The sequence below is a fragment of the Vipera berus genome, assembly GCF_964194415.1.
Source record: "Vipera berus genome assembly, chromosome: 1".
Classification (NCBI taxonomy): Eukaryota; Metazoa; Chordata; class Lepidosauria; order Squamata; family Viperidae; genus Vipera; species Vipera berus.
In genome coordinates this window covers 166,020,700-166,588,199 of record NC_138202.1, presented here as the reverse complement: position 1 = coordinate 166,588,199, position 567,500 = coordinate 166,020,700, and the positions used below count along the sequence as shown (strand labels likewise).

Genomic DNA, 567,500 nt, shown 5'->3' with positions numbered 1-567,500 from the left:
GGGAACTAGAAGATGCCCTTTTTACTGCTGCAGTCCTTGCCTTATGGAATATTCTTCTCATGGAGATTAGAACGTCCCCATCCTGTTGGCTTTTTGCAAAGTTTTAAAAACTTGGCTATGCACCCAGGCCTGAGGCTCAGAATGTGTTAAGTGCCTTGTTACTTGGCCTTACTATTAGCTGATTAGGGATGTGGTGGCTCAGTGGGTTAGGACGCTGAGCTTGTCGATCGGAAGGTCGGTAGTTTGGTGGGTCAAATCCCGAGTGCCGCATAACAGAGTGAGCACCTGTTACTCGTCCCAGCTTCTGCCAACCTAGCAGTTCGAAAGGACGTAAAAATGCAAGTAGAAAAATAGGGACCACCACGGTGGGAAGGTAACAGCGTTCTGTGCACTTTTGGCATCTAGTCATGCCGGCCACACGACCACGGAGACGTCCTTGGACAAGCACTGGCTCTTCAGCTTTCAAATGGAGATGAGCACCGGCCCCTAGAGTTGGAAACGACTAGCACGCATGTGCAGGGGAACCTTTACCTTTACTTTATTAGCTGATTAACCACCATGGCTGTGGTTTATACACTTACTTATTTTGCAGATGTTTTTATTCTTTTAATGATTTTTTTAATTTTTTTAAATTATTTTATCAGAATTGTAAGTTGCTCAGACTCACTTGGTTGAGTTGGGCAGCTCTAGAAATAAATAAAAAAATAAAATAAATAAAATAAAATATTTTCTAATATTGGCATAGTAAATAATCTGTACAGTATACTAGCAAATAGTATTTATTTATTTTAGTATTCTGTTTTAGTTCTTTTATTGTGTCAGTGCATGTGTGCATGCATGTTTGAGGTCAAATACTAACATATTGGGTTGTTGGTTTTTTTTAAAAAAGGAACTAGAATAATAAAATGGTTGCTAAGCAACATCACCTCTAACCAATTAAGCACTTGTAGCCATTATGGGGAAAGGTACAGTACTAAGCAGACAAATTGAAAAGACTCCAATGAAATTGCAATCCAGTTCAATGTTTTTGAAACAGATTTTTTATAACCTTAGATGGAAATGTGAGCTCTCATAGGAAGCTTAGTGTGAAAGAAAAGCATAGCAAATTGGACTAGTAATACACTCTGGCATTTAAAACAGTTTCTGTGTTACCATGAAGGCATTGTGAATTTGCACAGCTTCTTCTATCTACCCTGTAGCAGGTTGCAACAAGTTTGACAAGGTGTCCATCTGAGACACACTACAATGATTTGCAATACTTTTGTAGCTGGAATTGTCCCATCAGGCCAGTAAGCTTTTGAACTGGGATGCACCCTTTGTCATAGGACATCATGCGTAAGAATATTATCAATAGGGAGGCCAGGAAATATAATTATTGTTATTCTTTCTTTCTTTCTTTTTTTAGCAAGAAGGAATTGTTATTTCCATAATGGAGTCTGAGCAGTTTCTGCATTTGCTTGTCTATATAATAGAAAGACCAATATATCTGGCTGCAGTGGTTTTAATTATTAATAATCATCCCTGTATTCATTTCATAAATACTGCTTCATGACATATAACCTTGGGGATTTGGAATGAATAGCTTTTGATTCACAAACGATATCAGTGAATGGCCTTTGATTCATAAATTATATCACTAAATGGACATTGATTCACAAATTATATCTGCAGCTTTGAGTCAGGTCAGAATATGGTACATTTTACCTTTCTTTTGGCTTCATTATTAGAATAACAAAATATAAAGGAAAGAATGGTGTACATTGGATAACAATGGCTGAATAGCATAAAAAGAAACAACTAGTACCAATTTAAAAAAGCATAAAGAAAAAATATTGCAGGAAAATTTTCTAGTTACACATTCTCCCGTTCTCTTCCGTTTATTTCCATATACTGAAAGACTTTTGGGGAAATATTTCCTCCTTATTTTCCTTGAAATAGTTCCTCCAAATTCAGGTTTAACACTCCATTCATGTCTCCAAGAATAAATATTTCACCTTCCATGATTTTTGTTAAGAATTTGAAATATTTTTTTCCCCATAAAGTTGGTCATTATTTTTATTTGGATGATAAATGGACGCCAATGTTAACAATTTGCCTTCTGATTCTTGATTTTGAAATTAAATTCTTCCTGTTTAATCTTTTGATTACTCCAGTAGCTGCCTAGAAAATTCTCTGAAAAGGTCTGTTATTCCATTTTTTCTTTGTCTTTCAGGCTGCAAAATTTTCTGATCCTTAAAAAAAAAACACATTAATGTGGCCTGTTTCTATATGCATTTCTTGTAAGCAAACAATATCAACATTGTTTTTTGAGTTTATTTAAAAAAAGTCTTTCTTTTATTAGATTAATTAAACCATTTTATGTCCAGTGAGATAAATGCCTTTCTTTCTGTTTTGAATGCTAATTTAATACTGCTACTATTCCTAATTTTCTTTTTTCCTTCATCTCCAATATCCTTTCTAATGCCAAGAAGTTCCTTATTTGAAGAGTTTTAAACAATTAATTTTTCATGTAGAGAAGAAGCCTCTGAAGTCATTGTCATGATTATGTTTTTTTTTTTTGTTTCTAAAAAAGACTTCCAGTGCAAATTGAATTTTCCATCTGTATCTGATTTGTTTAGCTCTTAGTACAACTTCTTTTTTCTTAGCATTCTTGCAGGGATGTCTTTAAATAGTTATGTTTGCCTTCTCTCTATAAAGAAAGGTGTCTTGGTTTACTTATTTTAAAATAGCAACTCTTGTTCTCTTGTGTAAAAAATCTGGTAGGGATATCCCAAGGCATTTTTCTCTTTTGTACCGTTTTTGGATTTATCCTAAAAATACTGTATACTCTGTCTCTGGAAAGTCTCCATGTATTTTTTAAAAAAAACTTGCATCAAAGTTTTGAAGCAACCTTCAAGAGCCACCTTCCCAAAGTTTCATGGGAAAGTTTTTATACCCATGAGATGCATTAGTTACCTGTAAGTTCCTAAGTAACAGTCAAGCTGCTGGTTATTATTTCTATTATTTCTATGACCTAGTTATCTGAGGAACTGGCTATCTCCAGCAAGATCTGACCATCCTATACCATTTGACGGAATCTGCTTGCTTCTTTTGATTAGATGCTATCTAAAAGGTGCCAGGAAATGAATCTTCTGCTTTGTTGCCCCTATCCTATCTGCCTTTAAACAAGCCTTTAGAATCTGGGTGTTTTTTCCCCCAGACCTTAGTTTGGTCTCAGTTTAGGCCACTTCAAGTCAAAGGATGGGTTAATTTACTGTCTCAGTAATAGCTGGGATGTGTGTATGTGTGTGTGTGTGTGTGTGTGTGTGTGTGTGTATTTACTTTGTGTGTGTGTGTGTGTGTGTGTGTGTGTGTGAAACTGTGATGAATCACTGAGTCAGTCAGACTAGAAATTTGATAAATTAATAAATATTCCATAAATTCCAACATTTTTAAGGACACTGATAATCAGTATATTTATAATTCCTTTCATTTGTGATAGGACCCAGGTTGAAACTGCTATAAGAATAATCAGAACGTAAAACTTCATACTGTTGAAGGAAAAAAATCTTCATCAGGGTCCAGTCCAAGCCAGGAATAAACAACATGGTGGCTGTTTTAGAAAGAAGGTTGTAGTTTATTGAAGAGGAGAGCCAGATAGAAAGATGGCTCTGGAAAAAAAAGAGTGACCACTTGTAGCAGGGAGTGGGTTTTTATACCTTCTGGGGCTCTTGAGGTTGCTTCCTGTTCCTGTTTGATGCTTTGTATTTCCTGTGTGATGTACTTTGACCTGAGTCTGAGTGTGCCTTTCTGGTATTCTGATGGTGGTGGGTTAATCCTATTATGTTTCCTGTCCTTAGAATTTGGGTATTCTGCCTTTTTAACATTCCACAAAATATTTCTTTCTCTGAATTCTTCCCACAATACCTTTCAAAAGCTAAACACCTTGCACTACAAAGTGTTTACTTTCAGGGCACAGAGACCACAGATTCCTTTGTAACCCATTTGTATCTCTTCAATCAGTTATGTATAATAAAATGTATATGTAGGCTCATCAATAATAATAATAATAATAATAATAATAATAATAATAATAATAATAATAATAATAATAATAATAATAATAATGTAAAGTTGGAAGGGACCTTGGAGGTCATCTAGTCCAACCCCCTGCTCAGGCAGGAAACCCTATACCATTTCAGGCAAATGGCTGTCCAGTCTCTTCTTAAAATCTCTATAGCTCTGTGTGAAATCATGGTTACCAATCTTCTGGCACTCTTTGCTTTTGGTAAAAAGAAACCAACAACTCACTGTTACTTGTTAGTTTTAATAAGATTATGATTTTCTTTCTCCTTCTTCTCTTGTTAACACAGGAGATGGCGAGTTTCTTGGATGAGTTTTCCACTTCTGAGGCAAAAAGACAGAAAATCCTCCATACACAATATATACATTTCACTGAAAACAACATCTGAAAGGGAGTAATGTCACATAACAGCTGATAATTAACAAATAACATCTGAATTCATGTGGGTATGAGAACCCGAGTATGATCTGCTAGTTTAGACATCTAGGAGTCGTGTATGTATAATAAGGGAGAACAGGCTTTATTTATTTGATTTGATTTTTATTTGCTATTATTTTATTTGTTTGTGTCCTGCCTTTACTATTTTTACAAGTATCTCGAAACGGTGAACATATTCAACACAAACACTTCCTCCTTTTATTTTCCCCACTACCACAACCCTGTGAGGTGAGTTTGGCTGAAAGAGAGTGACTGGCCCAAGATCGCCTAGTTGGCTTTCATGGCTAAGGCAAAACTCAAACTCATGATCTCTTGCTTTCTAACCTTCTGCCTTAAGCAGTAGACCAAACTGGCTATGTTGCATGAGTGGCCAGTTTTTTACTTACAGTGGGAAGACCCATTCTAAATACAGTATTGTTGGGAGCAACTCCTCTTCCTGATAATGAAAGCTACATGGAATGGGATGATGCCCTTATTTGTAGTGCTATGGTTCAAAAAGCCATTAACAGTGAAAAAAAGCTATTCCAGTAATCCATTAGTGCCCAAACACCAAGTCAATAGTATTTAGCTTTACCCCTTCATACAGAAGGATCATACATGACTTTTCAAAATAATGGTGGTTCACATTTTAATTTGTGACTAGAAAATGAACCACAGGATTAATATTGCCTTCTTTAGGAATGATTTTGGGTGAATTAAAGAGGATCACATAGGGAAGGAGACTTCCTTAAGGAATTTGAAGTGACAAGAACATGAAATTGTCTTATCTTCTTGATATCTATTTTATTTCTTGAAAAAGGCTGATGAACGTGTTCACTTACAGGAGCACAAGGTATATTCAGCTGGCTAAATGTCCCAGCCTCCTCCCCCCTCCCCTTCAAATATATTCCCCTTAGCACACAACACTGCGTGTTTTCCTGATGATAGCATGCATCACCAACCTGAAGGCAATTCAATTGATTTTCTGTTTTTTAATCCCTGTACTGCAAACATTCTTGTAGCATAGATTTCATTTCTTGGCAAAATGGGATGAAAATAGCAGGGAATGTAGACCTTTGAGAAGGCATTAATCCACTGGATAGTTTCAAAAGTTTCAGTGTGGTATTTTTTTAAGTAGTCCCCTGACCTTTTTTTAAAAAAGCAGGGATTTGAAAAAGACTGTATATAACCTTCAAATTGTCCAACAAAGAGAAGGTGTACTGAACCAATGCAAAAAGGTCTCCTGCTCCAAGTTAATCATTTAAAAAAAAAACTTTGAACAACTGTTTAAAAACTAAGTTCTTACCAAAGATTACAAAATATATCATCTCTGAACATTGGCTTTCCAGACTAAGTTGTAGCCACAGTTTATTGGGAAGATAACCTTCTTCCTTGACCGATGCATTATGTGCTACTTGTGTAACATTTTTTTTCTCTGAAAGACGGTATTATTATTCTTTAGTACAGTATATAATATTCCACCAGATGCAAAAAGTCTATGTTACACCCAAGAATGTAACAATATCATAATATATCATAACCACTCAAGTACTGAAGTACCAAAAAAGGAGGGGGGAAGAGAAAATCCATAATAGAAAAAAAACAACAGTTCAGGAATGGGGGTCATTTAAATGTTGGGGGACAAGAGAGAATATAAGATGAATGAGAATGGAATCTGAAAGATCTGAAGAACTAAAGACAAGTTGGACACAAAAACAAGCAGTGTCTATATGCTGTAGGTCAGACAAATTGTTTGAAAGTTAAGGAAGAATAAGGCTAAAAAGACATGGATTTGGAGAAAAGTAGCAGAAGAAAGAACAAATTCTTTTAAAAAAATAAATAAATAGTAGCACAATAAATTGAGTCTTTCATTTTGTCCCCAACCTTCTTTCAGGTAAACCTGCCTTAATACATTCTAGCAATAGTAACTAATGTCTCCTTCAAGTCAAGTTTGACTTTTTAGTAGTTATTTTATTAAAAATTAAAACTACAATGATAAAAAGCTAATGAAAGCTATAAAAAACAGAAGGTGTGTAAAATAAAAAGATAATAGAAAAGAAAGAAAAATAATGTAGTAAATAAAAAGATATGACATATACCTTATAAAGAAGTGACTCCCCTCTTCATCGCAAATATCAACAATTTTGGTAAGTTATTGCTTTCTCTTAAAATACAAGAATTATCTCTTCTTCCCATATCCCATCTCTTACCTATAAACAAATCCTTTAAAACCTCATCATTTCAGTGCTTATGAGCAAATTTTCATTTTAGAGTTACCAGAGATAGCAACATATCTTCTGCAATCTTGATCAAATAAATCAACTTTATATTCCCTCCTTTTCCTATAACATTCCTTTAACATTCTTGCTCCTGAGTCCCTTCAAATAATGTCTTAAAACTTGATTTCTTTTCAGAAAAGGGAAAAAAATAAGACTTTAAACTTGTATTTAAAACTTCTTTTGCTAAGGATTGAAGGAAAGTTACCCAATGATGTAAAACTTGTCAATTGAAAGGTTCCCAACAGATGAAAAGCAGCTAACAAGCAACTTCCAAAAGTGATTAGAAAAAAAGGTATGCAAACCCAAAGTCCTTAAAGGTGTTGATTGTGGGTTTAATGGATAGCTATTCCCTCATCTCCCACAACTCTAAACCTATTACTAGTCTTCTCTCTGTTTCTGGAAAAGAGTTACAAAGAACAGTCTACTCACCAGCTTTTCATTCTGCTGCAATTATCTGTTCCACTTTTAGCAGAACCATCTTCACTTCATCATTTTTCCCACAGTTTCCCCAAACTGAGTTGAGCTTCTGATGGCTCTTTGGAGAAATCCATGTAGTTCACTTGGAAAACAATACAAAAGTGTTCTGCCTCCTTTCAGGCAAATAGAAATCAAGAACTTAATAGTTATGATTCAAATCTAACCCTACCCAGCTTCCAGTATCAGTCAAGATTGCCTCCTAGATTTTCTAATAGAAGAATCTCCAAAGAGATCTCCATCAACTCAGATAGGTAGGCTTGTAGAGGTCATAATACTTCTTAACTGATACTAATATTACAGACTTTTATACCATCTACAATCTCGTCAGTTTTGTCAATGCAGACATTCTGAGACTTACCCCTTATAGCTTATGGATAACGACTTGATCAGATTGAATCTCTGTTTGATTAAAACAAATTTTGTTGCCTTTGATTTCATATTCAAACCCAATTTTACAATGTTACAAATGTTGAATTTCAAATCAAGGTTAAATTGGATCATGGCTGGTTCATATATTCCTACAAGTACAATTCCCAGCATCACAAAATATAAATGGAAGGACTTCAGTCTGAAACCTCCAAAAGGATTGGTCAATATATTCTAGATAGTGATGAGTTAACTTACACATGGGTGTTTCCAATGTTTCTAAATTGAATGTATTGAAATAGTATTTGCCTATTATCCCAATATGAGTCAATAGAAATTTCTGTCTACCAAGAAGTGGGTGGCCAGTTTCTGTGGGAACTTTCCTCCTCTGGAACAGCATGCCCTCCCAAAATTGGTGGTTTCCAGTCTTTTGACCATCCAAACATGAGTGTTCTGAAAGGTTTATAGGATGTAATTGGTAGGGAAATACCAGCCCCAGATGTGAAAGTGTCATTTTTAGTATGTTTTATTAGCTTGTATTTTCATGCATTTACTGTTTACACTAACTTGTTCCTGTTATTTCTTGTGCCTTTTTTAAGATTTAGATTTTAAACAATTATAGATAAACAAAACACACTTGCTTAAATGAAAGAAGATGATCACATTTACAATATTTTGGGTGCCCCTTGAAAAGTACCTGTCCCATTTTAGTAATTCAGTCTGAGAAGATCTAAAAGCATTGAAGCTATGGAGCAATAGAGTACTTCTGCATTGCCCAGAAACCAAATTGTCATTTCTCGTGTAGTAAAAGCAGATGGTGAGAATGGTTGTGATGCATCTTTCTACACTTGTTGGAAAATGATCTGGGAAATGTGCATGTCTATTTGTTAAGGGAATCTGGATCACCTGCAAGATCAAGTGTTTGCTGGTAACTCACATTGACTGTCCAAGGAGGCAAGGCTGTTCTACTTTCAACACTACTCCACTTCACTAACAGTGCACTGTTTCACTTCTTCATTTTATTTTAAATAGCACTTGTAGCTGAAATCTTAATAAAATGAAGCAACACTTCGAAGAACTGACCAGCCATACTGTTCACACATGCACAGTTTTGCAAGAAGATACTTGGAATTTTAGATTAATCTGAATAACCTGGGCCAAAAAATTAAGATTATTTATTATCAGTCAGGTCACCACATAGCCAAATCTTCCACAGAAACTCCACATTCCATAGGCAATTCCTGACTGCCTAAGATCATTAAGGCATATTAGGATTACTTTGTTTGTTTGAGAAATGTTTTGTACTCTTGAAAGAGCACTTTTTTATCCTGAAATCAAAAGGTTCAAACATATATTTATTGATTGATTCATTTATATATTTGCCACCAATCTCACTAACATATACTAACTGAAGTGAGTGACGTGGTCATCTACGAATTGAACTTTAAGCAAAGTTTGCTAAATAAGCAATGGGAAAGTAGACATGCTTATACTGTAGATATAGGTCTTTGTTTTATTTTATGACCTGCAGATTCTAAGGAACCCTATTTATGCATCATTTTGAGGATTGGCCAAAAACGGAGCATTTCATTTGCACTTTTCCTAATACACACCCTTTTTTGTACATTGTTTCTGGAAAATGCACTTTTCAAGCATTTTCCTGATCCATATACAATGAACAGACTGAATGTATGCCTCTATTTTTTCCTTAATATTTTCATTTGGTGTGCTATTTTTAATAAACACCATTTTGCATATTTTTAGTTATAAACTGCAATGAACATTTTAACATGTGTAGATTTCAGCATGCATGTACATCCCTGTAAGTCTGAAGAATATATTAAAAAATAAACCTGTACAATCTGATGCAATTAATTTATCACTAATTTTTCTAAACCTTCTAGACTGGTAATGTTCTCTTTTTCTCCACAGATACTAGGAGGAATTTCCACGATGTTCTGCTCATACCTTTTACAAGCTGTTTGCAGGAAGGGGTCAGAAAAGATGATATGAACATATGGTTAAGTCTGAGGAGGAGGAAAAAGAGCTGAACATCTTAAAGTTGTGATTTGAATATGAGCATCACGTAAGGGAGCCTGATTTTTAAATAATCTTCTTGGAACATTTTGAACAAAAACTATAGAGAAAGGAACTTGACTGACAGTTGCTGAATGAAATGTTCTGCAGCCAATCAGTCCATCCTATGTGCCTAGGTGACAGAAAGAGATATGTGCATTTTTTAGCTATTCGGTAGCATAAAAAACTCATAGAAATATAAGATAGTATGTTCCCATCTACTGCTGGAAAAAATGTAAATCGTAATTGGATTTGGTTTATAATTAATAATGTCATGTGATAAAATAGTGATAAACTAGCCTAGAGCACTCTACAAATAGTCACATCAGTACAACATGCGGACAGAATATCAGATATATACTGCATATCTGATACAGTATATACCGGTAATATACAAAATATATAATGTATAATGTAGCTCCCATCATGTTCTACTGGAATCAGCTAGCTTGAATCATATTTGCACTAATGATATCGGATATCAGATAACTAGAATGTTCCATATAAAAGTCTAGTTTAATAATATATTTGGCCTCATTACTATATTCTATCTTCTGGGAAAAGCTCTTCATTTTTTTCTTGTCTCTTTGTTGCTGATGCATGCTAGTATAGACAATCATAATGTTCTTGGAATTTGCAACCTTTTCTGACTTCCAGTATTTCCTTAGATAGAAAATAGCATGTTAACGTCCTACTGCAATTTTTCAAGCATGATATTCTAAAGGTGTCCTATATTTAAGAGGAAATCTGTAATCTCGTATCTGTGATTTGAAATTCCAGTAAATTCAATCACAATTCATCAGCATGGAAAGGAAGCCCAATTTTAGATAAAAATCTTAGTGTTTGGTGGCCCTCCATAATTTTAAGCTATAATGCAGAGGTCTTCAAACTTGGCCCTTTTATGACTTGTGGACTTCAACTCCCAGAATTCTTCAGCCAGGCATGCTGGTTGAGGAATTCTGGGAGTTGAAGTCCACAAGTCATAAAAGGGCCAAGTTTGAAGACCCCTGCTATAATGCTATCTTTGTTCATAATATATGAACCACTTTGCCAGTGGTTGTTTCCCAGTAGGTAGTGATATTGGTAATAGATTTTAAACAAAAATGTTTCTACCACAGGTACTTCTGAGTTTAAAAGGAGTTGGGCTGGGAGAGAAACAAAGGATTAATTATGTTTCTAATTTTGTGCGCTGCCAAGGAGAAAATTAATACAGTTGAACTTTTCTTGACATCTTGCAATTGTATGTGCTTATTAATAAAGCTTGTCTATTAAAATTAGCAATAACTGTGTTTTTAATATTATACTTAAAATTCTAGATAACCAAAGCTTTTACACAAGTCCTTATGTCTAAAGGACTGAAGAATGAAAATGACATAATTACATTCACTAAACACTAATATTACTTGATGTCATGAAACAAAGAGAGAAAAATAGCTTTGTGAAAAGGTGGCTGACAGACACATTAGGAGAGATTTGAAATAATGTGGAAAGAATCATTGTAATTGCTTCAGCTTGGGGTTGGAATGATGATGATGGTGAACAGGATGGTGTATTCTGTAGATGCAGTAAAATAATTATAAAAAGAATGGAACCTATGACAGCAAATCAATACTGAATAAAAATGGTGATTCAATGCAATTATTATCCCAGGAATCATTAAAACGAACACAGATTCTCATTTTATCTTATTAGGATTAAAATTATTACAGTGTTAAAAAAATGAAACTGAAAGATTTACTGAGAATCAAATGACGCATGGATAACTTTCCCTGACTACTGTTTTTTTCCCCTATACAAAAAGCAACTGGAAGTGTTTGCAGAATGAGAAACAATTGCTAGATGTGACACAGGTGTTTTAAATCTTTCATCTATGGTTTATTTGTTTGTAAGAAGCACAGACCAGAGATAAATACTTTGAAAGAGACTAATTTAAAAGTCCTGTGGTGGCCAAGCCACAAGTAAGGAATGAATTTTGATCCAGCTCAAAGTACAACCCATGGCTTTCAGATATTGGCCATTCATAGCCACTGGTCATATTTGCTGGTGTTGATGGGAGGGGAAGTTCTTGAGTCAATCTTCTGTTGAATATTCCTGATATAAACTGGGTTAATTCTTTGAGTTGAACTTGAAGCCTGAAGGCTAAGTGGATACAGTGTATCCATGCTGTTTTATTTATTTATTTATTTTATTTATTTAGTTGCATTTATATACCACCCTATTCCCTGAGGACTCAGGGCGGTTTACAGGGAATTAAAAATCCACCATACAAAAGTTAAAAAACCAATTAAAAAATATTAAATTACCCTGTATACATTAAAACCCGAATTAAAAATTTCTCCTCAGCCTGGGCCTGAGAGCTCAAAGAGCCAGGTCTTCAGGCCCCGGCGGAATGATCGGAGGTCGGGGGCAGTCCTCAGCTCCACCGGCAGCTGGTTCCAGAGGGCAGGCGCTCCCACAGAGAAGGCCCTATCCCTGGGTGTCACCCGCCGGCAATCTCTCACCGGCGGCACCCTGAGCAGACCCTCCCTGTGGGAGCGCACTGGGCGAAGGGCGTTTGATGCCGGCAGCAGGTGTTCCCTCAAATAGCCCGGACCCAGGCCATGTAGGGCTTTATAGGTAATAACCAGCACCTTGAATTTCACCCGGAGGGCAACCGGAAGCCAATGCAGCTCGCGGAGTAGAGGTGTTACATGGGAGTATCGGGAAACCCCCATTACAACTCGCGCGGCCGCATTCTGCACCAGTTGAAGCCTCCGAGTGGTCTTCAAGGGCAGCCCCATGTAGAGAGCGTTACAGTAGTCCAAACGGGAGGTCACAAGCGCATGAGTAACTGTGCGTAGGGCGTCTCGGTCCAGATAGGGACGCAACTGGCGCACCAGGAGAACCTGTGCAAAAGCCCCCCTGGTCACGGCTCCTATGTGGTCTTCAAAATTGAGCCGTGAATCCAGGAGGATGCCCAGGTTGCGAGCCCTATCAACGGGGGGTAACACCTCACCCCCCATCGTTAGAGGTGGAATAACTTGGTTAACCCGAGATGCCGATATGCACAGCCACTCAGTCTTGGCGGGATTGAGACGAAGCCTGTTTCTCCCCATCCAGACCTGAACCGCCTCCAGGCACCGGGACATCACGGAGAGGGCATCGCTGGGTTGGTTCGGGGTGGAAAGAAAAAGTTGGGTATCATCAGCGTACTGGTGATACCCCACCCCGAAACCACGAATGATCTCGCCCAGCGGCTTCATATAGATGTTGAACAGGAGAGGTGAGAGGACCGACCCCTGAGGAACTCCACAAATGAGAGACCTCGGGGTGGATCTCTGCCCTCCTGTCAACACCGACTGCGAGCGGCCCTGGAGGTAGGAGGAGAACCACCGTAAAACGGTGCCTCCCACTCCCAACCCCCTGAGACGCCGCAGCAGGATACCATGGTCGATGGTATCGAAAGCCGCTGAGAGATCTAATAGGACCAGGACAGAGGAGCAACCCCTGTCCCTAGCCCTCCAGAGATCATTCACCAGCGCGACCAATGCCGTAACCGTACTGTATCCGGGCCTGAAGCCCGATTGGTACGGGTCCAGATAATCAGTTTCCTCCAGGAACAGAGGGAGCTGATGCGCCACCACACTCTCAACAACCTTCGCCAGAAAGCGAAGGTTGGAGACTGGACGATAGTTGTTTAAAACAGCCGGGTCCAAAGCAGGCTTCTTGAGAAGGGGCCTCACCACCGCCTCCTTCAAGGCGGCAGGGAAGACACCCTCCTTCAAAGAAGCAGTTATTACTGCATGGAACCAGCCTCGTGTTCCCTCCCGAGCCGCATAAGCTAGCCAGGAGGGGCACGGATCCAACAAACAGGTGGTGGTGCTCAGTCTCCCCATGATCCTGTCCACATCATCAGGGGAAACAGGGTCGAACTCAGTCCAGATAACGTGCTCAAGACCGCCTGATTCCTCCACGTCAGACTCTGCCCAGTCAGAGTCCAAGCCGGTCCGGATCAGAGCGATTTTGTCCGCCAGATGATGACTAAACTCCTCGGCTCGTCCCTGCAAGGGATCCTCTCTCACCTCCTGGTTAAGGAGGGAGCGAGTCACCCTAAACAGGGCGGCCGGGCGATTATCTGCGGACGCGATAAGGGAGGCAAAGTAGTTAGACTTTGCCGTCCTTATCGCCGCAAGATAAGACCTTATAAAGGTTCTTAACTGCAATCGGTCGGATTCGGATCGGCTGGATCTCCAACCGCTCTCTAGACCTCGTCTCCGACGCTTCATCTCCCGGAGCTCCACAGAGAACCATGGGGCCCAACGGGATCTGCGCCGAGTCAGAGGTCGCGTGGGTACAACGCAGTCGAGTGCCCTGGTGGCAGCCGTTTCCCAGGCCTCCACCAGAGCATCGACTGGGCTGTGGGTAAGGGTGATAGGTATAGGCCCAAGTGCCCTCTGGAACCGGTCCGGGTCCATTAGGCGCCTGGGGCGGAACCACCTGGTCGGTTCCGCCGCCCAGCGGCGGGGGATGGCATGACGGAAAACCAGCCTCAGGAGGTGATGATCTGACCATGACAGAGGGGTGATGGATGGAGAACCCCCTCCCAGATCATCCAACCACTGTCCAGACAGGAACACCAGGTCGAGAGTATGATCCCCCTCGTGAGTAGGGCCCTCAATAACCTGGGTCAGGCCCATGGCTGTCATGGAAGCCATGAACTCCCGAGCTAACTCCGACGACCCCCCCAGTGATGGCAGGTTGAAGTCACCCAGGACTATAAGCCTGGGGAACTCCACCGCCAACCCTGAGAGGGTGTCGAGCAGCTCAGGCAGGGCTGTTGCCACACAGCTGGGCGCCAGGTATGTGAGCAACAAGCCCAACTGAACCCGAGGACCACATCTCAAGAGGAGGGATTCACTCCCGGCCATCTGGACAATGGTGGCCTCCCGGGGACACAAAGTCTCCCGAATAACCACTGCCACCCCACCACCCCTGCCCTGAGCCCGCGGCTGGTGCAGCACCCAGAAACCCGGCGGGCATATCTCGGTGAGAGGCACCCCTCCCTCCGAGCCCAGCCAAGTTTCCGTGATGCACGCTAGATCCGCACGTTCCTCCTCGATCAGATCACGGATGAGGGGAGCTTTGTTAACTACGGATCTAGCGTTAAAATAGACCAACCTGAGCTCAGGGGCCTGATCACCCTCATCCCCGGGTAAGAGGGCGCTAACCGGAGGGTCAGAGCGCGCCACCGCTCGGAGATAGCGGGGGCGCGATCCCAGATGTTGATATGGCCCTCCGCGCAGACACCTGCTGCCGTTCCCTATCGCCGTGGGGATTTGAAGCCCCACCCCCACATTCTCAGAACCAGCAGCCACCTCCCCCAACCCCATCCCGTCAGGACCTCTAACAGGACCAGACTGAGTGCCGGTTAAAAATTCCCTCCCTTCCCTCCCCCTCACTAACTTCTTAAAATAACCGGCTAGAAATTTTATCAGGGGCCTCTTAGCATATCTTGACTCGAGGCCCCTATCTAAGCCCAACCACCTCTCGGAATCCCAAAGCTTGGGATCGTCATTAAGGGGAGTATGGAAACAGGCGACAGGTCGCGCCCATGAGGCAGAGACTGCCCTAAGGGCATACAAGTCAGCTCCGGAGTAGTGATAAATCATACTGCGCTGGGATAGTCTTTTAGGGCAGATGTTATGAATATGTCCAAGGATCACTCAGTGATGGTATAGAGATGGTAAAAAGTCCAGTAGGCATATCTCCTAGTCTGCAAAGCCATCTCAGCTCTCACCTGAGATGGGAAAACCAAGGGACAACCTCAGTCGTCCTCTCACTCCGGCTGAGGAGTCCAATCAAGGGCAGAGAAAGAGAAGGGAATCCTGGGCCAGGGCCACCCCAACTGGTCTCTCACACCAGTGAGGTGGCCACTGACCAGTCCAAAACCGTCCTCCCACCACGGTCCGGACCCGGCCACACTGGACTATCAGTAGGAGGGATCTTAATTCCCATCAGGTATGGAGCTAGCCAGGTGCCTGCCTGTCAACAGGGAAAATATGAACAGGCAGGCCAGGCCTCTGTCGATCCTCGCATCTCCAGCCAGCGTCACCAGTCCGGGAGGGGGAAGAACAAAAACATTCTTTCCCAACGCCCGTCCGCCAGTCCAGGCAATCTTCCAACGGCGGAGAGAGGCAGTCCCAGCAGATGTCTTAAGTCCGGGAATTCGCCAACATGTCCGCCGAGGCCGATGACCAGGCCCACCGTCTGCAGCCACCAACCGGGAGGAGAGAAAGGCTCCGCGCCGCCAAAAACGGCGCCAGCCAGCTAATGATCGTAAAAAGATCTCTGACCGGTGGGATCGTCGCCGCTGCCCCTCCGACAAGCAGAGGGTATTCACGGCGAGCAAGCAGAAGAGGGAGGGCGGGGCAAGGCGTCCCGGACTTCTCGGCGCCATAGCGGAGAACATCAGGTCGACAGGCAGGCAGATTCTCAAACGCCGCTAGTTCCAATCAGCAAGCCGCTAGTTCGAAAGGGGGGAGGCTCCGCACCACAAAAAGCAGCGCCCAGCAGCTGTTTTAAAGTCCCCCCCAGTCCCCAAAGACGCCTCGGCAAGCCGGCAGAAGAAGGGAGCAACGCAAGGCTCCCCGGACTTCAAATCGCTGTCACAGTGTTCAGCGCCATAGCGAAGCTCAGCAGATCAGCAGGCAGGCAGTTCTCAAGCGCCGCCGGTTCAGATCAGCAAGCTAATAGTTCGGAGGGGGGAGGCTCAGCGCCACGAAGAGCAGTGCCCAGCAGCTGTTCCAGAGTCCTCCAAATCCCCAAAATCGCTTCGACAGCCGGCAGGAGAAAGAAATTAGGCAAGGCGTCCCGGGCTTCACGGCACTGCTCCAGCGTTCGGCGCCATAATGGAGCTCGGCAGGCGGCAGTTCTCCAGTGCCGCTAGTTCGGAGGGGGGGGCTCAGCGCCGCAAAAAATAGCGCCCAGCAGCTGTTTGGTAAATCCCCCACCCCCAGAGTCGCCCGAACATACCGTGGGCCTCCCTAAGCTGATTCCTTGGAGCCCTCGAAGAGCGCCCGAAGCTTAGGTTGCGGCTGTCGCCATCTTGGGCAGGAAAAAAAAAAATGGCATAAGCATGGAGATGCATTATTGTTGCCTTCTTCAGATGTGTCTTTTTGACTTCCTGATTTGTTTCATACCTGTGGATCTCTCATCCGATCCTTAATCTCATCCAAACCTGTTTAGCTTTTTCAAAATAGCCAATGAGAGCTAGGTGCTGAGGACTCAGTTGATCCTTGTAAAAAAAAAAAGTGGGATGGATGAGCTAGGGCTCAAGTAGCAGTCTTAATATGACCAACTCATTTTACCTGTTCTATCAACCAGCTTCTTTTTGTTCCATGTATTTATTCATTGTTTAGATTTAGATCCCATATTTCCTACAGGAGCTTATGGGAGCATACATATATTCCAGTGAGATAAGTTGGGTGGCCCTTGTGATCCAAACAGTGTCATGGACTGGGACCTGGCTTTCCTACTCCTAATCCAGTATCTTAACCACTAAATCATTCAAGCTCTTCAGTTTTATGACATGATATTAGCAACCATTGTAAGTTTTCTTCTGTATGCCTGAATCGCAAAAGTTTTGCCCATATATTCCCAAAATTTCCAAGATTTTTACTGCATTGTTGAAGTACATGGGTTAATAAGGTCATATTGGAAGATCAACAATATTAACAAATTACGTGCCAGCATTTTCCAAGTTCTTACCCTGGTTTATTCAGAGACTAGCAGCTCACTTTATAATAAAGAACAGAGAGAAATTATGCTGGAAATATTACAGGAAGGAGATTTTAAGAAAATCATCCTCTCAATAAATCAGAAGATATTCCAATGCCTTGTAAGACATTTCAGTGAGCCTTTATGTCACGCTTCACAGTATCTGTGAATATGAGACCCCTTTATTTTCCACAATTACTGCCATTGGTTCTGTAGTTTTAGCAGCATGCTGTGTGTATGTTAATGACTAGTTAATGTGTCACAAAGCTAAAATATTGAGTTTCTAAACTTAACAGCTCACTTACCTAAGCCAACAGGTTGTTAGTTTGAAGACATAATGAACACTTTTCTGCTCTATATTATGATTATTACACAAGTGTAATAGAATACAATAGTTTCTAATTAAATTAAAGCTCCAATGTATAATAATGGAGGTTGCATGAGGAAACATGTTTAAAAATTTAATTTATGTAGTGAAGGGCTTCAACATACTAGGGAAAAAGTGTAACAAATAATGGTAGGACATTTCCAAAAAAGAAAAAAAAGAGGTTGTTATATCTGGGAATTTTATTTTATCTGATTTTGTATTTCTTGATTATTCTGAATTCTCTTCTTCTCAACAGTAATTGTTAATAAAAGACAAAGGATTGAGACCACCTGAACAGAAACCAGTTTGATGACCAAACTGTAGATGCCACTGCTGGATTAACAACATAAATATTGATTAAGTCATTTTTCCCCAGATATCTAGAACTTATCTTACAATCATCCTTGAAATGACGAGGTAATAGAAACAAACTGAAGACATTTCTGAATGGATCCATAAAACTGTAAATGCAGTTCCACCAACAATGACAGTAATAATTGTTTTTCACTAGCCCAAAATTTGTTTAAAGGAAAAGTGGTAAGTTTCTGGCCCAGTCCTGCTGTTATAAAGATCCAGTTTGTATGATTTTGAGATAGGGACAAAAAAGTAAAGTGATTACAGCTTTATCATTCCTCCGTGGCTCTTTTATTTTTTTTAATTGTTCATGCCTTTGTGAAAAATCTCACCCACCAAAATGGAAACTACATCACAAACAAGCATTTTTTTTTAAAAAAAAATCATGTTTTCTTATATGAAGGTACAGTATTTATAGAAACAGGTATTATCCTTAGTGGCTGAGAGGAGGGCAATGAAATATGAGCAATTCTCAACTTGCAACCAGTCTTTTAGAAAAGGACCTGAAAAAGAGGTACTTATGACCTGGATCTGAAGCTTCAGAAGCCAGCCTTCTCTCCCAATGGTCAGGTGATCAAATTTTGTGCACTCGGCAAACAGTTTGTTTGCAGCATCCTGAGGTCACATCGCTGTGATTTATGACATTTCTTGTTGGAAATCAGCGCTAACTTCTGGTTCCCGCCCCCCCAAATTTATTTATTTATTTATTTATTTATTTATTTATTTATTTATTTATTTATTTATTTTTTATTTATTTATTTATTTATTTATTTATTTATTTATTTATTTATTTTTGGGACTTATATGCCGCCCTATCTCTCGAAGGACTCAGGGCAGCTAACAATCATAAAAAACAACAATACAAAAGTTAAAAGAGATTAAATAAACAGCCCCAAAATAAATTAACTAAACAATTAAAAATTAAAACATTTTAAAAACCCATCATCAATCCAGGTCAGCCTGATGAAAAAGGAAAGTTTTGAGGTCGCGGCGAAAGGACCGGAGATCCGGGGCCATTCGGAGCTCAAGGGGGAGTTGGTTCCACAGGGCTGGCGCTCCCACAGAGAAGGCCCTCCCTCTGGGGGTCGCCAGCCGACATTGTCTAGCCGACGGCACCCTGAGGAGGCCCTCTCTGTGTGAGCGCACTGGGCGATGGGAAGTCGTCCCCGGCAGCAGACTGTCCTGCAAATATCCTGGGCCTAGGCCATGTAGGGCTTTAAAGGTAAGTACCAGCATAGTGGACAATGGGTTCAGTTAATACCTGCAGCATTCATTTAATGTCCGGGCATAATTTATGACTGTAATCCCAGGCTCAGTTATCCTCATAAATTGAGGACCACTGTAACGTTGTTCCTCCTCACCCCCTCCCCCATACACAACATAACAATAAAGGACACAGTTTGACATAGGGCCCTTTTCAAGAGGTCCTGTGGGGTAAACTGGTCTTGAAGAGAAGAAATCAGTCACCATTTCCTTCCAGCAATAAACCAGTTTCTTGTTTTAGGTACAAAAATAGAAGAGAAAGCATTTCCTATGACACAAAATGCTTGAAAGCACTTGGAAGCTCTTTTCGCTCTCTAACCTCTTCTCATTGAAGAGCTGAAAATATTCTTTCTGTCTGTCAAAAGTGTTGTCTGGCCCCACTGTTTTGGGTTTGTTCATCGTTTCTTGATTTTCTGTTTTCTAACCATGTAGAGATCTTAATGCAGCTGAGGCTGTGAAACAGTAATAGTTAGCAAAAATAGAATAGAATAGAATAGAATAGAATAGAATAGAATAGAATAGAATAGAATAGAATAGAATAGAATAGAATAGAATAGAATAGAATAGAATAGAATAGAATAGAATAGAATATTGGCCAAGTGTGATTGGTCACACAAGGAATTTCTCTCTGGCACAATACAGTAGCTCTCAGTGTACATATAAACAGCAAGGTAATATAATCATGAGATACCAATAGGAGAAGGTAAGAGTAAAGGTGACAAGGATAATAGTAATACAGCCAGCACTGTGAGAATTAGGTGTTCAAAAGAGTGATGGCAGAAGGGAAAGAAAACTGTCCTAAGGGAGGAGTTGAAACAGCATATGTCCAGGATGACACAGCATGGCCTTCTCCAATTCAAAGAGACACTTGCGCGGCAGGCTGAGGCAAAGAGGAAGTCCCGGAACCAGCAAAATCTGGGGGGTGGACAGGGGACAGATTGTATCTACCCTCAGTGTGGAAGGGACCGCCACTCTTGAATTGGCCTTTTCAGCCACAACAGATTCTGCTTTAGGACCTCTTTCCAGAGCATGATACCATAGTCTCTCAAGACTTAAGGATGCCAATGATGATGAATGAATGAATGAATGAGGGGTCTGTGTAGATATTTTCTCAGCCCTCTTTATGACCTGTGAAATAGTACTGAGAACTACTTCAAGTACACACCTAGGCAAATGTCTATCCCAGAAATCAACATTACACAGTGCATCAAAATCCATTAGTTTTTATTACCCCCTAGAAATAAGATTCAGGTATAGAAAACTTAGATTATTTAGAGTTGTCATGGCATAGCTCCAAAGAGAAATTGAAAATTAGGTAATAAATATAAAACAAGTGAGCTGTTTGGCAATGTCTCATTAAACATGTATCATTAGAAAAATGTTTTAGTTGTGAAATTAATACATGTAATAAATGAAATTTAATTAAAAAAAGACAGGAAACTCCACCACCCCCTGAATTCTTGCATTTACATAGACAAAGAAGGGACAACATATGGTCTTGGTCCTGATTTAATGCTGCCCTCAGCCATTTTCAAAACACTCTGGTAACCAAGCAATTTAGATATCCAGCTAAAGTAATTCATTCCTTTCTGTAGCAGCCTGCTGTGTAAATTGGGGAGAGGCAAAAAAATACAGTCCCCAGAGAGAGAGAACATCAAGGAAGAACAGAAGATGTCCCAGAGAGAAGAGAAAGGTGTTCCAGCCACAATATAGCCTTGGTCAAATTTCTCTGATGGGAATTTAGCATTTGAAAGGTTAAAAAAAATTGCTCAGAGAGAAGTGAGTGGCATGTTGATTCTGCCTTTAACTTGCATGGATTAAAAAAAAGTTCATGCCAGGCTACCGCTTAAGGATTACTTCTCAGAATGTAAATCCTTCTGAATTATATTTCTGTGTAATTATACAAAATTAAATGCAAAAACAGAACAGAACAAAAGCAATCCATCACCACCAAAAACAATAAAACAGAGATAAAACATTGATCTGATCTGAGGATGTAGTAGCCTTAATAGGAAGTATGTCACTCAGGATCCCGAGTGGTGGGATTCAGCTGGTTCGCACCACTTCAGCAGAACCGGTAGCTAATGTTTTGTTGCCCAGGCCCAGAATGGACTTCTGGAAGCGGGATTCACAGAGAGAACTGGTTGTTCACATATTTCAATCCCACAACCGCTTGGAGATCGTAAAGGAAACTAAACTGCATGGATTTTAAATCCAATTAAATATCATTAGCTGTAGCTTCATTGCAGTAGTACATTAATGTTTTGGTTATGCAAATATTTCACTTTTGCATATCTTGGCTTTGGATAAGGAAGACAAAGAAATTATAGTCTACTACAAGCCAGAACATTCCCCTTGGAGCCTTGCCTGCAACTGACATGTTGTGTTATAAAGGTAGACCACAGGATGTTTTAACTTTCCAGGCCAGACCCTGGCTTTGTGAAATCTCTTGGAGGTTATGATACAAACTGCAACACTATGTAAGCACCTGGTACTATACAGAACCCAAAACCAGCCACATACTAACACAAATGATTTGATCTTCACATTTTCCCATATGGTTATTGTGCAACACATTACTTTGAACTTCACTGAAGCAGAATTTTCTGGCAGCCTGAATCTTCCTTTGCAAACTATGTTACATTTCTGCTTTATCAAAATGATCCAGTTTGCCCTGAAATAGCATTGAGTCCTGTTATTCAGCTTTCTATATGTTGGAGACCTTGTTCTCCATCCATCAAATATATGGTGCAGAATAAAGGAGGGAAAATCACCTGGTATCCTACTTTTCTATTCTGAAACTGTTATGTGCATAAAAGGGTTAAAGCTGGGATCTAGGAAGATGACCCTCTGTGTCCTTTGGAACATCTTACCTCCAGACGTAAAGTGAGGCCCCCACTCTTTTGGTCTTCCAGAAGAATGTTAATTAGCATGGGGAGGTCTAAGAATATTATGTAACCCTGGGGATGGCTGATGCTCCTTCTGGTTTTGTGATTTTTAAAAATTTTGATTTTATAGTACCTGAATAATTGGTATGTAGAAAAACTAAAATACAAAAAATCTATACTTACTGAAAGAATCCAGCCAATCCCTATTTCACAGTAAATGGCACACTGGCTCAAACAGTTTGCAGAAAGTAGACTGGTAAAAGTATTTGAGGCAGAAAAGGTTCCCTGACAGTAGAAACACAATGGTGATGAGTTTAGGTTTGTTTGTTTGTTTGTTTCTCATTCACTGAAGGTGGCTGATTGATTCTGCACAATACAGAGACAGATTCATCACCCTGTATAGATGCTTTAGAGGATCAATGAGTGACAGAGAGAGAGGTTGGAATAATCTTTGCGCTCCCTTCTTGAGGGTATAATATCTTGAGGGAAGAGAATGAATGAATTGGATTAAAGAGATGAGTCCATTAGGAACCACTGGTTTCCTCTAGCAATGTAAGATGAAAATAACTTCAATTGTTTGATATTAAAAATAATAGTCAGAGATGAAGAACCAAAAAGAGTCAAGAAAAGAATTTCCGTAGTTTTTTCTTCCTTTTAAAGAAGGCTTCCTCTTAAACAGGTGTATGTTTCAGAGGAAGTTCAGTAGGATTGTTGTGCCTCATTCTCTATCAAGATTTGAGAGGCAATGGATCACAAATGGCTAGGGCTTGTCTCCTTTCAAATAGTCTCTCTCTTTCCAGACTTCTTTTGTGTCAAAGAGCGGGGGGACCATTATTACAAAGATTAAAACAAGTATTCTATTTTCTGTTTAAGTCAGCTTCTCCTAAAGGCTGACATGTTTTACTGCAGTATTAATGCTGAAAGATATGTGCATATTGCTTAAATAAATCACCCAAACAATTGCATCCCATGATACATTTTATTGGGTATTTTGCATAAATATTATGGATCAAATGATAATGTCATTATTTTTTCACATTCAAAGAGTTTTCTGAACCTGGCTTTGCGTGTTTCAGGATCAACCTAGATTGGTCTGAAGAGTATGTGATGGGTAAATTCTTACTGCTACATTGTTGTAATTCTGTTTTGTTTTTGTTATTTTTAATGACAGGCCCTAATGTGGAATATTTATGAGGAAAGTAGAATAAAGACCCCACTGGGAAGATGTAGAGTATATTTGAGTGCATAATGCATCCAGGCAAATTTGAATCTCTTTATTCCATATATTTTATTTATAATATGTTATGACAGCATAAAAATATTGGGTAAAATAGATTCTTGTTTATAAAAGTTTGGGCATTGTTCTTGGGATATTAATGTTAACACATGACACAATAGTTTGGATACAGATTATGTTTACAGAAATACAATGAGACTTTAGTTGAGAAATGCTGATACGTAATACAACTGCACATAGATATAAGTTTGGATACAGTTAAATAGGATGATGCAGGGGCAAATATTATTTTCAAGTGATAGAATTCTAATTTGTAGGCTTTCTAAAGGTCTTCCTTATGTTTATACATAATTGTGTAGATTATAAAGAAACAGAATGTATAACTTTATCCTGTTAGCATTGTGACATTTTGACATACTTGGTTTAAATTTTACTTTTACTTTAATTCTAGTGCAATCACTTTTGTGTACATCCACCACTCATTCAAACCAATGTTCACTTAATTAATGCTGCATTCAATATATTCAATTTCTTTATACAAGCATGATGGATATGTAGACAGTCCATCACAATTGTGGCTGCAATTGCTACTGCTAAGCAATGTGATCCTAAGGCACATCATGTGATTGTGCCACTTAGGGATGACAATTTTCTCAATCCATTACTGTTAAGCAAGGACCATACAGAGAATTAAGTGAGGACATTGATGACTGTTTCTTCTGACTTCCTGCTGGCTTCCCCATTGACTTCGCTTGGAGGAAGCTGGCAGGGAACATTGGAAATCCTGATCACATGAATGTAGCTTGCTGTAATTTGTAACCACAAGATGGGCACCAAAAGCTGGATCACAGACCATGGAGATACTATGTCAGCTGGTCCTCTGGATATTGGTGATAAGTGCCACTCATTAAAGCTTTGAATTGTCCCTGAATGAAAGATCATAAGCTGAGGATCACATGTAATTGTGTTTGTTTATCTTTGTTCATGTTTATTGCTGTTAAATATAAAACCTCATAATATTTATATCAGTAAATTTTGTTTTAATATATTCTCTGGTGACTTATGGAATCCCCCTAAGATGTTGTAACCACAGTAATGCAAAAATTATTTTAATTATATTATTAAAATTAATTTGCCTTATACGGAAAACAGTCTACTGCTCTGTTATGTTGGGTAATTTATGATCCAGCTTCACAAGCTGGGTTCTTAAGAATATAGAAATATGGATTGAGTTTATCCAGAACAAGTATAGGGTTAAGAAGTTTTATGTAGCATTTGAATAAGTCTTCTTTCTTTTTTTCTTTTTTTTCTTTTAGTTTTTTTATATATATTCAATATTACTAAGGTTTGTTTTATCCTATATAAGCTAGAGAGTGATGGATTTTAGAGTTTATAGTTGTTAGTATATGGTTGTTTATGATTGTTTTTTTTATATACCTTGTATTTAGCTCTGGGAAGTCGGGGGGGGAGGGGGGGAGGGGGGAGAGGTAGGGGGGAGGGAGAAGGGAGGGGGAGGGGGGGTTTAAAGGAAAATTGTATGTTAAAACTTTTCAATAAAAAAAAAAGAATATAGAAATATGATTTATTTTATATTTTCAAGAAGGAAGAAAGCAAATTTACGATTAGACAGAAATGTGAAAATAATATTTTATTGTAAAACAATTGATAACAAAATTGATTATCAAAGCTATGACAAGCTTGAATTGAGTAGTACTTATCACCTGTCTTCAGAGGTCCAACTGTCATAGTATCTCCATGGTCATGTGATTATGATCCAGCTTTTGGTGCCCAGCTTGTGATTACAAAGGGACGTGGTGGCTCAGTGGGTTAGGACGCTGAGCTTGTCGATCAGATGGTCAGCAATTTGGCAGGTCGAATCCTGAGTGCCGCATAACAGAGTGAGCGCCTGTTACTCGTCCCAGCTTCTGCCAACTTAGCAGTTCGAAAGCATGTAAAAATGCAAGTAGAAAAATAGGGACCACTACGGTGGGAAGGTAACAGCGTTCCGTGCACCTTTAGTGTCTAGTCATGCCAGCCACATGACCACGGAGACTTCCTTGGACAAGTGCTGGGTCTTCGGCTTTGAAACGGAGATGAGCACCGGCCCCTAGAGTTGGAAACGACTAGCACACATGTGTGGGGGAACCTTTACCTTTACTTGTGATTACGACATTATACAGGAAGCTACATTCGTGTGATCATGTTTTTCAATGTTCCCTGCCAGCTTCCTCCAAGCAAAGTCAATGGGGAAACCAATAGGAAGTCAGAAGTAACAGTCATGTGATGTTATCATTTAATTATTTGCACAGTCCTTGCTTAACAGTAATGGATTGAGAAAATTAATAATCAATTAATACTTCATAAATGACAACATTAATGAGGGAGGTTCAAAACAGGCAATATTGTGCTTGCTTTTTATGACCATGTGACATCAACAATTGAGGAAAAGGAGAAGGCTTTGATTGTGTTGACATGGCCACCACTGATTAATGGTTTGACATCTTGATATCACAAATATTAATGTCCTTTTTAAACATTATATGGACTTAAGTGATTTTTAAGTATTACTAGAATATTGTGTCTTTCACAATGTTACTCTAACATGGCTTAGTAACCTTTCCCACAAAAAAAATCTTAAACCAGAGATATGATACTTGGAATGGGGAGTATTCAGTTTAGAGAAGATATATTGATTTAGTGTAGATGACCACAAGTTATTTAGCAGTAAATGGTTAATCCACAGAAAGTATCTGTCACAGTTGCCAGTATAGTATTTGGAGCACTTGTGGATTATCCTATGTCTTTAAATATTTAAATATTCACCCTCTTTTGTGATTTTATTCACCCTCTTTTGTGAGATACAAGTCATTTTAAAAAGTGGGAGAAATGACTACAAATTCTTTCATTTCTCCTGTTTGTCTCTTTGGAAGTCTTTGTGAAATGGGCAAGAGAGATATTTCTGACATCAGCAAGAATATTTTGTGAGAGGTCCTAGGTAGGGACAAATGAAAAACCCTATAAACCCCTATAAACCTCAGTCATGAACCTGAAGGAAAGGACAGGTTAATGATAGAGTTACAAAATGGAGGATAGTTTTGTCCATATGAACTTTAGAAGGTTATATAGAGGACTCCAAAATTATATGCAGCAGAAGACAATCTGGGTCTCCAAGATCAAATTAAAAGAAACATGGAAGCATATATTTATGGATCTTTGGAACTTTTCCTGAGCCAAGGACTGCACTGGAGAGCAATTCAGATGTGAACTATGCACACACTCCTCTAGCAATTTGGAACTTAAAAATCAAATGAAAGAAAGACCACAGTCCTTGGCATAGTTAGAAATTCTTTCATTGCAGAAAAAAAGGCACACCATTGCATTAGTTCACATTTCTTACATGTATACATGCATGCTTACATACATACATACATACAAACATACATGCATGCAATGGAGTCTAGATAGATTGGGAATATAATTGAAGGATATTGCATACAATTTCTTTTCCACATTTCAACTACAATTGTCCAAAGGGAAGCACTGCTACCCACAGTACACAAGAGATACATATTTTGGTTCAGCTCCAGCTATTCCAGGGAATTTGAGGCAGCTACAATAGGGATGTATGCACTTGACCAATTTGCTTTTTCATACATTTTAACTTTAAAGTTATTTCTATTTTCTCTTTGAAGAAATGTTGGTAAGGTCTTGTTTTTAAAATGCACAACAGCCTCACCATCAAATTCAGTATCAAATCCATTCCCACCATGAAGAGGACTGTGCTATCCTTGGCAGCCTCCTCAGAAAATGACGAGATGATGAATTTAATTGAGGCTCATGAAACCAGCTTGAACGCTGAGGTTCTAAGCTCTTTAACAAACTTTTAAACAATCGAGCCCTCTATAAGCTGTCATGCTTGCTTTTTCTACTTTCTTTATTATAAAATATGTTTTTGATCCTGAATTATGAAGAAATGTGAAACTTTCAATAGCTTATCGTTACAGAATATGCCAAATAAAGTTCTCACCCATCCTTATAAAGGATGAAGCATGCTGAATTGGAACTATTTTATGATATGTGAATGTGATAGGATGTTTTGATAGTTAAAAGAGCCATTCAAATATACATTGCTAAGTCTTATTTGGCCTTTCAGAGGTTATTTCTTTTAATAACATGGCCTAATACCTTCTGCAATATCAATTTGTAAATAATAGTTATTGCAAACGTTTGTGGAGGTCTGACAACACTGATTAAATTTCTGAATCAAATATACTTTTGTAATAGAATTATTGTATCAGTTTGGAGCACTAAATTGAACTGAGAGTTATTGAATTGTTTTAACCATTTCATGGGCTTTGGGGTATGTGCAAAACCCTTCCCTTTGAATCAGATAAAGAGTCTGAATTAAATCAGCTTCACTGATAAGTCAATTTGGAAATCTTGATTGGATCAATTTAGTTCTCCAAAATAATGTGCAATTAATGTGAGATAACGTGAGATCAGATTAAATTGATTCACTATCAAATCAATATATATATTATTTCCTGTTTCAGCCTAGCCCAAGGCCATCTACAGGCAGTAGCCACAGCCGTGGCAGCTCATATTTTGGCTTTATTCTTTGTTAGCAAGCAAAAAAAAATTACATATATTAGGCCCCAAACATGGGACAAATCTTTATTTCCTGTTTCAGCCTATCTTGAAGGCCATCGAACAGGCAGTAGTCACACCGGTGACAGCTCATATATTTGTGTAAATTGCTTAATTCTTTGTTAGCAATTTACACACACACACACACACACACACACACACATATATATATATATATATATATATATACATATATATATATATATATATATATATATATATATATATATATATATATATATATATATATATATATACATATACATACATACATATACATATACATAGATATACATACATACATATATAGATAGATAGATAGATAGATAGATAGATAGATAGATAGATAGATAGATAGATAGATATAGATATAGATAGATATAGATACATACATACATACATATATATATATTATACGTCAACTTTAGAAAAAATATCAAACTCTGATTCACAGCAACTGGAGTCAGAGTTAAAACTGCTATAACAGTGACAGGAATTATTAGTTTTTTCCCTTTGGGGGAAAAATAATTTCTCTTCTGCTGTTATGGAGAAATTTATTTGGCATTCCTTATACATTTTTTATATTGCAAGTTAAACATTAATATATTTTATTCTGAATATAGAAGTATGACATTTGTGGACAGAGCTTGATGTAAATCCATTTTGATCAAGGAACATTAAAAGAAATCAGCTGATTCTCTGGGTTAAGACAATTTTCTACATGACAGAAATTTCTGTCTCTAAACCTTTATGAATTCAGTTTAGTATGAAGCCAAGATTAATAAAAACTGTTTTGACTATTTACAGATCACAACCATGGCTGTGGTCACATGTATGGTAGTAAACCAGAGTTTCTGTTGCTGGCTAGTAATTGAACAAAGACAACAGTATAACCAGTCATTGCTTGTTTGTTAGCCAGTGCTTCATTCCATCCACTCTGGTCTTACCCTTCACACATTTTTTAATCTTAAAATTCATTCCATTTTAAATTTTTGAAAATTCCCTGCAAATCCATAACTGGGTTAATAATGCTGGCCTTCACATAAAAAAGTTTGTGTAAAGTAACATTACAATTATTGGAATGCTATTTATCTACTTTTTTTAAAAAATTGCAAAATTGGTAGTAACTAGCCTTTTGATGGAATTGCTTTTATTTTTTTCTACCCTCCTATTCCCTCCCTAATTTCTTTGGAAAAGAGCTCCCCCCTTTTTTAAGCCATCAAAACTACAAACAAGGGAGAAAAGATTAAAATGAGATTGTTTTGGCCTTTTACTGATGAAAGAAATCATGTCAGACTGTATGAATATTTTATATTGCTATTAAACATAGTTTATCATTTATTCACAGTTTTGTTTGAATAAATTGGCATGGCAATGAAATAAAGATTTCTGTTCGATGGGAAAAAACATTCAAACTTCTTTGCTTTGTGGATATCATTTGCATTTGCTCCTCTCCAATATTTTTGCTTACCACAAATGAGGAAAAAAAATAGTTCTCTCGTGTTTAATTGTTCTGAGTTTGCAAAGCCTTTGCAGCTATATTTAAAATCAACTCTTATTTCTTATAAATTAGCTATTTCATATATGCACTTGGAAAGAAATGGATAACATAAAGAGACAAAATAATTGAGATTAAATTATACAACTGAATAATGATATATAATTTGGACTTTCCATATCTCTAGCATCATCAAAAGAGGTCCAACTTACACAATTCTCTTATATCAGAAGAAGTCAAACCAACACCAAACCTCCAGAAGAATACTCAATATATAAATCTCTTCAGGTTCCTACATTTATCATCAATAAGGATAAATACTGTATAGTTTTGGAATTTAGTCGGTGAAGAAAGCCTGGAGATGAGAATAATAATAATAATAATAATAATAATAATAATAATAATAATAATAATAATAATAATAATAATAATAATAATAATAAGAAGAAGAAGAAGAAGAAGAAGAAGAAGAAGAAGAAGAAGAAGAAGAAGAAGAAGAAGAAGAAGAAGAAGAAGAAGAAGAAGTTGGAAGGTACCTTGGAGGTCATCTATTCCAACCCCCTGCTCGGGCAGGAAACCCTATACCATTTCAGGCAAATGGCTGTCTAGTCTCCTCTTAAAAACTGCCAGTGTTGGAGCATTCACCACTTCTGGAGGCAGGTTGTTCCACTGGTTAATTGTTCTAACTGTCAGGAAGTTTCTCCTTAGTTCTAGGTTGCTTCTCTCCTTGACTAGTTTCCATCCATTGCTTCTTGTCCTGCTTTCAGGTGCTTTGGAGAATAGCTTGACTCCCTCTTCTTTGGGGCAGCCCCTGAGATATCGGAACACTGCTATCATGTCACCCCTCCCCCTTCTCTTCCTTAAACTACACATACCCAATTCCAGCAACCGTTCCCTATATGTTTTAGCCTCCAGTCCCCCGATCATCTTTGTTGCTCTTCAAAACTCATGGTTTTTAGGTGTTTGCTGAGCCGGGGGAACATGAATATGTGTTTGTTTTTCGAATTTGAGCTCTATCTGCAATTGGCACTTTTTATGCTATAAGCAATTTTTCCTAAGATGAAGGACTTTCCATTATGACAAAAAAGCAGCTTGGAAAATTCTGTTTTTCTATTAGCTGCTTCTCAATATTTCTTGACATTGGTGGACATACAGGATTGACTTTTTAAAACAATATGAACCGATTGCTTTGGTTCTGGAATATGGAAGCCTTTCAATAGTTTTCTTCTACTTGAGATCCCAACGTGTCATTCTTCTAACTGGACTGGTGAAAATTGTAACTCCATCATCGCTACTAAAGTAAGATTCAGCTGGCAGTTCAGTCAATCAGTTTGGTTTATTATCATCTCGTTCCACGTAAGAATGGAGCTTGGGCCAGCTCTGGGAAGAGGATCAGTGCTTCCTTTTTAAAGAGCTGCTTTGAGGGTTTTGAAGGCAACATATAGATGTCTCATAGAACAGTTGCCCTGGCATTGTTGATAGGTATAAACTGGGAAGAAGGTTAATTTAAAAAGTCATTTGCAAATTTCTGGATCTGAGGGTTCCCTAGTAAAAGTCAATTATAATACAGTAGGTTGCCAGCAGATGAACTTGAACTTCTTGGAGTTCCCTAGTTTATCCATTGCACCATACAATATACTTTGCATATTCTTGCCCAAAATTTAGAAACATGGAACTTCAGAAATCTTGTCCTAGTTTTGAAACACAAGGGATAGTTATCCGACCATGAAATCCTGCATGTGAGAAAGGTTTCAAAGAGAAACACCTTATAAAACCAAAAGAACAAAATTTGTAGATTTAAAAATAAATTTATTGGGAATAGGGGGAAAAATGAAAGAAAGAAACAATCACACACAGAGTTTCATATAAAATACATCAGCCAGTTAACTAATATATGTACTGTCTCTTTCAATAAACCTTCTGCTTGTCTGTTTATAGGCAGACATTTGTTCCTGCCCTGGTCTTTCTTCTTTGTCCCTTCTTAGATTACAGTCAAATCATATGCTATAAAGAAAAAAATAAAAAGGTGTGCCATACCTCTTCACTCTTAGATACTTCTTATTAACATTGCTTTTTAGGGGACAAAGCATGTGTGTGTGTGTGTGTGTGTGTGTGTGTGTGTGTGTGTGTGTGTGTATAAAGGTAAAGGTTCCCCCGCACATGCGTGCTAGTCGTTTCCAACTCTAGGGGCCGGTGCTCATCTCCGTTTCAAAGCCAAAGAGCCAGCGCTTGTCCGAGGACGTCTCCGTGGTCATGTGGCCGGCATGACTAGACGCCAAAGGCGCACGGAACACTGTTGCCTTCCCACCGTAGTGGTCCCTATTTTTCTACTTGCATTTTTACATGCTTTCGAACTGCTGGGTTGGCAGAAGCTGGGACAAGTAACAGGCGCTCACTCTGTTACGCGGCACTTGGGATTTGACCTGCCAAACTGCCGACCTTCTGATCGACAAGCTCAGCGTCCTAACCCACTGAGCCACCGCGTCCCTAATATACACACATAGACACACACACTTTCAAATAAAACAGTGAATTATTGATTTTCCCCTTTTTTATAAATGTTTATTAGGGGATGTGCAAGAAATGCCACTTTCTCAATTTAAGAAAGAAATTAAAAGAATTGTACAATTATTTGCTTGTTTGTTCATTCACTAACCTGCTTCCTGATCACTAGGACTAGGCCAAGTCATCTGTGAATCATTTCTGTGTTCAGAACAAAGAGAGACATTCCGTCTGCATTTTTAAATCACTTTATTGTTGTCCCTCAAGTCTTTGCATTCCTTTTTTAAAAAAAATTATTACAAATTTTATTATTTAAAACTTTGGACAAGGTGTTAACGGTCTGACATTCCTTCTTATCTTACATAATTTTTGTGTTTTATATACATTTTATATACATATCATTTATATACAATTATACAATATCCAATCTTATCGACCACCTTATTCTAGTAATATGTGAAATCAGCATCTTGTGTATCTCTATTGAGACCTTCCTTTCTTTTCCCAAATTATTACAAATTTTGTAATAATCTGACTGATCTTTATTTTTTATTTCCAAAGTTAACTTGTCCATTTCTGCGTACGCCCATATTTTATTTATCACTTCACTCTCGTCAGTTATTTCACTATTTTTTCAATTCTGGGTGAATGTCATTCTCCCTGCTGTGATGATGTGTATCATTATATATAATTCTTCTTTAGTATGTTTCTCTGTTGTTATGCCAAGCAGGAATAATTCTGGTCTGTAATCTACTCTCTGTCCTGATATTTCTTCTAGCCATATCCATATCCTTTGCCAAAACTTTTGCGTCTTATTACAGGACCACCAGACATGAAAATAAGTGCCTAATTCTTCGGAACACTTCCAGCAGCTAGGAGATATTGCTTTGTAAATTTTGGCTAATCGTGCTGGAGGGAGATGCCACCGGTAAAACATCTTATATAAATTTTTTTTGTATGCTGAGGCCAGCATTATCTTTTTATTTCTATCCCAAAGAGTTTGCCATATATCAAGATTGATACCACGTCCCAAATTTTTAGCCCATGTCAGCATTGGTTCTTTGACTTTTTCCTCAATCATTTTATACCCCAATAACTGTCTATACAATTTCCTTATTTGTTTCTCATCTGGCCCCAATAAGATTTTATCCAATGCAGTTTTTTGAATATTTATCCCCCACTCTTTCTTATCTTTCCCATATCGTGTTTGTATTTGTAAGTAAGCCCACCATTCCAATTTTATACCTTGTTGTTCTAGTTCCTGTCTGGATTTCAATTCTCCCACATCATTCATAATATCTTTATACGTAGTGCTGTTTTCCAAACTGAACAAATTTGGGTAAACTATCGCCTCTAGGGTGGACAACCAGACTGGTAATTTAATGTAATTTTGTTTTCTAATTTTATTCCAAATTTTGAATAGCGCTTCTCTAATCCGATGGTTTTGAAAATGTTGATATAGCCCTTGTTTCTCATTCCACAGGAATGTGTGCCAGCCTAATTGCAAATCATGGCCTTCTAAAATTAATAATCTTTTATTCTTTAAAATTATCCACTCTCTAATCCAAGTTAGCACTGCTGTGTAGTAATATATTTCCCAGTCCGGTAGTCCAAAACCCCCATTTTCTTTAGCATCCTGCAAGTGTTTCATTTTAATCCTCAGTTTTTTCCCTTGCCATATAAAATTTAGTGTCAGTTTGTTCAGGTTCTCGTAAAATTTTTGATTTAGTTGTACAGGAGTATTTTGGAACAGGAATAGGATTTTAGGTAGTACATTCATTTTTTACGACAGCAATTCTCCCTATCAGTGAAAGACTCAAGTTTCACCATTTTTCCAGGTCTTCTTTTATTTGTTTCACTATTTTGTCATAATTGTCTCCTTTGATTGAAATGCATCTGGCCGTAATAGGAATTCCTAGATATTTTATCTTCTTGACTATTTGTATGTCCATAATCCTAGCCAAGTTTTCTTTCTGTTTATTCATCATATTTTTAACAATCATTTTAGTTTTACCCTTATTTATTTTCAGCCCAGTGGCTTCTCCATATTTATCTAGTTGTTCCAAAAATTTTGGTCCTGATTGGTGTGGATCCTCCATAATAAAGACCAAATCATCCGTGAATGCTTGAAGTTTAAAGATTTCTTTTTAAATTTCTAATCCTTTTATATGCGGTTCATTGCTAATTATCCTTGTTACGACCTCTAGTGTCAGTATAAATAGTAATGGGGACAAAGGGCATCCTTGTCGTGTTCCTTTTTGTATTTGAAATTTCCTGGTTACTGCCCCATTTATTATTATTTTAGCTTCCTGATTAGAATATATTGCCCTAATTATGTTTATAATTTTTTTCACCCATATCCATACACCTAAGTTGTTGGTGTATAAATGACCACTTAATGTTATCAAAAGCCTTCTGAGTGTCTAAGAATAATAACGCCATTTGTGGTCCACTATGTATTTCGTAGTATTCTAGCGTATCCAATATTATCCTAATGTTGTTTTTAGTTTCTTTTGGCTAGAAATCCGTTCTGATCCACATGTATAAAATCACTTAAAAACCTTTTTAATTGCTCAGCTATAATTGTTGTAAATATCTTATAATCAGAGTTAAGTAAAGATATTGGTCTATAGTTTTGGATTGATGTATGGTCCGTATTGACTTTTGGGATCAGAACAATATTCGCCTCTGGCCATGACTTTGGGATTTTTGCTTCATCCGTACTCATTCATGCTGAGTACGGCATGTCAGCCAGCTATGAGTCCATCTGGTGGTGATGCTATCTAACCCAGATTTTTCTATCTTATCAAGTAGTAGGTTGTGATCTACTTTATCCAGGGCTTTTTTTCTAAAAAAAAAAAAAGGTGCTGGAACTCTCATCTTGGCGGGGGGTGGGGGGGCAGGGGGGCAGCGCTGCTGTAGTCACGGGCGTGAGGGGTGTTGGTGGTGGGCTGCCCCCTGGGGCCGGAGCCGGTGCGGCTGGTGCAGTGGGAGCAGCGGGGCCTGCTCTATATGGCAGGGCTGTGCAGAGCGGGTAGCGGAGGTGTGGCGGGTCAGGTGATGCAGGGCGGCCACTTAGGCGTGCAGGGTGAGGCGACGGTGGTGCAGGTCCAGCACTGGGTAGGCCACCAGCCTGGCTGACACGGGTGAGCACAAGGAAGGAGTGCACATGGACTCCACAGAACCCACCTCCCACTCCTTGTCCTCTCTTACTTACCTAGTTGAGATGGTGTAGTTGGGTAGCAGGGAGGGATGCAAACTTCCTGCCAACTCACCTTCGCTGCAGACAACTTGCCAGTGCAACATTTGCTGGCCGGGTCTTTTGGCGCTCTCAGCAGCAGTTCCTACTGGCTTTCAAGTAGTATAGTTTGTGGGAAGGAGGGAGTAGCATAGTTTGTGCAAAAGCTTTTTTTTTTAGTGTGCAAAATAAAGGTGCTGGAATGCCATTCAGAGCATTTAATGAGAAAAAAGCCATGCTTTTATGTTTTAATCTTATGATTTTTTTAAAAAAAAATATATTGTAAATTGCCCCAAACCTCGCCATGTGGATTGCATACAAATATTATATAATCGGTAAATAAAGGTAGAACATATATTAAATATACATCAAATGATAATATGCTTCCCTACAAAGTCAATTCTTGCTCAATGACAAACCAAGGAGTTAACTCGGGAAGGCAAGAGGAAAATCTAGAAGAGATCTGTGCAACTTGTAGAAGGGAAAGGCCCACACTGATAAATTAAAAATCTTTATGGTCTGGAAAGGAATGCTGGTGGGCTAATCAATGATTTGGTGACTAGAGGAGTATCTAGTGTTGGAGCTCGTGGTCATGGTAAGCCATGGAGACACTAGGCAACATGAATTTCAGGGCAGTGGTGGTGATTTTATTACTTTTTTTTAAAGTCTGTGCTCTGTCCAAGGGTGCTTGACAGGATGCATGTACAGGACTGGTCTAGAATTTATTTTGGAGCATTCAACTATCTAGAGCAGGCATGTCAAACTCATTTTGTTTGAGGCAACTTCTTATAAAAGAATTGTCATTAATTTGTTTTAATAAAATAATTTAAATCAATTTTTCACTTGATTTCAAATTAAATGAATTATATTAGTTGACAATGAGATATTTTTTTAGTACAATTGCCAAATGCAATAAACTGGTTTTAGGTATATGTTACTGGAAGGAAAAAGCAATCCCTGCTGCGTTACTGATCCCAGAGAAGCATTTGCATGTATGCAGGTATCCTTAGGGTGCCATAGTTATGGATGAGAAATATTGGTTGCAAAGTTGGCATTTCTGGATGTAATACAGATATTTTGGACTTATTTTTGTTTCTTTGCATGTTTGATATTTTTAAAAAGACACATGCTACTGACTTCGCTTATGCACATATGTAACATCTTTTGCTAGAATACATGACCACTGCTTGTCCAGAATGTGAAAAGTTTGATGTACAGATAATACCACCAGAAATTATTTTAGCCTTTTTACTAAATGTTGTTATTGATGTTAAGCTCACCATGGAAAACATCATATATTGTTATGTATATACTAGGTTAATTATTTAAAGACTGAAGTGCAACATAACTAGATTCTAAATAATCTATTTTTCAAAACACACAACAGTCCAAACAGTAAAAGTAAAGTCCAAATTAAGAATGTTTCATTCTTAAGAATTGTTTAATTTAAAGTGGTTTAGTTGTACTAGATGGTTAGATTCAAAATAGTTTTCAATAGTACAAAATAGTACAAAAGATACTTTTTTTCTAGCATCAGCTAAATTAGACATAGTACATTGAAAAAAAGGTTTCTCATTTCTTTCCTGTTACCTTTATGAAATTGTCATTGCAGAGATGTTAACATAGGGAATAGATTATTTTGTTATCTAATTTTACCTTCCAAAAGACAGAAGCAGTTGAAAAATCTGAGGTTCTTTCCTGTTGGCTTTTTTGAATTAGCTGCTTTAGATTCTAAAAGTTTAGTTCCTAAGAAGTATCCCTATAAATAATTTTAATGTCCTCCTCTAGTCCACAGGTTGGCAACCTTGGCTCTTTTATGACTCGTGGACTTCAACTCCCAGAATTCCTTCGCCAGCATGGCTCAACTTGGAAAACCTCTCCCTTTCCCCTCAGCATGGCTGGCTCAGGATTTCTGGGAGTTGAAGTCCACGAGTCATAAAAAAGAGCCAAGATTGCCTAGCCCTGCAATAGGCTTAGGAAAACCAACAGAGGGAGCTTTTTTTTCTTCAAAAAAAAAAGGTGCCGGAACGCCATTCTGAGCGTTCTATGAGAAAAAAAGCCCTGACTTTATCAAATGCCTTACTGAAGTCCAAGTAAATTATATCTACAGCATTCCTCTGGTCCACTAATTTTGTCACTGGACCAGTCTTTTTTTGAATTTTAATTTTGAAGACTGAACCAGTCTTCACCTTTTTTTCCTTAACATTATGAAAGCGCAGATAGTGGGCAGCTTTCTCTGCCTCCAAGAAGATCACTGTTGTTTCGAGCTCTCTGTTTGCCCGGATTAGAGTTTCACTTAAGTCCTCTACTTTCTTCTCCTCCTTCTCCATTCTTACTTCCATTTCCTGTAGTCTTTGCTCATTTTTTATTAATTGTTGTTGGATCACCTCAAATTTACCATCAATCGCTTGATTTTTTTCCTTGAGCTCACCAGTATCATTTCTCAATTGGCCTATCTCTTTCTTCATCTCTTTTTTCATCTCTTTATGGTTCTTAGTCATTGCTTCTTGCATATTTTGCAGAAGGACTTGTAGATCTTTAAAGGAGTTTGACCTTTCCCTTTGTAGCATGTCATCAATGGACTTCTGACTAGAAGGCCTTGAAGACATCCCTAATCCCTGTGGCACTGCCCTCTTTCCTGCACTGACCTTTGTTAAGTTCGGTATGCTTGTCATATTTAACCAGATTTTTGTAAAAATACTATTTATGGGGTATTTCCAACTTCTTTTCCCCCCTCCACCACAATCTCCTTTTCTATTTCCTAATTTCCTAATATTTCCTAATTTGGGGGAGAGATATCGAAATCAACAGCCACCCTACCCTCTATCTCTAATCTATTTTAACTCTTATGATATTGATAAATTCAACCAAACCCCTAAGACATTACTCAGTTAATACCACTCTTTACAAATGCTTAATTCCTTTAACCTTAAATAAACCTTTGTCAATATATCAATTAAATTATATCTATATCTATATCATCTATATCTATCTATATCTATATCTATATCTATATCTATATCTATATCTATATCTATATCTATATCTATATCTATATCTATATCTATATCTATATCTATATATCTATATATCTATATCTATATCTATATCTATATCTATATCTATATCTATATCTATATCTATATCTATATCTATATCTATATCTATATCTATATCTATATCTATATCTATATCTATATCTATATCTATTGTTGTTGTTAGCTGTGAAGTCGTGTCCGACCCATCGCGACCCTATGGACAACATTCCTCCAGGCCTTCCTGTCCTCTACTAACTTCTGGAGTCCATTTAAGCTCACGCCTACTACTTCAGTGACTCCATCCAGCCACCTCATTCTCTGTCATCCCCTTCTTCTATTGCCCTCAATCTTTCCCAGCATTAGGCTCTTCTCCAGTGAGTCCTTCCTTCTCATTAGGTGGCCAAAGTACTTGAGTTTTAGCTTCAGGATCTGGCCTTCTAAAGAGCAGTCAGGGTTGATCTCCTCTAGGACTGACTGGTTTGATCCCCTTGCAGTCCAAGGGACTCACAGGAGTCTTCTCCAGCACCAGAGTTCAAAGGCCTCAATTCTTTGGCGCTCAGCCTTTTTTATGGTCCAGCTTTCACTGTCATACATAGCAACTGGGAAGACCATAGCCTTGACTATACGCACTTTTGTTGACAGGGTGATGTCTCTGCTTTTTAGTGTGCTATCTAGATTTGCCATTGCTTTCCTCCCGAGGAGCAAGCGTCTATTAATTTCTTGGCTACAGTCCCCATCTGCAGTGATCTTGGAGCCCAGGAAAATAAAATCTGTCACTACCTCCATTTCTTCCCCATCTATTTGCCAGGAATTGAGAAGGCCGGATGCCATGATCTTGGTTTTCTTAATGTTAAGTTTCAAATCAATATCTATATCTATATCTATATCTATATCTATATCTATATCTATATCTATATCTATATCTATATCTATATCTATATCTATATCTATATCTATCTATATATATATGTATCTTTAACAATCAAGTGATTAATTAATTAGCTATTTAATTAGTTCAAGTCTATTAATTTATCAAATTATAGCAATCAACAATTGCAGCAATATAGTTATTTCACGAATATAGCGAGCAGTCAGTCTGTATATTTATATTTATGTGTGTCTTTTTATCTATATTTATATATCACCTTTATCTTCCTGTCCCATCAAAGTCACTTTCCTTTTTGATTATAAATTTCCGACTCCGGATTTGTAGCTCCTTTTGTATCTTCTTTGTCAGCCAATGGCGAGCAATTATCTCACTATCTGAACTGCAGTCCTAAATTTGCTGTGACACTTTCTCCATCGTGGATCTGTTATACTCCCGTGGCTTCTAAATCAAAAGTTCAAAGTCTGTCCAAACTATTCACTTTCCTTCTGCTTATAGTCCACACTCGTTTTCTCAAAAGTTCAGTCTGCAAGACTCAAAACCTTATCTTTTCCCGTTACCTTTCTGTCCATTCACCTGATCCCATGGCTAGTTTATGACCTTCTAACTTCCTGGCTTCCTCTTTTTGTTGCTCTCGCCTACCGCCTTATCTCTCGTCGCTTCTCTCACCGCTCGCTCCCTCTTGGTAAGGCCCCCTCTTCTAGCCAGCGTCTCTTTCAAAAGCGCTCCCTTTCACTTTTTAAATATAAAATCTTGGAATTACTTTTCGTCAGATCTGATACACCGTTGTTCCACTAAATCGATGCTAGTGCCATCCCTCTGTCAGATCTTCGTGTCGGCCATTACTGGCCTCCTTCTCCCCGGTCCGCTTGCATCAGGTTTTTCTCCAGATCTCCAACACGGGAAGCCGCTCATGTAGGTTCTCCGGGATGCCCGCAACTTTGGCTGTCCCTCCAGGACCTCTTATCGCTCTGAGGAGCCCCCACAGACACTGGGTGAGAGGCTGTGCGATACAGAGGGGCCCATTCACACAGCCGCCTGCTCTGACAGCTGGCTCCACCCCGCCCCCCCACAAGCCTTTACATTCCTAACTACCCAGTATTAGTTTATCAAGTAAAACTATTTTATTCTTCTGGGATAAATCCAGACTTAATCATACCTGCAGTGTAAGTAGTCATGATGCACTTGTCTCACAAATTTAATTAGTCATTCTCTAAATATGACTACATCTCACTTCAGCTTTCTGCTTTTATTGATCAAATAATACATAATGTGTACCCATTGTTTTATTGTCGTTGTGTGTGTGCATGTGCATATTGTTAGCATGTGAGCATCACTTGGTTTCACTGAAATGCATCTGCATTCTAATTAAGATACAATTGGTGGATGTTCTTTGTGCATAACTGCACAGAAAGGGTGGGGGGATGTACCTTCCCAGAAAAAAAAATGAATCTGGCATTCCCACTGCTTATATTTAGATATTGCAAAGCAGCCTCTTTTTCTAATGGGCATTTTGTTTAAAACATTTGTAAGCATTTTTCCACTCATTTTAAAAATGTATAAAGTTGCATGTAAAATGTATGCAGTCCTGTCCAGATAGAAACTGCCTCACATGGTACAAAGTTAAACAAGACATTTTTTCTCCAAATCTGATTGCACGCTTAACAGTTATGCAAATATAAGTCATTACAGATTCGTAATAAGAAAACTGAATATGCTTGATTGTCATGTTACGCCCCCCCTCCCACCCCAGGTGCTTATCAAGTGCTCTGATGACATATGGGTACTATATGAATCAAGCAAATGAATTGAATGGCAATCCAGTATCTAGGACAGGGATGGCCAAACTTTTTATTTTCAACAGCTGCATTTTTTTCAGGACTGATTTGTCAAGGCAGTATGGGAAACTGTACTTAAGTGAACGAAGATGGGCAAAGAGGCCAAAATGGGTGAGAATACTGATGTTAATATCAGTTCCTCTGCCCCATTTATGTCTTTCTGACTCCATCTTCTTCTCCCCTAAGCAAGATATTGCAGAGGCTTTTTATAAAGGCACCAGGGTTACTATAATAGACTGTAAGTTGCCCACCCTTAGTCTAATACATGAATAATATATAAAAGGCACTTATCGGATCCATAAACTTTTATGAAAGTGTTTTTCTCAGCCACACTTACATACATCTTTATATATTTATTCTTTTTAACATGGAATATCTGTGGCATGTGAAATTAAACATACTGCCCATATATTTATTTTCTTTTCTTTTCTTTTCTTTTCTTTTCTTTTCTTTTCTTTTCTTTTCTTTTCTTTTCTTTTCTTTTCTTTTCTTTTCTTTTCTTTTCTTTTCTTTTCTTTTCCTTTCCTCCCCATTACTCCACTTTACATAGCATCTTCCAGACTGTTACCTGAAAGATGACAGAAACTCTGTTAGTTTAACAATCCATTACATTTTGAAACTTGATATCATTCTCAGCCACAGCCCTTTTAAGAAAGGAAAGTATCATTTTCATATTCTTCTCCCCCTCAGTAGGTTTGTTTTTATGACTGTCACATCTATTATACAGTTTTTCCCCCATTATGTAATATTCCCGCCATGCTTCAGACTGAAAGAGCAGCAGGAAGTTTGCAATGCCAGATATGGCACTGTGATGTCTAATTGCTATGAACTTTTTCTTGAGAATTAGGTACTTGACTCTTCACTGAAATACAGGAAACAAGGCAGAAGTAGTCACATCTTATGTGCCAGTGGCTCCTTTGACAAAGTGTTTCCACTTTGTCCAGCTGTCCCAGCAACTAATTAAGCTGGATGTGCTCTGTTCTCATTGTTCTTCTATCATTTCCCAAGGAAAGACTGGATGTTTTTATTAACAATACACCTTTATAATGTGAGTATTGTCTTAGAATGATAGACAATAAAGGTAGTCCTCGACTTACAAGCGTTCATTTAATGACCATTCAAGGTTACAATGGCACTGGAAAAGGTAACTTATGACCAGTTTTCACACTTGTGACTATTGCAGCATCCCCATAGTCACATGATCAAAATTCAGGCACTTGGCAATTGACTCATATTTATGGCAGTTGTGGTGTCCCAGGGTCACATGGTCCTCTTTTGAAATCTTCGGACAAGCAAAGTCAATGGGAAAGCCAGATTCATGTAACAAATATGGCATGAAATGGGTCAAAACTCACTTAACAAATGTTTCAGTTAGCAACAGAAATTTTGGGCTCAATTGTGGTCATAAATCGAGGATTACCTGCATCGTATCAGAGGCAAATACCCTTTTTGTGGCTAATCTAACCATGGGGAGAGTGGGGGTGGAATAAGCTTTGACATTTGTTTTCTTTGAGGTTGGATTCCCACATTATTGTGTTCCATTCCCTCTTTAAAGGCACAGAGAGCCCAGTTTCAAATTACTGTTCTCAAAGTTGTGCACCTGAACATTTTCTTATCAAGCTTTTTAATTAAGTGCAATTGAATAAGTAAGAACGATGGTGTTATTATACATCTTTTCTGATTTGGCTTAACAATGAGCATCTAATTACATCTTACGGTGAGTCATAATCCCAAGCTTTAGAATAGATCGCACTCTTAAAGTCATTCGGCAGATGTTTTCACAATTTTTGGTGCTCTGTCAATTACATGTGCCCTGCAATTTGCCATTAAATTATAAGAGTTCACAATCCTCAAGCTCACCTTCTTCTGAGTGAAATCCTATATTTTCTCCACTGGGCTATGAACTGAATAACATGACCCATAAATGTCTAGGGAAAGAGAAGGACAGTTTTTGTAAGAGCTTTCTTTCTTGTGTACTTAAAAACAGTTTCATTGGGTGAAGATGCTGACCATGAGATTCAGGTGACAGCTGTGAAGTCCAGAAAAATGGCCAATATCCCCAAGCCAGGATGAATTGTAGCACTAAAATTTTCTCTCTTACCAAGGATCCATTGTGATGGTTTTGAATTGCTTCCCTTCTCTTACAATCAGAAACAGGCCCAATGTATCTTAGTTGGAGCATCAGATTCAAAGAAGCATCAAATAAAGTTTCCTGACTGCTGGAAGTATCATCTGATAAGGAGTATAAACAACATTATGTAGAGCTTAAGAAAGGTATAAGTAGTAGACAGGGCTTTTTTTCTCATAGAACGCCCAGAACAGAGTTCCGGCACCTTTTTTGGATGGAACCTTGTAGGGTAGGCAAGGCGGGTTGTATAACATGTGTGAGTTCCGGCACCTTTTTCCTTTACAAAAAAAGCACTGGTAGTAGAAAAGCAAATATATTAAAGGCATGAATAAGGAAGGGAAAAGATAAGTAAAATTAGTTTACACCATCAAAATCCAATATGGCTCCATATTTTTTTTTTCTAATCGTGAACCATTCTTATTCCTATCATGTGCACAAACGACTTCATATAGCAATAGCTCTTAGACTTATATACCACTTCGCAGTCCTCTCTAAGTGGTTTACTGAGTCAGCATTTTACCCACCTCAGAAGGATGGAGTTAACCTTGAGCCGGTGAGACTTGAACTGCTGAATTGCTGGCAGCCGGCAGTCAGCAAAAGTAGCCTGCAGTAGTGCATTTTAACCACTGCGCCACCTCTGCTCATATTGCCTTAGTGCCCCTTTCTATTTCAGCATGGCATCAACCTCATCCAATTATAATTACCTTCCCTTTCCTCTCAGCTCATTTCTTCATAATTTTGTTTTGTAGTTTGATCCTCATTCATACTCTCTACATCAGAGGTCTTCAAACGTGGCCCTTTTATGACTCATGGACTTCAACTCCCAGAATTTCTCAGGCAGGCATGCTGGCTGAGGAATTCTGGGAGTTGAAGTCCATGAGTCATAAAAGGGCCGAGTATGAAGACCCCTGCTCTACATCATCAAACCACTTCCTTTCACATTAGTCATTCAGTAATATACACTCAATCCTCCTTCATGCAGCACCGGCTTATCCATCTCATTGTTTCTTCTTCTTTTATCCTACACACTTTTTAGGTGGTTCCACTCCCTTACAGTTTTCAAGGAATATTAATTTCTCACTCTAACCCACATAGAAACAACTATCTATATCATCTATCTGTCTGTCTGTCTGTCTGTCTGTCTATCATCTATCTATCAGCATTTGACTCTCTTAAAATTTCTCCACCAATTTCCCCCTATTTAATAAACATTCTATGAAACCATATATTTTTTTTGCTCTAATTTTCTGCCAGTTACATATATAGATAGCCCTTACAAGCAGTGCTGGGACTACAATTTCCAATTGCCAAGCATCAAATTTTCAGCACCTGACCATATGGATGCTGCAACAGTTGTAACTGCAAGGACTGGCTGCAACTCACTTTTTTCGGTGCCATTCTAACTTCAAACAGTGCTAAATGAATGGTAGTTAAGTCAAGAACCACTTGTAGTGTGAATCATTAATTGCATTTTGTTTGTTAGACACAACACTTGTGATTTTCCAATGATTATTTTTCACAACTGTACTTCTCATTACACCATGGTACTATTAAGTATTCCTTAATCATATATCCCTAAAGACATACAGTATTATAAATAAATACATAAATGTTACTAGTAATCCTTGCACATTAAATATTTAGGTTCTCAGCCATACCAATATACTCAAAAGTATAACAACCTTTTTGTTTCCAACCACCATACGTCTAATGTCACCACAAGCATTATTAAGCACACTGTTAAGCACATTAAGCAACCAAGAGAACATCACAAACCCTTATTTTACACCATTCTCACACCAGCATTTTTATTTTCAAGCATGTTTTTTTACCTTCGTCATATACTGCTGCTCTTGTTATTGGTTCCTATTGCGCTGTGGTGGCTCAGTGGTTAGAATGCAGTACTGCAGGCTACTTCGGCTAACTGCCGGCTGTTAGCAATTCAGCAGTTCGATTCTGACCGGCTCAAGTTCTACTCAGTCTTCCATCCTTCTGAGGTGAATAAAATGAGGACCCAGATTGTTGGGGGAAATATGCTGACTCTGTAAACTGCTTATAGAGGGCTGTAAAGCACTGTGAAGTGGTATATAAGTCTAAGTGCTATTGCTATTGCATTCAGTCATCACTCTCAACTTTATATTGTCACAAATAATTCCATAATTCATGCTTATTCATAGGTTTTCATTCAATCAAGAAAGTACCATATACATCCTTTATAAAATTCATGCACATCTCAACTATGTGATGAAGAGTAAACATCCACTCTTTGTACATGCTCTGTCTGAAAGTATACTTTCCAAATGCTGTTCATTGTTACCTCTTGATCTCTTTTGATCACAATTCTGCTAAATAACTCCCCAGGCACATTTCACAAATGAATCTCCTTATAATTTTAGCATTCACCTTCCCCCCCCCCACAACCGTATTAAGCTTTTTTTTCAGGATCAGCCAAGGTTAGTCAGGTGCTGAAACAGAAGAAAAACAGCAGCAGAAAATATTGGAATGAATCAAGCCAATACAACAATCTATTCACATTCCTGCTGAATATCAATGGGAAGTCTATGTCTTCAAGTATGAGGAATGAAATCAGGTTGAAGGTATTTATTTATTTATTTATTTATTTATTTATTTATTTATTTATTTATTTATTTATTTATTTATTTATTTATTTATTTATTTACTTATTTTCAAGGTAACAAACGTATCTAATATACCTGTTTTTCTCATAACAACAATCCTGTGAAGTGAGTTGGGCTGAAAGAGAGTGACTGGTGCAAAGTTACCCACATGGCTTCCATGCCTAAGGTAGGACTAGAACTCACCAGCTCCTGGTTTCTAGCCTGGTATAATAATAATAATAATAATAATAATAATAATAATAATAATAATAATAATAATAATAATAATAATAATAATAATAATAATAATAATAATAATAATAATAATAATATAACAATAATATAATAATAACAACAACAACAACAACAACAAACAACAACAACAATAATAATAATAATAATAAGTTGGAAGGGACTTGGAGGTCATCTAGTCCAACCCCCTGCTCAGGCAGGAAACCCTGTACCATTTCAGACAAGTGGCTGTCCAGAGTTGGAGCACTCACTGCTTCTGGAGGCAGGTTGTTCCACTGGTTAATTGTTCTAACTGTCAGGAAGTTTCTCCTTAGTTCTAGGTTGCTTCTCTCCTTGATTAGTTTCCATCCGTTGCTTCTTCTCCTGCCTTCAGGTGCTTTGGAGAATAGCTTGACTGCCTCTTGTTTGTGGCAGCCCCTGAGATATTGGGACACTGCTATCATGTCCTTCTCTTCCTTAGACTAGACATACCCAATTCCAGCAACTGTTCCTTATATGTTTTAGCATCCAGTCCCCTAATCATCTTCATTATTCTTCTCTGTACTCTTTCTAGAGTCTCAACATCATTTTTACATCGTGGTGACCAAAACTGGATGCAGTATTCCAAGTGTGGCCTTACCAAGGCATTGTAAAGTGGCATTAGTACTTCACGTGATCTTGATTCTATCCCTCTGTTAATGCAGCCCAGCACTGTGTCGGCTTTTTTGGCAGCTGCAGCTCACTAATCACTAATGATGGGGCAGGCAAGGCTTCAATCTCCACTAACCCTCTAGCAAAATAACTGGTATTCCGTTTTTTATTGGCCTGTCCAAGTATCAGGCTAAGCCTCATGAAGAACCTTTATTGGAAATGGCAAGCAATTGGGCAGATGTACTAAAGTGAAATATACACAAATTATGTTTGAACAAGTTTTTGGATCCATCTTTTTTTTATTATCTTTTTTTAATAAGGTTAAGCCCATTTGAATTGTAGTGAATTATCCCTGGGTGTTCAAAAGATCCGGTGAGGAAGAAAGAAGGAAAGATAGGAGAGGGGGGAGGAGTGAAAAATAAAAGAAGGGTTGAGAGAATATTTGAATGTACATGAGAGAGTTGAGAGAGAGAGACACAGTGAGAAGTGTTGGAGACAGAGAGGAGTAAGGGAAGCAAAGAAGGAAAGAGAGAGAGAGAGTGGGAGAGAGATGGGAATGAGAGCCAGGGAAAGAAATAAAAGGGAGAAAACACTAAGTGTCTGAGAGCTCAATTTGCTCTTTACAAAACACACTGTAATCAAACTTGTGCTTAGGCCAAGGCTTTCCATTCACCTCTTCCTGTTTTTGTTTTGTTGTTTTTCTTGTATTGACTAAAAATATGGTGCTTGCAGAACTGGGCCTCCCTTCATGGCATGGGAGAGGAAGCGATCAAAATGGTGTCACATAGAAATGTGTGATTGCCTATGTGAGGTTATGGGAGAAATTAAGAAAGAACATAAGTTTCTCTCTGTGTTTGGGTGTTCTTGTATGTGTGTGTGTATGTGTGCGTGTGTGTGTGTGTGAGAGAGAGAGAGAGAGAGAGAGAGAGGAGATAGAGAGAGAAAGGTAATAGAAAATGGAGTAAGAATGTGAGAGAAAAAATATTTTGTATGTGATAACATTCTTCAAGAGCAAGTCATTTGGAGTTTGGTTCACAGAGTTAATTTATTTTCCCTTGTGGGTCAATTCAACAATGTGATAATTTCTCCCTCTCTCTGAGAGTCAAAGCAGAGGAATTCTTTTTTTTACTGGCACCTATAATATTCCTATGGGGTTGGAATACCGTAGATGTGGAATCAGTATATCTGACCTTTCATCCTTGCTTCAAACATATTTCAAAAGGTTTTTTTTTCCTCTAAAACAACCTGCCTCATGAAACTAGAAATACCATCATGGTGTCTGATTACAAGTGCACCTACTTGGAACTCAAGATAAAAGAAGATCTGTTCCAGCTTTCTGTGCTCATCTCCAAGGAAACCTCAGGATTATCAAATATCTGAAGAAGCTATCCACAAGGCACTCTCGATCTGATGAGAAATGGAATCTGCAGCCAGATTCTGAACAGGTCGAAGGCAGCAACCTATTGAATTTGTCTAAATAAAGATATACATGCCAGGGTTCCTAAATAGGTTCTGCCCAAGATATTGAAGTCATTTAGTTTGTTTCATCTGGGAGAGATGAGGATAAGGACACAATTCTTCTTGTGGAAAATTTGATTTCATTTCAATCCTTTCTGAAAAATCTATAGCATCACAGACATATTAAATATCAATTGCCAGGAAAGACAAGACGAGGTGGAAAAAAGGTGTGTGGGGGAGAGAGAGAGAGAGAGAGAGAGAGAGAGAGAGAGAGAGAGAGAGAGAGAGAGAGAGAGAGAGAGAGAGAGAGAGAGAGAGAGGACCCCCTCGGGATCTTACTGATCATTCTGGTACCCCTAATTACCATGTTCATGCTACATTTAAATAATGCTAAATGTGAATGTTGTACCCCTAAAGTTGAAGACCATTTCTTTAAGCTCTGTTAGATCTTCTGCCCCATTTTCCTGCCAAGTCTCTGGTAACATTCCTTTTAGATTTCTCAAAGGTGCTTTTTTCAGGAGGCAACTGGATTTTCTTGTTTTTCTTTGAAGATGTTTCACCTCATCCAAGAAGCTTCTTCAACTGGAAAAGTTTCTTGGATGAGAAGTGAAACTTCTTCAAAGAAAAACAAAAAAGTCCAGTTGCCTCTTGAAAAAGCACCTTTGGGACAACCATGATCTGGCTGACTGAGAATCTCCATACATTCCTTTTTTGATGATTTCTGACTTGTGGATATATCTCAGAAGCCACAAATACAAAAACTACCTTTAACAAAAAGTCCTTTCTTTGACCTTAAAAATATGTAGAATATATAAATACTTTAGAAACATCATCCTAAAATTTCAGTTTTAGGGAATATTCTCATACGTTTAGAAAATGAATTTAGAAAGCTTTGTAGATCTTGCCAGTTGTCAACTCTGACCGTTACTTTAAGATAGCCTTTTAAACGTGATTCTACTGTGTTTTAGTCTATTGTTTTAATATTCAGTTATTGAAATAGTCTGAGAATCTCAGGAATTTAGACATCAGTAAACCAAAGAAGTGGGGACATGGTGGCTCAGTGGGTTAGGACGCTGAGCTTGTCAATCAGAAGGTCGGCAGTTTGGCAGGTCGAATCCTGAGTGCTGTGTAACAGAGTGAGCGCCTGTTACTCGTCCCAGCTTCTGCCAACCTAGCAGTTCGAAAGCACATAAAAATGCAAGTAGAAAAATAGGGACCACTACTGTGGGAAGGTAACAGCATTCTGTGCACTTTTGGTGTCTAGTCATGCTGGCCACATGACCACAGAGATGTCCTCGGACAAGCGCTGGCTCTTCGGCTTTGAAACGGAGATGAGCACTGGCCCCTAGAGCTGGAAATTACTAGCACGCATGTGCAGGGGAACCTTTACCTTTTTAAACCAAAGAAACATATTTGATAATAATCATGTATATAAAGTTATGCTTTTCGGCATCATAATACAGTATGGTGAAGGTTACTGTGGACTTTTATATATATGTATATGTATGTATATATATGTGTGTGTGTGTGTGTGTGTGTGTATGTGTATGTGTGTGTGTGTATTCCTGGGGTGGGGAGATGGCATTTGTACTGTTGGTGTCTGCACTCTGCTCATGGAGCACGTCACCAGTCTGTTTGTTGAGGCCGGCCATATTCCTTTGTGTTGTCACGCATCTGTTTTGGGGGGATGTAGTTGTCTCTGGGTGTCTGTTGTCAAAAGTGGATTGTTGACAGTTTCATGTGTTATAGCCATAGCTTTAGTCATTGCCCGTGTTCTTATACCAGAGGTTCTAAATAGTTGTTTCTCTTCTTCCCTGTGTTCTACAATGCAGGGTGGTTGTGTGTTTGTGCAATCTTGATTTTGATACAATGAGGCGCTCTGTAAGTGCTTCCATTGTTTGCCTCCATATTGCACATGTCATTCCTCTTCCCAATTCCTTAGTGCCTGGTATGCAGGGGGGAGGTCTATGTGCCAGTTGATAGAGGAGTGGTTTGAAAACCAAGCTGCCTTAAACAAGCGGCCACCTTTAATGTTGTCACTGGCAATTGCCTTGGTCCCTGTTAGATTAAAGACATGGTTATGTGTAGCCATGTGTGCCCACACCTGTGAATGTTGTTCTTGTCTTCTAATAGCGAGCTTGTGTTCATGCACTCTAGTCCTCAGTTGTTTTGCCGTCTCCCCAATGTAATTGCAATTGCAATTTTGGCATGACATCTTGTACACAACAGAGGATTTTTCTTTATTGGGGAGTGGATCTTTAGGGTGCATGACACAAGCTCGTAAAGTCCAATCAGATCTGTGGGCAACACCGACCTTGTGAGGGGCTAGTATGCGTGCTGTGGCCTTGGATACACTGTGGATATCAGGCAGTGTTATCCGTGATGTTAAGGCGTTTTCACATTGATGGCGGGTAGGTTCACCTGGCCTGCTGTATTGTCTAATGAAGTTATGTGGATACCCGTTGTTTCTGCAGACATGATAAAGGCGGCATCTTTCTTCCCTTTTTGCCTTATTCATGCTGCAATGCGTGTCTATACATCTAAAGAGGGTCCTGTGTGTGTGTGTGTGTGTGTGTGTGTGTGTGTGTGTATGAATGTAGATCTTTACATTATATGTTATATGCACAATACAGTGAATATTGATATTTATCATGAGAACCAGTGGAGGAAACCAGTGAGAAGCTGCTTTTAAGACAAAAACCCAAGTTGCCTATGGCAACTGCCTCTAGGACTAGGTAGGCCTTTCCTCCTCCTCCTCCTCCTCCTCCTCCTTCTCCTCCTCCTCCTCCTCCTCCTCCTCCTCCTCCTCCTCCTCCTCCTCCTCTTCTCTTCTCCAAGATGTGTCTAAAAGGAGTTATTGATTATGCTTATTGTAGCATTATACAATGGATAATTTCATCTTGAAAATTCTTTAGGATGATTAAAAAGGAAATAAAGAATGCATTATATTCTTATATAATTCTTTCAAATGTTATTTAGATAAAAACTCATCTATATTATTTTTATTCATATATACTGCCTCAAGAAAGATGTATACAAAAAGGTTCATATTTCAGTGCAGGGCAGGAAATAGAAGAAGATTTTGGATTTGGATTTTTTTTTAGAAAAGAAAAGAAATGTATTTATTTATTTATTTTTAAAAAAGAACAGTCACATCACTAATGAGAACATCAATATGGGATGTTTCCCCTTTTTTCACACAATACTAAATGTAGATGTTGCTTCAGTATATAAAGATTATAACTGAAATGGTAAAAACATGAGCTGAAGTTGATTTTCATCTCACATACTGTACACAGATACACACCCACACACAATTGCAATGTTTTTGTGACATTGCTTTTTCTTAACTCACCTATAAAAATTGACTCCATAGCTTCAAGCAAGCCATTTATCTAAATCTTGATAAATTTATCTAGTAAGAGTCTTCTGAATCATACAGTTTCTATAGAGAAACATCAAGAAACAGTCAGCTAAAGTAGACAAGTAGCCTTTAATAAATACATATATTTATGCATAGCATTTTCTAGTCTTTCCTCCTCTATTGCAAAACTAGAAAAAATAAATAAATTGTTGCCTGGGGGATTTTAACAGAAGGTGACACCCACGAACATATCACATGGCAATGAAATATTACAGCTAAATATACAACTGAGATACCAAATTTTTAAAAAGAAAGAAGCTGCATTAAAAGTCAGTGACCGAAAGTATAGGGTTACCTTCATTCCGAGTTCAACATCCTGCAATTTGGAAAAGAAGAGATATTTCAAGTTCTGCATCCCAAATTCTCTGGTCAGACATGGAAAAAATAAAACCGGATATGGAAAACCTTTATATCCATTATAATAAGTATACCATGTTTTGAATGAGATGAAAAAAGTTTATTTTAAAGAGGGGAAGTCATTCTGATATAAGCTTACCATCTTGTCCTGAAATATTTGAACATAATCTCTGGTGCTGAAACATATTACTAAGATAGACAGACAGACAGATGGATAGAGACTTTTTTTTTCACAACAATAATCAACACAGCCTAATTTATATACCTGCTGTTGCTGTTGCAATATTGATTCTGAATGAGGATCTCTCGTTCATCTTAGAAATGGTTGAAAGTTATATTTTCAAGATCTTCTGCTAATTGGGTTTCAGTGAATAAGATATTATCCAAGGTGCCTGTATAACTATCTTGGTTTAGGTTTATTATCTTCAGGTGTCTGGCAATGTATATTTTTTTTTCTCAAGCTACATCAACACAATGCATTAAAGAACAGTCTGGATGTACACATTAGAGGTAGTTTTCAACTTACGATGACATTTGGGACCAGAATTTCAAGCAAGGCTGTTATTAAGTGAGTCACCCCTGATTTTACAACCCTTTTTGCCCTGGTGGTTAAGCCAATCATTGCAGCTGTTAGGAGAATCACAGGGTGATTAAGCAAATCCAGCTTTTCCCATTGACTTGACTTGTTGAAAGTCAGCTAGGAAGGTCATAAAAGGTGATCACATGATCCTGGGGCACTGCATCAGTTCTAAATACATGGTGGTTGCAAAGCACCTGTATTTTCATCCCCTGAGAGTGGATGTGTTGTGACGGCTGTAAATACAGCTAGTGGTGAATGGTCACTTTTTCCCATGTTGTCCCAAAGGTGCTTTTTCAGGAGACAACTGGACTTTCTTGGTGTGTTTTTTTTTTGAAGCAAGAAGCTTCTTCAGCTCAGACTGAATGGTGGGGAAATGGAAAGCTTTATACTCCTTGACTCCATAACTAGGACCTGGATGACTGAGAATCTCCACAGACTTTTTCCCATGTTGTTCTAAGTTAAATGGTTGCTAAACAAATGGTTGTAAGTTGAGGATTACCTATATAAGTGGAGAAAAATGATATTTTTCTTTATTAGCAGACACATTTTATTTCAGTTTGTCATAGAACACACATTTTCCTTGTCCACTGTATAATATTGAAAAATTCTGGAAAGTACAAATGCCTAAAAAAAGAAAAAGCAACTTTATGGGCCTTTTTTTATTCTCTTCTCTGCTTTTTCACCAGTTGCCTCGACTGCTTATTTTTGGCCTGTGTGTGTTCACGCAATACGTATATTGTAAATACAACCTGTTTATTTGTAGCAAAAGCCACATAAATAGCAATGCACCAGTATATGCTGTATGTTCATTCAAAAAATGCAAATTTCATATATTCTTATGAAAATGTGTGAAAAGAAATCTCCTAGGCCTTTTCTGAGGACCTAGTCAGAAATCGTGTGTCTCCTCTCAACAACACAGCATTTGCTATGTGCATCCTATGACTTTTAGTCTCGTTTCAAGTAGTCTTTGCAACCAGCTCAGAATTTGACTTACACACTTTATTTAACTGAGATTGCTTCCACCACCTCATCTTTCGGTATGTCTTCCTTCAGTTCACTCCCAGCAGTGTCTTCAAGGGATAGAGTCAAAGATATTAAGATTGCAATCATAATAGTGGGATTGCCAACATTCTACAAAAACATTACGTGATAGGGCTTTGACCAATGGTGGGATTCAGCCGGTTTGCACCACTTCGGCACAATTGGTAGCTAATTTTTTGTTGCCCAGGCCCAGAATAGACTTCCGGAAGTGGCATCCACACAGAGAATCGGTTGTTCACATATTTGAATCCCACCACTGACTTCGACTGTGCCATTTTAACCACTGCCTGTCTTTTCTGACATTCCCTTCCTCTGAAGATACTGCCATCTCCCTTCCACCATGGTGTGGAGACATTTCCTGGAAGTTGCTTTTCTTCATCAGTGTCACTGAGCTGTCTTTCCTATCTGCTCCCCAAACTTTTCCACATAATTCCACACTTATTGTTTTATTGACTGACTTGACTTGACCTGGTTTGCTCTCAGGCCACCCAAGTCCAAATGACTCTGAGCAGTTCGCAAAATGTCAAACCGTGTAAAAAAACAGCAAGTAAGAAACAACAGACATCGAAGCCAAACTCAGCCAAAGGAAAAAGACAGAACCAGATAATGAATCTGAAAGACACTGCGCCAACACCTAACAGCTAATGAACAGAGCTCCACCACTCCAGCCCAACGCCTGTGAGAAGAGCCAGGTTTTTATGGGCCTGTGAATGCAACAGGATGGGAGCCATTTGAATTTCAGAGGGACCCTCATCCCAGAAAGCAAGTACTGTGATAGAGAAGCTATGTTTCCTGGATCCAGATGACATAGTTTAATTTTAGAAAACTAGAGTGCATCAACCCTGGACTAAATTTTGTTTATTCTATCACCACTGAATTTTTCTTACAGAATAATTCTTGAAATATATATGTCATTGACCTATTAAATCCTTTTGCCTTGAGACTCATATATTGCTTTGATAGAAAATATTCCAGTTAGAAGCATAATTTAGATAACTAAAACATATGTTCCAAATACATTATCCCTGCTGAAGGGGAAAGCTAATTTGTCTCTGTCTTCTGGATCTGTTACAGTCCAGAAACCCTCTAGCTTCCAGCTACTATGTTGTTGTTGTTAGCTGCGAAGTCGTGTCCGACCCATCGCGACCCTATGGACAACATTCCTCCAGGCCTTCCTGTCTTCTACCATCTTCTGGAGTCCATTTAAGCTCACGCCTACTGCTTCAGTGACTCCATCCAGCCACCTCATTCTCTGTCGTCCCCTTCTTCTCTTGCCCTCAATCTTTCCCAGCATTAGGCTCTTCTCCAGTGAGTCCTTCCTTCTCAATAGGTGGCCAAAGTATTTGAGTTTTAGCTTCAGGATCTGGCCTTCTAAAGAGCAGTCAGGATTGATCTCCTCTAGGACTGACCGGTTTGATCGCCTTGCAGTCCAAGGGACTCGCAGGAGTCTTCTCCAGCACCATAGTTCAAAGGCCTCAATTCTTTGGCGCTCAGCCTTTCTTATGGTCCAACTTTCACTGCCATACATTGCAACTGGGAAGACCATAGCCTTGACTATACGCACTTTTGTTGACAGGGTGATGTCTCTGCTTTTTAGTGTGCTGTCTAGATTTGCCATGGCTTTACTCCCCAGAAGCAAGCGTCTTTTAATTTCTTGGCTACAGTCCCCATCTGCAGTGATCTTGGAGCCCAGGAAAACAAAATCTGTCACTACCTCCATTTCTTCCCCATCTATTTGCCAGGAATTGAGAGGGCCAGTTGCCATGATCTTGGTTTTCTTAATGTTAAGTTTCAACCCAAGTTTTGCACTCTCCTTCTTCACCCGCAACAAGAGGCTCTTTAGTTCTTCTTCACTTTCTGCCATTAGAGTGGTATCATCTGCGTATCTTAGGTTGTTGATATTTCTTCCGGCAATCTTAATTCCAACTTTTGATTCATCTAGCCCTGCCTTTCTCATGATGTGCTCTGCATATAAGTTAAATAGGCAAGGCGACAGTATACAGCCTTGCGGGACTCCTTTCCCAATTTTGAACCAATCAGTGGTTCCGTGTCCAGTTCTCACTGTTGCTTCTTGACCCGCATATAGGTTTCTCAAGAGACAAATAAGATGGTCTGGTACTCCCATCTCTTTAAGAACTTGCCACAGTTTGTTATGATCCACACAATCAAAGGCTTTAGCATAGTCAATGAAGCAGAAGTAGATGTTTTTCTGGAACTCCCTAGCTTTCTCCATGATCCAGCGTATGTTGGCAATTTGATCTCTAGTTCCTCTGCCTCTTCGAAATCCTGCCTGTACTTCTGGTAGTTCTTGATCCACATACTGCTGAAGTCTAGCTTGTAGGATTTTAAGCATGACTTTACTAGCATGAGAAATGAGTGCAATGGTGCGATAGTTTGAACATTCTTTGGCACTGCCTTTCTTTGGAATTGGAATGTAAACTGATCTTTTCCAATCCTGTGGCCATTGTTGAGTTTTCCAAATTTGCTGGCAAATTGAGTGTAGCACTTTTACTGCACTGTCTTTGAAGATTTTGAATAGCTCAGCTGGAATACTGTCACCTCCACTAGCTTTGTTGTTGCTCAGCTTTTCTAAGGCCCACTTCACCTCACATTCTAGGATGTCTGGCTCGAGGTCAGTGACCACATCATTGTGATTATCTGGGACGTTAAGCTCATTCTTGTATAGTTCTTCTGTGTAATTTTGCCACCTCTTCTTAATCTCTTCTGCCTCTGTTAGGTCCCTGCCATTTTGGTCCTTTATCATGCCCATTTTTGCATGAAATGTTCTCTTCATCTCTCCAATTTTCTTGAAAAGATCTCTGGTCCTCCCTATTCTATTGTTTTCTTCTATTTCTTTGCACTGTTCATTTAAGAAGGCATTCTTATCTCTTCTAGCTATTCTCTGGAATTCTGCATTCAATTGGGCATATCTATGTTTTTCTCCCTTGCCTTTCGCTTCCCTCCTTTCCTCAGCTATTTGCAAAGCTTCCTCAGACAGCCATTTTGCTTTCTTGCATTTCTTTTTCTTTGGGATAGTTTTGGTTGCTACCTGTTGTACAATGTCGCGAACCTCTGTCCATAGTTCTTCAGGCACTCTGTCTATCAGATCTAATTCCTTAAATCTATTTGTCACCTCTACTGTATATTCAACAGGGATATGATTTAATTCATACCTGACTGGCCTAGTGCTTTTCCCTACTTTCTTCAGTTTAAGCCTAAACTTTGCAAGGAGAAGCTCATGGTCTGAGCCACAGTCAGCTCCTGGTCTTGTTTTTACTGACTGTATAGAGCTTCTCCATCTTTGGCTGCAGAGCATATAGTCAATCTGATTTCTGTGTTGACCGTCTGGTGATGTCCATGTGTAGAGCCGTCTCTTGGGTTGTTGGAAAAGAGTGTTTGCTATGACCATCGTATTCTCTTGACAAAATTCTATCAGCCTGTGCCCTGCTTCATTTTGTACTCCAAGGCCAAACTTGCCTGTTATTCCAGTTATCTTTTGGCTTCCTACTTTAGCATTCCAATCCCCCATGATGATAAGGACATCATTTTTTGCTGTTACTTCTATAAGGTGCTGTAGGGCTTCATAGAACCGGTCAATTTCATCCTCTTCAGCACTGGTGGTTGGGGCATAGACTTGGACTACTGTGATATTGAATGGTTTGCCTTGGATTCGAACTGAGATCATTCTGTCATTTTGAGGATTGTATCCCAGTATTGATTTTCCTACTCTTTTATTGACTATGAAGGCTACTCCATTTCTTCTGAGGGATTCTTGCCCGCAGTAGTATACCTGATGGTCATCTGAATTAAATTCACCCATTCCTGTCCATTTTAGTTCGCTGATACCTAAGATGTCGATGTTCAGTCTTGTCATCTCTTGTTTGACCACGTCCAGCTTTCCTTGATTCATGGATCTTACATTCCAGGTTCCTATGGAGAAAAAATCTTTACAGCATCGGACTTTCCTTTCACCACCAGACATATCCACAGCTGAGCGTCCTTTCGGCTTTGGCCCAGTCGCTTCATTCTTTCTGGCGCTACTAGTACTAGCACTCTGCTCTTCCCCAGTAGCATATTGGACGCCTTCCGACCTGAGGGGCTCATCTTCCAGCGTCATATCGTTTTGCCTTTTGGTACTGTCCATAGGGTTTTCATGGCAAAGATACTGGAGTGGGTTGCCATTTCCTTCTCCAGTGGATCACGTTTTGTCAGAACTCTCAGCTATGACCTGTCCGTCTTGGGTGGCCCTGCACGGCATAGCTCATAGCTTCATTGAATTACGCAAGCCCCTTCGCCACGACAAGGCAGTAATCCATGAAGGGGTCCAGCTACTATAAATTTGAGCAAATATCTACATTGTATTCTTTTGTTTTATTAAGAAAGCATATTAGTCAAAGTCCAGCATTTTAAGAGCCCTGAAGAGGGAAGATCTGACATGTCTAACTAATGAAATAATAATCCTAAAATTTCATTTTTTTTATTCTTAGTGTAGAATAATTTCTAGATTGTATTTTTTTGGGAGTGAATAAAGATTTATTCTAAAACATCCGATGAGTTTAGCACTTCTCTTTACAAATCCCTGAGAGACAATCCCCCTCATATATATATATATATCTATATATATATATATATATATATATATATCTCAGATAAAGGGTATGACTGACTGATGAGAACAAAATAAGTTCGAAATGGCCATCTCAGCCTCCCTAATTCTTTATTAGCAATTTGAATAATTTACATATATATATATATATATATATATATATATATATATATATATATATATATATATATATATATATATATATATATATCCCCTTCATGGATTACTGCCTTGTCGTGGCGAAGGGGCTTGCGTAATTCAATGAAGCTATGAGCTATGCCGTGCAGGGCCACCCAAGACGGAAAGGTCATAGCAGAGAGTTCTGACAAAACGTGATCCACTGGAGAAGGAAATGGCAAACCACTCCAGTATCTTTGCCATGAAAACCCTATGGACAGTACCAAAAGGCAAAATGATATGACGCTGGAAGATGAGCCCCTCAGGTCGGAAGGCGTCCAATATGCTACTGGGGAAGAGCAGAGTGCTAGTACTAGTAGCGCCAGAAAGAATGAAGCGACTGGGCCAAAGCCGAAAGGACGCTCAGCTGTGGATATGTCTGGTGGTGAAAGGAAAGTCCGATGCTGTAAAGTTTTTTTCTCCATAGGAACCTGGAATGTAAGATCCATGAATCAAGGAAAGTTGGACGTGGTCAAACAAGAGATGACAAGACTAAACATTGACATCTTAGGTATCAGCGAACTAAAATGGACAGGAATGGGTGAATTTAATTCAGATGACCATCAGGTATACTACTGCGGGCAAGAATCCCTCAGAAGAAATGGAGTAGCCTTCATAGTCAATAAAAAAATAGGAAAAGCAACACTGGGATACAATCCTCAAAATGACAGAATGATCTCAGTTTGAATCCAAGGCAAACCATTCAATATCACAGTAATCCAAGTATATGCCCCAACCACCGGTGCTGAAGAGGATGAAATTGACCGGTTCTATGAAGCCCTACAGCACCTTATAGAACTAACACCCAAAAATGATGTCCTTATCATCATGGGGGATTGGAATGCTAAAGTAGGAAGCCAAAAGATAACCGGAATAACAGGCAAGTTTGTCCTTGGAGTACAAAATGAAGCAGGGCACAGGCTGATAGAATTTTGTCAAGAGAATACAATGGTCATAGCAAACACTCTTTTCCAACAACCCAAGAGACGGCTTTACACGTGGACATCACCAGACGGTCAACACAGAAATCAGATTGACTATATGCTCTGCAGCCAAAGATGGAGAAGCTCTATACAGTAAGTAAAAACAAGACCAGGAGCTGACTGTGGCTCAGACCATGAGCTTCTTGTTGCAAAGTTTAGGCTTAAATTAAAGAAAGTAGGGAAAAGTGCCAGGCCAGTCAGGTATGAATTAAATCATATCCCTGTTGAATATACAGTAGAGGTGACAAATAGATTTAAGGAATTAGATCTGATAGACAGAGTGCCTGAAGAACTATGGACAGAGGTTCGCAACATTGTACAAGAGGTAGCAACCAAAACCATTCCAAAGAAAAAGAAATGCAAGAAAGCAAAATGGCTGTCTGAGGAAGCTTTGCAAATAGCTGAGGAAAGGAGGGAAGCGAAAGGCAAGGGAGAAAAAGAAAGATATGCCCAATTAAATGCAGAATTCCAAAGAATAGCTAGAAGAGATAAGAATGCCTTCTTAAATGAACAGTGCAAAGAAATAGAAGAAAACAATAGAATAGGGAGGACCAGAGATCTTTTCAAGAAAATTGGAGAGATGAAAGGAACGTTTCATGCAAAAATGGGCATGATAAAGGACCAAAATGGCAGGGACCTAACAGAGGCAGAAGAGATTAAGAAGAGGTGGCAAAATTACACAGAAGAACTATACAAGAATGAGCTTAACGTCCCTGATAATCACAATGAGGTGGTCACTGACCTCGAACCAGACATCCTAGAATGTGAAGTGAAGTGGGCCTTAGAAAAGCTGAGCAACAGCAAAGCTAGTGGAGGTGACAGTATTCCAGCTGAGCTATTCAAAATCTTAAAAGATGATGCAGTAAAAGTGCTACACTCAATTTGCCAGCAAATTTGGAAAACTCAACAGTGGCCACAGGATTGGAAAAGATCAGTTTACATTCCAATTCCAAAGAAAGGCAGTGCCAAAGAATGTTCAAACTATCGCACCATTGCACTCATTTCTCATGCTAGTAAAGTTATGCTTAAAATTCTACAAGCTAGACTCCAGCAGTATGTGGATCGAGAATTACCAGAAGTACAGGCAGGATTTCGAAGAGCCAGATGAACTAGAGATCAAATTGCTAACATACGCTGGATCATGGAGAAAACTAGAGAGTTCCAGAAAAACATCTACTTCTGCTTCATTGACTATGCTAAAGCCTTTGATTGTGTGGATCATAACAAACTCTGGCAAGTCCTTAAAGAGATGGGCATACCAGACCATCTTATTTGTCTCTTGAGAAATCTATATGCGGGCCAAGAAGCAACAGTGAGAACTGGACACGGAACCACTGATTGGTTCAAAATTGGGAAAGGAGTCCGGCAAGGCTGTATACTGTCGCCTTGCCTATTTAACTTATATGCAGAGCACATCATGAGAAAGGCAGGGCTAGATGAATCAAAAGTTGGAATTAAGATTGCCGGAAGAAACATCAACAACCTAAGATATGCAGATGATACCACTCTAATGGCAGAAAGTGAAGAAGAACTAAAGAGCCTGTTGTTGCGGGTGAAGAAGGAGAGTGCAAAAGTTGGGTTGAAACTAAACATTAATAAAACCAAGATCATGGCATCTAGCCCTCTCAATTCCTGGCAAATAGATGGGGAGGAAATGGAGGTAGTGACAGATTTTATTTTCCTGGGCTCCAAGATCACTGCAGATGGGGACTGTAGCCAAGAAATTAAAAGACGCTTGCTACTTGGGAGGAAAGCCATGGCAAATCTAGACAGCACACTAAAAAGCAGAGACATCACCCTGTCAACAAAAGTGCGTATAGTCAAGTCTATGGTCTTCCCAGTTGCAATGTATGGCAGTGAAAGCTGGACCGTAAGAAAGGCTGAGCGCCAAAGAATTGAAGCCTTTGAACTATGGTGCTGGAGAAGACTCCTGTGAGTCCCTTGGACTGCAAGGCGATCAAACCGGTCAGTCCTAGAGGAGATCAACCCTGACTGCTCTTTAGAAGGCCAGATCCTGAAGTTGAAACTCAAATACTTTGGCCACCTAATGAGAAGGAAGGACTCACTGGAGAAGAGCCTAATGCTGGGAAAGATTGAGGGCAATAGAAGAAGGGGACGACAGAGAATGAGGTGGCTGGATGGAGTCACTGAAGCTTTAGGCGTGAGCTTAGATGGACTCCAGAAGATGGTAGAGGACAGGAAGGCCTGGAGGAACATTGTCCATGGGGTCGCGATGGGTCGGACACGACTTCGCAACTAACAACAACAATATATATATATATATATATATATATATATATATATATATATATATATATATATATATATATATATATATATATATATATATATATGTGTGTGTGTGTGTGTGTGTGTGTGTGTGTGTGTGTGTGTGTGTGTGTGTGATATGTTAACTAACTATATATATATATATGTTAAATGCTTGTTAACTATTTAGATTACCTTGCTATTATATATATATATATAATCCACTTGTATTATAAATACAGGGATGAGGGATAGCCTAAGTTATTTATCTGTAAGATATTGCCCTTCTTTCCTTGGGGAACTCAAGGCTTTTCTTCAGCAGCTGAAACTTCAATACTCCTTTCTTCAGTTTTCCTGTGCAACAACAATCCTTTGGGGTAGAATGGGCTCAGAAAGAATGCCTGGGCAGAAGTCACCACCTGATCTGAGGGTTGACTTGAACCTGGATCTTCAGCATAACCACTACACTGCAAGACCTTTCTACTTCTGAATGTGCACGAATGTATTCATCTAATTAAATGTTATACATTGAGCATATGTAAAATAATGACTGTGTTTCAGTCACCTGAACTCATTCTTTGAGCATGACAAGTATAGACAATGGTTATGCTAGTTGATAATTGATGTTTTACCATTAACATTGGCAAAGAAAAGGAAAAGGCTAAATAGCTTTTGTTGACCACCTTTCTTCCTTTTGTTAAAGCATTATGACTTTTCACCCCATGGTTTGCTTATTTTGGTATTAGTTCCATTGCAAAAAGACTGCAGCCTGAAAGGATAGACTCAGCTGCATCTATTATTCCCTCAGTGTGGCTTGTAAGGTTGCAGCCAGTGATTAGCATAGGTATGGGAACTGAACAAATACTTTTCCATTCCACAGATAGCTATGCAAGACTCAGGGACAGTAGGGGCCTTTTGGAGGCCTTCACCTCAGCTTGATGGTTACCTAACCATCTTCCTGCTCACAGAATGTTCTTCTTCGTATTAGTGGCATCCCAAGTGTGAGACTCCCTCTCTAGGCAATTAAAGTAGATACCAACTTCCATAGGGTTTCAGCAAATTTGTTTTGTTTCTTCATTATGGTGTTTAGTTTGATCCATGCAATTGTATTTTTTATTGCAAATGGTTCTATTGCCTTGATGAATTTTGCCCTTTCAGGTAAGATTTCACAAGTTAAAGCAGGTAATAAACTTTGCAAAGAATCAGTTAACCGATAAGTCCCACTGATTGCAATATGACCTAACCAACAAAATAATAATAAAAAGGCCCAGTCAAATTTCTTTGCCAATTTCAATTGATGGACAACAGTCTCCTCCCCAACACCCCACAACACCAACAATCTGATGATCCAGGTCAGCCAGAATGTAACAATAACATTGTTATTGAATGTTCTTTCCAAAAATGTTGATCTATGCAAACATTTCAGTTAATTTTTCCTCAGCTATTTGATAACTGTTTCAAAGATGGCTAGAGATACCTTTATCCCACCAACAAAGGATGAGCTGATTCAAATGACTATTCTCTGTGGGATACTGTTACTATTTTGAGTTCTTCCAGCTGTGTCTTTCATATGGTAGAGTTTAACAAGCAGAATTTATTTACAAATGAATTTCTGCAGATTCAAATGTGCCTACTTTTCCTAAGAGAATGATATCACTCTTACATTTCAGATGCATATATTTCTTAAAATGAATAGGTCTTAAATTAAAGTTGAGTAACAAAGGCAAAAAATATTTATTTTTGTTTTTGCAAAAAAAAATAGAGTATAAAAGGTTGCTTTTGGAAAAGCCATCTTTGCATTATAATTAATCATGTGCAGTTTTAAAATACCTAGAATATTTTCAGAGCACATTTTTGGAGACTTAGTCTTGATGCTACCATTTCTGCAACATAACATGCCTTTCCCAGTGCATTCCAAACTGAAAAATTGGTGATCCAGACTTTTGAGCTTGGGAGCTCCCAATCTGGTTGTGAAATTTTCAAGAATATTGACTATATTAGTCTGTTTTAGCAAATATTAGCAACCTTTGTCATGAAGTCATGGAAGTCATTGAAAATGCCATGTTGGAACTCTCTCTTCCGAAATTGAAAACTATTCATAAAGAATATGTGCCTTTATACTTAATCTTACTAACTCTACTCAAGATGCTTGCTACAGATATGTTTCCTCTTCCTCCTCCTCCTCCTCCTCCTCTTCCATCCAACCTGCACAATGCCACCTATTTCATGAAGAATTCTGATCTGCAGGATTTTGACCAATAGAGATATAGAAAAATTGCATCACTCAAATCCTTCTTACATGCTAATATTTTTAAGTCCTTTGATGACATGAACCAGACAACTGAAAGTCACAACACCCTGGTTTTCTAGGGAGAGATTTTCTGTTTCCAGCAACTTCCAGATGTACCAAGTTGTAAAATGGTTTATTTCACGTTGACTTAGTATACTGGCTGATCTCAGTCACTGGATAGATTTATATTGAAATAAGACTCAAAAGTATATCCCAGATACTTCTGTGGTCTTTCCTAAACATTTAATTAGCTAGTCATAACAATTTGTAATCATTCCATTAAAAATAAATAAATGAGAAAAACATCATGATAAATGAGTTGTCATGAATTTACCTCACACTCTGTCCTATTGTAGACACCACACCCTGATAGGGTATTTATTGAACCTAATGGAGTCAGCTATTCACGGGTCTCTACCTTAATGCATTCCCTCTGGCACAGCCCATGTTATGTTATGTTATGTTATGTTATGTTATGTTATGTTATGTTATGTTATGTTATGTTATGTTATGTTATGTTATTTATTTATTTATTTATTTTATTTAATTTTAATCCCATTTATATCCCGCCCTTCTCCGAAGACTCAGGGCGGCTTACACTCTAAGCACAAATCAATGTGCTTAGCAATATGTTATGTTATGTTATGTTATGTTATGTTATGTTATGTTATGTTATGTTATGTTATGTTATGTTATGTTATGTTATGTTATGTTATGTTATGTTATGTTATGTTATGTTATGTTATGTCTATGTGTTCAAGTGCTTCAATCACTATTGCAAAATTCAGTATATAAGTGTGGTTCTATCAGGCTTGTACTCTTTCACGGTTAAAATATTTTTCTCATAGAGTAAGTTTATCAAATCCGAGCTGCAAAAATGTGGACAATCACTACATAGGAGCAATAATTACCAATATCTGTCCTTTATAATAGTAGTTTACAATTAAATAGTTGCCATGCGTTTTGCCATATGGATATGATACCTCTACAAGGGACTTTTAAAGCTGAGGAAGGAACAAAGTAAGTGGTCAGATAATTCATTATTGCTCCAACAAGCAGGGAAGATCAAGGCATTTAAAAAAAAACACATACACACAAGGAGGGATTGAGTTCTCTACTCATGACACATATGAGACAGTATATAGCTGTACTGAAGTATATTTTTTGGGGGGTGCTAATGCCACTTTCTAGGTAGTGGTAGGGTGGTAGGATGTTTATTTATTTATTATAGTTTTTGAAAATAATAACAAGAATGAAAAAGAAAAGGACCAAAACACAAAGATAATTGTGAGATATTACATGTGTTATCAAAGAGAAAAGAAGAAACATATAAAAAGTATTCAAATAACCATATTTAAAAAAATATAACAAAGAAAAATGAAAGAAGAGCATAATATATCATTTTAATGGTAAACTGCTATAATTGTATGTATACGCATCCAATGCAAGTATTCAAATATGTGTATATTTCTAATATGTTCATATAACTGTCATTTTTTTAACCTATTGTATTTTGTATAAATAAGTTCCCTATTTCATTATACTTGGCAATCTGCTTAAAGATGGCAAGAACAATCAGGTTATCGATCCATTGAGTGAATTGGACCATATATTTATATTTCCAATTTTATTTTATCTATTTATTTATTTATCAAATTTATTTTCTGCCCATTTGGGCAGAATGCTGAAATATCAGTCTTTTGGCCATAATCAGGGCATGATGAATCTATTTAGGTTGTCCAGTTTAAATTCTATCCACTAAGTACATAGTTCAAAAGAGCATTATTCTCTGAATATTTTAGCTTTTGTTGCACACTCATACTACTTTCTCCCAAAACATGGTGAACATGTGTTTTAAAGAAATATTATCCTTATGGCATATAAAACAAAATGCTGACCTAGATGATCCTTTTTTATGCAAACATAATGGAGTCCAACAAATTCTAAATATTATTTTTATAAGTCATAATTTTCTAAAAAAAAGTTAGGAACTGGAATTCCTCTCAGAATATAAATTAATTGGGAAATAATATTAATTTTTGAGACCATTTACCTTTCCCCCAAAGGTGAGATATAATGACTCCCATCTTTTGATATCTGAAGAAACTGGTGTAATATTTTATTTATATTGCATACTATATTGCAACTTTATTCATTACATCTATTACATCTACATTTAATCCAATGCTGTCTGTTGCATGTCTAGTTTTTATAAACCCCGTTTGATCATCCTTAATAATGAACAATACCACGTGCTCTAATTTATTTGCTAACACTGTTGTTAATATCTTTGTTTCAACATTAATCAATAATTTGCACACTCTGATGTTTACCCACTTTTGGTATGATTGTAATAGAAATCTGATTAAATGCCACTGATAAAATTCCCTTATCAAATACTTCATCATATAATTTTTGTTTTGGCACCAAAAGATCTATCAATGTTTTATACCATTCAATAGGGAATCCATCCAATGCTGATGTTTTATCATTTGCCATTTTTAAAATTATGGTTGTTCACTGCCTCAGATAGACGAGCACATAAAAGCTGTTTTTGTGTATTATCTAAATGTGTTAGGATAATTTAATTTTAAAAGGTATTTATATCTTCATTAGATGTATTATCTGTTTGCTATGTAATTCTGACTAGAATTTTAAAAATTGACAATTTATATCTATTGAGGCTTTATGTATTTCATCTCTTTCACCTCTATTGATTGCAATTATTGCCCTATCTTTCTTTTGCTGCAAACCAGTGGTTCTCAACTTTTTCTTCACCGTGGACCCCTTTTAAATACCTTTTGTGGCCATGAATCATGGCCACAGACCATGAAGACTTGTCAAGATTTAAATCATAACATTTCTTCAAGTGCCTTGTGATGACATCACACACACACACACACACACACACACACACACACACACACACACACACACACACACAAACACCGGGGTCCACTGACCACAGGTTGAGAACCACTGCTATGAATGATTAGCTAAGAACTTGCTGGTTCTTTCATTTTACTCCCAGTATTTCTATTATAAACATATTAGCATAAATTCTGTCTATTGTGATATTAAAGTGATTAATTCATATTTGTTTTTCTCTGTCTCTTTGTACAAAATCATAAATGGGCATCTGTAGGGAGGCAGGAGGTTGACCTCATTAGGTCTTGGAGCCTGATGAAATTGCATTTTCATTATTTATGAAATGAAAATAGAACAGAAAACCATTTTTATAAAGAACAGAAATGTCCTGTTGAAAGTGTTATATATATATATATAATATAATATAATATAATATAATATAATATAATATAATATAATATAATATAATATAATATAATATAATATAATATAATATAATATAATATAATATAATATAATATAATATAATATAATAATATAATATAATATAATATAATATAATATAATATAATATAATATAATATAATATAATATAATATAATATAATATAATATAATATATAATATAATATAATATAATATAATATAATATAATATAATATAATATAATATAATATAATATAATATAATATAATATAATATAATATAATATAATATAATATAATATAATATAATATAATATAATATTATATATATATATATATATATATATATATATATATATATATATATATATATAGTGTGTGTGTGTGTGTGTGTGTGTGTGTGTGTGTGTGTGTGTGTGTGTGTGTGTATCTTTGGTTATTCGGGTTTTTCCCCGCGTAGAACTAAAGGTGTAGGAGCGACGTTTCGACGGAATCCCATCCGTCATCATCAGGCTGGTGGCTTCTGCTTCCTTCTTCTGGGAGAAGCATGTGGCTGTTTGTTCCTCTTTTTTAAACTACCAGAGGGGGTGTGTTCTGTGGGTGGAGGTGTGCTCTGATTGGGTGGGGGATTAAGTGTGTTCTGATTGGGTGGGAGTGTGTTTTGAATGGTGGGTGTGTTCTGATTGGGTGGGGGTGTGTTTTGAGTGGATGGGCTGGTCTCAGCTGCCAGCCTTAGACCTGAGCTGGTGAGTTGTGCTGCTTTTGTTCGGCTTCGTGTTTGTGGTGGTGCCATGTTTTTATAGTGGGTGTCAGTTTGCTTATTGTGTGGTTTGGAGGGGTTTAAAGTGGCTGATGTTGCAGCTGTAGTTAGGTTTCTGTTTTGTGGTTGTGCCTCGTTATCATTGTGGGTTCGGATTTGCTTTTTGAATGGTTGTGTGGTGGTGATGTCATGTGGTGTTATCATGAGTTTGGGTCTGGTATCATTCTTGGTGGTTGGGACTCGTCTGTCAATCAAGGCGGGTTTCCAAATGGTTGGTAGGTGAGAGGTATCATCTTGTTTGTTCATGCTGTGGGGGCATTTTTCTATCTCAATGGCTTCTCTGATTATTCTGTTGTTAAAATGTTCAATTTTGGCGATAGTTTTGGTTTTTTTAAAATCAATTTCATGTCCCGTGGCTTCAAAGTGTTGGACCAGGGATGAAGTTTGTTCTCCCTTTCTGAGTGAGTTTTTGTGCTCTTCAATGCGTGCACTTATTCTTCTGTTGGTCTGTCCGATGTATGTGGTGGGGCAGGTGGTGCATGGGATTTCGTATACTCCTTGGTTTTCTAAGCCAATTATGTCCTTGGGGTTTCTTAGGATGGTGGATATTTTTCTGTCTGTGTAGAATGCTGTTTTGATGTTGTGTTTTTGGAGGACCTTGCTGATTCTGTCTGTGGTCCCTTTTAAGTATGGGAGGAGGGCTTTGCCATTTTCTTGTTCTCTGTCTTGGGTTTTTGTGGGTGTCTCTCTTCGGATTAAGTTGGTAATCGTGTTTCTTTGGAATCCATTGGCTGTTAGTACATTAGTGAGAGTGTGTAGTTCGGTTTTTTGGTGTTGTTCGTCAGCTAGGTGTTTTGTTCTGGAGATGAGTGTCTTGGCTACGGAGTTGATCTGTGCTGGGTGGTGGTGTGAGAGTGCGTTCAGATAGCGGTTTGTGTGTGTTTTTTTTATGGTAGATAGTGTGTCCTAGGGAGCCGTTGGATTTCTGGTAGACTAAGACATCAAGGAAGGGAAGTTGATTGTTAGCTTCTGTTTCCATGGTGAATTGTATTTTGGGGTGTAGGCTATTGAGGTGTGTGAGGAAGTCATCCAGTTTTTCTTTCCCGTGTGGCCAGATTACGAAGGTGTCATCTACGTATCTGAGCCAGAGTTTGGGTTTGTGGTTGGATTTTTCTAGAGCGAGGGTTTCAAAGTGTTCCATGTAGAGGTTTGCGATGACAGGTGAAAGGGGTGATCCCATGGGTGCTCCTTCCATTTGTTTGTATCTTTGTCCATTGTAGATGAAGTATGTGTTAGATAGGCAGTGGTTGGTCAGATCTAGGATGTGTTTTGGGGGATTGTATTTATTTAGGATAGCTGTCAAGGCTTCTTTGATTGGCATTTGGGTGAAGAGGGATACGACATCGAAGCTCACAAGTAGGTCACAGGGCTGTAAGTTTAGTTTACTTATGATCTCTATGAATTGGAATGAATTTTGTACGTGTGAGGTGATGGAATTTGCGTAAGGCTGTAGTTGTTTGGCAAGAAATTTGGCTAGATTTTGTAGAGGTGAGCCTATGGAGCTGACTATGGGTCTGAGTGGGGTTCCTTCTTTGTGTATCTTAGGCAGACCATAGAGCTTAGGACATCTGGATGATTTTTCTCTGGGAATGATTGTTTTCTGGATCTCTTCACTGATGGGGGTGGCTTTTATTTTGGATTTTGTGGTTTTTTCCAGGTAGGTGGTGGGATCTGTCTTGAGGAGTTTGTATGTGGAGTCTCGGAGTAGGTTGGATAATTTGGTATGGTAGTCAGATGAGTTCATTACCACCGTGGTGTTGCCTTTGTCTGCTGGCAGAATGATTATGCTGGTGTCATTTTTTAGGTTAAGTAGTGCTGTCTGTTCCTCTTTGGGTAAGTTGCTTTTGGGTGGTTTGCTGGTGCAGAGGATGTTGGTAACTTCGAGTCTGATTTTGGTGGCGTCATCAGGGTTAATTTTGGTCAGGCTGGATTTGACTCCGCATATAATGGTTTCTGTCGGAATGTGTTTGGGAGCGACTGCAAAATTAAATCCTTTAGACAGGACGTTGGTTTCGGCTTTGGTGAGAATCCTATCTGAGATGTTGTGCACAGTTTGTTTCATGTGTTGCTGTGAGAGAGGAGGGGTTTGTTTCTGGTGTTCCTTTAGTCTTCGGAGTTTATTGGTGTGTGTGTCTGTTTTGTAGGCAGTCTCTGTTTCAGCTCTCCAGACAGCGATTTTTTTGAATTTGTCCCAAAGTGTGGGACAAATTTATATATATATATATAAAATAGATATCTTTCCCGCCAGGAAGAAATATCTATGGAGAAATGGAAATGTTCAATAGTTCTTAAAAGTTCATCATTTGTGTAAACTTTGTAATAACCAAAGGATTGATTGTTTATTATCTAAATACGGTTATTTTCCTTTCAAGGAAGGAAGCAGCTATTTTGTCCTAACGAAGGAATAGAAATAGAAGAAAATCAGTTTAGTCATTCCTAAATCAATTCAACACCATTTCTTCATTGATATGTGTTTGTAAAACATAGCAAACACAAAGAATAATAAAAAAAAGCAAGAACCGTCTTCTCAAAAAATGTGGAGACAAGCATAAAAAAAACATCTGAATGGATTAAAAATCAAAACTATTTTACACAAAAAGAAGAAACACAAAGGTAGTTTATGTGATCAGGTTAAAATTGGGATATGTTGTTATTTGGGTGTTTCTTTTTGGATTTACTAACATCTAGACTGCACAAATGTTGTCTATTGTCTTTCCTTACAGTTTACATGGAGTTTAAGCTTTTCTTCCCCCCCCCCCCCAGTTTCTTTCTGTATCCTAATCTGACAACAACTAAATTGTGTTTGTATTTAATTGTTTTTTCATTTAAAGAACGGGTGTTTAAAGGAGAAATTTTCCCTCTTATGTTACATTTCAGTCTTTTGTTCATATAGATAGTCCTCAATTTATAACCACAATTGATCCAGAAACTTTTTTTGCTAAGTGAGATAGTTGTTAAGGGAGTTTATTCCATTTTATGACCTTTCTGGACACAGTTGTTAAGTGAATCACTACCGTTGTTAAGATAATAGCACAGCTGTTAGGTGAATCTGGCTTGCCCATTGACTTTGCTTGTTAGAAGTTAGCAAAAGGTGATCACATGACCCTGGGACCCTGGAACTGTCTATAAATATGAGTCAGTTGCCAAGTGTCTTAGTTTTGATTACTTAATGATGGAGATGCTGCAACGGTCATAAGTGTGAAAACTGGACTTTTTCCAGTGCTGTTGTAACTTTGAGCAGTCACAGAATGAACTTATTGTAAGTTGAGGACTACCTGTATTAGGATAGCGGGGACTAGAGTAAGCCTTCTAAATGTGGATTATCTTATAATTAAGAGTTGAGATATGGAATGAGGAGATTTACGTGTTCTAACGAATGTAATAATAATAATAATAATAATAATAATAATAATAATAATAATAATAATAATAATAATAATAATAATAATAAACCTTTATTGTCAAAGTACAACATGTGTACATTGAGATTAGCTGAGCCTCCCCCCGTGCTCTCTTCCCCCAACACACAGTGACAACAAACCCTCCATCCTACCACACCATGTGAACCAACTACACCACACACCAGCCTCCCAAGTCAATTCTGCATAAGATTATGTCCCATTTAAAAGCCTAATAGCCCATGGATAAAAGCTATTTTTCAGCCTGTTGGTACGGCTGGCTATATTCCTATATCTCCTACCGGATGGTAGGAGAGTAAAGAGATACCGTCCAGGGTGTGAGTCATCCCTGAGAATCTTCCTCACTCTTCCAAGGCAATGAGCCCTGGCGATGTCATCCAGTGGTGTCAGGGAACAGCCCACAATGTCTTGTGCTGTGCTCACTACCCTCTGTAATACTTTCCTGTCCGCGGCTGTCAGACCAGCATACCAAACCACAATACCATACGAGAGGACGCTCTCTATAGTAGACTGGTAAAAGAGGGTCATTAGCTGTTGTTCTACCCTGTTCTTCCGCAAGACCCAAGAAAGTGAAGCCTCTGTTGGGCCTTTCTAGCCACCTGAGTTGTGTTAACTTTCCAGGTCAGATCTTCACAGAGGTAGACTCCCAGAAATTTAAAGGAGGAAACTCTCTCTACACAGTCCTCCCCGATGTAAAGTGGGGCAGGTTCCTCCTTTTTTCTCCGAAAGTCTAACACCATCTCTTTCGTCTTGCCGATGTTTAGGTGCAAGTTGTTGTTACTACACCATATGGATAGTTTTTGTATCTCCGCCCTATATGCTGTCTCATCCCCACCTGTAATAAGACCCACCACAGTTGTATCATCTGTGAACTTGATTATCGCAGTGGATGGGTTAGGTGATACACAATCATAAGTGTATAAAGAGTACAGGAAGGGGCTAAGCACACAGCCCTGTGGCGTGCCGGTGCAAAGCTTCAGGGGGGTGGACAAAGCAGACCCGACCCTCACTGTTTGTAACCGATCCCTAAGAAAGTCTTGAATCCAATCGCAGATGGTGGGGGAGAATTTCAAGTCAGTCAGCTTCTCGATGAGAATGCTCGGCAAAATGGTGTTGAAAGCCGAGCTGTAGTCAACAAAAAGCATCCTGACGTAACTTCCAGGTTTCTCGACTTGCTACAGAGTGTAAAGCAGTAGCTATGGCATCGTCTGTCGACCTATTTCCCCTGTAGGCAAATTGATGTTTATCAAAGTCCAGTGGGAGGCATGTCCTAAGATGTTGGAGAACCAATCTTTCGAAGCATTTCATGACTACAGACGTTAATGCAATAGGTCTGTAGTCATTCAGGCACTCAACTGCAGTTTTCTTGGGGACTGGGACAATGGTAGCTGCTTTCAAGCACGATGGTACACATGCCGTTTGCAAGGAGATGTTATTTTAGGGCTCTGTTTTAGGACGCTGAGCTTGTCGATCAGATGGTCGGCAGTTTGGCGGGTTGAATCCCGAGTGCTGCGTAACAGGCTGAGCGCCTGTTACTCGTCCCAGCTTCTGCCAACCTAGCAGTTCGAAAGAATGTACAAATGCAAGTAGAAAAATAGGGACCACTACGGTGGGAAGGTAACAGCGTTCTGTGTGCCTTTGGCGTCTAGTCAAGCCGGCCACATGACCACGGAGACGTCCTCGGACAAGCGCTGGCTCTTTGGCTTTGAAATGGAGATGAGCACCGGCCCCTAGAGTTGGAAACGACGAGCACGCATGTGCGGGGGAACCTTTACCTTTACCTTTACCTTGGAGTTTTTGCTTTATGCAATAAGTTGTTATTCATTGGATTTGCCTATAGTTAGGAGTTATAGGACAAGTTTATCTGTTAATTAAGAGGAGGTGAAGAGATAGCAAAGCTGTTTATACTTGTTATGATGAAGCTGGGAAGTTGCTTTCATAAGGGGTTTTTTTTGGCCTCTATTTTTTCTTTCTTTCTTTTTCTTTTCTCACACCTATTATTGTGGCTTTCTAGTATTTATTCAAGTATTAAGAAAATTTACATGGCTGCCCAACTCACAGTGACTCAGGGTAGCTCATAAGACTTTATTTTAGTTTCTATTATCTTTTACTATTGCAATTAAAACTTTTAATAACTTTTTTTAAAAAAGATAAAGGCCAATTTTCAGAGGACAGAAATAGATACGCTACCATTCAGCAGACAACCAGTTGAATTAAGCTAGTCAGTTCATGCTATATAATGAAACTGACATTCTTGGTTTCAAGAGGAAAAGGAGAGGCAAACAATAATTATCTAGAATATGTTGCTTGGAATATACCTGTGCAAATGGCCAATAGCAGTCCTGATATGATGTATCTGTTGTAAACAGGATGAGACTCATAACAAATTCCAAATCTAAGGTCCACATGCCAGAGTTCCTAAGTTGACTTTGCATTATTCTGGGAAATAATCTTCTTATACATTAACCTCAGACTATTTTTATATGACACCAGCATCTTTTTATTGATTTTTTTTATCATATCTATTCATGATTTTTTTTATGATTGAACTCCCAAGATTTAAGATACTTTATGAGGCTCAAACGCTTTGACTAAGCAAAGTTGATTTTATTTCAGTATGAAGTAGCTGCTCTTTAACACATAAGAAGATTCTTAAGAAGCTTGGTATTCCTGACATTATCCCCCTCTGAAGCCATTATTGTTACCATTGTACCATTGTGCACAGAAGTTTGAGATTTAGGCTGGATTGAGTGTTGAAGAGATAATAGAGAGGAATTTTTTTGTGTGTATTCTTCTTCCTGGTTCGTGACAACACAGTACAAGTGGACCATGCTGGGAAATGTCCAACCTTTGTTGAGAAATTGTAAAACAAGCCCTGTTTGTGATGAGAAATTAATTCAAGCATAGCATACATCTAAAAGTAACTGAAGGACTGTGTGTATGTGTGTGTGTGTGTGTGTATGTCCTAGTGGACAATCACTTCAATATGAGCCAGCAGTGTGCTGCAGTTGCCAAAAAAGTCAACACAGTGCTAAGCTGCATTAGAGGGATAGAATCAAGATCACGTGAAGTACTAATACCACTTTGCAATGCCTTGGTAAGGCCACACCTGGAATACTGCATCCAGTTTTGGTCACGACGATGTAAAAAAATGCTGAGACTCTAGAAAGAGTACAGAGAAGAGCAACAAAGATGATTGGGGGACTGGAGGCTAAAACATACAGTATAGGGAACGGTTGTTGGAATTGGGTATGTGTAGTTTAACGAAGAGAAGGGTGAGGGGTGACATGATAGCAGTGTTCCAATATCTCAGGGGCTGCCACAAAAAAGAGGGAGTCAAGCTATTCTCCAAAGCACCTGAAAGCAGGACAAGAAGCAACGGATGGAAATTAGTCAAGGAGAGAAGCAACCTAGAACTAAGGAGAAACTTCCTGACACTTAGAACAATTAAACAGTGGAACAACCTGCCTCCAGAAGTGGTGAATGCTCCAACACTGGAAGTTTTTAAGAAGAGACTGGACAGCCATTTGTCTGAAATGGTATAGGGTTTCCTGCCTGAGCAAGGGGTTGGACTAGATGACCTCCAAGCAACAACAACTTCTTCTTATCTAAGAGTGAAGAGGTATGGCACACCTTTTTATTTTTTTCTTTATAGCATATGATTTGACTGTAATCTAAGAAGGGACAAAGAAGAAAGACCAGGGCAGGAACAAATGTCTGCCTATAAACAGACAAGCAGAAGGTTTATTGAAAGAGACAGTACATATATTAGTTAACTGGCTGATGTATTTTATATGAAACTCTGTGTGTGATTGTTTCTTTCTTTCATTTTCCCCCCTATTCCCAATAAATTTATTTTTAAATCTACAAATTTTGTTCTTTTGGTTTTATAAGGTGTTTCTCTTTGAAACCTTTCTCACATGCAGGATTTCATGGTCGGATAACTATCCCTTGTGTTTCAAAACTAGGACAAGATTTCTGAAGTTCCATGTTTCTAAATTTTGGGCAAGAATATGCAAAGTATATTGTATGGTGCAATGGATAAACTAGGAAACTCCAAGAAGTTCAAGTTCATCTGCTGGCAACCTACTGTATTATAATTGACTTTTACTAGGGAACCCTCAGATCCAGAAATTTGCAAATGACTTTTTAAATTAACCTTCTTCCCAGTTTATACCTATCAACAATGCCAGGGCAACTGTTCTATGAGACATCTATATGTTGCCTTCAAAACCCTCAAAGCAGCTCTTTAAAAAGGAAGCACTGATCCTCTTCCCAGAGCTGGCCCAAGCTCCATTCTTACGTGGAACGAGATGATAATAAACCAAACTGATTGACTGAACTGCCAGCTGAATCTTACTTTAGTAGCGATGATGGAGTTACAATTTTCACCAGTCCAGTTAGAAGAATGACACGTTGGGATCTCAAGTAGAAGAAAACTATTGAAAGGCTTCCATATTCCAGAACCAAAGCAATTGGTTCATATTGTTTTAAAAAGTCAATCCTGTATGTCCACCAATGTCAAGAAATATTGAGAAGCAGCTAATAGAAAAACAGAATTTTCCAAGCTGCTTTTTTGTCATAATGGAAAGTCCTTCATCTTAGGAAAAATTGCTTATAGCATAAAAAGTGCCAATTGCAGATAGAGCTCAAATTCGAAAAACAAACACATATTCATGTTCCCCCGGCTCAGCAAACACCTAAAAACCATGAGTTTTGAAGAGCAACAAAGATGATCGGGGGACTGGAGGCTAAAACATATAGGGAACGGTTGCTGGAATTGGGTATGTGTAGTTTAAGGAAGAGAAGGGGGAGGGGTGACATGATAGCAGTGTTCCGATATCTCAGGGGCTGCCCCAAAGAAGAGGGAGTCAAGCTATTCTCCAAAGCACCTGAAAGCAGGACAAGAAGCAACGGATGGAAACTAGTCAAGGAGAGAAGCAACCTAGAACTAAGGAGAAACTTCCTGACAGTTAGAACAATTAACCAGTGGAACAACCTGCCTCCAGAAGTGGTGAATGCTCCAACACTGGCAGTTTTTAAGAGGAGACTAGACAGCCATTTGCCTGAAATGGTATAGGGTTTCCTGCCCGAGCAGGGGGTTGGAATAGATGACCTCCAAGGTACCTTCCAACTTCTTCTTCTTCTTCTTCTTCTTCTTCTTCTTCTTCTTCTTCTTCTTCTTCTTCTTCTTCTTCTTCTTCTTCTTCTTCTTCTTCTTCTTCTTCTTCTTCTTCTTCTTCTTCTTCTTCTTCTTCTTCTTCTTCTTCTTCTTCTTCTTATTATTATTATTATTATTATTATTATTATTATTATTATTATTAGTCTATCTATCTATCTATCTATCTATCTATCTATCTATCTATCTATATCTTTTATCTCTCTATCATCATCTATCAATCATTTCTCTATCTCGTATATATACATACAGTGGTGGGAGAGAGAGAGAGAGAAAGAGAGAGAGATGGAAGCCCTCTTAAAACTTATTTAAAACTTTAAACCTCATTACCTTTTAAGGCTGAGCCCAGTAAATGTAGATTCAATATTTTAAAAAAGTTTTGAGTGAAAATCTTGCTGTACTGTTGGGAAGCTACAGAATGGAGACTTATTTTATTTTGCCAAATTATTGTTGCACCATGTTGTACAATTCTTCACCTTTGAATTAGATGTCTGAATTAAAAATGACTATTTATTTGTCTTGTTTATGTAGTGCTTCATCCAAAAAAATAATAATAACTTCCAACAGTTTAGAACATAAATGCGCAAAAGCAAAAGATAACAAAGACAAAAGCAACCATAATGTGATAGGTTTAATGGTGACTATTCATGCTATAAAGACTTCCCCTCCTCCCAGGGTGTGTGTCTGTGTGTGGCCAGTGCTAGGGTTTTTCTAGGCTGCTAAACGAATGTGGAAAGAGTTTCCATACCATGGAGGTTGCTACAGAATTTTTTTCCCCTCATGAGCTTCAAGCCTTATCATGTCCCCTACATGAGGAAAGATTATGTAAAGATACTGATGGGAGCACCACACTGGACAAATTACACAGGACACCTCTATGTGGAGGATACATCTAAATATCTCAGGGGCAAACCATATACAGCAGGGGTACCCAACCCCTGGGCCACAGCTACTAGTGGGCCATGTCCAGAACCAGGCTGCTCAAGCGGTGGGCAAGCGCATGCGCACAAAGTACCCCTTGTGTAAGCGGCAGCCGCCTGCCCTCACGCATGAAGCCTGCTACTCACAGGGAACGATCCCCTCTCCCCCACCCCCCTTCTTGTTAAGAATTGCATTGCTTAGCAATGGATTTGCTGGTCTCAATTGTGGTTATTAAGCAAGAACTACTGGTAGTTATTAAGTAAGAACTACAGGTAGTCCTTGACTTACAACAGTTCATTAAATGATCATTCGAAGTTACAATGGCACTAAAAAATGTGACTTACACTTATGACTGTTGAAGCATCCCCATGGTCACATGATTTACATTCGGATGCTTGACAAACAACTGACTCACATTTATGACAGTTGCAGTGTCCCAGGGTTGTGTGATCTGCTTTTGCAACCTTCTGACAAGCAAAGTCAATGGGGATACCAAATTCACTTAACAACTTGTTACTATTTTAACATCTGCAGTGGTTCACTTAACACAGGGCTTTTCAGCCAGTGGTACGGGTACCACCTGTCGTACATTGGCACCTGGCTGGTGGTATGCAACCATCCTAGAAAAGTGGTAGCGGGGGAGGGGAATGAGCTGAACTGGTGGCAGCACCGCACAAGCCTGAGCGAGAGACAGCTGGAGCTGCAGGGCTGTCAGGGCTCAGCGGAAGCGCCAGGATCAGCGCCAGGCTCCAGCTGGAGCTCGGCGCTGATCCCGATGCTTCTGCTGAGCCCAGAAGAAGTGCCGATCAGCTGGAATGTTGCAGCATCTCCAGGGTCTTGTGATTTACATTCAGGTGCTTGGCGACTGATTCATATTTATGACGGTCACAGTGTCCCAGGGTCATGTGAAGTGACCAAAACCTGCTGCAACCACCCAGCAGATGGGAGGGGGAATAAAAACCAAACTCCCCCCACCCCACCCCCACTGCCAATCCTCAAGAGAAATATCACAACAATGAAAACCTCGGACAGGAGGAAGAGCGCTGCCAGGCAGGCAGGCAGGTGTCTTGCTCAGCTGTGGCTTGGGGGGCACTTTTTTCAGTGCCATTGTAACTTCGAACAGTCACTAAGCGAACTGTTGTAAGTCGAGGACTACCTGTACTTCATCACTTTTTTCCTTTTTTGGGGGGAGGGCTCATCAATTTTTGACACCTTGCTAGGTGACTGGTGGTACTCGGATGTTGCCATATCCTAAAAGTGGTACAATGGGTGAAAAGGTTGAAAAGCCCTGACTTAACAAATGTGGCAAGAAAAGTTGTAAAATGGGGAAAAACCTACTTAACAAATTTCTGACTTAACAATGTAAATTTTGGGCTTATCCTGTTATATGAAACTGAATTCTCTGCATCACGACGAACCAGAAGAATCATTTAAACTGACTGATAGTAAGGTGAAAGCCGAAGTGGAACAATGAAAGACTCTCGGTTTAAATTGATTAGATCAATTTAAACTGTTCGTGTTTAATCCCATTTTTTATCACTTGTTATTTTAAATATGGGCATTTTAGAATTTGCATGGGGTGGAGGTGATAGAATAAAGGTTGGGGCCTGAGAAACTATGTTACGCAGAGGTAACAGATTCCATGTATTACTATGTTGACCTGAGTTTTAACTTTCCCAATTCTTCTCCTGCTTTGTACCACCTCACCTGATAAAAAATTTCCCAAAAAGATGTGTGTGATGGTTTGGTAATAAAAAAGAAGTTGCTCAACTCTGGAAGCTTATTTTTTAAATAATAATAATAATAATAATAATAATAATAATAATAATAATAATAATAATAATAATAATAATAATAATAATAATAATAATAATAATAATAATAATAATAATAATCCAATTGAGTCTTTATCCCTTTCTAGACTCCTCCTTAAGCCTAAATAGGCAACCTTGTGCTCTCTGGATACCTTTGGCTGCCATTTCATAGGTTCTCTGAACATGTCATCTGGAAACCTGAATACTTTCTTCCCATATTGTTACACTTTGATCGATACCTGAAAAACATTTGAGTTGGTTAAACATGGATTACTTTTTGTCATGGTGTTTGTAACCTGAACTGCAGTATTTTTGTTATTGAAGATTGTTTGTATCTTCCTTCAGATTTATTCCACTTCATCTGATTTCTTGGTGTATGTAAGGTGACTTCACTAAGGGCAAGTGTAGTCAAATTTGAGGACACTGTTTGCTTATCGTGTCAAATAGGTAAGGTGGCCAGGTTTTTTTCTTTCTTTTAAGCAAACAAAATTTTCCAAATAGGCAAAGTGAAATGGGGGAATTATGCTCTGTTTCACCTCTTTAAAAGTTTGTAGGAGTAGTTTGGTTTGAACATACTTAATCAGATCAAACAAGGTAATAATTAGTACCATCTTTTTTTTCCCTCTCTGCAAATTGACTAGACAAAAATATCACTGAAGCCAGCAAAATCACTGAAAATGACAGTCTTCAAGAGGCAACCTGAAGCACTTCCATCTTTTTCTTCTAGATGGAGGCATCCAGAAATTTCTGGAGACTGTGCAGACATTATTACCACATATGTAAATGGTCAAAAGTTATGTTCTTTCTTTTGGGATACAAATTCCATTCATCTTGTGTCCTAGCTCCATGGCCTCCTGCCTTATCTCCGGTATTATCTGTTAAATATATTGTCAAGAAATAAAGGTCTTTTCTGTTTGACTTCTTCATTTCTTTTTGCCCAATCGCCATCAGATTCCCTCCTAGCTCAAGAGTATTCTCCCCTCTGTCTAAATTCAAGGTCCAAGATCCTAATGGTCCTTCTCACTTCAAACTGTGACTCTGCTAGAGCTATCATTAGTTTCTAGCATGATTCTGGTTGACAAAAGGGCTTCAAAATACATTTTTCAGGGACTAAATATTTGAAAAGCCCTGGGCACAGGGACATCTTCGTGTGTGTGTGTGTGTGTGTGTGTGTGTGTGTGTGCGCGCGCGCGCGCGCGCATGTGTGTATATACATGTGTGTCAAAAACATAACAATGGAAGTTGCAATTACATGATTATACAGCACTGCCACACAAAAAGGGATGGAGTTTTGATTGTGCAATCGTGAAAGTTATCTTGACTTTTTTTTAACACTCACTTATGTTGATAAAGCATAAAGCATCATTTTATTGCTCATCCAGTGCTTATCCTCTTTCACCTTTGGTGCTACAGAACAAAAGCAGTTCCTCAGTTACCAACTACTAATAACATAGATCCTTAGTGGTGGGCTAAGGGGGCAAATTATGACCCAAGTTTGATGACACAATTATGCAAAAGCTACAACTTCTGTACTTCCATCAGACATTGCAAAGCAAGTATATAATCACACAGTTCCACCATTGTGTATGTGTCACCATTTGGATATAATTAGAGTGTTCTATAGATACTGCTGCATAGATCATTGTCATTTTATTCCATGCTTCAATTTGCTAATTACAAAATTTTATGCCAGAGTAATCCAATTTACAGATCGGAGCCAGTTCATGAACTACTGCCACTTTAAAAATAGTAGTTGGACAAGATTCTGAAGGTCAGATGACTGCTATTTAATATGAAAACCAAATATGGAAAAAAAATAGACTGGAAATAAATTGCTACATAAAAACATAAAGAAAATGAAATGTATATCAAAAATACTGCTATTTATTGATGCAAACTCAATAATTCTAACCATTCTGAAACATCCCTGCAGCTGATAAAAATACATAATACAAGTCAAATCAGTAGCGTAGAAATAACATGTTCTTCCTCATTCTCCAATTGCAGTTTTAAAATTCAGAGAGATGTACTTTATTTTTTTTACCATATTCAGAGCAAGATAAGTGTGTTCTGTTTCTCTGAACTTAGCATGTGGCTTTACACCATTGCAGCATTATAACACACTGTCTAGCCGTTTGTGTTAATGGGTTGGAATAATTCTTTTTGCTTAATACTATGGCAAAAAGCCATGTGGTAACTTTTTTTTGGCTGTTGTTCAGCGAAAGCTGTACCACATTGATAATTAAAAGTTGCTTATCCCACCAGGGTTTTTTTTTTTTCTTCCCCATTTTTGGGGGAGCAGCCAAGTGAAACATCAAGGCAAGAAAAATAAGCAGAAAATGGTTCCTGCAATTCTTTCCAACTTCTTAACAGGAATTTTGTTATGAGTCACATGGATGGGAGGGAGGGAGGCTCATAATGGAGGAGTCAGCATTCTATGTGGCTGATCGACTAAATCTCCCAGAGGATAGACTGGGAAATTTTGTGGGGGGGAAAATATTTTTCTCTGCAGACCTCGCTAGACATGGCCCATTTTCTAACTCAATTTTTATTGCCGTTTTCTCCTCCCACTGCTCTGAATTTGTTACTGTGGGGTGGGGCCACACAAATGGACAAAATCATTTACTTTACTTTACTTTACTTTACTTTACTATACTATACTATACTATACTATACTATACTTTACTTTACTTTACTTTACTTTACTTTACTTTACTATACTATACTATACTATACTATACTATACTATACTATACTATACTATACTATACTATACTATACTATACTTTACTTTACTTTACTTTACTTTACTTTACTTTACTTTACTTTACTTTACTTTACTTTACTCTACTATACTATACTATACTATACTATACTATACTATACTTTACTTTACTTTACTTTACTTTACTTTACTATACTATACTATACTATACTATACTATACTATACTATACTATACTATACTATACTTTACTTTACTTTACTTTACTTTACTTTACTATACTATACTATACTATACTATACTATACTATACTTTACTTTACTTTACTTTACTTTACTTTACTTTACTTTACTATACTATACTATACTATACTATACTATACTATACTATACTATACTATACTATACTATACTTTACTTTACTTTACTTTACTTTACTCTACTCTACTCCACTCCACTCCACTCCACTCCACTCCACTCCACTCCACTCCACTCCACTCCACTCTACTCTACTCTACTCTACTCTACTCTACTCTACTCTACTCTACTCTACTCTACTCTACTTAGAACAGCCAGAGCAAATCTGAAAAGTGCCATAAAAGATGCAAATCAAGCCCATTGCCAGAAAATTCAGAACTTTTTTCAAGACCCTACAAATACCCGGCAAATGTGGAAAGAAATCCAGACCATTACGGATTACAAGGTGAATCCACCAAGGTGCAAGGATGACACGGACTTCCTAAACAAACAAAATCCATTTTTGAGTAGATTTGAGACATCAAATAGCACTCCTGCTAGGAAAGCTGTGCCCCATCCTGATGAGCAAGTGCTAAGCTTTGATGTCACTGCTGTCCAGAAAACACTGAGGAAAGTTAACATTCGGAAATCAGCAGGCCCAGATAACATCCCTGGACGTGTCCTTAGAGATTGTGCAGATGAGCTGGCTTGTGTTCTCACAAATATTTTCAATCTCTTATTGCAGCAGGCAGTGGTCCCATCGTGTTTTAAGACGGCCATCATCTTGCCAGTACCAAAAAAGTCCACAATTACAGGCCTCAATGATTACCGTCCGGTTGCACTGACATCTACCATTGTGAAATGCTTTGAGAAGCTGATAAAGGACTTTATTGTATCTAGCCTCCCGCCAGGATTTGACCCACTTCAATGATGTTTCATCTGATCTCATCCAAGAGCAACCTCCCCTGTGAGTGGAGGCTGCAAGGAAGACCACTGTTTGGGTTAGGTAGCAAAGGATTGAAAGTCCTGGGTACCATTTGGTTGCCTATTTATGTGATTGCTAGTTGTAGAAAGCAGGATCAGACCTCTGACTTTGGGATCCTGAATGACTCCATTTGCCTGATATTGCATCACTTCCTGGATTTGGGTCATGAAAAAATCTTGGATGGAAAGATTACTGCAGGAGGAAGCTGTGTCTTTGATAACCCACCATTCTTTTGTCTTTATGGAGCAGATCCACACTGAAAGTGGTCTTTGGCTAGGTTTCCTGGTGGGGAGGTCATTCAAATTGCAAGGAGGGAAAGGCACAGCTAAGGTCTTCAGAGATCATACAAAAGAGAAGCAGGTTGGTGAGGAAGCCTATGTGCAAATACATCGGGCAGGAGAGAAACTAAGCACTCTCTGCCCTTGAGAATGAAGTGTCCAATTTCACCTTTGGAAGTAAATCTTGCACTATGTCATGAAGCTCTTCTCCAGAAGGGTAAAGGTGGAGACCCACACAAGTTAGAATGATTATGTGAACCGGTTATTGCCTAATTTAGATAATATGCACAGCTCCTTGTCCCAGAGGGTATCTGGTCCCATATTTGCAATAGAAGAGATACCATGGGCTTTTCTTTGGTAGAGATGCTCTAAAGATAGAGGAGCCTGGGTAGCTGGTACAAATCACTTAGAGGTCCAGTGTGGTGTGCTGATTAAGTGGTGAATTAGCAGTGAGGAGACCCAAATTCTAATCTTCCCGTAATGGTACATGGGAAAGACCTTGGGATTCTGGGCAAAGAGATGCTGCCAAGGTCAGGTAAGAGACAATATAGGTCACAAGTGGGTGGGGCAAGAGGCTCAGAAAAGACTCTTCCTGGTGTCTTGGGCTATATAAAGGAGAGAGCAGGGGCAGGATTATACTTTCAGATTATACTTGCAAGATTGATATCAGCCTCATGGGATATCACAACCCGTTGAGCCAATTCTACTTTATCGAAATGCTACATTGCCTGAATTTTGCAAGTCGGAAAGTACAACTTTCTCCCCATCTCCTTTACAGTGTGAGAATACAAGGAAGGGTCCCTTCTGAGACTCTTGCCCTGATCACTATATAGTTGGCAGGCTATGCTGCCTCTTACCTGACCATTCCCTTGGAAGCATCTCTTTGCCCCATCTCCCAAGGACCTCCCCACATGCTATTACACCTCCCTTAAACAGGGAAGTCAGCTGGGTAGCCTCCCACTCCCTCTCAGTGCTACTCGGAATCAGGCTGTACAACAACCAGAAAGAAATGTTTTCATTGCATCATATATTGATAGCTTTGCTATGTGAACTGACTGCAGCCAGCCCGTTACAACACAAGCAGCCTCTTAAATTAAGTAAAACAAGCACTAGAAATGTAAATGGTGTAAACCTCTGCAAAGGTGGAGACCCACTCCTACTCATGTACTGGATGGATCTGGATGGTTTTCTGAATGCACTTGGGTAATTTTTCCCCTTCATTTGTCCATAATACTGTTGAGAGCCGTGGTGTTGCAGTGGTTAGAATGCAATATCGCAGGCTAATTCTGCTGACTGCCAGGAGTTCGATCCTGATTGGCTCAAGGTTGACTCAGCTTTCCCTCCTTCTGAGGTCAGTGAAATGAGGACCCAGTTTGTTGGAGGCAATGTGCTGACTCTGTGAACTGCTTAGAGAGTGCAGTAAACCACTGTGAAGAGGCATTTAAGTGTAAGTGCTACTGCTATTGATACCTGGCTGGACAATGAAGATGGCCTGAATACTTGATAGGGAGCAGGAATGGTGAGATGAATGGAACACTATTTGAAGTATAAGTGGAGAAGTTCTCAGGAACATGCATAAAGCCAGGCTAAAGGATGATTTGAATGTATGTCCATGTAGGTGGCTCAGTGGGTTAGGACGCTGAGCTTGTCGATCAGAAGGTCGGCAGTTTGGCGGGTCGAATCCCGAGTGCCGCGTTACAGAGTGAGCGCCTGTTACTCATCCCAGCTTCTGCCAACCTAGCAGTTTGAAAGCACGTAAAAATGCAAGTAGAAAAATAGGGACCACTACGGTGGGAAGGTAACAGCATTCTGTGTGCCTTTGGCGTCTAGTCATGCTGGCCACATGACCACGGAGACGTCCTCGGACAAGCGCTGGCTCTTCGGCTTTGAAACGGAGATGAGCACCGGCCCCTAGAGTTGGAAACGACTAGCACGCATGTGCGGGAGAACCTTTACCTTTACCTTTACCATGTAGACAGGCAAAAGGATATGCTTCTTTGCCTCCATTGGGATTCTACAGAAAAGGTTGATATTGCTTTTTATTCACCAGTGAAACAAATGCCTTTTTCTCCCTCCTCTTTTCTCCGGTCTCCCAAATGCTCCAAAATATTGTGTGATACATGATGAGGAGAGCCATAAAGGCCCATATTCAATCACCATTCAGGCAGAAAACTCATTAGTTTGTACAAGGCCAGTCCCTGCATCATAGCCCAGAGTACATCATAGCCAGTTATAAAGAACACGTTTGTGAGTGGAGAAACTGTTTTGCTGCTTTGAACATCTTGGAGAGGAAGTAGGCTCTATATGTGTGCATTCTTGTATACATTGTAGAAGATTGAAATTGTCTTCACACTTTTCCTCTAGGCTTTCCAGAGATAACTATTGTTGGGAACAAAACATTATGTTAGAATGATGTTTGGAGATGTTAAGGTATTAGAAGATGCAGCGTTTTTTTCAGATCTGATGGCTCCCAGTATCATTCCCTTTAACATCAATCAGAGCCAATCACCACCAATGAAGTCAAAGGGAAGCCCAAAGCTTTTGGAGATCACCAAGTTTGGAAAAGTGGATACAAGTACTCCTCGACTTACAACAGTTCATTTAGTGATGGTTCAAAGTTATGACAACACTGAAAAAAAGGGATTTATCACCATTTTTTCACACTTGTGACCGTTTCAACGTCCCATCCCCATGGTCATGTGATCAAAATTCAGACACTTGGCAACTGACTCATATTCATGTGATCCCCTTTTGCGACCTTCTGACAAGCAAAGTCAGTGGGGAGGCTGGCTTTTCTTAACAACCATGTTACTAATTTAATAACCATAGTGATTCATTTAACAACTGTGGCAAGAAAACTCACTTAACATATATCTCACTCAGCAACAGAAATTTTGGGCTCAATTATGGTCGTAAATCAAGGACTACCTGTAGTCTGTTAGATTGTTTGGCTTCAGATCACTCCGTGGATCAGCTGACTTTTTCTTCTTTGTATTATGCATTACCTGTATTATTTTTTCTGCCTTGTTACCAAAGATATAGAATTACAATACCTCTCTAAAAGTTTTTTTCCCCTTTCTCCATCCATGCTCTTCAAATTATGCTAGTTTCAGAAACACTTTCTCTTTTTGTTAATTAAATGTGGAAGGAGAAATGTTCCCCGAGAGGCATTTTGTGCCAGCTGTTTGCCATTCACACTCTGTTTTCTTACTTTGTCAAAAGGTGCCATGTTTAACTTTATAATGTAGACGGAGTTAAAGATTATCAAGTATTTATTTTTGGCTCCTAATGCCAAGATTGAACCAGATGTGAGATGGGTGATTTCTGGATTTTTTTAGCGGTCAGGAGGCCTACGTTTGAAAAATACTGTCTGCCCAGTCTTTGAGTCGTGCTAATAATCAAGACAGTTGTACTTTGGTAGGGATTATTCATGAATAAAAATATCACACCTGTGCATCTGACAAGTTCAGGAGGACACGTGGTCAAATATAGAACCGTTGCGCTAATTACAGCTTTTCAGCTAATTAACTGTGGGTTTTAAAAGAGAAAAATCACATTTTTCAATAACTGCACTGGAAGGTGTAGAAATTGCTGGCAGTAGATCAGTACACACAGAAAAAAAGCAAAAATCCTGAACTTTGCTACTGGTCTGCAGTCAGAACTAAATGTTTTGCATTTCTGGTGGGCCTGAAGTGTGAATGACTCACTCAAACTGTCTTGTGAGAATGGATATGGATATTAAACTGTTTATCTGAGCCCTGGGCTAGAACCCTGTCCCATTCCTTAACAGAATAACAGAGTTGGAAGGGACCTTAGAGGTCTTCTATTCCAACCCCCTGCTCAAGCCGGAAATGGTATACCATTTCAGGCAAATGGCTGACCAATCTCTTCTGACCAATCTCACCTGCGGCCAGCGTCAACTTCCCTCCGTCCAGTGCGCTCCCACAGAGAGGGCCTCCTCAGGGTGCCTCCGATCAAAGAATGTCGATTGGTGGCCCCCAGGGGGAGGGCGTTCTCTGTGGGCGCGCCAGACCTGTGGAACCGCTTGCCGGTCGAGCTCCGGATGGCCCCCAACCTTCGCTCCTTCCGGCGCGATCTAAAAACTTATTTGTTCGATCAATCTGACCTGGTTTGATGGGTTAGGGTTGGGGTTTTAATATGGCTTTTAATTATTGTTTATATTCGGGCATAATATTTAATTGTCTTTTAACTTTTGTGTTTCGCTTTTATATTTATTGCCCTGTACACCGCCCTGAGTCCTTCGGGAGAAGGGCGGTATAAAAATTGAATAAAACTAAAACTAAAACTAAACTAAAAGTCTCCAGTGATAGAATACCCACAACTTCTAGAGACAAGCCGTTCCAGTGGTTAATTGTTCTCACTGTCAGGAAAGTTTGCCTTAGTTCTAGTCTGGTTCTCTCCTTGATTGGTTTCCATCCGTTGCTTCTTGTCTTGACTACTGATGCTTTGGAAAATAAATTGACCTCCTCTTCCTTGTGGTAGCCCTCAGATATCAGAACACTGCTATCATGTTACGCATAGTCCTTCTTTTCACGAAACTAGACATACCCTATTCCTGCAACTGTTCTTCATATGTTCTAGCCTCCAGACCCCACAATCATCTTTTTTTGCTCTTTTCTATACTCTTCCAGAGTCTCCATATCTTTTTTTATAATATGGTGACCAAAACTGGATGAAGTGTTCCAAATATGGTTTTACCAAGGCCATTAGAAAGCAGTTTTCACACTTCATATGATCTTCATTCTATCCCTGTAGCCCCAGATTGCATTGGGGTTCTTGGTGACTGAAGCACACTGCTGGCTCGTACTTAAGTGATTGTCCACTAGGACTCCCAAGATTCCTCTTGCAGTTACTGCTATTGTGCCACATTTCACCTATTCTTTACCTGTATGTTTAGTTTTTCTTGCCTAAGTGCAAAACATTACTTTTCTCTACACTGAATTTCATTTTGTTAGATAGAGCCCAGTGTTAAAATCTGTTGAGGTCCATCTGGAACTTGACACTATCTTCTGGAGTGTTGGCTATTCCTGCCAGCTTGCTGTCATCTGCAAATTTGATGAGTTCCTTTTTCTATTCCTTCATCTAAATTATTTAGGAAGATATTGAAGAGTACTGGGCCTAAGATAAAATCTTGGGGTACCCCACTGCTTATTTTTCTCCATGCAATGTAGCTCATTGAGTACAGTTTGCCAGCCAGTTACAAATCCACCTGGTGGTGATGCACTCTATCCCACATTTTTCTAACTTACAAGAAGTAGGTTGTGATCTACTTTATCAAATGCTTTACTGAAATCCAAGTATACTTTGTCCACAGAATTTCTCTGGTCCAATAATTTAGTCACTTTGTCAAAGAATGAAATAACATACATGGTTCATCCTTCATCCACTTTGCTATGATTATGGCTCATATGATAACTGTGGCAGTACATTGGAATGAAATTCCTTGTTACCTCTGAAAGAGACTGTGTTGATTTATACACCAGATTCATAAAATGTGGTTTAGTGCTGTCTTTGAAATCTTGATCATTAAACATGAAAATCTCATTGAGAATAAAGGACAAACAAAATAGAATCATAGAATCAAATGTATCAGAGTGCAAGGAAGCAATGGGGAAAGAGCAAAAATACCATATACAAGTAATCCTTGATTTATGACCATTCACTCAGTGACTGTGCAAAATTACAATGGTGCTGAACAAAGGGACTTATGACCCATGACTAAAGCTATGGCCATTGCAGTGTCCCCTCCCCGGTCATATGATGACAATTTGGGTGCTTAGCAGTCTGCCTGCCCTTACAACCAGCTGCAGGTGTGTTACAACCTCCAACCCACCCTATCTCTCTTCCCTCTCCCCAATCCATCTATGCTGTAAATGTCTGGGATGCAACAAAGACTGGAGTGGAGTATCCCCCACCCTCCATGAAGGACCAAACATCAAACATTGGAAGGAGAAAGAGGGTTTCAAAAAAATTTTTTTTTCAAATTGACTCCAATTTCCCTTCTCTCTTCTTGCAATGTTCGAGACACGTGTGTATTTGTACGTGTGCTTGTGTGTGCGCGTGGATCCCTGCCTTCTTTAAAGCCCTAGACCAGGCATGTCAAACTGCCGGCCTGCAGGCCGGATGCGTCACGTTGAAACCGGGCCTACCCCATTCCCGGCAATGGGGAAAAAGTCACGAGATGTCGTACGACGTCATGTGATGTCACAAGTTTGACATGCCCACCCTAGACATTGGGAGGAGAGGAGGGAAGTTTGTTGCGGAAGGAATGTGTGTGTGTTTCTCTATGTGCAATATGTCTCCCTTTCCAAAAAAGCCCAAAGTGCATCTGTGCCATTTTTCCCCTTCTCCAGTTGGACTTCGGTGGATTATATTCTTTCTTTTGAGTTGGCTGGTCTTTGGACAATGGGACCACTTGGGGAAGAGGGAGCTTCCTCATTAGCTTAAGTCCCTGGCAACTGCAGAGAGGTAGGACCAGGTGCCCTGGATGGTATAAGCAGGTGGGTTTAACCCAACCCAGTAGTGAGGTGATAGGCAAAGGCTGGGGTGAGCGCTGTGGTGGTAGGGAAAGACATTGGTGGAGGGAAGCCACCATTGAGGGGATTTGGTTTGGGCACTGTATATGTGAAAAGGCTTGGATTGAAATAGCTTTAATGGCTGTCCCATCACAGTGGGCTGTCTGCATCCTGCCTTCCCATCCCATAACAAAGCTGGGACTTCCTAGGCATTTAGCCCTTCATTGAGGGAGTGGTTGCTTCATCCTGCACTCTTGGAATTTCTGGCATTTGGTGCTTCTTGTGGGTGTAGCAGCTTTTTGCTGTGCTGCTGGGTCAGGCTGGGGCCATTGATCCTTCCAGGACAGGCTTTGGCTTCTTTCCCAGCCTCCCTGCATTCACACCACCTCATCCAGCTTACATACAATGAGATCCGGACCTCTTGGGACTCCCCCTACCCTACTGAGGAATGCCTACACTGGAACTCCATTCACTTAATGACCAAATTAATTGGTACTGTTGGTATTTGGGTCATTGAGCAAAACATTCACATGATATCTCACTCAACAATTGCAATGATTTACAACTGCAGTTCCAGGGTCAATTGTGGTGATAAATTGAGAATTACCTTTCTGCATTTCTGATTTGTAAGAGGATGCAATTTTGTGTGTACTTCAAGGGCCAAGAAAATTACTTGTGGCCAGCAAATCAAAGCCAGCCCTTAAAGCAAGAGTCTGCCTGTCTGGGAACCCTTTCCTCAAAGCAGTTGAGGAAAAGAAAAGAAAAAAAAGAAGAAAAAGCCCCTCCCACAGCAGCCAAAAGTTTCACCCTTTCTTCATCTGCCATGTGCTATTCCTGTTTCCTCTGGTTTAAGAAAAGTGCAGGGTTTCTTCTCCCTTAAGTTGACCTTCCTGATATCATCTGGCCTGCCAAAGCTTTAGTGTGGCAGTAATTTAGCTCATTTTCCATATCGGGTTGTGGAAGTAGGCCAATTGTATTTAGACAGATTTCTGATTAAATCCATTTTTGATTACGATCTCATCTCATTCTTTTACGTGGCTCAGTGGGTTAGGACGCTGAGCTTGTCGATCAGATGGTTGGCAGTTTGGCGGTTCGAATCCCTAGTGCCGCATAACAGAGTGAGCGCCTGTTACTCGTCCAAGCTTCTGCCAACCTAGCAGTTTGAAAGCACGTAAAAATGCAAGTAGAAAAATAGGGACCACTACGGTGGGAAGGTAACAGCGTTCCGTGCTCCTTTGGCATCTAGTCATGCCGGCCACATGACCACGAAGACGTCCTTGGACAAGCGCTGGCTCTTCGGCTTTGAAACGGAGATGAGCACCGGCCCCTAGAGTCGGAAACAACTAGCACACATGTGCGGGGGAACCTTTACCTTTACCTATAGAGAAATGAAGTGAAGTTGGGTGCCTCTAAAGACAAAGAAATAAATACTATACAGAGATATGTACAGTGGTGGGATTCAGCCAGTTCTCACTGGTTCAGCAGAAACAATACCTAATTTTTAGCTGAGTTTGGCGAACTGGTTATGATAAATCTGAGTCTCCACTCCTGGCTTTCCCATCCCTAGGTTTTACCAGGTTTTTTTTTTCAATCCAATGCTGAGGTTTTCTCTCTTGACTCTTCCCCTTCAGCCATTTAGGTCTTGCCAATCTCACGCTCCTTAGGGTGATGTAGGAGATTCTCCAAAGCACTGACTGAAGCTGATGTCCTCTTCCATGCCCAAGGGAGACCTCCTCCATCACCCTGCAAGTGGAGGCGGGGTGGAAGGCAGGCGATCCAGACGTGCTGCACAGCGGCAGTAAGCAGAGGCCATACTGTTTAACTTTCTTTAAAGTTTACTTGATACAGAATGAGGATCCTTCCCATTCTGCATCAAGTAAACTTTAAGGAAAATTAAACAGTATGACAGTGAAAAATCCAGCATGGGGGGGAGACCCGTGTTTTTTTTAAAATGCCAGACTAGCATGCATTCACATGCCTACAATCCCCTTGCTTGCTGCAAAGCCAGAATGGAGTCCTTGGGCCGCTCATTCCAGGCCATTTTGGAGTCGGTCCAAAAACGAAGGGAATAGCTCCCACCCCATCTGATCACTGCAGGGCTCCATTTCCAAAGACCCCTTTCACAGTCTCCGGACAAAACTGCGGGACTGAAAAAGCAGCAATGGGAGTAAATGGCTGTTCAAAGGAGGAGGAAGAAGGAGAAAGTGGGAGAAGTCACTATCAAACAGGCGAAGCACGACAGATGTCATGGGGCATGATAGACCTGGCTCCAGGGGCCCTTCAGCATGGTAAGCGGTTGTGGGTTGCATGAGGCTTGAAATCACCAGTGTAAGGTTTTAAATGAATTGTACGTGAATCAGCTAATTACACATAGAAATCAATCAAAGCAGTGGTTCCCCATACTCCTCACCCCTAGAACGCTTCTGATATATTTCCCTTATACAAAAGTTCGAAATAAGGGCAACGAATCATGCATATACACTATATTTTTGAAAACCCAAGTTTTTGCACCCCTTGTTTGGGAGCCCCTGAATTAAAGCTTGCTGCTCTGATTTATATTGGACAACATAAACTAGGGCTACCCTTGAAAAGTTTCTGTTAATAAAGAAAAAAATATATACTGGGGTGGTTGCGTTTCTCAAGGATTATCTGAAATCTGTACTATATAGCAAGAATACAATTAACAGATACCAATATTGAAGCCCGATTTTAACAGAATCAATGGCTAACGTGGTCTTCATATTGTACAGAACGACTGAAATAAAAGTAATAAAGCTTCTTCTCTACATTTTATGAAACATTAAAAGAATCGTCTTCATGTTCATCATTTTGGTTTGTTGTTTTTTCAAATATTGAGGGGATGTTCTACTACCCCCCAGAATGTCACCATCTTTTCAGAAGTATGTCCAATGTATTTCCTAAGCATTGATTTCTTAGTGAGTATGCTTTGGATTTTAGTCCAAACTCTTAATTTCTATTGGTAAATTAATTTTACTTCACTTTTAGTTCAAAAAGTAATATAAAGATTCATTCTTGTTACTTATAGAGCTTTGGAGTGCTTTTGACCTGTCCTTATAATTGGGGTTTATGATCCATAGCAGATCAGACATTAGAGGGCTTTCTAACTTTAAATATCCCCAAGCAGCACATGTGACTCCCCATCTGTCTTAATCAGTTTCAAGACAATGATCAAAGCCCATATGGAGGTGACACATAGCTAGATATCAAGTAATGATGACCTTCAGCTCCTGAAGAACCTTCCATTCCCAATACAATTCAATTTTCTATCTTATATTCTAATATGTGTGTGTGTGTGTGTGTGTGTCTGTGATTGTGTCTGTGTGTCTGTGTGTCTCTCTCTGTGTGTGTATCAACGTGCAATAGAAAATCAAGCCTTCTCCCAGTTGGAAAGTATAAGAAAAAGTTTCGAGAAAGGTGCTTAAATACCTAACCATATGCATAAAACTAAATTAGCACTGTGTATCATAAAAATAAGAACTATGTTCACATTTCATCCACAGTTTATTTTATCCGTATTTCAGTTTAGGCGGGGGGGGGGAAGAGAGAGAGATTATTTTCTATCATGCCAACTGGGCTGGACTGAGAACATTAGTCATTTGCTATTTAATCTGTTCCATAAAAGATCGCCAACCACTGTTTCACTTGCAATTCAATATTTAGGAATGAATCCCACTGAATGTAATGAAGCATTTCTGATTTTACGGGAAGACACCATTCCTGCTTTAATTTTCTACTGGGAGAGAGGAGAGGAGATAATATGCAAAATCTGAAAGTTCATAATGAGTAGAGTTATGCAAGTGTGCTTCGCTTTGACAAAGATTTGAGAGACATACATCCTTGAAAGTGCTTTTGTGAAATTGCCCTTTCACCTTCAGGGGTGAAATGAAGATAGGTTATTTTGCTTTGCTTTGCAGCTTCCCTCAGTCCTTTTCCATAGAATTTGCACTTGAAATAAAGCTGAGAGCAGCTTTCTCCCCTCACAATGGTCCACTAATTTCTCAAAATGGCTAGAAAAGCAGCTCAAATTTACTAAAATCTTGTTGAAGTCAGTACTGCTGTTAGGTGATACTTAGGAAACTCAAATTACACCCAGAGTCTGGTGGCATACAAGTTTAAATTATTTATGAGTTTAAATCGTGAATTATTATTATTCATGAAGAAGAATGGGGGAAATAGGAGCTAGCTGACCCTAATTATTCCTCCCCCCCCCATATCTATAGGCATTTTGACTTCTCTTGGAAGGCTCATAGTAAAACAACAGGGATGTGAAAAGTTTCTTATGAGACCAATGATCCTGAGGAACCATTCCAGCAGATCCACAAAGTCCAGTTTTGTGAAATTTTAAATCAGTGATATGTATAAAGAGCCAGTTAAAGGCCAATGCTTCCTGTTTTCTGAATTTTATGAAACTTTTTCAAGGAAATCACTTGTGTCTCTGTGGAAGAGCATGCTGCTGATTAAAAACAAAAATGGCAGGCATCTGGGCTATTTTCCTTCCCTTCTGTTTGAGCCTTCTCCCCATGGTTAGCAGAGCAGAATTGCCTTACAAAAGCTGCAGTTCGGATACAGGTAGGGAAGGGAGATGGATGTTTCGGGAAGGTCTGCAGCCAGCAACAAACAGAGAAACCGGCTGAGGTAAAAAAAGGAGACAGAACGGCCCAGATGAAAAGGAAAAGGCTCTGCACAGCAAAGGGAAGCCAAATGTGAGAAAGTGCAGGTGCTTTACATGTTCATATGTTTCATTTTTGTATCTTTTCCCCCAAAAAATAAACATCTCCCCAACCCTCATAGCGAGATAATCCAATTATCCGGGATCCAATGTTTTTTGTGAACCTGTGAGTCTGGGTCGACCAAACTGGGTACAGTTTAAAAAGAACTTAGGAAAGCTGGTGTTTGGGTTCTTGTCAAGTTCACTGAAATGTGTGTGTGTGTGGGGGGGGAGCATCTCCTGTCCACCTCCCTCTTTCAGGAGATCAAGGCTATTGGAAGGCCTCAATGCCTAGAAAGGCCACAGCAATAGGAATTAGACTTGTATACCACACTCCATAATGCTTTACAACACTTTCTGGGCAGTTGACAGAGTCAACATATTGCCCCCAATAGTCTGGGTCCTCATTTTGCTAACCTCAGAAGCCTGGGCAGGCTGGTCAGGATCAAACTCTTGACTATCAGCAGAGTTAGTCTGGTATACTCAGTGGTGGGATTCAAATATGTGAACAACAGGTTGTCCGTGTGGATGCTTCTTCTGGAAATCTGTTCTGGGCCTAGGCAACAAAAAATTAGCTACCGGTTCTGCCAAACTAGTGCGAACCAGCTGAACCCCACCACTGGGTATACTGCATTCTCACCAGTGTGCCACCACAACTTTGCAATTGCCCTGCATTGAGAAGGTGGAGGGCAGAAGACTGTAGTTCCTCCTTGACCAAAAACTCAGTTGGGATTGAAGCATGAGTCCCTCCAAACCTCCCCAATCCAGCCTGAACTTTTTATTTGCCTTTTATTTGATTCTTGAATGGATTATAAATCAACCCACCCCCCGGGCCACTTTTCCTGCCTCTTCTGTTTTAGATTGTGAAGCTGAAGGAAGATGCCCTTCACTTGTAGGGTCAGAGACAAGCAAAAATCTGGAAAGGGGGATAAAAATATGAAGTAAAAATCAATCCCGAGAAGTTGATTCATCCAGCCATGAGGCCATTTAGATGATAGCATGATAGCATCTTATGAAGCTTGGTTGATCCTAAAGCCTAAATTGCGACCCCTGTCCCGGCGCAGATCCCGCTGGGCCCCATGGTTTTCTGTGGACCTCCAGGAGATGAAGCGTCAGAGACGGGGTCTAGAGAGCTGTTGGAGATCCAGCCGGTCAGAATCTGACCAATTGCAACTAAGATCCTTTATAAGGTCTTACCTCGTGGTGATGAGGACGGCAAAGTCTAATTACTTCGCTGCCCTCATTGTATCCACAGATAATCACCTGGCCACCCTGTTTAGGGTGACTCGCTCCCTCCTTAATCAGGAGGCGAGGGAGGAGCCCTTACAGAGGTGGGCCAAGGAGTTTAGTCATCATCTGGCGGACAAAATCGCTCAGATTCAGGCCGGTTTGGACTCTGACTGGGCAGAGTCTAACGTGGAAGAAGCGAGCGGTCTTGAGAGTGTTATCTGGACTGAGTTCGATTCTGTGACCCCCGATGAGGTGGACAGGATTATGGGGAGGCTGAGCTCTACCACCTGTTTATTGGACCCGTGCGCCTCTTGGCTGGTTTATTCAGCATGGGAGGAGACACAAGGCTGGTTCCAGGCAGTAATATCTGCTTCTTTGAGGGAGGTTGTTTTCCCCGCCCCCTTGAAGGAGGCGGTGGTGAGACCCCTTCTCAAGAAGCCTGCCCTGGATCCAGCGATTTTGAATAACTATTGTCCGGTCTCCAACCTTCACTTTTTGGTGAAGGTTTTTGAGACTGTGGTAGTGCATCAGCTCCCTCTGTTCCTGGAGGAAACCAATTATCTTGACCCATACCAATCGGGCTTCAGGCCTGGGTACAGCACGGAGACGGCATTGGTCACGCTGGTGAATGATCTCTGGTGGGCTCGGGACAGGGGTTGTTCCTCTGTCCTAGTCCTATTAGACCTCTCAGTGGCTTTTGATACCATCGACCATGGTATCTTACTGCAACGGCTCAGGGGACTGGGAGTGGGGGGCACTGTTCTACAGTGGTTCTCCTCCTACCTCCGGGGCCGTTTGCAGTTGGTGTTTATGGGAGGGCAGAGATCTGCCCCGAGGCCTCTCGTTTGTGGAGTTCCTCAGGGGTCGGTCCTCTCTCCCTTCCTGTTGAACATCTATATGAAGCCGCTGGGTGAGATCATTCGTGGTTTTGGGGTGTGGTATCATCAGTACGCTGATGATACCCAGCTTTTTCTTTCCACTCCGAACCAACCCAGTGATGCCCTTGTCGTGATGTCCCGTTGCCTGGAGGTGGTTCAGGTTTGGATGGGGAGAAACAGACTTCGACTCAATCCTGCCAAGACTGAGTGGCTGTGCATACCGGCATCTTGGGTGAACCATTTTTGTCCATCGTTAACGATGGGGGATGAGGTGTTACTCCTCGCTGATAGGGCTCGTAACTTGGGCATCCTCCTGGATTCACGGCTCAGTTTGGAAGATCATATAGGAGCTGTGACCAGGGGGGCTTTTGCCCAGGTTCGCCTGGTGCGCCAGTTGCGACCCTATTTGGACCGAGATGCCCTACGCACAATCACTCATGCGCTCGTAACCTCCCGGTTAGACTACTGCAACGCTCTCTACATGGGGCTGCCCTTGAGGAACACTCGGAGGTTTCAGCTGGTGCAGAATGCAGCCGCATGAGTAGTAATTGGAGTTTCCCAATACTCTCATGTAACACCTCTTCTCCGCGAGCTGCATTGGCTTCCAGTTCCCCTCCGGGTGAGATTCAAGGTGCTGGTGATGACCTATAAAGCCCTAAATGGCATGGGTCCAGATTATCTCAGGGAGCACCTGCTGCCAGCATCAGCCTCCCATCATCCTGTGCGCTCCCACAGGGAGGGCCTCCTTAGGGTTCCGCCAGTTAGGAAATGCCGGCAGGTGATTCCAAGGGGGAGGGCATTCTCTGTGGGTGCACCTGCCCTATGGAATGAACTGCCGTTGGAACTTCGGACTGCCCCGGACCTTCGCTTGTTTTGCCGGGACCTGAAAACTTGGTTATTTGATCTTTCTGGCCTGGACTGAGGGGGTTTTAATTTAATTTTAAATTTTAAATTTTAATTTGTTTTAATCGTGGGCTAGTCTTAATTTAATTCTATTTTAATTGTATTTATTTGTATTGTTTAATTCACCCTGTAAACCGCCCTGAGTCCTTCGGGAATAGGGCGGTATATAAAATCAATTAATAAATAAATAATAACCAAATATAAAGGACCAGGCTGAATTAGCACTTGGATGAAAGACAGTCAGGAAGTTTCAGAGTTACAAATAAGACTGGAGACGAGGAAGGAAAGGAAAGGGAAGGGAAGATGGTGGAAAAAGGCAATGCCAAATAGTTTTTCATACTGCCAAAACTAAACCCGGTATGACTGAATCCATTTTTTCCCCAACTCAAGTAAAGTTTAATTTCACAAATGCACACACAAGCACAAACTGGTCTGCACAAACTATTCAGCATAACACGCAATACTAAATATAAATTTCACAGCTGGATTTATGACCCTGCTATAGCTAAATATTCAAGGAATTTCTCACTATATAGAACATGCCCATTCTATTTCTTGTTCAAAGTTCTTTTAAGGGATAGCTTCTTTCATCATCATCTCAGAAGACAAGGACCGGGGACAAGAAAAACAAAAGCAGTGACACAGATCAGTCAAGAAACATTTATTCAATAATTTCTCCTCCTCCTTTACTTTCCCCTGTTTCTATAGAAACCAAAGCGAAGCTAGCTAACAAAGAAGCAAGAGATTATAGCAGGGAGATATTTCACTAGTAACTTCAGAGGACTCTATTTTTTCTTGCTTCTGGTATAAAATGGCCTGATTTGCACCTCATGTGCAATCAAAATATCATACATATGTCTGAAAAGGATCTATCTATCTATCTATCTATCTATCTATCTATCTATCTATCTATCTATCTATCTATCTATCTATCTATCTATCTATCTATCTCTATCCTTAGGCAAAACAGCCAGTTCAACAGCCTAAACTACCAACAATATCTGTTGTGTGCTGACTTCTACTTGAACAAGGGAATTCCTGCTTGATTCTTTCCTGCCTTGCTGGTTTGCTCCAACAAATTTGTTCTGGAGTATCCCAAAATACAAAAAACTGGGGAGACCATCCATTCTGTTCTTTATTGTGATATGAATTTTTCTGGGATATTTCTGGCCATGCAACTGAAGTATACTGCAAGAATCTTGCAATGATAAAATGCTGGATAAAATGCTGGACAATGGATCTCTACTGATTGTTTCTATATAATCAAAATCTATATAAACACAGATGCACACAGAGATCTTTTATCATGTGATACAGATATTGTAAAAGTAAATTATAGTTTTCACTGCCAATATAGTTATTCTGTTTTCTCCTTTCACCACAGGGTGCTAACTGCATTTAATTATTGACATCGTTTTCCTGTGGATTGCTACTGTTTCTGTAGGAGTTTTATCTTAATTTTGTTATTAGTTGTAAGTATATTTTTGATTTGGGGGTTTTCTGTTTCCATTTTTCTTAGTCATCTTGACTTCTTACCTAAACACAGAAAATAGTTCCATTTTATAATAGAGATATTCTTTGTAAAGATAGTAGAAACAGTATTGTTGTCTTTTCTTTGATCCTAGCCATAGCTGGATGTGTGAGTTACTTCTAAATAAAGATACTTGGGATTTCATCAAGAATTCTTAGGGCATACCTCTGCCATGTCCTCATGATGCTTCCTTTGTCTTTTCTCCATCCCAAGGCAAAGCACCTAAAATGCGTCCTTAAGTGCTCCAGTTTTAAAGCTCTTGTCCCAGAACAACTTTGCTGTGGATATGATCTGGTGTCCTCCATTTACAATTTGGTTGCTGATGCATGATTTTGGATTGGTGTGGCAGCTAAGAACTGGGCTTGTGGCTTAAGGTTTTATAATCTATTTTATGTACAGTATATAGCTACCCATCTCTCACCAAAGTAATATACATTTTTTTAAAAAAAACCTATATCATAAACCATAAACTAAAAGAAAAAACCCTTTCTATATCAAATAGCTGGGGTCAAAAAAGCACACCACTTCGAACCACTCAGACCATAAAAAAACCCACAGAGCTGAAACATTCAGCATGTTCACGTTAGTACCGTAATTTCTGTGCTTTACAAACAGAGGGCTTACTGTTGGAAGGAACTAGGTCTTATGGACTCAAGACATCTACGTACTACCTGCCTGGTGCTCTCCAAGATGTTTTTGATTCAAGTTCCTTGGAATTAAGCCCTTTCATACCCGAAAGGTACCAGTTTGGAAGGAAATTTAATGGGTTGGGTGGGTAGGGTGCTGAATGAGATCTATGGTACATCAGGAGCCCCTCTCACATAAGTGAGCAGTGTTTACCAAAGATTGAGGCAAAAAAAAATTGCCATCTTAATTGATGTGTGATCCTTGATTTGTACATAAAATTACATTCCATCTCCCCTTTTTTTGAACAATTGTTTTTTTAACACTTTTGATAAGTTAAAGAGCTCAGGTTTGTCCCTTTCTCCTCAAGAGCTGGAAGGATTTCTTTTTTTTTCCTTTTTTTCAATTTGTGCAATCTGTTTTTTTGCAAAGGTCACATTTACATTATTTGTACCCTGCCCTTTGGACTGCCATAAAAAGTTTTAGTACATCTCTGAATGTTGCATAGTCATTTTTAAATGTCTAGCTCAATTTTTATAATGAAAGAATAGAAACTGCGTACCAGCATAGCTGATAAGTTTATTGAGCAGGGATCCTGAAGAATTGGGTCTGTACTGATATACCAGAGGTGCACATTTCGTCTAAAGTGTAAATGGAAGATTATTTTCAGGGGCAAGACAGCCTGCCTCAAGTACATTTGCATAGTGTAATCTAAGTAAATTAGCTTCAGGAGCCAGATATTAGCAAGGTCTGCCACTAGTCAACCGTCAAATGTAATTTAACATTGCTGGTTATCTGTTACAAATGAACCAATAAACATTGTATGTCAGCAATCATGTATCAATGGTCAAATATAAATGATAGCACTGGAGTAGCACTGGAGATCAAATGCAGCTGTTGAAAGTTCAAAGATTATTTGCATATATATTCAAGGGAGCATAAGATGCTTTGTGGCATGTTAAAAATGAACAAATGCACAGTTACTTAGATATTGTGGCTCACAACCTACATCGGTGACAACTCTAGTCATCCTTCGCACTGGGTTCAAACTAATGTTAATAAAGAGCTGTTGCTACAGAACAAGGTGACACCATCTTGCTCACAGTAGATAAATCCACACAATACATTTAACCATAAAAGAGTTCACTAGCAAATGTGCTAGTGCTAATACACTGTGCATCCTTGCTGGCACCTTTAATGAGTGGCTGGAATAGCAGGTTTATAAGCATCCATCCAGGATTGGCTGAAACACGTCATCTAAACACTGCTTCTAGCTTCTAGGGACCACAGACTGCTTATGGCCTGGAATTCATGATCTGAAAACTAACCAGAATTTGCATAATTCTTTTGGAATATTTTCCTTATATATTTACAATAAGTTGAAATTAAGAATCAATGAAAGATAGTATAGGAAGCAGTAATGTCATTTTCTAAAAGGAAATATCCGGTTTCTGCCATTATAAATAAATGAGCACATGTAGCAAAACCTATGTAAAGGAAGACATATTTCTTATGCCTAGTAAGACATATGTATAGAAAAGATAAAATGCTCATCTATATAGACATTGTGATTAACTATAGATAAAGAAACATCAGTTTTATTTATTTATTTATTTATTTATTTATTTATTTATTTATTTTAATCCCATTTATATCCCGCCCTTCTCTGAAGACTCAGGGAGGCTTACAATCTAAGAAGCACAAATCAATTGTGCTTAGCAATAGCCTTCATTCTATGTATATGCCTGCTTATTAGGGCTTTTGCCCCCCCCCCAAGCGGCATTATTACAAAGTCAGCTTATTGCCCCCAACAATCTGGGTCCTCATTTTACCTACCTCGGAAGGATGGAAGGCTGAGTCAACCTTGAACCTGGTGGGACTCGAACCTGCACTAACTGCAGGCAGCTGGTGTTACTTAAGGAGGCATTAGCCCACTGCTCCACCAAGGCTCCTTAGCAGAATATGAAAGGGAAGAAGGATTACAGAGAGGAGGAAAGTCTTCAAGCTGATAGAACAAGAACAATTTTAATAAGCTAACACACGGATAATGACTGGCTAAATCTTTAAACTAAAAATCTATAAGAAGGGAGTCAAAGGAGCAGTGTATCATGGTCGCCATCCAATGTTATTTGACAACCTTGGGTTAAATAAATATATTTTCTTTGACTTCCACTGACTGTCTGGCATGTTTTATAGGATTCCTGGCTTGGACACGAACTGGAGGAAAAGGAAGTGTCTGATTCTTCTGACAATCTCACTTCAGGATCAGACTGAAGTGTGTCAAAGAAAGGTTTCATTCCAAGTGCAATTTAAGCTGAGCTTAATATTCTATTACATCTCAAAAGTTGTTGGTTTTTTGTTTTTGTTTTTTTGCATGTGGGGTTATCATCATACACATGAAATCTGAAGAGGAAAAGATTCTTTCCATGCCTGTCTGTAATCAGGAAGGGATGAAACGTCCCCCAAAGTCTCATTTTGTAACGCAACTCCCTGTTGCTGCACCATCAAGGCATTCTGGGCACACATAAAGGCCCAGATAAAGCCGCTTGGTGTATTTGTCAAGAAAGGCAAACAGAGTTCCCAGTTGGATGCAGCCTTCTAAAACATTTTACCAAACTATAATATTTAACAATATAGAAAAAGGACACTTAAATACAGACAGGCAGAACTTTTATTTCAGTCACTGACCAATAAAAATACAACAAAGCAAACAAAGATAGTTGGCAACCATTTGTGGGTGAAATTTACACATAAAGTAGCAGAAATGTGTCCTTCCTTCCTTCCTTCCTTCCTTCCTTCCTTCCTTCCTTCCTTCCTTCCTTCCTTCCTTCCTTCCTTCCTTCCTTCCTTCCTTCCTTCCTCAGGGCTGTCAGGGCTCAGCAGAAGCACCAGGATGAGCACTGAGAAGAAAGATAATTAAGTCCACCCACCAAATCAACTTTTCACAGCCTTGGGGCTATGCAAAATGTGGCTCTTTGGAAACTCAGCCTCTACACAAACTTTTGTCTTGTTTTGTTTTACATGTCAGGCATTTTTAAGGCTCTCTGGCAGCTTCATTCTTCAATGCATCTGGCCAATATTTAAGAATACAGCCCCAAACCTATTACGCAAACACAATGCATCATGTCAGTTATAGAACAAATAACATGAGCAAGCATTTTATTTCCTCCCTGGATACAATTCCTGCAGTTGCAGAAAAAGCAGCAAAAAATAGAAAAAAGAGAGAATGTGCATTTCATTAATGTAGAACAAAGGAACAGTGAGTGACTCAGAGTTAACGGGGAAAATAGGCTAAAAATAAATTTTAAAAGACCCATCACAACAATGTATTTTCTGTCATGGAGCATGTTTTGAATTGACTCCGGACTTCAGAGATCTTAAATGGCTGCTCCACGGGAATTGCATCCCATGAGGGAAGCCGAGCAAGGGATTTACTAAGGCTTTGGAAACAGCCATTTGGAAGTCTAACTGAACAGGCCAAAGCTGACAGCCGCTCTTTGCTAAACTTTTCCCAAAGAAAGCAACGTTGCAAAAAGAGAAACCAGCAAAGGAGCCAAACGTTTTCCTTCAACCTTCTCTGGAGGAAAGAGGAATGAGGCATCTGCCAGGCATTTTTTGTCCAAATGGGGCACCTAAAGCAAAGAGAAAAAACTGCTGCGGAGTTTTGAAAACCTGCCAGGGCTGCTGTGCCCCTTCCCAAAACAAAGTGTCCAGCCTTATCTCGCACATCTGTTGTGATGCCCGGCCACTTATTTGTCCAAAATGAAGTATAGGTCGAAGCCCCTGTAGCAGGCAGCGCCTCCTCCTCTCACTGCCCCCCTCGCCCATCACAGGAGACCATCAGGGTGGCCAGGAAGAGCCACTGAAGGCCCGGGGAAGAGGTCTCTGCGCTGCACAAGCCATTCCCAAATCTAGGTAACCCAAGGCGGTGAAGGTTTTGGGGCTCTGCTCCTACCAAGTCCTTCAGTGGATGGCCAGGTGGTGACAGCGGTGGTGGATCCTCAGGGGATCAAATCCTCACATTCAGAAAGGAGGTGAAAAGGTTGTCCAGAGGTGGGTTTTTTTTCCCCTGCAAATTGTGAGACTACCTTATTGTCTTATAAAGTTCTAGCCCAAGTGCACTTTTTATAGTCTTGTGCTGAAAAAGATATTACCAATTGTGACTTTCCCATGCTAGAAAAGAATTTGGGAAATTAAAGCACTTTCTTAGTCCTTTACTTCTTTCTCCAGATCTGGGTAACAAATCTGACTTGATTATCTGCTGGTCAATGTATACATATTAGTTATTTCCAGACCTCTGGTTTAGGCCTCTAAACTAGACAGCATTCAATCCTGCTCTACTTAAGACAAAGTATTCCTTTGTTTGGTAGATAGCCTATCCCACAGAAAACATGAGCCTTCAGTTTATAACTAGAGCAAGATAAAAGATTGGAGTCAGTTCCATGTGTAAAACTCTTGCTTAATACATTTTAGAGCTGAAAGCAGGGCTGGCCCTGCTATACCTTGCCTTAATTTAAACTGACAGCTCACTTCAAGTTACACCAGGGTATGAAATTGCTGGTCAGCACATCCAAGAGCCTTTCTGCACAGACCGAGCTTGACAAATTGGATTAGAAACTTTTGTCAATATTAAGGCAGATTGGTGCTCCTTAACCCTTTTATGCCTAAGAAAAGAGAAGACGCACCTTTATGAACAGGGTTAAGTGCTTCTTTGCCTTGGGCTCATAATTCACTTCCATTTAAGACAAACCATATATTCATATTCTGTTTTGATGTGGGAATTCATTTCAGACAGGCCAGAATCTATTTTACGAGTCACTATCTGGTTCTTTCTACATTAATGTCATAACTTAGGAAGACAAATGGGAGAATACCCTGTAATGGCTTGAACATTATGGTTCGAATGGCTTCGATACTAGTAATAAGGAGAATAATCTCAAATCTGTTTAATTTTTAATAATGTCATAAAATTAAATTCATTTTTGTCCCAGACCAAGCTGTTCATTTCGGACAATAATTCCATCAAGCCACTCAAAGCCTTTATATGGCTCTTTGCCCAGATATAGTTAGAAGGCTTGCATCGTATTTACTATAGCAGGATATTCGTGATGCTTTTTTGTATGCATTTCCATGGAATCCTGCCAGATAAGCTGAATCTTCTAAGTTACATTGTAGTACATATGCACTTTATATCATATCCTGCGGTTTTGCTGCTCATTAGTATGTGAATACAAATAAACCATAGTGGGAAACATAAGGACCATTAGGTACTTTTCCTGAGTGATGCTTGTTGGTAGCGTGATTGTCACCGTATTGCTGTCAGGTGAGGACCTTATGGGGGAAACTAGATGTAGCTTCTGACTAGTGGCCCTCTCTCTCTCTCTCTCTCTCTCTCTCTCTCTGAACTGCTTTTGATGCCTCTCAAAACTAGCCTGCCATTTCTGTATCCCGGAGGAGATTTGACTACAGAGGGACATGACAGGAATAGACAGACAGACAAACAGAGGGTCTCTTTCCCTCTGTTGATTTAAATGTTGATTTAAGATAAATTGCCACCTGAGATGACATTCTCCTCCATTCTGTAAAGAAATATTGGCTAGTCCTAATTTTTAAGACGATCAATAGAACCAGTTTGACCACCATATCTTCTGCCATCTGCTAGTTTCTAATGCAGGGGTCTTCAAACCTGGCCCTTTTATGACTTGTGGACTTCAACTCCCAGAATTCCTCAGCCAGCATTCTGGGAGTTGAAGTCCACAAGTCATAAAAGGGCCAAGTTAGACCCCTGTTCTAATGCCTGAAGTAGCTGCCCTGCTTGACAAGTGCCTTGATGGAAGCGCCTTGAGCCATTTTTTGCAAGTATCTAAAACTGATAGCCTCACTCTAATCCCAAATTTTCAGTAAAAGTTGTTCTTTCATTTGAAGCTCCTAGTAGTTTAGATTTACCCTATGATTTAATCATTGGGCCGTCTTAACCATTCTTTTTGAATGGCCCTTTATTGGGTGCGAGGTACCTTTTGCTTGAAGTAGGAAAAGAAAATCTTTTCTTTTTTTCTTCCTCCAATAATCTCTCCTCTGACAGGATCCAAATGTGAAGGGGATCAATTACATCGTGGATGTTTTCTGCAGAAAATTTCAACCTGTGAATGGCAGGTGACTGCTCTGATCATCAGAATCCCATTTTTTTAATGGTTCATCTTCAGTTCATCATTTTCTATTTTGATAAATAGCAGCTAATTTATATTAGGGACTATATTTTGAACTGAGGAAGAACTGGCATGAAAGCCTGGGGCATTTGGAAGTGAAACCCTGGATTTGGATGAAGCTTAATAAATGGTAGTTTATTTAGAGCTGCTAGCTCACATACCGTCACAGGCAGACCAAATCTGGGATAAACTTGAGTGTTAATGAAAAAAATAATTTAAAATTTCTCGCCTAGATCAAGTGAAGGGAACTGTCCCTGCATTATATTCCAGCCTGGAATGAGAAAAAAGGCTCTTTAACCTTTTACTGCTCAACCTGTAAAACAACAGAGATTTCAACCTATTGGTAAAAATCTCTTTAGTATGTCTTGGACTCTCTTTTACCTACAGGTCTAGCATCTACGAATTTGGAAATCCATGTAAAACTATGAGCAGAACACATTTCTTATCTGTCCTCAGGATTTGCAGTGTGATTACAGTACATGTAGTCTTCAACTTACAACAGTTCATTTAGTGACTGTTCAAAATTACAACGGCATTGAAAAAAGTCACTTATGACCATGGCATCGTTCCTGTGCTCATGTGATCAAAATTCAGATGCTTGGCAAGAGATTCGTATTTATGACGGGATCATGTGATTAGCTTCGGCGACCTTCTGACAGGCAAAGTCAATGGCGAAACCAGATTCACTTAACAACTGTGTAATTAACCACTGCAGTGGTTCACTTAACAACTTTGGTAAGAAAGATTGTAAGATGGGGCAAAACTCACTTAACAAATGTTTCACTTAGCAACAGAAATCTTGGGCTCAACAAGTCCAGGACTACTTGTTCAAGTGAAAATATGGAATCAGATTCACTCTCTCTGGTTTCATCCAACAGTGAAGAAGGAGAAGAAGAAGAAAAAGGGAGAATATGACTAAGGGTTCTTAGTATTTTAATTTGATCTTCTTGCATACCAAGATTCATGGAACACTTTTGTGAGAAAATGAAAGCATGAACTGCTTTGAGGCAGTATCCGTTTATGCTTCTTTAGGAGTTCCAGCTCCTGCAGCTCCATGTGCTTTACATCTTGGTTTTACTTTTGCTGCATGGTTATTTCATCTCTACAAGTCATTTCTAGTGGTGAGGAAAGCTTTCCTAGAAGGAGAGATATGATCAGACATTCCCTCAGATCAAAGCTCCCCCCCAAAAAAAAAGCCAGCTCAGTCTTTCAGCCAGACCAACAGATAAATTCCATTCTTTGCACAGGGATAGTTCAGATGGATCTTCAAAGCTAAGGACAGATTTGGGCACTGGTGGGATTCAAATATGTGAACAACCAGTTCTCTGTGTGGATGCTGCAATGTAGTGGGTACAACGCAAGGAAGAGACGCCAGCCGGAGTACGTGTTCAGCTCTTTATTTGGGGGGGGTAGCGTACTCAGCAATGAGGGTTACCTGGCCTCCTTAAATACCTGGCCAGGTAGGCGAACAGCCAATGGGGTTGGCCCTGGGTTTCCTGCCGAAACTAGGTTTCCCGCCAAAACCGTTCAGGCCAATGCCCCCTGGTGGCTGTTGCTATGCAGGTGCCTGCATACATAACAGATGCCACTTCTGGAAGTTCATTCTGGGCCTGGGCTACCGGCTACATTAGCTACCGGTTCTGCCGAACTGGTGTGAACTGGCTGAATCCCACCACTGGATTTGGAGGAAGTAACATCAGAATTTATACAGCTTGTATTTTTCCAGGCATGACTTGAACATTGCAGTGCAAAGTTCCTATCTGTTGCTACACTAAAGCAGCTTGAAAAGAAAAAAAGAAAAAAAAAAACAAGGAAAGGAAAGTATTAGTCTGCCTTTGTGCAGCTCTTGTAAGTCACCTTTTCATAGTTTGATGGGGGAGTTTAAGGGAGATAGATTAATCCTCACAAACTTACTACACAATCCTACTACACAAACGTACTTGTCCTTTCAGTTCACTATGTGTAACTTTTTAATGCCTATTCTTATCTGCAGAGGCAGAGCTCTTGATAGTGCTCCTACCAATGAAGCTTTATTCTTGCCCCAGATAGTTTGGGACTACTCAGCCCATCAGCTCCAACACTGTTGGCCAAGATTTCAGGTGCCATAGCTAACACTAATGTGGGGAAGAGAGGGAGAGAGAGGTGGGGTGGTTTAAGAGATGCTTAAGCCAGGTATAAGTCACCTTTTCTTTAGTGAAGAAATGACACATTTAAAACCAGTATTTCATGCTGCTGTTGCTTTATGAAATGTTTTATTCATTTGTGGTTTGTGCATCTGTGTTTTCACCTGTCCCTGCTTGCAGTTGCTCTTAGCTTGGCATTGTTTTTATGATTCTGCATTTGTTAAGTCACTCCCTTTGAGGACAGAAGGTATAACAGCAAATAAGCAATACAGGCCTGAGTATTGATGTTCCCTCTTATACTCTACATAAAGATGGAAAGGAAAAGGGAGTAAACATATTAAGAGGTATATGGTCACCTGAGTGACTTTTTTTACAACTTGTAGAATATCCCATACTTGGCAGTGTTATTTTCCTCCTTCTTTGGTGCAATTATTATAATTACATACTGCAATAAGGTTCAAGAGGTTTAGCACATTTATTCACTACTTCCCAAAAGCTGTTTGCAAATGGCCATTCAATTATTCCTTGCCTGTGATTTCCCCCCCACACACACACACACATTGGGCAATGCTTCTTTTGGCCTTTGATAATGAAAACAGAAACAGAAACACCCACCCACTAAGGAGCCAAAATGAACTCCAAAGGGTGCTTTCAATTCCTGCTTTACAGAGCCCTGGAGACATTAATTTACCAAATCTAAGTATAGATCTCATGTGGAGAGATCTACTGGGTTCGCCAGGACTTGCTTTTGAATACAGAATTACACTGTTAGTCATTCGGTCCTATTTTAGGCATCCTATTGATCTAAAAAGATTTATAAGACTCCGCCAGTCATTCTTCTGCTGACCTCAGAAGAACAATTTATCATTCACCGAAGTGCTTATTTCAAATTTCTGCTTCATCATTTGAAAATTAACAACTTGATGCTTTGGATGGAGGGTGAGCAGAAGGTGAGCTGAATTTTACATTGACATTTCAGCTGCTCCACTTTGCACGCTTCTGTCTATTCCCCAAAGAACGCAGAATAATAGGAAGGAAACTTGAAGGTTTTCTACTCAAGCAGGAGACCCAATATTATTTTGGACAAATCTCTTCACTGAGACATTGCTCAAATCTTTGACACTCATTTGCAAAGAATCACCAGTATTGGGAGGATGCCTCGACTATGCACAGTAAGGTAAACTGGCTCAGCTAGCAATCCTAGCATTCCACCTTGCTGTTGACCTCTTTTAGTCAGATTTTAGGGGATAGATGGGGAACTCATCAAATTTGCAGATGACACCAAGCTGGCAGGAATAGCCAATACTCCAGAAGATAGGCTTAAGATACAGGAGGATCTGGACAGACTCGAACACTGGGCACTATCTAACAAAATGAAATTCAATTGTGAAAAAAGTAAGGTTCTACATTTAGGCAGGAAAAATCAAATGCACAGGTATAGTATAGGTGGTACCTTGCTCAATAGTAGTAACTGTGAGAGAGATCTCGGAGGCCTAGTGGACAATCACTTAAATATGAGCCAGCAGTGTGCTGCAGCTGCCAAAAAGCCAACACAGTGCTAGGCTGCATTAACAGAGGGATAGAATCCAGATCACATGAAGTACTAATACCACTTTACAATGCCTTGGTAAGGCCACACCTGGAATACTGCATCCAGTTTTGTTCACCACAATGTAAAAAAGATGTCGAGACTCTAGAAAGAGTACAGAGAAGAGCAACAAAGATGATTGGGGGACTGGAGGCTAAAACATATAGGGAACGGTTGCTGGAATTGGGTATGTGTAGTTTAATGAAGAGAAGGGTGAGGGGTGACATGATGGCAGTGTTCCAATATCTCAGGGGCTGCCACAAAGAAGAGGAAGCCAAGCTATTCTCCAAAGCACCTGAAAGAAGGACAAGAAGCAATGGATGGAAACTAGTCAAGGAGAGGAGCAACCTAGAACTAAGGAGAAACTTCCTGACAGTTAGAACAACTAACCAGTGGAACAACCTGCCTCCAGAAGTGGTGAATGCTCCAACACTGGAAGTTTTTAAGAAGAGACTGGACAGCCATTTGTCTGAAATGGTATAGGGTTTCCTGCCTGAGCAGGGGGTTGAACTAGATGACCTCCAAGGTCCCTTCCATCTTCTTCTTCTTCTTCTTCTTCTTCTTCTGATGATGATGATGATGATGATGATGATGATGATGATGATGATGATGATGATGTCCAATAAAGCTGCTGCATATTTTCACGGGTGAAAATTGCAAAATTAAAAATAGTTGCCTTGGAATGAATTGGTAGCAGTTAAGTGAGCTTGCAAACACCAATAATTCTTTACTTGGGACATAAACAAGTAAGAAATTTATGTCCCCCCCCCAAAAAAAATGTTTGTGTAGCTAATGCTCTCATGTAATGAAGGTATCTTTAAAAGAAACATAGCGATAGATGCTTTTTTTGTCCAAGGGTACATTGCTAATGAATATAGATTTCACAACATGTTGGTGTTCTTTTTCATTCTAAAATGGTCTCAAGCTAGATTCTGATTGTTCTTCATATTTTGATATGGAACACAACACAATTTCCCCTGGTTTGTCCTAATTTTTGCCCTGTTTTTTTTTAGGAGGTAGACAGTTAGGATTGAAACCCAAATTGGGAATGTTAATGGATTTCATATGGTCTCCAGGTTTATGTGACTGATAGAATATGTTACCTCAATGTAAATGTTTTTCAAAGTGTTTGAGGTACTTGGCATTTACTGTGTTCTGTACCAGCCTACTACTGGCCCTGCAGATAAGGCAGGGACAACCCCTTTACAAGAAGGCAAGAGGCTGGAACTAAGCCTGCCAAATTTATTAACGTAAAACAGAGCAAAACAAGACACGAACCATGAAACAGGAGCTATTCAAACGGTTGCCTTCAGCAAACCAGCCCTCCCACACATTCCCCTTTTAAACAGTTCAGGGTGTGGCTTCTCTTTGCCTCCTTCCGAGGTGCCCCATTGCCTTCCTCTGTTTACTCCTGATTGACTGCCTCCTGTGTTGGGTGTCCTTGAACAGGGCCAGCTGTGGGTCATCTTCATCCACACTGTCAGGCTCACACAGCTGGGTCTGCGTCATAACCAGGTGGGAGGGGCCTGGCTGAGGGCTCTCATCAGCAAGCTCTCCAACACCCTCAGCAACCTCTCCAACACCCCCCTCCTCCTCCTCTGAATCGTCCGACCCAACTGCCGAACCCACAGGCTGACCCTGAATCACAACATACTGAAGGCACAGATGAATTATAAAAGATGCTTCAAGGACCTTCAACAGTTTTTTCCACCAGGTCTTTGGTTGCAGCAAAGAAATCTATTCTGATGTTTTGCTTGGAAGCATCAAATGGAGCATCTCACTGTTAAATCTGAGGTGCTGTTGCAGAGTGAATGGTTCTTTTTATATGCTGTTTGATTTGATTTGAGAGGGCTCTACTTTTCACAGGCCTAACAGATACCTGAGGGCAAATTTAGGATTGATATACTTGGTCATGGTCTCAAAGAAGAGATGAATACCTTAGGAATTCTCCAAAGACTCATCATTATTTCCCAACTTTTAGCATTTGATGTTTGCTGCAGTTTTCAATTGCTAAATTCCCATCGCTGGAAATTATTACTGTTGCATCCGTGTCTGAAAACAATATACACTTGGTGTGATTCGGATGGAATTTAATGGTCCTTTTCTGCTGGCAGAGCTTCCTTTGTCAATGGAATTGGGAGGGGAAGTTCATGCTCCCTCTTATAGCCTCCCATTTCTTCAAAATTTGCTTAATGGGATTATGAAATCTTTCAGAGAATTGAAATACATTACAAAGCAATGAATTGTGTATCCTATATCTGTAAATTATAAATTCTGTTGGTAAAATCAACATTTAGGATGAATATATCCAAATGTGAAGCAAATGTGATGAAATACTTTATGTTGAAATGAATAAAAGAATTTGTCTGCTAGTCTACACTTGCTCATAAATTGTTAGGAATGAAACATAGTTCTTGGATATAAATTTTCCCACATAGTAATCAGTCCAATATTCTATTTAGTAAAGTTTATATTGTACATATTGCAGTATTTATTGCAGTGAATCATGTATATTGTATATATTGTAGTGAATCACCAAAACCTGGCAAATATCAATTCATCTATAATATAGAAAATATCAGATATTAATATAGAAAATATCAGGCGACTATCTTAGGTAAATGCACACAAAACATGACCTTTTTTGCATGGTACATATTTTTAGGACTTCTGCTACCTAAATGACCATCAATATTGTGAGTTTTAAGCCTGGGCCAATAACATGTGCTGCATGCTTATTATTTCACATGCATAATTTTGAAATAAATGTTTATACTAATTGACTGAAACCATGAAGTCATATTCCAGAAGTACAAGCTCCATCAAGTCATTTTGATTATTTTTCTCTCTCTGGTTTTTGTGGAAGCGTCTGGTTAGAACTTTTAAAAATCACTTATAATCAATAGTATTTTATTTCAGAATAGGTCTATAGAAACTTGTTGTTTTTGTTTTAATGTTAGAATTGTAATGTTAGAATTAAGTAATGCTACTTGGAGATAATATTGTGTGTGTGTATGTGTGTGTGTGTGTGTGCATGTATTGTGTGCTTGTATGTACAGATATTCAAAAAAAAAATATGCATTTGCATATGAAGCAGTTTCAACAATTCCCTTTAACTGAATGCATTTATTTTTCCTAAACAGCCTTGCGACATTACTGAGATATTAGTATCAACATATGCCCTCATTGCCCCCCCCCTTTTCAAAGCAAGGCCCTTCTTCAGAGATGCAGCCTTCATTCAATTAATATACTTTCATGCCATAAGACTATTATGAATTGGCAGATTTTCTGCAGCCAAGTAGAACATCCCAGCCAACGTAGGAGACAGGAATCCTGCCATTTCAACAGATGGCTGCAATTGCTTGCAGCCCAGAGTCCGTGTTTGTTCTTCATGTGTGGGTGTGGACAGAATTTACGAGCCGAAAATCCAAATGGCTGTCAGTCTCCAAATTTGTCAAAGGGATGGTCACATGATTTGCCTGAAAGCTTCTCTGTTTTCTCTTACTTGCTCAGACCTTACCTCATCTGCTTGTAGCTTTTATATTGCCAGAGGACCCTGGCAATAAGGGAGCACTTTGTTGTGCATCCTCCTTGTAGTGTTTTCCCAGCACTTGGGAAAATGAGAATGGTTTCCTGATTTAAGCAACTGCCTGAGAATTCTGTGAGGAGACTGTTGCCTTGTTCCTTCCTCTGAACCTCCTCTTTGGCTTGAAAAACCAGTTCTCACTGAAACTCCAGGGCCAGAGGGCAATGATGAGGGCTGAAAACCACTTCCTTTCACTCTGAGAACTAAGGGGGGCCGTGCTACCATTGAAAACAGCCTCATCCAAATGAAACTTCAAGGGAGTTGCATTTCATGTTGTGCATAGATTTGTTATGACAGCTTCCTTCACAGTGAGTGAAAGAACCTTTTCCACATTTGCCATCCTGCCTTGTCAAAAAAAAAAAAAGGGATTCCAAGTGAATAAGGGAAGGTATTGAATCTGTCAAGCCAGGGAATCATGCCAGGTGTTGGAGCTGGTGACACTGGGGACATCAGACCGTTACAGCTTTGAATTCTCCCTGACTTGGCACTGTTGGGATACTCTCTGTGTAAGAATGGTCATGGTTCAGATGATGCTATATTTTGTATGGGGTTCATAACTTACGGGAGCACCTGCTGCCAGCGTCAACTTCCCTTCGTCCTGTGCGTTCCCACAGAGAGGGCCTCCTCAGGGTGCCGTCGGTCAGGGACTGCCGGCTGGCGGCCCCCAGGGGGACAGCATTCTCTGTGGGCACGCCAGCCCTTTGGAATCAATTGCCTGTTGAGCTCCGGATGGCTCACGACCTTCACTCTTTCCACCGTGATCTGAAGACCTGGTTGTTTGAACAGGCCGGCCTGGACTAAGGGGTTGGGTTTATTTTTAACTAATTATTGTTAGGGCTAAATTAATTTAATTTTACTTTTAACTTTTGTACGTTGTATTTTATTGCCCTGTACACCACCCTGAGTCCTTTGGGAGAAGGGCGGTATAGAAATTCAATAAATAATAATAATAATAATAATAATAATAATAATAATAATAATAATAATAATAATAATAATAATAATAACAACAACAACAACAACAACAACAACAACAACAACAACAACATCTGGTGAATGACTGCAGATGGTCTTTTCCTTCTTTTACCTCCTCCTTCCCCACTTTTCTCCTACTTCTCTCTTTTACTTCCTCAAGCATTGCCATCATCATCATCTTCAGCATATGTAAGAGAAAAACTTAAAGCTGAAAAGTCAAGAGAAAGCATAAATGTTTGTCTGCCTATGACATCACTTACATTTTTATCACGGTAAACATGAATATTAATAGGACAAACACCCCTCAAAACAGAAAGAAAAAATATTTTCACTATTTGAAAGAGTTAAAACAAGATGTGATTTGTTTATAAAAACACATACCAGGGAAAAAAGATGTAAAATATTTAAGATACAAACATTTGGGAATTTATTTCAGCAGGTTTAAAGGAAAACAATGAAGTTGTTGCCTACATAGCCCCCCTCCCCAACTATATCCAAAATTTCTATTGATTGATAACAATGGCAGATACGTTGGGGTGGAAGTTAATTTACAGGAAGTTAAGACTTTGATATTGGATATTTTATGCCACATACAAAGATAAAACAACATTTTAAAAAGACCTATGGGAGAACTTATGAAAATTGGGGGGATTGGAATGAAGTGCTTTCTCCATAAAAAGATTGAACCTCTGAGGAAAAAATATCAAAATAACACAGGATAGATTATCAACTTTTTTTAAAAAATTAATGGATAATTTAGAGCTGGGTGGTGCATAGAGATATAAAAATTGTGATTCAAAAGAATATGCTTATTTTTCTAAAAGATATAGATGTAGATCTTTTTTTCAAGCATAGACAAGATTACAGATTTTATTTTCCTGGGCTCCAAGATCACTGCTGATGGGGACTGTAGCCAAGAAATTAAAAGACACTTGCTCCTCGGGAGGAAAGCCATGGCAAATCTAGACAGCACACTAAAAAGCAGAGACATCACTCTGTCAACAAAAGTGCGTATAGTCAAGGCTATGGTCTTCCCAGTTGCAATGTATGGCAGTGAAAGCTGGACTATAAAAAAGGCTGAGCGCCAAAGAATTGAGGCCTTTGAACTCTGGTGCTGGAGAAGACTCCTGCGAGTCCCTTGGACTGCAAGGCGATCAAACCGGTCAGTCCTAGAGGAGATCAACCCTGACTGCTCTTTAGAAGGCCAGATCCTGAAGCTAAAACTCAAATACTTTGGCCACCTAATGAGAAGGAAGGACTCACTGGAGAAGAGCCTAATGCTGGGAAAGGTTGAGGGCAAGAGAAGAAGGGGATGACAGAGAATGAGGTGGCTGGATGGAGTTACTGAAGCAGTAGGCGTGAGCTTAAATGGACTCCAGAAGATGGTAGAGGACAGGAAGGCCTGGAGGAACGTTGTCCATAGGGTCGCGATGGGTTGGACACGACTTCGCAGCTAACAACAGACAAGATTTGGCTCTCCAAGACTTTTGCTAATAATGTTTATAAAATGGAGATATAACAAAAAACATTTTAAACCATATTCCAGTGACTTTTAAAAGGAAGAATTAATCATGTAGGTGGAGTTTGAATGAGATGTTATTTGAAAAAGAAATTGTGGTGGAAAATTGTAAAAAGGTGTCAAAGGAATTTTTTTTGAGAATAATCTTAATAAAGATACAGAAGTGAGAATGGTTTGGGATGCAAATAAGGCTATTGTAAGAGGTTATTTCATACAATGTGATAGTGAACTTAAAAAGGGAATAGAAAATTCAAATGATTTTGGATGAGATAAAATAGAAGAATTTGAAAAATCTCCAGTGGCAACTATAGGGAGATGGTTGGCATACAAGTTGTGTAGGGAAAGGAAGATTACAGACATCAGAGAGAAGATGTCATAGTATCCTTTGGTAATATCATTGACATTTGTGACCTTCAGTGTTGGTTTCCAACAGTGAAGCAAAGTCAGTGGGGAAGTTGGCAATAGGTCAGTGTATTGTAGTGTCAGACAGTGGCTAGGCGCCACACAATTGGTCCTTTGAGGATCCAGAGACAATGAACATACTAGCAAGTAAGGAGGCTTTATTAATAAATTTAGCAGACAGATTTAAATAGAAACACAAAAACACAACATATGAAGCAAGTCTTCACTGGGGCCCCCAGTGAAACAACACCAGAGAGATCCCAAAATAGCCAATGCCACAATTTATATGATCCTTGAAACTACTGTATAAGATTAAACTAAGAGACTGATCATTATTTCACATGATTTGGGTTTTCCCTACTATTGCTATATTTGGGATTGAAATATTAAAATAGTCAACATAACTATATGGTAAGTGTGGCTTATTTATTTTATTTTTTATTTTAATTCCATTTATACTTCCAATTTGATGTCCAAATCTACCAACAAATTCAAGAGACACCTAATGGAATCACTGCGTTCAGGACTTATAGCGGAGGTTGTCATGCAACGCCTAGAAGCCATAGCACTTCCACGAATACAACCCCAAATATGGATCAGATATGTAGATGACACCTTCACCATAATAAAAAAGGACCAATTAGAGAATACCCACAGAACCATCAGCAACATTTTTAAAGGAATCCAGTTTACTAGAGAAGAAGAAAAGAAAAAAACTCACTACCCTTCCTGGACATCCTTGGTCAGCAGAGACCACAATGGCAAACTAGAAACGCCAGTCTACAGAAAAACCACCCATACCAACCAGGTGCTCCTCCTCTACCAAAGCAACAACCCAACCTCCCACAAGAGAAGCTGTGTAATGTCTTTATTTAAACGAGCCCAAATTCACTGCAGCAACCCAGAATAGCAGAAAAAGGAAATGGAGCAACTCTACAACACATTCAACAAAATAGATACTCACATAAACTCATCAAAAAGTCACTGATCACCCAACCCTATGTGCATGTTTCTTATGTTGTTTATCATCTTTTTTTTTAACTCAGGGCAATGAATTGAAAATCAGAATTCTAAATTATCTCATTTGTTCAAGGCAGATATCCGTTTTTGACCAATTCTATACTCACATCAGCAAGCCCAATTATACGACAGACCTTTTATATTTTCTTTTTTTTATATTTTTGCCCTTTCTTTTCATTCCTATGGTTTTCAAAAACTTCAAACAGAAAAAAAAATTGAAAATAGTTTTAAACAGTGTAAGATATATGAAAAGCATAACCCCAAAGCCATCAGATGATCTTTCTGAAAATATTGTAATTTTGCTTCTTACTACATACAGAATAATTCCTGGGCAAATTAATTATTTCACATACTTTATATATTAAATATATTAAATATTTTATAGATATATATAAAAGTGCTTAAGTAGTGTTTGTAATAAAATGTTCTTAATGTTTGAAGATTAGCCCTTCCCCCTCATTCCTTCTCGCTTTGAAAATTCAGAATTAAATCCATAAAGCATACAGTATTGTATGACCCAGGAATTTGCATTTGCTAACATCATACAAAACTTTCTTCAGAAAGATTTGACTAAAGAAAACTCAGTGAAGGATGTGAAGACATGAAGTACACTATGCACATATACTCAACTTACACAGCTAGCAAAATGGTAGAATGGAGGTTTTTTTTTTATTCAATGGTTATTCTACAACAAAGATTTACTGCAGGGTTTGAAATATCTTGTGCTAGTCTTTCTCTGGCACTGTATCCTTTCAGACCAAAAAATTCTTGTTTTTTCAAAATGGCATTGGTGTTGTGGTCTTTGGGCTTTCAAATAATTTCAGATCCAATCTAGAGTGTTGAGACCATTCTTGACCCTGTGATCCAAATCCACTGATATTTTTCTAGAGTGGCCCAATGTTACGCTACATATTTCTGTCTTCATCTTCTGGGCTAGGACTAAAATTTTATACTCATTTATTTGACAGAGAGCTTTACTATAATCACAAATAATCTTTAAAGAGACATGCATTATAGAAATGCAATGCAATGGAGAAGAATGGATTTTCTGAAACTGCTGGACTTCCCCCTCTCCATCTTTTCATTCTCTTTGCTAAGCTCATCATGATGGGCAACTGAAGGATTTGCAATGCTAGTTACATCCTTACGCTAGTATACTAATATAAGGGCTTGGCTCATGTGGACTCACCTGAGTTTCCCTGCAAACCTGTACACTGAACAAACAAGGATTTGTAAGGAACCATCTTCATTAAAACAGTATCATCAGGCCTAGTGGTTAATTGATATAATCATGTGGGGAGTGCTCTGGATTGATAATGCCAGGATAGCTGGCTTGATTGGAATGTGTACATAATTTGAAAAAAAAATGTGAGCAAAAAGGAATTCGTTTCCTTTCATTTGTTCTTTATGTCCACCACCCTCAACAAGCATTCTGTGCCTATTTTGTTTTTGCTTTTTATCTATGCTCTCCAAGTAGTTTAGCACCCCATGAAAGAGGAGATAAACATCTCCAGACCATTGGCATTCTTACTTTTCAAGTCTATGTGCACATGCACATGTCAGGATACAATAATAAAATGTTGAAACTGGAAAGATCCAGGCTCAAGTCTACTTTCAACCACAAAAGTTCCCTCAACGACGACGACTTGACCCAGTCTTTCTCTTTATGCAACCTAGCTCCCCCTTTGTGGGAGGAGGAAGTACTCTGTACATTGCCTTGATCTCCTGATCAAAATAGGATAGAAATCTAACAAATCTCTCCCTCCCGCTTTCCCTCTCCCTCCCTCTTTGGAATCCAAATATGCTTTGGCAGTCCCAAAGTGCCATCTCTTTGCTTTATCAGTTCACTACTTTAGGCTACTGATTAACAGAGGTGCTCGCAATGAAATGGCCTCCTGGCTCTCCTTGTGCCTGCCAAAATTGCTCAAGAAACCAGCAGATGCTTCTCCTTTCAACAAGGGAAGATTATTCCCTTCCTCCAGGAATTGATCCAAGGACCTGGTACTTCACTCCAGGAGAACAGAATGCAATGTGGGACACTGCCCTGCAACATCTCAAGCGAAATGCCACATTGTTCAGCGATCTTCCAAGGCAACTGCTTCTCCCCCCTTTCCAGCAAACATTCTAGGAAAAGGCTCACGAGCTACAATTCCAACATGAAAAAGGAGGGTCTTCCAAACAGATGAATCATGAACCGTGCATGAGATACTCATTTGAATTTCTCCTCTAATTGTAAAGGCTCCCTTGAGGAGAACAAATAAACTCTGCCGTGTCTCTTAATCTTGCCATACTGGCTGTTGAGTGCCACGTTCACTCCTAGTGATGACACAAAAGCTGTTGTAAGCTTTTCTTTTGTACCTCGACTCCGTAAATCAGCTGTTATCCAGCCATTCGGTCCTAACTGAGAAGGGATTTTTTTTCTTTTCTTTTCTTTTTTTTTGCACTTTTCATTCTTTCCTCCCAGAGGGCAACAAATGTAATAACTTATTCCCTGTCTAGCACATTAAAGCTTGAAAAATTAATGCAGTGCTGCTCTGTTCTCTGCTTTTCCACTACACTTAGAATTTAGGTGAAAATATATTAAGTAATAAAAAGCTTATTTTAACATTGTTAATGTACTTGTCTGTTTTAATGCCTTCTTGGTGGGTTTCTTTTCCCCCCCTCATGAAACAAGGATTACAGTAGCTAATCTATGGGAACCCTTTCAGCTAATTTACAGTCCAACTTCTTTTTTCTCTTCTTTCCTCCCCCCCCCCCCCCCAGGGAATCAGCTACTATGACTGTAGTCTACAGAGACTGAGCACTACAGTTTCCTATTCATTTCAGTAGATGATTTATTTAGTTGTCTCCCACTAAAGTGGGGAATTCTTTAATGTAGAGGAAACAATAAAACTTGCAGTGCTCTGGATTCATAATGCCTGAATGGGATTACATTCAACAAATGATTTGAAAAATGATCCTTGGACATTTTTGAACAGGAAGGAATTAGCTCACTCTCACTTTTTCCTCATGCCGGTCAGCCTCCTCAAAGCATCCTCTCCATGTTTTCCATCTATTCTACTGTAGCCATCCAGCTTAGCTTGCTTGCTCACTTGTTTGTTCATTTCTTTTTTACATGTGGTCATCCATGCCTACAGGTGTATCTATAACTGTAGACCTTTGTTCACCTCATGAAAAGAAGAGGATAATGTTTCAACCATTTGTCATGCTTACTTTGTGTCCCTATGTATGTGCATACATACAGATTCAGGCATGCATGAATCTTTCTGTGATACAAGTGACCCTTTGCAGACCCTCTGCCAGTTCACTATTAACAGGTTTTCTTAGGCTACTGATCAAAGGAGGTGCTCTTTATAAAAACACCCTCATGGCTCTGCTAGATGCTTGCTAAAATTGTTTAAAAAAATAGCAGATGCTTCTGCTTTGAAGCAAGAGAGAAAATCTTCATCCCTTCTTCAAGGAATGTATCCAAGGCTCTGGCATCTATTTCATTGCCCAAGAGTGGAAGATAACGCAGGAATTTTCTCTGAAACACCTCAAGTGGAACAGTCATTATTATTCAGCAACCTTGTCCTCCACTTCTTCAATGGTTCATATTTTGGATCTAGTTTTCCAAACAAAACAAAGAATTCTAGGGGAAAATGTATTTTGGAGGAAGGGAAACAGAGGTATACATGGAGGTGGAGGAACCCTACTTAACTGATAATAAAACATACTAAGAAAAAATAATGTCCACAGAAGTGTTTACATTAAGAAAAATGTGTGCAATTAGAGCCTTGGTGGAGTAGTGGGCTAATGCCTCCTTAAGTAACACCAGCTGCCTGCAATTAGTGCAGGTTCGCATCCCACCAGGCTCAAGGTTGACTCAGCCTTCCATCCTTCCGAGGTAGGTAAAATGAGGACCCAGATTGTTGGGGGCAATTAAGCTGACTTTGTAATAATGCCGCTTGGGAGGGGTGTGAAAGCCCTAATAAGCAGGCATATACATAGAATGAAGGCTACTGCTAAGCTTGTAAGCCGCCCTGAGTCTTCGGAGAAGGGCGGGATATAAATGGAATTAAAAAAATAAATAGAAATATGTTTCTGTTTGGACAAATGTGTATGAAAATTTGTACAGGTCTTTCTTTTAATGAAAAGGCTCCTGATGCTGAAATTGTTTGAATGAATTTAAGGCTGGCAAGCATGAAACCAAATTGAAATGAATTTGAAAAATGTAGTGACAATAACAGCTCCAAAGTTCATCTACTCAGCATTTATTTTATAGTGTATATTTTTATTTATTATATACAATTATATTCTGTTTTTAAGTGTTAAAAGGAAATCACCAAATATATCCCATTCTCACACCCATCTTATCAGATAAAAAAATAGAAAAAATAGCTATGGTCAACATTAGAATGCACACAGGATTTGGCTAGTGGAGGTATTCAAGGAAGAGTTGATGGAATCTCCAGATGAGAATAAGATTGTAGTTAGGCTTCCGGTTTGCGCATGCGGTGCTTTCAGACTTTCAGGAAGAACCTTCTCCCCGCTGTCCGATCTCTCTTCCTCAGAGGACCCTGAAAAGGGTCAAAAGTCGCCCTGGAGGGGCGACCACTGTGAGGAAGCCCTCCCTGTGATTGCAGAAGGGTGGCAGCCCTCTGCTTGATCCAGAGCAGCTCCTCTGGCCCGAAGAAGAAGAGATCGGCCATATTAATGGCCATATTAATGGCCGATCATTAAGCTGTTCCCTGCTGAAAGCCAAAAGCACCATCAAGCACAACAAAGCAATCTGGAGGATCTGGGTGAGATCTTACCTTTCTTACTCCCCTATTTTCCTGTGGAACTTTCCTGAAAATTGTCTCCCCCCATCTTGAAAGAATGGCAACTACTTACTTGGGGAATTAAAATTTTAAAGCCTCAAAAGAAACATAAATTATTAATTGAATAATTAAGCAATCTTATTTGTACTTTTGGAACTCTTGGGCTATTAAAAAATTCTTATTTTTATGATAACCTACTATCCTATCTACCTTTTAAGCTGTGAAAGAAGGGCAAAAAGGAAAAAAAAAACATGATTTTTTTACAAGTTTGGAAAAGGTTTTACAGGCTGCTGAGGACATCCTGTGGCAAAACTTGATATGGCAAGTAAACCTCCTCTCTGTTCTGAGTTTTGGCTCAATTTCAGATTTGACCTTGACATTATGTTTAAAGAAAAGAATTGGCAACACCTGGCAAAACAACATTTAGGAATAGTGGAGGTGGACATTTATTGGCTTTTATTAAAAACAGCCTCCACAAAAGACCTATCTGTAAACACCAAAGAAATGGAAGAATATTTTCCACCACTTGGTTATAAATTTATACCTGAAACAATCCAGGCAGTGGCTGAGCAAATGAAAGCCAGATTGCAAAATACATGTGACAGTTTAAATTTACCAAACCAAAATGTGACTTCAACTGATGACTTGACAATTCAAAAACTAAATAAAGAGGAGGAAATTAACATCAAAATAGGGGATGCTAAAGAACAGCAAATACAATCTACTGAGGACCTTGATACCCAAACCCTGATTTTAACTACAAAATCTACAATTCAAAAAACAACAGAAGCTGAAGAAAGCAACACCAATACGAAGGATGCCAAAGACCTTCAAATATAGTACATTGAGAATTTAGCCAACCAAACAACAACTAAAACACCGGACATGACTTCTTACCTGAGCCAGATGGAACTGGAAGAAGTTCAGATTGAACTAATGACAACTATACTACACCAAACATCGAGAATTGATTTATTAAAACAACAATTTCTAAGCCAGATTGAATTGGAAGAAGAAGGAGACCAGACTGAACTAATGACAACTATACCGTACCAAACATTGAGAATTGATCTATTAAAGCAATATCTCAATGATTACAAAGGGGACATTTTCTTTGCAAAACTGACAATTGGATGGTCTCCCTGGATTCAAACAATGTCTGTAGGAAGAAAGGGACACACATTTGAGAATCTAAAGGCGCTGAGATGGAAGTCTGATTGGCACAAAAAGAAGGCAAAAGTTAGATTTAAAAAACTGGATTTGTCTTTTTGTTGGGATTTGTAATGATAGAGCTTAAAATTTCCTTTAATGGGCTAAGGGGAATCTTCAAAAGATATAAACTGATTCTATATTTAGGTTTTAGACTTTTAAGGGAAAGGACATAACTTTGAATTATATTATAGAATTTGGAACAATATAATAAAATATATTATTTTAATGATCGATGAACTATTAAGATGATAAATAGAATATATTTGTTCTAAGGATAGAGCTTAAAATTATCTTAATGGACTAAGGGGAATCTTTAAAAGATATAAATTGATTTTATATTTAACTTTTAGACTTCTAAGGGAAAGGAAAGTTAGCTATTAGAATTGATTTATATTATAGAATTTGGAAGGAGACAACAAAAGATATTCTTTCAATAATTGGTGAACTATTAAGATGATAAACAAGATATACTTGTATAAAATAAGAATGCACTGAAATGAACAATGTATGTACTTTAGACAGGATAATTACTATATAATGAAATGGGGGAAATGGGGGTTACCCGAAAATTAAGTTTTCTTTTATATACTACAGGCTACTTTGGAATACTGTATTGCAAGTAGGTAAAATTTAAAAACAGGACATGGATATGTATAAGTGAAAATATATTGAAAATTGTTCTAATTGATTGTGTCACAATTAGAAATGTATTAATTTGATTAATTTGATTATGTTATCATAACTAAGGGAATTGAAGAGGGAATTCTTGTTGATGTAACTTGAGCTATCTACAAAAGATTTTGTTATTTGCTATTGTTTACTTTCAACTATCCAAACACCGCATTGCTTCATAAATACCTGGATGCAAAATTAAAAAAAATAAAAATAAAACTTGTATTAAAAAATAATAAAAAAGAATAATGTTGTAGTTCAATTTCCTTTTTTTACAGTGTGTTCTGCTTCTATACCCTTTGATTATCAATTACACTGCCCGGTGTCACCTTGATTGCATTAGGATCCCATATAAATATCTTTTTTTTTTATTTAAAAAGTTTTACAATACATTTTGACTTTAATCCCCCCTCCCCCACCCCTATCCAGCCCTCCCTATCCCTCTCCCCCATTCCCTCCTCCCCCCCAACTTCCCAGAGCTAAATACAGGGTATAAAATCGAAAAACAAACATAAACACCCCTATGTTATCAACAATAAACTATAAATTCTATCTCTCTCTAGCTCATATAAAATGAATACAAACAATATTAATATTACAAATAAAGTAAAAAAGAAAAAGAGGAAAACAAAAAAAGAACTTTACTCAAAATAAATTTTCTTAATCCCAGTCCTTATTCATATTAATTTCAAAAAAAAGAAAAGAAAAAAAAACTTTCACCTGCTATTTGCATTCTCCTACCTTTCTCTAATTTCCAAACAAATTCTCAGTTACGCGCCAAAAGCGCCTATCTCTGTTAATCTTAATAATCTCCAACCAAACTAAACTATGATCAAAAATAATTCTTGCATGTATCACGCCAAATGTCTTGCAGTTCCAAATCATCCTTGAATTCAAATAAAAGTCCAAATAAAAAGAGTATATAAAAAAAAGATTTAGGCAGCCTCTAAGACAACTTGTTGTTAATTAGAAGCTTACATACCCATTCTTAGTTCAACACATACTTTTAGTCCATAACCCTAATATACTTTTCTAGCAAGCAAATAACATCAATCTTAAATTGTATACAATATTAAAAGAAAAAAGAAAAGAAAAAAAAACTTTCTTTCTCCTCTATCTCCATTGACATTCTAATCTAAAAATTTAATCAGCAATCTTAACGCCCCAAAACTTTTGGAGCACATCTGTCATGACCCCCAAAACTTCTTTAGACCGCTCCCCTCCCACATCTTCACTGTAAGCACACTTTGGAGATTCCGTAACTTTCTGCTGGTCTTGCTCTTGCTCTCGTCTCGCTCTTCTTAGGGCGGCACGCGTCATCTTCTGGCCTCCTGCAGCAACCGATGAGACTGTGACTTGATCCCCCCCAACACCATTGTCCTCTGTCTGTCTATCTGCAACATCTTGAAGCTTTCCCACACCGTATCCTTTTGCAGCTTCCAAAAATGATAGGGGGGTTGCTTTTAACACATTACTATAAAAATCACGTGCCTGAGCCACAGTAACCAAACGATGTCTTTTACCTTCGTACGTCGCCACCAATCCAACTGGAATCTCCCATCTAAACTTAATATCACGTTTCTTAAGTTCCTGTACTAGAAATGCAAAATCTTTCCTTCTCCTTAGAATCTTCGGAGGGATCTCTTTTAAAACCAAAACTTCTTGCTCAGCCATTACCAAGTTAGTATCATAAGCAGCTTGAATAACTTCATCTCTAATTACTCTCTTTGTAAAATAGACCACCACATCTCTGGGTAGCTTCCTCTGTCTTGCAATCCATGAATTTACACGAAAAACTTTGTCCATATTTCCCTCAATTTCAGATGCTGACTGGCCCAGTACCCCTTCCAGAGCCTCAGAAATCAGCTGCTTTAAATCTTCTTTACCATTCTCCTTTAAACCCCTGATTCTAATAGCATACTGCATCTGATGATACTGAACAAGGCTCAATTCTTCGTCCATTTTATCCCTTATATTTTCATTTTCTAATACCTTTGCTTCTAATATAAAGTTCTTTTGACTGAGATCCTCCACTTTTATATCCAGCTGTTGCACACATTCAGCTACGGATTCAACCATAGACAAGATGTCCACCCTCATTGCTCTCAGCTTCTCTTCCATCTTCTTCTCCAATTTCTCCATTTTCTCCTCCATTTTCTCCTCCAGCTTTTTCAACTTTTCATCCATCATATCAGACATCAATTGTGCATGCTTTCCAAGAGCGTCTTGTAAATCCTTAAGCGTCAATACCGGGGGAGATGCAGGAGGAAGCAAAGCTTGCAATGAGGTCTCTTGCACCAGGGAAGACCCCGCATTCCGAAGAGCTTTAGAAGTTTTAGCCGCCATCTTCCCCCACTTTCACTTATTACGCACTTTCACTTTAAAGCTATAAAATCCATTGAGCTAGAGAGTAAAAATAAAGAGTCCACTTCACCTTGACCTCCTGTACCGCTCTGCCTGTATCTTGATAATCAAAAGTATTTCCTTTTGGCAGGGGTGGTTGCTAACGCCTGGCTCTGCTCCAAAAATCCCAGAGCAGAGGCGCTGCGCAGCTCGGAGCAACCCAGGCTTCGGGGGGGCTCATCCTTCAGCCGCCCAAGCTCTCAGCTCAGGCGGCCCCGGAGAGCTCAACCCCTACCTGGGGCCTCACCCCCTCCTCTTCTCCCGAGGAGGGGGCTTCAAATCCATCTAAACAGCTGATCGGCGCTGTTTACGATGGAAAAACACAGCTGCGGAGCGGGCAGCCCGAAAACGGCTGTCTTCGGCATCGCGTCGCCACCGGAAGTCCCATATAAATATCTTATATGAATAAATTTTCTATATTTATTTATTAAAAGCATATACCATTGTATCTTATGATTCAACAATCTAGAAATATGGAGAAATTTCCTGACAGTTAATCAGTGGAATGGCTTGCCTTCAAATCAACTTCTAAGAAATTGAACAACCACTTATCTGAAATGGCATAGGGTCTCCTACTTGAGTAGGGGGTTGGACTAGAAGACCTCCGAGGTCTCTTCTAACTCTGTTATTCTGTTATTTATTCCCCTAATTGCATTAACTTGCTATGACTATTCCTCTGAAACTAACTCTTATGAAGTTAAAACTGATTCTTTATTTTATTTTATTTTATTTTTATTTTTTGCATCAAAGAAGCAACAATACGGCAGAAAAAGTTTAATGGAAAGATTTCTCTTTAACAACAATGCAAATTTCAAGTAAAAAAAAGAAACCACAAGGGGATCAATGGCTGTGTCCACTTGCAGGCATTAATTAAAAATGAAAAGAGAATTGAAATCTGGTTTTCATTTAAGCTCCACAAATGTCTTATTTTCTGTAAATATTGATTTTTTTAAAAAAAAATGTTTTGGTACACCTTGTGAATTGTGCAGCACTACCCTAATTATATTCCATGTCTCTATCATTTTTATCATCTCAGCCCAAAGCAGTGATATTGAACTGAGTCTGTTGCATGTGGTTTTTCCTTTTTTATTTTTTCTATACTCTCATTCATTCACTTCTATGAGCCAGATACCTTTACTGATACAGAACAGCAGCAGGAAATGAGGAAAGATTAAGTACTAGGCTACATACAGTAGCTTTAGGGTTACAGCCTCATTATTAATTCTATTTAATGAAATAGTATTACACATTCATAATTACAATATCACCTGAGACGCTGTTCTCTGAAGTGTTATTTTATTTTTTTATTTTAAGTTTGTTTGAGTGCCTCTGTTTAATGCTGGTCATTGACCAAGGAAAAGATTGACTACTGACTTAAATAGCTTTTATAGATTTTTAATTTAGATCAATGATATTTACTTTAATTGTATGGAGAAATCTGACACTTGCATAACATAAGACCTAGAAGTGGGACAGATTGATGTCAGCAACATTACTCTGCAAGTCTCAGCCCTATTCTACCTATGACATGACATCACAAGTGTAACTCTTAGGTACACAGCTTGTGATGCAATGCCTCAGCAGCCTGCAAGATACCTCTGCTATTAACAATATTTTCTGCTTCTGTTTGACTAACCATCTTGACTTAAAAGTAGCTCATCATCCCTTCTCAGGTCTGTGACACTGACATGTTCCAGACAACCATTAGACATGGTGTTTTCCCCTTTCCTTCTTACTCTAGGTCTCAAGTCAAGTCTAGGAAGTCACTACTATAATGCACTTTCCAGATTTCCCCAATGACCAATCTGTTTATTTCTTAAAGGTAAAGGTAAAGGTTCCCCCGCACATGCATGCTAGTCATTTCCAACTCTAGGGGCCAGTGCTCATCTTCATTTCAAAGCCGAAGAGCCAGCATTTGTCTGAGGACGTCTCCGTGGTCATGTCATGACTAGATGCCAAAGGCACACAGAACGCTATTACCTTCCCACCGTAGTGGTCCCTATTTTTCTACTTGCATTTTTATGTGCTTTCAAACTGCTAGGTTGGCAGAAGCTGGGATGAGTAACAGGCACTCACTCTGCTACGTGGCACTCAGGATTCGACCCGCCAAACAGCCAACCTTCTGATCGACAAGCTCAGTGTCCTAACCCACTGAGCCACTGCATCCCTGTTTATTTCTTACTAGCACTATTTTAAAACAATAAACAGTAGCGTTGAGTTTATCTGTTTTCCTCAGCAGGCATTGAAAAGAAGGCCTGCAGGGCCAACTGCAGATTTGCTAAATAAATATAGTGGTGGAAGAACAACGGCAGAATAAACATGCCTCAGCATAGCCATCTGGTCTTTTGTAAGGATGGTACTAATCTGCAAAAAAAAAATAAGTTTTAGGCATCTGAGATCATTGTTCTCTAAGTTACATGTGTGGTTATGCATTCTTAGAAAGTACACCGAAAAAGGAACACCGATTGACGAAAGCAAGCAACAGGCTTTCCTATCTAATCATTAGTAATTTCTTTTACTCACTCCCAGTTGGCCACCAATGGAAACTCAGAAAGGTCAAACCCATCTGTTCTATATGGACTCTCTTCATCTATCAGATTTTGGAGATAACTTTTCCCTCCTTGCCAGCTCAAATTACTTGTTTTGGGAGTATTAGAATGCCTCATCTTCTTTAGAGAACCCTAGTTAAAATTCAGCCAAAGCTGATGTCCGCTTCTAGGAAACTTAAATGAATTACTTACTGAAATCACAGGGGGAAAGGAAGGCACAAAATACTCTTCTCTGATGTGACTAGGAAATGAAACATCCTGAAATAAAAAAAACTGCAAACCATAAAAACCTGCCCTCCAAAAAAAAATGTGAAAAAGAAAGCAAGGAAGACATTTTTCTATCTTTCCCTCAAAACTTTTAGGGGCATTAGAAATTTCTGCATATTCTCCTATCACCATTGGTTTAAGCAACTGCTTTCATTCTTTATTCCCAGCTCAGAAACGAAACCGGGTAAGACAATAAAGGTTTGCCTTCAACAAGAATGTGAGACCAGCTAATATTGTTAGGTGCAAAGAATCAGGACCATATGTTAAGTTCCAGTTTTTTGTTTTTTTTTAATCCCATTTATATCCCGCCCTTCTCCGAAGACTCAGGGCGGCTTACAATCTAAAGCACAAATCAATGTGCTTAGCAATAGCCTTCATTCTATGTATATGCCTGCTTATTAGGGATTTCGCCCCCCCCCCCAAGCGACATTATTACAAAGTCAGCTTATTTCCCCCAACAGTCTGGGTCCTCATTTTACCTACCTCGGAAGGATGGAAGGCTGAGTCAACCTTGAGCCTGGTGGGACTCGAACCTGCACTAATTGCAGGCAGCTGGTGTTATGTAAGGAGGCATTAGCCCACTGCTCCACCAAGGCTGATTTCTTGCTCATGCCTATACACAAGAATCTAGTCAACTAACAGTCAGCACTAAACTGGTGCTAGATAAGTTAATGGAATTCAAGAGTGGTTTGACTTAGACCATTTGTGGGAATGTAAGAAGAATCCAGACTGATTCCTCTCTTGACTCTGCCCCCCCCAGACTCCACCTCCCCTTTTCCTAAAATATTCTTGTTTATATTTGTGGCATAGTGATGAATATCAAACTGTTCTGAGACTGAGACATATCATGGCATTTTTGCCTCTTAGAATGAACAGGAAATGTGATTATGACATGAAAAATGAACACAACCAGCTGTTGGGGCAACTGCTCTCAAGAACACCAGGAATCATTTGAATCAGCACCACTGCAGGTAGTAATACCAGATATTTCATATTCTTAATGAACAACAGTTTAACTCTTTTTCTGACAAAAGCAGAAAACCAGTCTTCTGCATGCTGCTGCAATGTGAAATCCTTACACCTCCAATCAATATATATATATATATATATATATATATATATATATATATATATATATATATATATATATATATATATATATATATATATATGTAAAGGTAAAGGTTCCCCCGCACATGTGTGCTAGTCGTTTCCGACTCTAGGGGCCGGTGCTCATCTCCGTTTCATAGCCGAAGAGCCAGCGCTTGTCCGAGGACATCTCCGTGGTCATGTGGCCGGCATGACTAGACGCCAAAGGCGCACGGAACGCTGTCAAAATATTTTAGGTTCTCTAAAACAGCCAAATTTGTTTTCCCATCAAAAAGCAAAAATATACTATTACAGAATCCCTGGTAGAGATATATTCTCAAAGTTTTTTCTCCAACTTTCTCCTCATTATTTTATTATTTTAATTATTTTAATATCTGTTAGTGTTTTAAATAACACTGGCCAGGGAACATGACTGACTAAAATAAAAGCACAACAAATAAATATTCGTAAATAAACATGGGCTGCAGTCTCTGAATAAAAAATGAAGTAAAGGAGAATTTATATTTGAGGGCATTTTGTACCACTTAAGAATAATTGGTACTTCAAATCTTTAGATCAACTGCTCTTTTATTTAGTTTCCAATGTTCATTTTAAGTCCTATCTTCTGGAGTAACCTAAAATAAATGTTCACAGTTGATTATATCATATTCACTTTTCAACTATTTTTTTCTTTAATGCTCCAGAGTTGCTTGGATTTGAGTGGCACATAAATATAAATAACAATAGCAATAGCAATAGTACTTAGACTTATATACCATTTCATAGTCCTTTACAGCCCTTTCTAAGTGGTTTACAGGGTCCGCAGATTGCCTCCAACAATTTGGATCCTCATTTTACCAACTTTAGAAGGATGGAAGGCTGAGTCAATCTTGAGGTGGTCAGGATCGAACTGCTGGCAGTTGGCAGAATTAGCCTGCAATACTGCATTACAACCACTGTGCCACCACAGCTCTCTACTTAACTTTAATAATTAACTGTTTCATGCCTCATTCAACCTGTGTTCACAGGATCTGCTGTTGAGGGTCCCTAGCGTCTTCCTTGCTGTTTTCTATAAAGTTCTCCATTGCAAAAATTGAAACACGTTCCTGTTAAATGCACAATTGTACTTGATGTACAAGGGCAATAAATAAATAAATAAATACCCATAACATTCCTATCATGAATTATATCAGTTGGCCATCAGATTGACTGTGGTCTGCAAAAGTAACTAAAAACTACAAAAAACCCAAGAACTTTATTGGAGCTGCAACACAAGAACGAAAGAAATACAGATATGAGTGGATCAATCATCTTCTCAGTCTTGTTTATTAGTGGTTCAGCATTTCAAAGGACTACTTCAGTCTGATGAAGCTACAACATAATGACACCATTGAAGGTGATCTGTAAGTGAAGTGGACACTTGCTTTGAAGCAGCAAATGGATTCGGGTGGCTTTGAAGCACTTTGTATTTCTTTGAAGATCTGATGTTTTTCTATGGCTACTGAGGTTATTAGAGACAATATGCGGTCTTCTACACAGGAAAATTCCTCCCACACATGGGGAATACTCTGAAGGAGGAAAGTTTAGAGATGTGGTGGGTCTGCTGTCATGGACATCAACACTCACTTTTATCATCTGCTCTTGAGCAACCTTTTGGGGATGGCAAAATATACACTCTATTCACATGCTTAGCTCTCAGCTTCTTCACTGTGGCCAGATGCAAGCTTTACTTTGCTCTCTGTTTGATAATAGAAGAGGATTGATTATGTTATTATTATTATTTCATATGCCATGCAGAGCCACACATTATGAAAGGGACAGTCTTATCAATCAAATCGATCCACCAACCCCCCCTCCCCTTAATCCAATTTCCTTGAAGACCATTTGGAAGCTACAACTGGTGCAGTGTGTTCTGGCTTGGGCAGTTCTTGGGGTCCCCATAGGCCTTGGCTCTCCTTTTTGCCTTGCTCGTGAAACCCACAAACAGAGTAAAATGTCAAGTGCAGACAAAACTACATTTAATGGATTTTTAGAATAGCAATAGCACTTAGACTTATATAGCCCTTCACAGTGCTTTACAACCCTCTCGAAGTAGTTTACAGAGTCAGCATATTACCCCTAACAATCTGGCTCCTCATTTTACCCACCTCGGAAGAATGGAAGGCTAAGTCAATCTTGGGCCGGTGAGACTCAAACTGCTGAACTACTGGCAGCTGGCAGTCAGCAGAAGTAGCCTGCAGTAGTGCATTCTAACCACTGTGCCACCACGGCTCATAAATAAATAAATAAAATAAAACAACACACTTAGTCATTGTAAAGCCCTGGACTCAAGAGGAATCCTGTACCACCAACTCTTAACCATGGCAGCAAGGATCGCTAGGCATCTTTCTGGTGTGGACTGAGCAGGACTGAAGGATCTCCCACTCAATCCACATGGTAGCAATGCCCAGCACCCTCATTACTGCAATTAAGCTGAGGTGACCTTAACCAAGACAGCAAGAAGAGTCCTTGTCTAACCAAGCAGTGGTTGCTGACCAACCCCCGACTCCAGTGTCTCTTGCATCTGAAGGCACATTTCCTTTCAAAAAAGGCTTAATCCATACGCCACATTTCCCGCATCCCGCCGCGGGACGGGGATTCGGCGCTGGAATTTTTCTCACAACTCTACGCAAATGAGCAGATATCTGATTAGAAAATTAAGGAATACTTAGATTGTTCGAACCTCCCCAAATTTCCAGAATCAGCCAGGGATTTGCTAAATAAGGATGTTACGGAAGGAGAGATAGAGATTGCGATCAAGGGACAAAAGACAGGGAAAACTCCTGGTACTGATGGCCCACCAGCAGAGATTTATAAAATCTTCACAGATCTATTTATAAAATATATGAAGGATATCTTTAATATGGTGTTGAAGGAGTGTAAAGTTCCTAAGTCATGGTTAGAAGCCTATATTTCTTTGATACCGAAAGAAGGGGCGAATCACACTCTTATACATAACTATAGGCCCATTTCACTTCTTAACTCTGATTACAAAATCTTCGCAGCTGTAATAGTGGCTAGACTTAAGCAATACCTCAATGAATTTATTCATATTGATGAAAATGGATTTTTACCTGCTAGAAAGTTAAAAGACAATGTGCAAATTATAATAGATGTTTTGGAGTATTATGAGGCCCATCCTGAAAAGCAGGCAGCGCTTCTCTTTTTAGATGCCCAGAAAGCCTTTGACAGGGTTAATTGGAATTATCTCATATTACAATTGAAATATATGGAGGCTGGCAATTATTTCTTGAACGTAATTCGGGCCATCTACAGTCAACAGAACGCTAAGATTTTGGTTAACAGAGAAGAGTCGGATGAAGTGACAATAGCGAAAGGCACGAGACAAGGTTGCCCACTTTCTCCATTGTTGTTTATATTCACTCTAGAACCTCTGCTTAGGTCAATAAGAGAGGATTTGGGTATAAGAGGGCTGAAGGTTAGAGAACAAGAATATAAAGTTCAGGCGTTTGCAGATGACCTAGTCTTTGTCTTAGAAGAGCCATTAACTTCTGGCTGCCGACTTATTGATAGGATACAGAAATTTGGTGAAGTAGCTGGATTACGAATAAATAAAGAAAAAATGAATATTATAGTTAAAAACATGATGGGAATACAGAGATTAGAACTACAAAATACTTTGGGCTTCCAGATAGTTCGTAAAATTAAATATTTGGGTATATGGCTGTCTGATAGATGTTCCTCAATAAAGGTGGATAATCATTTAAAATTGGTCGGACAATTGGAGAAAGACTTAGAGAAATGGGGTAAGCTACAACTTTCGCTAATGGGTCGGATAGCTTTGATCAAAACCCAGGTCTTGCCTAGATTGGTATTCCTTTTTCAGACGGCCCCGGTTAGATTAGATAAAACTATTTTTAGGAATTTGGATAGGAGTACCAGTAGATTTATTTGGCAGGGCAAGAAACCCTGAATTAGATTAAAAATGATGCAGAAACCGAAAGAACAAGGTGGATTCGGGGTTCCAAATTGGCAAAACTATTATAATTCAGCGATCCTGGTATGGATTCGTGAATGGGTCACACTGGCACGTAAACGTTTGTTGGTAATTGAAGGCCACGATCTCCAGCAGGGGTGGCACGCCCACCTATGTTGGGAAAGAGGTAGACCCCCAGAATACTTTACTAAACATTATTTACGTGGAGTTTTGATTGAGATCTGGGCCAGAATTAGGAAAATATATTATAATAAAGTGGCACCTTGGACCTCACCCCTGGAAGCTGTGATCTATCTGACTTTATACAATTTTGAGAAAAAGTTGACTTATAAAGAGTTATTAGATCTAAATGGGAACTTAAAAACAAAGTTATCACTTCAGGAACAGGGGTTAAATTTAGATTGGTGGACCTATCTGCAAATTAGTAGTAAATACACGAAGGACAGGCAGAGGCCTGGAATTTGTTGAGAGCTCCATACCCTGGATAGGATTTTGTTGGGAGTGGATGATAAGATCTTATCTAAGTGTTATAATTTTTTTCTGGCTATGGAAGTAGCTGAGGAGGGTGCGAAGGCCTTGATCCATGCCTGGGTGAGAGATTTAGGTTGCTCAATAGATATTGAGAGGTGGAGCGAAATTTGGGTTAAGAACATTAAGTTAACATGGTCAATAGCATACAAAGAAAATATATATATAATGGCATATCGTTGGCATTTACTGCCAGCCAGGCTCGCCAAAATGTTTCCGGGAACATCCCCAATTTGTTGGAAATGTGGTGTCAAAGAAGGCACATATTTCCACCAATGGTGGACCTGTCGAGAGGCTATGAATTTCTGGAAGAATATTCAGAAATGGCTAAGTGAGATGTTGTATATGGTAATATGCAATTGTGTCCTGAGGTATTTTTATTGGGGATAAGACCAAGAAATATAAACAGAACTGCATGGTACCTGTTGTTACATATAACCACTGCTGCAAGATTGGTGTGGGCCCAATATTGGAAGATGGATGTTAGCCCACCTGACCAAATAGTAATTCAGAAAATAATGAACTGTCTGGAATCAGATCGGCTCACTATGATGTTAAGGGGACGAGGGGACACAGATTATTATTTGTCTTGGAGTCAATGGTACAATTGGATGTCAAAAAGAGCTATTAATTGAACTTTATTACTTGTTATATGCAATAATTTTTTCTTTCTTTGTGGTTGCTTTCTTATATGTAATGGGACAACCTTATTTCTTCCTCGCAATGTGATGTAAACCGCTATTGACTTAATGTTTCCTTGATACACAAATAAACAAATAATAAAAAAGGCTTAATCCATTTCTCTCTTCTCTACAGAAAAGGTTGAATTAATATCTGTTACGTTTTGGGCCACCCAAGGTCCATGATTATTGTTAATTTTATTTTTTTAAAAAAAATGTCAATTTTTAAATTGATAATAATTAAAGTTTCAGTAAGTTTGTAATACATCTAGATGGATGGGGGAAAACGAAAGAAATGGGACTATCCAAATGCTTTTTTGTATAAAGCTTTTCTTTCTTTGTCCTTTCCTCTTTTATTTTTTTCTTTCATTACAATATCAAATTCCTCCCCCCCACCAAAAAAGAGAGAAACAATTTAAATGCTTACATATATTGTTCATTTTCGATGCAGTAAAAGTGCTACACTCAATTTGCCAGCAAATTTGGAAAACTCAGCAGTGGCCACAGGATTGGAAAAGATCAGTTTACATTCCAATTCCAAAGAAAGGCAGTGCCAAAGAATGTTCAAACGATCGCACCATTGCACTCATTTCTCATGCTAGTAAAGTTATGCTTAAAATCCTACAAGCTAGACTCCAGCAGTATGTGGATCGAGAACTACCAGAAGTACAGGCAGGATTTCGAAGAGGCAGAGGAACTAGAGATCAAATTGCTAACATACGCTGGATCATGGAGAAAGCTAGAGAGTTCCAGAAAAAATCTACTTCTGCTTCATTGACTATGCTAAAGCCTTTGATTGTGTGGATCATAACAAACTGTGGCAAGTTCTTAAAGAGATGGACGTACCAAACCATCTTATTTGTCTCTTGAGAAACCTATATGCGGGCCAAGAAGCAACAGTGAGAACTGGACACAGAACCACTGATTGGTTCAAAATTGGGAAAGGAGTCCGGCAAGGCTGTATACTGTCGCCTTGCCTATTTAACTTATATGCAGAGCACATCATGAGAAAGGCAGGGCTAGATGAATCAAAAGTTGGAATTAAGATTGCCGGAAGAAATATCAACAACCTTAGATACGCAGATGATACCACTCTAATGGCAGAAAGTGAAGAGGAACTAAAGAGCCTCTTGTTGCGAGTGAAGAAGGAGAGTGCAAAACGTGGGTTGAAACTAAACATTAAGAAAACCAAGATCATGGCATCTGGCCCTCTCAATTCCTGGCAAATAGATGGGGAAGAAATGGAGGTAGTGACAGATTTTATTTTCCTGGGCTCCAAGATCACTGCAGATGGGGACTGTAGCCAAGAAATTAAAAGACGCTTGCTCCTTGGGAGGAAAGCCATGTCAAATCTAGACAGCACACTAAAAAGCAGAGACATCACCCTGTCAACAAAAGTGTGTATAGTCAAGGCTATGGTCTTCCCAGTTGCAATGTATGGCAGTGAAAGCTGGACTATAAAAAAGGCTGAGCGCCAAAGAATTGAGGCCTTTGAACTCTGGTGCTGGAGAAGACTCCTGCGAGTCCCTTGGACTGCAAGGCGATCAAACCGGTCAGTCCTAGAGGAGATCAACCCTGAGTGCTCTTTAGAAGGCCAGATCCTGAAGCTAAAACTCAAATACTTTGGCCACCTAATGAGAAGGAAGGACTCACTGGAGAAGAGCCTAATGCTGGGAAAGATTGAGGGCACTAGAAGAAGGGGATGACAGAGAATGAGGTGCCTGGATGGAGTCACTGAAGCAGTAGGCGTGAGCTTAAATGGACTCCAGAAGATGGTAGAGGACAGGAAGGCCTGGAGGAACGTTGTCCATAGGGTCGCGATGGGTCGGACATGACTTCGCAACTAACAACAACAAAATTGTTCATTTGTGCATTATGATACCTAAAGCAGGCAGCCATATGAGATTAATACATACATGTTGTTGTTGTTAGCTGCGAAGTCGTGACCGACCCATCGCGACCCTATGGACAATACATACATACATACATGTTAAATCAAGCAGAAATACATTTGTAATTGCTGTCATATTTGTATATGCTGCCATATATTGTGGTGCACACTTTTGTGCCTGGTTTGGGAAAAGCCAAAGGAAGCTGTTTTCTTCCCATACGCAGCCTATCAGAATTTATTTTTAATTTTATTTTTTATTTTAATCCCATTTATATCCTGCCCTTCTCCGAAGACTCAGGGCGGCTTACAATTTAAAGCACAAATCAATGTGCTTAGCAATTTAGAGGACACATGGAATGGGACAGTCCCGAGAAAATGAGAATGTGTAGGTTAACACTCCAGGCATGTTTGCTATTTTTAAGAAGAAATAAAGGTATGAATGATTTGTTCTAAACCTAGCTCCTTGTTCTCCTCATTGCCTCTTTCTCTCTCTCTCTGGCATTGTACTTCATTGTACCATCTGCCTCTCTGGCTTATATTAACTACATATTGCCAGCAGGTCATAACCTGATCTAACAGAATCTTGCCACTGATCAGGTGATCCCTCCCAGGGCAGACCAAGCTTGCTGATGAGTTTTGCCAAGGTATCAAAACTTGCAGGTGCCCCCCCCCCTTACAAACACACATATACAATGTCAGGTTGGTGGCCATTTTTCAGTAGCGTGCCAAGTTTGGCATTCCAGAAAAAAAAAGAATATTAGATTTTCCTTTGGAAACAACTGTTGAATGTTTTCATGCTTCAGTAGGATTGTACACATTTGGCATTGGTTAGGCACCATTGAAGACAATTTGGATTGGCTCTGCTGTCCTTTTCTCCTCCTTCTCCCTTTAAAAGAGATGAATGTAAAATATCTGTCTGTCTGTCTGTCTGTCTGTCTGTCTGTCTGTCTATCTATCTATCTATCTATCTATCTATCTATCTATCTATCTATCTATCTATCTATCTATCTATCTATCTTGCAGTGAAAACCTTGATGATATCCAATTGAAAACTTTGGCAGGATAAATGCTTTTAAGGCAGCAATTCAGAGGCAAAGGGGAAAAAAAAAATCTCACTTGGATTGTTTGGAAGTTGTTTTCTAACACCTGCTGGCAACTCCATAAAGAGGCCTCCACAATTAGAGGAAAACATCTCCCTTTTATTTTGACAGTCAAAGGATAATATATCCAATTGTTGTTTTTGCTAGAGGTTGTTTGTTGTTCTCTGGCTTAGTTTATCACTTATTTCGAGCTTTAGTATGGGGCAATGTATTGTATTGTATGGGGCAATACATGGTCCAGCTTGGAACCCAATAGGTTTTTTAAAAAGAAAAAAAAGAGGAAGGAGCTGATTCATTTTGTCTGGTCATTTGCATTCATTTATGGAAACAGCAAGTCAATTGTTCCCACAGTGCCTCAAAGCCAAGTAAGCAGAGGATAGCTGGGAAATGTATGCAAATTAAGATATAGAGGAACTAGAATCAAATTAAGATTTGTATTTTGTTTAATAAAAATGATTTGTGGTGTTCCATTGTTCTGCATGTTCTGCCTCTCTTTTTTTTCTCTATCCCTCTTTGTTTTTGGATAGGTAGTAGCAGCCACTGAGAACTAACTTCCTTCCTTCCTTCCTTCCTTCCTTCCTTCCTTCCTTCCTTCCTTCCTTCCTTCCTTCCTTCCTGAACCAAGGTTGCAAAGTGATTTTATTTATTTATTTATGAGCCATGGTGGTGCAGTGGTTAGAATGCAGAACTGCAGGCTACTTCTGCTGACTGCCAGCTGCCAGTTTGGCAGTTTGAGTCTCACCAGCTCAAGGTTGACTCGCCTTCCATCCTTCCAGGGTTGGTAAAATGAGGACCCAGATTGTTGGGGGCAATTAAGCTGACTCTGTAAATCACTTAGAGAGGGGTGGGTATAAAGCACTTTGAAGCAGTAAATAAGTCTAGGTGCTATTGCTATTCCTTCCCCTGCCTCCCTCCCTCCCTCCCTTCCTTCCATCTGTTTCTTTGTTTAGATTTAGAATGCTGCCCAAATCAAAAATGACTCTGGTCAGCTTACTGTACATATTTTAAAAAGGAAGAGAAAAACAATCAAACAATAGAAGAATGTATATACCTAGATTAGATTAAAAAATAACTTAATACATGCCAACTCACATGTACCTTCTTAGCCTCAATAAGTCTCATAAGGACTGGAATTTTTATTGAATCATTATTATTATTATTATTATTTTAAAAAAGATTGAAACCCTAGCATGTGTCTTTCCCAATCAGTAAAGCTACAAAATGGAAAGAAATTGGGAGAGGATATATCTTTTTACCTATAGAGAATATCTTTGCCAGGCTCATAGCTGTAAGTGACAACTAGGATCTCTCAACTAGATACCACATTGCAAATCTTGATGCCCATTTTGTTTCCTGTACATTTAGTAAGTTTCATTTTTTAACTTGCAACACTGCTTGTTCTTGGCTGTCTTTTATATACTCAGACAATGCATGCTTTCCTTCTTTGACAGTTTGTTTGACCTGAAATGAACCTTGGCCTCCATTTCTCGAGCAGGTATAATCTTTCAATATCACTACAGGGATGAAGTACATAGTGAATAGTCAACGGTTTTCATGTATTTTGGTTTTTTCCTACATTTAGGCAGGAAAAACCAAATCCACAGGTATAGTATAGGTGGTACCTTCCTCAATAGTAGTGACTGTGAGAGGGATCTTGGAGTCCTAGTGGACTCCAAGTTAAATATGAGCCAGCAGTGTGCTGAAGCTGCCAAAAAAGCCAACACAGTGCTAGGCTGCATTAACAGAAGGATAGAATCAAGATCATGTGAAGTATTAATACCACTTTACAATGCCTTGGTAAGGCCACACTTGGAATGCTGCATCCAGTTTTGGTCACCATGATGTAAAAATAATGTTGAGACTCTAGAAAGAGTACAGAGAAGAGCAACAAAGATGATTAGGGGACTGGAGGCTAAAACATAAGGAATGGTTGCTGGAATTGGGTATGTGTAGTTTAATGAAGAGAAGAGTGATGGGTGGCATGATAGCAGTGTTCCAATATCTTAGGGGCTGCCACAAAGAAGAGGGAGTCAATCTATTCTCCAAAGCACCTGAAAGCAGGACAAGAAGCAACAGATGGAAACTAGTCAAGGAGAGAAGCAACCTAGAACTAAGGAGAAACTTCCTGACAGTTAGAACAATTAACCAGTGGAACAACCTGCACTACATCAGGGCTTTTCAACCAGTGGTACGGGTACCACCTGTGGTACATTGGCACCTGGCAGGTGGTATGCAACCATCCTAGAAAAGTGGTAGTGGGAGAGGGGAATGAGCTGAACTGGTGGTAGCACTGCACAAGCCTGAGCGAGAGACGGCTGGACCTGCAGGGCTGTCAGGGCTGTCAGGGCTCAGCGGAAGTGCCAGGATCAGCACCAGGCTCCAGCTGGAACTCGGTGCTGATCCTGGTGCTTCTGCTGAGCAAAGAAGAAGCGCAGATCAGCTGGAATGTTGCAGCATCTCCAGGGTCTTGTGATTTACATTCAGATGCTTGGCAACTGATTCATATTTATGATGGTCACAGTGTTCCATGGTCATGTGAAGTGACCAAAACGTGCTGTAACCACCCACCCCACCCCCACTGCCAATCCTCAACAGAAATGCTCACAACAATGAAAACCTTGGACAGAAGGAAGAGCACAGCAGGGCGGGCAGGCAGGTGTCTTGCTCGGTTGGGGCTTGGGGGGCACTTTTTTTAGTCGAGGACTACCTGTGCTTCATCACTTTTTTTCCTTTTAGGGGGGGTCATCAAGTTTTTGACACCTTGCTAGGCGACTGGTGGTACTTGGATGTTGCCATATCCTAAAAGGGGTACAATGGGTGAAAAGGTTGAAAAGCCCTGGACTTGATAACCTCCAAGGTCCCTTCCAACTTTATCATTATTATTATTATTATTATTATTATTATTATTATTATTATTATTATTATTATTATTATTATTATTATTATTATTATTATTATTATTATTCTCATTGCAGTAGAGCATCGTATTGCAGGTATGCCCCATGATTTTGTGCCTAAAATGGGACTAGAACTCACACAATCCCAGTTTCTAACCTGGTGCCTTTCTCACTGCACCAAACTCGCTTTCAGTTATTAATTAATAGTTCGATCCAATTAAACGTCTGTATCATATTAGCATATATTTTATTAAATTATTATAGTTCAATATAATTAAATACTGGAGAACTGGGAAATAGCAGCTGCATGATGTGCAGAAGGAGAGGCATGTCTTTTGAAAACTCTAGACAGCCACTGCTAATCAGTGTCAATGGGAGCAAATGAGGATGTCAACTTGTGTGGTTTGACATGAGGCTGCTTCCTATGTTCTTAAATCAAAGGAATGTTTTTTGTTCCTATTTGGGGGTGGGGATCATTGCCAAGGATTTAGGTCTATTTAAATGCTGGTTTGAAATGGCATCATGGACTCGTGTTCTAGTAATGCATGACTTCATAGCGCTATATAGAAGATATATATCATCTATATCTATATATCTATATCTATATCTATTATTGATATTATATAATATATATATATATTATTTTATTTTATTTATTTAGGGATGGCTGGTTATTTAATTTTTGCAACTCATGTATGTGATTTATCAATAGGTTCCCTTCCCTCTTGCATTCCTTTCCTCAGTCACCACAAGCTATTCTTCTTTAAGAAAGAAAGCTCACAGTGGCAATGTCATAGTACAATAAATGTTACTGTTGTAAAAGGCTGGGTTGGGTTGAGGTACTATCTCTAGAAATCCACATTATTCCAATGCAAGCTCCAATTTATGAATGTGCTCTCCGTATTGTAAATGTGACGCTCTACACATTTATCTAGCATAAATATGATTAGGTTTGCATCAAAGCTACAAGATATGGGCCCACAATGTTGATATACGTCTACTACCTCTTTTCTTCTTTGTTAGAGAAATGGAACAAATACAATAAACTCCCAAACTGCAGCAGGTAAAGCTGCCTTTCTAATATTATTTAAAAGCCTGTGGATGCAGATTACACAAACACTTTATCATCTTCAAATCTACCACCTACTGGCGGAAGAAGAATAAATGGCTTGTATTTGTTTTATAGGAACTCATTATGCTATTAATGTTCTCCTCTTCTGAACCATACTGAAGATTCTTTTGAGTGAAATCACTTCCTGAAATAACCCTCTCCAATTGAAAACATTGATTAATTTCTGTACCAAAAAATTCACTGCAAAATAATACACCATTTCCTAATTTATGATTATTGAGAAACTATCTGAAATAATGCTTAGACATGCCTATGATTCTATCTGGTGTTGGTGGGAGATAGGAGTGTAGGGAACTTCCCCTAGAGATAAGGCAGCTAAAGCAAGTGAATTGAAGTAGACAATGGAAATAATATGAACAAATGGAGACATATTGGTTGGAGGTTCTATGTATTGGTTCTATACGTTTTGTTACATATACTATATGTAATATAGTATATGTGTCAAGATTGAATTGCTATATGCCTTCTCGCTTCTTCCACCAACTTGCCAGAAAAAAGGGGGAGGGGTGGAAAGTGAAGGGAGGAAATGGGATGCCAAGAAGCCATTCATGAACCAGGAGAGCCTGCAAAACTCCAAGGTCACTACTGCAAGTGCTCGATAAACAAGTGGACTGTTCCCATAACATAAAGAAGTTTTACCATTGGACAATGTAAACAACCCAGGGGTGGGGACAAGGGAATCTATTGTTTAACCAGGGAAGCTTTCGTACTGGAAAAACCAGAGCTGGTTTTGCATCTTCAGTTGCAAGATGGTGTATCCAATAAAGATTTACCTTTGGGGACTTAATTGGCCTAAGGGATTCTTTTGTTGGGTTTGCTAGTTGGACCATTGACCATAATAGAACCAGGATATATTAATACAAGTAGGTTCTAATGCAACCCCCTGTTCTATGAAGGCCAGAAAGACGGAATAAAATAATAATAATAATAATAATAATAATAATAATAATAATAATAATAATAATAATAATAATAATAATAATAATAATAATAATAATAATAATAATAATAATAATAATAATAATATTTTATTTGTATACCGCCCTTCTCCCGAAGGACTCAGGGCGGTGAACAGGGCAATACATGTTAAAAGACAAGAATACAAAAATTAAAAGAGATTAAACAAGATGCCCAAGAACTACAGCAATAAGTTAAAATACATAAAAAGCAATAAAACCCAAACCCATCACCCATCAGGCCAGGCCGGCTTGTTCGAACAGGTAGGTCTTTAGGTCGCGCCGGAAGGAGCGAAGGTCGGGCGCCATCCGGAGCTCAACCGGAAGATGGTTCCATAAATCCGGCATGCCCACAGAGAATGCCTTCCCCCTGGGGGCCACCAGTCGACATTCTTTGACCGGTGGCACCCTGAGGAGGCCCTCTCTGTGGGAATGCACTGGGCGGAGGGAAGTTGATGCCGGCCGGAGGTGCTCCCTGAGGTATTCCGGACCCATGCCATGAAGGGCTTTGTAGGTCATTACCAGCACCTTGAATCTCACACGGAAGACAACTGGGAGCCAATGCAGCTCGCAGAGCAGGGGTGTAACATGGGAGTATCGGGAAACTCCCAACACAACTCTCGCGGCTGCATTCTGTACCAGTTGGAGCCTCTGAGTGGTCCTCAAGGGCAGCCCCATGTAGAGAGCATTGCAGTAGTCCAAACGAGAGGTCACGAGCGCATGGGTGACCATACGCAAGGCATCCCGGTCTAGATAGGGCCGCAACTGGCGCACCAGGCGAACCTGGGCGAAGGCCCCCCTAGTCACATTTACTATATGATCTTCTAAAGAAAGCTGTGAATCTAGGAGGACTCCCAAGTTGCGAGCCCTATCTACAGGGGGTAATAACTCACCCCCCATAGAAAGAGATGGAATATTCTGAATATCCCGAGATGCCGGTACACACAGCCATTCAGTCTTGTCAGGGTTGAGTCAAAGCCTGTTCCTCCCCATCCAGACCCGAACCGCCTCCAGGCAATGGGACATCACGTCGAGGGCATCACTGGGGTGGTTTGGGGTCGAAATGAAAAGCTGGGTATCATCAGCATACTGATGATACCCAACTCCAAAACCATGAATGATCTCACCCAGCGGATTCATATAGATGTTGAACAGGAGAGGCTAGAGGACTGACCCCTGAGGAACTCCACAAGCAAGAGGCCTTGAGGTCGACCTCTGTCCCCCTGCCAACACCGACTGCGAACATCCCAGGAGATAGGAGAACCACTGAAGAACCGTGCCTCCCACTCCCAATCCCCTGAGACGCCGCAGCAGGATACCATGGTTGATGGTATTGAAGGCTGCTGAGAGGTCTAATAGGACTAGGACAGATGAATATCCCCTGTCCTGAGCCCTCCAGAGATCATTCACCAGAGCGACCAATGCCGTCTCCATGCTGTACCCGTTGAGTTGACATTGTGCAACTGTGGTCTGGGAGCCAAGTGAAATGGTGTAATACAGGTCTTATTCATACAGTATAATTAAGCCAACACAAACCATAAGTGCTGGCTTCCCAATATCATTTTGAGCCCAAACTAAACAAGCCATACTATAGTTTAGAAAAATGTGTGAATTCAGCCTTTATTATATCTGAAATCTAGGTGTATAATAGTAGGAAAATTATCAGGCCCCAAGTAAAGATTGACATATGGCAGTTCTTCATAGCTGAGTTCTTATGGTTTCATGCCTATAGACAAAATTTTGTGAGACTAAAGATTCTACTATCTACATCTACTATATATTCTGTGAACTATTAGTGAGGGGCTGACTTTACTCATTTTCGTTCACACATAATATCACACATATTTATAAAAAAATATCACACATATTTAAGTTTCCTCTTACACCTCTGGAAGGCACTCCCTCCCTCCTGGAGATTCACTTCATTATTATTTCACAATAAAAACTGCCTACTATAGCCTCTTAGATCAATACAGTATTACGACTTGATTCTTTGTATTCTCAAATATCTACCCACATACCTCAAAGTTAATTTTATTGGAGTGAGTGGGACACATTTTTAGATCAATGTATACAGGACTGCATTGTGAGAAGACGACAGTCAAGGGAAAGTTGTGGCTGATAGGGGTGAATTGCACATATGGATTTGAATTAACCAGCCAATTCATCACTGCAGCCTTTTAGTGCCTCCAGCATATGTTAACATGCATAATGAATGGGCACAACTTCTGAAAACATCTCTGGCTCAGAGCTAAAATTAAAGTTTCTCTTTTATTCATTTGCTAGAAGAATTAGGTAATCTTAGGAATAAGGACTGTTCTTAAACTGTGGTATTGCAATTCCAAAGAAGTGCTAACACATTCCATACCATTTCTTTTCTGCTCACCCCATTATTGCAAACCTTGTTGTATGCCACCATTGTAGTCCTAACAATTGAGTCATGTGCTGTCGGTACACTTATCTGGTTTATTTACTGGAGGATCCAGGCTTTCTACAGTCATGTTTTGCCTTAAATAGCTCTACAATGAAAAAAGTAGGACAGTTATTTGTATTTAACAGTTTGGAGGTGAAACACAAAGACCACTTCCTACTTCAAGTTAAAGTATGTGTGATTTGGGTTTTAATCTGACTCTGAAGCAGATGTCTGCTTCCTCCATCAGGCTACCATCCCAAAAGTCAGATCATAAGAAGTACAGTCATTACAGGGGACACAATTTTATTAGCTTTTCAATACCTGGACAGTTCACAGTCCAGAAAGAACATAGCGAGGGGTTGGTGTGATTGTGAGTCAAGGCTGTAAACTCTCTCCTTATTTATTCAAACTATATGCAGATTATACGGAGAGGTAATTGAAAGAATCAGATTAAAAGAAGGTGAATTAAAATCAGAGGAAGAAACATCAGTAACCTGTGCTATGCTGGTGACACTATCCTGAAAGTAAAAAATGCAAAGGATCTGCAATCTCTAGCAGTGAAAGCTAAGGAGTACAGTAAAGAAATGAGAATACGATTCATATAAAGAAAACCAAACAAATGACAACAGGTAGTGCAACTAGTCTACAAAGATTACAAACATACAGGCAAAGTTTTCCCTGTGATACAGGGAAGAAACAGGCCTGAAAGTGAACTGATGCTTTTGAAAAACTAATGGATCATAAAATAAATCAATCTAGAATCCTGACTCTAGGTGGAAATGACTAGACACAAATTCTCATTCTTTTGGACACATGATGTGAAAATCCAGCTCCCTTGAAAAGCCAATTATACTGCAAAAAATGGAAGGAAAGAGAAGAGGGCAACCAGCAGCAAAGTGAATAGATTCAGTCACAATAGGAATGAATGCCCCATTGACAGATCTAAAAGGCCAGGTAAAGATCAGATCATATGGGAAAAAGTTTGGTGGTCACTAAAAGTCAACCCTATCTTGAGTGCATCAATTCATCCACTGATCCATCAATCAACAATTCATACTTGCATCCAATAAGCACCTATCCTGAGTTGTTGAATGCATTGGGAACAATTCTCAAGCCAAGAAATTGTAACTAAGATCTTTCTTTTTCACTAGTACTAATTATTATTGCTTTGGTTCATGATGTTGCTCTTGATATACTGCAATGACTCTAGAGACCTACCTTGAGAAATATTAAACTGAACAGCAATAGGCCTAGCTGGTTTATTGGAATGATAAATTAATAAGCAAAGCAAACCATAAAGGCAATGGTAGTCTTACTACTATAATCTTGAATACTTGCTCCAGATTCCTTTTATTTCTCTTTTATTTATATCTCTAGAACAGGGGTAGGCAACCTTGGCTTTTTAATGACTCGTGGACCTCAACTCCCAGAATACCTAAGCCAGCATGGCTGGCTCAGGAATTCTGGGAGTTGAAGTCCACAAGTCATAAAAGAGCCAAGTTTGCCTACCCCTGCTCTAGAAGCAGCCCTTTATATCAGGGGTCCCCAACCCCTGGGCCATGAATAAGCACTGGTCCACAGCCTTCTAGGAACCGGGTTGCACAAATGAGCAAAACCCTATCCTATTGTGTGAAACTATATTCCTCAGGCGGAGAAAAAAACAACACCCTCCATGGAATGGTCCCTGACACCCAAAAGGTTGGGGGCTATTATTTTATATAGAAAATCGGAAATAGGAGACTCTTTTTAAAATACTACTTACTGTAGTAAACAAATCAGTTTCCTTCCATCACTTTCTGTATCTTCCCCTCTGACCTCCAATGTTCCGTTTCTCACGTCAGCTCTCCTGTGCTAGATTCCCCAAAGCCACATTAACAGTTGTCACCATCATCTGTACATGGAAGGAGGCCTTGTTCTGTCCTGGAACACTCTTCCTAAGATTTAAAAAATATTGAAATAGGGGAGAGAACATTCTTCTGTGAACTGCTGTATTATTTTATTTTTCTTTGTACATATACATTTTGCTCATAATGCTGGTTACACACCATAACGGTGAAGAACTCCAGTCCTTCCTGGACTGAGGGAGTTTTTTTTTTAATGCCAGCCTATGCAAAGGCCTTTTTCATCGACTGGACTTGAGAGAAGGGGTCATTGGAGTGATGAGAACCACCTCAAATGGGGAAGTTGTGACATTACTGTGCCTAGCTGAAATAAATTTTGTCGTCTTGATGATGTGAAGCACCCAGGCAAGGTGAATGGCAGCCACTTCACACAGGCCTACAACCAGGTTCTATGGCTAATTGTGGTTCTTTGCTCCACAAAAGATCAGTACTCCTTCCACGTGGGAGCACTGTTAGCCAGAATGCAGCCTGAAAGTTTGGTGAGGAAAAACAATAAGTCCATCAAATAAGTGTGGGAACATGCTCTTTCCATGGTCATCTCACAACATTCTGCTGTAAATAGAAAGTGACATTTTAAAAGCATTTGGACAACGTCTACTTATATCTTTCAAGATACAACTCTAAAGAGAAACTAAACAACATATTATTCATTGCCATTTAGTAACAAAGAAAAAGACTGAAAGAGAGCCACTTTCAATAATTGTAAGGCAGGTATGCAACGCCCAATAATCAATGACTTTGTACAGAGAATGCATTAGCCCTCATGTTGTTTGTGGAAAAGGTGAACATTACTGTTTTCTACGAGAAGACCATAAGTCAGTGATTTGGTTTTAATTATCCATTGCACTCATCCTGTTCTAATTCATGTTCTCTCTTTAATATACATCTGATATATATAGAGTCATATACATCTGATTTTACTATGGTTTTCAAAATAGTAGTTGAGCATACAAATGTTTGGCACAAACAGAATGCAATACCTTGGCAACAGGGTAATGTTCTTATGGTTTTTTCTACGGACATCTCCCCACACTGCTGTTGTTTCCAGGCCCAAACCCTCAGAAGCAGTGGGCATGTTTGTTTCAACTTCTGCCAACTTCAAATGTTCAGAACAAGGAACAAATATTAATAATTAATATTAATCCCTTCACTTCCATGTGACACAAAAAGGAAAGAAAGGGGAAAAAATGCAATAGCCTGGCACTTTGCATGCCAGTTTGTCTCTTGCTAAAGAAAGGGAAATTCACCCCAAAACCTATCATGCTCATGACTATTTTTTTAGCTTGAACTAAGCCACTGAGAGATGAGCTGATTGTGGCAGAGTAGAAATGTAGTGTAGAAAATAAAAAAAAATAATAATTGTCCTTCTTGCTGCACTCTGTTTTCTAATTTCCTCTCCCTTTCACTGTAATACTTGACTTTGTAATAATGCCGCTTGGGGGTGTGTGTGAAAGCCCTAATAAGCAGGCATATACATAGAATGAAGGCTACTGCTAAGCTTGTAAGCCGCCCTGAGTCTTCGGAGAAGGGCGGGATATAAATGGAATTAATAATAAATAAATAAATAAATAAATAAATAATTCCCTCTGCAGAATGTCCAGTTGGAAAGTCAGAGTTTGGGGCAAAAGCCTCCTGACCTCCAAGCCCAATTTGTCTTCCTTTGAAAGTCAAAGGTGGCATGTGAAAGCAGAAACTAAAGCAATAGCAATAGCACATAGACTTACATATCACTTCACAGGGCTTTAAAGCCCTCTCTAAGTGGTTTAACAGAGTCTGCATATTGCCCCCCAAACATTCTGGGTCCTCATTTTACTGACCTCAGAAGGATGGAAGACTGAGTCAACCTTGAGCCACTCAGAATTGAACTGCTGAAGTGAACAGTAGTAATAATGATAATGATAATGATGATAATAATAATAACAATAATAACAACAACAACAAGCACACTGAAGTCAAGAAAAAGATTAGAGGTGAATACATCAAGAGAGTGAAGAAGATCATAAAGTCCAAACTCAATGGAGGAAATACTGTGAAGGCAATCAGCACCTGGGCAATTCCAGGTGTAATTAGATACACAGCTGGAATAGTGGACTGGACTCAAGCAGAACTAAAAGCAATGGATAGGAAGACCAGAAAAATAATGACAGTGAATCATGCCCTTCATCCACGCAGTGACATTGACAGACTCTATCTACCAAGACAAATAGGTGGATGTGGAATGCTGCAAGTACATCAGATGGTTGAAGAAGAAGAAATGGCTTTGGAAGAATATCTGAAGGACAATGATGAAGATGCACTGAAATTAGTATATCAGGAAGGCTTACTGACTACTGGAGAGACCAAACCGGCCTACAAGAAAGACCAAATGAAGAACAGAATAGAGACATGGGAAGACAAAGCACTACATGGCTAGTACTTTAAAAAACTAACCGGGAAAGCAGATAATAACAAGACCTAGCAATGGCTAAGAGCAGGAAAGTTGAAGAAAGAGATCGAGGGACTAATTCTGGCTGCACAAGACCAAGCCTTAAGGACAAATGCATGCAAAGTCAAAATTAAGAAGACAGCAACAGACAGTAAGTGCCGCCTATGCAAAGAAGCTGAAGAAACAGTAGACCACCTGGTAAGCTGCTGCAAGAAGATCATACAGACTGACTACAAGCAGCGGCATGACAAAGTAGCAACAATGGTGCATTGGAAGATCTGCAAGAAAAATCATTTGCCTGTAAGCAAGAACTGGTGGGATCATAAAATAGAGAAAGTCATAGAAAATGATAAAGTTAAACTGCTCTGGGACTTCAGAATTCAAACAGACAAGCACCTGCAACATAACATCCTGGACTTAACAATTGTCAATAAGAAAGACAAAAAAGTCTGGATAGTAGACGTGGCAGTGCCTGGAGACAGCAGAATAGTCGAGAAAGAACTGAAGAAGATAACAAAAGAAAAAGACCTACAAATAGAAATAGAAAGACTGCAGAAAAGGCAAGCAAGGGTAGTACCAACAGTAATAGGCGCCTTGGGTGCAGTCCCAAAACAACTGGAGCACCACTTGAACACCATTGGTATTGACAAATTTGCCATTAGTCAATTGTAAAACACAGCCTTACTAGGAATTGCTTCCATCCTGCGACGTTATCTGTAATACCGTCAAACATCCACATCTGCCGATCCCAGGTCCTTGGTAAGGACTCGGTAGGTAGACAAAAATGCCAAATCCAGTCTGAACATCTGGCTGACTGTGTGAATAATAATAATAATAATAATAATAATAATAATAATAATAATAATAATAATAATAATAATAATAATAATAATAATAAAAGTTGCAAGGGACCTTGGAGGTCTTCTAGTCCAACCCCCTGCTCAGGCAGGAAACCCTATCCCATTTCAGAGAAATGGCTGTCCAGTCTCTTCTTCAAAACTTCCAGTGTTGGAGCATTCACCGCTTCTGGAGGCAGGTTGTTCCACAGGTTAATTGTCCTCACTGTCAGGAAGTTTCTCCTTAGTTCTAGGTTGCTTCTCACCTTGACTAGTTTCCATCCGTTGCTTCTTGTCCTGCCTTCAGGCGCTTTGGAGAATAGCTTGACTCCCTCTTCTTTGTGGCAGCCCTTAGATATTGGATCACTGCTATCATGTCCCCCCTCGTCCTTCTCTTCATTTAAACTTGTTGTTGTTGTTGTTAGCTGCGAAGTCGTGTCCGACCCATCGCGACCCTATGGACAACATTCCTCCAGGCCTTCCTGTCCTCTACCATCTTCTGGAGTCCATTTAAGCTCACGCCTACTGCTTCAGTGACTCCATCCAGCCACCTCATTCTCTGTCGTCCCCTTCTTCTATTGCCCTCGATCTTCCCCAGCATTAGGCTCTTCTCCAGGGAGTCCTTCCTTCTCATTAGGTGGCCAAAGTACTTGAGTTTTAGCTTCAGGTCATTTAAACTAGACATACCCAATTCCAGCAACCGTTCCTAATATGTTTTAGCCTCCAGTCCTCCAATCATCTTTGTTGCTCTTCTGTGTACTCTTTCTAGAGTCTCAACATCTTTTTTTACATTGAGGTGACCAAAACTGGATGCAGTATTCCAAGAGTGGCCTTACCAAGGCATTGTAAAGCGGTATTAATACCTGACGTGATCTCAATTCTATCCTTCTGTCAATGCAGCCTAGCACTGTGTTGGCTGCATTAACAGTGAGTCAGCCTGCAGTACTGCATTCTAACCACTGCACCACCATGGCTCCTATCCTGCTGTGTGGCAAGACTCCATACAGAGCTCTGCAACTGTTATGCTGCTTTGCCTTCTTTCCATGCTCCCAATCAAACTAGCAATCCTTCTCTGAAGAAGACTTGCAAGGAAGACACTCTCTGGTCAACTTCCATTCATTGCCTCAACAATCCAAGGAGTCACAAACCCCGCTTTCAAAAACATGGTCTGACACGTCCTGAACTTTGGGAACCAGGAAGAGGATTAAACCAAAAAGATCTTTCTGGTGGGAAAATAGATGTCCTATTTTGCCCTTAAAAAAACAAATAAACTAAGAATTTCAATCACTCAGCTGCAGAGCCAGAAATAAGTCAGCCCACCTCTCCAGTAGCACTATAGCAAAAGCATTTATGCTTATATGCCACTTCACAGTGTTTTACAGCCCTCTCTAAGCGGTTTACAGAGTCAGCATACTGCCCCTGATGTTTGCCCCCTCATTTTACCGACCTCGGAAGGATGGAAGGGTGAGATTCAAACTGCTGGCAGCCAGGAGACAGCAGGAGTAGGCTGCAGTACTGTATTCTAACCACTGCAGCACCACAGCCAACACTGTGATTTCATGGGGAACTACAGGTCTATAGTTCCTTTCAAACAGATGCAGAACTGTCATGTGGAAGTGGCTCAAAGAGACAGAAAAACACTAAAAGTTTATTTTTTTAAACCCCAAAGAGGACAACATATCATATATTATTGTCAGTCATTAGCCCATAGTCGCATTGTAATGTTAATGCATGAACAGCACATTTGATTTTAAGTTCATTACTAGCGGTAGAAGCAGACCATCCCTCCCCTTCTCTTCAGGCACCCATGCATTTTTAAAGAAATCACACAGATTTTTAAATGAGATTCAGCAGCTCAGTGTGCACTGTTGTTCCAGATTTTCTGATTTGGAATCCTGCCCTCTGACAAACGTACATGATGCTTAGACATGGTCTCCTGGATGCCTGCACTTGTCCCCATCTGTTGCGATGGCACCATGCCTGCCCACAGGCTAATGTTGCCAGTTCTGCTTATGCGCCAAGCAAAATGAGTTTGATGGTTAGCTCACAAATGGCAACACTTGGAGAGGACATTTGTCTTCTTTGGTTTGGAGTTGAGTTACCATTGAAAATTCATCTAAAACGAACTTTGGGAAAAGTGAGCTCCATTCTAAGCAGAATTTCTGAGGATGTTTTCAAAAGTCGATTTGAGTTTCAGAAACAGCCAGCAAAATATGTCCAATAAACACTCGTATGCACACATCCTTTGGCTTGGAGTTGACCTGAAGCCAAATTTAGTACCAACTGGGAAGAGTAGCATTGAAGAAAGCCAAAAGAATGCTTAAAAGCTAGTAGAATTACTCATACTCCCCTATATTGAACAACTATGAACTGGGTTTCATGAATTGCACTAGCTTCCTCAGCCTTGCAAGTGATTATCCATGCAAACTTGTTAAGCCATATTCTCTGTCCAGTTAGTTTCAAATGGATTTACTCTGGACCAGATGGTTGACAAGGGTCAGATAAATTTTGTTAACACTAACACCGAAGAGGATGTCCTTCAAAAATATTTTGTCCAGCTAACTTTGCAGAATCAGCTACAGAAAGTAACGATGCACAAACACTTTCCCCCTATTTTCCCCTAAAACAGCTATCCATGGTGAAAGATTCACCACACAAATTGCCTTCATGATGGTTATAACCTGTTCCCTTCAGGATGTTTTGGCAGGCTAATTTTGCGAATGGCAGGCAGATTAGTGAGATGACAGCTACAACCCACTTGGTCTTCACTGTAATACCCACAGTCACTTATCAAAGGAGGGCTGCTCTGAAGCTCATTAAAGCATTATAGGAAGCTGGTTTTTATTTCTTTGTTTGTTTGTTTACAGGGCTTATATAGTTAGCTACCTCATGCAATAATTTTTGGTGGCTCATCACAATCCATAAAGGTAAAGGTAAAGGTTCCCCCACACATGTGTGCTAGTTGTTTCCGACTCTAGGGGCTCATCTCCGTTTCAAAGCCGAAGAGCCAGCGCTTGTCCGAGGACGTCTCCGTGGTCATGTGGCCGGCATGACTAGATGCCAAAGGCGCACGGAATGCTGTTACCTTCCCACCGTAGTGGTCCCTATTTTTCTACTTGCATTTTTACGTGCTTTCGAACTGCTAGGTTGGCAGAAGCTGGGACGAGTAACAGGCGCTCACTCTGCTACACGGCACTCGGGATTCGACCTGCCAAACTGCCGACCTTCTGATCAACAAGCTCAGCGTCCTAACCCACTGAGCCACCGCGTCCCTTTCACAATCCATAAAGCATGGTTAAAGCAAAGGTACCCTTTGCTCTGGGGACCAGACCAAACATTCTCACTGAAAAACTCATCCTTGACCAATGATTGAGAGAAGATCCAGGTTTTCACAGTCCTCTAGAAGGAAAAAAAAAAGGGAAGAGATCCCTCTGATCTCAGGTAGGAGGCCTATGATATGAATTCAGAGACTGTCAGTAGTATAAAACCAGGCCCTGGAACAAAAGTACTAGTTGTTGCTGATCTTTCATGTTTGCCATGGTTCATTCTAACATGGCTGACTGGACCATCACTTTGTAAAAGCTGACAGCTACCAGACAAGTGATGTTATTCTGTACCTATAGTATTTCTGATTGTCTCAGAAAGAACCTCTTCAGAAAGAACCTCCAAAAAGCAACAGCATTTTGTGAAACATTTTCTTCAGAAAATTACATTTCAGCCTAAACATTTTAATTGGTAACTTTTAGTGCAGCTCTACTTTCCTTAATACTTTTAATTGCTTCATTTCTTACCCTTCCCTTGGCAATTGTGAGCATAATTACAGATTAGGTTGAGATGAAGATCATCTCTGCCATCTTGCAAAACTGTTCATAATCATGGACTTCGAAGGCTACTGCCAAATGAAGCTACTGACCTCATTTAATCTTCCTACTGGCGTGTATTTGATTTTATAACCTGTACTCTGAACTTATGACTTATTAGAACAAGTGTGTATCTTTATTTTGAATTACTTTTCTCTCTATAAATGTTCAGTTCCAAACCATTCTAAAATTATACTTTAAAATAATTATTTGAGGCCAGCAGATAGTAGTACCTGGCTGGCTTTTTCTAGTCTTGAAACCTAAGCAAGGATAGGCCAGGTTAGTACTTGGGTAGAAGGTACCCTGGGGCTGTAAATAGAATTTTAGAATCATGGAGAAACAAACAAACAAAAGAAATGGGAGACAACCTATACAGTACATTGTTGCCAAGAAAGCTTCTGGATGTGTCCATGAAGTCAACAGCCAGACTAGACTCAAGCAAGGCTTACCGTATTTTTTGGACCATAAGACACACCCAGTTTTTAGAGCAGGAAAACAAGAATTTGGATTCTACTTTTATGCCCTGGGAGCAGCTTGCCTTTCAAACCTCCGATATATAAAAGAAGGGGAAACGTGCTACAAAGGTGTGTCTCGCAGAGTCTTTCCCAAGCAACGCCTGTGCTCCACCACTGCAGAAAAAGAAGCACTGCATTTCTCACCAGTGCAGGCAGCCTGGGTCCTGTGAGAGGACGAGTGGGAATGAAGCAGCCCTCGGGTCTGTGCTGTGGAAAAGCCGCAAGCGCCGGTGTCGCCTGGGCTCCTGCCTGGCTCGCTTGCGGAAAAGAGGCTGCTTGCTAAATGAGCTGGGCTGCAGCCCGGGATCAGCGTTTCTGAGTGGGATTTCTCAGCATGACTCAGCTGATCCTGGGCTCACTTAGCAAGAAGCCTCTTTTCTGCAAGCATGTGAGCCAGGCAGGAGCCCAGGATCAACTGAGTCGCACTTAGAAATCCCATTCAGAAACGCTGATCCCGGGCTCCTGCCTGCTGAGACTCCGGATTTGAACCGCAGACCAGAGGAGAACACCACTAATCAGGTGGGAGGCTGGGAGTCCGGATCCAACACCACCGGCCAGCTGGAAGTCCCGGCGGGCGGCCCCACTGCCGCCAAACAGCCGGGAGCATCAGCAACCTTCTCTTGTGGCCGCCAGTCACCTGGGAGTGCTGCTGCTTTTGAGCAGGAGCGGCCATCAAGCCCCGGGCTCCCAGCTGACTGGCAGCCCCCAGAGAAGGTTGTCAATGCTCCCGGTTGTTCGGCGGTGTCAGGGCCACTCGCCGCGACTTCCAGCTGGCTGGTGGCATCGGATCCGGAATCCCACCCTCCCACCTGATCAGCGGTGTTCTCCTCTGGTCCGTGAATAAAATCCAGTGTCTCAACCTCCCAGCGGAGCGATGGGGGAGGAGCAGAATCTGGGGTACCACACCTTCAGACCATAAGATGCACCCTCATTTCCCCCCCACTTTTTGGGGAGGAAAAGTGTGTCTTATGGTCTGAAAAATACGGTATTTTACTTACTCCTTTGTTGCTTTAATGTGGAACTGCATGGAACATTACAATTTTACAGTAAATCTTTCTGCCTTCTTTCTGTCATAAGTAGTGGTGGGATTCAGCTGGTTTGCAGCAGTTTGGCAGAACCAGCAGCTAAATTTTGCTGGGTTCGGAGAACTGGCTTAATTCACAGTGCTCCCAGAAGTCCAGTCTAGGCCTTGGAGGTCTGGAGGAGGCCTCCCAGGCCTAGAACGGCCTGCTGGAAGTGCGTGGATGCCACTTCCAGAAGTCTGTTTTAGGTCTCGGAGTCCTGGAGGAGGCCTTCCAGGCCTAGAATGGCTTGCTGGAAGTTTGTGGATGCCACTGATTATGTTATGGAATACCATCCCTTTGATCAGTGTTCCTGGGCCAAAATTGAATAAAAAGTCCTGATGGAACTCAATCAACAAGCCCAAAGACCAATTAAATTAATCTCTGGGATATCAGAGAAGAGCTTCAGCCATTTAGAACCATTGCAGTTGGTGGTGGAATTCAATTATGTGAACAACTGGTTCTCTGTGTGGATGTCGCTTCTGGAAGTCTATTCTGGGCCTGGGCAACAATAAAAAATTAGCTATCGGTTCTGCCGAAGTGGTGCGAACTGGCTGAATCCTACCATTGATTGCAGTATTGTCTCAGTAAACAGACATATCATATTTAAAGGCAACAGCTCATTGTAGCCCCATGTGACTTAGACAGCATGCACCTGTATCTTGGTCCAGGAAGTAACTTGCCTCAGAGGAGATCAGATGGGGATATAATCAGGCTTGGAAAACATCAAAGTTTCAGAAGTTTAATAAGAACGGTAAATAACATAGCTAGGTTGGTGTGTTATATGGTCTGTTTGACCCTACTACTTCAGAGTACCAGGAAACTCTTTTTGAAACCCAACTGGCACCTTTTGTATTCTTAAATGTAACAGTGTTGATTTGCCTAAGGAAACACCACTCATAACCAATGAGAAATGTAATGAAAAATGAAGAATACAAGCGATGATGCAGCAAAGTTGTGCATATTTTTTGACTAAACCTCACCAAGATCTCATTCTGGTTCATAGGGAACACAATGGTTGTAAAAGCCACCTTCCTTGACAAAAACAGAGATCTAAATTACTGCCCAGTGTCTGTTCCATTTGGATATTATATTTTGTTTCTGTTAACCTCTTCAGCAAAAATGTATGGAACACATTGCTCAATGCATTGAATCTTGATAAATGGGGAAAAATGAATGAACCAACCAGCCAGCCATCTAGCTGGCCAGCCAGCCAAAACAGATAGTTACAAAGCTCTCCTATTAGTAGATAATGTATTGTTCATTACTGGCTTGCTGACCGGTTGTAACTTCATAGAGTCCCTTTAGCAAAGCTATTTTAGGGTGATCCAAGATGGCTGCTGTGGTGGTCCTGTGGCAGAAGGCCACATCAGACTTCACCCAATCCTAGCACCTTATCCTGTTACCACCTCACATGACATGGACGTAAGGTTGGATATTGAGAGGTAGCAGAGCTAAACATAGGGGAAAATATGAAGAAGGAAACATTTTAATTGTGCTTTCTTAGCTATTCCACTTGGTAGCTGAGCATCTTTGTTTTGGAAAGCAAAAGAATACATCAAAGATTTAGAGTGAACAAAATATAAGTTGACTAAAACACATGAGGAGGTGTAAAAATGAAAAGTAGTAATAGTTCATGCCATTTGTCAGAGAAAGAAAATGGGAAGGGAAGGCAACCAACATTCTGAGGGATCCTTTCCTTTTGCTGAATCATATAGCTGCATGTTTTATTTATGTAAACAAAATAGATTATGTATGTAGCTGGAGAAACCTTGGACATATGGAGGACGGGTCCCATGGGAGATGAATCCTATTGGTCATTCTTTTATTGCAGTCACAGACCAGAATTAGAATTAAAATATTAAAATAAAATAGAACAGAACTAGATGTAATCATAGATTACAGTTAGTGGTGAGATCATCAATGGGTGGGCAAAGTCTGCCTAATTTTACAGAGAGTACAGCAGAATTTAGCTCCCTTCAAAGAAACTCAATCAGACTAATCCAATACTAAAAACTGAGATCAGTACTTCCCAGGTGTTTTACCAGATAAAGATTTGTAAAGTGGGTTCTTGAGCCTTTATAGAGGGAGCACTATAAGATGACATGAGCTTTGGTTTCCATGACCTCTTGTCCACAGGGGCACAGTCTCAACTCATATGGGACTTTTTTGGTTTAGCCTTCCAGAACTGCTGTGGGGAGAGCATTACAACATGCTAGAGTTAGTGCCCTATGAAATTCAGAGATAATTATATATGGTTTGTGAAGGAGGGCTTGACTGCTCAAGAAAATATAGCAATAGCTCTTAGTCTTATACACCCCTTTACAGTGCTTTACAGCCCTCTCTAAGCAGTTTACAGAGTCAGAATATTGCCCCCAACAATATGGGCCCTCATTTTACAAACTTCAGAAGGATGGATGGCTGAGTCAACTTTCTTTCATCCTTCTGTGGTTCTGGATAATTCCTGGCAAGAGTGTGACTGTGGTTTTGTGGGCTATCATTATTCCTAGGGGTAGGAGAATTCTGGCTGCCATTTCTGACACCCCTTTTATTTATGGTAGGGTTAGTTTTTGTGTGGTAGTCAGCTGTGTGATGTGGTGTGGTTTGAGTGCTGTATGTTGGAATACGGAGTTTTTTGGATAGCCATTATGGAGAAACACATCAAGCAGCCATTTCTCTCTGCTTTTCTTAGTGTTGTGGTGCTGCAGTGTGTCCTGGCTCTTCTGAAGAGGGTCTGGACATAGCTTCTTTTTTGTGTGATGGGGTGGTTGCTTGAGAAGCTGAGGATCTGGCCTGTGGGCACAGGTTTGTGGTAGACACAGGTTTCCAGTTCCCCGTTATCCAGTCTCCTTATGTTGATGTTGAGGAATGGGAGTCTGTAGTCTGTTTCCTCTTGACATGTAAATTGGATCCCTGGGAATATGTTGTTAAGTAGGTGGTGTGTTTCTTCAATATGGGAGCGTTTGATGAGGACGAAGGTGTCATGGATGTAGCATGTCCAGAATTTTGGTTGGCACTGACATAAACATCCCCAAATGCTGCTGACAATGTTATCTAGTCTGGTAAAAAGGATTCAGAAACCAACCCACAAGCTCATAAAATGAACCTTCACCCTCAAAGTAACATGTTGATTACAGGTTCTGAAATGTCCACCGGAACTATTTCTTTCTAAATGATCACTTCTTACTTTGGAACAAGCTCCTGAATGTGATTTGACTTACAATTTTGTTTCGTGCCTTAGTTGTTCTTGAGAGCAAGTACTCTGCCCAGTATCCCATGGGCTATCTCTAGAAGCAGATGGTCTGAACACTTATGTCGATCAGAACAGAGCACCAAAACCACAAAAGCTAAAGCAATTTCATGCTTGTCATTAAGCTGTGAAATACACAGTACTATACTGAATTATTTTCAAATTAAGCTTCTTACTTTCTATGGATCGCAGCACAGGAAAAATATCAGAATATATTAATTCACTGATCATGACCTGAGACTACAGTGCATTATAAAAGACATAAATTGATGTATTTGCATCCACAAACATATGCATACCTGCCTTAGCATCCTGGTGTGCCTCTGCTATTTTTAACTCCAGTTTGGAATGGAAGAATGGTTTCATTCTATCTCTTTTTTGATCTTGAATCACCTCTTTTATTTGTTATCTTTGGTCATGTAGCATTCAAACTGGTATTTGAACATTGTCTTGAATACAAGTTTCAGGTATTTCAAATGCAAGCATTCCTTAAGAAATCTCATCTTCCCCATCTCTTTTTCTCTCATGATTTTCCATATCTCTCCAAAAATTTCTCTGGAATTGCATAATGAAATCAGGCACAGGTTGTGTTCGGATGAACAGTAAACTTTTAATAAAACCTTTTAATAGCAAGTTTGAATAATAGGAAACATTTAATAATAGTAAAGTTTTTGTGTTAAATTATTTTTAATCATTAGCATCCAAATTATCACATTATAGTCATCCACTCAAACTTCAATTCCCTTTCATTTCTTTTTTCTCTACTTGGGATAGCCATATATGGGTTGAAAAAATTTGGCTGACCAAAGAAAGAGAGTCTTCTATTTTTTTTTTTTTTTTGCTGCAATCCAGATCTTATGCAGATTTGTTAGCCCCAGCTGAGATAGAAGGACTTGGATCCAGAGGAGTAAAGGTTCCATTTTGTTAAGTTCCTATAGGTTTTGGGCTTTGCCATAGCCAACGCACTCAGAACTTCTCTTTACCATCCACAGTGAAATGACATTATATCAAAATGACAAAACATGCATAGTGACAGCATTACACATACCCCAACATTATGAGGACCCAGATTGTTGGGGGCAATTAAGCTGACTTTGTAATAATGCCGCTTGGTGTGTGTGTGAAAGCCCTAATAAGCAGGCATATACATAGAATGAAGGCTACTGCTAAGCTTGTAAGCCGCCCTGAGTCTTCGGAGAAGGGCGGGATATAAATGGAATTAAAATAAATAAATAAATAAATAAATAAATAAATAAATAAATAAATAAATAAATAAATAGATAAATAAATAAATAAATAAATAAATAAATGTTCTTGCACTTTCTATACTGCACCCCAGAAGAAGTAAAATAGCAGACACTTTGGGGAAAAGAAGCTATGAGGCACCAAAGTTCTTATTTTAAGAGTAACTAAAATTGAGTATAGTTAAACATGAACTTGAGCTAAACAAATACATATTCTTAGAAAGTCAAGCAATAAGTAGGATCCCATGGCAGAAAAAAAAAACTAAGAAGAAAAGGACTCAAAACTAGTAGAGATATGAAATACTGTATTTATAATTGCATCCATTATTTAAATATAAAACATATGCCTATTACTACTAATAATAATTTAGTACTAAAGACAACATTGCAAACCATGCCAGAGGAAGAGGAGGAGGAGGAGGAGAAGGAGGAGGAGGAGGAGGAGGAACCGAAGAAACAAGCTTGTCTATGCTAAAACACTTAGCAAAGCTTTGAAAAGTACTTATGGGGAATGTCAACCAACAGTGATAGAGTACAAACAGGTTACTCACCAGTGTGGGACTGTGTCTTCTAAGTTCAAAAGAAAAGAATTAGTATACTGGCTATTCAATACAGGTCGAAAAGTGCAGAGCTTTTCCAGAGTTACATTGGTTCAGTCCTTATTAAGTAAATGTACATGTTCCTCCACATAACCGGGAAAAGCCATAAGAAGGGCAGAATAGAAACCTTTGAACACTCCTTTACTTTTAATTAGTTTCAATCACCAGGAACAGATGAATTGTATAATAGGATACTGAAGGAACTTGATGACCTGGCCAAATTTATTTTCTATTGTTTTTTAAGAAATCTTAATTTTAAAATTTCTTAGAGAGCCAGTTTGGTCTAGTGCAGGGGTAAGCAACCTCGGCTCTTTTATGACTCATGGACTTCAACTCCCAGAATTCCTGACTCAGGAATTCTGGGAGTTGAAGTCCATGAGTCATAAAAGAGCCAAGGTTGCCTATCCCTGGTCTAGTGCTTAAGTAAGGCACAAGGCTAGAAACCAGGAGATGGTGAGTTCTAGTCCCACCATAGGTAAGAAAGCCAGGTGGGTAACTTTGGGCTGGACACTCACACTCAGCACACTTGGTTCTTTTTGTGAGGAAAACAGAAGGAAGGAATATTAAGTATGTTTGTCGCCTTGATTTATTTATAAAAATAATAAGGCAGATTTATTTTTTTTAAAAAAAGTCTTTAAAAATCTTGAAGAACTTGTGAAAGGCCGGATAAATGGATAAAAGGGTCTCAAAAGAGTGAACAAGGAGATCTACTCTGACTGAGATAATTGAGAAACTTTTAGAGCAATTCATAAAAATATTGTGCTGGAAACATTAATTAGCAGACTCAACATGGAACATTTTTTCCCAGATTAACCTTCTCTCATTTTTTGACTGGTTAAAAAAAAATTATCCTTATCAGATGGAAAAGTTGTAGATGTAATGTAGCTTAATTTCAGCAAAGCATTTGACAGATTATCCTGTGACATGCTGGCTAGGTATGGATGGGATTATTTGCCATATTTAGTTTAAAAATGTACACACTGAGAAGGCATAGGTGATTTCGTATGAAGGTAGAGCTCACAGAGAAGACCAAAATGAACACTCTTAAAGATATTATTCTGTATTTTTATTAATGAGTTGTATGAAGATATAGAATGTTCATTAAAATTAGGTAATATAGTTAAAAGCCTAGAAGAGAGAAATAAAATTCAAAAAGATCTCTGTAAGTTACATAAATGGGCTAAAAGAAATAGAATGAAATTTAGCAGAAGACTGAGAGTTCCCGTTCAGTGGTATGCATTTGCACTTTCATATGGATATTTTCATGTTATTTTCTCATTGATCAGAAAGAAGGCCTAAATGACTTATACCGCCACTAGTCAGACACAACACATAAAATGACCTATAAGATTTCCCTGCAGTCTTAAACCCCAAAAGGTTTTATATTCCTGAAGTAAATATTTAGAATACATTCTAAAATCTCTGGATCAGATCCAGAATATTTCTGTACTGTAGGATATATAAAGGGTTTTTTTTTAAATCTCTCTCTCTCTCAAGTTAGGCCCTGTTCTTCAATGGCATAAAAATTTCTGTACAAAAGGAATTTCTCTAAAAAGGAAAAAAAAGCATATGCAGGCAGAATTGCTGTTGGGAATATTCCTCTCCGAGCTGTCATTCTAAATTTCAAACAAAATAACCCCTCTTTTGTATAGAACTGCTCACAATAGGCTGAATGATGCATTTCTGGTTTGTTTGTTTGTTTGTTTGTTTGTTTGTTTGTTTTCAGATGAAGCCAGGTGTGTTTTTTTTCCTTGTTTGAGTTTCTGAACCAATGACATTCTCATTTAATTCATTCCCCTGTGCTTATCATTACTCAAATTAAATCTCCTATTAACCCATAATGGTCTGTGACCTGTGCCTCGCCTTTATACCAATAAAAGAATATTAAGCAACTCTTTGAAAAATAATTTTGATGCAAAAAAAAAAGGTTCCTGGAAAAATACTAAATCAAGCAGAAATGGAAATGTGAACGGGGTAGGAAAATTATCCTGGGGAAAACAAATGCCAGTTCATTTGATAGGACAGGATGTACTTCTTAAGTATCATGCACACAAAGCTTGGAAGTTATTCAGCTGATTTTCTTCATGCTCATAAATAGAACAAGATGTACTTAAAAACCAACACTATAGTGGGATGGGAAGATTCTAAGAAATTTTCTTCATTTAACTCTGCACTTCAGCATTTTTCAAGCTGGGTACTTTTCTAATAAGAATCTTTACCAAAAAAAGTTCCCCCAAATATTTGTCCAATCAGATAGGTGTTGTACTATTTTGTTGACCATACAACTTAGCTGAAACAGCTCTTATAGCAGGGGTGTCAAACTTGCAATGTCACTTGTTGTGTCGTGATGTATCACATCAGCAATGGGGTGGGTGCAGTTCTGCTATGATGCATCCGGCCGGTGGGCTGGCAGTTTGACACCCCTGTCTTATAGTTAAAATAATATATTTTTTTAAAAAAAATATTTTGTTAGCAGCAGTACTCAGCTATCGTGAAGGGGAGGCAGTTTTGATTTCTAGCATTTTGTGCAATTAATAAGAAACAGTGATGGACTAGCACTATCCTGTTCATGAAAAGGAAGCACAAAGTTGAACTGGAATGAGAGTAAAAGAGGGAAAATTCACAGAAATTAACTTTGAATTTAGGATGGAGGCGGAGAGATGAAGATGGATGCCTCATCACTTTTTTTTTTACATTGATGCACATTTAAAAGAGGAGTTTTACTTGTCTGGTCAGCTCCACCATCTTGTCATCCAGGGCGCTACTTCTACAGTAATGCTTTTTAAAAGCCAAACAAAACCGAACCTTTTTCCTTTTTAGAGAGAGGAGGGGGAAATGTCGCATTTTTATTCGCTGAAACAAAAAGCCATGGCTTATCTCAGAATAACAATAACAGAATAACAGATTTGGAAGGGACCAAACTACAGCAGGAAACCATATAACATTTCAGACAAATGGCTGTCCAATCTCTTCTTTAAAAACCTCCAGTGTTGAAGCACCCACAACTTCTGGAGGCTGGTTCCTAGCGGTCATCTCTGCTTCTCTGAGTGAGGGTCACTTCCCCACCGCCTTGAAGGAGGCGGTGGTGAGACCTCTCCTCAAGAAGCCCACCTTGGACCCATCCTCTTTGAATAACTTTCGTCCTGTCTCCAATCTTCGCTTCCTTGCGAAGGTTGTTGAGAGCGTGGTGGCGCACCAACTTCCTCAGATCCTGGATGAAGCGGTTTATCTAGACCCGTACCAATCGGGTTTCAGGCCGGGCTACAGCACGGAGACGGCATTGGTCGCTCTGATGAATGATCTCTGGAGAGCCCGGGACAGGGGCCATTCCTCTGTCCTAGTCTTATTAGACCTCTCGGCGGCTTTCGATACCATCGACCATGGTATCTTGCTGCGACGCCTCAGGGGACTGGGAGTGGGAGGCACGGTTCTGCGTTGGTTCTCCTCCTTTCTCCAGGGTCGCTCGCAGTCGGTGCTGGCAGGGGGACAGAGGTCGACCCCGAGGCCTCTCGCTTGCGGAGTCCCTCAGGGGTCGGTCCTCTCGCCTCTCCTGTTCAACATCTACATGAAACCGCTGGGTGAGATCATTCGCAGCTTTGGAGTAGGGTACCATCAGTATGCTGATGACACCCAGCTTTTCATCTCAACCCCAAACAATATCAGTGATGCCCTCGACGTGATGTCCCGCTGCCTGAAAGCGGTCCGGGAATGGATGGGGAGGAACAGGCTTCAACTGAACCCGGACAAGACTGAATGGCTGTACGTACCGGCAAGCCAGGATATTCAGAACGTCCCATCCCTTAACATCGGGGACAAGTTACTACCCCCTGTTGATAGGGCCCGCAACCTGGGTGTCCTCCTAGACTCGCAGCTCTCCCTGGAAGATCACATAGGAGCTGTGACCAAGGGGGCCTTCTCCCGGGTTCGACTAGTTCGCCAACTACGGCCTTATCTGGACCTGGATGCCTTACGTACAGTCACCCATGCCCTTGTGACCTCTCGGCTAGACTACTGTAACGCTCTCTACATGGGGCTGCCCTTGAGATCCACTCGGAAGCTTCAACTGGTGCAAAGTGCAGCGGCACGGACACTCTTGGGAGCCTCCCGATACTCCCATATCACACCTCTCCTCCGTGCGCTGCACTGGCTTCCGGTTGCCTTCCGTGTGAAGTTCAAGGTGCTAACAATGACATACAAAGCCCTACATGGCATGGGTCCGGACTACCTACGGGAGCACCTTCTGCCAATGTCAGCACCCCACCGTCCTGTGCGCTCCCACAGAGAGGGCCTCCTCAGGGTGCCACCGCTCAAGGAATGTCGGCTGGTGGCCCCCAGGGGGAGGGCATTCTCAGTGGGTGCGCCAGCCCTCTGGAACAGCTTACCAACCGAAATCCGGATGGCCCCCGACCTCCGCACCTTCCGGCGCGACTTAAAAACCTTCCTGTTCCAGCAGTCCGGCCTGGCCTGATAGCTTTAATTGGGGTCCCAGTTTGTTTTTACTATTGTTTTTTATTGTTCAATCTGTATACCTTCCTTACTCTGTACACCGCCCCGAGTCCCTCGGGAGAAGGGCGGTTTATAAAAACAAAATAAATAAAATAAAACAAATAAATAAAAATTGTTCTGTCAGGAAGTTTTTCCTTAGTTCTAGGTTGCTTCTCTCCTTGATTAGTTTCTATCCATTGCTTCTTGTCCTGCCTTCAGGTGCTTTGGAGAATAGCTTGACTCCCTCTTCTTTGTGGCAACCCCTGAGATACAGGAACCCCTTGTCCTTCTCTTCATAAAACTAAAAGGTAAAGGTTCCCCCGCACATGTGTGCTAGTCGTTTCCGACTCTAGGGGCCGGTGCTCATCTCCATTTCAAAGCCGAAGAGCCAGCGCTTGTCCGAGGACGTCTCCGTGGTCATGTGGCTGGCATGACTAGACGCCAAAGGCGCACGGAATGCTGTTACCTTCCCACCATAGTGGTCCCTATTTTTCTACTTGCATTTTTACATGCTTTCGAACTGCTAGGTTGGCAGAAGCTGGGACGAGTAACAGGCGCTCACTCTGCTATGCGGCACTCGGGATTCAACCCGCCAAACTGCTGACCTTCTGATCGACAAGCTCAGCGTCCTAACCCAGCAACCGTTCTTCATATGTTTTAGCCTCCCTTCCCCTAATCATCTTTGTTTGCTCTTCTCTGCACTCTTTCTAGAGCTTCAACATCATTTTTATCCTGTGGTGAGTAAAACTGGACACAATACTCCAAGTATGGTCTTATCAAGGCATTGTAAAATGGTACCTTTTAATCTCTTGCTAATGATAAGGAGTTTGTTGGTACTGAACCACAGACATTGAAAAGCTAAGGGATCAAGCATCTCTGCTTTTCTTCCACAAGCATATTTGAAAAAATCTCACTTTCTTTTTCAGTCTGAAATAAATGAGACATTTTCAAAAGAAACCCATTTGCAGAAGAAACAGAAGAACAAGCTTTTAATTTCCACTTACATTAAACTGGCTCTTTTTACAACTCCTGTGCAAGGAATCTGTTGTTGTCCCACCCATTAATTAATCCATGTTAATGTGATGAATGTGTTGGAATTTAGCCTAAACAAGGTTAGTAAAAAGCATAGATGGCTGAAAGGGAGGGAGGGAGAAAATGGACTCAGGATTATCCTGGGTCCAGGCAAAGCAACCTTAAATCAATGATAGGTCAATCAATAGGGCAGTCTAATGGAGCCAGAAGAACACACGCTGAAATTGTAGATGCTGAGCTCAGATTTTGAATGAATCTGCCACTATAAATGAACAATAACTTAAATTATTTGGAAGAACAAAAGGCCCTGTGACCTCATTCTTTTTTATGGCACAAATCAACTGGAAATTGAATTCAACTGTGAAATAGTCAATATAAGTAATAATTCCCATAATAGCTATATATGAAGGGACTGTACATATGGCGTATATAGTTATGGTACAATTGTTATTTCTTCAGGTAAAGCACCACAGAAAAGCTGAAGTAGATTGAGGTGTCAACTATATTACACTGGATTTTCCTCCCACAATATATTGTAAAATAAAATATGATATCTTCTAAAAACAATAAACTTTTTCCAAGCGAATTATGAACTTTTATAATAAATAGTGTCTTTTTTTCAGAAGGAGGAGATAAAAATACATTATATTGTAATAGGGAATCACTAACTTTGCTGGAAATAGAATACTTCAAAACTGAAAATTTAAATATCTTTCCATTTGATATAATTAGAAATATAGCTATTACTTTCAGTTAAAAAAAACATGATTAATTTATAATTCTGGGGAAGAATGATAAATTCCCATTGAGATCTCCCAGGTTGTGGGGTAGGGTGATAGCTGAACCCTTGTTGGCTCTTTAGAAAATAAAACATGAAGAGACTTTTCTTTTTAGTGATGCTTCTAATCAAGACTAACCCATTCAGAGGACCCCTGAATGTAGGATTTTTTTAAAAAAATGTTATAGTACTATATCCTGGAGGCGAAAACATGTATGGGGAAAATGAACAATGCAGATCTAAAAAAGATGCTTGTGTAAGCTTGCCCTTTTATGCTTTTTCAGGGATTGTCTACCCCTTTCTCAAAATGTCTTCCGTTTGAGGAAGTAGAAGGATTTTTGGGACCACTCACAACATATGGTTAAAAAAAAATCAAAATGGTGGTCTTGACAGTGCAATCAAAGTTCTGCCTATTGTTTACAGGCACACTTTTTGACGATACCTTGTGGACAGACCTGAAGAGTTTGACTGCTAATGGTTTTCCTTGTCACAAAAGGAACATTTTGAACACAAACATGAAAGCCAAATCAGTTCTGTCTTTTTAAAATATACATAAATGAATGAATTCAGGTTACAATCTCTAGTGTGACTGATAGATTTTATTATGATTCTATCAATTATTAGGTTTTTTTTCTGAATGAATAAAGCTACATTCACTATAACACAGTACTTAAAGGTAATTAAATTAAGCTGTACTCTTCATATACATTACAGTTATTATTCATTTCAGGATTGGAGCTTTAACCAAGAGGTTATAATTATTATGAAATAGAAGTACCTGTAGCCATTAAATTGAAGTTATAGTCAGGTCTATTTTTATAGTTTTCTAAAGCCCTGTGATTTTTTTTCCAGGCAATTGCAGCAAAGCAACCATTTTAGGAAAGCTTTACCATAATTTGTGGAGTAACACTGGTACTGTAGTGTAATAATTGCTTAGCACAGGTATAAAATGCAAGGTCCATTACTTCTACCCATTCTGCTTAGCATGTTAATTGGCACATTTTTTTCATCAAAAGTATTTAGTTTATGTAGCAATTTGTGTCTACCATCCAGTTATGGAATAATTTTGCAGTCTTGAAGAATAGCTATTTTATAAAATCAGGCACCATATTTTTGAGCTGATTGAGAGAAGCAGCAGTGATCCAAACATGGGTCACTCTCATCCAGATAAAGACTATTTAATGGTCTCCTCCTCAACAGAGGCTGTAACAATCTCAGATGCCCATTTCACACACACACACACACACACACACACACACACACACACACACACACACAAAACAACAACCCACAAAGACAAAGACAATAAGCATAGCAGAGAGATCAAGGCTGATGTATGGAAAGCCCAAGAGTTGTATTAAGGCTAAATTTAATAACCGTGGTTCTCTAATCTAGAACTGATAACTTGAAAGCTTTGGTTTGGTAACAATGTGGACATTTGCCATTCCTTGGGCAAAGAATTAACTAATGCCCAGTACCCAGAACTTAAATTCTTATTGTTATCTTTAATTAATAAATAGGCAGGGGGGAGGGAGACAGAAAGTATCACCTATATCCAAACCAACTTTCTAGTATTCTCTTTGGAATCTCCATCCTTACATCCCCTCAATATGATATGATATGATATGATATGATATGATATGATATGATATGATATGATATGATATGATATGATATGATATGATGATATGATATAGATAGATATAGATATAAATATAGACATAGACATAGACATAGACATAGATATAGATATAGATGTTTGATAAATTTAAAAACTGGAATCCCACGTATAGACATTTGAAATCATTTAAAATAAAATGATGAACTCCAGGATATAAGAAAAAAAGCCTTTTTTATTGTTGAGCTTTCGTCAACTAGCTGTTGACATCATCAGAGCAATGGCTGAATGATAAGGGAGCCAGAACATACACTTATATGGCAGTTATAATGGTCAAGGTGTGGAATGTGGGTGTGGCATGCTCATGACATGCTCGTCTGCATATAACCATGGTGGTTTCGGCTTCTCTGCTGCAAGCCAGTCTCTGGTTGAGATTTAAAAATCGTGCCTATCAGCTGTTTGGCGCGTAAACCTCATCACACCATGCACAGTTGTGCATTGGTTGGTAGGTTCCTCGTGCGAAGTGGAGCCAGGAAGGTCGTCTCATTCCCTCGTGTGCAGTTGCCGTGGGTCTGGTTCTGTTGTGGAAGAAAGCACATGTCCTTGTGGGACATATAAGTGATTCACTCTCCATCGTACCTCCTTACCCGGTTGTCATAAGATTGGCTCTGTTGTGTGACTTGGTTTCTTTTGAGCACTGTTATTTTTCCTCTTTGTTGGTATTGTGCTGGACTGGGATTTTATTATCTCACTTTTCAAAATTTCCCAAGCTTCTTGAGTTGTTTTCCCCTTGAGGATTCTCAACCATGGAATCCTTCCCAAGCCCTCTCTAAGTTTATTGAAATTAGCTTTCTTAGTCCAAGATTCTATTGCTTGTGCTTCCATAATGTTGAATTCCAATATTGCATGATCACTTCCTCCCAAGGTTCTTGTGGCTTCAACACTTTCTATCATTTCATCTCTTGTTAGTGAGAATTAGATCCAAAATGGCTAATCCCCTAGTTCTCTTCTCTACTTTTTGGGTGACAAAGTTGTCTGCTAGGTTTGTCAGGAATCTGCTTGATCTTCCACTTGCTGCAGAGTTTGTCTCCCAGTTGATGTCGGGGTAGTTAAAGTCCCCCATTACTATTGTGATGTGCTTCCTACATACCTTAGTTAGCTGACTAGCAAAAAGTTCATCTATTTCCTCTGGTTGGTTGGGTGGCCTATAGTATACACCTATGGCAATGTCATTTCCCCCCCCCCTTTATATTGACCCAAATGCATTCAAGTTTACAGTTTTCATCATTGTTGTGCTCTATTTCTGTAGATATGTAGTTATTTCTTATATAGAGAGCAACTCCACCTCCTCTTTTATTTGGTTTGTTTATTTTAAATAATTTTAATCCCTCTAGCTGTCTGTTCCATTTGTGGGTTTCATCCCACCATGTTTCTGTAATGGCAACAATATCATATCTGCGCTCATTAACCTGAATTTCCAGTTCACCCTGTTTGCTGTTAATACTCTGTGCATTGGTGTATAGACGTTTGAGTCCTTTATGACTGACCCTGTGTTTACCTACTACATAACCTGTGTGGTGCCTGAGTTCCCTTATTGTCTTACCACCTATTTGGTTACTGCACTTTGTGTGGCACTTGCTATTAGATGCTTGATTTTGCTTGACAGCAAGGTTGATATTCTTGTCCACACACACATCTATGTTACATGCACTGATAGCCCTATAATTTTTAGATTGCCGGGGACTGGGATGTTCTGTATTAATTAACTCACTGTCCCCGCTGTTTAGTTTAAATATTCCTCCAGAACATCTGTGAATTTATAGCCGAGTAACTCAGTCCCTTTCTTTGAAGGATGCAAACCATCTCTTTTGTACATTTTTTTCATTGGACCAGCTATAGACATCGTGACTAATATATCAAAACCTTCCCTTTTACACCACTCCTTTAGCCACATATTGAATTGTGCTATACGCTGGCCTTTTCCATTTTGCTCCTTATGCACTGGTAAACCCTCTGAAAAACTAAGCCTACAGCCTATTCTGCTAAGTTCCTGCCCCAAGCTCTGGAAATCATTCTGCACAGAGAGTACATCTTTTTGGGACAAATCATTAGCGCCAAGATGTACAATAGCCTCCATATCACAGTCCTTGCTGGCATTCTTGATTATTTTAGAAATACAGTTCTTGTCCCTACTGGCAGTAGCACCTGGAAGACACCTGACCTCTTTCAAAACCTCTGTCCTTTCCTAAATTTACATCCCTTATAATTGAATTACCAACCAGAAGGTGGCTTCTCTTTTTGGATGCCTTTCTGTTCTTGCATGACTGATGTATAATAGCTGATTTGCACTTCTCCCTGTCAAAAACAAGTTCTTCATCTTGGACCACGATCCCCTGCTTATTTGAGTTATGATCACAACTACCTTGACCTGTCTCCTTAATGTCCCTATTAAGGTCAGCAAGGGCACTGTATCTGTTTTGCAGGGACACAGCAAAAGCTTTGTGTTTATGGTTCACAGCTCTCACCGTGCCAGATCCCACGGTTGTCCACACTGCCCTTCTCCTGCAGGATCTTTGTGGTAGAGGGGGCTGATAGCATGGAGGCTCAATAGAGTAGAAGGGCTGAACTGGACACCTAATTTCTGCCTGAAGACCACAGATTACAGACCCTAGATAAATAATCTGTCCTTGTAGACTAGTGATTTGTTTAAAGATAGGACAGTTTCCAAGTTTGAAAAGGGTACTGCAAAAGACAGCTGCAAAACAAGTGTTGCACTGAACTAAGCCAGACATTCTTAGATACAAGGAATCTCAGACACGCTTGCCCTGAATGTACTGCTGCTGTTTTTGATTTTTAGTTATATAATTCGCGCACCATTACTTTTCTGCTCCAGCCTCCCCAAACTTACAGATTATGTGTTGAGCACAGAACAGAAATAAAAAAAGTCCTCACAAAATTTGCTGCCAGTTTTACCTTCCTAGTTCCCATTTTCTAAGGGCTTTCTAGCATTTGTGCCTAAGTCTGGCCCAACCACAAGAGAAATCTTCTCTCAAGCTGCTACACATGATACCCTTGAAATTATTTGTTTATCATGTATCTATCTATCTGTCTGTCTGTCTGTCTGTCTGTCTGTCTATCATCTAAATCTAAATACTTATACTATATCGACAATTACCTTTATTTGTGTGAGTGGCTTTGACTTTAGATTTCTTTGAACATCCTTTAGTTAGCCACAAGGCTGCTCAAAATTAAGTGGATCCCCCTTAACCTATTGCCAACCTTTTGCTTATGCACCTGCATAATACTTTTCTAATTTTTGGCAAACCCCTGCTTCTTACAATGGCAACTTCCATAACTCAAAGAACCAACATCCCAGTAATCCTTCTTGTCTAGTATAGATAAGTTAGTTATATAGAACTTTGTTGGTGACAAATGGAGATAAAGCTCTTTAGTATCCAGTATCTTTATAAACCATATATAATTTAGGCCATTCTGTACTTTTGTACTTTATCTCTTGAGGACTGAGCCTTGGCACTGGAAAACAAGTTCAGAAGTCTGAAGATTGAGAAATACTTTTTACAGGCATCTCCTGATTAGACCAGGCTCAAATTAAACTTTCTACTTTCACATTACCAGGCCCAGCACACTATTGTTTCAGATATAGTTTCACATAAAGTTTTTTTAATCTCTTTTTAAAAAGAAACTCACACTAATTTTGTATTTTGAACTCACACTAAATTCTGGTTTTTAACAAAGCTTTTTTCCTGTGGTCCTGCTGATGAAGCTGCTTATGTTATGTCAAATCAAATCCATCATCCATGTTAAGTCTCATAACCCTGCATGTTAATGAAAAACTATGGTCAAAACTCATGAAGGCCCAGTGCATCACACGGTTACATCTCAGTCAGAGAATGTGAAGGCAGCCAGTTAGATTCTCTGGTTCCTTAGGCCTTTGTAGGATGCAAAAAATAAGCAGTACTCATGCATTAAAGCTTTTACTCAGTGTGAAAAAGAAAATATTCCAGTAGGTGTTGGCTTCTGAACTCTTTGCAGGTAATTAATCTTTTTGCTGCCTGAGGTTTCTGAAAGTTGTTGCAATTACTATGAACACCACACAGCTTTCTGTCAGTAAAGCCCATCTCCTCTATATCTGCTGTGTGTGTGTGTGTGTGTGTGTGTGCAGTGTGTACATATGTGCGCATAGGGTGTGAGAAAGGGAAATCCATGAGAAATTGATAAAAGAATGCAATGAACTTTCCTGGAGTTGTTAGCATTTTTTTCCTTCAGGTCATTGCCGTTTACACTTAAACCCTGAATAGTTTTCTGAAGAAATGTGTAAGTTGCATTCTCTTCATTTTCTCTTCCAATAGCCCCAAATCTTTCCCCTTTCATGTGTTTATATTTACATTTTGATCTATAACAGGGTTCAGTAAAGCCAAGAACTATTTCTTTAATTTACCTACCTATGCTATTTTGTATAAGAAAGAAAAGCCTTGTTCCACAATGGATGAATGGCTGCAAAAGCTGATGGAGTTAGTAGAGATGGCTAAATTGACTGCTTTGATTAAAGAAAAGAATACAATTCATTTTGTTTCTATTTGGAAACCGCTTCTGGACTTTGTGCTTGAGGTGGAAAAAATGAAACTTTGATTTTGGGTTTGACTGATGTTTTTTTTTGTTATAGACAGTTTTTTTTGTTATAGAAATGACTAGTATATATTGTTATGTAAAAGTAAAAATTGATATTGTATGTCTAGTTTATACTATTACATAAAAGTAAAAAGCTGAGGTTTGAAGTTATTATCTTATTCTATTGCACCAAAGGGAGTTGGAAGTCCTTCTTTTCTACACTTTTCCCTTCCCTTCTTCCTCCCCTATTTTTCCTATTATTTGCTTTTGTATTTTTGTACTTTATATTATAAACTAATAAAAAAAAACAAAATTGAGGTCGTATGTTATTACCTTATTCTACTGCACCAAAAAAATAAAATAAAATCAGAAGTCAATGATTTCTTTTTCTTTCCCCTTTTATCCTAAAATTCTTCCTCCCTCCCTTCTCCTCCCCTTTTCCCCATGATTTTCTTTTTTCTTTGTATTTTTATATTTTATATTTTAATAAACCAATAAAACTTTGTAAACAGAAAGGGAAAGAAAAGCCTTGAGCAAACCTCTGACAATTATTCAGCTTGCTGGAAACATGTTTTCTATTTTTGCTAACTTTTCGAAGGAGGGGTGCCTTCAGTGAAAGAGTACATGGTGGAATACAGGTAGGCCTTGATGTACGACCATAACTGAACCCAAAATATATGTTGCTAAGAGAGACATTTGTTAAATGAGTTTGGCCCCATTTTAATGATATTCCTTGTCAAAGTTGTTAACTGAATCACTGCAGTTGTTAAGTTAATTACCTAGTTACTACTAAGTGAATCTGGCTTTCCCAATTGACTTTGCTTGTCAGAGGTCGCAAAAGGTGATCGCATGACCCTGGGACACTGCATCGGTCATAAAATGAACCAATTGCCAAACCTTTGAATCTTGATCACATGACCATGGGGAGGCTGCAAAGGTCATAACTGTGAAAAACAGTCACCTTTTTCAGTGCCATTGTTAAGTTTGAATGGTCAGTAAATGAACTGTTGCATACTGCCTCTCTCTCTCTCTCTCTGTGTGTGTGTGTGTGTGTGTGTGTGTGTAGATAGATAGATAGATAGATAGATAGATAGATAGATAGATAGATAGATAGATAGATAGATAGATAGATAGATACATAGATACATAGATACATAGATACATAGATAGATATTGCCTAATATTAGTTTTGAGGTGTCTGAGGAGAATCCATATATGGGCTCTGACAACAAGTACATCCCAACAATCTGCAGCTGACAAATGGGCAGGGCCAAGTCTAGGCTAATGCTGATTAGGCACTGGTCAAGAGGTGCCAAATTTTAGGGGGCACTAAGATTGAAAAGATTTCCAAAAAGCACAATAAAAAAGTGAGAAGCAGTAATGGCACACACTGGGAGTGGGTGTGCCCACTTTTTTTTTAAATCCCATTTATATCCCGCCCTTCTCCGAAGACTCAGGGCAGCTTACAATCTAAAGCACAAATCAATGTGCTTAGCAATAGCCTTCATTCTATGTATATACCTGCTTATTAGGGCTTCCCCCCCCCAAGCGGCATTATTACAAAGTCAGCTTATTGCCCCCAACAATCTGGGTCCTCATTTTACCTACCTCGGAAGGATGGAAGGCTGAGTCAACCTTGAGCCTGGTGGGATGCGAACCTGCACTAATTTTGCAAAATTCTTGCCATAGGATAACAACCAGTGCTGATGTAATTAAAATTACAGTGTAAATAAAATTAAAATGTCCTAGAATTTTTTTAAAAAATTGTCCATGGCTGAAAATTATTAGTTGTAAACTTCAAAAACATGAATTAAAAAGAAAGAAAGAAAGAAAGAAAGAAAGAAAGAAAGAAAGAAAGAGAGAGAGAGAGAGAGAGAGAAAGAAAGAAAGAAAGAAAGAAAGAAAGAAAGAAAGAAAGAAAGAAAGAAAGAAAGAAAGAAAGAAAGAAAGAAAGAAAGAAAGAAAGAAAGAAAGAAAGAAAGAAAGAAAGAAGGAGAGTGCTTTAGTTACTAAGCAGGCGAGACAGCGAGTTAACAATCAGCTCTTTTATTTAGAACCAGGCAAAGAACAAGGGAACAAGACATCTATTTATACTGACAGCTGCCGGCGGCTTGACCAATCAGGGGTGAGTCTGTTCCCGCGCCGTAGTCTCCGCCAATCGGGGCCGTCCGGTTTTGACAGCTCGGAGCTGTCATCTGTAGCGCGTGTTGAACTGTCAATTATTGGCGCTTGCGCGGTTTCGCCCGGCAGCTTTTGACAGCTGTCAAAAGCTGCCGCGGTTTTACCTCAGCCCTGTAACTTCTGTTTAACTCAATATAATAACAATTAGTAAATACACAACACCCCTTCCCCCTCCCTCTGATTGAGTTGATTTTACCCCAACTGTTTCTTTTTTGGGTTTCCCCATTCGTAGTCTTTTAGGTAGGTGGGAGGTTTCTTTAGTCTCTTGGAGCGCCGGGGGGTTGTCTCGGTTGGATGTTCCGTTTCCCCTGGGGCTTCTCGGGTTGGCTCCGGGGGCAGGGGGTTTGGCTCCGCCGGTTCCGCGTTGATTGGGGCGGGGTGTTGAAATGGTATGTTCCGATCGGGGGAGCTTTGTCATGCCAGTCTTTGCGGCGGTGCTTCTGTCAACATTTCGTCGTCACCCCTTCCCCCTATGTTTTGAGGACTGCGTTGGCGGAGTTGGTCTATGTGTCTCCGGATATGTATATTTTGTCCAATGTCAATGATGTATGACAAGGGGCCTGTTTGTTCGATGACTACCCCTTGTGTCCATTTGTTCCCTCCCCCGTAGTTTCTAGCCCAGACAGCTTGCCCTGTGTTGAGAGTTCTATGTTGGAGGGGTGGCTCTGGGTCTGGAGGGGATCTGTCTGGGTGGAGACGGTCCAGTCTGGTGGTTAATCTTTTGCCCCAGCGAAGCTCTGTTGGGGACTTCCTGGTAGTTGTGCAAGGTGTGGTGTGTTGGGACAAAAGAAATTGTGCCAGTCTTTGGTGCCAGTTGCCGGAGATGATCTTGCGCAGTGCCTCCTTGGTTGATTTTACCATCACCTCTGCCAAGCCGTTCGTCGATGGGTGAAATGGAGCCGTGGTGGTGTGCCTAATAGAGTTCGCCGTTGTGAAACTCTGGAATTCGTAGGAGGTAAATTGGGGGCCGTTATCGGAAACTATAACATCAGGGAGCCCATGTGTGGCGAATAATCCCCTTAAAACTTGTATTGTGGCTGAGGAAGTTGTGCTGGCTACTGGCGCCACCTCTAGCCATTTTGAAAAGCTGTCTACGACAATTAGGAATGATTGTCCCTGGAATGGACCTGCATAATCTATGTGAATGCGAGACCAGGGTGTCTTTGTAGTTTCCCATCTATGTATGGGAGCCTGTGGCTGGGCGGCTCTAACTAGCTGGCAGGAATAGCAGCCGGCTACGTGTGTTTCAATGTGTTTGTCTAAACCAGGCCACCAGACATAGCTTCTGGCCAGAGCCTTCATTTTGACGGTGCCTGGGTGCCCTTCGTGGAGGCTCTCTAGCACTTTGAGTCTGTGTCTGTCAGGGATGATTACCCTGCTGCCCCATAAGAGACATCCCTGATGGGTGGATAATTCCTTCCGTCTTAAGATGTAAGGTTGGAATTGTGGGTCCTGGGGTGAGTATTGCCAGCCCGTCGTGACATAGCCTAGGACTCTGCCTAGGATTTTGTCCGCAGCGGTAGCTGCGGAGATATCTTTGACAGACAATGGGCATTCTGGCAGCTCTGAGATAGCCAGTATTCTTCCAGCTGGTGCTGGGTCTGGGTCAACTATTGGTTGGGGCAGTCTGCTCAGGCCATCCGCATGGCCCATGGTTTTCCCTGGCCTGTATTCTAATTTGTATGAATAGGCTGATAGAAAGGTAGACCATCTTAGGATGCGGGGAGATAATATTTGTGGTGTTAGCCTGTTTACTGTAAAAAGTCCTAACAGGGGCTTATGATCTGTAAAAATAGTAAATGGTCGGCCATACGGGTAATCATGAAATTTTTTTACGCTAGCCACTATAGCTAAAGCCTCTTTATCGATTTGAGCGTAATTACGCTCAGGTTTTGACAGCGTTCTAGAATAGAACGCTACAGGGGTCTGTGTTCCTTCTTTAGTTAAATGGCTTAGGACCGCTCCGATGCCGTACGGGGAGGCATCGCAGGCTAGACATAAGGGCAGCTGATCGTTAAACAGGGCTACTGTTGTGCTGCTGGAGAGTAAGTTTTTTAGTAGGTTAAAACTTTTATCATGCTCAGGGGTCCACGTCCAGGTTTTGCCCTTGTCTAATAATCTATGTAAGGGTTCTGCAATGGAGGCTTTATGTGGTAGGAAGGTGTGATAAAAGTTAACTAAACCTAAGAAAGCCTGAAGTTCTTGTTTGTTTTTGGGGGTTGGTGCTGTTTTAATAGCTTTAATTTTTGTGTCCGTGGGGTGAATTCCCTTAGCGTCTATTTTAAAACCTAAGAATTCTGTTGAGGGCACCCCGATGGAGCATTTGTCTCTTTTTAATTTGAGACCAGCCTTCCTGAACCTTAGGAGCACCTTAGTTAGTTTGTCAGCTAGGTCTTTTTCTGATTCCCCTGCAATTAGGACGTCGTCAAAATATGGGCAGACCCCGGGAATCCCTTTAAGTGTTTTCTCCATGATTTCCTGGAAGATTCCCGGGGCTGCAGAGATGCCAAATTGAAGGCGGTTAATTTTGAATGCTCCCTTGTGGTTGACTATTGTTTGAGCCAAAGCGGTGTCAGGGGTGACAGGCAGCTGTAAATATGCCTGCGCCAAGTCTAACTTGGCAAATATGGCGCCTGACTTAATGGCCGCGAGGATGTCTTTGACAGCCGGGACCGGGTAGGCATGTGCATTTAATGCGAGGTTGAGGGTCGCTTTATAGTCGGCACATAATCTTATTTGGCCGTTTGGCTTAACTGGGGTCACTATGGGTGTTTCCCACTCGGCCCCTTCTACCGGTTTGAGGACCCCTAAGTTTGTTAATCTGTCAAGCTCCGCTTCTATTTTTTCCCTCAAGGCGAAGGGAACCCTTCTGGCCTTGATTCTGACAGGCATCACATTTGGGTTCAGTTTAAGTGATACGGGCGGTCCCGTGTATTTCCCTAGTGAGCTGTCAAAAACGTCCGCGAATTGAAGGCAGACGGATTCCAATTTTGACAGCTGAATGGCGTTGACACCTGTCAACGCTATTCCTAGTGCCTCAAACCAGTCTAATCCTAGCAGGCTGATTCTGTTTTCTTGGGTCACAAGAATAGGGAGGGATCCTTTAAATTTCTTGAACTCTACGGGGACGGAAGCTTTTCCCCGGAGTTTAATGGGCGTTTTCTGGAAGTCAGCTAGGCGGAGTTTGGTGGGTCTAAGGGCGGGCCTTTCCCTACTTCGGTTGCAAATGTCCCTGTAAGTTTGCCATGAGATTAGTGAGATGGAGGACCCAGAGTCCACTTCCATCTCACAGGGAATTCCCTGAATCCGAACGTCCACCTTGATTTTGGGCTTAAGAGTGCTGTGGACCATATGTTTCTCCGCCCTCCCCCTTACATTAAGCACTAGGGTTCTGGGACTGTGCCTGGCTCTGAGTGTATGTGGGGTCATACCTTCGGCTGTCACCTCCAGGTCGTGCAGGTTTTCCCGGCTCCGGCTGTGGCACACGGCTTTGAGGTGGCCTGTCTTCCCGCACCCATGGCATTTGGCACTGCGGAACCGGCACGTTGCTCTAGGGTGGCTTCCGCCGCAGCTGGCACACTTCGTCCTGTTTGTCGGGAAGTTGGGGCCCCTCTGGTTGTTGGCAGGCCCCCCTCTGTAGTTGCGTTGCAGCCTCAGTTTCTCGAACCGCCGTTGTACCGCGTCTATGTCTGTGGGGCCGTCGTCGTCCTCGGAACCGCTGAACCTGCCGTCTTCCTGGTGCACGGACCCCCTGGGTCCGCTGTCAGGTACCCGTCGGTCGTCTCCCTGGCAGTCTTCGTATGCGATGACTTCTCTGGCCACATCGGTCATTGTCATTTCAGGCTTGGCGATCAGCTTCTTTCTCAGCCATTCGTCCTTGAGCCCTATGACAATCTGGTCCTGGATTCGGTCTTCTAAATCCGGGAACCGGCACCGACGTGCGGCATGCCTGACCTGGGTTATAAAGTCATTTGCTGGCTCGTCAGGAAGCTGGAGTTTCCGAGCGAAGTTCACTCTCCAGTAGAGTTCTGACTTGAGGGGCATGAAGTATTTACTCAGCCCCTCGGTGAGGTCTGCGTAGGAGATGGTGGCAACCGGCTCCGGGGTGAAGATTCCCACAGCGGCATCATAAACGGCGGGGCCGCTGAGCCAGAGGAGGGCAGCTGCCTTGGCCCGGTCATCCGTGATCTTCTTGACTACCAGGTATCCTTCTACCTGGCCCAGGTGAGATTCCCAGCCTTCAGGGTGGCGGGTATCGAATTCTCGGATGTGGCCGTGGTTCGTCATGCTGTCTGTGCTTATGGGTGCCTCTGCTTGCGTTGAGTGGAAGTTCGGCTTTCCAGTGACTTAGGAAGTGACCAGCTCGGCTAAGGGGAAAAATCTCTTCTCCCCTTAGGTAGTGACTTCAGCTTAGGCAAGCAGGCATCCCACCCTCGTCGCCAGTGCTTTAGTTACTAAGCAGGCGAGACAGCGAGTTAACAATCAGCTCTTTTATTTAGAACCAGGCAAAGAACAAGGGAACAAGACATCTATTTATACTGACAGCTGCCGGCGGCTTGACCAATCAGGGGTGAGTCTGTTCCCGCGCCGTAGTCTCCGCCAATCGGGGCCGTCCGGTTTTGACAGCTCGGAGCTGTCATCTGTAGCGCGTATTGAACTGTCAATTGTTGGCGCTTGCGCGGTTTCGCCCGGCAGCTTTTGACAGCTGTCAAAAGCTGCCGCGGTTTTACCTCAGCCCTGTAACTTCTGTTTAACTCAATATAATAACAATTAGTAAATACACAACAGAGAGAGAGAGAGAGAGAGAGAGAGAGAGAGAGAGAGAGAGAGAGAGAAAGGTGCCTTTTTAAAATTCCTAACAAAATCAGAAGATGAGCCAAACCATAGGCTGTACCAGAATGTGACTTTGCCTAGGGCTCCAAAATAGGTAGAGCTGGTCCTGACTATGGAGATATTAAAATGGTGATGGCACCACAATGCCAAGTGATATTGCACAAAATTACATGAGGGGGTGGAATGTTGCCATGACATCATGATGCACCTATCATCCCTTGTCCTTTTCACATCCCTCCTCGTGGATACCTTTGCTGCAGCTTTCTGGATTTGGGTTAAATCCTATGGTATGTTGTTCATGTGAATGCTTCTCATAAGGTTTCTTCAGGCTGAAAAATGGGCATAGCTAGGAAGGTCATAGAACAAGAAAAAAAAGAAGGAAGGAAAACATCAGGAAAAGAAGGAAGGAAAACATTCCCTGTTCCACTTAGCAACAAGGAAGCTTCTGAATGTAAAGAAAACATTGCTGAAAAAAAACAAGAGGGCACTTAGAGGGCAACACTGAGAGATTTCTCCTGCCTCTTTCCCCTTTTCTTCATTAAGCTAATTTTCCCTAGACATTGCAAAGCAGGGAAATTAAGGGCATCTAGTTGAAGAGAAAATTGATGGCGGAGACCTCTCTTAAGCAGGCAGAGGAGGCCTAATGATGAATTCTGTCTTTGTGCATGTGAGCCTGTTTGTAATATGATTAAACCATCTCCTGGAAAAGAGAAATACCCATCATGTGCATGAGGATAAAACCTGCTAGAGCCAAGGAAGGAGATGGCAATATATGAGTCACACTTGGGACTCGGTGAATGAGATGTATGTAGCCTACTAGAGAGTGTAAAGACAGTGAAGGCAATTCTGCTTCTTGCCTCTCTGAGGATTTAAATCCCATTCTATCTCAGAGTGGAGACAAACTCCACAGATATTTGCTTGCAGAGGCTATTCTGCTGCCCAATTCTAACAGCAAAATGGCTGCAGTGTTTCTAAACAGGCATTAGGAAAGATCTCACCAGACTTAGACTTGTGAAACCTTTACAAACAAATCAGAATGAATATCTATGCTGAAAAGGGAAGAAAGAAGAAGCATAGTATATGTCAGGACCCACCCCAATCCACGTCCTAGGAAAACAAAAACTCTTGGAGTCAGTTCTAGTCCAAAAGGAATCTTTACTAGGACATGCTTGGTTGTGGGAATACAAGACAGGACTTAGTATTGTTTTACAAATTGAAATTTTATAAAGGGTACCCGGTTCAACCCCCCTTCACTCAACCCCATTTGGTCAGCCCCCATTCTTCTACTTTGTGTCATCCCTTTCGTGGGGGGAAAAAAGGAACTTCGAATCTTTATGGTTATTGCCTTCTTCCTCTCCAGAATTAAAAGAAGACACAAGCCAGAAGCCTTCTTCTCTAACCCTCCCTTTTGTTCCCCCCAGTTCAAAAGGTTCCCTTGGCCTTTGAAATAACCTAAGGCAGGCTGAATCCACATGTGCTCCTCCTTCCTCGGGAGATGGCAGAATCCATATGGGGGGATAATGTTTTAAACATACATTTATGAATGTGATATAAATGGATTCTGACAGTATAAAGGAAACAAGGTGTGATGTTTTGTACTCTAATGGTTGAAAAGTTGGAAATTGCCTCTTGAACTATAATTTTATTGAATTCATCCTCAAAAGAAAAAAGAGCCTTTGCATTGTGTAATCTCTATACAATATGTGTATCATCATCTTGCATGTTTGTGAGGTGAGAATGGTTTGGAGAACATGCTATAACAAAACATTTAGTGACGGAAAAATGTATCCTATAGAATAGTGATGGCAAACCTTTTAGAGACCGAGTGCCCAAACTGCAACCCAAAACCCACTTATGTATCATTTGGTGCCAGGTGGGCGTGGCCCATTGGGTGGGTGTGGCCTATTGGGTGGGCATAGCCCATTGGGTGGGTGTGGCTGCAGTGGTAACGGCAGACTGGGTGGGACTAAAAAATTCATTCAATCAATCAATTCTAACTTTGCGAGATCATTTTTTTCCCTGCGAGAAGTTGAAATTGATTGATTGATTGCACCTTTTCATTTTTTTTTTGCACACGGGGGTGGAGGCCTAAAGTGAAAAGGTTTTATAAAACTCAGCTGAAGGCCTAGGACTGGGGCGACAGCGCACATGCCCACAGAGAGGGCTCTGCATGCCACCTGTGGCACACGTGTCATAGGTTCGCCACTACGGCTATAGAAGAAGAAAACATTATTTCCAGAAAATTTTTTGAAACCAGCGTTGCATTGATATAGTTCCTGCGGCATGACATAAAGCATAGGTGGTAAAAATATTATAATTATGGCAACTCTTTTCTCCACAATCATTGTGAAATTTGCTGACAAACAATCCTCTGGATTTAATGCTCCCCAGAATATTTTGGAATCTAGAAGGAGTACAAATATAACACCTATCTGCAAGTTTTGAAAATAGATCCCCCCCCATTGGGAATCACATGGCAGATACAGAGAACAGCTCTGTAATTATGGGGAAAATGCACTGCTTTCAAGAGTTCAGAGAAGTGCTATATTTGTGCTTCTGTGGGCTCTGAAGTACCTTTCAAAATTATTTATTAAGTGCTGCATAGCTCTAATAAGCATATCTTGAATCAGGTTCATAAGTAATATTTAACTTTCATTTCAAGCATGTACACAGCGGAGTATGATGGATGACTGTTTCAATTGAAAAGTAGACCATTGGAATAAGTTGACATCTGTGCTCTTGATGTGTTATGTGATCTGTGATTTTTTTAAAAATTGAATCACTGAAAGGGATAGTGGCGAATATCTGTAGCTCTGGTGTAGGATGAGGCTGAAGATTCGTTCTCCAAGCTTGTGGGTTGGTTTCTGAACATTTTGTTACCAGGCTAGGTAACATCTTCAGTAGAGTTTAAGGGATGTCAGTGTCAGTGTTCTTCTTCTTATAAGGGCTTCGTGTGGTCAGTAGGTCTTGTGATGGGTCTTAAAGGTATTCTAGTCCAGCATTTTCCAACCTCAGCAAGTTTAAGATGTATGGACCTCCACTCCCATAATTCTCCAGCCAGCATGGACATTGCTAAGAATTCTGAGTTTAAGTCTACACATCTTAAAGGTTACAAAACACTATCCAACTTTCTGACCAGGTCAAGGAATCTATTATTATAGGAATCCCAATCCAACTCTTGTTTAACCACTTTCACTGAAGGAAAGTACCCCACCACCTGAGACAATTTCTTTCATTGAGAAATAGCTTTTGCTGTTAGGAAATGTTTCCTGCTGTCCAACCAAAATATACTTACTTGTATTTTAAGCTTTCTATTTCTCATCACATCTTCTCAAACAATAAGAAATTGTCTACATAACATCTCTTCAGATACTTGATCACAGCTCTCATGATTCCCTGCAGTTTTTTTCCCCTCTCCAGGCTAAATATACACAATGTCTCCAACTGTTCTTCATATTTTTTCTCTCTCAAGGAATGTTATTATCATGGTTGTTCTCCTTTGGACAGTTTGTCAGCAACCTGCAAAAATACGTGATGCCCAGGATTGGATGCAATATATTAGGTGTTCTGTGACCAATGCAGAATAGAAAAAAAAGAATCTTGATAACTTTACTTCTGTTGATACGGACTAACATTTTTTTTCTTACTTTTATTGCTTCTTTTTCTTCGTTGTCTCTTTATAACAATCTTGGCTCACATTTAGCTTGTGATTCACCAAGAAATCCACACCTTTTATATATACTATTACACAGTATGTTTTTCTCCCCACATTCTATAGTCATACCTTTGATTTTTTTTCCTACTCAAATATAGGACTACATATTTTTCTCCTTGAAATTCATCTTGCTCATTTTTACTCATTCCTGTAGTTTATCAGCATTCTCCTGAATATTAATATTGCCATTTAAGGTGTTGGCTATCCCCAAATATCTTTCTGATACTGCAAAACATATTTTATAACTTCTCACTTGAGTCAGATACATAGATAAATAATAAACAGATAGAACATTGCAAGACTTAGACTGGAGACCTGTAGTACACTACTTGCCACTTCTATCAAGTTTGATGTGGACATATTAATGTAATGTATGTTGGGTATTCATCAAGCATTGTTGCCCTCTAATGGTAGCATAGTTTAACCCACATTATTTCATCAACTCTACAGAGGCTCTTGGGAGATTTTGTCAAATGGTCTGCTGAACCCATAATTTCCTGATACATGAGGGTAGAGGTTTGTTCTCCGAGCTTATCGGTTGTTTGCTGAATGTTTTGTTACCAGGCTAGGTAACATCTTCAGCAGAATTTAGGGAATGTCAGTGTTGGTGTTCTTCTGCTTACAGGGGCTTTGTGTGGTCAATAGATCTTGTGATGGGAGGGTCACATCAGGTGAGGGTCTAGTGATGGGTCTTGTGAAGGGTCAGGTGTGTGTTATGTCAGTGATGGTTTGTGATGAGTCTTGTGATGGATCTTGTGAGGAGTCAGGTGTGGGTCATGTCAGGTAAGAGTCTTGTAATGGGTCTTGTGATGGGGAGGTCATATTAGGGTCATTGGGAGGTGAAGTGCTGGTTGGGAGGTGGGATGGTTTTGTGGGATGGTTGGTTGAAAGTTGATGGTGTCACTGGTTGGTTCATAGGCTAGTTGTAGGTCAATTTATATGTTGATGGAATTGCTTGTGGAATGCAATAAATTCAATAAACTCACATGTGTGGCAGGTGGTAGCATGGCCAATGATTCTTATATTGCTCCAATCAAATTTATGCTGTTCTATGTCAATGTGAGTAGCAGTTAGGGATTTGGGATCATGGTGATTGACTGCCAGCTGGTGTTCATGGATTCTGATTTTCAATTGACGTGATGTTGGTCCCATGTAGAATTGTATGAAATTTTAGAGTTGATTTTGTAAATTACATTGTTGTAATTTATACCTGATGGGACCCACACCTGACCCCTCACAAGATCCATCACAAGACCCATCACAAGACCCTCACTGATGTGACCCACACATGGCCCTCTCAAAAGACCCCAGGACTAAACCCTCACCTGATGTGACCCTCCCATCACAAGATCTACTGATCACATGAAGCCCTTATAAGCAGAAGAATACCAACACTGGCATTCCCTAAATTCCACTGAAGATGTTACCTAGCCTGGTAATGAAACATTTGGAAACTAGCCCACAACCTTGGAGAATGAACCTCCATCTTCATCCTACACCCGAGCTACAGATATTCACCACAATTGCTGGTATATTCATTATAAGATTCATAGCTATATGTCTATCAGTTGCTTGAGATGTTGAGAAAATTCCTCCAACAACTTCTAAATTCTAGGTTCAAATAAACAGTAGACAAAGGCTAGCTCTGTCTAGAAGGATCTCCATAATCTTCATGGTTTTCCATCTTCCAAGACTTTTATCTTAAGAAGAATACTACATAAGTCTCCCACAACTATGAAAGATAACTGTCTTCATATTAAAGGTCCTGAATATCTGAAAAGATTTCTTGGAGAAATTCAGAAAAAAATATATTCATAAAATCTGATGTGCAAGTATTTTCTCCATCACAGTTCTTTTATCTAGATTTGTATCACACAGCACTGATTCAGGAGGCTTTAAAATGCAGTAGGAGGAACATTCTACAGCTTTTCAGTGAACAGTTGAGCTAAGAAGCGTTGCAAAAAAAATTGCTCCTAGAAGGCCCTTGTTGTGTTCAGATTTTCTCCACTTGAATATGTTAGTGATTTATAATCTACTTAGCAGGTAGAAAATGTTTTTGAAATTTCAGCACTGAACACTTGAACAAAAATCATATGATCCATACATCAGTACAATTTTATTTGTTTTACAAATAAAAATACAAAAAAGATCTAATCTTTATTTAGTAATATAAATCCTAAGAAACTTTAAACATGTGACTCGCCGACAAACAAAAGAAGATTAAATCTTTTAAAAGGGCCAAAAGAGAAAAGGAGACTAAAAACTATCAGAAAAACATGTTTAAACATCCAATTGTTATATTACATAAATCCATAATGCTCTACAAAATGTTTATATACATATTGTATAGCAAGTCACATTAATTTATTTTGTAATTAATCACATTTTATACACAAGCTGCTTTATAAAGTCTGTCTCTACAGTTGATAGAAAATGGTTGAAATAATATGATAAAATTTTATAGTAGGGGGATGCTTATTAGATGTGTTGGATGTTATCATTATGTATAAGGGTACTTGAGAAAATAGTCTGCAATAGAAACAATATAAATATATTTCAAATGTTATTTAAATTAGTTTGCTAGTAGGCAACAACAGGGTGTTAATTGTACTTTGTTGGATCAATATGTGTTGGATGTATTCACACTGAAGCTGGAACACCAATTATCCATATACTGTAATATGCCAGGTGGTTTTTTTTTTAATTACCTAGGCTAGAACTGATAAGTACCACTAGATCTTGAATTTATTTGTTTATTTAAAGAAGCCAAGACTAGCCTAAAATTAGCTGGTAAGAGTGATGGCACTGAACAACAAGCGTCTCAAGGAGAATTTATGAAATTTTTGATTATGTATATGTATATGTGGTATATTATTACTCGGTTAAGACTCAGTTGCACAGTCAGCCAGATGCTTAGGCTGGATTTGCATTTTTATCTACTGATTGAGCCTTTCCCAATGACATAGGTTATTGTTGTTATTATTGATGCAAATGGAAGTACGCCTCTGGGTTTTTTGATTAAGGAACAAAATTCACCTTGGTACAGAAGAAATGGAAAATACTTGCATAAACAATAACTTAAGAGATTAAATTAGTCAGTTGTGATTAAAACACACAGACATACACACCCAAGGGGAAGGAAGATATCTTAATGGGTCACTCACTTGGTTTTGATGAAATTTCTACTTTATGAAACAGAAGGATACTTTACGCTACCAAAATTCTGTCTGAAAGCAGGGAAGCACCCTGACCTCAAAATTGTGAAGGAAGGCCCTAAGCCTAACATACTTTCTTTCTAGAGTGTTTGCAGGCCAGTCGCTTTACCCTCTTAGGGAAAATGGAAGGAAGGCAAAATGAAGTTCCTTTAACGTCTTTATGTACTTGACAATATCTAAATCTTCTGTAATAAGTAGAAAGACCATTACAGAAAAGGTGAAAAACACAAATGGTTGTTAAAACAATGGAAGTTTTGTAGAATGTTTCTGAAATGATATCCATTTTGGGGACTGCCAAATCATGCACAGAAAGATTACTTCGGTATAACATGTGGATTTTGTGATTGCTTTTATATTCTTTTTTTTCTTGATTCTTGTCAGTTTTCTATGGCACTGATTTTCTTTTTTTTTTAGGTTTGGCTTTCTTCTCTTTGTTTGATGATACATAAAAAGTACCAAATTGTGAGCAGGGAAGTTTATCATCATCATCATCATCATCATTATCATCATCATCATCGTGAGTTAGAGTTGAGGAGAATATTGTTCAGTCTGCTTTTGAACATACACAATTCAACCTTTCTAAATGAATAAAAGTAAAGCTTTCTTCTAATTCAGCTCAAAACCATGAAGGACAATGCAGTTTATGCCAAGATCATCCAAGAATCATGTCTACTATTTTAGCAATATTTTTTTTTTTTGCTATTTGTAAAAAGCCTCAGCAAAACGCTACCAATATAACAGAAAACCAGCTAGATCATACTTACTGTAATAATAAATTGTGTCATGATGTCCTTGTTGTTGGATTAGTGTAATTTATGGATCTAATATACTGTGGCTTAGCATCAAGTGGAATGAGACCATTATGGATTGTTCAAAGACTCATTGTTAAAAAGTGGCTTGTGCATTACATGTGACCGACATTTCATCTCAGAAGGACACAGTCAATTTTTAAGTACAGTAATTAATAGTAAAGAGTTAGAGGAAGTGACATTTAGTCTACTATTTGCAAAGTCATGTTGTTACAGCTTTACTAAATGTATTTCTACAACATCTCATCTGCAGAACTTTCTTATTGTTTTCAACAAGGCTTCTCTCATACCGTGCCTTCCATACTTGGAATTACAAATCCCCTAATCCTCCAGTTTTTAGATTGATGGGAATCAAAGTGTAAGGTACCTTAGTTAAGAAATCTTAAGGTATCACAATGGGAAAAAAATGTTCTTAGCTTATGATATTTGGAAAATACCAAGACAAACACAATCTAAAAGTTATCTTTGATGCAATGGCACCTGCAGTGGAGGTCAAAATGGTCAAGATGGTGGCCACTATGGTACAATTGAAGCCTTCTCCCCTTAACAAGCATTAATGTACAAAACAGCCATAGATTTGATCATGCTGCAGCAACCATCTTGACTTTTTTGCTCCCTGCTCAATCGCTTAATGGCCCAATAAATTTATTTTATTTTGTTTTTGCCTGACTTTAGCTGCTAATAATGCTTTGGTTCTCAAACATATCAGAACGTGATAGGTAGGCAATTTGATTTAGAGAATTTCCAGATGTTTACACAGTCTTTAGTTACCTTTAACTGTGCAGCTGGATGTATTCAGGCTTATATTGTGAATTCTTTCCACCTTCTACAGTTTGGCAGTTACAGTTTGTGACCAATTAAAAGCTATCAAAGGAGGGGATTCTGATTCTATCAAACTGACAAGCATGCAGAACAAAACCTCATTCAAACAAATTACTCAGTATATGTTGTCTGACTAACTATAAACTTCTTAAATATTTGTGGAATGGTCAGATCACTGTTTTGCAAGGTCAGGGAGTTAAAAAAATATATTTCTCATTTGGGTGGAACGTATTAACTTTTCAATCAATTGCCCATGTTGCTCTTGTGGGAACAAGAAGCAATTTAACAAAATCTATAATCTCATTTAGTTTATCATTGCAATCCAAAGATTAATTAATTGTGTGGACCCAGGAGATTTAGAGAAAAAGAAACAAAAGCAAAACTAGCCAAACCTCTCTAAAGCTTGGCAGCGTTATTCAGAGTAAAAAATATGAAATATGGGAAACTGATAGAAGAATTTCAGCACAGCTGATATTTTTGCAATTGGGTGCTTCCTCAAAATTGCTAGTTTTAGTTGAATTTGTATTCTCTCTTCTCTAGAAGTAAATCCACTGGATTTATATCTTTATAAATATCATCTGTAGGTTCAGTCCACAAGCTCCTTGGCCTGATTCTAAGAAGGGCTGTTTTAGCAATTAGTGGGGAGGTGCTTACATTAGAGCTTCTATCTTGGAATCAGCCTGACACTGAGGCAAACTGAAGCTGGATGAAAATAGTCTAGGCCGAAATTCAGTTCTCCAATAGATTTTCAAGGAGAATGAAACTGAGGATGGTCAACAGCCTTCAGGGTTCTCCATTGACCACTCCAGGATCAATCCTTCCATCCCTCTACATGGTACAAAGAAGCCCTTTCCTTCTCCTTTTCCTCCAATAGCAAACGTGGCAACTGCTACCTTTTGTTTTGTGAAGGTAGCAACTTTTCTGCCCTTGTTCTCAAGGCAGGACCAAAGGACCACCTCTCTTCTATCTCAGGAAGGTGACATTATCCTGGAGATCTGTGGAACTGCTCTTAGTCAGATAGTTACAGTGCAACACTATCCTGATAACAAACATACTGCAGGATCCAAAGCTATGCTGACATAAATCCTGCAAAGTGGAAAAGAAGGAAGATGTAGGAGATGACAGACTGAGCCTGAGGGAAGGGTCAAACACATCATCATTCTTGAGTCCCTTTGCTCCCACAAGTCCAGCCACCTTGAATTCCATTGACTCTTACCTACTGCCAATTTGCTTTGAACCTTAGGAGTTCAGATTCTTGTAGAGAGCTTAAGCTTGCAATAAAGCCTATATATATTTGAACTGTCTGAATTTCTTGATTTCCACACTTGACAGAAGAGCAGTATTTCCATTCTCCTCTTTTGTGAGGGAGGGAGGGAGGGAGGGAGGGAGGGAGGGAGAAAGGAAGGAAGGAAGGAAGGGAGGAAGGGAGGAAGGGAGGGAGGGAGGGGATGAGTAACAATGGCTAAAATATGTATTAGTCTCTTCTTGAGAATCAAGAGGCTATGGAACCTGTAAATCCATATCCTGTATAAATAAACTTTCTGGACCACTCTCAAAGTGGGTAGAACTCAGCTAAACTAACATCCAATATAACAAACACTGGAAAAAACTTGTTATATTTTTTCAGAGAATTCAGTTTAGATTTTCAGCTCTGAAGGTCAGCTTCTCCCTCTGGCACTGATGGAAAAAACTGCATAGAATTGCAGCCTAAAGAATATTAGGAAACAAGCAGATTGAATATCAAGAAATAATCACACCTGCAAATTAAACATAATACTTTGGCTTATTATTTATTTACTAACAAACTATTTAATCGACTATTTTAATATTTAGTTCTTGGCCCAATCACACATTCTCATGACTGTTGGCAAGAGATTCACTGAAAGCCACTAGGGAAAGGAAACTTCCCCTCCCAACTTTTGTGTCTCTACTCAAAATCTGTTGAGAGTAATTTAATATGTCCTACTCAACTGTTAGTTTTAGGATAGTTCTTTTTATTTGCCTCAACCAACAGTCTCCAAACTTGACAACTCCTCCCACTCTCGGACATATTTCCTCTCCTTCTCCTGACCATGTGCCTTACACCCCTCCCCTTTCTGGGATGGACTTCCTCCTTCTTCTCCCTGGGGACTCTCTTCCTCCATAACTGGCAGATACACGTGCAGACACTGAGTCGTTACTGTCTTTGATCTTGGAAATACCGTGCAGTAAGTTTAGCCATTTTCAGCATGAGCAGGGCTTTTTTTTTTGGTCATAGAATACACTGGAATGGAGTTCCGGCACCTTTTTTGACAGATTTTCCAGAGTTGTGTTTTTTTCCTATTGTTGCCCTTCCTATCCTTGTTTGTTTTTGAAAATGCCCCGTTGGCGGTATGATGCAAGCAGGGTCCCCTCTGGCACTGTCTGCCTCCTCTAAGAGGAGCCATGAGGTATCAGAGCACCACAACCAGAGCATGACTTCATTGGCTGGGTCGGACCATGTGGTGTGGAAGCAGATGGTGGCGGTAGGAGACACATAAACATAGAGGCCACCTTTTACCTTATAGAAGGTGGGGTGTGAAGTTAAAAAGAGGTGAAGTGAGAGGAAAGAAAGGCGGCTGGTGTGGAAGCTTGCCCGACAGCGAAACTTTGCTGTTTCAGTTCCTTGGGTAGTTCAAAGGCTAGGATGTCCACCAAAATCTCTTTTTAGTCTTTTACACTTTATATTCAAACCACAGAGGGGAAGAATAAGAATAATTCTGTGTACCCATATGTTGATCATTAACCAAAATAAAGCATCTCCCTCTCTTCTGCTTTCCTGCTTTTCTCTATATTTTTTTAGATAACATTAGCAAATCAGGCATACCACATATTGGGCAATATTGTCTCAGTCCACAACATCATGCTGCTAATACAATCAGATCAATTACCCTTTGTCTTCTGCTTAGTAAGATTGTTCCCCTTAAGGATTTTTACTTCACGGTTTTAATAATAAATCACAGTACGCTTGGAACTAATGATTATCCAAATCTAGAGGAAACTTCTGTTTAAATGGTAGAAAAAGGTATATATAAAGCTAAGAGTAAATGCTTTTTTTAAAAAAAAAACACAACAAATTTAGATTCATAACAAATGAAGATTATTGCAGGAGAAAGTTTCTCACTATATGTTTATAAGGAATGTTGTACAAAACATAGTGCATCGGCTTTGTCTAAACGTTACTTAGGTGCAAATACACAAATATATTTAAAAAAACAAGGTGCATACTTTACAACATAACTTACAGTACTATAAATATAGTTTATATACATGTTAACATATTTTAAATCATGATCTTCATACATACATACATACATACATTTATATCTATATCTATATAAAGACTATTCAGTGCTTTAACTGTATTATGAATCTGCACTTTACATGGATATTTGCATTGTTAATCCAATAGCAAATAAATCCCCAGTCCAGAGGCTTTAGTAACCTTTTAATTTGAGGCTATTGGTAGAGGGATTTCTCCTCCTCTTTAATCAATGCTGTTGGTGTTCCTTCAGTGTAAGAGTTGCTTTTTCACTTAAACTGTTCAGCGGGTCCTAAAAGAGGGGCTGCAATGGAATGACAGCAGGGTGCGGGGACAGGAGGGATGGGAATAGAGTGTGTGGCAAAGGAGGAAAAGCCAAATGGCTTGAGTGGAGAATCGATGCTGGGATGACTGGCAACTGGGGTGGCCCAACCATGGCTGTGTGGCCCGTAGGGCATAGCCTTGGCCCAAGTGAAAAATGAGGTAAAGGGACTCGTGAAAGAGCTGGGACCTGGGAAAGAAATTGCTGGTGAGGCTGAAGGACCTTAAATGTACTTGCAGTGGCAGCCGCGGCTGCTGCTGCTGCTGCCGCATGTTGCTGAAGAACAGTGTGGTGGATCATGGTGACAGAGGTAGAACAGAGAGGCTGCTGCTGCTGCAAGGGGAGGGGTGGGAGAGGAGCACCGGAAGGTTGGAGTGCAGCTGGAGGAAAAGTCAGCTTCATCTTACTCGCCAACATGTTTTGCTGGATGATCTGGTGGTAGGCCTCCAGCTGCAGATCCTTGAATTTGTCGTGGTTTTCGTTGGGGAAGAGCAGGGCATGTTCAGGGAAGGTGAATGGAGCAAGGAGCTGTTCTGTGGTCAAGAAAGCATGGCTGTTCATGTGGGTTTCCTTCAAGTGCACAGGAGGCATACTGTTCAATATATCCGGGCCGTACCTCAGCCACTCATTGGCCGACGGGTTTCGCTTCTCCTGTGGTGCAGTCTCAGCAACTTCATCAGGACACAGAAAGCCTTTAGGGGGAGATTGGTTTGGATTTTTTTCAAAGGTGGACATTTTAAGGGAAGTCTGCATTTCAGGGGCGTTCTCATTTTTCTGTTTTTGTCCTTCCAGCACATCCTTGGATTTCCCTGGTGTCGAAATGCTATGTTCAATAACAGGAGAAACAGAATACGTGGATTCTTTCAGACAGGGAGTATGCTCTGAGATGGGACAGTTTGAGTTTTGGATATTTTCTGATGAAACTGGATGTTCAGATGGTGAATCTGTTTGACCTCCGACTGGCTGCATTTTGTTTTCTATGTTTTTTGCATAATCTGCACTGGAATGGGAACTCGTTTGCTCTGGAGTTTCTTCAGTTAATTTATTGGGAGAATCCTCAAACTTCACAACTTCTGTTGGAGATCTAACACTGATATTATTTCCTGGTCTCCTCTCTATAAATATATCATGAACCCTTATTCTTTTTCTCCTTCGTTTCCATTTCGGCTTACAAGATACTACTAATTTGCCTAGTTGCCTGACATTCTCTTCTGAAAAACATGTTTGTGCTGCTGAACTTTCATCTGAAGAGTAGGAGTGGGTAGCATATCTTCGCTTTCTGTGGGATCTTTCTGGTTCATCAATGGCAGAATTGTAGGCTCTTTTTGTGGGTTGTGACTGACTTGTGTATTTTTTATCTGGATAGTGGCTTAGATGTTTATGGTCTGGGCTACTGCATTGTCTTGTGGCAGTCCAATTACAAAGTGGTCTAGAATAAACTGAATGGTATTTTCCAGAATTAGTTCCCGCTTTATTTGATTGTCTGTGAGAGATTGGTTTGCTCTTTGTCCATAAATGATTAGAATTAATGCAACAATTCCTATTGTCATTTGTGTTACAAATGGTCTGAGGACCTTGATTCCTATGGACATGTGTAATTATAGATATAGTACCAGGATAATCATTGTCCTCCTTTTCAGGAATTTTGTCTGCTTCCTCTAATTGTTCCAAAACTGAATCTCCTAACTGACTTTCATTTATGCCTTGTTCCAAGGTGCTATGAAGCTTCTGATGTTTATCAATTTCAGTAAAGTTATTTTGCTGTTCAGTTACTGGATAAATTTTAGCAGTGAACTCAGTCATTTCCTCATAATGATGATAGCATTGCTTTCTCCTCCTTTTCCTTTTCCTATTCCTATAAAATCTTTTTTCATGTGTCCTTTTGTTCCAGCCTTTGTTTTCTTGTTCATTGGCAGACTTGAGAATGTTTTGATGTGTTTCATTTTTCCCAGTTGACTGCGAAGGATCTAAGGATAATTCATCTTTTTTCCCCTCAAGATTACAGCTCTCTGTTGAATAAATTGGTGCTGCAGCTGCATAATCAGTATTCTCTGAAAGAGATTCATTTGGATGGTTGCAGTCCAAATCCTGGCTAGCTTCAATCTTCTGGGTTGAATTAGGAATATTTGATTGCTGTTTATTTTTCTCCAGGGACTCACTTGGTTTTGATGACCGGAAGTCAAAACATAAAGGATTACAACTGTATGAAATAGATGGCTCTGTGTTTGTGTAAAGTAACATTTCACATGGCCACTGAAGGACAGTATATCCATGTTTGTTAAGTACGGGAACAAATGGCTCACAAAGCCTTTTTGATGGAATTTGTTTATTAGGCAGAGTTCTAGCTTCCTCTTCAGAATTAGCTGGAATTGGTCCATCAGGTATGCATTCTTTAATTTCAACTTCAGAAATAACTGAATCATTGCTAATGTTTGGTTCATTTTCTTCTTGGGGATTGTGCTGTGATAAATGTTCTTCATTCACAGGTAAGACTACACATTCGTTTCCCATGGGTTCATTACCACTGCATTCCACAGGAAGGGTTTGGCTCCCCAAGGCTCCCTTGGTTAGCATGTCATCAGGTAATGCTGCAGCATCTACTTCAGTGCCACAGCTGTCTGAATCAACAAACCCGGGCCCTTTTAAATGAGAAACAGGGTGCCTCAGTTCTGGGGACGGCTGTATCCCATTCCCTTCAGTGGGTAGTCCATTTGAATCTTGTGCTGGGATTGACTCTGCATTGTCAGCTTCACGTTTCTCCATCAGTGGAGCAATGGAACTAGGTTTCTCTTCAAAACACAAAGCTATTTCTTCTGCTGATGAGACTGGAAGATTCCCCGGCCCAGGAACAAACCGGCTTCTTCGACTAACTCCATGTTCAGCTGATGTTTCATCATTATATTCATAGAAAGCAGCAGCTGATGATTCTAGTTTGATGGATGCTTTTTTGGGAAATGCAAAAGAAAACCCTACTTTATGTCCATGGAGTCCCTGGACTTGATCTCCAAGCTTAATGTCTGGTCCACTGTTAGTTGGCGCTTCAGGAATCAGTGGCACGACAGATTCAACATCGCTAGCAGTCTTCGAACTGGGCAACAGGGCAAAGTTGAAATCTTGTTCCTTTTTAACAGAGTCAATGAGACTGCATTGAGGAATGTCATTAAAATTATCCCGGACCATAACCGTGGTGGATCTGAACATAGGACCACTTCCTGGAGCACTGAAACAAAACAGAACAAAACTTTTATATCAGTACAAATCATACTTAATTCAAATACATGAGAAATGCTCAACTAACAATGCAGCAATAATGTTTTCTTTTACAATGTAAACTTATTTTTTTAAAAAAGAAATCAACACAATCCTGACAATTTAGAGGCAAAACCTAGATGTATTGTATACAGATAATCCTTGATTTACAACCATTCCTTCAGTGACAGTCGGAAAATATGGCAGGGCTGAATAAAGAGACAATACTAGCTGCCAAAGTTATAGTCATCACAGCAACCCTACAGTCACATGACCAAAATTTGGGTGCTTAGGACCACAGGGGAATGAGTCCCCATCATCTACGCCCTTTCAGTCCCCTGCACTCTGTCATCCTTGCTGCCCTAGTTGACTATTGCTATCTTCTTGCTTCTGCCAATAACTAAGCATGCCCCTTTATGGGACAACTGTTAGTTGCATGAGGCTTTCTTCCCAAGGTTGTATATGATGGCTTCCTCATGAAACCTGGGGAAGATGGCCTCATGGAGACAGAACTGCCTCATGAAGGACCAGGGCAACAGCAGGAGCCATAAGATGGAGGGGTGGAATGCGAAGTTGCAGGAGTTGGTGCGCAGGGCAGTGAGGACTAGCTGTATTGGAGGATTAGCTGTATTGACATTTTTTTTTAATTCCTAAAGACAGTGTTGTATCCAAACTTTCCTTTGGTTTTACAGAGTAGTTACTAGTAATTTATAACTTCTGTCACCAGCAGTGTTAATTCTTCATACAGCAAAGCACAAATTGCTTTTCAACATTTGTTGACCAAGAAGCTGGGGACAGAAGAGTGGATAAGAACATAAGAGCAGCCCTGCTGTGACAGGCCAAACCCATTTATTCAGAATTTTGTTTCTCAAAGAGGCTTATTTAATGCTGCTTTTTCAAGTAGGAGATGGAATCCTACCCTTCTAGCATCATTGTCCCACCTGCACTGGTATTTGGAAGTGAGGTTCCTTTTGCCCTCAAATAACACTGAGATTTCAAGACTAATAACTCACTAGGAATCTATCCTCCATGAATTTATCCATTCCCCTTTTAAATGTCAGGTTGAAATGATTTCCACAAATTATTTGTTCTAAGAAGTTTTCTTTTATCTATTTTCAGTCTCCTTCATTGGATGGTACCTGTCTCTAGTGTTTAGAGAAAAGTTTTTTTTATAATTCATTTTTAGAAATGAATTTGCATGATTCAATCCATGTTAACCATTTCTCTTGTCTATCACTGTTTTTCCAAGTGAAGGAGTCCCAAACACACTAGCCTTTTCTTATACAAAACACATTTGAGTCCCCTCTTCATTTTGGTTGCCCTTTTGTCCGCTTTCCACAATTCTGTTACATTTTTTCCAAGTGTGGTTACCAGAACCAAACAGATGCAAATACACCATAGGTAGTATTAGTGTTAGCACTTTTTTTTCAGTTCTATTCCTAGCAGTCCTGTGCCCCAACGTGAATTTGTCTTCCTGGGTTGACTAACTTCGTTTTTCAATATTATTGGTGCCGACATAGATTATGTCAGCAGAATCTAGCATCTTGGTGCCACACACCATCTTCCCAAACACTATTTAATAGCTTAACTAGACAGAATTTGATAACATTCATACCAGGAGGCAAGTCACCATGCATTCTGCATGCCAGTCACAACCCAATATCATGTCTGCATTTCTAATGATCCAATCCACCTCAGACCATATGATGAGTGAATCAGCTGCAAGGGTAAGTCCCTCATCCTCTGACCATATGCTTGGCAAGCAAGCACCACACAACATATTCACCCAAGTTGAAACATACCACTTCATTCCATTAGCTAAACAATTCTCATTTAATGCAACTAATCAGTTCCACAGGCACACCAGCTGCTTTTTAAGATTCCCCCATTCCTATTTTACTTCCTGTTCACTTCTTGTGGTTCTGAAGGTGATGCTGGCTAAGTGGAGAATTTCTCCAAGGGGAAAGTTTCCACCAATGAGTTTTCAAGGGCATGTATTCCCCTTTCCAATAACAGGAGCATTGTCCCATAAAAGCCCAATGGGAGGAATTCCCTGATGATATTTTCCCTTGGAAATGACAGAAGGTGGTATGAATGTAACTATAAAATTACCATATGTTACCTGTAAGAATTCCATCTCAGCCCCATATGCATTGAAATTCTCTCCACTTTTATAATAATTTCTAAGCCTTTTGTTGTGATGGTATAAGAAGTGGTAAAAATACTTGTGGAAGAATTTCTTTGCCCAGAAGCAGTTTTCAGAGTCTGGAGATTCTTGAGCAAGATGTCCTCAATGGCTACTCCTTCTCTCATTGGGATCACCTGTTCCTCATTTCTACTCTATTCTATTTCTTCTACTGTCTTATCCGTTTCCCCTGAGATCAATATCTGTAACTGCCTACACTTAGCCAGCATTCCCTAGTCAGATTGAGGAGAACTAATAGTTAAGAGGATCCCACTTACAGCCTTCTTAAGCTATGGATCTTGGTAATTGTCCACTGATGTTTCATCTTAAAACCCCGATCAACATCAAAATTTCTGTTAGATAAAACCTGCATATATGAACTATTCTCTAACTTGTTTTCTCCCTCTTAGAATTTTTAAGATTATCCCTGCATTGAATATTACCAAAGTTTCTGGAACACAGATCAATGTGTGCAACAGCTTGACATTTTATGTTAGCTTTAGTTGCACTCTACATTCCTCACAAAGAACCCCTGCTGTTAACTGGCTTGAGGGATTTTATATAAATAATATGTATTAATATTTATTGTGGTAAAGACAATTACAATTTTAAAAAGAAAGAAATATAACAATATGGATCTAATAAACCTTTCACCACACAGAAGAGTGTGCTGAAAAATATTCAGGTATTCCACTTGGTCTCATTAATTTATTTCCATGCAAAAATTCTTTTTCCTGGAAAACTGAGCACCTATTTAGTTGTTGAATCTTTCATTTGGTCTAATGTAACCATCTTTTATGGAAATTGCACTGTGATTCCAGTCTACATTTAACTACTAGCTCCTTCCCTTATATCTAGGTAAATGTACTAGCCAATTATAGTATCTGCAAGCTACAAGGACAGAATAACAATTGAGCATTTTCCATAGGCTTTCTGTGTCAGAAAAATATAGAATTTGTCTTGAATTTCACTTTTGGATCTGAAATGACACTGCCAAAACCAATTAGAGGCAGCTTCAAAACTAGGGGACAGAAGCTGCACAACTCATGAGCTCAGATGGTATTCTCGTTCAACCTTTCAATCTGTGAAAAGAGGACTGGACAAGGAAAGAAGAATATAGAAAATGGTTGACTGCCTGTCAAAATGATGTCTATGGGAAGGATAGGGTTTCCAGGATCATGATCAGCATTTTGGGATGGTAAACTAATGTCATGAAATTATTGTATTTCACAAGGAGTAGTAATAATGTTTGGTTGCAGAATGTGAGATTCTTGAGGATGAGTTCCTTGGAGCATGGGGTGGAGAAGAAAACTCTGATGAAATGATGTCCAATAATGACTTGTACGCTAGGAGCATGGTGGCTCACATGGTTAGGCCATTGAGTTGGAGGTTAACAAGCCTGTGTTTGAGACCTCAGTGCTGTTGCATGGTGGGGTGAGCTCCCTTCATTCCCTCCAGCTCTTTGATGGGACATGAAATGAGCCCCCACAAGTGTCCCCTGGACAATGATGATGTGATGATGATGGTGCTCAATCACCATCACCCACTTTTAAGAAGGGACTGGACAGCCACTTGTCTGGAATGGTATAAGATCTCCTGCTTGAGTAGGGAGTTGGATTAGAAGACCTCCACAGTCTCTTCCAACACTATTATTCTGTTGTTCTGTTATTCTGTCATCAGCTAATACTTTCAACTCAGAAGCGGCTTGAATGGTGCCTTCAATATGACCTGGATTGGGACTTGTACCCTCTTGAAGAAAATGACATAAACATAGGGCAGAGTGCTATTCATGAGCATTTCTATATACAATATTCTTTTTTTAAAAAAAAAAATGAAGAACATAATTAAACAATTACAGGAAAGAAATATAATTTAATAATTGAGATCTAGAGATACAATTTTCATAATTAGCATAGAGCAAATGAAGGATGGGATTTACTAAAAGGAGGACTGAGATTGCTTTTTCCTCAACCCAGTGTTCACCTGCAATTTCATTAATGGGTTTGAGAAAGAGGTGAAAGAAATAGATTTTCAGAAGGTTCAGAATTGGATTAGAAACCTAAAACAATAGATAGAGATCTACTAATTGAGAAAATTTTAATTGATCGTGATAGGTTAGAGAAACGTAATTAAGACAAATGCAAAGCTCTTTACTTATGGAAAATATCAACTGGGCAAATATATGATGCAGAATAGATGTGAAAAGGTTCTTGGTATTTTAGTTGCTCACCATTTTGATATGGCTGCCCAAAAGGCAAATGTAATTTTGGGCTGCCTCAACATAATTTCCAAATCATGGGAAGCAAGAGCTTCACTTTATTCTTATATGGGTCAGACCTCATTAAAACAGCAAGTTCTGATCCTTTTCGGGACACTTTAATAAAGATTCGGATAAGCTCAATATAGCAATCCAACTAGGATGGATAGAGACAGTGGAATGTAAATGAAGAATGATTTGAAGGAAAAGGCAGCGTTGAGCTTTGAGACCTGTAAGAGAGGATATGACAGTGTTCTTAAAATATCGGCAAGGATGTTTCACAGAAGGTCAAGACCTATCCATTCTGGAACGCAGGGTGAGGAATAATTGATTTAAGTTGCAGGAAGTCAAACTTCAACTATTAAGAAGGGGAGGGGACTTTTTGACTGTAAGAGAATTCAGCAGTAGAACCAATTATGCAGAGAAGTTGTGGGGCCTCTTTCACTACATATATTCCAGCAGAGTCTATGCAACCAGTTATCATGAATGTTTAATTTGGATTTCTGTTCCTAGCAGGGAGTTGGGTTTGATGGGGGTAAATGGCTCCTTCCCACTTTATGATTCTATGGCTCTTTCTCTCAGGTGGCAGAGGCTCTCTAAGCCCTCTGAGAAGGAGTCTTGCTGTTGATGACGATTTCCCAGGAAGCAAACACAGCTGAATTAGAAGCCTCCGAGCAGCCTCCATCTCTGGTGTTTTTAATGACTCTTTTGGAATGCATGGTGTGGTAGCAATTTTAAAATGACCTTTAAACAGGTCCTACTGGATGCCAAAATTGTTGTGAGAATATGAGCACAGAACCTCCTGTAGTCATTTGGAACAGTTGCTTTAAGAACCACAGCTACCGTCTACCAGCCAGGCTTGCATTTTCTCTGATGTAGCATGTTGGACTCTTTAACTGCAGTTCTAAAACATTTATAGCAACATCTAAGTGTATACTGTATCCCAGGGATTCGGCTTACAATTTCAGATATGTATACACATAGGTTGATCCACTGTCCTTCACCCTCTCTGAAGTACCCCCATTAATAAATATACCATTAAGTATAACACAATCATTAGCCCAGCATGGGGAGTTGGATATGGCCCTCTAGCTGTGAGTTATTTAAAGGTTACAAAGGCTTGAGAAGCAAGAGAAAAATGAATAATATAAAAGCCAGGCTGCAACACACTAAAACAAAATTCTCGGTTTTAAACTGCTCAGCAGAACTCTATAAAGCTAAATATTTTCGGTAAAGGTAAAGGTAAAGGTAAAGGTTCCCCCGCACATGTGTGCTAGTCGTTTCCGACTCTAGGGGCCCGGTGCTCATCTCCGTTTCAAAGCCGAAGAGCCAGCGCTTGTCCGAGGATGTCTCCGTGGTCATGTGGCCGGCATGACTAGATGCCAAAGGCGCACGGAACGCTGTTACCTTCCCACCGTAGTGGTCCCTATTTTTCTACTTGCATTTTTACGTGCTTTCGAACTGCTAGGTTGGCAGAAGCTGGGACGAGGTTAAAAGAAGGATTTGAATGTGACCCGTTCTAGTTACTTAGGCTCTGACTATGTAAACCTCTCTGATACGTTCTTTCATACTTGTCTGAATTGGAGGAAAATAGATCATTTAACACAATTAAAACCATGCATAGAAGAAGGAATGTAATCAAGTAAAAGGTATTAATTTAGCTTCGGTGGAGATCCAGAAATGGAGAATGTGAAAGAAACAAGAGATATGTTAATTAAAACTGTTGGCCCAACTGCAACCTATAGGCAAATTCTAGAATTCTGTACTTCTGAAGAGCATCTTTGCATCTCTGAAGGCTTGGGCAAAATAGTAAAGGTAAAGGTTCCCCCACACATGCGTGCTAGTCGTTTCCGACTCTAGGGGCCAGTGCTCATCTTCGTTTCAAAGCCGAAGAGCCAGCGCTTGTCTGAGGACATCTCTGTGGTCATGTGGCCGGCATGACTAGATGCCAAAGGGGCATGGAACGCTGCTACCTTCCCACCATAGTGGTCCCTATTTTTCTACTTGCATTTTTACGTGCTTTCGAACTGCTAGGTTGGCAGAAGCTGGGACAAGTAACAGGTGCTCACTCTGCTACGCGGCACTCGGGATTCGACCCGCCAAACCCACTGAGCCACCGCAAAATGGCTCCCCCCAAACACCATGGTGGTCTTTTGTGTCCTAAAGAGAAGAGGCATCTGTGGGATTGGGGAGTTGCCTCAAAATAGTGGAATGTCTATGCCATTGCAACAAGAGCTCCAATCATTTAATCGATGAGTGTGACATCATGTGGGTAAAATTTATATAATGTACATATACAAAAGGAATGGAATATGTATTGCTTCCCCTTAGGAACCCCCCATGCCTGGGTGTCTCTGCCAGAATGAATAGCTACTGCATTTTTCCAGTACACCAAAGAAACCCCTTCCACTAGAGTACTGCCTCAACACTTACTGCTTCTAGGCAATACTGTTTTTCTATAAGCCAAAGACTTTATTTTTACTTCTACAAGGCCTTCAAGATCATTAAAAAGGGCAGAATTTTAGAAGTGGGTCTAGAAACAAAGGGATTCAGGTGTCTGGTCATTGACACGTTCCTGCAATGGCACAAACAATGCCTATATCAGTGGAAACAAACACAACTAAAAGGATAAGGAATTCATGGACCCTCACATTTGGCAGCCTAGATTTCTTATCTATTTTGATTTCAGAAAAATGCTAAACCCACCATAGGAAATCATGGATTAGTTTTGATCATGGATAAATTGTGAAATGAATTTTCTTTAGATTTTCATGTAGCAATTCTCTCTTGTTAGTGTTCCCTTTGCTGGGGACAAGCTTGTTTTTTTTTAAAGGACTGTAATTTTTCTGGTCACATTTTTTATCACTTGGGGGGTGGGTGGGGATAGCCACCAGATTGTGATAGGTTCAATATTTCCATAATGAGGGCAGTGGCAAAGCTGCAGCACTTTTGAAACTATGAGAAATGACATTAAAATGGCAGCCAGTTGATTTAGAGGGTGCTAAGAGGTTATGGTTTACACTATTAGCAGCTTGAAAGTGTGGCTGCACCTCAATAAAGGATGTAAAACTTTAGAGATCTAAAAGTATGATAGAGATCAACAATTGCAAAGCATCCTCTGTGTTCAGTTTCTACACTACAGGCTGACTTGTGTAGATGTTACTACTTAATGTACGGTAATTAAACATTTGAGTAATTATACATTTTCATAATTGTTCCCCAGTTTTTGAAGATCACGTTATGTTTATCTAATTCCAGACTAGCAAGCAATTTGGTTATTTGAAGACTATTTTTTAGGAAACATACAAGGAGCACTGATAACCAGCAAAAGATGGAGTGAAATTATTTTCATGTTAGATCTGCTTGACATTCCAGTATTACATCCAATTAACCCTCTCTGGGTTTATAGCAAATGCACCAAGGAGACCAGTGCTTTTTTTGTAAAAGAAAAAGGTGCCGGAACTCACACGTGTCATACAACCTGTCTTGCCTACCCTACAAGGTTCCATTCAAAAAAGGTGCTGGAACTCCGTTCTGAGCGTTCAATGAGAAAAAAAGCCCTGAAGGAGACAAAGTGTATGTGAAAAGGAAGCACATATTTCATATTCATATTTCATTCTGCAATCAGTGGCATTAAACCCTTTATTTGTGGCTGCCAGAATCTCAGAATTCCAGTGTCAATTTTTGACAAACTGGTGGCATGGTTTCTCACTTTTATTTCATGCAGGAGGGGATGGAAAAAAGAAAGAAACAAACATATTTTATGCTTAGCACAAGAAACATTCAAAAAATACTGTCCAAACTTTTCAGAAAAATTCTTAAAAATTGTCTATCTCTGTTTATGTCTGTAAGATTATTCTGCCACCAATATTTTTTTGTTTGCTAAGAAAATATACTATAAAGTAGCACCTGGTAGAGCAGATATGAAGGCCTCAGAAAAGAGAGTCAGTACCATGATGTGTCTATTCTTACAAAGATGAGAATCATGAAAACCATGATATTCCCTTGATACTCTATGGAATTGAAAGTTGGATTTTAAAGGAGCAGGATAGGAACAGTACCGGCACTTTTGAATTTTGGTTTTGTAGAAGACTCCTGAGAATATTTATTTATTATTTATTTATTTATTTATTTATTTATTTATTATTAATTCAATTTGTATACCGCCCTATTCCCGAAGGACTCAGGGCAGTTTACAGGGCAAAATTAAAAAACAATACAGTATAAAATTAAGTTAAAATAAAATATAATTAAATATGGCCCCAAGAATTAAAATCCCAATTTAAAATCATTAAAACCCCTCAGTCCAGACCACATAGCTCAAAGAGCCAGGTTTTTAGGTCCCGGTGAAACGAACGAAGGTCAGGGGCAATCCGGAGTTCCGTTGGCAATTGGTTCCATAGGGCAGGCGCGCCCACAGAGAACGCCCTCCCCCTGGGGATCGCCAGCCGACAATCCTTGACTGGTGGTACCCTGAGGAGGCCCTCCCTGTGGGAGTGCACAGGACGATGGGAAATTGACGCTGGCAGCAGGTGCTCCCTCAGATAATCCTGGACAGCTAAGAAAACAAACCGATGGATCGTCAAACAAAGCAAACCAGGATTCTCACTCAAGGCACAAATGACCAAGTTCAAGTTGTCATACTATGGACATATTATGTGAAGACCTCGTTCTTTGGAAAATGCTCTAATACTGGGAAAGGTAGAAGGAAAGAGAAAAAAAAAGGACAACCAGCAGCAAGGTGAATGGTTTAGATACAGTTGCAATGGGTACAGTGCTGGGACACCTGAAAGATCACATTGGGGGAATAGTTCATCATGGAGAAAATCTATGTATGTGGTTGCTAGGAATAAAAAACGACTTGATGGGATATAATCAATGAGACTGACATAGAATGTTTTTTTTTTTCTGTAAAGGGGAGGACTTCAGTTATGAAAAGCCTGGGATCCAGCAAAAGAATCCTGATATCAAAAAGGGAAAAATTGCTACTCCTTCTGTATTTAAAATCCCCAGAGCCATATCCATGCAGTTTTCCATAAAGAAGATAAGTATGTGGAAGAATGGGATCACCCACAAAATTCATTTCACCTTCTTGTTTTGGCAGAGAGAGGAGAGTCTGTCTCTCTTCCAGCAGTATTAATGAAAATGTTGCAGAGAATCAACAGCACACCAATATATTTCTTTCCTTCAAATACTTAACCTGTTTGTCATTGATTCAAACTGCTCTGCTTGCCTTATCAATATGGATATCCAAACATATGTCCACACATACACTTACACATACATTCTTACACACACACACACACACACACACACACACACAAACACACACAAATCAGTGGTATCTGAGGGTGAGTGGTCAAACTGGACAAGATGCTGAATGTGGGTTCATGGGATAAGCTTGCACTGAAATGGCACTTTTGCCATCTCATAGAAATCACTACCAATATTTTAGTTAAATGCATGTCATTTCTTAAATGTTTAGCTTTCTTGAAAAGCAACAATACTTTTAAAATGCTTATTTCTTTGCATTGTGTCATATCTAGTTGTCAGGTACAGTTTGTCAGAAAAAAAATGTTGTTCTGGTTTGAGATCACAATAGTCAGTTACATTCTCTTTCTTTCTTTCTTTCTTTCTTTCTTTCTTTCTTTCTTTCTTTCTTTCTTTCTTTCTTTCTTTCTTTCTTTCTTTCTTTCTCTTTCTTTCTTTCTTTTCTTTTTGCCTTTTGATAACTTTTCACTCACCATGCAGCTTCTTTTCTGAGTTCAGCTAACTTGTGTAAGCGTTGAAGAGCTTTTTCTTGTTTCTTTTCATCCTTTCTTGATTTGGATGCCACATTCCGAGCAAACTCCCTCTGTTTTAGTTCCTTGAGCCTCTGTTAGAGATAATTGGAAGCAAATAAGAAAAAGAGAAACATTAATGCAAAGAAAGGAACTTCTATGAAGATATCACTTTGCAGTACCAAAATTTAGCGTTGATTACTCTATTTGACAGGAAGAAATGAATGTGCCCCGGTGTATATTTAAAAAAAAATTGTCAAGAATTTAAGGGCTGCTTATATTTTTATATAGTAAAATATGCCTTGCAATTTCTCAAAAGTTCTCTTTCTGTGTTCCATTTATTCCCAGGCTACTTTAGAATTTATTTCTCTGCATGGTATTTTTTAGTTTATTAATAAATATGGTTGAAGTGACTGTTGTAGTTATTTTTCTTGTTTCTCTCACATAGTTTCGTCACTCTAAAAGATCCTGGTATTCATAGTTTCCAAGGTGGAAACAGCTTAGAGGACTGTTCTGCGCTGCCTTCCATTAGGAGTTAATTAATCCGTGGGAAGTTAGCAAATGTAGGATGCTGGAACAATAATTGCGCAATGAAACATTACACATTCTAAAATACAATGCGGCCATCCCCTAACCAGGTAAGTACCAGAACACCATACTCTAAATATGAGAATATTACTGAGTCTTTCTTCTCCTTGAAATAAATTTAAACAGCCATACTTTTTCATAAAAACCCCATGAGAATTGTTCAAGAAAAAATAAAGAAGATTTTGGCAGAGACTTAAGTATTCCTTTATTGTGAAAAAAAATATTAGTTGAAAATGAGACAGAATCCCTAACATTTGGGGGAGATTTGCAAAAACACTTTGCCTTATAAATCTGCAGTTTCCCTTGAGAAATCCTCCCTTCAAAATTAATTGTTTGACTAGAAGATTCCCATTGCAAGGTCTAATATTTAATCTTTCCTTATTAAATGTCATTTTAATTGTCTAAAACTTCTCACACTGCAGTCCTATGTTTGTTATCATTCAGAAGTTATCTCCACTGAATTCCGTGGGCTTTAATCCCAGCAGGTTTGTGGTCTTATACTATTCTTAAAAAGCGGAATAAAACAATCACCTGGTCTGCACCTCACAGTAAACTAAAATGTTTACTCGGGACTTAGCATTGTATGCAATTAACCATTATGATTACAAACCATGGTTTATGGGTTACCTTATTATATGGTCAACTATTTTGAGGAAGAGCTTTTTTTCAAGGAGTTGATGATCTGCCCACTTCCTCGTAAGCCACGCTGGATGCAATAAGGTTAGATCATTTCCAACCAAATTCCAACTTTCTGTTTTGGGGAAAAGATTGTAAATAAGGTAGCCAGGATCAAAGAACCCTTGAGGAAGCAGATCTAGACTTCTTTCAGTAGATTCAAAGACATCTTGAGCATGCTTATGGATGGTTTCTGGCAGGATTGGGAGGGAAATAATGCAGGCTTTTTAGTCTTCTAGCGACAGTCCTTCTCACTTAATGGGTGGCTTTCATTACCTGTCATAATTGCATACTTCCGAACTGAATCGGAGGGCTGGGAGTGTGTGTGTGGGGGGGGACACTCTTTTGCAATTGTTCTGCTCTTTTCTCCAGGGCTGATTCCATTAAGTGTTTGTGGGGACAGGGGAGAGCTGAAGCCCATGGTCACAGCTTTGTTGTGGGATGCCTCAGGAATCATCACTCTGACTGCTCCTATTTAACATCTACATAAAGCTGCTGGATGATGTATGGGGACAAGACAGATGAGGCATCATTGGTACACCAACAATAGCAATGACACATATCCACCCCTAGACATCCACCCCTAGTCGTACTGTCAAAATCCTGTTACAGTACCGGGAGGGAGGCTATGGTAGATGTCATCTTCTTGCACTTCCAAGTAGTCTTTAAGGGCAGCCCAACTAGATGCTAATGAAGGCATAGTTTATTGTACTTAGGTCCTCCTGCACCACAAGGGTACATCAACCAAAACTGAGCAAACATTTCACTAACCCTAGCTTCAACTTGCTGCTCAAGCAAACGCCATAAGTCTTGAAGAATCTACAGAGTTCAAACCTTCTCCTTCCCAGGGGATGCCTGTGCATCCACACGCTAACATCAACAGAAAACTTCAGCTGTCCCCAAAATTGCCCTAACATGTTAGAAAGTTAGAAAAGCATACCTGCAGAGGAATTGTTTGCGTGAGGCTACACCAGCCCTCAGTCCAAAATGAACACCTGGCAAGCTATGGCCAAAGTGATAGTATTTTTCTAAAGCTGTTTTTAGAGTCCAGACTGCATAGGCACAGCACAAGAACAGCTCAAAGCTGCATTGCAGAAATGTGCATGGCCATTCCACTGAGTTAATCAAAGATTAAATTTTTTAGTCTGGTGTTTATCCGAACAAGCTCCAAATAATCAAACCCATTACATGTTCAATCTTGGAAGATAAACACATTCCATTAGTGTAATAAAAACAGCCAGATGAATCAATCAAACACTGCACTACTTTATTAAGAGCAATCTTTTAAAACAAATATTTACACTATGGGGAGCAGTAGCAATCCTGTTCTTCTCCTGCAAGGCTGCCCTAAAACTACTACCAGCTGTTGTGACAAGGGTCTTTTTTGAATTCATAAAAGTGAAGCCTGACAGATATTGGGATAAACAAATTGTAGGAGAAAGATTTTCAGAGTAACACGAATACCTGCAAAGAAACAGAATTAAATTTTCTCTCCCCCCCCCTTGCTTAAGAAAAGTTGAATTTCTCAGTGTTTTATCCTATGGCTTGATTACAAAAAGTTTGCTCTGATTTCCAAATATATCAGGAAAATATATTTTGTTGTCTATCTGAGCAAAGATATTAATGTAATCAGAGATTTTCTTAGTAATGAATTATAAAAATAAAACTAGTAAGGCGGAAAAATTGTTCATTTTGAATTTTAATATGAATTTATTTAATTCTGTATTTTAAAAGTAGAGCAGACATTAGGAGTAAATAATTCAGTGAAAATACGTAGTTCTCTAGTGACACATGTTATGGAAAATTACATCCAAAATATGCATGTTTTGAAAACTGTACAAATTACTTTGATTAAAACAAAATGTTTGTGGAATATGCAGATATTCTCAGTGAGAACACCTTGAGGTAGTCCAGAATATTGTCAAAAGAAAGGGGATAAACATTACTCTAAACCAGTGCAGCTAATGATGATGACAAGCCTGTTTTATATAACATGCAATTGGAGAAAGAACTTCATCTTTGAGTAATACAACTCCAGGGGACAAAATCAGAATTGAATCTCAGTCCTTCCAAATAAAAGTTACCTGAGTTTTCTCTAAACCTTATATTTTGCAAGCAAATCAACTGATTTCTCTTCATAATATTTGTTCTGCAGCATAACTTTTCAACGGATTGTTCTTCACTTGGTACTCCTTATTACTTACTTCTCACTTACTTACTTCAGTGATGTTACAGCTAGAGACACTCAGCATATTCATGTATCCTTGGTATCAGATTGATACGTAGATCTCATCTTCCATAAGGTGTCTACTGGGCTTTTTTTTCTCCATTGATATTTTTTTCCTATTAGTTTTCCTGAAGGATTATTATTATTATTATTATTATTATTATTATTATTATTATTATTGTTGTTGTTGTTGTTGTTGTTGTTGTTGTTGTTGTTGTTGTTGTTATATACTGGGTTTGTTGCTTGATTGACGAGACGAGGTGAGTGAGTTCAGCAAGAATCATCCTTTATTTGCTTACAGGATCTGAACTGAGAAACAGGGCTGTGAATGCAGCTATTTATACCCTGGCCTCTAGGTGGCAGCCAATAGGTTTAAAGCAACCTATTGCTGCCTTAGAAGCAGCCAATGACGGTGCTGGAGACGGGTTGTCTGGGGAGCTGGGAGCCGTTAGCCAGCTTCCCTGCTTAAACAACCTTCCAGCAATTAACCTCATGTGATACACCACGTCTTACATACGTAAGACAATAACCCAATACATTATACCCCTCCCCCCTAGAATGTACACACATTATAATAACAAAAGGGATGATTACAGCAATTACAAGTTTTACAGAGATACAAAAGAAGTATGCAAAAGTACACCTTTTCCCATTTGCTAATACAGAGGCTCTCTTGGCTAGTAGCAATTCAATGACACATGCAACATTAAAGCTCCATTATTTTGGAACAAAATCTTGTAAATATGCATGAGGCTTGCGAAGCCTCGTGGAACACCTGGGAGAGCCAGGCACTCCCGGTCTACCAGCTTGCCTGCCGGGCTGGGTAGACCAGGGACCATAAGTTCAAGCGAGTCTGGCTGACTCGGAATTCTCTGGCTGGCCATTCCAAGTCAGCCCACTCCAGAGTCTAATCCTTCCATGGAGTTAGCACAATGGCTGTAGTGTTCTGGTTGACTTTCTCCATCAGGGGCCCCACGTTGCACTCCCGGGCTTTGCCCCTCTACAACTACCTCCCCATTGCTCTGACTGCTCAGGACCTCAGAGCATGTGAATTGTTTGGCCTGGCTGCCGGTTTGAGGACTGTGCTTAAACAACCTTCCAGCAATTAACCCCATGTGATACTCTTTAGTAAGACAAAAACCCAATACATTACAATTGTTGTTGTTGTTGTTGTTGTTGTTATGCCAGTACCATGCTTAGGGACATGTTTTCCTTTCATTTTATTTTGGGGGCTAACATTTCCTTTTCTCCATGCTTCTGACTATGCACATTTACTATGCAGTGTGTTAGATTTCACACAAGGTATGACAATACTGTAATCTTGAAACCTCAGACACTTGACTCTTGTATTCAGGAAGTTGCTTATAGCCTAAGCTTCACAAATATAATCTGGTTCATCAAATGCTTTCCTGCATACAATGATGATGAAGTCACATGTGCATAGAAAATCTGACTGCTGAAGAATATGGAAACAAGCTCTTTCTGTAAATCTGCCCTAAAGTTTACACTCTAGGCTCTTTTTTCATGCCTTTTGGGTCAGTGGACTTTTATAAAAGGTTGTCTCCTGGCCTGAGAATTGCTGGTTTTTCTCTTATCAGTTTTAGCTGTCACCCATTATAGACTCCAGGTTTTTAGCTTAGTTTTGTTCTTAGTTTTACAAAATTGAGAACTGTCTTGCTTGGATCAAAGCATTCAATCACACGTGTAAAGTCATTAATATGTAGATATGAAGTGATGATCTGCACTTGTCATTTGATCCCAATCTTTAGGATTTAAATAAAGCCACAAGGTCTCTGGGGATCTTGAGACTTCTGCAATGTCATTTATTCCTTCTCCTTCCTTCGTCTTCCACCTCCCGTCTTTCTCGCTCCTCTATTTATAGAAGTGCTAAGATTTTAATTGAATGGAATATAAAATGATAAGTTGTATAAAGTATTATGGTAACAGGAAAATACAAGTCCCGTTAAATGAGATTTAAGTTTACACGTATCAGCACTCACTTTTTCAACAGCTTCTATTTCTATGATTAGGGTTAGTACTGAGATATAATCCTTCACGGAACTAACCTAATTTAACTGCAATTTATAATTGTAGCTGGCTGAACTAATATAATTGGAGATGTCTTTTCCCCCCTTTTCATTAATAGGAATCTTTATTCAATGCATTTACAACCAATATTTATTTGTGCTTTATTGTTTCCATATGTCCCCTTTTCTCATTTGGACAGTACACGCATCTCTTTGTTCATATGCTTTCATAATCCTTTAAAAGATGCCAAGAAAAAAAGGCAAAGCGAATTATTATACTTGAGATGGTTTTTGTTTCAATGGTCCATTCTCACCTTTTAAGGAACTCCAGTACATTTTAAGGAGTACCACTACATTGTACAGCAATTTAAATAACCATGACTTCTACTGTTACTATTTCTCAGATAGAACTTAAAAAAAACTTTGTAGTCTCTAGCAATTAGAAAGTAGGTTTGTTTGAACAAAACACCTGGGTCTTTTAAATAGTACAGTATAAATCCAGGCCCTGAGACTTCTTTCTATGACAGCCAGTTCTTCAGTGGATTTCTCTCTTCATCATAAGAGAGAACATCCTGCAGCAATGATCCTGAACATGCTCTATGTTCCTTTTTTCTCTTTAAAATGCAAGTACAGAAATTGATTTAATATTCATCTTCTGTTCTTTGAATATTAATGTGGCCACACAAGAAGAATGTAAACACATTACCCTCTGGACAATTGTGTACTATTTCAGTACTAGGCGTTACACTTCAGCAAGATTCAGAGAAGCTGGAACAGGTGGAGAGAAGTATCAGAGGAGCCTTAGTGCAATATTTACACACAGAGAGAGAAAGAGAGAGAGAAATGTGGTGTGTTCAGCCTTAAAAGAAATACATATAATAGCATTTAAAAGTTTTGGAAGGAACATTAGGACTTATGTACTGAAAACATTAGTTAGAGAGATGGTGGACTTTCCTTCTGAAGCAGAAGCTAGACAACAGCTGAGGATTCTTTCATTTAGATTCCTGCAATAAAAACTTGTCCCTGATGCTCTAGTAGCCCCTTTACAAACTCGATGATTTTATGAAATGAAAGTGTAAATTGGGGTAGATTCAATGGACAATGAGAGTCATTGTGAAATAGGTATCTGATGGTATGTCAAACTGTAACCTTGCAAGTTTCATAGGTAGGTACAAGACAATCAAGAGGAAGATGGCCCATTTCACAGGTGGGGATCCATTTTCGAAGTCCCTAAAATTACAGCAGGAAACAGGAAAAGGCATACAGAATAATATTAGAGGCTTAATAAGTGCAAACAGAAATGGAAATGGAAGAGGAAATGGATAAGGACGACAGAAATTCAAGGAAGGCTTAAAATTAGGGTGCTCCATTTGTAGAGTAGGATTGGGCAGGGGACTTAAGCTTCTATGAATGAGTGGAAACTTTCACATAGGTGGGAGAAATCATAGGACCAAGGGTAAATATAGAAATGTCAGTAGTATTGGGAATAAGGGAATGGGGATGCACAGCCTGACTCACCTAACAGGGTTGTTGTGGGGAAAATAGGAGGAGAAAGGTATGTTGGATATGTTTGATGCCTTGTGTTATTTGTAAAAAAAAATAAAATAAAAGTGATGTACAAATATATAAGTAACACTAAGGCTGTTTGTAGAACAGAATATTTTAATATTAGGGGATCCTGTTATTTCCCCCTTTGATTTCTGTATATTTATTTGTGCCAGGCAAAATATCCTGACTGTGCTGTTCGAAGACATTAAAATATGCTTGAACTGGTTTACCTGGCTTAAAAAAAACAAAAAAAACCTATCAGCAGTGATCTGTTATTTTTCTTTCATTTAACTAATATTCTAGTGGAGCAGACAGTGACCCTAATTGGGATCTCTCTAGTGAAGCTGTGGGCAATTTTCTGAGTACATACCATGATTAATTCAGCCTAGCACTAAAAGGAGTTTAGAATTCAATTACAATGCATTTGGATCACTGAAGATGTTAGGCACTTCAGGGTACCAAGAGCATGACAACCTTCTTTAGTAAGCAAGAAATTTGGATCAACCATTTTATAGTATTTGACAATCCATGACTGGCTAATGATTAAAAACATTGAGTCTATAGATGTTTTCAGTGCTCATGGAATTCTTTGATCATGTCAAACTGGGCCACCATTAAAAGATTAGCTTTATTTTGGGCATAAAATTATTGATGTTTAAAATACTAATTTGGGAAAGTATTGACCAGGTATGGGGGAAAGGGATATCTTCCCCCATATCTGAAGAGATTTTCTATCTGTCATAAAAAAATTTAAACTTTATAAAATGCTAATCCTAGAGCAGTGGTCCTCAACCTTGACAACTTTAAGATGTATGGACTTCAACTTCCAGAATGCTGGCTGGGTGATTCTGGAAATTAATGTCCATGCATTTTAAAGTTGTCAAGGTCGAAAAATAGTGCCTTAAGTAACTGAGGATGCATCCAGTCCCAAATTCCTCCTTCCAAAGGCAAAAAAGAGATACCCACTGGGAAATCTCTGATCTCCAAGAAAGATGTTTCTGTCTCCTTTGCCAGCATGAGCTCAACTTTACATAAGTGATTCTTCGCTTTCAGCTCTTCCTGTCTATACTGCTAAGATTGCATCTGGATCAGTAAATATATTATTCAAATAAGGCAATGAGAGATGATGGAGGATGGATAAAAACAAGTGTTCTTCAAGCAACAACCTTTATTGGGTTGATTAAAAAATATAATAAATCAAATTAGTAAGTGCTCTTGTCAGTTCATTGACAAAACAGGGCTGGCAACACTGATTTATTTATTATTTACATGCATACTTATGTATTTTTATGATCATCCATCTACCAAGACACTCTGGGCGATGAACATTTGAAGACAGCCAATCAAATCACAATCAAACGTTTACTGTTTCCAATTCATTTAGAATGCATGCATGTTAAAATGCACAATAACAAGACCATGTTTTGTGGACTCCACAAAAATCCCAATAGCAACATGACAGCTACATCTGCGCCTACATCACAGTCTGCTTTGTGGACTTTTGTGGAAATAGCCAGGACTTCATAGTCTTCTGGAGACCGAGGAGACCCAAGGAATGCTCACTGTCCTATCCAGTGGGATAAGTGAAAACTATCTGGGAGACGTAGTCCTGTATGTAACCTGGCTCTGCTGTGTAGGGCTTTAAAGGTGGTAATCAGACCCTGAATTGTACCTGGAAATCTACTAGAAGCCAGTGCACCTCATATAAAGTGTTCTTATATAGAGAGCACCCAGCATTGCATATGCTGCTGCATTTTGGACCAGCTGAGCTTCCAATGCTATTCAAGGGCAGCTCCATGTACAGTACATTGCAATAGTCCAAATGAGAGGTGACTAAGGCATGAGTGTCTACAAGCAATGCCTCCTGATCTAGGAATAGGTACAATTGGTGCACAAGTTATAATTGTGCAAAGGTTCTCTTGACCATAGCTTCCACCTGTTCCTCAAGCAGGACACATGAGTCCAAGAGAATCCCCAAATTCTGCTTCAGGGAGTGTTCACCATCCAGAGTAAATGTTGGAGGATCACTCGATGCAAAGCTCCTAAAACCCACAGCCAGTCAGTCTTTTCAAGGCTCAGCTGAAGCTGGTTTTTCCCTACCCAGACTGGGAAAGATTTATAATTGAGCCTCACCAGCATATTAATGATATTTCACAGACACATGCACACACGCACACACTGATGGATGAGAGATCAAGGAAGGCTGAGATGGATATACTTTCTCCATCTCAGGGACACCAGAGATCATCCATTAATGTGAACAATGGTGTTTTGGTACTATATCCCAGCTTGAAATTCAACTGAAACAGTTCAATTTCATCTGCTTCCTCCAGATTCCCCTGGAATTGCAAGGCTACAATCTTCTTAACATGGTTCCCCAGAAAGGAAAAATTGGAAACTGAATGGAAATTGTCTAGTACTGCTGGAACCAAGGATGACCTTTTGAGAAGGTGCAAGAACACCTCCTTTATGTTTGTTTCCCATTACAAATGGACATTTAGCTAAATTATTGCTGTACCTAGCTAAAAATCATTTTTTTGTCAATGAATGAAAAAGTATGAGAAGAATCATCAAGGGAAAGGCCTAGCATGTTTGCTAGTGATCAATGAACATGTTATAAATAGTGTTTTATGTACTCTAATGCTTAGCAATAATGCATTTTAAAGCAATCACCCAAACGGTTTAAACATAGTTTTTTTGAGTCAAACATTTACTGTTTCCAGTTCATTTAGAATGCACGCCCTTTAAAATGCACATTTCCACCTTAGAAATAATTCATTCAGTGAAATAGTCCCTTCCTGAAACACAGAAAAATGTGATATGAAGAAGATTCAACCATAGTTATGAAATGTGTTAGTGTATATAAGCCTATCACAAAAATAAGAATCTCTCTGCTCATGTTATTTAGACTGTGCCTGATTATTCCCTCTACATTCCTTTTCTAGTTGGTGAGTGCTCAGCTACCTAATTCAAGGATTTCAGGACTTGCAACATAACGTAACAGGTTTTTTTAAAATGTAAAACTATAAATTCATTAAAAAAACTCATTATGCATCCTTCCTTTATAACTCAGGAAGTTTGGTAGTTTGATCCATATTCACGTTGCCTTTTATTAAGAGCCTAAATAAATAAATAACTGGGTATTCTGAAAAATAACTGGAAAAATTATTAAGAACTTCAAGTGTAACGTGATTATACTTAGAAAGACTGTACAGTATATCTTGCAAAGTATTTTTTTAATGAAAGAGTCTCAGATGTTTGATGAAAGTGACACGAGGCGATCATTTAATTAAAGCATTAAAAAAAGTTATGTTGCAAAAAGCGTCTTAATTCTATTGTTCCAATGTTTATTCAAGTGATTTAAAGTTCCATAAAGTAAAATCTGTGCAAAAATTTGTTGCTCTCCAATACTTTCATTTCTTTCCCCAAATATGGTTCATTATGACCCCTTGGCAGCTAAAAAGTTGCTTACCATTCGCCCTGTAATGCTTGACAAAAGTCATCTCTGTGTTGGATTCAGTATTGTTGATGAAAGGGATTGAAACGGGCTCTACTTCCTTCTACTGTTTTCACTGCCCTGACAGCTATTACTAATCAACATATTAAATATGGCTTAACACAGAAAGGATTTTTCTGAGATACAGTAGGACTGAGATGCGTCATATATAGGGGGTGATTATATTCATCATATTCATTTCATTCTTCCAATCCAGCTTTGAATATAACAGGTAAATTTAAAACTTGAGTGTATAGAGGACTAAATTATAAGCTAACACAACTTCAGGACACTGCACATCATTTTTATGAGGCTCAGCCCATAAGGCAACATTCTTAACTTTCAATTTCTTGTTCTGTGGAGGCGAAGTCAATGTGAGATTGCCTATGCTTTGGTATTAAATCAGGATTTTTTTTTAAGCCACTAAATGCATTTGGTGACAGAAGGGGGTGGGATAGGACAATACTGAATCTATTGAAAAAGTTCTTGCTTATTTTGTTGGAATTTAACTTAATTTTCTACTGTTTTTTTTACTGTTTATATTGACCTAATGGTCCTTTTAGCAGATTCAGGTAATTGTCTTAAAATACATCAATACACACATTGCATCCACAGGAAGACAGAAGGTTTTTTTTAATGCTCTTCTGCAAACCCACACACAATGTTCTTCATTTTATAATCAGATTGCCCCCATCTGATTTTTGTTATAGCCAGAGGCTTGTGGCAGCTTTCCTCTTATTATAATGTTGTATCAGTGGCAGTCAGTTCTAGAAATGGCATCATAAAATAAACACAGTCCTGCCTAACAGTTGCCAAACCTAGAGATTAATGTTACTGAAACTTGGGGGACATCAATTTAAAGTGACTCATTATATCTTCTTCAAATCTGGCAATTAGGAAAACAAATCTTTCTACAAAAAAATGGGGATAGGGGTGGGGAGAGAAAGGTTTTATCAAAATCCATTACTGTCATACAGCTTCAAGCAAAAATGAATAGCTACATCTTATTCCATTATGGGCAATAATAACTTTGAGTGAATTTAAATTAAAAGATAAGTTCCTCTAACAAATCCATTGTTTGCATTTTCAGTGTTCCTGATAATTTATTACTATATTGTATATATTAAGACGCAGTCGGCCCAGGTTCGAATCTCAGAAGGGTATGGCTGACTGATGAGAACAAATAAGTTTGAAATGATTATATCGGTCTCCCTTTATTCTTTGTTAGCAAGCCAAATTTTTTTTACATATATATATATATATATATATATATATATATATATATATATATATATATATATATATATATATATATATAGTAACATTTTTTACACACACACACACACACACACACACACACACACACACACACATATATATATATATATATATATATATATATATATATATATATATATATATATATATATATATATATAATATTATTATTATTTATTATTATTTATTGAATTTTTATACCGCCCTTCTCCCGAAGGACTCAGGGCGGTGAACAGGGCATATAAATAGAAATACAAAAGTTAAAAAAAGAATTAAATAATTGCCCAATTAAAACAATCAGAATATAAAACATTAAAACCCTAACATTCCCCCATCAGGCCAGGCCAGCTTGTTCAAATAGATGGGTCTTTAACCCGCGCCGGAAGGAGCGAAGATCCGGTGCCATCCGGAGCTCAACCGGCAGTTGGTTCCATAAAGCCGGGGCACCCACAGAGAAGGCCCTCCCCCTGGGGGCCACCAGCCGGCATTCTCTGACCGGAGGCACCCTGAGGAGGCCCTCTCTGTGGGAACGCACAGGGCGGAGGGAAGTCAACGCCGGCAGCAGGTGGTCCCCGAGGTATTCCGGACCCATGCCATGTAAGGACTTAAAAACCATCACCAAAACCTTGAACCTCACCCGGAAGACAACTGGCAACCAATGTAGCTCGCGGAGCAAAGGTGTAACATGGGAGTACCGGGAAACTCCCAAGACAACTCTCGCGGCCACATTCTGTACCAGTTGGAGCCTCCGAGTGGTCTTCAAGGGAAGCCCCATGTAAAGAGCATTACAGTAGTCCAGACGAGAGGTCACGAGCGCATGAGTGACCGTACACAGGGCATCCCGGTCCAGATAGGGCTGCAACTGACGCACCAGGTGAACCTGAGCGAAGGCCCCACTAGTCACGGCTACTATGTGGTCTTCTAGAGTAAGCCGTGAATCTAGGAGGACTCCCAAGTTGCGAGCCCTGTCCACAGGGGGTAAAAACTCACCCCCCATAGAAAGAGATGGAACATTTTGAATGTCCCGGGATGCCGGAATGTACAGCCACTCAGTCTTGTCAGGGTTGAGCTGAAGTCTGTTCCTCCCCATCCAGACCCAAACCGCCTCCAGGCAACGGGACATCACAGTGAGGGTATCACTGGGGTGGTTTGGGGTCGAAATAAAAAGTTGGGTATTATCGGCGTATTGATGATACCCAACTCCAAAACCACAAATGATCTCACCCAGTGGTTTCATGTAGATGTTAAACAGGAGAGGCGAGAGGACCGATCCCTGAGGAACTCCACAAACGAGAGCCCTTGGGGTCGACCTCTGCCCCCCTGCCAACACCGACTGCGAGCGTCCCAGGAGATAGGAGGAGAACCACTGAAAAACTGTGCCTCCCACTCCCAATCCCCTGAGACGCCGCAGCAGGATACCATGGTCGATGGTATCAAAAGCCGCCGAGAGGTCTAATAGGACTAGGACAGAGGAATGTCCTCTGTCCCGAGCCCTCCAGAGATCATTCACCAGAGCGACCAATGCCGTCTCCGTGCTGTACCCGGGCCTGAAGCCCAATTGGGACGGGTCTAGATAATCCGCTTCATCCAGAACCAGAGGGAGCTGATGCGCCACCACACTCTCAACAACCTTCGCAAGAAAGCGAAGGTTGGAGACAGGACGAAAGTTGTTTAACACAGCTGGGTCCAAGGCAGGCTTCTTGAGGAGAGGTCTCACCACTGCCTCCTTCAAGACGGTGGGGAAATTACCCTCACTCAAAGAAGCAGATATAACTGCCTGGAACCAGCCTCGTGTCCTCTCCCTAGCTGCATAAGCCAGCCAAGAAGGGCACGGGTCCAATAAACATGTGGTGGAGCTCAACCTCCCCATAATCCTGTCCACTTCCTCAGGGGTCACAGAATCAAACTCCTCCCAGATAACATTGACAAGACCACCCGTGTCCTGATCGTCGGACTCTGCCCAGTTGGAGTCCAAACCGGTCCAAATCCGAGCGATTTTATCCGGCAGATGTTGACCAAACTCCTCGGCACGACCCTGCAAGGGATCCTCCCTCACCTCCTGATTAAGGAGGGAGCGAGTCACCCTAAACAGGGCGGCCGGGCGATTATCTGCAGACGCGATGAGGGCAGAGAAGTAATTACACCTCGCCGCCCTCATCGCTGCGAGATAAGACCTAATATAGGTTCTTAGTCGCAATCAGTCAGATTCAGATCGGCTGGACCTCCAACAGCTCTCTAGGCCCCGTTTCTGACGCTTCATCTCCCGGAGCTCCGCGGAGAACCATGGAGCTCGTTGGGATCTGCACCGGGTCAGGGGCCGCAAGGGTACAACTCGGTCAAGTGCCTCAGTGGCTGCCCTTTCCCAGGCTTCCACTAAGGCATCCACCGAGTTGTGAGCAACGGAGGCAGGTGGGGACCCCAGCGCTGCCTGGAACCCATCGGGGTCCATTAAGCACCTGGGGCGGTACCATCTAGTTGGTTCCGCGTCCCCACGGTGGGGGGTGGCAAGACGGAAGACCAGCCACAGGAGGTAATGATCGGTCCATGACAGGGGCATAATAAATGGAGAGCCCCCACCAAGATCATCAAACCACCGTCCAGATAAGAAAACCAGGTCAAGGTTTTGTCTAACATTGACAAATTCTTTGGATAAAATCTATGTAGTCTGTTTCAAGTTGTGATCTGATCTGGATTCAGTAAAAAAATATCTTGTGGATGACCTGAGGCTGACCTTTAACGCATTCATCCTTGCACTCCTTGATCTCTTAGTACTATCAATACTATCAACCATGGTATCCTTTGGGAACAGCTTCAGGGGGTAGGTTGAGAATGGGGGTCACTTTTTTATGGTGCTTCTGTATCTTCTTCATGGTCGGTTCCAGTCAATGTTAGCTGAGAGGCAGAGGCCATTACATTGGGCCCTCCTTTCTGTGGGCTCAGAGTTCTATTCTCTTTCTCTTCCCTTTTAGCATCTACATAAAACCACTGGGTGTTTGGAGTGCTACCTCATGGTTCCCCAAGTGAAGATATTGTCCCAGTTCTGGAGGATGTGTGGAAAAACTGTGTGGAAAAGAGTGATATGCAATCTAGAGGTATTCATGGATTCACAACTGTTCAGTGAGTAGCTGGCAACAGTGGCCAGGAAAGCTTTTGTAAAGCTTCACCAGGTGCACCAACTGGAACAGGAGGCCATTCAAGTAGTAACTCATGCCATCATGGCTTGACTTTTGTAATATCCTCTTGAAGATCACTCAGAAATTTCAATTGGTCTGTGCAATGCAGTGGTAGGGGCAGTTATGGACATGCCTTGGTAAGTCCATGTGACACTTCCACTTAGCAACTTACACTGGTTGCTAGTTTGCTTCTCGATAATATTTAAGGTGCTGGTTATTACCTAAAAGCCCTGGCACAGAGCCAATGGTATGCTGTTAAATGTATAACAGCCAACGCTTCCAGGTCCATTGCTGCCACCAAGCTGTAAGCCACCAAACAAACTAGGAATTGAAGCCCAGTTCTGTTCTCAATCTGCCTGCAAAATTTCTGAAAATTTAATAATCAGCTCTTATGAGCTGGTATGAGCTGGCTTTAGAACATCACTGCACAGTTATTTTAAGGATCACCTATCTCCCTGACTGCTCTTTAGAAGGCCAGATCCTGAAGCTAAAACTCAAATACTTTGGCCACCTAATGAGAAGGAAGGACTCACTGGAGAAGAGCCTAATGCTGGGAAAGATTGAGGGCAATAGAAGAAGGGGACGACAGAGAATGAGGTGGCTGGATGGAGTCACTGAAGCAGTAGGCCTGAGCTTAAATGGACTCCAGAAGATGGTAGAGGACAGGAAGGCCTGGAGGAATGTTGTCCATAGGGTCGCGATGGGTCGGACATGACTTCGCAGCTAACAACAACAACAACATCTCCCATGGTGCTGTCCTGGCCAATTCAAGCTGACAGGGTTTGCATGCTCCAGGTCCTTTGATTAAACAGTGTATCTGTCAAGACCCAGGAAGTATACCTTTTTTACTGTACTGAATGAATGTAGCTCCTAGTTCCATATTTTCCTGGAATTCTAGAGGGACGTAAGCACCTAGTATTTTCCCAGGCCATGGTTGAGGATGGTGGTATCCTTTTTATTGGATGTTAATTGTTAGATATTTTGGATTTGCCAGGATTGCCATCTCTTGCTTTCCCTCCCCATTCTCTTTCATCTCTTTCTGCTTTGTTTGCTTCTGTTATAGTATTTTTACATGGTTTTAGTATACTGATACCAATGCACAGAGCCATTTAGAGTTGGGCAGCAACAAATCAATCAATCAGGCTTCCGGTTCCTGTTGAGCAGCAAAGCAGTTGATGGATTCAGAATGCAGAGCCCTTCAGCTGAATTTCTTTCTGTTTGGGGACCCTAAATGGGCCAGGATCTGCCACGGAGAGGTGGCAATGAAGGAAGGAAGTCCCAGGAACCTAGAAGAGATGGCAGTCTCCCTGAACAGTCCAGGAGAAGTCTTCCAGAAACCAAGAGAAGAAAGGCTAGCCTAACTTCAGAGCCTAGCCCAAGCTGAAAAGAATGGAAGTCAAAAGCTCTACTTTAAGCTGATTGTAAACAGTGCATTTGAATCTGGGTAAGAATATTGATTTTCTCTATCCTACCTACTTTCCTGAAGAGAACTCCCCAAAATAAAAGACCTCCGAGAGAAGAAGGAGGGGTTTTTTCCCCACCTTTTGGCTATTGGAAGCAGCAAATTTTACCCTTGAGGGAGGGAAAAGACTAGAAAGATCTGAAAAATGAACCAACACTGACATCTACTGGTGGACGAGGATTATGTGGGGACCTTGAAAGTTCTCAATAAAAACAGCTGTGTAGATAAAGTGAGTCTAACAAATCTGAGGCAATGAATACTTCACAAGAGGAAATGTATGATAAACGGCAACCATTTCAAAGGACAATGATTTTAAACTACAAAGAAATACAGAACAACTTTGAAAGTATGAATCAAATTATCTTCAATTTAATTTTACTCCAAGAATATTCTCAGGAAAATATAGCAGAGACGACTGAACATAATTCTGAGGATAGAGACTTAAAGATGGAACCTTATAAAACAAAAGAATAGAATTCAATTCAAGTGGAAGAAAAGATAACTTACATCTCAACACTTCGAAACAACTTTGAGGATAAGAAAAAAGACTGGAAAAAATATTCTACAGAGATACAAGGAAAAACACCAGAACTGGAGAGACAAAAGATGACAAAAGAGGTGGAGAGAAAAGGAAGGAAAAAGATTCCTAATAAAAAGGAGTTGGCAAATGCTGATTTATCTTCTCCATCTACAGTAACACCTGATTCAGCAAAGTACATTGATTAAGAAAGACACTGGGGAGAGAATAAAGATTAAAATGGAAACTAAGAAAATAGATGATGGGGCCTATCAGAGAAAATACTTTAAAAAGAAGCATTTGTTTGAATATGGTTAAAGAAATAGAAAAAAAACTTTGAAATATAACACTTTTAGAGGGATGAATTTTCCAACTAATATAGTATGCTTCTTTCCTTTCTGTAAAGAAAAAAAAAGCTGAAATGACTTAAATAAAGCAAATGTTTTAGGTACTTAAATGTGACTGAATTTAAGAAAAGTATAAAAAAATGTTTTGAATTGAGAAAATTGTCACTAGTAAGAATATTTAGAACTTGGTAGGAGAAATAAACTGAAATAAGTATTGTAACAGGATTTATGATAAGGCAACCAAAATGACTAATAAGAAAAGAAATATTATATTAATATGATTCTTATTCTTTAGGAATATTGGAAAAACTATATACTCAACTGTTATTTATCAAAATAATAAGAATTGTATTAACCTAATGTTTGCAGAAAAGGATACCTTAGGGAAAGGGGAAATCAACTGAAATTAACATATGGAATATTGATTACAGAAAATAATTGTTAAAGATTGTTCTACAAATGTAACACAGACAACACACTGTTTACCACTTATTGAGTGATTTATGCTTTGTTAAAAAATCAATTATATATATATATATATATATATATATATATATATATATATATATATATATATATATATATATATATATATATATATATATATATATATATATATATATATATATATATATATATATATATATATATATATATATATATATATATATATATATATATATATTATATATATATATATATTCACCATGCATAAGACTCTGAACATTTTCAAGAACAGACTCAAGGAGCATGGCCATCTATCCTTTTTATGGGACCCACTGAAAGACCGTATACTATACACTGTTGTCAGTTTTTATGTTTTGTTATATTGCTTACAATGCATGAGTACAAATTTCTGTTAGAGGTAAGAGAAATATTAAATTGGCTTACTGTTTGAAGCATAGTCAAAAAAGAGTTGAAAAAATTAAGAGGGCAAATATTCTTCAGGAGCAGGGTAATTAAAAATAAACAAAACGGAGGGAGAAAAAGAGTATTTTAATAACAAGGATACAGGAAGTTTAATTTATTTAAAGAGGAAGAGGTAATGGCAATTCAGAGAGAGTCTGAATTGAGACTGGCTATATAAAAAATGCAAGTAGAAAAATAGGGACCACTATGGTGGGAAGGTAACAGCGTTCCGTGCGTCTTTGGCGTCTAGTCATGCCGGCCACATGACCACGGAGACGTCCTCGGACAAGCGCTGGCTCTTCGGCTTTGAAACGGAGATGAGCACCGGCCCCTAGAGATGGAAACGACTAGCACGCATGTGCGGGGGAACCTTTACCTTTATATATATATATATATATATATATATATATATATATATATATATATATATATATATATATATATATATATATATATATATATATATATATATATATATATATATATTTGTTTTCTGAGGTTTTCGCGGGTGCCTGTATGTGGATCCTTGGTTTTTCGGGTTTTTCCCCGCGTAGAACTAAAGGTGTAGGCGCAACGTTTCGACGGAATCCCATCCGTCATCATCAGGCTTGTGGCTTCAGCTTCCTTCTTCTGGGAGAAGCATGTGGCTGTTTGTTCCTCTTTTTTAAACTGCCAGAGGGGGTGTGTTCTGTGGAGGTGTGCTCTGATTGGGTGGGGGGACCAAGTGTGTTCTGATTGGGTGGGAGTGTGTTTTGAATGGTGGGTGTGTTCTGATTGGGTGGGGGGGTGTTCTGAGTGGATGGGCTGGTCTCAGCTGCCAGCTCCAGACCTGAGCTGGTGAGTTGTGCTGCTTTTGTTCGGCTTCGTGTTTGTGGTGGTGCCATGTTTTTATAGTGGGTGTCAGTTTGCTTATTGTGTGGTTTGGAGGGGTTTAAAGTGGCTGATGTTGCAGCTGTAGTTAGGTTTCTGTTTTGTGGTTGTGCCTCGTTATCATTGTGGGTTCGGATTTGCTTTTTGAATGGTTGTGTGGTAGTGATGTCATGTGATGTTATCCTGAGTTTGGGTCTGGTATCATTCTTGGTGGTTGGGCCTCGTCTGTCAATCAAGGCGGGTTTCCAAATGGCTGGTAGGCGAGAGGTATCATCTCGTTTATTCATGCTGTGGGGGCGTTTTTCTATCTCAATGGCTTCTCTGATTATTCTGTTGTTAAAATGTTCAATTTTGGCGATAGTTTTGGTTTTTTTAAAATCAATTTCATGTCCCGTGGCTTCAAAGTGTTGGACCAGGGATGAAGTTTGTTCTCCCTTTCTGAGTGAGTTTTTGTGCTCTTCAATGCGTGCACTTATTCTTCTGTTGGTCTGTCCGATGTATGTGGTGGGGCAGGTGGTGCATGGGATTTCGTATACTCCTTGGTTTTCTAACCCAATTATGTCCTTGGGGTTTCTTAGGATGGTGGATATTTTTCTGTCTGTGTAGAATGCTGTTTTGATGTTGTGTTTTTGGAGGACCTTGCTGATTCTGTCTGTGGTCCCTTTTAAGTATGGGAGGAGGGCTTTGCCATTTTCTTGTTCTCTGTCTTGGTTTTTTGTGGGTGTCTCTCTTCGGATTAAGTTGGTAATCGTGTTTCTTTGGAATCCATTGGCTGTTAGTACATTAGTGAGAGTGTGTAGTTCGGTTTTTAGGTGTTGTTCGTCAGCTAGGTGTTTTGTTCTGGAGAAGAGTGTCTTGGCTACGGGGTTGATCTGTGCTGGGTGGTGGTGTGAGAGTGCATTCAGATAGCGGTTTGTGTGTGTTTTTTTATGGTAGGTAGTGTGTCCTAGGGAGCCGTTGGATTTCTTGTAGACTAAGACATCAAGGAAGGGAAGTTGATTGTTAGCTTCTGTTTCCATGGTGAATTGTATTTTGGGGTGTAGGCTATTGAGGTGTATGAGGAAGTCATCCAGTTTTTCTTTGCCGTGTGGCCAGATTACGAAGGTGTCATCTACGTATCTGAGCCAGAGTTTGGGTTTGTGGTTGGATTTTTCTAGAGCGAGGGTTTCAAAGTGTTCCATGTAGAGGTTTGCGATGACAGGTGAGAGGGGTGATCCCATGGGTGCTCCTTCCATTTGTTTGTATCTTTGTCCATTGTAGATGAAGTATGTGTTAGATAGGCAGTGGTTGGTCAGATCTAGGATGTGTTTTGGGGGGTTGTATTTATTTAGGATAGCTGTCAAGGCTTCTTTGATTGGCACTTGGGTGAAGAGGGATACGACATCGAAGCTCACAAGTAGGTCGCAGGGCTGTAAGTTTAGTTTACTTATGATCTCTATGAATTGAAATGAGTTTTGTACGTGTGAGGTGATGGAATTTGCATAAGGCTGTAGTTGTTTGGCAAGAAATTTGGCTAGATTTTGTAGAGGTGAGCCTATGGAGCTGACTATGGGTCTGAGTGGGGTTCCTTCTTTGTGTATCTTGGGCAGACCATAGAGCTTAGGACATCTGGATGATTTTTCTCTGGGAATGATTGTTTTCTGGATCTCTTCACTGATGGGGGTGGCTTTTATTTTTGATTTTGTGGTTTTTTCCAGGTAGGTGGTGGGATCTGTCTTGAGGAGTTTGTATGTGGAGTCTCGGAGTAGGTTGGATAATTTGGTATGGTAGTCAGATGAGTTCATTACCACCGTGGCATTGCCTTTGTCTGCTGGCAGAATGATTATGCTGGTGTCATTTTTTAGGTTAAGTAGTGCTGTCTGTTCCTCTTTGGGTAAGTTGCTTTTGGGTGGTTTGCTGGTGCAGAGGATGTTGGTAACTTCGAGTCTGATTTTGTTGGCGTCATCAGGGTTAATTTTGGTCAGGCTGGATTCGACTCCGCATATAATGGTTTCCGTGGGAATGTGTTTGGGAGCGACTGCAAAATTAAATCCTTTAGACAGGACGTTGGTTTCGGCTTTGGTGAGAATCCTATCTGAGATGTTGTGCACAGTTTGTTTCATGTGTTGCTGTGGGAGAGGAGGGGTTTGTTTCTGGCGTTCCTTTAGTCTTCGGAGTTTATTGGTGTGTGTGTCTGTTTTGTAGGCAGTCTCTGTTTCAGCTCTCCATACGGCGATTTGTTTGAATTTGTCCCAAAGTGTGGGGTGGATCTTGTTGCTGAGTTTGAGGTGAAGTGTGAGGAGGTCTCTGTTGATTCGGTCCAGGAGGAATCTTTTTGTGTGGAGTTCGTTTCTGATTAGGGCCAGTTCAGTTCTTATCAGGATGCGTTTGATGGCTGCAGAGTTGGAGTGGAATTTCAATTGGAAGGATGTGGGGATTAAATTTTGATCTCGGCAGTTGCGTAGGAATGTGAGGTCACACAGAATGGAAGCTCTTCGTACTTCGAGTTTTTCATAGGTCTTGGTTAGCTGGTAGATTTCCTCCCCGTAGAGGTAAGATATTTGTTTTCTGAGGTTTTCGCGGGTGCCTGTATGTGGATCCTTGGTTTTTCGGGTTTTTCCCCGCGTAGAACCACACAACCATTCAAAAAGCAAATCCGAACCCACAATGATAACGAGGCACAACCACAAAACAGAAACCTAACTACAGCTGCAACATCAGCCACTTTAAACCCCTCCAAACCACACAATAAGCAAACTGACACCCACTATAAAAACATGGCACCACCACAAACACGAAGCCGAACAAAAGCAGCACAACTCACCAGCTCAGGTCTGGAGCTGGCAGCTGAGACCAGCCCATCCACTCAGAACACCCCCCCACCCAATCAGAACACACCCACCATTCAAAACACACTCCCACCCAATCAGAACACACTTGGTCCCCCCACCCAATCAGAGCACACCTCCACAGAACACACCCCCTCTGGCAGTTTAAAAAAGAGGAACAAACAGCCACATGCTTCTCCCAGAAGAAGGAAGCTGAAGCCACAAGCCTGATGATGACGGATGGGATTCCGTCGAAACGTTGCGCCTACACCTTTAGTTCTACGCGGGGAAAAACCCGAAAAACCAAGGATCCATATATATATATATATATATATATATATATATATATATATATATATATATATATATATATATATATATATATATATACTGTACTGAGAATCCACATGCTTAATATTCTTTAATGTTATTCAAAGTAGCATTCACATACATGTATGTATTCCAAGCATAGTATAGACTAGTGCTGAACAGTCAGGTTTTCAACAACGACAACAGCAACAGCAACAGCAACAACAACAACAACAACAACAACAACAACAATAATAATAATAATAATAATAATGTTGGAAGGGACCTTGGAGGTCTTCTAGTTCAATGCCCTGCTCAGATACCATTTCAGATAAATGGTTGTCCAGTCTCTTCTTAAAAAGTTCCAGTGTTGGAGCATTCACAACATCTGGAGGCAGATAAAATTGAAGGAGGAACTGCTGTGACTCGGATTCGAACAGAGATTGCTGCAGTTGTTTTTGTTAAGATTTCTAAGAGGTCTGGAAAAGGTTAATGCAACTAATGGATTATTTCAAATGAAGATTACAATGAGCAATTTCTATGCTCTTCTTGCATTGCTCCAATATATGCCTGCTGCAATTAGCAACAATCATATATTCATATATTGCATATTAGTTTGGGCTGATTAACATAACTCAATTTTTGTAAGCTAATCAGTTCAAATTGCATATTGAAATATTATTTAGTGCCATGCTCAAATACTGTAATAATGGTTATGATATAAGAACCTGAATGGAATTTAATGAGAGTTCAAATGAATGTTGTACACAATTGATTTACTATATTAATTTGAATTTGATAGTAATTATATGTATATACTAACCTAGCAAAGAATTGAGAGCACTACTAAGTAAGTTCAAGAACCACAAACACCCTACTATAGAATAATAGAACATATTTATTTATGCCTATTTCAATTTTTCTTTTCTTTTTATAATGCTCATAGTTTACAACATTTTTACCCTCATCTTCAGTAGTGATAGTAGCTTCAATCTTGGCCTAAAAATATTCTTGAAAATGCTCGGATCTTTAAAATTGTCTTTTATTGCATAAATCCTTGAAAGTACTTCAAAAATAAAAATTAGCCTACTTCATTTTTCTTTCACCACACTGTGAGTTTTAGATGGGCATGTTTTTCCATATAGTACTAAAATAAAGCAATTGCCTGGTTTCTGTGGTGAGTAAAAATTATGATTGAGTGGATAGAAATAAACTTTGTAGTCAGACTATACAGATGTAGCAGCTATTGTATGTTAGCATGCCATCTGCTTTTAAATTCCCAGCTGCTTTCTCTAAGAAAGGAAAAAAGTCCCCCAAATTGACAATAGCCAAGCCTATATGCCAGTTTGGTTCAGCCTTCGAGCTATAAGCCAGAAAACGGACCTTCTATATAGCAGGTGTTGTATTTCCCTGGCTCAGCAGTATAGCTTCTGGTTTCTGGTCTCAGTTCTGTCCTTCATCTTTTACTTCGATAGATGAAGGCAGGAAGGGAATTTTTAGAACATTTCCATTTGCATTATTTTGTTATGTTTGCAATGTAGCTTCCAACTGCCTACTCCTACTGTAGATCTATGCCTATGTTGTAACTCTGCAGCCCAGAACTATTGGATGTGAGAAGTATCCAGAGAAAGAAATATTTTGGGGGATATTAAAAAGGCAGAATATATTTCCCCAAAGGAATAATGGAGATAATCTTTTAAAAGACAGAAACTCCCCTCCCCTCCACCAGCTTTTAGAAATGCATATGTAATAATCCATTCAGGAAGGTTGGAGCCTTCCAGCTAGAAGCTGAAGAGATTAGGAAGACAAAGACCCTTAAAATCTACATACCCCACCCAAATTCTAAGTCAGGACATAATAGGATTAACCAGTGCTTTTTTTGTAAAAGAAAAAAGGTGCCGGAACTCACACATGTCATACAACCCGCCTTGCCTACTCTACAAGGTTCCATCCAAAAAAGGTGCTGGAACTCTGTTCTGAGCGTTCTATGAGAAAAAAAGCCCTGGGATTAACCCACCAATGTCAAAGGGGTACATTCAGACTCTGGTCAAAGTACATGACACAGGAAATACAAAGCCTCAAATAGGAACAGGAAACAATCTCAAGAGCCCCAGAAGGTATAAAACCCACCACTCCCTGCTAAATGTGGTCAGTTTTTTCCAGAGCCATCTTTCTGTCTCGCTCTCCTATTCAATAAACTACAACCTTCTTTCTAAAGCAGTCTCCATTTTGATTATTCCCGGCTTGGACTGGATCCTGGTGAAGATTTTTCCTTCAACATGGAAGACTGTTAGAAAGGGCCAGTTGGATGCTGCACACCTTCATAGTAGATATCTCTCTCTCTCTCTCACACACACACACACACACAAACACACACACACACACACACACACACACACACAAACACCTGCTGCTTTAAGTGTTCTCTTTACTTATAGATAATGAAGAAATGAGAAAGAAATTGGGGGGTGAGAGTGGGGGCACGTCTCATGGCAGGTGTGAATTCTATAGCAAAACCTTCCACCATATTTTTAGGAACGTGTATCATGTGATACGAAAGATCTTAGAATCACCAAAAGACAAAGATCATGCCTTTGTTCAGATCCTACTTTCTCCATATGTGCTGCCCCTATACTTCACTCTGAGGCAAAGATTGCATTTTATCTGTTGCTAAAGAAAACATGGACAACAGAAAAGATTTGTAGATTAAGAATGATATGTTTCACATATATGAATGGGCACCAGTGTCTGAGAGCTTTCCTGTTATACCAGATTACTGAATTATTTATTTATTTATTTATTTATTTATTTATTTATTTATTTATTTATTTATTTATTTATTTATTTATTTATTATTGGGACTTATATGCCGCCCTATCTCCCAAAGGACTCAGGGCGGCTTACAACAATAAAAAGCAACAGTACAAAAATTAAAAAAAGAATTAAATAACAGCCCCAAAATAAATTAACTACAGTTAAAAATTAAAACATATTTAAAAACCCATCATCAATCCAGGTCAGCCTGATGGAAGAGAAAAGTTTTGAGGTCGCGGCGAAAGGACCGGAGGTCCGGGGCCATCCGAAGCTCAAGGGGAAGCTGGTTCCACAGGGCTGGTGCTCCCACAGAGAAGGCCCTCCCCCTGGGGGTCGCCAGCCGACATTGTCTGGCCGACGGCACCCTGAGGAGGCCCTTAATTGTACTTTAGTCACAGTTTCTTCACAGGGTAGCAATTTACCTGTTTTAAGGGAGATAAAACTAACTATTGTTAGGTATACCAGATCTGTGCTACAAAAATATAGACAACCACTAAAGAACAGCAAAAACTCTTATGGTTCGTCACTACAGGTCATCCTCAACTTATGACCACAACTGAGCCCAAAATTTCTGTTGCTAAGTGAAACATTTCTTAAGTGAGTTTTATCCCATTTTACTACCCTTCTTGCCACCGTTGTTAAATGAGTCACTGCAGTTGTTAAGTTGGTAACTTGGTTGTTATATGAATCTGGCTTTTCCATTGATGCTGCGTGTCAGAAGGTCTCAAACAATGATCACATGGCCCCCAGGACACTGCAATTGAAAAGTTATCTGAATTTTGATCAAATGACCATAGGGATACCAGAATGGTCTTGTGAAAAACAGTCATAACTCTTTTCTTTTTCAGTGCCATTGTAGCTTTGAACAGTCACTAAACAAGCTGTTGTAAGTCGAGGACAACCTGTATCTAATGATCATCCAGATTTGGTAGTCTTATTATTATATTTCTACACTTATTCAGGAAACTAAACTTCAGTTAAGAGCTCTGATGCCATTAAGCTGCTTCCCATAGGGAAATGAAACAAACAAACCATTGTTATCTCAAAGGAATAATAATAATAATAATAATAATAATAATAATAATAATAATAAGAAGAAGAAGAAGAAGAAGAAGAAGAAGAAGAAGAAGAAGAAGAAGAAGAAGAAGAAGAAGAAGAAGAAGAAGAAGAAGAAGAAGAAGAAGAAGAAGAAGAAGAAGAAGAAGAAGAAGTTGGAAGGGACCTTGGAGGTCATCTAGTCCAACTCCCTAACTGTTCTAACTGTCAGGAAGTTTCTCCTTAGCTCTAGGTTGCTTCTCTCCTTGACTAGTTTCCATCCGTTGCTTCTTGTCCTGCTTTCAGGTGCTTTGGAGAATAGCTTGGCTCCCTCTTCTTTGTGGCAGCCCCTGAGATATTGGAACACTGCTATCATGTCACCCCTCACCCTAAAAGAAGGAGCTGAGAAAAGGAGAAAGGATCAATTGCACCCTCTCATTAAAGCTTGACCTCTGCTCCTAACTGAGCTGATCTCATTGTGTAGCACAAGTGAACCTTTAGATCACAGGTGTCAAACTTGATCACGTCACGTGACGTAACATTATGTATCATGGCATTTTTTGCCTTTGCAGAGCCAGGGTGGGTGTGGCCGGCCCGTGACATATCCAGCCCGCAGACCACTATTTTGACACCCCTGCTTTAGATGTTGTTGAACTGAAATTCCTAGTCCTAGTCATCAGTGGGGTGGAGTGAGAAAAAAATTTGTGGAAAGCCATGCTTATTACAACCCCTATTGCAAAGAAGGTACTGCTGAAAAGGAGAGCCATTCCAGCATAGAATTATTATACACCCCTAGTTATTACCCCTACTGCTTTTTCTATTTTTTTTTTTACTTTGGATCAGGAAATCAACAATTGTTTTAAAGATTTCTTTTATCTTAATTTTGTAGGTCATCCTTGACAGTAAAATTGCAGTAATAACCTTCTCATGGTTTCCTTCTGTCAGGATTACCAGATTTGGGCTGATGACTCCTTAAGGCCCACAAAGAGATGCAGAAATCTGTAATTGCTTTAATTTAATAGTCCTCTTGAGTTCTGCAGCCCAGATCTGGCCGCCTACTTCACTGAAATTTTGCTCTTAAAGCAAATTAATCTTAGAATCTGGACCTGTGGAAGCCCCCATGGTTAATCAAATGAAAAGCTTGGATTCCAAACCATCCCCACACTTCTAGCTGTTCTAGCCACCTCATAAACATGAGGCATGGTCAATGGTAGGATTCAAATGTTCTCTGTGTGGATGCTGCTGCCAGAAATCCATTCTGGGCCTGGGTAACAAAAAATAGCTACTGGTTCTGCCGAAGTGGTGCAAACTGGCTGAATCCCACCACTGGGCATGGTGCATCTAAATGTGTATCTAAAGTTGAGCAAATGGCAATGGTTTCTAAGATTTTTAAATTAAGAAAATTGTTGTGGATATTATGTTGAATATTTACCATTATCTTGGGCAAAGTTGCCCTGTGTAAAAAAGCAGGATGGACAACATGCAGAGCTTCAGTATATTTTGGTTAGCTTCAGCAAAAACCTCAAGTGTGTCTCATAAATATTGCCACAGAGAAGGCTGCTGTAAGACTGGAATTAGCTTCCTGCTTTTCAAATGAATTTAAATGTGTAATCAAAAGGTCATAAAATTGAAACCATTTGTGTAGGGGCTAGATTGTAACATGTGTCACTGTCATGAACTTGGAAGGTAATAATTTTTTAATGATTTTTGGAAAGCGCCAGTCTGCCTTTGCTGAAGTTGATGGCAAAAAAACCCCTCACAGACTTCAGTGGGGATGATAGAAACTTTCTAATTACAAAGATAAATTTGCTGTAATACCTTCAAGAGTTTTCCTCAACCAGGGAAATTAAAGATGGGTCTGGAGTCCTTTTTCTTTCCTCACTTTAAATTTCACTTGACATTTCAATTCCATTTCTATATCACACTGGCCTACCATTTCAAATCTTATCCAGTAGCAAATATATGAGGATTCTTCTTCCTTTTTTTTCCCATGAGCATACCCAGGATAGATCCATGATTACCTTCTGACACATGCAGTACTTAATGTACCCAAATGGCTAATAGAGATGCCTTCTGAATCACATCTGAACAGCCATCCCAAGGCTAGGAGTCTACTGTTTGTAATAAAAAGACATGCTGCAAATAGGTGTTTCAAATCCTTAGTTGCCTGATTTTCCCTCTTTCTCTTCCAAGCACGCACACTCTGAAGCTAGTATTGGGACCTCTTGAAAACATAAGAATCCACTTAGTAAATCAAAGCAAAGATGGTGTTCCTCAATCTTTCAGTTTCCACTATGGCCACCAACAATACTTTCTCCTGCAGAACAAGCTGGTGTGTGGTTACCCATTGACTGGCATCCTGTCTCTGGAGTGCAGCTTCTGGGTTTGATGATTATAAAATCATCCATCTGTTTTGTAAGCTAGGAGGCACTGCCTGTTGGTAATAGCTTTGCCTACTGCAGCTCAAGGAGTTTTGAAAGACTGCAGCTGTTGGACAGAGTATTTCCAACAGAGTTAACATTTTGTTTCTAAAGAATAATATTTGGGTCTCTTTGTATTACTTCCATTCTTTCTACTATGATGCAGCGTTATTGGCAGTGAGAATGGAACTGACTGAGAACTGAAGACCAGCAGGAAGGTGGTTGGGTATCCAAGTGCTTGAGTAACCAATCAGAAATAATCACTAACTGGAAACCTCAGCATTTTTTTTAAATGGCTAGTCTTGAACACACTTCAGTTGGTGTTGGTCAAATACTTTATATACAGAGAGCCTTTATTTTTAGTATGAAGCAAAGACGATAAATCACTGAAGAAGAAAAAAAGTATCCTGTTGACTGTCTACAGGGCTTAGATATTTGCTCTAATAAGAGGTCTTGCTGTTCCTGCTTTGCCAAAGCCTAAAACATTTGATTCACTAGTGAAATTACTGCAAGATCATTTCTCAGCTGCACCATCAGTCATTATAATGAGACTTAAATTTCACAAGCAAGTTCAGCAACCTAGAGAAGCCATTGTTGTCTACATCGCAGAGCTGTGTAATACATCTTAGTGCTGCAATTTTGGAGACTTTTTTTAAAAAAAAGAGACGCTGAGTGATTGACTTCTGTGAGGAAAAGTGCTCTGTGTGCAGATTCAATGATGTGGACTGCAGGTTGGTTTTTTTTTTAATATGCAGGGAATAATAAGGGTCAGCAACTGTATCACCTTCCAAATGTTTGTAACAAGGACTCTCAAAACGATGCAGTGTTTGTGACAGTGGACATGAGTGAAAGATGGAAATGGACTCTGCAGTGATCTATAATCAGCAAGAGCGCATTCTTGTTCCTACATTCTTAGGAGCCTCTCCCCAGTTGTTTTCTTCATGACTACAACAACAAGAGGGTTGATTTTGCTGGAAGCTACCATGCAGGAACAGTCTTTCTGAGAGACACTTCCAGTCATTGTTACAGAAAGGGAATTAGAAACATTTTAGGAAGGAATTGGCTCTTACTACTAGAAATCACTCTCTGTGGGGTGCATACCACGAGTGTCAATGCTGCTAACATCGAATATTCTTGCTTGATAAGAGATGAAGAAGCAGCTATTTCATATGTTAAACTTGTGGATTGCTTTAAGAGATTGGATTAAGGTTGGGAGCGGGGAAGAGGAGGATTGTACCTCAAGGCCATCTGAAATTAAAGAAGATAAGAACTTGGCGGGTTGTCTAGCGGAAGAGAAACTAATTCTTTAAATTAATTGGAGAATGTGATTAATGACAAAAATAGAAAGGTGGAGAATTGTATTTCATATACGTATTGCATTTTCTGTGGGTGCGCCTGCCCTTTGGAATGATTTACCTGTGGAACTCCGGACCGCCCCCGATCTGCGTTCATTTTGCCGGGACCTGAAAACCTGGCTTTTCGATTTATCAGGCCTGGACTGAAGGGGTTTTAGCTTTTTAATATTGTTTCAATTGTTGGGCTTTAATTAATTTAATTCATTTTAATTTTATATTATCTTTTTATATTGTCTTTTATATGCTGCCTTGTAAACCGCCCTGAGTCCTTTGGGAATAGGGCGGTATAGAAAACTAATTAAATAAATAAATAAATACAATATTTTGCAAGGGGGCAGAGATTTCAGATTCCAGCTTCCTTCGAGCAAGCATTTGTATTAGGCTAAATAAAGGACTTTTAAGGTAAACAATGCCTCAGAGTCACTTGAAAAGCCCATAGGACAACTAGCACTATTGGCTAACAGAAATAAAAGATTCCCAAAACTGTTTTCTGAAGAAACTGGCCATCCCATTTGGATATATCTACAGAAACAATTAACACAAAAGTCAGAAGTGTGTTTTTGATATACAGGGAGAAATTAGAGCCTTGGTGGAGCAGTGGGCTAATGCCTCCTTAAGTAACACCAGCTGCCTGCAATTAGTGCAGGTTCACATCCCACCAGGCTCAAGGTTGACTCAGCCTTCCATCCTTCCGAGGTAGGTAAAATGAGGACCCAGATTGTTGGGGGCAATAAGCTGACTTTGTAATAATGCCGCTTGGGGGCGTGTGTGAAAGCCCTAACAAGCAGGCATATACATAGAATGAAGGCTACTGCTAAGCTTGTAAGCCGCCCTGAGTCTTCGGAGAAGGGCGGGATATAAATGGAATAAAAATAAAAATAAAAAATAAAAAATAAATAAATTGAAAATATTACCAATCAATTAGTTCTTGAATCAGTTACAAAGACCTAGTGAACTATATCAATTGGGCCAGTATTAGCACCTAATTGAGGGGAGTTAGAAATGCACTGTAAATAAGATATTTAGACAATTGGCTGCCTGCAGCCAATCAACTGTTTTCTTTCTTTCTTTTTCTTCAGAGGGTAAAAGGTGGGGAAGCCTTTGCAAAATTTGATCTATGCCAAATACAAAATCAGCTAGCTGTTGATAATACTACAAGCAGATGTCCAATCTATCATCACCCATCATGATATGGTCTATCTTCCTTCCTTCCTTCCTTCCAAGCCAATCCATTAAACTAACTGCAGCAATGATTGATGGGAGCAAGTGATAGCCTTTATACCTTCTCTATTTCCCTTCTGAAAATAAAAAGATGAATGTTAAAAAAAGGGGAACAGCTAAAACTGCATTCTAGTTACTCTTTAATGTGGCCTGTATAAATATATAGGTCCATGAGTGTCAAATCAAACCAAATCAAAACTTTATTACAGTCCTTGACCAGAAACCCAATATAATAAATAAAACTTAATACATAAGAAAATGTTCAACAATGATACTTCTTCATTCTGATACAAGCTTTGCTGTTGTGAATTTTGCACAACATAGGTGAGGTTAATGTTACTTTCATCTGAAAAGTGGCTTATATAGAAATCTTCAGTATGACTGGTACATTTTAAAATAGGGGTTGGAGTAGCTGTTGTCTCAGACCAGAAAAAAAGGTGCAGCCCAGAATAAAGTATGCCCATGAGTCCATATTTGGACATCATATTTGATGTACGTGGACTTGGGCAGAGAATTTTTGGAAGCTGTGCCATGTCTTGAGAAAAGCACAAGGCAATATAGCAGCAACTGTAGTCAGCAGAATGGACCTAATTTAAAGGAACATTGACTCTGTAAGGTGGTACATGACTTAAAATGCCCCTTGAGATGCCTGTGATGGGCCTTATTTCCTCCTCACCATGCAATAGTTCATGAGTGAGACAGGCTTCTCTTGGTAGAGGCTAAATAGCATCCTTTCCCTCTGGTAATCTTCATTCTTTTGCAACTACTATTCCCAGAACTCTTAACCAGCATGGTGTTTGGAGCACTGGAATCTCAGCACTTTCAGAAAGCACTAATCTGGGGGGAAGTTTTATAGGGGTGCAAAAAAGTTACACAGAGGCCTACTTTATATATATATATATATGTAATATACTGTATATATCTCCTGATCTAAGAAATTTTACCTCATTCTTAGCAAAATGAGACTATTATCGAGTCTATTTTTAACATGGGAAATCATAGTATGTATACGTGTATGTCAGTGGTGGGATTCAGCCAGTTCACATCAGTTTGGCAGAACTAGTAGCTAATTTTTTGTTGCCCAGGACCAGAATGGACGTCCGGAAATGGTATCCACACAGAGAACCAGTTTTTCACATATTTGAATCTCATCATTGGTGTATGTATGTATGTAGCCACCCAATTCACAGTGACTCCAAGTAACTTTCAACATTAAAAATTATTATTTATGTAATTTTTATCTCACTTTTATTATTTTTACAAATAGTTCAAGGCAGTGAACATATCCATCTTCCTCTTATTTTCCCCACAATAAGAACCTTGCTAAGTGAGTTGGGCTGAGAGAAAATGACTGGCCCAAATTCACCCAGCTAGCTTTTGTGACTAAGGTGGAATTTGAATTCAAAGTCTTCTGCTTTCTAACCTGATGCTTTAGCCACTAGACCAAACTAGATCCTCTTTCTTTGAAGAAGATGTTCCTTCCTTCCTTCCTTCCTTCCTTCCTTCCTTCCTTCCTTCCTTCCTTCCTTCCTTCCTTCCTTCCATCCATCCATCCATCCATCCCTTCCCAAAGATTATCAAAATATTTAACTTTCTCTTGGATAATAGTCTACAGATTAATCCCATTAGCTAGATGTAAAGGTCTTACTTTAAATTAAGTAGGAATCATTTTGCATTAAGCTGTTTAGACACTTCTTTTCACTACACACTAAACTTCCTGAAGCTGCACAGCTTCTCTCCTGTCACCACGTTCATGTAGTGAACAAGGATAATGGTAAAAGAAACACTAATTCTGAAATTCAGTATGTAACTCTATATACATATCATTGTGTTCATGTGGTTTACTTCACAGTTAGCTCATGTATACTACAAAATGCAAATAGCAATACATGGAATCCAAAGACTGTCTTCTCAAAAATCCACCCTTTTATGTCAGTGTACACAATCTGAGGCTCTACTGCCCTTTTCTTCCTATATTAAAAAATCATAAGATTTAGTTCCTAGATTCTACCCAATCTCATTGCCATTTTGTGGCCCATTAAAATCCCATTTGAAGAGACACTTCTGGAGCATCTATAATCTGGATGTGTATTCACCATCCATAAACCCTCCTTCATAATTTATACATTGAACAAATGCTGAATTTCAGTGGTTCATTGAGAAAAGTGCTACTAGTTGTAAAGGTTTGCCTTATTTCAGTCTGTTTTCTTGCGCAGAAAGTTGCTCATTTGTTGCATAATAAAATTGTACCAGTCATCTCAAAGATTTGTTAGATGAAGAAATTTTACACAAAGGTCAAATGAAGGTTAGAAATGGCAATGTTATCTAATGAATATCTGGGGGACGAAAATGACGGTCAAGAAGGAGGAGAGAGCTAAAAAAAATTCAAAGTATTACCCAAGATTATCTTTAACATTCAAAGCTTACAATCCTATGCACACTTACATAAGAATACTGTTGGCTTTTTTTTAAAAATCATGTTGTTAATATAAAGAGCAATAATCTGTTTAGACTTTTAAGTCAAATGCTTAGAACTAGTTCTTCAACGATTGTTTTGTGCTGCTGCAGGATAAGTATTACATCCTCATTGCAAAAGATAATTTTGAGACATCATTGTGGTGCCAGGATGCCCTCTCGGGTGTTCCATAGAAAGATATACCATGCAAGTGAAAGGTGGAAGAAAAGGAGGAAGAAAAAGGCTAATTTCTTTCTAATGCATCCCAACTTGATATTCTGCACAGTTCAGAGAAAGGAAAGTAAGAGAGGACACTGTAATCAGAAGGCACAGCAGGAGGAAATTAATCAACAGGATATTTAATTACCTGACTTAGAAGTTGGTGAGTATGGGAGGGTTGACACTTCTGTATTAAAAGGAGTGTTATGGGAGTTTAATTATCACAAGCCATTAGGGGATAACTTTATGTCTTTAAAAGATGGCTGGGGCAACAGCTGCATAGGGACACATTTGGTTTAGTATGGATTCATGGACAGCAGTAACTAAGTGCTTACCTCTTTCAAGGGATCAGCACTTCTTAAGAAGTGCTGACATTTTTTTTCCTTGCAAGTGTCACTTCAGATGCCATTTCAATTCAGAGCCTACTCAGGGATGTGCTACTTGGTTGGGCTTCCTCAAGAAGCCTAAAACCATTTGTAAAAAGAAATGCCTGTACTATAAAGGTAAAGGTAAAGGTTCCCCCGCACATGCGTGCTAGTCGTTTCCGACTCTAGGGGCCGGTGCTCATCTCCGTTTCAAAGCCGAAGAGCCAGCGCTTGTCCGAGGACGTCTCCGTGGTCATGTGGCCGGCATGACTAGACACCAAAGGCGCACGGAACGCTGTTACCTTCCCACCGGAGTGGTCCCTATTTTTCTACTTGCATTTTTACGTGCTTTCGAACTGCTAGGTTGGCAGAAGCTGGGACGAGTAACAGGCGCTCACTCTGTTACGCGGCACTCGGGATTCAACCCGCCAAACTGCCGACCTTCTGATCGACAAGCTCAGCGTCCTAACCCACTGAGCCACCGCGTCCCTTGCCTGTACTATAAGTTGTATTTATTTTGATGTGTTTATTTATTTTGCACGTTCCACAGGATAATAACAATAACAACAACCATCATGATCATCTGGTAAGCTGCTGCAAGAAGATCGCACGGACTGACTACAAGCAGTGGCATGACAAAGTAGCAACAACGGTGTGTTGAAAGATCTGCAAGAAATATCATTGCCTGCAAAGCAAGAACTGATGGGATTATAAAATAGAGACTTATCAACTGTTGGTAAGGAAGACAAAAAAGTCTGGATAGTGGATGTGACAGTCCCTATAGACAGCAAAATAGAAGAGAAAGAACTGGAGAAGGTAACAAAATACCAAGGTCTGCTAATAGAAATAGAACAACTATGGCAAAGGCAACCAAGGGTAGTACCAATAGTAGTAGGCGCCTTGGGTGCAATCCCAAAACAACTGGAGCACCACTTGAGCACCATCAATCAGTTGCAAAAGGCAGCTTTACCCAGAACACCTTCCATCCTGTGACAATATCTGTAACACCATCCAATATCCAGATCTGCTTATCCCAGGCCCTTGGTAAGGACTCGATAGGTAGACAAAAATGCCAAACCTTTGGAACTGCTTACCGGTTGAGCTCCGGATGGCTCCCGACCTTCGCTCCTTCCGACATGATCTAAAAACATATTTATTTGAACAAGCCGGCCTGGTCTGATGGGTTTGGGGTTTTAACATTGATTTTAACTAATTTATTGCATCGGGCACAATTATTTAATGTTTTTTTTAACTTTTGTATCTTGTATTTTTGATATTTATTGCCCTGTACACTGCCCTGAGTCCTTCGGGAGAAGGGCGGTATAAAAATCAAATAAATCAAATCAAATCAAATCCAGTCTGAACTTCTGGCTGACTGTGCAATGATTGATGATAATAATAATAATAATAATAATAATAATAATAATAATAATAATAATAATAATAATAATAATAATAATAATAATAATAATAATTATAGACAGAAAAAAACCCAGAATGTTGCAGTTAGAAATGTTGGCTTCCCTGTCACCAGATCTTACTTACCTTATAGGATTTATTATTGTGTGGATAAATGGAGGAGGGCTGGGTCACCTTGAGCTTTTTGTAAGGAAAGTGGGATTGTAGTGAAATAGCTCAATAAATAATTGCCATATTACAGTTATGTGGCTCAGAAATATCCTCACCCATTGTTGCCAAATTGGGAAACAATGTGGGTTTTCTCAGAGATCTGCAGCCACAAACAAGCAACAGGGTAGGGAGAGGTTTACCTCTTGGCCCTGCTGAGATCCTGCTGAAACCACCCTCCACCAACTTAGAGGGTAAGATATCAGTACTACTAATGGGACATTAATTGTGTGATGGGGAATCTGCCAGAGCAATCCTAACCATCCCCAGAAGTTTCTTCAGGTAAGGAGTACTGTATATTCTGCCTTTAAAATAGAAAGTGTGAAGGATCTGAAGACTTCTCTTTCCTCATGTAAAAATTTAACAGCCCAAAGAGAGAGTATCACACTCCAAAATGCCCAATCTGTGGGTGGGGGTGGGGTGCAGTGACAAGGGCTTTCAAGATTTCAGGAAACGAGGAAAAACCCACATAATTAAACTGGCATATCTGGACAGAAAACTGTGGTGAATTTGTTTGGGGACAATTGTATTTAATAAATAGCCATGTCACTTACTGTGTGGTTACTTTCTAAAGCACCCCATTAAAGCACATGAAAGGCCAAAGCCTCTTGTACTCCCTGTCACATTAAGTACCAGCTGCCATTATTTCATATTTCAGGCAATTTTATTGTCAGTGATAGCACTTCAAATGGGGAAATAAAATGGGCTTCTCAGCAGTGCACCAAGCCACTTTTGCAGCAAACTTCATCAGAACTGCCCACACACAAAGATAGCCAGTATTTTATATTTTTTTCCTATTTCTCTTACAAAACTCATGCACACAATAGAAAATTGATTGAAGCTGCTGACTTCAGAATCCACTCACTTTCCTTTATGTTGCAGAACTGCTATATTATTTCTTTTCTTTTTCTCCAGAAAAACCAAACTATTTTCTGCTGCTTTATTTTTCTTATGGTAACTTGGTTGTTATATTCATTTTATTTTTTCCAAAAAAAAAAAATGTTTTTAGAACTGGGCTATCCTTATGATTAGAGCATAGGGTTAAAATGGGAAGAGTCAGATTCATGGACCATTTAGCCACAAAGATCATTAGACCACTCTGGGCCAATTATTATCTCAAAGACTTGACTTCTGAATATTGTTGTATGTATACAACTGGAGTAGGGAAGAAGGATAGAACCATGCACAATGTCTTGAACTCAGAGAGAAAGGCAAGATATAAATGCATCATATTAGTGGATTTGGGATTCTGAGTTTAGTAATCCTGTTTCTTGACACTAAAAGGTCTGAACTTACAAACATAGGTATGTTTGTTGTTTTAACCATTCAGTCATGTCTGACTAATAATTTATTTATTTATTTATTTTATTACATAAATAAATAAATAAATAAATAATAACAGTAGCATAATAATATTAATTAAAAAATTGTTAATTGTTACATAATAGGTATGCTAGAATCTAATACATTTACTAGGCTTCCATTTAGGAAATACATATACAATTAGAATTTGTCGTCAGATGTACTAATGGGCATTCAAAGATTTAAAATGAGAAAAGTGGCATTGCACAATTGCACCACAATATCCCTGTTGAACATGCATTTATTTTATTTATTTATTTGCTACCCATCTTGTGGGTTGCAACAATAAAACTAAAAAAACAAGGGTTTGGAGGGGAGAGGTGAGGGTGCCTTTTCTATTGGTGCACCATGAAGTTTCACAACCCATGTTGTGAAAACAGGTGGGGTTTGCAGGCAGGGTGATTGTGCATTTCTGATTTAAGCAGACCACTTAATCATCCCCTTTATCACTGCTGCTTGTATTATTATTATTTTTTCTAAATGTAGAGATAAGGATATTAAAATTAGTGTGAGAGTGATAGTTAATCATTCAGATTGCATTTCAGTTCTGGAAATGTCATAAACCAAGTAGTTCCATTCCTTGAAATACCGAAGTTTAGTTATGTCTTTCCAAAGGTCTGTCATAACCAGTGTGTGTGGGGGGGGGAGTTACCCTTACCTGCAAGGTACATACACACCCTGCCCATGTGAATGTGCAGAAGATACCGGCTTAAGTTGCTGCTCAAGGGAAGTGGCATCTGCTTTGCTTCACTGCCAATGTCAGTTCTAGCAAAAATGTCTTCTATGTGTGCATGTATAGTCAATGTGGAAAGGCTCTCAAAGCTATAAACGTTTGCTCCATACTCAATTATTAATGCTGAAAACCAGTGGCCAGGACCATAGCAGCACCTGGAAGTAGTCCATCAATTAGGCAAAACTATATAGGAACAGGCAAGAGACTATTCCCCCCTCACCTTCCCAAAATACACAAGTGACAGAGCCAGCCACACATAGCTGGCAACAGAAGTTTTAAACTGACCTTCCAACTAGCAGCCTTTTAATGGAGTGCTAATTTTATACAAAGGTAACAAAACAGCTCTAAATCTATGTTTAGAAAGCCAGTTTAATGTTTGTTCAAAAGAGTCCTGTAAACCCTTTTACTTATTTATTGGAAGACCTGATAATCACCTCAAAAGGTGCCAATTTGACATTACGATGACCGACATCCTTTCACAAGCCAGATGTCTGCTTGTCAAGTCAAGATACCCTTGGAGGTCCAAGAACTGGGAGGGAGGTGGGCAAACACTTGCAGTAGCCCAAAGTGGCCAATAAGAACATGGGGCAGCCCAACTCATGATCACACATGATCAACCACATGATCAGTGAATCATGGAAGATGGTGTCTATGAGAAAACAGAGAAGATGCCACTTTAAAACTGAAATAACCTTAAACTGCTTGCCATGTGGCCTTTGGATGAGACAAAGGATGCTTCAAGAGGACAGATTGTATAAAAATTAGAGGGAATGGTCCTGCTATGGTTATAGTGTAAGGGCAAGTGCATCTGGTACCTTTTTGGGGGATTTTAAGTGCAAGATATTTTAGAGGTCAATATTTGGAGAGAAGCAGGAGAAAATGATTATTTTACTATTCAAATTAATTGGGCAAACTTTGTAGAAAGTTAAGGCATCAAGGTAGAAACCAGGAGACTGTATATTCCAGTCCTTCTTTAGGCATAAAACCACCTGGGTAACCTTGGGCCAGTCAGTCTTTTTCACTTTTAGGAAGCAAGCAATGGCAAACCATTTCTGAAATACTGCCAAGAAAATTTTAGGGATTAGTCCATGCAGTTGCCAGGAGTCAGAACTGAATGCCCCCAGAGAGAGAGAGAGAGAGAGAGAGAGAGAGAGAGAGAGAGAGAGAGAGAGAGAGAGAGAGAGAGAGAGAGAGAGAGAGAGAGCGCTTTGTAGAGGATGTAGAGTCTGTATTCTTCCAAAATTTCTGTACTTGCAACAATTCACTAGACAATGGACAATGACACATACAGGTTATGCATAAAGGTAAAGGTAAAGGTTGCCCCGCACATGCGTGCTAGTCGTTTCCAACTCTAGGGGCCGGTGCTCATTTCCGTTTCAAAGCCGAAGAGCCAGCGCTTGTCCGAGGATGTCTCTGTGGTCATGTGGCCAGCATGACTAGACACCAAAGGCGCATAGAACGCTGTTACCTTCCCACCGCAGTGGTCCCTATTTTTCTACTTGCATTTTTACGTGCTTTCGAACTGCTAGGTTGGCAGAAGCTGGGATGAGTAACAGGCACTCACTCTGCTACACGGCACTCAGGATTCGACCCGCCAAACTGCCGACTATCTGATCGACAAGCTCAGCATCCTAACCCACTGAGCCACCGCGTCCCTTTTAAGTTATGCATAGGTAACACTATTCAGTAAGATGTATAGCTCCGACTAAACCAGTTTTCTGTTCCTGTGAGTGATGCAATATTTGAGACCACTAGGATTTAATAGATCTGTGGAAGAAAAACAAAACCTACTTTTGCTAATAAAATTCCCTGGCACATAAAGCTTTTATTCACAACTTTCCCTAATGGAGCTTTTAACACAAGTTCTCTGAAATCCCATTTTTAATTCTACATTTTTTAATGTCATTTTTATTATGCAGGTTCCCCAATAAAACATTATCTTCAAAGCATAACTCTCTCACTTTTACCTTTCAAAAGTACGTTTTTTTTTAAAAAAAGTACTTTTATGTGTGTGCATAATTCATAAATAGTTGCTGTGAGAAAAGTTTTGGCTTGAAAAAGCTGTTAGCAGGTTCTGTTCAGTGCTACTCTCTGTGCAATTTGTACAACCTTGAATATTAATCATCATCAAGATTGTTATCATTGTTATCATAGGTAGTCCTCGGCTTACCATCACAATTGAGGCCAACATTTTTGTTGCTAAGCAAGACATTTGTTAAGTGAATGTTGCCCCATTTTACAACCTTTCTTGCCACAGCCGTTAAGTGAATCTGGCTTCCCTGTTTTCTTTGCTTGTCAAAAGTTTGCAAAAGGTGATCACATGACCCCGGGACACTGCAATGGTCATAACTATGAGTCAGTTGTCAAGCTTCTGACTTTTGATCACGTGACCCTGGGGATGCTGCAAAGATCCTACTTGTGAAAAATTGTCATGAGTCACTTTTTTCAGTGCCATTGTAACTTTGAACAAACTGCTGTAAGTGTTGTGATTCCTCACCAGCCAGTGAATCCAGCAGCTGAGTTTGAGGAATCAGATGAGGAGGAGGGGCCTGGAGTGACATTAGACTCAAAGGAAGGCTCTGAGGAGCTCCAAGACTTATAGTCAGACGAGGAGCCTGGCCCCTCTACTCACACTCAGGCTGAGACACAGCTGTGCTGGGAGCCTGAGTTGGACCATGATGAAGAACAGTTGGGACAAATCCAGGATGCAGGAAAGCACAGGCAAGAGAAGCGAGTAGGGCAGAGGAATGCAATGGGGTGGCTCCAAAGGCAAAGGAGAAGGCATTAGGAAGCCATACCTTGTCTGAATTATAAAAGGGAAGGTGTGGGAGGTGCTGGTTGCCAAAGGCAACCATTCATGTTAAGGATGAAGATTCTGTGAACTGTGTTTGTTTGCCTTGGAGATTGACTCAGGTCTGTGAGAATAAAAGGGGTTGTTTTTTTCTTGTGGTTCCTGCCTGTTTCTTGGAAGAGGGGTTTCTCCTTGTGAGCATAACAAAAATTCATGTAGGCTGGGACAGAACAGTAAGTCAAGGGCTACCTGTATTGTTATCATCATCATCACTAAAAAAGAACAAGAGATTCTAAAAAATGGAATCGGAGATTCTGTTAAAGATAATGTCCTTCATTTATTTTCATGCCTTTATATTACCTTGGCCTTTAGCAGTGACAGTGCTGGTTTTATATATGCAGTGCCAGGACTGAAGTGAAGCTGCTGGGCAGCATATGCTGAAAGATGAATCAGAGTGGTCTTTATACTGCTGCTGGAATTTTTTTAACATAGTTGCACTTGTGTGCACTTGTCCATTGAAATCAATGTTCCCAACCAAATGACATCTATCTTTCCCTATTGTTGAGAGCGTGAAAGAAGCCATTTTTTTTTCTTTGAGATTTTGAAGGCTTAGCATTTATCTCATCATGAATCCACTGGGTGAAAACAAGAGCAACAACAAACTGGGTCCCAACAGGATCAATGGTGATTTTTTTTAACGTCTATTTCTATGAAATACTGTAATGATTAATCAAGAATACAAACAGCCTAGAAGCCTCCAGATCAGGGGTGTCAAACTCAATTTCATTGAGGGCTGCATCAGCATTGCGGTTGCCCTCAGAGGGCCGGGTGGGTGTGGCCTGGGTGAGCATGGCCTACTGGGTGGGCGTGGCTAGAGTGTGTATGGCCTACTGGGTGGGCATGGCCAGCTCTACATCATTCGCATAAAGGGTGCCTATGGGGGCCTGGGCAGGAGTGGGACAGATCTGAGGGTCTCTGGCAGAAGGAGGGTCTCTGGGCCAGAGCCAAGGCAGTGGGGGCCGTTCCCTCACTGTTTCCAGGATGGCTTCACGGGCCACATGAAACCACTTCGTGGGCCAGATCCGGCCCCCGGGCCTTGTGTTTGACATGTCTGCTCCAGATGAAAAATTGTGCATATCGGTCCCAAACATGTACTTGGGAAAGATGTGCCTGCTGGAAAAATACTTTCTTAGAAATTCTGGAAGAAGATGTGTTGTACCAACTATATTTGTGTGTTTCTGCTTGTGGGGAAGGGAAAAAAAAGCATTGTTGGTCTGCAATGTGCCTAGATATACTGTAGATCATTTGACATAAAGCACCACTGCTATGGCCCAACGGAGTCCATAAGAAGACATCCTTTACTGAAATTCCATGGAATATAATGGATACCACAACCATTTCCATTTCCAGAAAATATATCTGTCCCTGTATTAGCACTGGCTCAATGGCCTTGAAATGGAGATGAGCATCCCCCCCATAGTAATGACTAACAGAATAAAATCTTTTTTAACCCTATATCAGTAATATGATTTTGAAAGTCCTTGTTTTTGAAGCCTCAATCTGACAGCATTAATTAGGTAATATAACTGATTACTGTTTCTTCACAAAAGTATTATATTTCCTTACAGAATATCAGAACCTAAATTTGGAGATTAAGCAGTCAGTGCCAACCTTTGTGGCATCAAAGTCAGCTGTGGGCTCAAAATATTTTTGGATTTTTGAGTTGTTGACACTCTCTGAGCTTGATTATTTGCTTGCAGATGTATCATTACCCATCTAAATAATGTTGTCAGTGCAAGTAAATGTCAGGTTTGTTCCCTGTTTATAGCTTGCCCTGCCAGTGTTAGTGAAAGTGTGGTTTTCTGCTTGGTAGGTGTTTGATTAGAGTATTGTTTTCTGCCTGTTTGGTCGTCTGGTGTTAATTCCTGCTTACTGGGTGTTGGATGTGTCCTGGTCTTTTTGTTTCCTTCTTGAGTTTTTAATTGTCTCTCCTGAATCATGTGCAAATATGGTTTATTTCTATGTAACATATAAATTACCTAGTCATTACCTAATTAGATAATGAAACCTCTGCAAGCAAACAACCAAACCCAGAGAGCACTACGGACTCTGCAGTTCAACTCTGACCTACGTATATTCCACCTACATTTTGGGATTTTCATCTTGCTTTTATTCTTTTTTACCATGTTCTGTATAAACTATTGCTTAAGAACTGTAGAACAAGATCCTGTATAAACTACTGCTTGATAAGATGAGATGGGATGGGATGGGATGGGATGGGGTAGGGTGGGATGGGATGGATGGGATGGGATGCGATGCGATGGGATGCGATAAGGTGAGGTGAGGTGAGGTGAGATGAGATGAGATGAGATGAGATGAGATGAGATGAGATGAGATGAGATGAGATGAGATGAGATGAGATGAGATGAGATGAGATGAGATGAGATGGGATGGGATGGGATGGGATGGATGGGATGGGATGGGATGGGATGGGATGGGATGAGATGAGATGAGATGAGATGGGATGGGATGGGATGGGATGAGATGGGATGGGATGGCACAGGGTGGCAGCATGGCACTACAAACAGCTGGTTTCTTATTCATAACTTAGAATCCAGAGAGTGAAGAATTAAAGTATTGGACTAGGATATCAGAGATCTAGATTAAAATTCCTAGGAAATTCAATCTACTTTCTGGCATTGACCTGAGGGGAGGAAGGAATGGAGGAACACCTCCCGATACAAACTGAGTTCATTAGAAATAAATGTAAAGTCTTGCATTTCAATCATCATCATCATCATCATAACTGGAATAAGGGGACGTGTAAAATAAACAAAAGATCCACATTTAATTGCCCATTTGACTGCACATTTAAAATTGAACCACAAATAGATTCAATTTCAGCCTTCTCTGCCAAATTAAGAACATTCAAGCAATGATGCCTTCCAGACTACGGTCTATTTTTTTAAGCCTTCCATCAACATGACAGAGGATATCATAATTGTAGACAAATACGTTTGAGGCTTTGTCACAAAAGCATGTATATGCAATAATGATAATGGCTGTAATAATAGAGAAAGCTTCATGAAATTATCATGGGGTAAATCTGTATTAGACATCGTATCACACAACTGTAGAAATAGAGTTTGATATTTTATAAAGTCTAGCATTGTAATTTTTTTTTTGTTTTCTGCATTTCTTCTCACGTGCACATTTCTCAGAACAGAATGACAGAATTGGAAGGGACCTTGGAGGTCTTCCAGTCCAACCCCACCCTTGGCCAAGCAGGAGATCCTTTACCATTCCATTCAAGTGGGTATTCACTCTCTTTTTAAAAGCTTTCACTGAAGAAACAACCCACAACTTCTCCTTTGTAATTCATACTTTTTACTTCTTTAAAGAACCAGTTTGGCGTGATGTTTAAGGATCAGGCTAGAATTTGGGAGATTGTGAGTTCTAGTCATGTCTTCGGCATGAAGCCAGCTGGGTGACTTGGACCAATCACTTTCTCTTAGCCCTAGCAGAGAAGTATTGCTAACCACATCTGAAAAACCTTACCGAGAAAACTGCAAGGACTTGTGCAGGCAGTCTCTGAGAACCAGACATGATTGAATGGAAGGGGAAAAAAAACACCTCAATCCTTTGCATTTATTTTTACTTTTTTTGGAATCAGATTGATATTTCTGTTAAAAATTGTGAACTTGAAGTACCCAGTCATCAATCCAGCTCTCCTGTAGATTTTGGAAATGCAGATTCCATCAGGATACAGTGAAATGCAAAATGAAAGAATTTGTGGGCTACATCGGATCTGTATTAACAGAGCTAAAAATAACCAAACAATTTTATGCATATTTAATAATTTATTTATTTTATTTTATTAAATTTATATACCGCCCTATTCCCGTAGGACTCAGGGCGGTTTACAGGGAAAATTAAAAGCGTAACATACAAAAATTAAAATCAGTTAAAAAAATTAATTAATTCAAGTCCCCAAAATTTAAAACTAAAACCCAATTAAAATCAGTCTGGGCCAGACAGCTCGAAGAGCCAAGTTTTAAGGTCCCAGCGAAATGAACGAAGGTCGGGGGCAGTCCTGAGTTCCGTGGGAAGTTGGTTCCATAGGGCCGGCATGCCCACAGAGAACGCTCTCCCCTGGGAATAACCCGCCGGCATTCCTTAACCGGCGGTATCCTGAGAAGGCCCTCCCTGTGGGAGCGCACAGGACGATGGGAAGTTGATGCCGGCAGCAGGTGTTCCCTTAGATAATCCGGACCCAAGCCATTTTATAGATGGATGTTTTCATATTAAATGCCCAATGAATGGCAGTGTTAATGATCCCCCTCCCCCATTTCATTCAGTTTCTGGTCAGCACGTGCTATATATAATGTATGATAAAATATATCAGGCATTGTGCCAAATTTGTAGATATTGCATTCCAGAATTACTTTGATTAGGTAGTGAATATTGTTGCCTCGGCCACAGAACAAATATTAGTTAAAATTATACGGAAAGGCAATATAAAAGCTATTACTGTTTAATGTAAAGTTTTATTTCTAAGCAAGATTAACCATAAATGTATTTAGACTATTGAATAAACTAGAGAAAGGTAAGGCCATAAAAGCATTGTATGTTCTTAGCTATAAAAGTGTCACTTTTATCAAGACTGTTTCTACTACTTTTTTCTATCGATTTCTAGCTAACTATGGTTTTTTCATTACCATGATTTTTCAAAGCAAAATAATTCTCAGAAAACAAAAGCCAGGTATGAATTTGATATAATCCCAGATGGAGTAATGTTACCTGCCTCGTTGAGCACGAAGCCAGAAAAATACAAATAGCCTGATTTGCTAACTTGTGCAAAAGGTTTGGCGCACTCCACATTGATGGAGCCAGCCGTTCTCAAGTCTTGCTTGGAGAATACCCAATGTGGTTTTAATTTCAACCTATTTTCATCCATATAAAGTAAAAAAAAAGCTGTTCCCATGAAAAAGAGGCAATTTCCACCAACTATTTTTTTCTAGTTAATTGCCTGAAATAATGAGATGCTGTCTAGGAAAAGTGAATAATAGCAACATGGATCCAATTAACTGGTAAAAACTAAGATCCCCATAATAGGGAAAAAACTGTAACCAGAAACAGCTATTTATTTGCAGTCCTATCCTAAAGGGAGAGAAAGGATGAACTTCCTACTTGAGAGTAGTAGTAGTAGTAGTAGTAGTAGTAGTAGTAGTATTTCTATGTAAAAATGAAAGAAGAATAAAATTAAGCTATATAAAATAACTCTAACAATTAAAACCTTGTAAAAAGGCACATTTTTTGCTATTTTGCATAGACAGTGTGCTGAGATAGAAGGGGCTTTATGCTGAAGGGAGGAGCAAATTCCATGCTCTATCCTGAGGACCAAACAGATGAATGATGGTTCTTATATAACAAATAACCAAGATTCGTGTATCAAGGCCCTCTCTTAAGCAGTTAAGTAACTGAGAAAGTTCATAATAAGGCATTCTTCTGACTCTGTGTAGAGTTTCAAAGCTCAGCACCAACATCGTAAACTGGGTCTGGGATGCAATGGGTAGTAAGTATATCATGGAATCCATTGTAAATAAATAAACCCTAGTGGGTTTTTTTTGGTCACTCCTCATACGTGAAAATGATGCCAAATCTCCTAGTAGTAAAAGAAGAGTAAACCCTTTGTGCTGGATTCTCAATTGCACCACTAAATTTAAATTTCCTAATATTTAAAATAAGATTAGCAGTGTCCCCAGTCAAAATTCACAGTCCTCTCAACCAAAAGAGAATAAAAAGGAATACATCTGTATATTCCTTGTAACAACTTTATTTTGTCAAATATTTACACGGTACGCTAACAAGCAAAACAAAGTAAAATAATTTATCCTCCTTAAATATCCTGTTCGCTTGTCTCCAATGAGATGCTCCATTCCCCATACTTCTGTATGAATCATAATCACAGACCACTTAAAGGCTGCGAGGCTAATTTATGTGCTAAGAGATTACTGTTTACTTTAGCTAACAGGCCGAATGACAGAAAAAATCCTTTGGCCTCATGAAATGTTTCAGAGAGAAAAAAATGAGAAGGGAAAAAAAATCAGGAAGCCTTCACTGGAGGTAGAAATCCATCAGACAAATTAAATAGGACTGGGTGAAAGTGCTCCCTATAAAATGCATTCTTCCTCTCTGTTCTCAATCAGCAGAGAGGCAGCTTGGGGAAGATCTGTTTATATTAAATGTTCCCCTTTTAAAATCAATTAATCAATCAATGGATATTACTTATCATCCGATAGTAATAGCATTTAGCATTTAGATTTATATACCGCTGCATAGTGCTTTACAACCCTTTCTAAGTGGTTTACAGAATCAGTGTATTGTGTCCAATAATCTGCATCCTCATTTTACCAACCTTGGAAGGATGGAAGGCTGAATCAACCTCACGTTAGTCAACATCAAGCTGCTGGCAGGCAGCAGGGTTAAACTGCAATGATGCATTCTAACCACTGCACCACCACTGCTCACTGATGGCAGCATTTCTCTTTTTTTCTTTCCTTTTCTTCTGAATCTGGTCATGAAAATGGTCCTATTGCTTCTCAATGTTCCCTCCCCCAATGCATTGCTGAAGGATGGCACAGGGTAGCATGGCACACGGCAGTTCCAAAGGCTTGGCTAAGAGAGGATATGGGGATCACCTTTGGCAATGGTCCTCTTCTCAGTAGGCATCCCCAAATGGGCTTGCCACCATTCTCAAGGTTTTGTAGAATGCAAAATGGCAGCTGTCAGTGAGGCTGCAGCTGAACAGTAAGTACATGTGGGAACTTTCCTGACTTCTTGACCTTTGACTTCTCCAATTTTTGTTTGAAAAGGTCACTGTTGTAAACTTTAATTTCAGTCAGTGAATGATGCAGAATGTGTCAAACCTTATTCTCAGGCGCTCTTTTTGTCTTTTCATTTATGCTGAAATAGGCTCCGTGGAATTCAGTGGAGATTACTTCCCAATATATGAGTTTAAACTCTAGATTAAAAACATTTCGAACACCTATTTGTGTAGGTTTGTGTGTGCGTGTGCATGTAAGCAAACATATGTAGTAGCTCTTCTAAAAGGAACTATCTTTTTTGTGTTTTTTTAAGTGTAAACTATTCACTTCATTTTTATATAATTTTATTAAAATGTTTTAAAAGGTAGATAAAAACTAATACTAGATAATATAAAGTAAGAAGAAGAAACAGAAAGAAATCAGAAAGAAATCTAAAAGTGCAAGTAAGGGGGGAATAGAAGAAAATAGAAATGAAAGAATAAATGATACAAGGTAGCTTCCGATCCTCTTTACAAGAATTACGATTATAAATTTACATCTTACTCTAAGATTACATCTCAATTCTCTTCCTTCTATAATCTATCTAATCTGTCTAATCCTCAAAACCATAAAAAAATTCTGCTTTATGCAAAATTCCATAAGGAGTTTCCAGTCAGCCATAAACATAGATATTGTCTTTTCTCAGAGCAAAGAAATAATTTTGGCCATTTTGAGGAAGTTCTACCCCCTTTACTAACCAGTCTTCCATTGTGAATAAGGTCAAACCTCTTCATCTTTAAAATACTCTGACTCAGTGTATGCATTTGAATCCAAAATTTTCTAGCTTTTTCACAAGTCCGCCAAAAATGATAAAATGTCCCTTTTTGTTGTTCAGATTTCCGACATAAATTTGAAGTGCCTTTATACATTTTAGGCAATGTATTTGGTGACATACACCAATAGCACATCATTTTATAACAATTCTCTTTAAGATTATAGCAATGTAAATTTCAGTCCTTTCAACTACATATTTTCCCCACTATACCAAACTGCCGGCCCGCAGCATGCCGAAACTGCACCTACCCCATTGCCAGCAATGGAAAAAAAGTTGTGATTTGTCACGACACATCACGTGACATTGTGAGTTTGACACCCCTGCACTGAATGTTATAACCAACAATTTTAGTTCATTTTATCTTATTTTTTTACTTGTTCTATTACTTCAAGTTTCAATAAAAATTATATATTTTAGCAATTAATGTTTATAATTTGTACAAATTTCTACTTCAAACTCAGTCTTATAATGTTCAGAACTATATGTTCTTCATCTACTAAACCTTTATAATAATTGTAAAATAAGAGAACTACCACCAGCTACAGTGGTAGTTGGTAGTCAATTGCTTTGAAACTCATCAATTTTAGTACTCAACACGTTTTGATGCAAAAATTTTGTCCTGGTGCTAATCATTTGTTTGGTACTCAATGCACAAGCTAGAATTTGTCAGTGTCGGCTGCCTTGTGGCACACTACATTATTCCTTATGAGGAAAAATTGTTTTGTTCTCATATTTTTGGTACTCATCATGCCTCCTGGAACCAATTAAGGATAAGTACTGAGCTACCACTATATATCTCTTTGCCATCAATTCTTCTTTTGATTTTATTTTACATTCCCCTTGACAAATGTCTAGGGGATCTCGCAATAAGTCAATAATTTGTGTTTATTATTTTGCATCTAAAAATGCTTCTTGTAATGATATCTGGGTTTCTAACTATTTCCTATTCAATATGAATATGAATCTATGCCATGTTCTCAGTATGGCACATCTAGCATAATTATTTTTAAAATCTACATTAACCTTCACTTTATCATACCACAATACCACCCAAATTTTATACTGTATCCTTCTAACTTCAAGACCCTTTTATTTCTCAGCAGCACCCACTCTTTCATCCCAACTAAAGCTCCAAAATACAATTTCAAAACAGGCATACCAAATTCTTGTCCTTCCTTTGTTTCTTGTAACACCTTACGTTTGACTTGTGTTTTTCTCTCTCGCCAAATAAATATAACCTTCCGCCATTGTTTAAATGGTACATCAGTTTCAAATGGTACATCAGTTGTCCATCAATTCTGTTTGATGTACTATTTTATTTTTTTGTTAACATTTTCCTCTTCTGTTTACTGATCATAAAATCTGTTAATCCATCAAACTCTCAGTTTTTCCATTAATTATTTCAATCCCCTTTAAATGATCTTTCATATTCAATAAAAAGTCATCTACAAAGGCCCGTAACTTATCAGTTTTTTTAAAAAAAACTTTATTACCACAATCCTGTCAGGAGACAGTGGGCATCCATATCTTATTCCTTTTCGTATCTCACAAGGCTTTATTAGATCTCCAGTAACAATTATATGTGCTTCCTGTGAAGCATAAATCAATCTTACCTATTTTATCGTTCTCTTCAAAGATCATATCTTCCAAAACATTGAACAAGAAAGCCCAGTTCAAATTGTCAAAGGCCTTCTCTGCATCTAAGAAAATCAATGCAGCTTGTTTTTCATTATGTTGCTCCAAATATTTCAAAAGGTCCAACACATTTCAAACATTGTCCTTTAACTGTCCTTTAGGTAAAAACCCACAATGATCCTCATGAATAAATTCTTGCAAAATTATTTTCAGTCTATCAGCTAGAATCATTGTAAACAACTTGTAGTCTTTATTCAATAATGAAATCAGCCTATAGTTTCTGGTTAAAGTTAAGTTTTCTCCCTCTTTAGTTATTAGTGCTATGTTGACCTCTTTCCAACTCTCTTGCATCTTTCCTCCCTGTAGAACAGAGTCCATTGTGTTTTGTAAAGGTTGTGAAAGTTCATCCTCAAACATTTTATAATAAGAACATGATAATCCAGGAGCCTTTCCTGGTTTAATCTTCTATATATTTTCAGAGAATTCCCTTATTGTTATAGGTCTGTTCATAATCTGTTTCTGTCCCTCTATAATCCTCAATAAATTTTGTTTATTTAATTATATTTGTCTATGCAAAGTTTAAGTTCATAGGCAATTCATTCATAGTTGGCAAGTGCAATTAGGTCTCCAAACAACTGAATAAATTGAGCCTTACGTTTATCTTTCCAACGTTGCAATATCAATCTTTTAGCCATAGTAAGGCTAGGGAGGACATTTCTGCCCTCTGATTGTCAAATTCCACGTAGTTAACATAGGTAGTCCTCGACTTACATCCACAATTAAGCCCATAATTTCTGTCGTTGTGAGACATTTGTTAAGTGAGATTTGCCCCATTTTACCACTTTTCTTGCTATAATTGTTAAGTGAATCAGTGTAGTTGTTAAGTAACATGGTTGTTAAGTGAATATGACTTCCCCATTGACTTTGCTTGTCAGAAGGTCGCAAAAGGTAATCACACGATCACACGATCCCAGGACACTGCAACCATCATAAATATGAGCCAGTTGCCAAGCATTTGAATTTGGATCACATGACCATGGGGATGCCGCAAGGATTGTAAGTGTGAAAAAACATCATATGTCACTTTTTTCAATGCTGTTATAAGTTTGAACAGCCACTAAACAAACTGTTGTGAGTCAAGGACTACCTGTATATAATTTCTTAAAAAATATGTTCTGAAAATTTTAGCTTTTGTTGCACATATTGATATAATCTCCTACTTCCTCCCAAAGCATGGTAAATATAAGACACTGCAGAATCATGTTTTAAAGCATTATACTTGCATCTTCAAGAAACAGCTGTTTTTGATAATTTAATTCTTATTTTATTTTATTTTAATTCCATTTATATCCCGCCCTTCTCCGAAGACTCAGGGCGGCTTACAAACTTAGCAGTAGTTTTTTCTATACAAACATAATGGAGTTCAATAAACTCAAAATATTATTATTTTTTACTGTATAAGTCTTAATTTGAAATCCATTGAGACTCATAAAAGTTAAGGCACCCTCTCACTACACAGGCTGTGAGTTTGACTGAAATCTCTCAATTCCAAGTCACTGAACTCAAAAGCCCAGCACAAAAATCTCAATTCCTGCAATCTACCCACAAAGAGTAGCTGTCTGGAATTCAAATGGGTGATCTCACAATCTTTCCTTTATCCAGAAAGACTGTTCCAGATAAAGGAAGGATTCACTGCTGGGTCTTCGATCTCTCCCATAATTCCATCCCCACTCCTTCAGGGATAACTGACCTGTTATAATTCCTCATCAGAAAACCTTCTATACATTTCAGTTCAGAGATAAATGTTACAGTGGCCATTCCCAAACTAAACTTCCTTTACGTTTGTGGACTTTACTTTCTCAAAGATGCCCAAGCTGATGAAACAAATACAAAGTTAGTTCAAAAGGACTTTTTCCTCTAGTAAACATACAGAAAACCATATGGCAATAAATCCTCTACAACAAGTGTATAAACCATCAGACCATTTTTCTACAGCGTGATAAGTACAGCCCACTAAACTAATTATGCCTTACTGCTTAATGGAATATAAGCTAGCACCAGTGGTGAGATTCAACCAGTTCGCACCATTTCAACAGAACTGCTAGCTAATTTTTTGTTGCCCAGGCCCAGAATGGACTTCCAGAAGTGGCATTCACACAGAGAATCCCACCACTGGCTAGCACCTGCATACATAAAAAATGTGGTGGAGGTGTCTTTCTGTTTTCCTCCAGTGTGCATCCCTAAAGTTTTCTTCCAGTCCTTCTTGTGGAACCCTTCTACAATTGTGGGGAGGGGATGGGGGAAATCTGGTCATCATAATCCATTTTTTTACCAAGAAAATTCCTTTGTGAAAGAAGGAAGTAAGAGGAAAACATCTATTTCCAGGTTTCTTCTCTTTTCTGCAGGTTGCAGAATGGGCAATTTGCTTGATGGATTAAATATATTGTAAGAATAGGATTTCAGAAGAAGAAGGTACAAGTTGTTTGCTATGCAAATTAATGTTAAAGAGCTAGTGGAGAACTGAATGGAAGGAGAAAAAAGTATCAAGAAATTCCTTTTATTAACAGGAGAATTTTAATGACCCTGATATGAATATTTTTATTACCAAAGTATCAAATAGTTGTCTCTAAACTTCATCCAACTATTAACCCCCCCAAAATAATAATAATAAAAAATGGACAGAAAAAAATGCACTCCTAATGTAAAACACATCTTTACTATTTGTGTCTTATTAGCAGTAAATATATATGCATTGCTCACCTGCTTATGTGCATGGTCGTAGGAGTTGATGTGATTGTCAAATTCTTGATGCTTGTAATACTGTTTGTCACAAAGTTCACAATAAAAGTTAGCTTTAAGGTCTTCCAGAGCCTTGGCTATCGTATTCTCCTTTTCAGCATAATCCTATGGAGAAACAATGGCGAGAACAAATGTTATTTTGATACTGCAAAGTAGAGACTCTACTTTGTGCTTTATAAATTAATGCACATACTTGCACATACTCATTTTATCAGCAGTGAGAAAGATCTTTTTGCCCTCTTCAATTTGCACTCCAATTGACAGATAACTTTAGACTTTTTAGGAGACACAAGCCTTAAAAATATTTTTTAAACTTATGAAAATGTAAATAAATAAAATGAATATTTATTTTGCCTAAGGCTACATTAATGTTAATTTCCAGGAGATAAACACACAGAGACACATAGACATACATTCACAGTCAAAGCTTCCACTGAATAAATATGTCTTAGCAGAACACATAAGGAGATTAAAATATTCATTTAATTTTGTTGCTAACAACAATGTTTTACTGCCGAATATGAGAAAAGAAATACAGCAATCGAGGCTAGGATTGAATAATTATTCATTTCGAGATTCAAAAATCTACCTGTCATAGGCTCAATGACTTTGCTGCAGTTGACAGGAATAAGAGACAAATACTCAACTGTTGGACCTTCAATATCAAGGGAAGGATTGGAAACATGCTTGTTCTTTATCTCATGCCATATCATATTTGATAGTTCCTACTGTAGGTGGTATTAAATCAAGCTCACCTCCCAGCAACTACAAGGAAAATCATTTCAGCTTGGCTTGTCTCCAGCAATCATCCATAGCTCTGTGAATTCTCTGATCACAACAAAACTTTCCCTTTTTTCCCTACCTCCACAACCTTACCAAGCCTTCTCATTTTTTTCCAATCTATCACCTGGTCATACAGGTCTTAAATATGTGACATTTGTTTGCTGATCAACTGCTTCAAGGAAGTATTTAGTCTTTGTTTGTTTTGGGACTGGTTAATTGGTTTATCTTATATTCCATGGCACACTTAGTAACATCCTCCAGTTACATAATTTGAAGGCACCTGCCTTCTTTTTCTTGCTCTTTCTCAAATGTCTAGCTTTTAAAGCTGAACATTAACATTAGAAAAAACATTGTTTTGACAATTTTGATGTTTGTTATCATAGACATATCCTTAGTATAATCCTTTTCATGAGAATACTTTTCCCCCCCTCCAGCGCACTAATCATCTGAACCCTAGAAAACAACTTCACTTCTTTACAGCCAACTGTAAGGTCAATACGCATGTTAATTAACATTATTTTTGTCCTTTAAAATATTTAACAGATAATCCACATTTTCATTTTTCACTTTCATTATAAATCCTCTCAGTCCTCTTAATCTATTGGCTAATGAAATAACATCTACAAACTTAGATGTCAATATTCCTATTTTGATTCTACAAATCATCACTTGAAATTCTGCTATTTTTTATTATTCATCTGTTGCACCAGCTAAAGGGATATGAGACCAATATGTGTCTTTGGCGATTCACTTCTACATGCTAAATCACTTTGTTTATTCTGACACAGTTCATACAGTAGCTTTGTTCATTATAATGGTTTCTCAGAAGTATAAACAGGTTTTTTTTTGGCTTAATGCAGACATGTCAAACACAAGGCCCGGGGGCCGGATCCGACCCGTGAAGTGGTTTCATGTGGCCCGCGAAGCCATCCTAGAAACAGTGAGGGAACGGCCCCCACTGCCTTGGCCCTGGCCCAGAGACCCTCCTTCTGCCAGAGACCCTCAGATTTGTCCCACTCCTGCCCAGGCCCCCATAGGCACCCTTGATGCGAACGATGTAGAGCTGGCCACGCCCACCCAGTAGGCCATACACAATCTAGCCACGCCCACCCAGTAGGCCAGGCCTACCCTGGCCATACCCACCCAGCCCCCTGAGGGCAACTGCAATGCTGATGTGGCCCTCAATGAAATTGAGTTTGACACCCCTGACTTAATGTATTAGGCACAACCTATACAGTACAATCAATGGCCTTTTATAGTTAAAAAAATAAATTGGTAAATTCTGTTCTTAAACTCCCCATCATCTGTTAGCTATTTGATCCCATAACCCTCTGCTTTTTTGTTAATTTGAATGTTCATTTTTCATTTCTTTTTCCATGCATGGACCTATTCTTTCTTATAAGGACTTCAGCAAGATTGGCTTACTTGAGGGATTAGGGCACTGATTTGGCAATTTGCTCATTCTGTTCTATATTTTACCTTTTCATTTGCCATTTGTCATTTGTCATATAAAAGCTACTGTGAAATGTACAACTGCTGATTGAACAACAATATATACGTGGGTGGGTGGATGTGGAGAGAAAGAAAGAGAGTCTCTATTGAACAAAAGAGAAGGAAATGATTCTAATGTTCCATAAACTACATGGTTACTCAAAATAATTCCCCTGAATCCTATAATAATAAAATCAGGTAAAATAAGAGGCAATGCTGCTTTCTTCTTCCTTATCTGTGTAAAATAAATGTCAAAGAGTAATTTTTAGAAAGTGTGCACATTTTTATCATTGTCATAAAAAACAATAGGAGTAACACATGTAGCCCACCTATATTATTAATTGTAAACAAGAAAATGTACCATGATTCAACACACACACACACACACACACACACACACACACACACACACACACACACACATATATATATATATATATATATATATATATATATATATATATATATATATATATATATATATATATATATATATATATATCAGTGTATACTATTTTCATTAATGACATTCTTAAAATCTCAATAGCATTACTAGGAATTATCATGAAATACATGACAACTTTTGCATTTGTCTAATGAGTGTAGCTTTTAAGAGAAAGCACAAAAGAAAATGTAAGAGCACTCAAAAAAGAACCAATAAACTGTGCATTATTCATAGCAAAGAATAAAAGTAGTAAAGATATCTAGCAGGCAGGCATGCCACTCAGGCCAATCTCCATTAAGCCTTAAGGTTAGCATTAGCCATTCAGAATTGTTTCAAAATCCAGATTTATTCCTATGTTTGATGCCACCAACAGCAGCAGATTCTGCCTCTGACAGTCTATGCCTTTTTTTTCCACACCCCTTTTTTCACTCATACGTTCGTGGATGTATCCACTCTTCCAGGTTTACCAGCTGTGCTGGAATTTTATAAAGAAAAAAAAAATAGTTGTAGTTTCATAGGTCTACTAGAGCGGAGTTGCAAAATTCCAGATCACAATTCTATGCCAGTAGGCTTCTTTTTATATATATTGAAAGGTCATCTGGATCTTTGCAACCCAGATCTGGCAGTCTTAAAATTACAAGCTAATCCCAACTCTAGAATCCTTGAAAGAACCTTGTTAGAAACTCTTCCACAGGTCATGTGATCTGCCTTATGACCACAATGCTTAGCAATGGAAATCCCAGTCCCAATTACTATAGTTAACAGAGGGCTAAATGTATGCCTATATACAGTAGTATGTGGGAGAACAGCTCTGGATGTACTGCAGGCTTCCATAGCCTTACTTATCTCCATTTGCTGTTAGAAAACAGTAGGTAAATGTAAGGTTCAAGCATAGTTCAAAACCAGCAATTTTCTATAGCTATTTTTTATTATGTTTCTATTTAGGACACAAATGCCAATGTTCTAATAATTCAGTGACATTATGTGAAGACCCAGCTCTCTAGAGAGGGCTGTGACACTGGGAAAAATGGAAGGAAGGAGAAGAAAAGATTTGACCAGTAGCAAGTTAGATGGGGTCAATTACAGGAGCTATGGATGCACTGTTGGAAAATATGATGGACCAATCTGCAGACAGATCTTCAAAGAGGCAATCTATTTGGTTGCTGAGAGTTGACACTGACCTGATGGTGCATAATCAATCTTTTTTATAACTATTATGTTTCAAAAGCATGTTTAGTTTGAGTTGCATCTCACTGAAATTCTGCTACTGTTCAGGAGCAAAATTTTCCTTTCATACTGAATAACGTAATGAAATAGTGAAATTAATTTGTCATAATGCATTGGACTGTTCATTAAGTTTCATCCTGTCAACATTCCTGCATATGTGCATCAAGGTCCTAAGTAAGTGTGTGTTTTAAATAACCTGTAAAGTGTATCAAATCTTACAACACCAATAGAAACAAAATAATCCAGAAATAAACATAAAATACTATTTGTGCCTCTTCCAAATCAACCACATATGAGCTTGTAGATTAGAAGGTCGGCAGTTTGGCAGGTCGAATCCCGAGTGCCGCATAACAGAGTGAGCACCTGTTACTCGTCCCAGCTTCTGCCAACCTAGCAGTTCGAAAGCACGTAAAAATGCAAGTAGAAAAATAGGGACCACTACGGTGGGAAGGTAACAGTGTTCCATGTGCCTTTGGCATCTAGTCATGCCGGCCACATGACCACGGAGACATCCTCGGACAAGCTGTGGCTCTTTGAAATAGAGATGAGCACCGGCCCCTAGAGTCGGAAATGACTAGCACGCATGTGCGGGGAACCTTTACCTTTTACCTTTACCTAAAAAATAATGGATGTTTGATTGTTGAAGTAAAGACTTGTACAAAATTCTACAAAATTCTTATGGGCACTCCCTGAGAATGGCTGCTAATTTTATTATTATTATAATTATTGAGAAATAAGAACCCTGAAACCAGCCAACTCTAGCTTTAACAATGCCAGTTCAATTTTATATATATAAATTCTTCCTAAAGTTTCCATTCTGTTGGGCCAAGGAAGAATGATTGCCATGTGCTGGTTATCAAACATATAAGGTGTACTATACAGTGCATGATCTTTAGCCCTCAGAAAGACTTTAATGAGACTTTTAGAATATTTCCAAAAAATAATTTGACATATAATTCATTTCATCCATTATCCTCAATGGGACAGCAACACTTTCTCAATAATCTTATTTGTAAGTGGCAGTTTGGAGATTTGGTTGATGGTTAGCTAAGATATACAGAATGGCCTTTTCAAGTAAAGGACACATTAATGGCCTGTGACATTGCTTCCTCACTTTCAAACACACTGCCTGCCTCCTAGAACCAAGCTGTCTTGCCCTCTTTGGTCACCTATATTTTCCAAGAAAGACAAAAATCTAATTTATGGGTAGTTCCAATCATTAGAAGCTAAACAGTTGGGCGCATTCAGTATGGGATGCCTGGGATCAGCCCATTCTCCTAACTTTGTTTAACATATACATAAATCAGCTGGGAAGTAATTCCTCAGGGTTAGTTTTTATATTGTTATAGCAATGCCAGTTCTATCATCTGGTGTTTTTTATGCTTATTAGCATGTTTGTTCAAATTAATGCAGAATTCCTTATTTTAGCCTGTTAAGATTGGTAATAGATTGGTAATATCGGAAGCAAGATAAGCAGTTGTTTGCTATTCTGCAGAATATTTTAATCTAATTCAACCATATTTTGTTTTAATCTGTTAAAGCTTATTTAAAGTGTTTGTTATTAAACAACCAGACCATTATTAAAGCTTTGGCTTTATCAGATTGTTTAAATGAATAATCTATTTCATTCGCTGCTATCTTTGAAATTTGGTTAAGCCCAGTGGTGGGATTCACCGGTTTGCAACACTTCGGCAGAACCGGTAGCTAATTTTTTGTTGCCCAGGCCCAGAATGGACTTCTGAAAGTGGCATCCACACAGAGAACCGTCTGTTCACATATCTGAATCCCACCACTGGTTAAGCCTAGAATATGCTGTGCCTGTTGTTGTGTCCATTTAATATAGGCTCTTAAACTTTTAGAGCAGGAATGGCAATTTAGTTTTGCTACTTAACCAAGTTTGTAAATGAAGTTACCAGTATTTCTTTTAAATTCTTAGTTGCTGAGTTGACATTTTCATTGCAGTGTTTAACTCCAGTAATGCATGGACTACTTGTCTTCAATCGTCATTTCATCAAGAGATTTTCCTCTTGACTCTTTGTACTGTTTGTATCAGTATTGTTGCTTGAGGATTTTAATACCCCTTATACTTTTTCATCATCTCTTACATTTGTATGCTGCCTGGCTTTCAACAACTTTAGGCAACTCTCAATTATCAAAGAAATTACAAAAAAAAAACCATAAACCATAAAGATAAAAGATGGCAAATACACTCTCCCTTGTTAAGAGCTTGGAGGAAGAGCTAGGTGTTCACAGCTCTGCTACAACAGCAAATTGGGGGCCATCCAGATCTGAGGAGGAATTTATTCCAGAGGGCAGGTGCAGCTAGAGAGAAGGAACACTACCAGAGTCCCAATAGATAACATTATTTAATCAAAGGAACCCTCTACATACCAAACCTATAGGATTGATTCAACAGGGTAGATGCTATGAGGGACAGGTGCTCCCTCAGGTAACCAGGCCTTATGCCAAGGCATATTCATCATTGCCCTAGTCATTGCATTCTGCCCAACTGAAGTTTATGAGTGGCCTTCAAGGGCAACCCCATGTAGAGCATCGGGGGGGGGGGGAATCAAGCTTCAGGGTGAGTAGGACATGACTGACTGACTGACTGAAAGGGCCCCCAAGAAGAAGGTCTTTCCTGATCTAGGAAAGGCTGTTACTGCTGCAACAGGTCATTAGTTGTGCAAAGGCCTTGCTAACCATCGGTGATAATTGGTCTTCAAGCAGGCTGTGTGAGTCCAGGAAGACCCCTGGATTGCGTACCAACTTTGAAGGGGAAGATGAAATATCTCGAGATCTGGATGTTCAAATACTGACATGGTCTTAGTAGGATTGACTGGGAGACAGTTCATCCCCATTTAAATCCATCCAGTGGGACAGAACCTGAATAGTCTCATTTGGCTAACAAGTGAGGGTTGAATGACATAAAGATATCAAGGGTCTTGGTAAGGATATTTATACCTTGCAAATTTTCTCTGTCCTAAGATGGTTAGAAACACTCCCCAAATCCCAAAACATTTTTATGGTAGCACCCTCAATTTAATTTGGACTAAGGATTTGTACTAATTACTAAATAAGTGGTAGTTAAACAGTCTCTGAAGCTCATTATGCAATGTATGTCTCAGGTCCTTTCCCCCTTTTCCTCTGTGTAACCATTATGAACATTTATTCTGATGTTCTTGAATAGGTTGGTTAATTATCCTTTGGCATCAGATTCTCTAAAACATGCTTATCTTCACCTCCTTAAAAAAAGTACTTTGGATGCTTCATTTTGTTCTAATTATTACTGAGTGTCTTCTCTTTTATCTTTGTCCAAGATCACTGAACAAGTTGTTTTCAGCCAAGTTTCCTTCTTTGTCAGCGAATAATTATATTGACTCATTTTGATCAAGATTTCATGTGGATGCTTCTACTTGAGTCAGCATTAGTTCCAGCTCTCAACAATTTGCTGGTGGTTCAGGCAAATTATTGATCATCATGATTAGTTCTGTTGGATTTATCTGCAACATCTGATGCTCTTGATCATAAAGGTCTGTTATCATTTCTGAATTCACTAAGCATCAGTGATACATTGGCTTCAACATTATACTTCCCATCACACTTTTTCAGTGAAGGACAAGGGTCCCTGCTCTAGGCCTTTCTGAATATTTGTGATCATCCATCGGAATTCAGAAGTCCACCTTTGTTTATCTAGTAAAAAGGTAAAGGTTCCCCCGCACATGCGTGCTAGTCGTTTCCAACTCTAGGGGCCGGTGGTCATCTCCGTTTCAAAGCCGAAGAGCCAGCGCTTGTCCGAGGACGTCTCCGTGGTCATGTGGCCGGCATGACTAAACGCCAAAGGTGCACGGAACGCTGTTACCTTCCCACCGTAGTGGTCCCTATTTTTCTACTTGCATTTTTACGTGCTTTCAAACTGCTAGGTTGGCAGAAGCTGGGACGAGTAACAGGCGCTCACTCGGGATTCGACCCACCAAACTGCCGATGTTATTTCTTCTTTTCATTTTAACTGTTGAATCTTCATCAACAATATTCATGTTTATCCTTCTGCCTCAACCTTCTCAAACTGGGATTTCCCAGTTGGATGAATTCTTACCACGTGCAATTCAAATCAAGAAAATACTGTGAGCTAATTATTTGTCACTCAGATCCTCTCTTTCTTAACACTTTTTCTGGTTTCACTTGCTCTTTAAAATCATGAAGGAGCAAAATCTTATTACAGACAATGTGGCATTAATCAGAATCCACCTAAATCCAAGGTATCTCACAATAATCTACCCACAAACCTCTCCCCATTCTCCTATAGCATGGGTGTCAAACTCGCGATGTCATGTGACATGTCGTGTCGTATCGTGACTTTTTTCCCATTGCCGGCAATGGGGTGGGTGCAGTTTTGGTGTGACACATCCAGCATGCAGGCTGGCAGTTTGACATAGCAATCTGTTTCCTGCCTCCTATCCCATTTTTCTGTGCCCATCACAAGCACTATAAAGCAGCATTGCCAATGGTGGGATTCAAATATGTGAACAACTAGTTATTTATGTGGATTCCACTTCCAGGAGTCCATTCTGGGCCCAGGCAACAAAAAAATAGCTACCAGTTCTGCTGAAGTGGTGCAAACTGGCTGAATCCCACCACTGAGCGTTGCCCAGTTTTTCCAGTTTGGTGGCCCAGCTCAGGCAGGGGGGGGAAAGAGGGGATGGTTTTGTGCAAGGGGCAGACGCACACATGCAGAGCTTCAATTGTGTGAGTGGCAGATGCACAAGTGGGGCTGTGAGTGTCAGTGTCCAGTGCGAGTGCAAGTGAGGTGGTAAACATCGGCACCTGCCACTTGCATAAGTCGGGCTGCACCACTCATGTGGCCCATTAGAGAGCCATGGCCCACAGGTTGCGGATCCCTGTTATACAGTATTTCATTCCAACCCTCCCATTCACCTACCCACCCACCCAGTCATCCTAATTGCCTCTTCCATTTGGTCATGATTTCTCTTCATTTGCAATACTCTCCAATGGTGGCCACAAATTTGCCTGCAATCTCGATGGAGCTAGCACAGCTGGCGGAACTGGGCCAATCTGTTTCAACCGAACTCCTTCAGTCTTTTCTCACTTCTGAAGATGGAACAATCACATCCTCCAGCTCTTGAAGCTGCTATCCCCCTATCTCACTTCACTGGAAGGTGCACCTTACCTCTAGCTAAATCTCCTCAGTGAAGATGAATGTTTTCTGATCCAATTGTTCTAATTTCTCTTTTGCTTGGACATCCACAGTTTTCAACGATGGAAAGGCTTTCATCCTTTTTGCTTAAACTTTGAGGCTTTCCCCCAAATATAAAGGAAGCCATACATATTGCATGTTCCTTACAAGGAACATGATCTGTTTTATCCCATTAAAAAAAAAGATGTGTGTGGGGAACCACTGCTTGCCACTAGGCCAGGGGTAGGCAACCTTGGCTCTTTTATGACTCGTGGACTTCAACTCCCAGAATTCCTGAGCCAGCCATGCTGAGGGGAAAGGGAGAGGTTTCCAAGCTGAGCCATGCTGGCTCAGGAATTCTGGGTGTTGAAGTCCACGAGTCATAAAAGAGCCAAGGTTGCCTACCCCTGCACTAGGCCATACTTGAGGTTTTTTCCTGGTCATTCGGATATGGCTTCTATTGATTCCATATAGTATTCTGCTATTCCAGGTGTGGTTGAAGATGAATGTGCATCGTGTCTGCAATTGTCACTTGTGAATCTGGTATCAGATTTCATGGGATACCATCTTATCTACAGGCAGCAGCATGTCTTCAGATGCTTGTCTAATGCCCTATCTTAAAAGGGTAAGGGAGCAAGTGACAGAAAGAGAACTGCTGCCAGATAAACTTTGATGGGAAAATTTTGATACAATATATAGCAGCTTTCCGTTTCTAAAAGAAAACTGTCGCTGCTGAACACTTTCATCTCCCATTAATATTAATCGCCTCTACTTTCTTCTAAAATGTGTTTCATTAAAAAAAAGACCTCATTACCCTTTCAGCCCTATGTCATAATTCTGCAACTAAGCAAGACAGTCATTCTAGATAGAGCCATTCTCTTTAGAAGGCTCCGATAAGCTGTTAAAGCCAAAGGAGGGGAAACTGAAGATTCAGCTAAATTCTGCCAAAAGAGTGGTGCAAGCTAGCTGCTCTTTCCCCCCCACCTTCTAAATACAGCCCTTACAACTGTGAAATTTACCTCTCTCTTTTTTTTTTAAGAAAGGGCAATTATAAAATAGCTTAAGCTTCTAAATTTTAGAAATGCAGCTGTGCATGAAAATGTGGCTGTTATGCATTATTTATAATATCCTTCTCCTACTTTAAAATGGGGACATTTGTTTTCTTCGTTTCAGCTTGTACTTTTTGAAGATGTTCGTGCTGTGAGCTGTAGTCAGCACTGTGGTTTCATTTTTGCTGACTCAGTAGAGGTTCTCCATCTTTTTTTCAGAGTATATAGCCAATTTGCTTCTACTGTTGCCCATCCAGTGATGTCCAGGCATAGTAACTGTCAGGTTGTTGGAAAAAGGCAATTGGTACAAACATTGTATTTTCTCAGCAACTGTCTATTATTACTTCTGCTTTTATATTTTTTTTTCTTAATTATTTATAATGGTTTTAGGTAATGGTTGCTGCGTATTTATTGTTTTATTTGGATTGTTGTTGAGTCACTTTCCGTGAAACCAGCAGCCTTATAAATTTGATAAATAAATAAAGTCAGTCTCCTGTTTTCTTTCATCCAATGAGGTCACCTTTGTGTTACCTTATTTCCAACTTTAGTATTTCAGACTCTTATAATATATATGAAATATTTTCTTTTGTTTTAGGTTTTGCAAGTTGTCATAGAAGTATACAAGTTCTGTTTGCTCTGCAACTGTGGTGGAAGCATAGACTTCAATCAACCAAATATTAATTAGTTTGTTTTGTACTTGAATTAAGATCATTCATCTTTTGGACTGCATCCACAGATTATTTTTTTTATTTTGATTTTTGGTTACTCCATTTGTTTTGTGTTTTTCTTGTCCTCGTTAGAACTGATACTGCTCTGTCAATTTCAGCTCACTGATTCAAAGTACCAATTTTAAATTTGGACATTTTTGCTCTGACTTCACGTTTGCCTTGGTTCATAGTTATCCCTAATCCCAAAGCAATGCACCAGTTCCTTCACCACCACATTGCTTCTCAGCAATAAGAACCAATTGTCCCAGTCAGATCTCTGAGTTTTGTGCAGGAATTCTAGAACCAGACAAATTAGATATAGAAAGTTTTAAAACAAGCACTATACACTAAAGATTTCTTCACAAAGGCACACACTGTACATTCTCATATAAAAAACCATTATCCTTCAACTCCCCAGATCCTAAGGCTGCATCAGTTTGAGCAAAAATCAAGGAATTATGGGAATTGAAATTCAACATGTTTTAAAGGTACCATGATTGGAGAAGGCTGTCTTAAAGCACTACTATGAGCTCTGTTGGTACAGAGTAGTACTGTAACTAAAATGGAAACAAAGACCAATCAACTTCTATATTCCAATCCGGGATATCTATCTAAAGTCCAGTCAGGGCCATTTGTCAGCAGAAAAGCCTCAAGCTTGCAGAAGTTAATAAACATGCAAAAACTGCTTGGAGTTACAGCCATTAGTGTCTCAAGAGTTTCTGTTCTGCTCGGAGGCCAAAAATGTTAACAGATGGAAGACTTTAATGTGGGATGTTTGGCAGCTGCCTAATTACTCTTGACTATTCATCTTGCTTTGATTGCTAAATATGGAAGCCACAGGGTAGGGAAGGGACTACATTTATTTCTTTTTCCAATGTATACATTTCAGAGGCGGTGATCTATTTTGAATTGAATCATGGCCATACAATATTGTTAAAAGTGTGGGTTTTTAAAAAAAAAATTCCTAAGAAATGGGAATATGTAGATCAATTTATGCCCAATCCATGCCAGTTTGGCACACATTCAAGCAGTAGTTTATCAAATTTCTGTTAATTATTTGAAAAGGCCTGCTGAAATCCACATTTTCATTTGGTCTGAAACATGAATTGTATATTTGAATCTAAATTAGTCTTAACACTAGTCAAATTAAAGTGGCAAACAAAGTCAACCAGAGCCCATAATATGATCCTGAACATATACAACCATTTACAAGAATTACATCAAGAATTGCTCTGAAATTCCAAATCTCACTGATAGGCAACCCAAAATACCATGGAGTAAAATTATAGAAGTAGTTAAAGAATAACATGAAAAGAAACTGCTAAAGACCAAGATTGGTTGCAACTTAAACACTTCTCTAAACATGTTAATTTCTTATATATAATTTTTAAGCGACAGAATATTCAAGGCACACAGGAGAGTGGATTCCATGATTAATGTATTTATCTATGCCACAACAAATTTCATACTGTTTCACTTGAAAAGGAATACAAAAAGAGCATATTTTATGTTATTTATTTATTTTAAAAATTTGTGTACCATCCATTTCAGAGAGTCCCAGTGATTTACATGCTCATAAATTTAATAAAAACAATTTTAGACATCATAGTCTAAACTTGTATCCATCTTCAGTAGTTATATACAAATTCCTAAAATCTTGATTACCAAAATATTTAAAGGGATAATTAGAATAATTAGATTCCTACTGGGAAGATACTACAGTATTCCATGGAGGAAATACAAATTCTCCAAGGCAAATCAGAGCATCAGTCCATTTCATATAATATTGCCTACGCTGCTTGGAAGAGACAACCCAGAATTTCATTAACCTTCGCAAGTCCTGGTTAGAAAAACCAAAGACTGAACACAAATACATGGCATATAACATATGTGTTGTGTCAGACAGCTAAAGCCCTTCTCTAAAGTTTCTGCAAAAAAGAAAACCAAATTACATAGTTTAAGTGTATAAAAAAGGCCAACCCAGTCATGAACAATGCATGAGTACATGAATTATCATTTTTAATTTTAACAACCCCTGGAATTCGTTTCATACTCTTTTTAGTTGTTAAAATAGTTCTGTGTTAATGGTGAAATTAGGCAAAACTGACTTTCCTATTCAAATTGATACTTCAAGAATGGTTCAAAAACAAAAACAGTGTTCACAGATCAAATAAGTAATATATAAGTTAACTTTCACCCTACTAATCAAGCCATAGTCACACATTTTGATGTTTCATAAATTAAGTTTGGAAAACTTTGGGCTTTTAAAGTTACATTAAGGAAGCCATTTTTTCCTTTGATCTGTTCTTTTTTCCCACCCCTTTACCATTTTTTTCAATTAAAACTTTAAAAGACAATCATGAAAGAACCTATCAAATATAAGCTATACTTAAGTCATTTAGATTATTTCTCATTCTTCTTAAGCATTGTTATAATCAGTGGACTGACGTCCTTTCAAATAAATATCTTTAACTATTATTTTAATTAAATACGCATTGGTGATTATGAATAACGCATCTTACTCATTCAATCTTTGGACATGATCTAGAAATGTACGAGAAGTGAAATAAAATATGTTTCATCTATTATGAATAATATCTATTATGATCAAAGAACTTTGCTGAGCTTGTCGATCAGGTCGGCAGTTTGGCGGGTCGAATCCCGAGTACCGCGTAACAGAGTGAGCGCCTGTTACTCGTCCCAGCTTCTGCCAACCTAGCAGTTCGAAAGCACATAAAAATGCAAGTAGAAAAATAGGGACCACTATGGTGGGAAGGTAACAGCGTTCCGTGTGCCTTTGGCATCTAGTCATGCTGGCCACATGACCACGGAGACGTCCTCAGACAAACGCTGGCTCTTCGGCTTTGAAACGGAGATGAGCACCGGCCCCTAGAGTCGGAAACGACTAGAACGCATGTGCGGGGGAACCTTTACCTTTACCTTTGTATGTATGTATGTATGTATGTATGTATGTATGTATGTATGTATGTATGCATGTAAACATATTCTAGATGGAATCCAAGGAGAAGTTTTGATTTTTCTTTACAGAAAAATCCACACCCCTGTTTCCACTTTACAATGTCTTTTTAATCCATTAAGGAAATTTACCATCCTTTTTCTGTCCTTTTATAGCTTTAAGAGTCTGTCTTCTTTGTAATTTTACTTAATGTGTTATGAAATTGTACAGTCCAAAATGATCATGTCATTTAAAAAAAATAGCTCCCAACTGGGCAGATTGGTTAGGGAACTAGCCTATATCTGCTGTTTTTTTCCTATCTTAAAGCAAAAGAGGGATGCTTGAATATTGCCCCAAAGACTTTTTATTCTACATTCCTTGCCATAAAAAATAGGAACAATTTTCTGCTAATACTGCTATTCCATGGAAATCAAATTCAAACTGAATTTTAAGTTAATTGACTGCCTCACATTAAGTAGAACCCAAGTAACAACTTAAGTGCAAATGTAAGTCTGATATGTTGGAGTGTGTGGGCGCCTATGTGTGCGTGCATTTGCATATGTACATGTGAGTGCTTTCCAACTACTTCTTATGAAGTTCTTTCCGCCACTTATTGGGCACAGAGGAAAATTGCTTTAATGTCTTCAAAAACGATTCAAGCATATGAGACCAATCTATGAGTTTCTTAACATCTTCTCTTAATTAATAAAAATAGGTGAACACAAATTCAAATCTATAATACAAAAATCCTGGTGATGTGTAAAATTCCCTTCTTCCAAAATATTTGATGCTTACAAAAGTTCTCAAAAGTATAAACCCTAATTTTCTAGTCTCACTTTTTGATTTGCATTTGTTTTAGTTCAAATCACTCTATCTTTCTGTTCAGTTAAGAAGAGGCTGGACAGTCACTTGTCTGAAATCATATAGGTTCTCCTGCTTGAACAGAGGAGTGGACTAGAAGACCTCCAAAGTCCCTTCCAGCTCTCTTCTCTTCTCTTCTCTTCTCTTCTCTTCTCTTCTCTTCTCTTCTCTTCTCTTCTCTTCTCTTCTCTTCTCTTCTCTCCTCTCCTCTCCTCTCCTCTCCTCTCCTCTCCCCTCCCCTCCCCTCCCCTCCCCTCCCCTTCCCTCCCCTCCCTTCCCTTCCCTTCCCTTCTCCTCTCCTCTCCTCTCCTCTCCTCTCCTCTCCTCTCCTCTCCTCTCCTCTCCCCTCCCCTCCCCTCCCCTCCCTTCCCTTCCCTTCCCTTCCCTTCCCTTCCCTTCCCTTCTCCTCTCCTCTCCTCTCCTCTCCTCTCTTCTCTTCCGTTCCGTTCCATTCTTCCATCTTATCACTGTATTTCCCATGTACCTGCTGGAAGTTAGACTTCACTGGAATTCCCATGAGCTTTTGTCATGGGACTTACTGTTATTTATTTAAAACATTTATATAGCAAACTTATACCAAACTTTGAGTGACTCTCAGTCAATTATTAAAAGAATATCAGTAATAAAACATAAAAACCATATTAAAACTATTAAAACCATAAACATAAAAAACCACTCTTGTTCCCCTGAAGCAGGAAACTCTTCAATAATCTGACCTCCTTCTTCTGGCAGGTGTAAAATGTAAAAGCAAAGTTTTCAACATAAATTGAAAAACTGAAAGCAAGAAAAATTATTATGGAAGTTAGAAAATGAAATAAACAATTAAGCTAAAATTGGATTACTATTTCCTTCTCTTTTAAAATATTTGTTTCACTATATTATAAGATATAAGTTACATTATATTATTTATATACAGTGGAATTTAACAGTACCAGGTAGAGATTAAACACTCTAATATTGGCAATCCTTTGTGGCAAGATTGATTATGTTTCTAATTAAAAGCTAAAGGTGACAAGTTCTCTTATTAACCATTGGTCTCAAGATGCATCTATGCAATGAGTTTAATGGAGCTTACTTTATAGGATTGCTACCATCGTCTGTAAATTTAATGCTGAAATTTTATTAATGGCTCATTTGTTTACTTTGATTTTGCAAGGACAGGAAGGGAATCAATCAAAACAGCAGATATTCATAAAAAGATATTCATTTTTGATCTTGTTGATAAATCAATGATAACCATATCTAGAGGTGCTATTTAAACCTTATAAAACATGTACAATATCTATGAAAATAGCCCTTGAATCAGAACAAATGAAAAGTTCCAATTATATAATAAGCATTGACTAGAGTTGGAGCCAATTTTATTTTTCATGGGAAGCCATTTTAGAGGGCCAGCCCATGTCAGAAAATTGCTTCTATGCCTTAGCCTCACTGATGTCCCAACATGGGAGATAACCAGCTGCTTCTTCCAACATAATCAAAGAGGTCAGGGTGATTCAAGTGACAGTAATCCAGTAACCTATAAATAACTTCATAGGTTAAAGTCAGGATTTTACATTGCACTTGGAAGCAGATAGTGAGCTGATTCAGGGGGCATAAAATAGATATAATAAATGCTGTGAGTATTCAAACCAATGCACTTTCACCAACAATAGTTTCTGGGTGGTTTTTAAAGGCACCTCCATGTAGGAGCACATTGCAATAATTTCTTCAGATGCTGATAAATGGTGAGCCAGCCTCGTTAGGTTCGCCTGCCCCACGTAAGACCACAATTAGTGCAGCAACAACAAATGGACAAATTCCCTCTTTCCCTAAGTCAGAGGAGGGGAACTATAGCCCCTTTATGGCTTGTGGACTTCAACTCCCAAAATTCTGAGAGTTGCAGTCCACAAGTCATAAAAGGGCCATATTTCTCCATCCCTGCCCTAAGCCAATGAACTAGTTCCATGTAAGTTGATAAGAAAACCTTTGATGCGTTTAATGTTTGGGAGGAGGGAAGAGCTATTTTAGTGGAAGCATACAAGGTTATTCAAGAACTACTACATACCTGCGAATTATAAACAAAAGGATGGAATGAATGTGCCCATTTGAGACTGGAAAAAATGCATCTGTATAATCATAGCCATGAAAATTCTATTTAATATTGTAAAAGAAAAAGGTGTAAGTATGTAGTTGATTGTTCTCACTGTCCTTTGTTACAGGCTAATGTTTGTCTTTATGTCAATGACATTTGTTAGACAATATTTACTAAATATGGGTCTACTGTTATTGACCTGCAAAATTAGATAAATCATTATGGAAGGTTTTCTGAAGCAAATTATTTCCTAAATTAGTTAAATATTAGCAAGCAGACACATTCTACTGTATCTTTTCAAATAAACCTTTTCTTTGACCAGTTTCATTTTTGGTTCTAATAAATTTGTTTATGGCATCACAGTGATTCCATCACTTCCCAACACAAACTCTTACACGCATTTAGAAGAATAAAAAATAGTCTTTGTCATTATGATCACACCATAGACTATAAAGGAATATAAAATTAAATTTAGAGGTAAAATAACATTAGGATAAAGAGATGTAAATTGTTTCACTATGCATTTAATCAATTGCTTGAAGCTGCAAATCAGTTCCCATGAAACTGCTACAATATTCTACAATATTAGAAGTAATATGCACATACTATGGAAAAACAGAGTTGAAATATGAAAATAGTATGTTAATAAAAGAAAATATTCTACTGTATCTCCACAAGTATAATCTATTCTGTCTTTCCCTTATGTCAATATCCACAAAGGATTCTTTGTACGCAATAATATATCAAATTACGTTTTTCCATGTAATGAAATAATTTCTCCAGAATTAACCCAGAGAATGGAGAAATCTGTTTTACTTTTCTGTAATACTTCACTACTCTGTGTTTTAGTATACCCCTACATCACTTTGGGATAATTTTTTTAAACGTGGTGTCATACATACAGAGATTCTAATGCATTTCCTTGATTTTGTATATGATGTGTCCTAATGTATGCCTTTGACCTCTACTGCAAAATTTGCAGATATGAAAATTGAAGGGTAATTGTAGTGAAATTATACATATGGCTTTTATGTGCACATATGCATGGTATGTGATACAAAGGGTTTAGCTTGCTCCTACATATTTTGTAGGAACAGGCAAAATGTTGATAAGTGGCATCACATTTTTCAGGTGTTTGGGTGCAACTGTGGGTGGGGCAATTATGTAAAGTCAGCCAGCCCAGGATATTCTGCTGTGGTTTGGTGTCAACCAGTGTCTGGATACCGCTTCCAGAAATCCATTGTGGGCCTGGGCAACAAAAAAAATATCTACTGGTTCAACTGAACTGGTGCGAACAGGTTGAATCCATCAGTTGTGTCAACCATCACTTTTTTAGCTGTTTGCCATCTTTTAGACCTTGCATTACAGTTGTTCACATATTTGAATCCCACCACTGGCCATGATTACAAAATAATTAAATAAACGACTTGGAAGGATTGCCTCCAGAAGTTGTGGGTGCTCCAATACTGGAGGATTTTAAGAAGAGATTGGACAACTACTTGTCTGAAATGCTATATAGCAGACATGTCAAACACAAGGCCCGGGGGCCGGATCCGGACCACAAAGTGGTTTCATGTGGCCAGTGAAGCCATCCTGGAAACAGTGAGGGAACGGCCCCCACTGCCTTGGCCCTGGCCCAGAGACCCTCCTTCTGCCAGAGACCCTCAGATCTGTCCCACTCCTGCCCAGGCCCCCACAGGCACCCTTGATGCGAACGATGTAGAGCTGGCCACGCCCACCCAGCAGGCCACGCCCACCTGGTCCCCTGAGGGCAACCGCAATGCTGATGCGGCCCTCAATGAAATTGAGTTTGACACCCCTGCTATATAGGGTCTCTTGCTTGAGCAGGGGGTTGGCCTAGAAGACTTCCAAGGTCTCTTCCAATTCAGTTATTCTGTTAAACATATCATGTGAGGCTGGAAGACCTCCAGTATTTAATCTTTGTAGTCAGGCTATATTATCATCATTGTAGGCTCTTTTGAAAAAAATCTGTCAGAAACTGTGATATTTTTTATTTTATAGTCAGCAAAGGGCACACTGATCATATCTGTCATGTCCTTGTTGAACTTTATTTTTTCCCATTATTAACGTGTATTGGCATTTCATTTTCTTTAAAAAAAATGAATCAGCTATGTACACATTCAGATGCCATTGCATCAAAATAACACCCTTTCATAACTTCTCAGATTGAGGGGGAAGAAAGGAGGGATGAACAAACTGAAATAATTCTAAAGTGATGTTGAAATAAGTACATATGTGGACAATATTTACCAATCCAGCTGCTGGGAAGGAAGGAAGATTAGTGCATCGTTATAGATGGACTGAATTTCAGATTCTTTTTTTGCCATATAAAGTTCTGGTTTCCACATTGAGTTTAAAACCAATTGGAATGTGTTCTTCCACCTAAACATACATGCACATATTATATAATACTTTACTAGTGATAGCAATTACCCCTTTCAAATATTTATACGATCGATTCATTATTTTACATTTCCTAGAAAGTAATATCCTGGCTACTACCTCACAGTATTGCATTCTGCAAAATTTGAAATGCATAATCTTCCATAATGATAGGAATTAAAAAGGTAAAGTTTCCCCCGCACATGCGTGCTAGTTGTTTCCAACTCTAGGGGACGGTGCTCATCTCTGATTCAAAGCCGAAGAGCCAGTGCTTGTCCGAGGACGTCTCTGTGGTCATGTGGCCAGCATGACTGGACGCCAAAGGCGCACGGAACGCTGTTACCTTCCCACCGGAGTGGTCCCTATATTCTACTTGCATTTTTACGTGCTTTTGAACTGCTAGGTTGGCAGAAGCTGGGATGAGTAACAGGCGCTCACTCTGTAAATGCAAAAACTGCACTATGAGCATACCTTGCAAAGGGAACAGTTCCAGAGGTGTATCTCTATTCTTGAATAGTACAGGTAGTCCTCAAATTAGAACAGTTCATGTAGTGAATGTTTGAAGTTACAATGACACAGAAAAAGTGACTTATGTCCTTTTTTCACACTTATGACCATTGCAACATACCCATGGTCACATGATCAACATTTGGATGTTTGGCAACCGACTCATATACTGTATATGACAGTTGCAGTATTCCAGGGTCATGTGATTACCTTTATTACAAGCAAAGTCAATGGGGGAAGCCAGATTCACTTAACAACCATGTTACTAACGGTTGTTAGTAATAAACACTTAACACAAAAACTCACAAAAAGTCATAAAATGAGGCAAAATTCACTTAACAAATGTTTCACTTAGCAACAAAAAATTCGGGCTCAGTTGCCATCATAAGTTGAGGATTACCTGTACTATATGTGTGACAGAATGTGAAGTAATATGAAAGTTGTACCTGGGATGCTTCATCTAGTGCTACACCATCCCACACATGTGGATCAATATTCTATGGTGTTATTGTCAAGGAATGAATGGTGCATGCCAGAGTGAAAATGCCTAATAAAGGTGACATGGGAATATAAGAAATCATTCTTCTTCAACTAAAGAATATGTGAAAATCATGGAATCTAATAGGTTGGACAATATTGCTATCGAGGCAGGACTTTTAGGTAAATGTACAGTGACCCATTTTAGCAGAATAGCCAGAAAGGGTTTGTGAAATGCTCAGAAACAGCTAAATACAGTATGAGCAGGGGGTTATACATATACATTATAAAACTCTGCAATAATTTACAGTATATAAAGTGATAACACCATGTTTGGAATGTAAAATTCCCTATTACATTACTGAGACTACAGAGGTGAGTAGAAAACATGAGATCCTACCATAGGTGAGTATTTCATTACTACAGTGGGGTCCACCTAGCAATTCATTATAAGGAACTACTCCTTATAAAATGGCGTCTATAGCTACTTGAATTTATTATGTAAATATTATATAAAATATTTATTATGATGTATAGGTATTTCATGGAAAGACCAAATACTAATATAACTACTACCATACTATTAGGTATGGAAGAGTACAAATTCATTTCCCATTTCCTACATTTAGAATACAGACAAGTGTATTCATACATTTTACTTTTCCAAGGGGAACATACCATTAATGTCATTATTCAAATCACAGAGCCATATCAGTTAAGATTTGCATGTCAGAAATTTTCAGAAATCTCCATCTATGTGATTTGATTTATATATATATATGTGTGTGTGTGTGTGTATACATACATACATACATACATACATACATACATACATACATACATACATATATATATATATATATATATATATATATATATATATATATATATATATATATATATATATATACTTTTTGGATATTTGTGTATTGAGATGAGGTAGTTTTTGCAGACGTAAAGCTTTCTCCTTCTCTCCTCATCTTTCTCTCCTTCTTTCCCCCCTCCCCGTGCTTGACAAGTGGTGAGCAATTAAATCAGGTTGCTATCTTTGGAATATTTAAACTTCATTACTTGATGGCATAATGATTTTAATAACTACTTTCAATATAACATGTTGACAAGTTGACACCTGAGGTTTATGTCCTGCAATTTATTTTCCTTTCTTTTCTTTCCGTTTTTTAAAAGCATTCTATTGTTATGCTAGAGGAATTGTAATGTGGTGCAGAATATTTTTTTAAAAAGTAATGCCTTGTTCCTTTTTTATACATACATGCATACATACTCTGTATTTTCATCTCTTTCACTTGACACTCAAAAGATGTATGAACATAAAGCTATATATTGGCACTCCCCCCCACAAATGCCTGCTGTTTTGTGATAGATTTGATTCCATGGGAATATGTAACGAAACCTCAGTGAAATGAATAATCAGCACCAGAAGATTTCCCAATAAAAACCTTAAAATGCATTAACTCAAATGCAAGTATAACCACCTTCATGTATGGCAGGTGAAACAAGGAAGACTAAAAGTTTTGAGATAAGGTTGGTGAACTTGCATGAAAACCTTCAGCAAGAAAACAAGCAAGATTCTTCAACCTAAAGAATGCCTCTCTAGGTGGTCACTACTAAGTCTGAATAATGTCTACGGGCTAATAGTGACAACTGTGCTGAAGAACAACTATAAAGGAAATTTGGATCTGTTGAACTCCCTGATGGTCAATTAAATAAAAGAGATTCACCGAATGACAACATGGTGGTAGAGAGGGAAAAACATTAATATTTGAAAGGAATGTGAAATATTACCAAAATCCAAGTTATGAATGAAATCTCAGCTAGTCAATAAAACTGCATTTCATCTGAATAAGTAATCTAGTTACAGCACTTTGAAGTAATTGCATTCCATTTACACTGACCTATTTCAGTTCAATAGCAAGACTCGTAATTAAGACCATATCATTGATCAGTGTCTGTAAATGGTTTCAAACATATCAAGCTCAGCTCTACAAACAGCTTAGTGTTAAAAATCAATGAGATTGCTCCTATGAATTGCATCCCTTAAGAGTTAGAAGGTTTGAAAGATCAGGTTCACAGTTAAGATCTAAGCTAACAGGTAGGTACATGATTCCCTTTACAACATAACAGATTGGCGTTGATGATTATTGCAAATTGTTATTACACTAATATGCATGATTCGTGCTACATGAGGAAGGAAATACTGCCAATTTCAAAATACTGAAGGAAAATGTTGCTTCAGTCATTGTCTACCACAGGTGTGTCAAACCTCCGACCCCCGGGCCGGATGCGTCATCCAGAAGCTGCACCCACCCCATTGCCGGCAATGGCAAAACTGTCCTGATATGTTGCACAAGTTTGACATGTCTGGTCAACAAGATAGACCCATGGTGGCATAGTGGTTAGAATGCAGTACTGCAGGCTACTTCTGCTGACTGTCAGCTACCAGCAGTTCAGCAGTTCAATTCTCACTGGTTCAGGTTTGACTCATGCTTCCATCCTTCTGAGGTAGGTAAAATGAGGACCCAGATTGTTAGGGAGGGGCAATATGCCAACTCTGTAAATCACTTAGAGCTGTAAAACACTGTGAAGTGGTAAATAAGTCTAAGTGCTATTGCTATAACAGCAAAGTCAAAGTTCTGGCAATAGGAAACTCCTCCTTGAGTTAAGAGGGCACTAGTTTGGCCCCTTCTCAAGAAGCCACCACTAGATCCAACTATGCTGGACATTTTCTATCCAGTATCCAAGCTTTCCTTTTGAGAAGATTGTTGAGAAAGAAGGCAGAACAGCAGCAGGAAGAGCATTTTCTACTATGACACTAGTGGTGCGATTCAGCCAGTTCACACCGGTTCGGCAGAACTGGTTGTCAACGCTGCTAACATTGAATGTTATTGCTTGACAAAAGATGAAGAAGTAGCCATTTCATATGTTAAACTTGTGTATTGCTTTAAGAGATTGGATTAAGGTTGGGAGCAGGGAAGAGGAGGATTGTACCTCAAGGCCATCTGAAATTAAAGAAGATAAGAACTTGGCGGGTTTTCTAACGGAAAGGAAACTGATCCTTGAAATTAATTGGAGAATATGATTAATGACAAAATTAGAAAGGTGGAGAATTGTGTTTAAATATATTGTGCAAGGGGAGGAGATTTCAGATTCCAGCTTCCTTCGAGCAAGCATTTGCCAGTAAAAAGGTAAAGGTAAAGGTAAAGGTTCCCCCACACATGCGTGCTAGTTGTTTCCGACTCTAGGGGCCGGTGCTCATCTCCGTTTCAAAGCCGAAGAGCCAGCTTGTCTGAGGACGTCTCCGTGGTCATGTGGCTGGCATGACTAGACGCCAAAGGCACACGCAATGCTGTTTATTTATTTTATTTATTTTATTTAATTTTTATACCGCCCTTCTCCCGAAGGACTCAGGGCGGTGTACAGGGCAATACAATAAAATACAATATATAAAAATTAAAAAAAATATTAAATACTACAGCCCAATTCGATAAATTAATTCAATAGCATTAAAATACCTCTAAACCCATCAGACCTTCCCACCATAGTGGTCCCTATTTTTCTACTTGCATTTTTACGTGCTTTCAAAATGCTAGGTTGGCAGAAGCTGGGACGAGTAACAGGTGCTCACTCTGTTACGCGGCACTTGGGATTTGACCTGCCAAACTACTGACCTTCTGATCAACAAGCTCAGCGCCCTAACCCACTGAGCCACCGCATCCCTTGAGCCACCGCATCCCTATTTGCTGGTATATTAGGCTAAATAAAGGACTTTTAAGGTAAACAATGCCTCAGAGTCACTTGAAAAGCCCATACGTCAGAGACCTGACACGGTAGCTAAACTTTGCTCAGTTTGGAGAACCAGCTTAATGCATAGTGCTTCCAGACATCCACTCTAGGCCTTGGAGGTCTGGAGGAGGCCTCCCAGGCCTAGAACAGCCCACCAGAAGTATGTAGATGCCACTTCCGGAAGTCCGTTCTATGCCTCAGAGACCCAGGCCTGCATCCAATAAGAGAACCAGTTGTTCAGGTATTTGAATCCCACCACTGTATGACACCCACCCTCTGGGACATAATTTCCTCCGAATTTATATTGGAACTTACCCTTCTGGCCTTTAGGAAGGGCCTGAAAACTTAGTTGTGCCACTTTGCCTGGGAGTCAAGCAGTGATAAGCCTAGGCAACTACTATATTTTAGGGGTATATAATTTATATTCAGTAGAAGACTGATTATATTTTAGCAAATTTCTCAACATGGTTTTATGATACTTGTATGTTGTTCTTGTTGGGTTTTTTTTTTACTTTGTATAACAAAGAAAAAAACCCCGAAGGACAAAATAATTAGACACAAAGAGATGAGAACAAAAATATATAGCTGAAGAACACAAGTCTCCTGTAAAAGAACAAGAATAAGTACGGTAAGAAGATTGCAGGGAAGGCTAATGGCTACAAGATCTAACAGTTGCTACTGCTATCTGGAAATTTTCTTCTTCCATCCTTTGACATTACCAGCCTTTTATTTGGCAACAATGCACTTGATCTTTGACTTCAAACAGCAAAATAAAATGAAACAGTTTCAGGAAGAGCACACGAGATGTATGATGAATTGAGAAAATGGGTGGGTGGCTCAGATTTAAGGATAAAGAGAACTCTCCACAGAGAGTTAGTCAAAGCCACTAATCAACCCAGCCACCAAGTGGCTTCTTGTCATGTGAAATACAATTTACAGACACTTATTAACTTGGGCTCTAGAAATGCCATAAATGAATTAATGCAGTAGTTTATTATAATCTTTTTCAGCGAAACTTTCCAAAGTTTTCAAACTATATTATTTTCCAACCTAGTGATACGAAGCAGATTCTTACTGAAATTTTTGACTCAATTAGGAGGAAAAAAAAGAGCAGGGAGGGAAACAATAAATGCCACCTTGTGTTTGTATTATTACCTGAAGAATAATTTTCCAATTTTAGACCTGAATCAGTTCAACAGTTTCATTCTAACGTGAAGGCGAAGCAGCAAATAGAAAAATACATTTATTGCAATTAGACAGAGCATCTTATTTCCCTGTGGATAAATAGAAAGTTCTTATGATCATTTGCTTCACAATCTCAAAATACTACCGCTCGGATTAAAAGAGTTGGAAGGAATTAGCCACTAGAGGGAGAGATCATTGCAAATATTTGCTTAGTTCTGCTAACTTCCAGATGGCGGCAGTGGTGCATACATAGAGACCAGAAGCTAATGCAGTAGTGGAGAATTTTAACAATCCCCCATAGTTGCTTGGGACAGATTAAGCAAGGTTTCAAATGCAACACTAGGTTGCTCACAACAATAACTAAAATCAAGAGAAGGATTCACTCTTAATTACAAAAGTTGATTGGGAGATTGGGAGAGAGATATCTGAAGCTGATGGGCTGAAAAGACTGATTAATAAGAAGCTGCAATTTCCAAAATCACGTTGTCTTTAGCTTCCAGGTGTCTTTTGTTTATCACTGCTATTGAATAATAAAGTAATTTTAGTTGCTATACAACAAGTTTATGTAATAAGAAAAAAATATCAGACTTTACTACTCTATTGCTGTTTGCTCAACAACAATAGTGGAGACAACTAAATTTGATTTGATTTGATTTAAGACTTAAATTAAAGATATCCAGCCATTTAATAGTTGCCTACTTTTGTCGTATTAGGATTACCCTTAGGTAACAATGTTGGAAGGTTATCTGGTGAACTTTGGGGGGGTCTGTATCAGCCCTAGAACGTTAGATTTTATCTTAACTCATGAACTGATTTTGTTGAATATAATGCAATGTTTGATCCCTGCCATTTTGTAGCTAGCTAATCATTTGCCTAAGCAAACACACATATATTTTAGTTCAACTCTAAAATTTGGCAATTTAATTTGGCAATTAAATCACAATTTGCTGTAGCTGTCATCCAAGTGTCTGCGATTGTTTATTTCTGTGTGTGTCAAAGGCTGCAGGATGGCAATTGCTGTGCTACAATTAAAGCTCTACCCCTTTTTATTTGTACACAACAGCACGGCATGCATCAGAAGTCACTGGTGCATCTGTCATCTTGCAAATTTTGACCACTGTAGGTACCACAGCAGCTTGCATCCTGAGTTTAAGAAAATTGAAACTTCAAACTTCATTAATAAAGAAAACCCTGAAATATCAGAAATCAACAGAATGGCTTGAAATTTGCAAATGTAGAACAGCTCTGCTTGATTTCAGAGAAATGGAAGAAACAGAAATGAACTCTTTTAGAGTCTTGTTAAATGTTAATATCTCTATAGGAATAGTCACCCATTTTTTGAAACAAAACATATGTCTATCTGACTGATGAGGAGGCACCACATAGGTGTCAGACTGTCCACAATTTGAACCTCTAGATAGAAATGATCCTTGGGTCCATTTGTTGAGAAAGTTATAATTTTATTAGAGATCTAGTGTATTGCAGCATTGCATAGCCAGAACTGAGAATTGTGCACCAAAATCTCAAAGTTCTACTTTTCCCTCCCTTTGCCGTCTCTCATTGCCCACCCCAGAGTAACCAATCAAGTTCATGCAAAATGTTTTCATAATGGTCACTTCAAGTGCAGGTTGGTATGTAGCTCCCTCCTTCTTCCAGCTGGGTGACCTTGAGGCAACGTCTCAAGAAAGTACAACTTCTACTTTCTATTTTCCAATCATTCCCCACTTCATTCCCCTTCCCCACAATCCATGGCGGTCTGTCACTGCCTAGCAGCAAAGCACAACAAGCATAAAGTGGCAGCTGACATGAGTAATATTCATGTCAAACTGAAATCTTCTCTGGTGCACGTGGAATGGAAGGCATGAAGCCAAAATCTTATTTTATCATGGCCCTCATTTGAATTGTTCTTATTTTCATTATTCCCTTTTGTTTTAAGCCCAGGAGTTCTCAGCACCTATCATTTGAAATTGTGTCTAATTTAGCATCTAGATTCTGATCTCATTCCTGGATTGGTGCATTTCCTTTAGCAACTGTTTTTTTTTTTAATCTGCAAGGATATGATTTGTTGATGGTTGGCAAAGTGTTTTATTTTGAATACTTCTGGGAAATTTCTGAAATTATGAAATATTTATATTTCTTTAATAAGATCATCCTGTTGCGTTATTGCAATACATGAGACAAAAAGAAACAAAGGCAACCCATGTCTGAACTGACTATCAGATAATGTCATCTTGGTAGCACACTTTCATTTCACCACAGCTAAGGGAAAAGCTAACAACATTCAACTTTGAAATGTCTAAAAAAATATCCCTGAGTTGTCTCAAAGGCTGGGGAATTCATTTAAAAACAAACATATGAAGAGCTTACTGAATCTGGCAAATATCTGATTACTTGCCATAAGGAGTTCTAGTTTTTCTTGTCCTAATTTTTAAATCCTTTAATTGTTGAATAAATCCTTGAATTTTGCATAGTTTTTCAAACACTGCTTGTTAAACAGACCATCCTCTAGCAGATGGAAGAAGGTAATGATTAAACTAAAAGGTAAAGTAAGGGAATTACAAATAAAAGTCTTCCGCTTAGGCTGTATTTATATTAGCAATAATGAGTAGGGCATTACACACTGCTGGATTCATGCATGTCATTCATTCATTTGTTTGTCCATTCTGAAAATTTATATGGGCACCCATCCTGATAAAATAATTCTGAGCAACTAAAAGGTTTAAAAACAAAATCTTACATATAAAGACAATAAAACCAATAAAATATCCACTTGTATTAACTCCTCAATCAGTCCAAGACAAAACATTCTGGTCCTAAAACCGGAGGGAGGACCCAGGCTTAAGGCTTTATACTTTAATTGGAATAAAATAATTATTGGAGAACACTAATTCCTGGTTAGAATATGTCATTAGAAAAATAATATAAGTGGGTATGGATATGAAAGGTATTTCTCTTTCTGTTTTGGTTTTTCAGTAGTTATTTATTTGATTGGTGCATATATTGAATAAGGAAATGAATCTGGTGTACTTAACATATACTTCATGAAAATACTGCAAAGTAATATATAATGGATAGAGAACCAATAGGTTATACATAATAGAGCATAAAGATTGCTACTAAACATCAATGACATCTCGACATTTTTTAGGGTCAAGGAAGATTATATTTACTGTAGAAAGTTACAGAACAAGTGGCTGATCAGGAACATGCTCTATAATAGAGAGCTATATTTTTATTTTCTCTCTTCTTGTTAGGTTTTTTTTCCCCATTGATATGATGCAGAAGCATGAAAAGTGCATATTTTCATTATACCATCAGGGCAAGATCTGAGATATTCACGTACAGAAGCAATACACATACAATTTTGCTGCCTCCCACAGAGCGGATAGCTTTTAAAAGTCATAGAGAAATCCATACCATGTTGCATCATGCAAGAGTTGTTATAAAACATTGCCCACCAAGTAAAAGTATTTAGGCATACTTCTATGCATAACTGAGTGCGTAAGCATTTGGAGTTCCCACCTCTCTATAGAATAATCACGTAGGCAAGCATAAGAATGAACACTTAAATACAGTAGTTGCTTATAGGAAATTGATGTTTTAGCACCAGCCAAGGATGGGATAACTTGATTTTGTCTCTGTATTCACATAAATGATGCTGGCCCAAACAACTTTTGTTTTTTTCCTCTTCAAAAGAAAGCATTATTATCCATTTGTTCTAACTGCAGTCTGTCCTGCCTATTTATTTATGAAATTTATGAAAAGTTTATCACTCAATACACAAAGAATAACAGTGACAAAATCAATGTAAAGAACAAAACGCATACAAATACAGTAGAATGTAACAATATTAACATATTATATTAACAGTTATACATATGGCATGAACAACACTGCACTAGACTTGGCTGACCATCCAAAATAGTCAGGTTTTTAAAAGATTCTAGAAAACCATCTGGCGAACTATCAAAGTTGGAAAACAACTCTGCTGGCCACAGTCTTCACCTGCTTATCCAGCAGAACCCATGAGGGGGACCCATGAGACTCCCTAATTGTGAGCCTCGGTAGAGAAAAAGCTGATAGAAATTGAGATTCAGAAAAACCTTCTAAATAGCCAATGCTTCTTGTTTTGGTTGAGTTTAAGCTTGTTTCTTCCTACTGACAGCCTGTAGATCGTGGGTAGGACTTCTACTGCATCTCCTATTTGGCTCAGAGTCAATTTTACTTATTGTATCTTGCCTTTATTATTTATATAAATAACTCAAGGTGGCGAGCATGTCCAATACATCTTTTTTTTAAATTCCATTTATATCCCGCCCTTCTCCGAAGACTCAGGGCGGCTTACAAGCTTAGCAGTAGCCTTCATTCTATGTATATGCCTGCTTATTAGGGCTTTCACACACACCCCAAGCGGCATTATTACAAAGTCAGCTAATTGCCCCCAACAATCTGGGTCCTCATTTTACCTACCTCGGAAGGATGGAAGGCTGAGTCAACCTTGAGCCTGGTGGGATGTGAACCTGCACTAATTGCAGGCAGCTGGTGTTACTTAAGGAGGCATTAGCCCACTGCTCCACCAAGGCTCTTCTTCCTCTTATTTTATCAACAACAATCCTATTGGGGATAGGGGAAGGCTGAGAGAAAGCCCAGCTGGCCTTCATGGCTAAGGCAGAACTTAGAACTCACAATCCCTGCTTTCTAGCCTAGGGCCTTAACCACTAGACCATGGGTCGGCAACCTGTGGCTCCCAGTCGTCCTCCGCCATTTGCAGAGAGAGAGAGAGAGAGAGAGAGAGAGAGAGAGAGAGAGAGAGAGAGAGAGAGAGAGACAGAGAGACAGAGAGAGACAGAGACAGAGACAGAGAGACAGAGACAGAGACAGAGACAGAGAGACAGAGAGAGGCACTTGCACTTCCATTCTCTCTCTCTCTCTCTCTGTGTGTGTGTGTGTGTGTGTGTGTGTGTGTGTGTGTGTGTGTGTGTGTGTGTAAAAGACAGAGTGGCCTCACGTGTTCTCCAAGAAGCTGACAAGCTTATTGGGTGGGGCTCCTGCCTTTGCTGCATCTCCACAGGAAGCAGTAGCTCTCAAGGGCAGGAGAGCCAGCCCAATAAGAATGTGTGTCAGCTTGTCCAAGAACAGCATGAAGCCAGCTTGCCAGGTGAGCAGAAGATCAGAGAGAGGGGGGGAGAGGGGGGAGAGAGAGGGAGAGGGAGAGGGAGAGAGAGAACTCATGCACAGCAGCCTCTATTTCTTTTAAATTAAACTCTTCAATCAAGCTGCCCCCCTCATGTGCATGCACACGAGTTTTGTGGCTCCCAGTGTTTTTCCCCCCTCTGCGAAACGGGTCCAAATGGCTTTTGAGTATTTAAGGTTGCCGACCCCTGCACTAGACCAAACGAGCTAGACCAAACTTGCTCTTTAATTAATTTAATTAAAGTGATTAATTAATGAAGTCCATCAAAGTCATCAGTCCTTAAATATTCACAGTTTTTAGGGCTCTACTTCTTTTATGATAGCCTAATCTGACTGGGATTTCTTAACAGTTTACAGGTATTGAAAATAACAATTTAATATTAAGACTATTTACTTACTCTTGATACTTGCACATCATACTCAAGAACAGATAAACATTATAGATAGTTTTACAGAGATTAATATGTATGCCATAATACATAGCAACTGTTCTATTCTTATAGATGAAAGACTATTGTAGCAGCTGTTAAAAAGGTGTGTCAAGTGCTGGATTAAATTTGCATTACTCTAGATAAATGTTTTTAAGAAACAGAAACTTGTGGTTTATAAGGCAAAGCTATCAAGTATAAGTATTGTAATTATGGTTTGTAAAAACAAGGTGCAAACATGCAATACAGTAAAGGCAGTGGTGGGATTCAAATATGTGAACAACTGGTTCTTTGTGTGGAGGCCACTTCCAGAAGTCCATTCTGGGCCTGGGCAACAAAAAATTAGCTACCGGTTCTGCCAAAGTGATGCGAACCAGCTGAATCCCACCACTGAGTAAAGGCATAAATAAAATTGCAAAATGTGTTGATCTTTTGTCACCAGCATTTGCCAAGCATATACTTATTTGGCATTTTAATAACATATTCTATATTTTGATAATGTTAATAGTTTTCAAAGGATTTTTTTAATGAATGATATTAAATAAATAAATCCAGTGGGAAAGCTAAATTGAGAAAAATGCATAACATAACATTTGAAAATGCCTACCATCTGGCTTCAAAAGCATCTTCAACAAATCATTCTAAACTAGCCTTTTTCAGATCACTTTGCATGTGGGAAGATAGAAGAACCCTTTTCACCAATAATGTTACATTTACACAGTGTAAATGCCTATAATATCTTCCATGTTGCCTACTAATATTGATTTATAATTAAAAACTGGTGTCTATGAACCTACAGCAGGTGTTCCATGCTCTTTCAGTCACCACACCTGAAGCTTGTTACATGTTACTCAAAAAGGGATTAAAAAAACTATGCAACATCAACTCTGCCAGATCCAAAAAAGGATGGAGTACATAGTATTCCACAATGCTATCAATACTGTAAACAGTGGAGAAATGGTTTATGTGCCAATCTTCTCCAGATACAGTTGAGATACAGTTGTCTAGAGAGTTTGAAATGCAACACTGTTTGCTACTTTTTTTTTCTTCTCCATCAACAAGAGATATTTTGGGTTTATTTCATTAGGAGATTGGCTTATTGTACTTAAGAGGAAGCCATTCAGTGGCTTCATTGGCTTTTCTGCACATCAGTGTATCTTACTTCTCAGGAACAAATGACAGAGGAAAAGGCCACATAATGAAATCTTCATCTCTGTGGTTCAAAAAAAATTGATATTTTATAAATGTGCCAGATGGTGAATTTTTTCAAAATCTCATAGCTTAAAATTCTTCAGTTAATGAAAAGATCTGCGAGGGAAATAAAACTAGTTCCATTCCCAAACATGCAGAGCTGAACTGATATGATGTTGTTGTTTTTTCACTTGTCTTTGCTACGGTGCATATTTTTGTGCTCTTTTAAAAGATGGGATAAGATGAGGGTTACACAAATATCTGAAGAGATGTGATTCCAGAGCGCAGGTGCTACAACAAAGAAGGTCTGTCACCTGTTATTGGTACAGTATATATATATTTATTTATTTTATTTTATTGGATTTATATACCGCCCTTTCCCGAAGGACTCAGGGCGGTTTACAGGTGTTGTGACTCAGGGCCAGCCTGTGGGTCCGACAGCCGGCTCCGATGTATCGGATGACTCAGATGAGGGGGAGGAGGGAGACGAACCGGCTGATGATGGTTTGGAGGCTTTGCAGAGCCCTCAGCCGGGGACCTCTTCTCAGCTGCGTGAGCCCGATAGTGCGGAGGATGATGACCCACAGCTGGCCCTGTTCAAGGACGCCCGACGCAGGAGGCAGTCGAGCAGGAACAAACAAAGAAAGGCTGTGGGACTCCTCGGGAGGAGGCACAGGGAGACCACGCCCTGAGCTCTCAATAAAAGGAGTGTTTGGGGAGGGGCTGGTTGCTGAAAGCAACTCTTCCGCTTGAGGAGACAAGCTCTAGTGTTTTTGTTAATTGAGTAATAAATCCTGGCAGACGCCTTTTAGCCTTGGACGCTCTCCAGTCTCTTCTTTCTGAATAGGGGTTTGCCTTACTACAAGGCCAGAAGAGGGCTGGTTCAGAACAACAGGGTATTTAAAACAAAAATCAATACAAAAGTTAAAAACAATTAAAAAGATTAAATCAATCCCTGGAAAAAATAAAAACCCCAATTAAAATTAAAATTCTCAGCCTGGGCCAGAGAGCTCGAAGAGCAAAGTCTTCAGGTCCCGGTGAAATGAACGGAGGTCGGGGGCAGTCCTAAGCTCTGTGGGCAGCTGGTTCCAAAGGGCAGGCGCCCCCACTGAGAAGGCCCTACCCCTGGGTGTTATCCGCCGGCAATCTTTAACCGGCGGCACCCTGAGAAGACCCTCCCTGTGGGAGCGCACTGGACGAAGGGAGCTTGATGCCGGCAGCAGGTGTTCCCTCAAATATCCCGGACCCTCGCCATTTAGGGCTTTATAGAGAAGAAGACATTTTTAAGGAAGCAATTTTTGTAGAAACTAAGCTGTAATGCATTGCATGTGATGCCAAAACAAACAAATAAACAAAAAAAGAAGCATTCTTCCCTGCTCCCTTTCTTTATAGCTCCAGCTCTTTTTCAGTTGCACATCACCTCCATTATCAGTTGATGATAAAAAAATAGTTTACAACTATGGAGACATTCAAACTTTGTGACTTGTGGTACAAACTAATCTGATCCCCATCTCCATAATAAACACAGGAGCTGCTTTATCATCCATTGGCTTCCCTGTTTTCCAAATATTATTATGGCTAAAATAAGGTACCAAAATCCTTCCAAAGAAGGTGAGAAAATGCATCTAAAAACCAATGAATCAGAGCACTTTCGCTGTCTTTCTAAGTCCGTCATATGCATAGACACAGAAATACTCTGCAATCTGATTATAAGTATCTGTAGATTTTTTTTGTCCTATGGAATAACTCATTATGACTGCTCATTTAATTTAAGGAAATAACTATCAGACCTAGTTAATATTCTCAGTAATGTTTAGTTTAATGTTATAATCAACTTCATTGCAATTCATGTCATTTGGAAGACACCCACAGAAATATTTTTCCCTATTTCTTCCCTTCTGTTCATTTCTAAATTACTCTATTGGTAATTTATCGGGTTTTATTTTGTTAACATTTATTTAATTAATCTTACAGTACATTAGGGTCTTAATGGCACTGTCACAAGGCATGCTTCATATGTGATATTGTCAAAACAGCAGGAGAAGAAATCTCTTTTAGGGGGTAAAAATCTTCCATGAATCCAATAACAGTTTTCTAAGTAGATCAGTGGCCTCTAGAGTATCTAATGATGGAGTAGACAGCATCCTGGCACTGAAACATTTGGGAGAGTTGTATGGAAAGAAAAAAGGCATGTAATCAAATGCAAATATTACCCACAACAACCAATTAAACAGGAAAGAACAGCAACATCAAATGTACAATTTCTGCTTAATGATGTTCTGGCTGTTGGACCAGTGTCAACTAGCCTGACCAACAACCCTTTAAGCATTTTGGTATTTCAAGCAGGGTCTGGCTGACATCCACTTTCCTATTGGTTTGGGGCTTGACCTTCTGGGAAAATGAGTGATTAAGGAAAATTAAGAAGCAAGGCAGCTCTTGGGGTATATCTGTCCCCATTGACCGACTGCTATGGGTTACCCATACAAAGTAAAATGGAAGATTTGAGATTTCAATCTTTAATTTAAACTGAGTCTCAACTAGCATGACCTTGCTCCTTCTCCATTCCCTTTCTTCCTTAGAAAGTGTCTGACATGAAAGGTCACCACAGCAAGCAGCCAGAGACTGGTAGTTGTTTATATATATATATAGCTTCCCAGTAGGTAAGAAGGATTTGATAAACCTTATTTATCCCTTGTAAACTGTTCCTGGAATGGATGGAACATCCCATTCATCTCCTACTAAGAACACCAGCCGGTTAGTTGCACAGTTTCTACATTTGAAATATATGGGATGGGAATTATGCATGCGGTGTAATAATCGGGGGGAAAATAACAACCCACATCCTTGAGTTAGATTGATCTAGATCGACTGAATCCAAATAAGTTATCAGATTTGGGGAAGCTTGAATGATTATATTAGGAACATAGTGGAATAAAAATAGCTTAATTAAGAGAATTATTCACATGAATTATTAAAGAATCCCCTAATTGATATGGAAGTAGGACAGAATGAAGTTAAGATTGGGAAAATAAACTGAGCAAAATCAAATTTGTCTTTCAAAATATTCATAAAGGGGAAGAAGTCCCTTCTATCTGAAATGATGATAAGCTCCCAACTAATGTTTCCTCTAATATCTGAGGTGCCTTGTGTGGAAAAAAAAAGCTCTGTGCAGCTTTTTTCCAAACCAAGTACATATTTCTGCAGCACAATTAACAATAGCAGATGGGTAAACTGCAAATACATGTCATATAGAGACACCTTAAAATACTTATGTATTACTTAGTCAAAGTATGGGAGTGCCATTTAGTGTAGTTGTTAAGGCACTTTGCTAGAAGCCAGATGGCTGTGAGTGGCAGTCTTGCCTTAGGCACAAAGCCAATCTCTTTCTCTCAGACTTTGGATGACCTTGGGCCAGTCTCTGTCTGTCAGTCATAGGAAGGGGGCAAGAACAATCCACTCCTGAAATCTTGCCAAGAAAACTACAGGGACCAGTCCAGGCAGCCAATAGGAGTCAAGACTGATGCGAAGGCACACAAAAAGGTCAAAGTATAGAAAAGAAAGCATAGCAGTATGTAATACTCATACTTGAAAGTTGTTCCTTCATTATTTTTTTTACTTATGATAACTGCACCCTGTTTTCCTATCAACATTTTTCAGACATGGTTTTCTATTGCTTCCTTCCCAGGGCTAAGAGTGAGTGAAAAAGAAAGGAAAAATGTAAGAAAAGCATTTTACAAAAAGTATGTAGATCGAGACCTCTCATTTTTCCCCTCCCCAACCTCAATTCTATCCTTCTCTGGATGTATGCTGAACTTATTTAGACTTCAACTATTGGTTTAAATACTAATTTTTTTTTACAAAGCTAATGATCATGGACCTTGTGAAACCCCAAACCCAATCTTTTTTTTTTTTGGAGGGAAATTAAATATTTTGGGGAGAGGGAAGGGAAATGAATTGATCATTTTTGGGGAGGGAAGCACTCTGGAGACTCTGAAGTTTGAAACAAGTCTGCTGGGATGGGAAATGACTGTCTACTTGGTGTTGTGATTCAGGGTCAGCCTGTGGGTTTGGCAGTTGGGTCGGACGACTCAGAGGAGGAGTAGGGGGGTGTTGAAGAGCTTGCTGATGATGGCCTTGAGGCTCCGCAGAGCCCTCAGCCAGGCCCCTCCCACCTGGTCACGACGGAGACCCAGCTGTGTGAGCCTGACAGCGTGGATGAAGATGACCCACAGCTGGCCCTGTTCAAGGACACCCGATGCAGGAGGCAGTCAATCAGGAGTAAACAGAGGAAGGCAATGGGGCACCTCGGAAGGAGGCAGAGAGAAGCCACGCCCTGAACTGTATAAAAGGGGAATGCGTGGGAGGGCTGGTTTGCTGAAGGCAACCGCTTGAATAGTTCCTGTTTCATAGCTCCTGTTTCATGGTTGGTGTCTTGTTTTGCTCTGTTTTATGTTAATAAATTTGGCAGGCTTTATTCCAGCCTCTTGCCATTTGTAAAGGGGTTGTCCCTGCTTTTTCTGCAGGGCCGGTAGCAGGCTGGTACAGAACAGGTGTCCTGGGCAAAAGACAGAAGCTTTCCACCTCAGCAGGGTCTTCTATCACATGATACCCTCATTTAGTCTATGCCAGAGGTCCCCAACCCCCAGTCCATGGACCAATACCAGGCCACGGCATGCCAGCAACCGGTCTGCACAAACAAGCAAAGCCCAATCTGCGAGATTCAGGCAGCACACAAAACTACATGCCCTCCGGTCCACGGAAAAAACTTACCTCTGTTGAACCAGTTCCTGGTGCCCCAAAGGATGGGGACCTCTGGTCTAGGCCATGTCAGAAAAGATGAAATTTCCTAAATACAAATTATCTTTTATTGCCTTGTCGTTTTTTTAAAAAAAGATATTAATATTTTCTCTCTAAAAGAACCAACCACTTTTTAAAGTGGACTGAAGTTGGACACTTAACCTAGATTAGGACCCACCCTGTCTGGACTGCAAAAATCTTCTTACTTTAATGGCCCAAATATGAGGGGGTAAAAGGGATAAGAAAAAGATGAAGTACATAAACTCAAGAGGCAAATGATTTCAGGAGTAAATGTAGTGACATGTGATTATAATATAAACTAGCTGCTGGAACCAAGGCTTTAAAAGAGGTATTAATTCCTTAATTCCTATTGAAAAAGTATGAATCTCCCATTTTTTTTCTTTAAAAGTACTGAAAATTTACTTTAAAAGGTTTTGCCATAAATGCCACCCGATGAAACATAATAATAATAATAATAATAATAATAATAATAATAATAATAATAATAATAATAATAATAATAATAATAATAATAATAATAATAATAATAATAATAATAATAATGTTGGAAGGGACCTTGGAGGTCATCTAGTCCAACCCCCTGCTCAGGCAGGAAACCCTATATAGCTAGAAATGTTTTGCTTCTCCCTCACACAGAATACTGAGCTGTACCTTACATAGTGAATAAGTAATCTGCCTAGGCATTTTGTAAATAAGACTTAGCGTGCCTGTTGACTCACGTGCTGCTTCATTCAGCTACTGTAAACCAAATGCACGTTAACTTGAGGCCCTGCAACCCCTCCATTTTAAAGAAGCACAATCCAAAGTATAATCCAATCATGTCTCATTTCAAATGTCCTCTTACTTGTGTGTAACCTCTGCTCCAGCAAGTTGCTGCTGAATTGAGATCCTTATTATTCCAGACAGCCCTTTATCCTGATTGCAGCTACTTTTTGAGGTAAAGCCACTTATACCTCTTTTTATAATCATCATCATCATCATCATCTGTAGGGGAAGATTGCTTGGGTTCAACAGTGTAAATGATGGAAACATTCATAATTTCTCTCATTTATACTTTTTAAAAAAAAACCTCATGAAAGTTAGGGGGAAAAAGGTTCAACTACAATGAGGTTTTAAAAATCTGTCACACATTTGCACTGTGGCCAAGTGGCAGAGCAAGTATTTTGTCTTCCTGCCCTTGGGACAGGAAGGAAACAATTCCTTACTGTTCCTTACTTTTCAAAACATGAAAAATAAAGAGGTAGCACCATTGTCAATAAGATCTGGAAATATTTCACAAGAAATAATTCCATTGGGTATGAAGAGAAAGAGGGAGAAAGGGCTCAATTATTTGATTTATAAAATTAAGGCTATGCATAATTATCCCCGAGTAAGCTCCACTGAATTCGAATGAGGTTTTCTTTATACAAATATACTTGCAAAGCCTTGCATTTCACAAGAGAGACAAGGTCTGGACTAATGACTTGAGGAAAATAATTTCCTATGATTTTCCCACTCTGTAATGTTGCCATTATATAAGTCTGACACACACACCCCTTTGTTAAATATTAAACCTTTTTTGCTCTGTAAGACATTTAAGGAACGGTTGCTGAAATTGGTTATGTCTAGTTTAATGAAGAGAAGGGTGAGGGGTGACATGATAGCAGTGTTCCAATATCTCAGGGGCTGCCACAAAGAAGAGGGAGTCAAGCAGCTGAAAGCAGGACAAGAAGCAACGGATGGAAACTAGTCAAGGAGAGAAGCAACCTAGAACTAAGGAGAAACTTCCTGACAGTTAGAACAATCAACCAGTGGAACAACCTGCCTCCAGAGGTGGTGAATGCTCCAACACTGGAAGTTTTTAAGAATAGACATTTGTCCGAAATGGTATAGGGTTTCCTGCCTGAGCAGGGGGTTGGACTAGATGACCTCCAAGGTCCCTTCCAACTTTATTATTATTATTATTATTATTATTATTATTATTATTATTATTATTATTATTATTATTATTATTATTAATATTATTATTATTATTATTATTATTTATTCATTTCTTGTAGTCATGATGGGAAACAACAACACAGATTTTTCTTGGCTTCATTTTACCCTGCCCAGAAACAAACATGATTCAGTGCTAAAGTCTATCATTTTTATACTAAATGTAACTATGGTGGTACTTTAAGATAAAAAGGCTCTGGGATTGCAGGCCTGTGGGGGGGATATCTTTGACAAGATCAGTTCAGCAAACAAAATTAAGTTAAAGGGCCATGATGGGGAAGAGATGGACCAATTATGCTAGATACAGCATGAAGTCAACTTTAAGGTGTTTCATTTTTCACCTTCCACTGTTTAAACTAGGAAATTATTGATGTTGTTGAAACTGTATACCCTCCATTTATGTGCAGATTTGTTCTCACAGTCTTTTAAGCTGATGTGTCTGCCTTTACATCGAAGACTTGGAAGCAGCAACCCAGGGCATCAATTGCAACCCTTTGCTCAGTGCAGAATCTGAAATCATTGTGAAAATTAGAGGTCCAGATTATGCTTGAGCGCATCCATGAAAATTGGATCCACTGAGGAATAGCTCTTATAAATAAATTCATCAGCATTCAATAAAAACATGGTTTCCTATAACTAGGAGTATTATTCCATTTTCTGCATTATGGGACAATCAGGAAGAGATCATGGCCTTTTTCTTTGTGATGCTTCTTCAGATAGTTGAAAAGTGCTCTCATATTGCTCTCTGCTTTCATTTCTTCATAAATGGATTTCTCTCAAACTCCTTTTTAAGACTGCTTTCCTTCATCCTAATATTTTTCATTGCTCCTCGTTGTACAATTTGTCTGAATATTTCTTAAAGTGTTTTACTGAGAATCCCTTTTCTTCATGTTTCTACCAATGGATATCAAGTTATTTAAGCATATTTTTGACTTTCAGAATGAATGCCTGATGTGCAGAGGGTTGCACTTGTTGGCATGAATTTCCTTAAAGCATTCTGAACAATGCCTTCACAGCACAGCTTCTAATTCACATGCTGGCTAGCTGGTATTTTGAGAACGACCTGACCTCAACAGAATTTGACATGCAAAGTCAATCATTGGGAAAGAAAAGAAACACAGCTAGAATTGAAGAAAACTTCCAAACAAAGTTTTGAATTTTTCAAACTATTATCAAAAAAAAAAGTCAAATACGCCTCAAGAGATAAGCTTGTGAATGAAAAATATATGAATCATTCACCTCTAACATTTATTTCTTCAGAGGCAAATAATATTTGATACAAAGACACCTTGGAGAAAAGAGTAGGCATTTATAAATTTTGCAACTTACTTGTTATTGATAAAACAATTCAGTATTTGTGCTAAGTGAAAAGGATATTGAAATTTTCTTGAATAGACTCACATGTTTAACTGAAGTTGTTGGTTGCACAGCAAGGTTGATTTTAAAATTTCATGTTCCACTCTCTATATAAAGGAAAGTATCCTAGCCGGATATTAATTCTTTAGCAATCAATTGATTGCATATAGTTGCTGTTTTTCCAGGTACAAGTCACTTTAAGTTGATTGCAAAATAAGAAAATAATAGCCCTTATACATACGCATTGTGTGTGCTTACAAGGTAATATTGATGGTGGGATGGCTTGGTCCTTAATTTGGATTTGAAGTGAATAAAAAAGCCCCCTCCCCCAAAAAAATTGGGATGACTTTTTGTAGGATCCAATCTCTGTTGGTCACTAGGACAAGAGGTTTTGACTTCCCATCTTCAGGGAATTTCTCTCTAGCCTTTTTGTACCTTAAATCATCATCACAAGATACAATTCTACTCATTTATTTACATATAATTGTCTGAGATAATCCTAGAAACAGACATTACCATTACAAACTGATCAGTTAGGCATATTTCGGTTTGTTTTTTTTTTGTGAGGACAACATAGTTCACCAATTAACTCTCAGAGCAAAGGAAAGGAAGAGATTACATTTTGTTTCATGTTTAAGGTTGACTCAGCCTTCCATTCTTCCGAGGTAGGTAAAATGAGGACCCAGATTGTTGGGGGCAATTAAGCTGACTTTGTAATAATGCCGCTTGGGGGTGTGTGTGAAAGCCCTAATAAAGCAGGCATATACATAGAATGAAGGCTACTGCTAAGCTTGTAAGCCGCCCTGAGTCTTCGGAGAAGGGCGGGATATAAATGGAATTAAAATAAATAAATAAATAAAAATAAACTGCTGCAATCATGCAATTCTTGGTGGTGTAGGAGGGAAAAACTTCCATAGTGCAATAGTATACCGTAATCAAAAAGTACCCAGTGCTATGGTGGCGTCTTAAAAGAAAAAAGCCCGTTTGCAAACTCTCCATTGAACATGTTTCCTGAAGGGCAAGACGCTCAGAGCAAGCCTCTTCTCTAGTGATAAAACTATTTCACAACAAAGACTAGTTCACAGTAATGGAGAAGCATCTTCCCTAGCTTAGGTTCTCTAACATCCTGGTAACTGGGACTAGCAAGCAATTCACAACAGACAGGTTCAGTCACGTTCAGGGGGGGAGTACCTTAGCACCAAATCACTATTGATACAAAGTGCTTCCATACTGCAAAGAGCAAAATGAAGCAGCCACTGTTCTTCACTCCCATTCAGAAACCTTGACCAATATTGCAGTAGCTAGCCTAGGGCCTAGGCTACAGATCAAAAACAAAGCCACTTAAAGTTATGCAAAAGGAAAACAAACTGAAATAGGTGTGCTTGAGAGGCCATTAGATTCATAACAGAGGTACCTAACAGGTCCGTGCTGCCCATAAGGGACTACATCTAAAGCAGGGGTTTTCAGACTTGGCCCTTTTACGACTTGTGGACTTCAACTCCCAGAATTCCTCAGTCAGGAATTCTGGGAGCTGAAGTCCACAAGTCATAAAAGGGCCAAGTTTCAAGACCCCTGATCTAAAGGGACTATGTTTTGCAAAGAAAAATAAGCCAGTGGTAAATCTACTTATCAGCTGCACAGTATTTGTGATAACAGAGAAATGATTCCCCATGAACACAGAAGAGCAGTCCAAATTAGTTTTAAGAAATACAGCACAGCTTTATTTATTTTAATATGTTTATGATACTGTTTTTTGGAGAAAAAACCTTCCTCCTGGAAATTCCCCCCACAGTCGGTGGTTGGATTCAGCCAGTTCATGCCACTTCAGCAGAATCGGTAGTTATTTTTTTGTTGCCCAGGCCCACAATGGACTTCCGGAAGTGGCATCCACACAGAGAATTGGTTGTTCACATATCTGAATCCCACCACTGACCACAGTAATTAAAAACAGAAAACATACAAAAACACATACATAGAAAACTGCCAGTTTCAAGAGCTGTTTAGACAATTGAAGTTAGATTACTTGGCCAACCATGCTATCTAGAAATACACCTGGAAAGGCACCAGGTAGGAAACTATTGGTTTAAGAGATTAGTGCCTCTTACCCAATTGGTATTAAAGTATTTAATATGCCATAATTTGACTTTAGATGAGATGATATGGTATTTCCAGAAAAATTAACAAGAACAGAATGAACATCATGCTGATTCCCAAGTAAATTGAAGCAATTTTCTATTTAAAGTAAAAATAATGCTCAAAATATGAATTCAGAGTCATCTCATACAAGATTCCCATGGTGGAAAAAGAATCAGCCCCATCCAAAATTTATCTGATTCCTATGGAAGACTAATCAGGAATGGGAAAACAAAATGAAATAAAATAAAATAAAACTTAATGAGTAAAGTGACTAACCCACAGCAGCTAGTATTGCTTGGAAATGATATTTCAACTTAGCCTTTCTGAATTTGGCATTCTCCAGGTGTGGTTGAACTTCAACCTTCATCACTCCAGCAAATCTGCTTGGTTAGTGATGTAAGTTGTTTTCCAATCCTTTAATGATAGGTTGAGGAAAGTCACCTTCATAGAAGTATATACTAGACTTAAAAATGTACTAATGCTGACAACATATACACCAGTACTATAGTGCCATTGGAAACATTGGAAATTTAGCTTTGTCTGTAGTAATGGGGAAATATTTTAACACTGAAAAATATTCACTTCATTATTCCATCTATAAAGAAAGTACCATAATTCTAAACTTTGTTTGGTTCTTTTAAAGAACTGAAGAACACCAGAGTTTTGCATGTATATTTTGTTCTAATATTTAAAAAAAATCACAGTTGATCAGAATTTCTGATAGGAATAACATAATTACTTCTGAGCCACTGCAACTCCTTTTTTTAATTATTGAAGAATGATAGACACAAAGTATAACCCACTAGCTTTGTTTTTAATTACAAGTACCTACATCCGTGAGTAGCTGTCACCTAACTAGAAACAACATTCAAAGCTGGGAAATAGTTTACAGAAATGTACCTTGCAGGTATGGATAAAGTGCCACAGGGCTTATTTGCAAAACAGCAGAGACTTTTCATCATTGTGTTATTTATGTCGCATTCACCCTTTTTTCAAGAGGGTGAAAAAGAGAATGGGCCATAATATCTAGAGAAAACCAGTTGTCTTGAATTTCAAGTCCTAATTCTGAATTACCTTATTTTGCAGTTTTAAAGTAGAAGTCTACAGTAGATTATTGGTAGAAAATATAGATTGTACTCATTACCAAACCTATTTGGGACCAACGGTCATTACGTGATCATATTACTGTGGTGAATTATGTCAGAACAATATCATATGATTGCTACTTCCTGACCACTTGTCCTTGGATTTCATTCTTTGGAAGCAGATAATTTAACTACCAGAAAATTTTGCAAACTTGCACAATTTTGGCTGATTTAAAAAGAAAGTGTCAAGGCTATTATGCAAGGACATATAATAGTACCCACGTACACTATCCTAATCATAATCATCTGGATTTCTGTATTAGCAAATATTCATATTATCCAGGTTACTATTAATGGTCAGTTTTAGCATATTATTTGTAAAATTTTCTCTCTCAAGTCTCAGTTAATAGGCTCACAATACTTGAAGTAACTAACTCAGTTTGAATGACACAAATAAAGGAGTACAACTAAGTTTAGGTCACTGTGCTTACAGTTGTCTCAGTGATGGGATTCAGCCGGTTTGCACCAGTTCAGCAGAACCGGTAGCTAATTTTTTGTTGTCCAGGCCCAGAACGGACTTCCGGAAGCAGCATCCACACAGAGAACCGGTTGTTCACATATTTGAATCCCACCACTGAGTTGTCTGTCTTCTAGTTGTCTGCCATTTCAATTTGACTTAATACAATTTTAAAATAAATGAATGTTAAAATAAATAGAGATAGGGCACTGTTTACAGTTGTCAGATATTTTGTTACCGAAGCCTTGTTTTCTTATTTTTTCCAAGCTTAGGCTTATGCTTTGAAATACTTTTCCTTAAGTATATTCCTTTCTGCTCGTGTTCAGAGCTTGATTTTTAAAAAAATCTCTTACAATTTGAAAAAAAAAATGCCAACAATCCTCTTAAAGAACTCAGCCAGAATTGCCCCAGACCCACTTTGAATTGTTATAAATAGTAAGAATGTATGTCTTTTATAACGTGAATGAAAAAAAAGCCATTTGCCAAAGAGGTATGAATAGAACAGTGCTAAAAGGAACAAAGTTGTACGTATAATTAATATGATTACCTTAAATTATTTCTTCTGCAGTAATTCTTACATCTAATAATATATTGAAGTAAACCTATCTACTCCTAAATGTATCTAATGCAATGTTATGCCCAGCTGCATTTCTTGATATTCTTAACCCACATAATTCAGTTCAATTTTAATTCCCTTTAAAGAGAATTGAGGTTGTACAGTAAAACTGTTTGAAGGTCAGAACAAAGCCTGTTTGACTGAACAATTCACTAAGAATGTCTGGAATTGATGACTTTATCATGTTTTCATGGTATTATGAAAAAAAATAGCTGTTATTGAATACTGGGGCCAGGAAGCTGGCATGTCTGGGTAGATGAGACCACCTAATAAAAGAACTGCATTGTCTGTGCTAGTTGCCAGCACATTTACTAAACCCCGGACTACCCCTATCTGTTCTTGGATGTTCACAGGTATGAAACTATTGGTTCTTTTTCAAATTTTTATTTTAATGATATTTTACTAGTTATGAGGAGGTGTCTTGACAGCTTTGAGCAGCAGATTATATTAAAAAAGCTTCTTTCAACATGTAAAAAAAAAGTAAAGAAAATGATTGGTCCAGTAGTCGGTGAAAGTGGCAAGAAGGTGACAAGCAACAGGGAGAAAGCAGAACTATTTCACTTGTTTTTTGTATCTGTTTTTACACAAAGGGAAAAAACAGACCAACCTATCAAGACTACTGCCATAAAAAACAGAATAGAAACACAAGTTAAGATAGGCAAGAAAATGGTAAGTGAGCACCTGTCTAGCCTAGACGAGTTCAAATCACCAGGACCAAGGTTCTCAAGGAACTGGCAGATGTGATCTCAGAACCACCGAACTATATTTTTCAAAGATCCTGGAGCACTGGGGAACTACAAGAGGACTGGAAGAGAGCTGATGTAGTTCCATCTTCAAAAAAAGGGGAAAGAAAATAGATCCAGGAAACTACAGACCTATCAGCCTGACCTCAATACCTGGGAAGATTCTGGAAAAGATAATCAAACAACAAATCAGCGAACACCTTGATGCAAACAAAGTCATCACTAAAAGTCAACATGGGTTTGTCAAAAACAGATCATGCCAGACAAATCTTATTGCATTCTTTGACCAAGTGACAAAATTAGTGGATCAGAGGAACGCTGTAGATATAATTTACTTGGACTTCAGTAAGGCGTTTGATAAAGTAGATCACAACCTACTACATGATAAGATAGAAAAATGTGGGTTAGATAGCATCACCACCAAATGGATTCATAGCTGGCTGACAGGCCATACTCAGCGTGTGGTCCTCAATGGAACTGCATCTACATGGAAGGAAGTGTGTAGTGGCGTGCCCCAGGGCTCTGTTCTGGGCCCAGTGCTCTTCAACATCTTCATCAATGATTTGGATGAGGGGATAGATGGGCAAGTCATCAAATTTGCAGATGACACCAAGCTGGCAGGAATAGCCAACACTCCAGAAGACATGCCTAAGATACAGGAGGATCTGGAAAGACTTGAACACTGGGCGCTATCTAATAAAATGAAATTCAATGGTGGAAAAAGTAAGGTTCTACATTTAGGCAAGAAAAACCAAATGTACAGGTATAGTATAGGGGGTACCTTGCTCAATAGTAGTAACTGTGAGAGGGATCTCGGAGTTCTAGTGGACAATCACTTAAATATGAACCAGCAGTGTGCTGCAGCTGCCAAAAAAGCCAACACAGTGCTAGGCTGCATTAACAGAGGGATAGAATCAAGATCAGGTGAAGTACTAATACCACTTTACAATGCCTTGGTAAGGCCACACTTGGAATACTGCATCCAGTTTTGGTCACCATGATGTAAAAATGATGTTGAGACTCTGGAAAGAGTACAGACAAGAGCAACAAAAATGATTAGAGGTCTGGAGGCTAAAACATGTAAGGAACGGCTGCTGGAATTGGGTATGTCTAGTTTAAATGAAGAGAAGGACGAGGGGGGACATGATAGCAGTGTTCCAATATCTCAGGGGCTGCCACAAAGAAGAGGGAGTTCCCCAAAATGCCTGAAGGCAGGACAAGAAGCAACGGATGGAAACTAATGAAAGAGAGAAGCAACCTAGAACTAAGGAGAAACTTCCTGACAGTTAGAACAATTAACCAGTGGAACAACCTGCCTCCAGAAGTGGTGAATGCTCCAACACTGGAAGTTTTTAAGAAGAGACTGGACAGCCATTTGTCTGAAATGGTATAGGGTTTCCTAGGCAGGGGGTTGGACTAGATGACCTCCAAGGTCCCTTCCAACTTTACTATTATGATTATGATATTGTATAAAGCCGACAAATGTTTTAACTTAAGCCAATGAATGCCAGCGTAGTTCTAACATAAAGACAAAATCATGCTGGAAGAAGCTGTGGGAAGTCAGAGGGCCAGAACCTGGAGATGTTTCTCCGTCATTGGTCTGGCCCTTTGGAATGACCTCCTGTGAAAAGTTTGTTTGTCTCATTTCTAGCCATCTTTTGGAAGATCGTGAAAATGGGGCTTTCCTGGAGGATGCTTAGTAGCTGATGCCTAATGCTATCTGGAATGTACATCTGTGCATCTTTGGCTGCAGGTTTTGCATCTTTAATGTCTGTTGCTATTTATTGTTTTTCATGTTATGACTCTGAAAGTCTGCATTCAATTGCAGCAGGATATAAATATATGTATGTAAATACATTTGTCTGCAGTTGGGACTGAATTTTCTCTAAGAGTTTGACATTTCTGTGTTTCAGTGACTCCAGTCAGCAGGTAAGCTATTGTTTATATCTTCTCAAACCCTAATTAAGACTAATTTTTTATCTAATGGAACATTCGGTCTGGATTTTTTTTAAAGCTTTACTATTGTGCTGCAATATTTACAAAGTACAAAAGCCAATAAATAGTTAAGTTTCAAACATTACTTAAGTGTAAAGGAAGTGAATTTAAGTTTGTTAGTATCAGAATTCATAAATATTGAATCAAGCTTTTGAAGAAGTATATATTTGCATTTCTATTAGCATTCATTTTAGCATTCATTTAGCATTCATTTTGTATAAACAATAAACTGCAGTGCTATGCTACCTTATTATATATATAGGATTTTATGCCAATAATATAGAAGTAGGTAATAAAACAAGGGAATATTCAATGTTCTAAATCAAGTCAGATCAATTTAGAATCTCAAGTCAACGTTATTATTCAAACTAATTAATTGAAATAGATTCAGATTGATTTGAATACTTTATGTGCATGGTCATATGCATTTTAATGTTCTGAATCAAATTGAGTCCAATTAAATCTTCCAATCTCTGGATCAATTCTAAGGTACCTATTGGACCAGATCAATTTTCCAAATCAACTGAAACATTAAACTTGAGCATTAAAATTGTTCAAATTGATTCAAATGCCTAAATGAAATCAAAGCTGGTTGACATGCTTCTGGTGAATAATTCATAGTACCCAATCTTTCAATTTGCTATAACCAGAGTGTTTCACTCTCTATATAGCTTAAGGATCCTAGATATAGCTTAAGGACAAGAACTTTATTTTTCTAAATACCCTTTTCTTGTTCTACATTATAATTAATGTATTATTCTCTTATTTGAAGGCAATGAACGAATGAAATTAATTTAGATTACTAGCAGAATGGCATTATTATTTCTTCATAAACTTTATTCACCATAGATTTCTTACAAAACTGTTGCAGTTTTACACGAGTAATTTATTAGATGAGAAAACTATGGCTCAAACACAAACAGCTAAAAAGTTTGAATCACTGAATCATATTCTAATTATGCTTTTGGGAATTTCCTTCCCAAATTTCCTTCCCAAATTTCCTTCCCAAATTTCCTTCCCAAATTTCCTTCCCAAATTTCCTTCCATTGACAAATTGCAATGATGGTGATAGGAATACAAGTAACATGATATCAAACCACACCACTGATTTCCTAGGAATATTTTGATCAAGTTTTGAGGTAGAAGTTGATTCCAGGAGTAACAAAATGTGCTTGGAACTGAAACTGAGACTTTTCTTTAAAAAAGATTAGATGAATAAAAAAATGAATGTATGGAGATTAAAAATACGTTAAAATACATTTAAGTGTTTTCATATAGGTTGGAAAAAGACTTGGGGGGGAAATTTGGAACTTTGATCTTATATATGTTGATGGCAGCAAGATTACTTTATACATAAAAATGGAAAGACACTTCAATCACCACAATGGACGAATGGCTGCAAACGTTGATGGAGTTAGCAGAGATGGCTAAATTGACTTCTTTGATAAAACAAAACAAAACTATAAGTACTTTTGTTTCTGTGTGAAAACCACTTCTGGACTTTGTGCTTGAGGTGGAAAAAATGAAACTTTGATTTTGAGTTTTACAGATTAAATGGATTTTTTGACATAGAAATGACTATTTTATTTTTGTTGTTAGTTGCGAAGTCGTGTCTGACCCATTGCGACCCCATGGACAACGTTCCTCCAGGCCTTCCTGTCCTCTACCATCTTCTGGAGTCCATTTAAGCTCACGCCTACTGCTTCAGTGACTCCATCCAGCCACCTCATTCTCTGTCGTCCCCTTCTTCTCTTGCCCTCAACCTTTCCCAGCATTAGGCTCTTCTCCAGTGAGTTCTTCCTTCTCATTAGGTGGCCAAAGTATTTGAGTTTCAGCTTCAGGATCTGGCCTTCTAAAGAGCAGTCAGGGTTGATCTCCTCCAGGACTGACCGGTTTGATCATCTTGCAGTCCAAGGGACTCGCAGGAGTCTTCTCCAGCACCAGAGTTCAAAGGCTTCAATTCTTTGGCACTCAGCCTTTCTTATGCTATGACCTGTCCGTCTTGGGTGGCCCTGCACGGCATAGCTCATAGCTTCATTGAATTACGCAAGCCCCTTCGCCACGACAAGGCAGTAATCCATGAAGGAGGACTATTTTATACTACTATGTAAAGTAAAAAGTTGAGGTTTGATGTTACTATTTTATTTTATTGCACCAAAGGGAGTTGGAAGTCAACGCCTTTTCTTTCTTTTTTCCCTTTTTTTTCTGCATTCTTCCCCTCCCCTTTCTTTCTTTCCCCTTTCTTTCCTATTCATTTTTGTATTTTTTTATATTTTATACTATTCAAATAAAAAACAGTAAACCAGTAGAAATATATGAAAAAGTGGAGATGCACAAACTCAGAGATGTTTTTGAATGATGATTATCTTTTTAGTTCACATTGAGGGTCAAGTGATATTTTAGAGGGCTACTAAAGATTATTTTGTTTCACTGAGCTTGCAAACCTTAGTTAAATGTTACTAGTATCCATCTTCTCTTAAAATCTCTGTATTCTTCCTAAGAGTTAGATTGTATATAGTTTTTTTTTTTTAAAAATGAAATAATCGAAGGTGTTAGCATTTCAGTCTTTAAGATTCATCTGCAACAGAAGATTTTTGGCTTCTATTTCAGCACATTTATTGAACAAGAGTCCACCATCTCTCAAGCAGATTAATCCATTCTTGAACAGATGTTACCATTATTATTTTTTCCCCCTAACGTCTACACCAGGGGTGTCAAACTGACGGCTTGTGGGCCAGACACGTCACGCGGAAGCCGTGCCTACCCCATTGCCGGCAATGGCAAAACAGTCCCGATATGACACAGGACATCATGTGACGTCACGAGTTTGGCATGTCTGGTCTACGCAAAAGGTATCTCCTTGTAATTTAGCCCCAATTCTGCTATGAATTCTACATTGGAACCTTTCAGAAAGTTGAAAATGACTATTGTGCCTCCATTCTCTTCTTCAGGCTAGTAAACATATCCACTGTTTCCCATTGTAAGATTTTCTTTGCAAGACCTATTGAAAATCATCTTGCTGGTTTCTGCCCATTGAAAACCAGCTTGTCAAAATTGGTCTGAATCTTGATACTCTTCTATTAAAACCACATTTTTCTGTCATTTACAGATTTGATAAACATATTTTCAAATCCCTTGTCCAAGTCATTTATCAATATGTTGAACAGCACAGAACCAGAACATAGCCACGAACTTCCTTCCAGCTCAAGGTAGCCTGTTGTTATGTATCCATTGAATACAATTATTTTGGCAGTTCTGTATCCATCTAACAATAAAGTATGTCCAGCATATATTTGGATATTTTCTTTCTACTAGATATTCATGTCAAACACACTGCCAAAATCAAAATCCATTACATCCACCACAATCCCATGATCAATTAAACTGGTCACTGTGTCAAAAAGAAACAAAACTGCTCGGCCAGAACATTCTAAATGAACCCAGGCTGGCCCTTCCCAAACAATGCATAATGTTTCTAAATTTTCACAAAACAAGTGTTTAGCAATATGTTCAAAGTTTTGCCTACTATTGATACAAAGCTGATTGGTCTGTTATCTAGGCTTTCTTTTTCCCTTTCTGGCATTAGGTTCTACCTTTATAATTTCTGAAAAATCAAAGAAAGAAGCTCCAGATTAATACTCAACAAGCTGCTTCAAAACGCAATTGAACTGGAGACAAACTTGTTCTAGGTAGCCAAATGCTCGCTAAACATTTCTTTCTTTACTTGCACTACTTTCTCTGATCTGCTTAGTCTATTTGAACACAGTTCCCCTTTGCGGTGAAGATCAAATCAAAGTAAATGTTGGGAAAATCTAGTTTCTCTCTATAACTAATTATCCTATCAAATGTTCCTAGTGGTGTGCTTGCTTTTTTTCTATTTTTACTTCTGACTTAGCCCCGAGAATGGATTTTTTGTTATTTTTCAGTTCCATATCCACACCTAAGTATCTCTTGCACTTTGCCTGTGTTGTTTTCTTTTTTTTTGCAGGGATTATGTACTTGCCAGTATAGATCATTGAGGTTTACAAATATCTTCCATTTCATCTGCATGTCCCTTTTAATTTGTAGCTCAGCTCAAAACTCCATATGCATCCCCAGAGGTTTCCTAAACTGACCCCCTTTTTGGGAATGATATGCTAGCATCAGGGGTGGGATTCAGATATGGGAACAACCGGTTCTCTGTGTGGATGCCACTTCCAGAAGTCCATTCTGGGCCTGGGCAACAAAAAATTAGCTACCGGTTCTGTCAAAGTGGTGCGAACCGGCTGAATCCCATCACTATGCATCCTTTATCCGATTTATCATTTTCCTATTTGTTTTTTAACCTCAGCATTTCTGTCCGTTGATCCCCCCCTTATTTCTTTTTCCTCTATGCTTGTTGAAATTGGCTCTCCTGAAATCTCACGGGTATGACTAAATATGCTTTCTCTTCCTCTAACATGTTCTGCCCCGAGGCAGAGTCATTTTCTTCCAAACGTCTCACTATCTTTTACTTCTTCTCTTTCCTGTTGATTAGAATCAGAACTTGAAGAGCCATTTCCCTCTATCTCCTCTTCAACTTTTTTTGAATAGGAGATATAGGAAAAATGTAACGCTCTGTAGGAGCACTGAGGAATTTTAGAGACCTTTCGGCTGGTTTTCCAAGTGGAGCCCAGATAATTACACACAGACATATGAATACTGGCAACTGCCCTTTCCATGTGATAAGCATTTGAATTAAAATTACCATATTAAAATCAAATCTGATGTTTTTTAATTTTTATTTGGTGTGCGTTGGAAGAGGGGTAGTCTTATACAGCGAGTATAGCCCAAACCCTATAATTTAACAGGAAATGTAGGGGGTCGTCTTATACGCCCAGTCATCTTATACGCCGGAAAATACGGTACTGAATATGTTAATGGTTACTATCATTTTTTTTTCTAGTACTACTAAGATTTTTAATTTAATCACATATATAAATTCAGAATAAACATTCAGAATGCTGAATATGATCCATTCCCTTTTGGGTGCCTAACTCACAGCTCACTAGAAGAAAAGAAAAAGAGTTCTCCATAGGTTTCTCACCTTTGATAATTCACAATGCTGGAATAGAGGTTTTATGTGTATTATGTCCTATAGAAGCCCCTGCGATCCAAATTCATGCCTAGGAGTTCTCCATGTTCAGGGAATAAATCATTATTAGTATGATTTTGAAATGGCTGGATGAGAAATATGAACAAGCCTCATTCTATATACACAGGGCTTTTTTTCTCATAGAACGCTCAGAACGGAGTTCCGGCACCTTTTTTGTATGGAACCTTGGAGGGTAGGCAAGGCAGGTTGTATGACATGTGTGCGTTCCGGCACCTTTTTCTTTTACAAAAAAAGCACTGTATATACAGTACTAGTGAATAGCTCATGCATAGCTTGCATTAAGGGCTTGATCAATTTTAAGAAGATACTGTCCTACATACAGGTATAATCCCTTTCATTTCAGTCTTATCTTTTACTACTAAGTCATTTTACCTTTGTACACCAGAACGATTGAAGAATAAAGGTTGGCATAGGAAGACTATAAAATTGATAGGTGTGAGTATGTACAGATGCACAAAAGAACAGAACAGAATAACAAAGTTGGAAGAAACCTTGGAAATCTTCTAGTCCAGGGGTAGGCAACCTCGGCTCTTTTATGACTCGTGGACTTCAACTCCCAGAATTCCTGAGCCAGCATAGCTCATAGTTGAAGTCCACGAGTCATAAAAGAGCCAAGGTTGCCTAGCCCTGTTCCAATCCAACCTCTGCTCATGCAGGAAAACCTATAGCATTTCTGTTGTGATTCAGGATCAGCCTGTGGGTTCGACAGTTGGGTCGGACGATTCAGAGGAGGAGGAGGGGGGTGTTGGAGAGTTGCTGAGGGGGTTGGAGAGCTTGCTGATGAGAGCCCTCAGCCAGGCCCCTCCCACCTGGTCACGACGCAGACCCAGCTGTGTGAGCCTGACAGCGTGGATGAAGATGACCCACAGGTGGCCCTGTTCAAGGACGCCCGACGCAGGAGGCAGTCAATCAGGAGTAAACAGAGGAAGGCAATGGGGCACCTCGGAAGGAGGCGGAGAGAAGCCACGTCCTGAACTGTATAAAAGGGGAATGCGTGGGAGGGCTGGTTTGCTGAAGGCAACCGCTTGAATAGCTCCTGTTTCATGGTTCGTGTCTTGTTCTGTTTGCTTTTGTATCCATAAATTTGGCAGGCTTAGTTCCAGCCTCTTGCCTTCTTGTAAAAGGGGTTGTCCCTGCCTTTTCTGCAGGGCCGGTAGCAGGCTGGTACAGAACAATTTCAGACAAATGGCTGTCCATTCTCTTCTTGAAAACCTCCAGTGATGGAGCCCCCAAAACTTCTGAATCCAAGCAGTTCGATTGATTAATTGCTCTCACAATTTCCTGTTCTCAGGAAATTTTAGTTCTAGCTTGCTTCTCTCCTTGATTGGTTTCCAACCATTGATTCTTGTCTTGCCTTCAGGTGCTTTGGAAAATAGATTGAACCCCCCTCTTCTTTGGGGCAGCCCCTGAGATATTGGGACACTGCTCTCACAAAGGCAACTGCTCTCAAAAGAGGTAACTGCATTATTCATAAATATGATATAAATTCTTGCCTGCTGGTTACCCCTCAAAACTCCATCACTGACCTATTCCTAGAGAGAAAAACAGTAAGGCAGCATTGCAATTACTTGTCCATAAATGCACCATAATGACCCCATCTCTCTATACAGATCTTTAAAATCTATATATTATCGAAGAATCATGGCAAAACAGCTTATCCCAGGTTCACAAGTCAAACTCTTGCAAGTATATATTTAAGAAGAAAGTGTTTGGTATTTCTCTTATCCAATGGCTTCATGAAATCTCACCCTCTGGCTGATTAATTATTCCATTCTTTTCTGATGAAAAGGGAAGTTGTTACACTGCCAGAAATCATCTTGGTGGCATATGGATTACAAACTGCATCATTACCTTCCCGGCACGGCTAATAACATTGGGATCCATCACCCTCAAACTGTTTCTTACATAGTGGAGAAAAGAGGAGGGATCACTTGATCACTTGATCTTACTTTCCCTCTCTATTTTGCTTCTGTTATGTACATAAAAGGGTTAAAAGTGGGGGAGGGGGAAGAACAAAGATTCCACCCTTTTGAGTTGTCTGTGTTAATTGCCCAAACTATTGTTTCCAGTCACTGCAAAATTCTGTGTCTTTTGATATACAGTATAGATAATATTGTGGGACGCGGTGGCTCAGTGGGTTAGGACGCTGAACTTGTCGATCGGAAGGTCGGCAGTTTGGCGGGTCGAATCCCGAGTGCCGTGTAGCAGAGTGAGCGCCTGTTACTCGTCCCAGCTTCTGCCCACCTAGCAGTTCGAAAGCACGTAAAAATGCAAGTAGAAAAATAGGGACCACTACGGTGGGAAGGCGTCTAGTCATGCCGGCCACATGACCACGGAGACGTCCTCGGACAAGCGCTGGCTCTTCGGCTATGAAACGGAGATGAGCACCGGCCCCTAGAGTCAGAAACGACTAGCACGCATGTGCGGGGGAACCTTTACCTTTACCTTATAGATAATATACAGTGTTAATATTAAGTTCTCTGTCCTTTTTTTCTCCTGCTGTTATTCATTTCCATCCCTTTCTCTCCCTGTTTTGAACTGCCGTTTGCCCCATTTTACCAGTTAACTTTTTCTTTACTAAATAAACATCGAGCTATATTTTTGCTATCTGAAGTGAGTGGCGTGTGTATTTGCTTTTATCTGGATATAAGGACTGACTGGGGATATATTGGGTATAGGCTAAACTGGAAATTACCCATAGTAATTTTCCAATAAATAGGAGGCAAGCTCTGTATCCTTTCTCCTGCCAATGATCCAATGTAGTAAACCAAGCCTGCCTTGCAAAATTGTATTTCATACTTCTAGTACTAGCTCTATATTACGCCAGCTGCTCTCCTCACAGTAATAGGCTCTGGAGGTAGATGATTGGTTTAATAACCTAGCCGGCACTGCAGTTTTCAGTGGCTGGGCATTGCTATGGAAGCTAAAACTGCCTTAAAAGAAAATGCTATTTATACTGAAAACAATAAAAGGAACTTTGTAACTGCCTCTGGTGCCAGAGGTGAAATGGAGATATTGTTTCAGGTTTGTTCTGAAGATAAAAATGAACAATAGGGTCACTCATAAAAATATTATTATAACTTAAAGAGATCACCTATAAAATGTTATCTTTAAAGGGTACATTAACCAATGATGGATGGACCCATTTAAATTTTATGATAAAATGTACAAATAAAAACTACCAAGAATTTGTGCTTAGTGGCCTCTATGCACCATTTGTTTAGATCAAAACACAGTTATTTAAAGCTTATAAGATTCTCCAGCACCCCAAGGAATGGTGCTAGACTCAGAGACATTTTTGTTCTGCCATTTTCAGCATTTTGCTAAGGAATAATTCTCACTACATTCAAAAATTTTTACTCCTGATAAACAATATATCATAACTGCAATCAGTTTCCTCTCAAAAATCTCATCTTTTAACAGGAGCTTCCATTTTCAAATGAAAAATACTCAGCCTGAAAAATCTCCCCTGAAATATTTAGTTAACTTTGTCAATTAATTGATAAGCATTGTTCTATTACCATCTCTTGAATGTATTTCACGAGCCTTAAAAAACCTTGTCTTAAATTCCAGCACCAAAATGCCAAAATGGAATCCAAATTCCATTTGCTTCCCTAAACTCATACAGTTCTCCTTCTAGAGGAATGAGGACTGTATGTTTGTTTGTTTTGTGAATGCATGCATGCATGAGTATGTGTGTATGTGTGTGTGTCTGCACATGGACAAGGGGAATATAGTAGAAAACATGAGGAATGAAAAGCACATTCTCCAAAACCTTAAACCTGTTTGGCTCTACTGTGAAGATATGATACCAACCCATACAAATGAATTCCATTCAGCTGGCTGGATTTTTTTTCCTACACTTGATTGTGCCAGAATGCTTTAATGAGGAGATTACTAGTTTTTATTCTTTTGTACCCTGCACAGCCAAACAGTTAATTTTGTCTAGCTATAATAATCTTCCCTCCTTTCCTCTTATGTAAATTGTTCCAATTTCCTTCCTCAGCTGTAATTATGAAATTGGTTTTCAGGATGGTCAGGCAGGGGCAGAGAGCAAGTTTTTCAACTGTGGCATTCTACTTTCTTCAGAGAAATGTACCATAATCAGCATTATCTTCTTTTTTTTAAGAGCCGCCAAAGGAATAATGCCGCAGGAATAATGCCGCAGAATAATGCTGAGCCACCCAGCCTAAGAATTAAGGAACATATATGCCCCCTTCAGGCACTCTCCCAGAGTTGTGAGTGAAGAAAATATAGAAAACATATAACTTTACATGGGCATATTTGATCTTGGCACTTCAGTCCCCAGTTCTGCACATTAAGACACTGAATTCAGCTTTATTTGCTTAAACGTAAGAAGGTTCTTAATACAATTAAAGACCTAGCATTCTTATAATATACAATGCTACAGACTACTCTATTTGCAATCATTCATGATTCAACTGTATAACCAAAATTAGGTAAATATTGCAGTGAATGGTTGAGTAATAAGGGGGTTTAATGAAAACGGAGGTCTTAAGCAGAATAGTCTACTATTACACAACTTTTCTTATTTTCAGTTTTATGCTGGTAAATAAAATCTGGTTGAATGATAATAATCACAGATTACAATTAAAAATAAGGGAGGAAGCAGTTTTATCTGCTGATGCTATACTTTTCTTTCCTTGCAAAGACTGAAAAATCCCTGAAGGCAGTTTTGAATATAATTGTTTTTGCTTCTTATGTAGGAATTCAGATAAATCTGCAAAAATTAGAATGTTTTGTTTTCATTTATTCAGCAGTTAAAAAAAAGAGGATTATAGACTATTATCACTTTGGGCCAGTCACACACTTTCAACCCAACCCACCTCACAAGGTTGATGTTGTGGGAAATATAGGAGGAGAAGGTATGTTGGACATGTTTGACACCTGGAGTTATTTGTAAAAATAATAAAGGCAGGATATAAAGAAATAAATAACATTGTCAACCAAGAGAACTTTGGGTGAATCTATCTAAAACTATCTAGAAGACTTTTAAAATTAATTATTCCCTATTGATTAAAAAACTATAATAGCCTTAGTAATTTAAATTTGTCATAGTTGGGGAGCAGCTGTAATTAATACAACTATTTTTGAACTATTGTTAACAGACATTTCAGAATTTAGTGGTAATTTTTGGCAAAACAAAGTACATTATTAAAAAACCGGGAAGGGAATTGTGGATCAAGAAGAACACGATTGGCGTGGAATAGTGTTACTGTATCTGAAAGATTTGGAAGAACAATGTCTCTTGATGACAACAAATAGGATATAGTGCATCGATTTTCTCATATGTATATCTGTCAGAATTAGGGAAGTTAACCTTAAAATTATTCACAGGTGACATTTGATCCCCACCAGAATGCAATATATTGTTAAAGGAAGAGTAATCTTTGTCGGAGAGATTGGTACCTATTCTTATTTACAGTAGCAATAATCATATAAAAGTTTCTGAAGTGCATTTTTAAGGTGTACAATAGAATTATTGAAAAAGAGCAACCAGGAGTCTTAAATTAGCCTTATTGTCAGTTCCTGGTGATGTACATATAGTCAGATAAAGAGTTACTAAGTTTTGCCACCTATTAAATTATAGCCCACTCATGGAAGAATTAAGTAGGACACTTAATCAGAGATGTAAAAAGGTTGGCATCTAGCCTTGGCTTCACATTTGACTGGTTGGAGGAGAGTAGAAATATAAATTATAACAAGAGGTTTTCTTTAACACAGCCTATGTTTTAGTGCTTTTTTTAGTCATTAGAGGTTGAGAGCATCTATTCTTTTATGATCCATGATGATTTGTGGGCAGCTTTGTCTAATGCAGACATTTTTGTTAATTTTAATTATTAGCTTTTATATGGTCCTTAGTATGGTAACATATTTTCTGCTTTTGTTAAGTTTACGAATGTTGTACTATTCTATCGTCTTTTCTACTTCTGTTGTTGTCATCTGAGTGTGAACAGTATTTACTATGGTGTTATTTATATCTGTTTATAATACACATTATTAAAAAAAAAGAACTTTAAACAATGTAGCCTGTTTCTTCCCAATCCTGGAACAATATGCATGCCTCCTTGAGTTACTGAACAAAAGACAGGAAGAACATACATCCAATCAAGCAATCATAACTGCAATGGTGGGAGAGGGAAAGACATATTTAGCCTTGAAAAAAGATGAGTGAGGGATACATATCTGAAAACAAAATGTGAAGAAGTAAATTTTGACCTGTTTCTTCTCATTCCACATTCCACAGGCATGGAATAATAGATTTTAAGTCATAGAAAGGCTATTTCTTTTAAACAAGAATATTTACACTGTGGAACTAATTACTTGGGTAGGTGGTGAGCTCCCCTTCATTGGCTGCATTTAATTGGAAGATGGCTCCATTTGGCTTCCTGCAGTGAGCTGTAGGTTAGACTGAAATAGTCTAAATAGCTTTGCAATTGTATGACTCTAGGATTCTACACAAGCAGAAATGTCAGGTTTTATTCGTTCCCTTACATATTAGATGCAGTGAGGATTATCAGTGCATTCCCTGCCATTAAAAGTCACCATGTTATTCTTAGAAGAAGTTAATATAGGTTAAGAATCTTTCCTAAACACTTGGATCCTGGGGCCTTAGGTCTGACTTTTTAAGATTGGTTTAGGATTTGCTATTCCACAAACTATAGGGATGCGGTGGCTCAGTGGGTTAAGACGCTGAGCTTGTCGATCAGAAGGTCGGCAGTTTGGCGGGTCGAATCCCGAGTGCCGCGTAACAGAGTGAGCGCCTGTTACTCGTCCCAGCTTCTGCCAACCTAGCAGTTCGAAAGCACGTAAAATTGCAAGTAGAAAAATAGGGACCACTACGGTGGGAAGGTAACAGCATTCCGTGTGCCTTTGGTGTCTTTGGTCATGCCGGCCACATCACCACAGAGACATCCTCGGACAAGTGCTGGCTCTTCAGCCTTGAAACAGAGGTGAGCACTGGCCCCTAGAGTCAGAAACGACTAGCATGCATATGCGGGGGAACCTTTACCTTTACCTATTCCACAAACATGTGATATCTCGCTATATAGCTTTCTGTGGCTTACTAGAAATTTAAATAGAAATGGTGGCTATTTTCTATTGATATTGTTAGTCTTCAGTATAGCAAATAATTAGGTGCTGATTTTCAAATGCAGGAATCATTTTGCTTTACAGTTCTTCTTTCAGGATTGTTTTGTGTTATTTATGTTACTGTCAATTCTGCAACAAACCTGGCTTCTTTTTGGTTGCAGCAGAAGTGGGGGGAGGGATGGGGAGTTTTATGCTAAACATTTCTATGTCCTGTGGGAACCAAGGTCATTTCTGTTCATTAAACTGGGGTTTGAGCCTAATGTCAGAAAGCCCGCCAAACCGTTCTATTGGCAAACATAGCTGATTGCATAGTTTCTGGGCTAACAAATTTAACTTTGTAATACTGTAACTTTTGGAGGGAACTTTAGTCTTGGTTTCACTTTTGATCATGCTGATACTTTGTAGCCAATAAACATGTTATTGGAGGAAAACTGAAGCCTCAGAATTCTGCTTTAAATGGTCTTATCTATCGGATGAGTATTTATTCTACTAAACACTGATGTTTGGTAGCTCCTTACCTGTCCTGCCTGCTAGCTTTTAAAGTAATTATCAGAACATAGTTATTTTCTTGCTTTCCTTAGAATCCCTGCATTGGTGGCTTGAGGATGGATCCAAAATTTTCTTTTAATATTGCTTAAGGAGAAAGTTAATAACTTAGAAAGAAGATATAATGGGATGCTAACTCTTAATCTATCTGTGGGAACAATAGTCAGTCATCCAGCCATCCTTATAACATGCTTTTTTAAAATAATAATTTGGTTTCTGCCACCCATTGTTCTTTTTGGGAGGGTTTTCTTCATTGTTTAACATCTGTTCCTTATGAGTGATATGCTTTATGTTTCATATCTGTTCCTATACAAAGGAGGACACTTGATCTGGAATACTTTAAATAGAAGCCAACCATTGACAACATACTTATTAAGTCAACAGTGTTGTCAACATACTTGTTAAAGATTATTAATTTTGCCATCCTTTGACTGCTAATCACATTAAAAATATGGTTCTGTGAATATACCCTAAGTTACATAGATAGAAACAGATAGCATGCATAGAAAAGATTTGCAAACTTAAATAAATATTGGTTCCTCATTCTTCCTCTCTTCTTCATTTCATATTTTCCTTAGTAGGTTTGGAAATCCTTGCCATCCAACATTTTTGTTTCATCTAAGCCATTAGGGGTTGAGAAAAATACCCTGGGAAGTAATGATCTGGTCAACCTTTATAATATAATTCAAGACTATAAATACTGGGGGCTATATAAGCATAGAATTTAAAGCCTCAAATGGACCATAGCCTAAATACTTGTTTTATAGAGAATTTGATTTGTAATAGCTTGAATATTATTCTTGCTGGATTGTAAAAGAGGTCAAGGATAACTATATCAGGGTTTCTGTTTTAACCATTTGTATTTATGCAAAAGTGTCTGAAAAATATTAATAAGCTGTTAACTATACCTAACAAGAAATGGCTTTTATTTTATTTGGATTTGCCAGGGAAGGAATGGAAATTGACCCATCAGTCCTCTAAGCTTTGGACATGGCATGAAGAATATAAAGGCTGGGGAGAGTCCATATAGGATCTTGGTGAGTGAAGTGAAGTGAAGTTAAGGTTTTTAATATGTTTAGTTTAATAGTTTTAATATGGCTTTTATACTGTTTACTTTTTGATTGGGAGCTACCCTGAGTTGGTTGTAAAGTGGGTGGCTACAAGTTTTAAATATTATAAATAAATAAATGAGTGAGTGAGTGAGTCAAGGTAGCACAGTTGTTAAGATTTTGGAGTAGAATCAGGAAGTCCTGGTTCAACTCCATCCTGAGACAGGAAAGGTAATGCAGGAGCATTCAAAATCTGTCAGTCTAACCCCCTTACTTTATGAGGAAAGCCACAAAAGAAAGGAGAAAGGAAGGCATGCTATTTACTTGTGTAGAGTCTTTGGAGAAATGGTATGCCACCTATCTAAAAATAACAGAAATGCTAAATGTTATTTACATTCTATTGATTTTATTATTAAGCTGTGCTCTTTCAGGAAATGAACAGTACATGGTGTGGGAAGTCAGCTCCCCAGAGAAGGAAATATTAAAAGGGCAGGAAAATACATTTCCTAAAAAGAAGTTAAAAGAGGCAGAAAAGCATGCCCAGGTTTTCGTAATAGCCCCAAGTCTCCCTACCCCAAGCAGAAACCAACTCTATAGAAATGCAGATGTAAACCATTCAGGAAGGTTGAAGCTAAGGAGACTTCAGACATCTAAAATCTACATAACCCAACCCCAGGGAGGTGGGCTGGGACAGACAACCAGCAAGAATCCTAGAGGGGCACACCTAGGCTCAGGACAGAATACGTGACAAAGGAAATACAAAGCTTGAAACAGGAAATAACTCCAGACGAAAGAGTCCAGGGGGTATAAAAACCCACTACCCACATGTGCTCACTCTCTCTTTTCCTGTTGGATCCATCTTTCTGTCTGGCTTTCCTCTGCAATAAACTACAACCTTCTTCCCAAAGCAGTTGCCATGTTTATTCCCCACTTGGAGGAACCATGATGAAGACTTTTCTTCCTACAATGGGTAACATTTCCTCTTTTCTTTTATGCCAGCTGGAAAGACCAGAGAGACATTCCTTTCTTGAGGTCTAGGGTTGCTTTAGTTCTTACGATAATATATACATCAAATATACCAAACAGTTGGTTAGAAAACACACACAATAAACAAACATGGATAAATTAATTAGCTGGCTAAACACAGCTGTGTGTTCTTTCATTTACACTAATCAATACCTCTAGCTATTCTAGCCAGATACTTAATTCTGAAGTTCATTTTATCCTTTCTCCATCATTATATGAGTGTGGAAGTGTTCAGCTTGTTTTCATTCTTTGCTTGAAAATATATATATATATATATATCAAATATATCAGATAGTTTACTGGAAAACACACAATAAATAAACTTAGATAAAATTAAATATTGGAGACAAACAGAAAAACAAGGGGGCTAATTTAGTTAAGAATGCAGAAAATTGGTTCCATCAATTAATTTGTAGTTATATTTTAATCTTATAGAGGGGATATGAAACAATAATACAAATACTACTCTGTGAAGTTGCATGACACAGTGTGTCAAGCTAAAGTATGCAACATAAACATTGAAGTGATTTGTGACTTAGATTAGGGATCTTCAAACTTGGTAACTTTAAGACTTGTGGACTTCAACCCCCAGAATTCCTCAACCAGCAAGGGCTGGCTGAGGAATCCTGGGAATTGAAGTCCACAAGTCTTAAAGTTGCCAAGTTTGAAGACCCTTGACTTAGATGGAAGCTACTCTGCCAATAAATATGAATGAGTCTGAACACAAATTTAACGTTATGCTAGCAATGCATAGCCTTGGCACTTCACCCAAATGTAGTTTTAAATCTCCCAATGATGTATAGCAGGATATTGTTTTGGATTTAATATGACATCCAGCACATCTACTGGCTCAGAGACAGAACAGATGAAATAAAGCTTTAACACAATACGAGACTTTTTCCCAATTACCTGTTCTTCAGGCTGCTATATTTTGCTAGGAAAGTGGGAAGTAACCATCTGACCTTGGGAACCAGACTCAGAATTTCACCAAGTAGAATCTTGTGAGATTTTTCTTTTTCTTTTCAACTTTGCCCCAGAAAAAGAAAAAGACCACATCGCAGAATTTTCTCTCCAACTTTTTCCTTTGTGAGCTACTATTTTCTACCATGATTGAGAGCACTGTAGAGAATGCATAAGGATGATCAGGCTACTAATATAGTTGCAACTGTTGTTACTTACAGATGGAAAATTTGGAAAGGGAAGAAAGAGACACAGAGAAGGAAAGGAAGCTGCAAATGATGAACAATTCAAGAATTAAAGCATTCCCTTGAGGATTTTTTTTAAATAGTCCATCAAAGATAGTGTAAAAGTTTTTTGAGAAGACATCTACCTACAGTGCTGCAAGGCAATACCATATTTCTGTAACTTGTTAAGCTTCCTTTCCTCTGTTGTATGAATAGACACCAATAAAGCAAACTAAAAATAAATTTGGGGGTGTTTCTGTAAGCATTTTACTTTCTGCAGCTCAAAACTGTGCTAATCTAGCATTTTACATCAACTTTAAACCTAAAAATAGGGTTACTTGACCATAAAAATAACTCCGAAAAGGCACATGACTTGGGAATGAATTCTTCCCCCATTCCTTTCATTTGCATTCAACATCCTAATCAACAGTTGTTACTTTAAATAATTGTCTGAACAATCAGCTTGTCTGTTCTCATCCCCTTCTACGCTATAAATCCCTGAGGACTGTCAGTCTTCACTGAGTATGATTTAATTATTCTGAATTAGGTGTTGCAAACATATGTATAGATACTGCTGCCATTAACACATTTAACTCTCTGCATGCCATGGTCAGATTAAAATGCTGTTAGGACTGCTGATTATGAAATTGCTCATTCAGAGAAAGGGATTTTGAAAAATTGAGAACTACCATAGCTCAGCATAGAGGGACCCATACATAATCCCTGCATAATACAGCAGCTGATTCATCTCTGGGTAGAGAAATTTCAATAGGCAAAGAAAAATATTTGACAAAATCAGTTTTGTTGTTTTAGTTAGTCTGTTGAGGACATGGATTTTGCTCATGAGCAAAGCAGGGAAGCTACATTTTGAAAAGAATTGCTGTCATGGACAAAAGTCGGAACTGAGATTTTTAAGAACATCTGCTCTCAATATGAAGGATCTGAGTTGCTTGACATTTAAGGTAGCAAATCTGTAGCTTCTAGAGGTTTCTGAAAACAGTGAAGATGTTTGTTTTAAAAATTGACATTTATCTGGGAAATTTGATTTTATCTCATCTCACTGTGCAGGCGTACAAACACAATCATCATGTTCTATCAAGATCTTGAGGAAAGATCAATCTACTTTTATCTTTGTTCTTGGTGAAGTAAAAATAGAGTTTTCTGAGAAACAAATAACAAACAAGTAGACAAACCCATCAATAATGTATAGGAGATCTGAACTGAGATTATCCTTGGTATGACTTGGAATTAGGTTGGAACTGACACAAACAAAAAGGAACTATGAAGATTTAAAAATGATCTCTCTCAACTGGATTAATTGAAATGGTAACTGCAATTTAGGCAAGCAAAGTGCATAATGGCAGAAAAAATTCAATTCAGAACTGTCAGAAACTGAGATATTTGAAATACTACCTACCACAACTCTGTGAAAATCAAGTCCAGCTGGGGGGGGGGGAAGTGAGGAGGAAAAAGAGGAAGAGGATTTCTGTCCCAAGGATCATTAGATGAGGAATTAAAAATTAATGTTTCTGTAGAGTGATTGTGGAAAGCCATGAAGATGATCTCAGAGAAGGCAACCAGAAAATATTAGGACAATCATGGGTGGATGGGAAATTATTAGAAAGACAATAACTTCCCTGTGACCCCTTTGGGCTTAAGAGGGACAGATGGACAACACAGCAGACTTTCAATGTTCTGTCAGTATGAGTCACACAATAAAGTAGAAATCTGGTCATCCTATGGAGTCAGTTTCCTGGTCTGTCTATCTTGTAGGCCTGATAGTAATGCTCTTATGAGACTACATTTGAAATAAAATTGATACTTTGTTGCTGAAATGAAAACATACAGTAATTCTTTAGATATTTTTTTTAAAATGTATCTCCCCTACTAGGAAAATGTGTAGCCTCAATATCTGTGTTTTATAAAAAGCTATAAAATGTGATAGACTTTTTGTGGGAAATTATGATCTGAAAACTTGAAATGTCCTGTTAAATGGAAACCAGCCACTTATACCTCCATTATATTGTTTTATTGGGACATAAGCAATTGAAAAGGAATGGAGAGTAGCTTATACTTTAACAAGGATGAAAGAATTAGTTTACTCCCTTTATTATTGCATTCCTATTCACACATTACTCTGCATTCAGGGGGGAAAAAAGTTCCACTGGGATATGCAGATTGCTGGCAATCCTCTTCCATGAGGTACTTCACCTTGTGAAGTCATGCCACACTATTTTCATGCAGCAAAGTATCTCACCAAGACATATCTGACCTTCTTTGATAAGCTGCTTGAATCTAAATAATTATTCTCCCAAAGATTTGCATACATCTTTTCTGATCAATGAATGCATGCTGAAATAGTTGTGAAACGAGCAACAAATAATTAAGTTCCTATCTGCACATTAATCTCCATGCTATATATCAGGAGGCCTGGGTGTACTAGGATTTGCAAAAATAAAATACTAAAGATCCATAGTTCATAGTTCATGATTTATGGCTCCCTTCTGCAGCCTAAAGCTAAACATATTTTAAAAATAATAATTGAAAGCAATGGTACTGCCAAGTTGTTATCAATGATCTTTCGGCAGGAATAAACAAAAAAAAAATGTAATCACTGAGTTTGTAATAATTCTGCATATACTTCAGAGCAACAGTCTATGTTTATTTTTTTTCACTGATAATATGAGGCCTTTTCTTACTTTTCCTCTCTTTCTTAAAAAAAATGAAGATGCTAGGAAATTCAAGAAAAGGGAAATGGAACGACAGGTTTGATTTGCATACTAGTGTGAATTTGTAAAGCAACATATTTCTAGCATTGTCAGCTAGCAGCCTAACTACAAATAAATGATAGAAGAACACAGATGCTCAAAGGAGGTAGAAAATAAAGGGTGGTAGTGATGGCTGAATGAGGTTACAATGCAAACTATAACAGGACCCATATTTGAAAGGCCAGAGTTTGCACACAGATCTACATTTTGTATGTTTTGTGATTTCAGTTCATACTAGATGCCAATATAGCAGAAGAAATGGACATAGTTCAGTTTGTCTGATTTGTATAACCCCCCCCCCACACACAAATGAACAAATATTTTCTGTTCAAAACTGAACAAAAGAGTGTGATAAATTCTTTGAAAACCTTATGTTGACAGGTAATGGCAGAGCACCTGATCTGTCAGTCCATTAATATATTTCTACTGGCACTTGGAAGAACATTTGCTCTAGGGCAAATTTCATTCTGGCAGAATGATTTCAAGAGATATCCTGTGAAGAAAGTTGTGTTAACAGCAATCTAGTCCCATTACTTTTAGGGCAGCTACTGGCATATTTTTCCAAAAGAAAAGTACTCACCCTTTGTTTGATGTGTCATATGATTATTAAGTGTAGGTTTTGCTTGAATCACTGCTGTATGACTCTTACATCTGATAAAGAAGAAATAGTGCATAGCATGGGTGTCCGATCTTTTGAGTTGCCTGAGCCACATTGAGTGAAAAGGAATCGTCTTGGGCCACGTATAAAATCTATAATTAAGGTATACAAATAACAAGCTTCCTTTATTTTTTCATATTTTTGTTATAGTTTCTGGGACCGCAGCACTAACTGTCCACGGCTGCATGTGACTCCCAGGCTGCTGGTTGGACATGACTGTCTTATGGTATTAAAAAAATACTTAGGAGCTTGATCTATGTCAGGGGTCTTCAAACTTGGCCCTTTATGACTTGTGGACTTCAACTCCCAGAATTCCTCAGCCAGCATGGAGCAGTGGGCTAATGCCTCCTTAAGTAACACCAGCTGCCTGCAATTAGTGCAGGTTCGAGTCCCACCAGGCTCAAGGTTGACTCAGCCTTCCATCCTTCTGAGGTAGGTAAAATGAGGACCCAGATTGTTGGGGGCAATAAGCTGACTTTGTAATAATGCCGCTTGGGGGGGGGGTGAAAGCCCTAATAAGCAGGCATATACATAGAATGAAGGCTATTGCTAAGCACATTGATTTGTGCTTAGATTGTAGGCCGCCCTGAGTCTTTGGAGAAGGGCGGGATATAAATGGGATTATATAAAGTCATAAAAGGGCCAAGTTTGAAGAATCCTGATCTATGTAATTCTTTTCAACTTCTCAACAGCAGCACTATTCAAGGTCATGTGACCAGGAGGAAGGCCTGAAAGTTTAATTTCTAAAGTTGCGGTTAGACTGAAAGGGTCTCTGCAACATTTGGAGCTGCTGCTCCACTATTTTTCTCAATAAGGAATGCATGACTGGTGGAATTTAGATGGACATTTTTTCTTCCAATTCTCTCAGACAAATGCAGCTAATTACAGAACTAAGCTTTCTTTCACCTGCTTCTTCACTCACGACAAATTTAGCTTCAGGCTGTTTGGTTTTCAAATCTACTGAAAGACAGACACACGTCAGGCCTGGATCCTTTCAATGGTGTATTTTTTTTAAAAAAAAATCATTGGTTTAGAAAGAATATCATGGTCAGGAATGCACGCAGAGAGCTTGGGTTCTAAAATTCCTTTAAACTTTTTGTTTATAATAACCACAGAAGATATTTGTATTTTCTTCTGTAATAATAATATTCTGTAATTTTATACAAGCAGTCAGTCCTTGGCTTACAACCAGTATGTTACGGTGGACCTCTCCAGAGCTACTTACAACATAGTTTCGATGTTCTGAAATACATACACCTGTAGTCACATTATTGCATTTTGTGTGCTTGGCAACCATTACTACATGTTTATGGCCATTTGCAGTGTCCTATGGTCAGGTGACCATGGTTGGTGACATTTTTTACAGGAAACTGTCATTTTTTTCTAGCTTCCAGCAAACAATGCCCATTGAGTATTTTTTTTATTTTAATTCCATTTATATCCCGCCCTTCTCCGAAGACTCAGGGCGGCTTACAAGCTTAGCAGTAGCCTTCATTCTATGTATATGCCTGCTTATTAGGGCTTCCCCCCCCCAAGCGGCATTATTACAAAGTCAGCTTATTGCCCCCAACAATCTGGGTCCTCATTTTACCTACCTCGGAAGGATGGAAGGCTGAGTCAACCTTGAGCCTGGTGGGATGCGAACCTGCACTAATTGCAGGCAGCTGGTGTTACTTAAGGAGGCATTAGCCCACTGCTCCAGCAAGGTTCACTTAACAACCATAGTGTTTCTTTACAACTGGGCATTTATGAAATGACCCTGTGAAAAAAGATCATGAAATTGGGAACAATCAAGAAGTGACCCTCTTAACGGCTGCCACAACTTATGACTAAGTTATAAGTTGTGGGTTAACTGTATCTACATCTGTGCTAAGAAAAACAGGGGAGGGGGGGGTCTGCATATGTTTTGCTTTGGATTTACCTAACTAGAAAGGGGGAGAAATTTAGAACAGAGCAATCAGCAATTTTAGTATTTGCAGGTCAACTGTCTCTTCTTGCTGTGGGTTGTTGTTGTTTTTTATCTCCCTGCGTTTTCTCTTTAACTTTCCATGTTCTTTTCTGTGTGTATTGGTTAGTTTTGTTCCCCTTGCTTTCTTCATAGACAGATTTCCTGTGAATTCATGAATTGTCTTGGAAAGGAGCAGGGGCATCTCCTCCACCCAGCCTTGTAAGATGGCTTCCAGTGACATGAAAGCATTGCACGCTAATAGATGATACAGAAGAATGGACTGCACAGGGTATAATACCACGTTGCAGGATCCAATCTGAGTCAGTCACTGGGACCAGAGGTTTAGTCTTCTGAGCTTTTGGACTTATCTTGAAGCCCATCCTCTGTGAACTTCTCTCTCACCAGAGTGTTCAGATGTTCTCTCACACACATTCAGCACGAGGCTGAAAGCTCGGAAGACTAAGCCTCTGATCTCACTGACTGACGCAGGTTGATTCCTGCAACATAATCCTGGGACAGGTATATTTGCCTTCATTGAAATAAAATGGAAATAAAAAAAGAAATACTAGGAAAAAAATTGTTTGCAAACCCAATTGAAGGTAAGCCTTAAATTATGGTCAAAAAATCAAGGTGCCCACACTACCAGAAGTAATTTTCCAGACTTTTTTTGCAGCAGTTGTTGAATGAATGTGACAGTTGTTAAGAAAACCCATTCATCTGAATAGGCTTTTTTTGCTGGAAACTGCAAAAAAAAAAACATATACTGGAAACATGCAAAACCCATTGCAAATTGCACTTATGTGATTGCAGAGCAGCCACCGTGGGCTGGCCCACCTAACAAGTGTGTCATGTATCCATAAGGGGTGGCACAACCATTTAGGATGGCTTTACAGGCCATTAAAGCACCCATTCCATGGCTGAAAGGTTGTAAAACCTTGTTAAGTGAGGATTACCTGTAGCCCTTTTAATCATAACTGAGTCTTTATAAAATACAGGGCAGAATTTAATAGTAACAAACTCAATTCATAGAGTGTAAATTCACAAAGTAAGGAAATATGAATATATATTGCTGTGAAAAGGTATTTTTTCAGATGGTGGGAACTTAAGAATATTCAGAATATTTGGCACTGCTTTGAAAATGTCTAAAGGCAATCCAACATAGCTCATTACAAAAATAATGCCCATTAGCGCTTAATGTGCTTTTAATTGGTCAAAATAGATGTAATTGTCTAGCTGATTCTTCAGTGCATAATTAAATACACTTCAGAGAATTGCAGTAAAGCTGACGTGGCTCTTCGTGCCAGCTCTGCAGGCACTCAGCTTAGGGACTGTAAATTTTCAGGGCATATTGCTGGATCTACAAAGAAGATTCGGCACTGTAGATAAATCCTGAAAACTGCCACAAAACTAGAGTCGGCTGTCAGAAGTGATGCACTTCCAGTCTCAGTGACTCAAAGTAATGCCTTTTGCTTTCTGGTGCATGATCATGAATTATTTCTGCTGTGCTACTCTGCCATCTTTTGCACACAGTGAGGACTGAGCAGGTTTTTGGAGGTATGAAGCAGTAGGCTTGCATCTGTGCTGAAGTTCCCCGGGGACCTACAGCCACTATATTGTAAATTCAAACACATGGTGCTGGTCTTGAGGTCAATCAGAAATACCTTGCATCTGTAGCAAAGTAGGACGCTGCACGAAGAAAACCTAAATGCTGAATTCATGTCTATAAAATGCTGCAATTAATTCTCAAGCACTAGATAAAAATCATCCACTTTATTTTTGCAATGATGCATTATAGGTTAGAAGTAAAACAATTGCATTTCCTCCTTCTTTGTTTTAAAACACAATAGTCAATTTAATCTGTGGTTTAAAAAGGAAAAGTTGCCTGATTTATGGGTAATCTTAATGCTAGGCAAAATATTATATATATATATATATATATATATATATATATATATATATATATATATATATGTGTGTGTGTGTGTGTGTGTGTGTGTGTGTGTGTGTGTGCGTGTGTGTGACTCACATCATCATAAGCTTAAGTATATTTAATAATTCTTCATCTTCCATATTTTTTCATCTCATATCCTGTCCCTTATCTATAAACAAATCCATAAAACATTCTTTTCAGTGCTAGTGTCAGGAAAAACTCTGCAAAGGGTTGCCAAAATGTGCAACTCCCACCCCCCAAAAATGTCAGATTTTAACCTTGATTAAATAAACCAACTTTATATTCCTTCGTTTTGCTTTTAACAGTCTTAAGCTTTATCCAGTTACATAGATTTTTCAAGACTTTAACAAGTCTCTTTTGTAGATCCAATAAGATAATATTTCCCAGGTTATTCATTTGTATTTCTCTTTTAATTTCTAAAATTTCAGCCAGTTACTTTTGTGTATCTGATAAAGCATCGTTTTCCAAACAATTGTCTTGGCCTCTCATTCGTAGTTCCACTTTTCATTTTTGCTTTCTGGTCATATAAAACTGTTCTCATAATGGTAGTGAGAAAGACCTTGAGAAATGGGCAAAGTTGCTTCCTAGGGAATGATCAGATAAAAGAGTACTCAGCCTGCAGCTGCCTAACAACTGGAGAAATAGGCTCAGGTGGGACTCTCCTTAACTGTAAGGGAAACAGTGTGAGATATGTATTTGTATTGCATTTGTATTGTCTTACAAGATTGATGTTAACCTTCCCAGGTATAGCACACAGGAAAGAGACCAGAAGAGCTACTTCTATTTATTGTAAGTTTACACGAACAGAATCTTGTAAGAAATGACTGCTAGTTGTAATTGCCTTACAGAATCTTATCTCGCTTCACTTATACTATCTGAGATTCAACCCATAAAATGAGGGGATTGAACATATTTTTTTACATTTTTTTTCCTTTTCAGACAAACTGGGAAAAGCTTTGATTCATGATTTAATTCAAATTAAAGCCTTAATTTGATTCAGATTTGAGAACTGAATGCAGCAAGTCTCAATTTAAATTTGAGACTTGAATTCCAAATCAGTATTTGTAGTTCCATTTCATTGCCAGGAAGAGATAAAGTTTGGGTGGCTTGTAATAGCTTTATTCTTACAGCAGTACATGTTTTATCCAAACATTGCTGTTGGTTTTGACCTCATTCATTGTTGAAAGTTGCCATGAGATAACTGAGCCATAACGTACCAGACTGGTAGGCTAGAATTTCCCAGTCTGGAGTAGACAAGCAATTAGCATCCAAGGAAGATTATACCAGAATATCTTACTGTCAAACTGTTTCAGAAAGATTTGTTACCATTGTATTGCATTATCTTTGTAGTGCAAAATACTTCAGATGTGCCAAAATACTTCGATGTGCCAAACACTGGAAGGATACCATGGTTGATTACATTGAAAGTCAAGAGATGTCAAGAATGGCAAGGATGGGTGCCCTATCCCCTTCCTGCCCACACCAGAGGACATAATTGTGACCTGGGTCTGAATCCTGATGGGAAAGGGTCCAGATAATCTGCTTCCTTTTGGAGCTATTGCACAACCACTTTCGCTACCATTTTCTTGAAGAAAGGGAAGTGAGATACTGGATACAAATTGTGCAGTATAGTGGGCTTCAATGGTAGTTTCTTCAGGAGAGGATGAACCAAGGCTTCATAAAGAGGTGAAGGAACAATCCCCTCACACAAAGAATTCACCACCACTTGAATACATTTGGGCAGCATTAACTAGCCAGGAAGGGCATGGATCCATAAAGCAGGTGGCCAAGCTCCCAGTCATGAAGACCCTGGCCCTTCCTCTGACCCAACAGGTTCAATCCGTCCCCAGATAACAGAGTAAGACTTTGTCATCAGCATCTCCTCAGGACCTGCAGCAAGGTGAGCATCCAACTTTGAATTGAGCAATTTTATCTGACTGAGGCTGCTTAAATTCCTTCATGCACTGCTGTAAGAGGTTCTACATGACCCCTTCATCACCAGACAAATTCTTTCTTGTTACCAAAGCAGGGCTGCAGATGCAATAAGGGTGGAGAAGAACTGGTGCGTGGCCATCCTTCTAGCCACGTGCTGGTTTGTCCTTTGTGGAGTGCCAGTAATGATCTAGTAATATCTTCCCCTGGTTCATCTCTCTCAGTACATCTCTGTCAGTCATGGAGAGTAATGGGTTCCATTAGAGGAATTGGACAGACACCTCCTTAGTTTTAAAGGAGTGCAGGGTGATGTTGGTGAAGTCAGACACAATCAGGCTGGCAATATTTTGTAGTTTTAACCAGAAAAGATCTTTTCTTGGTCTGGTATACATAGCGGGGCTGACAGTGGCTGAGAATAATGATAAAAGAGCCTTTCCTTTATAAGATGGTATATTTGTCTGGCACTGCGATCTCTGTGACCTCATAGTGAGGAGGAAAAGTTAATAGAAATAATTTTGTAACTTATATACAGTATTATAATAAAACGTTAAATTTAATGCAAAATCTGTTAAAACACAAGAGTTGCCTTTTCTATTCACCACTAAATCCAGTATGTGTACAGAGGACAGAACATAAATACATGCACAAGTGAAGTGACACTAATGTAGTGGTGGGATTCAGTCGGCTTGCACCACTTCGGCAGAACCGGTAGCTGATTTTTTGTTGCCCAGGCTCAGAACGGACTTCTGGAAGCAGCATCCACACAGAGAACTGGTTGTTCACATATTTGAATCCCGTCACTGCACTAATGTATGCACAAAAACAATAATGTTAATATATAAACAGTACTGCTTTGGGGGGGGGGAATGGACTTTATCCAGTAATTCCATGTAACATGTAAATAAACAAACAAACAAATAAAACCTTTACATCCCAAATCCTTTCAGATAAGGTTTTGCATGCTTGTTTAGCTAAAGCAAAATGTATCTGCATGTGGATTGCACAAAAGGATTTTGTTGTGCCATAGAATCCTATGAAAATTCCTCAACTCCCAGATGACATGGCCTCATTTGAGAAAGAAACTTGATTATCCTTCATTCGCATTCTCAGTGTCTCTTCCACCAGACACTTTCATACAAGTATCTTCCCTTTCCAAAGAAACTGTGCTCCAAAATTTAGTGAATAATACTGTAATTTAGGGTTTCTTTTCTCAGCACAATTGAATTCATAAACATAGATTTTGTACACTGTTATCATCTTCTAAACACATTTAGCCTGATCTAATACAATGATAGGATGAGTGAAAAAGGTGTCAAATTTAATGCTAGGTTATATAGTATCAGCCACCCAAATTAATAATTGCAGATACACATAATAACATATTCATTCTAATATTTTAAAATATACATTCAAATAGTTGAATGAGACTATGATAAGCAGTGACTGTATTTCCACTGACAACAAAATTAGCATAATATAGCTTTTAATATTAGATTTGTGATCTCCAGTTGGTTTAAATATTTATCTTAAATGTGTTTTGGATTTTCATCTAAGTCAACTGTTTCATGCATAAAATTCCCTACAGCAAAATAAGTTCTAAGTACATTTTCCATGGTACTATACAATGCTTTATTTCTGTTATTCCTTGGATAGTCATTTAATCTGCCTCTCACTAATGATGGATTACTTTTTTCTTGCAATAGTCTACTGTGGGGTAGGGGTGGGGTATCACCAGTACGCTGATGATACCCAACTTTTTCTTTCCACCCCGAACCAACCCAGCGATGCCCTCTCCGTGATGTCCCGGTGCCTGGAGGCGGTTCAGGTCTGGATGGGGAGAAACAGGCTTCGTCTCAATCCCGCCAAGACTGAGTGGCTGTGCATATCGGCATCTCGGGTTAACCAACTTATTCCACCTCTAACGATGGGGGGTGAGGTGTTACCCCCCGTTGATAGGGCTCGCAACCTGGGCGTCCTCCTGGACTCACGGCTCAATTTTGAAGACCACATAGGAGCCGTGACCAGGGGGGCTTTTGCACAGGTTCGCCTGGTGCGCCAGTTGCGTCCCTATCTGGACCGAGACGCCCTACGCACAGTTACTCATGCGCTTGTTACCTCCCGTTTGGACTACTGTAACGCTCTCTACATGGGGCTGCCCTTGAAGACCACTCGGAGGCTTCAACTGGTGCAGAATGCGGCCGCGCGAGTTGTAATGGGGGTCTCCCGATACTCCCATGTAACACCTCTACTCCGCGAGCTGCATTGGCTTCCGGTTGCCCTCCGGGTGAAATTCAAGGTGCTGGTTATTACCTATAAAGCCCTACATGGCCTGGGTCCGGGCTATTTGAGGGAACACCTGCTGCCGGCATCAAACGCCCTTCGCCCAGTGCGCTCCCACAGGGAGGGTCTGCTCAGGGTGCCGCCGGTGAGAGATTGCCGGCGGGTGACACCCAGGGATAGGGCCTTCTCAGTGGGAGCGCCTGCCCTCTGGAACCAGCTGCCGGTGGAGCTGAGGACTGCTCCCGACCTCCGATCATTCCGCCGGGGCCTGAAGACCTGGCTCTTTGAGCTCTCAGGCCCAGGCTGAGGAGAAATTTTTAATTGGGGTTTTAAGTATACAGGGTCAATTTAATATTTTTTAATTTGGTTTTTTAACTTTTGTATGGTGGATTTTTTAATTTCCTGTAAACCGCCCTGAGTCCTCAGGGAATAGGGCGGTATATAAATGTAACTAAATAAATAAATAAATAAATAAATACTGTGGCTATTATTTTGGAAACTTTTTTTTAAAAAATGGTATTGTGTCAATCAAAAGTTATAGATGGTCAAGTCCAGAAAATGAAAGTTGCCTTTTTGTTAAATTACAAAGGATTAATTAGGCACACGTGAAAATTAGAAATTAAGGATAGTTTGCATTATTTTGATTCTAAGTCAAAATACTATTATTATATCAAATATGTGTAAATATGTATATACATATACAATGGTCAGTGTGCACTTATTATTTATTTCTACCACATTAACTACTTATCACATTTTAAAAAAAAATGCCTAAGAGAACAAAATTCAGCTCTTGGAATTTTTAGTAGCAGGGATTAATAATGAGTCTCCTCACATTTTTTATATTAGACCTTAGAGTCTAGTGTCACTTTTTTACAAGACAAATTATGTACAAAACTATACAAACATAAAATGAAATTAGGTATATTATAAGGCAATCATTATTTGGGTCATTATACACACGAGAGGCAATTAAAAAGTAAGTTAAACCATTTTGCGATTGCTGCCCCAATAAACGTGCTTATGACTCCATTGTAAAATCTTCTCGTGACAAATATTATATCATATATGATATATGATGCAACAGGTGTAAATGGAATGTCATATTTTATGGGGTGAGTAGACCCCCATCTACTCCCTGGATGTCTCATAATGTTATTTGAATAGAGATTGTAATCATACCAAATGTTCCACTTTCCTTTGCAGAAATTGGATGGCATTGTGTTAAGGAACTGATCATAAGCATTCAGGTTTTGTATCAGCTAAGCCAATAGGTAATATCTTCTTTCAAAAGCAGTATAAACCCATGCTAATTGTCAAGTACCAGAGGCAATGCACAAATTCTACAAAAGTCACAATGCATGTAGTAGAACAAAGCAAACTATGAAATGCAAATAACACAAAAAGCTATTAAAAGTCTCTAAGTGTAACAGCAAACAATAAAAACAGCAAACAATGTTCTGGGAAAATTTTCCCCAGATCATCTCACGAGCCAGATCTGCAGCTCAGTCAGCAAGAAAATATTTTTAAAAACAAGAAAGTTAAAGTTTGAGTAGTAACAAACAAACAAGTAACTGGAAGACACCAAGTTGGTGCCCTTTGGAAAGACATTCTATATCTTGAACAAATTGAATAATATTAAAATAAACTCACCTAAGGCCTTTCTTCATACTGAAGAGATCATATTCTACGTAATTAGATTAGAACTGCTTCTGTTGCAAGGTCCAACATGGCTCAGATGTTAGTTATGCAGTCTAACCAAAATATAACTGCAGAGTGAGATGCATGTTAAGGATACTGACTGAACACGGAGGGACATTTCTCAGCTTTGGAGATCTAACAATACAATTCCTATTATCAATTATTTTTTTCTGCCTTAAATGTAATTCAGCTTTCAGTGATACTCATTATATTTCTATAGTGCATTTCTAGTTCAAAACCAGCATACAATGTTATGCTTTGCAGGGAATTAATCCTGATCTCAAAAAGGAGGTCAAGAAAATGGTTAACTATTGCACACAAAGGTTGAATAAACTGCTGAAACAGTTAGGCTTCATCACAAGGGGACCTTTGCCATACAGCAAATCTCCCTGCCATAAAATAATTCCTAATGCCTTAACCTCCACATGGCTATTCTGCAAGTTGCTTAGCGATGCATTTGGACCAAGCAGCTACATGAAAGTAGAAACACAAAAGACATGTAAGAGCCCTTTTGAAAGTTTGGAGATTAATGGATTGTTGTGGAGAATAGCACTTATCATACTTGAACTTGAGTAGTGGGTAATTTCCTACAGGAGTGGAAATAAGTGGACAAAAGATGAATGATTAATAATTATGCTAATCTAGATTTACTTACATAACTATTCTCTGCTGCACAGAGGTTTTCAGCAGGACAGGGAATTAAGAGCAAAGCGAGATAACTTGCATTTTCCTGCAAAATCTGACGGAAGAAAAATATCTCAGTGTCTGTAATTAGGCTCTCTTCTTTTAAACAGAGGCCTCTGACTTGTCGAGGAGTCAAAGATTCATAACCTGAGACCCCTTCATGTGAAAGGAGGGGGAAATTATTACATTCAGAGGGAGTTCAGATTGTGGTATGTCATTTATTTATTTTTTGGGGGGTGGTGCTGTTTAGTCTTTCATTTAAGTACAATTTTATTAAGGTTCTTTCATGTAAAAAGGGTTTTGCTATCAAAAAAGAAATTTATAGCAACCAGCTAGAACAATGTCTTCATCTGCCATTTTGCAGATATGTTGGGAACTCCTTTATCTTTCAATCCACTTATTTATTTGCACCTTCGTAGCATCTAGAAGCAATGTAGAATGTTATAAATAATCACTTTCTTGTATCAATCAATATAATTTCAGTCTTACACTTGGTTTAATTCCAGATGCTTTGCCTTAATACAGACTAGGAGGAATGGGACTTAACTGGGAAAAGGACAAGAATACTTTCAGTGGGCTTCTTAGCATGAAATTCGAGCAGAATACTAAAGTTCTTGCTGTGAGACTTGAACAATAGCATAAACAAGCAAACTTTGAGGGCTGAGAAGAAACCTCAAGTTACATTTCTGTTCTCTGGAACAAAGGAGTCCCATCATTGCCAACTTTTTACTAAATGGTACCTCACCACACGTCACACTCCTGTTCATCCCAGTTAAACTTTAAACTTTGTGAGTTCAGTCTTAAGAAATTTTCTCTAAGATAACCATGTTACTTTGCTTATCACAGAACTGCTGAATTCTCCTCATGATTTCTGAAAATGTTCAATGTTGTATTTTTTTTAAAAAAATAAAGTTTGTTTATTAATCAAATTTGTACAGCAGCCCATCTCACAAAAAAGCAACATTTGTACCAATGTTTCTTTCTGTAGAACTCTGACTGTGGTTTTGAATTTTTATGATTCTTCTCAATTCTGATTAGGAGGAAGGAATTCTTCCAATATAAGCAGTACACACAAGGACTGACAGCTTACTACATATTGTACTCAATGCTTTCTTGCTACTGTATGCTGGGAACTATTATTTGCTGATATTTTAGTTCAGATATATTGATCTAAAGAAACTGTTGTTCTCTAGATGTTTTTGACTTCAGTTCCCATCAGCCCAGTTAGGAATTGCAGAAATAGCTGATCAAGACATTTGAAAGACACTAATGGCACAGCTGCACTCGCCATTTAAGTCCTGTTTTTTCCAATTCAGAGTCTGACTCATTAGACAGACCCATAACAAAAATAGAGGATAAACACCAGTGTCTCCTATAGGCAATATAAACCAGGAGCATCTACACAAACAAGCAATGTCTCTTTCCCCAGAGCAAGTGAACTATAACTGCTAGGAGACTTACTGAAAACATCACAAGGCAGTAAGAAAACCATATATTTTAACTGCTGGCAGCACTGGGATAGGATGAAGAAATGGAACTTTTCTGGTCCTATGCAGAGTGATAAGGAAATGATGTGAGCAGATTGACAACTTTCCAAGTCACTTGCAGTGAGGTTGAAAAAAATCATCCATGTACTACAAATATTTAAGGTTTCATTTTCAAAAGCAAACCAAAATGTCAAACAATGTCTCTTACTATGGATGAGTTTCTTTGTGCCAAGTTAGTTAGGTGCTTTTGGGAACACATCTTACCCTCAGGTTGATATTGCTGTGAAGATTATATATTAATACAAGTAATTGCCTATTTTTTCCTAGGTGTGTTTCTCCATTAGCTATTGTAGTATTATCACTTGTTTTCAATGGTGGGATTCAAATGTGTGAAGAACTGGTTCTCTGTGTGGATGCCACTTCCGGAAGTCCATTCTGGGCCTGGGCAACAAAAAATTAGCTACCGGTTCTGCCAAAGTGGTGCAAAATGGCTGAACCCCACCACTGTATCTATCTTAAAATACAGGAGGATCTGGACAGACTTGAACACTGGGCGCTATCTAACAAAATGAAATTCAATGGTGAAAAAAGTAAGGTTCTACATTTAGGCAGGAAAAATCAAATGCACAGGTATAGTATAGGTGGAACATTGCTCAATAGTAGTAACTGTGAGAGGGATCTCAGAGTGCTAGTAGACAATCACTTCAATATGAGCCAGCAGTGTGCTGCAGCTGCCAAAAAAGCCAACACAGTGCTAGGTTGCATTAACAGAGGGATAGAATCAAGATCAAGTGAAGTACTAATACCACTTTATAATGGCTTGGTAAGGCCACACCTGGAATACTGCACCCAGTTTTGGTCACCACAATGTAAAAATGATGTTGAGACTCTAGAAAGGGTACAGAGAAGGGCAACAAAGATGATTGGGGGACTGGAGGCTGAAACATATAGGGAACGGTTGCTGGAATTGGGTATGTCTAGTTTAATGAAGAGAAGGGTGAGGGGTGACATGATAGCAGTGTTCCAATATCTCGGGGCTGCCACAAAGAAGAGGGAGTCAAGCTATTCTCCAAAGCACCTGAAAGCAGGACAAGAAGCAATGGATGGAAACTAATCAAGGAGAGAAGCAACCTAGAACTAAGGAGAAACTTCCTGACAGTTAGAACAATTAACCAGTGGAACATCCTGCCTCCAGAAGTGGTGAATGCTCCAACACTGGAAGTTTTTAAGAGGAGACTGGACAGCCATTTGCCTGAAATGGTATAGGGTTTCCTGCCTGAGCAGGGGGTTGGACTAGATGACCTCCAAGGTCCCTTCCAACTTTATTATTATTATTATTATTATTATTATTATTATTATTATTATTATTATTATTATTATTATTATTATTATTATTATTATTATTATTTCTTTCTCACAGACACAGACACAAACACGCGCAAGTGTGCACGTGCACACACACACACAGTCACACACACACACACACACACACACACACACACACACACATTCATAAATAAAATAATATTATCCAAGGGGATTTAAGAATTATAAACTTCTCTTACAGCCTGAGAAAAATGTAGTAGAATAGCTGACATAGCATGTTTACCCCAAAGCCAATGGTCAGTGCTAAGCCTGAGTAATTTAAAGTTATCCATACTCAGGCATGTTCAATTGTTTTTAATTATTCTTTGTCCAATTTTGCATGCCATGATGCAGAACCTGGAAACCTTGTATGTTATTGTGTGTTATTTCAGGGTTGGTGTCAGAAAGTAGAAATTGCTTATGCTGTTGATTGTTGCATCCTGTTTTGCTAGCCAGGAGTGTACTTAAAACATTTAGAGGTTCTGTATAAAACTAGCAAGATAGAAGAGCATGTTCAATTGTTTCTACATATTAGACCAGAATGTACAATTGCTAAATTCCAGATTAGACATAGTAGCCTGGGCGGGGTATTACAGATCGATTCGTACTATATTTCTTTGATATACTAGTGGTATTTCAAATATTTGAATCTGTATGAACTCCCATAAGCAAGTGCATTCATATAATACACAACGATATATAGAAAAACAGATTATCAAGAAAGAGTTTATTTTAGAATTCTCTTCCCTGGAGGCATTTTTTGACATTTTAGCTTGTTCAAGCTTCTACTATTTATACATTCGAAATGGTACCTCTTAGGAAAAGGTGTAGTTCTTATTTATTAATCCGGCATCTTATAATTTGTTTACATTTCCACAGTTTTTTCATTGTTTTTCAGACCTTTCATTGGGTATTGAGGACCAGTACAAATTATCCAAGAATCCATTTCTTCTTGGTATCCATAGGATGTGATTAATGTATTTTGTGCTTTTGAGAGGATGTAAAATATAAATAAATGGGGAAAGAGAGTAGGCAAACATGTTCAGTTTTTTTGAGCAATATTATAATTATAGTCAATCTTCTCACAGTTTCCAACTGAAATTATTTAGCAAAGAACTGTCTTTTAAATGGGATAGTGATTTTTGGCTGAGTTTTGGATTATTATTTTTTTAAAAAAAATCTAATTCATTGCCCTTAAGCTTCTAACATGTCAATACTGTGTTCACTGTGTTCAAAGTGAATCAAATGATCATTATTTCACATAAAAACAGTAATGGAGAGTTGCTAAGCTTTTGTAATAACCTTATTCATTGCACTGAATGTAAAAAAGATAAGATTTCTTTGACAGTCATGTCTGACTCAGGGCCTTGGTGCTCACCTCTGTTTCCTGGCCAAGGGAGCCAGCCTTGTCCAAAGACAATTTCCATGGTCACATGGCCAGCATGACTATTTGCCAAGGTGCATAGAACATTATTACCTTCCGGCTTTTTTCCTTTGCCAAATCATCTTCCATGTCCTTGTTTTTGGGTCATTGAACCAATCTCCTTGTAATATCATGTATATTAATTGATATTGGCAAAACCATCTGGTCACCATTTTTTTGAGAGGACTTGTAGATCTGGTGGGTCATCTCTTTATTCTCCCATATCAATGTGGTTGTTCAGAATTGTTTATCTTCTCATCCAACTGTTTTTTTCTTCTAGATCCTCTAGTTCCTTCTGAGTTGTATAGGAAATATTTTCCTTTTTCCAAGTTGTCGATGTCTTTTCTGGATTTTCAAATGTCAATATTAGTTGAATACTAGATTCTTCTCTCATAGTATTTAAATATTTCATTGTTTTCTATTGTATTTTTTATAGATGATTCTTTAGTTATGGTAAAAATTTGGGCTTTCATATCTGGGTTGTCTTCTTGTTCCTTCCCATAGCCTCTTAGTATTTCATTGGATGTGGTAAGAGTTTGAATTAGTGTTTTCAACATAGAGAGAATTTGTTGATCTTCATCCATAAGGAAATTTTTTCCCTGGTTTTCTTCCACATTGGTATTTTAGACTAAAGGCTTTACACTTAGAAAATCCAAAAGAGAGAAAACATTTTTTTCTAGGTAGGGAACATAGAGCCTTTCACAGCTGTTGTTTCAAAATTCTCAAGATTATGAACCTTATCTATTTCCCTGGGCAGTCAGCCAGGCCCCTTTTAAAGTTTCCCTTTGAGTTCCAAAGTTATCCACTTCTGTTGGAAATCTTTCAGTGCACAAGCTTTGAGAAATAATTGGGATTCAGTTACTTTTTTAACATTTAAAATGCCCCTGGGTAATTAGTCACCACTCTTTCTGGAGGGAGGGCTAAAGTTCCCCTTCCCTCACCGCAGGGGGGAGAATACTTAGCAGCTTAAGGAGGTACATTATTATGAACTGAGATAAAGAAAAAATTTTGGTCATTAAAATTTAGCAGTATAAATACTAATAGCTAATTTCAATATTGATTTGTGCATAAAGGTCATGTAAAGGTGAATAATGTAAATAAGCTAAAAACCTATTGCTGAAAGTAATAAATAGTTCTTTATAGAATGTTAAAAATGAAAATTATTAGTATAAGCAGGAGACAGCAGATACAAAGAGGAAGAGAGAGGAAGTATTAAATACTGAAATAAAAAAGAAATTTTGATTGCTACTTAAAAACCCCCTGAAAACTAGCAAAAAGGATGGATATCACATTGTATCCTTAATTTGTTGTCATAGAGGGTGAGAGGTTAAGTAGACAGGATGTGTATTTTCAATATTAGATTTTGTGAGGAATGGTGATAGATGAATTGGGAGTATATTAAAAATCTTGGGAATGATAAATATCAAACGTTAAATCTAAATGTTAGTGGAAATTAAAACTGAAAAATCTAATAGGTCATTCATTGTCTAAAAGATTGTATGTTAAAACAACTAAAATATGTGTAAACTAAAAACTATGGATATATGTAAGAAAATTATTTTCTATGTGATTGATAGGATAAAACTTGTCTTTAAATTTACAAATAGACAGTATATATGAAGGGAAAAAGAAAGAAAATGTTCATGGTAGCAATCTGAAATCTGTACTTATGATATATGTATGTAACTGAATTACTACTACCCAGCCACCATGTTGCTTTTCAAATATGTGAATGTAATATTAGAAAATCAATAAAATTTGTAAAAAAAAAGAAAAAAAGAACACTACCTCCCACCAAAGTGGTACCTATTAATCTACTTGCATTTGTATGCTTCTGAATTGCTGGGTGGCCATTGAATGTACCAGTGTATTAATTAGCATTTTTTTAATTTTTCCAGCATACACATTAATAAACGTACTCTCTCAGAACTACATATTTAATGCTTGATCCCAAACAAAATAAATCTGTCAAATTCATGTACTTAAGTGACAAGATTAACAAAGGTATAAAACACAGTAGAGAGACTTGTAAAAATCTGTTTATCCCCTGCAAATTTTCCCAAGCAGCTATTTTCCCCGTTTAACATTAACAGAATTGACAAGTGTAACAAATTATTTTTTTTGCTCCACATCATCATCATGAAGATCTGCTTTTTAAAAAGTAATCTTTATGTAACTACTATTCCTCTATGTGTTCCAATATAGTACATACAACTACTTTAAAAATAAAACTTATAGATATCTAAGAAACACCAGGGAGCTTTTTTTTTAATAATCAGCCAACTTTGTTTATTGCACTGTAATAAATGCAAAGCAGTTGACATGTGCAGCTAAGATTATGTCTTGTTTTGTTGCTTTACAAGATGTTAGCTTACCTGTATCTTCAGTTTTTAACTTACACCTTTGATCATGATACCTCTTTATCAAACAATCAAACAAGGAAGAAATTGATTATGCTAAGTTTGTTTCATTTTATTGCAAAGGGCCTGATTCAAAGAGAAATAAGTCTGCTGACAGTCCCAATCTTTTTAAATAATATAAAGTAGCATTTTTGCAATGCATGTTGGAATACAATACTCTTTACATATATTGGCTGGGTTCACACATTGTACAAAGTTTCCACTCAATTTCCAGTCTTTACTTGCTCTATGAAGTAGCATAGATGTTACAATTCCATTAGAGTTCATAATAACTCTTGAAGTGCTACCATACTAGATATTTGTATCTGTTAGAGAAATAAATCAACTACTTGAGCAATTAAAGCCCAATAAAGAGTAGTAAATTCCAGGAGGTCTGCAGAAGCAAAATTGAATGTTGCCCTCCCTAGTTTTTGCAGATTAGATTGAAGATAATGAATGAATGAATGAATGAATGAATGAATGAACCTTTATTGTCAAAGTACAATCATGTATACACTGAGATTGGCTGAGCCTCCCTTTGTGCCCCCACCTCCCAACTTACAGTGACACAAACCCTCCATCTTATTACACCATGTGAACTAATTGCACAACACACTGGCCTCGCAAGTCAATTATGCATAAAATTTATAAAAAATTATTTCCCGTTCAAAAGCCTAACATCCCATGGATAAAAGCTGTTTTTCAGCCTGTTGGTGCGGTTGGCTATACTCCTATATCTCCTACCTGGTAGGAGAGTAAGGAGATACTGTCCAGGGTGTGAGTCATCCCTGAGAATTTTCCTCACTCTTCCAAGGCAGTGAGCCCTGGCAATGTCATCCAGTGGTGTCAGGGGACAGCACACAATGTCTTGTGCTGTGCTCACCACCCTCTGTAATACTTTCCTATCCGCAGCTGTCAGACAATATCTTAGATAAAAACAGCTGGTTTTAGGCCAGGAAGATCTACCATAAACCAAGCAATGGTGGGATTCATCCGGTTCGCACCATTTTGGCAGAACCAGTAGCTAATTTTTTGTTGTCCAGGCCCAGAATGGACTTCCGGAAGTGGCATCCACACAGAGAACTGGTTGTTCATATATTTGAAACCCACCACTGGTCACACTGCTAAAACCTAGAAACCTGTCATCAAATTTGCTAAGTTTTTGCAATCTTGCAGTCTTCAGTGACAGCAAAAATAGTGTTTAGGAGTTGATGAAGTTAGCAAGCTTCAGGGTTCATTAACTTTTGTCTGAAGCTATCTAGCTGAGTCAGAGCCAGCCACTATGTTTGACAGAGGTAACTTTGAACTATTAAATTTTGTCAATATTTATATACTCTATACAGTATCAGTGAGACAATGCACAAGGAGACCAAATATTTTGTTGAGCAGTCTCACAAGGATAGTTGATATCAAGACTGCACACAACATGGAAGTCTTCCTCTCCCTACCACAATATTTGGAAGTATTTGAGTGAGGACTAGTGAACTATGTAATTTCTGATTATACAGCAGTTGTCCTCCATTACTGGTATTTTCTGGGTGTCAATATTTGGATGAAGATAAGATATTTCTGCATCAGAAGAAGAGTATAGAACAGAATTGTTTTTTTTTCCTTAGCATTGTTCTCCAACTTTTCCATGTTATTTCTTAGGGTTTACTGTTCTATGTGGAGTCCTTGGTGCTCTCTGAGCTGGGTTGTTTGCTTGCAGACATTTCATTACCCAACTAGGGTAATCAGTGCAGTGATGTACTAATGATGTTACCTAATTGGGTAATGAAACATCTGCAAGCAAACAACCAATCTCAGAGAGCACTTAGAACTCCACAGTTCAATCCTGAGCTATATGTTTTCTTCTATTTGGAATTGTTCTATGTGAATGTCTTTGATCAAGTTGGAAGATAAACAACAGTCTCTTATGGATACAGTAAGAGACCACAATGTTTTTGTTTCTTATTTTTTAACTGCAAAATAAACCCTATTGTGTGTGCTATGTTCTTTCCTAAAAATAAAGAATATTTTCTTATTCTTATGATATATTTTTTTCTCTTCTTGCCCCAAACATGTGGCTTAGGCACTTGCTATTTTCAGGACCGTCTACTTGAAGTAGATCTACCCAGTGCTTTTTTTGTAAAAGAAAAAGGTGCCGGAACTCACACATGTCATACAACCCGCCTTGTCTACCCTACAAGGTTCCATCCAAAAAAGGTGCCGGAACTCCGTTCTGAGCAATGAGAAAAAAAGCCCTGGATCTACCTATCTACTACATGTTCTAACACAGAACAGATTCTTTGAGTGCCTATCCTGCAAGAAATCATGGGAGACTGAAAACAATTCTCAGCTGTAGGCCCCTCTCTGGAATATTATGAATCTCATGCTCCCATCCTTTTAGCCTTAGGAAACTTGTAAATACAGAATGTGTTCCATTAAGGCTTTAATTAAAGGAGAGTTTGTCAGCAATATTAGGTAGACCGTACCAAAAATTCAACTCTGCAGGAAGACTGAGATAGGATATACAGTAGTAACAGAACTTTGCAAGCCTGGTTGTGCTTAATCTCCCCTTCTTCCTACATCTGAGTAAATGAGGGAGATGTTTGCCAGAGCAGCCACTGAATATTATCTTGCTTCACAGGACTTAAAGAATGTTTTAACCATATTTGCCTGGGTAAAGTTCTTACATAATTCTATCCAAGTCATCACCTTTACTCTCTACAGCAGTGAACTACAGTTAGGTACTTTATTGTTTTAATTTGTATTATAAGTCATCAAGAGTCATTTGAATAGGGGCATATAAATTTTTATAAAGAAATAAAACTACTTAAGAAAGCTAGGTTAAAAAAATTCAGCCACTCTCTAAATCAGCTCTTTGATTTTCAAGCAGATAATGTTTCTCATGGGGAAATAAGGAATGGGAGGAAGAGAGTTCACGTTATACATTTGCTTTATATCAGGAAAAAGAATTTATGCTCAGGCACTAATCTGTGAATAAAATGAATCTTTCATTCTTTCTCTCGTGCAGTGCTATAAGGTGAGTATATTATGTGTCTTCTGTGTGTCTCCACAGCTCTATATTTGCATTTCCCCTGTTGGAAAGAAAATTGCTCTCTGTATTAGATGCTATTAAATAAGTTTATAAAAAGGATTCAATTAGCTCTCCTGTGTGTTAATTAATCCACTGTTTTTATTCTAAGGATTGCTGACAAGAAAAAGAGTGCAAGTATTTTGTGCTCAGGAAGATGGCTTTATAGTTTTTAAGATTATGCTAACAAAGAGAGATTGAAAGTAATATATTCTGACATTTTATAAAAGTTTAGTGAGATCCTTCAGAAGGCAGAATACAACACATGAGTTCTTACTGGGCAGAATGCTTAGTTTGGGAATATGTGCGTAGAAACCAGAGCAGTGCCCACATGCAGTGAACCATGTCATTTTGATGCTGTACCTTACGGATGTTCATTATACATGCCATAACAATATCTGCCAAGAGCCATTTCATTTCCCACTTGATAATTGTTGTCCTTCCAGGCTATGCAGTGACCTGTCAGTTTAAGCAATGCTGCCATCTCCCACACACTGGAATGAAGCCAAGAGAAGAGTAAACTTTCTTTTCTTTTCTTTTTCTGTTAGAAAGATGCCCAGAGAGAAAGGTGGGCATTACTATCCCACAGTGGAGATGTGAAGAAGTATTACCTCACCAGGCCTTGCTTTCACCAGGTGATATCTGGATAACAATTCTCCCTGTATGTGTAATATGGGAGTGACCTTGGGAAACAGGAGAAAGAGCTGGAGCCTAGAAAATGGTCTGATCAATGAAATCTGAGTCTGAAGGGAAAAAAAGGTAGTCAGAAAAAGCCCTAGTTTTTGGGAGAGTAAAAATTAGGGAGGGGGGGGGATACTTTCAGACTGGCAAAATTCTATTAGTATATCCTTACAATAAAGAAAGTACTAGTACTCCTAGTTGTAGTTTCTTGCCTGGACTACCTTGCAGTGCTAAAAGTATCTCTCTTCTTTGTTAAAATAAAATTGGTGGCTAATTTTCCATCCTTACCCCCTTGTTCTGGAGATTTGAGTTTCTTCTCATGACCCTTCCATGTATTATAATCAAACCAGAATCAACAGAAAATATTTAGTCTTGTCCAAGCTTGGCCAATAAATTACATACAGGAAATGGAATATTGTCACCAGTGCTTTTTTTGTAAAAGAAAAAGGTGCCGGAACTCACACATGTCATACAACCCGCCTTGCCTACCCTACAAGGTCCCATCCAAAAAAGGTGCCGGAACTCCGTTCTGAGCGTTCTATGAGAAAAAAAGCCCTGATTGTCACATATAACTCATTCATTTTCTATCTGAAGTTATAAGGTTCAAATTTCTGTCACAGTAAACTGAAGTCTGAATTTTGAGCACACATGATAAAGATCAATCTGGATTGTATATAGAGTAGTAAGCTCCACCTGGCAATTTTCTCAGCCAGATGGCACATACCTAATTTCATTCAGGGCTCTGAGCCAGTAGCTGCTTTGGCTATCAAGCCCTCATGTTTTGAAGCCATAATAATGGAAAGAAAGTCTGTTTTTCATGGGGCTTTCCAGTAAACATAAGCAGGCTCTACCCAGTTAAATTTAGAAGACTTCCAGGACAGGCACATCTCTTATGCCACATTAAGTTTCCAATAGCTTCTTTTTTAGACATAAAAACTGCAAATTTTCTCTCCTCCCCCACTACTATCATAAAAGTATTTGGAAAAATCTTAAATTTCTGTTTTCTTTTTGTTATACACGAATTTTTTTTGGACTAGCTTGAAACTATAGCTGGTGAAATGATCCATAATACAATTATCTGAATTAGTTATTGAGAGCAGCAGAAACAATCTACATTGTCATTCAGTTTATAATTTACCCATGTTTCCTCGAAAATCAGACCGGTTCTTGTATTAATTTTTGCTTCAAAAGACTCATTAGGGCTTATTTTCTGGTTAGGGCTTAGTTTGGGGGAAATACGGTACTAAATGCATCCGTCTGGCTGACGATCTTAACTGGGACTTATTTGGGTGAGGGGGGCTTATATTACGAGCATCCTGAAAAATCATGCTAGGGCTTATTTTCTGGTTGGGTCTTATTTTTTCGGGGAAACATGGTACTAACCAGCTGATGGCCTGGTTTTAGCACCAGGCTAGAAACTAGGAGACCATCAGCTCTAGATATGAAGCCAGTCATTTCCCCTTAACTCTAGGAAGAAGGTAATATCAAACCACTTCTGAAAATGATATTAAGAAAATCCATGGACTTATGCTACCTGTTGCCAGCAGTCAAGATTGACTTGACAGCACTTGTCTACTCAGGTTGCCAGTTTTTAACCGGCCTCCATAACCTTACCTATTTTTCTTAATTTTAAAAATCGAATATCATTTCATCTGACTCTAAACAGTGTGATATCAGAATAAGACTATGCAATCAATGTGAAATAGATGCTGCACGTTATTCAATATATTGGTGCAAAGCCATGAATAAGAAACCAGATGTACTTCCTCAGTCCCCACTACAGAAAGCTTCTCCTACTGATTTTCACAATTCAGTTTGCTGTTAAAGATACAACAGCAAGCTAATCAGTTTCTTGTTAGTCAACAAGCACATCTACTCACAATGCCTTTCCCCATGACAATCTCTATATATTTATGGCTTTTTTTGCCGTGAAATTAGAATCTACGATCGGGATCTCTTTCACCCACTTGACTTGCCAATATTGTGGAATGTTTTCTGCTGGGTTAATGGTAACTTATATTCTTTTTTGCAATAGTTTTGCAATAGCTCCAGCGTTTCTTTACTTTCTGCTGCGGAAAGGGCCAGCTTCAAGAAATAGGTATTAGTTTCCTTGAATGGTAAATCCCACATCATCTAAAAAAATCAAGAGTTTCTTAAGGAAAACAGTAAGGATTCATTGCATTATTTAATCAAATTACAGAAACCAGCAACATTCATTTCTATTTATCTGATAAACAGTGAAGTATTTCTATTCAAACATCTATACCATTCTGTGGCCTTCAGGTTTTCTCAGATAACCAGAGGTATTTTGCAGCATGCTTTATTAATCCTTTGTTGACAAGATATTCCCACTCAAATCAGTGGCAGTTGTTTGTCCTATTTTCAATTTGTTACGAATTCAATTCAATTTATTTTATTTAATGCATAACATTTTTCCTAATGGAACAGCTAAGCTTGAATATGTATATATTTCAAATCAAATCTTGCCTTTAAGAGGGAGAGAGACCTAAGAGCTAGTTGGAAAAATCAAATGATAACTGGAAAAAATACATATTTCCCATTGTAACTGAATGTGATTTCAATTTTTTATCAAACTTAATCTGTAATTTAAGACATGGTAGGAATACACAGTAACAGTATGTCTCACATGTGGTTGGTTGATTAATATGTCTTTTTTTCTTTTTATAGAAATATTCTCCGAAGAAGATACAATCAGAAATGTCATGGAAATTCGGTAGTTATCCCCGCACCAGCAAAGGAATGCGCTGAATTATGATGAGCGAATCTGTCAACTTCTATTTCACACAATTTTTCATCTTTCCAGCCTCAAGTACATTACATTTAACTTCTGCATATATTCATGAATATATTATTATTTCTAACAAGAAAATTTAAATATTTATATTCATAGCTTCAATTATGTGCATTTTATATGCACTTTTCCTAATATATATTTTGAATTTAATATTCTGTATAAATACATGTTTATAAACTTTCTCTCTTATGTCCATTTTTGTGAAAATTTTGTTACAAATTTTTTGAAAAGTGCAAATGTCAGTATAGAACTGTATCTCAGCATCCATATAAGCTCAAGAAATATGAACTGGGTAAATTTGCATGAAAACGAAAACCAATCTGATTTATCTAGCATTCCTAGACCTGATTTATCCAGCATTCCTAGACCATCATTTTGGCTTCTCTAAATAAATAATAGTACAGTGGTACCTCAGTACTCATTGTTAATTGGTTCTGGGAGGTTCAATGAGTACCAAAAATGATGAATACCAAACAAATTTTTCCCATAAGGAATAATGTAGTGAGTCACAAGGCAGCTGACACTGACACGTTCTAGCTTAAGTTTTGAATACCAAACAAACTATGAGTACTGGGACAAATTTTTTGCATCAAAATGCACTAAGTACCAAATTCAATGAGTTTCAAAGCCACTGATTATTAAGGTACCAGTGTAATAGCAAGAGGAAATATAGTACAGCATATTTTCCATGTAGAAGATTTTTGAGATTGGACTAGGAAAATTTCCAGTTGAAATCATGGACAAACAATGTCAAATCAGTGTAGACAGCCCTGAACTAAATGTACTCAGTACCAAGGCAGCTTCTAAAGTCCCTCCCTAATTGATTTGACTATAGGTTATCCTTGATTTACAACTGTAATGGAGCCCTGAATTTCAGTCATACATCATGACAGACATAATTTGAGACACCCACATGAATAAATCCAGTTTTAAGACTTTTGGGGCAGTCCTTAAGCAAATCAATATATTCATAGGGGTGTTTTTTTTGTCAGAAACCAACCCAATAGTTTAGAAACCAGCAAAAGATGTTGTAAATGTGGTCACATGACAATGGAATACTGCAACCAGCCATAAAGATCAGCTGTTGCCAAGCAACAAAATGTGGTCATGTGACTAAGGTGGTAGTGCAGCTGTTTGAACTCTAAAACTGAGTCATAAATAGCTTTTTGGAACTTGTAACTTCAAACGGTCGCTATATGACCAATCATAAGTAGAGGAATACCTGTATTATGAAAGCTGGCAGCATGGAATCATAACTGTCTGAAAGCCACTGAACCCAGAAACAAATTCCTACATGGAAGTCATGTCCACTGCCAGTGCAATTATCTATTGCTTTCCAACACATGGGTACTTAATCTCTAATCATTTCTATTTACTTCAACTTTTCAGAATCCATTCCTGCCACACAACAGTAAACAAGAGCAATAAAGGGACTGGAAATCATTGCCACAAGCTAAGGCATAGAACCATTTAGGAAAGAAAAATCGTAGAAGAAATTTTGATAGCTAACTTTTCTGAATACACATTAAAAGCTTGACTTTTAATCCAGAGTGGTATGGGTTTCTTTTTTTCCCCTTTTACTCACAACCCTTGATTGGTTTGATGGCCAGTCTTTAGTTTGTAAACCTGAATATGAAATACATTTTTCATTTATCTAATTGTCCAGTATACAGTAGTTTCCCAGCTTAAGGAGTTTTCATTGTGCTTTCTGATTGCTGGTTGGTGTTTTTGGATGCACTGAAAATTCTTTAAACTCACGACACATGTTTATGTGATACAACCACCATTTCAACTGAGAAACTGTTAGCAACTTAGACCAAGCCAAAGCCAAAAAATACGAGGGAATTCCTGGAAGCTTAGTATTCCGATAAATCAGCCATCAATAGTCACATAGATATAAACCATATTTAAATATCATTCAAAAGAGATAGTAAAAAAGCTAAGAAGAAAACAAAATAAGCATCAGAAAATATCCTTTCCAGCAGCAAGTACCCAGGTAAGCAGGGATTAACACCAGACAACCAATCATGGAGAAAACAATTAACACCTTAAGTAACACCAGCTGCCTGCAATTAGTGCAGGTTCGCATCCCACCAGGCTCAAGGTTGACTCAGCCTTCCATCCTTCCGAGGTAGGTAAAATGAGGACCCAGATTGTTGGGGGCAATAAGCTGACTTTGTAATAATGCCGCTTGGGGGGGCAAAAGCCCTAATAAGCAGGCATATACATAGAATGAAGGCTATTGCTAAGCACATTGATTTGTGCTTCTTAGATTGTAAGCCGCCCTGAGTCTTCGGAGAAGGGCGGGATATAAATGGGATTAAAATAAATAAATAAATAAATAAAATAAATATCCTAATCAAGGAATTAACAAAAAGTAAACCATACCCTCAGCAAAACTGGCAGGGCAAGCTACTCTACATAAACCAGGAGCAAACACCACACTTACTTGCACTGATGGTGTTACATAGTTGGGAAATGAAATGTTTGCAAATAACCAAATTGAAAGAACACCAAGCACTCTGTAGTTGAGCTCTGAGCTACATTCTCTCCTACTTTATCTATCCATCCTTTTTTATTGTATAAATCGAAACAAAGTTGAACATTTGACATATCACAAGAATGGTGCTAAAGATTAGAGATGCCTTGAGAATGCATACAGGAACATAGAGGAACATAAGCAAACAATCACAGTGCAAACAATCACAACTTCCATAAAATTAACAACGTTAGGGACTTCTTTTAAAAATATTTCCATATTAGGTAGCAAAGTAAGGCCAGTCCACTCCAAGAAAGTTTGAAATGAGGCTTACATTTAAGAAACCTTTGGGTGGACTAGAAATTTGGCACATTCAAAGCATTCCCCTTGCCCCTATAGGTTTTGCTATAAACCCACCTAGGCAGTTAATTACACATGATTTTTGATGCCACTGTTATAATTTGTTGCCTAGAAGAAAAGACAACAATAGTGTTAACCTTTCTGTCCTGTTATTTCTTGTACTGAGTTTAAAGGGTTTACTGTTCCGTAATCTTGCATGTTAAATCTGAATATGCAAATAACCAAGTTGTTGAAGTAGTTTATCATTAGAACATGAAATGATATTCTGAGAAATTAAAACTTTGCCTTAAACAACACCCGGAATTTACAAACAGCCTTTAATAGTTCAGTTTATAAAAAGCTGGATCCAGCCAAACTCTTACTAAGCAAAACTCTGGAAATCATTATTAAGCAGCTATTTTTTGTCAGTAGAAAATAGTGCACTGCTTGGCAGGACCCAGCATGTGTTCATCAAGATTATATTTTCCCAATACAAACTTTTTTTTTCTTTTTTCAAATAATGGGCAGTTCAGTTGAACAAGGAATGTGATTGACATAGTATACCTTGATTTACAGAAAGCAGTCATCTGAGTCAGGGCTTTTCAACTTTTTCACCCATTGTACCACTTTTAGGATATAGCAACATCCGAGTACCACCAGTTGCCTAGCAAGGTGTCAAAAACTTGATGACCAAAAAAAGGGAAACAAGGAAAAAAAGTGATGTAGTACAGATAGTCCTCGACTTACAACAGTTTGCTTAGTGACTGTTTGAAATTAAAATGGCACTGAAAAAGTTCCTCCCAAGCCACAGCCGAGCAAGGCACCTGCCTGCCTGCCTGGCGGCACTCTTCCTCCTGTCCGAGGTTTTCATTGTTGTGAGCATTTCTGTTGAGGATTGGCAGTGGGGGTGGGGTAGGGGTGGGTGTTTTGTTTTTATTCCCCCTGCCCATCTGCTGGGTGGTTGCAGCAGGTTTTGGTCACTTCACATGACCCTGGGACACTGTGACCATCATAAATATGAATCAGTTGCCAAGCATCTGAACGTAAATCACAAGAGCCTGGAGATGCTGCAACATTCCAGCTGATCAGAGCTTCTTCTGGGCTCAGCAGAAGCACCGGGATCAGTGCCGAGCTCCATCTGGAGCCTGGCACTGATCCTGGCACTTCCACTGAGCCCTGACAGCCCTGCAGCTCCAGCCATCTCTTGCTCAGGCTTGTGTGTTGCTGCCACCAGTTCAGCTCATTCTCCTCCTCCACTACCACTTATCTAGGATGGTCGCATACCACCTGCCAGGTGCCAATGTACCACTGGTGGTACCTGTACCACTGGTTGAAAAGCCCTGATCTAAGTCTTCCACGGAACTCTAACAGAAAAGATGACAAAATGTCAAAATATTACCATTTAGAAGAGTATAGAGATGGTTGAACAATTGTACTCACTGAGTGTGGGTTTATGGGCATTGCTTCATTTCCCTGTCTGGGAAATGAAATAGGACAGCAACTCTTTCAAAAAAAGATTAAAAAGGAAGTCATCAACTTTCCCATCTCCCTCTCATTGCAAATTCTAACATGTTTTTCCTGTTGTTGTTTGAAAATAATCTTCTATTTTGATGTCATTTTGGATCTTGTCCTGTTTTGGCTGAAGTCTTTTACTTCCTTAGGGACTCCAACAGTTCATGGAAACTTCACAGAGGACCCACACCCACACAACTGTGGCAATACAGGTAGTCCTTGACTCACAACGGTTCATTTAATGACCATTCAAAGTTACAATGGCACTGAAAAATGTCACTTATGAACGTTTCTCACACTTACAACTGTTGTAGCATGCCGCAGGATGAAAATTGAGACACTTGGCAACAAGCTCATATTGATGACAGTTGCAGTGTCCCAAGGTCATGTGATCTCCTTTTGTGATCTTCTGATAAGCAAAGTCAATGGGGAAGGCAGCTTCACTTAACCATGTTACTAAATTAACAACTGCAATGATTCACTTAACAACTATGGCGAGAAAGGTGATAAAAATGGGGCAAAACTCACTTAGGAAATGTTTCACTTAGCAACATAAATTTTGGGCTCAATTGTGGTTATAAACTTTAGGACTACCTGTAGTGGTCTCGATCTAACAGATTCTAATAAATATATTTTGGAAAAAAGCACAGTGGTTAAGAGTTTTGCAGAAAGATGAGTATGACAGTTTCCTTTCCAAAGTGACTGGGAAAATGATGAAATGGTAGGAGAAAGAAGGGAAGGGCAAATTTTGTACATCTCATGAAACTGAGATGGAGAGAAAAGAGCAGAGCAGGAAGAAAAAAATCTACAACAACCCTTTTTTCTGCTATTACGGTAATTGACAGAAAGAGATTCTACCGATGGATAGCTTAAAGCCTCTAAATCAGACATGTCAAACTCACAACATAACATGTCATCACCCAGTGTATCGGGATAGTTTTGCCATTGCCGGCAATGGGGTGGGCGCAGCTTCTGGATGACGTGTTTGGCCCGCAGGCTGGCAGTTTGACACCTCTGCTCTAAATCATGGTTGTCCACTCTTTTTGGCTTGCCAAGGTCGCATTGAGTGAAAAGGAATTGTCTTAGAATGTATATAAGATATATAATCTAGTTGATACAGAAAAATAACAACTGTTTTATTTTTTAAAAATTTTTATTATCTTGTGGGCTGGATTACTTGTTGTTAAGGACCACATACGGCCTATGGGCTGGACACCTCTGCTCTAAACAATGGGTCATCTACATTTGACACACAGCATGTTTCAGGATGGTACATATGGAATAACAAACTTATTACTTAGCTAATATAGAATGAACTGAAGTATGCAGATTATTCAGGGCATGATGGATATTATGTTATAATGCCTGAAGAATGTCCTTTTGCCAGATCCATCAAATTCAAAGAAATGTACAGAATCTCCCCATTCCCCATTCTGAGAAACAAAATTGACCCAGTTGTTATATATATTAAGTGTTTGATTCACTAAAGCAGGGCTTTTAAACCTTTTCACCCATTGTACCACTTTTAGGATATGGCAACATCCGAGTACCACCAGTTGCCTAGCAAGGTGTCAAAAACGTGATGACCAAAAGAAAGGGGAAAAAAGGAAAAAAGTGATGAAGTACAGATAGTCCTTGACTTACAACAGTTTGCTTAGTGACTGTTCGAAGTTACAATGGCACTGAAAAAGTTCCTACCAAGCCACAGCCGAGCAAGACACCTGCCTGCCTGGCAGCACTCTTCCTCCTGTCCAAGGTTTCCATTGTTGTGAGCATTTCTGTTGAGGATTGGCAGTGGGGGTGGGGTGGGGGTTGTTTTGTTTTTATTTCCCCCCCATCTGATGGGTGGTTGCAGCAGGTTTTGGTCACTTCACATGACCCTGGGACACTGTGAACATCATAAATATGAATCAGTTGCCAAGCATCTGAACGTAAATCACAAGAGTCTGGAGATGCTGCAACATTCCAGCTGATCAGAGCTTCTTCTGGGCTCATCTGGAGCCTGGCACTGATCCTGGCACTTCCACTGAGCCCTGACAGCCCTGCAGCTCCAGCCATCTCTCGCTCAGGTTTGTGCGGTGCTGCCACCAGTTCAGCTCATTCTCCTCCCACGCTACCACTTTTCTAGGATGGTCGCGTACCACCTGCCAGGTGCCAATATACCACAGGTGGTACCCGTACCACTGGTTGAAAAGCCCTGCACTAAAGCAAAACCATGCTTTGCTTTTACAAAGCTGCATCAGCCTTGGATCTTAGCAGTTATGGAAGGTTTTTATTATGCTCTTGTTCCCCAGAATTTTTTGTACCCTGTATTTTAGGAGTGGGAAATAGTTATGGATTAGAAATTGAGAATTGTTAAAATAAAATGGGATAGTTTATACATTTGTTTCTTCCTGATTGGTGCTGATTCAACCATGACATAACAGCCACTCATGCCTTGTATCATGGTGTTCAGGAGAAACACTTACATCTCTAAAGAGGATTTTTGGGGGGAGGGGGATCAGGAAATACATAGTTCTTTGGACAGAAGGCTCAGCTCTGTAGCATTCATCACACTAATTTACTTTGGATGAAAATAACTCATTTAAGACAGTTGAAAATTGTATTTCATTTACCTGATTTTGTACAGCTGTAATATTTAAATGTAATTATATATTTACAGACTTGTTTTTTTCCTCCTAATGCTTATAATGCACTATGCTATTATCCTTCTAATAATGTCCTAAACACTAATGGGCTAAATAAATGTTCACATCACATTGATTCCAGTGCTAGGAATCCAATTATTAAACCATATTTCATAATATAATGCATCAAAGGAAACACACGATGAAATCTTCCTAGAAACAAGATACAAAATGTAAAAATTATTTTGCATTGTAAGTACACTAAGCTTATACAGTTATAATGTTCCAACCCTAATGTATTCTTGGAGCCATATATTGTTGTCTGTTTGGTGCTAACACTTTTTTTGTGAGGAAAAGGGACCTGTTGAACTTCAGATGTTTATCAGCTCTTGTCCTGATAAATTCCAAATTGTGTTATCTAGTGTAAACCAGTAGTAATCAACCTTTGGATTCCTATTGTACCTGAACCTTAGAAAGACTGTCTCACAATGTTTTGTTCTTTGAATTTTAATTATCTGATTTCTTTAAAGAGGCCTCTTTGTGACAGCCATGAGAACATATGCACATTGTCATGGTTCCGATAGATGAAACCCATCAAAAGAACTTCCAAGCAAAATTCTTCCTTAAAAAACATTTTATTTGGGAAGGAAAGTATCGGCACTACATAGTTCAACCCAAAAACTAAATTCCCTTCCCCCGGATACAAAGTAACAAAGTGCCATTCCCACCCCCAATAAACTGTCATAAATCACATCCCCCAATTAGCTAAAAGCATGGGCTTTCTCCCCAGCTCTGGGTTCCCAAAGCAGCATTATTGTTATGGATAGCTGAGCTTTCATTCCAACCCCCCCCCCCGCTGCACCTGATTTCTAAAAGCAAGGAAAAGCATAGTAAAGGAGAAAAGAAAATGGCTGCATTTTCATCAGCTGTCAAAGCGGGAACATCCAATGTTAGCAGCGTTGGCACACATTATATACACTGTGTTTCACTACTTGTTAGGGTCAAGCACACAAAAGTGAAATAATGGTCATTTTCCATTGATATTCCATGGACTAGCCATGGTGATCCCCTTTTGAAGTATACATTCTTTACATGAATTTGGCTATGTGGACAAACATTGATTTCCAGATATAATTTGTAATTGTTTTGCAGAAAATATGTAACATTCTATCAGATACAAAGGGGTATGTCAAAGGTTCTCAGAAAACCATGGTCTCTTCTTAAACTGAATTGCAGATTCTTATAGCACTGCAGTGTAGCAGTCGGGGTTGATAGTGGAGCTAGGTTCAAGAAACTTCATGTGGATAACACCATCATCTTTCCCAGTGCCTAGAAACTGTGCAAGGCAATCCTAACAACACTGGATAGCTTTAAGGACCATCTGTCCCTAGTGATTTGCCATTGTTATCTCAGGGCTGAATGACAAGGCTTTAAAGGTTTATAGTTAAGAGAAGGAATATGTGTGTATGTGTGTGTGTGTGTGTGTGTGTGTGTGTGTGTGTGTGTTTTAGGAAAAGTTGATACACTAGTATAATTGTTGATACTTGCGATGAAGGGAAAAGTCACTTTTAAATATATATTTTTTCTTTTCTATCTGTCTTTCTTTTTTCATTCCTGCACATTCTAAGCTTTATTTTTATTTTTTTGTTTGTATTTGTTTTCATCTATTTAGTTTTTATTTTTAAGATGATGATGATATTCATTTAGTCATGTACAGCTCTTAGCAATTCTATAGGCCAGGTCTCTCCACATTTTTCAATCTTGTACTTTTTTTTTTGAGTTGTTCTATGCTCTGGCTAATATCCAGCCATTGTGTTCTTTGACAGCCTGGTTTCCTTTTACTGCTGTTTCCAATGTAATTGCTTTCTCAATGTATGTGTGTGTATGTATGTATATATATATATATATATATATATATATATATATATATATATATATATATATACATACATATGTTAGGGACGCGGTGGCTCAGTGGGTTAGGACGCTGAGCTTGTTGATCAGAAGGTCAGCAGTTTGGCGGGTTGAATCCCGAGTGCCGCATAACAGAGTGAGCGCCTGTTACTCGTCCCAGCTTCTGCCAACCTAGCACGTAAAAATGCAAGTAGAAAAATAGGGACCACTACGGTGGGAAGGTAACAGCGCCTTTGGCGCCTTTGGCGTCTAGTCATGCCAGCCACATGACCACATGACCACAGAGACGTCCTCGGACAAGCGCTGGCTCTTCGGCCCCTAGAGTCAGAAACGACTAGCATGCATGTGCGGGGGAACCTTTACCTTTACCTTATTCATATGTTCCTGTGAAATGCCAAACCTGAGAACAATTTCCCTTTGAGTAATCTGCTTTGTCCTTAAACAATTCATATGAAACTGATTGGTTGCTCTCACAGGTTGTTCATTTCATTCTTGAACACACAAATCAGCTGATCCAGGTTCACTATCTTTACAGTTTTTGGTTCAGCGTACAGACTAGCACTATTAACACAATAAACAACCAATATCCGTCACTGAATTTCAGTTAGAGAGACTCTTCCATAGTCAAACATTCAACCATAGTGTATGGTCTATAGAGCCTTGATGAGTATCCACTGTAGGCTTTCATTTCAGAAGCAATAGTAACTAAACCTTTTCTCTCTTCAACTTTTTGCCAAATGAAGTGAAAGAACAGATGCTACAGAACATGCTAGATCTTCTTGTGTGTCAGTAAGGTTATCTCTTGATAACTTATGTGATGTTGAAGGCATTATTTTTCATTCAGGTAATATCCTTGTTCCAGTTCTCCAAGAGTTTATGGACTTTAACATAGGATCTGTTTCAAATGTGTGTATACAGCTTTGTTGCATTAATGGATTTGTAAAGTACGGTATATAATAATTTACATTTTTCTCAGCTGTGTTTTTGAATTGTCTCTGAAGACAAAAGAACTGGTAAAACAGAGGAATGTCATATGTTTGGATTAATTCAGCATGAATGAGAGAAACTATGAGCACAAGTGGGTAAAATCCATGGTAAGGTAGCTAATTTAAGCCAAATGACTACTTCAGTGTTAAATTATTGTAAGAAAGGTCTCCATCAAGTGCCATAAATAGGTAAATAATGCTGTCATTATTGAAATGCAAATATGGTATTAAATATTGTATTTAATTTACAATTTATATTAATTATTACATTATCACACTTAATTCCATTATTAAATTTCAGACCATAGAGTGTCAATTTTCTTCTTCTTCCTCTTCCCCTTCAATAAGGCCTTCATTTTACTGAATCCAAATTGTTTTGCCACTGTTGGAGTTTTCCCTTCTTACCTATTTTCATTTGCCTTGACAATGTATTTTAAAAAGCAGTAAAGCAGAAAGCAGTAAAAGAAGCAATAATGAAGGGGAGAGACATTACAAAGTGATCCTTAATGGATTGTCAGCTCATGGAGGCAATTCACAAGCTGTGGCAAAATGAGTTCTATGTACAAAAGAAATCAATACTCATTGTAGAATCCTTCCTGCTACACTGCAATTTATCAGCTAAACAGAATACTGTCACATCTCATAGGCCTTTGAAAACCAGTTACTCTCAGAAGCAATATTTATTCTACATTTCCTCAACTAACTGCAGAATCAGATTTGTGTACGGCACAGGCTGGCTGTCTAGTGATGTGAAGAGGCGGGGAGAAAACAGAGAGCAAGATAAAGATAACAAAGTGAGAGACAAGAAGTTGTTTTGACAAAATGCAACCTCAAGGCTTGAAATATAACATCTCCTTTTTCATAGATTTAAACTCGGGACAGCCTGAATTCTCTAAACTGGTTTGAATCTGTGGTTTCAGAAATAACCAAGGAAGCAACCTATGACTATTTACAAGAAAAGTTCTTATAAATTATAAATGAGGACCCAGATTGTTGGGGGCAATTAAGCTGACTTTGTAATAATGCCACTTGGGGTGTGTGTGAAAGCCCTAATAAGCAGGCATATACATAGAATGAAGGCTACTGCTAAGCTTGTAAGCCTCCCTGAGTCTTCGGAGAAGGGCGGGATATAAATGGAATTAAAATAAAATAAAAATAAATAAAAAATAAATTCACATTGCAATTTGGGCCCATGGTTAACAGAATAACAGAATGAGTCAATTGGAAAGGACCTTGGAGGTCTTCTAGTCCAACCCCCTGCTCATGCAGGAAACACTATAACATTTCACACAATTGATTGTCCGATCTCTTCTTAAAAACCTCCAGCATTGGTGCATCCACAACTTCCATTGATTAACTGTTCTCAAAGACAGAAATTTTCTCCTTCATTCTAGGTTGGATCTCTCCTTGTTTTATGCAAATGTTGCCCTTGCCGGTTCTCTGGTCTTCTTGAGCTTTCCTATACCTTCCGTGCCATTCCAAAAAGTATAAAGGGCTGAAGTCAATCTTCTCCTGATGTGGAGTGTTAAGCTGTGCTCTCCTTCCCCACCACTGCAGTCAGATGAAGTAGTGGAGTTCAGCAAAGTGTCCATGTGATGACACTGCTCCTTCTACCCCACAGAATATTTCTTTGGAAGCAAGTTCATCGGTATGACCTAGTGTTTTCTTTGCATCTATGTATTATATAGTTCATTCAGTAACTGGTTCCTTTCTCGAACAGTTCTTATGTGCTTTTCCCAACATTCTGCTAGAATCTGTTGTTTTCTATTGTTATTAATACTATATAATAGTACAATATAATTAGTACAATATAATAGCTTAATATTATACTAATACAATAGCATATTAATATTATACTATTAACTAGTTTAGGTTGGAATGGAATGGAATGGAATGGAATGGAATAGAATAGAATAGAATAGAATAGAATAGAATAGAATAGAATAGAATAGAATAGAATAGAATAGAATAGAATAGAATAGAATAGAATAGAATAGAATAGAATAGAATAGAATTTATTGCTCAAGTGGGACTGGACACAAGGAATTTGTCTCCAGTGTATAAGCTCTCGTTGTATATACAAACAAGAAAGTGATAGGTCATAGATCATCAAACATAGTTATAATCATTAATCACAAGATACAAACAACAAGTGATAAATCATAGGATACCAATAAGAGAAGATGGTAGGAAAAAATGAGAAGATAAGAAAAGATGAGAAATGCGAAAGATGAGAAGATGAGAATGATAATCACAATACACTGCCTACTGCATGGGTAAATATCTTCAGGCCTAAGGCAGTGCTGTGGGAATTAGGTATTCAGCAAAGTGATGGCATGGAGTGGGGTGGGGGGGACTGTCTTTGTCTCTAGTTGTTTTGGTATGCAATGCCCTATAGCGGGATCCTGAGGGGAGAAGTTGAAACAGTTTATGTCCAGGAGATTTAATCTGCATTGTTCAGGCTCCATTTCAAATGTTGTGTCCAATTTTGGGCTCTCCATTTTAAAAGAGACTCAGTTGAAATAGTATAGGAACAAAAATGGGCACTGAAAATATGCAAAGTGCAACATAGGAAATGATGGGCTTAAATTAGAAGATAACAGATTCTGGCTGAATGTTGGAAAAAGCATATAAGAACAGTTCAAGAATGGAACCAGTTGCTAAATGAGGGACAAGCTCTACTTTGCTACATTTGTTTTCCAACAGACTCTGTTCTGTATAGGGAGTTGGACTTGATTGCCTACATTCTGTGATCTTATCCAGTCTTCTCCAAAGAACTGTAGAATATTTTTCAATCCCTGATGCAATTAAAATGTTGAATTTAATATAAGGGCTTACCAGTCAAGCAAAGCAAGTTTATAAAATAAATTACTTAACAATTTAATAAAACCTGAAATTGGGAACATGAAAAAAAAATATAATATTGGTTTCAATCAGTGCTTTTTTTGTAAAAGAGAAAGGTGCTGGGACTCACACATGTCATACAACCCGCCTTGCCTACCCTACAAGGTTCCATCCAAAAAAGGTGCCGGAACTCCGTTCCGAGCGCTCTATGACAAAATATGCCCTGGTTTCAATCAACAGAGAAAACTGGATATTTCTTAATAAGCAGTAAAAAAATGGATATAGCTATATACAAATTAATTTCATCCTGCTTTGCAAAAGACTAAGTAGTTTGTTCAGGCAAGTACATTAGCATATGATTTATAGTTAGATTTATAGCTATCCCATTCTAAAAGCCTATCTGCAAAAATATTCCATTGTACTATTAAAAAGAAATATTGCCATGTTTGTTTCTGAGCTGGAAATAAAGAGTGCATACAGTTCCTCGATCAGAAGTGAAGTTTATTCTGAGAGCAAAATATACAATCAGAGACAGCAAAAATGACACCTCCCTCTCAAGTCCTTTATATAGGAAAGCCTTGCTTTTGTTCCTCAAAATTGTACAAATGTATGTTTACCCTCTAGAAATTTCCAAAGTGCTCTTTGCTGGATTTCCTAGAGGGAGCACTCTGGAACCAGCCACCTTGCTGTGTTGTACCAATAAAGGAGAATATTTGTAGCTCAGGGATGAAGTGAGGAGTCCTTGGTGCTAGCACTGATGATGTTACCTATTCTGGTAATGAAACATCTGCAAGAAAACAACCAAGCTCAGAGAGCACCAAAGACCTTCATCCTGCTGTGTTGCAATTTCTGCACTGCAGATGGAAGCAGCCATCTCTTTGAAGAAAGGACCTTTTTGCTGTTTAATTTAGAAAATCTGTGGCATGTTGGGAGGAGTGTTCTTCTGAATGTCTGGCCCCTGTTGCCACACTTTAATTTTTGAGTAGAGCTCATTGCAATTTCTCACCCGTTGTCCTATTTGCAATTTTTCAGCTTGTTTCCTGATAAAGGGTGGGGAGGCAGTATGGCAGAGGAAAACCAAATTTGGGGAGGACTTGATTTTCCTTCCCACAGAATTTGATTTATCCTTGACTCCTACAAGCTGACTAGTTATACCTTACAATGCATCTGAAAAATGTCAAAACCTAAAATGATGTCTAATTAAGGGAATTCCCTCTCCCGCTCCCCCCGCCCCTCAAAAAATAAAAACCCTCTTATTTTATCTCCACTGACTGTGAACAGCATTCTGGATGGGTCTCAGACACTCACGATTAGAAGCAAGTTTAGAGAGCAATTTTTCAGGTGAGCTGCACCTGAATCATTCAGAAACCATACAAAGTGAGGTGGATTGGATTTACAATAAAGCATATTTAATGCATTTAAACAAGAGAAACATTCTTATCCTGAAACTTGTTACTAGGTTGGTTGCAGTGCTGCATTGGTTATTGTTATAATATTAATTGACCAATTATTTTAACTGATTGCAATAATCAGCTTGTTTTAAATTATAAGTTATTTTAACTATTACCTTATATGTCATGATATTATATATCACATAATATCATATATTATTTGCTAAGCTCTTGATTAATCGGAAGTAATATATTCTTTTAAAATTCATGGCCTTAGTCATTTTGGTTATGACTAAGTCAACATTATAGTTAGAAAACTGGTTCTGTCATATGTGCTTCATGATCATTACAGTGTGTCTTGAAAATACTATTGCTTTAATATCAGTTGCTTTGACCTAGCTTTAGTTGTTGTTGTGGAGCATAGATATAATTATGGAGCCTCCGTTTTTACTTGATTCCTAGATTGTTCAGTCTATTTTATTTGCTGCTATAAATGACAATTAAAATCTGATCATATGGTTGTAAACCTTTCCCAAGGGAAATTTCAATTAGTGCAGGCTTCAGATTCTCAAATCACAGAGCTGTGATTTGCTTACCCATCTAAATCTTCAACAGATATTGCTGGTTCCTTTGAATCATTTGTTGTTGAAATTAAATTCCCATTTCATTGCTTAATAGCAATTATAAATCAAGCACTTGGGTTTAAAACTGAGTTTGTTGAAGAACTTTCCTGGTCACTCTTTTCTTTCTTGGAATTAGATGTTTTGTAATTACTGCTTAGGGACGCAGTGGCTCAGTGGGTTAGGACGCTGAGCTTGTCGATCAGAAGGTCGGCAGTTTGGCAGGTCGAATCCCGAGTGCCGCGTAGCAGAGTGAGTGCCTGTTACTCTTCCCAGCTTCTGCCAACCTAGCAGTTCGAAAGCATGTAAAAAATGCAAGTAGAAAAATAGGGACCACTACGGTGGGAAGGTAACAGCGTTCCATGCGCCTTTGGCGTCTAGTCATGCCGGCCACATGACCATGGAGACGTCCTCGGACAAGTGCTGGCTCTTCGGCTTTGAAACGGAGATGAGCACCGGCCCCTAGAGTCAGAAACGACTAGCAAGCATGTGCGGGGGAACCTTTACCTTTACCTTTAATTACTGCTTAAGAATTTTGACATTTCTGAAATTTCCTCTACCTTAAGTAAATTTCATGGCTAACTTCTTTAGATCTAACATTGGCTTTTTTCCCTCTTCAGTCTCATTGTAATATCCTTAATTTAATTTGGCTAGGAATTGACTCAAAGCAACACACTCTGACTACTTTTTCTTCCCTTTTCAAGATATGCCCTTTCTGGGCTCTAACTCATCATTTTTTTAAAAAAATAAAATGAGTCTGATCCATTCTTTGGCTATTAGTCTATTTTTCCCTGTATTAGTTTTTTTCCCCTTTCAGGATTGACTGTATCAGAATTTTAAACTCCTGTAGCATTAAGAAAAAGCCTTTAGTTGTGTCATCTGAGCTGTGCTTGATCTTTTTCCTCCAGGCGTTGAAAAGTTAATCTTAAAAAGGAAACCCTTTTCATAGCTTTTTTTGGGCTTACAGAAGATTGAAGATATTTGCAGACTGGAATAAAAAAAATATACAGAAAGATCCAATTTGCTTGACAGTAGGAATTCTTTTCATCAGGCTGTTCTTATTTTCATTGCATAGTTGGTTCAATCCAAGCAATGTAATGATCAAAGTTTAATTTCCATTGAGGCAAATTTCTCCAACTTTGGTTACATTCCAGTCTCTTTTATTTAAACCTCTGCTAGTAGTTGCTTCTGAAAGTTCTACTTCACTTATATCTGAGGACTTTGGAATATATATTTCTGTCTAAAATTGAACTGTTTCAGGCTTCTATCCCCAGGGCTTTTTTTCTCATAGAACGCTCAGAACGGAGTTCCAGCACCTTTTTTGGATGAAACCTTGTAGGGTAGGCAAGGTGGGTTGTATGACATGTGTGAGTTCCGGCACCTTTTTCTTTTACAAAAAAAGCACTGTCTATCCCTATATAGGGCTTATGAACCTTTTTCTCTTACTCCAAATTATTCATTGTTCATTTTCTCAGCTGCTGAAGCAGTAGTGGCTAAAATAGTTTCAGAAGCTTCATATACTAGATGTCCTTCAGACCCTTTTCTTTCTTTTTTCTTTTTACCTACGTTAGCTAGTAGTTCTCCTGTGGCAGTTATTTTTCCCAACACTTTGATGCATACCTATCCTCACTTTATTTATTTATTTTAAAAAAACTTCCTTGTACTTTTCACACTAGTTTTCATCATGTCTTTATACACACACACACACACACACACTCACACACACACACACATACACAGTATATTCAAAACAAATATGGGACTAAAAAGTACCATTTAGCTTATGAGTAGATTTTAGTGGGATATTGTTATTGGTACGTTGTTTGTAGTTATGTTAAAAGAGAGTTAAAGCACATTATGAATTTGGTTAATTGTATATTATGCATAATTTTTATTTACAATATGATTATTGTAACTATAATCCTGTATTTAGCTCTGGGAAGTGGGGGGGGGAAGTGGGTGGGTTTGGGGTGGGAGGGATTTGGGGATATATTGTAAAATTTTGTTTTTGTAAAACTCTTTAATAAAAAAAAAAGATTTGTCCCGTGTCTGGGACTAAGCAAGTGTATTCTGAATGCTTAACAAACATTTAACACATATCTCCCTTGCTTCTCAGCTAACAAAGAGAGAGAGAGAGCCTGTGGCCTAGGGGTTAAAACAACTGCTTAAGACGCAGTCGGCCCAGGTTCAAGTCTCAGAAAGGTATGGCTGACTGATGAGAATATATATATATATATATATATATATATATATATTTGCTTTTTTAGTTGTTTGACAATATGGCTTTTTTTGTTTCATTTCTGTGGCAGGAGTTTTGTTTTGTTTTGTTTATTTGTTTCTGCTGAAGGCCTGCCTTTTATCTCTGCTGTTCCTCAGGGTTTGGTCCCCTTTTGCTCACTTTATTGACTCTGTCATTATTTTCTCTTAGTTCTTTTTTACAGTTCAACTATGATATGGATGGAATGACATCTACATGTATTTTTCAATTCCAGTCTTGGATGGTGGCTTCCCTTCTCCATATTAGTGAGATTTCCCACCGGATACATTGCTACCATCTTAAGATAAATTGGAGCAAAACCATACTTATTGTCTTTCATTCCAATAACCTTTGTTTTTTCTTCCTATTTTTTTAACTTGTCAGAATGGTCAGTTGCCAGAAATTGCTATGCAATTTAGGCATTCTTCTAGATGAGAAACCTTCTTTAAAGCTTTTCCTCTATGAGGACTTTTATCTTCTTAATTAATATTTAATCTAGAACCTGAGATGTGAATTTTCTTTTCTGAAATGCAAGGAGTTTGGATCTTAATCTTTTAAATTAAAATGTGCTAGATATACTAGAGCAGTGGTCCCCAACCTTTCCAGCTTGGCTGCCTGGCAGCGGGGGAGAAGGGATGGTTCTGTGTGAATGGCGGGCGTTGCACATGAGTGTGCACAGCTCCATTTGCACAAGGGAAGGGCATACATGTCTGCCACTAGCATAAATGGAGCTTTGTGCATGAGCTCACCCATTTGCACAGCCCAGTTCCAAACAGGCCACAACCTGGTACTGGGCTGTGCCCCAGGGATTGGGGACTCCTGTGCTAGAGGCACTACATGCAATACTTTTGGGCTCATTGTGCCTCATGAAGTTTGAGGAGTCACATTAGTTGGATAGTTTGCCAGCATTCTTGACGTATAATTTAAAAAGTTAGTTGTGTTTGGCAAAGTATAGTTACTGTGTAACAAGGCTAGAAATCACTGCAGTAGTCAGAATCCTGTGAAGGTTGGTCAGTGCACCAAACAAACAGGACTGGACTGAAGTGAAGATGGTGAGTATATAATTCAAAAGAATATTGTCCTCTGAAAATTTTTATTTTTTGTCACACAATCCTATTTATATAATACTTGATCCAAAACTCACTAAGTATAGGAGATTGTAGAAACATCTGTTTTAAAAAGGCCTTGTCCTTATTACACCTCCAACAAAGTGCTGTTTTTGACAGTCCAAAGAATTCTAAACTCATTCATTATTTATTTAAATTATTATTATTATTATTATTATTATTATTATTATTATTATTATTATTATTATTATTATTATTATTATTATTATTTTAAATCAAGATTAAAACACCAGTCTCAGCGCAGAACCATGAGAAACTCCACTTTTTTCATTCTTCTCTTGAGAAAATTTGTCATTTATTTCCTATACGTAAAACACCCTGAATACTTCGAAATACAATATAAAGATTAATGATTATTATTCTGTACTCATTATTCAATAGTAAGAGATTTTCTAATAAGAAATGAGAGCATTGGGTTTCAGAGAAAGTCTTTTTTTTATTTTTTTTATGGTGAGAGACTAATTTTTAGTTCTCAAAAATAACCTGAGTTTATTATTTTTCTCGTATACTATTTCAATATTTGAGTTCCCCCATTCCAACAGTGGAGATTTATGTGCTGAAGCATTTCTCAATGTATTTACTATTGAACTCAAGGACCAACAGAGTTATTTCCACCTATTTAATGTAATGAAACTCAGAGAGCAAGGCCAAACGTATCTAGTCAATCGATTTATTTGTGCCCATGGGTCTCAAAATTGAAAGTCATTTCAATAATATCAGGCCAGTCAGGGCTGTAGATTCCTCCTGTGAAAGGAAGTGTAACCACTACCTACCATGCTCATTTATTATATTGGTGAATCTGAGCATGTATAATATTACTTTAAATTTTTCATCTGTGATGTTCTATCCATCATTACTTCCATGTTGAGGTCATGCTTACTTACATTTATCAGGATATAAATGGCATAATAAAAATAATAAGTTGTGCTGCTGCATCACATCCCGGCAGATATTGTTTAAGACTAAACACTAATCCAGTAGATTATTTATGCCAGTGAAATCAGAGAACAGCACTCAGCAACTCAATGGTATAACACCAAGCTGAAAATATTATATATATTTTTTTAGATTTCAAAGGGATATAGATCACTTACTCTATAGAATAAGTATGATTTGTTAGTTCCTACAGGGTTTATATAAAATATAAAAGCTTTCTGGGCAGATGGTACAATACTGTTCAAAATCATTTTCCTTGAGACAAAAATGACTGATTTATTTCAAGCGGCACCCTGGCTCTTTGATTAAATCAAGCTGGGATTACAGGGGTTTCCCATCTACATTAGTAAAAGTCTAACATCTGCTGTGTGCTGAATTTGTAACATGAATAACAGGACTGCCAAACTGCTTTTGTTCAGCAAGGTCACTTTTCAGGCTTCTGTCCCTATGTACAAATAACACCTATAAAAGATGGACATGACATGATATCCATGAACATTTTTTTCCCTCTGTCCTGCAAATAGAAATCCCTTAAATGCAACCGCGAATTATTCCCCAAGTAGTCAGTAGTCTGTTCCCTACATAATTCATAATTATCTGGTTTAAGTAGGTAGACATCACCCGTCAGAGATTGACCCTGTGACCTTCTGAATTTACAGGATGCACTCAAGCACTGTCTCCAGAGAAGGTCTGAGGAGCAGGCTTCAGAGATGATGGATTTGTTTGGGCATTTATATTATATTGAGTCCAGCAACAATGGAGGGTTTTACGAAGGAAGGACTGGACTTTGAGATTAATATCACAATGGAGCTCACTAATTAATTCACTCTACTCTCATCCAAACAACAATCAACACTCCTCCTTAGGATCATTTTTCAAAAACATAAACTGTGCATATGTTTAATCATTGCTACGGTAGGAGTTGGAAGCTGAAGGTTTTTGCTGATATGCTATATCTTAAACTACCCAGAAAGTTGTTCATGGACCTCAAGCTTTTATAGGTGTTATTTGTATACAGGGACAGAAGCCCAAAAAGTGATCTTACTGACGTAGATCCCAGAAACCTTTCTCCTGGGTCTGATGAAAAAAGACTTGGAAAAAATTTGGAACCTTGATGTTATATATGTTGATGGCAACAAAATTGCTTATGCACAAAAATGGAAGGACGCTTTGATTCCTACAATGGATGAATGATTGCAAAAACTGATGGGAGTTAGCAGAGATGGCTAAATTAACTGCTTTGATAAAAGAAAAAAACACACATAAGTACTTTTGTTTCTACTTGTAAACCGCTTCTGGACTTTGTGCTTTAGGTGACTGAGCAGAATTTTTTTCAAAAGGCCTGATCTTTTAAAACTGTGACAAAAGTTAGTTTTCTAGCTAAGATTACACAAGGTATTTAATAACACAAGGTTAATCACTTGGTGGGAATCTCAAAAGGATGTATTAGAGCTCCAAAGTAGCAAATAATTCAAACTGTGAATTCAGTTTATAGTTGGAAGATGTAATCCAGTCTGGATTCAGTTATACAAATTCTAATATAGGATATGTTTTAGTCAGTTAAGTAATATGGGTGATAGGCCTGTGCCAACTTGCTTCAGTGAAACTCAATGAACAGCTTTATGCATGGAGGTAACATTATTCTCTCATCAGGGCAAAGAAATATAATTTATTTCCAACTACTTTGCATTGCCTCAAAAATCTCCCCTTTTAAAAAATTACTTCCTCCATTTGCAAAAGCTAGAACAGAGATCTTCAACCTTTCAGGTTCACGGACCAGAGGGAAGGAGAGCAGCTTCAAAATTGATGTGTGTATGTGTGCGTGTGTGCACAGGGCCATGCACACTGGCGCAGCACTAGCAGCCCTGTTTGTGCATGCGGCATGCGCTGGTGCTGTGCGCATGTGCAAATGGCCATGCACCCCTATGGCGGCTAGCAGCCTGTTCACACATGTGGGTCTTGCAAACCATCTGGGCTACTGGCGCATGCCCAAATGGGCTGCGGACACCCGCCCCATGATAGCATTCCCGTTTGTGCCCACACACATGTGAAATGAGGCCGCAGGCTCTACTCTGAGTGGGGGGATGGGCATCCACCTGTGCGTGCACTGGCCAGCCATTTCCATGGCCCACTGGCCAAGAGTATAGGTGGGGGACCCCTGAGCTAGAAGCTTTTACACAGGTGCAGTGACTAAGGATTCTAACATAAGGCTGCAGGGGAGACCAATGTCTCCCAGCTCCCTGTGAACAGCTATTCCAGTTATTCCAAATGCCAGAGGATTGTCTCCCAGCAACTTCTTAGTTTCTCTGCATCTGCAAAAATGGAAGAAGCTGCACCATTGCATTTTGCAAATGCTAGAGGAGACTGAGAAAAGCCTGCAAAGCAAAATGATTCAAGGACCATGGTCCCTTCCCTTCATTCATAGGAGCTATGTTGTGTGGCAAAGTAACTTTGTGAGGTTGTGTCCCTTGAACCTTAATCAAAACAAATTATCCTCTTGAAGATTTTACCAGCACTAATGGGCAACCTGGTTCCATAATTTTGCAAAAGCATGACCTGTTTGTGTGAACTATTGCACTATTTTTAGCATAAAACACCCACAGGAAATTAAAAGCAGGCACAGAATAGTAAAGAACATAGAGGCAGAAATTTGAAGAGGTGATCTTCATCCATTGGTGAAATAATCCATCTGCTTTCTAAGGATTTATATAGATTTTTTTTCTACCAAGGTTATAAGTAAGTTTCTAGGCCTCACAATTGCAAAGAGGGCAGTTGTTTACAAGATGAGGAGATGAATATAATAGAGTTACAGTATATTTAACTGAAATTATATCAACTAATAATAAGTAACCATTTGCATTTATTGAATGGCAAAACCATGAATATCAGTTGCAAGTAACCATTAATAGGATTAAAAACCCATAATGTTAAGTCATATACTTCTCAAAAAAACAAACAAAAAACAAAAACAAAGGTAATATAAGGGACCTAGAAAACATCTTACAAATTTTTTTGACTGATTTTATGCACTAATGTTTGTTGAATTAACTGGATTTATAAGGAACGGTTGCTGGAATTGGGTATGTGTAGTTTAATGAAGAGAAGGGTGAGGGGTGACATGATAGCAGTGTTCCAATATCTCAGGGGCTGCCACAAAGAAGAGGGAGTCAAGCTATTCTCCAAAGCACCTGAAAGCAGGACAAGAAGCAACGGATGGAAACTAATCAAAGAGAGAAGCAACCTAGAATTAAGGAGAAATTTCCTGACAATTAGAACAATTAACCAGTGGAACAACCTGCCTCCAGATGTGGTGAATGCTCCAACACTGGAAGTTTTTAAGAAGAGACTGGACAGCCATTTGTCTGAAATAGTATAGGGTTTCCTGCCCGAGCAAGGGGTTGGACTAGATGACCTCCAAGGTCCCTTCCAATTTCTTCTTCTTCTTCTTCTTCTTCTTCTTCTTCTTCTTCTTCTTCTTCTTCTTCTTCTTCTTCTTCTTCTTCTTCTTCTTCTTCTTCTTCTTCTTCTTCCTCTTCCTCTTCCTCTTCCTCTTCTTCTTCTTCTTATTATTATTATTGTTGTTGTTGTTGTTGTTGTTGTTGTTGTTGTTATTATTATTATTATTATTATTATTATTATTATTATTATTATTATTATTATTATTATTATTATTATTATTGCAAGAAAGCCTCCATATAGTATTTAAAAACTTTTTAAAGTAAATTAAAAATAAATGCAATATTAGCATATTTTATACTTTCCTCCTCTTACTAAAAATCCATTAAAATTAACTCTGCAAAGTTTTTTTTTTAAAAAAAATAATAAGAATAGGTTGTCTCTGATAGATAAATTAATTTTAAGGTCAATTATACTGATACAATGTTAGCAAAGTTCTTTTCCTGCTGCCTCTTTTGGTTAATGTGCTGGCCTTTATCCATATTTGGCAAATTTGTGACTTTTTAAGTAATACAGGGACTTGAGCAAATGTCCTGGGAAGAATGAAAAATGTCATTAATGCACTAACATTAGCAATTTGCCAAGTTTCACTCCATTCCATTTGTCACCACGATTCTAATTATACAGCCAATCATTTTACATTATGTTGTCATCAGCTGACAGCATTTTCATTTTCAGAGTGAGTGCATGGAAGGTAAACATGCCAAATGCCATTTATTATTGCTGTTGCATATGCACAAATTTTATCAATTTCAGACCACTCTTATTTGAAAAATTCATGCCTGTTAACTGCTTAGCTCTTATATCTTAAAAAAGTGATGATGATGATGGACATATCCGTTTTTTTCATAATATAATCAAAATTGTCAAGTATTTATTTAAACTAAAAGATACATTTTTTAAAAAAATTAAAATGCCCTAGTTAAATGACCTGGTGTTTGAAGAAACAAAGATTTCATTCAATATACATGAGCATAGTTAAAAGCAAACATTTTGTATTGTTGTTTTAAGCTACACACAAAGCCAGGTCCTAGACTTATTAAAATACTTAAGAGTAACACAGAACACATAAGCCACATGTTATTTAACATTTTCCTGTATATCAAACAATTAAACATGAAATATAAACATAAACCAAACCAAGTATTAAAACATTATAGTGAAGATGTTATAAAATATATTACAAATACTGGTTGGAAAGGCAGGGAAGGGGGAAAAAGTCAACATTGGCCAGTTGAAAGACTCCCCGGCAGCTTCATCCTGCTTTACCCAGAGGCTTCTAGATCTAAGTAGGAGTGGGACAAGTTGCCACAGGACAACTCAACATGGCCATTGGACAACTTGATGCAGGACAATTCGACAATTCAATTATTTAAAATAATTTTTAAAATATTTTAATTTTTGTCATTCACATTTCCTTTTGTCCCTCTTTTGGCATCCTTTCTTCAATGATTCTGTTCCACTATTTCTTTGATATTAGTGTAACTCTTGTCCCTCAGTGAGTTGTCCCGTGTAGAGTGCAAGGTGCAAGGTGGCCATGGTGAGTGCAAGGTGGCCATGGTGAGTTGTGCTGTGGTGAGTTGGTTGTGCCAAGTTGGCCACAGCGAGTTGTCATACAAATGATCTAGGTGGATATTTCCTCCTGGGCAGTTTAGAGAGGTGCAAATCTCACAAGATGAAGAATTCATGTTCTGACAGAAAATAGAATCAGAGATGCCACAAAGAAAGGAAGTTATTACAGTGAAAGGCTTAAATTTGAGCCAACTATATCACAAGCCCAAAATAGCATGGATAACCAAGTATTTGTGTCCCTATATTTGTGAGGTCCAAGGACACATAATTGGCAACTGCAGCAAATGCCTGATGTATCTCCTAATTCAGACAAGTCAAACTCGCAACATCATGTGACGTCACACAATGTATCAGAGCTTTTTCTCCATTGCCGGCAATGGGGTGGGCGTGGTTACCTCATGACGCGTCCAGCCCGCGGACCAGCAGTTTAACACCCTTGCCCTAACTGATTCTCATTTAAATCCAGAACAGTGTTTGCCTCTTTCCTGCAGTGCAAAAAAAAAAATCACCTGAAAAAATAGGAGCAGAGGAAAGCACAGTGGTGATTCTTCCCCGCCCCCCCCCCAAAAAAAAATGACTTGAAACACAAAGGTCTTAATTTATCAATGAGGAAAATATTGTTGAAATTTCTCTCAGAGGGGAGTTCTCCTTTATAAGGCCATGATCCCTGTAAATACCTGACACACCTGATCTAAAGAAGCCTGGGATAGCTTCCTTGTGTTCCTCTTTTAATGAGACATCAGGCATTTGCTTGCAGGCATTTGATGCCTTTTCAAGTGAAGCTGAGTAGAATTTGCCATCAAAATCAGGACTACTTACTTCTGCCATAAGGAAAATAAACACAGAACACAATGTGATAAGTTTATCTTCAGGTATTGAGAAGCTCTTGAGTAGCTGCTCAGGAGTTGTCCACTTTTTAAGAATCATATCATGATACTTTTTAGTCATTGTTCTATGCCAGGGGTAGGCAACCTTGGCTCTTTTATGACTCATGGACTTCAACTCCCAGAATTCCTGAGTCAGCTATGCTGACTCAGGAATTTTGGGAGTTGAAGTCCATGAGTCATAAAAGACCCGAGGTTGCCTACCCCTGTTCTATGCCACATATATTGTGGGAAAAGACTCAGAGACCATCAACTTAGGGCAAACAGACCACAACATTCTAAAAAACAACAACAAAAACACTGGAATAACCCAATATTTAGCATGGCAGTAATGAGAGATCTCCACCCCTTCACTTCACAATGCCCAATTTAGCCTTTTCCAGTCTAGATATATCCAAATGTGTTGGGTTACAACTTCCATAATTCCCTAGCCAGGGACAGCGTCAGTTTGGGGAGGCTTAGAATATTTTCAGCCAATTGAAATTCTATCTAGCAACATTCAACCTACTGTAGAATTAGATCCAATGGATTTGATTAGGTCTCTACTAGCATGTCCTCCAAGAGTTGTCCTATCCTTGTAAGGGTTCTGCCGTCCCCTATTTCAGTAATGCATTCCTTCGACTTTCTATTTATATTAGTAATTTCATTTTCAATATTTATGTTTCTGCCATAAGAGAGAATCAACAAGTTTGGTTCCTTTTCACCAATACTATCCCAACCGGTCAAAAAAAGAAATCTGAGGAGTTGGTAAAAAGGGAAGAATGAATTATTTTCTGAGGAAGGATTACTTGAAATATATATCTGCATTCATTCTGGAAATAAGCAACACAGCATGATTTATATAAAAAGGTCTTTAAATTTCCCATGAGTTGACCTGGGAAAACAAGTTGTTTAAAGAACTGGCCACTGAATCTCATGAGTTAATTCATAACTCTGTGCCTTAATTCTACACATACTGTATAAAGCCCTTATGCAAAGTATATGCAATACACTAGGATCGAATTCTACATGAGTATTATTCAAACCTTTTAAAAAGTCCACTATGAGAAGCTGAACATTAAAATATTGCTATCTTGTTCTAAAGAGCAGGAAGCAGGAAGTCAAATATTGTGTCACTAAAGAGCTTGTTCAAGAGGCAAACTATTATTTCCATGCCCCATTGTTTCTCCACCCCTGGTAATAATGTTACTGAAAATAACTGTAAGAAACAACTACCTCGGATTCAAAGTAAGCAAGCAGAAAGAGTAAATGCAGTACTGTCCTTTCCTGAAATGTTCCACTACAGTAGTGTTCTCCTATTACTACAACATATATTGTATTGTGATGCAAAATAGGAAAACATGGTTACAGGCTATATGAAACCTTTAGTGCAATGGCTCCCAACCTTTTGGGCACCAGGGACTAGTTCCGTGGATAGAGGTTTTCCCACAAACCAAAGGGGGTGTGGTTTCTCAAGTGTTGCCTGCATCTCACAGATGGGGCTTTGCTTGTTTGCATGGCCTGTGTTGTGATTCAGTGTCAGCCTGTGCTCCCAGCAGCTGAGTCGGATGAATCTGAGGAGGAGGAGGAGGGGTTTGGAGAGCCTTTGGTGTCAGAGGGAGGCTCTGATGCACTGCAGGACTCTCAGCCTGTCCCTTCCAGTCATGTTCCTCATGAGGCTCAGCTGTGTGAGGAGGAGGTGTTGGACTCAGAGGAGTCACAGCTGCATCTGTTCAGAGATGCTAGAAGCAGAAGGCAATCCAGCAGAGCAGAGCAGAGAAAATCAATGAGGCAACTCAGTGAAAGGAGGAGAAGGCATTGAGAAGCCATGCCTTGGGACAGATAATAAAAAGGGAATGTGTGGGTGGTGCTGGTTGCTGAAGGCAGCCATTCAGAGACATTCAAAGAGAATCCTGGTCTGTTCTTGCTAATCTGTTTGACTCTTGTTGGATGTTTTGAATCATGTATTTTTGGTTGAAGAAAATATCCTGCTGCTTTTTTTGTTTGAAAGACTTTATTATTTGGAACTGTAAATAAATTTGGGTTGGTTTTTTTTCCAGCCCATTGATTGTTAAAAAGAAAAAGAGGTTGTCCCTGACACACAAACAGGGCCGGTCGTAGGCTGGAAGAGAACAGCCCGGTTTCTGGCATGCCACGAACTGGTGCCGGTCCACAGACTGGAGGTTAGGGACTCCTGATTTAATGGATTCGAGCTTGGATAATGAATTTATTCTGTAGATTTGGTAGCATTTTTTTTAATATGGCATTCTATTTCTTAGTCATAGCAGATTAGCTAACATTTGGTACAACTCAGTCTTTTTGCCTCCAATGCATTTTCAAATAAAATGATTTCAAATGTAGTTTTATAAAAAAAAAACACAGTTTGCTTCCCCTTGTTCTTTTTTTTTTTTCATGCTTATACTGGAGCACAATCATCTATGTATTTTAGGCCTACTCAGACCACTCTAAATAAATGGCAAACAACTAAAATCAACTGACAAAACTGTTTTTAATCCTTTCTTAATAATGGAAACATATGTGCTCGTCATACATGGCCTTCTGCTTCTCCTCCTCCACACCCACAAGTCAGCGCAGAGTGGCAGATGCATGGGTAACTTTAACAAGATGATTTTCCCCCACATCACTGAAGCCAGACTATTTAGTTTGGAGCCACAGTGCCTTTTAAAGCTAGCATTTACCCTAATAATACGATAATATGCTGAAGGGTTGTCAAATAAGTTTTAATATTTGTAAATGGCAATGTAAAATTGCATTAAGTTGCTAAACAAGAGTGCTGGAAGGCTAGATGGCTAGGAAGCTGAATCTAAACTCAGATTAACTGGTTAAAGGTGAGGTCTTTGGATTCAGGCTTGCACAATTTGCATCTTTACCATTTCTGTTCATATTTCTGTTTCTCTAAGGTATGAAAACTTGGTTTATCCTTGCTTGGCTATTGGTTGCTTACTATGATCAAGATGCCTCACTGTCACTCTGGAAACAATGGTGTCATTTAGAAAGTAACAGACTCGACCCCTTTTCTCATTCTAAATTGAATTTATGGGAAAACACATCTTATTTAAAAAAAAATAGGAAAAAGATAATAAAAAAATGGATGGAAATGGGAATATTGACTTTAGACCAATTTATAGATGATGAACGTGAACAATTTTTAACACATGCTGTGTTAACAGATAAATATCACATATATGACGTAACCCAATGGCAGTATTTATAGATACAACTTTGTTTGGACTTGCAGCATTTTCAGCTTCTGAGACATCTGAGATAACTTGTTAAATTCTTTATTTTATTTATTTATTTATTTTATTATATTTATATACCGCCCTTTCCCGAAGGACTCAGGGCGGTTTACAGGGTGATTAAAACAAAAAATACAAAAGTTAAAAACAGATTTAAAAAATTATATCCGTCCCTGAACAAATAAAACCCCAGTTAAAATTAAAATTAAGATTAAAATTCTCAGCCTGGGCCAGAGAGCTCGAACAGCCAGGTCTTCAGGTCCCGGCGGAACGAACGGAGGTCGGGGGCGGTCCTAAGCTCCACTGGCAGCTGGTTCCAAAGGGCAGGTGCACCCACTGAGAAGGCCCTCCCCCTGGGTGTTGTCCGCCAGCAGTCTCTTACCGGCGGTACCCTGAGAAGACCCTCCCTGTGGGAGTGCACTGGACGAAGGAAGCTTGATGCTGGCAGCAGGTGTTCCCTCAGATAACCCGGACCCATGCCATTTAGGGCTTTATAGGTCATCACCAGCACCTTGAATCTCACCCAGAGGGCAACCAGGAGCCAATGAAGCTCGCAGAGTAGAGGTGTTACATGGGAGTATCGGGAAACCCCCATCACAACTCGCGCGGCCGCATTCTGCACCAGCTGAAGCCTCCAAGTGGTCCTCAAGGGCAGCCCCATGTAGAGAGCATTAAAACGATGAAAAGAAAAACCCCTGCTATTAGCTCTTACAGATATTTGTTATCAACAAATCAATATGTTAATTATCAGTAGATCAATTTTATTGATATATTTGATATGTACAACAATTTTATCATTTGGCATATTTGATATGCAGGTGCTAAGAGTGAGTGAAATAAAGAATCAGAACTTGACTTATTAATAAACTTGTATGTGTGTGTGTCTGTGTAATCATAGTGTCTCCTAACTGAAGGAGGGAAGGGAAGGGAAGGAAATGGAAGAGGGAAGGGGAAGGGAAGGAAATTGCCTCACTCTCTATCCCTTTCAGACCTCTAGAAAACTCTCTGTTTACCACTGTCTCCCTCCCCACTTTGCTGGGGACACAATTCTCAAGAATAAACGTGAGAAACAGATAGTCCTCGTTTAGCGACTGCCTTGTTTAAGATTGTCTCGTTTAGAGACTGTTCAAAATTACAATGAAAGGTAATTCTATGGCCAATCCTCATATATTCACAAAGCAATGGAAAGCTGAAGGAAGGTCCCCAACATAGTCGCAGTTTCCCTTGGCAACTGCTTCACTTAACCAATGAACTGCCAGTCCCAAATGAAGTCACTAAACAAGGACTACCTGTAGACATCAGTGTTTTATGTCCGAGAATAGAGACCATATGATGATAATAGAAATGATCGTGTTGCTTTACAATTTGACCATTTAACAGAATAACAAAGAGTCGGAAGGTACCTTGGAGGCCATCTAGTCCAACCCCCTGCTCAGGCAGGAAACCCTATACCATTTTAGACAAATGGTTGTCCAATCTCTTCTTAAAAACCTCCAGTGTTGGAGCACCCACAACTGATTTTTTTGCATTAAAAAAAATCTATTTAAATAAAAGTCAGGTGGGCATCAAGAAAAATATCCCTGAACATATTGGTAACCCAGATACCACACTAAGGATTTATAATGTTCAGGGCTGTTCTTGGGGCCAATGAAGGCACTTGCTTCTGTTATCCCACTCCCTCCCCCCACCCGCTTATGCATATTTAATCTATCCAGATTGTTACGCACATTCTGTTGAAATTGTTCTTCTATGACAGGCAAAAAGAATAGAGACCATCTGGCATTCTCCTTGAATAGTATGGCTTGAGTAACTGAAAATCACTAATGGCAGGAAGCAGCCAGCTATGTGCATGGAAAAGTCACTACGCTAAAAGCAACAACCCACAACCCCCCCTTCCACCCCTCCCACCCTTCTTGGATTATTTTAAAATTAATATATAATAGAAATGCAAACATATAACTTAAAAGAATAATTACTGTATCACCCTGGAAAGAATATAACGTTACGTGAAATAAATGAGTTACATTTAATATTACACTCCTGTACTGAATTGTTATATCCTGAAAGGATTCTGCGCAGTCTTGCATACAACCATTATCTCTAAGAAAAGAAGCACTCTCCTTGAAAATCTATTACAGGCTACAGATTTAAACAGGCAAAACTAAATCAGCTCAAGGTCTTTTCAGTGTCAAATAACAAAATTATCCAGGGCTGGGAATCATGTATCTCCTGTTCATGCTTGCCAAGATTTTACTAATGGCTCTTTCTAAGATTTGGCTTCCCACAGTTGTACCCAGCTGTGTTGAATAGCTCCTATCCTTATGCTGGCAATAGGCTTAAGCCAGCTGATACACTAATGTTTTGTGCTGTATACACTCAAGAATCTCTACAGTGCCTTGTACAATTGTGAATCTCTGCAGCCAAGCCCACAACTACAATTCATGTGTTTTCACTTTTCTCCTCTAGTATCAAAGTGGATTAAAAGAGCTGTCATATTGCCTTTTCTGTATTGATCATGCAGCTAGATGTTAGTACAGGAAACTATGTTTCTGCCTGATTAAATCATTCTCTAATTAAATCTGTATTTTATTCCCAGGGTAGAGATCCTTCTGAAGACTAGATCAGCCAGTTCTACCATGATTTGATTTTTTAAAAACAATTATATAATATGAAAAAACCTGTTTAATATTTATGACAGCATAAAAACATAAAAATATTATATGTATGTAAGAAAAATCAATAAAACCTTACAAAAAAACCTTTTTTATTGAAAAGTTTTACAGTACATTTTATTTATAAGAAAACAAAACAAAACCCCTCCCAACCCCCTCCCCTCTTCCCAACCCTCCCCAACACCTCCCTCCCTCCCCCTCCCCCCTCCCCAACTTCCCAGAGCTAAATACAAGGTATAAAAGTAGAAACAATCATAATCTAACATATGCAAACAACAATAAACTATTACATCTATCGCGCTTTAACTCTTATAAAATGAGTACAAGCAATATAAATATCACATCAGTACTTATTCAAATGCTAAATGAAACCTTTTAGTCCCATATTTATTCTGGATGTAATCAATCCATTTTTTCCACTCCACAATATATCTCTGTTGCGAATGGTCTTTCAGATACGCTGAGATCTTTGCCATTTCCGCCAGGTTGGAAACTTTTAAAGTCCATTCTTCTATAGTCGGCAGTTCTTCCTTCTTCCAATATTGCCCTACTAAAAGTCTTGCTGCCGTAATTAAATTCAACATCAACTTAGTGTCCACAACAGTAGTGTCAGTAATAATACCCAGTAAAAACAATTGCGGACAAAACTTACAAAAAAACCTTAAAGAGATGCTAATCATATAGGGTCTTTTTTCTGAAAGTGCTATATAAGCATAGAAAAAAATGCTTTATAGTGATCTTTTTTCCCCCCCAAAACAGGGAGGCATTTAACTGTTCAGGTTTACAACTGATTTGTATGAAGTACAAATCAGTTGTAAACCTGAACAGTTAAATGCCTCCCTGTTTTGGAAAAAAAAAGATCACTATAAAGCATTTTTTGTATGCTTATATAGCACTTTCAGAAAAAAGACCCTATCGGTTAGGACGCTGAGCTTGTCGATCGGAAGGTCGGCAGTTTGGCGGGTCGAATCCCAAGTTCCGCGTAACAGAGTGAGCGCCTGTTACTCGTCCCAGCTTCTGCCAACCTAGCAGTTCGAAAACACGTAAAAATGCAAGTAGAAAAATAGGGACCACTACGGTGGGAAGGTAACAGCGTTCCGTGCGCCTTTGGCGTCTAGTCATGCCAGCCACATGACCACGGAGACGCCCTCGGACAAGCGCTGGCTCTTCGGCTTTGAAACGGAGATGAGCACCGGCCCCTAGAGTCGGAAACGACTAGCACGCATGTGCGGGGGAACCTTTACCTTTACCTATATAGTTAAACCCACAGAAATCAATATGTCTTAAAATATGATTAAATAAAAATCCAGTTTAATGATATTTGTTAAAGGGGGGAAAAGTTGAGAATACAGAACATTTTCTGGGATATATTTATGCAGGGCATGATACTTCCTGGAATAAATAGACTATGGATTATTATCAAAATGATTGCTGCTCTGAACTAATTTTTATTAGCTGCTATAGGCCTCTCATTTACATGTGATAGCAAGGTGTGCCCTTGGTATCACAGGGTGTGCCCAAGGAATTTCTGATATGAACTTTGATTCAGTTACAATCTGTTCAAGCATCAAGAATATACTGTGCATCATTTTTAGTCATGTTCATTGGATCATTGTTGGATCTATATGAAGTCATATTCATTGGTGTTTCATTGGATCTTTATAAGAATTGATTATCTGGAATTAGCCTTCTCCAAAGTCTCTTGCATCATAATAATATATTACATTTCTAGTTGACTCTTGTTGTCCTTCTCAATCTTGGCCCAGTGATTCAAAATGAGCTAGGAGATGTCAAGAAACATATATTAATAGAAGATGCCTGCCCTCACACTACTATAAAATGTCCCCAATGACCTAAGATTCAGACCTGCAAAAACACCAGATTTGGCTATCAAGGTTGTATTGTATGCATTGTAATGGATGAATATATCTAGAAAAACAGCAAACAAAAAAAAAGAGAGAGAAAATTCTGAAGTTTCAGACAGCATGTGTTTTATCGTTTTATCCAAAGTCATAGTAATCCACTGAAGACTTGTTTCTCTCTCCCCATATTTTTTTTGTTTTGTGTCATTTTCATGAAACATGACTCAGATTTTTTTTTAAAAAATTGTGTGTTTACTTCTCTCAATGCAAGGTGATTACGTGAACTTGGAAAAAATGTAGTAAGTTAACTTTGTGCAGCACATAATAACTGCTCTATAAAGTCAAGTAGACAGCTTTAGAGGGCTGTTGCCAAGCTACTGCACATTTGAAAAGTGAAGCATCTGGTTTGACTTAATTGCTGAACCTCTGCAGCAAATCTATTTTTCTGTGTCCATAAAAAAAAACTATACAGCTGTATTCTTTTTTTAAAGGATGTGTCAGACAGAAATGATCTTCTGTATTGTGTGTTCCTAGATAGTCAGCCCTATACTAAACTAAAACCATATTCTTAGGTTCTGCATCACAAGAAACAAACTATATTATCCTAAATGATGTAAAAGCAAATTTGCATCTATTAGGGATGCAGCTCTTCATTTACTGTATATGTAGCCTTTGGAGGGCAGTATTAACAGAACTGAAGTTCCATACTATTTGACCTCGAGAAAACTTCATTCACAGAAAACATTTTAATTTCTTGGATTAAAACATTTAAAACAAAGGAACACCTTTGTAACTGAACTGAAATTATTCTTCATGAAAATGCAATCCTTTCTACTTGCAGGAGATCAGGATAAAATAAAACACTGAACCATGATGCACAAGGTCCCTACTTGCAAGCTGGCATCAGTATAAAGATAAAGATAAAGGTTTCTCCTGTCCACTCACATCTGACTCTAGGGGGCAATGGTCATCTTCGTTTCTTGGCCAAGAGAGCCAGTGTTGTCTGAAGACACTTTCCGTGGTCTTGTGGCCAGCATGACTACATTCCGAGGCACACAGAATGCTGTCACCTTCCCACTGAAGTGGTACCTATTTATCTACTTGCATTTGCATGAATTTGAATTGCAGGACCTCGGGCAAGGACGGGAGCTCACACGGCACTCCAATATCAAACCCAGACTGTCAGCTTTCCAGCTGAGATGATCAGCATTTTTAACCATTGAGACATTTCCTCCCACGCTTCCCGGTATCCACTATAGACCCTTTCTATTATTCTCTTATTCCAGATGGATTTCCACAATCACCAAATCCCCTAAGTGTATAGTTGGATGTTTCTTTACTTACTCTTTGTCAAAAATGAGCCTTGGTGAAGCAGTGGGCTAATGCCTCCTTAAGTAACACCAGCTGCCTGCAATTAGTGCAGGTTCGCATCCCACCAGGCTCAAGGTTGACTCAGCCTTCCATCCTTCCGAGGTAGGTAAAATGAGGACCCAGATTGTTGGGGGCAATTAAGCTGACTTTGTAATGATGCCGCTTGGGGGGGGGTGTATGAAAGCCCTAATAAGCAGGCATATACATAGAATGAAGGCTACTGCTAAGCTTGTAAGCCGCCCTGAGTCTTCGGAGAAGGGCGGGATATAAATGGAATTTTAAAAAAAATTAAAAAAAATTAAAATCTATTTTCTGTAATTCTTACAAATACTGTGAAGGTATTACAAAGGTATGAAATTTCTGAATAAGACCTTGTAAATGCATGAGGTTCCTGAACTCTCAGAAATGTCAATTTAATATATTTTCCTTTATATAATTCATATTAGTCCTGTCAAGTAGAATTTTCACAAAGATTACAATATTGATTTTAGCTTTATACGTATAAAGTAAAGATAATACAAATGCCACCTCGAGTTATTATCTTATACTGACACAGAGAGAAAAAAAATAAGTTTAATCCAATTGGGATATTCTATCAATACTTAAAGGTAGTTGCTGAAGATATTTACTTATCTTATTTGACAAAAAAAGAAAATGTAATGTTTTCATTTCATAGCTAATTAAAATTTTGAATACTTATCCTTATACATGTCTAGCCAGGTGCAAGTCCTGCTATTTTAATGGATTTTTTTTCTCAGATAAAATTGCATAGGACTAAAGCTAGTTGTCATTGTTTATCATAGGTGACAAATTCACCTATGATAAATCAAATTCTGATTTCTGTAGAGTAAGAATAGGTTGTACCTGAGGCTACAGTTCAGCCTTCCAAGTCTCTGGAATCTATCAGATAATACTGTGATATTAACAGGAAGACCATAGCTGAATTTTAATTCTCACCTTTAAAATTTTCTTAAAACTCTTAAAATAGGTTAAAGTGATACAATTAACAGTTGATCTATTTACCACTAAATTTCAGTGGCCCAATCTCAGATGCCGGTAGCTTAAGATGGAAAGCTGGGTCTAAGAGTTTGGACCCTTGATTTAGCAACTGTTGGCTTTAAAGAACACTCCTTTCTCTAATCATTCTATTAAACAGAGAGTTTATGCAATTAATTTACATTCAATATTTGCCTACTTTAAAAGAAGAAGAAAATGGAAATTCCTCATAGAGGGAAACTCACACAAATTTCTAAGTGGTCCTCTAACTGAAACATGGTCAAATTTGTCATAAAGGAATATATGGGTGATCTTGGAGGATAAGGAGAAGAGATCTCACCTAAGAAATGATCAGACAAGAGAAGAGGGAGTCCCCAGTGGATTAATGATCAGAGGAAGAAACGTAGGAAAGATCCACCTTAATTGATCAGGCATTTTAAAATGGAGGTGGGAAGTTTGTATCTTCAAACTTGCAATATTCTATTAATGTAGCCTTATAAATAGAATGAGCTGATCCCATCATGCTTCCTGCCTAGGTTATCTGGAAGGGCTGATATTTTAAGTTCTCTTTCTCTGCAGAAGTGACAGAATAACTGTCTATCCTCATTTCAGTGTTTAGTTCCTATATCCTCTTGTTAGATTCAATATCTACAATATGGTATACACTTCAAAAAAGCATAATCATTTACAAAAAAAATAGTGAATCATCAAATACAAAAATGAATTATCTCATATGACTTCTAGCTAAAAAGAGACCACTATGATACTGATAAAGACTGTATTATGAGAACCAATATGTGTTTTGAGCATCACATCAGAAACCACAATGTCTTCATGAAAAGATCCACAATAGTCCATTATATAAAAACAATATTCCTTCCATTTAATCATAACTTTAAATCTAAAAATATTATTCTGGATGCCAAAATAGTTTGGACATTCCAGTACCCCATTCCTTGCCCACTTAAACTTTTGAACATTTAATTTAACATAGTATAACAATTTCTTGTAAATAATAATAATGGGTTTATTATGGTTACAGCATTTGCTAAGTTCTCTATAAATTAAAGAGGTTTTGAAGCATTGATAGTTCTAGATGTCAAAGTATTTAAATGGGTATATTATCACTCTGCAGTGTTTGACAAAAGCTGTGGCTCCAGATAAGAGAAAAGTTCATTGTCTCATACTACTTCAAATATAAGAACAGGAAGGATAACCACATACTTTTAAAGATCAGTCCCTCCATTATAGAAGGGATATTGCTGATAGGCCTTGAGAGGCCATCTGTTGACCTGACACAAATCTTGAAAATTAAAACATCCTTCATTAATTGGCAACAGGGTTTTCTTGAGATACATTCTTGAGATACATTTTAAAATCTAATTACAGTATGTCAAAAGCAATTCAAAGGATAGGTCATCCTTACAAATAGAAAAAAATACATCTTCATGCTTGTGGGCATAGGAATTAATATGTTTGTGGATTTGGATGAATAAGAGAAGATGGTTAAGAATGTGGGAAGTCGGGGAGGGGGGAGGGGGGAAGGGGAGGGGGGAGGGTTAGGGAGGGCTAGGAAGGGTTGGGTGGGGGGTGGGGGGGAGGGATTGTTAAAGATAAAATGTATTGAAAAACTTTTCAATAAAAAAAAAAGAATGTGGACAGAGAAGGTATTTCAGCTCAAACAACACATTGGTCTCAGAAAGGAAAGAGGCCCTTGGAAAGCAAAAGAATGATGATGATGATGATGATGATGATCCACTTACCATAGCATTTTAAATATATAATGCTAAGTTTACCTTATTTTATTTTGCTTATATGTAACGTGTAATACACAGTGCAGGATAATTTATACAATATTAGCCCTCAAACCTGAACTAGATTTTATCTATGTACCATTCACAAACCTGGGGGGGTATGCATGTAGTGAGTTTTATGTAATTTTGATATTACTGCAGCCACTGAATCTCTCTGCTGAGTATTTCAAATCTGATGTACGCAAAAGCTTCTTTCTAGCTTTAATAAATTTCAGAACTGTCAACTTGATCAATGTGCATTTGGCTCCCTGCCTATCACAAAATGACTATTGAAAATAGCAATCACCTTTTTAAACTATATCATTTGACTTGTCTCCATGTTAAAAAAAGGTTGATCTGAATACTATGCTGATGCCACAACTGTGATTCAAATCATAACAGATTTCATTTCATCCATTACCTCATTATAAATGTTTTTATTTATTATTTACCACCTCCCCATAGGAATCTTTTAACAGGGTACATAGCAACTCACTTCTTCCATGATATCTGCAAGTAAGCCATTAATGGCTAGCATTTAAGCCATTAGTATATTAGCTCTTATATTTTTGATCAATCCTATGCTTAAATGTTATGTGCTTCTAAGTGCTTATGGAAATGCTACTTCAGCAGTTTAGCTGCCAGACAACATTACTTCCTTGTTGTTCGTGCCCAGTGTGGCTCTGATACTGTTTGAAATAAAGTCCAATTGCAAATATGACTCCAAGAAGGTTTTTTTTTTTTAAAAAACATGCTCCTAAATATATTTCCTATTACCACAGTTGCTATCCTGCTTCCAACTATTTAATGCAGATAACAATCAAGCTACCTTAACTATGGTCTTTCCTATACTTTAGGAGTTATAAACCAGTGTTTCTGAAATTATACTGGTCATTCATCTAATCACTGTATTTAATAAAACTCAATTGTTATGGTTTCTCATTTCAAAGTCAAATCTATATATAACCATATTGATAAAGAAGAGGTACATAGAGTCCAGAGCCAAATTTCTGATGGAGATGACTTTGGTCATCTAACTGAAGACCTGCATTGGAATAAAAATATAAGAGTGCCTGAAATAGAAGATCACTGATATTGTTATTATTTCCTTTTGAAGCAATTGAGGGAACTGAAAAATGGAGGCATCATTCCCTCATGACTTTGATCTTATCTTTCTGAGTGCTATCAGAAGTATTGCAGACATTTATTCCACTTCTACGAAGTCCTTTTTGTATGAATGGATACATGGAATCAGAGCTAAATGAATGGATACTTGACTATACCATTTCCAAGAATTAAAACTTAGAAATTTGGAGAGTATTTGTGTGCTTATATTTCTCCAGGCTATAAGGAATCAAATGTGAGAAAACAAGATGAAGTTTGAATTTGGACAAGTTACTGCTGACCCTGGTAGCTGGATGTCAGGATTCAGGTAATATAACTTTGATGCTAGAAAAACACAAAATAACTGTGGTAAGGGGCTTTTTAAAATCACTTTAGCTGATATACTAGATGAATCCTTAACTGGAGGATAAGGAGGGCTGGCCCAAGGTTCTGCAGCTAGATTTGTACCTAAAGTGGAACTAGAACTCCTAGTCTCCCGGTTTCTAGCTTGGTGCCCTACCCACTAAAACAAACTGCCTCTCAATCACAACAATATACTGCATAATATATTGGTCTTTGCAATAGTGAAAAATATATGTAGCTTGGGGGAAGGATGAGGGTGAAGGTTCAATCTCCGAGCTTGTGAGTTGGTTTCCGAACATTTCATTAGCAGGCTAGGTAACATCTTCAGCCGAGTTTAGGGGATGTCAGTGTCAGTGTTCTATTATAAGGGCTTCAGGTGTGGGTGTGTCAAGTGAGGGTCTTGTCATGGGTCAGGTATGAGTCATCAGTGAGAGGCTTGTGATGGGTCTTGTGATGGGGAGGTTATATCAGGTCAGGGTCATTGGGAGACACATCAACCTACAACCAGCCTACGAAGCCCTCAGAATCCAGATTAACCACACAGCCAACCAGAGACAGCACTGACCCTCAACCAACCCACACAAGCCCCCCTCCCCCTCCCACCAGTTCACCTCCCAGTGACCCTGACCTGATGTAACTTCCCCATCACAAGCCTCTCACTGATGACTCACACCTTATCCATCACAAGACCCTCACTTGACATACCTGTACCTGAAGCCCTTATAAGCAGAAGAGCACTGAGACAGACCTCCCCTAAACTCCGCTGAAGATGTTACCTAGCCTGGTAATGAAATGTTCGAAAACCAACATACAAGCTCGGAGAACAAACCTTCACCTTCATATTGGTCTTTGTTGTTTAAACTTTTGATTTTTGCTTCAAGGAACTTATAAATTCCACTCAACCACAACTTTCTTTGTCTTCCCATTTTCTTGACTCATTCACTCCCTTCTTCCTACCTACTAAGTAGAGTGATCACCTCCTACAATGCTTCACCTTAAGGACTCTTTGGAGGGAGTTATTAGAACACACCATAAATCTATGGAGCAATGCTGACCTCAATGCTTCACTCAAAGGATTCATTGAAATGGGGAGTGACGCATTGTGGGGTATATAATCATCTATTTTTCTGTGACATTTGTAACAGAATAACAGTTGGGACAGACCTTGGAGGTCTTCTAGCCCAACCCCCTGCTCAGGCAGGAAACTATACAGTTGCAACTACCTTAGAATGTCTCATTCCAATGATCCCCCTTGAAGTAGGTAATGTATGTCTTCCAATGGACCTCTTGGCCAGGAAAAGGTAGATAGGAAGAATGAAGGCAGTTGTCGTGGCAGTGGGAAAGCAATATGAGCAGCAGACAACACAACTTTGAAGGTAGTGGAAATTTTTCCTTCTCAGTTGGTGGTTACAAGTGATAGCTTTTCCTTGATTACTCTTGGGCATTAATGTCCAAGAAGAAGTATTATATGTGAATTCATTGTTTGAAATAGCACTATTTTGAATGAGACTTTATAGGAGTGCTACCTGTAGCATATGGTCTGTCATAGTTGACTCAACACATGCATGTTTGCCACCTGATGGCACATTTATCAAATGAAGAATATGGATATATGAACATATTCTTAGTGTGGGCCTGTAATTATTAGTTTAAAACTCCTGTTCCTTGCAATAGTCAATGTATGTTTGTTTCCATCAAGCTATATTTAAGCAGTGATACAAGAGGTAGAAAATGGGCATAAGAAATGTAAAAGAAATGTGCATGAGCTAGAGAAAGACACACCGTATGGCAGTATTTAAAAACTAACTGAGAATGGAAGCAATCTGATATATATATATATATATATATATATATATATATATATATATATATATATATATATATATATATATATATATATATATATATATATATATATATATATATATATATATATATATATATATATATATATATATATATATATATATATATATATATATATATCAGATTGCATATATATATATATATATATATATATATATATATATATATATATATATATATATATATCAGATTGCATATATATATATATATATATATATATATATATATATATACTGTATATTCCTGTTAAATAGCTTACCATTGTGTAAGCCTTTCCACCCACCCATCTTCCACTCTGTGAAGCAGAACATTTAGAACTAGATGGCAAAAAATATCCCTATCACAACACAGTAAGGGACAATTCTACGAGGCATGGAATCAAAGAGAACTACTTAAGCATGTTTCTTTTTTACTTAAAGTGGGGACAAGTACATAAGGCAAAGCCCAAACTACTTATGCATTTTGCTGGTTTAATTGCCTGCATTGTTGCATTATTTGCTCGGTTTCAACATTTAAATCTCTACCTGGCCTGAAAAATTCATTATTTAAGGAAGTGTGGTCCCCAAAAGAGAGAAAGGGAGGGAGAGATTACCTTGCAGTATTTCAGTAATTTCAAGAGTGGAATCTGGGACACTACACAAGATCATGGAATGGCACTTAAAGTCAGGAGTGTTTGTCAATGCTCCCTTTTTGAGACCAGTTTTTTTTCTCCTGTATAATTCTACTTTCCTTCAATGTATCAGTCAAAATTTCCCTAAATTCCTTTTTTTTGCCCCATCTTTGAGAGTTACATGTTTCTCAACCTTTTAGAAACAGGACATTTTGCAGAATTTTCTCGAAAAGCAGTCTTCTGTTTTTATGGATGCAGAGGTTGTCACTATTGCTGCATTTCATCACCCAAAGCCCTGGAAGAGCAGACGCTCAGGAGAATTATAAAAGTTGCTAGCTATTGCTTCTAGCTATAGGAAGTGTACGGTTTTGGTACTGCATTTAATTGTTGTTATTTTATGTTTTGTCTTTGTAAACAACTCTGCGATTCTCTAAAGGGTAGTATCTATCTAACTAACTAAAAGTATTTTGAAATGAATGCCCAATGCATTTTTTTCCTTTAAAAACTAAAGAAGAAAATAGCCACTTGGCATATCGTTTTGTTTTTAATTGCTGTCAATCAGCAAGATTCTGATTCAGTCCCATACTGATTCCAATATGCCACTTGGAGAACAAGGATTAGGCTGCATACTGATGCATCAGTTGGGGAAAAAAGACTCAGAACAGTATACAATTTGCCTCTATTCATATTTATCAATAGATGCAAATTCTATTTAAGTGATATTGCAGTACTTATTGTTCTGGCGCTAAAGACAGTGGTGGGATTCAAATATCTGAACATCAGGTTCTCTGTGTGAATGCAGGCGTGGGCCTTCGAGGCCTAGAGCAGACTTCTGGAAGTGACATCCAAGCACTTCCGGTGGACCGTTCTAGGCCTGGGAGACCTCCTCCAGGCCTCTGAGGCCTAGAATCGACTTCCAGAAGCAGCATGGGTTCAGCCGGTTCTCTGAACTCAAGAAAATTTAGCTACCAGTTCTACCAAACCAGTGCGAACTGGCTGAATTCCACCACTGGCTAAAGACTATAAGCACATATCAATGTGCTGTTTAGTCAACTGTCCAGTTAACTGGTGGATGGACAATTTCAAGATACTTCTTTCCCCTATTTAAGATCCTTTATTTTAAACTCAGATTGGACTGTATGCCTCTCCTAATAATGGGTGCCTTGAAATGAAACACTGTCCTCTGATAGTTCTTCAAACCATCTTTAAAGGAGTCCAACCACCCTTCCAAACTTGAAGAGGAGAAAAACAGACCTAGAAGGATCTACATTACAGAGGAACCTGACCCACTGGAGTGATATGATATCTATTTTTATTTGTAAGAAAGAATGCCCAGTTTATTTTCAGAGATAAAAATAAATAGAGAAAGTGCATTTCTCATATAAATCTAACACATGGACAGGAACATCACTGTAATAAGCATGGGACATAAAAAATACAAAAGCAGCAACTACAAAAGGTTGTTAAAAAATCAGGTTTCAATCAAAATGTCATATTTTCAAACACACAATAGAATGGCAGCAGACTTTATTATTTTTATTCTTAATCATAATTTTATTAAAAATTACAACTACAAGATAAAAAAACTAAGATTTAGACAAATTTAAAAATATAAAGAACATAAAAATAGGAAAAAAATAAAAGAAAATAAACATAAGAGTGTAGTACAGAAAAGAAATAATATAAATGACTTCCCCTTCATTATAACAAGTATAAACAATTTTAGTAACATTACTTTCTCTTAAAATACAACAAATGATCTCTTCCTCCCATATCTCATTTCTTATCTATGAGAAATGCTCCATTCATTTATTAGAATTAAATATACCGGTAAATGTTCTTCTCCTTTAATTCTTTCTAGTTCCTTCTAGGGTCCAGCCTTCAAAGCCTCATTCTATCTTGGTTTTTTTTTTTAAAGAATTCAAAACTCAGAAATTCAAAATATTTTTTTTAATCCCATTTATATCCCACCCTTCTCCAAAGACTCAGGGCGGCTTACAATTTAAGAAGCACAAATCAATGTGCTTAGCAATAGCCTTCATTCTGTGTATATGCCTGCTTATTAGGGCTTTCGCCCCCCCCCCCCAGTGGCATTTTTACAAAGTCAGCTTATTGCCCCCAACAATCTGGGTCCTCATTTTACCTACCTCGGAAGGATGGAAGGCTGAGTCAACCTTGAGCCTGGTGGGACTCGAACCTGCACTAATTGCAGGCAGCTGGTGTTACTTAAGGAGGCATTAGCCCACTGCTCCACCAAGGAATGGAAAGGATTGTTATAATTAATTCCAAAATCATCTTTCACTAAGGATAGAGTGAAACTTTCCTAGTATTATAAAACTTGTCAATCCAAAGTTTTCTAACAGCTGAAAAGAAATTAACAAACAACTTCTAACAGTGATTAGGAAAGGAGGAATTTGGTGTCCTTAAAAGTACCAGCAGTAGGTTGAGCAAATAACCATTCTCTCATCCTCCGAGGTTCTAAACCTATTGGACACCATTTCCTGCAGTTTCCTTTTGGGGAAAAACTGTATGGAGTATGGGTCATCTCAGGTCCCCTCTTCAGGAGAGGAATTACAAACAGCCAATTTAGTCACAGGCTCTACTTTCCACCATGGTTGCTAAGGTTTTAGTTGTTTAGCTTTTAGCAGAGCTATCTTCAGTTTGCCATTTCTTCCCCAGAAATCCAAACAATAATAGATTTTCTTACCTGATAACTTGCCTGAATAAACATTCCAAAATGCTTATAATTAATAAGCACATTATTTCAAAAAAAACAAAAACAAACCCTCCAAGATGATACTATGTGTAGGAATGAAACCATATGGCTGTGATATTTCTTACAAAACCATGAATTACAGCCAGCATCATTTGTGTATTTTTCCCCCCTCAAGAATGTTGCTTTTGGTTGGGTTTTTGGTTTTGTTCCTAGAAAGTAACCATGGTATTGTTCAAAACTCACATAACAAGTTAGAAAAATGGAAAAAGATCTTTGTTTCCTTTAAGGGTAAGTAATTGCATTTAGAAATTCAGTCCACAATTTTTTCTCAGTTATCTCAATTCATGCTACATAACTCTGAAATTATCTAGCAGTTTTGTTATCTAATTTTACCTGCACCTTTCAAGCCAGAACAAGACGTACAAGGTGACTCTTCAGGGTAATGGTTAATAGAGTCTGTAAACAGATCAATAAAGCTATATCAATACTAAATCAGAATCAGATGTATTGACCTCAATGCTCATGAGAATGAGTGCTGAAATGACTTTAATGTTTTTTTTCCCTCTCTAAAGCCTTCTAGTGAAATTGATTTTAGTGTTCGAATAGGCAACCTGTAGTACAAATTTCCCATGCCACAAATGCAACATACTTGCGTACTTAGACACTTCTTACTCCATTTGCTGATTCACTCCAACACAACTATAGCCACACTGTGGAGATTCTCCACTGATGTTCATTTTAGCCTTCATTGCATTTAAATTAATTCCAGATTTGTCTTGAGGAATAACATGTTTCCTGGATGCAACAAAGTGATGCTGTTTGATAAGAGCAGACATGTCAAACACAAGGCCCGGGGGCCAGATCCGGCCCACGAAGTGGTTTCATGCGGCCCGCGAAGCCATCCTGGAAACAGTGAGGGAATGACCCCCACTGCCTTGGCCCTGGCCCAGAGACCCTCCTCCTGCCAGAGATGCTCAGATCTGTCCCACTCCTGCCCAGGCCCCCATAGGCACCCTTGATGTGAACGATGTAGAGCTGGCCATGCCCACCCAGTAGGCCATATGCACTCTGGCCCCGCCCACCCAATAGGCCCCGCCCATCCTGGCCATACCCACCCGGCCACTTGAGGGCAACCACAATGCTGATGTGGCCCTCAATGAAATTGAGTTTGACACCCCTGGATAAGAGGGACCTGGAGCATAATGTCTCTGCTGTTTTTATGTTCTTTTATCATGTTACATTTATCATGCTGTGTAATCACCATTTTTATATTTTTCAGTAAGACCACTGATGTAATAAAAGACTATGTTGCTCTCAGACCACTTCTGAGAAGAGTAGTAACAGAGATGCAGAATTAATTCTCTCTTCGTTCAGATCTATTTCAAGGCATGTCTATTATCTAGATCCTTACATTCCCTTTGTCTGAAATCCTGCAGTCTTTAGCAGCTCAGAATGTGTTACTATGCTACTGTGCCAGCCAGTGTCATCCAATTAGCCTGACAATGTATAAATTATAGACATCTGTTAATGTTGTCATTGTAATGATTCGAAGATAATCAAGGTATCAAGGTAAGTCACTGAGCAAAGTGAATTCTGCTTCTAAGTTGCCTACCTCTAACTAGTAGAACTATTAACAGAAGCCTACTGCAATAGTTAAAGGAGAAATGAAAAAAAAACCGTAGCTCTTTTTAAATGGGCAATGCCATTAATTCATTGTTGTTTAATAGTACAAATTTAACATAAATAGACATAGAGAGATAATCAACTACTTCATAAAGTGAAGTCTGACAGTTATCTGGCCATCAGTTATACTGGTATAAAGCTTTAATGGCAACACACTCTGTGAATTTGTATAGCCCCTGCCTTTTACCTATTTCTGTATCTGCTGTTGCTGAAAGGAGCTTAAATTAAATTTTAATCAGGTGTAACGTTCATATGACACTTGAATGGAATTGCTCTCATTGCTAAGTAATTAATAAAAAGTAGTGCAGAAAACATTTCTGCATTATACATAATTAACACTACTGCGTTCATATGTGACTGCTAATTTTGGAACACTCTCCATAATGTTGGAACATAAGTGATAACATGTTCTTTGTTTCAATTCAGCAAGTGCTTACTGTTCTTGCTAGTGTGAAGAACTGGAAAATCTACAAGCAAAACACTGTATTACCTGAAGCACTCTTGATAGGGTCCTTTTCTCCCCCCAGAACAATCTTCTTTCAAAAAATAACCTTAGCTTTGGTGATAGCAGTAAAGAGGGCAGGGAAGTTATGAGTGTTTCATCTTCCCTTGGAGATTTAAATCAGCTAAAATGTAAGATCATTTTCCTTTTAGATAAATACGATAGTCATCATATCATATTGTTTGGTTGCATACAAAAGCAAATTAAGCCACATTGACCTATAAAAAATACCAACCTTTGCCCCTCTAATGAAGCATTTGCACAATTTGCTTATCTGTTCAACCCAGAAGCCCTTGAAAGAGACAACTGACACCACTTGTAAATTCCATCAGTCTGTCTAAATACAGAAATTATATGCATCTGCCATTTGCACTTTTTGTCCAATTAAAGCCCCCTTACCTGATGAAGTGTCCTTAAGAATTTGAAAGCTTCCCACACTATTTGTGAACTTGAGCTGGTTTAATGAAAGTGTTGCCTTAACAGGATCAAGTCAGACACCATTACTGTATGACATTGAAATTAGCTTTATAAAAAAAGTGGCTTTAGTATGGATGAAGGCAGAAAGAGTGCAGAGCTAAAAGCCTTAAGCTCCATCAAATACCCTGACAGTGCATATTCTGTTGTTTTAACAACATTTACCACAACTTTCCGCATTACTGCTAGTCTTGACAAGGGAATATAGAGGCTAGAGGAGGAGATATACAATTCAGTATGATCAGCATACTGACAATGCTACCTACACCCATATTACACCATACTCATGGCTGATTTCCACCACAGACTTCATATAGATGTTGGAAAGAAAATAAGGCTGTGGAACAGCTTACATATTCTGAGCAGTTTTTCAGTGAAGCAAGTGATTGCTAACCATACTACCAAATCACCTCATTGTATGGCTTGTTAGGGTTCTCTAATTAGCAAAATGAGTAGATGATATTTTCTTATGTTCACTGCAGATGCTACATATCTAAGTACTCTTCTTAGGAATTTATTTGTTTATTTAACTGTTTGCTGTCATCAAGGCAGTGAATTATAATTTGATTATAAGTTAGTTGATGTGTCTCCATATTCATGAAAGAAAAATTCTTGAGGAATTGACTACTCCTGTGTGAAACTTCAAAGATAAAACTAATTCTAGAGGCATGTCAAAAATCTGTCTTCAGTTACTTCTGCTATGAAAGAAGCTGTTTTTCTACTTTATTCTCAATATAATTTAAAAATTAGTTTATTAATATAGTGTGTTCTATGATTCCTCTCCCACTTACAAATTATTCTGTTCTATTCCTATGCAGCATCCTGTGCTTCCTACTTTAAAACAACAACCAAAGTCTCACACATGGGAATTTTTTAATCATTAAAACAATAGGATCTTTGTTAATATGTTTTAGCCTCCAGCCTCTTAATCAACTTTGTTGTCTTCTCTACACTCTTTCTAGAGTTTCAACATCTTTTTTTTGTATCATGGTGGCCATGTTTGGGGTTTTAACTAGGGTTTTATATGTTTTATATTTTTTAGGGATTTAGTTTAATTTTTTAATTGTTCTTAATTATTTTTATTGACGTTTTTTATGCCCTGTAAACCGCCCTGAGTCCTACGGGAAAGGGCGGTATATAAATTTAATAAAATAAAATAAAATAAAATAAAACAATGCAATATTCCAAGTGTGGCCTTACCCATGAGGACTACCTGTATGTCTTATCAAACTGCAAGAATTATCAAAAACAGTATTGAAGTTGTGAGGTTGTCTCCCATATCCCTTCCTAAAGTGCAGGGGTGTCAAACTCACAATGTCACATGACATGTCGTGACGTATCACAACATTTTTGCCATTGCCGGCAATGTGGTGGGCACAGTTTTGTTATGTTGCATCTGGCCCATGGGCCAGCAGTTTGACACCCCTGCTATAGTGGAAAACCACAAACACAAAAAAAGGTTCACCCCTTCTAGTAATGTTATTATGGCATCTTGTAATGGTCTGTTCAGATTCCAACAAAGATTCAGCTGATAGCATGGGAGAACAACTGCTTGCCTACTGTTCAGTTATCTTTAAATAGAGCAGTCTGTTCTCTGTTTCACAAAATTGTTATTAGAAATAGATTGAAAAAATCTATTCTCAACAAATAGAATGATAATTGGGTTCCAAAGTGAAAGTAATCTAGTTGCTACAATTTCTGTAATCTTTAACATTCAAGATTCAACCCAGAACTTTCTCCTAGCGGTTCACATATCCTTGCAGAAATCCAGAGAAACTCTTTGTGCTAGATTTTTTTTTGATAAGAAGAAGCAGGGAGTATTGCATAATTTAGTTTTTCCTAGGAAGTATTTCAGTAGAAGAAAGAATAGAAGGGGTCGACTTCCAGTTTGCCAACAGCCTTAAATGGACGCCTGTTGTGATTCAGGGTCAGCCTGTGGGTCCGGCAGCCGGGTCGGATGACTCGGATGACTCAGACGAGGGGGAGGAGGAGGGTGTTGAAGACGAACTTGCTGATGATGGCTTGGAGGCTTCGCAGAGCCCCCAGCCAGGCCCCTCTTCTCAGCTGCACGAGCCCGACAGTGCGGATGATGAGGACCCACAGCTGGCCCTGTTCAAGGACGCCCGACGCAGGAGGCAGTCAAGCAGGAGCAAGCAGAGAAAGGCTGTGGGACTCCTCGGAAGGAGGCACAGGGAGGCCACGCCCTGAACTCTAATAAAGGGAGTGTTTGGGGAAGGGCTGGTTGCTGAAAGCAACCGCTCCGTTTGAGGATCAAAGTTCCGGTATCTTGTTTCATGTTTTGTTGCTTGTTTGTATAATAAATCTTGGCAGACGTTTTCCAGCCTCAGACGCTCTCCAGCCTCTGCCGTTTGTACAGGGGTTGCCTTTCTGCAAGGCCGGTAGCAGGCTGGTACAGAACAACGCCTGGAGGACGGCTCCCATCTTCCACATCCAGATTCGCATCACTGGGGGGTCCTAAAAGGACCAAAGAGTCGCCCTGGAGGGGTGTCCAGACAGAAGTGGCTTTTGCAGAAACGTGGGGGGGCAGCAACCCCCTGGTTAGTGCCTGCATTCCCTTTGTATCGGCGGACGAAAGACTGACCATAGGAATATGGCCAGCTCCTAGGCTGAAGACAGCCGAAGTCAAAGCTACCATCAGGCAACATTAAAGCAGCGTGGAAGAGACGAGGGTAAGATTCCTCTCTTGTACTTTAATCATCTTCTTTTCACCTAATTAAGCTGCTAAGTACTTTCCCCCCTGTGGAGAAGGAGGGAGAATTTAACCCTCCCTTCAGAAGGCGGCGAACAAACTCAGGGGTGTTTTTGGAAACAAAATAACGTTTAAGAAAGAAATAACAAAAGAAAAGAACTCTTAAAGTACTTGTGGGTCACCCAGTGGTGAAATTTGAAATTGTAATTCTGACTTTCTCTTTAAAAAAAACAACCAAGAAAATATTTGAGAAAATAAGATAAAGAGTAACCTTGAACACCAGATGTGAAAGCTTACAACGGAAGAGTTTCAAAAACAAATTCATGCTCTGTGGGAAATATCTTACCAAACCTATCAGCTCCTTTCTTCAGCTGGCGATGAAATAAGAGCTTTTGGAAAAGAATTAGAAAGTATCTTGATGACAACTAATATTTTACTGGGACAGAACTTAACAGAAGAAATTGAACAATTAAATACACCGGCAGAAGAATTAAATAGTCAACAAATACAGGTTTTTGAAGATGGTGATGGAGAAAATATGGAAGGAAGTTTATTTGGACCAGGACAATTGTACCAAGAGGTGAAAATAATAAGATTTGGTGCTGTTGGCAGATTATTTAATTTTTCAAAGGTGGAGACTGGGGGTCCACTTCAATACGATATAGTATGATATATGCTGGTGATGGCCTATAAAGCCCTAAATGGAATGGGTCCAGATTACTTACGGGAGCACCTGCTGCTGGCATCTACTTCCCTTCATCCAGTGCGCTCCCACAGAGAGGGCCTCCTCAGGGTGCCGTTGGTCAGAGAGTGCCGGCTGGCGACCCCCAGGGGGAGGACGTTCTCTGTGGCTGCGCCAGACCTTTGGAATCGTTTACCGGTTGAGCTCCGGATGGCTCCTGACCTTCGCTCCTTCCGCCGTGACCTGAAAACTTATTTATTTGAAGATGGGTCTGATGGGTTTTGGGTATTTTAATATTAATTTTAATTAATTTTTATTGTAATTGGGCTTTAATATTTAATTTTATATTAACTTTTGTATACTGTATTTTTATTGTATTTGCCCTGTACACCACCCTGAGTCCTTCGGGAGAAGGGCGGTATAGAAATTAAATTATTATTATTATTATTATTATTATTATTATTATTATTATTATTATTATTATTATTATTATTATTATTATTATTATTATTATTATTATTATTATTATTAATAATAATAATAATAATAATAATAATAATAATAATAATAATAATAATAATAATAATAATAATAATAATAATAATACAAGAATGCTTTGATGATCCTGAGGCAAAAAAGCGTAAAATGACATGGCAAAGGAAGAAAGCAAGAATAAGATTGAAGAAATATGAACATTTTTAAGAGGCCAAATTGATAATATTAAAATAGACAGGATGGTACCGGGATTATGAGAATGTTTTGCTGAGTAGGTAAAAATATTGATTAACTAATAAAAAAAAATAAAAATAAAAAACAAAATACAAATGTATGAATATTAACATTGAAATATTGAGTTTTTCTAAATGATATGGGTTAAAATGTATATATGCTAAGAATGATAGAATGTAACTAATATATTTGGATGCAGAGACATGAAGGATGTATTGAATGTTAAAATGGAACAAATTTTGGTTATTTTTTAATATGTGGAAACTATAAATGAGAAACAAGAATATTTTATTGTCTTCCTCTTTTCTTTTTCTTTTTTCTTTCCTTTTTTTCTTTTTTCTTCTTCTTTCTTTTCTTTTTTTTTCTCCTCCTTGTGATTTGTATCTTAATGACTACTATTTTAAATATTGTATAATTGATATAGATATGGAAATGAGATAAATGAGAACTGGATTACATTACTAGATATTGAAATGAATTGTATAAAGGAAAAAGAGGTTTTTTAGTAATATGAAATTGAGAAATCTTAACTGTTTTAATTTTAATATCAATGTAAAATTAAAGCTAGAAAAAATAGATAAGGTATTTGATGATTTAAAGATGGAATGTTAAAATATGAAATATACTAAAAGAATGATGGATATATATTCAAAAAATAAAATAAAATAAACTATTAAATGATTGATGGATAGCAATAAGAAATATGTTAATTTAGATAAGAGATAGTATATATCGAAGAAAAAAGAGAGAGGAAGTATTGTTTATAATAATGTGGAGATTTGTAATAATATGTATTTGTTTGAAATGGAACTATTGTAACTCGGACACCACGTTGCTTCTTAAAGATATTATTGTAAAAATTGGAAAACTAATAAAATATTATAAAAAAAAGAATAGAAGGGGTCACAGATAGTGGGCTGGCAGAGATGGAATTTTAAACTCTGGGAAATAAAACTAGAAAAATGAAACCAATTAAGAGCAATGTGGGTTGGTAACCCTGAGCTGGAATGGGCAGTCTTTATATTGCTGAAGGATTCTTATTTGGGGTAGAAAATATATTTTGTCTATCCAGTGCTATGGTGGGGTCAAAGATGACAGAAGCTCAAAGATTTTATGCACCCAGAGAAAAGATGACTGCCAACTTGGTTCACAGAGAGAAATTTGCCACCAGCATCTATAACCCAACTGTAATGTTTTTGACTTATTTGTTTAATTTTGAATTAATTGTTTAATTCTCTTTATCTAGTTGTAGGATTTGTGAGGAGAACAGATCAAAGTTTAGGTCATATTTATGCAGAAATATTGAAAAATTCTAAACTCAACATTTTTTGTTAATGAAATGTTATCCCCTCACTGTTTTGTTTATTTGAAATGAGAATGCGGACAGAAAACCAGTTGGGATATTTTTTTTTGTATAGGCCCTGCATACCACTGTGTGTTACTGATAATAAGTAAGCAGTTTATGCCCCAAGTATGTACAGTGATAAGAAATCTGTTCCATGACAGCTTATCACTATGCAGTTCTCAGACTTTCCTGGCTTATTCTCTGTACACACAGAGAACAAGATGCTCTTTAATTTTCACCTTTCTTCTCCTCTGTGACAGATCTAGCAATTAGTGTAAAATAAATTTAGAAGCTGCAGAAGCTAACTAGAAATGATATTAAGTCCAAAGATCACTCTCTCACAACCAATAGTACATATACACAGAGACAGAATGTATGTAGCCTTTGCTTAATGACCACTATTGGGATCAGCAACTCCATTATTAAGTATCACAGTCATTAAGTGGGACATCATGTGACAGTGACTTGTGATCTTGCTGCAAGCTTTTTCATTGACTCTGCTTGTTGGAAGTCAGCTGTGAAATGTGCAAATGGCAATCATGTGACTGCAATACACTGCAATGAATAACAGCAAATCAGAGGAATACCCATGGATCATGACTCTCAGCAGAGGCTGTAATTCGGCATTAAAAAACTATAGCATTTCACACATACAACCAAAAGTATTTATCATGTATGTATATGATATCATCATCATCATAAAAAAGAACAAATAGAGAAGACACATGAAGCAATCAACATCTTTAAAGGAGTAAAATTCACAAGGGAAGAAGAAAATTTATTTATTTATTTATTATTTATTTTGGGGACTTATATGCCACCCTATCTCCCGAAGGACTCAGGGCGGCTAACAACAATAAAAAACAATACAAAAATTAAAAAAAAGAATTAAATAACAGCCCCAAAATAAATTAACCACACAGTTAAAAAATTAAAAATTAAAACATATTTAAAAACCCATCATCAATCCACGTCAGCCTGATGGAAGAAAAAAGTTTTGAGGTCGCGGCGAAAGGACCGGAGGTCCGGGGCCATCTGAAGCTCAAGGGGGAGTTGGTTCCAAAGGGCTGGTGCTCCCACAGAGAAGGCCCTCCCCCTGGGGGTCGCCAGCCGACATTTTCTGGCCGACGGCACCCTGAGGAAGCCCTCTCTGTGTGAGCGCACTGGGCGATGGGAAGTCGTCCCCGGTAGCAGATGGTCCTGCAAATATCCCGGGCCTAAGCCATGTAGGGCTTTAAAGGTAAGTACCAGCACCTTAAATCTCGCCCAGAAGACAACTGGTAGCCAATGCAGCTCACGCAGAAGGGGTGTAATATGGGAGTATCAGGATGCTCCCATCACTACCCGCGTGGCCGCATTCTGCACCAGCTGAAGCCTCCGGGTGGTCTTCAAGGGCAGCCCCATGTAGAGAGCATTGCAGTAATCTATCCGAGAGGTAACGAGTGCATGAATGACCGTACGTAGGGGTGCAACTGGCACACCAGGCGAACCTGGGCAAATGCCCCCCTGGCCACGACTCCAATATGATCTTCAAAACTGAGTCGTGAGTCCAGGAGGACGCCTAAATTGCGCGCCCTATCAACGGGAGGCAACACCTCTCCTCCCATAACCAAAGATGGACAAGTCGAGATGCTGGTACGTAAAGCCACTCAGTCTTGGCCAGGTTGAGCTGGAGCCTGTTCTTCCCCATCCAAATCCGTACCGCTTCCAGGCAACGGGACATCACATCGAGGGCATCACTGGCTTGGTTCGGGGTGGAGATAAAAAGCTGGGTATCATCAGCATATTGATGATACCTCACCCCAAAACCATGGATGATCTCACCCAGCGGCTTCATATAGATGTTGAACAGGAGGGGTGAGAGCACCGACCCCTGAGGCACCCCACAATTAAGGGGCCTAGGGGTTGATCTCTGCCCTCCTGTCAACACCGTCTGTGAGCAGCCCGAGAGGTAGGAGGAGAACCACCGTAAAACGGTGCCTCCCACTCCCAACCCCGCAAGATGTCGCAGCAAGATACCATGGTCGATGGTATCAAAAGCTGCTGAGAGATCTAAAAGGACCAGGACAGAGGAATAACCCCTGTCTCGGGCCCGCCAGAGATCATCCACCAGTGCGACCAATGCCGTCTCCGTGCTGTACCCGGGCCTGAAACCCAATTGGTACAGATCCAGATACTCAGTTTCCTCCAGGACCAAAGGGAGCTGCCCTTGCCACCACGCTCTCAACAACCTTCGCAAGAAAGCGAAGGTTGGAGACAGGACAAAAGTTGTTTAAGATAGCTGGATCCAAGGCAGGTTTCTTGAGGAGGGGCCTTACCACCGCCTCCTTCAAGGTGGCAGGGAAGCACCCCTCACTCAAGGAAGCATTTATAACTGCCAGGAACCAGCCTCGTGTAACCTCCCGGGCCGCATAAACCAGCCAGGAGGGACACGGGTCCAACAAACACGTGGCGGCACTTAATTTCCCCATGATCTTGTCCACTTCATCCGGAGTCACAGGATCAAACTCTTCCCAGATATTATCGGCCAAACCCATCGTTTCCCCTTCGTCAGACACTGCCCAGTCGGAGTCCAAGCCAGCCCGAATCTGAGCGATTTTATCCACCAGATACTCACTAAACTCCTCAGCCTGTCCCTGCAAGGGGTCGTCTCCCGTCCCCTGATTTAAAAGGGAATGGGTCACCCTAAACAGGGCGGCCAAGCGGTTATCTGTGGATGCAATGAGGGTGGCGAAGTGAGCACGCTTCGCCACCTCCATTGCCACAAGATAAGATCTAGAAAAGGATCTTAACTGTGTTCGGTCAGACTCAGACTGACTGGACCTCCAAATGCTCTCTAGGCCCCTTCTCCGGCGCTTCATCTCCCGCAGGTCCACGGAGAACCAAGGAGCGAGCCGGGATCTGCGCCGGGTCAGAGGCCGCAAAGGCACAACATGGTCGAGAGCCTCCGAAGCCGCCCATTGCCAGGCATCAACTAAGGTCTCGACCGGGCTGTGGGAAAGGGAGGAAGGAATAAGTCCAAGCACCATCTGGAACCTATCTGGGTCCATCAGGCACCTGGGGCGGAACCACCTGGTCGGTTCCACCTCCCAGCAGCGGGCAGTGGCATGACGGAGGCTCAGCCGCAGGAGATAATGGTCTGTCCATGAAAGGGGTTGAGATGTTGGAGTAACCCCACCCAGACCATTAAACCACTGCCCAAAGATGAAAATGAGGTCGGGCGTGTTTTCCCCCTCATGAGTCGGACCCTGAATAATCTGGGTCAGGTCCATGGCTATCATGGAAGCCATGAACTCTTGGGCCACCCCCAACGCACCACCCAGGGAAGGCAGATTAAAATCTCCCAGAACCATAAGCCTGGGAAACTCAACCGCCAACCCTGAGAGAGCATCGAGTAGCCCGGGCAGGGCTGTTGCCATGCAGCTGGGAGAAAGGTACGTGAGCAACAGACCCAACTGACCCCCAGGACCCCACCTCAGGAGAAGGGACTCACATCCGCCAATCTGCGGGGCAGTGGTCTCCCGCAGACAAAGGGCCTCCTTAATAACAACTGCCACCCCCCCACCCCTACCCTGAGCCCGAGGCTGGTGAAGCACACGGAAACCTGGTGGACATAACTCAATCAAAGGGACCCCTCCCTCCGGGCCCAACCAGGTTTCAGTAATGCATGCCAGGTCTGCGCCTTCCTCCTCAATCAAATCCCGAATGAGGGGAGCCTTATTCACCACAGACCTGGCATTCAAATAAACCAGCCTGAGCTCAGGCAACTGTCCTCCCCCACCCCCGGAAAAGCAAGATGAGGCCAGAGGGTCGGAGCGCACCATCGCTCGAAGATAGCGGGGGCACGATCCCAAATTTCAATATGGCTCTCTGTTCATCCGTCTGCCACCATTCCCAATCACCGTGGGGATCAATGTCCCCACCCCATTCCCTCGGGCCCCAGGACCCTCCCCCCCACTGCGGCGACCATTTACCAACCTGGATTGGGAAAGATCCAGCAAAGTCCCCCCAACTTTCTGCTGGAACTTACAGCCCTCCCCCCTCCCTAACCTGTTAAAAAGTTTACATAAAAAATCCCTAAGCCTCCTCTTTGTGCCATGCCACCTCTCGGGATCCCAAGATCCATCATTAAGGAATCGGCAGCACAAACCAGAGGGCCACACCTGGGAGAGGGGGGAATCTCTCAGGGCAAGCAAAGTGCCCGTGGAATAGATCATCAATAGGATGGAAAAAATAAAATAAGCTATAAGCAGGAGGGGACGAATCGGCTAAAATCAATACAACAGCCATTGATGATAAAATTACAGGGCTGGATAGTGACTCCCAAGCAAAGTCACCCTCTCACAGTGACAAAAAGATCTTCTGGCATCAGGGAATGTCACCATCCAGTTCCGAACAGGTCGCAGAGAGGGAGAAGAAAAGTCCAATGACTGGGACGTAGTAATAGTCCATTTGTCGGTGGAGGCATCATGGTTCTAATAATGAGTAGATATAATCAAGTCTCTGGCTTCAGGTTCCAGGTCCGGCCAACCACAGCCGGGCCCTCCTGCCGCCAAACATCGTTTACCCCACCGCCAGTACCTCCAAAGCCACCCTGGATGGAAAATGGTAGCAATAAAGTTCAGACCAGTCATGCATCCCCATCTCCAGTTGAATTCACGACCGAAAGGCCGTGTTTCCGAAAGTAAGCCCTACCCCAAAAATAAGCCCTAGTTTTGGGGCCAGGCACACACTTAAAAATCAAGATAGGGTGGGGGGGATGGATGGAGCTGCCCCATGTGCCCCGCACCCCCTTACCTTGCAGCCAGGCCTCTCCTCACTGGCCCACTTCTTCTGTGGTGCTTTTTGCAGCCAGGCTTGCTTTTTGCAGTCACAGGCCTTTCTGGAAGGCCTGTGCAGCCAAGAACTGAACTATGGATTCAGTCCAATACAACATCTTCCAACAAAATGGTTATGGGCCATTTTGGGCTCAGTTGTAACACCACGTGGTAAGCTGGAGCAGCTAACAGCTCTCCAGCAACCCAGACTCCAGGTCTCCAGTGCTGCTATTGGATGTCCCTAGGCAGCAATGGGTTGCTTTAAACCTATTGGCTGCCACCTAGGGGCCAGACTATAAATTGCTGCAAGCTGCAGCCCAATTCTCAGTTCAGATCCTGCAAGCAATAAACCATGAGCTTTGTTGAACTCACTTGCCTCGTCTCCTTTCCTGCGCAAAGAACTCACTACACAACAATGGTGATGAAGGTGGGATCCTGCTTCTCCAAAAGAGATGAAGTTCACTAGGGGAGAGGCAGCTCACGCCTGGAGGGAAAAGGTATTTTCCCCCCCTACAGTCGGCTAGCAAGCCATGCTAGCGACCACGTGCTCAGTGGTTTCAGTCTCTGGGCCTTGGAGAAGCAGGATCAAAAACCGCAGGAACCAGCCGAAGATGGAATGCCGAAGGTCGGAAGACTTCGCAAATTCAATGTCAAGTATCCAGACGGATGGCCTTCCTACTTGTCCCAGGTAGAAAACTACCTCTGGGCAAACCAAATAGCAGAAGATGGGCTGATGGGCCAATGGGGAAATTAGGATATGTGCAGACCATAAATGTACAATTAATAAAGCCCTTAAGCAACACGCTTACCCTGTCCCAGTGGTCAACTACATTTTAGCTTCCTTGCAAGGGGGTACTATTTTCGGTAAATTAGATTTAGCACAGGCCTATCAGCAATTGCCAGTTGATGAGGCCACAGTCGAGGCTCAGACGATCGTGACTCACAGGGGGGCTTTCAAGGTTAAGCATTTACAATTTGGAGTCAGTGTAGCTCCAGGCATTTTCCAGGGGATCGTGGATCGCACACTTAAAGGCATTCAGGACGTCTGCCCTTATTTTGATGATGTTCTTATTGCTGGAGAATCTATAGAAGTATTAGCCAACAGGCTCATGGCTGTCCTACAGAGGCTTCACGAAGCAGGCCTCAAACTAAAAAAGAGTAAATGTAGTATTAGGGTCCCTTCAACAGAATTTCTGGGATTTCGAATTGATGCTAACGGTATTCACCCTGCTGAATCCAAAGTGAAGGCCATTAAAATGGCTCCTAGTCCTAAATCCAAAGGAGAGCTACAAGTATTCTTGGGCCTCCTCAACGTCTACCATGCCTTTCTGCCTAACAAGGCCACATTAGCAGAGCCTCTTCACAGGCTCTTAGATAAGAAAGCTCCATGGAAATGGACCAGCATTCATGAAAAAAGCTTCCAGGACTTAAAGGCACTGTTGTCACTTAAATCCACTGTAACTCATTTTAGGGAGTCTAAACCAGTCTGTTTAGCATGTGATGCATCTCCTTATGGGGTGGGAGCAGTCTTGAGTCATTTAGAAAAGAATGGAACACAAGTCCCTATTGTATTTTATTCTAGGACACTGTCCTCTGCTGAGTGTAACTACGCTCAAATTGACAAAGAGGCCCTAGCCATTGTTGCTGGAATAAAAAAATTCCATGACTATTTATATGGCAGGGACTGCACGGTCTTTACAGACCACAAACAACTGTTGGGACTCTTCACAACAGACAAACAACCCCCTCCCTCACATACTTTCTCCAAGAATGTTGAGATGGTCTATTTTCTTATCTGCATACACTTTTAAATTGGTTCACAAACCTGGTAAAGAAATGAGCCATGCTGATGGCCTCAGCAGACTCCCACTGCCACTAACAGAACCAGCCCCAGCCCCTTTTCACTCGTCCTCTAATGGTCAAGCTGAACAAATGGTGAGGACCACAAAGGAATCAATCAAATGGATCATAACAGGTGACTGGCATCACAGACTGGCAGATTTTTTACTCTGCCAACATTCTACGTCCTGCACTGCTACAGACAAAAGTCCTGCATAACTTCATTGGGGGAGGCGACTGATCACTAAACTGGACAGGTTGCATCCAGATAGAGTGGCAGAAGAAGCCTCTTGACCAAAACCCCCCAGGGGGCTGCAAATGGGCGATTGGGTATGGGCCAGAAACTATGGACATGGGAATCTGTGGGTTCCTGGTAAAATTACCAAATCATCTGGTCCCCTTTCTTATGAAGTGAGGCTGGAGAGAGGGTGAGTTGTCAGACGCCACATTGATCAACTCAGAAAACGGTTTCCAGAACAGTCACTAAGCGAGGACTGTGTCATAAGTTCCTCCCAAAGTCCTCAAACTTGCAGCCAAGCCAGCCCATACATTGACACTCAAGTCTCTTCCTTCTTAAGCAATGAGGAACTGGGCATAGAGGAGGGGAGTCCAGAAGTGCAGCATGGATCCCCTGAAGGAGCAAGCCAACCAGACTTTAACAAATGCTGTGCCAACTCTGCTGATCAGTATGACTCTGGGGTGGGCCAACCTGGAGAGGCCAGCCAGAGAGCATCTAATTCCCTTGACTCAGGTACATCAAGGGACATTGGTCTACCTGGGCCGATGGGTAAGCTGGTAGACCAGAAAATGGCTGGAACCCCAAGGCATTCCACAAGGGCATGCAAGCCTCCTTATTTAACTGATTATGTTGTAAAATAAAGGAAATATAATGTTACCTGTACTGTAATTTGTCACTGTACTGAAACAGTATTGGAGCTATGATGTTAACTGTCTCATGTGCTATAATGGAAGTCTATTCATTCGGGCTAACTGATGCTATAATGTAACTTGTATTGTTTTGCAAAAGTTGCTATGATGTTAAGACTTGTAACTTGCACTGTTTGCCAGTTATTGCTATGATGTTGTCTGATCTAAGAGGGGAGGGGTGTTATGTATTGAGCTCAGTTGTAACACCACATGGTAAGCTGGAGCAGCTAACAGCTCTCCAGCAACCCAGACTCCAGGTCTCCAGTGCTGCTATTGGCTGTCCTAGGCAGCAATGGGTTGCTTTAAACCTATTGGCTACCGCCTAGGGGCCAGGCTATAAATTGCTGCAAGCTGCAGCCCAATTATCAGTTCAGATCCTGCAAGCAATAAACCATGAGCTTTGTTGAACTCACTTGCCTCGTCTCCTTTCCTGCGCGAAGAACTCACTACACAACAGGTTACATACAACTAGAGTGCCTGAAACATTCAACCCACTTCAGCACAACCAAAAAAAGCTATGAAAAGAATAACATGGCGACACATAAAAAAAATCTCAGAAACAGCCAGCATCACCATAGCACACAAACAATCTAAAGGAAACCAAAAGACACATTGCCCCCAAAAGAGGATTGTTTACATAATTTACACATTTATAAAACATATAATGTAAGGACTGTAACAGCTACTCTGTAGGACAGACTGGCAGAAGACTAGCTGAATGCATCCAAGCACTCCAACTAGCAGTCAGAAGACATGATGAAAATTCTTTCATCTTAAAACACATGGACAGACCCAATAATAGTTTCAATTGGGACACTGAGCATCTTAGACCATGCTAAATATGAGAATGCTAGGGAAGCTATTCAGACAAATCAGCCATCAATAGACACATAGAGATAAACCACATTTACACACTACTCAAATGAGGCAATTAAAAAATCTAATTAGAAAGCAAAGGGACCAGAACATCTCTCCAACAACCAACATTTAGATAAGAAGGGATTAACACCAGATAAACAATCAAGCAGAAAGCAGTACTCTGATCAAAGAACTACCAAGGTGAAAACCATATCTCCACTAACATATAGAAACACACACACACACACAAACACAGAGTGGCATGGCAAGGAACTGTATATCAACAGAGAGTAAACCCCACATTCACTAGCATTGATAACGTTATTTAGTTGGGTAATGAAAAGTCTATAAGCAAACAACCAAGCTCATTGAACATCTAGGATACCACTTGTTCAAATTAGGTGTTCTGAACATATGGTAAAATACTCTTAGGAACTTACTGGAAAAATAGATTTCATATTTTTAAAAAAAACAAAGTTAGAAATGAAGATGGTGTTTTATTCAAAGAAAAATTAAATGGTAATTATTATCTTAAACTATTTATATACGATAACTTTTCCTGTTGAAGGAATCATATACAGATATAAATAAATAAATAAATAAATAAATAAATAAATAAATAAATAAATGAATGAATGAATGAATGAATGAATGAATGAATGAATGAATAGGGAAATGACAGCTTTAAGTGGGAATAACAATGAAATGACCATCAACAATTGAACATATTTTTTTCTTGTTGCTTATTCCTTCAAAAACAGTACTTGAAGCATCTGGTCATCTGAATCAAACTTAATGAATGAATGAAGCAATCAATCAATGAATGATTTTTATTATTTATCAAACACTAAAATTTAATTTGAAGCTCTAAGAAATGTTGTTACTCCCCCTCTTCCAATCTGCAATTTACAAGTATTTATTTGAAAAATTGTAAGATTACAAAGACATATTTTAGAATAAACATTTGCAAAGGAGCATACCATCTAAAGCATAAAAACTATATAAAACTATACTTTATAAAACTATAAAACAAAAAAGCAAAAAAATAAAATTAAAAAGTCAATCAGCAGTAATAATTTCCAAACAGCTTTATAGCCATAAAGCCCTTTTGGCAAATTAGTAAATTATAGGCCCAGATCACTAGGCAAGTCTTTGGGACCCATTGTGATACCTTAAAACTTTAATTAAAGATGAGATTTAGTGGGTCTATTGTAGGAATAGATTTGACCCACTAGCCTATTACTGGGAAAAGAATTCTATAAATGAAGGAACACTACAGTTGATAAAGTTTTATCTCTGTTATTTGCCAGTCAAATTGCACTCATCTTCAAATTTAGAAAGTAAAATATTTGTTAGTGGGGCCCTTAATCAGCTTTAAAACTTTATTGATTGGTTGGTTGGCTGATTGATTGGTAACTATGTATATAACCCAACAGTTAGACAAAATTGCAAGCAGATTTAACGCATACGGTTTCTTTAAAAAATCCATTAAAATGTGTTTCAGTTGGAGGGTACAGTCAAACATTATTTCTTAGTGGCAGAGAGTCAAGCAGGTTTATTTAGTGTCTCTTTTGAGGTTTGGAAATATAAATTTTTGGTCCCTTTGAAAATAAGCATATTTTGAGGACAGTGCTATAATTCTTAAGAAGAGAGAGAATTTTCTTGTGGTGTTTAGCAATTGGGGGGAACTTTAGGAGTAAGATTTAATTTTCTGCTTATTAACAAAATTATCACTGGTGCTAAAACAGGTTCTCCCAACATGCAGCATCTGTTCTTGCGCATCTCAGATAACTTCTTGAGGCTGAAGATATGGATTATGCTTTAAAGAAGGAATAAGCAACGTATCTTCTCAAACTTGCTTTGCAATTTAATGCTACCCCCTTATCTAAGACTGAAGTGAATAAGCACCCTTGCTTTGCTTTGCTTTGCACTGTTCCATAATCCCCTGTGGCATTTGTAATTGCCATCTGAAGTTGCAAAGAGTGGCTTTGCACTCTCATATGTCCATGAGATTTAATCATTGTAAAAGTCTGTAGAACTGCATGCATTTTAATCTACTGTCATTCATTCTGAATGATTTATCTCTTTTTTACTGTTACAATATTCCAGGACAGGCTATTATTTTGAATAACACATATATCCATGCGATATCCTAGTTACAGGTTTGCCCAAATATCTGGTTAATAAATAGGCTGCATAGTTATTTTGAAATATCAATGCAGCCTAGAATCAGTTCAGGCAGGAGATCTTCAACACTGCTAGCTATGATAAATGGTGTTCCACAAATGATTACAGGTAGTCCTTATCTAACAACCATTTGTTTAGTGATCATTCAAAATTACGATGGTACTGAAAAAGTGATTTACAATCTCTCCTTGCAATTATTACCATCTCAAGATCCTCAAGATCTCATGATCTAAAATTGAGACATTGGCAAACTGGTGTTCATTTACAACAGTTGTGGTGTTCTGAGGTCATGTGATCACCATTTGTGCACTTCCCAGCTGGCTTCCAACAGGATCAATGCGGGGGGGAGCCCTTTGGATTCTGCATGTTTTTCTATACATAGAGCAGAATGAATCAAAGCATGTCTAGGTCTCATTTTGGATACCTAAATACAAACATGCATGCATGTATATGCACAAAAAACCACCCAAATACAATATAAGGCAACAGGATGATGTAAAAAAAACAAAAAAAAAATTCACTATACAGAGACTTTGCTGTAAAAGTACATTGCTGAAATAATCTGAGATTCGCAGGGCTTGTTACTACATTCCACTTCCCTCTTCCTGGAAAGACAGGTAGTCCTCAGCTTACAACCATTCATTTAGTAACCATTCAAAGTTACAATGGCACTGAAAAAAAGTGACTTACGGCCATTTTTCATGCACGTACGACCATTGCGGCATCCCCACATTCACATGATCAAATTAGACTGCTTGGTAAACAGACATATATTTATAATGGTTGCAGTGTTCCAGGGACATGTGATCATCCTTTACAACCTCCTGTTACTAACTTAACAACTGCAGTGATTCACTTAACAACTAGGGCAAGAAAGACCATAAAATGGGGCAAAAATCACTTAACAACTATCTTGTTTAGCAACAGAAATTTTGAGCTCAATTGTAATAATAAGTCAAGGACTACCTGTAATTCATCTCACCTGCCAAAAGGACATGATTCCTTTAACCCACCCTTTCCCATCACCAATCATGTACAATAACCATCCCAGAATCTGAGCCAGAAACTAGCTAACACAATCCTAGTTCTTCAATTAAAACCTACAGACATTTTGGATACAATCCATACCACAAGCTGGCATCCTTCTTGCTTCTTTCACAGGAGCCTCGTCACACAGTTAGTACAATGGATGTCAATGGGTGCAATGAATGTGACTTCCCATGAATGTAAAGGTTTTTCTTAGCTCATTCCAAAAATGCAGGAGACCTTAAAAGCAATTAATATAAATTGTATATGCAATTCTACAAACCAAAATGATGTTTTGTTGCCTAGCTGGTATGGAAAGGATTTTTCTGTATACCACTATTACATTCTTCAAGGTAGAATGCTATTTGGAAGATTCATTGCAATTGTACACACACAAGGTAAATCACTCCCTTACTGCTGACAATAATGCTATCCCAAGATTCTTTGGTACCTGAGCAGTGCAGCGTATTTTGCCTCTAAATCCAGGGACACAGTATGCAGAGCTAATTCTTTGAATCTTGAACCATGAACCCCACAAGCTTGTCTCTCTTCCCTCTTCCCCTATTGGTTAAATAATTCACAATTTGATGGTCTTTCAGAATACTCAAACTTAGATGACTTCTGGTTAATAGTTATTTCAGTACATCCAAAAATCCAAAAAGGTCTCTTAAAAGATGTAAATAAATCCATCAAACTCAGTTCTCTATGCTTGTTAGATATGCCTAGAATGAGGAAAAGCTAACAAGACATAAACATCTATTTCCAGAATAAGTGATCTCCATTCAGGCAATCAGCATTCCTGAGCTTTTGCAGCGGTTTCAGCACTTCTGTTTCAGCAGAGAAAATGATCTAGTTTTGGAAAAAAAAAACAACCTGCAACTGAAGAATATTCAGAAACACTGCATATAGTAATTTACATGAACAAATACACACACACAAACACACACACACACACACACACACACACATGCAAGCATATATATATATAATGAATCTTGAGTATCAGTAGAGTTTGTGGACAACTTCAAAGCTCTACTTTTTCAGAGTTCAAAAATTTAAAAAAGGATTTGTCTAAACATCTCTTTGAATAGGAAAACATACTCCAAAAGCAGGATTTAAAAACTTATTTTTTTCTCCATAGCAGCCTCTCATCTCTCCTCTTATATGCCTCTCTCAAATTTCCTTCCATAAAAAAGCATTCGGTAAGAAAACATCCTTCAAAAGCAGATTTAAGAAATAATTTATTTCTTCTCCTTAGCATCCTCTCATCACTCCTCGTATATGCCTGTTGCAAATTTCCTTCCATACGTTTGTACTTTCACCTCTATTCAGCACACGTGGGTGATGGCTCTTTAAAAGCCTATGTTCTGTTTTCATCACACTTAAGATATTCAATAATAGAGACTAGCAGTTTTGACCTTCTGAAAATAAACCCAACAAGCTTTTATGAACCACATAATTCTTGAAAGTCTGCTTGGACTTGTGGTTTTTTTGTTTTGTTTTGTTTGGTTTGCTAGAAACTGACTTCTATAAAATTACTGTGTAATATAAAAATCTTATGATATAATAGACAATAATGAATCAGAGAACAAATGAAAGTATATGATATCATCAAGAGATTAAAAGAACTGAAATGGAAATGGGCTGGTCTCATAGCAAGAAGAACTGATGGCAGGTGGACCAAGGCAGTCATAGAATGGATCCTACGTCCACGAAAGAGACCTAAAACAAGATGGATTGACAACATCAGCAAGTATTGCAGGCCTAATTGGCAAAAGAAAGCTCAGGACCGTATTGCTTGAAAACATGTGGAAGAGACCTTTGTCCTGCAGTGGGTAGACAATTGGCTAGGACAGGGGTGTCAAACTCACAATGTCACGTGACGTGTCACGATGTATCACAACTTTTTTCCCATTGCCAGCAATGGGCCAGGTGCAGTTTCGGCATGATGCATCCAGCCCACGGGCCGGCAGTTTGACACCCCTAGGCTAGGATGATGCTGATGATGAATATATCCTTTTACAAAACAGTTCACGATTCCTATAAAGTGATCATAATTTGACTTATCAATGTTCTTCGCATTACCAACAAAAAAAAACCCATTTAATGCATCTTTTTGAAGTACAATGTAGGCTTGAATTGTTACATAACAATATATCCTAAAACAGAGGTAAACAAAGCATTACATTGATTTATTGAAGATTTCCACAAGAATTAATTGTACCATCATCCAGCCCTTACTCAAGTAATAAATCAGTAATGCAGACACTATACTAAAGGTTTGGCGAGGCAATATTTTGCTATTGCAGACATGTTCATTCCAAGTCTTTTTAGCAAAATTTTGTACAGTGAAGGGTACTTTGACTTTAAGCATTATTTTCATTAAAAATCTATCCTTTTAATGACTGACTAGATTTTTTATAATTATTTCAACTAACAGCAGTTAGGCTTTTACAACCAAACCGAGCAGGGTATTTTTATATTTTGGATGTAGCTTGTACCTCACTGAATTATTGCAAACCACACTACTGTCAAACAGATGGAAGCTTTTCCCCATTATTAAACCTTAACTATTTCACTTATGTAAGTCAAGAAGGATTTTAAAAAAAAACAAAAACGAGCCAAGGGCACAGACTGGAAAATGCAATGCAATCACATTTTTGCTTGAAATAAGCAAAACATCTGTGTTAGCTATGATGAAAAAGCTCACAGTGCTATAATCAGTGAAAAACAAACTCATACACTTGAAGATTGTAGCCTTTGCAATAAAGTGGTTGACAGCAGAGAACCTTGAATAATTCATCATAATACTATCCACAGCACCATGGGTTGGTCACAGATTTCACAGAACTACTGTATTTCCCCAAAAATAAGACCGGGTCTTATATTAATTTTTGCTCCAAAAGACACATTAGGGCTTATTTTCAGGTGATGCCTTATTTTTTCATGTACAACAATCTACATTTATTCAAATAAATAATGTCAATATTATTTATTTATGTTTAATTATATATTAATATTATTTTATAATTCCATATGTCCATCATGTGTTGCAATGGACGTACTAAATGCGTCCATGTAGCTGATTATGTTAATGGGGGCTTATTTGGTGTGGGGGGGTAGGGCTTATATTACGAGCATCCTGAAAAATCATGCTAGTGTTTATTTTCCAGTTAGGTCTTATTTTGGGCAAAATATGGTAAGCATCTATAGCTGTTTTGCAGTCTTGAATTAAAATCAGAATCATTATATCCATACAGTACATGAGAGCAGCACAGAAGTTGTTTGACTGGGATGTTATGTCATTAATCACACTAATAGACATACTCCTAAGGATTTTTCCCAGCAAAAATCAACCATGTGACTCACTTAATGGCCATGGTGATTCACTTAATGACCATCATAAAAAATAATCATAAAATCAAGTCAAGTCATGTGGTGATTTGACTTACAAGTGCAGTAACATAAAAATAAAATTCCAGTCTCAGTTGTAAGTCTAGCTGAAAAGTCTTGGCTCAAAACATATCAGATTTAACTGGCTGAAAAGGAGGAAGGATAGACAATTAATGTGGCAATACCAGGAAATAGTAGAACAGAAGAGAAAGAATTGGAGAATATCACAAGGTATAAAGATCTGAACACTGAAATTGAAAAATTATAAATTTTGAAATTTGAAAGATTATAACTGAAAAAAATATCAACTTATAAATTTGCTGTGGTGGTCCCAGTGATTATTGGCATACTGGGTGCCTTACCCGAAAATCTCGGATGGCACCCCAATCTGCATATTGATCCAATTTCCATCTCTCAATTATAAAAGATCCCACTGCTTAGATCTGCACATATAATACAACGATACATCACGACATCTAAGTTCAAAGTTAGCATGAAAGTCAATACCAACTAAAGATTTCCATTTGTGATTCCACACTGTTGTGTATAATAATAATAATGTATTAATTTAATGAATCATTTACCCGTCCAGTATGTTATTTTTTTTTAATATAAAATATGCTGCACTGCAATGGTTAGACGGACTAGACATTGATATAAAAACAGAACAATACAGTACACAAAACAGAAAAATAGCATGAGACAAAGGGAAAAATATGGAAAAGGGGAACAGAAAGGAAGAAACAGGCATAAATTTTCCTCTCGAAAGGCCCAGGATGAATGGACTCCATTTTGATTCATCTTTTATTTATATAGGACTGCAGAGTTCACAGTTTTGGTGGTGCAGTGCTTTCAATGTTTTATTATAGTTTGCAATTCCTTTTTATTGTTTACATCCATCCCTGAGAACCACTGATATAAGGAGCCTGATAAATATTTCAATAGCTAAATAAAGAAGTGCCTTTAGAAACCAGAGAGCTTAGAAGTTCTGGATAGTGATAATAGCATAGCCTAATTGCATTACCAATATTAAGTCATTATTATATTGTCTTAAAATATATTTTTGAATAAGAAATAATGCATAATTTAAACCAGATCACTATAAACATACATACATGAGTAAAGACAGACAGATACACACAGATATGCACACACAAACACACACTGGAATGATCACACACACAAAAATATTTTTGTCCGAGAATGATAAATCTGAAGAATATCTACAAAATACATATTCTAAAGTAATGTGCATATTTTGTATACGTAGGTATAAAAATACAAATAAATTGTACGGGAGCTTCTGAAGTGGTTTTAAACAAAAAAAAATTGAGTATATCCTTGGAATATATTCATCTCTTTTCTCAGTCTTAGCTTTTGTTTACAGTACAGTTTTTTTTCTCATTCAGACTAATCAAGTCAAGATTTCAATTACATTATAGTACCCATTTAGATCTGATTCATCATCGCTATTAGTTACTTACAAAAGCACTTAAAATAAACTGAAACATTTTCCTGATGTAAAATATTTGCCTTCTTGATATACAGCTTATTTGAAGCATAAGGGATTCTCGACATGTATATCCTAAAATAACTTCCCTGTTTTTAACTGACTCCTGAAAGTTGGCTTCAAGAGCATTAATATTTTGTGCTGTTGCATAGCTTATATTTGTAGCAATCATGTTTTCACTACTTTTGCAACTATATTTGCATATCTGGCACTATTTGAATGGTGGTCAAGGAATATAGACAAATTTGACAAGATGTTACAGAGAGGATGGGCTGACAACAGACAGACTGAGCGACAGATGGCAATTTTCAGAAGATATTTATAAATCTCAACATTATAAAAACTGAATAGAAACACAGCTCAACCAAAGAACCAAGAAGGTTACTTTTTTTGTTTGTTTGTTTAGGACTACAGTTGATTTTGAATCTTACAAATAGGAAGAGGCCAGACCAAAATCACAAAATAAACAAAATAAAGATTTTAAAATGTTTTTAAAAATGGTATGTACAGTATGCACAAGAGAAATTAAGTACTAGGCATCTTTCCCTAACTGAGTCAGGGTTGAGCAAAACAGAATTCAAGGGGTGTTATTATTCTCAGCATGCAGTTCAGAATGTTTCTGGCGCTCAAATAAATGAAAAGGTGTACTCCAATAGGAAGATTTTGTAAACAGATAAGAAATGCAGGGCATTTTTTATTTACTGTAAATAAAATACAAAGAGAGTTATTTAGATATAAGCAGTCCCTTTTCATATTGAAATTAGAGCAGTATGTGTAATATTTAATGAGACTGAGATTGGGGAGACCCAGGTTTAAGTCTACGCTCAAAAGTTCCAGAGAGAACCTTGGACTATTGACTGGCATCTTTTTGGTGAGATGTAGTGGGGTGAGGTTGAAACTCAAATAGTTTGGCCATCTAATGAGAAGGAAAGACTCACTGGAGAAGAGCCTAATGCTGGGAAAGATTGAGGGCAAGAGAAGAAGGGGATGACAGAGAATGAGGTGGCTGGATGGAGTCACTGAAGCAGTAGGTGTGAGCCTAAATGGACTCCAGAAGATGGTAGGGGACAGGAAGGCCTGGAGGAACGTTGTCCATAGGGTCACTGTTACATATTCAGATACAAACAACCCCCCTCACATCTATAAGGGATCCCCGGCAGCCGTTGACAGCCGTCAAAAGGCTGCCGCGGCAATCCCCCCACACACACGCGGCTAGCGGCCGATTCTGACAGCTGTCAAACTGCCGCGCATGCGCAGTACACTGACAGCTGTCAAACTGGCCGACTGTGACAGCTGTCAAACTGCCGTGCATGCGCAGTGCACTGACAGCTGTCAAACTCCAGACAGCCGCGCATGCGCAGCTCTACCGGAGCTGTCAAAGCTGCCAGCTGGCCCCGGCAACAAGCCGGTTCAGCCGCGCCTACCTTTAGCCGGTCTCTCTCTTATTGGGCGTTCCTGTTGGCGGGAGAACCCTGTTTGTTTATTGGTTCTTGACGTTGTTGTTGTTGTTCCTTCTGACTATAAATACGGGGGATTCCCGGCGTTGTTTCGCCTGGGACCTCTGCCCAATAAACACGTTGTTTTGGACCGTGCCTGCTGTCTCCTGTCGTCCCTCAAGCTAATCCAGTCACGATGGGTCGGACATGACATAACAACAACAACAGTGGGGTGAGGAGAAGAATATGGAACAGGGAGAAGTATCTAAGCCATTTTGGCTTCCTGATTGTCTGCTGCAGGGGTGTGAAACTGCTGGCTCACGGGCTGGCTGCGTCATCTGGAAGCCATGTGCACCCCATTGCCGGCAATGGTAAAACCATCCCGATACGTTGCATGACATCATGTGAGGTCGCGAGTTTGATATGTCTGGTCTGCTGTCTTACTTTTGATTAGAGGCTAAAACATATGAAGAACGGTTGCAGGGATTGGGTATGGCTAGCCTATTGAAAAGAAGGGCTAGGAGTGACATGATAGCAATGTTCCAATATTTGAGGGGCTGTGCCACAAAGAAGAGGGGGTCGACCTATTTTCCAAAGCATCAGAAAGCAGGACAAGAACAAATGCATGGAAACTAATCAAGGATAGAAGCAACTTAGAACTAAGGAGAAATTTCCTGACAATGAGAACTGTCATGGCATGGGTCCGGATTACCTACGGGAGCACCTGCTGCCGACGTCAACTTCCCTTCGTCCTGTGCGCTCCCACAGAGAGGGCCTCCTCAGGGTGCCGTCGGTCAGGGATTGCCGGCTGGTGGCCCCCAGGGGGACAGCATTCTCTGTGGGCGAGCCAGCCCTTTGGAATCAACTGCCTGTTGAGCTCTGGATGGCTCCCGACCTTCGTTCTTTCCACTGTGACCTGAAGACTTGGTTGTTTGAACAGGCCGGCCTGGACTAAGGGTTTGGGTTTATTTTTAACTATTTATTGTTGGGGCTAAATTAATTTAATTTATTTTTAATTTTTGTATGTTGTGTTTTATTGCCCTGTACACCACCCTGAGTCCTTTGGGAGAAGGGTGGAATAGAAATTTAATAAATAAATAAATAAATTAACCAGTGAAACGGCTTGCCTTCAGAAATTGTGGGTGCTCCATCACTGGAGGCTTTTAAGAAGAGATTGGGTGGCCATTTGTCTGAAATGGTATAGGGTCTTCTGCTTGAGAAGGGGGTTGAAGTAGAAGACCTCCAAGGTCCCTTCCAACTCTATTATTCTGTTAGTGACCACAAAGGTAGATTTTCTCCATGATGACTTATCCCTAACCTAAACTTTCATGTCTTCCAACAGTGCACTCATCACCCCTGTAACTGTAATGGAGTCTGGTCATTCTTGTCTTCTCTTTCCATCCACTTTTTCCAGCATTAGAGCTGTTGGAAATAAAATGTGGCCCAGTTCCAAGCCAGGGGAAAAATGCTGAAAAATAAAATGGAGGCTGGCTGCAGGAAAGAGGTCTGTTTATTGGTGAGCAGAAGCACAACAGCATGCAGTTTTTGGGACAGCTGACCAAATGGAGTTGAGACTAGGTGGCTTTTTATACATCCTTTGGGGCTTTGCAACTAAGATACCTGTTCCTGGATAAGAATGTGTCCCTTAATATTTTAATGGCTTTTTGCCAGATTCTTATGGGGTCATGTAGAGATCGTGGCTGGTTCTACAGGCAAGAGGGGAAATGCAAATCCTAGGTGTTTTGTATGTCTGAGCTAATCTCGTCAGTTTGGCCTTGCCTACTGTGTTACTTATTTAAGGGTTTCTCTCTGTTCTTTGTTTATGAGTGGCCCAGTCTTTCTATATGGATACAAAATCTGCATTCCTAAAGACTAGCCTCTTTGAGTTTATGCTTGAGGCTGTTTTCCTATAACAGGAAGACTGAGGCTGCTTTCTGCCTTTAAGAAAGATCTCTCTCCTCTTCTTCTTCAGCCTCTTTTTAATATTAAGATTAAAGAATATTTTATTCTGGGAAGGGAGATTGTAGCTCTTTTTCAGAGATCTGCAATCTTTATGTAATATGTCTGCAGGAGGATAATTTGAGGTTGGTCATTTATGTCTCAAATGAGGACCTTGGATTGATTTGTACAATGAACCATTTGTTTGTTTTCTTGGCTGTGATTTGGTGCTCTTAAATGGATTAATGCTTAAATACTGCAGTTGTTAAGCAAGATTTTTTTTTTACAAGGAGTCTACCAGTGCGTCCTTTCTAAGGCTAAGAGAAGACCACACAGATGGCTTTCTGCCCAAAGTGGAATTAGAATTCACAGATTTCTAGCCTGGTGCCTTAACCACAACACAAAACAGGCTCTACTCCTTCATGAAATACAACTGTTTATAAATAAATAAAACAAATAAAAAATTTCAATCTTCCACATATTAAAGATCTCTCCTTAACATTAAAATCCTTAAAATCCAAATTATAAAGATGGGAACTGGGCCCACTTGACAAGTTCATCAAGGACTTTTTATTTTTCTTACTTTGATTTGCTAAAGGACAAAAGAACAAAACATGTCAATTCATGACTTGTGTATTTGCTCGCAGGAAAATAGGCCTAACTTTGGACAGGGAAAAAATATGTAAGATGACAATGAGTAATAACCAAAGCAAAAAAGGAATTCAGACAACCTTCTCTAACTGACTGGTTCCTGCTGCTGTATTAAAATGGATGGGTTCTTCTGGGTTTTCAAATTACGTAATTGGTGCTTCTTCAATTTGGCCTTACTTTGTGCTTATTAGCATAATTTTGCATCAGGACTTCTGGGCTAATTTTATTTTATTAGAAATGTACATTGCTAGGATTGTAATATGTGTATAAGGTAGAAAGGTAGAAAATAAGTAGTTGCTAACTGGTAGAAAATGATCCCCCCCATCCAGAACAATGGTTCTTCTGGGATAAATCAGTATAGATGAAACACATTTTCCAAAGACACAGCACCGTACTGTGACTCTTTATCCATTCAAATGGTAAGGTAAAGGTAAAGGTAAAGGTTCCCCCGCACATGTGTGCTAGTCGTTTCCAACTCTAGGGGCCGGTGCTCATCTCCGTTTCAAAGCCGAAGAGCCAGCGCTTGTCCGAGGACGTCTCCGTGGTCATGTGGCCAGCATGACTAGACGCCAAAGGCGCACGGAACGCTGTTACCTTCCAACCGTAGTGGTCCCTATTTTTCTACTTGCATTTTTACGTGCTTTCGAACTGCTAGGTTGGCAGGAGCTGGGACGAGTAACAGGCGCTCACTCTGTTACGTGGCACTCGGGATTCGACCCGCCAAACTGCTGACCTTCTGATCAACAAGCTCAGCGGCCTAACCCACTGAGCCACCGCGTCCCTATTCACATGGTACATGTGCATATTTGCAAAAGAGATAAGTCTTAGTGATCAGCACAGGCATTATTATGGCTATGCATACGGGGCAGGAGAAAAATGTCCTGTGCTATTTTTATAGAACACTAGGCAGTATGTTGAAGGTACTGAAACCTCAGAGAACTGTCTGATATCATGCTTGCCAAATAAAATTGGTAAAGAGGGACTGTATGTCACTTAACTATGCATTATAGAGGATTTTCCTTATTCTTATTGTCTTCCTGGTGATAAAAAGAAAAGTGGTGCATGTATACTTCATTGCCAAATGTAAATTTCAGCCCATTTCTAGGACTAACGTCTTCCTTAGGGAATCCTTAGAGACACCTTTTGAGGACAAATAGGTATGTTTTGAATGTTGTTTCTGTCGTAATAGTTCCCCTGAAGAAAAAGCAGGTCTGGATAGAGATTTTGCAAAGATGTTTATGCACAATTATCTTCCTTCTTTTTAGCTCTGTGGTCTGGTGCATTTACTTTTCTTTATATTGTCTATAGCCAGTGCTTTTTTGTACACGAAAAAGGTGCCAGAACTCACACATGTCATACTACCTGCCTTGCGTACGCTACAAGGTTCCATCCAAAAAAGGTGCCGGAACTCCGTTCTGAGCGTTCTATGAGGAAAAAAGCCCTGCCTATAGCAAAGGCATCTGGGGACCTTAATGAGCCCTGGGGCTCAACAAACTTTCTGCCCTACCTGACTTGTTCAATTTTGAAAGAAATTCTTTTAATTACGAAAACTGGAAGCTAGACTCTTGCAAAATATCTAGCATCTTGCTGATTTCCAAAAAAAAAAGAAAAAGAAAAAAAAAAGCCTTCAGGCCCAAAAATGTTACTTAGAAAGTAAAAAGGAGGTTTTATTTGGTTTGAAAATGTTTCCACTGCTTCAGAAAAAGTATAAAGGCAAACAGGAACAATACAGGATGTTTTGCGTGTATGTTTTGAGTATGTTTCGATGGAAGTCATTTTGTGAAATGTGAGCGTATTCACCATATACCTTATTATCAAACATTCCAAATGTATTCACCAGGCCTCAAAGCTTGAGGATCCCTAATATACCTTATCCCTGAACTGAACAAAGGGGTTCTTTCATTTCTCTGGGTTTTGACAAGCTGGTTCTGGAGGCTAGATACCAAAATAACCCAATCATTCTTGTTTTTTTTAAGCAGAGAAAATGGGGGACCAAATCCCCCTTCAGACACTGCATTTTAAAAATAGTGTAGGGAAAAAAATGTAGCAGTTGTGTAAGAATATCTGAAGCAGACGGGCAACTTGTGTTGATTTGGAAACTCATTTTTTAGCTGAGCAATATTTTATTTATTTATTTTAATTCCATTTATATCCCGCCCTTCTCCAAAGACTCAGGGCGGCTTACAAGCTTAGCAGTAGCCTTCATTCTATGTATATGCCTGCTTATTAGGGCTTTCACACACACACACCCAAGCGGCATTATTACAAAGTCAGCTTATTGCCCCCAACAATCTGGGTCCTCATTTTACCTACCTCGGAAGGATGGAAGGCTGAGTCAACCTAGCTGGATTCATTACAAGCACTTCCAATTGACATTTTCTTCCATGTCAGGAGAATCAGAACATAAACCCCAATATCTTTTTCTCACTTTTAAGAAAGCGAACCCAAAGAAAATTAATCTAAAAGCTGTTTGGAGTGACTTTCAAATATAGAAAGATAAAATGCGGAAAAGGGGACTCCAATCATCTGTTAACATTTGGGAGTAGAATAAGCAAACATGTCACTTCGTTTCCTACTCTGATGAGTTGGGCAGTACTTATTTCATTAATTTTGCAGTATCACCCTAATGAAAACAGACCTTTGGAAATACACAGGGAAAAAAATTACAACATAACCTCACATTAAAACAGCCCATAATAATTAGATGGTTGCCCACAATTGTACTATATTTGCAGAGGCAAAATAAGTGAGATACTATAAGTAGTACTCTTCTTCTTTGGTAGTATGTTAATGAACTGTATTTAAACTGTTTTTTAATAAAAGTGCATTATTTACTAGGAATTTTAATTCTGTTTGTAAACAGTTTGCATAGTTGACCTCTGGCTGTAATAAAAATCAGTTTGAATTTGTTTTGGGGCTATTGCAGAAAAGGCCTACATTTTAGCTCATAACCCTTTCAAGCACACGCTGTAATATTTGGACCAGATGGGTAGAATCATACTTAGCAAGGCAATCCTTGATATATCCTAGTGTGATGCTCTACGCTGCCCTCTATTGATAACAAACCCTTGGAATTGGAAATCAAAGTGTATTGATAACCAGTGCAGTGATCTCAGGATCGACAAAATTCTGTAATAGTGAGTTTCCCCAGTTAGCATTCTGACCACCATATCTGTAGCAGCTGGAGCTTCTGAATCAGCCCTATACAGAATGGGGCACTAATTCAATTGTATAGTGTTGAGGGCATGGATCAGTTAAAATGCTTCCTAGTTTAAATAGAGCCATAATTGATATATCTGTCCAATCAAACCAAAAGCAAGAACTGCAAGTGCAGGATACTAACTCTTTTAGGGAGAGAATTCTTCCCTTTTAGAACTCAGTGAAAATCATCTACCAGAGTGACCAATGATGTTGCTGCTCCAGGACTGGGCCTAAATCCCAACCAGATCAAATACAAGTCTTCAAGGAAACCCACAAAATCATCTATATCAGGCATGTCAAACTCGCGACGTCACGTGATGTCGTGCGATGTATCGGAGCTTTTTCCCCATTGCCGGCAATGGGGTGGGCGCGGTTTTGTCATGATGCTTCCGGCCCACAGGCCAGCAGTTTGACACCCCTGATCTAGATGGCCAAATGTCTCCTTATCCCTATCCTTAACCTATCCTTCCTTAACGTATCTCCTTAACCTATCCTTTCTCACTGAGTGTGGGGCAATTTGAACAGTACGACTTGCCAGAAATCCACAAGCACATTACATGTTTAGAAGAACAGACACTTCTCTGCTCTTATTACTGTTGACTAGGTTTTAACCTAAGCACGTAGCAGTGGTCAATCCCTTTTGATCATTATTGTTTCAACAATCTTTTCAATTTCATAATTCCCATTACTTCTAGAAAAACTAAAACATTGCCTGCTATCAGCAATCAGAATAAGGTCTCACAATTAATTTTTGGGGTAGTCTGTTCCAAAGATGAACCAGATATGACATGAAAATGCCTACCAAATAGTTAAGAAGTCCCTAAGCATGCCTTGGAAACCCTCAAAAATCTATACACACCTACAAACATACGTTTGTGTGTGCGCATGTGTGATTGTGTAGTTCTGTTAGTGATTTTTTAATACCCAATAAAATTACTTAACACTTGCAAAAATAAAAGGTGTCCGTCTTAGTAAACCTATTATTGCTTTAAACGGCTTAGTAAAAGTTTAGTTAAATGAATACAAGCCACATTGAGAGACTTTTATTAATTACAAAGCCTACTGGAGGACCAGAGTCACATGTTAGGTGACACTAAATGGCATTTAAAAAATAGACACTCTGAAGGACACTGTAGTGAAAACTTCACAGATCCGTCTACTTATAATTCTGACCCTGACCTACTCAAATTTTACAGTATATACACAAACACACAGTACTCTTGTTCTCCCCCTTCCACTGTGTAGTTACAATTCTGAGATTAAAACCTGTCGAGAAATTATCCTTGATATGATTTAAATTTATAATTCTCAAGGCAGTGGAATCCATTTATTAAGAAATTAGTATGCCAAACTTTAGAATTATGGGTCTATCATTTCCAGCAGTATCCAAGGGGCAAAAGAATATCACTCTTCTTTGAGCAATCCTGGTGAACTAAAATGTATTTCTAAGCTTTCATCATCAGCAACTTTCTAAAATTTGCTTGCAGCAATACCTTCCTCCCTCTGCTTTAAAGTCCACTGAACTCCACGTTAGTCTGATCATAGGTAAACCAAATTTATTTATTTATTTATTTATTTATTTATTTATTTATTTATTTATTTTATTACATTTATATACCGCCCTTTCCCTGAGGACTCAGGGCGGTTTACAGGGAGTTAAAAAACCAGCGATACAAAAGTTAAAACCAATTTAAAAAAGATTAAACAAACCCTGTGCAATTAAAAAACCCTGAATTAAAATAAATTACTCCTCAGCCTGGGCCCGAGAGCTCGAAGAGCCAGGTCTTCAGGCCCCGGCGGAATGACCGGAGGTCGGGGGCAGTCCTCAGCTCCACTGGCAGCTGGTTCCAGAGGGCAGGCGCCCCCACTGAGAAGGCCCTATCCCTGGGTGTCACCCGCCGGCAATCTCTTACCGGTGGGACCCTGAGCAGACCCTCCCTGTGGGAGCGCACTGGGCGAAGGGCATTTGATGCCGGCAGCAGGTGTTCCCTCAAATACCCCGGACCCAGGCCATGTAGGGCTTTATAGGTAATAATCAGCACCTTGAATTTCACCCGGAGGGCAACCGGAAGCCAATGCAGCTCGCGGAGTAGAGGTGTTACATGGGAGTATCGGGAGACCCCCATTACAACTTGCGCGGCCGCATTCTGCACCAGCTGAAGCCTCCGAGTGGTCTTCAAGGGCAGCCCCATGTAGAGAGAGTTACAGTAGTCCAAACAGGAGGTCACGAGCGCATGAGTAACTGTGCGTAGGGCGTCTCGGTCCAGATAGGGACGCAACTGGCGCACCAGGCGATGTCATGTCAGTATCGTCATTTCTAGCACCAAGTATAAATTGGCAGATTTCAGCAAATAAGTAAAGATTGAAGGCTTCAATCTAGTTTACGCCAAAATTCCTCTCCTCAAATTCATGAGTCTGTTACTGAGTTTGTTTTATTATTTCAGTACTGAAACCCAAATACAGCATTCTCTAGCTAGCTTCTTTTTTTTCATAATGTATTTCAAGAACATTTGGGGAAATGGATCTGGCCCAGAATGTCAAGCTGCTATTCTAAACTCGATGATAGAACTTGTGGAACGAGGCAGTAAATAAAATGTTACAGGTTATGGACTTTAAGAAGGAAACTCCCTAGATATTTTATCTGATAAAACTTTAACAATAGCTTAGAGACCACACAGATAGATCTCCTTGAGGAGAGCATCCAAAATAGCAGGACATCACTTCATCTGGTGGGAATGCTGAGCAGAGAAAGTCTGGAGAAGATAAAAGTGATTTGGCAGGTGCAAATTAGTTTTATATATTTGCACATGTGATGAAGTAGTGGGTCCAAATGGCATGCAACAAGACTCCAACTTCTCATCCAACTATGTTATGCAAGTCTCTAGAACCAATAAGCCTGTTAGCAGCAAATAACTGACAGCTTGCAAGCCAATTTTGGGTCCTAATCCCCTTTCACAAGTGGCATGGCACCATCACAAGAGGACAGAACTTACAATCAAAAGCATGTATTATTCCTGTTTTTTATTATTATTATTCAAGTCATCTTAGTAAGACAGAAATGAAGAGTGAAAAGAGGTCAAAGGAGAAACTACTTGGGGCTCTTCACTAATGCCACTGGAAAATGTTCCATCTAAATTAGGTTGTTTTCTTTGTTAATCCGTTGCTTTCTGCATATATGTTCACTTTTGACCCTGAATTATAACATTTGCAAAATCACATCTACTGCTTGTTTTGCTATGCAAAAAGTTACTGCCAATTATATCCCAAAAAATAAAAGAGTACAGAAAATGTATCACTTGGGTTTCATTTCATTAAAATTTCAGATATAGACAAGGTTTAAGGATAAAGTGAAAGGAAAAATGTCTACATTAATTCTTAACATTTATTTTTAATCAAACAATGACTAAAAAGTGGCATAATAATAAAAGAAATAATTTTGTTGTTTTGAACGATGGAGCTTTATTGTTAATGAAAGATCCATCTGGAAATATGCTCGTCTCCTTAACCATTGTATAATTATGGAAAAAAGTCAAAAGTGAATTATTATAAGAATGAGAAATTCTGGTTTAAATCTCACAGCAGTGATAAATTCATAAACTTGATCTAGGTAAATATTATTTCTGCTTTAGCTTCCAGCCCACAGCATGAGGAGGGAATAGTGCTGCTAGAAGGAATCCCTTTCAATTTTTAATATAGACAATCCTCCACTTATGAGCAGAACTGAGCCCAAAATTTCAGTTGCTAAGTGAAACAGTTGTTAAATGAGTTTTATCCTATTTTACAACCTTTCTTGCCACAGTTATTAGGTGATTCACTGCAGTTGTTAAGTTAGTTACATGGTTCTTAAGTGAATTTGGCTTCCCCTCTGACTTTTCTTGTCAGAAGGTCGCAAAAGGGGATCATGTGACCCCCGGGACCCTGCCACCATTTTACATATGAGTCAGTTGCCAAGACTCTGAGTTTTGATCCAGTGACTGTGGAGATATCGCAACAGTCGTAAGTGTGGGAAAAGGTCATAAATCACTTTTTTCAGTGCTGTTCTAATTTTGAACAATCACTAAGTTAATTGTTACAAGTCAAGGATTACCTGTATCATAATAATTTATTTTTGGTGGGGAAAAATGAGAAATCTGAAATCATGGCTCAAATCTATCAGAGGTTGTTCAATTCTCTCTTTAGGACAGACTCAGACCAGGACGGTCCATCCTCCATCAGAGATTTCCATACTGAACTGGTGATACCCATATGAACAGCAATTCCTATACACAAAACTATCTACTAGCTGAATTGGATCAGTATTATCTATATAAGTATGTATTGGAGATCCCATTATTACTATTATTATTATTATTATTATTATTATTATTATTATTATTATTATTATTATTATTATTATTATTATTATTATTATTCAGTGCTTTTTTTGTAAAAGAAAAAGGTGCCGGAACTCACACACGTCATACAACCCGCCTTGCTTACCCTACAAAGTTCCATCCAAAAAAGGTGCCGGAATTCCGTTCTGAGTGTTCTATGACAAAAAAGCCCTGATGATGATGATGATGATGATGATGATGATGATGATGATTTTAAGTCAGCAAATCGTTGGACTTTCCTGCTCTTCCTCCAGATCAGATCCCTCTCCTCGGTCTGCTGTTAGCTGCTGATTTTTAAAAAATTGCTGTCCTAAACTCTCAGATAAAAATGATGCTGATAGAGTTCTATCAATTTTACAAACGTTATTAATTTCATGAATCTTATAGCAATAAAAATATTGAGAAAGTATCACTAATTAGACTTTATTAGGACAAAGCCAGAGTTATTCTGAATAACTTTGATGACCATGCTAAATTTCCTTTTACTTTATGAAGCATCTCTCTGCCAATTTCATGTCATTGTACTTAATTTACACCTTCAAGGTGAATGCAGAAATCCAACCTTTTCTCCTTTGGCACAGAAACCTACATATTCAGTACAGTATTTCCTTTTATTTACTCATACTTATATCTGAAATGGCTATATTAAAAAATATTCTCAGTTATAATAAAAAGTCAATCATACATGAAACTAAAAACTGTATGTCTCCATTTTAGGCTATTATATATGCTTGATTTCTTCATGCTCTTTTTGTACACGATTCAGATGCAGCCAGAATGGAGAAATAAAATCAACTGTACCTTTTATATTTGGATTATGGACATATTTAAAAACATGGAATCCTTGTAAGCATCTTTTCTATTTTATGAAGCACTAAGTATCATAAAACAGTTTTTAATATATATACACACACACACACACACACACACACACACACACACACACATATATATATATATATATATATATATATATATATATATATATATATATATATATATATATATATATATATTTCAGGAAATAAAAGCAACTGCCTAATATATAATCAGCCCAGGTTCGAATCTCAGATAAAAAGGGTATGACTGACTGATGAGAACATAAGAAGTTCAAAATGATCATTTCAGCCTCCCTTAAATTCTTTATTAGCAATTTGAATAATTTACACAAATAATGAGCTGTCATAAGTTGTGACTATATCCTGTGGATAGCCTTGAGTTAGGCCAAACAGGAAAGAAAGAGTTAATTAGCAAGGCATATTCAAATGACTTGACAAATATTTAACATATATACATACATACATATATATATATATATATATATATATATATATATATATATATATATATATATATATATACATACACACACACACACACACACACACACACACACACACATCTGTACGCAGTCTCAGTCTCATCCTAGGCAAATTTAATTAACATTAAGACCCTTAGAATCCAAAGATTTTAGATGTCAGGATTTTCTGGAAAAAGATACATTGACTCCTTTTCTATTTTTCCCCTTTGTTTTCAAATTTCCCCCTATCCCATTCTAATAAACATTTTTATTAAAATACATTTTCCTCAGCCTGATATATGACACACAGAGGGCTGAAGAAATGGGAATTCCACAAAATGTGTATTATCAGTTAAGAAATAACCAGTCAGCATAAAATGTGTTATGTTCTTTCCCCTTATTACTACTGCATACTGTGCTGCCAACAACATATGCTGACACTCCATAAGGTTTTCACTTCCACCTCCAACAGATACCAAAAAGCAATATGTTTCTTCAATCCAGCCTCACTGGTTGCCGGAGATACTTTTCTAGCAGCAGCAAAATTGGATTATGCATATGCCACACATTCTGTAAATTGACGAAAATATGTTGCATTTATGTAACTGGACTGCTCTTAAAGTCAGGTCAACTAATGTGAAGGTTTAGTACAATTCAAATAAGACCAACGTGGGAAAGTATTATATGCGAACATTGGTGGAATTTACTTTAAACATATGCAGTCCAAGCATCAACAGAAGCACTTTTAACATAGAATAGGATAAACGGGTTTTTAAAATGACTTCAAGGAAACTTTTCTTTGAGATTTCTAGAAATTATTTTTAATCCTTGGAGGATTTAAAACAGAGGTGGAGAATATGGGTCTTGCACGTGTCACTGACAATGTTGGTTAAAGCTGTTGGACACTGGAGTATTAGTACTGTCTGAGAGGCCATAAGGTTCCCCAACTTCAATCAAGGGGTAAAAAAAAAGTAAAACTAAGTAAAATAATATTGGAAAAAACCATAAACATTTGATTATCTGCTTAGCTCAGCTCTATAGAAGGAAACAACACCGTATTTCAGAAGCAGCTTACTCACTTAAACAATTAAAGACCACAAGCTGGAAATATGGTTGGTTGAATGGTTATCTACTTATTCTTGAGGGTCTTTATGTTCCCTGTATAACTGTCTAAAAGCTGCTGTTATAATTGCCACATCCTGATCTTTTGAAATCATTCTCAATGATAGCCAGAGTTTACAATTAGGTTAAAAGTATGAATATGATTGTACCTGAAGAGACAAATGTGCTGTCATGAATGAATCTGTGTTGCAATATGTATAAACAATAAGCACAGAGATGCACTATTTTTCCTTACACGTGCAATAATCATATTTATCCTATTTTAATATACATAGATACACTATGGCCACATAATTTAATATGAAACCTGGAATAACTACTGCAAAACTGGACTATAAGAGCTTTCAAGACATTCTTGTAACTACCCTTAAATATTTTAAGAAAGCCTATTAGGTGAGTATTAACGAATGATGGGAGATTCAAGAAGTTTTAAATACTACCACCATTCTAGTTCATTGAATCTAAAAAAGAAGAAGAAAAAGACAAGTCTTAAAGCTGCATAATAATCCTAACTGAAGTTTCCAGGGAACTAATTACGGTGGGAAGGTAACAGCGTTCCGTGCACCTTTGGCGTCTAGTCATGCCGACCACATGACCACGGAGACGTCCTCGGACAAGTGCTGGCTCTTCGGCTTTGAAACGGAGATGAGCACCGGCCCCTAGAGTCGAAAACAACTAGCACGCATGTGCGGGGGAACCTTTACCTTTACCTAATTGATGCTTTTAGAATTTTTTTCTTATAAAAGGACACTATTCTTCCAAAAAAAAAAAAGTCCTGGTCCTGGATGCAGAAATTCTTACTTCAAAATTTAGTAATTTCAGTTAGAAGGAAAAATAGGAGATAATGGGGAAATCTTAGTAGCTGTACTGAGATTGCTAGCCCAAATTTGATGTTTCTACTCTATCAATGGACAGCTACAGGGTATGTAGAGTATGGCCAGGAAGAGTTTTCAAACTATTTGAAAGTCTACTTACTCTAATTCTGATTGCTCTCTTCACAGATTCTACTTCGTGCCATAATTTTTTTCTATTTTATAAATCACCCTTCCAAACATTTTAAGATTTGGAAGGTTCTATAAAATGAAAATCCCTTGACACATTTCTAGCCATTGTTTAATTCCTATGGGGAAATATTTATGTTGGGTTGCACAGTCAGCCAGATGTTTAGGCTGGATTTGGCATTTTTATCCACCTACTGAGTTTTTCCCAAAGACCTCAGACAGGCAGATGTTGATGTTTAATGGTGTTAAAGGTATCATTGCAGAATGTAAGCTTTTCCAAGTAAAGCTGCCCTTTGCAATAGTTTTCGCTACCCCCCCACCACCATTTGAAGGTGAGCATGGCACATTTGTCCAGTCCAAACTCCATTGCAATATCTTGGCTGTGTATAGAGACAGTGTCAATGGTGACCCAGTCAATAGCGATGTTACTTAGGGGACATCTCCACCCATTTCTTGTTCTTTCCTGCTTAGTTACCTGTATACAGAACTCTAGTCTTATTTATTTTATTTATTTTTATTTTAATTCCATTTATATCCCGCCCTTCTCCGAAGATTCAGGGCGGCTTACAAGCTTAGCAGTAGCCTTCATTCTATGTATATGCCTGCTTATTAGGGCTTTCACACACCCCCAAGCGGCATTATTACAAAGTCAGCTTAATTGCCCCCAACAATCTGGGTCCTCATTTTACCTACCTCGGAAGGATGGAAGGCTGAGTTAACCTTCACCCTGGTGGGACTCGAACCTGCACTAATTGCAGGCAGCTGGTGTTACTTAAGGAGGCATTAGCCCACTGCTCCACCAAGGCTCTTTTTTTATAACACAAAACTATCCACATCCTAATGTTTGCATACAATGTTATACACCTTTAGACTGCAAACCTATTCCCAAGAACTCTCATTGAAATCAATATTTACTTCTGAGTAAACATATACAGTACAGAGCTCTTAAAAATTTGATTTCTGTCAGCTTATCCTTTTTTTCTAACTCCTTTCTTTCAGCTCTATTGCTTTTTTAGTGCAGTACTTACATGTCATTTTCTTAAACCAGATTTTTTTTTCTTAGCCTCAAATGTCTTTCATATTAATCTTAGAGGTATGGTCTCTTACACGGCCAGCTTTTTGTTCTCTGCCTTGCAATCACTCCGTACAAACCTGTCTATTTTCCATGAGAGCTGAAATTCTTGTGTTATTCACATTATGCTTTTCAAAAAATAGTTATGTCTATGTTTGCACATTTTGTTTTACTCTTTGAATGTAATGCTCAGCTGCTGTTTTTTTTGCAGGGCTTACCCATCGATTCCAGGATCATATGCCTTTCTTTCTATTTATAGGATTGGGGAAAAGATATTATATGATACTTGAACTTTGTTTTTGTTTTTTATCCATTATCATTTGGCCATTCAAACCCATTCCTTTACATCTCTTATTCTGAAGACCGTAACACATACGTAGCAACATTGCTTAAAAGAAGCCAAAAACGAGCTGAAGAGCAGGTGATATGCTGCTCAGCAGTGGCCCCTTTTGGTCAAGGAAATAAATTGCACAAATACAAGACAGGAAAAAGAGAAAAAAAAGTGGGGGGGGGAGAGAGAAAAACTTTCATTTGAAATTATTGAGAGTCCTTTCCTTACGTTTCAAATTATTCTTTAAAACACAACCATAACACTGGTGCATCCAATATTGATGTTTTCTAGCAACTTGCTGACTTGTGATGCTGACAGTTTAAAATTGTGCAGATGTCATTAAGTATTTCTGCTTGAGCAAGTCACTTGTGCAAAGTGTGCACAGTGGAATGGAATTCCTTAACCCTTTCATGTAAAATCTAATGGACGCTACCCTATAGACTCTGAAAAAAAATGGCTAATTGTCTGAATAATCCATGTCTCACAAAAGTGTCCCCTAAAACTGTATTTGGGTTTTAAATGCTGGTTATCAGTCTGTTTTAGGGGTACAAATTCATATTATATTATTCATTTTGGACTGCAACTGGAGCCAAAGAAACATCATGGATGAGGTTACTGGGAGTCAAGCTTGACTCAAATACATTTTACCTTTAAACAATGCACAATTTTTTTAAAAAATAATAATAATAGTGCTCTATATTAATTAGATTGCATGCTAGAATTTGTAATTATCTTTGACAAAAGTTTCTGTAAATAATCCCCTGAGTGGAAGGACTGACTCAAGAGACATGCTGTCTTCTTCCTCACATGAAATGAAAAGCATCTTCTAAAATGAGGCCTGATGGAATATGAATCACCTAAAACAACAAACAAAGCTTTTGTCTTATTTTAATATGCAAATTTAGGCAGATTAGATTTTTTTTAAAAAATAGATTGTATCTCATATGTTCTCATTTATTGAGCAAGTTTTCTACTTTTTATTTTGGGTCTAGTTTTTTTTAAAGCCAAACTTATTCTACTATATAAAACAGAAGAAACAATGTATTCCCAAAGTTGCATAGTTTATATATTTTTTCTCACTGAAAATCCCTCATACGTTATAAGATTTTCTGCATTACATAACTTTAACCACTTTCAAGCTCTGTGAAATAAAATTACATTTGTTCTCTGCTTCTTCTTTTTGAGAACATTAGACTCCATTAATTCACTACCATTATCTTTCAAAAAGTTAGCTATACCACTTTCAATAAAATGTTAAGCCTCCTACCCCCCCCCAAAAAAAATCCAATACTAAGTCAAATGTAGTCATTAAGCTAGATAAAGTCAGAAAATAATATTCTTGGATTCAGTTATTGATTTCATTTCTAAATATAGGCTAAATATATTTTAAAATTAAAATTGCTCCCAGTTATGCCAAAAGCAGGTGGCTACTGAAGTTTCATTAGCTTTGCAGAAGAAAATAGATGTGTTTAGAATGTGATCTATGTGACACTGTACAGATTTCAACAGAATTCAAATATAACTTTGAGAATAAAATCCAAATACATGCCAGTTTGATGGTACAAACCTCCACTATTGTATGAAGTATAATTTCCATATAAGTTGATGAAAATAACAGCCACAATAATTGACCCTCTGATGAATTTATCAATAGATACTTGGAGTTTGAGCTCAGCTTAGGTTGAGGTACTTGAAATATTTACTAGGATATACACACCACTAGCTTTATAGGGCTTCCTATTGAATAACTATGGATAGGATAATCACAATCATAAAGAGATGGAATTGTATCAACTGTACAAATCATGTACTTTCATGATGAATGAATAAGATACTAAAGATGGTCAAGTCTGGCATAGTCTAAATGAAATTAGGTAGAGAATTACAAAATGCAGCAGAATGTAAATACTGGATCATTCCTGTATTGCTTCTCTTAAGAGTTAATGGTCAATTTGGCACGTTTTGTACCATTTAGTTTTATTTAATTAATACTTGTGTCTATTCATAGACATACACACAGCCCTCCTGATGGATTTCATTTCTGTCTATTAGATAAAACATGAAAGATAATTTAAAGTAGATAACATTGCTGGAAAGAATTTGAAATATCTAGGGTGCAGAAAACCATACATGTAATTCACACACACACACACACACAAACTTTTTAACATTGATAATTTATAATTTACCACAAGCTTTCTTAATCACTGTATTTATATAACAAATGCTAGTAAACCTTATAAGAATCTTCCTGTGAGATATGCATTGCATTTCCCTATAGTTTGTTCTTATAGTAACTTTCAGAATGAAAAAGTGATGAGAAAGCAAAATCGTTCTACCTTACTTTCAAATCTGTAGCAGTATTATGGAACTTCTAAAGGATCTCTCTACATATCTGAGATATGAATGGACCGTTGGCCTTCACGGAAGCAGACCATGCTGATAATGTCACCCCTGGCCAGCCATGGGTCTCTGGGTTTTAGGCAGATGATTGAACTGGGTTCCTTCCAAAGGCAAAGCTCATGTTTTAATCCTGCATTTTCTCTCTCTTGTCTGAAGTCCACAACTTAATCCCTGTATCTGTTCTATTTAAGTTTCTAAGTGTTTTATTGAAAACAAAAGCAACACATTTTGAGGATTTCTTTCCCTAATTGCAGTTGTTTGTTCTGGGCACTTCAAAGAACATACAAAATAACTTCTTTGGCAGCATGAATATATCCCTACCACCCATTTAGATTGGGGTATCTTTTGTCCATTCTGATTTCAGGCCATCTCAGGAGAGTGAGACCAATAGTCTTATTACATTACATGCATTGAAGAAGTCCCACCACAGTTTATAGAGAATGACTCCCTAGTAAGAGGATGTGGAAGCAGAGTCCTAAAAACACTTTAACAAACATCAAAATAAATTCCCTTGTGAGAAAATACGGAAGCAGTTTTCAAACTTCCCATTGCGATCAACTGCGGGGGGAAAAACACGAATGTTTTGAACTTCCACCCATTACCTAATTATTGAATAATCATCTGGCCAAGAAACCCATTTAGTTATTTTTTCCTTTATTCTCTGAATTCCTCGACCCCCCTTCATTCATACTGGACAGCGTTGATGTTCCCCAGAGCAAGACCCAGAATGCAAGCTCTCTTCTCCGCAAGAGAGATTTACAGCTTATTCAGCACTCTCTACTTTTCAGGAGTAGGAGGGCAGGAATGGGGTTGCTTTCCACGCCACTGAAGAGTCCACCGGATTGTCACACGCTAGCCCCAAGTCAAAGATTCTTTCTGTAGAAAGAATCCGTAGAAACAGAAAAGAATCCGAGAAGAAAATCCGTGTACCAAACTAGCATTTTTTCTTCTTCTTTTGTTTGCGCTATGAGGGGGGGGAGGGAGAGAGAAAGAAAAAGAAATCTCCAAGAAAACCAGCCACACTCTCTAGGAAAGCGCGCCGCTCTGAACTGTCCAGAGTGCTGAATCCCGAGTACTCCAGGCGAAGATGTTAAAGGTAGGAAAGGAGGCGGCGGGCAGCGGGGGGGGGGGAGGAGGTGGGGGGGGGCAAGAGAGGGGGAGAGAAACGGAGGGAAGGAAACCAAACGCCTTACCAGAGTTTTGTTGCCGTTTTTGCTGAGGGGACCTCGGAAAACTCCCTTGATGTTGCGAAAATGCCCATTGCTGAGATGCGCGGAGCTGATGACAATGTAATAACACTCCATGGAGCAGCAGCGGCCTCGCGGGCTGCCGCTGTTCCCATACACCCCGAGGGCGCCAGACCAGGCAGGCTGCAAGGCGCCGGGAGAAGGACAGCGGTCGTTTGGACTGGCCGGCTTGGCTGAGACCGGGAAGCGGCGAAGGAGCTGGTTGATCCGGGGGAAAACCAAGCTATAGACAGAGGCATGTACCGCTGCTCTCCCTCCGACTGTCGTCTCCAAGTAAAGCGGTAGTAACAGCAGCAGCAGCAGCAGCTTAACTCTCCCTCCTTTTTTTTTTTCCCCTCAAGGCGGGGAGCCAGATCGACCGTCGGTCGGCAAGCTTAGCTACAGCAGGAGCCGGCGGGCATTTATCACAGTCTCTCTCTTTCTGTCAGCGCAGGGCAGGCAGCAACCAAAGGAGGAGGAGGAGGAGGAAGGGGGGCGGCGGCAGCATCAGCAGCATCTTTCTCTCTCCGCTTCGCTGGAAGAGTCTGAACTGCCGCCTCTCGCAGGCATGGCGCTATTATAGCGCACAGCCTTGCCGCTCCATTGCACTGAGCCAATGGCAGGGAGCCACTAGGCTGAGCTGGGAGCTGTCAGGAAAGTGCATCTGTCACACGCTGCCGTCTCCTCCCCCCCCCACTTTTTCAGAAGAAAAAAGAAAAGGGGAAAAAAAAGCAGACCTAACCCCCCCTCCCCTCCCCTCCCCAAACCTGGCTTCTCGAGCGCTCCACGGGAAAGAGCAACCACAGACTTAGGGCGGGAAACCGAGTGGGGACACACACACACACCCCTAGCAGGGCAGCCGCCTTTGCCCAGGTAAAAAAAAAGGGAAGGTGGAGTTCAGCTCTCCTCCTCCCCCAAAAGAACAGAAGGGAAGGCAACCGTTTGTCTTTGACTGGCTGGCGGAGAGGAAAGCCTCTTCCTTCCGCGGCAGCGAATCCCCTTTTCCAGCAAAGTGACATTCGCAGTTGCTCCCTTCTCTCGGCAGGAGAAGTTGCGGCGGCGGCGGGGGGGGGGGGGGCGAGGCAGCGCTCCTGCCAGCTCCTCGCAGAGCGGGGGGGGGGAAGCGGCCGACGGGTCCGTTCAAGGGTTTGAGAGTGTGAAGGAATTTTATTTTATTTTATTTTATTTTTATTTTTTTGCACAAGGAGGGAACTGCACGAGGAGGAGGAGGAGGAGAAGGAGAAGGGGAACGCGAGCGATCCAACCCCCCCCCCCGAAAGCAACACGGAGCCTCTCGGTTCGGACGCCGTCTACCTGAGAACCAAACGCTGGGGAAGACGGCGTGTTTTCTCTTTAAAGAAAAAAAAAGCTTGCTCGTTTAATTGCGACGAGGACAGCCTCTTGGGGGAGCAAATAAAAGCGAAATGTGCTGGATAGCAACATCTCCGCAGAGTTGACGAGAGAGAGAGAGGGGAGAGGGAGAGAGGGAGAGACTGTAGTGCGGCAGCACCGCTTGGGGCTACCCTGTTGAAGGCAGTTACAATTGAACAGACGCCCTGACTGTGGTTTCCGAGTGGGGTGTTTTTTTTGTGTGTTTGTGTGTGTGTGTGTTGGTCCGTTTCCCACAGAGCGTTGCCTGACGAGCTTTAACTGCGTTCACCTCGAGTCAAATCTTGACCCACGAAAGCCAAATTTCACGGCTAGCTGAGGGCGGGGCAGTCCCGGGAAGCGCGAGATACAGGAATAGATGAGGGATACGTGGGCGCGAATAGGTTTCCAGCCACTCTAACTTAAGAGCACCACCGCGCGACTATCACACGCCGGCTTCTTTTATACCTTTTCTCCTCCCACTTCCCCGCCCCGCCCCCACTTGTCCCTCCTCCTCCTCCTCCTCCTCCTCCTCCTCCAGCTTAACCCTTAATGGTCCGCCCCTCCAAGTTTCTGACCGTTCTGGTCGCCCGAGCTCACTTTGCGGCGCCTCGTCCGTCTTGCCGCCCAGGTGGAGCGTATTTTATTGGCATTAGCAGGCACTTAAAGGGATCGATAATAGCCAACGGACAGCCTAGGGATCGCGCTTTCTTCAATGGATTTACGAAGGGGTGTTTTTTTTTTTTCTTCCCTTTCCTTTTTTCCCCTTTTCTTTTTGTAACTTGAAGATAGCTTAATTGGTTAAAGCGGATGGCTAGGCAGACTCTCTCCGGCGTCTTTAAAACGCCGGGGTTTTTAAGACGATGGTCTGGAGTTCTCTTTTTGTACACTCTTTACACTCAGCTTTCTTTTGGGTTATTGGGTATGTGGATCGAGAACTACCAGAAGTACAGGCAGGATTTCGAAGAGGCAGAGGAACTAGAGATCAAATTGCCAATATACGCTGGATCATGGAGAAAGCTAGGGAGTTCCAGAAAAACATCTACTTCTGCTTCATTGACTATGCTAAAGCCTTTGATTGTGTGGATCACAACAAACTGTGGCAAGTTCTTAAAGAGATGGGAGTACCAGACCATCTTATTTGTCTCTTGAGAAACCTATATGCGGGTCAAGAAGCAACAGTGAGAACTGGACACGGAACCACTGATTGGTTCAAAATTGGGAAAGGAGTCCGGCAAGGCTGTATACTGTCGCCCTGCCTATTTAACTTATATGCAGAGCACATCATGAGAAAGGCAGGGCTAGATGAATCAAAAGTTGGAATTAAGATTGCCGGAAGAAATATCAACAACCTAAGATACGCAGATGATACCACTCTAATGGCAGAAAGTGAAGAAGAACTAAAGAGCCTCTTGTTGCAGGTGAAGAAGGAGAGTGCAAAACTTGGGTTGAAACTTAACATTAAGAAAACCAAGATCATGGCATCTGGCCCTCTCAATTCCTGGCAAATAGATGGGGAAGAAATGGAGGTAGTGACAGATTTTATTTTCCTGGGCTCCAAGATCACTGCAGACGGGGACTGTAGCCAAGAAATTAAAAGACGCTTGCTCCTGGGGAGGAAAGCCATGGCAAATCTAGACAGCACACTAAAAAGCAGAGACATCACCCTGTCAACAAAAGTGCGTATAGTCAAGGCTATGGTCTTCCCAGTTGCAATGTATGGCAGTGAAAGTTGGACCATAAGAAAGGCTGAGCGCCAAAGAATTGAGGCCTTTGAACTGTGGTGCTGGAGAAGACTCCTGCGAGTCCCTTGGACTGCAAGGCGATCAAACCGGTCAGTCCTAGAGGAGATCAATCCTGACTGCTCTTTAGAAGGCCAGATTCTGAAGCTAAAACTCAAGTACTTTGGCCACCTAATGAGAAGGAAGGACTCACTGGAGAAGAGCCTAATGCTGGGAAAGATCGAGGGCAATAGAAGAAGGGGACGACAGAGAATGAGGTGGCTGGATGGAGTCACTGAAGCAGTAGGCGCGAGCTTAAATGGACTCCAGAAGATGGTAGAGGACAGGAAGGCCTGGAGGAATGTTGTCCATAGGGTCGCGATGGGTCGGACACGACTTCGCAGCTAACAACAACAACAAATGGGAGGGAAATCTTTTTTTCTCTTCATGATTGGCATAAAATTAAAATAAATTCTTAAGGCGAAAGTGAACGTTATAAATGACCGTCTTTAGAAATGAAATACGTTTTAGATGCACGTGGTTGATGTTAAGAACTCTGTAATTCTAAAAGGATGGAAGTTTACATGAAAGGAAAATTTGTTAGCTGGTGGTCGTAGATTGTGATAAACTTTTCTTACTTAAGCAAGTATTACTGAGAAAACACAGTTAACTGAACTTGGTTTGAAATACAGCTTTTATGGTTTCTAGCCACTGAAACTCGAGCCCAGTTATAATTCAAAATGGGTGGGAGGCTCATGCTCACTCTGTGTTTTACAATATTATTTCTGAAGTAATCCATCATTTCACACAATATAGCAATAATATTCCTTATCACTTAACCCTTGGATAGAATGCTATTGTTTATATACACCAATCTGTGAGAAATCAAAAGGTCTTATTTCTAAGTTGCAGTGTATTTTATACAATTTGTAGGGTAGCAGTGGTATTAAAATACTGGTTTTCAAATCAACAACAATGACAATTAGTCACCTGTAATCCTATGCATTCATGTATAGGTCCCAACACATTTACAGCCTAATAAAAGGATAGACAACCTAGGGTCCATTATGTCTTGGATTATAATGCTCACAACTGTATCATAGTTGGCAATATCCCAGAATATCTACTTCCTACCGTAACAAATACATTTCATTAAAAATGATAACATGGGAGATATGAATGGCTGATATCAAGTGGAAACTTATCTGGGAATAATCCAGTGCTGGGTTCATATATGAAAATAAGTTTTCATGTAACTGTATGATTAGTCTTAATGTAGTTAATCTAGTTATATTTTTTGATTCAGCAGAATATTCTGGCGTTGTTGTTGTTAGCTTTGAAGTCATGTCTGACCCATCGCGACCCCATGGACAACGTTCCTCCAGGCCTTCCTGTCCTCTACCATCTTCTGGAGTCCATTTAGGCTCACGTCTACTGCTTCAGTGACTCCATCCAGCCACCACATTCTCTGTCGTCCCCTTCTTCTCTTGCCCTCAACCTTTCCCAGCATTAGGCTCTTCTCCAGTGAGTCCTTCCTTCTCATTAGGTGGCCAAAGTATTCAAGTTTCAACTTCAGGATCTGGTCTTCTAAAGAGCAGTCAGGGTTGATCTCCTCTAGGACTGACCGGTTTGATCGCCTTGCAGTCCAAGGGACTCGCAGGAGTCTTCTCCAGCACCACAGTTCAAAGGCCTCAATTCTTTGGCACTCAGCCTTTTTTATGGTTCAGCTTTCACTGCCATACATTGCAACTGGGAAGACCATAGCCTTGACTATACACACTTTTGTTGACAGGGTGAAGAAGAAAAGCTCATATGCATAACTATTTCTTGGAGAATTCTTCTTTTTGCAATCTCTTCTAAACTGCATTTCTGTGCTATCCACTTGGGGGAGTCTGGAAATTCTCTAAATAAGCACTATGTTTACAAAGTTTAGGTTAAAGTACAAATGGTACTGGTTATTTTAAGCTGTCTTTCAGTAGGAAGGAGAAAACTACACTGACTGGGGTGAAAAATGTTGTAGTTCAGCAAACCTGGAAAATGACACCCTGCAAAATGTTATTTTCAAATTTATGCCCTGGCTATTCTTTCATAGCTTTAACGGGTAGATAACAAAGAATTAAAATCTGGGTCAAGGCCTGGCTTTTAGTGTTATGAAAATAAAGAATCCCCATTTTGAGGCATCAGCAAATGAAGCCGCTGGACACAAGGTATTAATTTAGTGCAGGAGAGATGAAACATATAATCTAAATTGATGGATATCACTTCTGTTAGAATTTGCTAATTCTGCTGTAGCCTACTGCTTAGGTGATCTTATAAAAGGCTTATATCTTACATGCAACTCATGAAAGAATGTGTTTACTTGTAATGTATTTCCACTTAGCTGTTAGCAAACATTTCACAGAGTCCTAGAATTAGAAGTGTCCAGAGAGGCCATTCTCATTCAACTCCTACTCAGTGTGAATTATCTCTGACAGATGGCCATTCAGCTTCTGAAGACTAGCAAAGGAGAATTTAATGCCTCATGTGGCAGCCTCTCCTTCACGTTGGATTATGCCTTAAATTTGCAATCCCACCTATATTTATCTAGATGCAGAATCCCCCCCCCACAAACTTTCTAATTAATTATGCGTGAAGTTACATGGTAGGTTTTCTGGCTCATTTCCTAAATATCACCTAGAATCTGTTACTGTCACATGTTGCAATCCTCCAGCAGCTCAGCCAATATGGTCAGGGATAACAAATGTTGGGAGTCACTGCTCAGCAACATCTGAAAAACCACAGGGTCCCCGTTTCCAGATTAAATGTTTTGTGATTCTGCATGTGTCACACATTTATATTTGGGGAACTTGCTTTGAAAGATATTGAACGTACAGGTGTGATAAAAAAATAGAAAAGCATTAAATGTATAATTTTGGTCTCATCTTTAATTGTTCATTCCTTAGATTCTCCATAGCCCAGATAAATTTGTATGTAGTCTTATATCTAAATTTCCAGCAACTTCAACGATAAGGTCAATGGATGTTGGAACAGAACCTTGAAAAATGTAGATGGCCATAATTTCCATTCTTGTGATACTTCCCCTCCAGTTATTTGGATTTCAGTTCCCAGAAATCCCAGTCAGCATGGCCATAGTTGAGAAAACAAACACTTGGAAGACACCCTGATGCTGATAGCTATAGAAGAATACTTTCCAGCCTGTTTTGGATCTAGCTACAAAATAAGAAGATTGCATATTTCTAGAGTTAGAAACCCAAAGTTATATCTACGAAATACTGGTAGGTGTCCCTTCACTGTCAGGATTTGCTATCTTTACCATCTGTATTCATGATAAAAGAGAGGCAAAAATTTATGATAGGCAGTTTCCACTTACAGGATTATGCTATCTTCCTCAATACTCATTTTGACTTGAGGAGATCATTTTGACAGCTGTCATTCACTCACCCACCAAGATTTGCTATCGGCTGCAAGTTGGGAAGTGACAAATTGGGAAGGACAAGACATTGTCAGGATTTGTTCCTTTCAGTTAGAGCCCCTGCTTCAATCTGCAATTTCATTGCAAAACAATGATGTAAACTTGTTACACACAAACACACACACATACACACACACACACACACACAGAGAGAGAGAGAGAGAGAGAGAGAGAGAGAGAGAGAGAGAGAGAAGCAGAATGCATCAGCTACTTATTCTCCATTGATATTCAAAATAATGTCACTCTTAAGACTCATGCCCTACATCATTGCAGTATTCTTGTATTAGATCTGATAATAAACCTGTCCCCAAATTGATACTATGGCAGCATTTCATTCTTGATTCATTGAAAAAAGGCATTCCAATATTTATGTTTGTGGTTTGTGACAAACTTATACAATATTTAATTTAATGCAAATAGTAGCTAGTCAACATGTCACTGAGATTGCCAGAATGTGATCGGTATTAATTCAGATTGCAAATGAAGGTTTTATATTACTAAGTAATCCTTTGTAAATAAGGACATCACCTTCCTTTCTTGCTAATATAGTTCAAGTTCCAGAACCAAAATGTAACCCACAGAACACCCTTGTGTGTCTCCCACCGCACTACAATACCCCGAGATACCGTACAACATTATATGTGCGGGTGGATGGACGGACAGACAGACTGTTATATTTTCTCCAAAAGGTTTTTCCCTTCCAGAAACCCTGAAAGATGAGGCTTATCTCTAGTGATCAGGCAATTATGGATATGAATAAGAAGAGACTTAGAGAACATTGTCTCTTGACAAGCTAAAACAACAAACAAATCTCCAAGCCCCAGTGGTATCGAATCAAGAGTTTTAAGAACTGAAATGTGATTCAGAAGATGTTCAAATCAAATCATAACAAATGTTTCAGGACCATCTAGAGGCCCAGAGGGCTGAAAACTGATGGTTGCTGTAATGTCAATGTTTATAAAAAGAGAATCCTTGAAATTATGTTAGTGCCTCTTCTGGATACATTGGCAAAAACATGTACATTATAATATTCTATCATTTTCCAATGAGCTAGCTATCTGGGTTGACACATCATACTAATCAATCAACAGTGATCTACAGCTGCAATTCATTTCACACATTGTGTTAAGCCAAACATACACGCACCTTATACCCTAGCAAAATGTATGAAGCTGGCCAATGAATGTGACTGATTGGAAGACACAAATATCTCTAATACCCATTCTTAGTATATTCAAAAAGTTATAACAATTAAACTTAAGTAGTGGATTGTGTCACTATATCTCTTCAGTAGAATATTTTCCAGATACTTACCTCTATAACATGTCTACTTTATAAAGAAACAAAAATAAATAAAAAATCAAATGATCTTGATAAGTTAGAGAAGCGCTAAAGATGACTGAATGTAATTCATAAAACGAAACACAAAGTTCTTTATGGGAGGGGAATCAAACTCACTAATTCAAACTAAGAAAAAATAGAAAAAAAGAAAGTAAAAAGTGAGGGAAGGGGGATGGAAAGGGAGATATATAGTTATTTATTTTATTTTATTTTTTTTTACATTTATATACCGCCCTTTCCCGGAGGACTCAGGGCGGTTTACAGGGTAATTAAAAACCAAAATACAAAAGTTAAAAAACCAAGTTTAAAAAAAATTAAATTTATCCCTGTGTAAGTAAAACCCCAGTTAAAATAAAATTAATCCTCAGCCCGGGCCAGAGAGCTCGAAAAGCCAGGTCTTCAGGTCTCGGCGGAATGAACGGAGGTCGGGGGCAGTCCTCAGCTCCACTGGCAGCTGGTTCCAAAGGGCAGGCGCCCCCACTGAGAAGGCCCTATCCCTGGGTGTCGTCCGCCGGCAATCTCTTACCGGTGGCACCCTGAGAAGACCCTCCCTGTGAGAGCGCATTGGACGAAGGGAACTTGATGCCGGCAGCAGGTGTTCCCTCAGATATCCCGGACCCAAGCCATGTAGGGCTTTATAGGTCATCACCAGCACCTTGAATTTCACCCGGAGGGCAACCGGAAGCCAATGCAGCTCGTGGAGTAGAGGTGTTACATGGGAGTATCGGGAGACCCCCATCACAACTCGCGCGGCCGCATTCTGCACCAGCTGAAGCCTCCGAGTGGTCCTCAAGGGCAGCCCCATGTAGAGAGCATTGCAGTAGTCCAAACGGGAGGTCACGAGCACATGAGTGACTGTGCATAGGGCATCTCGGTCCAGATAGGGTCGCAACTGGCGCACCAGGCGAACCTGGGCAAAAGCCCCCCTGGTCACAGCTCCTATATGGTCTTCAAAATTGAGTTGTGAATCCAGGAGGACGCCCAAGTTGCGAGCCCTATCAACGGGGGGTAACACCTCACCCCCCATCGTTAGAGATGGAATAGTCTGGTTGACCCGAGATGCCAATATGCACAGCCACTCAGTCTTGGCGGGATTGAGACGAAGCCTGTTTCTCCCCATCCAGACCTGGACCGCCTCCAGGCACCGGGACATCATGGCGAGGGCATCGCTGGGTTGATTCGGGGTGGAAAGAAAAAGTTGGGTATCATCAGCGTACTGATGATACCCCACCCCGAAACCACGAATGATCTCACCCAGCGGCTTCATATAGATGTTGAACAGGAGGGGCGAGAGAACCGACCCCTGAGGAACTCCACAAATGAGAGGCCTCGGGGCGGATCTCTGCCCTCCCGTCAACACCGACTGCGAGCGGCCCAGGAGATAGGAGGAGAACCACCGTAAAACGGTGCCTCCCACTCCCAACCCCCTGAGACGCTGCAGTAGGATACCATGGTCGATGGTATCAAAAGCCGCTGAGAGATCTAATAGGACCAGGACAGAGGAGCAACCCCTGTCCATAGCCCTCCAGAGATCATTCACCAGCGCGACCAATGCCGTCTCCGTGCTGTATCCGGGCCTGAAACCCGATTGGTACGGGTCCAGATAATCAGTTTCCTCCAGGAACAGAGGAAGCTGATGCGCCACCACACTCTCAACAACCTTCGCCAAAAAGTGAAGGTTGGAGACTGGACGATAGTTATTTAAAACAGCCGGGTCCAAGGCAGGCTTCTTGAGGAGGGGTCTCACCACCGCCTCCTTCAAGGCGGCAGGGAAGACACCCTCCTTCAAAGAAGCAGTTATTACTGCATGGAACCAGCCTCGTGTCCCCTCTCGGGCCGCATAAGCTAGCCAGGAGGGGCACGGATCCAACAAACAGGTAGTGGTGCTCAGCCTCCCCATGATCCTGTCCACATCATCAGGGGAAACAGGGTCGAACTCAGTCCAGATAACATGCTCAAGACCGTCCGATTCTTCCACATCAGACTCTGCCCAGTCAGAGTCCAGACCGGTCCGGATCTGAGCGATTTTGTCCACCAGATGGTGACTAAACTCCTCGGCTCGTCCCCGCAAGGGATCCTCCCTCACCTCCTGATTAAGGAGGGAGCGAGTTACCCTAAACAGGGCAGCCAGGCGATTATCTGCGGACGCGATAAGGGCAGCAAAGTAGTTAGACTTTGCCGTCCTTATCGCCGCAAGATAAGACCTTATAAAGGTTCTTAACTGCAATCGGTCAGATTCGGATCGGCTGGACCTCCAACCGCTCTCTAGACCTCGTCTCTGATGCTTCATCTCCCGGAGCTCCGCAGAGAACCATGGAGCCCAACGGGATCTGCGCCGGGTCAGAGGTCACAAGGGTACAATGCAGTCAAGTGCCCCGGCGGCCGCCCTTTCCCAGGCATCCACCAGAACATCGACTGGGCTGTGGGTAAGGGTGATGGGTATAGGCCCAAGCGCCCTCTGGAACCGTTCCGAGTCCATTAGGCGCCTGGGGCGGAACCACCTGGTCGGTTCCGCAGCCCAGCGGCGGGGTGTGGCATAATGGAAAACCAGCCGCAGGAGGTAATGATCTGACCATGACAGGGGGGCGATGGTTGGTGAACCCCTCCCAGATCATCCAACCACTGTCCAGATAGGAACACCAGGTCGAGAGTATGATCCCCCACATGAGTCGGGCCCTCAATAACTTGGGTCAGGCTCATGGCCATCATGGAGGCCATGAACTCCCGAGCTAACTCAGACGACCCTCCCAGTGAAGGCAGGTTGAAGTCACCTAGAACTATAAGCCTGGGGAACTCCACCGCCAGCCCTGAGAGAGTGTCGAGCAGCTCGGGCAGGGCTGTTGCCACACAGCTGGGTGCCAGGTATGTGAGCAGCAAGCCCAACTGAGCCCGAGGACCACATCTCAAGAGGAGGGATTCACTCCCGAACAACCACCGCCACCCCACCACCCCTGCCCTGAGCCCGTGGCTGGTGTAGCACCCGGAAACCTGGAGGGCATAACTCGGTCAGAGGTACCCCTCCCTCCGAGCCCAACCAAGTCTCCGTAATGCACACCAGATCCGCACATTCCTCCTCGATCAAATCATGAATGAGGGGAGCCTTGTTAACGGATCTGGCGTTAAAATAAACCAGCCTGAGCTCAGGGACCTGATCACCCTCATCCCCGGGTAAGAGGGTGCTAACCGGAGGGTCGGAGCGCGCCACCGCTCGAAGATAGCGGGGGCGCGATCCCAGGTGTTGATATGGCCCTCCGTGCAACCACCTGCTGCCATTCCCTATCGTCGTGGGGATATATATATATATATATATATATATATATATATATATATATATATATATATATATATGTATGTATGTATATGTGTGTGTGTGTGTAAATTTTAGATTGCTATATTTTAGATTGATATATGTATATATCAGTTTTCATTTCCTGAAATTCCTTTTACTAGGATAGGCACTGCAAGCAAAGGCAGAATTATGCAATATTATGTAATTGTTGGATTTTGGATTCCTAGCAGTAAAGGCCTCTAATTTATCATATCTACTACCTGCACAGTTTTTGAGCAGCTTATGGGAGCACAAAGCAATGTGCAAGTTTCACTCAGTCATTGATGTATGTTGTGAATGCATATGTACCTGAGTCACATTATTTGTGGCAGACATACAGTAAAGATTAATATTCTTCCTCGTTAATATTTCATCAAACTCTCATTTTTATGAATAATCCAAGCCTAATTAATATGGGCAAGTCTCCAGCAGAAATATTCAGCTTTGCATTTGACATTGAACAGAAAGATGCAATATATCACATATTAATATCTATGTATTTTATTGCCATGGCTCGCTCAGATGTACATTACTAGCCTAGTCCCTGAAGATGAAAGATTTTTTTTTTAAAAAAAGAACATGTCTATTTTGCTCCTGAACAGTTCTATCATTTCCTATAGAAATTCAGCGCTTTGGCCTATTCATAGGAAAAGATTCTTGGACATGTGGGTTATTGTCAACTTTCTTTATAAAAAGAGAAATTGATAGGAAGAGGCAATAATTATAAATCTGTCCTTTTCCCATTATATTCTAATTTTTCATTTTAGTAAAAGGGTGTATTTCTTATGCAAATAATAGAACTGGCAAGATGACAGTGGCAAAAGGTCACTAGGTGAGCATGCACTTGTTTTAATAAAGTGATGAACCTATCAGAGGAACACGTGGTATTGTTCAAAATGTGCAATGCTGCATTCCAAAAGTAATTAATTTTCTTTCTTTCCTGCTTTTTAAACCTCTGAAATAAAGGATACCAAAAAAAGTGAAAACCTGAATCAGCATTTTTCCACAATGCAGCAGAGCCAAAAATCAAGAAACATTGCAGCAATTTTTATCACTATATATTGAAAATTACATAAATGGTATTATCTCCCCCACCCACCCCCAAAAATCATATAAAATAATATTATCAAGATGCAGTCTCAAGCTTAGAGAGCCTAGGTAAAGATCAACCAATTTCAGTAGAGTGCAGAAAACAATAAGCTCATTGTTTAAATGTCAAGAACAAATGAAATAGTAGTACAAACTAAGCATTTCTTCCGTAATATCAATCCAGAAGTAATTCTTATTGATCTCAGTGGCACTTACTTGGGACTGGCACTATAGGAGTGCAGTCTGATAGCATTACCGTTGGCAATGCCACTCAGAAGATACAGTGTGTATAGAATCAAGAGTCTTCACCATCAGCAATTCAGTCACCTATTTATCTTCCAGTGAGCCTCATATTATTTAATCTTCCTTCTATCTGCTACACAGAATGAATAGGTCAGTCACTCTGCAGCAGAATATGTGGGTACAGATCTGCTGTCAAATGGAGCAATAGTCAAGAGCTGATCTCTAAACAATGTCTCTGTCTCCCAGGACATTCTGAGTTTGATGTCCAGTCTAGTATAAGGACATTTCAGAGGGAGACTGGAATGGAAAGCTGATTAATTACTTATCAAAAACTCAATTCTATTATACGTAGTTTGAATAAAGATAACATATTTTAGTCACCGCTAATAATTCATTTGCTCCTCTTGACATTTACTAAGTTTCTTTTTTTCTCTCTTTGTAGGACCAGTGTTTATAATTATGGTATCAGCGTTTTATCAATATTTATAATTCCAGCCCCCCCCCCAGCGTGTGCAAGTGTATGTTTCCCCATGTCCCTGGGTGTATATGTTTCATGTCTTCAGCACCACAAACTATTGTATAACTTCCTCATATCTATTTTTATTAAGATGGGTTGAAATCAGTTTCTATATTAAATTTAATCTAAGAAAGGTTTTATGATTATTTCATTGTTCTCCCCCCCCTACGTATTTTGGAAAGAACTGCCTGGGGTTAAAAGTGTATCTGTTGCCAATTACTTTGGACACCTAAAGTAATATATTGACCTACCGTAGGTAAGGGCTGCCTGTCACACAGAGTTTCAGGATTTGTAATGATCCAAAGCACCTGTGGTTCCAAGAACTAAATACTCCTCTTTTACACAAATCTTTCCATACCCCATAAATAAACTCCCATCAACTGGTGAAGAAGATAGTAATTCATTATGAACAGATGCAGTAAAATATTATGAAGAAAATACATCAAGAGCAGAAACCAATTTTGAAGCATTCATAGAACATAAGGACTTTCATTAATAATTGTCATTTTGACCTGCCCTAGTATATAATTTCTATTGGTTGGAATGCTTTCTCTAGAAAAATAAAATAAAATCAAGACATAGCAAGACTCTGAGACAATGTGATTGCTGTTATTTCTCATATTCCCTTGCTTTTTACCAAAAATTAAAAAATGACCCAATGATTGGGTGTGAAAAAATATGACTTAGTTCACACTTGCAACCAATTGCTGTGTACTTGCAATCCTGCAATCCAAATTCAGGCACTAGGCAACCAACATGTATTTACAATGGTTTCAGTGTCCCGGGGTCATGTGATCACCTTTTGTGACCTTTCTGCGGAGCTTTAGATAAAAATGAAGTTAATGGGGAAAGCCAGATTCGCTTAACAACTGCATGATTCACTTAACATCTGCATCAAAAATGATCATAACATTGGCCACAGCTCACTTAATGACCACATCCCTTAGTGATGGAAGTTATGTTCCCAGTTGTTATTCATAAGTTGAGGACTACTCATACTAAGGTGCTGGAACAATATCACTATGCAATAAGTTTGTAGGAATTGACTGGGATTTTGTTCAATGAGGCAAACGTTATTTGAGGTAAAGCAGTGAGATGATTCATGCTGCTGCAGAGTCTCCTTGGAACTTTCAAGAGCTTCCCATAATGATATGTATTTATCAGTTATTGTTATAAGTGATATTCACGAGGGGCAACTCTATTAAACACGTAACATCAGCGCCCTTCCACCCCTCCTCTAACGGGATGGCTGAAGTCATGGTAAGAACCACTAAAGACGCCCTCAGAAAAATTGTTCAAGGCGACTGGCACCGCAGACTCTCCCAGTACCTTCTGGCCCAAGACTCCACACCGTGTACCACCACTGGGAAATCGCCGGCGGAACTACGATGGGGACGAAGACTAACCACTCGTCTAGACAGAATGCACCCGGACAGGAGCAACTTCGAAACGGAACATCCCCTTCCATCAAGAACATTTGCAATTGGACAAACAGTTTGGGCCCGTAATTATACAACAGGTCCTAAATGGTTACAAGGTACCATAATCGATCAAACAGGGCCACTTTCTTATACTGTACAAACCCAACACAACGAACACATCCGCAGGCATTTAGATCAATTATGAAAACGTCAACCCCAAAACAATCCTCCATCCACCCCGCCCCACACAGCTCCACAAATGCAATCTGAAACCCGTCAAATCCCCACGTTCTACCATCCAGCACCGGGGGAAGGGGAAGAAGAGAACGTCGGAACCCCTAGACGCTCCGGCCGAAAAAGACAACCGCCAGCATATTTACGAGACTTCGAGTGGGGGGGCAAATCACAACAACAAAGAGTAAGGAACGGCACCAGTTCAGGGGAGGGGTAAGGGGTGATATGTATTTATCAGTTATTGTTATAAGTGTTCACTTGTTATTAACCTATGAAATAGTTGTGTTACAGCAAGTTGGAATAAGGTTCGTGAGGTAAACTCCCATTTGACAGTTCAGCACGCGGCAATTTGACAGCTGTCAAATTGCCGGCAGCCAACACGCAGGCGCAGCTTTTGACAGCTCCACACGCGGTCCCTCGCTGTCAAGAACCAACGCAGACGATTGGCCCTGCCGTCAAGCGGGAAGCTGCGGGTCCAGTGATTGGCGGAACCAACATTCTGCGGACTATATAAGGGAGTTGTAACCCCACTGTTTTTGCCTGGGTGTACCCCAATAAACCGAAAAGCTGAACCTGCTGTCTTCGCGTATTCCTTGGTCAGACAAACCACATAACCTCTCAGAAACCTCTTCTGGCCATTAAAATTACCAAAGGAGACCATCTAAAGTAGCCCTCCAAAACTCTGATGGGTTGCTTAAAGCAATGGTCCTAAGTGTTTGTGGCTTGGCGGCCGGCAGTGGGGGCCAGAGGGGAACCAGGCTACTTGAGCAGTGGGCTCGTGTGCAAGTGTGTGCAGCTTGACTTGTGTGAGTGGCAGGCCAGTGCACACGCTCATGTGCAGGCAGCTCAAGTGTAGCCATGTGCGTGTGTCCAGGTGCATCCACCTGCTGATCATGCAAGTCAAGCTGCACATGCGCACTCATGCCCCTCCCACCTGCCACTCACGTGGCCTGATTGCAAAGAGGGCCTGGCACAGTAATGAGCCACAGCCCTGGAGCTGGGGACCCTGGCTTAAAGCATTGTCAATAGTATACAGCCATTCAAAGCGGTGCACAGCCTACTAATGCACAATACAGGTAATACTCATTTAGCTACGACCTCATTTAGTGACCATTTGCAGTTACAAATGGTGATGGCAAAGTGATTTTGCGACCAATCTTTGGACTGATGACCTTCACAGATCTGTAAAGCAAAGGGAAATTGAAGTAAGGGTAGAAGCACAACTGCAAAATCATGGTAGAAGCACAACTGCAAAATCATTTAGCAACTACTTTACTTAATGACCACGTTGCTGGGCCCAAATGTGATTGTAAATGAGGACTACCTGTAGTTATTTATTTCTAATTCTTTCAGAGCCAAAGATGCATATATTTGCCTGGAATTAAAAATAAATTAACGTAGAGGTTAGGTGTGTTCCCTTGGGAGGACAGAGGGGGATATTCCATCATAAATCCTTCTCTCATATGTTTGGTTTCTCCCCAGCCATTGCATATCGGCAGTGAGGAAGGTCACCTTCTTTTTTTTCCCCTTCCTATGATTTAAAACCTATTACACCTTTATGTTTTTTTCCACCATCCAAATAACTGGAAATGGTATTGCCAGGTTCACAGCTGGGATCAAAGGGAATTTCTGGAGCCCTCAAAAAAGTTGTAGACACTGTTGGGTTTTTTTTTAGGTGATGTCCTATCTATCTTGGTGTAAGACCATTAACCATATTATAAGAACAGGAAATATAGTGCCACCCCTACTATTACTACTCCTGCTACCTATATGGCTTCTGTTAGTCTTGCTACTATTGCTAGCATGACACCGACACCTGATGCCTCATTCTACCTAACAGCTCTGTAGTACAAAAGCTGAGAAGCCAAAGAGAAATTAAGTCATAAAGGTGAAGGGCGGTAATAGACTCCGCTCTTTGCCGCATATTTTCTGTATGAAAGGAAAGATAGATGGAAGACTGCAACATTCTGTGCAAAAAACAGACCCTAAAGATAAACCTATGAATGACCAGGGTTTCATAATGGCCAACTATCCATTTTTATAATTATCACATTGCCAACTCTTATGAGACTTATGCCAATTTAAAAACCACCAGGTTGAACATGTGAGATACTCTTTTGACATGCAAATGATAATTAAAGGTCTGAAGTCAATTGGCTCCTGTTGAAAGCATTGTTAGGTTAAAAATAAGACTAAAATCACTGAACAATTTGTTCCAGATATTTGGTATCTCTGCATGTTGCTTGTCTTAAATCAGAGCTAAATATGCCTGTGTTTTTTTTCCCAGGAAGTCAAATATAGCTCATCACCCTTTACCTTGCCCCAAGAAAGTTATAACCCATAACCTGAAAAAGAAAAGCCTTTGAATATTGTGCAAGGGGTTTGTCTTGCTGGGTCCCACAGTTTCTGTGCGAATGAAAGAAAAGATTGTTGTTGATATAACAATCTTCCAAAATACTGATATAAGGACATTGGGGGGGGGGGGAAATCAGCACAATAGATTTATAAAAAGGTCTATACTTTTTAAAATACAGTGAGAGTCTTTTAATACAGCATATAATGAATTTAACTGGGGGAGTTTGTACACTTATAGTAAGTTTGTTTATCTTGATAGGATGCGAATTGTGTGTATGAATGTGGGGAAGGGGGAAGAGAGCTCATTAGTTCTGCTTGAATTTTTAGTAGCATTTAATATCATCTCACCAGATTTTGCAGATGTTGAAATTAAAGGAACTATTTCATCGGGTTTTCACTTCTATTAGACCAAGAGTTCTGATAAAATAGCATCCCAGTATCATAGCTGGAAGGAACCTGGAAAGTCATCTAATCCAGTATTTTTCAACCTTGATAACTTTAAGATGTATGGACTTCAACTCCCAGAATTCTCAGATGGGAGTGCTGGGTAGGGATTTCTGAGATTTGGCTTACATATCTTAAAGTTGCCAAGGTAAACACCAATCTATTCCAGCCCTGGATCCACAAGAATATCTCTGAAAGATGATCATCCAGTTCTACTTGAGAACTCACCATGTAATTCCTTGTCTTTTGGTATTTGGGATTCCTTAATGCTGTATTTTGATTACTTTGCCTTTCTGCATCCATTGAGGATATAATTCTAAGACCACTGGAAACATGATTTAACTCCTGCTCTCTCTCGTTCAGGTGAACTTATGCATAACCTAACAATTGCTTGAAAAGAAGGAACTAGGTTTGAATAAACAAAATGAGACTCAAACCTAAGGAGATATAGAAGCTGTTGTTTATAAACAATTTGATCTGGAGTTGGGTACAAACTGTTTTTTAATAGTTGTAGCAGTTCTTCTGAAAAAGGGTTGGAAGTATTTCTAATTTTTGAGCTGTTCTTAGGAATGGCTTGCCCAGTTTTGTTGAATTCACCAACCATATTCTTTTTTCAAACCTCTTTTAGGTGACTGTCTCACACAAAACATGGAGGTGCCCTTGAAAAGTATTTGGAACTTACAGTTCCTGCAAAATGTAGCATGTAGATTTAAGTAGATGACTCTATACTAGTATTAGAATACTTTTGCTGTCCTCTACTTTATAACCAGGTACAATTAGAAGGCTATTTATATTTTATAGTTCCATAAACAGTTTGGAGACAGGCTAACTGTAAGACTGTGTATTTTCAGGTGAATAAGTTTGTGAACTATGATTACTTATAGCAGGGATGTCAAACTGCCAGCCCATGGGTCAGATGCAGAAGCCCCACCCACCCTATTGCCGGCAATGGCAAAACAGTCCCAATATGTCGTGCGCTGTTACATGATGTTGCAAGTTTGACATGTCTGATTTATGGTATTATGTGTCCTGCCACTTATAGATGCTACATAGGTGGGTATCTCAGATAGGATCTTTTTGGCAGTAGCACACCTAACATGAAACACCATCCTGTGAATGAGATTGATCCCTCCCTTGCTCTATTTGTATCATTTCTTGCTATATATTACATCACTCCCTTATTCTAATGCTAGTTTCATATTTTATTGTGCACCTTTTACTCCTTTGCTCTTGGGTTATGGTGTTCTTAATAAATATTTAAACACAGTGACATAGATATCTGGTGTGCAAAGGGTACCACATGTAAATTTAATAAGTATTATAATCATGCGATCTGTGGATCTTTAGAATCTGACTCACAACAAGTGAGATCATTGGATTATCTAACTGACTACTTAATGGAAATTATGGGTCTGTCTATTTTATTCAGTTACAACTGGAATCGTATTAAGTACAGGGATTGGAAACAGCCCTGCAGGTTGTCAAACAGATTTTTTTTTCTCTACTGCAAATCATGAGGGGGAAAAAGATGTGCACTTACCTTTTCTATCCTATTAATAACAAGAAAGACATGTGCATAAGTTTGTCTATGGTGAAATTTCAAATTTGAAATGTGCTTCCGAGGGAAATATAAGGTAAAAAAAAGGAAATATGTCCTTGTGGATTTTACTCTGCTAGCTGTTGCCCACTACAGGGGGTGGTGCTCATCTCTCTTTCAAGGCCATTGAGCCAGCACTGTCCAAAGATATTTCTGCGGTCATGTGGCCAGCGTGTCATCCTGGAGTGCTGTTACCTTCCCACCAAAGTGGTATCTATTTATCTACTTGCATTTGTATGCTTTCGAACTGCTAGATGGGCAGGAGCTGGAGCAAGGACAGGAGCTCATCCCATTGCATTGAGCTCAGCTCTCGAACCTGGGCTGCTGGCTTTCCAGATGACAAGCCCAACATCTCAACTGCTGAGCCAGCACGCCACCCAGAGAGATAACCCTGACACTAAATTTACAATATTTTTTTGCAGTTAAGTTGAGTTTTTCTTTTTAATCTGGGCACTATTGTTCTAGGACCCTCCCAAACAGCCTTTGTGATCAAAATGGGAACTGACTCTTTTTCATTATCCCTGCTGGATTATTGCATTTTAAAACAATATATTGCTGATAAGATATCCTGGGGGCAGGAGGGGGAGGGCAAATAAAGAAAGCAGCCTTGTGCCATTGCAACACAAACTCTGCCCCTTTTGTACACGTGTCGTGACACTACGTGGACATACAAAAGTGGCAGAACCCATGTTGCAACACCAGAATGTTCCTTTTATTATTTTAACCAAAGCTTCAATCCTACAAGCACCTCTGATTATTTATATTGCTCCTAGCCCTTGTATTTCAAGTGACAGAAGGGAGAACAGTTAGGTGAAAACTAAAGAAATCTGCTGTGATTTCAAGTCATAAAATGTGTCCTTGTCCCTTTTTCAGAGAGCAGGGAATTCTAGAATCCAAACACCTTTTGAAGTCAGGCTTCCAAATCATTGCTGCAGAAATTCAGGCAGGCACCAAATGGCAGGAAAGAGTTAGAGCTTTTGGTTCTGAGATCTAAAAGAAAGAAAAAGATGCAGACACAAATATATGTTCTATCCCCAGAGTCTTCAAACCTATCTCTTTGACTTTTGAAGGTTGAACAGGAAATGTCTAAAACAACAGAGCCCTGGTGGCACAGTGGTTAGAATGCAGTATTGCAGGTTAACTTTGCCCACAGCCAGAAGTTCGATTCTAACTGGCTCAAGGTTGACTCATCCTTCCATCCTTCTGAAATCGATAAAATGAGGACCCAGATTATTGACTCTGAAAACCACTTAGAGAGGGCTGTAAAGTACTACGAAACTGTACATAGATCTAAGTGCTATTGCTATTGCTATTAACTATCAGCAGAACCATTCACCCTAACTTTGACACAAATTAGCAGGGCAGTAAATCTATTGATTAACTCGTTGATTATTAAGTCATTTTTTACTCCTAGTGAGTACATAGATAGATTTTCTCCATGACGATCTATCCCTAACCTGCTCTTTCAGATCTTCCAATGTCTCCGTAACTGAAGCTGTTACCTTGTCCTTCACATAATGAATGTCTTTTCCATTTCACTGAAGTTATCTGCTTTCAGCATCTTCCTCTACTTCTACTGTCCAATATGGGTGTCTGCTTGCTTTAGCTTGGCAGCTGGGATTGATTTGATTGGGTGACTCTACTGGAAATATACTCTCCTGACATACATTCCCAGAATTCTTTGCTCATCCCTCCCAGGAACACAAACACACCTCACCATAATGAGGCAGCACATCAGGATTAAACGGGGAGGAAAATCAGTAGTTCTTTGTTAAAAAAAAAGTTGGACCTCTCAGGAGGCCATGGAATTGGAAGCTAGCCCATTAACAACATTCCAACTTATTTATTTAATTTATAAGTTAGTTTTATATTTCATTTTTAGAGTCTTTCTTGGACTTTTTTAACACGCAAAGAGAAATTATGCCTGATGTACTAGCAAGGCTTACACCTCAGAACTGAGACACTACCATAGGATAGGAGATATTCCCTGAGGTAGAATTTGCTTGATCTCTGCTGCTCTGTCCGTTCTATATTGAAACTGGATGTTCAGTGTTCCTTGATATAAATATCAGTTGAAAAGCACACAAGAAAAAAACCTGCCATCTTGATAAACCGCTAAGTTTCAAGCAACTTGGATATACCCAACATTCTCACTCACCCAAGCCATTGCAAAGATCTATAACAATTTCACCTAGATGGCAAAGAATGAAATGGAATGACTTGTGACATGAAATGTCTTGCCCTAAAGGGATAGTTGGCTTCTTAGCAGACATCAATTATCTAGAAAAGGGCAGTGTTGAAATTTGAAAAGCAAAATTTTTTAAAAAATGAAAATATCTATTTCACAAACCAATGTAAGCAAAATCTTCAGCAATAAAAAGTGACTCACAGGACTATTAATCATTATGAACAGCAGTATTTCACTCATCTTTCATGCATCAACATTATAAACACAACATTCAATTAATATTTTCAATTCTTTTAAATAAAATAAATGTATTCTTATGCACTGGCTAGAATTTCTATCCCTCTGGAACTGTGCAGCTCCCTATTCCTTATAAGCATTATAAAACTGTTACTTTAAAACATGTCTGTCCTTCATACATATATACACACACAGACACACACAGACACACACAGACACACACAGAGACACACACACACAGACACACAGAGAGACACAGACACAGACACACAGACACAGACACAGACACACAAACACACAGACACACACAGATATAGATATAGATATAGATATAGATATAGATATAGATATACAGTAGATATAGATATATAGATATATTATACACACATATAATTAAAAGTAAGGTTTGTGACAAGAGCATAACCAGTGGTGGGATTTAATTTAATTTAATTTAATTTAATAATATTTCTATACCGCCCTTCTCCCTGAGGACTCAGGGCGGTTCACAGGGCAAGAATAAAATACAAAGTTACAAATATTAAAAGAAAATTAAATAATTGCCCGATTTTAAAACAATTAATATATTACAATTATAAAACCCGAAAGATAATATTAAGAATACAAGAATAAAAAAACCCCACCAATCCCCCATCAGGCTATTTAGCCAGTTCACACCACTTCGGGAGAATTGGTAGCTATTTTTTTGTTGCCCAGGCCCAGAATGGACTTCCAGAAGTGGCATCCACACTGAGAACTGGTTGTTTACATATTTGAATCCCACTACTGAGCATAACCCATAAGCAGAGTTCTTTTCCAGCTAAGTCTTGTTGTGGTATCCCCCACTGAAAGAGAAAAATAGATTCCTCATTCTTTCTATACTTATTCCTATCCAAATTATAAGTCAAGGGGCTAAATGGAAATAAATTGAGGCAGTGGATATTTCTGAATCTTGATTTACCATTCAGTGGCCCCATGACTCATTAATGAGGGCTCCTTTTGAAAACTATGAGATCTGTTAAATTGCAGTTCTCCTTAGGAGTAACCAGAGCTTTTTTTTCTCATAGAACACTCAGAACGGAGTTCCAGCACCCTTTTTTGGATGGATTTTTTCAACTTTTGCACAAGCTGTGCTACTCCCTCTATTTGCTTTCGAAAGCCAATAGGAATTGCTGCTGAGTGCGCCAAAAGACCCGGATGGCAAACATTGTACGTGCAACTTGTCTGCAATGAAGGTGAGTTGGCAGGAACTTTGTATCCCTCCCTTCTGCCCAATTACACCATCTCCTAGTTGTAAGTAAGAGAGGACCAGAAGTGGGAGGTGGGGAGCAACACTTAATTCTGCCATGCCGAAAAAACGGAGTCCATGTGCACTCCTGCCTCGTGTTCACCTGTGTCGACCAGGCTCTCCATGCCACACTGCAGCATGGAGAGCCTGGCACCGAAGCACAGAAAGCATGTGTGCACCTGCCTCGTGCTCACCTCGCGTCGGCCAGGCTGACCATAAGTCAGAAGGAGAAAACACAGTGGCAAAGAAACCCCCTCCTCAAATAACTTGCATTTGTCAAGTACACCCTGTCCTCTGTGAGACCCTTGGCCCAGGTAAGGCCTGGTGGACACGATTTCCCTCTCCACCTCTTTTTAATGGTAGTCCTGAAGATACCTGGAGGAGACGGGAGCGGCAATACCACAGTGCTGTGGGAGCCGCAGGGCCCACTCTACACGGTGGGGCTGCGCGGGGCAGGCAGCAGGGCTGAGGTGCTGCTGGCGGGGTGGCTGCGGGTGCTGGGCACAGAGGTGGCATGCATGGGGCGCGGTGGGCGGCTGACCTTCCATGGGCCGGGCCAACTGGTGGCCTACCCAGTGCTGGACCTGCGCCATCACCTCCTCATCCTGCGTGCCTACGTGGCCACCCTGTAGCACCTGGCCTGCAATGCTTGCTGCCGCCTCAGCCTGCCCACCACCCTCACCCTCCTGCCACCCTGCACCGGTGACTGGCTCAGTGACTGCAAGCTCTGCGCCATCAGTGTGCATTGCAGAAGACACATCACCTTGCACGGATTGGCCCTGAACTGCTGCACTGTCTTAACCTGGTTTGACCAGTGGAGTAGTAGGCTAATGCCTCCTTAAATAAAACCAGCTGCCTGCAATTAGTGAAGGTTCACATCCCACCAGGCTCAAGGTTGACTCAGCCTTCCATCCTTCCGAGGTAGGTAAAATGAGGACCCAGATTGTTGGGGGCAATTAAGCTGACTTTGTAATAATGCCGCTTGGGGTGTGTGTGAAAGCCCTAATAAGCAGGCATATACGGTACATAGAATGAAGGCTACTGCTAAGCTTGTAAGCCGCCCTGAGTCTTCGGAGAAGGGCGGGATATAAATGGAATTAAAATAAAAAAATAAAAATAAAAATAAAATCGTCCCGTGTGGCCTGGAGGGGCTGGAGGTCACCTCCCTCAGCCAGGAACTGGGTCTCATGGCTACTATTTTAGTGGTTATCTGGATTCTTGCACATTTTGTACGTCTATCTGAAGAGTTAATCTTAAACATTTTTTTCATAAATTACTTAAGGATATGGAACTCTATTTTCTCATATTTATCTAATGTTACTTTTGCATCTACTTTTTTCAATCCATTTTCTTTCTGTCATTAATTCCCCAAGAATAAGAAATGTAAATTGTATATCACAGTTCTATATCATTGTTAAAATACACTGGGCAATTATGGACATATTCATTCATATTCATAAATAGATTGAATTGTAACACTTTCCCCCTCACCTAAGCCTGTTCTCTTGTGTGTATAATTTGAACTTAGCCAGGCCATTTTTTATCGGCAGTTGTAAAGAAATAGAAACAACATGTTTAACTTATGTATTAATAACAATTTCTTTGCAATTAATTATCTTGTCAGTAACATGACTCCATCAATTAAACACATATATGTTGAAGGTAGCACATGCACTTGTATTAGAAATCTATTATTTCCCACTGCTAGTCCTTCCAAAAGGAACTTAATATATGTCATACTATATATGCAAAAGTTGTCTCCTTGATTAAAGTGTAACACATCATTTTCCAAGTAGACAAAATATTCCATCTTTACTATACCCACCTGCAGTATATAAACATGGGGGAGCTATCCCACAATTTCCCCCCCTTATGGCAGCCTACTATGCTGTCTTCATGATAAATTTGATTAAACAGAACTTAGTGTTCTAAGTTCATCATGAACTAAGTATGATGAAAATAACTATTTTGGCAGGGATGAATTAATAGCATGCATTTTGGGTTATAGGAGCATCTCATTCACTTGAACCAATGTGATCATATCTTTAAAATGGTATGTACAAGCCCTCAATAATGTGGTTGCTAATATAGGTAGGTCCGGCTTATGAGCTGTTTGTATTTAAGGAGATCCTCACAACAAATTCTAGTTTATTTGGTGAATGCCTGAACGATGCATTACTTCATCTAAGCCAAAAACAGATGAAAAAAACTAAAGGCAATTATGAATTAAACTTGGCTCAAATCTCAAAGATTTGCTGGACGCGAATTGGACAAAACTTTGGAATTTACTATGAACATTTGCCTTAAATACAATAAATTAAATTTATGTTAAGAATTGAATATATATTTTTTGAATTATATAAATAAATATATAAATAAAATTATATAAATAAAAAATTAACAAGATGAGAGTTCCGGCACCTGTTTTTTTTTTTTTTTTTTAGAAAAAAAGCACTGGGATTAACTAACAATGATCAAAGATGGCTGGACTTTAAATTGCTGAATACTACAAGTTGTCCCAAAAGTGCTTTTTCAAAAGGCAACTGGACTTTCTTTGTTTTCCTTGAAGACGTTTCACTTTTCATCTAAGAAGCTTCTTCAGTTCTGACTGAATGGTGGAGAACGGAAGGATTTATATTCCTTGCAGTCATCTGGTTGTTTGCACTCTTTCTGAGAGTCATTGAGGCCATTTGGAGGTTTACCTGTGCCCTGAATAGTGCAAATAGGTGTGGAACCTTCTTGAAACTGCTGAAAGGACTGGGTTATAAACAGAAAATAGGTGTTGTTGTATCCCTCTACTTCTGTTGGGAAAGGGCTGTTCAGTCTTAACTTAGATCGCCTGTTTGATCAGCCTTCCTGGAAAAGATGAAGCCAGTGAGTTATTTGGCTCCTCCCAACTTTCCTCTCCATTTCAGAATCATATGAATATATTAAAAAGTGAAATAGCACAAGGTCCCAGACTGAGTTATTTTTGTTCCTTTTTAAACATTTATTTTGTGCTACTTTTTCATACCATTATCTGAAGGAAGCCTGCATCTGTTTTTCCTCTCCATTTTTGGCAGTATGTACTGCAAATAGATTTCTAAAAGTATCACAAGGAGAGCATTTCTAATTGTGTGCTTAAAAAAAATAGAGTGAGAATGCAGGATTTCCCACATCCTGTCTCCTGTTTTTTTCTGCTTTTGTCTGTTGCACAGATCCATAAAGCTGCTGTGCTTCTCGTTCACTTAACCATTTAGGACTTTAGAGTTAAAGCAGTTCAAAATGAAAATACACGGTTCTTATCCACATTTGGTGTTCCTTGAATACCTACTATAACCATATAGTGGTTGTGAGTAGAGGAGTGGTGAGAAATGTATTTGTGCTTGAGGAGCACAAATACTTGAGTCCTTTTAAAAAGGACTCAAAGCAGCTTGAAAATGAGCGACAGATATTTCCTTTCTACTAACTCAGAAGAAGAGCAAAAGATGTCATCCATTGCTCTGCTACTCAAGTTGGCACAGGTATTGCAGCAATCAAAATCCCCTCATCCTAACCTCCTTTACACAAAAGTAAAAGAATGGGGGGGGGGGAAATCCAGAGTAGCCGACATTTTTCCCTGAGGTGGGCCCTTGCAAAACTGAAATCTTATTAATATCCTCTCTGGTTGCTTGTATAGGCTTGCACAGAGGAAGTTTTGAAACGATCAAGCTAGAATTCCCCTGCCTATAAAGAGCCTCTAATAATATCACTGAAGATCAGGAAGAAGGAGGAAGCAATAATTCCTTAACACTAGGAGACAGAAACGAATTGAACCTTCTCCTCAACTTTGTGGGGTCACAAAAATTAGGAGCTGCTTTCCAATGGAAGCAGATTCCTTATTCAAAAGTATCTTATATTTCACTGCTTTCTATTGTGGCCATTATAAAAATGCTATCCTTGTCCAATTAAAAAAAAAGCTAGGGCATTCATAGCCCTCATTTAACCATCATGGTTTAAGGTAGGTTTAATAATCTTGCATTTCCATAGGCATGATCTCTATTTGGAATAGGATTTTTAGTTAGAAGAACTATCATTACATTTTAATTTAACTCCCGTCCCTCTTTGAAAATGTGTTCTAGGAGACCATTCCTGAAACTGAACATACAGTCATAGTCTTAGTCCAACACTTTCTCTGAGTTCCATAAGGTATGTGGGAGGTTTTTTTTAAAAAAAAAAATCTACATAATTTCCCCTGTATTTTTCCCCTTCCTGTATTAAATTAATATGATCAGATGGAAAGGAAATCAAGTCGCTTGGAATGTGTTAAAAATCTCACTCTACTCAACTCCTGCCATTGCAAACTGCTAACTATTGCTCAAATCATTCATTTTTGGGGTGAGAACATTCTTGGTAAATCATACTTTTTTTAAAAAAAAAAGCCCATAAAAATAGAACACTGTCAATTTTTGTGAATTGAATTTCTTTTATATTAGAACACAGTGTAAAACCAAAGTAGCTATAACACTCATTGTGTTTAAAGGCTCAAGAGCTGTTATTTTAATATAATTAGTGGTGCCTGTATTCAAAGGGAGGAAGGAAGCTTGGATCTGTTCGTACCTATAAGTTCTGCTACATGGAAATTTCTAATCATATCTCAAACATTTCCATAATTGTTTTGTAGAAAAATGGAATAAAAAAATATTTCACAGTTAAATAATGGATGCTCTGATCTGCTTTTCTTCTCAGCATTCTCACTCACCATCTCTCTCTCTCTCTCTCTCTCTCTCTCTCTCTCTCTCTCTCTCTCTCTCTCTCTCTCTCTCTCTCTCTCTGACATGGTGGAACAAGTCTGCCTTGTTTGTGGATTGTCTGAGCTGAGGTTGCAACTCCCAGAATTGCCAAACATCATGGGACCTGTAGTTGTCTACTTTTGGTGAAAAACAAACTGCAAACAATGCTCATTTTAAGAACGCTTTATCTGGCCACTTAGATTCTAAGCAGTGATTGGATAGTATTCCAGAACTTCTGAGTCAACAGGAGGCTTTATTTTTGCTGAAAAATTACCCTCTTGAGCTGGCACAAGGCCTTCACCTAGATCAAAAGCGTACATCAAAACTGTTCTGACTTTTCTTCAGAATAAAACATGCTGAGTTCACATATGCTTTAAGGATGTTTACATTTCATACTCAAGTAGATGTCCTACTAATTGCTTTAAATGACATGTCCTTAGGACTGTGTCATCATCTCATCTCCTCCTCACATTGTGGACAACTTAATTTTGTCTTTAGAGTTTCCAGTTTTAAACTTAATCCTTCACAGGTTTATGCCATAATTCAATTTATAAATCTTCCTCAGGTAGAGTTTGGGATTCTTCTTCCCTTATATTGATGTGCTAGTCTGCTTTGGGCACAACCCTGCCCTCTAGACACTGGGCACTACCCTCCCAGTGTCATTTCTCCTTGGACTGCAGAAGACACCAAATCCTGGTTTCCACAGTCATAGAATGTCTGACTGACATTTCAGAAAGCTCTGGGCTGCTCATGTGCAGTACATGGATTTAGCACTCCTTTGAAAGAGTGTGAATCCTATTTCTCAAAAAAGGACCAGCAGTGTCATGAAAGGCTGCATAGAAGCTGAGTTTAAACTAAGGAACAAAGCTGGGTTTTGCCAACTGTGCACTATTCAGTAGGTCAATGAGTGCTTTACAGACATTACAGCAAGGAGCTTCACATGGCTGCCTTGTTTACTGATTTTACTTAGAGAGAGGTAACATCACTTTACATAATCTACATATCAGCTCAGTGCTGCTGTTCGTGGCCACCCTCTGTCTGTGTTCCCATTCCCTTATAGTATTTCACAATTCTTTTAACCTCACCCCCTGCTGCACTTCTTATCCCAAGTGTGAGGTCAGAGATACTACTCCCAAGACACTTTACAAAGCTTCCACTTCCACTGGTCATCTGAGCTTCTTCTGAATATAGCTCTGTCCAAAGTGTGCTAGATTCATGTTCATAAATAGCCAGAGGTAACAGGGCATGAGCATTTCCATGCCAGCAACCTGTTAACGGGGTAAATGAGTGAAAATAAGTGCTAAATTTACCATGCTAAACACCTGCTTATAATGGCCCCACCCCACTGCATCACATGCTGAGAATGATTGGTGGTTGCTTTGTCTCTGGTGGGTGGTACTATACTCAATGGGAGAAGAAACAAATGTAAGGGAATTTGCCAGCCACTTTCCTTAATTAACCCACATTAAATCTGTAAGGACAACATCAGACAGCAGCCTCATCACAGCCTCAACACTGAGGTAGGGTGAGGTTTAGATTGGTCTATTTTTTTTCCTGCCACCAAAACAATATACATTCATATGACATGAGAAAGAGCTTTCTATCATGGTAGCTTAGCCTTATGAGGTGACAGTTTTTAATCCCAGTTACCTCTGATGGGTTGCAGTCTATAGGCTTGTCTGACTTAGGTCCTATCTTTTCTCCAAAAGCTCAAACCAGTTTCCACGAGGACCTCCTTCCATTATATCTTACAACCAGTGGTGGGATTCAAAGATGTGAACAACCAGTTCTCTGTGTGGATGCCACTTCCGGAAGCCCATTCTGGGCCCGGGCAACAAAAAATTACCTACCGGTTCTGCCGAAGTGGTGCGAACCAGATGAATCCCACCACTGCTTACAACAACAATTTTGGTTGAGCTGAGAAAGAGGCTCAAATCTTCCCTAAAAAATTCCCTGGTGAAGGTGGACTTGAACCTCAGTTTCCGTAGGCCAGGGGTGGGCAACCTTGGCTCTTTTATGACTTGTGGAATGAGCATGGCTGGCTCAGGAATTCTGGGAGTTGAAGTCCACGTGTCATAAAAGAGCCAAGGTTGCTTACTCCTGCCCTAGGCCTAGTCTTACCTATTAAGCCTGGCACCAAAATACAGAGCCATAGGCATGACAGCTGCATGTTGTTCTGAATTTGGTGATGTTTACTTCTGAGTAGGTATATCCATGATGAAATGTATTAATATTTTCTTTGAAAGTCTCCATGCTAATCCTTTTTTTTTAAAGGTCTCAATGGCGTGGACACTGTTGGCTTTTCCTAGCTTAGAGTTTATTTTTTTCAACAAAAGAAGAAGTCAGATCTTTATAATAACAAAGGCTTGTGCATCAGAGGAGACTAAGATAGGGGCATTTTTTTATTTTCAACATGATCCAGCATTTATTACATAGGACCTCTATTGTTATCACTCAGTGTATTAGGCAGCCCCATCGAATTTTCTCCAGTGAATTAAACATTGTGTCTATTCTTTTGTATTAAATGGTTTGGACATAATGGAGAAAACAGTTGATGAAACATCATCCCGATGGGTTGCTACCAACACATGCTTCACTCTGGTTTTCCAGTTGTTGCTGCAATTACAGGATTACCAATTTGTTTACAAATTAGCATTTTTCCCCCCACAAGACATGTTTGTGATAAAAAATACTATTGGGGTAATATAGCATAAAAACAAGCTGATAAAAATGCAAAGCATTTTTTCCCCACATAACAAAACAGTCATGGTTGGCAGAATCAGTTCTAATGCAGATGAAGCTTTACAACATTTCCTCTTTTTATATTCCATTCTGTTAACATAATGATTCTCTCAGAATATTCCAGCAGAGAAATTTATTTTTCTTCTCAAAGTTTCTACAGCCATGCAAGGGCGAAAGATAAAGCAGTTCAGTGAAAAGACATGAGGAAGTGATGCAACCAATTAAAACTATTTTGGTAGTTCTGGGACGTGTTCCCAGAATGCAGTTATCTTATATGGGCACACACCTTTTATTAAACCAAATTGTTCATTAGTGACCCAAAGGATAATCCTCACAGGAACATGTAATATTATTTGGTTTCTGGTCACTTGATTCCTGGAAAGACTTAGGGCTATTGATTCACCAGCTTTACCTAGTATCTCTACAAAAGAATCCAAGCATATATCCACAAGGGAGTATTAATCTCCTAGGAAAAGAAGGCCACCTATGCGCTGCTTCCTTGATTCAACAGGGTGAGCTGTTTAGAATATTAAGGGATCTTGGCAATCAACTTTCTAAACTTCAGATGGAGGAGGTGTCACTGAACTTTCTCATGTGTCATAGGCATTTAGAAGACATGAAAAAAAAGAGTACGAGAGGTGTTAGTAAATATGATTTATTCCATTAGTAAAATAAACCTCAGTTGTCTGGGATTGCATAACACATAAACTAAAAACTAAACCACGGTGGCTGGACTGATGCAAAGTTTTAGGCCAAAACCTAACAATCGCTTAACTTATAACCCAATAAATAAAGACTATTCTTTATATCAGGGGTGTCAAACTGCTGGCCCACAGGCCGGTTTCATCAAACCGAAGCCGTGCCCACCACAAAAAGAGTTGTGATACATCGCGACACATCACATGAGTTTGACACCTGTGCTTTACATAAACTATTTGTTTCAAAATGACTGGAATCACTCAGGGCAAATACTTTGAGAAAGCTCATTTAACCATTTAAACAGCAACTCCTACCTTTAGCCATTCTAGACACTGTTAGAAAGCTGGGCTCAGAGCCATTTCAATATATTTCATAGCCTGTGGAAGAAAAGTAAATTAAACAATTCACTCTCGGTTTGGGAAACTTGCATTGCTCACTAGTTTGTTGTTCTACCACTTACAGTAAGCCTCAGCCATACTGACTGGATGTGATTTGGGTGACCAAATCTGGCTTGCTAAAATCCAGAGAAATCATAATGGTTTTATGAAGGGTTTTTTGGACAAAATCTGATAATCTGCTGGTTTAATGTACGGCGAATATAAAAAGTTTGGGGAGGTTGTAGCACAATGAAATACTGATAAAATGAGATTTTGTTTTTTTTTATATTTCCCATGTCCATAAATCTGTTAAATGAAAATGCATACAACATTGAATATCAGTTAATTTATTTGCGCACATGCTTACACATCCCAGCAATAAAACATAATCTTTACTCTGTCTAGTAAAGGGAACAGACATAGCAGGGCAGGAATGAAAAGAGGAAAGAAGAAAAACAGAACTAGAAGAAATGGAATGGGGGTAGAGAGAAACAAATGAGACGAGAGATATGGACTGACTGAGAAAATCAATGGACAAAAGAAAAAAAAAATATCAAAAATGAAAATTAGAGGGCAGATGGGAAAAGAAAACCAAAAATAAAGGACTCTGGAAGACCTGGAATATAAATGAAAAACAATGAATGAATGAATGAATGAATGAATGAATGAATGAATGAATGAATGAATGATACTGAAATTTGGATCCAGACAGATGTTCCTTAGCTTCAAAATCTCATTTAAACTCTGACACTGATTTGTCAGTTTAGATGAGGAGTTCCCAGCATGGTTAATATTGATACCCAAAGTGCAGCAAGACTATCTTATACACAAAAATGGTTAAATACTGAAATACCCACAATGGAGGAGTGAATTGTGAAGATGGTAGAATTTGCAGAAATGGCAAAATTGACCTGTTTGATCAAAGATTTTTTTTAAAAAAAATACTGTAAATATTTTCATAAAAGTTTAGAAACTTCGTATGGACTTTATTCTGAAAATGAAAAAAAATGAATTGGTGATCTATGGATTTGCTGATTAAAAAGGACTGAATAAGGGTAGAAAAAAACATGAAATGTAATTTTACAGGAGGTGAGATAATAAATTTGTAATATCTGTAAAGAAGAGTGGAAGTGATGTATATATATACATACATATATAAAAAAGAGGAACAAACAGCCACTACCACATGCTTCTCCCAGAAGAAGGAAGCTGAAGCCACCAGCCTGAGGATGACGGATGGGATTCCGTCGAAACATTGCTTTTACACCTTCAATTCTACGTGGGAAAAAACCTGAATGACCAAAGATCCCACATACATACATACATAATACATACATACATACATACATACATACATACATACATACATATATATATATATATATATATATATATATATATATATATATATATATATATATATATATATATATATATATAAAGTATTTTGTCAAGGCTTCGAATCTCAGATAAAGGGTATGACTGACTGATGAGAACATAAAGAGTTCGAAATGGCCATATCAGCCTCCCAAAATTCTTTATTAGCAATTTGAATATATATATATATATATATATATATATATATATATATATACATATACATATATATATATATATATATATATATATATATATATATATATATATATATATATATATATATATATATATATATATATATATATATATACATATATATATATATATATACATATATATATATATATATATATATATATATATATATATATATATATATATATATATATATATATATATATATAATATATATAAAAGGTAAAGGTTCCCCCGCACATGTGTGCTAGTCGTTTCCAACTCTAGGGGCCGGTGCTCATCTCCGTTTCAAAGCCGAAGAGCCAGCGCTTGTCCGAGGACATCTCCGTGGTCATGTGGCCGGCATGACTGGACGCCAAAGGCGCACGGAACGCTGTTACCTTCCCACCGGAGTGGTCCCCATTTTTCTACTTGCATTTTTATGTGCTTTCGAACTGCTAGGTTGGCAGAAGCTGGGACGAGTAACAGGCGCTCACTCTGTTACACGGCACTCGGGATTCGACCCGCCAAACTGCCGACCTTCTGATCGACAAGCTCAGCATCCTAACCCACTGAGCCACCGCGTCCCTATATATATATATATATATATATATATATATATATATATATATATATATATATATATATATATATATATATATGTATGTATGTATGTATGTATGTATGTATGTATGTATGTATGTATCTCATTTTTTGCACTTTATTTAGCTTTTTTCTTAATTTTTCTTTATATTTTTCATGTTTTTATCTTTTACTTATATTAAAATATCTAATAAAAAATAATTTCAAAAACTATTGACCATCGATGGTTAATGGGATTATCCAAGGGACTGATGAATGTCTGGGGGTCAAAAGGGGGTCAGTAAAGGTTTAGGGATCAATAGGAACAATCTGATCCTCAAAGATCGTGCTGACCTAATGATTAAAATTCATCGATCTCCAGCCCTTCAATGCCCTTGTTGATATGCCTCAGACACATTCTTCTCATTAATAATATCAACATCCAGTAAAAAAAGTATGTTAAATCTTATTTTTCATATCTTAAATGTGACCTATTTTATGAAATCATTATCTATTAATATTCAAGGTATTAGTCATTAAAATAGTATTTATTATTTTCATATAATAAATGTTTGGGGGGTCAATAACAGTCCGAACCTCATGAAGAGGTTGATAAGCTGAAGAGTTTGGTGGCCCTGGTTTAGACCATGTGCATCACCAAAATCCTTGCTAGGAAGAGGGCAGAAGATGGGAAAAGGATCAGCATGACATTCTGAAATGTATACTTCTCTTCTCAAATGGAATGGGATGTGTGGATGACCTTGGGGGACAAAGGGAGGAGATGCTGTCTAGGAAACAATCAGACAAGGTTGACAAGGAGTCCCAGATGGATTAACACCCAAAGGAAGAAATTTAAGAAGGACCCACCATAATTGTTCAAATGGTTAAAAGTGGTGGCAAGAAGCTTTGTACTTTCAGACTTGCACAATTCTGTTAATGCAGCTTTACAAGAAAGCAGAAATAGCTCGTCTAGTTGTTTTCCAGTCTGGGTTACCCAGGAAGACTTACATCAACTCAGAGAGAGCCTTACGATCAAGCCGCCATTCACAGTATCTTGGCAGGTGTGGACAGCTCTTGGAAGGCAGCTGAAGTTTTATTTTTTGCTGCATGCCATTATTTTCCTGTCTCCTTAGCAGGTCTAGGAAGACACTTTGTGATGTTTTGGCTAGCCAGCTGATTGATAGACTATGAAAAAGATCAGAGAGTTAATCTCACTGCCCACCCCCTCCCCAAGCGTAAACTCCACTCTATTCAGACAAGGACATCATTACTGCTTACGATTACAAGTTCTCTTGTCATTGAGCCTTCTCATTCTGTCTGGTTGAAATTTTTCAGAGTTTTGTCCATTTTACTTTGGTAGAAATAGACAGTTATGGAAAATCTACTGAACCTGATTTTCAATGACATCACTTGAAAACACCAGCATTGATTTCCTTGAGATTTGATGCATGCCTCATTATATTTTAACTTCCTGGCCAATTTCATCCCATTTTAAAAGAAACTAGTGGTATAGGTGCTGTAATGATGTGTTCCCTGGGCTAGATGTTGCAAAGGTGAAAATTCAGTTTTCCTGAATCACTGTGTAAAACTAGGAAAGAGAGTTTGCTATCATCTGATTAATTTAGGGTTAGACTAGATCAGGGGTGTCAAACTCGCAATGTCAGGTGACGTGTCACAACATATCACAACTTTTTCCTCATTGCTGGAGCTGGGTGGGCGCAGTTTCGGCATGACGCATCCAGCCTGCGGGCCAGCAATTTGACACCCCTGGACTAGATCCCTTCAGATCCCTTCCTTAAAATGAGAGTCTCTGCATAATGCTAATATCAGGGAATGTTGTGAGAGAACCATTGGAATGGTGTTGATCAACAGTGGTTAATTTCCTACACAGAGGAAAAGAGAAAGCAAGACCTGACTGGATTAACAACCTTGAGCACTTATAAAAGAAGTGATGGAAACTTGCATTATTATAACAGATTGCAGCTGGGGTAATATAATTCAGTATTGCTATAAATCAAGAGAGATTTCCTAGCACTTTGTTATAGCGTTCCAGACTAATATTTGTCTTAGATGGGATTGCCATGTTAAAACCCATGACCTGTTTCTCCACTTCCTTGCAGTACTGATGCCAAACATGAAACCATGAACAAGGCTTTTAAAACTGTTTTAAATATAAGATTTATTTTTTTTTAGCCCTACACTTCCCCTGGTCTGATACCTTAATTTGCCAGTGGAAGTAGCATTCTATGTCTTTTTTTGCTATCTCTCTGCCTGGAATGATGGATGCTCTCAATGAGAAGTATAGTGCCATGGCCAAGGTCCCTTCCTTCAATAATAGAATTGACTGATCACACAGCTTTTCTGGAAACTGCCACTGCTTAAAATCTTTGTAATGCTCTGGGGCCAACTTTTAATCTCTCACTATATTTGTGACCAAGCATCATTCAAGAGTGCTATGCACAATTTAAACGCTGGCCACTGAGTGCTACAAAATTGCAGGGGAGGGGGTAGTGGAATCAGGAAGGCCCTAAGACAGATATTAAGAATTCTGCAAAATGCCTGGAACAGATTATCTTGGCTATATGAGATGGTTCTGTGGCAATGAAACTTGAATTTCATGAATTAGTCCATAGTGCCCATTACTGCAATCTACAGTTCAGACCAAAAGCGTCTAGATTGAAATGCATAGGCTGGGATCAGAATCAGATCAGAATCTTAGGGTTAGTTATGGGTGTGGCCAAGTAGATAGGAAGAGTTGGCAAGATGTGTAGCAACTCACCATGGTTTCCTGCCCTGAAGTCTGGCAGAGGAGGCTGTCATCACACCATTGTTGAGATGAGCTTCAGTTGTCAACCCCATCCTATTCTGTATATGGAATTGGGAAGAGACATACCATTTTATCTACAAGTTGCAAAATGTCTTTGAGCATCTTTGAGTAGGGTATAGCTTTCCTTACAGTGGCATGATAAATGGCACCTGCCAGAATTCTCCTTTCTGTGTAATTATTCAAGGAACTCTGTTCTCTATTTCAATTGGTCATGACTATTTCAATTGGTCTAGTAGGATGGGAGAGTTAGAGACATATTATTTATGAGTTTCTTCAATTTAAAATTAAAAAATGGTACTTTCTAAATATGCTCTTTTCTTCCTCCCTCCCTCCATTCCTTCCTTCCCTCTCCTAGTAATGTTTAAAATAAGTGAAAAGTAGCAAGAACAATGCAAGTTGCACCTCTATTTGCAAAAGTTGCTTTTCTTTTAATCAGCATCCTGCAAAAGAGAACCACATTTTAATTTACTATCATTGAAAGCAACATTTGAAGAACAAAAGGAAAAAAAATGCATTATGGTGGTGAGAGAAAGCTGCACCGCTTTTAGAACTTAACCCATTTTTAAAAATATGTACTGGGTGTTTTCAATATATTTTATAGTTCTTGGGTGGTGGTGGTGGGGAGGAAGCTGTTGGGGGATGAGGAGGTGATTCATAGTAGCTGGGACCACTAATTTTATTGGCACTGAAACAACATGTGCTGCAAATCAACTGAGAGAATAAAGATTTTCTTCTGTTCAGTGAGGAGGTCGCAGCAAATCAGCTGTAAACCTTTACAGCCAGCAGTTCCTCTACTCTACCTGCAACAGCTTGGCACTGCTAAAATATTGCCCATGCTTACTAGTTTCCCATGTTTTATCCAAGCTTGGAAGTGGGATATTTTATAATATAATATGGGAAAGGGCTGGCAAAGAGCCAGTTATCTCTTCACCTGGGGGAGATAAAAAAAAATATTTTCAAAGGATCAGGAAGAAAATGCTCTTCTAAATTGGGAAAGATTTTTTTTTAAAAAAAAACCACAACAGTTCTGTTTCCATCCTGACTTTTATGCCCTGAGACAGAATCACCTTCCAAAGGTTATTCCCAGCTAAACACAGAATACCAAGTGCCATTCTTGACTGTAGATATTTAAAATAAAACAAGAGTACTTTTATTTAGATCTCTAATCTAAAACCAAATTGTTTTTGACTTTAACTCCCATGGTACAGTGTAATATAAAAAAGGATTTGCCACATAGATGGAAGGAACACAGCAAAGTTAAAATTCTTTTATATAAAAACACAGCTAATGGGGCATGCTCGGTTTTTACCAGAAGTTTAACAATATCTTTATATATATATATATTCTACGTCTACAGTGTTAAGTACAAGTCTACATAAGAGCTTTTCGCTCTAATTCTGAGCGTTTCTCTACTCAAAATTGGTCTCATTGTGAACAATATTGCAAAGTGGTAATTGGGCAAAAGATTGGAATGTTAAAAGGTTCTCTTATTATTTTGTTGTCAAAATCAGGATTCTGAGTGAAATCTACAATAAAAGCTACACATTGGAGGTATGCATACATACAGCCAGTTTGGTGTAGTGATTAAGTTATCGGGCTGGGAAACTGGGAGAGTGTGAGTTCTAGTCCTATTTTGGGCATGATGAAGCCAGCTTGGTGACCTTAGATCAGAGGTCTTCAAACTCAGCCCTTTTATGACTCATGGACTTCAACTCCCAGAATTCCTTAGCCAGGCACGCTGGCTGAGGAATTCTGGGAATTGAAGTCCATGAGTCATAAAAGGGCCGAGTTTGAAGACCCCTGCCTTAGATCAATCTTTCCCTCTCAGTGACAAACAGAGATGGGACTGCCATCTGTCAGAAGTGGTGTAGGGTCAACTGCTTGGGTGGAGGTTTGGACTAGATGACCTACAATGTAACTTCCAACTCTTGTTATTGTATTGTTATTGTTATTCTATTCTAGAAGCCCTGGGAAGCAAGCAGGGCAAACCACTTCTGAAAATCTTGCCAAGAAAACTGCAAGGACTAATCAAGGGATTCAACCCTTACCTATATATACCTGTGTGCGTATAATATGTATGTATGTATGTATGTGTGTATGTATGTATGTATGTATGTATGTATGTATGTATGTATTTAGTCAAGGGAGGAATGGCAGACACCATCATTTATTTATTTTTTTTAAAAAAGGTGAGGCTTGTCTCATTTATAGTGCAAAACCTGAACAAGACAATGATGGTATGAATTCTTTTGTGCAGCTGTTAACATTAATGAAACGTTCTTTTAAGCATTCTTTTAAACTGAGGAATTCGAACTTTTGATTTGGTTTTTGATTTTACGTGGAGGTAACTCTTTTTTCTGAGCTCACACATTGCACAAAGCCTTGAGTTGTTAAAACTGATTCTTGAATAAATCACTGTTAGCTGGATTAACGTAAGTAAAGCAGAGGGGAAAATCCCCCCCACACTATGGTTTAATTTAATTTCCAACTCATTATGTAAATAGAAGCAGATTCCCTCCCCACAATAAAAGTTGGAGAGAGTTTGTTTGTTTCTGTTTTTTCTACAAAGCAAAATAAATGCGTTCAGTCTAGTATGTGAATAATCACCACACTGCCTTTCTGAATTTTCTTGTAAATTGTGACCATGATTTTTGGACATTGGGAAAAGGTAATCATAGGGAGGTTCCTGAACAGAAGCTGAGAACTTATCTGCACCAGAGCACTTATATTATCCTTACTTTTTAGACGATGTCACTTGCAATTGCACTGTTGGTCTCAGAAGTCTAAATATGGTACTGTAGAAGATTCTTTGAAATAATGAGGCTTCATCTGGAAGTTAATTTTAGAGATGAGTGATGGTTCTGGAGGCAAAGGGTTGGGAACACTGCACCTCCATATCACTGAGATTATATCGGTGGATGAGTCATATAAAGGAAAAAACAGCCATTGCATTCTGATGACTTAGTTGTAGGGTTGTGTGGAATTGAGGCTATGCATACAGTTCTTGACTTCTGAACTCAAAATAATTCTTTACTTATGAGATTTGGTTCATATGGTAGGGCACCAAGTTATCTGAAAGTAAAATTAATTGGAGGAAAAACTTGCTTATTAAACGTGATAAATGATGCATGATATACATAGCCCTCTCTTTTTTTAATAAAGCCGAACAGAAGGTCAAGCAAAGGCATACCAAAGTGACTGAGTCAGAACTGCAGGGATAATAAGAGAGATTATTATTATTTTTTACTTAAATACATTGTAGCTTGTTTTATCAGCTCCTGGTATTATGAAATACAGCAGGATCCAAACAAATTTACACAAGCCAAGATCACATTAATTTAGAAATAAAAATCTGAAGCCTGTATTTTCCTCTGCCAATAAAATACATGGTGCTTTGAGACCTCTTTGCCTTTGACTGGGTTGCGCTCTGCAGTGCCACACTAAATTTATTTATTTATTATTCAGGTATTAATGATTTTTGTGTGGCTGCCCATCTCACAAACAACAATTCTGGGCAGCACACAACAATCAGATAAAGCAACACGTCTATGAACCAATCCTTATAAAAATATAAGAATCAATATTAAAAGTTAAATTATTGGAAACAAAATATACCAACTCCAGGTAAAGAAAAAGTGAATATATCCACCTCATTTGGACATGTCTCCAGTTCCCTGAGATGCCCAGGCCTGGTGATATACCATCAATGCTGCTGGGATATGCTATCGTTCACTGGTAAAATGAAACTTTTTTTGAGCATTTTGCATAATGTGATTTTGGTGTTTACCATGCTTTGTGAAGCAGTGGGAAAATATGCTCAAATATTTAAAATATTTCACTTGTTCAATACTCTGACTGGTCCCAGTGTATACTGTAAAGTTGAATGCCTTCATAACATCTACTCTGATAAGTATGTATATTGAAAAGCACAAATAAAAGCATCTAAGAAAAAAAATTATCCAGATTGCACTGGTGGCCTAGGCAGTCATCAGCAATCTAAACAAATGTTTGCTGTAAGGCAACTCAAAAGCTGCCAACACAAATGCTCAAAGAGTCAAGAAGAGGACAGATGCTGCCATTTTATTAGTGTTTTCATTAAACATTCCTTGCTAGCCGCATGCAGAAAAAAGAAAACAAAGATTCCTGCAATATGAAAAGTGGCATGATTTTAAAACAAAAATCTGGCACAAAGTGGAAGAATAAGATAGAGAAGGAATGGGGGATCCCTTTGACATACATGGGTATAAAACAATTCCACTTGATCCTCCTGCATCTACAATATATAAAAAACCTCACGCAGAGAAAAAGAGGTGAAGATTTTCACTAAGGAATCTTTCAAGCTCCACCTGACATAATGCTGGTCTCATTCAACGAAGGATCGTGCATTTAGAGATATATAGAAATCAGGCAAAAAGAAAATCTATCCCATTTCCATATTTGTCTGATTTCCATTCAGTTTTTCAAATGGATTTTTTAATTCATAACCATAAAAATCTCAAATGATGTTAGGAATAGGGTTGAATTTACTGATTACAAGGTCTGGTCAGGCAGAAGTTCTCCTATTTGGATTTAAAATGTGCATTAGGTTCATACTAGTATGTGGCTCTTCACAGAAATGCCCATTTGACTTTCTGATACAATGTGCAGTCCACAAATGTTGAAAACAGGTGAGGGTTGATTGCTTGCGGGATTTCCTCGTGACCAGCATTTCTACCCTCCTGAATCTGTGGGAGCAAAAAAAATTGCTCTTTGGAATATTCTTAAGGCAGGTGTTTGTAAAGTCTCCTGATTAGACAAAATATTCAGAGATTTTAAAATGGAAGGAAAAGGTTTGATGAGAGGAATTTAGTGAAAGCTCGTCAAACTGAAGAAACAGAAATGGAGAAAGTTAGAGTGAGCCTTCACCAAAGCTTGTCCAGTTCTACTTATCAATATGGCGTAAAAGAGGAAAATAGAATAGAATAAAGCTGGAAGGGACCTTGGAGGTCTCCTAGTCCAGCCCCCTGCTCAAGCAAGAGAATAGATGTTGTTGGCAGAATGGCATGATTAAAGTTGGATCAATCACAGTAAAAAAGTGGAAGCATATGGAAGGTGTGCCTCAGATCTGGTGCTGAACGAGATGAATATGACTTGCAGATGACTTTGGGAAGATGAATTTTAGTTCTTGGCCGTATTACTTCTTATCATACAAATCTTAGCATTCTCAGTTACTTATAAAAATCATAATCAGATTTAGAACGGTATTAATTTATCGGGAGAAGTTATCTTTCAAAATAAGAAACTGAAATAGGTTTTTTCTTTTTTTTTCTTTCTCTCTCTCTCTTTATCTTTGCTGTAGCAAGCCTCGCACAAATAACCTCATGGTTTTTTCCTTAAAAAAAGCAAAGAGAATTTTTTGATCTGCTATGATAATCAAGTTAATGTTCACTTTTCTACATTACTATAAATCTACTTTCCCTGCAGACTCAAACATAATTACCTCATGCTATAAACTCAGGCATTTCAACAACAAAATCATTAAATCAGACAATTGTCTGGGGAGGAATTTCTCTATCTACTTCCACAAAACTTTTATAACTAGCACATATCTATTCTTGGTTGATCATAAAACTTAAAACACCTTTTTCCTAAGTTTTAGATTCTGAATATATATCCTTTGATCATAATTCTCTTTCCAATACTAAAAACACTACGCCCAAAGATCTGAATCTCGTTCTGTTCAACAATGCTTGTAGAGCCTGGGGCCAAGGCATATATTTCCTTCCTGTACTGTAAGACAGACATTAAACAACAACAACAACAACAACACTCTACCCACATTTTTCTAAGCAAATGGGCATTTACTATAATAGATGAGAGTATAAGAAGCTGCTATAGTTGCCTATCTAGCTGATAATGATTAATTTGCTGCTTCCTACTGTGCTGTGGCATCTCAAGTTGAAGATGCACAGATCCACAACTGATGATTAGATTATTGTACTGTGGTGTACATTATGCTGCCATTAAAGTTGGATTGGAAAGTATGATAAAGAATAGAATCACTAGGATGGATGCTCATTTCAGGATAGGATGCATATATTCCTATGGGTTCCATTTGAGTTCTAATCACTACAGGTTTACTGTTTGGGAATGGGTCCCTATAGACTTACACTAACACTAAGAACAGTCATGAACTTCATGCTCACTATTCCACTTCAAGAACTATTACTGTGAAAGTAGGGATTTTTAGCGATGGCCACAGATCTTTAGAACCTTTTCTTTCCTTGGGAAAATAAGCACAACATTGTAATAATAATAATAATAATAATAATAATAATAATAATAATAATAATAATAATAATAATAATAATAATAATAATAATAACAACAACTACTTTATTGTTATTTTGAATGTACACCAATCGGCATACATCAAAATGAAATTTTGTTGCATACAGCTCTCAAAGGGTCACCACCTCCGATATTCACTCCTTGTTCATGGCCAGCTCAAGTTAAAAATCTTCCATTGTAGTCTCTAGGGAGCGAACAATGGCAAACAGGACATATGGAAATGAAGCTCCAAGTGGATTAGCCTCAAATTAGCTTATATTCCTGCACGTCAACCTTGCCTCCTTTCCTTTTTCTGATCCTGACTCTTCCACCTTTCCCTTAAAGAGGCCTCGCTTCTTTTTTTTCCCCTGGAGCACACTGCTGCCACCTCCAACTCCTCTGAAAGCCTCTCTCTCTTCCTCTGGGCCTGCCGGCAGCCTCATCCAGTTCCTTTGCTCCATAAGCCCCGGGACCTCTCCTCCTCGGCCTCCTTCGGAAACAGCCCTTATATGCAATAGAATCTGTCACTGGGCCAGCAGTCAGATCTTGCTGCTGGCAGAACAATTTCAAACAGCGCCAACAACTTTTAATGGTCTCACCAACGGTTCCGAAACAGCTAGAAACTCACCATGCCAGCGAAGAGTGATGGTCTTATGTCGTATGTTACCTTAGTTCCACCACGTTGCTCAAACACATTAAAACCTTCCTGATCATGTGGCCTATATCCCTTCATATCCCTCCCAAAACTTTTCACCTTCAAGAGCCAATGCAGCCACAGCCAATCCAGGCGCTGCCATCTTAGAACTCCAATCTGCTTTTGAATGAATTGTTTGTGACTGAAAAGAAATTCCTGATGATTTTGATCCATTTTTTTTATTTAAACAGAACTGTGTTCACTTTCAAGAGAACTGCATCATATATCATGAGATATATTTTTTTTAGATAGCCAGGAGCCCTAACCAGCATTAGAACTGTCCCTCTGTTTGACCCACCCTGTTGCAAATGCAGGATTGAGTTAAGATGACAAAGTGGGACTCCCATGGCATTTAGGCAGAGATGGTGTGTACTATTATTCACACAGAAGAAGAGAAGAAGCAGTGTTTTATCTTTCAATGCAAAGAGCTAGGAATAGGAACAAGAACTGCATCAGCTATTGCTGCTGAGGTGCTGAACAAAAGACCAGATATACAAAGATCCCAATGCCCAAACCTACTAGCTCACTTACCTGTTTTGTTAAAAGAAACAATGGGCTCTTTTCATTGAAAATATTTGGCTTATGTCACAGGTGCTTTTTTTAAAACCATGTCTAATTGGATTAACCCAGACTCCAGAAATATACAAAATGATTAGACTCTTGAGATGTGGTTTCTTTATAGCTCCCTATAAGCATTGGGGAAATGTTTTCTTTTGTAAAAAACCAAAAACCAAAAACCAAACAAAAGCCCAAACAAATGAAAGTGATACATGAATGCTACCTATATTCTGCTCTATTGCTAGCTCTACACTTTCATTATGACAATTACTATTACTATGGCAATTGCTGTACTGCTATTACTATTCAATTACTATTATGACAATGTTTATACTAAATCTATTTCCCATTACCCTATTACTACTCCTATTTCCTCTATTTTGAATCCTCTATTTCTATTCCTATTCCCTATTCCTATATTTCCTATTCCCCTATTACCTATTGCTCTATTATCTGTTACAATTACCTGTGTACTGTGCTCTGTAGGTTAATGTATGCATTAACGTTTCATTCTTAAGCCTGTAGTTATTTAAGCCCCTCTTCTGTCAATGGCCAGCATGTAGAGTTCTTGGACCTTTTTTACATAGTTCCTTGTCTTGCAGGGCCTATAATTCTTTCCATCTCTTTTGGACCAACCACTCATTCTAAAGGGAAAAAAATGCTTTCTTACATTTGCCTTCTGTACAGTTTGCTGGTAACCGCTGAGCTCTAAGACATACATCTTCTCAATTCTCCCCCCACACCTGTGTCAAGGTTGCGGGTTTTATTAGCAACTCTGCCATGCTGACACTGGGGATAAAGTTCAAAGTGGGGGGGGGGGAGAATGCAGCAGAGGTGCCTGCTGTTCCACAGTTTAGAAAGCAACTTTATGTACGATGTAACTTAGATAGCTTCTTCAACATTGTCTCAAAGGCTTTACTTAATACCGTTTGGATGAAGGCTACTGTCCAACAAACTGAGGCTCTTCTTCCAACTTATTTGATGCCCACCTATTGGGTAAATCTTCTATTTGGGCTGGCTGCCTTAAACAGCAAAATTCAAGTACCTAGCAGGCAACCATCCCTGTCTGGCAGTTTTCATTTGATGTGTGTCAACCTATGAAGGCCAATTTAATCTGTTTCTCTAAAGATAACAAAGGCTTTTTAGAATTACTCCACAGTTTGGTCAAAGGAACAGTGTATAGCAGCATGTTTTTTTATAGAACTAGTATTGGAAGTTTATGAACCAGATCCCCAGCTGCTCCAATTTCCTGTTGTTCCTTTGAAAACAATTGTGTCAAATGTATAATTTGTCTTTGCAAATGGAAGGAATATTTTTTCTGGATTTGGCTTTAGTAGGAATGGATGCTACTTGTTGAGCCTATCAAACCCAGCCAGCTGTTTTTAGTATACAGTTAAGACAGTTGTGCTTTTCTTCACTGTGCACAACAAAAACAGTAGGTGAATTCTTTAATTACCTTCTTATTTCCTTCTGATGTTTTTTTTTTCTAAAAGACATTTGGTTGTTTCTGCTATTTAAAGTAACCTTATCTAGGAGGAAAAATATTTGTACAGTTAGCAGGTCAAATCAATATAACAGTATCTTGTTTGCAATTTGGCTATCAACTGACAATGGGTATTTGTCTCTTTAGCTGTTCAGTAATTTTCACTAAGCTGGTGAAAAATATATATACAGCATTTATTTACTAAAGTATATTTCTTATATTAATATTTGTCTCTGCATTGTTTTGCTCATGGCTTCTTTGAGGAACAAATAATTTAAAAGTCATTGAAAAAGTAAAATACCTGCATTTAGCTAATAATAGTTCAAGTAAGGAATATTAATATAATAAACCAAAATTCAAATAGATATCATAAGTAAATGATTGGAGCAGAATCTTTTCTCTTAACTGAGCCTGAAAAATAAATAGTGGAATGCCACTTCTTGCAATCTGGTGAGAGTATATTCATTGTGATGACCTGAATTTCATTATTTTGTTTTTCAATATGGTGGGATGGCAGATTTCGGTCTACTGATAAATCATCAAAAAATAGATTAGCAAATATTTCTGTTTCCACTATTTTTTCTCAGTAACCACAACAAAAAAGCACTTATCCTCCCCACCCATCCAATAAATTTGGCTTCATGGCACAATATTGATGATCACAAAACCAAATTTAGTATACAATAATGTTAACAGCAATAGCACTTAGACTTATATATAGCTTCACAGTGCTTTACAGCCCTCTCTAGGTGGTTTGCAGAGTCGGCATATTGCCCCCAACAATTTGTGTCCTCATTTTACTGACCTCAGAAGGATGGAAGGCTGAATCAACCTTGAGCCAGTGAGAATCAAACTGATGAACTGCAGGCAGCCAGCAGGCCGCAGACGTAGCCTGCAGTACTGCATTCTAACCACTGCAACACCACAGCTCTAAAGTCTTAAAGTCTCACTCATTGTGTTAGGCAGCTGATCACTGGATGGTGGAGAGACCAATTCCATGAGGTTTTATTCATGTGTGTATGTTCAGAATGCAATGTGTGGATGTATGTTTCAAGTATGCTTTACTCTGAACTTACATTCTAGATGTACTGTAAGACATTGGTTTGTTGCTTTCAGTTATATGGAAGACAAGGTTTGCATAGCCAGGCATTAACAATCATCCTTCAGATATTTTTGTTTACAGTTTTTACAGGTACTTGCCAATTGTTAAACTGACTTGGGGTTAATAAGGGTTGGAGTTCAAAAGCTCTGAAGGGTACCATGTGCTCATTCTTCCAAGATTATTAATAGTGGAGAAGGGAGAATATTTTATGCTTAAAGGTTGGCTATCCCTGCAACTGTTCATTGCAGATGATCAGTCACTAATTGCGCAATAATTAAACATGCCATTATTTATGCCACTCTCACACTAATTCTTAGAGTGATTCCATTAGATTAATTGAAGATAATAAATGATACATTTTATGACAGATTTGGGAAATCTGTAACCCTCCAGATGTGGCTGAATTTCAATTTCAAGCAGCCTCAGCCAATCATGGGTTATGCCAGGCGTAATAATTCAATGATATATAGAAAGGCATAGGTTCCCCATCATTGTTTTACAGGAATATTGTCTCCTATGGCTCAACTTATATTTTTTTTCCTTTATGAATGATGAAAATGAAGTCCATTTTCATCACGGACATACCTCAACTGGCATTTAAAATAAATAAAAGCAACAGCAAAATTTTGGAAGTGATCAGTTCCTAACATTACATTTCAGCAACGAATCAGTCAGCTGGCAAAACATGATTACAAAACATTCAGAAATTAATGATAGGCATCATTTACAATTCTGTGTGTAATTAAGTAGCATTTCCTAGTCTGACTGAGTGTAGGATTGTAGTCACAACTGTGGAGATGGCTAACAGACTTCAGTAACTTAAAACGTGTTGATTTCAAGAGGTAAATTTAACTAAGCCAAGTCAAGCCAAGCCAAGCAAAAAAATAAATAAATAAAGTGAACCTGATGGCCTTAAAACATGCAACTGTTTTAAAAAATCATGGCTTCTTTTTAAAATCCCCAACCCTCCTGCAGCTCTTCAAAAAATAATGTGACAGGAGAATGAAAGACTATCCTTTTTCTGAAATGCATCACTGGATTTTAATTTTGGCAGCTAAAAATACTTGATAGTATTGGGGCTATTCTTTCACAGTCAATGAATAGTGGTAATTTGAATACTTTTTAACTTCAGCCATGAGTCAGTGAATTGGAACTCTTTCCAGAGGCTTTAAATGGCTGGGGTTTTTGGTGTTTTTTTTTATTTCCCCATCTCAAAATTGAGGATGACCCTGAGAAAAATGGGAATCGGGTGACAATTTTATCCGTATGATGGATCTATCGTTACTCAAACTTCCACAAGATATAGCACTGTATACCAAATGGGAGGATAATTTTTGTAGAACTAAATATACCAGTTAATTTCTTCACACTGAGCCAAAACTAATGCCAATCTATCAGTGCTGGGACTGTAGATCTTATGCAGACTTTGTTCACACATCAGACTAAATGAGAGCAATTTAATGTTGGCTTTCTATATAAGCATATGGAATGTGTGGATAGCCTTGGGGAATGAGGGGAAGATAGGCTGACTAGGAAATGCTCAGTCAAGAGAGACAGGAGCCCCCATTGGCTTAGAGGTCAGATAAAGAAATGTAGGAAGGACCCGCCTTAATGGATCGTTAAAAAATGGTGCTGGACTTTGGACTTTGGACTTTGGCTTTGGACTTTCAGAGTTGCAAGATTCTGTTAATGTAGCCTTACAGTAAAGCAGAACTGGCCCATCTAGTTGTGCTTTACCTGAGAAGACTGACAATAAGCCACAGTTGTCTGGATTCTTACTCCATGCTATGCCACACCAAATTATGTATGACTCAGTATGAAGCCAAACATTAAGAAAGATACAACTTTCTCAGATCTTTCTGGAGAGCTAATTACAAACCTGTCTTGATCCACTGGGATCAAGAAATGGAACAGGCTCTTACCATTAGCTGAGCATTGTGTAAACCCCCAAAAAGCACTATGAACTTCAACAGTAAACACACAGAGACATGCTCAGGAACAATAACTGGAAACAGCAAATAGACAAGAGAGAGAGAAACCATTTGCATGCAGATCGCCAACAATAGTAACAATGTTAGTAAGAAAATAGGTAAAGCAAAAATGGCTCTTTTAAAATAAAGACATGAATCCTTTCATTATTCCATATGATTATGAAGTATAACATGAATGAAACTGCCCATTTTAAAGACATTGTTTGATGTAAAATATTTTGGATAGAAACCATATTTTGATTTAGAAACCATATTTCTAAATCAGTTCTCTGAACATTCTAGATTTTAGTTTGCATGTTAAGCATTAACTCATTGATACAAGCAAATTTATTTTTTGTTCACAATGTAAGCATTTTGTGAGAGTACATATCTTTTTTTTTGGGGGGGGAGGGTGTCTTTGATTCACTGTTGACTTCTGATGACTGTGTGAACAAATCTATGCAGATTTTTTGGCCAGAGTTTTTTGAATGAGGCTTGCCATTGCCCCCTTCCCAGGGCTGAGAGAGAAGGACTGGCCCAAGCTGTCTTTGTGCCTAAGGCAGGACTAGAACTCACAGTCTCCTGGTTTTTAGCCAATTTTTACCACTGGACCAAACTGACTCTCACTTATGTTTATAGAAATGGATAATTTGTAAACACATGGACATTTCACATCAAAGCATGTGCATTCTCATAATATTTGTTTTAACACCAAATCATCCTATAGTTTAAAAAACTTTGTGTATGCCTTTATCTGTAACCTCACCATGCCTTGTGTGATCAATTGCATACTGGAATAAAATACATTGTTTTTAAACTACATAAATGCTAGACTATTTTTTATATTTCACACATCAAAATTTTATGCAACCATAATTTAAAACTGTGGCTCTATAATGAAGTGTAAAGTGGTAAGGAAATAAATATAATACAATGAAGGCTTAAAAAAGAAAGCAAAGAGTTAATACTTGAATGTGACAAAATGAATATGCTAATAAAACAAGTTGAAATTTGAATTAGAAGATGGATTGCTGAAGGGTAGTTAAAATGAAATAAAATTAGTATTCCTTCTGTAATGGGTTACATCAATGACTGTCGAATATAATCCATCATTATGAGCCAAATAAAGAAGCAATCTTTGCTTCTGGAGAAATGATCAGGTAGGTGCCATTTAAATATTTTCATCTGTAGGCATCCTAAATAGATATACCAAGCAGTTAATTTAAGGAAATATGGCTTTGCTCTCTAGGTTTTCAGACAGATCCTAGTACACTTGGGGCTTGCTAGCTTGGTTTACATGGTTCAACTCAAATATTACAGATCTGTGAGTGAACCGCTTGTGGTTTTATATATACTTTTTATTTATCATGTTTTTTCTCAATAGGCTAAGCAGTACAAACCTTCCAAGTAGCTAAAATTAAATTGCAAAAGGATGAGTGACTGCTCTTGCATTAATCTGAGGGGAAATAAAAAAATGGATTTTATTTGGGTCCATGGTTAAGCTCCTAGTTTGATGACTTGGAAAAGAAGTGCATAGGCATATTTTTGAAAACAGCCTTCCTCACTTTTGATATTGTATGACGTATGCCATGGCTTTAGCTGATTAAGGCCAGTCATTTATAATTTTTTCATGGTAACTTGAAATGGCTGAGCAAATACAAACACATTTTTCAAGCAGATAGTTATTTAAAGTTACAACTACCAAAACATCTTAGGGAAATATTAACGTGAGTAAGATTTGAACAGCTTGACACAATGGTCAGATATGGGAGATTCCACTCTATACCCTATAATGAACATCTCTAAATCTGTGGAGCGGCAGAGGTTGAGGACCTGGCTCACATCCTATTTCACTGCTTGCCTGTATAAGAGGGTGAGAGACAGGTACCTTGGCCTATACACTAAATGAATGACCCATTGGGACCCCCACATCAAAATAACTTACCTTGCGCACGGCCAGAATTTGAAAAATACAGTTAACACAGAACAGTACCTGAGCAAAATGGTTCAGCTGAGATTGGCATATATGAGACTGATTGGGGTAGATTGTAGGGGTGATAGTGAAATATAATTTTGTCTTATTTTATCTATCTACATCTTAAATTGTTGTATTTGATTCTAATTTCATTCTAAAAATGTACTTTATCCCAATTACCTTTTAAATTGTATTTTATTTCTATTTTATCCTAAGTTATATTTTAACTAATTTTATTCTAAATTGTTTTTACTGCATTTTAGTATAACGTGTGTTTGGAACTCTGTACCTTGATATGGCCCATGGGCTAATCAATAAAGATTATTATTACTGTATTTTTTCATGAATTCATTTTGGTGATGGTGGCTATTACTGGTAAGAATTGTTCAGAAATCTGACTGACACATCATACAATCTGAATTTTCTGGACTATGAAAGATATGCAAAACACACTAGTAAAATCAGCAATGAAATAACAGGGGATTAAGTAGAAGAGCCGCTTCATGGATTACTGCTTTGTCGTGGCGAAGGGGCTTGTGTAGTTCAATGAAGCTATGAGCTATGCTGTGCAGGGCCACCCAAGATGGAAAAGTCATAGCAGAGAATTTTGACAAAACGTGATCCACTGGAGAAGGAAATGGCAACCCACTCCTGTATCTTTGCCATGAAAACCCCATGGACAGTACCAAAAGGCAAAATGATATGACGCTGGAAGATGAGCCCCTCAGGTCAGAAGGTGTCCAATATGCTACTGGGGAAGATCAGAGGGCTAGTACTAGTAGCGCCAGAAAGAATGAAACTACTGGGCCAAAGCCGAAAGGACGCTCAGCTGTGGATGTGTCTGGTGGTAAAAGGAAAGTCCGATGCTGTAAATATTTTTTCTCCATAGGAACCTGGAATGTAAGATCCATGAATCAAGGAAAGCTGGACGTGGTCAAAGAAGAGATGACAAGACTGAACATCAACATCTTAGGAATCAGTGAACTAAAATGGACAGGAATGGGTGAATTTAATTCAGATGCCCATCAGGTATACTACTGCGGGCAAGAATCCTTCAGAAGAAATGGAGTAGCCTTCATAGTCAATAAAAGAGCAGGAAAAGCAATACTGGGATAAAATCCCCAAAATGACAGAATGATCTCAGTTCAAATCCAAGGAAAACCATTCAATATCACAGTAGTCAAAGTCTATGTCCCAACCACCAGTGCTGAAGAGGATGAAATTGACTGGTTCTATGAAGCCCTACAGCACCTTATAGAACTAACACCAAAAAATGATGTCCTTATCATCATGGGGGATTGGAATGCTAAAGTAGGAAGCCAAAAGATAACCGGAATAACAGGCAAGTTTGGCTTTGGAATACTAAATGAAGCAAGGCATAGGCTGACGGAATTTTGTCAAGAGAATATGATGGTCATATCAAACACTCTTTTCCAAAAATCCAAGAAACGGCTCTACACATGGACAACACCAGATGGTCAACACAGAAATCAGATTGGCTATATGCTCTGCAGCCAAAGATGGAGAAGCTCTATACAGTCAGTAAAAACAAGAGCAGGAGCTGACTGTGGCTCAGACCATGAGCTTCTCATTGCAAAGTTTAGGCTTAAACTGAAGAAAGTAGGAAAAAGCACTAGGCCACTCAGGTATGAATTAAATCATATCCCTGTTGAATATAGAATAGAGGTGACAAATAGATTTAAGGAATTAGATCTGATAGACAGAGTGCCTGAAGAACTATGGACAGAGGTTTGCAACATTGTACAAGAGGTAGCAACTAAAACCATCCCAAAGAAAAAGAAAGCAAAATGGCTGTCTGAGGAAGCTTTGCAAATAGCTGAGGAAAGGAAGGAAGTGAAAGGCAAGGGAGAAAAAGAAAGATACACCCAACTGAATGCAGAATTCCAGAGAATAGCTAGAAGAGATAAGAATGCCTTCTTAAATGAACAGTGCAAAGAAATAGAAGAAAACAATAGAATAGGGAGGACCAGAGATCTCCTCAACAAAATTGGAGAGATGAAGGGAACGTTTCATGCAAAAATGGGCATGATAAAGGACCAAAATGGCAGGGACCTAACAGAGGGAGAAGAGATTAAGAAGAGGTGGCAAAATTACACAGAAGAACTATACAAGAATGAGCTTAACGTCCCTGATAACCACAATGAGGTGGTCACTGACCTTGAGCCAGACATCCTAGAATGTGAAGTGGGCCTTAGAAAAACTGAGCAACAAAGCTAGTGGAGGTGACAGTATTCCAGCTGAGCTATTCAAAATCTTAAAAGATGATGCAGTAAAAGTGCTACACTCAATTTGCCAGCAAATTTGGAAAACTCAACAGTGGCCACAGGATTGGAAAAGATCAGTTTACATTCCAATTGCAAAGAAAGGCAGTGCCAAAGAATGTTCAAAGTATCATACCATTGCACTCATTTCACATGCTAGTAAAGTTATGCTTAAAATTCTACAAGTTAGACTCCAGTAGTATGTGGATCAAGAACTACCAGAAGTACAGGCAGGATTTCAGAGAGGCAGAGGAACTAGAGATCAAATTGCCAACATACGCTGGATCATGGAGAAAGCTAGGGAGTTCCAGAAAAACATCTACTTCTGCTTCATTGACTATGCTAAACCCTTTGATTGTGTCGATCACAACAAACTATGGCAAGTTCTTAAAGAGATGGGAGTACCAGACCATCTTATTTGTCTCTTGAGAAACCTATATGCGGGTCAAAAAGCAACAGTGAGAACTGGACACAGAACCACTGATTGGTTCAAAATTGGGAAAGGAGTCCGGCAAGGCTGTGTACTGTCACCCTGCCTATTTAACCTATATGCAGAGCACATCATGAGAAAGGCAGGGCTAGATAAATCAAAAGTTGGAATTACGATTGACAGGAGAAATATCAACAACCTAAGATATGCAGATGATACCACTCTAATGGCAGAAAGTAAAGAAGAACTAAAGAGCCTCTTGTTGCAGGTGAAGAAGGAGAGTGCAAAAGTTGGGTTCAAACTTAACATTAAGAAAACCAAGATCATGGCATCCGGCCTTCTCAATTCCTGGCAAATAGATGGGGAAGAAATGGAGGTAGTGACATATTTTATTTTCCTGGGCTCCAAGATCACTGCAGATGGGGACTGTAGCCAAGAAATTAAAAGACACTTCCTCCTGGGGAGGAAAGCCATGGCAAATCTAGACAGCACACTAAAAAGCAGAGACATCACCCTGTCAACAAAAGTGTGTATAGTCAAGGCTATGGTCTTCCCAATTGCAATGTATGTCAGTGAAAGTTGGACCATAAGAAAGGCTGAGTGCCAAAGAATTGAGGCCTTTGAACTATGGTGCTGGAGAAGACTCCTGTGCGAGTTCCTTGTACTGCAAGGTGATCAAACCAGTCAGTCCTAGAGGAGATCAACCCTGACTGCTCTTTAGAGGGCCAGATCCTGAAGTTGAAACTTGAATACTTTGGCCATCTAATGAGTGCAGCTGCACGAGTTCTTTTGGGAGTCTCCCGATACTCCCACATTACACCCCTGCTCCGTGAGCTGCACTGGCTTCCAGTTGCCTTCCGAGTGAAATTCAAGGTGCTGGTGATGACATACAAAGCCCTACATGGCGTGGGTCCAGATTACCTACGGGAGCACCTACTGCCGGCGTCAACGTCCCTCCGTCCTGTACGTTCCCACAGAGAGGGCCTCCTCAGGGTACCACCGGTCAGAGAATGTCGGCTGGTGACCCCCAGGGAGAGAGCATTCTCAGTGGGTGCACCAATCCTTTGGAACCACTTACCAGCTGAACTCCGGATGGCCCCCGACCTCCGCTCCTTCCGGCGTGATCTAAAAACTTATCTATTCGAACAAGCCGGCCTGGCCTGATGGATTTGGGTTTTAAAATTATTTATCTAATGTATTATGTTATTATGTTATGTTATTAATGTATTATGTAATGTTCTTATTTTATTGCCCTGTACACCGCCCTGAGTCCTCCAGGAGAAGGGCGGTATATAAATCAAATAAATAAATAAATAATGAGAAGGAAGGACTCACTGGAGAAGAGCCTAATGCTGGGAAAGATTGAAGGCAAGAGAAGAAGGGGATGACAGAGAATGAGGTGGCTGGATGGAGTCACTGAAGCAGTAGCTGTGAGCTTAAATGAACTCCAGAAGATGGTAGAGGACAGGAAGGCCTGGAGGAACATTGTCCATGGGGTTGTGATGGGTCAGACACGACTTCGCAGCTAACAACAACAAAGTAAAAGAGACAGACCATCACTGTTATCACGTTAAGTTAGTATTTAATTTGCCTCTATTGCGTGTTGAATGACAGAAGGCAACATTTTGGCTAATCTGGCATGCAAAGGAGAGTCAGCCTTACTCCAATTGGGACTATCTGGGAAATCCAAGTATATAGACTAGACCAGGAACTTTAAAAAAAAAATCCTAAAAAAACATGGATGGAAGGACTTCTGTTTAAGGTAACTTAGTCTTCACTGCTTTCTTCATCTTTTTATCCAGAATAAACATAAAGGAAGAAAAGATGATAATGAATCAGTAGCTGAATTCAGGGAGACAATGGAAGCAAACTATTATGAAAGAAAGGCAATTACTCTTAGCAGTAAAGCTGCAGTGCATGTATGAGAGACAGGGAACATGGAATAATTTTTCTGGAAAGGAAAAGGAAAAAAATAACCACTGTTGTGAGCCTGAATGTGAGCAGTTGAGGTCACATGGACAATATTATTGCACAATATACCCACTAATTTACAGGTATATTAAGGGAGATGGAGTAAACAGTGATCAAACAAGAGAACAAAGCAAAATTATGTGAACATTTTGGCCTTGAGAGGTGATTCCACCTGGATTAGATAAGGAAGCTATATCATATTTGGCAATCACATTGTTAATTTGGTACTCATTTGAAATAATGTCAAGAAAAGAGCTTAACGGTTTGAGTTGACCACACACACACACAAACACACACACACACACACACACACACACTAAAAAGGCAGGATAAAGATCTAATAACAACAATCTTTTACGTATCTTGATTCTTAAAGTAGGAGCATACAACAATGCCAATGCTTCCTAGGCAAAACTAAATATCTTATTTTGGTGGAAAAGTGACACTGACATGGAAGATCACTTCTCAGAACAAGAAAACAGACAACTATGGCTGCTGTAGTTACTGTGACTACTAGCTTCTTCCTCGCTTCCCCAAAAGCCTTCCTGAAGAAACAGTAAGCTCAGTAAAATTTAAAGCAGTACAGATTACAGCTGCCAGAAGTTCTAGCAGGACCATTTCTCCTAATATTGAGCAGTGATTTAGGCCAAACAATTGGTGTTCGTTCTGCTTCTTTTCATGCCAGATGCTGCTAGAGCTTCTCTCCTACCCAGCAAAAGTCTCAGTGCCTGTTGCCACAACCATAAAAGATCTTGGCTTTGTTTGTAAACTGGCAAAATTAGTTTAATTAAAGCTTTGGCCATTCCCCTGAAAAACTGCAATTTTATTTTTACCATAGACATTCAACTAAAAATACAGGAGCTGCAATAAAAGGATACCTGGAAAACAGGGGTATGTAACATATTTCTTTCTTTCTGTTTCTCCTTGGGTAACCTCAGAGTAGTTCTAAACTCTGCTGTATACCACCAAAAAGGCAGGCAGAAGGGACTAATATTAGAATATTGATTCAGTAATGAAATAGAACAGCAGTGTCCAACTTGAGATTCATAACAGCTTGGACATATTGTCCCCGTACCCATAGGAAAGTACAGTTATCTCTCATTCAGCCACTGCCTTGTTTAGCAACTGTTCACAGTTATGATGGTGATGAAAAAGTGATGTTATAACCATTCCTCATGTTTACAACCTTTCAAGGTCTGCAGAGCAAAGGAATCATATTAAACAAGTTCTAAAAACAATGTTCTAAAAATAAAAAAGTAAGATTGTAAGCCTGGTTGTGGTTTCACTTAGTGACTGCTTCATTTAATGACTATGTTGTCAGTCCCAATTGTGGGGAGTGACTTCCAACTTCCTGCTGGTTTCCCCATTGACTTTGCTTGTGGAAAGATGGCAGGAAGCATCAGAAATCATGATCATATGATTTTAGGGAGACTGCCACAGCCACAGTTTTGCAAGTAAAACTGGTCCAAATATCATGGAAATTTCAATTCCATAAGATTAATGAGTTCTGGATTTTTTAATGCATTGTTTAAGTTAGCAGATTTTAGGTAACTTGATTCAACAATTGTTTCAGTATTGGACTAATTTGAGGGTATAAATAGACCAGCAGATAAAAACCATGAGAGTTTTAGATACCACTTTAAATTAACTTACACTTATACACTTATATTTTAATTGTTGACCTGCCACATACACATATCTGAGTGCAGACTATGTATAGTCTTTTCCTTCCAATAAATAAATTGTACACTGGGTAGCCTTTCTTGATCATTGTACATGCCAAGATGAGAAGCCTTCTTAGGACCAAAAGGCAACATGGTATGTGTTCTGTAGTGGGTTCTTTGGCGCAAGAATGAAGACAAGGCAAGTGAGTTCAGGAAAGCTCATGTTTATTTGCTTGCAGAATCTGAACAGAGGATTGGGCTGTAACTAACCACAATATATAGTCTAGCCCCTAGGCGGCAGCCAATAGGTTTGAAGCAACCGTTGTCGTCTAGGGATAGCCAATAGCAGCACTGGAGACTTGTAGTCTGGGTTGCTGGAGAGCCATTAGCTGCTCCAGCAACCCACGTGGTATTACTATTGAGCCCAATACATAACACCCCTCCCCTCTTAGATGAGACAATATTATAGCATACGTTAGTCTTAATGTAATTATCAAGACTCATTATCAAAACAATAATAATAATAATAGAAAAACAACCCATATAGGTTACAAGGTTAACTTACAGCATCTGAATGAATAGGCTTCATTGACAGCACACTAGACAGTGAACATCGTAGCATCTGAATGAATAGGCCTTCATTGACAGTACACTAGACAGTTAACATCATAATGCTAGTTTCTGTAGTACAGTGACAAGTTACAATACAACAACATTATAGATCTTTATTTTACAATGTAATCAGCAAGATATGAAGGAGGCTTGTGAGCCCTAGTGGAACATCTCAGAGTTCCAGTCACTTGGTGGTCTACCAACTTACCCAGCGGGCCAGGTAGACCAATGTCCTTTGATGCACCTGAGTCAAAGGAATGAGATGCTCTCTGGCTGACCTCTCCAGGCTGACCCCAGAGTCAGACTGATCAGCAGAGTAGGCACAGTGGTTGCTGATGTCCGGTTGGCTTGCTCCTTCAGGGGATCCATGTTGCATTCCTGGACTCCCCTCTTCTACGACCAGTTCCTCATTTATTATGAAGGAAAAGTCTTGAGAGTCCATTTGTGGGCTGGCTTGGCTGCAAGTTTGAGGACCTTGGGAGGGACTTAGTGGCCATTCTGGAAACCGTTTCCTGAGTTGATCAATGTGGCATCTGACAACTTGCCCTCCCTCCAGCCCCACTTCGTAAGACAGGGGCCCAGATGTTTTGGTAATTGTACCAGGAACCCACAAATTCCCATGTCCATAGTTTCTGGACCATACCCAATTGCCTATTTGTAGCCCCCTAGCAGGTTTTGGTCGAGAGGCCTCAGCTGCCACTTTATCTGGATGCAACCTGTCCAGTTTAGTGATCAGTTGCCTTCCCCAATGCAGTTAGGCATATTGTGTTAGCCTACAATGTTGGGTTGAAAATATATTAACCATAATGCTATGTCTTTAAGTTGTTAATTGGCCAATGGGTGTGTAAGTGTTCTCATGGCCATAAGAGGAAGCTAGGAACGTAGCTTCTCTCTCTCTCTGAATTCACTGATCTCTACTATTACTGTTTTTGCTCTGCTGTTGGTTTACTACTGTTGTAAACCTGAACTGTGTATTGACCTCTGGACCGGTAAGAAGACTTTGTAGTTTGGATTACTCCTTGGACTGTTGCTATTGTTTATGACCTGGACTGTTTATTTTTTGACTGTGCATTTTTGTTCTTACACCACCTCAAAAGTAAACTACTTTTTGCTTTTAGAACTCAGTGTATTTCTGTGTGTGACTTTTACTGCTCTCAGTGCCCTTCCTTGTCTGTGCAACTCTTTGGTAGCACAAGGAGACCCTGCACACTAAATTCCTTAACACTGGTTATGGGCCCAGGCCTGTACTGAGAGTAAGTACACACAGTATTCCTAGCTGAGCTTGTGTTAGCTTTTTGGTGTAAAATGGCACAGGAACTGTTGTCAGGCATCTCCTGGATAACCCGGTTGGATGGGACAAACTATGTTTCCTGGTCCACGAAATGCTGCTTGCTTTTGCGCAAGGAAGGACTATGGGCTGTTGTAAATAACCCACCAGATACTACTGCTTGGGATCCAGATGACGAAGAGGATGCAAAGAAGTTAGACAACTTTAAACGAAGCAATGAGAAAGCTCTTTGCATTATTGGACTAACACTGAATGACCAGCAGCTTGTCCATATTCGTGGTGAGGAGTCTGCTGCTAGGTGTTGGGATATTTTGCGAAGGCTTTATGTTCGAGACAGTGTGGGTGCACATATACACCTTACACGTAAGCTGTTTAGGACTCGTCTGCAGAAGAATGGAGATATGCTGACCCATTTAAATTACATGAAGGCAACTTTTCAAGAGCTTCATGAAAAGGAGCTGATTTTTTCAGAGTTGCATCAGGTCTACATTATTCTGTCATCTTTGGATGAGAGTTATGATGGGTATGTTTCTTCTTTGGAAGTCCTGACCAGAGAGGAACTGACATTGACTAACATTACTGGGAGACTGCTGGAAGAGTCCAGAAGGAGGCGTGACAGAGACCAGCTGAGAGAGACACAGCCACGAGAGAAGCAGCAATTCACCACTGCTTACAACGTCAAGAAATGTTATTCTTGTGGGGCTAGAGGGCATATAGCCAAATTCTGTAGAAAGGGTAAAAAACAGAATGTGAATAGCAGTGGGAAGGCTAAGAAGGGCATTGGTTTGGCTATTTCTGGTGAATCAACATCCAGAAATAATGAATTGTGGGTTGTTGATAGTGGGGCTTCACAATGCATTACTAAAGTGAAAAAGAGGTTTGTTAATATGAAAAACAGCAACCAATATGTTTCACTGGCCAATGGTTGGAGGATGAAGGCCTCTGGTGAAGGTAATTCCTATTGTCCATGCATTGATGAACAGTTACCTATGTTATATATACCTAAACTAAGATTCAACTTGTTATCTGTAAGGGAATTGGTTAAGGTTGGGTTTGTGGTAACATTCAGAGGGGAGCAATGCACTATTGAGAGGAATGGAACCTGTGTAACTGCTAATTTGAAAAATGGTTTATTCATTCTCACAAGTAACCAGGTTAGTACAGTTAAAGCTAACTCAATATGTGAGAACAAGAAGCCACATGATGAATGTATACATTTATTGCATAGGCGGTTAGGGCATGTAAACTTTAACTCACTACGTAAAACAGTGGAATTAGTAGAAGGAGTTAAACTGAAGCCATGTAGTAAGTATTTGAATTGCAATGCCTGTAATCAGGAAAAGAGCAAGGCAACTCCTGCAAACAGGATAAACGGCTTCAAAACAACTGTACCTTTGGAAGTTGTGTTTGCTGATTTAATTGGACCCATGAAACCAAGTTTAGGAGGGTCATGTTATGTTTTAAGTATATTGGACCACTACTCTAGATATGGTTTTTGTTATCTGCTTAAGTCAAAGGCAGATACTTTCCAACAATTTGCAAACTGGCTGAAGTTCGTGGAGAGAAAAACAAAGAGAAAGGTTCAGTGCATAATTACTGATAATGGTACTGAATTTACAAACAAGCGCTTTGTTGATATGCTAGAATCAGCTGGCATTGAGCATAAACATTCAGCCCCTTATAGGCCTCAACATAATGCTTTTGTTGAGAGACGTGGGCAAACGTTACAAGCCATGATGAGAACTATGTTAAGAGATTCTGGCTTAACAGATAGACTGTGGGGGGAGGCAGCAAAATGTGCAAACCATGTTCTGAATTTAGTTGTTAATACTTCTACTGGTAAAATACCATATACAATATGGCATGGTAGAAGACCAAACCTTGATTACCTGCACACATTTGGCACCCCAGCTTGGGTCCACATTCCTGCACAACTCAGGAGTAAAGGCCAACATAGGGCTAGGCAATTATACTTCGTAGGTTACGAAGCTAACCATAGATCCTATCGTTTCTGGGAACGAGGCACAACTAATGTATATAACAGTGCTAGTGCAAAATTCCTTGAGCACGTTGGTTGGGATAGGTTAGAGCAAGTAACTGTTAATACTGATCCTCTAGTGTTTGAGGACTCCTCTGATAACGTAACTAGTAATGATAATACATCTCCTGTAAATATAAAAGATGAAGAGGAGATAGGGGAGATAATAGATGAATCAGAGGAAGAAAAGGAGACAGAAATTCAAAGCCCTGTAATTCCTTGGCGTTCAATGCGTATCAGACATCCACCTGATCGCTATGAAGCTAGTATAGTATGTCAAGTTAGTGTAGAGCCATCTAACTATGATGAGATCAGGATTTATCCTGAAAAGGAACAAGCATCATGGAAAGCTGCAATGAACAGGGAGTTGAATTCTTTGCAGGATCTTAAGGTTTATGTGAAAGCAAAACTGCCACCTGGTGAGCAAGCTATAGGTTGTAAATGGATATATAAAATAAAGAAGGGTGTAGACGGAACTATAACCCATAAGGCACGTTTGGTTGCACAAGGTTTTGCCCAAACTACTGAGGATTATGACGAAGTGTTTGCACCCAGTCTAAGGGCAACTACTTTAAGAGCAGCTTTAGTATGGGCGGCTAAAAACCAATATATGGTTAACCATGTAGATGTTGAAACTGCATATCTACATGCTCCATTGCAACATACTATTTATTTAAGAATACCACCAGGATTGACCAGTGATAGAGACCATGATTGTTGGGAGTTAAAGAAAAGCCTCTATGGATTGAAACAATCAGGCTATGAGTGGAACAAATGTATAGTTAATGAGTTGAGTGCATTAGGTTTTGTAGCCAGTAATGCTGATCCTTGTTTGTTTAGAAGGGAACACAACGGAGCATTATCTTTTCTTTTATTATTCACAGATGATATTGCAATAATAACAAAAACTGAGTTAGAAGCACAAACTATCATTTCAAGATTGCAAAATAAATTCACAATTAGAAATCTTGGGGAAATAAGCCACTATTTGGGGTTAGATATTGTGAAAACGAATAGGGGTTTTAAGGTGTCACAAGCCAGTAAAATATCTCAGTTATTAAAGAGATACAACATGGAAATGTGTAAACCAGCAAAAACTCCGATGGCTATGGATTTTAAGGACACTAATGTTGAGAGTCCTGTATTTGATAAGACTATGTACCAATCTTTGATAGGAAGTCTTATGTATCTGAGTAATTGGTCTAGACCTGATATTTCTTACTGTGTAAATCAATTAGCTAGGTACAACAATAATCCAACTGTTAGACACTGGCAATCAGCTAAACGGGTATTAAGGTATTTGAAGCAAACTATTCACTACTCGTTATATCTAGAGCCAAATCGTGAGTTAATCCTTACTGCATATGCAGATGCGAGTTTTGCCTCTGATTCAAACAGTCGTAAATCTACCTCAGGGTTGGCTGTAATGTTGGGTGATTCTTTGATTGGATGGAAGTCTATTAGACAAAAACACATAAGCTTATCTACAATGGAGGCTGAATTTTCATGTCTATCAGTGTTATGTACAGAACTGCTAGTGTACAAACAATTATTGTTAGATATGGGTTTAAATGTAAATGATCCATTCATTGTGTATGAGGACAATCAAGCTGCAATAAAGATGGCTAATAATGCTGCAGTAAGAACAAGATCTAAACATACTGATCTTCGTTATTTAAATGTCAGACAATGTGTCAAAGATAAATTAATACAGTTAGAGTATTGTCCATCTGATGTAAATATTGCAGACCATTTTACGAAGGTACAAAGTGCTGTGAAACACAATGCTAATTGTGAAAGAATGTGCATAAGATTGTAAGAGTTATATATTATTCTACCCAAAGGGGAGAATGTTAGGCATATGGTGTTAGCCTACAATGTTGGGTTGAAAATATATTAACCATAATGCTATGTCTTTAAGTTGTTAATTGGCCAATGGGTGTGTAAGTGTTCTCATGGCCATAAGAGGAAGCTAGGAACGTAGCTTCTCTCTCTCTCTGAATTCACTGATCTCTACTATTACTGTTTTTGCTCTGCTGTTGGTTTACTACTGTTGTAAACCTGAACTGTGTATTGACCTCTGGACCGGTAAGAAGACTTTGTAGTTTGGATTACTCCTTGGACTGTTGCTATTGTTTATGACCTGGACTGTTTATTTTTTGACTGTGCATTTTTGTTCTTACACCACCTCAAAAGTAAACTACTTTTTGCTTTTAGAACTCAGTGTATTTCTGTGTGTGACTTTTACTGCTCTCAGTGCCCTTCCTTGTCTATGCAACTCTTTGGTAGCACAAGGAGACCCTGCACACTAAATTCCTTAACACCCAATTGCCTATTTGTAGCCCCCTAGCAGGTTTTGGTCGAGAGGCCTCAGCTGCCACTCTATCTGGATGCAACCTGTCCAGTTTAGTGATCAGTTGCCTTCCCCAATGCAGTTCTGCAGGACTTTTGCCTGTAGCAGTGCAGGGTGTAGTATGTTGGCAGAGTAGAAAATATGCCAATCTGTGATGCCAGTCACCTGTTATGATGCGCTTGAGTGATTCCTTCGTTGTCCTCACCATTCGTTCAGCTTGACCATTAGAAGATGGATGAAAGGGGGCAGACGTTGCATGTCTGATGAGATTTACTCTAAGGAAGGCCTGAAATTCAGCAGCAGTGAATTGGGCCCATTGTCTGAAACTAAGACATCTGGCAACCCATGTGTGGCAAAGAGTTTTCTCAGCACCTGGATGGTTCTAGCAGTAGTCATGTTAGGAACTGGAATTACTTCCAGCCATTCGGAGTGGCTGTCCACCACTATGAGGAAGAGCTGTCCCTGAAAGGGCCCAGCATAGTCTATGTGAATTCTAGACCAGGGAGTATGCGTTTCCTCCCACCTGTGAACTGGAGCCTGTGGCATTTCAGACCTAGATTTCTGGCATGTATAACAACCATGGACTTGTGCCTCAATGTCCTTGTCAAGGCCAGGCCACTAAAGGTAGCTTCTTGCTAACGCTTTCATTCTGACAGTGCCTGGATGGCCTTCATGTAATGACTATAAGACCCTGTCTCTCGGGGAAGAGGGAATTATGACTCTGTTTCCCCATAAAATGCACCCCTTGTGAGCAGAAAGCTTCTGACAAAATAATTCTGAAATTCAGAACCTTGGCTTTTATCCAACCACCCCGTGTATACCCATGAAAGCACTCTACTAAGTGTTCTATCTGTAGCTGTTTCAGCAGCAATGTCCCCAGCATGGAGGGGAAATTCAGGTATGTCCTGTATGGACAGTATTCTGGTTCTATTAGTGGCAGTGGTAGTCTGCTGAGGCCATCAGCATGGCCCATTTCTTTGCCCGGTTTGTGAATCAATTTAAAAGTGTATGCAGATAGAAAAATAGACCATCTCAACATTCTTTGTAATGTATACTCTTTGTAATGAGTTACAGTGGACTTTTCTGACAATAGTTCTTTTAAATCTTGGAAGCTTTTTTCATGTATGCTAGTCCATTTCCATGGAGCTTTCTTATCTAAAAGCCTGTGCAGAGGCTCTGCTAATGCGGCCTTGTTAGGTAGAAAGGTGTGATAGAAGTTAAGGAGGCCCAAGAATGCTTGTAGCTTTCATTTGTATTTGGGCCTAGAAGCCATTTTAATGGCCTTCACTTTAGATTCAGCAGGGTAAATGCCGTTAGCATCAATTCAGAATCCCAGGAATTCTGTTGAAGGGACCCCAATTGGGACTTACTCTTTTTTAATTTGAGGCCTGCTTCATGAAGCCTCTGTAAAACAGCTCTGACCCTGCTGGCTAACACTTCTGCGGATTCCCCAGCAATAAGAACCTCATCAAAATAAGGGCAGATGCCCTGAATGCCTTTAAATGTACATTCCATGATCCCCTGGAAAATGCCTGGGGCAACACTGACTCCAAACTGTAAGGGTTTTACTTTGAAAGCCCCCCTGTGAGTCACGATCATCTGAGCCGCAGCTGTGGCCTCATCAACCAGCAATTGCTTGTAGGCCTGTGCTAAATCTAGTTTAGCAAAAATAGTACCCCCTTGCAAGGAGGCTAAAATGTGGTTGACCACTGGAACCGGGTAAGCGTGTTGCTTGAGGGCTTTATTTAGAGTGCATTTATAGTCTGCACAAATGCGAATTTCCCCGTTGTCTTTAAGTAGGGTGACTATAGGGGTTTCCCACTCCCCCCCATCAATTGGCTGTAAAACGCCCTGTTCTACAAGCTTGTCAATTTCTGAATAAATTTTATGTTTTAAGGCAAAAGGGACCCTTCGAGGCTTAACCCTAATTGGAACTATGTTGGGAACTAGATTAAATGAGATAGACGGGCCTATCTATGTTCCTAGGGCTGAATCAAAAACGTCTGCATAATCCTTGCATACTGATGAGAGGTCTGCAGTTTGTGTCCGGTTGATACCAGTAATCTGAACGCCTAAGGCATCAAGCCAATCAACTCCAATGATACTCGTTCTCTAGCCCCCTACTACTATGACATCCAGGTGCCCATAAAACACCTTAAATTTTACAGTCAAGGTGGCTTCTCCCTTAACTTTAACTTGAGCATTTTGAAAGTCAGTTAGAATTATGTCTGAGGGCCTCAGTTTGGCCCAATTGTTACTGCACCTACACATGAAATTAAAAGTGTCTTGAGAAATAATGGAGACTGCAGAACCAGAGTCCAATTCCATTTTACATAGAACTCCTTGTAGCTCTACCAGGAGTCTGAGTTTAGGTTTGAGGGGGCATTGAGCCCCAGTGTGGCACATGCTTCTATGGCTTCTGAAAAACCCCACACTAACCGGACCCTGGGCCCCAGTACCTCTCCTAGTTGGATCTTCCGACTGGTGTTTGGGTGGCTGGTCCCTCTGGCGGGCTCTGCAAACTGCTATGATGTGGCCTGTCCTGCTGCAGACCCTGCACGTGGCCGATCGGAATCTGCAATTGGTGCGAAAATGGTTGCTGTCACACCCTTTACATCTAGGTAAGAGAACTGCCTTGTAAGTGTTCTCTTGCTGCTGGCTGTTGCAGTGTTATGCATTGGATTGCTGTTTCAGTCTGTTGATTTCGGGCTCTTCTTCCTCGGAAGACTCCTCGGGGTGTTTGGCATCCTCATGGTGGACCGTTTCTTCATGCTTTGTTGTTTTGGTGGGCTGGACTGTTTGAACTGCACCCCTGGCGGCTTTGTCGGGTATTACTTCATCTTGTGCTTCTGAAAATGTTAAATTCGGTCTGGCAAAGAGTCTTCGTTGAAGCATTCGGTTCTGTAGGCCACAGATGAGCCGGTCTCATAGTCTCTCTTCTAAGTTCGAAAATTTACAAAGGCGTGCGGCCTGCCTCAGGGCCGTGATGAATTCTGAAGCTGATTTACTGGGTTGCTGCACTCGCTGGTCAAACTTGAAACGCCAGGCAATTTCAGACATCTTGGGCTGAAAATGTTCGGTTCGCTTCTTCTTGAGGTCTGCGTAGGAGACGGATTCTATCAGTGTCAGAGCGAAGAGGTTCTTGGCCAAATCAAAGGTTGCTGGGCCACACAGGCAGAGTAGCATTGCGGCCTTTAGTCCTTCTTCCATGATTTGGTTTGCCTGGAGGTAGTTTTCTACCTGAGACAAATAAGATGGCCATTCCTCTGGGTGCTTTACGTCAAATTCTCGAAGTCTCCCGACCTTCGGCATTCTGTCTCTGCATGTTCCTGTGGTTTCTTCCAATCCTGCTTCCTAGGCTCAGGGAATGAGTACACTGAGCACGAGGTTGCTAGCGTAGCTTGCAAGCCGACCTTGGTGGGGGGGAATGCCCTTTCCCTCCAGCGTGCACTGCCTTCCCCTCGTAGACTGAGACAGCTCTTTTTCAAGGACAGCTCTTTTTCAAGGAAGCAGGATCCCACCTTCGTCACCAGTGTTGTGTAGTGGGTTCTTTGGTGCAGGAATGAAGATGAGGCAAGTGAGTTCAGGAAAGCTCATGTTTATTTGTTTGCAGAATCTGAACAGAGGATTGGGCTGTAACTAACCACAATATATAGTCTAGCCCCTAGGTGGAAGCCAATAGTTTGAAGCAACCGTTGCTGCCTAGAGATAGCCAATAGCAGCACTGGAGACTTGTAGTCTGGGTTGCTGGAGAGCCATTAGCTGCTCCAGCAACCCACGTGGTATTATTATTGAGCCCAATACATAACAGTATGTGTATAGGCATGGGATTTTGAAATATGAGACTTTTCCCTGTTCTCTGGTACATCAAAAATGCTCTCTGATTACCCAAGCATCTGCAGTCATGTCCACTTTTATCAATGCAGTGAAATTAATAGAATTTTCTGATTATACATTGCAGGAGCAGTGGAAGTAATTACTTTCTGCTCACTTCATTGATATGGGGTTAAGGTAGTAGTATGGTTCATTCATTGTGAAAATTTTCCAGCCAAAATTAGGAGATGGGGAAAAGGTTGATCTCTGTTGTGATTCAGTGTCAGCCTGTGCTCCCAGCAGCTGAGTCCGATGAATCTGAGGAGGAGGAGGAGGGGTTTGGAGAGCCTTTGGTGTCAGAGGGAGGCTCTGATGCACTGCAGGACTCTCAGCCTGGCCCCTCCAGTCATGTTCCTCATGAGGCTCAGCTGTGTGAGTATGAGGTGTCAGACTCAGAAGAGTCACACCTGAATCTGTTCAGAGATGCTAGAAGCAGAAGGCAATCCAGCAGAGCAGAGCAGAGAAAATCAATGAGGTAACTCAGTGAGAGGAGGAGAAGGCAGTGAGAAGCCATGCCTTGAGACAGACAATAAAAGGGAAAGGTGTGGGCGGGGCTGGTTGCTGAAGGCAACCGTTTGGAGACATTCTAAGAGAATTCTGGTCTGTTCTTGCTACTTCTATTTAACTCTTGTTTGTTGATTCTTGTTTGATATTTTGATTCATTTATTGAAGGAAATATTCTGTTGCTTTTTTGTTTGAACTGCATATAAATTTGGGTTGGGTTTTTCCAGCCTATGAACTGTAAAAAGGAAAAAGGGGTTGTCCCTGACACACAAACAGGGTCGGTCGTAGGCTGGAACAGAACAATCTCTGTCTTTTCTACTTGAGCACATATCATTTAGGTATCTATGCTTGAATAATGACTATCTTGAAACACAACTTATCAGACTCTTTTTAGTCCAACCTTTTACCTTCTGAGTGCCCTTCAATGTCCTTGTTGCCAATGGCTGCAATTCAAAACACTTGTAAGTAAGGGCCATTGATTTTAGTGATACCTACACATGATTAAGTAGTTTATGAGTAAAATCAATGCCACTGCCATTTCAGAAGTCACCTTTGTTTACAACTGATCCATTTTGCTGAATTGGCCATATTGGTTAGAGACCATTGACTGAGCAAATTGGATTTGGGGGCTGTAGACTTGGTCCATGCTGAATCATGGGTTCTTTTTCACTTCTCCTATTTAGAAATGTTATTTGTTTCCTCCATGTTTAAAGGATATTTTTAATTGCCTCAGTCATGCTGTCTAAAACATTAAATCTGGTTGGCTGTAAAAATTTTGTCATGGAGTATCAGATTATCCTGTAAATTTTGTTACAGGATAGTAAGAATTCAGTTATAAATTACCCAATAGATATACACGTAGCAAAATGAAAAGTATTTCTTATACCATTTAAACAACAACAACACTTCGATTTCCTATTGCTTTTTACATGTGTCCTCTCTTGGGGCTATGAAGAACAGACTCACAAGACCATTGAAGTTCAAAATATTAAGAAGTTCTCCTGGGCAAGCAAGGTGATTATTTCTTTGCAGGTAGTCTTCGATTTATGACCACAATTGAGCCCAGAATGTATGTCATTAAGAAAGAAACTTGTTCAGTGAGTTTTGCCCCAGTTCATGACTTTTCGTGCCACATTTGTTAAGTGAATCCCTGCAATTGTTAAATTAGTGACACATTTGTTAAGCGAATCTGGCTTCCCCCTTGATTTTGCTGGTCAGAAGGGCACAAAAGCTGATCACATCACCCCCGGGGCACTGCAACAGTCACAAATAGACACCAGTTGCCAAGCATCTGAATTCTGAGCATGTGACCATGGGGATGCTGCAAAAATCATAAATGTGAAAAATGGTCATACATCACTTTTTTCAGTGCTGTTGTAACTTCAGACGGTCATTAATTGAACTGTTGTAAGCGGAGGAGAACCTATATTTATAATCTATTCACCTGAGGCATAAAAGGACTATTGCCCACTCCAGTGCACGTCCAATCCTGTGATATAATTGGTAGCAGGAGGAGGACAAGGCTACAAACCTCTACAAATTTATGCAAGTCAGGGAAAACATGGAATCCTTCTTCCTCCTCTTTTGAAAATGGCAGAGCCTCTTGGAAACATATCTAACTTTTATGAATGCTGTTTGCGCTCAATATAGGCAGGGTGATTACATGATAAAAATGACTCCCTATTTCATACTTTACACATACTTCCAAGGAGATAAAGGGTTTCCATATATGAATAGTCTGTCTTAAACATTTTCATGACTATTCAAAAGAAAATTGGTTATATTTCAACATATATTTTTTTCTGGGTCTTTGAGAGTAAAATGAAAACAAAATGTTTAGAAAAGAGAGGAGAGGGAAACTTTCTTTCCTCCCCCTGCCTTTCTTTTCTGAACCTTTACATCTTTCAAATCCCACATTGTGATTCCATTGTTATTCTCTGCTCAGAAAGTAGTGGGAGTCTGGATTCCCTCAAAGACAGGGGTGTCAAATTGCTGGCCCGTGGGCTGGATGTGTCATGTGGAAGCCGCACCCACCCCAGCTCTGGCAAGGGAAAAAAAATGCGATATGTCATGACACATCATGTGACGCGGTGAGTTTGACACCCCTGCTCTAAGATATGCATATATGTGAACACACTACTCATGAAGTCCATGCACTTGGTTAAAAGTTGAGCAAACACAGTTAAGAGTCAAGAACTATAAGACTAAATTTAGTCGTCATAATACTCTGTCCTCAAGAGGAGTCCTGTACAAGCTCACTACCTCAGCTTAACCCCAGTAGCAAGGATCAGAAAGCACCACTCGGATCCAGACTGAGCAGAAGTGAAAGGAGCTGCCACCCCTTGTTGTCACAATGCCCAGCGACTCTTGTTGCTGCAGTTAAGCTAAGCACAGACAGCAGGCACAGAGTCCTTGTCCAGCCTGGCAGTGGTAGTTGACCTGACCAAGTCCCCAGAGCCTCCTGCACCCAAAAGAACGTCTTCCTTAAAAAAAAGGCTCAACCCATTTCCCTCTTCCCTCCAGAAAAGATTTAACTAATATTGATTGAGTTTTTGGGCCACCCAAGGTCCACGATTACTCAACTTTATAAAATGTCACTTTTTAAATTAATAATAATTGAAGCGTTAGTAGGTTCAGCACATACCCAGAGAAGAAAGAAGGAAGAGATGGACTGTTCAAATGCTTCTTATATAATGCTAATCCCTGGATTACTTTTAGGAGACACACAGACCTTCCATGAAAGACTAGAGTCAGGGCAATTCGCAAAGCATAAGTGAAAGTCCACTCACTTTCTTCTGATTGATCATCTAGACCAGGGGTAGGCAACCTTGGCTTTTTTATGACTCGTGGACTTCAACTCCCAGAATTCCTGAGCCAGTCAGGAATTCTAGCAGTTGAAGTCCACGAGTCATAAAAGAGCCAAGGTTGCCTACCCCTGATCTACACTAAATACAAAATTCTGCCTCCAAACAACTTTTCTTTTTTCTTTTTAGTTGTGGATATATGCAGTTGTAACAGCTATGACCATTTTACACTTTAAATGTTGTTGAATCTTCTCCTTACACAAAATCCAGTGATGTGAAGAAGATACTGTATGTGGGAAAAGATTACTTCCCATTTTGCTATGCCCATTTTGTATATTACAAGAGGGGTAGGTGCTGCAGCATTTCAGTAGCAACCTTGTTTGTGTTGTGATTCAGCATAAGCCTGTGATACCGGCAGCTGAGTCTGATGATTCTGAAGAGGAGGAGGAGGAGGGGTTTGGAGAGCCTTTGGTGTCAGAGGGAGGCTCTGATGCACTGCAGGACTCTCTGCCTGGCCCCTCCCATCATGTTCCTCATCAGACTCAGCCGTGTGAGCACGAGGTATTGGACGTAGATGATTCACAGCTGGATCTATTCAGGGATGCTAGGAGCAGGAGGCAATCTAGCAGAGTAGAACAGAGAAAGTCAATGAGGCAACTTGGTGAGAGGAGGAGAAGACAATGAGAAACCACGCCTTGGGGCTGCTGATAAAAGAGGAAGGTGTGGGAGGTGCTGGTTGCTGAAGACAACCGTTTGAAGATCTTCTGCTAGAGTCCTGGTCTGTTATTCCTGTTTAACTCTTGTTTGAACTTTTGGTTTAACTCTTGTTTGAACTTTTCATTTCTTTGTAAATAAATTTGGTTGGGTTTTTCCAGCCTGTTGACTATAAAAAGGGATTGTCCCTGACATTCAAACAGGGCCGGTCATAGGCTGGAACAGAACAGTTTGCCTTCAGCCTCCCACCCCTTACTATTATGGAGCAGCTACATGCTGAGAATGCCCAGCTCACCCTGCAACTCGCTTTGTTGGCAGCTCATGTGGCTCAATTACAAGCACAGATCCAGTGCACCACTACCACCACCACCACCCTTACCACCATCAAGGAGAAAATGCCAAGTTGTGATGCCAGATAAATTTAATGGCAATCCAGATATGTTTCCTGCTTTCCTGGGACAATGCCAGCTATTTATCAGCATGAGAGCAGTTGATTTCCCCACCGACTGGGATAAGGTGGGGTTTATGTTAAGCCTTCTCTCTGGTGATGCAGCTCGTTGCGGCACACTCCCGCTGGCCCCACCTAGTCCATTGTTGGACAACTTTGTGGGGTTTTGTAATCATATGTGTCTGATGTTTGAAGACCCCATAAAGATGCAGACTGCTACCCGACGCCTGAAAGCTCTGAGGCAAGGTTGACGCCCCCTACAGGGCTATATCAGCGATTTTCAGCTGCTTAGCCAGGATTCAGCCTGGAATGAGGCTGTGCTTGTTGGACGCTTTCCAGGATGGATTTCTGGAGGAGATGTTGGATGAGCTGGCCCGTGTTGATATTCGCTCAGACCTCAATGGGCTGATCCATCTTTGTCTGCGTATCAACACTCGGCTGCAGCAGCGAAGGAGTCACCGTGCCACCCCAGAGACCCCTGCAGTCCCTGTTGTGCATGAGACCCCAGTTCAGAGGGAGGAGCCAATGGAGCTAGGTGCTGCAAGGCCTCGTCTATCGCTGGCAGAAATGAACAGGTGACGTTCAAGGGGGTTGTGTTTTTACTGTGGGGACCCTGGGCATTTGGCTGCCTTCTACCCAAAGAAGAGACGACGGGTGTCAGTGACTGAGTCTGCCCCGAGAAAGCCCCCTACTCCTCTGTGGGAAATGCCCCGAGCCCAATCTAAAAAGTGTGTTAGGTCGGGCGTCCCACAACACCGAGCGACATCTTTCCAATGCTGCCTGTGGACCTCCACAGCATCTGATATTGGAGGCACATCTGATCCTCCCCAGAAAGCCGAAAGGGATTCTAGTCCATGCCTTAATTGACTCTGGGGCCACCACAAATTTAAATGGACTCAGCATTTGTGGCCAAATGGGCTGTTCCCAAGTGCCCAGTGGAACCACCCATGTTAGTGGAGACTATCGATGGTCAAGTGCTCCTGTCTGGGCCAATTAAGGCCGCCATGCAACCATTGTGTATGGTCATCAGTTCCCATGAGGAGGCCATCCAGTTCTATATCACCTCACATCTGCATTTCCCTGTGGTCTTGGGACTGGTGTGGCTCCAGATGCATGACCCACAGATCTATTGTTCACAGAACTTGGTCACCTTCCCAAGCTTGCAGTGCGTGGACCACACCCACCATATCTGTGCCGGCCAGGTGGAAGGTTCCCGAGAGGTTTCCTTGCCTTCCAAACTGACTGATTATGCTGATGTGTTCAGCGAGATGGAGGCGGATCAATTACCCCCACACAGGCCCTATGACTGCCCCATTGATTTAGTCCCTGATGCGCCTCTCCCAGTGAGGTGTTTGTACTCCATGTCGGACCCCAAGTTGGCTGCATTGCGGGACTTTCTCAACAAGAATTTGGCTTGGGGTTTCATCCGGCCCTCATCCTCGCCAGTGTCTGCACCCATGCTTTCGGCAAAAAGAAGTCTGGCGAATTGCGGCTTTGCTGTGATTATAGAAAATTAAACGCCATCACAGTGCACAATCATTACCCGCTGCCCCTCATCCCCGAACTCTTGGACCAACTCCAAAAGGCAAAAATCTTCATGAAACTGGATTTGCATGGAGCTTATAACCTTGTCAGTGTTTGGTCAGGTGATGAGTGGAAGATGGTGTTTGGTACTCGACACTTTGAATACACGGTGATGCCATTTGGCCTGACCAATGCCTGGTGGTACCCTCTTCCCTTGTGCGTACCGTTCGCAGAAACTGAATCCATCGGAGCACAACTATACCATCTGGGAGAAGGAGCTGCTGGCCATCAAAGTGGTGTTCGAGGCCTGGAGGCCTCATCTGGAGGGGGCGCAGCATCAAATAGAGGTCTGGATGGACCATAAGAATTTGGAAAGCCTGCAGACTGCTCGGAAATTGAACCAACGCCAGATTTGGTGGTCTCTTTTCTTTGTGAGGTTCAATTTCCGAGTCAAGTACATACCCAGAAGTCACAACCAAAGAGCAGATGCTCTGTCCAGGAAGCCCAAATATTCCTGAGCGGAAGACAAGCTTCTGCCCAGGACAGTGCTCCCCATCGAGTCTTTTGCTGCAGTGCAGGAGCCAATAGATATACAGGTTTGGATTTGGAAGGCACAGCAGCAGGATGTGTGAGTATCTCAGCGGAAGGAGGAGGTGGGGGCAGATTCTCCATGGATGGTCACAGATGGACTTATTTTATCATGACCGGCTCTATGTTCCAGGAGGGCAACTCAGGGGACTCATCCTCAGCCAGTGTCATGATAACCAGGCAGCGGGGCATTTTGGCCTGTTCAAGACCCTGAACTTGGTCTCCCGTACCTTCTGGTGGCCCTGAGTCTGACACGACATCCAGGCCTATGTCACTTCCTGTATCCCATGTAGGCAGGCCAAGTCAGTGACAGGGGCCTTGCCCGGATTACTGCAGCCCTTGCCGACACCTAAAAGACCCTGGGGGGCTATGTCCATGGACTTTCTGATGGATTTACCCCCATCTTCTGGTTTTATGACAGTGTATGTGGTGGTGGACATGCTGACCAAGATGGCGCATTTCATCCCCTGTTGTGGCTTACTGTCAGCCCGCGCCACTAGTCGTATGTTCATTCAGCAGGTGTTTCAGCTGCACGGCCTCCCTGATAGAGTCGTCTCTGATAGAGGGGCCCAGTTTACAGCCTGTTTCTGGCAGGAGTTGATGCATGCATTGGATATCAAGATTTGCCTCTCATCCGTGCATCATCCTCAAACTGATGGGGGAACCGAGAGGGTCATCGGTATTCTGGAACAATATCTGCGCTGCTACGTCAATCTGCAGCAAAACAATTGGGTGGACTATCTGGCCATAGCTGAGTTTGCATTCAACAATTTGCAGCACACCTCCACACAGATGACACCATTCTTGGCCAATGTGGGATATCACCCCCGGTTTTTCCCCCTTTCTCCCATGGACTCACCAGAGCTGGCAGCAAATGACTACATGGCAGAGTTACAGGTGATCCATCGATTAGTATGGCGACAGTTAGAGAAGGCCAAGGCCAATTACAAAAGATTTGCTGATCTGTCGAGGCGGGATACGCCTCCATTATTGGTGGGAGATCCGGTCTGGCTGTCCACAGGAACCTACTGTCAACCCGGCCAGCTAAGAAGTTAGACCACCAATATTTAGGACCGTTCCCAATTGAGGCTGTCATCAATCTGGTCACCTATCGTTTAACTCTGCCACATTCCCTGCATGTGCATCTGGTCTTTCATCAGTCTCTGTTGGTTCCCGAGCAACCGGCGTGTCCACTCTGCCAAGCAGAACCTCCCCCACCAGAACATCAGGATGAAGATAGCGCCCCCGAGTATGAGGTAGCCAGCATTTGGGACTCCCGTTGGCTGAAAGGTTGTTTCCAGTACCTGATCGAATGGAAAGGCTACGGACCAGAGGAGTTCACCTGGGAAGATGCGACCACCATTCATGCTCCTGCTTTGGTGTCTGCCTTCCATGAACAATTCCCATCCCAACCGCATCCGGATTGGCAGACCCGGGGGAAGGGCTCTGCGGTGCAGGATAGTGTTGTGATTCAGCATCAGCCTGTGATACAGGCAGCTGAGTCTGATGATTCTGAAGAGGAGGAGGAGGAGGGGTTTGGAGAGCCTTTGGTGTCAGAGGGAGGCTCTGATGCAATGCAGGACTCTCAGCCTGGCCCCTCCTGTCATGTTCCTCATCAGACTCAGCTGTGTGAGCACAAGGTATTGGACATAGATGATTCACAGCTGGATCTATTCAGGGACGCTAGGAGCAGGAGGCAATCCAGCAGAGTAGAACAGAGAAAGTCAATGAGGCAACTCAGTGAGAGGAGGAGAAGACAATGAGAAGCCACACGTTGGGGCTGCTGATAAAAGGGAAAGGTGTGGGAGGTGCTGGTTGCTGAAGACAACCGTTTGAAGACTTTCTGCTAGAGTCCTGGTCTGTTATTCTTGTTTAACTCTTGTTTGAACTTTTGGTTTAACTCTTGTTTGAACTTTTGATTTCTTTGTAAATAAATTTGGTTGGGTTTTTCCAGCCTGTTGACTCTAAAAAGGGGTTGTCCCTCACATTCAAACAGGGCCGGCCATAGGCTGGAACAGAACAGGTTGCTGGGTCAGATGGTTTGAGATTAAGCCCATGTGACAGTGCTCTGTCACTCATACACATACAACACTAGTGGGAAGGAAGCATTTTCAAGTCCATCTCCTCAATAATTCTGCTATAGATCACAGTTTTACATTTCTCATGATAGTGGGAAATAGCAACATTAACCTTATTAAGAGGAACGGTAAGAAACCAACAAGGCTTCTTCCCACTAATCCTACTGAAGATTGCTAGGTTCCAGCTGCATTAGCAATGGGAAAACATTTATTAGTCCCTCACAGGCCAGCCGATCTCTCTGATCATCTTGCCAGCCAGTGCTCATGTGTTCCATGAGATACATCTTTAAGGTCTAACAGGCAGTGATCTATGAATCAGAAAATAGCTATTTACATTGCAGGGAGGATGTCTTGCTTTGCTTGTGATTACTTGTATTAATGCTACTTTTTGTAACTTCTTAATAATGAACAGTCAGATAGCTGCTTGGGAACCACTGAACTGGCCATCTGGATGTCAAGAAAAGAGACTAGACTAAGAACAGCTTGTGCAAAAGAGGATATTTCAGGTGCATTCACACCTACGGTGAATTAAAAACTCCTATTTGGGAGAACCTCAGTCTGAGCTACTAATTGAACAGAAGGTAAAAAAAAAGGAGATAGTATCACAGATAAAAGCAAGCACCAACTAAGAAAAAGAATGCCCATTTTGTTTTTATACGATAATTCTTGGGGAATGGAGGATATAGGTGTCTAATGATTAGCCTACAAAACTGATTTTGGTAAATGGGAGGAGCTTTAAATTTAAAATATTCAAAATATTTAAGAGATAGCTTTAGTGACCACTACAGAGTTCCATCAGTAGCCATGTGCTGGTAACTATAGCAACAATGGACAGGTTGATTTAAACTTATAACTTATTAATAGGGATTTATATTAGCCTATCTAGAGCTCTGTTGGTTTCGTTGTAGGTTAAGTCTATCTATAACTTTGAACGAATGATAATGTTGGTCATTTTAATCATAGTTTTCTCTTCTCTTTATGGTTTATTCCTAAGGTTACTTTGTCATAACCAATACGTTTCCCTAATCAATAATTTCCTAATTTGAATTATTGTAATTTGCTGACTTAGAAATACTGGAAGATTAGATAAATTGCAATGGTTTATGATTTGGGGAATTCAGAACAACTGGCATTTAGCAAGCATGGACAAATTCCAAAGTGAAGAGTAGAAATCTCATTCATATTTTAATCAGATCAAGCATAACAGCCTCTCTCATCTACCCCCACCCAAAAATCCTTGATCTGCCATGATCTCCTTTTCCAACGTAAAGCTCTGGCCATTTATCACTATTGTATTTGAACATTCTAGCTTTTTTCTTCTGAACATGAAGCATCTGGTAAAAAGAGAAGGTTAAAATTGTTTCACAGAACTCACTTCATCACATGGTGGTAAAACTTGAATTACTGGGGTATGGGCCTTCTCCAGCATCTTTTAAGTCACTGAGTTACCAAGTCTCTTTATAGACATAGGCAGAATATAAAATAAGTATAATGGAAAAATGAATCAAAAAGCTTAAGTAATGCCTCAGTAGCAATCTACAACAATTGGTATCTATCCTTTACATTGGATGAAGCTTTTGAACAACCAAGGAGCCTGCAAAACCAAGGGGAAACACTACATCTGTATTTATCCCTGAGGTAAATATTTTTGGAGCCCTGGGCTGCGGTTGATATGATTGGGGGGGGCGGGGGGAGAAGAGAAGAAGGAGGTTGCAAAAGCCCACTCTGATTTCACCAAACTAATGTGTGGATCAAGGGAAAATAGCTCCATTAAATCTACCAGAGGTTTAGCAGAACTGTTTTGCTGCTAATTAATCCACCTGTCAAATAATGTAAAACAAATCTGTCAGACATTGACATTTTGCTGTTGAATTAAGGGAGCACAATTTGGGGAGGGGTCCACATGCAATCCATACGGTGTGATTTGCCCACCTCTGATCAATACCATTTCAAAATGGTATAAATCCTGTTGGGACTGAATTGGGCTTACTTCTGATTAGAGATGCACTGTTAATCAAATGCTAGATAACTGTTAAATGCTATGCCTACCACAACTAATAAATAATTATATATATATATATATATATATATATATATATATATATATATATATATATATATATATATACACATATAAATATATACAATGGATTCCAAAGAAACACGATTACCAACTTAATCCGAAGAGAGACACACACAAAAACCCAAGACAGAGAACAAGAAAATGGCAAAGCCCTCCTCCCATACTTAAAAGGGACCACAGACAGAATCAGCAAGATCCTCCAAAAACACAACATCAAAACAGCATTCTACACAGACAGAAAAGTATCCACCATCCTAAGAAGCCCCAAGGACATAATTGGGTTAGAAAACCAAGGAGTATACGAAATCCCATGCACCACCTGCCCCACCACATACATCGGACAGACCAACAGAAGAATAAGTGCACGCATTGAAGAGCACAAAAACTCACTCAGAAAGGGAGAACAAACTTCATCCCTGTTCCAACACTTTGAAGCCACGGGACATGAAATTGATTTTAAAAAACCCAAAACTATCGCCAAAATTGAACATTTTAACAACAGAATAATCAGAGAAGCCATTGAGATAGAAAAACGCCCCCACAGCATGAACAAACGAGATGATACCTCTCGCCTACCAACCATTTGGAAACCCGCCTTGATTGACAGACGAGTCCCAACCACCAAGAATGATACCAGACCCAAACTCATGATAACACCACATGACATCACCACCACACAACCATTCAAAAAGCAAATCTGAACCCACAATGACAACGAGGCACAACCACAAAACAGAAACCTAACTACAGCTGCAACATCAGCCACTTTAAACCCCTCCAAACCACACAATAAGCAAACTGACACCCACTATAAAAACATGGCACCACCACAAACACGAAGCCGAACAAAAGCAGCACAACTCACCAGCTCAGGTCTAAGGCTGGCAGCTGAGACCAGCCCATCCACTCAAAACACACCCCCACCCAATCAGAACACACCCACCATTCAAAACACACTCCGACCCAATCAGAACACACTTAATCCCCCACCCAATCAGAGCACACCTCCACCCACAGAACACACCCCCTCTGGCAGTTTAAAAAAGAGGAACAAACAGCCACATGCTTCTCCCAGAAGAAGGAAGCAGAAGCCACCAGCCTGATGATGACGGATGGGATTCCGTCAAAACGTCGCTCCTACACCTTTAGTTCTACGCGGGGAAAAACCCGAATAACCAAAGATCCATATATACAGTATCTATCTATCTATCTATCTATCTATCCATATATATATATATATATATATATATATATATATATATATATATATATATATATATATATATATATATATATATATACATAAAGGTAAAGGTAAAGGTTCCCCCGCACATGCGTGCTAGTCGTTTCCGACTCTAGGGGCCGGTGCTCATCTCCGTTTCAAAGCCGAAGAGCCAGCGCTTGTCCGAGGACGTCTCCGTGGTCATGTGGCCAGCATGACTAGACGCCAAAGGCGCACAGAACGCTGTTACCTTCCCACTGTAGTGGTCCCTATTTTTCTACTTGCATTTTTACGTGCTTTCGAACTGCTAGGTTGGCAGAAGCTGGGACGAGTAACAGGTGCTCACTCTGTTACGCGGCACTCGGGATTCGACCCGCCAAACTGCCGACCTTCCGATCGACAAGCTCAGCGTCCTAACCCACTGAGCCACCGCGTCCCTTATATATATATATATATATATATATATATATATATATATATATATATATATATATATATATATATATATATATATATATATATATATATATATATATATATATATATATATAAATGGATAGATAGATAGATAGATAGATTTATTTATTTATTTATTTATTTATTTATTATTTAAATTTATATACCGCCCTATTCCCATAGGACTCAGGGCGGTTTACAGTGAAAATTAAAATACATAGTATACAAAATTAAAATCAATTAAAACTATTAATTAAATTACAATCCCTGAAGTTAACTAAAACCCAATTAAATTAAATTAAATTAAAACCCCTCAGTCTGGGCCAAACAACTCAAAGAACCAGGTTTTCAAGTCCCAGCGAAATGAGTGAAGGTCAGGGGCAGTCCTGAGTTCCTTGAGAAGTTGGTTCCATAGGACCGGCGCACCCACAGAGAACGCCCTTCCCCTGGGAATAACCCGCCGGCATTCCTTAACCGGCGGTACCCTGAGAAGGCCCTCCCTGTGGGAGCACACAGGACGATGGGAAGTTGATGCCGGCAGCAGGTGTTCCCTTAGATAATCCAGACCCAAGCCATAGATATAGATATAGATATAGATGATAGATATAGATATAGAGATAGAGATAGAGATAGAGATAGAGATAGAGATAGAGATAGAGATAGAGATAGAGATAGAGAGATAGAGAGATAGAGAGATAGAGAGATAGAGATAGAGATAGAGATAGAGATAGAGATAGAGATATATAGATATAGATATAGATATAGATATAGATATAGATATAGATAGATATAGATATAGATATAGATATAGATATAGATATAGATATAGATATAGATATAGATATAGATATAGATATAGATATAGATATAGATAGATTGCTAAGCACATTGACTTGTGCTTTAGATTGTAAGCCGCCCTGAGTCTTCGGAGAAGGGCGGGATATAAATGGGATTAAAATTAAAAATTAAAAAAATATATATCTATATATGTGTGTGTGTGTGGGTGGGTGGGTGGGTGTGGGTGTGGGTGTGTGTATATGTGGGTGTGTATATATACACATATACATATACATATACATATACATATACATACCGGTATACATATACATATACATATACATATACATATACATATACATATACATATACATATACATATACATATACATATACATATACATATACATATACATATACATATACATATACATATATAGGTAAAGGAAGAAATATTACTACAAAAAATTGATTTAAAACCAGAAATCTTTCTCTTAGGAATTATTAACGATAATCTCAGTAAAGCATCTCTCTACTTATTAGTACATATCTTTACTGCAGCAAGACTGGCATATGCCCAAAAATGGAAAAGAAAGGAAACACCCACTGAAGAAGAAATAATAGATAAAATTTTATCCTGCGCTGAAATGGACAGGTTAACCCTAGAGATCAAAAATAAGAACGAAACGGAGTATTATGAAATTTGGCAAAATTTGTACAATTGGTTAGAGTTAAGGAGGATCGCTGAGATGACCATTGTTTGATTGGTTGATAATGTAAAGATTTCTTATTAACACCTATATAATGGACACAACTGAAAGATATGTAAATATAACGCTGAGGACTGAATGACACTTTACTAAAAAAATCGACAGATGTTATATGTACAGTTTGTTATACTCTGTCCTGTTATAGACTGTATTTTAGGTTTTTGTTATTTCTTTCTGTAACATAAGATAATACTAATAGTAGTGTTGTAGCTAGGGAAGTTGAATCATGTCCACTTTTGTTTTTAAATGTATATTTAATAAAATTTTCTAAAAAGAAAAAAAAAATAGGATTCAATGAGCAATGTTTCAAGTGTTTTGCATATTAAACTGTTTATTTTTCTATCCTGGTGTTTGATTCTTTTCTTTCTAACACACACACACACACACACACACACACACACACACAAACACACAAACACACACACGTATAAAATCCATTTCTAACTTCATGGATAAGTCATATTTCATAGGTTGTGCTCTTAAAAGGGAAAACATAATCATGCACAGTAATGCAATTTGCTGTATTATTTTGAACTATTTTCATAAACAAAACCCTGCAAGGCTACACATGCAATAGAAAATCTTTAGTGATATAGCTTCCAAGCAGTCCCACTTGGGAAGGTTTGATAAGTAAAAGGAAATGTGATCAAAGATAACTTCTGTGTCGTCTGATGTAGCACCTTGGTCCTGGGGAAATGTTGTTTTGTTGCACTGTGTACTGTACTGTATATTGTTGAAATGACAATAAAGTCATTTATTGTCATTTCAACTACTACTACTACTACTACTACTACTACTACGAGATCCTCCAATTTTCACTGCATGAAATTATATACTGTGTATGTGTGTATGCACGTATGCATATATGTGTACACACACACATACTCCCACATGTACACACACACACACAGGGTATATATTCAAACACATCCCCTCATGCAGAAATGAAATGACTTCTGAATGACATTCATTGAGCTAAGCTGTCAAAATGTTCTGAAAAGAACTGGTTTTGTTGCGGGGAGAGAGTTTGGGGAGAGTAGGAGGAAGGACACTCTGAAATATTTATCAGTTTTAGTTATCGGCAGTTTGACAGCCACCAAAATATTCTACTAATCTCCCATTCTAAAAATGAGAAGTGTCTCTTTACAGTAGGACAGCCCCTTATTTAAAACTGCAAAAAGCTAAATGCTGGTGTAATCCATTCCTTGACATTATTTTTTTTTAAATAATCTTTTTTTTTACATTTGAGAAAGTGCCCTACTCTTTAAAAACATTAGATTTACAATGGTTCCAGATTTCTGGAAATACTATTTATAAATTCAAGCTGTTTGTGATATGTTTTTAAGTCTCTGCTGTAGAGGAGGAGGAGGAGGAGGAGGAGGAGGAGGAGGAGGAGGTGGAGGAGGACTTAATGCTGGAATTGTTTAAAACTTTGAATGCCATAAAAGCAAAACAGTGTTGAAGCAACTGGTAGAGTGTTCTTAAATGTCTTTCTATATTCATGCAAAATACATCATTAGTAGAATTTTTTATTTGTATAGTTCACTGAATAAAACAATTGAACATTATATTGTCACATTGGGAGAGAAAAATGTGAGCTGATCCCTGAGACTGGTGAACTAGAATCCTGTGAAAAGCATTTATGCCATAGTTCCATTAGAGAAAATGGGGAGGGGACAGAGCAGCTCTTGATGGCAGTCAGAGTAAGTTATTTACTCTTTTTTTTATTGAAAAGTTTTATCATACATTTTATCTTTGACAGTCCCCCCTACCCCTCCCCTATCCCTCCCTCCTTACCCCTCCCCCCCTCCCCACCCCCCACCCCAAGAGCTAAGTACAAGGTATAAAAAACAAAAAAAGAATCATAAACAACCATATGCTAACAACCATAGACTCTAAAATCTATCACTCTCTAGCTCACATAGAATAACTGCAAACACTATTAATATAGAATATATATTAAAAAAAAAACAGAAAAAAAAGAAAGGAAGACTTATTCAAATACTACCTGAAACTTCTTAATCCCATATTTGTTCTGGATATACTCAATCCATTCCTCTTAACAGTTTAATAGCCTCCTTAGACTTCACAACCTCTAAATTCAAAATCCAAGCCTTTTCTTTTTCCTTTATTTCATTCCCCAATTCTTCCCTCCTAGCTTCCACAGCACATCTATGTTTATTGTTCATATATATCAACACCCCTCTCAAATAGGCCTTGCTAGCATCCCAAACCATATCCATAGAGGTGCCCTTATTCATATTAATTTCAAAAAAAAAACCCTTCATCCGCTGTTTACATTCTTCCACATTTCTCTGGTTTCTAAACAAATTCTCATCTACGCGCCACGAGCGCCTATCTCTATTGTCCTTATAAATCTCTAGCCAAACTGGGCTATGATCAGAAATAGTTCTTACACATATCTTCACCTTCTTAATCCTTAAAAAAAAAGTCATTTGTCAACAAAATAAAATCGTTCCTGAAAAAAAATTGATGTCTGTCAGAAAAAAAAGTATAATCCTTTTCATGCGAATGTCTTTCACGCCAAATATCTCGCAGTTCCAAGTCATCCTTCATTTCAAAAAAGGATTTAGACAGTCTAGCATGACTTGGGCCGCGCTTAAAAGCTCCAGCCTTGTCCATCTGTACATCCAAAACACCATTCCAACCCCCCATAAAAATAAAAAATTTATAATCCAACTGGGTAAACTTTGTATGAAATAAACTAAAAAAGTCAACTTATTGTTAATTAGGAGCATATAATCCAACTAAAAGCATCTTTTTACCTACTAGTAGCAAGTCTATCATAACGTATCTTCCATGCTTATCTGCTTCAATTAAGTCCACTGTTAAAGCACTTTTAAGATAAACAACCACTCCATTTTTCTTATTCATTGCAGAAGCAACAAATTGCGTGCCCAACCTTGAGTTCGATAAATACTTTTGGTCCACCACCCTAATATGCGTTTCTTGCAAACATATAACATCTATCTTGAATTGTTTTAAATATTAAAAAAAAACTTTCTTCCTCTTCTGTGATGAATTTAGTCCATTAACGTTCCAAATTAAAAATTTAGTTGCCATGCATAAGTTATTTACTCTTTTGAGACCAGCTTCAAGAAATGTCAAGTCAGTAAATTACTCCACAAACTTGGTAAATTGTGTCAGTTACTGAGCTGTCATTCATCAACTGAGGTCAGTAGGACAGCGTTCCTGATAAATTGGCCTGTCTTTCAATTAACTGATATTACTTTGTTAATTGTAATAGCAAAGTTATATAAGCTGTTTGCTATCTTTAGTCACTTAATCTGAGTGTAAATCTCCTTTTCCTGCTTCTGTTCTTTTGGGGTCCTTCCTTTCCATGTGAGGAATTAACTCCCCCTCCTATTCACTGAATTTGTGGCATACCAAAAGTTTTGTTTTGTTTTTTTAACTTTTGCTCCAGGCCAAAGAAAGCCACAACTAAGAAAATACAGAACTATATAAAAATAAAACACAGAGGGTGTTACTGCTTCCTCCGTGTATTCCACCTTTGTAAACTACTTTTGCAAGGGAAATTTCTGAATCACATATAGCACCTTGTGAGAGATCAGGAAGCCAGTAAACTGGGACTGTAAACCATTTTGTGATTGTTTGAGATAAGAGGTATGTTTCATAGTGGTGGCTATGAAGGTGTTGTGATTCAGTGTCAGCCTGTGATACCAGCAGCTGAGTCTGATGATTCTCAAGAGGAGGAGGAGGAGGGGTTTGGAGAGCCTTTGGTGTCAGAGGAGGCTCTGATGCACTGCAGGACTCTCAGCCTGGCCCCTCCCATCATGTTCCTCATCAGACTCAGCCGTGTAAGCATGAGGTATTGGACGTAGATGATTCACAGCTGGATCTATTCAGGAACGCTAGGAGCAGGAGTCAATCCAGCAGAGTAGAACAGAGAAAGGCAATGAGGCAACTTGGTGAGAGGAGGAGAAGACAATGAGAAGCCACACCTTGGGGCTGCTGATAAAAGGGGAAGGTGTGGGAGGTGCTGGTTGCTGAAGGCAACCGTTTGAAGATCTTCTGCTAGAGTCCTGGTCTGTTATTCCTGTTTAACTCTTGTTTGAACTTTTGATTTCTTTGTAAATAAATTTGGTTGGGTTTTTCCAGCCTGTTGACCTTAAAAAGGGGTTGTCCCCAACATTCAAACAGGGCCAGTCGTAGGCTGGAACAGAACAGAAGGACCTCTTCTTTTTCTCCTTAATAAACATATCCATAAAGAACCAGGGAAACCATTAGTTTGTTCCAGTAAAAAAAAACTAAATCTTGTGGAATCCAAGAGATTAAGAATGGGCTAGAACATAAGTATAGTAAAAAAAAAAGATTGCATGCTTGCATTACATCACAATCACTCATACTGCTTGTTGAAAAGGAAGCTATTATTGTAAACTAGTGCTGGGCAACCACAATCAAAGGAGTGTATGTAACTCCCAACATCCTTATGTGGCCATGAGCAAAGAGATGCCATCTGCGTGGCCACCCTGAGATTTATTTTATTTCTTGTGCCTTTGGAGGATTTTTCCTGGCAATTGTGTAGATTAGTTCCTGCAGTTTTCTTGGTAAGATTTTGGAAAGACTGGAGGGGTTGGGAGGCTGGCCCCAGGTCACCCAGTTTGCTTTCTGTCTGAGGCAGGACTTTAAGGTAAAAAAAAAAGAGTGCTGTGCCATTAAATCCCACCCCAAATCCATAAAACATATGTATATGTTTGAGGTCCTTTAGTTTTGATTAGAACAGGTAGAAGAGAAGAAGCTTTATACAGCCTGTAACATCATCTTATCCAAAATCCAATGTATTCATGAGATACACCTGCAATGATAATAGTCCATGATAAAGAGTTAGGAATCTCGTGGGACCTTCATCTACCCCTCTCAAAATGTACTGTTTTTATTTTTATATATATTTGAGTTTTATTTATTTTAATTTTGATATATCTGAATTTTTGCTGCAGCAGTTTCAACATTATTTTGCTGCAAAAACATCTTGGTTTCTCATTCCCCTCTGAGATTGAGAAACAGGAACGTATCAGTTCCAACATCTCAGAACTGCTTATTTAATGCATAGTCTAGAGTAATGAATCAATAAACCCACCCACCCCTTTCTTACATAAATATTCAGAAAAAGTGCTTTATAAAAAAAAAACCAATTAGCCTGGGCATTATGTTAATGTGTCACGATCCTTAATAAAATGATTGTGGTACAGCAAGCAAAGCAAAACTTCAGTTTCTTTGAATCAACCTACGTTTTTTTTTTTCCTTTTGAAAACCAGATGAATTAATCTAATTCTCATTTTTTCCCCTGACCATGGTTAGAGTGACTGATTTTCTTATTATATTCAGAAATGAATCTCTAAGAAAGTTCACTTCCATATCAAACATTCTTTTACCCATTTTTAATGTGGTCAGGAAATAGGTATTCCTAAGGATCTCAGAAAGATCTTTTCCAACTGGGGATGGAAGGGATTGAAATTACAATCTTCTGAGTACTGGGTATATGTTCTATGGGTGAACTACATTTCTTTTTCCTTTGGCTGGTTTTCCAGTTGCTAATCATGAATGTACAGTTTTATCTGTGAGATACACAGCTATTACTATTGCCATTAGGAGTTCTTTGGAAAATGTCTGGAACATAAACAATTAATTCTCCAAAAACCAGTGATAGAATTGACCTATAAGAATCATCTTGAAAATTAAATCTTATCTGTGATAACCCCCAAGAGGAAAATATGAGAACATAGCTGTTACCAAGGGTGCTATTTTAAGCCACAAATGTGAGACATTAATTAAAGCAGTTTGTTTTATTTTGCAAAAGATCAAGAATGGAAACCCTTTATCACAGCTTTCAAGAAGTATTTACATTCATTTCCTCCCATTTTTAATAATAATTTTATTAAAGTTTGCAGTTACAAAGATGAAAAAAAAACTAATACAAACTTTAAAAAAGTAAAAAAAATGAAAGTGCAAAACATAAAACATAAATAAAAATAGAGAGGGGAAAAATAAGAACATAGTAAATAAAAAACATGAACATGATTTCCCCATCTTCATAAATATAAAAAAACAATTTCAGTAACTAATCACCTTCTGAAAACCCAACAAAATATATCTTCTTATATCTCATCTCTTTACCCTAAACAAATTCTTAAATCCTGATCCTTCACACTCAGCAAAAGTCCATTAGCCGCAAAAAACCCATACATATTAACCTTGATTCAAATAAAAAAAAACTTTACATTATAAAATGATTTGATTTTATAGTAACAACCTTGTTCTTTAACCTCTTTAAATAATGTCCCAGAGTTTCATTTCTGTTCATTTTCTCTGCCTTTTCTCATCCTTCAAAACTTTAACAAGTCCCTATAAATCCCAAATAAGAAAATTATCCAAGTCACTCTCCTAGTTTATTGTTTGTACAGCCCTTTTAACTATTCAGACATCAGCTTATTTCATTTGTATATCCAGTGTAACATCTTTTTTCCATATCATTCTTATAACATGTCATGGGTTCTGGTTATTTGCAGGACCACATCTACCTAAGAATATTTGCCCATCCCACTAATGGTTTGCCCATCAGACCAGGTGGGCATGCTTCATGTCTTCTCCCTGAAATCTTGCCATCTATGGGACCTCAGAAATATGCCTTTTTCATTGCTGCCACTATCTTGTGGAACACCTTCTCAGCAGCTATTCAACAACCCTGCACCCTTCTAGCTATTCAGAAGGCCATTAAGATCTGGATTTTTATTCAGGCACTGGGATTGCAGAGATAGAAGATATGGAAGGGGAGTAGCTGAGCCTCTTATGGGACAACCCAGGGGGAGTGATAGACCACAGCAGTGGTGGGATTTAGCCAGTTCACACCAGTTCGGCAGAACCGGTAGCTAATTTTTTGTTGCCCAGGCCCAGAATGGACTTTGGGAAGTGGCATCACAGAGAATCATTTTTTTTCACATATTTGAATCCCACCACTGGAGCACAGGCTTATAACAATTTATACCAAAATAAACAATTTAAACAACAGCTAAAATTCTAAGCTCTAAACTTCTCAAATGACTACTCAAATCCAGTAGTCTCACATTTATTCCATTTTCTAGAATAATCACTCTATTCATTAATTTCCCCAAATGTCTTAAAATACCATTATTTGTTGTTAAAAAAAGATTGACAATAGAATCAGTGAATGTCATCACTCAGCACTATGATAGAATGGAGTCCCCAAAGATTTAGACTTAAGGTAACTTCATGACTTCCCCTAATTTCAAACTTGCAATGGGTTCTCCATCAAGATAATGTGTGGAAATTTTGATCAACTGTTCCTCTAATGACATGGACAGCAGGCCACACACATAATTTTTAATAGCTTTTATAAAGCAACCAACTAATCCAAATTAAGAAGCAGTAAGATTTTCACTGATGGAATAATCATACTTACCTTCTTCCAAATCTTAAAAATTGATGCCAAGCCCAATTCCAGAGTTTATATAGTGCGCAATGAGCAAAGGGAATTCATTTTTCTCTGAAAAACCTCTTGACCTTTATTACTGCTTCAGGGAGCAGTTGGGACCAATGGATTGTAAAGGTCAGTAAAATAGGCTATTATGTATTTTTATTGCTTTCCAGAGCAACAGGGGAAATAATAAGGGTAAGGCTTTAAGACGAAAAGTATAGAGTACAATGACATATAATTGCTTGGTAGGATCATAGGATACAGATTTTCTGCTTTTGATGAGCAGTGTTTAAGTGAAGGAGCAAGGCATATTGGAGTTTGAAAATGTAATTCAATTCCCTTGGGGGAGATAGTATTGCTTCATGCCCAAAGGCAAATTGCAAACAATGAAAGCAACTATGGTTCGTCATAAACCAATTGATATTTCATTTTGACCAAAGCTACAATGCTATGCATATTTTACATGAGTGAACCTCCCCTTGAAATAGTTGGTACTTTAAAGGCACAAAAAGCCATCTCATTTCAAGTAAAACATTTATTTTGAGCAAAATATGGTTGCCATGGCTCTCCAGAATTTCCAAGAAAAACCAAGGGTTGAACCGTGGGATTTTTCTAAAAAGGTCATTTGAGGAATGATGAATAAAGAAACACCGCCATCCAAATCAGGTTTTCCTATAGAACAAAAATAACAACTGTAGCAAAACAAACATCAGCAAGAAGACAAAACAATAATACACTTCTACAATGTTTCAGCATTTAAGGACCCTCAATCCCCATTTCCAAAAAAACCAACAGCCCTTTGAAAATATCCTTCCCTGGGGATCCCAGATGACTTTCAAACACAGTAGACCAGGCTTGACATAAAGAACAAATTCAGAGGAACAGTTCATAAGGCACAACTGCATGTTGGACTCCTGGAGTTACAAAGGATCTATTCCTGCTCCTTCCAGACATTTAGGATGTCAGGCAGCAAATGGGGGAGGCATGCAATTCCATGACAGACAAGAGGATTTGAATGCATAGGCCTCCCACTTCAATCCCTAGCATCTTGAGTACAGCTGGGAAGATTCTTCTGTGAAACCCTGCAAGAAAAAGGAATCTGATAAAATAATGGATGCCATATTCTTGGGCATCTCCCTGACTCAGTTATCCTAATCCCACCATTGCTCTGGCTTGGTTTTCACTGGTTTAAAAGGAAAGAATAAGCTTTGCATGGTGACTTGCTTTGGATGAAGCAGCTATATTTACTTCTGGGAATTGTTAAGGGCTGTCCTTGCTGTAAATCCTATTCCAGATGCCCTATGTTTCTTCTTCCCCTTTGTATTACTAGCATCTTTATATCATTTGGGGGGGAGGGGGAGCTTTCATTTACATGCCATCTGGGACACCTTTTTTATTAGCTCTATCTCCAAATTTATAGCCCACACATGAGATTCCTGTGCTAGCAAATAAGTGCATAAGGTATGTTTTTGCAAGTGTAATGTCATATGCAAAAATGTCATCGCGGCGTTTGTTACTGGGTTATTAGTCTGCTGTAGGAAAGAGTGAGTAGTGACACATTTATTAAGAAATGAAATGTTAATAAAGTCTCTCTCTCTGTCTCTCTCTCTCTGTCTCTCTCTCTCTGTGTATGTGTGTGTGTGTGTGTGTGTGTTGGCAGTAATAGCATATCGTTGAGTTAAAACATGAAGGTATTATGTTATGTAATATGCATTTATTTTGACAACTGTCCTCTTTTAATTAATCCAGAAATCCTTTGAGCCCTAAAATACATTTTTTATGGCCAGTGATCATTATAGCCTAGGACCCATTTTAAATGTGAAAATGACCATGTTCTTCTTTCTGCAGCAAAAACAGCTACCAGTTCCTGCCCATTACTTTTTTTTTCATAGGCCTAATTAATATGCTGCTCATGCATGTTAATTTGGCATTTCATACAGCATTCTTGATAAACTGTCAGTACTTTTTTTTTTGGAACGGCTACAGCCTAATTTGTTACAGTCATCAATTTTTTTGATATTGATGACCATGCAGGATAGTTACCATAGGATTCCAAATGATCCTGCAGATTTCCTTAGGGGCCTGGCGACAGATTCTGAAACTTACCAATTAGATAAAATTCCAAGCCATTCCATGCTTTCTTTTTTTTTTTTTTCATTTTGAGAGGGGAAAATAAAATATTTTCAAGTAAGAAAATTCAGGTCAAAGCAGCAACTCTCTCTTTCCCTTTGAATCTATGAAGGTTGGGGGGGGGAACCCTGCATCATTTATTACATGAAGCCCCCTTTCCTCTTTTCCCCTTGTACAAAAGCATTGGCATTATTTAAATATTTATTAAAAATCGATACCGTACGGGAATGAATCATATACATTTTAAATGCTGACCTCAGCTGTAAATAATATCCGCAGGCAGGGTTATAAAAAGTGCCCTGAAACCACGTGCTCAACCACTTTGCTACAAGGCTGTACTGGGGGTGGTAGCTTAAACAAATTAGTATTAAATATTGATTCATGGAAAAAAAATCTGCATATGTTGCTAGTCTTGTAGACACATGCATGATAATAAAGAAACATTATTTATACCAAGTTGAACAATAGGCTGCCGACAATCAGTCGATTCATCAAATCAGTACATCAGCAACCGCAACCCCTTTGTAAAAGAATAAGCAGCATGATCCTCCTGCACCAGCTTCTTTCAAATTGCCCTTTAATTACTTTTTTTTTACAGTCAACAAATCTGATAGATTTAGCATTCTTCCCATTCTGAAGGTCAACAAACTCATCACAGTCCACGAAGATGGTTGCTGGATTTGCATGAACCATTAAGGCCAAAAGTTGAACATATAATCAAATGCTCTACGGTGCAGGCCGGAGACCCACAATCCCAACTACGGCCAAAGACATACATTTTCAGTGGTGGGAGAATGAACCCTGTGGTTAATATTCCCCCAGGAATCAGTTCAATTTAAAAGTAATCTATTGTTAGCAGATTCCATAGTCAGGTTCTCTACTACATTTAGCAGCATTTCCCACTCTTCTGGTTAATGCACCGAAGCTATTGTAAATGCTTCAAAAGAGCTGACTTGAAATGTCAGAAGGAGGCGGCTGGAGAAAATAGTCAGAGCAAGCAATGAAGCCATAGCCATCATAAAATCAAACCAAAGGAGTGCCAGTTTGGTTTAGTGGTTAAGGTGCCAGGCTAAACAGCAGGAGACCATGAGTTCTAGTACCTCTTTACCCATGAAAGCCAGCTGGGTGATCTTGGGCCAGTCACTCCATCTCAGCCCAACTCACCTGACAGGTTTGTTAAGATGGTGGAAATAGGAAGAGGAAGGTTTCAGAATCAGAATAGAGCTGGAAGGGACCTTGGCAGTCTTCTAGTCCAGCCAGGTGGGTTGGATACGTTTGCCACCTTGAGTTATTTCTAAAAAAAATAAATAAAGCAATAGCACTTAGACTTCTATACTGCTTCACAGTGCTTTACAGCCCTCTCTAAGCAGTTTACAGAGCCAGCATAACACCCCCAACAATCTAGATTCTCATTTTACCAAAAGGATTGAAGGCTGAGTCAATCTGGAGCCAGGTGAGATTCGAACTGCCCAAGTGCTGACAGCTGGGAGTCAGCAGAAGTAGCCTGCAATACTGCATTCTAATCACTGTGCCACCAGAGAATAAAGGAAGAATACAAATAAATAAATTAAAAATAATTAAATAAAACACCCCTCCAATTTGAACACTGTCTTACTCTGTGCCTTAAATATTACGTATCAGAACATTCTTGCTCTTACACAAAATAAGTTTCTGATATGATTGAACACCATTGGCAAACACCCACCCTCATCTCTGACTTCCAGCGCTGTAGTATATAACCTACAACCCGCATTGAATGGAAAAAATACAGGAAAAAGGCATATATAAAATATGTTATGAGATTGGATTCATGATGTATTTCCACCAGGGCCAAATTGGTTGCCTATTTTTATCCTTTTAGAGAAAAACAGTGACATGCTTGAGTCAAATGCCGTGTCCTGCTGACGTTCAGTCTAACTCATCATTTTATTGTACACACAATCCAGCCAAATATCAATCTTTGCATTTCAGTAGGTATTATTCATACCATTGTTGTAATATAAATATATCCTAACTAAAAACACCCAGCAAGCTGGACCTTCTGAAAAAAAAAAATAAGGAAGAAATAGTGGAATCTTGAAATATGATTAGGATAACCAAATAAAACACATCATGCAATAGAAGAACAAGCAAAACCTGAACAAAGGGAATTGTAGAAGCAGCAAAAGGTGTAAAAGAACAAACTAGAAAGTAGAGAATGGGGATGCACTGGGGAAAGATAGGTTTCATGAATTTGGGGACAAATATCTGTCCATTTTACATTTTCATCTTACAAATCTTTTTAATCCAATGTTGCAGGAAGGATTAATTGGTGATTAACTCATCACAAGACAAATATTTCTGGTCATGCACTTGAAAATAAAGCAAAAGAAATACCACCAAGCAAATTTTGCCCAATCACTTGTCTGCCTACAACATTCAACTGTTAGTAAGAATCACTGCCAGTAATATCAACAAATATCTTATGTCAAATCACGCTACAGAGCAAAAAGAGAATTTCAAAATTCTAGATAAACAAAGACCAACTTTTGATTTAAAAAATACTATTAAAAATATCTAAAATGAATAAAACCAGCCTTTAAAATGATTTGGATTGAGAATACAAATCAAAGATTTCACTACCACAAAGTTAGATTAAAAATATTTAGACGTTTTTTGGGAATTAAGGAGAAAAATATATTTCTTTATTATTATTCAATGAAAAAAAATGGAAAATAAGATTGGTGGCAAATACAGAAGTTGGAAAATGGGAAGACTTTTTTGAAGGAAACATTTCACCATTGCCTTTCAAAACAGTATTCATTCCATAGATGATAATTTTGAATAAGACATTATGAGACTATAATAAAAAGAAAACCAGGACTGAGTACGTAAAACAAGACAGAAAAATTGTACAATTGAAGCTGAATGGTGACAACCCTATCAAAGCCATTAATACTGGGTGACTGTGCAATACATTCACAGCAGGCAGTGTTGTGAACCACACAACTGCAAGTTTCCAAAAAACAGCATTGCTCATTTGTACTTAGTAAGGCAAACTGATGTCATGATTTAATGCAAGCAAGGTAAACAATGGAAGATGAAATCAGAGGTCTAAATATTTATATAAGAGAAATTAAAAGAGAATGTTAATAAATGCTTGCAAGTAAAACACTTTGAGGGTGACAGAAACAAAGGTGGCTTACAAAAATGATCTGTTTCCATGACCAATGGAAAATTGGAAATGTAACTTTTTTCATGGTCAGTACATGAAAGAAATTGAAAGCAAAGTGAAGGGTAACAAAACTTGGCAATTCTTTCAGATTCGATTCATCAGGAAGATAACAGGCGGCTTAATATTCGTACTACAAGAATATTGCACTAGCAATAAATACCATAAAAATGAAAATAGACAAAACTAGGAAAACAGGATATATAGATTATGGAAAGGAAAAGAATAAATTCTTGACTACCTAATCAGATACCGCAGCAAAATCACCCAGATTATAAAACAAGACTTGATTTACATGGCAAAAAATTATACGTTGGAATTTGTACAAAAAGGTATGGATTTGATATGCCAAAGTATTGGTATCATCATGATGTTGAAAAGGTGTTTCAGAATAATCACATAAATATTTTATGGGATTTCTGAATTCAGATCCAGAACACAACTTTGCTGGAGATCATAGTAACTGGGGAAAAAAACAAGTTTGATTAATATCAAATTATATAGACTATCTCAAAAGGAGCTGGAAAACATTATAAACAACTAAAATAGCATAGCATTAGAAACCATAGCAATGGAATTGTCATATAATAGTTGACAAAATTAGAAATATTTATCTTTACAATATTTATTCACAAAAAATAGTTTTGCTTGGAACAATATAAATATCATGGCAGTATTTGGATAATTCTTAGGTTTGGGATAAAACTTGAATTGACACTAAGTTATCAGCATTTGTGAAATATACTATACTTAAGAAGGGATTATATAAGAATAGCAACAATAGCAATTTTATTAGATATCACACAACAATATTTAAAAAGTGTTAAGAGCCAGCCCCATTGGATTTTTGCCTTTATTTTATACCCAGTTCTGGCAGGCAGAAGTAAAGTAAAAGTGAGAAAAGACATTTAATACGTAACTTTTTTAACAGGTCTCCCAGGTGCCATCTTAAAATATGAAAATGTGGTGATTTTCACAGACAAATCAACTTGGATTGTGCCCAGTTAGAATATATAATTGAGGTAAGATTAAATCCAGGTTCTTTTTCACAACACTTCTCATAAAAAAGGGGGGTGGGGTCCAACAGGAGTTACCCAGTGTGTGATGGGGGTCATTCACTGGTTTTCACTAGCTCATTCAACCATTTTGGTCACAAGACATGTTCAGCCCCTTTTCTTCCATCCAATCAGTGTGTGTGTGTGTGTGTGTGTGTGTGTGTGTGTGTTTGTGTTTGTGTGTATGTATGTATAATCCACACACAAAGATGGAAATCATATAAGTAACATTGGAGGTATATGGGAAGAAATGAATAGCAATCTAAACATTTTAAATGTATTTTTCATCTTATTGGCAAAATAATTTATTCCTTTTATAAATTAAAGCAACATTTTCTATTCTTTTTTTTTCTCTTTTTGACTTCATATCAATAAAGACATTTGGCCCAAAATGTTGTTCCCTTAATCTCTACTGGAGATTAATAGATTGTGGAAATGCAATTAAACCCACTGTTTCATCCAGCATTCTTAATCCAGAGGAAGCAGGCTACATCTGTTCCTTTTTTCCAGGCTACAACTTCTATTACACAGCACATCTTTCAATACATTGCAGAGGGCAGATGGATTCAGGGTAGTGAGGATTTTTCTCTAATTCGCTTGTAAACCTCTCTTGTTAAGGTCAATCCAGTTTGAAATTTAACTTTTTCTTTCTTCCAATGAAGCACAGACTCATTTTGCTTTTATGATTGCTTCAAACTCCCAGCAAGAGCACCAAAGGCACCAGAGTGGCTAAAGAAGGGCAGCGAATCAACAAAAAGCATGCTCCCCTTTTGTGAGTCCCCTTCCACAATAGGCGGATGACTCAGCTAGTGGGCAAATTAGACCTCTCTGAACTGACAGGCAGGTGGCAGAAACTCCAGGGGGATGAAACATGCCAGGTTAAAGCATGCAGGTCAAAGGGTGGAAACATGGCATGAAAGAATGCTTGAGAAAAAAAAAATCCTTTAGACAGATGGGTAACTCCCCATCTTCTCTTTGCTTTGTTTTCCTTCATTGAAAACAGTGATGGTTTATGGGTAATGGCCATTAAACTGGAAGAAGTGGGATTGGCAAGGAAGTACCACAAGACAGTCTTCCCGTTGCAAGTTCCAACCAGCCAATGACATCATTCTCTGTAAAATCTTCATTCCCCCACCCCATCTTTTTTTTTAGCTCCAGTCAAAAAGATATGGTCAATCCTAAAAATAATCTTTCCTTTCTCCTTTGGCATTTTTTTTTCTCCTGATCATTTTTCCTTCCTTTTGCACACCCTGGATTCTCCTGATATTTCTTTCAAATGGGGAATCCCCAGTCTTTGGATGGGGGCATATTTGAATAGAAATGGCTGTTGGGTCCCCTTTTTCTTTGGTGATTAGATTGTATGCCCCTGACCTTTGGAGCAAACTACAATGAGTCCCAATCCTATTGACCTCTGGAAAGGCACTTAAGACCTGGTTTTTCCTCAGGACATTGAGGGGATGAGTAGAATCCCCTATTGGGTTTTTTAAAAAAAACACTATTTCATCAGTTCTCTTTTTTGCACATTTGGATTATTTTAGTGAAGCATGGTTTCGCTTCATTTTTTTATGCAGTTAAGTTGGGAGGCCACAAAAATGCTTATGAATATATATGTGTATATACTGTATATTGAATTTTAACAATGATAAAATCAGGCAGCAGCATAACAAACTTGACAAAATGAAGGAAGTCTTAATATCATATCAATGCAATACACACACACACACATATATATATACATACATATATATATGGATCTTTGGTCATTCGGTTTTTTCCCCGCGTAGAATTGAAGGTGTAGGAGCAACGTTTCAACGGAATCCCATCCATCATCCTCAGGCTGGTGGCTTCAGCTTCCTTCTTCTGGGAGAAGCATGTGGTAGTGGCTGTTTGTTCCTCTTTTTTAAACTCCCAGAGAGGGTGTGTTCTGTGGGTGGAGGTGTGCTCTGATTGGGTGGAGGATTAGGAGTGTTCTGATTGGGTGGGAGTGTGTTTTGAATGGTGGGTGTGTTCTGATTGGGTGGGGGTGTGTTTTGAGTGGATGGGCTGGTCTCAGCTGCCAGCCTTAGACCTGAGCTGGGGAGTTGTGCTGCTTTTGTTCGGCTTCGTGTTTGTGGTGGTGCCATGTTTTTATAGTGGGTGTCAGTTTGCTTATTGTGTGGTTTGGAGGGGTTTAAAGTGGCTGATGTTGCAGCTGCAGTTAGGTTTCTGTTTTGTGGTTGTGCGTCGTTATCATTGTGGGTTCGGATTTGCTTTTTGAATGGTTGTGTGGTGGTAATGTCATGTGATGGTATCATGAGTTTGGGTCTGGTATCATTCTTGGTGGTTGGGACTCGTCTGTCAATCAAGGCGGGTTTCCAAATGGCTGGTAGGCGAGAGGTATCATCTCGTTTGTTCATGCTGTGGGGGCGTTTTTCTATCTCAATGGCTTCTCTGATTATTCTGTTGTTAAAATGTTCAATTTTGGCGATAGTTTTGTTTTTTTTTAAATCAATTTCATGTCCGTGGCTTCAAAGTGTTCCATGTAGAAACCCTCGCTCTAGAAAAATCCAACCACAAACCCAAACTCTGGCTCAGATACGTAGATGACACCTTCGTAATCTGGCCACACGGTAAAGAAAAACTGGATGACTTCCTCACACACCTCAATAGCCTACACCCCAAAATACAATTCACCATGGAAACAGAAGCTAACAATCAACTTCCCTTCCTTGATGTCTTAGTCTACAAGAAATCCAACGGCTCCCTAGGACACACTATCTACCATAAAAAAACACACACAAACCGCTATCTGAACGCACTCTCACACCACCACCTAGCACAGATCAACTCCGTAGCCAAGACACTCATCTCCAGAACAAAACACCTAGCTGACGAACAACACCTAAAAACCGAACTACACATTCTCACTAATGTACTAACAGCCAATGGATTCCAAAGAAACACGATTACCAACTTCATCCGAAGAGAGATACCCACAAAAACCCAAGACAGAGAACAAGAAAATGGCAAAGCCCTCCTCCCATACTTAAAAGGGACCACAGACAGAATCAGCAAGATCCTCCAAAAACACAACATCAAAACAGCATTCTACACAGACAGAAAAATATCCACCATCCTAAGAAACCCCAAAGACATAATTGGGTTAGAAAACCAAGGAGTATACGAAATCCCATGCACCACCTGCCCCACCACATACATCGGACAGACCAACAGAAGAATAAGTGCACGCATTGAAGAGCACAAAAACTCACTCAGAAAGGGAGAACAAACTTCATCCCTGGTCCAACACTTTGAAGCCACGGGACATGAAATTGATTTTTAAAAAACCAAAACTATCACCAAAATCGAACATTTTAACAACAGAATAATCAGAGAAGCCATTGAGATAGAAAAACGCCCCCACAGCATGAACAAACGAGATGATACCTCTCGCCTACCAGCCATTTGGAAACCCGCCTTGATTGACAGACGAGTCCCAACCACCAAGAATGATACCAGACCCAAACTCATGATAACATCACATGACATCACCACCACACAACCATTCAAAAAGCAAATCCGAACCCACAATGATAACGACGCACAACCACAAAACAGAAACTTAACTGCAGCTGCAACATCAGCCACTTTAAACCCCTCCAAACCACACAATAAGCAAACTGACACCCACTATAAAAACATGGCACCACCACAAACACGAAGCCGAACAAAAGCAGCACAACTCACCAGCTCAGGTCTACGGCTGGCAGCTGAGACCAGCCCATCCACTCAAAACACACCCCCACCCAATCAGAACACACCTACCATTCAAAACACACTCCCACCCAATCAGAACACACCTAATCCCCCACCCAATCAGAGCACACCTCCACCCACAGAACACACCCCCTCTGGCAGTTTAAAAAAGAGGAACAAACAGCCACTACCACATGCTTCTCCCAGAAGAAGGAACTGGGGCAATGCTCTTGGGATTATTAGAAGATCTGACATTGTCCATTGTCCCATGATTACTGCAGAAGTTTTATTCTATGTTGGGACATAATGTCTGAACATTCCCTTCTGTAACTTAAAGCTGCCTCCTCTCTATCTTTCTTACACTAATTAGATGTATGTAAGGCAAACATATTCAGAATTGTTGCCTCAGTTTTATTCAATTCATCCAAAACTGTTTCGATATTTTTTAAAAAATACACCTTTCTAGTTTTTACTATTAGCATATGGTGTTGTTACATTAGACAGGAGACCACAGTTTTATTGCAGAGTAGTAGTTTGGCTGCCAATTTACCAGCATTGCTTGTAGGAGATGCTCACACATTTCCCAAGGTGTGCTACAGGAGGGCAAGCTGGTTTTGCACCAGGAAGGAAGTCAAGCATTTTTTCCTGCAGTGTCATTCAAGAACCCCTCCCTTTCCTGGAGCCAACTCATAAATGGGTGCCACAACTGGGAAGGTTCAGAGCCAGTAGGAATCTGATTGCCTGCATGGAGCACCAGCTAGTCTCCCCACCAAAGTGATACCTATTTACCTACTCGCATAGAACATGCTTTCAAGCTGTTAGGTGGACAGAAGCTAAGGCAAGGGATAGGAGCTCACCCCATCACACAATGCTAGGATTTGAACTGCTGGATTTGAACTGCTGGACCATCATACCTCTCCACCTTTCCAGTTCATAAATATTATTGACAATGTGCCAAGGTATATATCTACTCCAATCTTTTTTCAGTTCTCAGTCAATGTTTATTTGATTCAATATTGTATCCAAATACCACCACTGTTATATTGGATGTAACAGAATATGTTAATCAGCCAGTCACCAAATTCTGCAAACTCTAAATGCAATATTGGCCTGCATCATCCATCACATGCAAAGTTAGTTGGTAATATTAACTAATCAGTTGAATGGATGACTAAACCTCCAACATCCAAGCTAAATTGAATTACTATCTCATCCATTCTGAAATCAGTGATATGGAATCACTGAGCTGGCATATCATTTTTCTTTTCAGGAAAAAAAAAACCTGCTGCAATTCATACACACTTGAAATAATTAGAATGAATGTTCATGATATTTTCCAGTCATGTCAGAGAATTTATTGCGTTATGAGAGAAAGTGACTTTGATAGGACTTGTACTAGTTTACTATTTAGCAACTGTGTTTTGCATTGCACCTGGAATACCAAATAAAACCTGTTAATTTGTGCAGCAATAACTAAAATGTCATTTTTTTCCCTTGAAAAATGGAACACGGGGTCATTTTAATACTTTTCATGAAGGCAAACTCACATTACGATAGATGGTCATACAATCGCAGACATATATCCTCTGAAAGTATTTTTCTACATATTATTTTAAGGATGTACCTTTCTTTCTTTTTTTTCATTTTAATATGCACACATTGAAACTTGAATACCTAACCAGTCCTGGGCTCATTTTTTTTAACACAGAAAAATCATGTTAGAGTTTTGAATGTTGTCAGCTGCTGGGAAGAAAAAACGAGGAAAAAGCCTACTATGTGCTTTGCCATCACACTGCCCTTTGTAGAACACGGCCAAAATGGCCAACAAGGAATGTGGAAATAGCTAAGGTTTACAGCACGTACAAACACTTCTATTTCCTGCCAATAGAAGGTCTCTGTGTATTTGAGTATGGGATAAGAGGCTTTCCATGGGCAGCAGGCAGATTTTATTTCAGTCAACATAGTCTAGCTTTGAAATTTCAGCAGGCCCTATTGATTTTCTGTCTTAGTGGACACTTTGTTCTTTTGGTGCCAGGAAGTTCCTGTAGATGATATGCCTGACCTGTCTCATGGTAGTACAGGTAGTCCTCAACTTACAACCATTTGTTTAGCAGTCATTTGAAGTTACAATGGCACTATACAATGGTATACAATGGTAGAGGGTCTCCTGCTTGAGCAGAGTGTTGGACTGGAAGACCTTCAAGGTCCCGTCCAACTGTGCTATTCTGTTATTGAAAAAAAAATTGACTTACAACAGTTCCTGTTGGGAAACACCAAGCCAGGCATGATGGAGGACTCAAGCATGGAATTGTTGCATAGCTACAAGAGATCCAGGACACTCTCTCTCTCTCTCTCTCTCTCTCTCACACACACACACACACACACACACACACACATACACAATAATCCAATTCATTCAGTTTATCAGTGTACTACTAGTTCTCAACATGTTTGACCAATACTGGCAGAAAAGACACATAACTAAATATAAGCAATGAACCATTGAATATACTATATTTTCCCATATGTGCTTCTGCTACTTTACATTCTGGATACTTAGAATTTAACAAAAATGTTGGAGTAAGAATGGGTACCTAACTGACTTGAATATAGCAGACTTTTTAAAAATCCTAACCTAGGAGCTGAATTAAACCGTATTTATTTAGGTAAGTTGTAATTTACTGCCAAATCCTAGCTGGGAGAACCTGGTATAAAATGAGCTATTCAATTGATATGATTCTGGCTCACTTTGGCTCATTCACTATTGATCCATAATGTTTTGAAATGAATAAGTAATTATACATATACATACACATATATGTACACATATACATATACATGTTGACAAACACACCAACACATACATAGTACACAAAATAATATATAAGGATATGTGTTGTATGACTATATAATATGGGCTAAAATGACACTAGAAGACAGGCTATGTGAATATGTGCTGAAATTATGGATATAACTTTTGCCTGGATATTCAGTGGAACAGTTGAACATTATAAGGAAGGCAAGCAAATTTCAATCTTGGAAATTGTTCTGAGATGGTAGAACTCCTAGCACTATTCTTGAGAGCAGTGTTTTTTTCTTTTATGTGAACAAATACATACTATTCATTCTGGGGGAAAATTAAAACTGTTTTACAAACAGTTTTTAAAAGCCTCAGTTGCTTGATTCTCTCAGATTTAAACAGGGATCCCCTGATGATAATTTCTGGAGTGTTGGCATTATAAATGCTTTCCTCCCAAGAATGTACAGACAAGTCCCAAGATTACAATGACATTTTATCAGTGGTAACATAAAAAATCTTTTATGATTATTGAAAAGCTGTTTCATTTTACTGTTCAGTCTTGTTCTCCTTTTGACTGCACTTATTATTTTGATGAACTGAGAATTCTTCCATGCATAGGTGAGACAGGGTCAAAATTATCTGCCAACTCTTTGAGATATGTCAAATCAAGAAACAATTCAAAAGAACTACCGCAACTCCATTTTACAGCTGCAGGATATATTTACAGAATCTTGAAAGCCTGACAAAGATGCTCCCCCCCCCCCGTCTTATACCAAAGAAAATCAAGGCAGGGCAATCTTGAGTTTCTTTCTCACTCCCTCTTTCCTTTCGGAATTCATTAAGAAATATCACTGAATGCCTTTTCAAGACCAGCTTTTCTATACCACTTCCCCTCTTAGTCAGTTGCCACTCCCACATGCAAAGGTATTTTGGAAACCAACCACAGACTCATTTTCCCCACCTACACTTGGCAGTTCTCTAACATCACTAGGCATATCTTGCTGCATAGAGTCTGACACAAAAGGAGTGTTCCCCTCTCTTCCGGTTACCAGGTGGCCTGCTTTAGATACTGTATATATTTTGACAGAAAGCATAGAGTCTTCTTCATCCTCTGTTCACTCTTTAGCGATAGTGGAGTTGATTTCCTGACCTCAAAGGATTAACACTGAGGAGGACACAGGGAGGGGTAGGCCTGAAGGCAGATTGTAAAGCTTTTCCTTCTACTGTTTCCTTTGTGTCTCAACTGCTCCAGTCACCACTCTATTAACACACAATGTTTACACAGTTCTTCCAAATTCACTGTCTGGCCTTGTCTCACTAATTCCTTTCTCCATTCATCACCAAGACTTTCTCATAATTAGTTAATCAAAGCAAAATCATTCTACCCTATACTACTGACAAATCCCATACGTAGTCACAAACTCTGTGGTTTACTGTGGTTCAGGTTGTAAACATTTAAGTTTGCTATTGTTCTCTTGCTTATATTGTCAACTGCAGCTTGAAATCTTTACATGAAATTCTTTTATTCATCCAGAAATGGATCACTATGGTCAATGGATCACTATGCTCATCTTAGAGCAATCTTTGGGGGCAATCAGGAAATTCTCATAGTCAACCCACATTAAAAAATTGCTCTGAATTGTAAATTTAGAATTTGATTCTGGGATCCTCCAAACATCTCTATTAACATCCCATGTGAGCAAAAGCAGATTGGCAGGCTGTAGACTTTTTAGTTGTTTGTGCCTGAGATAATGGTACATTAATTGGACCATGGCATTGTGCAAATTCATTATTTGTATGTCTACTTGCCATTGATGTTTTAACAATGCTTGAGCAAGTAAAGTGTCCTGAGGATCTGGTGCTATCTTCACAATCAAAGGAAAAGTTCAATAGCTCTCTGATTAGAAGGTTGTGAGGCTTTTAAGACTGATGTCAGCCTTTGAGGTAAGTCAGGTCAGGAAACACCTCACAATAATTCCTGGAGCTCTATTATTGTAGAGTATAACACTGTAACAGAAACTTGAAAGCTGCCAAAGACTCCCTTCTTTTTTACCAAAGAAGATCAAGGCAGGCTAATCTTTTTTATTATTATTAAAGAGTTTTACAAATTTTTTTTACAGAACATCCCCAAAACCCACCCGCCCCAAACCACCCCCCTCCCCCCCACTTCCCAGAGCTGAATACAGGGTCATAAATATAATAATCATATTCTAACTAAAATTATCCATTATAAAATTAACCAAGTTCATAATGTGCTTTAACTCCCCTTTAACATTAATACATAAAAACATAATAATAATAACTTAAACAAAAATATAATCAATACCAATACTGAAGTTAATAAAAATCTAAAATCTACTCATAATGCCGCTTGGGGGTGTGTGTGTGAAAGCCCTAACAAGCAGGCATATACATAGAATGAAGGCTACTGCTAAGCTTGTAAGCCGCCCTGAGTCTTCGGAGAAGGGCGGGATATAAATGTAATAAAAAAATAAAAAAAAATAAAATAAAATAAATGAAACTTTTTAGTCCCATATTTATTCTGAATATAATCTATCCATCTCCTCCAAACTGAAATATATCTTTCTTGCGAATAATCCTTCAAATAAGCAGAAATCTTAGACATTTCTGCAAGATTCGATACCTTAAGTACCCATTCTTCTATAGTAGGCAAACTATCCTTCTTCCAATATTGTCCCACCAGTAACCGTGCTGCTGTTATCAAGTTCAACATCAAATTGATTTCTTTAGTATCACAATCTACAACCATACCCAGTAAAAACAATTGTGGAGAAAACTTTATCTTTCTCTTAAAAATCTTTTGAATGTTCCACCAAATTTTAATCCAAAAAGCTTTTATATTTCTGCAGGTCCACCACATATGAAAATAAGTAGCATCTAAACTACCACATCTCCAGCATTTAGACTGTAGGTTAGGATACATGTTTGACAACTTTTTGGGATCCAAATGCCATCTATAAAACATTTTATAAAAAAATTCTCTTAAATTTTGAGCCTGAGTAAATTTAACATTTCTAACCCAGATTACCTCCCAAGTATCCAACGGAATTGGTTCCTGTATGTTTTGTGCCCACTTTATCATACAATCTTTAACTAATTCCGTTTCCGAGTCAAGGCAGGCTAATCTTGAGTGTCTTTTTCACTCACTCCTTGCTGATAACTGATGAATACCTTCTTCAAGGCCATCTCTTACTCCTCAACATTATTCTTTCCCATGAAATCCCTATTTAGTTCTGTAACTTAATTTTCCAGTTACAAATCTATAAATGTCTGGCAAGATTAAAATTAATCCTCCATTCTTACACCACTGCAGATTTGATATTTCAGCTGGCAAAGAGATTGAAGCCATCAGATTAAGCAAGGACAATGTTTGCATGAAAGAAAAGTCAACGGAATTAACTGAAGAAATTAAAATCAAGGAATGAAGATCTTTTTTCAATATAACAGTTCTAATGTAATGTGATCACTTCTGTTGCTGCAGGATATAAACAAGGAAAATCCTGAGACATTCATTTCCTGCCTCTTACTTACTTTGGTTAAGCATTTTACCTTTTTTACACATATCCTATATTACAGATATGAGAAAGTCACAAGGAATAGACAGTATCTTAGGCAGTTTACAATAATAAAAAATGCAAAATAAAATAACTATAGTCCACGCTAGTAAAAATAGTGTGGAAGGACAGTGTGATTTACAGGGCCAGGCTCATCCTTGAATAAATTCACATTTTGTATAGCCATGCAGATATACACACATACACATCTCCAAAGAACAGACATGCACATATTTCAATAATTTCTGGAATATATGGACATGGAAGTGATTTTTTTTAAAAAAAGTGTTCCAGGAAAGTCCCACTGATAGAAGACACCAAGGAGTAGTGGGAGGAAACAGCAGATAATGAGTATGCTGTGTCCTTGACTAGTATAATAAAATAATGTCAGTGGTGACAGTGAATAATCAAGGAGCCCAGCTCTAACCTTGTTGGTAACACCCAGAAAATGCGGGTGAATGGCCATGCAGAATATTGACAATGATCATCATCAAGGCTCCCAGTGCACTGAAGTTGCATGTGTGTGTGTGTGTACACCTGGTGAATGCCTGGACTAGTCCTAGTAGAGATGGGTGGGTTTTTTGTGGCAAGATTTCAGAAGTGGTTTGCCCTTGTTTGGTAAAAGAGCTGGGCTAGCCCATGGTCACCCAGCTGGCTTTGTGCCTAAAGTGAAAGTAGAACTCACAGTTTCCTGCTTTCCAGCTTGATGCCTTAACTGCTTCATCAAATTGGCCCTCTGTTTGGAATATATGGAGAATGGAATAAAGTAAACAAAACAATGGCACCCCCAACCAAAAGCAACCAAAGATACCATGTGTATTGCACAAATAGCCACAGAATCTGCAGCTGCTTAACATAGGCACCAAGGTCTCAGAACTAATATCAAACAGTGAGGAAAAATAGAGCCTTAGAGTGCCTTATCTACAAGCAGTGGAAAATCTCTAATGGCAGTACTAATGAGAGAACAAGCAACAGAACTGGCAGAACCCAGTTTAAATTCTTCAATCAGAATAGACCTGGAAGGGACCCTGGAGGTCTTCTAATCCAATGCCTTGCTCAAGCAGGAGACCCTATACCATTTCAGACAAGTGACCATCCATTCTCTGCTTAAAAACCTCCAGTGATGAAGCACCCACAACTTTGAAAGGCAAGCAGTTCCACTGGTTAATTGTCCTCACTGTCAGGAAGTTTCTCCTTAATTCCAGGTTGTTTCTCTCCTTGATTAGTTTCCATCTATTGTTTCTTGTCCTGACCTCTGGTGCTTTGGAAAATAAATTGACCCTGTGTAACCCAAGACCAGTACTGTTTCCAAAAACCTGTGACCCCACATTTATGAGGAGCCTACATAAGTTCTGAAAAGTGCTATAAAAAGTGCAGGTGAAGCATTACTCTGTGGAAGCAGGTTATCCTGTCTCTCCTGTGGTGATGATGATAACTTTATTGTCACTTTGAATGTACACCAATCGGCATACATCAAAATGAAATTTCGTTGCATACAGCTCTCAAAGGGTCACCACCTCCGATATATACTCCTTGTTCGTGGCCCGCTCAAATTTCACATTGTCCATTTTAGTCTCTAGGGAGTGAACGATGGCAAACAGGACAGATGGAAATGGGGCTCCATGTTGATTAGCCCTCAAATTCGCTTGTATTCCGACAACCTCACCTTCTTTCCTTTTTCTGATCCTGACTCTTCCACCTTTTCCTTAAAGAGGCCTTGCTTCTTTTCGCCCCTGGAACACGCTACCACCGCCACCACCTCCTCCAAAAGCCTCTCTCTCTTCCTCTGGGCCTGCCGACAGCCTCATCCGGTTCCTTCGCTCCATAAGCTCCAGGTCCTCTCCTCCTCTGCTTCCTCTGGAAACAGCCCTGATTTGCAATAGAATCAATCACTGGGCCAGCAGTCAGATCTTGCTGCTGGCAGAACAAATTCAAACAGCGCCAACGACTTTTAACAGTCTCACCAACAGTTCCAAAACAACCAGAAACTCGCCAGGCCAGCAAAGATTGTCGGTCGTATGTCGTATGTTACCTTAGTTCCACCATGTTGCTCAAACACATTAAAATCTTCCTGATCATGTGGCCCATAGCCCTTACTATCCCTCCCAAAACTATTCGCCTTCAAGAGCCAATGCAGCCGCAGCCATTCCAGGCGCTGCCATCTTAGAATGCATTGGTCCAAGCCAATGCAGCCACTAAACTGCTGGGGACACTTACTGCAGCAGCAAGAGTGGCCAAAGGAAGCTAGGCAGATCCCACCCAACAACCAAATGGCTTGGGAATGAGATGAAAGAATCCATGAGGACATGGCAGGGGGGGAAAAAAAGAGGTTTTCAGAGTGTGTTCATTCCACAGTTAGGGAGAAGTGAGGAAGAGCCGATACCCTGATATATTGCTGGAAGAAGGGAGACATTCACTGCCCTTCACTAGATGAAGAAGATCATCTTTGTTCGTTCTCCTAGAGGAGAGAGCAATAATTCTGTATTTGCTGGGAATGCTGGGAAAAATTGCACAAAAGGTATTCCCTGTTGCGGGGTCATTAGCAGGAAAAAAGAAAGATAGCAAGAGAGTGAGCGAGATGGAAGGCTGCTACTGAAGGAATGTTTCTTCAAATATTTGCTAAAATACTTTAATGAGTTCCCAAACTATGTTCACTGGAAGAGTACAGGGAGATAGAAACCCATCAGCTGAATTTTAAAGGTGCTTTTTATTGCAAGTATTTCTGTTTGTGCAGGATCAAAGCTCTGAGTTTGGGTTCTTTTTGCCCCTTGGGGCACGTACTCAGAGGCAACTTTGTTGTTGTTGGCTGCGAAGTCGTGTCCGACCCATCGCGACCCTATGGACAACGTTCCTCCAGGCCTTCCTGTCCTCTACCATCTTCTGGAGTCCATTTAAGCTCACGCCGGCTGCTTCAGTGACTCCATCCAGCCACCTCATTCTCTGTCGTCCCCTTCTTCTATTGCCCGAGGCAACTTTAGGAGTACTATATAGTAGTTTACAGAGAGCAGAGGGAACTGGCAAAATTCCAAGAGGCAGTTTTGTGCTTTTTTGTTTGTGTAATGGCCTTTTGGCTCTAAGCCCAATTATATCATTTAGTAGTGATCTATATTGTCTTCTTAGTTTCTTTTCTGAAGGAAAGTAGGTTAAAATAATGAACTGAAAGAAAAGAAGAGGAGAGAAGGATTTAACTAGGGAAAATATTTTATAGCCTAACACATTTCATAAATGTATTAAACACTGAACACAATTACTGCCCATCCTGTTTTTTTTTATTCTCTCTGAAATGGTGAACCTATCAGGCTTTCTGCAAAACTGCTGCAAGTTTTAAATAAGCCTCTGCTTAATGAAATGGCTTGTATCCAAGCTTAGGGGAAAGCGGCATTCTCTGATGGGTGACTGCTGTAGTTTTCCTTATATAAATTATTGACCATGGTTGTGTTTGCAGATGTCAGCGTCTGCATTAAACAGTAGTTTCTGAGCCAAGTCATATGGTACAAACTATAATTCCACTGGAGACCTAAGTTCTATTCAGCTCTGGAATTTAATACTCACTGAAGTTGCTTGATTTAGAAATTCAAAGTTCAAAACTATGTATTTATTTTGCTCACCAATTCCCATCTGGTTGTGATTGATCTCAACTCCAAAGTCCCACTTGTTGATAACAGCATTTGCGCATGAGACCTACTGCAATCAACAATCTTAACTTCCCCACTAGCCTAATATCAGCAACAGCTAGCTATAGTAGCTTTCTCTGTTACCCCGCCTCAATTACATAAATGTAGGAAAGCCATCTATCTTGGGGCCTTCAGCACAGGAGGCAAGGATACTGAGACCCCTTTGGCACCCCTTTTTGCTCCATGTCTTCAACAAATCTGATTGCATGGCTAGAGCTACCAAAGATTTCTGAACTGTAAAAGTCTGGCTGAGCATTAAATTCACCTTCAGGTAAAGGATGTTGTGAGATGCTGAATATAGAGGAAAGGCCCAGAGCTCAAATCTCCACAAGTTTTGACTATGCAAATGCTTGATATCTAAACTGAAAGGAGCAGATATCAGGTGATATGAAAGATATTCCTAACATGTTGGAAGGCTATTGTCTGGTGAACCAAATGTTTCTGATCACATATAAGCATGGCCACCTGTGATGGGGGAGGGCAAGGGGGGGAGGATATATGTGTGATGGTATCATCACACACGTACCTGCATCAAACTCTATGATGGAATTGCAGCATTTATGTGATGATGTTATACCTCAGGTGCAGTCCCTCTGACATCATTGTGTCTTAATGCATGACAGGCCCCTATGTTCTAGAAGGCAATCCCATTATACTGCAAGAGCACATTCGCTTAAGGTCTTAAGCCCCACTTTGCAATGTATTTAAGTTGCTTGTTAAATCTGTTTTATGGCAAGCTATCATGATGTAATCAAGTTATACTTCCTGCAGTACAAAACCCAAATTCCCAAAAGTCCTTGCTTTATGTTTCAGGCAACAGTTTCTAAAATGTGTAATATAACTATATTTATTACATTGGAACAGAATGTTTTACCAAGGCTGGATGTTACTCCATTAGCCCTCCTTCAGCACTTTATTTTCACTAAAGGGGGAATATTCATTTTCTTTTATAACTAAAATAAAACTATTTAAATCTAGTTAAAACATTGTACTGAAACTTGTAATAAGCATGACATTTTGTTTTCAAGTGAGCCAACAAGGGAACTAATTAGACGTTTTAATGTTTTTTATGTTTTAATGGTTTTTATTGTTTTAAAGTGTTTTTAAGATTTTAATTATCATATATGTTTCTGAACTGTGAGCCATCCATAGTTGTTTGCTGAGATGGGCAATTATAAAAATCAATCAATGAATCAATCAAATAAATAAATAAAACATAATTTGTCAGAAATATACAAGACACGTTTTATTCTCCATTTTAATTAGTCTTCTGGACTTTTTGTCGTCCAATTTCACTATATTTCTGTCATCTTTTGGAACAATAAAGACAACCTTTTTTACTGTCCAATTACCTATCACCTTTATATAAATTAAAAAATCCTGAAATATGTTTTATTAACTTGCTAGTAAACTAAAAAAAGTATTAGAAAATTATTCTATTAAGTCCATGCTTTCATTAATGTTTTTCTCCTAACACTGTTATGGAGTAATTGATATTGATGTGATCTACACTGAATGTACACATGAGAGTGAAATCTGATTTGAAATTATTGGGTTTATTAATAAGCAGAAAATACATACTGGATACTGCAGAAAGTTAAAATTCTGCATACAAAATATTGCTCTCACTGGCTGAAACCCGAATAATTAAACCCTCAATTTTAAAGCAGTTGTTTTGTTGTTATTAATAATGAGAAGAAAAAATAGTTTTATTGCTGCCTATGAAATAACTTGAACTTTAATACCAGAAGGCAGAAGGTACCTCTTGTTTGTAAGTTGTGTTCATTCAAGACCAATACCAAGAAATTGAATTTGAAAGTGATTACAAATTATTGCATTTATAGCCTCCCCCGCCAATGCTTCTTGGAGCCATTACACAACAGCCCAGAATGGGTTGCATTGATTTGTATTGCTTTGATTCAGAGTTCTGAGTCAGAATTAGGGTTAAATGCTGGGGTTGGGATAATGACTGCCATGACTTAGTTATTAACTGAATAGCTGAAAAATTGTGATCAGTATGTCTTCCTTTATAAGATTACCATAGCCAGTATCAAGGTTTTGACTATTGATTACATAATAAAATGATTTTTAGGAGAACATTCTTTAACTAGATTTGTTGAAAGTCAAAAGAGATTTGACTGCAGAAATCTTGGCAATTGAATATTTTTGTAGTAGCATTTAATTTCTTTTTAAGTTTAATAAGGCAAAAATTTCTTTCTTCTTTTATTAACAAGATAGGAGTTGACCATCTGTTTTCACAGTTATGGAAGAATTTTAAAAAAGTGCCCCAAATTGATAATATTTTGCAAGTTGCTATTTTCTTTCCCTCTGAGAAGACTATTTTAGCTTTTTTTCATGTGTTGTGTGTGTGTGTGTGTGTGTGTGTTAATTTAATGAAATTTGTAGCTATCTTGATATGTTGGGAGAGCTCAATAAAAATGCCAAGAGTGATGTGGCAGATGTATGACCTCCTCAATTGTGGTATTTTTTCATTTTATCAGATCATATACAACTGGAACATGGAATGTGAGAAGCACAAACTAAGGAAAACTTCAATTACTGAAGTTAAAATGAAGTGAAGATCTCAGTTATTTAGGAAAAAAATGAGATACAGTGTGTTAAATCAGATTGTTACATGATGATTATTCAAGGCATGAGACAATATGAAAGGAAAGAATAGTAATTATACTCAAAAAGGCCACTGCTGACTATGTTCTCAAATACAACCCAAGAAAAAATGTATATCTATTAGAATTAGTCAATGTTCAGTGAACCTCAGTGTTGTATTACTTTATACAAATGCAGCACAGAACGACACTGAAGAATTCTATGATAACGTATAAGAGATATTAAATATAATATCTAAAAAATATAGTAAAACCTATGAGTAATTGTAATACTGAGATTGGAAACATGGGGAAACTGGAACTACAGGAATATTTAGAGTCAATGAATGCAGTGACACAGAAGTAGATTAACAGAGTTTTGCAAAGAGAATTCTTTGTTTGATGCCAATAACTGCTTCAGGCAATATGAATGCATAATTTACACTTGAGCATCGCTATATGGTCATCACCAGAATTATATGAGTGCAATTATAATCCAAGAAAATGGACTTAATTCCTAATTTACAACATTAAATATAATATGTGTGCTAGCAAGACTTAATCTGGAAGACATACGGTCAGAATATGAGGTCAATACAAGGAACAGATTCAGGACACCCATCTTTTGCAAAGCAGAACAGATCTACAGAAAGAGATAAGAGACGTTTAAAACCAAACTAAAAAAAGAATCCCCCCCAAAAAAAAACTGCAAAGAGTATTTATTATTGCTAGAAATTTTAGAAAAATCTTTATGTTTAATTGTTACCTATCAAATTAATAAGAATTGTACTAATTTAGTTTGCAAAAGAGAATATTATTGGAAGAAGAGAAAATCGAGCAAAGTTATTATGGGGATTTTGGAATATAGAAATTAATCATTAGTGATTACTTTATAAATATAAACCCAGACAACACGCTGTTTACCAAATATCTAGATGTTTATGTTAAAAAATTAATAAAAGATATTTTTAAAAAAACTGCAAAGAGGAAATGAAACCAGTGGTTTTCAGAACAAGCTATCTGGGTAATCAAGATAGTTGGCAATAGGATGGATACACAGTACATGAATTGAGAGTACACTTTTACCATCAAGCAAGATAGGACAAGGAAAAAAATCTCAGCCAAGAATGTCAATATTAGAAAGGATTATGAGACATAACATAAGATACTTTTAAGGAAATCAGAAAGATCATAAGAGAGCTTACAGATAAGATACAACTATTATGGAAATATATAAAAGAGACAAATGATATGAAAGAAAGATGGCAAGACTATTTTGAAACCCTTAGTTAAACATGATTCTAAAATGTCAGAAACATTTGTAGACATAGATTAGATTAAGGAACCATCTCCACTAGAAAGTAAGAAACAACAAGGAATCGGGTAGCTGTCAAAACAGCACTTAAAGTGCTATATATACTCTTCAACAAACAGAGCAAGACTGTGGATAATCTAGAGGTTGGGGAAAAAATAGTGAATATATTCATGCCAAAGGAGAAAGGAAGAAAGCCATTTTACTAACTCCTCACAGAAGCAAACTTTTGCTTAAGATTCAGCAAAGAACAATGGAACCAGAGATAGACAAATATTAGATAAACAGGCAAGATTTAGTAAAGGAGAGGAGCAAAAGAACATAGAGGATGAGGAAGAAAAGAAGATGAAGATGATGAAGATGATGAAGACGATGAAGAAGAAGAAGAAGAAGAAGAGGTTGGGGGTTTCACAATCCACAGAAGAGTTCATGAACCACTTAGATATAATCTCAAGACTCTAGATCTGTGGTGGCAAACGTATGGCCTCTCTGTGGGCACACATGTCGTTGCCCCAGTCCTAGGCCTTCAGCTGGGTTTTATAAAACCTTTTTGCTTTAGGCCTCTGCCACCATGTGTGAAAAAAAAGGTTCAATCAATCAATCAATTTCAACTTCTTGCAGGAAAAAAAAGATCTTGCAAAGTTGGAATTGATTGATTGAACTTTTTAGTCCCACCCAGTCTGCCATTACCACCACAGCCATACCCACCCAATGGGCCATGCCCACCCAATTGGCCACACCCACCCAATGGGCCATGCCCACCTGGCACCCGACGATACATAAGTGGGCTTTAGGTTGCAGTTTGGGCACTTGGTCTCTAAAAGGTTTGCCATCACTGTTCTAGATGACAGGCATAGTAAGCAATTTTGGGTTGTGCTGCTAGTTGTACATATGGTTTCATTTCTGTACTTGGATTTGAAGAGGATGGCATGCCTACCCCTGCTCTTGATGGATGACTCCATGACAAGAGGAAGACCTGAGGCCTGCCTTTACCATGGCCAATTCCATCTTGCATGAGATTTGTTAACAGAAAGCACAGCTTGTGTAGTGGGATTATCAGGGACCTTGTTTTATCTGTGTAACAGGTTGGTAGTAAACTAAATGTTCTCTTCAGATTAAACAGAACAAGCAAGAAAGACATTTACCTTTCCTTCATCTAAAAAAGTAAGGTCCTTGTGTAGATAATGCCAGAATATGTGATATATTAAGGCCTGCCGGGATACAGGATTATTCTTTTGAGACTCTTTAGAGTGAGTAGGAAGCTATTGAAACTACAGAGTTTGAAGAAACAGAATGGTTCAGAATAGGTGAAGAGAGTGAGACAAAGAGACATATTATTCCATATGGGCTTGTCTGGCATACGATTCACAGAATTGAAAGAGATGACAACTGGAATCAAAATTGGAAGTTGAACTATTAATAATCTGAGATTAGAACATGTCCCTGTCTTTTTAGCAAGTAAAAAAAAAGATTTAAGAAAAGCTTATTATAAAAGTAAAAAACGAAAATGAAAAATATGGATTAATGTCAAAGTGAAAATGGTAGCTAGTTTTATTTTCTTAGGCTCAGGAATAACAACAGATAGACATTATGCCTGGGAAGTAAAGCGTAAATAAATAAGAGGGAGGAAATGATAAATTTAGACAAGTTTGGAAGGAGAAGGACTTTTTTTTCAAACAAACATAAAAAATAGTTGAAGCAATGGTTCTTCAAGTGATAATATATGGTTGTGATAGCTGGATGTTGAGCAAAAGTGAAAAAAAAGAAGACTGACACCTTAAAATTATGAATTGCTGGAGACAGTTTCTAAGACTATCATGGACTGCAATAAAAAACAATCAATCCATCGTGCACAAGACAAAACAATTGCTGCCTTGAGATAGTGATTACCAAGCAGAGACAAAACACATTTGGGTCATAAGATATAAGCATATGATAGACTAGAGAAAAAAATACGCTTGGCTAAGTTGAGAGAAGTAAAAAAAGGAAGACAACAGGATTTAAGAGATCACTGAAAAGCTCTATGAATTATCCCCCAGAGACAGGTCAATAGGCAGGGATTTTTTTTCATATAGTCACCAGAGTTAAAGCAAACAACTTTTGAATACCTTCAACAAATACTGGGTACCTCTGTAACTGTGATCAGATTTGTGAACAAAAAATGTCTGTGTCATGGATATATCATAAAATCAAATTGTTATGATAGATAATTTGATTTTATGATACTACAAACAACAAGATACCCCAAATCTGAATGAATGTAGGGAGATACAAAGGGGAAACCTACCACTGAGAGGGGTGGGTTTTTTGTTTGTTTGTTTTTTTAACTGTGCTGGATTCTAACTTTGAACTGGGATATCTCAAAGGAAAGCCCTTTGACTTGTGTAGCATCAACCAGTCTGTAGCAAGGCATGCATGGCTTGCTGACGTCTTCATCATTTACTGTACATGTGCAGAATTGCCAGGAATGTTGATGGCACATCTCTTTTGAAAAAACTGAAGCAAACTTTTGCAGATGCAAAAAAACTGATACTGTAGGGTGGATGAACTGATGGAATTCCGAAATCCATTCTTTCTACTGAAGTTTAACTTGTCCGAAATCCAGAAGTCCCTGTTTACATCTTGATTTGACCATGTGGGTCTGTCCACAAAGGTGTTTTTTTTTAGTTTTAATTGGTACAAAATGTGGCAGCTACGTGACTAATTAGAACATGATATTAGGAGCATTTTAGGACTCTGTCTATGATGTCAGTGGGTCATATTGTTTTCTTAGCACAATTGAAGATATTTATTTTAATATTTCAAAATTTTCTAAGTAACCTCAGGTTTTACCACCCAAACAAACATGTCACTGAGTATGAACCCGCTGAGACATAAAGTTCAATGACAAAAAACTTTAAAGGACGGTTTCATTTTCTGAGACTCATTTATTGAGCCTGTTCTTACACTGATGTAAAATCAGACAACATATACCTTTGACAGTGGTAAATTCCATCAACCATGGTATCCTGCTGTGGCACCTCAGGGGGTTGGGAGTGGGAGGCACAGTCCTTCAGTGGTTCTCCTCCTACCTTCTGGGGCGTTCGCAGTCGGTGTTGGCAGGCGGGCAGAGGTCGACCTTGAGGCCTCTCGTTTGTGGAGTTCCTCAGGGATCGGTCCTCTCACCTCTCCTGTTTAACATCTACATGAAGCCTCTGGGTGAGATCATTTGTGGTTTTGGAGTTGGTTATCATCAGTACGCTGATGATACCCAGCTTTTTATTTCAACCCCAAACCACCCCAGTGATGCCCTCGATGTGATGTCCCGTTGCCTGGAGGCGGTCCGGGTCTGGATGGGAAGGAACAGGCTTCAGCTCAATCCCAACAAGACTGAGTGGCTGTGCGTGTTGGCATCTCGGGAAACGCAGAATATTCCATCTCTTAATATGGGGGGGTGAGCTATTACCCCCCGTAGATTGGGCTCGCAACTTGGGGGTCCTTCTAGATTCACAGCTCTCCTTAGAAGATCATATAGGAGCTGTGACTAGGGGGGCCTTCACCCAGGTTCGCCTGGTATGCCAGTTGCGGCCCTATCTAGACCGGGATGCCTTGCGTACAGTCACTCATGCGCTCATGACCTCTCGTTTGGACTACTGCAATGCTCTCTACATGGGGCTGCCCTTGAAGACCACTCGGAGGCTTCAACTGATGCAGAATGCAGCCGCTCGAGTGGTGTTGGGGGTCTCCCGATACTCCCATGTTACACCTCTGCTCCGCGAGCTGCATTGGCTGCCAGTTGCCCTCTGGGTGAGATTCAAGGTGCTGGTAATGACCTATAAAGCCCTACATGGCATGGGTCCGGATTACCTATGGCAGCACCTGCTGCCGGCATCAACCTCCCTCCGTCCAGTGCGCTCCCACAGAGTGGGCCTCCTCAGGGTGCCTCCCATCAGAGAATGTTGATTGGTGGCCCCCAGGGGGAGGGCGTTCTCTGTGGGCACGCCAGACCTATGGAACCGCTTGCCGGTTGAGCTCCGGATGGCCCCCGACCTTCGCTCCTTTCGGCGCGATTTAAAAACTTATTTATTTGAACAATCTGGCCTGGTTTGATGGGTTTGATGGGTTTGGGGTTGGGTCTAATTTTAACATAGTTTTAATCATTGTATTATATTGGGCATGATTATTTAATTCTTTTAACTTCTTTTAACTTTTGTATTTATATTCTGATATTTATTGCCCTGTACACCGCCCTGAGTCCTTCGGGAGAAGGGCGGTATAAAAATTTAATAAAACTAAAACTAAACTAAACTAAATGGCCTGCGTCATTTCTGCTTTTTTTAAAAAATTGCTTTCTCTTTGTCCATACCTTTTCTCTGTCTAGTTTGAATAGTACCTTAAATTGTTTCTCATAAGATTAACTGTTTTAACTGTTTTAATGCATATTTGTTGACTTCCCTGGACAGAAAGGTAAGAGGTAAATCATGCAAAAATTTTAATTAAATAAATAAATCTAAATGAGAAAATCTGTTTTGCATCTCATCTTTCCTCCAAAAAAATCAGATTATTGCTTCATTGTAATATCATAACGCTGTTGTGGATTAGGTTAACTTAAGAAATCAGGCCTCAGTAACTGGTCTGATTGATGACATGGAACCTTATGTCTCCAACTCTTTTTACAAACCCTTAGTAATTCCTTGGGTAAAAATAATTTGAAATTCAATGTCTACTTCTAAGTAAATTTCACTTAGTAATTTATTCAGATTTGTTGCCCTTGTGCACATTTTCCATTTTAGCATCCAGAAAAAGGAATTAAGTTCATTTTTATCAATAATAACAAGTTTATTTCTGAAAAACCCACAGTCAATCCAGCTTTCTCAGTTCATAGAGAGGAAGAAAGATTGCTTAAACAAAAATGATTAAACTGAATATTATTTCAGCAAATCAACAATTCTACGCCAGCAGGGTTTTTTTATATTTAAATGTCAACTCAACAATGAGAGAAATGTCATGAAATCATAGGCAGCTTTAATTCAGCACAATATTGATGTCAAATATGAAATACCTAAATGAAATTCTATGGTGGACTCTTGGTGAAAATGTTTTTGTTAGTACATACAAATCATATATGCGACTGTGTATATTTAACTATAAGCAATACTTTATGATGCCAACTATAAAACAATGGACATTTCCTAATTAAAATAAGAAATGCTGTTAATTTCTAGATAGCTGACTATTCTGGATCCCATTATTAATGTATTATGCAAAACCTGCATTTATAGTGCATTATAACCTACTGTATAATAATGCAAGCTTTTTGAGCACAAACATTACCACAATGTAGGTAATAACCACCATGTCCTTAAAGTCATGACTGATAGGACAGGATATTCATCTGATTTTCCAGGCAGGTTCCCTACAGCTCATCTCCAGCTTCTAGGTATACAGTACTTTCTTCAACGCCCATTGCAGCCTACTGAATCTAAGCCAAAAAAAATGTTGTTTTGGTAAAAATCTTTCTTTGGATATGACCATGGTAAGTCTCAATCTCCCACTGACACATATCCCAGTCTACTCTTTTTTTGCATGTGTCATTCATGGTCTTTTTCAAAGAGGTCTCACAAGACATGTTTACAGTGCAATTATCCTATTACCGTATTTTCTGGCGTATAAGACGACTGGGCGTATAAGACGACCCCCTACATTTCCTGTTAAATTATAGGGTTTGGGCTATACTCGCCATATAAGACTACCCCTCTTCCAACGCACACCAAATAAAAATTAAAAAACATCAGATTTGATTTTAATATGGTAATTTTAATTCAAATGCTTATGACATGCAGGCACTTAGTAGGAAAACTGTCACTTATAAACATAAGGCTGTTTGTCATCAAACATGTAAACATAAAACAGTGCAAGTGGATTAAACTATAATAATAATAATAATAATAATAATAATAATAATAATAATAATAATAATAATAATAATAATAATAATAATAATAATAATTTGGAAGGGACCTTGGAGGTCATCTATTCCAACCCCCTGCTAAGGCAGGAAACCCTATACCATTTCAGACAAATGGCTGTCCAGTCTCTTCTTAAAAACTTCCAGTGTTGGAGCATTCACCACTTCTGGAGGCAGGTTGTTCCACTGGTTAATTGTTCTAACTGTCAGGAAGTTTCTCCTTAGTTCTAGGTTGCTTCTCTCCTTGACTAGTTTCCATCCATTGCTTCTTGTCCTGCTTTCAGGTGCTTTGGAGAATAGCTTGGCTCCCTCTTCTTTGTGGCAGCCCCTGAGATATTGGATCACTGCTATCGTGTCACCCCTCACCCTTCTCTTCGTTAAACTACACGTACCCAATTCCAGCAACCCTTTTCCTATTTTCCTAATTCACTTTTTCACTTTTCCTAATTCACTCTAAAGCTTTCCCTGCGCAGAGCCTTAAGTAACCCCAGCTGCCTGCAATTAGTGCAGGTTCTCATCCCACTAGGCTCAAGGTTGACTCAGCCTTCCATCATTCCGAGGTAGGTAAAATGAGGACTCAGATTGTTGGGAGCAATAAGCTGACTTTGTAATAATGCTGCTTGTGGGGGGGGGGTGAAAGCTCTAATAGGCAGGCATATACATAGAATGAAGGCTATTGCTAAGCACATTGATTTGTGCTTTAAATTGTAAGCCGCCCTGAGTCTTCGGAGAAGGGTGGGATATAAATGGGATTAAAAAAAAAGACCAAATGGGAGATCCGCTCCAGGTTTTCCAGCCAGCCCGCCCAGTTCCTGAGTCAAATGTGTTCTTAGAGCTAAGCTGCTGCTCTGGCTATGCATTCCCCACCTGCCTTTCAAGTTGCTCTTGCATTCCCCACCTGCCTACAGCTGCTCTTCAACTTTAGAAGGAAAGACGCCCAGACCCCAGCCTGTAAAAAATCACAGACTGCAGCTTCTACTCCAATTGGTCCCGCTTTCCCTGCGCAGACTAAATGGAAGATCCACTCCAGGTTTTCCAGCCAGCCCTGTCCCTAAAGTTTCAGCACCCGGGTTATAAGACACTTTTGAGAAGATTTTCATGGGTTAAAAAGTAGTCTTATACACCAGAAAATACAGTATATTAATGGACACATCAAGGGTTTGTAATCCACCATCATTCTTTCACTATGGTATCTTTCCAACACAGAAAAGATGGAGAGAATGCAGATCAATTAGTAATGCTAGGAAAACCCCATTCTGGAAAAAACCCCTGAAGATAATAGCCTTTTATTTCAGTTTCTTTACCCCTTTGTTCAGGGACATTTAGATATTTCATCAACTATCTTTCACAAATCAACTCTCTTTTGCTCTGATACAATCCTTTTGAAACACTACACTGTTCTAAACTCTGCGGCCTCCAGGCCCAAAGTTTTATAGTTTCCCATTAGAGAGGATAAACAAAGAAAGAAAAATAAAGAAGAGAGGAAATGAGAGAAAATATTCCTCAAAAGTCTTTGTGTCGTTGGCCTTTACCCTTTAGATGCCACCTGCAGATTTGTGGCTGTAAATGTTGTCTTCCATCTTCGGGTTGAGTGCACTAGTTTGCCATGAAAGAATTGCTCATCTACCATGAGATATGATTAAACAACTCAGTGAGTTAAATAATTCAATCTCTGGTGATCCAACCATCAAACAGCAATGCAATTAGGTAATTTTAAATTCCAGGTTAACTTTTAGACATATGATAAAATTCTACTTTGCTGCATAATGTAATAAGGCAGTTCCCCTGCATTTGGGAGACACACTTGCTTATTCTGCCAAAGGGGGTCCAGATTTTGGCCACAAAATAGTCCTTGATGTTACAGGCAATACTCTGGTAGCATTTAGAGCTGCATTATGCTGGCTGTGTTCTAAGCAGGAGTCAGAACAAATTAGTACATCAGGCAGAAAGATAGGCATCTGAGGGCAGATAATACTTAATTATCCATCTCATCCAACAATCGAACTATACGAGGTCTGGGGAACTTGAATTACACTCCTGAAATATGCCAGAACCTGAACTACAATTCTGAACTATAACATACATTATATCTAGCATGCTTAATGCTGAGGAATGCTGGGATCAGTAATTAAGATAGGTTTTCTATTGCTGTTCAGCCCTTCCAATTCAAAAACAAAAGGGTGTTTTAGACCACACAGAGATGCTCCTCTAGCACCTTTTCTACAGCTTGTTGAAATAGCTAGACCACCCCCCCCCCAGATCTGTGCTACAAATGATGCAGCTGGGATAGGGAGTTGCAGAGAGAATGCCTACATACACAGAGACACATTTTGCCTTTGAATCCCAAGCACTGGGCAGTCTCTTTGAAGAGTGAAGTACACTTCCAAATTTCAAAGTATCTGTAGCATTTGGCTACACTGAATAGCAATGCATTTAAATGTCACACAGAAAAACAAAGCCGAGTGCAAATAGGTAAGCAGCTTACCTCCCAGTCTCTTTCTGTCCTCTCCAACTCAATTATTAGACCCCTGCGATTACTTGAAGAAAATGCACTTTTCAGATGCAAATTGTACTTGAATCATAAATGGGAAATTAAAGTAAATTTGCAATCCTTTGGAGTAAGGTATTATAAATATGCTGATAACATTCAACTCTAGCATATGTACATATAGAAAACCCTTTGATACTTCAACAAGTGGGATCTGCAGCAAAATATCACGGTCCAATGTTCCATTCAGTCAGCCTTTCTCTATCCCAGAATTCTTAATTCTATTCATCCTTCTACCTGGTTTCCCATCGTTTCAGGACCCTGAAACCATTGAACATGCTTAGTCCTCATTGAGCTGTTGGAGGGAGGGGGCTACAGCTTTAGGGTTTTTCTTTCTTTCCTTCTAAAGAAAGAAAGAACAAACCATGGGAACCATTAAACTCCTACTCACTTTATGTAGATGCTAACAAACAAGCTGTTTATTGCTGCAGAAAAGTTTAAATGAACTAGAGAGAATAATCCTGCTCCTCCTCTTTCTAATAAATGCAACTATGGAAATCTCAAATTTCTTGTCGTTTTATATTTTCCACAATTTCAGTTAAAGAAAACAAAACAAAAAAAACAAACAAAAAAACACCCATACTCTAACAAAATAAGTAAAACAGCCAGGTTAAGAGATGTCTCAAGGATCCTTCGGTTTGAGGAAGCTTCAATGAAATCACCATATTGAAACAATAGACAAATCAAAGTGAGGATTTGCTTTGAAGTGGAGAATTGAGCTACAGTAGGTGGCTTCTAAACACTTTGTAGCCTTTCCGACCGCTTCATTATTTGTGATGCCTCTGACATTGTTCGGGATAATATGCAGGTGCAACTTCACTTCCATAGAAGGTGACAGCCTCTGACACTGATATTTATTAGCTGGCCACTGATTCTTTTGTATTACCCATTACAATCTCTGACTGTCAGAGCTATTTTGGGGTAGCAAGGCTAGTATTGCTGTGGGGTCCAGGAATTTTTTTCAATGCTTAGTGGCCACTCACAAGTCTTAACTTTGCTGTCTGTTGAGAAAGGGGGATGCTTCATTTCTATGACGGTCCTGCCTACCCATCTGAGAGTTCAGGTTAGCTGCCTGATCTCTGAATAAGACTCAAGGCTGACCAGTCTGGTCATCTCTTGGGTCAAAACCTAATGTTAAATTCTGCACAGCAGGATACACCCAATAATTATAGAATAGATAACAAGCTATTGTTTCCTCACCTAATTAACCAACTGAATATTGCCAGCAAAATGAAATTGTGGTACAACCTCTGTATCTCTGTACATCTGCCAGGGATGAGGTCTCCTTCCCTGGAGGAGCTGAGCTATTAGTGAAACCAATGATAAAGGCTTTATCTGCAGGTAAATTTTCTTTTGTCAGTCTGAGTCTTGAAACAGCTCAAATTAAATTAATTCTAAATTAAATTTGCTCTTAAACCACACCTTCTGATTGGACTCTGCCATATTTCAGACTTAAACATTTGAAATACTGTCTCATTGTCTTTGAGTTCAAAGGGGAACTCCCAGGAAATCAGGTCTAAAATATCTAGCAATCTTGAATACAAGCATGCCAGATTCCACTCTGGCTTTCCTTTGGTCCAATGGTCTCCATCAATGCCATGTCAGATTAGCTCAGTTTGCTTTTACCTGGCCATATGGGCTCTACTCCTTATAATGGAGAGGATGGATTAAACAGTTGCTAAAACCAAACTGTGATAATCCATTTTACAGACAAGGATAGGCAGCAAAAGAAAAACAAGCAAACAAGTGGCTCGTGTGAGAAGCAAAGTATACTGTATCCATGCAAGCACTGGAAAAAATGTCCATTCATTCATTCATTCATTCATTCATTCATTCATTCATTCATTCATTCATTCATTCATTCATTCATTCATCATCTTTATGTGCCTAATGATTTCCAGTATAGATGCAGATTCCACTAGGATACATTGCAATATATTTCTTTGGTGAAATAGCATTTCAGCTACTATTGGCTTGATTGAGTTCCAAGTACCTGTCTTCAAGATTGCTTCAAGGCCTGGAATTCCAGACCTTCAGGGCCCCAGGCTTACTTCTGACAGGCAACATCATCTAGTTTTATAGATTATCCATTTTCATAGTTTTCATAGCAGCATTCAAAAATGAAGTAAGAGAGAAGAAAAAAAGAAACACAGCTTGACTTTCAAATCCCATGTTGAGTTTGCAATTCCAGCAGCTTGAAAAATCATCTATTGACTTGTCAACAGAGCCAATTTGATCTGAAGCTAGTGAAAGAAAAATAGATATTATATATAGAACCCCACTATGGCATTTTTATAGTCATGTTTCCTTCTCCAACTGTGCTTTAATTTGTTAGACTTTCAGTCACACGTGGGTATGGTTTCCTGGGAGACTAGTCTTTTAAGCCACAGTTCAAAACACCAACCAGAGTGGAAATGAAATGTAATTAAACAAACAAAAAGTGGAATGCAGGGATAGTCTTATTTCTGTAAAGCATTGGTAGATTTCCTTCCTTCCTTCCTTCCTTCCTTCCTTCCTTCCTTCCTTCCTTCCTTCCTTCCTTCCTTCCTTCCTTCCTTCCTTCCTTCCTTCCCTTCCTTCTTCCTCTCTCCCTCCCTCTCTCCCTCCCTTCCTGTTTAACATTTCAAGGTGTTAGTGATGACTTACAAAGCCCTACATGGCATGGGTCCGGATTACCTACGGCAACACCTGCGGCCAGCGTCAACTTCCCTCCGTCCAGTGCGCTCCCACAGAGAGGGCCTCCTCAGGGTGCCTCCGATCAAGGAATGTCGATTGGTGGCCCCCAGGGGGAGAGCGTTCTCTGTGGGTGCGCCAGACCTTTGGAACCGCTTGCCGGTTGAGCTCCGAACGGCCCCCGACCTTCGCTCCTTTCGGCGTGATCTCAAAATCTTTCTTTTTGAACAAGCTGGCCTGGTCTGATGGGTTGGGGCTGGGTTTTATAATCGGTTTTAATTTTAATATGTATTAATTTATTATGGGCATTGTAGTTTAATTACTTTTTAATTTTTGTATCCTGGTTTTTATTATGTATTGCCCTGTTCACCGCCCTGAGTCCTTCGGGAGAAGGGCGGTATACAAATTAAATTATTAAATTAAATTAAATTAAATTTATGATTTCCTGCTTCTCACCTTATATTCTAAGGGCATGGGTCCACATATGCATTCTTGCAGGTAACTAGAGCTTTACAGATATGCTGGGTTTTGTTTACTTTCCAACAAAGGCAATGAGTTAGCAACAATCAGTTATTTCATTGGGCAATAAGTATTGGAGAATTTCAGTGGCTGGCTCCAAATCTTCCATGTATATATTCACTGCACACATTTATTCATTATCAGATTAAAATACTACTGAGCATGTCTAACTTGGTAATAATATGTCAAAAACGTCCACACAGTAGCCGTTGTGTGTACTTCTAGAGAAGCCTTTGTCCATGCATGCAAGATAAGGATACTTCCTCAAATCCAGTTGAAAACCAGTTTGAGGCACTTTTGTGAATATGGCTGTTAAAATGCACTTAAGTTTAACTAAAGTTTAAATAAGCTTACCCCAAAACGAAATCCTGGAGGCTAATATATTTTCTTGTATTCAAAAAGTACTATTCATTGTTCTCCCACAGAGCTACTAATTAGGTTGCTTGCTTGGGGTAAGGATGTTTTTATGATTTGAAAGCTGAAAGACTTTTTCTACCATTGAAATCAAAATCAGGATGCAGATGGAGTTAAGTGAGAACATGGAAGAAAATTGCTGAAAGGCTCCATTCTCTAAGTTGACTGTTGCATATGTATGTGGATATGGTTGCTATGAACATCCCAAACTCTTTTTAGACTCCTCAAGAAGGAAATTTAAAAAAACAATAAAATCGCCAACACTTCTAGAAATCCATACTGGAGCCACCCCGTAAATGACTGCAGTACTGCCAAAATATTTGAAAGGCAGAATTGGAAAAGATGCAGGAAAGAGGAACCACGATGGTCAGTGGCCTGGAACAATTCTATTTTGTGGAAATGTGGCATGGAGAAAGAAGATAAGGAGCCTGCTTGCTTTTCTCTCAGAAAAGTAGAATCTGGGATAAATACAATGAGTCTGAGTAGTAGATTCTGATTCAGAGTAATAAAAGGAAACACTTTTCACTTGGCACAGAGTTAACTATAGATTATGGTACTGGAAGATATCATGATGGTCCTCAATGAGGAAAAAGCTATTATGGCTATTAAGCATTTCGAGTCTCAGTTGCTGGGCAAAACATCTAGAAGAATGTATCTGGGCTTCCCGTAAGCTCTGTTGCTTGCTGGTCTTCCTTCAGGGCATAATTAAAGTATATTAAAGAGCTTAATTCACTTCTGAAGAGTAATCATATTTTTAAAAATGCCTTGGCAGAAAAGCTTTTACTGTAGCCCTTTAGCACTGAAGTGCAGTGGCAAAAGGAAAAAGAAAACCCAGTAAAGAAGTCATGAGATGAAGCAGAGAGCCCCATACCAATCAATCAGAATAGAACTGTAAGGGACCCTGGAGGTCTTCTAGTCCCACCCCCTGCTCAAGCAGGAGACCTTATACCATTTCAGACAAGTGACTGTCCAATAATATCAATTATCAACTTCCTGAATATGGATATGAATGCTCAAGGATTTTGTGCAATGTGTATTGTTAAGTGAATCAAATGATTTGCATTTCCCGCACTAATACACAGTTTGAAACAGATAATTTCATTTGCACATCTCTAGATTTTGATTTAAAAGTTCAAAAAGGGGGCAAAAGGTGGGTACTTGTGGGAAACAAAATTAGTTCAGGAGGCTTTGTAAACACAGATTGGTCCAGAAATGGGATAGAACAGGGCTGAATGAGCAAATAAAAGACAGCAGAGAAAGACAAATGGATGCCAGGTCTCAAAATTGTGCATGGCTGGACTCTTTAAGGCTTTCTTATATTCTAATTGACATGGCCATTTTGGGTTTGATACAGAGAAGAATACCAATATTGAACTTATCCATGCTCTCATCTGTACAAATATGTGAGAAATCAAGTTGTATTATACTTCTGATGAAGAAATAGCATATTGAAGATGGCTCTGCTAAAAGGAGGACGAGAGAACTTGAGATTGTCCACAGATCCTCCATACAGTTGCTTGTCACGAGGAGGCTACCATATAGTAGTCTCCAGCAGGTTTAGAGCTATAGGAGATGTGGGAATAACCATCTTTTTGTTCAAAACGTGGTCAGCTCCTTGAAAAGGACACTGGGTTCACATACTTTAAGTTTAAGGATTTTAAAAAGTCTTTTGGAATACATAGCAAAAGAGTGTTTAGAACTTTTCAGACTGAGACTGATCTGAAAATGGATTTTAAAATAAAAAGATACAAGAACAATATGGGGAAATATGCTATACTGTACACACAAATGAAACTGGCTGATGTCTTAATAATTACAAGAAATATACAAATAACAAACTAATAGAGTGAGCTAGATAACTTTCCTAAATTTTTGTGAGAAGGGTCAAAGAAAAAAAAAGAAATTAAATTCTAGGCTATTATTTGAGGGAACTACAGATCAAAATTGTTTAAAGTAAAAAGAAGGAATATGAAGTTGGTTTATTTGATCAAGATAAAAATCAATACATTATTATCTCTGATAATGCTTAACAGACATACACTCATATTAATTAGGTTTAATATTTTGTACTATTTATAAATATTAATTTATATTTATTAAATTAATTGGTAATTTAAGGTTTTGTTTATAGACAAGAGTTGGGATATGGGAAGAAGAAACCATTCATATTTTAAGATAAGGTGATAAATTATTAAAAATGTGCAGTCATTTCTTAATATATGTCTTCTTTTTTCTTATATGCTTAATTTTTCTCTGTTCTATTTTTTCTAATTTTTGCACTTTCTATTTCTCCTTATTTTTTAATTTGTATTATTTTTTTTATTTTTAAATTATAATTGCATTTCTAATAGAATTATTATTATAAAAATAAGTCTGTAGTAAGGTCTGGAACTGACATATTAGGCCTCTCAGCATCATTATTTTTAATTTGGCTTACCCATATACTGAAAATTCTTTAGCCTTCAATATTTGTCTGGCTTCCTTTCTGAAAGCTTCTAACACTTTGTTTTCTTAATTTCATATGATAATTAATCTTTTATTCCATTTCTTTGCTACTTGGCCACTTTATTGGTGATCTCCTAATCTCTACATCTCACTTTCATTATTATTTTTCTTTGATTCATTTTATTTTATTTATTTATTTATTTTAAAAAAATAAATCTAATTAGGAACTTTTTCGAACTATTTAAATGTTGGTGAGGATCAAATACATTTAATATGCACGTTGAACCATGTTACAATCAAAACTCCTCATTTAATTCTTTGGGTGCTTTGAAGGAATTAACTGTTCAAAGGGATTCTCTGCATGAAACTTCATCCAAAATGCAACTTTTAAGCTCCCTTATCCATATACACTTTGTGTGTTTGTGTGTGTGTGTGTGTGTGTGTGTGTGTGTGTGTGTGAAAGCTGCATGCCAAAATAAACACAAATTTAGAGCCTGAGTATACATGAATCGAAAATAGACTGGATGGGGATTGATTTACATTACTTGCCATTCAGACAGTTGATCAGGTGACCATGATCCAAAATGGCGTATCGCCACTTCTCTCATTTCAGGAGGAAGAAGGGAGAGGGCAAAAAAAAAGCTTCTGAAAGAAGCTTCTCTAGCAAAAAGCAAAAGATTTATCTGATCTGAAGAGAAAGCAAAGACTTCTCAACATTCAGGCAAGTGTATGTGGACAATAAGTAAGTAAGTAAGTAAATAAAGTAAGCAAGCAAGCAAACAAACAAACAAACAAACAAACAAACAAATATTAATTGCCCTTCAATTCTGAGGGCTGAAATTAAAGCGAGAGCAAACATTAGGAAAGAGAAGACTAACTGAAAAGAGCAGCAACCTTGCTCTGAGCCCTTCGCCCAACAGCTTACCATGTACTACCTTTGCTGCAAAGTGGCCTTGTTGAGGCAAAGCTTCACTTTCCTTTCAAAGGCTGGGGAACTTGCTTATGGAAGAGAGGAAATACAGTTGTTCACCTATTTTACTTACAGCCATGCAAACATTTTGTGCACAGGCCTACGTTTCAGATTTGGTGCTGTCTTGCTATTGCCATTTCAGTGGGAGGAAGATAAAGTCACTTTTGGTAAATATCTAATATAACATTCTTATTATCACCCAATCAAAGGGTTGTTTAGGGGAGAAGATTGGAAGAAGGGTAATGGCTGTGTAGAGTTTTGATTAAGTAACAATTTGAAGTAATGTTCCTTTTTGAAAAGCTGGGTCAGATTGACTATGTCAGTCCAATCTGAATGCTAAATTTAATGCTTGCTCTTTTCACAAGGTCAAACTAGCCAACCAAATAAGCTCTTCAGAGCAGATGCATGATTTGCTGTGAGGTAAATTCAGATTGAAGTGGTGTCTTGAAGAAGAATATGGCTTCTTCACATGGGCCTGGTAGTTATATTGGATGCTTTCGCAGCAAGAAAAAAGGACTTTAGATCAGCAGTGTAACTCTTAAGACTGAACTATTTCCACAATTTTGAAATGTTCGTAACTAGAGAGCCAAGAATGCTATAGGCACATTCCCACCACTTATTGTCTCCAGTTTCAAGGTATAAGAAGTTCTATTTATGTATTGATTTATTATTATTATTATTATTATTATTATTATTATTATTATTATTATTATTATTATTATTATTATTATTATTATTATTATTATAAAAGTTTTATTCATAAAACATGAAACTCAGTCAACTGAACACTCAAATTGACTGGCACTAATGGTTGACACGGGCTGCTGCCAGCATCCTAGGTATCAACCAGGTATCTCCTTAAAATGTAAGATGTTCTGAGTAGCGCAGTTTTTTGTAGCTTTGCTGGAGTTATTGCAGGAAGTTGCAATTTCTTGATGTGTTTTGTAAAGTTTTTGGACATAGTTCCCAGTGCCCTGATGACAATGGGTATCACTGTTACACGTTTCATCCATAATCGAGCAGTTTTGATGGCCAGGTCGTGGTATTTCATAATTTTTCCCAGTTCTTTTTCTT

The 567,500-nt window shown here is 39.1% G+C and overlaps 1 protein-coding gene across 1 annotated transcript; it reads right to left on the bottom strand.

Annotated features, from left to right (window-relative positions):
• Positions 1 to 193,487: 193,487 nt before the first annotated feature.
• ZNF804A (zinc finger protein 804A) lies at positions 193,488 to 438,474 on the bottom strand (the record flags this gene model as incomplete). Its single annotated transcript, XM_081326712.1, has 4 exons — positions 193,488 to 196,737; positions 206,953 to 207,083; positions 259,654 to 259,797; positions 438,364 to 438,474. 4 exons carry the CDS (start codon positions 438,472 to 438,474, stop codon positions 193,488 to 193,490), a joined length of 3,636 nt encoding a protein of 1,211 aa, XP_081182838.1.
• Positions 438,475 to 567,500: the final 129,026 nt, after the last annotated feature.